This window comes from Ursus arctos, unplaced genomic scaffold (assembly GCF_023065955.2).
Source record: "Ursus arctos isolate Adak ecotype North America unplaced genomic scaffold, UrsArc2.0 scaffold_7, whole genome shotgun sequence".
In the NCBI taxonomy this organism is placed as follows: domain Eukaryota; kingdom Metazoa; phylum Chordata; class Mammalia; order Carnivora; family Ursidae; genus Ursus; species Ursus arctos.
In genome coordinates, this window is record NW_026623089.1 from 8968410 (window position 1) to 9417062 (window position 448653).

The window sequence follows — 448653 nt, forward strand, 5'->3', positions numbered from 1 at the left end:
AGACACGGGAGACTCTTAGGTAGGCCACCTCCTGCCAGAGCACGGGTGAACTTGGGCCCCAGCCAATGTGGTTCACTTCATAATTATTTGTGTTCCAGTTGTTTCGGAAGGATAATATTTGCTGGTCGTTTTGCTACATGAAGAGACTGAAGTTTTAGTTATTTCAGGAGAAGTCTTGTGACCCACAGGGGCTGATGATTAGTCAATGTCTACCCAGAGGGCATCCTGAACCGTTAGACGGTCCCTCATCCTCATCCCCTACCACACCTTTCCCCGTGACTGGGAAAAGACATAGAAGGATGAACAGAGACCAAAGATACCACCAGGATGCACAACATTCTAGAAAGACTAAATGTGCTGGCTGAACCAAACGTGACTAGATGCACCCCAAATCAGACTTGTCCTTGAGTCAAAAAATCAACTGCACCAGTCTTGGATGATGGGATTTTCACCAAGCATCTGTAAAAACAACTACAGGGTTAGAATCGACTGGAAAGGTGGTACGAGTCCAGTGGAATAAGGTGTCACTGAAAGCAAATGCATCCAAGTGTGTCCTCATTGCTGCATGAGGCCTTGAAGGAGGGAGCACTCAGTGTCCTCCGGATGGACCAGAACATACCTTGAATACTCACTTAGGTTCATCCAGACATTTGACGCACTGAACCACTGGTTCTCAAAGTGAGGTTCCTGAACCCCCAGCATCAGCATCCCCGGAGAACTTGTCAGAACTGGCACATCTTGGGCTGCAGAGCAGGCCCCAGCAATCCGTGCTTTAACAAGCCCTCCAGGTAATCCCAAGGCTTGCTCACAGGACAGCGACACTAAACAAACCAAAAGGAGCACCCCTATGTGTTTGGCTCGCATCCCCATCCAGGGGCATACAGTCCAGTAAAGCGCGGCCCTGCACTGCAGGAATGTGGCGGGGCCAGTGGCAGTGCGGACTATTTGGGGAGGATGGGGGTAGATAATAACTGAAGTCAGGGCCATAAGCTGGGGTCCAACTGGATGCCAGTGGAGCAAGGCAAAGGAGATGGGGGAGTCCAGAATGTCCAGCTCTACTTTGAGTCATTGGGCCACCAACTAAAGGAGCCACCACCTGAGACAAGGAACTCAGGAGGAAGAGGGGGGCACTGGGGACAATGGATGCTTTCCTGGGCTCTGCCCCAAGCCCTTGTTCTTTCTCCTCCCCTGGACTCCATCTACCCCCAAGACTTTGCACCTTTGACCCTGATCTCTACCCGGCCCCTGCTCCCCTGTCTCTGGCTACCTGCCGGCCATCTCTACCTGCCTAAAAGCCTAACCTGCACATTCAGTTGATTTAAGCCTGGAGGGGATGGGAAAGGGGCCCTCAGAAAGATGAACTGAAGGTCTAACAGGCAGCCAGGGTGGCTGAGATTGGGCCACAAATCAGAGGGTCCAAGGTCCAGGGTAAGTTAGAGAAAACTGATGGTGGTTCCAGGGGTCTGGAAGGTGAAGGTCATGGGTGTGCTGAAAGGCTGGGGGTGGGGTGGCTGATGAATTAGGCGGGGGGGACAGAGGAGCTGTCACCATCTGTATGCAGGCACTAAGGACAGGACAGGGTAGGGGCTCTGTGCTAGGACTGGGGTCTGGCGGCATCAGGCTGAGGTTCCAGAAGTTGCAAAGACCTGGGGCGTGGCCATGGGGGGTAAAGGAAGGTCACTGGGAAGAGTGTCCAAGAACTGCAAGGCTCTGGGGTGCCACACTCCAGGCAGGCAGTGGGCCTATTGTTTCTAAACATTTGTTGTTACGGAGCCATTGACTTTCAAACAAATTTTATTTTGGGGTTAACACAATGCTGCCATCTTTTATTTGGTAAACGAAAATGTTTTCATTGTTTTTATTTTTTTTTAAGATTAATTTTTTTATTTGGGGGGGGAGAGAGAGTGGGGGAAGGAGCAGAAGGAGAAAGAGAGAGAGAGAATCTCCAGCAGACTCCCCACTGAGCATGGAGCCTGACATGGAGCTTCATCCCACAACCCATGATCATGACCTGAGCCAAAACCAAGAGTCAGACACTCAACCGACTGAGCCACCCAGGTGTCCCGAAAATGTGTTTAAAGCCCGATTTTCATCACCACCATTTCATTACTAATGGCCCTTAAACCACAGAGACAGGAGTGACATTTCAGAATCACGTGGCTGGCGAGGGCTTCTCCCCCTACTGCACAGCCCCAGGGCCAACTGCCCACTTCAAGCCTGGCCTGGTCCTACAGCCCCTTTGCCCCCTTCCAATCTTGACTCCATCCAGCAGCTACAGTGAACTTTAAAAAATACAGGATGGATCCCATTGCTCTGCTAAAGCCTTCAGGGGCAATCTTAGTACATTCACATAAGGACCAAGCTCCATAGCTGAGCCTCTGAGTAGGGACCGCATGTCCAGTTGTCCTGAGACAGTCCTGCTTCTTACTCCTTATTTCCGGGCCTTGACTGCTGGAACCCACTTCCACTCCCACCAGTGTCCTGGTTGGGATGATGTGATGTAGGCATCTCCCCTTGGAATATGGAACACTCTGTCCATCTCCCTCTCACCTTTAACAAGGAGTATGAGCCTTTCAAGCCAGTGAAGCACCACCAGGGGCAGAGGAGGGAAAGGAAACAAGGAAGAAAGCAGAGTTGGCTCACTGGAGGGGGTGACGCTGGTGGTAAACAATCCAGATTCAAACCCAGCCTGACCATCCCCAGTGCTACAGATCTTCACACTTCTCTGTGCCCCGGGGATTGGAGGTCAACATGAGGGGAGTCCAGTGGGGCACCCATCCGGCCTACACTACCCGCTCTCCAGGCTCCGAGATGCTGCCTCTGTCTTGCTCTCATTCTGACTCTGAGGAAGGAAGCAGTGGCTCTAAACTCCCAGCAAAGCAGGCCAAGAAGAGCAGCCCAAAGGACACCCATCACCCAGAACGAAAAGTTTTTCATCTAAAAAGGGGATCATCTGTTGCCCACATTGGCTGTAGTCCTAAGTGAGCTCGGGTGGCAAGCGTGGCCCTGGAGACAAGGAAGCCATCACCATGGCCCTTCCACACTGGAGAACTGGTTCACCTTGGGTGTAAGGCAATGGTTCAAGTCCATTGCTTTATTCGTCAACAACCACTGCGCAGTCTTTGTCATGGCCTTGACAGGTGGTGTTGAAAACCACAACAAATGCTATAACTCCAAGGAAATTCGAACAAAGGGAGAATTTTAAATGCGCATGGGGTAATGACAAGCACGCAACACTCAGCCAAACCAAAGAAACAAACGTGCCACGGGTGTCACCAGAGCTTAAGAGCAGCCCAGCCATAATGGACTTCTTATGTGCATCCAGTGAAGAAGAAAACCACGATTGATGGCCTCCACAAAGCTGTCTCTGACTCTCAAGCTAGTTCCTTGAGTGAGAAATGTTTCATTCATATTTCCTTCTTCCTTATTACAACACAAAGCCCAGAGAGCCAGTGCAAGTGTGTGTGTGCGAGTGTGTGTGCGCACATGTGCACCCACGCAGTAACCCCCCAGGAGATGCCTGACCCACCATTTCGTTGGATGTAATTGGGTGAACACATTTTTTTCCATGACCTTAAAGGGTGGTTCTGATCAGGCTGAGAGATTAGCACCCTGCAGGGAGCTGGCCCTGGGCCAGAGAGCACGAGCCCTTCACCCAATGCTGGGGTGGAGCAGCTGAGGCCTCCATCACCTCTGGGGTCACTCCCAGAGTGGCTTGGGCTCAGTGGACGGGGTCCAGACTGGGAAGCATGCCAGGGTTCAACCCTTTCCTCATGCCAAAAGTGCCAGGGCCTGGGAAGGGCTTTAACGCTTTCTCATTCAACCAGGAGAGACTTAATCAAAGTCTCTTTCCTTCTCTATCGTTGCCTGACCATGTTTCAGAAAACTGGATTAATCTGTCTTGCTTCCTTCCATGAAGACTTCTCTTTGTGATGGCCACCAGGGTTCCCCCTCACCCTGGGTCTCCTCACGCTCACACGCCATGTGGGGCTGGGCCCTTGCTGCAGAACAATTTCATGCAATTTTCAAAACCAAGTACAAAGCGACAGCAAAGAAAGAAATGTTTAAGACCATGTATATGGAAACCTAGTGGCGGGCTAGGAAAACAACCAGGGTAAAATTACAAACCAAACCGGAAATACCATAAGGCCCTCCACTAGAGGCCCATAGTTGCTAGAGATCAACTGGAATTGTGGCTCTCTGCTTCCTAGCGCCCAAGCAAAGAAGGAAACAAGATTAGCTAAGATTTAACCCATCTGTTGTTCTTAGAGGTGTTACTTTTCTTGCTCCCCAGGCCTGAAGAAAGCATCTCCCAAGTGGCCTCATGGACAGATTACCCAGGTGAAGGACAGTGACTTTCAAACCATATTCCCCCCTCCCAGAGGCGACGAAGAGGATGAGGGTTTAGTTGTGCTCCTGCCTCGCCCTCCTCCCCACCAGCATCAGCTCCAGCAGAGCAGTGCCTCTCTCTGGGTGGCCCCTGGAATGCTGAGGGCCACCCAGTGTGTGGCCTCTGCAGCCCAGAGATAGGTACCTGCTGCCTTTCAGTTCTTGCCTGACAGGAATTTTGACTTTGACTTGATTAAAATCTTCCATCCTATCCTATCCCATCCCATCCCACCCCAAACTCCCGGAACACTTCCACTTTTCTATGCAGACAGATGTGCAAGAATCTCAGTGCCATACACGAGGCCCACATGTGGATCCCCTCCCCCTCCCCCCACTGCTAGCAGCCTGCGTGATGTGTTTGAGCCCTACTTGGGCTAACAAGCCTCCAGGAAAGGTGGTTTCTCTTCTAACATCGTTATTCAAGAATTCTATAGAATTCTTGAATATAGAAACCAAGAAGGGGGGAAAAAAGCCACACACTCAACAAAGAGAGAAAGGCTGCATCCCGCACATAAAATACGCAGAATGTCCTCGATCACAGCATGTCATGGGTTATATATGTCTTGCCATTGGATCAAGTAACCATGTTGAGGGAGGAAGAAGGATGAGACACATTAAAAGTGTGCCTCGACGAAATCAGAGAGGGAGACAAACCATAAAAGACTCTTAACTCTAGGAAACAAACTGAGGGCTGCTGGAGGGGAGGTGGGGGGCAGGGATGGGATGACTGGGGGATGGGCATTCAGGAGGGCACATAATGGAATGAGAATTTGGTGTTGCATGCAACTGATGAATCACTAAACGCTACCTCTGAAACTAATAATACACTATATGTTAATTCACTGAATTTAAATTTTTAAATAAGTATCTCTTGAATGGAGATGATTCCCTATCTGAGGAATGTTAAAGACAGAACAAAACACATTATATGTTAGAATCAATAAAACAGACTGGTTAGAAAAGACTGTTTTCTGAGATATCTTCCCAATATAAAAAGAGAATTTAGAGGTCACCTAATCAATGCCCCTTATTTTCCGAGGAGGAAATGGAGCCCCAGAAGGTGGTATGTCTTGCCCAGCCTTCCCGAGTCTGGAACCCAGTCTCCTGACCCCCTAGCCAAGGGTCTTCCCAGTCCATCTGCGGCCTCCTTGCAGATTTCTCGCGGCCTGTCCCCTTGCCACTCTTCAATAATGCCCCGCCAGTCATAGCAAGCTGTAAAGAAAGCTGCCAGGTAAAAAGTAGAGATAAGAGGGCCAGATGTCTCCAAGTGGCTTCCTGGTTGAACCAGAAACCACCTTGCCTCCCATGGCCCTGGGGCCCAAAGGTGAGGAGGGCCCTCCCTGGGGATGGAGAAACCACAAGCTGCTTTCTCTAGGTCCTACTAGAAATTATCCTCATTGACTATAGAAACTAAACAGGGGAGGGGCTGGCTGGATTTCTGCTTTGTTTTCAGTAGCTCCTCGGCAATGGCAGGCAGCTGGAGTTCCTCGGGACTCATTCTAAGCTGGGGTCACAGAGCCGTGCTGGGTCCTGGAGAAGAATCATCCGGAGAACCACTTCAACATACAGATGCAGGGGCCCCACAGCGCGAGATTCTGATACACTGACTTTGGTCTTGGGCCTGGAGATTTTTCTGTTCAAACTTCCCAGATGGTTTTGTGGCATCCCCAGAGAAACGTTCTGTGCATGGCTGGGAGGAAATTCAGAATGGGGCAGCAGCGGGTTCATATGAGAAGAGCAGAAAAGTGGTTTGGGCTGCTGGTCTTAAATAGCTCCTAGAGGAGACTATGGACTCTGGGAAACAAACTGAGGGCTTCGGTGGCGGGGGGGGGGAATGGGATAGGCTGATGATGGGTATTCAGGAGGGCACGTATTGCATGGTGCACTGGGTGTTACACGCAAGTAATGAATCATGGAACACTACATCAAAAACTAGGGATGTACTGTATGGTGATATAATATAATATAATATAATATAATATAATATAATATAATATAATATAATATAATAAATAGCTCCTAAAGGACTCTGTATGTAATTCAGTGGGACATGGGGAACCCTGGCAGGGTTTTGAGGAGGAGAGTGGCGAGAGATGAGTTTTATAAAGACAGACGGCAGAACAAGAAATGACAGCGTGTGTGTATTGGGACGCATGGAGGCACAGACATATTTCAAGAACATGGTCCTACCCAACACACTGTGCCAGGGGTCTGGAAAGCTACTAGGAAGAAGAAAACGATCCCAGACTGAAGGAACTTACAATCCAACTGGAGAGAAAGGTCACTGGCACATCAGAAAATAACCCATGAAAATCCTTTGGCCCCTTAGAGACCTCTGAATCAGGACTGGCACTAGAGACGTGTGCTGGAGACCTCAGGAGGCAAATGGTTAAGAAAACAGACTCAGCGAAATCAAAGACTTTTCTAAGCTTGGCTCTGGGGCACAGATAAGAGTTAGATCCATAAGAGGAAAAGATTTATGAGGTGGTACCTGGCAGTGCCTAGACATTAACAAATTCATATCTTCATCTACATTACCTATCAGCTTTTTGTAAATAAAAAATCACTGGTTGTTTTGAACTATTATCTATACAAATGTTTTTTGTTTCAAAGGTAAAAATGAAATCACAAACAGTACCCAGATTGCCCACGCTGGGGCTGGTGGGTGGTCTGTACCAGGGGGCTCTGTGAAGCCAGTTCCGTGGATTGGAGGGATCGACCCAGGCTTCACCGAGTAGCTGAGGGCTTCAGCTGGGCCCCGTGGATGCCGGCAAGAAGATCCTTGACATTTCTGGGACAGAGAGCCCCCGATCTCCTAAGTGTCTGATCACAAACCACTTCAGAAAATTCTAATGTACTGACAGGATAGCGGCCAGAGGGAGTTAAAATGAGGTTTGACTCCTGGTTATCATTTATGCCCAGATTCGTTAACAGTCTCCTCAAAAACAGACACAAAAACGACAAACCAAAAAAAACAAAAACAGTCCCGTCAACAAATTGCTGCAATAAGTGCCAGAAATTTAACCCCATATCCTTTGTCATTTCAGAACGGAGGAAAAAGTCCAACTTTCTTAAAAAGAGAAAATGTTTTAGTTTATTTTAAAGAGCAAAATATATCCCCGTCTTTCACTTTACATTTGTGTAAAATACACCTCCCAAATAAAGGATTTTAAGAAGGATAATACAGTTTTAGAGGCACCTGGGTGGCTCAGTCGGTTAAGCATCTGACTTTTGACTCTGGCTCAGGGCATGATTTTGGGGTGGTGGGACTGAGCCCCATGTTGGGCTCCGTGCTCAGCACGGAGTCTGCTTGAGATTCTCTCTCCCTCTCCCTCTGCCCCTCCCCCTGCTGGTGCACGCACCTGCGCACATGCCGTCTCTAAAAGAAATCAATAAATATTTTTAAAAAAAGAAAGGCGAACGCATTTGTATCTTCAGCACACCCAGTGGTGTGTTAAATTGCCCCAAAATATTCAGATGGAAGAAATTCCACAGTAATTTTTCCTAATCATCTCCTGCCACAAGCCTCTCGTTCACCAGTGCTGATGAGAAGGCCCACACCCACCATCCTTCAGGGGTCCTCCCGCCTCCTCCGATGATCCTCGGCCCTCCCCGAGCGGTTAACCGAGACCCTGCTAAACCTGGTCTTGCTGGTAGAGGCAGGTCGCTGGACCTGCTTCCTGCCCAGGCCAGCCGGCTCACGAAGTGGTGGGTGACCCTTGTGTCTGAGCCCCTAAGCTTAGTGCCCAGGCCTTTGCTGAGCTAGGCCACCAGCCCAAAAACTGCTTTGTGATTCAAAGGACCATAGCACTCTATTTCTGAAGAAGGTCCAGCCCAAGTTTTCTTACTATAATAGGGTAAGAGAGCCCCCCTGGATACATTTTTAAGGGAGAAAAACAAAAAATAAACTTGTGTTTTGATGACATCATGGATTACCCTTATTTAATGGATCACTTACGTGAGCAAATTTCTAAAGATGAATACAATTTTTAAGTAAATTATAAAATAATGAAATGAATGGCTTCCGTCACACACAGGCTCCTACTTATTCTTAAAGAATTTATGAGTCACAAAGCAGCCCCGAAAAGAATCTTAATTCCGTTTTTCTTTACCCAACAGACCTGCCCTTCGAACTTCATGAGAAACATTGCGTGAAGGGGACCCTATTTGTACGGCGACTGGGGAAGTTGGTTATTTAACGGAATCCCTCAGGACCCCTCTAATAGATTAAAATATCATTTCCTAGTGATTTGGGGGTGGGGGAATCAGACTTTTTTTCCAGGCTGATTGAGACATCAGGCATACGACACCTGTAAGTGAAAGGACTGTAGCATGACGACATGAGTTACGGATCGCGTGGAATGACGCCTACAGTAAGTTTAGTTACTATCCAGCCTCTCACATAGGTGCAAAAACAGAAGGAAGAAGAAGGAATGTGTTTTTTTCCTTGTGATGAGAACTCTTAGGATCTATTCTCTGATCAGCCATGGTGACTGTTGTGGTCGTGCTGGGCCTCCCAGCCCTGCTCCTTGTTTATCTCATAACTGGACCTGGGCTCCTTGCGCATCAGGTCGCTCAGAGGTTTAGTTTACTTCTCTTTACTTTTAGCTTACATTTTTCTTTCATGTTGGCTGAGAAAGGGAAATTAAAGGGGCCGATGGATTGGCCTCGTAACCGAAGAGCGGGAGCATGCAAGTTTCCAGGGCCTTTCACTTCTCCACTTGGAAACTCCCACACCTGCAGCGGGAGTTGCCCCGGAGTCCCGGGATCCGAGACCTAGCAAGGCCCCCGGCGAGCGTCCATGCCCAGTCCTCTCTCTCCTTCCCTCCATTTCACAGACGAGACACCAGAGCCTCAATGGAGGTCAATGGAGGAGACCCGACCCCTCCTCCTCCCACGGGTCCCTCTGCCTCTGAAAAGTCGTCCTGCGCTGCTGCGGGCAGGGGTCGAGAGCTGCTGCTCCTCCGGACAGTTCAGCAGGGGGACGCGTGTGATGGCGAGGCCATCGTGGGGGAAGGGGCCGCTCACCCAGCTTCTGCTCCGCGCAGGTGCCCTTGGCAGTTAGTATGTTCCGGAAGAAAGACTGAGAAAACTGTCTATTAATGAGTACCCACCACAGCCCCCCCCCCCGGGTGCCCCAAATCTCTGGTACAAGGGGCGGATTATCTCAACGCCCTTTGTGTGGCAATGCCTATGGCAGAGGCTCCCGAGGAATCAGGGGGCAGCTTCCTGTTCGTGCTGCCAACACGGATTGCCCAACTGCCCTCTATCACTCCGCTCGGTCACCTTGCGTCTGTTGTTCCAACCTCTTCCTGGTCAGTTTGCCTCTTTCTTTTCGATGTTCTCTTCTGGAACCACAGCAGGAGATGTCCTAGCTTCCCCCTTGGCTTGCTGGCTTTCAGCACCTTCTTCCGCACCCTCTCTCCAGCCCGCTCCGTGTCTGGGCAGCCCCATCTCAGGACTCACACTTGGTCCTGCTAGAGAGCCCGGGGCTTCTTGTTCCTGGCCTGGCTGCCAGGCCTGAGACTGTCGCGCTGCACTGGTATCTGCCCCTCTCCCTCCTAATTCCTTTCCTGTTGGCATGTGCCCGGAACAGGTATCCCTCCCAGGCGTCTCTTTCACAGCCTTACTCTGCCAGTTGCTCTCTGTTTTCCTTTGCCTCGGGATGTGTCCAGAGAGTTGCAGCCATCTGTCATCATGAGCTTGTGAGCTAACACTCCGAGCGTCAGCGTGTGCATTTAGGTGTCCTCCGTCAGGCATCTGGCCGGGGCTTGCTGGCCACACCGTGTTCACAGAACACACAGATGTACTGTCTGGAGATCTCTGGGCAAGAAGGGACTCGCTAAGAAGCCAATGTATCCACCGTCTTCTCTTTGAACCAGCCCCCGATGGTGAAAACTGCACATTGGGCAAAGTGTTCAAAAGCCGAGGCCTCACTACTCTCCATCACTCTTTCTCATGGAAAAAAGCACAAAAGCCATGAGAATAAAAGTTGTTAAATATGGTCCAAAATAAGGAAGAGAAAACACCCAGTTCCTTTATCCCAGTGCTGCTGGCACAATGATATTCCCCCTCTGTCTTCCTGGGAGACCTGCCGAAACAGGGATGGGCTGGACTGGCCCTTGTTCGTGCCTGCCTACCTCCTACCTGGCTGGCACGCTTCCTCCGCCCTCCATAAGCAGGTGCACACGTGTGCGTATATGCAAACTTGCACGGAGAACAAAAAAGATGCAGGTAGAAGTGGGATATTAAACCAAGCCTGTCATTCAGAATTTCTTCAGAATTCATTTTGAATGTTCTACTTTGGACAGCGTCATCTCTCAGGTTCACAGGGTGTATGGATTCACCTTCTAGCAGATAACATAGTTCATCGTCCCTTCCCTTGTATTGAATGGATCATTTCCATGGACTTCAAAGAGTAACTCCGTTTTATCATTTCATCCTCCCTGATTCCATAAACTTCTCTCCAACCCCACTCCAGCTTCCTCTTTCTATTCCAAAGCTCCTTCCTTCGTCTTTCTTCAGGTGGTGGCGTATCCGTGTGACTGAACATCTTAGTTTCTTCCCACTGTTCCCTGAAGGGTGATGATTACAATTCTGAAAGTCCTTTTTTTTTTCTTAGATCTTCACAGAAAAGTCAAAACCATTTGTACTTTTGTCATAAAGGGGCTTTTCCGCCCTAAATGTAGGTGCTCCATTTGACCATCTCGGTCCTTCTGTATGCTGACAGCCTCCTGACAGTTCATGCACTTTTTCTCCTATTTCTTTTCCTGAGGAGTCAAGTACCATTCAGTCGTGTGCCTTTTGGAGGGGTTTTTTGTTTCTTCATTCTCTTCCACTGAGGGGTGAAAGAAGAGTGCTCACAGTACTCACAGTACTCATGCCACACACGAGCCATCCCAGTGTCTATGGCTAGAGAGGACAAGCCCTCTTTTTTTCTGTTCCCATTCAAAAAGATCAGGAAAGGACTCTGATCGGCCTACTTGAGGTCAGATGTTCACCTCTCATCCAATCATCGAAGGACAGTTGCTGAGATCTCAAGAACATGGCAACTCCCACTCAAATGGATGAAGCAGTTTTCAAAAGCAAAAGGAAGACGAAATACTCAACACTCTAAAAACCTGCAATAAAGTATTTGTAAGCCTGCATGTAGGTGTAATGAGTTATGATGACATCACTGCCTGCAGACATGATTGCACACAGTAAATGCATTGAACAGATGTTATCAAAGTGCCAATAGCTATTGCAAGATAGCAAACCACTGGTACGAATAACTTTACATTTTGAAATTTAGTGGCAAGAATTAAAATAAGAAGCGCAAAATTCAGGGCACCTGGGTAGCTCAGTCAGTTGGGTGTCTACCTTCAGCTCAGGTCATGATCTCAGGGTCCTGGGATGGAGCCCTGCATTGGGCTCCTGGCTCAGCAAGAAGCCTGCTTCTCCCTCTTCCTCTGACTGCTTCCCCCTGCTTGTTCTCCAATACAATCTTAAAAAAAAAAAAGAAATGCAAAATTTATGCAGCAAAAGAGGAAAATGAGAATATAACAAAATGTCATCAGTCTAAGTAAAGGAAGGAAGGAAAGGAAAAAAGAGGCAAACAGAAAGGATGGTAAGCACAAAATATAAGAGAAGATCTTTAAAATCAGTTCAAATATAAGAGAAATCACAATAAATGTAAATAGGTTATGCTCACTGCTTAAAAGAAACAGACTATCCATTCGTATTTTTTTTAATCAAGCTACATCCTGTTTATAAAGTTATGCCTAAAACAAGATGACATAGAAAATATTGGGAAAAGCTGTACATCCCATGTAAGTACGAAATCAAAATTGGCACGGTGACATTAATTTATAGCAAAATATGATATAACTTATAGTAAAAATCACTGACAGAAATAAAGAGGAATGCCACATAGTAATAAAAGACACTTTCCACCAAACTTTGGTCACATCTGCCAAAGTAATCTTGAAACACATCAAGCAAAAACTGACACAATTGCAATGAGAAATTCATAGACCACAACCATGGTTCAGGTTTTAGCATGCTCTTCTCAGACTCTTATGGATCAAGCAGGCATAACATCATTAAGCATATAGAAGAGATACATATGGAAGAGACACATTAGTCACCGTCCACGATGAAGAGCCAACCACTAACACAATTTCAGGAAAATCGTAAAAGGTGTAAGTTTCCACACGGTGATTGTGAATGGCCTTTCTCCTAGCCTGAAAATCATCTGCCCATGAATAGCCTGACTGAAAAATAATTGCTACGGGGAAATGGTTACATAACCAGGAATACAAGACCCATTTGTAGAACTTGCCAAAGGGAGACAATTTTATAAAAACAAGAGCAAAGCAGTCCTTGACTTTTTATCATTTCATCAGTTTGAAAAAAATGGCATCAGGCTTAGAGAACAAGAAGGCCACTAACATCTCCCATGGTCTCCATCCTAAGACCTGTGACCTACTGACGGGGGGCCTAGTCACCACTGGGGAACACTTTCTAGGGCAGTGGTTCCCACCCAGAATATTGGCAGAATATTTTGAAGAGTATAAGATGCAAACAACACTAAAGATTACAGCAGAATTCCCATGCTGTCTCTAAAAGCAGCCACTGTGAGCAAAATAATCACTCAATCGCCCTTTACCACCATATTTCTGTTTGAGCAGGAACGTTTATTGCCGACTGTATTCTCTCACATCCTCACGTCCATGTCTGTCTCTGACCCAATTTCATACTAAGCCTCCTCGAAGTAAGATCAGGGAAAGAACTCCTTCACTTCAAAGGCCCCGCTTAGTCCAGTGAGCCTACAATCAGCACCATGATAACCAGATAAAACAACAATGTATTTTAAGTGTTTACCCACCTCCACTGACCCTTCTTGAGAAGAGTTTGTAATACGTTGAGGGGCCACAGCCCAACACTCGAGAACCATAGTCCAAGGTCTCACTTTCCTTACATCCTAGAAGTTTTCCCTTCATAATGTCTTGCTTTAGTTCAAGTTGGTTCCTGGGAGGAGAAAGTGAATAGTTCATCTGCATCATGCACTCAATAAGAGTGTATAGAACGATCGTTCCATGTCAAGTCCTGGGCCAGGTATTGGGATTCAAAATGAGTAAAAGATGGGAAGACCTGTAAAAGCTGGTGAAACAATACAGCATGATATGGTAACAAAGGAGGCTATGCGGCCACCTAGGAAATGCTCCCTGCTGGAGGGAGGGACACAGAGCAAGAGCATTAGTCATAAAGGGGACGCTTGAGCCAAGTCATGAAAGAAGAGGAGGCAGTGGGGAGGCAGAGGGAGGCATGGCAGGTGGGGAGGGCTCTCAGGGCAGGGGGATTAGTATGTACAGGGCCATGAAGAAAAAACGAAGCACAGACACGCTGGGAGAATTGCGAGCGAAGCGTAGCATCCATGTAGGCTTGTGGTGAGAGCTGGGGCTTCAGAAGCACGGAGGAGCCAGATCATGGTGGACCTTGTATGTGCACATGATCCAGGAGAGATGGTGCACCTGTGGCTGTAGAACGAGGCTCAGCTTTGTCTCTACAGAAATTTTGAATGTCTCTAGAGGCCTATAATATCCACCTCTATGCTTTGGGCTTTTTCTTTGGACTTTGAATCAATTCTTTAGCCTTTTGACCTGTTTCCAGCTGCTATCAGACAATATTCTAGAAGCCTTCAGTGCCCGTTGTCTACAAGACAGACTTCCAAGTTTGACACTCAAGGCGCCCCACTATCTCCATTCCGTCTACCGGCGTCTGCGCAAGCTTTTCTCCTGGCCGACCCATGTCCCAGAAACAGACCTATCCTGCTTCAACTCATCTCATTTGCTTACAACAGCTCAGCTCCTTTTGCAGCCTTATTCACCCCCCAAGACCCACTTTGAGCTGTTGCCTTTGACGGAGCATGAGAAAACGTCTGCCCACTGATCTGGCATTTCATATATGCATCTAGCGCTATCAAACTGCTTACACGTCTACTTCTCTTCTCCTGAGCTAAACTGTGAGCTCCTGGAGGTAAGCAATGTGCTCATAAGGACGCACTCTGCTTTTCAACATATGGATTGGGTTAAAGGGATCAGAACCTGAGTTTTGTTCTATCATCGTATAAAGAGAGATCCGTGGTTGTGAAGGGAATGCTAAAGCCTAGTACCAACCTAAGACGTCTTGACTTAACAGACTGCAAAAGACCAGAGAAGGACCCATATTTTCACTATGAGATTTCAGACCATTTCATACTGGTTCCTGCATTGCCAAAGTCATCTCCTGGTCCTCGAGTCGTATCAGTAAATGCCAACTCCATAAAGGTCTGGATCCCTAAACATCTAGATGTGAAAAATATTGCCTCTGAAAGTGGCAATGTAAATCTACGAGGGGACTTCCCCTTCCACTATGTAAACTCTGACATTGTTTTCATCTATTACACAAACATACAATGCATCCATAATAAAACCATCTACCAAAGTTGTAATGCAAAATGACCAAAAAGCTTATCAAAACAATATCACATTTAGATGTTTTGTCCCTTGCCAAAAATTCAACAAATTAGTCACAGATTCAACAAATGTTCCTAAAGCAAAGATGACCATGACAACCAGGAAGGAAACATTTTAATTAGCATAAGCGGTGTCAGCCTCGTTCAAATTTATAACAACTTCGGGAAAGATGTATTGGATGGCTCAGTGCTCTGTGTGAGCCCGTGATTTTTCTCTTAATATATCTTTCTACCACAAATAGAGAAGCCAAAACCATCCCATGGATCCTTAAAACACCCATGGACCACTTATGCTGGGTGATGGTGCTTCTGCCACAGAACAGCAGTTTGAGAATCAGAGATGATCCCTTACTCCACGAATGCTTATTGGGTCTACTATGTGCCAGACCCTCACTGTGCAGTAAGCCAAGAACACAGGGGCCCTGCCAACCTGGGGCTTCTAGACCAGAAGAGGAACAATAAACAAGCAAACATGTAGGTAAAGAGGGACTGAACCAACATTTCTCCCCTTTATCCACTCCTTGTTTATTTTAGTCACCCAAGTAACTTATTCGGTAACTTAATTAATGACCCCAGAAAAGAACCATGTGATTTGTTCAAGATTTGCTTCATCCCTCACCATAAGGAGTTTACTGGGACAGCTTGCTCGAACTGGACCATAAAAATACTTCTAACTCAAGTTAGAGCCATAAAGGCAATTCTCAATTGGTATGGGTACTCTAATCTGAGCATCTAGACCTTTCCCTGGGAAAGACATCTCCTCCATGGAGACCCAGATTCTGACTTTGGCCAAATTTGTGATTCAAGGAAGAAGACTGGGGTCAGCCCACTGAACAGTCAACTTCGAAAAGAGGAAAGGGCTGGTGAAAATTAGTAAATGCCGTTGCCATTTTGCATCCTGCGAACTTCAAGGATAGTTCACTGCAAGTGCTCCATGCTTTTACTGGTAATTTCCTTTGAGCCACGTGTTCCAAAACCCAGTCCCACAGACTTATGGAATTGAGGGCCCCATGGACTCTGGGTGAGCAAGGTGTGTGTGCATTTTCCAGACATGGGTAGAGTTCATGGCTTTCCTCCGATTCTCAGGAGAGTCTGAGCTGTACAGACTGATGCCCAAAGTGCGGGAATCCATGGTCTCAGTCCTGGTCACCCACAGGAGGGCACACAGCCTGCCCCGGAAGACCAGACGACATGACAGCAGTAAGCTCTACCAGGTTTTGCGTGTCATGCTGAGAAGCGTAGCAACATTTATCTCATGTATCCTCACATAGTTTATAAGACAAGTTCTAATATGATCACACCAGTTTACAGAATAATTAAGTGGTTCCAGGACTTCATGCTTGGCCCCTACCTTATATTTGCTCTTCCTATGGTCAGAAACACTTGCCATTTCCCATGGGAGCCAAGGAGCACAGCGATTACAACGAGCCTCTAGCTTATTCCCTTTGCTGTTAAAATTGGATCCAGAGCCAGTTGCCAAAATGCCCCAAAGTTGTCTCTGGCAGAATCTGACATAGAAAAAAAGGAAATCCAGACAGGTTCCCAAGATCTCAGGGTGCTAGGAGCTGTGACGCCCAGTGCACACCTATTTCAAAGAACCATTGTGCATCTTGATTACAGGTAAATAGATGGACATAATAGTCTCTGTTGACTCTTTTCAGGTCTAGCCATTTAATTATGGTCTGCTCACCAGGTGGAAAACCCAAGTTCCCCACCCCCTGTCAAGGCTGCTTTGCCAAAGCTTATAATTCAACTCAACTCAACCATCGTCTATGTAGCCTGTACCACTTAACGAGGCAATAAGCGCCAGGTGACTGTGGGGGGAAGGCGGTCACGAAGATGAATAAACATTTCATATATCCCTCTTGGCAAAAAATAATGATGCAGGATACATTTTCTATAATTAATACGGTTCTAAAAATTAGGCACAAATCATTGCTTTCCGTGCATTAAGGGGTCAGACTGAAGAGTGATAACGGGGATGAAGATCACCACTGTCACCCCCATTTAACAAGGACCGACCTCAGGGCTGCCGTGTTATGTGAAGTGTCTCAAAACCCCACCCAATTCTATAAGGTACATTTTATCGGCCCATTTTAGAGATGAAATAAAGTCAAGAAGAATGCCCAGTGACACCGAGCTAATCACTAAGTGTGGGGCAACAGCTGAACCCCAACTCTATGCCCCTCCAGAGCCCTGCTTGCTTCCCACCAGCTCCTGCTACAAAACCTTTGCTATAATGTGAATATTTCTCTGGTTCACCTGTTTTATATATTTGATTTTCCAAGAAGCATATTCAAAATAGCAATTTAAAAAATACAGTGTAGGGGTGCCTGGAAGGCTCTGTCATCGAAGCATCTGACTCCTGATTTCAGCTCAGGTCATAATCTCAGGGTCATGAGTCCAAGCCCCGCTTTGGGCTCCATGCTGGGCGTGGAGCCTGCTTAAGAGTCTCTCTCTCCCTCTCCTTCCGCTCCTCCCCCCACCCCCCCTTTAAAAAATGCAGTGTAATTCTAGACTTGAGCACCATGCAACACGGATCCATGAGCTAGAAAGAGTTAAAGCCTTTGTGCTGACCTTCCTTTTCAATGCCATTTTTAAGAAATCTATTCACCATTCTCCATTCATTTTATCATGAGTAACTCACATTTCAACCACAAGCCCAGGGCTAGCGTCCAGAAGCCCAGCTGCTGGGGAGCTGCCTGACCTTAGCCGATCAAGCTGGTTTCTTGTGCATGAAAATGAGCCCGAGGATTCGTACCTGCCTCCTAGCATTTGATGCAGGGACATTATCCCGGGCGTCCATCTCTACATGGCCGTTAATCATTTACAGTATTTCTTTACAGCTTAGATAATGCCGGTAATGAACAATCATGAAGTAGTCTTCCAGAAAGATTGATTTTCATTGCTCCATCATGTCATAAAACAACCAGATTGCTGACATTCAGGTTATCAAACGCTTGAAGTGTGGGAATACACTTTTTCCCCGACAGCTGCTTTATCATTATGGATAACTCTGATTCCCAAAAGCTTCCTAGGCAAAGTCCACCTCCCTCTATTTTTCAAGCATCAGGCTTCTAAGAGCCACATATCATACTATTGAGTGGTATACTGATCTGATGTGACGTGCATCAAACGGGTAGAATAATAAATTTTTATTTCGTGCAACTGGCATATGCTGGAAATGGCCATAAAGTGTCTACTGTTGTTACTCCTAATAATGGTTTAATAGAGGGCAATTATGAGATATGGTTTATCCAACTGTCCAGTTCTCTAGAGACTAAAAGGAAAATCAACCACAAAAATCAGTTGGTCCAGTCCAAGTGTACTAAGGCCCCAAACTTCATGCTAATGGAGCTCATGAAGTTGCTGAGATTGCTAATATTTTGAAAAGTTGCACTGTTCTCAAATCTTAGGTAACATCGGAATCAAGAGGTCTGGGGGGTGTCTCGGTGGCTCAATTGGTTAAGCATCCAACTCTTGGTTTAGGCTCAGGACATGAAATGATGGGTCCTGAGATGGAGCCCCAGGTCCGGCTCTGTGCTCAGCAGGGAGTCTACTTAATTAAGGATTCTATCCGTCAGCCCCTTCCCCACTTTCTCTCTCTCTTTAAAATAAATAAATAAAACCTTAAAAAAAAAGAAGAAGAATCAAGGGGTCTGGAAAGGGTTTAGGAACCCTAATATGAATCAGGTAATTCTGATACAGGTGAGTTTTGAGAATTGCACATTGAAGCCGTTAACCTATCTGGGTACAGGGCAGTCCCCCTGGCAGGATGCCCATCAGCGACGTTGGGGTCAAGGCCCGCCTGGTGCAGGGAGCAGAAGCTAACACTTTGCAGTTCTTGCTGCATTATTCTTTTCAGAGGTAAGGGCTAAGGTGTAAGGATAAAAGCCACTTTAACCTTGGGCAAGCGGGCTAATTTGTTTAGTTAGCAATTCAAAGGCAGGGATAAGCTGTTATAAGTCGTTATAAGTCGTTGTAAGTCGGAGAGGCAGACTTAATTAGAGGAGTTTACCAAGCCCCTCCTGCTTCCAGAACCTCCCAGCCCCTTGACCTTCGCAGCCTTCAGCTAATTCCCGCCAGCCTCTCACCAATCCCCCTTCTCCTTCACATCGCCTAGGTTCCAGCCGCCTCCCCTTCTCCTTGTTCTTCATCATTTGGAATTAAATTAAGCTTAAAGACATTTTTATTTTCAGGGCTGTTAACGTAAAAATCAGAGGACCCCTATTTCTAGTTTCATTTATAAAAGCTTACTGAATATATTGGTGCTTTCTTTTGTATTATCAAAAATGTTTTCTTTGTATGATGGGGAACCTCAGTCATTAGCTAATTACTGCTCATCTCTTTTGTGCAAAGTTTTGAGTGGGACCTCTAAAAATGCAAAGTTTGTATTCTTACAAACTCTCTCTCTCGAGGACAGAGACCTGTATCGCTCGCTCACGTCTGCCTTGCTTTCCAGTATGCTCAAAAACGGAGTGATTGCTCAAAATACAGCTACGGAATTAAGCGGTTCCTGCCTTCAGAAACTTACATCCGGACCGGGAGGTGGATATAAGCGCAGGGAAAAGAAATCCCAACACAGACTGTATTCACTTCTGATTGTTCCCATAACGAAGCACCACAAACCGGGGAGTTTAAAACAACACAAAGTTATTGATCTTATCGTTTGGGAGGGCAGAAGAACGAAACAAGTTTCACAGTTTAAGAGCAAGGTGTCCGCTGGGCTGTATTCCTTCCGGAGGCGCTGGGGGGGTCCATTTCCTTGCCTTTCCCAGTCTCTGAAGGTGCTCAGACTCCTTGGCCCGTGGCCCCTCCTCCACCCCCAAAGGGCATCCCTCTAACCTTGGCTTCCGTAGTGACATCTCCTTTCTTTCCTGCTGACCCTCCTGCCTCCCTCTAATGAGGACCCTTGTGATCACACGGGGCCCACCCTGATAGTCCAGAATAATCCTCACATCTCAAGATCCTTAATCACACCTGCAAAATCCCTTTTGCCATCGAGGGTAGCATATTGACAGGATTCGGGGATTGGAATGAGGACATCGGGGTGGTGTGCAGTAGGGGTGCTCAGCTGACATCAGACAGGCACAGATCTCGGAATCCAGGAAACAGGGTTGGGGCAGGGGGAGCCCCCCAGGTGGGAGTGGTAGGGATCGGCTTTCTAGAACAAAAGGCTTTCCAGCCGAGCCAGGAAGGATAGGTCAATTTGGGGGACAAGGGCAGAATTTTGGAGTCAGGCAAACCTGAACCTTCAGTTTCCTTCTATGTAGACTCAAATAATACCTATTTCATTTATGGTAAGATTAAATAAGCCACGTATGTGAGGGCCTGGCTAGCCATGTAACTAATCTGCAGAACATTCACGAACATCAGAGACGACATCCACCTTCGCTCATTACGGACCAGTCCCCCTCGAGGCTGAAAGGACACAACAAAAGAGAAATTGTCAGTGAAAAACGTAGCACCCTCAGAGTCACCACGTAAACTTCATATGGAGCGACTCTCTTTCCCAGAAGTTACGAGTCCCACATCCAGTGGTCAAGGTCTCCTGCCAAATTACTTGGCTATTTTCATCCAAAATAAAAAGAAGCTGAGGGTGTGGTCAAGCCAAAGGAAATGCCCTTGGCTCCAGTCAGGAAACCATTTCCATAACAACCCAGCACCACACAGCAGCTGGGCAGCGCCATCTTGGGCTGGGCCCCTGTGCTGGCTATTGTCTGCAGCCACGGAGGGAAATGCTCCCTCCTCAGCTTTCCTCAGGCAAGGTTTTCTTTAAAAGCATTGGGTTGGGTTTGTGAGCAAACAGATAAGTCTGATGGGGACTACTGCCCTGCTGCTTGTGGACCCCTAAATGTGCAGAGCCAGTGAGTTTGGGGTTTGGCACTCACCATGCAGAGCATGGGAAGCTCACATTCTTCCTCCCTGCACGCCAGGACCCTAGCTCAGGGAGGGAATAAAATCACAGGAACAAGAAAGTCACAGACACCCAGTATCCTCTGGATGTGCTATGGAGGTGACATCAGAACACGGGAGGGGAAGTAGAAAACGGAGGTGACACCTTAGGAAGGGGTTGGGTGCCCATGACTCTTCAAGTCCTTCTGCTTTATAGTTGCCCAGGTCTGTAAGATTTATGTATAAAGGGCTCCCATGCCTCCGCCACCAGTTGAGGGCATCAGCACAATGCCCGTGATTTCTGTAGCTCATACTCAAAGTCACTGAAGGCTCCAGCTTCCTGTGCCCCCTGAGCTCCACAGCTGGTCTCCCGATGCTATTACCACCTCTCTCATGCGTTCCTCCCTGCCAAGCGCTGACCTAAAGTTTCGCGAGCAAATCTGCACTGAAGTTTGGGAGTAATGAAGGGAGTTTACAGAAGAGCAAGAACATCGAGGAGAAATATTTCCTTCGCTTCTTACACCTTCCAGAATTTCCCATTGGCTTCCTACCATGTTTGGCGCCTCTTTCCCCTTCTGCCCTTGGTTTTTCTGAGCCTGTTGACCTCTCTTTCAGGGCGGCCCAGGAAAAATCCAAATGCATCTCGTCTTCTTCGACAAAGCAGTGCAGCCATCTTCTCCTTCTTCTCCTTTTAGATCAGGAGTTTTGCCTTTCGAACCCCAGCAGCCTGCAAAGTCTACCCCCAAACAAAGAGCCACCTGCCGTAGCACAGAGCGGCTCCAAACAGCTCTCGGTTCCAACAGCAGCGTCCTCTGCTCCTGCCGGAGCTGTGAAAACCACACCTGCTCTGAGCCTCAGGTGTCATGGTAAAGAGCAGGCCTGCACCCCGGCCAGCCAGCGCGAGGCCGCCCTCTGGCTGACAGTGCCTCCGGGAAGATGAGAAGTGTGTGTCTCCTAGACCCTCAAGTCAGAAAAAGGCCTGGAGTCGACTCCCAGCTCTTCCTAGCAGAACACGCTGGGCCAAGCCAGTTGGTATATCGGAGCCTCACTGTGCTCATCTCTGAAATGGGGAGAACAACCCCTACACCGCATAAGGATGAAATGCGAGCATCGACACACTTCTATGTTCAGTAGATACGGTGGCCATTCCCGCCAGGATTATCACTGCTCGGCAAAAACTCTTCCACTCATTACTCTTACCATTTCATCCTGTCAAAACTCTACGAAATAGGTGGACCCAGGATTCATTAGACCCATTAAAAAACCCACAGAAGTGAAGGTTCCCCTGGCCAAGGTGGCCCAGCGGAGTGGCTGAGCTCACACCAGAACCCAGCGCCCCCCCCACTCCCAGCAGAGCCGCCCTGCCACTGGAAGCCTCCGAGCTGCCACACGGGGTGGCTGAGCGTGGGCCAGGGAGGGGAGCGGACTTTCTCCTTAGGTAATGCAATTTTTCTAGCAACTTGGTGTGACTGATGTTGAACCAGACCCAGACAGCAGCGTGTTTTCTGCAGCCTCGGGCAGGACGGTTCTGCTTGCATAAACTGAAAGATCGGTTCTGAGCACAGGTGTTTTCCATCTGGGAGCTGTTTTCCTCTTTCTAGGCCAGAAGAAGTGGGGGAACGGGTTCCCTAACAAAGTCCGGATTGACCCTTTTAACAAGGAGTTTCCTCTTGTGTTCCCACGTTTTATTAATTCCAGGGCTGTGTCCTTCCACCATCCAAGGCAATAGGCACGGCTTAGGATAAAAACACATTGCAAAAGTGGATATGGGAGGATAGCAGCCTAGAAGCCATGGGGACGGGGCAGGGAGGGGGCAGGTGTGGCTCTGGAGTGGGTCAGATGGCCAGTTTGGGGAAGAAAGTTGTCTCAGCTTCGTGTTTGCATAAATCATGGCTCACACGGTTGCAAGAACCAGACACTAAACAGGTTCGGAACTGGCTCCTGCCAAAGGAAGATTTATTTTGAGCACCCCGGGTGTCTGGGGGGCCACAGGAGTGGGTGGGAACCAGGAATTGGACTCACCAGGACCCCCTCCTTCACTCTGCCCCGTCCATGCCCTTGTCTCTCTTGTTATTGCTGCCCTTCCCCCCACTCTTGCTGCATTTTCTCTGCCGATCAAGAAAATCTCAGGCTGCCAACAGCTCTCTCGTTTAAGGGTGCTCCTTCCACGAGACCCACAACCTGGAGCCTAGAATCTCTTAGTTCTGAGTGAAAAGGCCAACAAGTGAAAAGGCAGCACTCGACACTGCTTTTAAGTGCAAGTTACCCAAGGTTGAGTATCAGTTGTCTCCATCAACAAATGGGTGCCCATGGGAGTGGGTTCAGAGGCCCTGGAAGGAGGGGTCTGGACTCGCAGAGCTGCCAGCCCCCTGGTGCCAGGAGACAGGCCACTCTGATTAAGAGGCTACCCGGATGCCCATCGCAGTTTCCATGTGAATTGGGTGAAGGGACAGTTCCAAGCAAAGTGGTGAAAGGGAAGAAGACGTGAAGGCAGAAATGCCATTTGTACAAAGGCAAAAAGCAGCCACAGAGGGCACCTCACACCGTTTCTGGTGTATTCTGCAGGCCCAAACATTTCAGCTGGTGCTCAACTCAGCCAGAAATTTACCACCTAAGACTGGGAACAGGAACACATTCAGAGGATGACCAGGAGCCAAGGGGGTGAGAGAACATGTCCTAGGAGACCGCGTTTCCTTTCTGAAGTGTGACGTTAGCCTAGAGAATGAAAGACCAGAGGAGGGGGTGGGCACACCAGCCACTGTTAAATACGTAACATGCTGTGGACCCCAGCAAAAAAAAGTGGAACTCACCAGGACACAGATTTTTGACCCAATGCAAGACTGAGCTGCCTTTAGGGCTGGAGGTTCCCCATTCCTGGAGGGGTGCACACAGGGGTGGACAGCCCATGGTGGTCACTTGTGGAGGAAATTGGGTTAGATGACTCCTGACATTTCTTCCAGTGTCACATGGAGCCCAGTGTTGACCTTATTCACTGGGTCACAAGCCCACCTTTTATGGGGCCAACCTGCTAGGCTGCCATCGCTGGACTTTGGAGAAGACACCGGACCTAGCGTGTCCTGCCCCAGCACTTACCCTGGGGGGTGGAAAGCCACTCCCTCTGGTAGGTCTTGAGAAGGTTCTGTGGCCAATCGCCATGCAAGGTACTGTCACCTGTGCCCCCTCGCATAGGCTCCACAGTGTGTGACCAAGGTGTAACAATTCCTACTTTAGGGATCAAGAGGATGAACCCTGTTGCCATAAAGGTCCATCGCTCAAATTAATTAGGACATATTCATATGATGGAATATTAACATGGAGCGAAATAGAAATGTGTTGTTCGTATATATACTTATTATATATATATATATATATATATATACATTTTACATATATATGTAAATGTGTATATGCACACACACACACACACACACACACACAGGATAGATCTCAAAAGACAAAGTTGAGTAAAAAACCCCGAAGTTGCAGAATGCTACGCACTAGATATCATTAATGAAATTCCTGAAGCCCACATAAACCCATACACACTGCCCACAGACACAGATGTAATATACAAATGTATGGGGAAAATGACACACCAAATTAGTAACAAGGGGGTGAGGAGGCAGAAAGAGTGGGATTAGGCAAAAGCAAAGCTCAGATATGTGAGCAGGGTGTTTCTTTTTTTATTTATCAAAAGGAAATGCAGCCAAGTGTAAACAATCGTTAAACTTGGTTGGATGGAGGGTGTGTTTATTTACCGAGAGTCAGAGACAGGAAGAAACCAGGAAGAAACCGAGGCCCAAGGCCCGCGTGGACTGAAGAACGTTTCCGACGTGGCCTGAGATGCTGGTTAAAATGCATTCCCAGCCGCAGGTGAGTTCTGACCCAGGTCTGCTCAGCTCCGGCCTCTGCCTCACCCCGAGCTGGACCCATCGTGCTTGCTGGCTCCTCCTCCTTACTTGTCCCTCTCCCCCGCACCCCCCACTGCCTGGAACCCCAGCAGCCTTAACCGGTAATACCAGTGAGGGCTCAAGAGGCCCAGGGAGGGGGAACTGCTTGCTCAGGCTCCCAGAAAGAGGCAAATGACTGACATCAGAGCCTGAGAAAGCCTCCAAACATGGCAGGGGCCCAGGGGCCCTGGGGGGTGCGGGGGTGGGGGTGGGGACAGAGGAAGGCAGAAATGACAGTAAATAAACACTCCTGGCCCGACAATTTGCCACCCTGGAGAGGACCCACTTGTCACCTTGGTTCCCAGCGTTTCTCTCCCAGTGTGAGAAGGAGACAGGCCTGGTTCCCCGCCGCCCCCCCCCCCCCCAGGCAGGTGTTCACAGTGGCAGTGCCTGTTAGCATGCACGTGCCGCGGCCCGTCCGCAGCGCGCAGCCGCAGCACCCTTGATTAGTCGATTGGGGAGAAGGACGAGGCACAGACAGGTTAGCTTGCGGAAGAGAGCCCTGGGGGAGGGGACGACCGCCACGAGGGATCGCCCCAAACAGCTGCAACCTCGCGTATTTATTGGTAACAATCAAATGCAATTACAATCACAATCTATCAAGGGAGTGATCCGTCTTACATTCTAGTGAATGGTAGTGCATCACGGGGAGGGTCACAGGATAGTGGTGCATGATCACGGGGAAGGTCATGGGATGGTGACACATCACGGGGAAGCTCAGGGGATCAGGTGATGTAACGTTTAGCAAGTGGGGCCTATCCTTAAACATGTTTCTAGGGACCCTGCGGGCCATCGCCAAGCCAAGGGCAATCAGGTTTCAGCAGTGTTCTGCCCCAAAACAGCTGGGCGTTCCCAACTGGCGGGCAGGCCGGGCGTTCCCTGTTGCTGGGCGAGCCGGGCGTTCCCGCCGCTGCGCGAGCCGAGCGTTCCCGGCTGTTTGCGAACAGGCCTTCGCGACCGCTTGTGGCTCAACAATGAAGCCCGCAAGGTCACCAGAAACATGCCTTCCTATTGTATCCCTAACATAAGTCTTCGGCCAGTGGCTGCCGCATGCGCATTTCCGGGCTCTGCTCTGGGCGGGTGTGTGGGGTCAGGCCGTCGTGGAGGCGGTCCTCAGGCCAGCTGTGTCCCCGTGAGCAAAGGCACAGTGGCTTAAACCAGATCAGAGCCCAGTGCCGTGGGGGAAACTAAATCCCGCTGACCTTCGAAAATGGGAGAAATGCTCAGCAATAAAGGGACGATAAATACAGCAGGAGAGGAAAGAAGCCACTCAAATGGAAGATCAAGGAGGTGCTCCCAGGGCTAAGCAGTGCTCCCCTGCCCCTTAGGTCCTAAACTAGTCCCGGATTTCAAAGTGCTGGATGCCAGAGGCCGCAGGATGCTTCCCATAGACCAGATAGGACGCTGTCGACGTTTCTCTCCGGCTCTCCTCTTCATCCACTCCTCCATCCACTCCTTGCCGACGACACTGTCCTCCTTGTATGGGGCTGTGGAGTCAGCGCGTTAGGTCCCTGCCCTCACAGGGGCTTAGGTTTTAGCAGAGAAGCAAGCAATAAATAAGTAAAGGCGGTCCATGCATAGCACACAAGAGAAGGGGCTGGGGTGCCGGGCCGCAGAAGGGAGCAGAGAGGCAGTGGGCTCAGATCCCCCCACCCCCAGGCCTGAACATGCCGTCCACAGGCAGGGCTGGAGGAAGCCCGCAACTTCGAGCTCTCTTGGCCGCTTCCTCCAGGCACCCTTCCCCTTCGCCTCCTGGTCTCCTGACACCTCCCTGGAGTTTCATGAGGCCAGTTCACCCCCTAGTGGACACACCTTTGCCATCATCTCAGCCAAGGTGTGAATGGAAATTTTGTGGCTCTGCTAGCCTAGTAATAAATAACTTGGGTGTTCTGGGGCTTAGACGCACTATGCCTACTTCCCAGATAAAGAGGGGGTTATAAGAACAACCCGTGGGAGGAGAGGGGCCCTGTCTGAGCAGAGAGCGGGTAATCCCAAATCGAGGAGCGCCGCACAGCTTGGGGTTTGGCAGGGGAGATGCGTGAAGGGAAGAGGGCACGTCGGCCTGGCAGGTGCACAACGCAAGGGGTGGACGGCATGACCCAAGAGCCCAAGAGGGATGTGATGGTGGCTTCGTGGAGTAGAGGCAGCTCTGGTCATCAAAAGCCTCCTCGTCCTTTCTGGGCTAGAAGGAATTTTGTCACGAGGACAGAGCACCGCTACAGGAGAAGGGTCTGCACCCAGGGCGGAGAAACTCATGCAGTGGCGGCCCTTACCTGGAACACATCACAGCGCCCCCCAGCCCAAGGCACAGCAGCCCCCCCAGCCCAAGGCACAGCACCCCCCCAGCCCAAGGCACAGCGGACCCCCAGCCTAAGGCACAGCGCCCCCCCCCCAAGGCACAGCGCCCCCAGGCCTCATGGGTCAAGAACAGATGTTTTTTTCCATCAGAACACATGTTTCCGTCATGGGAAAACGATGGATCGAGAAGCTGGGGCTGGTCATCTTGCGAAGAACAGGGTTTGGAACCATGTGGGAGCCATGGAGGAGCCAGTGGCCACACTCCCAGCATTCACACCTGTGTTTTTCCTTTTTATTTTAGGGTCAACTCTGCAGGCTTGACCCTGCTGGGAGAGACTTGCTTTGAGAAGTTCTCTAAAGGACACTCCCCTCTCACCTTTGCCTGGAACACCTGTCTTGAATCTGCAAGGGAAGCAGAAGAGGGCGGCTGCTGGAGGCCAGTGGGTGTGAGCGGAATCTGAGGCATGTTTCTGAATCAGACAGGTCCTTAGTCTGCTCCAGGGTTTGATCTAGAACCTTACAGTGTGCAGAAGTCTGCTCTTTAGTTTTAGTTAATAGACCTTTTTTTTTTAAAGAGCAGTTTTAGGCTCACAGCAAAATTAAACAAAAGGTACAGCGTTCCTAGGTACCTCTCCCCTACTAACCCCCAGCCCCCCAGTATCAATATCCCTCGCTGGAGTGGTACATTTGTCACAACCTACACTGACACATTGTTACCACCCAGAATCCATAGTTTATGTTCGAGTTCACTCTCTCTGTTGTAGACTCTATGAGTTTGGACAGATGTGTGTGTCTCTTATTCGTTGCCCTAAAAATCACTCATCCCTCTCTCCCCACTTACTCTTGGCAGCCACTGCTTATTTTTCCTGTCTGCACAGTTTTGCCCTTCCAGAATGTCATATAGTTGGAATCCTATAGTATGTAGCCTTTACAAATTGGCTTCTTTCACTCGGAAATACGCATTTAAAGTTCCTCCGTGTCTTTTCACTGTTTGATCGCTCATTTCTTTTAGGCGCGGAATAAAATTGTATTGTCTGGGTGTATCACGGTTTATTTATTCCTTCGACTACCGACAGACCATCTTGGCTGCTTCCAAGTTTTGGCAATTATGAACAAAGCTGCTATGAACATCTGTGTGCAAGATTTTGTGTCGACATGTTTTCTTTCCAGATGCTTTTCAATGTTTTTACTCTTTGTGGGTTTTCAGAGTCACACATTTTAAGTAATTTTTGCTGATGAGAAAACTGTGGCTGACAAATGTTTGCCCCCTTCCCCACCTAAATCCAGTGCAGGGACCAGGCTCAGGGCTCAGACCGCTGAGGCAGCAGGACAAGACTTTCCGGATGTCTCTGTGGCCTCCACAGTGGGAACCAGCTCAGGGGCTCTCCAGGCAGAATCCTGGTTTCCACCCTCTGCTCTGACTTTTGTTACTGTGTGTCATTCAACAGGGAAAGCTCCCTCTCTGAGCTTTGTTCTCCTCCTCTGAAAAGAGGGGCAGCAACAGTCACTCATTCAGAATTCCCCCGGATGAGGGCTGCAAAGCCTTCTTCACACAGCCCCAGGCACAAAACCAGGGCTGGATAAAAGGTCACGGGGACAGGCACCTGGCCAAGATCAAAGTCTGTGTCGATAAGCCCCTAACTCAGTTGTCATAACTCAACAGAACATTCTCTGGAAACTTCCATTCACCTCGATCTACTTTCATTGACGCCAGAGAGCAGCTCGGGGGCTTTCCACGTCGACTCCAACTTTCTTGATTCCAGTCATTAAACGTCAGCGCAATTAATTTATGAAGGAAACAGGATTACAAGCCAGCAAATTGCTTTAAAAGTTGAGACTTCTTGATGGTTGGGATGTCTGAGGAGGTTTGAGTCCTACAGAAATGACGTATTAACCTTTTCTTCCTGGAGGTTTCTAGGATGCGCTCTTTGTGCTCCGTGTCAGTGCAGGGCCTTCGACAGGGAAGCACATTTGTACTGGGAACAGTCTCGGCCCTTGTGTTCCAGCTCTCGGGGCTCGTTGGAGGAGAGCACGGTGCGAAGGGCAGCGAGACAGGCAGGCCAGGGGGGAGTCTCGGGTCTGGGGAATCTGCGGGTGAATGGAGACGGGGCCCCACTGACTCTCTTCCTCGTCACAGCGTTTTATGACCTTTTCCTGAGGGTGATGTCCATGAAAGCGAGCGCGAGCTTTCTCGTTTTGCAAAGTCATGCTCACAAACCAGCCACCGAGCCCGTGTCGGGCCGGCTTTCCTCTCCCGCTTCAGAGATGGTCCAATGGAAAATTCTGTTACAGAGGTTACCGGGCATCGTCAGGGAAAGTGTCTAAAGGCCCAGTGGCTCAAAGACAGGACTCCAGAGCCAGATACCCGAGTTCCGGTTCACCAGCTTCGCCTTCCTCCCTGCCGTGTGACTCCCGGCCGGGTACCTGATGCTCTGTGCCTCAGTGTCCTCATCTGTAAAATGGGGATTCGAACAATCTCGCCTCGTCGGGTGGCTGTGAGGCCAGGCGTATGCAGCACACTCCTGTGGTGGGTGGCGGTGACGGCGGTGGCGGTGACGGTGATGACCGTGGGGATGCACGAGGAGGAGGAGATGGAGGGGGAGGGGGAGGAGGGGCTGACCTGAGAGGGGATCAGACAGTGTGTGCACAAGAGCTTACCCAACTCAGTGACAGAAACCCATTTCCATCAAGAGTCCAAGCTGCTTTTTATTTGTTTTTAACTCAAAATGCTGCTGTTAGTGCTTACTTCATCTGCTCTTAGCGGCTTCTTGGCGGTCCCCGCATAGGCCACCACTTTCAAAAGTGCTAAATAAAACCACGGCCTAACGGCAGGAAGGCCACCACCGTGTGCGTGCTCCGCCCACATGGTGATGGAAGTGCCATGGCCACGGCCAGCCCCCCTTGGGACCTACACAGACAGCCATGAGTCAGCCCAACTGGGCCCCGGACGCAGGACACAGGCAGGGTCGGCGGCCCATGGGGCTCCTGCGGAACCAGGCCTCACACCCTGCAAAGGTCTGGGCCCTCTAGTCGGTGCTTCCCACACGCAGGCATTATCGGGTTCCAAGCACTGGCCTTCTGCTTCGCAGCCAGACTCCCCTCTGGGAGCTGTGGCTGAGCGCATGGGGCGGCGGGGGGAGGGGTGGAGTGGGGGATGGGGGGCTCTGAAATGTAGCCCACAACACGTGTTTTAAAACGGGCGCCTGGCTCTCCAAGCCAGCATCCTGAGAGTTCTCTCAGATCCCTGGTGGCTGTCACATCTCGTGAGTCGGTCCCAGCAAGAATGTTTTAGAGCTGTGTGGGGTCCGGTCCCTGCAGGAGGGCTGGGGAGGGGCGCGCGGCCAACAGTGGCCTTGGGAGCCAGCTGTGGAGGTGAGCGGGTGAGGCCGGGCAGTCTCGGGGCAAGGAGAAACTGCCTGGAGGTGAGGGGCATGAGGCAGAGAGCCGCTGTGACAGCAGGCTCCCCTTCCAGCCATTCATCGGGATGGCTTACGGTGACACCCAGACGACGGTTCGCTTTTAAAACACTGTTGCACTGAGTCTTACCCCCCGCTCAGCCCCGTGCTGCAGGCAGCTCCTACCCACTGACCCACGTAGGCGGAACGCAGTAGAAACTTCTGTGCCATCCCGGTGCTGTCCTACCTCTGACCTCGCCTGGAACAACCTTCAGAGGAGAAGCCAGCTCTCCTGTAGTAACTTTGAACCTGCCCTGGGCCATTCACCCAGAGAGACGCCCCCTTTCGCACAACCTCAGGCTGGCCTCCCTTTAGTGGCGTTTGCTGAAATGGGCAGAATGCTCTTGCTAGCCAGTCAACACACCGCTGTCCAAGTCTCAGGCCTGTCGGAGGTGTTAACCAGGTGATGACAAGCATCGGGCAAGTTCTAATAAAACACCCTGCTCTAGGAGTTCTAGTAATTTGGGGGTGGAGCCTTCGCAGCAATGTCTACAATAGCCAAACTGTGGAAGGAGCCGAGATGCCCTTCAGCAGACGAACGGATGAAGATGTGGTTCATATATACAGTGGGATATTACTCAGCCATCAGAAAGGAGGATTACTCACCACTTGCATCAACATGGATGGAACTGGAGGGGATTATGTGAGTGAAGTAAGGCAAGCAGGGAAAGACAATTATCATATGGTTTCACTCGTATGTGGGACATAAGAAATAGCATGGAGAACCAGGGGGCAAGGGAGGGAAATCTGAAGGGGGAGAAATCAGAGAGGGAGAAGAACGATGAGACTATGGACTCCGGGAAACAAACTGAGGGTTTCAGAGGGGAGGGCGTAACAGGGTGATGGGTACTCAGGAGGGCATGTGTTGCAATGAGCGATGGGTGTTATACGTACTAACGAATCATTGAACACATCCAAAACTAATCACGTGCTACATGTTGGCTAATTGAACATAAAACACGCACGCACGCACACACACACTGCTCTTTATCACACCCACCAGCCGTGAGCATTCTTTAAAGTTTGCAGATGAAGAAATGGAGCCAGGAAAGACTGGGACCCTGGACAGATTCCGGGCACAGCACCCACTCAGCTGGGCCCCAGAAGATATGGCGAGGAGCCCTCTTCGTGCCGTGGCCTCTCTCCTGGCCCACACATCTTGAGAAGCATCTGGTAGGGCTGGATGGAGACCCGTCGAGCCACGCAAATGTGCCGACTGGTGCCACTCAAGGTTTCACGAAAGCTGGAAGCAGGGACTGGAGCCACGGAGCCAGGACCGGGAGAGGTGTGGGTGAGCAGGAGCTCTGCAGGAGACCGAGAAGGGGGAGCTGCCCCCCCACCAGCCAGCGGGGCTGTTAAGGGACCATGGAGGCATCTGGAAAGGGCCCGGAGGAACCACACACCAAGCAGGCTGCAGGCCCCCATAACCACCTTCTCGAAGTGGGGATGGACTGAGACTGGCACAGAGGTGGAGGGGCTGGGAGTCCTCGTCCTGTGAAGGGGAAGATGGGCTGCCAGCGCCACACATAGGCCAGGGGCTCCGGCCCCCGGGGCTGAAGTCCCAACCCCCGCTTATTAGCTCCGGGACTTGAGCAAGATGCTTCATTTCTGCGCATCAATATCTTCACCTGTCAGAGGCGATAAATACAGCATCCAGCTCAGGGCTGACCCGAGCAAGGAACAGCTAATAAATGTAAAACGCTCAGCGAGACATCTGACGTGCGGCAAGAGCCCCACAGATGTTCGCTGTCGAGGTTGTCAGTTGAGGAACAAGGGCAGGCTGATAACAACAGAAACAGTAGCACGTGCCCTCATGGTTAACCTTCACAGCTCCAGGGCCAGCAGGGACCTTTCTCATTCCCTCCTTTACCTAGGGGGAAACTGAGGCTCAGAGACATCAGTGACTATTCATGTTACTAATACATGTTACTAATACATGTTACTAACATTTATCAAGTGCTCACGTTACTAATATTTATCAAGTGTATTAACTCATTTACTCCCACAACAGCCATAGGAAGTAGTATGAATGGAAAACAGGCACAGAGAGGTTAAGTAACTTGTTCAAAGGACACACAGCCAATGAGATGCTGACCATGGTTTGGTGTTTTGTTTGTTTGTGTGTTTGGGGACAGGAGTGGCAGAGGGAGAGAGAGAATCCCAAGCAGGTTCCACACACGCACCTCGGAGCCTGACATGGGGCTCGATCTCACAACCCTGAGACCGTGACCTGAGCCAAAATCAAGAGTCAGACGCTTAACCTACTGAGTCACCCAGGCGCCCACAGACCATAGATTGGAACCCAAGTGTATCTAGCTCCAAAAATCATGCTCCTTCAACTCTAGTCCGCCTCCCAGGCTGTCAGGCTCAATTATGTTGCAAAAATCTCCATCAGAAGCAAGAAGAGGAAACCAGTGTTCTAAGAAGGCCTGTGAGCGCCTACAGCGTGCGCGTGCTGTGCTGGGGGCAGCAGCCCCCACAGGACCCCGGTGCCACAGGTCAGGGCAGCCACGGCACCAAACACAGTGTGTCAGCAGCGTGCCAAGCTGCCATCCTTGTATGCGACCCCATATGCCGGCAAAACTCCAACCCCACCAGAGCCCTGCGGCCCCGCAGGAGAGGCTGCCGAGTGTTTACAGAGGGCTGAGCCTGCGGTCTCCAGGCTGACGGCTTCCAGCAGAACCTTCTGTGATCTCCCCAGTGGATGACAGCTGGAGCCAGATGGGCTCTGGCCAGGGCCGTCTCTGACCTCAACGCCACCCGGTGCACCCTCCCCACCTGGGGCAGCACCTCAGCCCTGGGGACCACCCAGAGCTCCAGGCCCACCGGGAAAACTTCTGAGGATGGAAACGTTCTCTGAGTCATCACCTTCGGTGGAGAGGGAAGCCATGCAAATCCCGCCCCAGGAGTGAAAGGACTGGCTTCTTCCGCCTTTCGAGGTCGTGTAAGCACAGAGCACAGGGACGCACCAGACTTGCCAGGCCCGCCGGGTGCTGTGGGGGCCTCGCTCAACTGGATTTCCCCTACACTGAACTTGGGAGTTTGTCCACGGCCTCTAGTTACAAACTGGACCTTGGAGACCTACTGGTTGAGGAAGGATTAAGCTCTCAGTCCAAAAAAACTGAACCTCCCCCCTGTCCAGAGCCCCCCTTTTTCCTGGAACAAGTGGAAAGCCTTACCCTCTGCTCCTGGTATAGGGCCTCCTCTCTGGTGTGCGCTCCCCACAGGGACGCAGCACCCGGGCTAACTCCAAGCTAAGTTTCTGCAACAGTCTACACGGGTCCAGCCTCCACTCCTGCAAGCTTTCAGAGAGACCAAGGCCCCTCCAGCTGCTTAAAGCTGCACCTGATTGAGGGCAGGTGGAGGGGAGCCCTGCCCTGACCCCGCCCCCAAGACTTAAGGTCCAGTTCTTATGTCAGAACCCAGGACAACTGGAATCCACTTCAGCCTGTGCTTTCTGGGGACTCAGGACAGGAGAGTTCTTGGGTCACAGAGGGCCTGGGTCCGTCCTGCTCTGCACTGACCCCTCTCTACTTAGCACCGTGTCTGGGACAGAGCAGAGGCTCAGGAAATCTTTGTTGACTGACTGCATGATGTCTGGGTCAGCAAATTCTCTTTAGTCTGAAAAGCTTCCGACGCAAGGGCAACTGTCCTCACACCCCGTGTCTGAAGCCAGCGTGGCCGAGCACGGTTCGGAACACCGGTAGAACCCCACATGATGATTTTGACATAACTGGTGAAGTCTTCAGGCTCGGCACTGCATGGACATTGTGATTTAATGAGGAGCTGCTGCTGACCTTGTAATCATCTCCAAGAGACTGCAACCAGCTGTTCACAGGGAAAGGGCAAAGAAGCACGCCAGGAAGCAGAGTATGAATACTTTAATAGCTCAAACTCAAAGTCATTGTGCTCCCAGTTCCGAAGAGCTTCCTAAGAGGCGACTCTGGCCATTTTGGAAGCCAACGTTCACCCACCCGTGGTCTCCGGCATCGACCTCCTCTGGGTGCTGACTGGGAGGAAAGCATAAACGTGCCCAGAACCATCTTGGCTCCCGTGGGACCTTCCTCCATCTATGCGTTACATCAACTGTCTTAGTCGGACTAAGATGACGACTCGGTAAAAGGAAGAGACAAACGTTGACTGTCTAAGCGGGAACAGCCCAAGCTGGCAAGGAAAAGCACACTGCGTACATAGGATACAGAAGGGCGAGCTTCTGCCTGCGGGTCTACGACATTACATTTGTTTTGCCTGCAAACTATCAAGAAGGATTCTGTTGGCCAGGTGTTTCCACTGGACAAGCAACATGGTGGTCCCGTTCCTGGGCGTCCCGTGCCACCAGCCCAGTCATCGTGCATCGTCCACGGGAGAGTCTTTGAGGGAAACATGAAATCCGGCTCATGCCTCTACCTACGGGTCGATTTCTTCGGGAATCACTGTGATCATAATATCTTCATTGCCCCTGCGGACAACCATGTTCAGGGTGTTCTCCTTTTTAATGACGTCGCTGACGTCATTGGCAGAGACCACAGACTGTCCGTTGATGCTGATGATGACATCATTTTCCTTGAGCCCACCACTGTAACACAAAGGGAAACACAGGCTTAATGCTTCCATTACTCCTGGTCTATCTGCCATGGAGGGTGCTCGACCGGACATTGACAGGGGCACAGCTTAGAACCTAGAAGCCCAGAGCAAATCAGGTGAGGCAGGGGTTAACTTATGTGAGAAGGCTTAAAATACCAATGGGGTCCACGATTTCCTTTTGACAGTTTTAGGCCAAGTCATCGATCATGTCCAGTCGGAGATACTTCCCAGAACCGGTATGACTGGGTGACAGACTGACCCCAAAGGAGGCAAGGATGTGTCATATACCACCTACCATGTTCCATGACCGTGGCCAACTTGCTTGTAATGGGTGTCACAACTCAGAAGGCAGTTCCCAGGGGAGCAGGTGGAATGGTTCTATTATGAGGCCTTCCTTTGATTTATTGCTGAAACTTTCACTCTTACGTACGACAGTGTCAAATAAGCTATTATGGCCCTTAATGGTCTAGCACAGCGCCCGCAAACTTTTCCCCTAAAGGGCCAGATAGGAAATATTTTGGGCTTTGCAGGCCATCTGGCGTCCATCACCACTCACTCTACTGTTGGAGCCCTAAAGCCACTGCAGGCTGAGTACGACTACTGAGTATGGCCCAGGTTACTGGCTGTGCTCCAGTCGACTTCACTTACGGACCCCGAAATGTCAATTTCATATAATTTTTATGTATCATAAAAAACTACTCTTACTTGAAGTGTTTTTCAACCTTTTAAAAATGAAAGGCTATTCTTAGCCCACGGTCGTATAAAATTATAGCGGGCAGTGGGCCAGATCCAGCCTCCAGAGAACAGGCTGTGGGCCCCTGGTCTAGCTCTTCTCTCTGCACGTTTTGTCAGGAGAGGTAACAAACAAGGACTGCTGGTTGAGCTCCTTTTTTTCGTGCTACTTGGATGTTACCTGTGTTATTTCCTGGAGGTGTGGACAGGTATGGCCTGACTGGTAACAGACAGAGAAGCCTTCTTTGCGGGGAGAGGTGTCCATCTGGGGGCCTACGATGAGACCACTGCCCAAGATCTCAGGGACACCACCCCTTAAACCCTCTTTCCCCAGCCAGGCCTGCTCCGGAGACTCAGGAAGAGTTCGATACTGCTCTTTCCAACCTGAATGACCCCTCATGAAGCGAGGATTTTTGAAGACAGGAAGCACCCTTTTGCTGATGGATATTGAGCTGAATCAGGGCAGAAGGTCTGGCTGGAGAGACTGACCAAGGATGTCCAACCATGTCTTCAGGGATATCCTCACAACCACCTGAGCCGGTACGCAAAGAACATAACCTCCTCCCCACTGCCCCCCGGGAACCACAAGGTCATCAGGCAAAGGGAAGATAATTCTAACTCACGCTTCTGCTGGGGTATCAGGAATGACTTCGATGATATACGCTCCCGAAAGCACGTCCGGGAAGTCTCGATGGCGGTCCTTCAGCTCTTTGGCTTTGCTGCTCAGGAGGAAAAGCACCGACGTTCACAGTAAGTAACGAGGGGTCTCGCTCGCCTGAGACTCGGCTCTCACCCTGCTTCTCCTCCTGTCCCTGATTTCCAACATAAAATGCCTCCAGGAGCTTTGATTCTGCTTGAAATCGCCTATCTACTAGGCTCAAAGATTTACTGGCTAACAGGAAGGGCAGTGCTTTATCATTACTATGACTAAGTTTACTCATTAGTTAATGTAGCTACCAGAACTTAAGGAGTGAGTATAATACAGCGGTGGACCTGGTTTGGAGCTCCAGCTCTGCCACTTGCTGTGTGTTCCCGGGCAGTGCTTAACCTCTCTGTGCCTTAGTTGGCTCGCCTACAAAATACGAATAATGACGATACTCTACGGCATAGGGCTGTTTTGAGGATTAGGTGAGATCGTCTGGATGCAGGACCCGGCCCAGTGCCTGGTGCACAGCAAGCGCGTGATAAATAGTGGCTAGTGTCACTGTGGCCAATGACCACTGTCACCGCCCACCGATCCGAGCCTTGACACACATTCAGTCACTCGGTCCTCACCGCACACCCAAATGCCTGCACTGTTATCCTTGTCTCAGAGAGGAGGAAACTGAGGCACAGAGGTCAAGTCGTTCCCAAGGTCCTAAGCCAGGAAGTAGCAGAGCTGGGACAAGCACGCAGGAAGCCAGATGCCAGGGCCGAGATTCCGTCCCCATACCCCTGTCTCCCACGGTTCCAAGACAAGTAACTGATTCACATTTTAGTCTTGGCAACTCAGTCCCTACCCGGGGGTGCCAAAAATGGTGCCACCATTCATAATACGCATCTGAACTATAGTAATATAGTCACGATTAATTAATAATAAGGTAATTACGATAATTAATGTAGTAATGCCTATATTAATATGTTCTGCTCTTTGCTGACTTTACCTACAAGCGTTTCAACCATGCCTTTTGTTACCAGGACTCAAGTGATGATACCAGACTTTTTCATCAAGATTAAAACAGCGGTATGTTATGAGGCTGGCAGCCGCATGCCGCACCTTCCACCAGCTTGGGGAAAACAAGCCCATCCGTCATCGGGGCCTGACCCAGCATTCCGGCAGCCACAGCCCACGTGCGGCAGGGCTCAGGAGCGGCGGGGCGCTCTGGGCTGAGGGAGGCACTTGGGGCACTCCTGGAATGTGGGTTTCAACAGAACAAGTGGTGAAAGGAAGGCATGAGGGAGAGTGACCAACATACCGCCCTGTTCAGGGCAGCCTTCAAAGAGGAGGGCAGAATCTTCTAGAAGGAGGGACCTGCTCCAAACACAACACACACACACACAGAAGGATAAAACCAGAGGCCTAGGCTCAGGGCCCTTCCTCTCTCTCCTGATGTTTCTCAAATTTTTTAAATTATTCTTTAAAGACTCTATTTATTTGAGAGAGAGCAAAAGAGCATGAGAGCAGGGGGGAGGTGGAGGGGAAAGAGGCAGAGGGAGAAGCAGACTCCCTCTGAGCAAAGAGCCCAATGTGGGGATCGATCCCAGGACCCCGGGATCATGACCTGAGCCGAAGGCAAATGCTTAACTGACCGAGCCACCCAGGTGCCCCGATGTTTCTCAATTTTAACCAGAAACTGGGATGCTTAGGGCAGCATAAGGTTTCTCTTTCACAGTGCGTGAGAGCCTTCTGAGGTTCAGGTTTATTTAAATCTAAGACACAGACACCGAAGTCCTGCTTACCCACCTGGAGGTGAGTGACATCATTCGGATGCCGATATACTTCTTCTTGGTAATGGCTTTGCCTGGTGTGACAACAAAAGGACAAGAGGTCAGCCCAGGTGGCAGTTGTCCTGGGGACACCAGGAGCTATGAGGGTCAATCCCTCGGTCGGCAGTGTAAAGTCAGGCCCATTGGGGTACACTGAGGCTGTGGTTCGGATCCCGTTCAGAACCCCTACCTGCCCTGGGACCTGGGAAAGTCCCGTCGCTTCAGTTAAGGGCCAAAAACCTAGAATGATACTTACACCTCTTTGCCTTATCCTGACATCTGATGAAGGTTCTATCCCTCCTATAAATCCAGAATATGACCCCTTCGTCCCACCCTGGTGTGGGTGACTGGGAGAGCCTCTTACCCAGGCCCACGGCTTCTACCCAGCCCCTCTAGCAGTCTCCACCCACCATGAGAAAGACTTCTCAAAGACATCCCCCAGATCATGAGATTCCCTGTTTCCTGTTGCACATGTGGACGTGTGCCCTAAGGCCTTCACCTTGGCCACTGTGACCCTGGCTGACCTCTTTCCACATCCATCTGTGCGACTCCGCACGTTCACCGCACTCCAGCCACAAGACCCACTCGCTATGCTCTGCCCCCAGTGGAGGCCTTGAGTCTGCTATTCCTGGGTCTGGAATGCCACCCCCCACAACCCCGCCACTCCCCAGCTCGCCACCCGGCTTCGTTTGCAGGGAAGCATCACTGGTATCTGAAATCTTGCCTGTCTACGGTCATCCTTCCTTCTCCCCCAGGCAGAAGGTAAATATTACACATGCCCCCGCGGAGCCGTGCAACCCCCGGCCTCACCCCAAGCAGAAGGATCAATAACCGTTTGTGGAATGAATGATGTCCCTGAATCTCAGTTTTCTCAGCAGTGAAATGGGACCAATACTTCCCACCGGATAGGGCAAAGGAACTTAATGAAGTAAAACGATGTCTAGAAACCACTTACGATCATGCCTGGTATATACAAGACTAAACCATATGAAACATGCATGGTCAAGGGTCCAACACCTGTGACCTAATCCCAGGGGCCTAACAACGTGCAACCCATCTCCTTTCTGGATCTGAAAGGCTTGGCTTCTGTCCAGGTGTGTGGTCTTCCTACCGGAACCTCCCGAGGCTGTGAGGGCGGCACTTTACCTTTGGCCTGTCGGTCATGGGACTCGGTGAGGAACTTCTTAATCTTATCAGATGGGATTGCAAAGGAGATTCCAGCTGTGACCTTCAGGGTGTTAATCCCGATCACTTCGCCGTCCTGCAAAGCGAGATGGAAACAGCCTGCTGAATCCATGAAGGCTTGCCAGAAGACACGCACCGAAAGCGAACGGATCATTTGTGTGAAGGAAGTCTTTGAGCTGCTGAGTGGGGTGGGGGAGCTGGAGGGAGGACCGCCGTGGGGAGGCATCGCTCGGGCAGCCGGAGCCATGCTTAGCAAGGGGAGCTGGGACACACAGCAGGCTCGGTCCTCAGGGACCACCATGCCATAGGAACAGCCTGAAGCAGGGAGCTTCCAGGTGCTTCTTTGCTCCTTTCCCAGGGGATAGTCTCAGAGCCCTTTAGGTGGCTGTCCACACCCGCCGGCTTCTTCCGTTTCCAGGGATCTTCAGATGCCTCTGCCCAGACCAGGGAGGACCACCTCCGCGCTTGGGGTTCCCCGGAAAATGCAGCGCTGTCTGGGCAGCCCTGGAGGCTGCAGGGGCCGCGGGGTACCGCCCCCTCACGTCCTCCGCGTGTCACAGACCGGCTTTCAACCACAAAGGAAGCCAGTCTGCAGGACGTGCTTCGGTTCGAGACAGGCTCACCGTTCAGTGAGCACTAGTCAGGAAGGGCAGGCTCGCCTCACGTCACTCGGCCGTCGTCCTAACGCTACTGTTCACGGCTTGTGCAGTCCAGGCTGAGAAGGGGAAACTGCCTAGCGAGCCTCCATCCCTCCTGGTACTTCCCGCAGCACTGGGAATTCGGTCCCTGGCACCGAGAACCTTCCAGGAGGCACGCCCGCCCTGGGCCCTGCTAAAGATGGCCTCAGTTTCATAGAGGGACGTGAGAATAGAGCTGGGGGACCCCTGCACTGTGTGGGCCTCACTCTGACAGATTCTCAGGCTTCCCTTTTCGTGCGTTTACATATTTAAATACAGACGGAAGTGACATCTCTGTGAGCGGGGGCAACTCCTCATTCCAGGCAGGTCTTAAGGGAGGGCTCCCGGCCAAGACAAAGACTGTGGACGGGCCAAGCCAGCTCCTGCAGCGGCCTGGAGACCTCATTTGAAGGCCGGGCCTTTCTGTAACAGGCTGGAACTGCTGACACCTTCAAAATAAAGGCCTGCTCCTCTGGCTCCTCCTGGATCGGACCTGAATTCCACTGCATTGACTTGGAACTCTGAAACACAAGCGTGTCTGCTGGTATAACACTTCCAACCCCGACTCCAGCAGGCCTTACTCTTTCCAGAAAAGATAAGAAGGGTAATTTGCAAGGATACAGTACATTCAGAGATTTCACTTTAAAAGAATTAGATACTGTGCTTTGGCAAGTTCATGTCTGAAAAGAAAGCAAAAAAAAAAAAAAAAAAAAGAAAGAAAGAAAGAAAGCATATACATAGATTTAAAAAAAAAAAAAGGCCTTACCAGGTTTACTAATGGGCCTCCCGAGTTTCCATACTGAAATTAAGCAAAAATGAAAAGGTTATGAGTTCATGTCTTTACATGCCCCGAAGTACTTCCCTGCCTGGCACGTCCCCCCCGCCCCCCCGCCCCCCCCCCCCACTACAGATTCTTTTCTCGGATTTGTTCCTGTCGACCTAATATTTTGCTGGAAAAAGGGACCTTAAAATTTTTCAGAAAGTCTTGGATATGCCATAAATGGGATTTTTTTTTTTTTTTTTTTTTTTGGCTCCAAAGCCCAGAGGCCAGCTATGACCTCCTGACAACACCCAACACTACTTCCTTCTCCTGACAACAGCCTGGCTGCCAGCTGGCTCGGGTGTTCCAAATCTGCGCCGCCCTCCCCCCACCCGTGATCCCTGCTTCGCTGCTGGGGCTGGAAATCCACATGGTTTGTTCTTTTTCCATTACTTCATGCAGATCACAAGAAAGTTTGGGAATAAAACCTACTAGAGGCAGCAAGTGCATAGAACACACTTTTTCTTATTTATTAAACAGATGTACGTGGGGGGAGGGGGCAACACTGCTCTTTAGAAACGTCAATCCTGTAAAAAGACAGCTGAAGGGGAAAAAATGTGATTTAAAAAAGATTCCATTGATGAAATGGTGGGGAGCAATGCCTGGCCTCCTTAGACATCGGACGGTATGGGCCTAACGCTCAGACTGTGCCCCAAGGCAGAGTGAACACCTGGGGGCAGGGGGCGGGGAGGGGGGGCAACAGTGTCTGTACCAGGCCAGGGGGAGCATCCCTTCTGCACAAAGCCTCAAAGGCAGGTCCACCGAGGGGCCTGGAAGCAGAGGAGCCATCATGGCCCCTCGGGTGGGATGGGGAGCTCCTCTGGGCTGCAGACCTTGGCGTATCTGAAGTCCCCTTCGCAAGAGTCCCTGGAGCCCTGGACATTGCTAAGGATGAGGACCACCCCTCAGCCTCATCTGCTCTAGGGGTACAAAGGGCAACTCCTTGGCCGGCACCTCGAGGGTCCTGACTCCACCCCTGGCTCCTAAGCCCGGCTTTCCGCACACCCGGGCCGACCCCGCGGGGCTCACGTTGATGATGGCGTCTGTCTGGATGTAGTCCATGTCCGAGTTCCGGAGCCCCAGCTCTTTGCCACCGCGCTGGGTGGTGCTGACGATCCCGGTGGTGACGGTGTTTTGCAGGGAAAACGGGCTTCCGATGGCGACCACAAACTCCCCTGGCCTCAGCTCTGAGGAGCGGCCAAGCAGCAGGACAGGCAGCCTTCCCTGGAAGCACAAGGGTGGCATTGCTGCATTTGGTTAACAGAACGGACAGACGCACAGACGTCGGGGAGTGCCACGCAGTGACAGGCCTTGTGGGAAAGTGAGGTCAGGCCCGTCACCCCTTCCCAGGCGGAGGCCACGCGGCCCCTTCCACCCACTATCATCGGCATGTTGCAAGCTGTCGTGGGGCCAGGGACCACTGAAGCCACTGGCCAAGGAAAACACAGAAGGTCACGGGAGGCCATCTCGGGGTCACACATCTTGAAGCTATCAGCACAGACTTAATGAAACCTTGAGGCCAGGACACAAAGTCTGGATTTAGGGCAAGGCTGCCTAAGGCCGTCTGAGAGAGTGAAGAGGCCTGGAAGGTTCCTGAGCCCACATACCCCAGCGTGGAAGGAAGGTTGGATCGGCCCCCACTTATCAGAGGTACACCCGTCCGGAGCCCTGGGGAGTCGGGAGCCCCGAGGGCTGGAACTGCACGGGACCCACTGGGTGAGTCTCCGTGCTAAGGACAGGGCAATTCTCGTGAGGGGCAGGGAGGCGACTGGGGCGGCAAGGCATCCAGCGCCCCCCACCCCTCCACCAACACCAAGACCCAAGAAGTAGGCTCTCTCCTCACCTGGAAAGACCCTCCATCAACCACCTCTGCTCCCCCGCCCAGGTGAACTGACTAACCCGACAAGCCCTGTCCCCGATGCGCTCGGAGGGCTGGGCACAGTCAGAAGCTGCAAACGAGTCTTCAAACTAAAACAGGACGAAATCAAGCCAGCTGGAGTGGCCAGGGCTGAGGAGAGCCGGGCTTCCATCGGGAAGGCCTGAGGCCCTCCCCCTCCCTTCCTTCCTGAGCCAGGCAAACCTCCTGAGTTCCTCTTGCCTTTGTTCCCCAACAAGACAAGCAGCTGCCCCAAGGGGACCAGGCCCAGGAAGCCAAGACCCCGCCCCCGCCTCAAGTGAATTGCACTTCCAGCACCTTTCTGTTTGTCCACCTCAAAAAAGAAAGGAAGAGGTGGGGGGGGGCAGGAAGGTGGGGTGAGTAGGACCCAGCGGTTACTTTCACATCTGCTTGGACAGGGATAGTGCAGACACCAGCGGATGGGGTGAGGGGGTGATCCCTGGGCTATTTCACAGGCGGAGAAATGAAGGCTCCACGAGACTAGGTGACTTGAGACAGAGCAGAGACTCACCCCCGGGACTGCGACCCCGAACCTAGACTCTCTCATCAGCTCCACAGCACTATGCCATGAAGGCCCCCGCCCACCCCAAATAAGGAAGAGCTGGGCCACAAAGTTCAAGGAGGAAGGAATGTTGAAGACAGGATCTAAGATGGCCTGAGAAGGAATGCCCCTGAGGGCACAGCCAGTGAGAGGCCCAGGAGAGCTGTCAAGAGCACAGACTCCTGGCCAGGCCTGATTAGATCAGGCCCGAGGTCTTTCATCCATTTGGAGTTTATGTTTGTGTATGGTGTGAGAGAGTGGTCAAGTTGCGTTCTTTTGCATGTAGCTGCCCAATTTTCCCAGCACCATTGATTGAAGAGACTGTCTTTTTCCCACCAGATGCTTTTTCCTGCTTTATCAAAGATTAGTTGCCCATAGAGCCGAGGGTCCATTTCTGGGTTCTCTATTCTGTTCCATTGGTCTATGTGTCTGTTTTTGTGCCAGTACCATGCTGTCTTTGTGATCACAGCTTTGCAGTACAGCTCGAAATCTGGCATTGTGATGCCCCCAGCTTTGTTTTTCCTTTTCAACAGTTCCTTGGCGATTCGGGGCCTTTTCTGGTTCCATACAAATTGAAGGACTATTTGTACCAGTTCTTTGAAAAATGTCATCGGTATTTTGATTGGGATAGCATTGAAAGTGTAGATTGCTCTGGGTAGCATGGACATTTTAACTATGTTAATTATTCCGATCCATGAGCATGGAATATTTTTCCATCTTTTTGTGTCCTCCTCAATGTTTTTCAAGAGTGATTTATAGTTTCTAGAATATAGGTCCTTTATGTCTCTGGTTAAGTTAATTCCAAGGTAATGTATGGTTTTTGGTGCTATTGTAAATGGGATGGATTCCCTAATTTCTCTTTCTTCAGTCTCATTATTCGTGTATAGAAATGCAACTGATTTCTGAGCATTGATTTTGTATCCCGCCACATTACTGAATTGCTCTGTAACTTCTGATAGTTTGGGAGTGGATTCTTTTGGGTTTTCCATATAGAGTATCATGTCATCTGCGAAGAGAGACAGTTTGACTTCTTCTTTGCCGATTTGGATACCTTTTACCCCTTTTTGTTGTCTGATTGCTGTTGCAAGGACTTCTAGTACTATGTTGAATAATAGTGGCGAGAGTGGGCATCCTTGTCGTGTTCCTGATCTTAAGGGAAAGGCTTCCAGCTTTTCCCCATTGAGAATAATATCTGCTGTAGACCTCGATGTGAGACAGGAATCCATCAAAATCCTAGAGGAGAACATAGGCAGCAACCTCTACGACATCGGCCACAGCAAACTTTTTCATGACACATCTCCAAAGGCAATAGAAACAAAAGATAAAATGAACACGTGGGACTTCATCAAGATAAAAACCTTCTGCACAGCCAAGAAAACAGTCAAAAAAACGAAGAGGCAGCCCACGGAATGGGAGAATATATTTGCAAATGATGCTACAGATAAAAGACTGGTATCCAAGATCTACAAAGAACTTCTCAAACTCAATACGTGAGAAACAAATAAACAAATCATAAAATGGGCAGAAGATATGAACAGACACTTTTCCAATGATGACATACAAATGGCTAACAGACACATGAAAAAATGTTCAAAATCAATAGCCATCAGGGAAATTCAAATCAAAACCACACTGAGACACCACCTTACGCCAGTTAGAATGGCAAAAATTGACAAGGCAAGAAACAATTGTTGGAGAGGATGTGGAGAAAGGGGATCCCTCCTACATTGTTGGTGGGAATGCAAGTTGGTACAGCCACTCTGGAAAACAGTGTGGAGGTCCCTTAAAAAGTTAAAAATTGAGCTACCCTATGATGCAGCCATTGCACTACTGGGTATTTACCCCAAAGATACAGACGTGGTGAAGAGAAGGTCCATATGCACCCCAATGTTCATAGCAGCATTGTCCACAATAGCCAAAGCGTGGAAGGAACCGAGATGCCCTTCAACAGATGACTGGATTAAGAAGCTGTGGTCCATAGATACAATGGAATATTACTCAGCTATCAGAAAGAACGAGTTCTCAACATTTGCTGCAACATGAACGGCACTGGAGGACATAATGCTTAGTGAAATAAGTCAAGCAGAGAAAGATAATTATATGATTTCTCTCATCTATGGAACATAAGAACTAGGAAGATGGGTAGGGGAAGAAAGGGATAAAGAAAGGGGGGGTAATCAGAAGGGGGAATGAAGCATGAGAGACTATGGACTATGAGAAACAAACTGAGGGCCTCAGAGGGGAGGGGGGTGGGGGAATGGGATAGACCGGTGATGGGTAGTAAGGAGGGCACGTATTGCATGGTGCACTCGGTGTTATACGCAACTAAGGAATCATCGAACTTTACATCAGAAACCAGCGATGTACTGTATGGTGACTAACATAATGTAATTTTAAAAAAACATTAAAAAAAAAAAAAGATCTGGCCCGAGTTTACAACCACTCCGGTCCTCAGTATTCTCACCTGGAAAATGGGAATACCATGGAACACCTCTCTCATGAGCCGGTCGTAAGAATGAGGTGCCAAGACCCGAACAACTCTTAACTATCGCCTGGCTCGTTGAAGCGCCATGTTAGTGGGACAGGTAAGCGTCACTTACGTGCTGGTAATTGTTGCCGGCATGGGGGTCTGTGCAGACCCCACCATCTAAACTCCCACAAGCTAGTCCATGTCACCCAGCCTTCCACCCAGGAAAAGGCTGGTGGCTCGGGGCTACCCTAACAGGGACCCCTGGGGTCACCTGAGGCCAGAGTGTCCGGTGCTGCTCTGGAAGGGGCAGGCCTTCCGCCCTGCACTCCCCGAGCTCCTCAGCGTCCAGCGGCACGCCAGCGAGCTCAGCTCGGCCTGTTTACCCTGGGCCCATGCCAGCCACCCCTGCCAGCAATGATTTCATCCGACAGCCACGGTGGGTGAGCGAGCGGGGCCGGTGATGTGCACCGGGCCACTCTGGAGGAGGCCCACTGGGGACACTGCTGCTCCTTCAGGGCTGGGCAAGGGGAAACATGGCAGCGAAGGCTCCTGGGGCTGGGTATGTCTGGCTGCCCGAGATCACCGTTGCTTTTCACCAACTTCAAGGCAAAGAGATCAAGTTCAAACAGAGAGGTGGGCCCAAGCCACATCAGCTCAGCCACAAACTGGGATCCACATCAGAAAGTTCCGCGGGGCATGACCGTGGAGATCCTAATTAGCCCTTAGGTACCCTCTGTCCCCGCCCTCCACCTCCATCCCCTCGGAAGGGGTCAGACGCAGGCTCCCAGTTCTTGGGGTTCAGAAGCAGAGGGGCCTAAAGACGACACCCCCTGAGCTCTTCTTTTCCGAGTCTGAGCTCAGGCCCAGAGGACGAGACAGGGAGGCAAACACTTCTGGGGCAGTGGAAGCTGTGAGGACAGAGGAGGGACACCCCGCTGAGGGGAGAGCCCCCAGGGCCTGTGTGCTGCCGGCTGTCGTGCCGCGCTCACTGGGGAGGGCCCGGACCTCCAGCACACTGTGAAGCTGTCACACTCAAGGGACCACAGGGGCTTGGACAAGTGGACACCAGGGATACTAGCCCAGAGTCTCCCCAAGAACCAGTCCTCACTTGAACAAAACAGGGGGACATCTGACCCCAAGTGGCCGGTCAAACCTGTACTGTTGGTACCCATAGGCAACATCAGCTCTGCCTTGTATAAGCTTTTATTCCCTCCAGCATCTTCTAGGTCATGAAGGACAATCGTAGACCACAATAAGCAAGCGGACACATCCCAAGGGGGCGGGGCTTTTAATAGGCGGCCTTGATTGACGTTAAAAGAATGCACCTTCTATCTCCCAGCGGACAAAGCCTTTCATGGCCACCAGGGGCGTTGGCGGGCGTCCCCCCATTTTACAGAGGTGGAACTGAGCCTCAGACGTGGGGTGGCTCCTCCCAGCGAACGAGCAGCCCGGCTAAAGAAGAGAACAGGCTTCCTAACTCTCGCGTTAACCTGGAATCTCACTGTGGGCAGAATCTTTGCGAGGGGGTGACAGGGGATGGACACGTGGGTCAGGCCAGACTTACAGCTCTCCAGGAAGCTGACATGCCTTTTTGGGGCCATGTGGTCCCCCGCTCCCCACAGGTGCTGCTGCCCCACGAGCATCAGGCTCTCCGGCTGTTCCAGATCCAAGTGGGGCTCCTCGGAGCTAGTCCTCACTGCGGGTCTGTCTGCTCAACGCAGCTATACCTGTGGCTGGCCAAACTCGCACTCGGTAACTACTGAGCGTTTTTACTCCATAGCTGTCTAGACATACGTTCCACGGAGGGCCTGGGGGAGATGAAATGCAGACCCGGCTGCGAGCGCCAAGCCACCCCTCCGGCTTGACCTGCAGATGGGAAGCACCGGTCCGCTCACTCCTGGCTTCACCCCGCAGTGCCATCTGAAGGCTGGTTCCCAAGCCACCCACATCAAAGGTGCCCCAAGGCTCCCGGAGCAGACACTCGGCCTGAGTCTCCTTCTGAAGTGGCCCCCCGCCACAGGCCCTGTCGGAGAAGCCAGCCCCTCTCCTGACAGCCACTTCCCACAGCTCACCCCTCCGTGGAGCCTGGCTCGCAGCACGCCTCTGAAGCAAAACACAGACATCTCTCCTCCGCTCGGCAGGAAGTAAGGGGGCGAGCGGCTCCCATTCCCGTGTCAGACTCTCTAACCACCGGGGGGATGAAATGGTAAATCGGGAGTGCACACCACAGCAGCGGGGCGGGACAGCTCGTACATGACCAAAGCAAAATCCCCAGGCTCCGTAGCGGAGCCGAGAAGGAAGCCTTGGGGGCCCTAGCCGGAGAGCATGGGGCTCGCATCTGGCCCAAGTCCTTCGAGGTGCGTCCATCGTGCTGCCAGTTCTCAAGGTCACGCTCATGCCCATGAGAGGAGGGGAGGCTTTCTGCAAGGTGACTCACTAATGCTCAAGGACGTCCTCACCCCACCACCACGAAGAGCGACTTTAAGAAAACGTGAATCCCCCTAACACCTGGGTGTTCAGCCCACTACCACCTAGGCCAATGGAGAAGCAGCCCAGGTGAGGGTATCCGAAGTCCTGGGTGTGGACTCCAGACTCACCACGTCTGTGTTAAATTACTGAATACTGGCCATAGGCAGGATACTACTTGTGTGGCAGATTTAATGCTAAAACTTGGAAGAGGTTGGTGCATAGCATCATCAAGGAAGGCTCACCCATTCATTTAATTACAACAAACAAACAACCCGCAGGCCTGGCAGCACTGCTCCCGTGAAACACCACCAACATGAAAGAGAACTTTCTCAACAAGCGTCCACTGGGCGTCTCCGACGGGCTGGGCACAGCGAACACGGAAGATCAATCAATCCATCCGCGCCTCCCAGGCCTACTGGCTGATGGGTTGGAGTCACGTGGCAGTAAAAAAAGACAAAGTCCAAATCTCCCTTGCCGTGGTCAGCTCAGTCCAGAATGTTCCGTAAGGGCTAAGCACTTCAAAGACTCCCGGCTATGCTTCCTTCTGCCTGATCCACTTGAGCCACCTCCATGCCAGCCGCAGGTAAAGACACGACTATGCCCAGGGGAAGTGAAAGGATCTTTTCTTCCCTGTGTGTCTCTTTCAAAGAGCAAAGAATTTGGGGCCTAGCTCCTTCTTCCTCCTGGGTCATCGGCCAGCAATTAGTCATAATGGCAGACCCTCAACCACTCTTCAGCAAGGGGAACACGGCCCCCACGACTGCCTTAGCCTCCCCAGGATTTGCCTGTGTTAGGAGGTAGGTCACGGGAGGAGGGACCAGGGCTGTACCAGCAGGAGGAAGGCTGTCTGCTGTGGACGCTGTGGAGGAAGGCCACAGGGAGGCGGCCGTCAGCATCCACCCAGGCTTAGGGGAAAACGGGTCATTTTAGAGCAGCAATCCTAATACTGAACTCTGTTTGGGAAGGGCTCTAATATGCTCCTTCATGCAGGTTTTTGGGGGTTGGGGATGGGAGCAAGAGGAGAAATCTGCTTTGAAAAACAGTAATGGTCATGAGGGCCCCTGGCTGGCACAGTCGGTTGGCTGTCCCACGCTCAGGTCATGATCTCAGGGTCGTGGGATCAAGCCCCACCGCGGGCTCTGTGCGCAGTGTGGAGTCTGCTTAGGACCCTCGCTCCCTCTCCCTCAATCTCTCTCTAAAATAAATAAATCTTTTAAAAAAGGGGGGGGGGAATGCCTGGGTGGCTCCATCGGTGAAGTGTCTGCCTTCGGCTCAGGTCATGATCGCAGGGTCCTGGAATGGGGTCCCACATCGGGCTCCTTGCTTATCGGGGAGCCTGCTTCTTCCTCTGCCTGCCGCTTCCCTGTTTGTGTTTGCTCTCTCTGTCTAATAAATAAAATCCTTAAATAAATAAATGAATAAATAAATAAATAAATAAAGTAATGGTCACTAAGTATCTGTGTTGGTCAGTGCCCGACACAAGGGATCTAAGCAGAGCCTGGCCAAACCCACCCCTCGTACACATGCCCTACGTGCCTCCTGCTCCGTCGTTCCCTCAGCCTTTACAGACAGCCACTCGGTGGGACAGATCGTCCTGCCTGTTCTGCTGCCCACGTCCCCACAGCTAGGTGGTGGCAGTACCAGGACTGGAGTCCTCCCCGTGCCTCCAATCCAGGTGTTCTCTCCAGCCTACCCAGCCTGCTGCCCAAACATTCAGAGCACAGGACCTTTGCACAGCGGCGGGTGAGGGCAGCAGAAATGACACCCAACAAGGCAGCTGGAGAGTTGAAGGACAAGCAGCACAGAAACCAGCCAGAGGAGGCCTAGTGCACGAGTCCTCCAGTGGAGGGCCTGGGCCGTGCTGTCTCTCCGATGCCGGGAGCCTGAATGGTCCTCAGACAAGCCCGGGCTGGGGCCTGAAGGCAGGCCTGTGTAGTGCCCCCATCCTACCCCCCCCCCCCGGTTCGAAGACTCTCCCTGGGGCCTGGACTCATGCTGAAGGTGAATCACAACCCCCTGGAGCCCCCAGGAAGAAAATCTGGGTGTGTGCTGGGTAAGGTCCCTGGGGGATGGCTTGCTTCGGGCTGCTTCTCCAGCAGCAGCCAAGGGTGCTGCAGAAGCAAAGACTCAGACAAAACTCAGACACACCATATGCACACACACACACGCACACAGGCACACACACAGATGCCACCTCAGCCTCCGCAGATCCCAGGAGCACCCTGTCCCGGGCAGCAGGACAGCTGGGCTTGGACCTGGTCCTGTAGTAACTCACTCTGTGACCTTGGGCCACTTGATGGACTTCTCTGAGTCCCGGTTTTATCACTTCTAAAATAAGGTTGTTGAGGCTGGTAATGTCCAAGGTCATCCCAGCTCTGACGATTAGGGTCCTTTCCAAAAGACCTGGCTGATTTCCAAAAAACCTATTAGCAGATGATGGTTCAATCGGTGAGGTCAAAACAGGCACCACAGTCCTTAATAAATCTCTTTTCATACAACCCCCGGCAACGGGCTCAGATGAGCCCACAAGCTCGGGCCAGAAGCGGAGAAGGGACTACTGGAATTCTCCAGATGCTGGCTCAGCCAGAAGTCAGCTAGAGAGGCTCTGACGGCAACGGCCTATCAGTCTTGCAGCTTTGGGCCACACTGGCTTTGGCCTAATGGGCCTCGAGTGCCCACTCCAGTGCTCTCTCCTTTCCTAAAGCTTGCAGGGAAGGGCAATAAAATAAACCAATAAAGCTAAAAGGGAAAAAAAAACATTTTTTTTTTAGCCTAATGAGGCAAGTGGACTACTTCTTTTTCTTCCTTGGAAAGTATAAAGTACTTCTGTTACAAAAATATTTTCTGTTGCCGAATCCGCAGGAGCCACGGCCTCCGCCAGCCACCCAGCACGCTCGTTTTCAAGGGGCTGGGGCTTCCAGGCTGGTCCTGGGTGTCGGCTGAAGCTTGCTTCAAAGGCTAATGTTGCAGCGGCTGGCTGGGACTCAACGGAGTGATTCAACGTGCTTTCTGGAAACAGTTATGCTAACCTTTCATTTTCTTTTAAAAATATGTGATGGAGAAAATAGCACGTCCCCCATACCCAGCAAGAAGCAGAGCCCTAGAACTTGCCTGCTTCCCGCGGAAAAGCAAAAGAGGCTGCTGACGCATCGGCATCTAAGACTGTTCCACCGCTCAGGTGGGGGAGACAGGAGAAGCGGGGGGTCGGGGGAGAGAGAAAGAGGAACGGAGCACGATCATGCACAAGAAAGAGAAAGAGCAAACACAACCACTTTCGTCCTCCCTGTTTACAAACCCCACCATAATATTTAGTCTCCTTCAAGCTGGATCAAGAAACATGGGCATTTTGAAAATTCCCTTACTCTTGTTGTTTAAACCACAAAATGTCAACGGTTCTATACGGGAGCCCAGCGGCCAGTAACTACAAAATTTGTGGCACCCAGAGGAGGCAAATCACTGTCTCCACCAAGCGTAACTCTGGTCTTTGCATACGCCAGTCCCTTTGGTCCCTCCGCTTCCATCCAGTGACTTCAACTTCACGGACGTTGCTCCAAGAGTTTTTGGCCAATAAATGTTGATTAAAACAAATCGATGCATACGAAAGTGAAAAATGAAAGAATGAACAAACCAGACTTTAAAAGATCCTTCCCAAAGGGACGGGGGGTGGTCTCTCTCCGGTCCATTCAATGCACAACGTACAGCAACCACCCCATGTCTGTTGAACTGAACTGGCTCCTCGCTCCCCGTGACCACTTAGAGCCCCTGCTGTCCTGTATGCAGAGAAGCCCAGGATATACCTTTCCTTTCAGATTTATGCTTAAAATTTTTTACAGATGTATAATGTACCACCTCCTCAACATAAAAATAATCTGAGATGGTCAGTGGCACAGGGCCTATTATAATACATTAATTAACATATATTCATGGCATAAAATGGGGTCATAGAGAATATTCTAACCACAAATGGTTTCAATGAGCTGCCCTGTAGCCAAAGCAAAGAGGGAAATACCATGAGTCACACACTCTCCTTATCAGATTCTGGTGCCTTAAAGAACAAAAGTGACTCATTAATTAGCATGCGTATTAAATAATCAGTCCTCGATTCACCAGAATGTCTTATTTCTTCCTCACCATAGAAGGTGGTCATGATGACTTTAGGAAACCAGTTTTGGGAAATTGCATCTAAACTGTTATGGAAAGAGGTAACCAGTTCATTACAAAGCCTTTGCACCTTCAGACTCTCAGGAGACTGACTACATAAAAAACCAGAGCTTTCCAGAGTATATGACTAAGAATCCCCAAGAACAAGGCCAATAAGAAATGTAGACAAGATGCAGAGACGCCAGCTAACCAGAAACGTCGGCTTGGGTTCTGAAGGGCTCTAATAAACTCACTGAGAAATAAGTTTGCACTTGGTCCAAGGTCCAGGTCCTCCAGGCTTGCGCCCTAATCTTCCCCTCGGTTGGCTCTACCTGTCCTTCCTGTCCTTCCTGTCACCCCAAACGTAAGCTTCCCTGCCTACACTAACTGCAGAGGCCTCCCCAGCCCCCGGTGCTTTCTACCTCCTCTGTTCGTTCCTTTTCTGCACTTGTTACCGTATTTATCCCACTTTTCCTGTTTCCCATCCTAGACTCTCATCGCGGGGTCCCATGGCTCTCGTGCACGGCTCATACACGCTCAGCACCTAACACTGTGTTGGGCCAACAGAGACGCTCAGGAAATACAGAATCCAGGAACGAATAAAGAGCCATCAAAGAGAATGAACAAAGCAGACCTTAAAAGATCTTTCAGATTTGAAAGTGGATAATCATTTTCAAAACATCTTGGAATTCTACTGATAATGCAGAGAAATGAGCAAACATAAGGTTTCTCTGCTTAATCCAGCAAAAGCGAAGCAGCGGCAGCAGCAAAGAAACACAATTTGAGCACATGTGTGCACGCGCACACACATACACACCCGCCCCGAGAAAAAGAGAAAATGAAATCAGCCTCTCTGTGCTCTCCCCTTTGGTCACCAGGCGCTTGGGTCTTACGAGCGTCCTTGGCCTCCAGCGCGCTCAGCTTCTCTAGGACAAGGTGTTAATTGTCTTGCACTGGGGTTGGCCAACATCGTCTGGGAAAGGCCAAAGAGTAAGTACTTTCGGCTTCATGGGCCATGTGGTCTCCATCCTAAGGACTCAGCTCTGCTGATACAGGGCAAAAGCAGCCACAGACTCTAAATCATGGGCATGGCTGTGTTGCAATAAAACTTTATTTACAAAAGCAGACGGAGGGCCGGATTTGGCCTGCAAGCCGCAGCTGGCCAGCCCTGGACTCTCACACATTGTTACATACTCAGTAAACTGTCAAATGCAAGCAGCGTGTGTCTGTAAGTCCCCTCCCCCCTCAGCAAAGGAGACAGGAGACAGTCCGGATGGGGCACCTACCAATTCAGTCCCAACAACCTGGGAACTGCTTTGTCAGAACCATAAATAAGAGTCTTAATCCAATTCCCTGAAGACAGAGCGCCAACGTGAAAAAAGGCATTACCATATTAAGAGAAAAACATAGCCAAAGAATTTCCTTAACAATCAACTAAGTTCTTGAACGGGGGCCAGAGAACACACAAGGGCTCCGGTTTTGATAGTTGGGGGAACTGAAACATTTTCACATTCCAAACGGAGCTGCAATCAGAGTGGAAGGAGCCACGTCCCCATCGGCCTCTGGACAAAGGCGGTGCAGAGGAATGAGGGCCGGCCTCCACTTCGCTGCCTGGGTTTATATTACCTAATGAAATATAGATTCCCACCCCCTCCGAATGGTAAGAATCAATACAGTAACAGAAGCCTTGTAACATCAACAGGGGCCGTGGCGTCCTCAGCAAAGGCAACGGCAGGCAGCCCTCTAAGCTCTGCGACAGAGGCAGCGAGACCACAAAATGATCCGTACAGAGGGACTGGGGAAAAGAATCCAAAATGGAAAAACACAGAAACAAAATAAGAGGGTAACTATGGCAGTGCGATCCACTGCCCGGGCTCCCAGTTGCTTTACGAGGATGAGTGACAGACTCCAGAAGATGCGAGGCCATTCCAGCACAGGCTCTGCGTTATCTGATTCACTCTTGGACAGCTCACGCGGCTGAGTCAGTGCCTTCCGACAATCAGGTTGCCTAAGGAGAACTGGCCGGCGGGCGGCTGTGAGTCACGCCGAGCACCGCACCACCCCCGGCCCTCGCCACCGTCCCAGCCCACCTGGACCCTCCTCTCGGAGGACCCGGGGCAGAGTCACCCCGCACCGGGCCAGAGCTTGAGACACAGGCCTGGAGAAGACAGACGCTATTGAGCAGCGGCTGGGACCCGTGCTTGGAAGGCCCAGGGCTCCCCCACACCAACACCCCCTCCCCCGGCCCAGAGTGACCCCTGTCCTGAGCTTCACGGATCAGAGCTGGCGCCTCTTCCTGCCCCAGTGGCCACTCAGCAGTAAAAGGACCCTCTGTAAACAAAGCAGCCCCCCGCCCGGGAGTCTTCCTCTTCAGCCACTTCAAACGGGTTTGGCCTGTAGGTGGCAAGGGGCCCGAAGGTGGCCGGGGATGGACACAGGCCTGGGGGCGAGGGAATAAAAACACCTCACAGGCCTCAAGCTGGCGGCCTGCACACATTTCCCCGGTGGCTGGCGTCAGGGGGCAGGGCCCACAGGAAACCTCACTGCCTGGGCCGCGTCTGAGTTTCCCGAGACCACAGAGCTCCCGGAGCCCCCGCGAAGCCAGGTGGCCGTCCAAACCGGGTGAGCCCTGGCTGGGGGGTGCGGGGAGGAGGTAGAGTGGTGGCCCGCCCGCAGTGCCATCACGTCCTCAGCAGACAATGGGCCCCGGGCCAGCCCGCTCTGCCGGGCCTCGGAGCAGCGAGCAGAGGGCACGTGGACTCGTCCTGGGACCCTGCTGTCCCGCGCCGACCCCCTGACAAGTGCCTAAGACCGGCGTGTCCTTCACACCCCCGCAGGGCCAACTGAGAGCAACAAATAAGACGACGGTCAACGATGCTAACTAAGGACATGAGCAGAGTGAAATGTGACCGTCTGGGGCTGGGATGTGGGGAGCCGCCTTGGGTAGCGGGCTGGGGAAGGGCTGTCTAGGGCAGAATTTAGTGGGGGGCCCGAAGGATGGGAAGGCCAGCTCTGGAGACACCGTGGGGAGCCATGGCCAAGACCCCCAGGAAAGAAGCCCTGGGTGGGAGGCAAGAGAGGAGGGGTGGCCAAGCAGAGTGGGGGAGGGGCGGAAGGAGGAGGTAAGGCTGGAGTGGGGGAGGCGCCCCATCAGGCCAGGCCCCCGAGGCCCTGGGGAAGGAGCTAAGCTCTCTGTGTGAGAACAGCGGGAACTGTGTGAAGGGTAGACAGCACATGGTCCGAACTCGGCGCTTCCTCACCAACCGCTGGAAAACCGCGGTAACAAGAGTACTTTTCCCCCCTCTTACCTTCTTCAACATCCCCCCCGTATTTCTGCCCTGGAGTCGGGCCTAGAGAGACCAAATTGCTCTCCCTGTACCTCTCCCTCGATAGCCACCCTCTCTCCTTCTCTGCCCCTCTCCCTTGCCCTCTCTTTCCGAACTTCTCAGGGAAAAACTGCACAGACAAAAAGTGCTGCCTCCGGATAAAATTGTTAAATGTTCTGCAAACACGGCCCGTGTCATGTTGAACACATTTGGAAACAGTTTGTATCTGAGGCTGAACTAGTCTGCCCTCAAAGCTGCTTTCTATTAAAATGTTTGCATACACACTGTCCCTCCTGCCTGCAGCTGGCAGTCCCAGATGCGAAGCAAGCCCCAGGAAAGAGGAGGTGCAAATCCTAGGACAGAAGCAGAGAACGGGCTGTGGTTGGAGGGGACAAGCCTGCAGGGGGGGCACCTTCTTCCCCCAGCTTCGGGGGTGGGAGACAGGGGGACAGACCAGGCCGCTCTGCTGGCCAGCCTTCTTCTGAACACTCTCCAGTCTCAAAGCTCAGCAGGGAAAGTGAGTGCACATGTGTCTTCTCAGCAGCGAGAAGCAAAAACAGAGTTCTTTGGTCGCAAGCCCAGACATGTCGCTGGCAATCTCAAGCCAAGGGGGGTTCACTGGAGATGCGAGGGGAGTTCCAAGAATGGAAAGAAAAGTAGACAGAGCTGGTCAGAAAGGGTGGGAACTCAGCGTCCCGGGGGGGCGGGGGGGGGGGGAGCTCAGCAGCAGGGGCTCTACCAGCATTGCCCACCAGTGTTTGTGAGGGTGACCCCCACCCAGCTGCTCCTCCGAGGGGAGGGTCTGCTTGATCTACGGGTCTTGTGTCCATCCCCTGGCCCCGGAGGGTGGGGCACCGTGACTGCCGGTCCCACCAAGACTGTCCCATGGGGGACACGTAGCCCCCAAAGGAAATGCTAGCTGTTGTTCCCAGGAGATGGGGGGGGATTCGCTGGATGACAATGGGACAGTACAACAGGTGTCCATGGTAATTTCTATTCCTTAACAGTGTTGAAAGGTGCCTGGGTGGCTCGGTTGGTTAAGCATCCAACTCCTGTGCAGGTCAGTGCAGGTCACCATCTCAGGAACCTGGGATCGAGCCCCGCCAAGTCAGACTGTGTGCTCAGTGGGGAATCTGCTTCTCTCTCTGTGTCCTTCTCCCATGTCCCTCCCCCCACTTGCATGCACGCTCTCTCTCTCTTTCTAAAGTAAATAAATTTTTTAAAAAAGAATCCTTTTTTAAAAAAGTGTTAAGAACACCACACTCGGGAAGGACAATAGCTGTTGAAGTAACACAGAGCCTCCAAACGAAATCCTGATGATGGGGGAGGAAACGGGCCCAGGCTGGGAGCCACCAAGTTAGCCACTGAGCTCATGGACACAGCGGGCGGTCCCATCAATTTCCTTGGGTTATTAGAAAACAGTCCCGGGAGCCTGGGCCACAGCCTCACGTGGAAAGGCACCGTTTGGAATGATTTTCGATCCTCAGGCCCAATTTGTGTCGGTTCTGTTCTGCCTGCTCTGAGTTCTCCCCCACGGTTTCTCGCCTTTCGCTGTTCCTGAGAGTGACCCAACGCAAGGCCAGCTCACAGCCCGTCCACAGCCTGCAGTTTATTAAACCGTGTGCTCGGCGGATTTGGATTTGCTGGGAGGAGAGGCTCTTCCCAAACCGAGCCTCATTCCAAGCCCGTCTCCGCCCCCTCCTAAATAATCAATCATCAAACTAAGGGAACAAAAGGGAAAGAGCTGGAAGAGATGGTTTTACTCTCCCCACTTTCAACTACTATCAGCAAAAAAAAGCAGTTTAGTCAGTGGAAACCCGTCCCTTGTGTGGGTGTCTGCAATTTAATATCCATTCATTTCCGATTCCTTTTTGAAAAGCCACATTTAGTTCAACTTTTAAACGTTAAGCATCTTTTTCTTGAGCTAGAAACACCCCTCAAATACGGTCCTGCCGGCACTGGGCCGGACTCCTGGGGACAGCAAGGGCCGGGTCAGGAACACGGCGAAGCCGGTCCGTTGAGATTTTTCACATCCTGCCTGGACATGTCGGGGATGACACAAGGATACAGTCTCCACCTTGGCTCAAAATCTGAAAAGAATCTCCCCCTGGCCAGAGGCACATTACGTGCCCACGCATTCCAAACACAGAATTACTCAGTGGCAGCGGCTCACGCAGCATCCGGGCCAGCACCCTGCCTGCAGAGAGCCCCGCTGCTGGCTGCCTTCCAGGGCCTGGGGGGGAGCTGAAAAGTCCTGCATGTGGCCACAGGATGTGCTATTCTGGCTAGCCTCCTTCCGGTGAGACTACCACATCCTGGACACCTTTCTAGCGGCATGTTCCTAAACAGGCAAGCACCAGCCCTCCCGGGGGCTATTTAAAGTCCAGCCATCCCATCCCACCAGAAGGCCAGGTTCCATCCCTCCAGCGACGGCCCTGGCCTGGGGTACTTGGAGTCAGCAGCCTGGCTTGGCTTGGAAGGTTAGTTTCCCCGGAGCGTGGCTGTGTGACTTCGGGCAGGTTACTTAAGCTCTCTGAGCCCCCGTTTCGTCCTCCGTAAAATACGGATGATACAGCTATGTTGCTGATTAGGTGGGAGTTACAAGTGAACACAGAGGCTGGATCAGCATTGGAGCTCATCAAGCAGAAGTCCTTATGATTATGTCGTGACCAATAAACACATTTTCGAAGATAGCTGTTGCCAGAAATTCCACAGTTACCTAACAGAAATGATATCCGATTGAGACCTCACTAAAGGCCAGTTTCCTACACCCACTGCGGAGCCTGTTTCTGTCCTGATGCACAATACACAGACAGAAAACAGCCCGTGGGATACTACACTGGTCTGCCCGCACAGCCCACATCCAGGCAAGAGTGTACGCGGAGAGCTGCGTCAGAAGACCCCGGGTGGCTCTCAGTCTAGGATCTTTCCCTGCGCCAACAAGAAGACTCCAGCCTACCGGGAGTCTTCCTTCCTTGCAGAGGAAGGAATGACAAGGGCATGAAGAAACCAAAAAATGCAATCTCACTGCAGACCAAACCTCCTCCATCCACATATACCAACAAGTGGAAATTGCGGATGGTCGAGTAAGAATTGGATTTCATTTCAGATACGAAGCCTTCACTAAACAAACCCAACAGAGCCAAAATGACTGCAAGGAGAATATTTAAATAGAAAGCAAACCATTTTCAAACACAGCATTTCCCAGATTGAACTCACTATGTCTCAGTTTTGCCAAAAAAAAAAAAAAAAAAAGTTCTAAGCTCAGACGATTATCATTTGGAGTGCACACCCTTTGTGGGAGACCCCTGTGTGCATCTGCATATGAAAAGTTTTGAGAAGTTCTGTAAGAAAGAAATCCATTAGCTTTGCTTTAATTCAAGCTTTCCAAAACATTTTTAAGAATGGAGGATTGTTTTAAAACACATCTAGAGGGGCCCCTGGGTGGCTCAGCTGGTTAAGCGTCCAACTCGTGGTTTCAGCTCGGGTCATGATCGGGTCGTGGGATCGAGCCCTGTGAGTGGCTCTCTGCTCAGTGGGGGGTCTGCTTGGGCTTCTTTCTTTCCCTCTCCCTCTGCCTCCCCCGCCTCTCTCAAATGATAAATAAATCTTAAAAAAAAAACCACACGCATACATCCAGTAACCCTGCAAAAACCCAATTTGGAAGACCTGGTTTGTTTTTGAACCCATGAAATGCACAAATGAACAAAAACGAACACAAATGAACAAGAGTTGCGTCAGAAATGGGAGACTCAATGTTCACTGCTTACCTACTAATTTCTTTATAAACCTATTGCTTTCTTTTATAAAAATGTAAGCTTCTATTTTTAAAACTCTGATCTTATAGTCTGCTTATTAAAGAAGCTTCCATGAGCTCCCCCCACTTTCCCCCACCGCAGGCCACACTCAGTATCTCTTAAATGCTCTGCTGGGGTCCAGGCTCGACTGGTTCTCAGGAAATCGGGGTGCTCTGGGGCCCCTGACTTCTCCGGGTTTTGCCACCTGGGAACTCAGGTCTTCCGGAGGGAGCACGCGTACCTCGTGGTCAATTTTGATAAGGGCGATGTCTGCCTTCTCGTCCACGTCCTTGATTTTGGCTTCGTAGGTGGCACCGTTCTTCAGCTCGACCTTGACCCGATGCTTGTTGGTCACCACGTGGGCGTTCGTCACAATCAGTCCATCTTCGGACACGATAAAGCCAGACCCACTGGCCACCGGCACCTCCCTTTTAGAGAAAGGAAGCCTAGAACCCAGAGAAGAACCCAGTTAAGCCCACAGTACCTTCAGATCAACTCTTCCACACACCGATTCACTGGCTTTGTAACAGAAACATGCATCTAGGCGTTTACTTGACACGGCGGGTCTATTTCACACTAAAACAATGGAAGGCTACCGATCTTAGCAAGCATCGAAAAATTCCACTTACAAAATATTCTTAGGGACTCTCTTCAGAGCTAGAGGTTCTGAAATCATCTAGAAGGGTCAAGAATGTATGTTCCAACAGTCTAAAGGGAAAGCGTCCTAAGGGGGAAGAGTTATCTTCCCGTAGGGACATATTCAGTGGCTCTTGGACACTTCCAAGTGCCCCAGAGACAGCCCCACAGGGGCCGTGGGGAAACAAGGAGGCCGTCCTTACTTGCGAAACAGCTCGATGTGGACCACGGCAGGAGCGATCTTCTCCACCACGTCGGCGATGAAATTGTATTTGTGGCGCAAACTGTTGGGGTCTTCCTGCCCTGAGAACAGAGAGAAGACAGGACACGTCAAGACATTATGCTCTGTGCTCTGGTCTCCTGAGACAGGCACGGGTGAGAAGAAGCCAAAATACACACCCGGACCTCTGGAACCCCGGACAAGTGAGGACAAGACCCCAGACCTGTGCCCCGCAGCAAAGGTCCTCAGGGCTCTCAAGGGAACACCCACTCAGGTAAGAGGTGACACCATGCTCTGTTTCTTTCCTTCCAATGGTTTCGCTGCAAAAATACTGGGCCGGAGGCACCAGCTGATACCTGGACCTCCTAGCGGGTCCTCTGCAAAGGGGGTGGGGCAAGGGGTCACGGTCACAGCCACGGCACCACCCTCCACCACGCCCCTGCCAGTTCCCACAGCGCCACAGAGAAGCAGCCGCTCCCAACATGCCGCCGCCGCCGCCGCCGCCGCCACCACCACCACCACCACAACCAAGGGGAGGGCTGGGGTTGCTTTTGAGGAGATGCCCCCTAGACGGTACAGACGGCAGAGGCATTAAGGCAAAGAAAGGGATCCCATCTTCCCGCTGATCCCACAAGGTGAACAGAGGCCACCGTCTGTCCCCAGAGCAGTTTTCCACTACGACTTGTTTATTCCAATCCCCGGGGACATTCCAGGCCAGAAGGCACAAGAGGTGCCTTGATACCATTGGGGGGGGGGGGGAGAGAAAGAGAAATCAAATGACCATAATTTCTATACAAACATATACACATATAATTAGCGAACCCCCATTTCAAAGCTACTTTCAGACAAAGTCACCCCACATCCCAATGGAGGGCTCTCACCCAGCAAGGCCAAAAATTGGTTTCCACCAAGCAGATGCACACACCGTGGCATCTGGTTCAGAAATGAGCTACTGGAGACTCAGGTCCCAGGACACCCATTCTGTTGGCACAGGTGGTGGCAGGGGCCACTGTGGCCCCAGGAAGTGCAACCCGAGCCTGCCGCCCTGGCCCCAAATCCGTGCCACCTGCTGATATCCCTCAACACATCTGTCTCTGCCCTCACAGGCTAGAGAGGTTCTAGCCTAGTCTGCAGCAAGGAACCCACACACCCCTTCCTTTCGCTCTCCTTGTCTCCCTTGGACCAGTCACCGCCCTTGGGCCAGCCGCCTAGCCTTATGCTACACAAAGCAGGCTCCAGGGACCAGAGGCTCTGCCAGCTACCCCTTGGTCCTCTGCAGACACAGGCAGACAGCTTTCAGAAACCTTTAGAGCAATTTGAGAGAGTAATCTTCTATCCATTGCATCGAAAAAATTTAAATTGGGGCTTATATTTTGTGTCTTTCTTATGACATTTCGGTAGGCATTCATTTTTGGCATATTTTAATTGGTCCATAATGGATAGGAAATACAGGAAAAGAGGTCTGTTCCTTCACCACAGATGGTCTAAGGAGCCCTGATCTGTCCCCCACACCTGTCACTCCCTGTCACAGCTCACTCAGAGGGATTCACAACACGACTTTGCAGTTTAAAAAGAAACCACTGGCCTACGACACTGCCCCTTAATTCACCTAAGGGCCTGTGTTCCCCACCCTGAACACACATGCACAAACACACACTCGCAGGAGCACAAACCCACACCCACACTTACACTCTCAGCCGTGAGCATGCACACTCACACTGACCCACTCACACATACAGCCTCCGTCTCACATACACGTGCATATATATACTCTCACACTCACCGGCTCACATACACACTCATGCACACGCATGTGCACACACACACATATGCAGACTCACATATGCATACTCTTACACACACGTACATGCACTCACACCCAACCACAGCGGCACACACCCACACTCATACACACACCTACACACACGCACACGCACACAGAGACTCACACCCCTATTGAGGGAGGGCTGCAGCCACTGCCCGGGCTCGGGGCCGGCCGTCAAAGCTGGGACCCTTTCAAGTCCTGGGTGGCCCTCAGAGCTGCATATCCACAAGCTTCCCTGGCGGCCCCACAGCACCTGTCCGGACTGTTTCCTCGGTCCCTGCCACGGCTGTGTGTCCCCACCAGAGACATCGGCCATGCGAGCCATACCACTGGGCCCCAGGACATCTAGGGGACGAGCCTGCCTCTCCCAAGCCTTCCCTCTGGGAAGTGAGAGACCATGGACAAGCACAGGGCCCCTCCCGGCCCTGGCTACCAGGCTCTGAACTGCTCTGCTTCAGGGGTGGAACTGCATTGCAGAGCATTGCAGAGCATGCTTTTCCAAGGTCGGAAAAAGATCTGCACCTATTAGGCAAGGAAAACTCATTCAACAAGTTCACGGTAGCATCATTTTGTTGTTTTTGCTTTCAAAGCCCTTTCATACGGCACCTATTTTTATTTCCCCCCTCCCTAAGGATGAGGAAAATCAGATATTGGGCTCGTATTATATTTAGGGAAACTGAGGCTCACAGACCCTCAAGGACTTCTCATAGACCCTAAATTTTCTTAATAGAGGGAAGAGATGACGGGAAAATCTGGGCAGATCTACAACTTTTCCTCTTAATCTTGGCCCCACACTATCTGCCGCCCTCCCAGGTTTCTAGGTGGTTGCTATTGGTCTGTCTCCCCAAGTGCTCCGAAGGGAGCTATAAAGAAGGGGATAGAAACATTCCTTCTGGCCACAGAACCTGGCGAACATCACCCAGAGACAGCTGTAAACACGCATCTGGGCTTCCTCAGACCAGCTTCCCGGGAAAGACCAAAAGGAGGTTTAACACCCAAAGGCCAGCACCCCGCAGGGCAGCATGGAGTTGCAGAGGCCCTCCCAAGTAGGGCAGTCACCAGGGTCTTGCCACTGGGGCCCGTTAACTCACTTCCTCTTTCTGACTTGCCAAAGCAGGCATGGGAGAATTTGCCCACAGCAGGAGTAAAAAGGAACATGGGTTTTTCCAGCTAATGTGAGAACCACTTGCTTTCTCACACAAACTAGCGAGAGAGGCTCCAGGAACTGTGCTCCCGGGAAAAGCAATATGGAGAGCAGGGAGGACACCGGCCTGGGCACCAGAAGGCCCAGGTCCTGTCCTGTCTGCTGGGTGGCCTCCATTTCCCCATCTGTAAAATGGGGCCAGGTGCCTCTAGAATGAGCTGCAAAGTCCAACCTGTCCAGCTCCAGCATTCTATGATCTAATCCCCTCTCTCCCCCTCACCCCAACAAGCTGCAGCAAGATAAAGAGCTTGTGGAATTTGAGACTGGGCACAGGACTCTCCAAACTCTGCAGATGAGTAAACAGAAAGGAGAAGTGGGAGGACAGACCATAATGCAAAGCCCAACTGACAAGCCTTAATTGTGTGGCTTAGATGAAAAAGCAACCAGTGACCTCCATTACCATCACTGAGTGGACCAGCAGCGACGGGAAAATGAAATAGAGCAGAAACAATGAACATAAGGAACACCAACTAATTGTTCAAACATGGGCAAGATGTCAAACCAAAGAAGAAGTGTTTGGCTTCTCAAAATGCTATTTCAGAACGAGCAATAAATGTGTCTCTAAGAGCAGCATGGCTCCGTGTCAGAGTCCCGCTCCATGTGAAAGGTTGTCCATCAAATGAGAGGAGGCTGCCACTGCCCCCTGGTCTTCACAATCCCTGGCTGCCTCCATTTGCTCTGATCTCAACTGCCAGCCAACTGTCTTCCTTCCAGAGGGGTCAACCGAGGTGGAGAATCCCCAGAGGTGGACCCAGGCTGGCTCTGCCACAACCCGGTGTCTAAGTGATGCAGACGGATGGAGGGTTGGAGTGTCCAGGCCACTGAGTATGGGGCAAATGGCTAAGAGCACAGGAGTGGTCTCAGACAGATCAGAGTGTGACATTCCGCACAACACTTATCTGCTGTGTGACTTAAGTATGTCACCTCAGTCCTCCAAGAGTTATCCCCTTGTCCATAAAATGTGATGACAGTAACATCTTCCTCAAAGTGGTTTTGATGCTGATTTTATGAGTTACTCTAGATAACGTGCTTGGCCAAGTCATGGCATACAGTTTAAAATTAAAAATAAAAAGAGAACAGATAAAGGTGCTTCTCAGTAGGCAGCTCTGGACAGGTGTGAGCGTGACACACCCCAGTGGTACAGCAGGGAGGGAACTCCTCTCCCTACTTTGGCAAATTTGTGTAGGTCCTGGAAACTCCTCCTAACAGGACCATCATGGGCACCCCTGCAGAGGCAGAGACCAAGGGGAAGCAGGGTGGCAGGCCAATTTTTCTGGCTTTGATGTTTACCTGTGCTCCCCTGTGTACAAGGCTAACCCACAGCCACTGCAGAAGGGAAAGAGGGAGCTGGGTCAACAGGATAATCTAACCTGAACTGCAGCCCATCTGTACTCTAAAACTCACAAGGAGCCACCGAACTGCCTCAGAAGACAAATATAACTCCCTCTATAAAGTGAGGGCCTCGTAGGCCAAAGCAATGTGGCAGAAGGTAATGAAAATGAAAAGCCTCACACAGGGTCAAGGCTGGCCCTTCTAACAGTTCTAATCGCTCCATTATTGTACAGAAAGCTGGAACTGACTGAAGTTCAGTAATAGCCCACCATTTACAGAAAGCTGGTGATTCCGAATTCAGAAAGGCGGAGGGAAGGTGTTTTTTACATTCCTGATTAATGAAAAAAACAGAAAAGATAAAATGACCAACATCTTGAATCAAAGAGGAAGCATCACTATAGAGCCTACAGACATTAAAAGTATGATACGGAAATATTCTGGACAAATTTCTGCACATAAATTCTACAGCTTAGATGAAATGGACAGACTTCTTTAAAAGACATAATTTACCAAAGCTCATTCAAGAAAACATAGATAACCCGAATAAGAAATTGTCTTTGCAGTTAAAAACCTTTCCACAAAGAAAGTTTCAGGCTCGTGACTTCATGGGTGAATTCTACCAAACACTTAAGAAAGAAAAAGTTCTAATACTTCACAAACTCTTCCCAAAAATAGAATAGGGAAAACACTACCTAACTTATTTTATGAACCCAGCATTACTCTAACATAAAAGCCAGACAAAAGACATTATAAGAAAACTACAGACAAATATCCAACATGAACACACATCAAATGTCCTTAAAATGTTTAGCAAACAGAACTCAGCAATTTAGGGGAAAAATAAAAGAACTCAACAATTTAACAAAAAGAATAATATATCGTGACCAGGTGGGGTTTATTCCAGGAAAGGATAAATAAGGTTTAACATTGGGCGCCTGGGTGGCTCAGTCAGTTGAGTGTCCATGCCTGGTTTTGGCTCAGGTCCTGAACTCATGGGTTGTGGGTCAACCCCTGCATCAGGCTTTGCGCTCAGCAGGAGTCTGCTTGGATATTCTCTCTCTCCCCCTCCCCCGCGCACGCGCGCACACTCTCTCTCTCTCAAATAAATAAATCTTTAAAATAAATAAATAGATAAGGTTTAACATTAGAATACTAAGAAAACCCAAATGATTATCCCATAGAAGCAAAAAGATGTGACAAAAATTGAACACCTATTCACAATAAAAACACTCAGCGAACTAGAAAGAGAACTTCCTCAACCCAATAAAAGGGATCAATAAAAAACCTAAAACTAATATCATACTTCATAGTGAAAGACTGAATACTTTCTCTCTAAAAACGAGAACAAGACCAGGACATTCCACTCTTACCACTTCTATTCAGTGTTTTACCGATGTCCTGGTTGGAATAATTAAGGTAGAAGAAGAAATCAAAGGCATAAAGATTAGAAAGGAGAACATAAAACTGCTAGTATTTGAAGATGACACAACAGCGCATGTGGAAGTTGCTTAGGAATCTGTAAATATACTGGTGGAATAAGTGAGTTTGTCAATGTCACGGGCGAACAGGTCAACATACACAACTGTATTTCTATGTATTAATAATAAACCACTGGAAATTGAAAATTTTAAAATACCAATTATAATAGCGTCAAAAATACTTAATAGGTAGGTAAATATTTAATGAAGTATGTGCAAAACACGACTGAAATAAGTTTTATTTTATTATTATTTTTTTTTTTTAAAGATTTTATTTATTTATTCAACAGAGATAGAGACAGCCAGCGAGAGAGGGAACACAAGCAGGGGGAGTGGGAGAGGAAGAAGCAGGCTCATAGCGGAGGAGCCTGATGTGGGACTCGATCCCATAACGCCGGGATCACGCCCTGAGCCGAAGGCAGACGCTTAACCGCTGTGCCACCCAGGCGCCCCTATTTTATTATTTTTTAATTTAAATTTTAGGTAGTTAACATACAGTCCAACATTGGTTTCTGGAGTAGAATTCAGTGATTCATCACTTACATATAGCATCCGGTGCTCATCACAGCAAGTGCCCGCTGTAATACCCATCACCCATCTAGCCCATCCCCTGCCCACCTCCCTCCATCAGCCCTCAGTTTGTTTTCCATCATTAAGCGTCTCTTATGGTTTGTTTCCTCTCTCCTTTTTGCTGAAATAAATTTTAAAAGACCTAGGTAAATCAAAAGATACACCATACTCATGAGTCAGAAGACTCACTATGTCAAGCCATCAATTCTCCCAAAATTGACCTACAGATTCAGCATACTCCCCATGCAAATCCCGGCAGGTGTTTGTGTAGAAATTGATAAGCTATTTCGGAAGGTTATATGGAAAGCAAAAAAACCTAGGATATTCTAAATAATTCTCAAAAAGAGAAAATCAAATGACTTATGCCACGTGATTTTATTTTAAACTGAAAAATTCTGAATAACTAGGATTAGTAGCTTGATGAGTCACAACATTTTACGGGACAGGCCTTTCCAGTCATCTAATAAATATTTATCATTACCGATTTTTAACACAACAAATGACCCATTAAGAGTAGCCAACATTTCCTATAATTTAATGAGTTTTAAAATTGCCAGGATTTCATCCAAAAATAATAAATGATTCCTGTCTCCTCTTTATAAACTACTAGGAAAGCACACGACTCCATAAATGTTACTTCCTTGGAGCCCATGTCCCCCGGAGTTTTACAGATACAACTTCTTAACTCCTTTCAACAACTTCCTTACAGGAGGAAAGAGAGATACACACAGCGTTGCTGAGTTTCATTAATCAGTATCAGAATTAGCATAACAGACACTTCCATTATTAAGTGTTTGCCAAAAAGAGCCAGGCACTAAGTTAAGTATTTGACATACATTATCACAGTGCCGAAAATGTGTGGCAGTGAAAATGAAAATCACAATGTGGGGACTAGGAACCAACAGACAGACTTTTATTTGTGTTTCTAGGCAAAGATTAAACACAAAATCGGGTATGTGCTTTAAAAACATCAAAGGGTGTGCTTTTTTAAATATTTAAGGTAAAAATGTCAGGCAAAGATTAGATGTGGGGCAGGGAGAAGAAAGAAGTAAGTGTTTACGGTCCTAATGCCGTGGTTCTCAAACTCTGCCCCAAGGCACCCTGGAGCGCCACGGCAAACGCACAGGATAGTTCAAGTTTTCTGCGGAAACACAGTGATACTTGATATCTGCTGGACATCAGTTTCAAGATCAGATTGCACTATAATCCTTCAGATGATTTCCTTTGTCACTTTGGATTCTGGTGGTCACGGTGATTCAAAGCAAGAACTGTACAAAAATCAATGTTGAACTTGGAAATGGGGGTGACAGTGTCCAATCTGATTCCAAGCCTGAAGAGGCTCTATGGCACCCAGCAGTACACCTAGCCCATTAATAAACAGGTGCGGTTATTGAATAACAAAATTACAATACCATTTTTCCTTGATTTTCTTTTCAAGTGACGATTATACTGTAAAGGCACAAACATTTATTCAGGTGTTGGGACCTAATTACTTGATGAATAGAACCATTAGGTATTTCTTCTGGCCTAGGGGGTACCACGAAAAAATTCCTGGGACACTAAGCGTGTCACAAGCCATGAAAATCCTCTGCCTGATGTCCCCTGGGCTCCCTTCACCAGAGGACCCTGAATCCCCACACAGTGGCAGTAATTCAGAGCAAAGGTAGGTTTACAGTGAAGGCTGAAAGGAAACACTGGCCCTGTGAGGGGCCCTAGCAAAGTGTTCAGTTGTCGGACACTTTTTGGAAAATAGTTAATAAATAACACCAAAAATATTTATAAAAATATTTGAACGGCAGGTGGCTGAGGCCACTGTCTCCTTCCCTCTGCCACACATCTCCAGTCCTATCAGAGCAGCTGTAGCATTTGGGGATGTGGCTCAAAGTCAAACTGTAGAATCGTTTTGCTTGGGTTTCATTAGATACACTTATGTGCTTTGAAGTCACTTCTGCATTTCTATCCCGGTACAGAAGTGGTTTCCAGGGACACTCCCACTCTCCCATCCTGCCAGCTCCCTAGTGCAAGCCCGAGGTTGTATGGGATATGGTGATCTGGCCTGGAAGTATATGGTAGTGGAGAAATATGCCCAGAGGAAAGACTAAATAACAACAACAACAACAACAATAATAATAATTCATTCTATTCTCTCCACAGGAAACATTACAAACTCACTGTCATATGAAAACGTGATCAGAGAGTCTATAGCTAAAAAATATAGAGGGGAGGGAAGGTATTTTAAAGGTGAAGGTGTATTTGGCAGTTAATGACAACATCATGATATTTGTCTGGGTTTTGGGGTCTGTAGTGTTTTCTCACTTTAAAAAACCATGCAATTTGTGGCGGTTTGCTTTTTCAATCTAAATAAAGATCATGTCCATGCCTAATGTTGTATTTATAATTTTGAATTCTTTTTCTTAAAGAGGTTCCCCCAAATTGTACAAGTTTCAGATCCCGTAAAACCCAGACCTGCCAGCAGGAAGGCGGGAGTGCCAATCCTACCCAAGTAGCAGGCCCGAGTCCCACGCATTCCCGGCTCCCAGGCCCCTCTGGAGCTTGTGACCGGCTCTCAGTGTAAGGGGTGGGGGTGGGGGCACCTCGGAGCTGCACCTATAGGATTCACGGTCCCAGCTGCCAGGACTCTCAGTCCCCGAGCAGAGAGCATGGCCGGCATGGGAGGCATCTGCTGTAGAAGGACCCAGGGAGCCCTGCAGGGCCTCCAGGGCAGTCCCAGGAAAGCCCCAGGGCCGCACCAGTGGGGGCAGCTGCCTCAGACCTGGCTCCAGAATCCTAACAATGGGTCCTGGATGCCCTGCCCCTGTCCTCGGCTCCACACTTGTGCCTCCTCCAGGCAGACCTGCCCCCCCCCCATCTGACGCTCGGAGTGTCAGGGATGGACGGAGGGCCGCGCTGAGCTCTAACCCCAGTAGGTTCCTAGCAGGGTCAGCAAGGCTGGGAAAGGTCCCAAGGCTCCCACTAGTGCCAGGATGACTCCCGAGCCAGATTGGCCTCAAATCCTGATTCTGCCCCTTTACAGCCGTGTGACTTCGGGCAGCGACCCTGTCTGAGCCTCAGTCTCCCGTTCTGCAGCAGGAAGATAACACCACCTCCTCCAGGCGGTTGTGAGTCCTAAGGGAGAGAACGCGTACAACGCCTGCGCTCACACCATCACCTCCCAGCTCGCAGCAGGTGCGCCACTGCCCGGGTGTATTTCAGCGCCTCCGAGTGCCTCTTCCCACAATTCCAAGCCTTCTCAGAATCCCATTTCTGCATTCTAATTCAGGCACACCTGGTCCACTTTCAGGTGTCTCCCCCGAAATGACAGTTACCCCCTGGGGCACATGAACTTACTGCAGGATCCCCCTGCTGGTCTCCATCTCCTGAGCACAGCTCCCTCCCCCAGAGTCCCCAACTCTCTATCCCAGGACTTCTTGATGTGTACTCTCCCCCGCGACAAACCTCTCACTGCCTCCAAAACCACCACGCGCCAGCCCACCTCCTTGCACTCGCGCTGTTTGTCTTCCTGCCTGGAATTCTTACTCTCCCAGACAGCTAGTCAAGTCCCACCCAATCCGCAATGTCGGCGATCAAGTAATAACACCGCACTCGTACTCATTTATTTAGCATCTACTCTGTGTCAAGCACAACGCCAGGCACTCAGGAAGCACCGCCTCTCATTATTCCTGCAAGCCTGTAAGGTGGATCTTAGGCCCAGTCTATGGAAAGATGGAGAAATGAAGGGTCTGAGAAGTAAGGCAGAGAAGTGGAGCATGTGACTCATGCCCCCAGAGCTGGCAGGTGGCACAGGTGGGAGGCTAGCCCCTCTGCTCTGCAGCTCTAGCCTCCCTTCCAGGTCCTTTACTCAGCCTCCAGCCCCCTGTAGCCCCCACGGTTGTAGGAAAATGCTTCCCACTTCCGTGCCTGAGAGCTCAGGGCCAGAGCTCAGGATTCACAGTCCAACCTTGGCTTCCAACGAGAACAATCGCGCCTTCCAATTTCCCAACAGAATCGAGAAGTAGAGCTAATTTGGAAAACAGAACACAGTGTATTCGAGGGAAAAGAAATGAATCCCCCTTTATTCACAGGGAACAGCATGTTCCCGAAATTCAAATCAGTTGCAAGAGCAGACTGATCAAATCACTGGCATTTTAATGCACTGTCCTACATTCAGGACAGGACAGATGATTTGCGGGGCCCCGTGTAAAACAAAAATGCAGGGGCTCCTTGTTCCAAAAGTATTAAGAAATCCAAGAGGGTGACAGCAGAGCATGAACCCAGGTATGGGGTTCTTCCGAGCATGGACCGCCCAGGCTGCACACCCACGAAGCCGGCCCTGCCTGCATTTCCATTTCATTTGATTTAAAACCCAAAGAGCAGACGAAGTACTGAGAAGCAACTCCTGGGGGCTCACGGAGATGCTGAATCAGGCCGAGCCCAAGAGCCCACAGGCAGTCTTCGGGGGTGGAGGGACAGCCCACGTGCTGGGAGGCAGTCACCCCCCTTCCATTGCCCAAGGTGTGGGCACCGCTCCCACACGGGGGAGGCAAGTGTGTGATCTCAGGCAAGCCCCTTGGGGCTGAAGGTTCCTCAACTTTAAAATAAGGAGGCTCGACTGGGTGGCTTCCAAGGACCCTCCCGGCTCTCGAGGAGAAAGGGAAGGCATCACTTGACATTTCACCTACTTGCTGCAGCCTTAAGCGCCACTAGAGGTATTGGTCCTTTCAAGCCTACAAATCACAGCACAGCCCGGTTCCAACGATTGGCAGGACGCAGGGAGAAGGACAAGAAATGTGAAGAAAGGAACTCAGCCAAAAAGGCCAGAGTCGGCCAGGGCCTGCTGGCCAAGGGACCGCGGGAGGGCGGTCGGGGACAGCTCGCCCTCCTCCGCTGGCCCGGGCCCCCTCGAGCTCCCATTCCAGCCTTTCTCTTCCTTCTGTCACAAGGGCCTGGGCACAAGTGACAAAAGAAATGAAGTCCCTTCAAAGGCAAAGGCACAAAATGTTAGAGAAGAAGGCCAACGGAAAACACGTTCCCATTTTCACCTGAGGGGCAGAAGCCCCCCTTCCGCACCACCATGTGATGACCAGGAGAAGAAATCACCCCTGAGGGGCACCTGAGTGGCTCAGTCGTTAAGCCTCTGCCTTCGGCTCAGGGCGCGATCCCAGAGTCCTGGGACCGAGCCCCACATCAGGCTCCTCCGCTGGGAGGCTGCTTCTTCCTCTCCCACTCCCCCTGCTTGTGTTCCCCCTCTCGCTGGCTGTTTCTCTCTCTCTCAGATAAATAAATAAAATCTTAAAAAAAAAAAAAAAGAAAAAGAAATCACCCCTGAGATGCCAGCTCAGACCCACCACTGCTCTAGACTCAAGGTCCAGCCCCAAAACCTTGGGACATTTCCCCTGGCCACCAGCAGAAGCACAGCCAGCCAGGCTCCCACTGGTTCAGAAATTGTAAATAGAGAAACCACCACAGCAGGTCCCGAGTGGGGTGTCCTGAAATATTTAGTCTTTCGGAAGGGCTCAGTTGCTTAAGGGGTCTGGGACACACTCCTCAGCTGTCATCAGCCACCTTCCCACGGCCCCAAACCCCCGAGCTTGAGCCCCCCATATGAGGTCCTGCCTCTGGAGCTCCATCCTCCAAGTGCCAGCCTCAGCTCAGGCCCACAATCCACGGACACCCCAGAACGTATTGCCACGGGAGTGCGTGCTGGAGGCCGTCCTCCTTTCCATCTTTCGATGGTCCGAGGGGCACGTCTGAACATTTCTTTGTCCCTAGCTTGGCCAAATTAAAAATAACTACCAACAGGCTACTTGCTGGGTAAATAAATCTGGGCCCAAATCCAGAGGGGACCTCCAGGGGGAAATTACACCCCTGGCACATCACCTGCTCTCCCCCGCCCAGTCCTGCTCTGTTCTGCTCAGCCTGGAACCTTCAGAGAGGGGCCAGTGGAGCCTGGCGGGGTGGAGGGTGGGGGGAAAGGCAGTCAGAGCTGGATCCAAAGCTTGGCCCTCCGATGCACCTATTTCCCCAGCACTGCCCTGAGCCCAAGGTCCCTACACTTCTGATGGGGTGGGGGCGGGGGGTGCAACAGCAGAGAGACAAAACAAAGCAGAGACGGGAGGGCTGCAGGCCAAGGCCGACTGATAGGGAGCGCCTGCCATGGCCCGTCGCTGTGATGGCAAGAACACCGTGGCTTTCGCTCAGTGACGGGCCCCGCCACGCTGCTGGCCCCAGCGGGCCTTTTGATGTCATAGTTGGAACTGGGCTCCTTACTCTGCCGGGCACAGGCGCCTGAGGCCGCAGCAGGTCACCTGTCCCACTTGTGTAGGTGTGCGGAGACCGGGGCCGAAGCAGGCGGGTCACTAACCTGACACCGCGCTGCTGGGAGGGGTGCTGGTCCACATTCAGGGAGGGCGAGGGGGATGCTTTTTCACTAAGAAAAGCTCTCTTTGTGAGGTTGAATGATGAATTCGAGAATGACCTCGAGAGGCGGGCAGGCTGCATTACAGGAGCCAGACGGCGGCGGAGAAACGGAAAGCTTCCTCCTCTTACAGTGAACGTTCACGACTTTCTCCCTGAGGGTCCGCAGAGAAATCAGTTTAAGCAGGTTCCTAATGGGTAATAGTCATGAAGTGCAAAGGGGCTGGGGCCTCCCGTTGGCAAGAGTGGTTGCCTGGGGGAGGGGGGCAGGTGTGAGCAGCAAAGACGCCTCGCAAGACTCATTTACTCCAGTTTGAGTGACTGCATTCTGTCTGTCCCACTCGATTCCATTCCAAGGACACTTGTCAGCCACGGCGCCAGCCCAGAGGCTGGCCCAGCGCTGGTCTGGGGTGTGGAGGCAGCAGAAACAGAAGCGAGACTTTGCACATTCCAGGAAACCAGACCCCCATTCTAATCAGTGCTGCGGCTGCAAATTCCAGGGCGCTGGGGGCCCCGCGCAGTGAGGTTTCCCTGAACCTGGCGGAGAAAAGGCACAGGAGGGAGAAGAGGGGCATCACCGGGCTGTGGCGAAGGCAGCAGGCTGAGGTCTAAAATAAACCTGCAAATCTCGTGCCTCGCCAGGAGCGCCCTGCTGCAGATTGAAGGAAGAACGAAACGGAAGACACGGTTTTGGAGTCAGACTTCCCAAGGCCAAAGGCTCTTGGACCTCTTCTTGTTAAAATAAACTGAATTCACAAGTAGCAACTGCTCCTTTTTTTTCTTTTTAAAGATTCGAAATTGAATGAGGGACTCCCATGCCCTCTGTCTTCTGTACAGAAATAAAGAAATAAAATTCGGGAGGGTTCTGTGTGACCTATTTCTCCCCTCATCACGAATAAAGGAGGAAGAGGAGGCGGAGCCCGGGAGCCTGGCCTCGATTTGCAGCCCACACTGGCACTTCCAAGCGCTGGCAGCCCCTCTCTTTCCGGAGCAGTCTCCCAGACGGCTGAGAGTGGGAAAAGCTCTCCTGACGCCAGACCTCAGGCTGCGAATCCATCCCCCAATGCCCACGGTGCCCTGAGCGCGGAGCCGTCTGCAGAGGCTGGGCCAAGGCTGCCGCAGATGTTTCTGGAAAAGAACAGGGCAGGTGAAGTGAAGGAGCGCAAACCCTGACTCTGACCCAAACAAGTCTGAGACGGTCTCTCCCGACCCCCAGCAGGCTTTCGGGGGCACCTGGCCAGTTGGCTGCAAACCCCTACACATGCTGTCAGTCACAAGCGTGGCTCAGCATCAACGTAGCTGGTAAAAGGTGCCTTTTCCAGAACAATGTGTCTATGTTTAATGGTGCCTGTCATTGCTAATCACTTTGCGGTTTCATTGGTCCAATAAAAAAAAAAAAAAAAAAAGGTCCTTCCTTGCACACCATGGTGAATGCTTGGATTTGGTCAGTCTTGTTGCCTTCGACAGTCTTTCCTGACCTATTGTCTGTATTAGGGGAAAAAGTTTCCAATCAATTCCCCCACAGTTTTTCTTTTTCCCGAAGTCTCCGGAATGCCCAGCATGATGTGTCTTTTATTACTATCAGGGAACCGACTGACTGCTTGGTTCACAAAAACACTACTGACGTCCCCCTTGATAAGCATCTGGCTCCGGTCTTGACCTTCCCAGATTTCTCATTTGGGTTCTCTTCCTGCTCGGACTGCTCCTAGTTGTTATGTCTGGAGTGGCGGGGAAGGTTCAGGCTCCGTAAGCAGCAGGCTGGGAGGAGATGGCTGAGTTGCTCAAGGGGCCTGGGAGACACCCTCCTCAACCGTCCTGGGCCCCCTCCCACAGCCCCCTGGTGGAGGGGGTGGGCCTGGGGTTCGGGCTGGGGAACAAGAAGGTACAGGGAGGGACGTGATCAGCGAACCAAGGCCCTCCGTCCAGGAAGGGGACAGTTCCTCGTGAGAAGTGCCCCATACCCATTCGTAATGAGCACGGACCTCCAGATCCAAGGAAGAGAATGAGGGTAATTTGTAAAACTGACAGAAGCCAGAAGGAATCTTTGGCTCGAGTAAGAAGTGAAAAGTGGGCCCTGAGACCCCAGACAAGCCACTTCCTGTCTCTGGGCCTCAGTTACCTCAGCAGTAAGATGATGAGGGGCTAGGCGACACCATTTCCGACATCCTTTCCAGCTCCCAAAAAAAGGTATATGATCTAATAAACCTGAAAAGTACATTTCCTGATCTTTTCCTTTTGGCCTATAATTCCCATCCATATAGAATATTCCTGTTTTCAAGGCTGGTTTCCTGTGTCCCGCGCTCGGGTTTCTTCCGACAGAACCAGCCAGGGCTGCCTCACCAGTTTAGACTTTCAAAGTGACCTTCCCGGCTGGGATTAGGATCCCCGGTCAGGAAGAGCAGATAGAATTAAAAGTCTGGCCTTCCTATATCCACACAACAGAAGACGGTGCGGTCGTAAAATGGAATGTTCCAGAACCTAACAACATGAATGAACCCTGAAAACATGACGCTAAGTGAAACAAACCAGCCATCAAAAACCACACATTGTGTGATTCCATTAATATGAAATGTCCAGAAGAGGCAAACCTACAGGGACAGAAAGCAGATTCGTGGTCGCCCAGGGCTGAGCAGAGGGGAAGTACGGGGTGCGCGCTAACGGGTCCTGGGTTTCTTTGGGGCGTGATGAAAACGTCCTAGAATTAGATCGTGGTGACAGCTGCACCCCTGTGAATATAGGGGAACAGTGAACCATACACTTGAAGAGGGTGAATTTTACGGTATGTGAATTATGTCTCAATAGAACTGTGATAAAAAAGGAAAAAAATGTCATTTTTTCCTTTTTACTCTTTTAATGTGGCTACTAGAATGTTGGATTTTATCTATGTGGTTCATGTTATATTTCTGTTCATGTGTACAAGAAACATTTGAATACACATATTCGTCAGTTTTCAAAACAAACAAAAACATTCTGGTCTCCTCCTGCATCCTGGGCAGCCTTCGCATCCAGGAGGCTCAGTGTGGAGACGCCTGGGCTGGGTGTCCAGGACTCACGGTCTCGGTCATAGTCTGACTTGTGACCTCGGACCTTCACATCCCCCCGCCTGTCCTGGCTCCTCACAGAAGACGCTAGTGAGTCTGCTTCTCTCTCCCTCTCCCTCTGCCCCTCCCCACTGCTCGTTCTTTCTCTCTCTCTCCCTCTCTCTCAAATAAACAAATAAAATCTTAAAAACAAAAGAAAAAAGCATCCACCTGAGAATAAAAAGAATTTAGAGATCAACCAGGTCGTTAACTCACTGAGCAGGATGACTCGTTTGGTACCTTCCAATTCTATTTATCTTGAAGGATTTCTTTCAGGGGACTTTCTTTTTGCCTGCCTCGACCATCAGTGACTTAAGAGGTTGATAATTTTATAGCTGATGGCAACAAACCTGGGTATAATCCTCTTGGGTAACAACTTGGCAACATACACCAAAGGGCATAAAAAATCCGTATCATTCCATCCAGTCGTTGTACCTGTTAACATCTTCCCAAGGGAATAACCCCAGATATAGAAATAATGATGAGCACGAGAATGTTCATTTCAGTATCGCTCACAACAGCAACCACAGCTCAAATGGACACAGAGAGGGGACTGGTCAACCAGACGCTGGTGATGCTTGGGACAGAGACGATGAAGCTGCCAGAATTGTGGCTCTTTTTCTGTTTTTCTTTATCTGTGACGTAATTAAACCATATTTATAACTTTAAAAAACTGGTAACAGTAAAATATGTCATCAAAAGTATGAACGCGTTTCCCAAGATATCTATACAGTATGGTAAAGAAATTAACAAGAGCCTTTATGCCACGAGAAGGGAAGCTTGGTACATTCTTCTCAAAGAAAATCTAACCACAGCTTAAAAGGCACAGAAGCATCTCAGCCCTGATTTATCTGGCATGTCCACCATGATATTTGTACTGTTTTTGTTTTTTTTTTCCCTTCAGCAAGAGCACTATAATTACTATTCAAGGGCATTAATAGTATGTGCTTAGAACTCTTGAGAGGAGAAATCAGTCATTACATGGATAGTTTTGGGGTCATCTTCCAACCAAAGGACACTGCTGGGGGGGGCATGTTTTATTTAGCATCATTTTGGGAGACTAAGCAAAAGTACCCACCATTTCTCAGCCTCATAGGAAAATCATCTGCATGGACCCTGTCCCCTCCCAAACACCCACCTGCTCCCGCAGGAAGATATGGCTGAGGTGGGAAGGGCTCAACGGCTCTTCCTTGGGCCCCAGCACAGAGTCTACAGTGCCCCACCACCACTGATGAGCAGGTAAGCTTGTGAGAAGCATGCTCCCTGCGGGTGACTCAGTTTCCCCATCTGTAAAGCGAAGAGTTGGGCTACAGGACCTGCAAGGACCTTCCACACTCAGGTTTCAGGTTCTGGGATTCGGTCCTCTACAAGTCCTAGTGAGTACGGCCAGCCCCCAGTGTCTCGGCAGGGAAGGAGTTGTCCTTGTCCACAAGACCCCAGAAAACAAGCAAATGGGGAGTTACCCTAGTCCGAGACGGGCTGTGGAAGCGCAGTGATGTTTCTCAGAGGATGAAGGATTATCTGGCTGGGCAGTGAGGGGTCCCAAGGGAACAGGCGGCTTATAAGAATACTACACAACCCCACAGGCAGAAAGGAATCAGCGTACATGGGTCTTTTCTAGATGGCCTCAAATTCTTGCCCTTCCTCCTGTACCTTCTGTTATCAGATTTTTCCTACTGGGGTTCCCCAGTGAGGGCTGAACCATACTGGGCCATATTTTTCAGAGCCAAAAAGGTCAAACTGGTGAAGAAATTTCAAGCTGGGACCCAAGGAACCTCAACTCAGGCCATTCCTTGACCAGCAAATGTTCCACAGAAACTCAGCCTGAGGAACTCAGAATGCAGGCCACGGGTTCCCTTACACGAACAAGAGATGATGCTGTGCTCTACATAATAATTGGGGTGCTGGTGTTTTGAACCCAAGTGCTCTTCCCTTGGAGCTGATGGTAGTGGTCTCTGCCTTTGGCTTTCTGAAACAGAAGATCGGTGCTTGCAAACAATTCAGTGACCTTGGCCAAGAGCTATGGTGTCTCGGTGGGACAAGGGAACATGCCCTGAGGAGACCCATGTCATTTTTTTTTTTTAAGATCTTATTTACTTATTTGAGAGACTGATTGATATGGGGGGTGCGGGTAGAGCGTGCATGAGCCAGGGCAAAGGGAGAGGGAGAAGCAGACTCCCCGCTGAGCAGGGAGCTCAACACAGGGCTCGATCCCAGGACCCTGGGATCATGACCTGAGCCGAAGGCAGACGCTTAACCGACTGAGCCACCCAGGCGCCCCAAGACCTATGACTTTTCCTATCCTTCTGGCGCCCCTGCTTGGTGCTGGTTCTACCAGGAGTCCCGAAGAATCTGGAATTGCCAATTAGAGGTCCTAATTCCTTGCAGCTGTGATGCTCCAGGACTCCCAGGTGACAAAGCACCTTCCCAGCCTGACCCTCCCAGTGTCCTTCCGAGGTCTCCAAGGCAGCAGCCTTCGCCCCATGTCATAGATAAGGAAACTGAGGCTGGAGGGAGTTAGTAACTTACCCAAAAGGTCCGAGGGGGGCTAGAACCCATGTTTCCCAGGACACGAGTAGGTCATAGAGGAGACCGTGGCTCAGGGTTTCGGAACAGACTCAGGAGACTTCAGCGCCCCTCTTTCAGGAACCGACGGCCTGAGCCGGCAGAAGGTCAGTAAGGCCAGAGTTGACCTGAGCAATATTATCAATCTGCCAAACCTAACTGGCATTCATAGAAAACTCCACCCAACAACGGCAGAATATTCTGCTGTTCACATGAACACTCACCAAGACAGACCACATTCCAGACCAGAACACACACCTGAACAAACTTAAAAGAACACAGATCATACAAAGTATGTTCTCAGACCACAATGGAACTGAACTAGAAATCAATAACAGAAAGATAGCTGGAAACCCCCCAAATATTTGGAGATTAAGTAACACGCTTCTAGATAACACTTGAAGCAGAGAAGTCTCAAGCCAGGGTTTGGGAGCACGGCAGACCTGCGTCCCAATCCCAGCTCTGCCTCAGCCCTACTGGCTAGCCTTGGGCGATTACAGTCCACTGCTTGGAAGTGGACTGCCACGCAGCCAGGGAGCGAGGACGGTGCCACTCCCTCCCCGGATGCGTCCAGCAAGCGCCCTGAGTAGGGGCGGTCACCCGGACAGGCCCCTAACTCAGGCAGCACAGCGCCCCCTCCCAGAGAGCACCCAGTGGCCGTAGCTCTTCGGGTCACTGTTTTGCCCACTGTTCCCCACCACCTGGCCGTCCTGGAGAATACTGCCCTCCGGGCCCCCCGGCCAGCTCACTCTGCCAGAGAAAAGCAGATGTGCCCGCAAGACGCTGAGCCTTCTCTTCTCTACATCCATTTGGCGGCCACCTGCCTGGGCACCCCCGCCGGGCAGAACTCTCTGTGTCCATCCATCCCCACCAAGCGGCGACTGCCACTTGGAATACCGGCTCCAAAGACAGGGTTCTCCTAGCCACGGAGCGCGAGATGACTCAAGTGCCAGATGAGCCAGGGAAATCTCACCCGAAACTGTGTGAAAGGGAACTCTACTGCGAATCTCGCCAGGCCCTGAGAAGAATAAAAAAACAGCTCATGACACACACACACACGCAGACCTACCGTCTTCTCAAGATCTGATTGCACAACTCACGAAAAAGATTTCCTGAGGCCTGAAAATCTTGCACAAGGCTCTGACTCATTTAGACAAGGCTTATTCAAGTTTGAAAATTATCAAAAATTCCAGCCACGACAACATGCCCTCCGAAACCATCATGTGCCGAAGGGGATGGGCTCAGCCCCTGGTGAGGGACCAGCTGCGGTCACACGAGGCTGTGCAGGACTGTTTTCGAAATGTGCTTACTTGACAATCTGTCCCGGGAAGCTCAAATCATAGGGTACCCGCAGGCTCCCAAACTCTTTTTCCCCCTTAAGACGTGACAATTCTTTCCATGGGAGGAGTTCCGAAAACATGGAAAGCAACCCAAGGATTATTCAAGAAGGTCTCCGGGCTTCAGGGCTACCCACTGCTACTTCCTGAGCGTCACGGACCCCAGGGAGGGGTAACGAGATGCCACCTGTCAAATCCCAGGTGTTCCAGCTCTTCGTTCTAGAGAAGTCACACACTTGTCAAATGGTATCCAAGCAAGGACCAGGGGGTTCCGAGGGGGACGGGCAAGGCGGTGCCTGAGTCCCTCTGCCCGGAGAAACTTTCTGAACATACTTATTGGCAGATTTCAAGTCGGTCCGCAGGACACACATCCCTTACCTAACCCTCCTTCTCTGCGAAGCCTTCTCTAACCCACCCACCCGCTTATCCCCAGAAGACATGATGGTTATAGCGCCCCCCCCCCCCCCCACTGAGCTGACTCCTTGTCAGATGCCGCAGTCAGGATGGCAGCTAGAGCCTGACAGCTAATACTGACGGGGTTCTAGTAACGTATCACGTACACCCCCAAGCGCTTCATCTAAGTAGGTGTTTCCACCCTCCAGCAACACCAGGACATTTGCATGCCAGTCCTCGTGTTTTTATAATGATTTCACTGATGGGGAAACGGAGGCTTATGGAGATTAAGTCACACCCAAGAAGTTCCACGTTTAGAAAGTGGTGATCTGACTCCTTCAGCCAGGTATTATGTGACCTACTACGAGCTCCTGAAGACCACGGGCTGCCTGGCCTTACTCCCTTTGACTCCCTACATCTGGGCCTTCTGCGTACACAGTAGGTGTTCCATAAACGCTCTGAACAAACTTAGAACTCATGTCACTAATTCCAAGAGCTAAACTCTGGGCCCTGACAGCAGCGAGGGACATGCGTCTTCGCTGCCACTCACCTCTGTCCTGTGTTGTGTTGTACTAGCTGGTGTCCATCGGTGGCTCTGGACACACGTCACCCAGCAGCACCGGATCACCCATCCTCCCTACGACTCCTGGGAGCCTTGCCAAAAGCATCTGGAATAGCTACACTTCTCAGTTTCTCTGCTAATATTAATTTTCTTTTTCTTTCTTTCTTTTCTTCTTCCCTCCCTTTCTTTCTTCCTACCTTCCTTCCCTCCTCTTTTCTTTTCTTCCTTCCTTTCTTTCTCCCTTCCTTCTTTCCTTCCTTCCTCCCCCTCCCTCCCTCTCTCTTTCTCTCTTCCTTTCTCTCTCTTTTTTATGGCAGAGAAGGTGGGAAGGAAAGATGAAATGACTCAGGAGGGATCTCACTCCAGGGACCCATGCGGCCCAGCCTCGGAGCCCCTGCAAAGCAGCAAGAGGCACCAGGTTCGCCGGGGCTCCTGTCTTGGGGGGTGGGCATGTCACCATGGTGGTCACCCAGGGATTTTCCACAGCCAGCGAAAGCTGAAGTACTAGGAAACCAAGCCCAAGAGGGGCCACATGCAAGATGGGCCAACGCCAACCCAGGCTTTATCCATCAATAACTTAAGAAAAGAAATAACTCATCCCAGCCTTGAAAATAGGGATGAAGCGACCACAATTTTTCAGACTAGTTTTCTTACAGGAATCACTGACCAGTCCAGCTAGAAGGGACCTCAGAGATCATCTGGTCCAATCCCCTCATTGCTGAGTCTCTGAGAGGTTGGGGGCAGGTCACCTGGTCAGGTAACAGCCTGGGAAGTGACCAGCCTGCCGGTCCCTCCACACCAGCTGGCCTTCCAAGGAACCCTCAGCCTCCAGCCAAACTTGATTTCTTCTTCAAACTAAGCCTCACCAGAGCTATTTATTCACTTGAAATACAAGCTCACGGAAAGTCTGATTTCTCAACCAAGGCACGAAACTGTGTCCAGTATCGCACAGCTCCAAGTGGACTCAGAATCCAGCCTTGCTGTCCGGAGGCTGTCGGACGTCTGACCACAGTTAGCTCACGGTCCCCACCATAATCGCTTACCGAATGCAGTTATTTTAAGCTCTAATGCAACCTATTTACAGCTCTTCTGGACGGAATGAAGTTACTCAAATGCTTGGCTTTCGATATTGTTAACTTACAAATTTTATGAAACCTCATTACTTTAACTCTTTAGCAAAACCGACAGAGAATAAAAGCAAATAACCAACCAGAGAGAGCAGAGCCTCATAGACTGTGGCAAAGACAGTTCTTCTAAACCGGTGGTTCTTAACCGGGAATGCACAGCCAGGCTCCACTTTCAGAGGCCGTCCCTCCTCAGGCCTGGGGGGGGGGGGGGCAGGGGTACCGGGATGAGGATGGGGAGAGCTCCAGGCTTGTCTGGGCGGCGTTTTGGGTGGGGTGGGGTGGGCTGTCCTGTCGGGGGTACTAGGAGCAGAAATGGAAGTGGCTGCTGCTTTGGGAAGTCTCTTTCAGCCTCTTTCCTGGCTGCTTGTCCATTTTCTGGCAGAGGTCTGCAGCACCAGACACCCTGGCCCGTCTTTTGCAATATCTGGGAATCCAGACAGGCCTTTCTCTCCCCAGGGAGAGAGGCCTGGAGCTCTGCTTTGGAAACATCTTTACTCCAGCCCCTTCTGCTCCTTTGGCTTTTCTGCAGCAAGAGCTGCCCTGATGGCAACTGGGGGCAACCATGTCCTCCAACTCCCGTGCCTGTGGAATGAGAGCTGGGAGGTGTCCTACATTTCATCCCAAGGCCATGGCCATCTGGAGCACTGTTTACTCCAGCTATTAGCTGCGGCTTAGCTGAAGTTGGCGTATAATCTTAGTTTCTCTGTCAACAGCACGGCATGGTGATTATGAATGGGCCCTGGACCAGATGCATGAGTTCAAGTCCTGGACAAGGAACTTGTCTGTGACTCTGTCTCCCAGCTGTGACACAGGGAAGATTACAGCACACCCTTCCTACAATTCTAGGAGGGTCAAATGAGTTAACATACGCCTGGCACAGAATAAGCTCTAAATATATGTTAGCCTTTATTATTATACTGTTATATTAACTGCAATTCCTTTCTTTGTTATAATTTCCTGACAGTACAGAGTTTTTGCTTTAAACTAATCCAAACCGCTAATGGTGGAAGAGGACAGAGGTCTTTGTTCTCTAGCATAATTGGACACTTTCCCATCCAAACCCTGACAGCAGCACTGATTTCTGAAATAGAGGAGTTGACTTCATTTCCAGAGTCATTGTCAGGAGACGTTGTCTGAAGTTTTCATGAAACAGTGTACAGATAAAAGTACTCTCTTTTCTTTAATTTTTTAAAAAGATTTTACTTATTTATGGGAGAGAGAGCGCGCATGAGCAGTGCGAAGGGGCAGAGGGAGAGGGAGAAGCAGACGCCCCACGGAGCACAGAGCCCAACGCACAGCTCGGTCCCAGGACCCTGAGATCACGACCTGAGCCGACGTCAGGTGCTCAACCTTTCCGAGCCACCCAGGCACCCCCAAAGTGCTTTCTTTTAAATGGCGACACGTTCCGCCATCCAAAGATCCACCACGACTGTGAAGAGCCGCTCAGCTGCCCAGGGCCTCGGGTCTGCGGGCATTTCCCGCTCCCGTCCCCTCGCTCTCGGCTCCGGGCACACCCTCCCTAGGATCTTGGAAATCATGGGGCCCACTCATGTCTCCGGAGCTCCTTCCCCACATCCTTGCATGGCTCCCTCCAACCTCAGGCCTCCTGCGTCCACCCCAGTGAAAACAGCATCCCTGCCAACCCTCTCCGCCAGAGCCGGCAGCCAATTCACCTCATTTAACAATGACGTCAAGCGACCTGCTCATGGGCAGGGCTTCGACTGAATGAAGTCTTGGCTCCCAGGCTCCGGGCCTCAGAGGAGCCTCTGGGCAGTCAAGGGTGGAGTGCGAGATGAGGGAGGGGCGGGGGGCAGGGGGCGGGGGGCGGAGGGCGGGGGGCAAAAGCAAAGCCTTCCATGAAGGGCAGCCCGGATGGCCCCGTGTCTCTGGGTTCTCGATGTGTTCACTCATCCTCTACCCACACGCCGGTCAGGTGCCCCCTGGGTGCCAGGCAGACAGAGAAACACACAGTGTCTGACCCCCGCCGCGCTCGGTAAATATTTGCAGAGAGAGGAAAGGGTGAGAACAGCCTTGCCCCCTCTGTCTCTCTCTCCTCCCAAGGCTGCCACGCTCATCATCCTGTGGCTGTCCCGTCGCTGGCTCTCCGGGAGCCTGCTGTGGGCCCGATGGCCAAAGGGCAAGGACCCGTTTCTCTCCCCACGGCGACTAGGAATGCGTCTGCCAAGCGCGGAGCTCGCTAAGGGATGCCACCTCATGGGCCATAAACGAGGTGCTGACCCGGTACAGCGAGACTACACACAGTAACAGCTGGCTTGTTTTTGACACACATATGCAATGTGCTTTCTTAATGTCGTCACCTGACACCCAGACGACGGCGGTGGCCCTAACGCGCACCTGGTGCGTGCCACACTCCGCCGCTAGGTTAGTCCTACACTGGGGTTTCTCTAAGCAGCACCGGTCCAAGAACCTCCCAGTACGTAGCCCAGCTGGCCTCTTCCGGTCAGGGCCTCTGCGCCACCAGCCTGGGTCACTCTCACTGCCCTCCCCCAAGGTCCCCAGCCACACTAACCTGTTCGCCAGCTCCCAAGCCAGTCTCAGGCTTTGCCCAGGCTGTTCCCGGCCCTCTGGAAACTGGAAACTTCCTTCACCCTGCCTGACCTCTCTTCCTCAGCCTTGGGGCTGAGCACGAGACTCGCTGGGAGGAAGGCTATCTGGGTTCGAATTCCAGCTGAGTGGCCTTGGGCCAGTAACTGAACCTCAGTTCCTCCATCTGTAAGGGGGATAATAGCAGATGTCCCCGCCTCATGAGGCTGTGAAGCCGAGTGAAGTCACACGGGTAACATGCCCGGCGCACAGGCTGAGGCACAGAGTGCACACGCACACCTGTGCATTGTCACACCCGTACCTCAGTCCCCGCTGGATCCTTTCTCTCCAAGATAAGTCTCCTGCACCCACAGCTGGCTCCTTCCTGAGGGCAGAGGCCCGGCTCCCTGCTCCTGCGTCACGGGAATCCTCCAATCTCTCCTGGACAGCTCTGGCACCTTGCTCTCCGCGTGAGCCAACCTGTGCCAGGCCCTAGCTGGTCATGTTGGACCCTATTCCGACAAAGAACATCTAGACCAGCCCCTGGCGCTGAGCTTTCCCCCCTCCCTCTCCATGCACTGCCGGCGGCAGGAGGCGGCTGCCAAGTGCACTGCCAAGCGCGGCTGGCCCTGCCCTACACCGCTGGATTGGCCGCAGCTGAACTCCGTACTGTTTTTCCACATGGTCTCTCCGACTGGAGACCAGAAGCATCCCTCTGGAAGGTCCCGCGAGAGAAACCATTTCTCCACCCGTCGCCCCATCCCCGCCGCCTCCCCCACCAAGACGGGTCCTGCTGATACAGAAAAGATGCAAAAGGAAGAAGGGGTTCAAGTGTTCATCCCGAACCCGCCTCCCACCCTCTGCCTCCGATTCCGCCATCCAAAGTCCCGTTCAGCTTATTCCAAAACACCACTTTCATTTTTGTAGGATTGGCTCAGAACACGGGAAGCAGGCAGGAGGGGACGGCGCTGATCTACCGGCGCCTGCCCAGGGGGATCATCATCGCGGGAACCGCGGAGCCGGCGGGCAACACCGTTCCTTTCAAATACAAAGTTACGTAGGAAAGTTTTCGCCTGCAGGATCCATTAATGAACGCATGGTTAACTCTACAGGCGCGGGGAGGGAGCAGGGGGGGAACCCAGGGAAGCAGGGGGACGACAAAGCGACAGAAATGAGTCCTAGCAGTCCCAACGCCTCTGGCACAAGGCACCTCTCCCAGTCCCACTCAACTCTGCGCGCACACTCCTGTCTTGTTTGTCCCTGCTCCCTGGCGCGCTGTGGTGCCCCGCGGGGCACCCAGCAGCCGGCCACCGGGCCGGACGCCCCGTCAGTCCGACCGGGGGCTGCGGGACTGAGCGCGCGGGGCACCCGCCGGGCGCGGAACCGGCCCCGGGCTGGGCGCAAAGCTGGGTTCCCAGGGGGCCCGCGGAATGCTCCTCCCCGGGGGCCGGTGCCCACCTTTCCCAGCAAGCGGGAGCCCTGAACACCCCGCGACGGTTCGCCGCCCCTCCGCTCGCCCCGGCCGCCCGTGGGGAGCGGTCGGAGCCGGGATGGCGGGACCGGGGAGCTCGGGGCGCGCGGGTACCTTGGCCGCAGGCGCCGCGCTGCAGGACGATGACCGGCGGCTGGTGCAGCCTCTCGGAGCGGCGGCTGGCTGCGCGCAGCTGACACAGGTTGGCGTAGGTGTTGGCGTCGCTGCCGCACACCGGCTCGCTGCTGGCGCACACGCAGAGGCCGGCCTGCGCGCGCCGCCGCACGGTGGCCGAGGCCGGCACCCCGAAGGGCACCACGCACTGCAGCCCCTCGCCGCACGGACCCTCCTGCAGGCCGCACGCCGCCCCCTCGGGCGCGCCGCACACCTCGCAGCAGCCGCACGCGTCGCGGACGCGGCCGCCTTCGCAGTGTCCCGGCGGCGGCTGGCAGCGCGCGGGCTCGCAGCGTTCCGGGCACCCGGCGGCCGCAGGCGCCGAGCGTCCGGCCCGGGACGGCTGCGCCTGGGCGGGCGCCGCGAGGAGCAGCAGCAGGAGCGGAAGGCACGAGGAGCGCGGGGGCTGCATGGCGGCTCCGACGGCAGCGGCGGCGGGCTGGGCGAGGAGCGGAGAGCTGCGCCGGGAAGAGCGCGGGAGGGACTAGGGCGAGCGGGTGCGAGTGCGCGCGACCGCGCGGCCCAGCCCATTGGCCTCGCGGCGGTGACGAGCCGCCTTGGGGACGGGCACGGCGGCCGCGGTGGGGAGGGCGGGGGGGCCGGCCGGATGGCGGGCGGGCGGGCGGCTGGAGCGGGGACCGCCCGCGGCGGGGGCAGGGCGGGCGCGCCCGGGCACGGCGCGGCTGGTGGGGCGCGGGCGGGGCGGCGCGCGGGTCCGCCCTCTCGTGGGGCCGGGGCTCCAGGTCTACGCGTCTCTCCTCTCCGCCGTTCGCGGGTTCTCTCACGCCCCTCGCGAGCCAAAAACTAAAAGGCTCTGCGAAGGGGAACCTGCAGTGGCCCCGCGCGTGCGGGCCCGAGAAAGTTCCCCAAATTGCCCTACTGGGGACCCGCCCCGGCAGCGGGAGGGGCCGCTGCCGGGACCCCGGGCGGCGCTGGCGCTGCTGGCTCTGGTCACGCGCTCCAGAGGAGGGGGACGGGCACCTCTCTGGCATTGACCCCCGTGTCCGGCACGCGCGACCGTGACCGTGGTCCCTGTGCATCCGTACGAAGAAGGTGGCGCCCGCGGGGGCTGGCGGAAAGCCAACGCCCAGACCCACGATTACATGAAAAAAGCAAAGAGCAGAAGTAATTAGAATAGAATCATTCGTGTCAGATTCCTTTAAAAAGTTAAGGGTGGGATGCGGGCTTGTACACGCATAGAATAGCTCCGGAGCGAGACGCCAGAGGCTGGTAACGCGCGGGGGCGGGGGCAATGGGAGTCCTGCGTGAGAGAGGGGCTTCGTACCGCCTCAGTTTTTCACCACGTGCATGATTAGCCGAAAATATTATTAAATAAAAGAGTTCATCTTTGATCTTCCATTTGAGTCTTCGCTGCATCCTTTGGGACAGACGCAAGTCAAGGCATCACCTGGAGGGGTGGGGGCGACTCCGGAGGCGGATCTCGGTGCCCCCGTGGCGCCAGGCCCGCAGGCGGCGGCCTCCAGGCCAGTGCTGAGCAGATGGACAAAGCTTATGCCTGAGGACCCAGGGGCAGACGGGTTCACACACGCCCTGCCCCGGGAGAGACGCCCACGGGCGGTGGGCTGGGAACACTGACCTTGGGGTGGAGTAGGTGTGGGAGGGTGCATGGGAGGCTTAGGGTTTTGCACTATTTTTTTGTATGTGGGTGGTTCCCTTGTGCACAAGATTTTTTTCCAATAAAAGTAGTTTTAAAAAGTAAAATCCAAATATTTATAACCACCCTTGCCCAAAGCACCTCCCAAATGTGAGCCATGCTACCGTCCAGGGTCCAGAGGGGTGCCTGGGACCAAGGGTTGGGAAACAGGAGGCTCAGCAGCGGGGAGCTTGCGAAAGACTTTAGGGAAGTGTTTCCTAAAGCCAGAACCTCGTCCTTGTGGAAAGGGAGACCTTGACCCAGAATTCATTCAGCCCTGGATACTGGAGAGGGCATAGCTCTGCTGACTGGGGGCGCTGTGTGCCTGGCTAGCTGTGATCACCCCAAAAGGGGGATGCGTAGGGGTGAGGGAAGTAATTAACAAAGTTGATCAGCCAGTAATGAGTTTCCCCCACCGCAGCCCAGCGGGCAGATCAATTAAGCAGGGCCTGTGGTGGCAAATAAATTGGTGAAAACTTCTTTTTGTCCAGTACTTTTATTTTACAGAGGAGAAAACTGAGGGCCAGAAAGGATAAGTGACTCCCCCAGGGTCACACTACCAGTTAAGAGTGATGCAGCCAGGGGGCGCCTGGGTGGCACAGCGGTTAAGCCTTAAGCGTCTGCCTTCTGCTCAGGGCGTGATCTCAGCGTTATGGGATCGAGCCCCACATCAGGCTCCTCCGCTGTGAGCCTGCTTCTTCCTCTCCCGCTCCCCCTGCTTGTGTTCCCTCTCTCGCTGGCTGTCTCTATCTCTGTCAAATAAATAAATAAAATCTTTAAAAAAAAAAGAGTGATGCAGCCAGGACCCCAGCCTCCAGCCTCCAGCCGAGCTGCTGGAGTGAAATAGCAGGTTAAAAATAAAACTATACGCTGGGTGGGTCTCCTGGCTTTTTCCCTAACAGAGGACAAGTCCCTGCCGGTTTCACTGAGTCCCCCTCCGGCCTCCCCCTCACTCCATTCTCCATTTCATCTCCCCACCACACACACTTTACTCCCCCAGTGCTGAATAACTTGCGTTTTCTGGTACATACCTTCTCCTGTCTAAAGCCTTTATGCTTCTGCTCGTGCTCTTCCCTCCTCCTGAAATGCCCTTCCTCCTCTCCAGGGTGAGTTAGTCTGACGTAGTGAAGCTGCCAGGAGCCATGTCATCTGATGGGCTTGGGAGTGGAAATCCCACTTCTGTCCTTTCATTCTGTGACTTTGGGTAAGTTGTTCAAGAGCCTCGGGCACCTTCACCAGGAACATGGTGGTGACTGCGCATCTAGTGACTAAAAAAAGGTGTTCGTGGCCACAAAACCACCCCTATGATGGTTCACAACCCGGAAGGGATGTTCGCAATGGCAACGACCAGGAAAAGCAAGCCACAGAAGCCACGTGGCTCTTCTCCCAGGGAAGGAAGATGGCACCACCCCGCCACTGGAACCCAGGCTGGTGGTGGCATCAAGGAGTTGGCAGAGGGAGGAGTGGGAGACGGAGCCGTTCCCGACAAGCAGAGTTCACAATGCCCAAGGTTTTAGAAAGACCATGATCACATCACAGCATCTCCCAGGACTGACTGCAGCTCACCCCCTGCTTTTACGTTAACACCAGCTCACCAGAGGGCCCCCCCCTCACCCCTCAAGACCTTCAACTCAGAGATGGAGAAATTAAAGTCCCACCAGGAGGGTTAGGGAGATCCTGAACAGTCACTCAGGAGGGTGGTGTGTGTGTGTGTGTGTGTGTGTGTGTGTGTGTGCGCGCGTGCGCGCGCGTGCCTGCCTGTGTCCATGTGCGTGCCTCCATGGAAAGATACAGAATAATTCAATTGGAACCTGGCATCAAGAGCCCATCATTGATTGCTCGTCCCTTAATCCTAGCGTTCCCATTTCTAGAAGTAATGCTTTGGGTCTGAAAAAGCTACTGTTTCTCTTCTTTCTTCCCCCTCTATTGCCATTTAGAAAGACAGTTTCTTATGAGACACATATTTTTGATACATCATGAAAACTCATTTCTCACCAGGTCTTGGCACAGATTCCCAGAGAACATTTTTCCAGAGAAAAGGGGGTAGTTCTGAAACCACAAGAGTTCCCTGCCATTTTCTCTGCCGCCCAAATTTACAGCATTTAAACTTTAAGTTTGGACAAAGTCAAGCCTATTCATGAATAATAAACAAGAAAACACCACGGCTGACAAACCCTTGTTAGGAAATGAGGTTTCTGGACTGGCACTGAGCAACCGTGTCTGTGCTGCCCCCAAAGAGAAAGATCTCCCACTCGGGGCCTCTAACCTCCCAAAAGCAAGAAGGACCCAGACTGGCTGGGTCACATTGCCTTTCCTAATCCACAGGCTCTAAAACCTAAGGAGCTAGAGTAATAATTTTGACACTTCCTACAATCTTATAAATGCCCTACTCAGTAATGTTGGGGGGCTGACAATCCCGGTAAAAGGAAGTCCAGACTTCTTAACCTGACATCCAGAATGCTCCATGAATGATGTCACCTAAACTGCCCTTCAAGCCAGATTGTCCTGTGTTCCAGGGTGGCAGACATCCATCCCCTAGTTTCCCCTAGCGTCCATTCCCACCCTCTCCATAGTAACAGAACCTTGGCTGGGGACAGGCTGCCCAGGTAAAAGGTGACTACTGAGCCAGTTTTGATTGCCTTCCTTCGGAGAACTAGGCACACTCCCGTTACTCCCGTCAGAAAGTCATGATCTCCTTTGACAAAAGGCACACCCTGCTCCTGCGTCTCTGAAGACAGTCCCATGTCGGTTCAGTTTGGTTTAATTGGAGAGAAACTTCTCGAGCATCTGCCGTATGCTGGACACTCTGCTAGACACTGAGATGTGGCATTAAATAACAGAACCCCTGCCCCCAAGGAGCTCAAAGTCTAGAAATTTTCTGCAACAATGGAAATGGCCTCTACCTGTCCAAGGTGGCAGCCAGTAACTATGGGTAACTAACTACTGAGCATTAGAAATGTGGCAAGTGCAGCTAAGAAACTGAATTTTTATTTGGATTTCATTTTAATTCATTTAAGTGCAACAGAGTGCACCTCGTTAGCCGTATGAGACGAGTGTCTATCACACTGGGGACAGGGATAAGGAAACAAGTGCAGGGTGACCGGAAGGAGCTCCGTGAGAGGGAGGAACTGGGACTCTAAGGGTGCCAACTGAGCCGCATCTTAAGGGATGGGGAGGAAGTCACCAGGGGCACAGGAGCGGGTGGCACGTGGGGGGCGGGGGAGTCGACTCTATGAGTCCCCTCGGTTGGGGAAGTGGCCAGCTGTCCAGTGTGGTTGGCGGCAGGGAAGGGGTCCCTGTGGGCAGGAGAGGAGCTGGAGGGGAGCACCGGCTTGTGAAGGGCTCCCGCTGACCTCCTGAGGAATTTGGGCTTTACCCTGGTGCTGATGAGGGCTTCCACTGCACTTTGAAGGAGATGTGTTTTGGTCGAATCATGTTGCTGCAGCGTGGATTCAGCCACAGGCATTTTTAAATAGAGCTACATGACGGGATTTGGATTACGAAGCACCTTGAATTAAATTGAAGAAGCAGCTGATGTAACCTAATAGGTAAGAAGTGAAGAGATTCCAATAGCTTTGTAACAAATTATTAACTCATTTCCGCATGACCTCTTCCATGCAAGGCCCTCCTCCAAAGACACTGCAAAGGGCGAGGATGCTTAAAATATTTTTGGGGAACTTCAGAGGCACTTTGGAAATATTAGCATTTCCAATATCAAATCACAACATGTTCATGTCCCTTAATTAAAGGAGGACATGTGGGACCCGATCCCGGCCTGGCTGCTGTTCCATGTTTGCTGTCGAGCCTTCAAGATGTATAATTCTGATCCTTGATTAATTTAGACTAACCTGTCCCCTAAATTAATTGCAGAAGACCAACGGTCTGGTCTGTGTTTGTATTAATCGGCTCTTTCTAATATATTTGCTCTAGAAAATTAAAAGGGCATGCCATATGACCAAATTTTTCCACTCTCCTTGACCGGCTTGATCAGACAGACACAAGTTCAAATAGAACCACAGGCAGCCACCAAAGTGTCATGAATGACAGCTTGTCAATTTTCTGTTACTCGGGAGCAGCATAAAAAGCTGAACGAGGTCACGCACAGAACAGGCTTCCTTGCAGGCAGGAATGTTTGAGTGCAGGTCAAAGAAGTGATGAGCCGGAATTTTAAATGTGCTTGTAAAGAGAAATTTTAAAAAATGGGGAAGGGTGTTCAATCTTTGAGTTATTTCCTCATCTAGTTACATAGGCACTAAAATACCCACAAAAGGCCAAGGCTTATAGGTATTAAAAAGCACTTACTGAGTTTATCAGGAGGATCTCGGAGGTGCTGGGATGTCAGCATTTGAAACCAACTTGACCTAGAAGGCCCAGATTCTTTCTCTACAAACTTGCATTGATTATTTTCCATAGACATTGTTACCTATACAGCCAAATGTTTATCTTTGTTTAATCCCTATACTAATAGGACCATGAGAATGTGAAACTGTGAGAATATAAAGATGGCGTCCCTTTCCTGATGGCTACTCTAAAAGCCTTGGCCGAGGTCTCTGCTTCCATCATTGTAACCTCAAACCCAGCCCAGCAGCTGGGGGGGGGGGCGCACCCAAGTGGCCTTCTATGGGCTTTGGGTTTCCTCTACCCGCCCCCACTCTCCCACCCGTGCAGCTTCCTGTTTCCTTTGTCTGGTGCATACTAGGGGCACTGGAAATATTTGTTGATATTCTTGACCTACCAGCTATAGAGAATGCCTACCTTGGTCAACTGCTTGACCCAGAGAAGGGCAGAATTCACCCCGATTCTAGCTGTGAGACCGGTGGTTCTCGAACCTGAGCTTGCCTAGAAGCCCCTAGAGGGCCGGCTAAGGCGCACGTGGCGGACTGATTCAGCAGGTCTGGGGTGGGGCCTGAGGATTTGCATTTCTAGTAACTTTCAGGTGATGTTGATGCTGTTGGCCTGAGACCCCACTTTGGGTACCAAATAATCCCCCCCCCCCGCCCCTGTCCCCGTCTACCTCCCATTCCTGCTCTGCTGGTACATCTCCATATACACACACTGGGTGGTATCATGTGGGAGAAGCATGGCTTCATTTAGGGGAACAGATAGCCAGCCTGAGGGGCTTCTGCAGAGGGACCCCAGAGCCAGTCTTAGGAGTGAGCAAGAGTTAGAAGCCAGTGGGCGGGGAAGGACAACAGAGACAGCCACTGTTCCCATTTATTGAATATGAACTCTGGCTTCACCTAGCGGTTTTAATCAGGAAAGGGATGTGGTCAGATTTGTGGGTTGGAAAGACCACCAGGACCAGGGTGAGAACTGGTCTGAGGGATGGGGGTGTGGAAGGAGGGGGAGTCTGGAGTCAGGTTCTAGCAGGAGAGAAGAGTCCGGATTTTAGCAGCTGGGATCAGGGAGTACGACGAAGAACGAGTTTGCCACTCTGCCTATAATCAGCTCCTCTCCTTCCCACCCAGTACGGACCACAGACTCTCTAGGGCAGACGTGAAGGGCACATGTCCCACTGAGCAGAGCAGACTGATGGTCCCAGGCCCTCCGGAGCCCTGCCTTTCCCCTCCCCCTCCTCAGCTGTACTCAGTCCTGGATAGAGAATGTGCCTCGTGCTCCGAGGCAGGGGCGTGATGCAATGACAAAGGTGCTGCCCCTCGCCAAGCCCATTCCCCATCTGGTTCAGCTCCAGGAGAGGCATCTTTTCCTAAGCCATGCAAAGATGCCTCAGGGGTTGGGCCCCCTGAAAACTCTGCCCTAAATGGCTGGTGACCTTGGGGAGGGCGTTCTCCTTTCTACGGTCCTCCTCTATGGGAGGAGGTGACAGAGACCCCTGGTGTCCATTACAGCCCCCCATGGAGCTTTTTCAAAATGCTGACATTCTGGAATTGGGCAAAATTTGATTAAATTCGGTAAATAATAGTAGTGAGTCAGTGTCAATTTTCTGATTTTGATGACTTTACTGTAGTGACAGAAGAGAAAGTTGAGTTTTATTTTTGTCCTTTAAAGAAAATACACACTGAAGCATTTAGAGGCAAAGGGCCTTCATGTCTGCAACTCAGTCTTAAAACGGTTCAGAGGTGGAGAAAGAGCAAGTGTGGTTGACCTGTGGGGAAGCTGGGGGCGGGGTAAATGAGCGTTTTATGCTATTTTTACGACTTTTCTCTAATCTCAAAATTATTTTAAAATAAAAAACTTCTTAAAAAATAAATACCCCAAATCGATTGAATCTAGAGGCACCAATAAGCACATGAAAAGATGCTCAACATCATTAGTGATCAACAGATCCAAACCACACTGAGACAGCACTTCACACCCCCTAGGATGCTTGTATAAAACGTCAGGTTGGGGGATGGGGTGACTGGGGGATGGGCATTCAGGGGGGCATGTGATGGAATGAGCACTGGGTGTTGTATGCAACTGATGAATCACTAAACTCTCCCTCTGAAACTAATGATACACTATATGTTAATTCATTGATCTGAAATCAAAGACAAAAACTTGAGTCAGATGGTAACGGGAGATGGCAGAAATGTCGAGACATGGGAACCCTCCCACCCTGCTGGTGGGAACGGAACACAGTGTAGCCGCTTTGACAACCAGTCTGTCTGTTCCTCTGATCACCACCGGGTCACCATGTGGTCCAGCACTCGCACTCTCCATGGACACCGAAGCACGTGTCTGCACAGAAACTTGCCCACGAATGTTCACAACGGCATTATTCGTCAGCGCCAAAAAGTGGAAATAACCCAAATGTCCCGTCGATGTGCCGTACCCACGCAGTGGAAGATTGCTCAGCCACAGAAAAGAACGAAATACGCCCGGGACAGAATCGATGAACTTGAAGACAGGACGCTGAATGAAAGACGCCAGTCACAAAAGGCCGCACACTATAGGATTCCGTTCACATGATATGTCCACCACCGGGAAATCCCCGGAGATCGAAAATAGGGCTGCAGAGAGGGCGGTGGGATAGAGAGGTAATGGCTAAAGGGGAGGGGGTGGCTTTTGAGGTGACTGAAATGTTTTTAAAATTGTGGTGTTGGTTGCACATCTGTGAACATACTAAAACCCACTGAATTGTACCCTTTTAAGTGGTGCGTTGTATGGGATTTGAATTGTATCTTGATAGCGCTGTTTTAAAAAACGCGCTGGGGGTTGTGACAGAGCATCCCTGATGACTAGTGTTCCGAGCCCCCTGCCCCCGGGGACTCCAGCGAGCCGTCAGGCTGAGAACCACAGCCCGGCCGTTTCTATGTGTTACACCACGGCAACACGTGTTTCAACCATCCTGTTCTTCCACAGCCAGAGTCCTTCCAAAATTCCGTGGCTCTGGGAATTCCATTTGTCTGCTTCACAGGGTGTATTTGAATCAGCCAGGCTGCGTTCGGATGGGCCACCACCTTGCCCTCCCCCCGCAGGCTGGGAGATGTCTGGAACGGGGCACCTGCCCTGCCCACGGTGCCCGCTGGTGCCAGCCCCCCGGGGGCTCAGGTTGTGGGGTTAGACCGATGCTTGCAGCAGATGCCAGGTACAGCCGTGAAGTCGGACATTTTATCTTGATTTTCATGTACTTTCTTCCCTTAAATTGATTCCTTTTTTTCCCTTTGGTACCTCTGAATCCTCTTCACCCATTTCGCCCAAACTTGGTTCTATTTTTGATGCGTCCTCCAGCCATCGGCTGTCGGCACTCCTGGACGGCGTGGCACCCACGGAGCCTTATCCCCGATGAATCATGGCCGAGGTACTTTTCCACTGGCCCCTCTCCATCCTTTCTTAAAGCCCTGTCACCTCGCATGACAGAGACTCGTATGTCCCTCTTTCCCGATGGACTTTACTTCTTGTAGGCAGTTTCTGGCTGCTCAGGCCTAGCCCAGTGCCTGGCACCTGGTCATTCAATGACTTCATTGCTCCTTAAAAAAGAAGAGTCACCACTTTAGAAATCGGGCCTGAAATTCTCACCGGCCTTCCTGTCCCAAAGACCTGCAGTTTGAGGGAGGGGAAGGAGAAATTACCGGGCCCTCAAGGGCAGGAAGACCAAGTCCAACCACTGTGATGATTCAAAGGGGAGTCAGGAAATCCTCACTAATGGCCCAACTTCCCTAGTCTGAGATCCCAGAAGAAGCCCAGTAACGACCCCCCGGAGCGTGCTATTACACTAAGCAAGAAATGCAGGATATAAAACTGTGCCTGCTGTTTGCTCCTGATTGTTCAGAAACCGATGGCCAGACTCAAACATGAGCAGAACCAAGCCTGAGATTAATTCTGGGTGGAGGGCTGAAGGGCAAGGGATGGTATTTTCTGTACTAACCAGTAACACTGGGAGAGAGAGACAATTAAAAGTGGAGGAAGAGAAGGTAAGAAAGCCAAAGCCCTGTCCATCAGTGGGAGCCAAGCTCCTGGGCATGCTCTCCCTGCAGCAGGGACTCCCCGTCTGAGGACCCCCCAACACTGGACCACGCTTCTACCTGCAGTCACTCCTTGTCCCTCACACCCTTCGAACCCACCCCGTCCCACTGCTGAGCTCAGCATCTGCTCCTGATCCTTTGTAGACTCCACTGGTGACTGCCTTTGACATATCCGGGGCATAGCTGAGTGTGTACCAAGTGCTTAGCCTGAATAAATCCAAAGACTTTATAGATTGTTCCAAATCTGCATTTTCTGACATTTTAAAGCGAGGATGCTTTTCCATGCTTTTTAGTCCACCAAGACTTTCACACACCTTTTTGACGTCTTCCGCAAAGCTCTATCTCTGGACATGGCTTATTCACTCCCTTATTTCCCAGTTTCTGTGTCCCCATCCCTAGTGGCCTGTGCCCCAATCCCTGGCACAAGGAAACAGCTGTGTCAACGCTATAGAGGTGATGACTCCCAGGATACCTTTAAAGATGGTGTTCAGATATCACAACATAATTTTTAAATAATCAGGACAGTTCGGTACTGGCATAAAGATAAACATATAGGTCCCTGGAGTAGGTGGGAGCCCCAATCAGACTCAGATATCAAGCAGTAACCTGATTTCACAAAGGCATAATTGTAATTAAGTAGGGTCTTTTCAGTCAATGGCACTGAATCAGCCATTCTTATGGGGGGGGATGAATGTAGGCCCCATGTCAAATATAAAAATTAATTCAAAGTGGATCATAGACCTAAACTGGAAAATTAAAAACAATGCAGAGCTCAGGAGAAAGGTTCCAGATAGGAAAATATCTTTATGATCCTGGGGTAGGCAGAGATTTCACAAATAGGACACAGAAATCACTATTGAAAAAACTGATAAATATGACTTAATTAAAATAAAGAATTTCTGCTCATCAAAAATGAAAACTCATCAACTGAGAAAAGATACTTACAGCACCTGTCTCTAAACAAGGAATTCACAATATACAACTCAACAATAAAAAGGCAAACAAATAGAAAAAAAAATCTGAGCCAAAGATTTCACGAAAGAAGATCTACAAATGGCCCTTGCTGTCAGGAAAACTGATTGAAAACAATGACGCATGCCCACAAGAATTCTAAAATAAAAGAGTCTAACAACCCCAATGCAGGCAGAATGCTAGGCCCACCTCCAAGCTCCCCCCCCCCCCCCGCCCCGTATACACACCCTGTAAAATCCCGTCCCCTCGAATGCGGGTAGGACTGTGGCTAGGAGGCCACAAGTCATCCACACCAGGCACCAGACAGTGGGGCAGGAACTAGCATGTCAGCTCCCTGGGGACAGGTGCTTCTCTCACTGCTCTATCCTAGCATCTCTCACAGAGCCCGGCACATTGCAAGAGCTAGCAGATTTTAAATTAATTGATTGAGACATGGAAGGGTTGGTTGAATGTGTCTAACTCAAGTGAAATACAGGATTTTTTAATTTTAATTTTTTGTCTATCCTCCTCTGAATTTAAAAGACAATCCTTTCTTCTATAGATATTTTGCAATTTTGCTGGTACCTCTGGGGTAGATTCAAATAGTCGTCGCCCCCTGCTATAGAAGGATAATAGTAGGTTGAACCATATACAATTGCTGATGTTTGGTCATTTTCGACTTAATAAAATGGCAATCATATATGGTTCAACCTCGTACTTCCCTGCCCTTTTGATGGCAGGCTTTGACCATGTCATTTTCTCTGGCCAGTGAAAGGTGAGCTTTAATGGCATGTGTCACTTTACTTTTAGGAGTGGTTACATGACTGGCAAGCATCACTTTCCCCTCTTCCAAGACCACCATTTTCCAGACAGAGGTTGCTCAATTCACTTACGCCCCAGGGTAACAATGAAGAGCACAGAGCTACAGTCAAGCCATGCTGGACAGATAGCATAGCTGATCAATCAGCCTGTAGGGTTATAGACCTCTGAGATTTTTGTTACAGCAGCAAAACCCGGTCTATTCTGTCAGATAGTCTTTAGTCTGCCATGTAATAGAGGGAACTTCTGTGTGTCTCCCCACCTATTTCCTATACTCCAGAGTTCAGCAAAATTTCTTGTCCCTAGGAAGCCCTTGGAAAATAATTGAATTTAATCAAGCAAAGTTTTTCTTCTGCTGGAAAAAAGCTGGCTGAGCACAACCAAAGACATTTTGTAACATTTATTAATGCCTATTCTGCCTTTAAGCCTCAGGACAAGAATCAGTCATGAGCCAAGCTCTGTCAGCAAAAATCCCAGGACAATTAAGGCTCCTTTAAGGCTGAAATGAAACTGTTTCCAGAACCAGAATGAAACCCAGTTGTCAGCATGTGTCTGCTAGCTCTTCTTCCTGGGGACCCGCCCCCCCCCCCCCCCCACCGCCGTGACTCTAGGCAGGAGGATGAGAGGTCTCTTATAACACTGACACCAGACCCAAGGCAGGAGGAAGGTGGGAGCCAGGACTAGACCCTGGCATATGGCTGTTGTTTTAAGAACAATGGAAAAGTATCAAAGGTTTTTTACCCAATGAGTAAACAATCCGATGTTTTACATGTTGTGAGACTAGATTGTAGAGAAACAGTGGGAACAGGGTGGAACAGAAATTTTCTCAGAAATCATAAATTAGGGGCACCTGGCTGGCTCAGTCAGTGGAGCATGTGATCCCGGGGATGTGAGTTCGAGCGCCACGCTGGGTGTAGAGATTACCAAAAATCTTTTTTAAAAATGCAATAAACATTAAAAAATAAAAATAAAGAAGTCATAAATAATAATATCGACAAAATTTTAAAAAACTTAAATAAACCGGTATCTATGGAGAAAAAGAAATATTTGTCAAAACAAACAAATAAAAGTCACCTCTGAAAAAATTCTTGAGGCCAGTAGGTTTCATGGTTGAATTCCTTGAAACTTTAAGTGAACAGTTTCACGTTGTTTAAACTGAGAACATGGGAAAAAAGATGAAAAACTTCCCAATTCACCTTTACAAAGCAGACACATGCCGATATTAAAACATAAAAGAGCATTCCTTCTCCCCACCCTCACAAAAAATATACAAGTCGATATTATAAAAAGGTACAGGTATGGAACGACTAATCATAAGCAAATCAATCTGCATTATATTAAAGAATGGAATAAGAATGATAATGATATGTTATTCAGAATTGAATTAATATAATTTTTCATATCATCCCAAATCCCAAAAAGTATCTAATGAAATTCCATATCCATTCCTGAATTTTTTTTTTTTTTTTTGTGAACCAAAAATATAAGGAACTTCTTTAACATGATAAAAAATATCTCGGGGCACCTAAGTGGCTCAGTTGGTTAAGCATCCAGCTCTTGATTTTGGCTCAGGTCATGATCTCAGGGTCATAGGAGCATCAGGGAGCCTGCTTGAGATTCTCTCTCCTTCTCCCTCTGCCCCTCCCTATTCATGCTCTCTCTCTCTCTTTAAAGAATAGAATAGAATAGAATAGAATAGAATAGAATAGAATAGAATAGAAATCTCAAGTCAACAGCCAGCATCATATATAATAATATAACACCAGAGACAATTCTATTACTATCTGGACTAAAACAAGCATGCCAAGCACTAAAAGTTCAGGCTAATTCAATATTAACCACCAGTTCTCTGGGGGGAGAAAAGTTTATTATAAATTTTACTGATATGAGAGATATGTAGCATATGATTTACCAATACTAATAAAATATACAATACTTTTTATTGTGAATTCCATACTGACAATTGATTTTCAAAGAATGCTTTCTTAATTATAGACCAGGGGTTAGCAAACTTGGCTTGCAGGCCAAATCAGTCCATCTCCTGTTTTTGTACAACCTGTGAACTAAGCATATTTTTAACCTTTTTGAATGGCTGAAAAAAAATCAAAAGAATTGCATTTAGTGACACAACAAAATTATATGAAATTCAACTTGCGGTATCCACAAATAAAGTTCTATTGGAATCAGCCCTACTCGTTTGTGTGTTGTCCACGGCTGCTTTCCCTCTGCAATGGCAGAATTAGTCGTTGCGACAGAGGCCTACGGCCTGCGAAGCCGAAAACATCTACTATCTTGCCCTTTACAGGAAGAGGTGCCAACCCCTCGTCTAGACGATCAACAGGAGAATAAATCAAGCCCTAATTTGTAGCATTTGCCAATTTCCAGGGTAAACACTCCCCTGTGGCCAGCTACCAACGCAGCATTGCTGAATTTCCGAGCTGGGAGGAAAGCCACAGGACACCGCGCTATGTCGTCTTTGGCCTTCCAGGTACAGTGCATGTGAATAGCAGCAAGAGCACAGGTAATGATAACGTGCAGCAAAATAACTAAGACACGAGGAGCTGTATTTGTTACCTTTCTTCCTAATGTAACTTACTTCATTGTGAATTCAGACAGTCTAATCTCACCACTGGCTGTGTGTGGAAACAACAGGTGTTGGCGAGGATGTGGGGAAAGGGAAAGCCTCCTGCACTGTTGGTGGGAATGCAAGCTGGTGCAGCCACTCTGGAAAACAGTATGGAGGTCCCTCAAAAAGTTAAACATAGAGCTACCCTAAGACCCAGCAATTGCACAACTAAGGATTTATCCAAAGGATATAAACATAGTGATCCAAAGGGGCACCTGCACCTCAATGCTTATAGCAGCAATGTCCACAACAGCCAAACCACGGAAAGAGCTGAGACGTCCATCAACAGATGAATGGATAAAGAAGATGTGGTCTATATAGATAAGGGAATATTACTCCAAACGAATTCATCCAAAAGAATGAAATCTTGCCGTTTGCAGCAACGCGGATGGAACTAGAGGCTATTATCCTACGTGAAATAAGTCAGAGAAAGACGATTATCATATGGTTTCACTCAAATGTGGAATTTAAGAAAGAAAACAGATGAACCTAGGGAAAGAGAGGGAAAAATAAAATAAGATGAAAACAGAGAGGGAAGCAAACCTTAAGGACTATTAAGGACTCTTAACTATAGGAAACAAACTGAGGGTTGCTGGAGGGGAGATGGGGTAACTGGATGATGCGCAAGAAGGAGGGCGCTTGAAGTAATGAGCATGGGGTGTTGTATGCAACTGATGAACCACTAAATTCTACCTCGGAAACTAAAAATAAAAAATGGCTGTAACAACAAGCTTGCAGAATCCCCCCAAATTCAGCAATGGACTTACAAGTCAGTCCCAATACTACCATCTGTTTGGAGTGACCAACGGTATGGCAGAGATGGCAGCCCTCTGGCCTGTGCCCACACCCCATTCCACAGAAATGGGAAGAATCACCTGTCCACAGAGCCACGAAATACAGCAAGACTCAGAGTTTCATCCCAGGTTTTACAGGAACAAGAATGCTGACAACATTATCGATTTAGTGTAATTACCGTTTTTAAAAAGTGGGATTTTTTTTTTGGAGCTCAAAAATAAGGATTTGAAGGTTCAAAAATAGAAAAACATGTCTTTGATATTAAAAGGTATTACAAACTACAATTACTAATATGGTATGATACTGGCAGAGAAATAGTTGTAATATAGAAAGCTCAGAAATGGACTCCAATGTAAACAGTCACTGAAGACTGAAGGTTCGTGTCCCCCCTCAAATTAATGTGTTGAACCTAACCTCCAAGGTGCTGGTACCAGGAGGGGGGCCTTTGGGAGGTGAGAGATCATGAGGGCACTACTCTCACCCTTGTAAGAGACTCCCGAGAGCTGCCCTGCCCCCTCCGCCATGTGAGGACCCAGGGGGAAGATGATCGTCTATGAACCAGGAACACGAGCCCTCGTCAGACAGCAGAGCTGCTGCTGCCTGCATCGGAGACTTCCAGCCTCCAGCACTGGGAGGAAGAAATTTCTGTTGTTTGTAAGCCCCCCAATCTATGGGATTCTGTTACAGCAGCCCACATTGGCTAAGACACTGACATACGTGATATTTCACATCAGCAGGAAGAAATCGATTTTTAAAACTAATGGCACAAAGAAACTGCTGAACTTGGGCATCGGGGTCCGGTGGTGGAGTATATTAGATTTTTACTTATTACCACTTGCCAAAATTATTTCCAGTTGTAATTGACTTTTTTTTTTTAAAGATTTTATTTATTTATTCAACAGAGATAGAGACAGCCAGCGAGAGAGGGAACACAAGCAGGGGGAGTGGGAGAGGAAGAAGCAGGCTCCTAGCGGAGGAGCCTGATGTGGGGCTCGATCCCATAACACCGGGATCACGCCCTGAGCCGAAGACAGACGCTTAACCGCTGTGCCACCCAGGCGCCCCTGTAATTGACTTTTAAGAGTAAAAAGTTACAATAAATGTATTGAGAGATATTATAAGTATACATATCAGCATTTGTGTGGGAAATTACTTTCTAAGCATGACAGCAAAGGCAAAATCCATAAAAAAAAAAGATACCCATAAACAGAAGGACCTAAATGAGAGACAACTGATAAACAAGGATAAAATTTAAATATAGAAGACGAACAGAGGACAAAGATTAATAGTTCATACACATACGATTCTTGGAAACAAGAAAAAGTCAAGCAGCAATAAGAAACATAGATAAGGACAAACACGGGCAGTCCACAAAAAGCACAAAGAGAAATGGCCAATTAACATTTGAAAAACCTGGACTTCCCATAGTTTTCAAAGAAGCATAATATTGAAATCCCAACAAGATATCCTTTTTTCCAATCAGACTGCCAGGAATGATGGAATTCAGCCCTGTCCGGGACACGAGGAAACGGGCGGTCTCATGCACCACCAGCGGGAGCAGAAATGACACCGGTCCTTCCTAGAAGACTGGCGGGATCGCCGTGGAGCTGCGTGTCAGGAGGTCCCACCCCTGGAGGCAAAGACTCGGCTTGCAGCCTTGTAAGAATGGCAATAAGCTGGAAACAATCAAACGTTCCAGTAAAGGAGTGGGTAGAGAACTTCCATAGAGATACACAAGACTAACAAGGTTTAAGCCTCTACACATAGTGACGTTGGTCCATATTCATTGACACGCGAAGGTGTCCGTGATATTTTGTGGTGTGGAAAGAAAGCTACAAAAAAGCTTGTGATCACATGGCCCCAAACTCATAAACGTGTCCGTGCACGCACGTAAATAAACACGAAGGCACGTCCAGCAAAGTCAAGTGTGGGAACGTCAGGCGCTTTTTACGTTATTTTGTCTGGGCTGTGTCTCATGGAATGTAAAATGGACCGTGCATGGGTGTGGAAGGGGCCTGCGGCCCTCCAACAGCTGTGAGCAGCTGCCCAATCCTCCGTGTGCGTGACGGCCTTTCCCGGAGTGGCCCTTCCTCGCAGCGGGTCTGAATCCCGAGCCCTGTCTCAGGGGCAGCTCTCTTGGGCCAATCTAATCAACCAAGAACTAGATTTGGGCTGTTTCCACTTTCTAATCTCTTCCGAATCTTGAAGTCATTGGTTTTTCAATGGAACCCTAGGGGAGAGAGAAAAGCTCTTTAGTCAGCCCAGAGTTTGAGTGCAGAAGCTTCAACTGAATTCCAGCTCCGAGTAACTGAGTTGGATGTTGGCATGGGGAGGGAGAGGGAATCAGGTATTTTGGGGTCATCACGGCTTATGTTGTGGGAAAGCTGAGAAAGCAATTCCAACGCCTCAAGGAGAAAGTTGCATCCTCGCGAGAACTGAAGGACGGGTGGAATTACAAAGCAAAGGCGACCAGGACAGTGGCCTTCTGTAATGGGCAGCGAGAATTATGGCAGAGAGGTGGGGAAACCAGCAAACAAAGAATGGTTCAGTTGAACTGGAACGTGGGGTATACAAGCAGCACTGTGTGAGAAGGTGGAAGGGCTGTGAGATTAAGCTGTTGAGAAATTAACAGTTTAAATAATGTTCATACAAGTGTTTTGCAAACGGAGAACTCAGACTTGTTTTCCAGGGAGCACAGGTGCTTTAGAAGAAATTTTACATCTCCCACTTGAATTTTAATTTAATTTTTAAAAAACTCACAAGGGGGCGCTTGGGTGGCTCAGTCGGTTAAGCGTGGGACTCGATTTCAGCTCAGGTCAGGATCTCAGGGGTGTGAGAGGGAGGCCCATGTCCCACTCCGTGCTGGGCATGGGAACTTCGCTTACGATTCTCTTTTCTGCCCCTCCTTCCACACTCATGCACTCTCTCTCTCTCAAATAAATACATCTTAAAAACAAAAAAACAACTCATAAGATTGATACAGATGGCCCGAATACCACTTCATGTTGGTGTCCACATTCGTTTGTAATCACCATGGTGCCAGGTAACACACAGAGCCATTTGCCATACAAACCAAGTCTTCCCATTTCTTCATACATTTTGAGTTGAAGACAAAGTGAGTTCTTGCACTATAGCCTTTGCTCAACTCCAAGCAAATACATCTGAAACTTAGAATGTATAATTGTCTAGGAATGTAATTTCTCAGAACGGATTCTAGATAAGACAGAAAACCTGAGCCACCCATTTTCATAGAGGAAATGGGGAAGTCGTCAGATACACCCTCCCAAAAGAGGTGCAGAGGGGATCCAAGGAAAGCACCAGCTCTGTAGAGTAATAACCCCGACGTTTTGAGACAGGCCGAAGCGGAGGAGAAGAAAGGCCAACATGAATGATAACATGAATCAAGAGGTCTTGTCAAAGTCACAAAGGAACACATGTCACTGGGACCAACGGCCCCTATTTGGAAACAGTAAGAAAGATTCCACAGGGAATAGATTTTCAGATTACGAAGGTACCAGAGCCAGGCAAAAATGGGCTTTGATGTGGCAACTTTCTAAATCATGGAACGTTCCTCACATTTCCCACCCACTCATTCCCTCGGCGCCCCAGGCTCTCACACATGCTGAAGAAAACTAGTGTGGCTGGTACAAGTATCATAGTTTGGGAGGGAGAAAGCGGCAACCATGATTAGGAGAATATTTACGTTTCAGCACCAGTTCGGACCCTTCAAATCCCAGATCAACATTTGCAAAGGTACTGTTATGTCCCACCGTTTTTACTCAAAGTACCTTCTTGTCTTCTGGGACCTTTTGGAGGCCCTTCCGGTACAATGCTTCTGTCACCCACTGCGTCACTCACCGGCCACCTCGGTCTCTGCACGTGTGGATTTCCATGCTGCTGCAGCTTCCCCCACTGGACTTGATTACATCCGCACTTTGTGGACGTCCTCATCTTCTTAGGTCTCCTGGGCACTGCATACCATACACTGGAAACACAGATTAGACCCAAGCCCTTACATTAGGAGGTCAAAAGCTTCCCAGCCTACAGGTGATTAGAACCAATCCCTGCAACTATTTCCAATGCAAGAATTTGGCATCCTAAAATGATTTTATTTTACGGTCCTTATTCTGGTCATCTTATTAAATTTATACAACATCAAATGTCAGGGCTTAAAACCTCTCAGGGAGGTTATGATCAGGATACTTATGGACTATTCTCAAGTGTTAAATTTAAATGTATCTATAAGGAAATTATTATTTTCAAATTTCTATCCTTTGAAATACTATGGTTCGGGGAATGTTAAAAATAGATTGAATGAAAATTAAACTTATTTAATAACCTGGAGGTAGGATAATGTAAATGAAGAATAGTTTCTGAGACTCCTACCGAGGCGATTAATACCATAGTAGCTGAGAGCCTAAACTCTGGTATCAAAAGAATTGCGGACTTTTTAAAGATTTTACTTATTTGACAGAAAGAGAGAGAGAGTGAGAGAGTGCACAAGCAGGGGGAGCAGCGGAGGGAGAAGGAGAGGCAGGCTTCCCACGAGGAACGGGGAGCCCAACTCGAGGCTCATCCCAGGACCCTGGGACCATGACCTGAGCCAAAGCAGATGCTTAACCGACTAAGCCACCCAGGGGCCCCAAAAGAATTGGATTTTGAACCTGATGTTACTAAGTTTATTACCAAACCTGTAAAATGGGATGCGGGTGTGGCTATAAAGGTATCCTTAAGAGGTCCTGGTGATGACGCAATTGTTCTGTATCTTGACTGTATTTGTATCAGTATCCTGATTATAATATTTTACTACTAAAATTCACTAATTTTCAGTATATTATCACTGGGAAAAGCTGAATAAAAGATGTACAAGAACTCTTAAAACTACATGTTAATCTATAATTCTCGCCAAATAGCTTAAAGAAGTCATTTGCAAATGTTGATTTAAATTTTATATTAATTTCAAAACTATCCTATGCAATTACGTATCTTCCTTAATTTCTATGATGAGTGAAATAAACGAAGTGAACTAGACTACAAATTACTTTAAATTTAGCAATGACATAACCAGAAGGTGGCACTGTTACCACATGACTGCACCATAGTAAGGCACTATTCACTTTCCCTCCGGAAAACAGAATACTAATTTTATCAATCAAAATTATAAATGCTAACCCCAATTCAGTAAGATTTTCAGTAAGTCTTAGGTTTTAAAAAATGTAATTTTCATAAATCATTAAAAAATAAAAATAAACAATTAATTTTGGGTCGGCATAACATGAGCAAAGTTGCAAATGTAAAATACAAACCCCTCTAAGTGTATTATCATCATGTCTGATGTAGACTGTCAAACCCGTAGAAAGAAAAGGAAAATTCTTACCAAATCTGGTATTAAGCTGTTATGTCACTGCACTTTTTAATACAAGTATTTCCTGCCTCACCTACTGTTCTGTTTTGATAAAGGTATGAGAAACACTTAAAGAAAATTCCTGAAATGCAGCTAGAAGGAAAAAAAAGGCTGTGAAAGGGATCTCTTTTTTTGTGAAAGCAACAGAGTTTAGAGCTTTCTTATTTTGGGTTTTTAAAAAATAAAAACATTTAAAATACTTTTCAGGGAAATAAAATTAGGTTGCATCAGTTAATAAAGATTGCTAAGTCAGATAGCCTTTACCCAATTCCATCATTATTAGATGCTGGCTATACAGCAGGCATGGACTCTGTGTTACCAACAGCGGGTGTGAAAAAAAAACAACCTCTAACACTGACAAGCACACGTCAGTGGCCCATCTGGGAATCAAAATGCCCTCAGCACCCAGCCTCGCTCATGCCATCCATGTCCAGTCTAACCAATAACCAAGAACGGCGAAAGCAGCCTGGACAATTCAAAGTACGCTCTGAAGCCGACATATGTCGTAGTGCTTTTGAGGACATGGTTTTGTTTTAGTGAAGCAAAATAAGCAAGCCCTTTTTTCCAAAACCAATCATCTTTCCTTGTGTAATTTTATATCAAACTGTAACTTTCAAAGGTTACCAAATAATTAGTCTGCCCTTAAACATGTAACTTCCAGTCAATGACCCATGTTTTGTACCAGTTCTGTTACTCGTTCACACCACAGTGGAACCAAACCAAATGAGAAGTTAGAATTTTGAGTTTATTCTCAAGTCATTACAGTGTTCAACCAGTTTGACATTATAAAGATAACAGAGGTAAAAGTAAACACTGGGAAGCACACATACATCCCCATTCTGAAAGACATGTTATATATACAGAAAAAAAATGCAGCAAATATTAAGGTATTCAAAGTAATTTTTTGACAATTCAGATGTGACCTATTTACAAGAAAAGTATAAGTTTTAAAATAATTAAATAATTTTCATAGAATTATAAAAGTATTGAGATAAATATTAGGAGACCCTGACAATCACAAGAACATTTTCCTATGCTACTAAATACAAGGGTAGTTCTATAAAAAGTCCCAAAATAGAGCTAGTATTTTGCCACTATGAAATATATCAAATTACCAATACCAAAATATGCTAAAATGAACATGCAATGTAGAAGCTGTACCAAAGAAAAAAAGCATAAGGCTCCTGAATATTGCCAACTGTCTACACAAGATTTCTTAGGTGTGTTCACGAAAAAGTCACTTTCTAAAGAGCCATTAGAATGGATATACCAGCAGAAAAAGTGATATCTACTTAAAACCTTTCCATTCTACCATTTTCCAATACAGCTGCAAAAAAGAAAAAAAATCAAAATATAACTTTTCAAAATATTAGCTTATGAATAAAAAAGTTGAGTGGTGCACTTTATGCATTTGGATTTTTAAACGGATTCCATGATAATTCCACTATAACAGATAGTAACCTCAGGACCCCACCACTGCAGCAGGAAATCTCTCCCCCTCTTTCTCAAACAAGACGTCATCTTAGAAAACACAAAGGAGAAACAGTGACACATACGAATTCAAAACAAAACAGCACAGTAAGATGGTAAAATATCATAAAAATAGCAGCATGTGAAATTCAAGACTATTTTCTTAAAGCAAATGTTTAAGACTCAACCATAAAAATGGTACTTCAAGCTGGTCTATTATTCAACACTTGAAACTAAGGGGTTTTTGGAGCGGTGCTGACATTTACGATAACCCTATGATTAAACGTATACTCAAATTTGTGTTTTACAACATACATATTGCACAGGTAGTAGAATAAAAGCATTCTGGCATCTCGACCGTAAGAGGATATCTTATTTAGCACATTAACTATGCTACTGAAAATTAATTTTATCCCAATGTTTACAACCGATCACATAGGACTTTTGAGCACATTATTCCGACAACGTTCTCCAACAAGATGAGAAGACACAGGCGCTTGAATAGAGGTTAATCAGTGACAAAAAGGAGAGGCTGCAATCGCACGGCTAAGGGCAGTATGTCTTTACATATAAACTTGAGGTCTTTCACTGATCCAAATATAGAAAGAAGAACTATTTATAAAACCTCGATGTGAAAATCAGATCTCCCAGAAATTTCATACCAAATCATTTTCACCTTTTCATAGAGCAGAGACCGTCGCAAGTCCGAAGTTTTCTCAAATCCATGTCCATGACACAGTTGTGTGAGTTTTCATTTCCACCCCATGCAACCTACAACCCTCACTAACTGGTCCAATGACACCCTCTATGCAACACGTGCCAGTCACCTCAAGATCCAGAGCATCGGAGATGGTTATCATTTCCAAACTGTCCACATTGTAGTACAAATTTCACAGCACCACAGACATCATGATTTTAGGTATCTTAGTCTGACAATATTTCATTCAATAATATTAACCAGTAAGAATATGTAAATATCAAGCATCTAATAGGAAATCTAAGTAGCATTTTAAAAACAACCAAAATAATTAATAAGCATTTTTAATGTTTTAAGTTGTTAAACATTTAAATTGTCAAATTCACTAGGAAAAAATACCACACACACATTTTCATCACCCAAAAGAGAGCACACGAAGCTTCAGACAATTGATACTGAAACACTTAGGTTTTCTCTTGCGTTCGTTCATTTTTTTGTGTTTTGTTTTTTTTAAAGAAATTACATTTCGTTTGGCCACTCCCTAGATTCTTGGTTTACCAGCTTATAAAGAGTACATCAAAGAGGCAGTATAACAGACGTATTAAAAACCGTTTCATCCTTTATCATCTTTGGCTAGAAGGGCTGAGGAGGCAGGCGAGGCTCCACGCGCTTCCATCTCACACGTCACTGACCGGAAGGCTCGCGTCATCCAAGTCCACTGGGTCACAGTCTTTCTCCTGAGGGCCATTTTTACTTTGAGGTTTTAGCAGAGCTTGTTCAGTCACTTTGGAAGCTGGTTCTCTTGGAGAGACAGTCTGGACCTTGAAGTTCCCTGGCTTGACCTTGGCAAGAGATTCATAAAATCCTCGCTTCTCCACGGTAGAGCTTGAGACCAGAGAGTTGCTGCGAGAGGCTGTGGAATGTGAGGCGGCGGCTGCGCTGGCAGAGCGGAAAGCGGGCTTGGGTTCTGCAGGACAGCTGGAATGCTCCTGCAAAGAGCAGTGCTGGTCAGACACGGTCAAACAGTAACGACCAAGTTAGTAACTCAGTGTGAGACTTTCTTCTCTGAAAAACAAACAAAACACACACACACACACACACACACACACACACACACACACACAGAGCAGAAGCATGAGCCATGCAGCATACATGTGCAAGTTCCTTCCCAAAGCAATGCATTTTTAGGAGTGAGGTTAAAGCCATGACAGTCAACAACCATTTCCACTAAGAAACCAGGTCTGTCACCAAAGCTTTGCCACTTGAAGACTCAGTCAGCCTATCCTGGAGCGCAGTGCTCCAGCTGCGACCGAACTGTGTTTGAAGGGCCTACCCGCTTTGCCGTCCTATTTAAGAGCACCTTCTCAATCAACACTAGGAATCCTCCCACATAGTTTAGGAAGATAAAAAGATAAAAATGCAGAAATATAAAAAGGAAAGGCCATATTTCTTTAATAAGTAGAACTCACTATTTTTCAAACCTGCAATTTTGTCTGGAGGTCTGACAAACTTAGTTTTTTGTCCCTGAATTTAGCTGCAACCAATAAAAGCGCAGTCTTCTGTTTCTTTCACTGCATTTATTTAGTTTTGAATACGTCATACATTCATATGGCTAAAGATTTTAAAGGTAGCAAAGGGTACATATTTAATCATTTATTAAAACTGTGATGAAATAACTACCAGTTGTGAATCTTAATTTCAATTTGCTTCTAACTAAAGATATCCTTAATATGACCATTCCAAATGCATTGCCATAGAGTTCCTAGTATACTGCGTTCATGTATGATACTAGCGGCTTTGAAAACAAAGTGCTACAAATTGACAAAATACTAGAGATTCCCAGGAGCTGGCTATATTTCACCTGAGATTTAAAATGCCATGCAAACTATAGTAATGTGGAGTTTATCCAGTGTATATGCATGCATGAGTCTGCATATATTATTAGAACAAGGGTGCAGTTAAGTGGTGTAGTATAAAAAATTTCAAAATACATAAACTATAGAGGTTGAAACTTGTGGCAATTCAGTAAATTAATTTTTAGAAGACAGCTTAATGTGACTTTTTCAATTAGCAAGGTTCCATTTTTTTCATGATTTATCTTTTTTGTTGTTGTTTAAATATACATATCCAACCGGATGACTGTAGTGAAATAGTTTGCGTTAGTGTTGACAAAGTCAGTTACGGTAACTGCAAAAGGCAGTTTGGTTAACTCAACTTTCTATGATCAGTTGTAAGTAGTGAGTGAGTCCGGGCCCTCTAGTAAGAAGGCACGTTTGCGTGAGAGCCCACATACGTGCTGCATTCACCAGTTCTTGATGTATACCTCTGTATACAAGGGTTCGACAGCCTTCTGGCCTGCCGCATCTGGAACACAGTGCAAAGCTAAGATTAGAGTTAACCTATACTGGGGAGAGGGAGGAAAAGAGAAAGTTCTGCTGACAGTTACAGCTAGAGAGTCCACCTTGCCCCCACCACAAAGCACAAAACACAAATGCCCTTCTCCAATTTTCCTCTTCCCAACATTGTTTTTGCAGAGAGTCTCATACTTGGCTGCTGAAAAGGTCACATAAAACACAGGCAGTTACAAAATTAATACCTATGAAAGTGACTTCTAAGACAGTCCAAAAAGGATATAAGGAGAGTAATTTAAGAAATGAGAAACGTGGATTTGTATTTACTGATCTGTAGTTCTCACTACCAGGAAACTATTAAAAGACAGAATTACTACCAGAAAAACACCAAAAGTGCAGAATATCTGGCATTAACAACAAATCTGTAGAAGGTAATAAAGGCTTTCATAACGACATGTCAGACCACATTCGGCAGACAGAAGTGTTATATTTCAAGACACTTAATATTTTTTTTTCTCGGGACGCCTGGGTGGCTCAGTTGGTTAAGCGTCTGCCTTCAGCTCATGTCATGATCCCAGGGTCCTGGGATGGAGTCCCGCATCAGGTTCCTTGCTCATAGGGGAGCCTGCTTCTCTCTATCCCTGCTACTCCCCCTGCTTGCGCTCCCTCCCTCTCTCTCTGGCAAATAAATACAATCTTAAAAAAAAAAATTTTTTTTTTCTATTCCTCAGTAGAATTTGTATTTTCGGATGAGAGACCAGTGACCAAGGTATTCTAAAGCCAAATCTTATTCCTATGATGTTCTTGAACATGATAAATTAAAAACATTTTTATTACTTCTGAAAATGTTTAACATTTCAATTTTATATATTACCACAAAGACAATTATGATAGTGAAAAGCAGTGGGTTTTTAAATTACCCTACCAGAAAATGAAAATGAGAACATGCAATGGAAAATAGTGGCTGAGAACAGGAAATCGTATTAAATCAGGGTCCAGCTGCTCAAAGGTCTTAGGGCACTAGTAAGTCAAAAAAATCCTTAACCGAAATTAGACGGAGTAAAGAGGAAATTGAAGCTTTCGGCAAACTGTGTAATGCTACAACTTCAGGTGCTTTACAGATTAGGCCACAGCCCATACTAAGAATTTGTCAAGTTGTAACAAATCTAGACCTAGTGACAAGTAAGAACTCCTAAAACAAAGCAAGGAAACGTTCATTCTTTAGTTGCCCTGCTTGTGCATTTAAGACAATACAATGCACAGAAAGTTATGTATACAGAACACTACAAGGAAGCATTAAATTAGAAATGCATTATTTTTTGCAAGTCCAATTGGTATGAAAGTCAACATGCAAATAAATCTCAATACAGAAAGAAACCAGAAGGATTAGGGGGAGAGGAAGGAAAATAACTGGACAGGATGGGGGGGGGGCACCCTAGGGAGTACCACCCCAGAGAGCAGGAAACATACAGAAGATGCTGATCGGCCAGGCCCCCGCTGTGCTACAATGGCACCCGAGACTGCTTTAATCCAACTGTGCATCTCCTCAGGGCTATCAGCCTAAGGGAGAGAAAGGACCCACTCAGTCAGTTTGTCCTCAAAATCAGCTCCACGTCTATAAATCCAATGTATTCATTTTGGTAAATTACAGGGTCAACAACAAAATCATTCCAAGGCAATGGTTTTCAAAAAATTTTAGAAATCACTTTTTAAAGCCAGGTTTTGCATGGTAAGTTATCACAGAGACAAAAGTTGGACACCTAATATTTTAAGATCAGACACATCAAAAAGTGTCAATATGAATACTTCTGGAGCGAAAATGAGAGGAAGAAGTCAAAGACAAACCTCATTTTGCTCTATCTACTGCTATATTATCTGAATCTATTACAGGAGTATTTATGTAATTGTGTAGTTAAACATTTTGACATCATTATATATCTTATTTTTCTAGAAATATTTTCTAGTACTACACTAAATACTGAAAGAAATACTGGTAGTCATATTCCAAAGTATCATATTCCTTGGTAGGACCTTGTGTTCCAATGTGAATTTAAAACTTTACTATGACTTTAAATCCAGTTAAACAGGACCTAAGAGAGGTGCAGAGATACTGCCCTTTACTTGTGTTCAACGATTGTTAAGTTACAGCATGCTCTTTTGAACCAATGATTGTAACAAGGACTTTTAAAAGGAAAAACTCAAAGCAGGCAAAGGCAAAGCATAAATCTAGAAATCCATTTGGCAAAAAAGGAGGTTGAAAAAGGTTTATGCTCTGATAGTTATTCTTGATCTAGAAACTTACCCTAAAGAAGAAATTCAGGCAAACTTGAGCACAAAAATGTTCACCACCACATTGTTTATCATAGTAAATGTACAAAACTATGTAAATAGTGACAGAAGAGCAGAGAAACAGTTTACTGTGGAGCATTCATATATGGAGTACGGTGCAGTTGTAAAAAGTTGTTACAGAACTTTAAATGATGTGGAAAAAAGACTATAATATATTCAACAGAATATATCACTGTGTACTTCATATGATCCCACTTATAAAAATATATGCCTTTAAAAAGGCACTACAATAAGAATGGTTTCCTGAATGTGGGATTTTGTGTGTTTTATACCCTTTTCTTCATATTTTTCTATATTTTCTAAATTTTATGCAATAATCATAAGTAACTTTTATAAAACAAAAACAAAAGTTCTTTAAAAAAACTCTCAATCTAACTATTTCGCTGTGTAAGTAAAAGGTAAATACAGGATACCTATCTACCACCAGTGTGATCTACTGTCTGTTTTTATTGTGGGTATTTTAGACCCCATTTCTAAAATTACCAAAAACGATACAATCAAAACTCCAAAATATGTGCAAAAATAATCCAAATTGAAAGTTAGCATCTCAGTTAAAACAGCATTTGCCTTTCCACAAATACTACTTAATTCTATCCTGCCAATTCAGAACAAAGAGTACACTCCCTATTTGCTGAACATATGACCTACCAATAATTTTATATATAACATTTTTTAAGTTGTGAATTACAGTTGTCATGTTTTCCTTTTCTTATTCACATAAGCAACAAGTTTATTTATATCTATTTCACCTCTAAAATTATCAATCTCTTGGTAGGAGGATCTATAATCTCCAAAGAAGTATCTCACCTGCACATAGAAAGTTCGAGACGATGTTACAATTTCAAAGAGATTGTCCCTCATCATTATGTCACTGTCAACAAAAACAAACATCCAATTGCACGTAAATAGCAGTTGTTGGATAGTGTTTCTTTCACTTGTTTATCTAGTACCAAATATATGTCAATAAGAAAATAAATAGAGGGGCGCCTAGGTGGCACAGCGGTTAAGCGTCTGCCTTCGGCTCAGGGCGTGATCCTGGCGTTATGGGATCGAGCCCCACATCAGGCTCCTATGCTATGGGCCTGCTTCTTCCTCTCCCACTCCCCCTGCTTGTGTTCCCTCTCTCGCTGGCTGTCTCTATTTCTGTCATATAAATAAATAAAATCTTTAAAAAAAAAAAAAAGAAAAGAAATAGAGATAAAATACTGATGTAATTTAGCAAAACCAAATTAGCATCTTTTTCAATTTATTCTTGCATTAAATTTTACATATTTTATATAGTTACATATATTTTTTAAAAGATTCATAAAAGAAGTTTAAAATTCAAAGTTTTCAACTGCTAAGAAACACAGTTAACACATTTTCTTATAAAGCCCTATTCTGTAGCAACTTCCAAATACTAAAATAAATAATACATCAATCTGTCAAATATGATAGAAGTTGTTCATATTAAATTTTTTCCTTCCCATTAATAAGCCTACGGGTTGTTTCTTAACTTTTAGTTTTCAAATGAAACAAAAAATATCTCAGTACTTTAATCTGAGGATTCTGTAAGCTCGAGCATATCCCAACTACAACACTAGAAGTGACGCTAGATGGAATAACATCATCCGGACACGTCAATCCAACTGAGGCATGTGGAGTATCAGTAAGTCGTGCCAGGCACTACGTGAGAGCTGGTGCTTACCTCTGCTTACATTCCTGCACTTTATGAACCTCTTTAAGTGGTATTACACGGAGGGGTTCCTTTTCCTGGCAAAAAAGCAAACAGATACATGAGGTATATTCTTAAAATCCTTTTTCTTAAAAGGATTAGTTGTCTTACTTGGAGATCTATATGAAAACTGTGCTTCTTTCTTGAAGCATAAATCTAACTTCCTGAACCATCCAGCATCAGAACAGCTCAAATACTAGAACCTTATACACACTGTAGTTTGAAACAAGGACCCTGGCATATAACCCTTATTCACATTATTTCTGGTCTTAATGACAGTGTAGCTTACTAAAAGCCAGTAAACCATCAGACATTCCCCGATGGAGTCCTATGTACCCTGGAAGTGAAACGCTTCCTCTCCTGGAATGTTTTTGTGATACAGAAGGCACCAGAGTAGCGAATACCCAGCTTCTTTGAATTACATTACTCATTTAAAGAATATCACTTTTATATGAATACATTATTTTAACCAGCACAATTTACTGAACATTTACTAAATGCCAGGACATCTGCTGGTTTTCAAACACATTACCTCGCTTAAACTTTCCACAACCCCACAATGCATGCAGTACTATTCACCTGAGGAAACGGAGCCTCACACACTGAGTACCCTCATCTAAGGTTACAAAACTAATACAAGACACAACTAGTGCCTAATAGCATCTTTATACTATACATTCCATGAAATATTACATGCCGTATTTCCCTATCACACCATAAGATTAAGACATACCATTATTTGATGCAACGCTAAGAAAAAACTAAACCACGCCAGGACACTTTAAAAAGTCACAAATCTTTTTTAAGTTTTACAAAATAGTTCATTTTAAAATTTCAGACTATAAAAGGCTTACAAAAATAGTACAAAGAATTTCTGTATACGTTGTACCCCATTTTCCACGATGTTAAAATTTTACGTTTGCTAAATCATTGTTTGTGTTCATATACGGGACTATGGTGTGTGTGTGTGTGTGTGTGTGTGTGTGTGTGTGTGTGTGTACCTTTCCTGAAATGTCCGAAGGCAAGTCATAGATAGGATGCACTTTACTACTAAATACTTTTGTGCCTATTTCCTAAACAAAAACGTTCTCTTACATAACCGCGGTACAATTATGAGAACCAGAAACTCCGCACTGCTGCAATACTGTTATCTAATCTACAGACCATCGTCAGAGCTCATTAACTGCCCAGCAGTATCCTCGACAGAAACAGGAAAACTATGGCTTTTCTGCTCCAGGGTTCAATCTGGAATCAGACCTTGTATTTAGCAGTCCTGTCTCTTCGTGTCCTTGACCATGGAAGAGTTCTGCTGTCTTTTTATCTCTTTCACACCCTTTAGAGTTTTCAAGAGTCCAGGCCAGTTATTTTGCAGAATGACCCTTGATTTGGGCTTGTCTAATGTTAACCAGGCTTGGATTCAAGCTGTACAGTTTTGGTGGGAAACCACAGATGAGCTTTGCTCTTCTCATCCCGTCATTCTCAGGGAGTGCATGAGAGTGGTGTGTCCCATTATGAAGACGTTAACCCTCATCTCTTATGGTCACGTTTGCCAGTAACTAGAAAGTTACCTTCTTTTCTTTTGTCATTATTATCTTGTGGGAAGATACTTGGAGCCTATGAAATACCCAGTTTCCCTTCACTGTCTTGCCCACTAGTTTTATCAAACTTAGAGGATTCTTGCCTGAAACCATTACTGTAGGTGATGCCGAATGGGGATTCTTTTTCTAACCCCATTAATTCATCTACATGTACTAGCTGGACTTTTGCTCCAAGGAAATGCTTTTCCTTCCATTTACTTCTTTGACTTGTTTTATTCTCTCGGTTATAATCCATTGCTATTTATTTAGGTGCTCAAATTGTATGAGTTTTTGTGGAGGCCCTGCAAGCTGGGTTTGCATCCTTTTGTCATGCCCCCATCATTCTCTGAGCCACTTCCGTATTTTCTGTCACAACTAGCTCTTCCGCGTCCAGCTTGTCCTATGCCTGCCCCACCTCTGAAATGTGCCATCTCTCCAAGATTCCATGTTCTTTTTGTTAGAGAACAGCATTTATACTTACCTGTTTTGGGGGGAGAGGATTGCCCATCTCTTCACTCAACCATGGCTTTTTCACGATAGATGAGAAGTAATATTTCCGTGAGGGTTCAACTTGTGCTTCTCTAATTATGAGTGATGCTGAATATCTCATATATATTTAAAGGCCATTTAAATTTCTTTGTAAATGAATTGTCTATTCATGTCTTTTACTCCTTTTTCTACCAGATATTTCCCCCCTTGGTTTTCTCTCTGTAAACTTTGAACCAACCCACAAACTTAGACAAAGGCTGAAAAGACAGCACAAAGACCTGACTTTCCTGAACCCTTTCAGAGCGAGTTGCTGACCTGGTCCCCACTGCTCTTCACGTCAGTGTGTATCTCCCACAAAGACACCCTCTTATCACAATACAACCATCGAAATCAGGGAAGTATCCCCTGAATGTCCTTATTAAAACAAAAGAATTCAGTTCAGAATCTCAGGCTACATTTACTCGTCGTGTCTTTCTTTTCCTCAGTCGTTCTGTCCTTGACTCCCATAATCTGGACTCTGCTGGAGGCTCCAGGGCAGTTATTCTGGAGAACATCCCTGATCTGGGTGTGTCTGATCCTTCCCGAAGATTAGATTCAGGTTAGGCATCTTGGGCAGGAACATCACAGAAATGAGGCAACAACCTTGTCAAGCTATCCTGTCAGGTGGTAAATAATTTTGATTCCTCTCACCCCTGATGAAGTCCACTCTAATCATCTGATCACCTGATTAGAGTGGTATCTGCCAGTGGTAATTCTATCACCGTAAGTTACTATTTCCCTTTTTGTACTTAATGTGTATTTTGTAGACAGGGACTTTGCAGCTTTGTTCCTCATCGTACACACGTATGTATGTATACTCATGGATTCACTCATTTATATCTATGTGGGTTCATGGATTCCTACTTTATTCAAAGGGCAATATTCTGTTACCATCATTACTTATTTTTTTAATGATTTTTTATTATATTATGTTGGTCACCATACAGTACATCTCCGGTTTCCGATGTAAAGTTCGATGATTCATTAGTTGCGTATAACACCCAGTGCACCATGCAATACGTGCCCTCCTTACTACCCATCACCAGTCTATCCCATTCCCCCAGCCCCCTCCCCTCTGAGGCCCTCAGTTTGTTTCTCATAGTCCATAGTCTCTCATGTTTCATTCCCCCTTCTGATTACCCCCCCTTTCTTTATCCCTTTCTTCCCCTACCGATTATCCTAGTTCTTATGTTCCATAGATGAGAGAAATCATATGATATTTGTCTTTCTCTGCTTGACTTATTTCACTTAGCATTATCTCCTCCAGTGCCATCCATGTTGCAGCAAATGTTGAGAACTCGTTCTTTCTGATAGCTGAGTAATATTCCATTGTATTTATGGACCACATCTTTTTAATTCAGTCATCTGTTGAAGGGCATCTCGGCTCCTTCCACGCTTTGGCTATTGTGGACAATGCTGCTATGAACATTGGGGTGCATATGGCCCTTCTCTTCACTACGTCTGTATCTTTGGGGTAAACACTCAGTAGTGCAATGGCTGGGTCATAGGGTAGCTCAATTTTTAACTTTTTAAGGGACCTCCACACTGTTTTCCAGAGTGTCTGTACCAACTTGCATTCCCACCAACAATGTAGGAGGGATCCCCTTTCTCCACATCCTCTCCAACAATTGTTTCTTGCCTTGTCTATTTTTGCCATTCTAACTGGCGTAAGGTGGTATCTTAGTGTGGTTTTGATTTGAATTTCCCTGATGGCTAATGATTTTGAACATTTTTTCATGTGTCTGTTAGCCATTTGTATGTCTTCATTGGAAAAGTGTCTGCTCATATCTTCTGCCCATTTTTTGATTTGTTTATTTGTTTCTCGTGTATTGAGTTTGAGAAGTTCTTTGTAGATCTTGGATACCAGTCTTTTATCTGTAGTGTCATCTGCAAATATATTCTCCCATTCCGTGGGCTGCCTCTTAGTTTTTTTGACTGTTTCCTTGGCTGTGCAGAAGCTTTTTATCTTGATGAAGTCCCATAAGTTCATTTTATCTTTTGTTTCTCTTGCCTTTGGAGATGTGTCATGAAAAAGGTTGCTTTGGCCGATGTCGTAGAGGTTGCTGCCTATGTTCTCCTCTAGAATTTTGATGGATTCCTGTCTCACCACAAGATCTTTCATCCATTTGGAGTTTATTTTTGTGTATGGTGTGAGAGAGTGGTCAAGTTTCATTCTTTTGCATGTAGCTGTCCAATTTCCCCAGCACCATTTATTGAAGAGACTGTCTTTTTCCCCCGGATGTTTTTTCCTGCTTTATCAAAGATTAGTTGCCCAAAGAGCCGAGGGTCCATTTCTGGGTTCTCTATTCTGTTCCATTGGTCTATGTGTCTGTTTTTGTGCCAGTACCATGCTGTCTTTGTGATCACAGCTTTGTAGTACAGCTCGAAATCCGGCATTGTGATGCCCCCAGCTTTGTTTTTCCTTTTCAACAGTTCCTTGGTGATTCAGGGCCTTTTCTGGTTCCATACCAATTTAAGGACTATTTGTTCCAGTCTTTACACTTACTTTTATCTCAAAATGCCCCCAATTTGGTAAGGCGGAATGTTTTCAAGTTGGATTCTGGGTCCTTTGGACATGTCCCTAGCATTCTATGAGCACTTGTTTTCTGATACAAGACATCCCAGGATTAGTTTCTGTTCATTTCTCCTGTCTCAGCTTCAGAATCTTGCCGTTTCTCCACAAACCTAGGTTTCTTTCAGTGGAAAATGGTGGGTTTTTTTCAGTTGCACAGAGTTACAAAGCATATTAGATGCACATATAAGTGCATGAATACATTTACATCTATATTTAATTCTACATCTAGCTGTATATGTTAAATGTTCACATCAATTCCAATCTAATATAAAAGTGTTCTCCTTTTCATATTTATTATTCCCTTTTTTGACAGAAACTTGGGTTTTTAATATATTTCCTTATTTTATCAACAGTACATATGTCAACATTCTCCCATCTCTGTTACCACCCTCTTCCCAATGTGGATGTGCTCTTCTCCCTACCCCATGTTGGGCTAACCCCCCAAGAGGATGGCCTCCTCATCCTCCGTGGGGTCTGACTGCTCACACCAAGCTACTCTGGTTCCTTCTGCCCCTGGCCCACCACACAAACACCTACACTGATCTGCCTCAGCTAAAAACTGTAGGTCTGAATTGTTTGGCATTGATGGGAGGAAAAGAGGGCAGAGGGTAAGAAAGGACCCCCTCAATTTTTAAGATTCTTTAGGGATCTTAATGTTTTCTCCCTGATATATACTACAAATATTTTCTCCAGCTTTTCAGTTGTGCACTTAAATCCCTCACACCTACTAAAAAAGCTTGTAACTCATCTTTTAGAAATACATACTAAAATAATTACAGAGAAAATGGTACGTCTAGGATTTACTTCAAAATATGAAGGGGGGGAGTGGGTGGTGGTACCTAAGAAACGAAACTAGCCGTGTGTTAATAATGACAAAATCTGGGTGAAGAATATATACAGGTTCAGAATACTATTCTATCTACTTTTTTTTTTTTTAAGATTTTATTTATTTATTTGACAGAGAGAGAGACAGCCAGCAAGAGAGGGAACACAAGCGGGGGGAGTGGGAGAGGAAGAAGCAGGCTCCCAGCGGAGGAGCCTGATGTGGGGCTCGATCCCATAACGCCGGAATCACGCCCTGAGCCAAAGGCAGACGCTTAAGGACTGAGCCACCCAGGCGCTTCCTATTCTATCTACTTTTTGTTTAAACTTTTAGATGATCAAAGGTTTTGTAAAAGAGCCCTTTTCACGATCAACACCAGTTTTTATCATCCATCATTCTTGAGCCTATGCAGGGACATAAGCACAATTAACTGGCTAAGGTTGCTTAAAACCTCACATTCAGATTCCAGCTCTTCTGAATCACTTTTTGACTCAGCACCATCGGTGTCAACATTTCTCACTCCATACCATTCTCTGTGTCAAACAGAGTGTTGGGATGCAGCATTTCTTAAGACACCCCACTGTATCCCTGAGATTTTCTTAAGAGCTGCCAGCACCCTCTCTGCGGGTTCTGGTGCTGGTGTTTTCCAGTTCTTACCCAAGGGGCTGTGCGCACACGACCGATGCCAACTACCGCACCGCTGCTGCCCAACTGCCCCTCCCCTACAGCAACTCTAAGACACCCCGAGTTTTCAGAAATGTTAAATGGGGGCGCCTGGGTGGCACAGCGGTTAAGCGCCTGCCTTCGGCTCAGGGCATGATCCGGCGTTATGGGATCGAGCCCCACATCAGGCTCTTCCGCTATGAGCCTGCTTCTTCCTCTCCCACTCTCCCTGCTTGTGTTCCCTCTCTCGCTGGCTGTCTCTATCTCTGTCGAATAAATAAATAAAATCTTAAAAAAAAAAAAAGAAATGTTAAATGTGGGGGAAATGCACACCTTAGTTATTGATACAGGTAAAAAATTATAAATATATTTACAGATTCCAGCTTTATCTGTTCTCTAAATGCTTAACACGTTCCTGCGTATGCATGGCATCGTTTCCCTCCCTTCTCTGGTTAGTTCAGTATTCTTTCATCTCAAATTTTATAGCATCATGTCTACATGCAGGTTTTCAAAATTTAGTTAATGCTTCCATAATAGTTCTTGTCTCACTATAATTACTGTGGGTGACAGCAGTACGTGTCAATTTCTCTGGCACAGCTGAACTCCGGAAAGGCCAGAACATCACTGACTGTTCTCTTTATTCCCAGGTCTCAGAACAGGGCACCAGAGCCATGGAGGGCTCAATGAATGAATGTCGCATTAATGACTCTTCCCAAGAGTACTGCCATTAATTAAAAGCCATGAATCAACCTATTAACCAAGCACACGTGTAGCCTTCTGAGACACCAAGTCTGATACTTTTTGAGCCAAGTAACTACTATTTCCAGTTGAGGCTCTTCGATTTGACATCTGAGAAAGGCTAAATACCCATGTTAAAATGGCTATTCTTGCTATGCTATGCCAATTTTCATTTATTCAAAAACACTTATTGTCTACCAAGTACCAGGTGCCGTGTTCATAAAAAGGGTATGAAAGAGATCTTCGCTCTCAAGAAGATCACTTACGTAACTGGTAAAGCCAAGCATGCATACAACTACAAAACACAGCGGGAGGTATCATGATAGAAGTGGGCACTGGGCACCACGGTGTGTAAGGAGAAGGCACTTAATCCAGAGTCTGAAAGCTTCCCAGAAGAACAGACACTGAGATGAACCTCAAAATACTCCTTTCCTATTTAAGTACTCTCCTGTCCAATACAGTACCACCAACTATGTGCAACTGTTTAAATTAAAAAATATTAAAAACAATCAGTTTTAATTTTAGAATTAAATAAAGTCAGGTTCCTCAGTCACCCTAGCCATATTTTCAGCATTCATCAGCCACATGTAACCAGTAAGCCTGGCCAATGCAGATATAGACCATTTCCATCAGTGTAGAAAGTTCTACTGGATAGTGCTGTTCTGCTGCCTTCATTCAAATAAAGTATATGGTCTCCACTCAAAGGTCCCATGAAACAGGAAGAGCCAGGACAGACATGTAAGGTATTAAAAAGCATCCAAATTATCCAACATTCTGTTGCAGAACTCAGGCTACATGAGAGGAACATTTTAAATAAGGATGTTACTCAAACAAGAGAGATTTCAATCTCTGATTCCACCTTCAGATAGGAGAAACAGGTCTTATATGAGGAAACTTAAAAAGTCAAACTGAAACAGGAAAAAAAATATTGAGAGGACAGAGGAAAAAAAGTAGAAATACAGAGTTAAAATGTTGACCTTTAGAGACTTAATTCATCCTACAATCTCCTCCAGCTCCCCTTTAGAGGAAATCTGTAGACTAAAGAGTTCTGGTATTTTTAATTCTTTCAAGGTAAATGCCTTTGAAGATATGAGCTTTTTATTTAAGCTGTATTTACAAAATTACCATTAAAACATCACAACCAAATAAACTGAACTGTATGTACCTTTCAAAACCAGAATTATTTTAAAAATAGAAAACAGGACAAGAAACACACACACACACACACACACTTAAAATCACCACAGTGTTAACACTCTTCTCAGACATTTTAAGGCAATATTGATGACAGAACAACATACCAGTTCAGATTTGAAGTAGCCTATTGTGTTTTCATCCAACTGAAAATATCTTCTCTTCCAGTTTTTCATCTACCAGAGATGAACACAGACATAAGACTTCTGTTTCTAAGAATGCCAAATGTTAACAGCCACTTAAATATTCTGATACGAGCCCACAATCAGAAATGTCAAGCACTGAAAAACCTCTCACTACCCTCCCTTGATGAGGAGATACATGAAACTTCATCTCTTTCGCTACGCAGGACTTGAACTCCTAGGTCAAGTTTGGTGGCTTGCGTTCAGCTTGTATCATGTAACTTCATAATATGGTTTCATATTTTTAATGCTCTAAAAGTTAAAAAAAAGAAAAAAGCACTTCCCCATCCCCCAACCCCACAAAGTAAATGACATCAAGAGTTCAAGTTCAAGGACAGGAAATGTTATTAAACCACATTAAGCTCTGTAAGATCTGTAAAACACAAGAACCTTTCTTCAAGTACTTTATACTTAGTAGTAAAGCATCGAACATTTAACAAAGTGAACCTACTTTGTACAAATATTTTTTTTGTCACTGAAATACAGTTATTGTGAAAGCACTTCAGTAGCTCTAACAGTTGTTATTTTAGACCTGGGAATAAAACAAAAAGAAAGAAATGTCTCCCTAAAAACCCTAATTAACACAAGTGAGTCACTGCCTGATGAGACTTATGACTTTACCTGTAGACCTGCTACAGTGAGAGACTCTCAGCCTTTCCCTTCATTTCCCTTGGCTTAAAGGTCAGTAGATTAGGGATGAAAGAACTTGTCCAAGGCTGACCTAAGCTAATTAGAGTTGCCAGAAAGTGATGTGAAGTCAAACAAAACTGCCAGTAGAATTTAAAGTATTTCTTTACTCACAGAATTTTTTTTTAATTTTCAGGACTTTAAAGTTTATTTTCCCATGAAATTCTAATGATTTGGTTCACATACAGAGTGACAAACTTTGGAAAAGTACTTTGGAATCTTAGAAATACTGGTAAATTTACTTGCTTTTCCTACAATGCCCCACCATGGGTCTGGCTGGATGAGAGGATCTGGCTAACCCTTAAGAGCTCTTACTAAGGACCAGGTGCTGTGCTAATACTATCTTAATTTACATCTTTCAAAAAAAAAAAATCTCCAGATGGTAGGTTTTATAAACTAATTTTCCTTAAAAAGAAACTGAGAGACTGAGAGGTTAAGTAAGAAGTTCAAAGTCACAGAATTCAACTGAGGTCAGCCCAACACCAAATGGAGTGAGTGAACCTTCCCCCACCCCACACGCCTGGGCCCCTCTTTTCCTGACAACTCCCTGCTAGAGCTCTCTTTCTCTTTCTTCCAACGGAGGAAAAATTAATAGGAAAGCCTTCTGGGATAAACTGTTAGGAAAGCTCATTTAAAACTAAAGGTCAATGGTAATAAGCATTAACTTATCCAGCCACTCACAGACCAAGAAAATAACAGCACTGAATTATGAACATAGAGTCACCCTATTCTATCTCCTGACTCCCCAGCACCCTGGTCTCTCACTTCGGGTCTTTCAAAAAACAAAGCAAATGACTTGTATGTTGAGAGTTTGCTACCAGAGACTCACTTTTCATTATTTCCGTACATAACGTGTTAAGGTACTCACCACGGCGCCTTGCTTTACACAATAGCCAGCTTTGATGACTGCACTGTCTGGGGGCGGCTTAGGAGTAAAATAGGGAAGATGGCTTTGCGACCGTTTCAAATTATTTCTGTCAATACTTTCACCACATTCATTTACTTCTTCTTTCTAAAATGAAGCAAATAAAGAAATTCTTTTCTTGCTTGTTTAGCTTCAAAGCACAGTTGTATTTCATGTTATTCTAATAGAAAATCATAAAATCTTAGTTCAGTTAGGAACACAAATTTTGAAGTTTTCTAAATAATTTGAGATAATCTTAACGCATCAATGATAATACCATAGATTTCTATTTCTCTTGTTTTGTCCCCAGTGCTTTTTGGGCGGCAGGTGGAGGGTGAAGGGGGTGAACTTCTGATTTTGAAATAATTATACAGATTCACTAATATACGAAGTTGTTAAAAAAAAGAAAAGAAATGTACAGGAGGTCGTATGTCCCCTTCAACTAGTTCCCCCGACAGGGAAACTGTACAACTACAGTACATTACCAAAACTGACAGTGGAACATCCCACAAACTTTACCCAGATTTCACCAGTTTTACACGCACTCATTGGTCTCTGTGTCTGGATCATTCTAGGCAATTCTGTCACATGCAGCTTTGTGTAAAACCACCACAACAACATACAGAAGTGTTCATCATTAAAAGGCTCCCTTGGGCTACCCCTTTAAAGTCCCTATGCCCAATTCCCTGGCAACCTCTAATTTGTTTTCCATCTTGATTGTGCTGACATTCAGGCAATGTGATATAAATGGGTCCTACAGTACATGACCTTTTCAGCTCAGCATCATTCTCGGGAGGCTCATCCAGGCTGCTCCCTGTATCACTAGTCTGTCCCTTCTTCCTGCTGAGTAGCACTGATGGTCTGGACATACCATGCGCTGTTTAACTCTTTGCCTGTTAAAGGGCATTTGAGTTGTTTCCAGTTTTGGACCATTAAGAATAAAAAGTGCTATGAACATTCGTGTACAGACTGATGCAAACATAAGTCTCCATTTCTCTGGGAGCAACGCCTAGGAGTATATATGCTGGGTTGTATAGTAATCACAAGTTTACTTTAAGAAAAAAGTGCCGCATTGTTTTTCAGAGTGGCCATACTATTATACGTTCCCACCAGCAATGTATGAGTGATGCAGTTTCTCCTCGTCCTTGTCAGCAGTCAGCATTTGTGTTATTAATTATCTGAGTCATTCTGAGAGGTGTGCAGTAATATCTCACTGTGGTCTTAATTTGCATTTCCCTACTGACTAATGACAGTGAGCGCCCTTTCTAGAGCTTCTTTGCCACATATGTATCTTTTATCTTTTGGTGAAATCTCTGTTCATGAATTCTGCCCATTTCCTAATTGGATTATTTTTTCACTGCTGAGTTTTGATAGTTCCTTATATGTTCTAGACACAAGTGCCTTGTTGTATATGTGGTGTGCAAATATTTCCTCTTAGGGTGTAGCTTTGCCTTTCATCCTCTTACTGGGGTCTTTCACAGAGCAAACATTTTCAGTTTTGATGAGGTCCAATTTATCAATTTTTTCTTTTATGGACTATGGTTTTGATGTCAAGTCTATAAAAACTCTTTGCCAGCAGATTTTCTTCTTGCTCCTAGAATCTAAAAGTTCTGCAGGTTTGCCTGTTTTTTACATGCCAAGTCCAGTGCTTTTAAAAAAAGATCTAATACACTCATGTTTTCGTGATCCCCAAAGCACTGGCTTCTGTTTATTTATAACATGCAACATGTTATAATCTACAATCCCACAAATCAACCAAACATGTAAGAACTCCTAAATTTCAAGAGAAAAACTGACACTCAAGTCTCATTTTGAGGAATTTTCAACTTGTTGTACATTTAGACAGGTCAACAGCATGAATTATGTTCTTAAAATTTTGTAATCCCAGCACGTAACTGCTACTAACCCAACAGTCACAGAATAAATTAATCAAGCAAATGATATTTGTCATTTTCTTGATAATATAGCAATTAAATGCTTTTACAATGAGTACATACTTCTTTACAAATTTAAAAAGCTACATTACAAAAAGACAAAGTAAAATTCTTTGGGATCTTTTTAATATGGCAGCTGCTATGGAATCTTAGAACCTACTGAATAATCTACAGCAAAATTAAAACACAACAAAACCTTAATTCTGTATACAATTAAAACAGCCAGAGATACAAACTACCATCTTAATACAACGACAGACAAGATGTCTTACTGCTTATATCAGCATAAGACATAAGACAGGGGAAAGCAGCTTAGTCTAGTTCTATCTTAACCAGAAGTCTTGCAGGTTAAAATCATTACTTTTTTAAAGAGTACACACACTCACACAGACACACACAATACTAGCTTATACTTTTATACAACTCTGGTGAAAAATATAAGCTCCCACTAGAGCATGGATTTTTTTGTTCATTAATATACCCTTTATTTAGAATAAAGAAAGCACTAATTAGTTAATTAATGTGTTAAGATTCTCCACTATCACCCTTCCCTGACAGAAGACCTGAAAAATATGGTGCATAAAGTAATTTAAAAGGTTTATAAAGTGCCAAAATCCTAGCAGTCCAAACAGGCACACAGACAAGCGCCCGATGCTGGCAACAGCATTCTATTACCTCAGGACCCGCAGTTTCTCAACAGCTGGTAATTCAATTTGCATTACAAACTCATTCACTCAACAGCAACACAAGAAATTTAACTCATTCAAAAGTTTTAATTTCATTCAAAATTTTTTTATAAATTTATATTTTTCATAGCACTCAAATAAGATATGACTTAGCAGATTAGCACTTTTATGATAGAACGGAGTCAAAATTCCAGTTCTCTGATGGCTGATCTAGGTCAGGTTGTAGAAAAACAGGTTTAAAAAATTACATGTATTTGCAAACTCTTTGATTCAGCATTTTATTCTAGGACTTTATCCTTTAAAAAACTATTCTCCATGTCTCTAAAGTTTATGCTACAAGAATCTTCATCACAGTATTTATGGATAACTGAAAATAGATACCTACTGGTCTCTGCCCCTGGTTCCAGGCACACAGCTCCTAAAACCTTCGTAAATTCCTAAATAATAAGCACTAAGGGCATCTCTTGTTCTAACGCAGTGACTCTGCGTTGGGCTCCTGGATGGCAGCTGGTCATCAGAAAGACCAAGTCATGACTAGAAGCTTGAGACTTTCAGCCCCACCTGCCATTCTCCAGAGAGAGGGGAGGGGCGGGAAACAAGAGTTGATCATGCCTGTATGATGAAGCCTCTATAAAAATCCCAAAAGTATAGGGTTCAGAGAGCTTCTGGGTTAGTGAACACTTGGGAGGTGCTGGGAGAGTCCCAGAAAGGGCCCAGAAGCTTCACGCCCTTCCCATCTCTTCTATCTGGATGTTCACGTGCATCCTTTATCATATCCTTTGGTAACAAACCAGTAAACAGCAAATAAACTGTTTTCTTCTGTTCTGGGAGCCACTCTAGCAAATTAATCAAGTCTGGTGAGGTCGCGGGAACCTCTAATTTCTAGGTCAGAAGCACAGGTAACCTGGACATCTGAAGGGATGTAGGGGCAGTCTTGGAGGACTGAGCCCTTAACCCATGGGATCCAGGCTGACTGTCAGAATTGACTTAAACTGTAGGACATCCAGCCAGTGTAGCAGAATCCCACACCTCCAGTGTCAGTGTGTGGTAGTGTGGGGGAGGAAGAGTGGGTTGTTCCTACTCATATTGTTTACAAAAGGAAAAGGAACTCTGTCCAACAACAGAGGATTTGTAAACTATGGTAAATTCATGGCAAAATGACTAGTCATTAAAAATGATTCTACATCATTTTTAATGACTTGGAAAATGTTTGAGATATAAGGGAAAAAAGTTATTTACAAAGTATCTCCATTTCTGGGGACAAAAGCATAAAGAAGAAAGGCTCAGAGAAAGCATAAAAAGTGTTACGTTGGTGTATCTGTGATTTCCAAATGTTTCACAATAAACACATACTTTTGAATATGAAGTTTTTAAAATTAATTAACTACCATATTAATTCAGTAAAGATGTTCTAGTTTATAACATAAAAATCACTACCCAGTAGGTAAACCGTCATGCAGAATAACCAATGTATTACCTGAGTTGGGGTAATGATAGGCACGCCCCCAACAATGTCAGTTCTGTAAGACACTTGCTTCTTCCCACATTCATTCTGGCGACTTAGGTTATCAGAATGAGGCTGTGAGTCTGACTGCTTTGGTACCTAAAATAATACGTAAATGAATCATTTTGCAACCAGCATTATTTAAGAGACTCTCTTTTATCACAGAATATCCAACTAATCATCCACTTATAAATAACTGACATATATAAAAATTATGTATAATGTACATGTGTGTACCCCTGTACGTTCTCACACTAATGTTTCTGTTTCAGTAATACTTCACAATACAGCCACCATTTACTGAGTGTTTCCTTGGGCAGGTACTATTTCATACCTTCTCCCACTTAATCCTTTGATCAGGCCTATGCATGCGGCGAGTATGTCCACTCTCGCAGAAACAGAGAAAACAGAGGCTCGGAGGCATGAAGAAACGTAGGTTTTAGATCCTGGCTGTACCATGTCCTATTTAAGCTCATGTAACTCTCTTCTACACTAAACCACTATACTATACCTCTTATTTATTAGAGAACGTGACATTGGATTATAGCTCTATGATGTTCTCTCTCCCTGTCCTCCATTCCTGCCCAGGATTCTGCAGCACCCCTGTGGACAGGGATCATGGCAAATCCATCATTACTGGTGTCAGAACAGCCTACTACCGAAAACATAATAAGTATTCAATAAATGCTGAAAGACTGACTCAGTGGATGAATCCAAAATCAGCAGGAAAAAAAGAATAAGATACTTAAACTAGAAGTCAAAATGTTCAAAATAACTTAAAGCTTATTGGAAATTTTTAAAAGAAATTCCAATACTTGTATCAATGATAAATCACTCACAAGAACCTCGCTAAAGTGGAATCAAAGATTCAAAGGCATCACAAATGTTTAACTACATTTTAGCTTTTCTTATGTGGCCTAATCCAGAAACAAGGGACTTGACAAAGCAATATTTCTATCAACTGACTGTTGCATGCTGTCTATCTCTGAACTATAGACTTTCTGGCTATGAATAAAATGTAATAAACTACGCTTGGCACTGATGTGATGTTGAGCATGATAGTTAATCTCTCGCCACTGATTTGAAGGGCATTTGAGGATCTTACAGTGTTTCAGAAACATTATGCCAACTACTTCCAACAAGCACTGTAGTCGTGATGTAAAAACATTTAAAATTAAATAACCTGTCTGACATACAGTTAATCCCTGTTAACGGGGCACTGGCACAGCTCAAGGGGACACTATTCACATTGCAGTCAAAGACCCAAACCATTTATTAATATGATTCCAAAGCAGTGTGGCTTTGCAAGCTTTAACATTCATGAAGTATCAGCCAGGAACATTATTAAAACCTTCAGATTCCCAGGTTGCATACCCAGAAATAACGACTCGGTCAAGCCACGGTGGTGTGCACAAGGCTGCAAGTTCAGCAGGAACTCCAGAGGTTTCTGAGGTATGTGCTTTATAACCCAGCCTGAGAAACGCTACTGCCAAGCCTGCGCGCTCCCACCAGGTCTGGGGAAAAGCAGGTGTACAGTGGTGTCGGCAGACAAAGATTTATGAAATATTGGGCAAACATGCTCTCTGTGTGTCTAAGCTGATCTCAATCCACATAAATATAATTTATGTATATACACAACTTGTCCTTGGGTGACTTCTGCAACTCCTCTCTCTCCCCAGCTTCTCTCCCCTGGTGATGCTTCCCCACAAGGCTTTCTCCCCAGGCCTCGAGCCATACTTACACTACAAGGCAGGTCACTGGCAGAAACAAAAGTGAGGGAAACAGGAAGAGAAATGAACCCTGCCAGGGAATGCCTCCAGAATTCTTCTAAGAGGCTGCACATGTTGGAGCTTTTTAAAGGCAACAGATAATGGCTAGAATTTTACTTGACAAGATTTACATAATGACATGACAGTGAAGGGCCTACAATGGACACTACACACCCAGAAACAATCTAAGGTAGCCCATAATGTTTTGAATGGAGAGCATCACGTATTTCAGTTATGACAGAGAAAACAGGGCCAAGCTATCCCATTAAGAACAGAAAACAGCATTAGAAGAATTTTAAACCAGAGAGCTCAACTCACATCTCAACTGTTAGCTGAAATGTGCTAAGAAGTGACCCGTATGAAGTTAGTCTTTCTTTTAAGAAGTTGAGAGTTTAGTCATTTATGGGCATTTCCTAAGAAAAACCTATAATACCAGCCTAAAAATACATTGAAATTTATACTGATTTTTCTATTTTTCTTCCAGAAATGATGGTATATTAAAAATCCTTCTCTATGCTGTTAAGCCCACTGCTTCTAATTTGTCCTGATAATAAAATAAAATGCTAAGTATGGCATAATTCCAATGCTAGAGCTCAATAATTAACTTAGAACTGTACTTTACAATAAAAATTATCTAAACTGTGTGGTGAGCATTGAGTAATGTGTGGAAGTTTTGAATCGATATGTTGTACACCTGAAACTAATATAACATTTCATATCAATTAAAAAAATAAACTATAAACATTCTCCCAAAACAAGAAAAATATAAGCAAAATACCTACAAATAATACTCTTAAAAATTCTGAATATTAGTCTAAATTCAGCCATTAAAATAAACATATTTTCAGGACCCCCCCCCAAAAAACACCCAACTTTTGAATGAGAATCAGAAAAATGACCTGTCCAGGCAGATGGCACGAGTCAAAGACACTGGTTGTGCGTGCCCTCGTTGCCCCTGACTTTCCCCCCCTCTTGCTTTCTGTCTGTACTGTAACTGCTTTCTGTGAGAAATCTGCATGTATTTTTAGGAGGCATTTGCTTGTGATCCTAACAGTAGAAAAAGAAAAGGTAGTCAGAGAATGAAGAGATGAACAAATTGGAGGAAAATGACAGGGCTTACACACTAAAACCTCAAATGTTCTAATGTGAACTGAGAGCCTTCTGAGGGCTCTACGCAGGAGCTACCCGCTGAAAAGCACATGCACAGAGTAGAAGGCCTGGCATTTGTGGCAGGTTTACCGTTCCGTTAGGACCAAAGTCCCATATCCAGCGGACTCTACTTGTTCCCAGCTGCCAATTAAAAAAAAAAAAAATTGTGGAATTTTGGCCACAATTTCAAAAACACTGATTTCTAGATTAAAATCTAATATTGATTTTTAAATTAAAATCTGTGGTGGGGAAAAGGCACTATTTTTAAACACAGTGGGTTTCTGCTTAGGAATATACCATATACATCTTGGACATTCCTCAATCAATAAGGGACCGGAGGCCACCATATTTATACTGCTATTACTATAAATGAATAGCTAGTTGAATGTATACTTTAAAATTTGATTTTCCCAACTCTAGTCACTGATACTCCCTTCAGGGTTGGTTCCTCCACTACTGACTCTCTTTTCAAACAAGGGGAAAAACTTTTTTAAATGGCAGCCACCAATAAACATTCACATAGAGTTAGGAAAGTAAGGAAAGCCACAGACCGGGTGTCAAAGGACAGTCCATTAAGATGACAGGTACTATAATTAGGAAGTAGTTTAATAATCACCATGCCCTTACCACTACCCCCAGCCATCTCTATTCTGAAACCACATACTTCTAAACCTAATTATGAATTTGTTAAAGTTTTAAGTTTATGTATCACATTGTACTCAGCAGACCACTGTATTACATAGTTGGACAAAATGTTATTTGGAGTGATTCCACAGAAACATAAACTACACATACACTAAAATATAAACTTTATTTTCCAAAGAAATCTACATGTAAATCACTGGCAATTTCCATAGGAAAGTATGACAAATTAGAGAGTCCACACCCTACTACATTTACATGTGTATTTATACACATGATATTAAAACTGGCAAGACTCTTTAAATAAAGATTATTTATTTGAGAGAGAGAGTGTGTGTGTGTGAGCAGAGGGAGGGGCAGAGGGAGAGAATCTCTGGCCGACTACCCACTGAGCGTGATGGAGGAGGGCTCAATCTCAGGACCCTGAGATCAAGACCTGAGCCAAAATCAAGAGTCAGATGCTTGACAGAATGAGCCACCCAGGCGCCCCCCCGCCCGGCAAGATTCTTTAGAGAAAAAAATTAAATGTACCTTATGTAAGCATGGAAAATTCTCTCATTGCTATCCTGTAAGTTAAATGTTTTATTTAAGATTGATCTTTAGTAAATGCTATCAATTCTATATTCACTTTAACTCACTTTAATAGCACTACATTCACTTCGTTGACTAAGGATTTCTGTATCTTTTATGTATTCCTATTTTCTAAACATGAATTACAAAAGCATAAAATATATAAGCATGAATATCAACTGATTTAGCTTAAACATATAAAAATTTCAACTGTAAAATAAAGCTGTAAAACCACAAAAGCTGATATTCAAAAGTCTTTATACTTTGGAACATTACCCAACCTCAGTTTCTCTTGCATTTGAATAAGCTTAACAGTGTCACCTGTAGAAGATGGTTTCACACTATTAATAAATTAGAGACAATGCAAGAACCTCCAAAATGGCAAAAAGCCTGAGAATATTCACTACTTTTTCTCTTGAAGCACTAAGAAACCAGTGCTGCTTATTATTTTAAATTGTAATAAATGAATTAATTCAGTAAAGTCACTACTGTCTTTTTAAAGAAAATTTCACATTAAAAGTATATATATTGAGTTAAGAACAATTAAAAACAATTTGTTAAGACCTTTTAAGAACATGTACTCGTGAATCAGCTCAAAAATTGCTTTCCTGAAACTGCACAAACCTAAAATAACTTCTGCTTCATGCACAGATCAGACATACTGCGTGGGTGTTCTCTGCCATGTGGTAACAAGCTGTGCTGGGGCAAGACAAAAACTCCGACTTCACTCTGTGAACAGCTTTAGTTACATTAACTCTTTATTGTGTTGTGATATAAATATGGAATCATTCATTTCAGACGGCAACTATCAAGTAACTAACATATGGTGACTTCCAGAGCATATGTCTTTCGAGGGTTGAGTTGTTCAGGGTCAGTAAACCACTGCACTTTAGTAGAAACACACTTCAATTTACACAAACCTCACACAGGAACTCCTTCCAGATCCTCTCCATGCAGGCCTCTATGTGTTTCTCTACAAGTGTGTAATGAGGGAAAAAGCAAGGAGAGGTAGGATCAGGGCACAGAACCTATCCACTTACCTATCATCATCAGTAGTAAATGCTCTCAGAAAAGTCTGGTTTTTGCTTTAGGAACAAAAGAGTAGGAAAGTGCTCTTTTTTTCGGGAAGCAGTAAGGTGCTGCGCTTCAGGGTCGGGCTCCAGAGTCAAACGGCTGGGTTTGGCTCATGGCTCCACCACTTACCAGCTATGAAACCGGTAAAAGTTACTCAATTCTTCTAAGCTTGCTTTTCCAGATAATTTGGGTAAAACCTGCAGGGCAGGGTCTGGCACACTGCAGATAATCAATACACATTCCTGTTCATCAGAAAACCAAAAGGAGAAATGCAGGTGGCAAGCAGGAAGCTGGGGCACAGAAAAGGTGTGCAACAACAGCAAACCCTGAAATCAAGGAGGAGGAGGGGGCCAGGCAGGTTTTAGAGCCCGAGACAGACTCCCGGGACCATGTGGGCAGGACCCTCTGGCCGCCACAGCTCTCCAGATCCACTCCCTATCCCTGTGCCTCAGTCCCACTGCCTCACCTCCGCTTCCTGCTCTTCTCTTCAAATTCTACCCTATCTGACAGCAATCCTGGCCATGGCCTGGAAGACAGGAAGGCCGACGCCCAGTAGCTGGGTCGGTGGCAGGAAGCCCCTTATCCTACTCAGGAAGAAAAAACATCCTCAACATGCATTTTCCCCTAGAAACATTACTGTATGCAATGGTTAAAATCTACACTAATATGTATCTTATTAGGTACATAATGGGTTCAAAAGGCATTTATGTATGGGCTGTTTTTAAGGGCTGATAGTCACCTTGTAGAAGGAAATATATTCACATTATAAACAACTGCCTTTTAAACAAACTTGGAGTATGCAACCTGTTGGTAAACTGGAAACACTCAGTAGGTATATTTTCAAAATGTAAAGATTATTTCCAGACTTTAAAAATAAAAAAAACAAAAACATATACTTACTGTAATTTTTATAGCTTTGTTCAACACATTTACCCATTCTACTAGGTCCTGCTGATCATTAGCTTGTAGGAAATATTTCCTCATCCCTGCATTCATAACTGTTGAGAGAAAAAATAAACTACAACACACGAAATTTTGCACTTGTTACATCTAAATTTATGTTTGCAGCTACTTTCTGAAAAACCATGCTAGTTCAATACTGTGACTCTCTTGGATTTCACAAGATCATATGTAATAATCTGTTTATCACTCAATAACATACTTTTAATGGCCATGCTTTTCATGAAATGGAAATACAATATATTTAGCCTATTCCCAAATGATGGACATTTAGGCTATTTTCAATTTTTGAAATCATATAAATTATCCCAATGAAACATCATGTACATGTATCTTTCTGTACTTAGGTTATCAGTTCTAAAGGATAAATTTAACACAGAAGTGTTGGATCAAAGGGAATTCACCCTTAAAATGTTTACAGATATTGGCAACTTGTCTTTCCAAAAGGTTGAACCCATTTACACTCCTAACAAGAGTGTATGCAAAGGCCTGTTTTGTCCAGTGCTCCACACCAGTCCTGATTATTAGCACCTATGCTAGTTAGGGACCTTGTATTCAGCCCCAAGACTCTGTGATCCTGGAGCTGGGGTCTGCAAACAGTATCTCCTAGGACCCCTTGCCAGCTCGGGCCATGTTCTGCTAATGGGAGATACTGATAGATTAGGTGTGAGGGAGGTGGGGAGAGGACACTCTCTCATAGGTTCCTGATACCACTGCCCTCCCTCCACCAGCAGCAACATATACGAGCTACTGCTCCAGGCACCCCTCACTAGCTCCATCCTGGCCCCCTTCCAAAGTCTTAGGTTCTGGTGATACCACCTCTTCCCCTTTGGTCTCTCCAGCCATGTGGGTGATAGCAGCCTTAACCAAGTCCCTGTAACAAATACCCCAGGGCTTGAAATACCTAGTACAGAGTGTTTTCCTGACCGGACCCTGACAGACACAGCAATCTCTGAATACCTAATCAGTGAATAATCATAGCTTGCTTAAATGTGAATTTCTTTGATTAATGAGACAAATTACTTTTATATGTTTCTTGGTCATAAGAATTCGTTTTGCGAGCTTTTCTTTTTTTTACCCATAGTTCTCCTGAGTATTCATTTATTTTGTATTGACTTGGAAGAGCTTTTATATCAATCATTTCTGTTTTATTTCAAGCTCTTTTCCCAGTCTGTCATTTGCCTTTTCACTTTGCTCAGGGTATCTTTTATCAAACAGAAATATTCTATCTTTTTTTTTTCCTGTGATGATCTGAGCTTTCACATATTTAGAAAATCTCCCCAACTCAAAATTATAATAAAGACCTTGATATGTTCAGCACTATGTCCTTCATGTCTTTACATCTAAAATCTTAATGCATTTGGAACTTCCTGTGCCATTTAACTGATACACAACCTATTTAGTGACTATCTACTTATATAAGGCAAAGCATACCAGCATGCACAGTTGTCTACAAACTACCACAGTCAACTCTTGAATTAAAGCTTATTAATTATACTTCATGTGCATTTACTTTTAAAAACATACATCTCATTCTAGGAGCTAATGCACCTGCAGAGCTACACTCTTGCAATTCTGAACTATAAAAATAACTTCCAAAGTCTCCATCAGAATATTAAACGACATACAAGCACTCAGTTGAATATGACTAAGGAAAGGAGGAAATGAAAACCCTCAAGGAAAAAAAGTTATTTCTCAAATGCACAGGACTTTGACATTGGAACTGAGACCAAGACACTAAACCAGAGTGTCCCTGAACTGATATGAGGATCTGAGCAAGGAAGTCAAATAGTCCCTTGGGAAGTGCTGTACGACAACTAGTCTGGAATCTAAAGAAATTTAAAACACTGTAAATCAGTTCTTTTATATCTTACTAGAGACTGGAAAATTATAAATGCCATAAGCATAAATTAAGATAAATGAGTAGCACTGTAGGATGTATGCTAACACACCGCTTTCATTTTTAATTCCTATCAATTGGCAAAGCACCCTCTCACAATCTTGTTCCAACTCAGGCTGAGGCTGAGCTCCCCACCCCCCGTGGCTTCTTCCCCTCACACTGTTCCGAGCATCTGCCTGGATCATCCGTGGAGTCTGAAAATCTAAGCACTTGGTACAACACTACCTGCTACAAAGCAAGTGCTCCATACATCTGTTTTTGAATGAATAACATTTATATATATAAGGACTTCTTTTAACGGAAGAGAGGCAAATACACCTCTCAAAAAGATTCTTAGCACACCTTGCAGTCCAAACAAAAATTCAGGTGCTTATTATTGTATCTAGTGCCTGGCAGAAAGAGGCATAATGATATGACGGGAGGGGGGAAAAAAGGGCCTGGAGTCCCTCAGACCTGACCAGCTCATGTACTTAACTAGCAATGCCATCCTGCAAAACCCGTGTAATCTCTCTGAGCCCCATTTTCTTCATGAATGAAATGGATGCAACCCATCCGTTCCTTGAGGGGTGGAGGTGAGAGATGTAAAGAAACTAAGGACAGTGCTTGGGCAGAACGGAGATCATCATCTTCATCACCATCATCTGGAGATTTCCAAGTAAGAAAGCATTATGGAAAATGTAAAGCAAATTACTGAGAAGTGGCATATTAACAACGCTGGGAGGGCGGCGGGGACACAGAAAGAAAACACACTGGAATAAAACAAAATTATATAAAACCTGTAAGTTGCCATGCTTTTAAATCAAGGTGGTTTTTTTTTTTTTAAGATTTTATTTATTTATGTGACAGAGAGACAGCCAGCGAGAGAGGGAACACAGCAGTGGGAGTGGGAGAGGAAGAAGCAGGCTCCCAGAGGAGGAGCCCGATGTGGGACTCAATCCCGGAATGCCGGGATCACGCCCTGAGCTGAAGGCAGACGCTTAACGACTGCGCTACCCAGGCGCCCCTAAATCAGGGCTTGTATAGGGTATGAGGACTCCATCCCAGAGGCTTGTGTTCCTACTACCTTTTCACTAGAGTACTTCATTTCAAACCTTCACCATCAGAGTGAACATATCAGATGGGCAAAGGCCGAAGCGCAAACATGAGTCTGACTGCAAACAGGTACTGTCTCACAACCCAGAAGCAACGTAGGTGATGGTTCCAATGTGGTTACGGAACGCATGGTTATGCGACCCTGTCACATGACTTCTTTTGTCCGTTCTCTCTCTTCCCTCCATTCCTTCTCTGTCCTCTCCTCTTAGTCAGATGGCGGACTTTCTTAAGGGAACCTCTATTTTTCTCATTTCTCTCCTCTCATCTTTGTCTCTGTTCTACTTTTAGATTTTGACTTTTTCTTCTGAGTTTTGCATTGTCTTATGTCCCTTTTCCTACTTGACAGTTCTCTCTCCTCAAATGTCATATAATCTTGGGCTGTCTATTCATATTTAAAAACAAAGTACTAAAAAACTGATTGGAAGCTCTCCTGAAGATATACTGGGTTGCTAACTGCTGGACTTCACTACACGGCAAACTCCTCCAGTAGAAACGCCCAGATGTCAGCACCTATGGCTCTCTTCTCTAGGGTATGCAGACTCCCATCCCATTACACCTGGCTGCCTAGTGCTCCAGGACTGGACACAGGAAAAGGGTGCATTCAATGCGCAGATTTCCACTTAGTCCTCCTATTTTCAGTTTCATGCCTCATCCCTCCCCTTCTCCCCAAGCACAGAGCCTCACTGACTCTATTTCTTTTCTTTTTTTTTAAGTTTTTATTTAAGTAATCCCTATATCCATCATGGGACTCAAACTCATGACCCCAAGATCAAGAATCATGTGCTCCTCCAACGGAGCCAGCCAGGCTCCCCGCTGATTCTATTTCTAAAGATACTACACATGCCATTTCTTGCTGGGACGGTGGAAAGGCAGCTGACACAGACTTCCAAACGAAGTCCCTGTCTTCAGTCCCTCCTCTTGCTGCATCCCCAGACAGCACCCGGAACCTAGTTCTCTCTGGAGTTGGGGTGGGGGGCAGGACCCTGACAGGCCAGTTCTTCACGGCCTCTGCTAGGTTCTTTTACATTCCTCTGTGCCCTTCCCATCCGTACACACTGCGGGTTACAGATGTCTGCCAGGTTCATCAAAGACGATTTGAGCGTTTCTTGTTCTCACTTGTTCTTGAGCAATCGGAGATGAAATAAAGGCAGAAGAGTCTTCATGCTGCCATTCTGAATGGAACTTAGCGGTTCCATTTTAGGGGCCTCTACCTCCCTCCCTGAGGGCAAGCATTTTATGAATCTCTTTTCTATCCCCTCTAGTAGTAAAGACTAAAAAACTACTGGCAAACCAAAACTCTTAACCTTTGATGCCAAGTTCAATCACCCATTCTAAATACTCCGATAACTGAATGTCACATCTATCACCACACAATCCTATTCCTTCAAACCACAGGTCTGAGATTTAAAGACTTGTCAAGAGTATATACTTTACACATTCTAAAACAAAGTTCTGTTACTTGACTTACCCCCACTAGCTTGTCATTCACAAGGCTCTGAGGAATTTTCCTATTCAGTAACCAAAATTATAAATTTGTAATAAATACATAAATTTTTCTTAGTTTCTTAGTGGTGGTAAAAGCCTTACAGAGGAGTCTCTGAACAGCTACTTTACGTCCTGCTCATATCCTGTTCTCTTACTGGATGTACGTAACGGCCACCAGATGTTACCCCTAACAAAATGCCTAAGAAACCTGCCCTTTACAAGCAAAAGAGAACACGGAACTTTAACATCAATTCTCCCTCAAGAGGTATCTTACTTTCACTTAAAGCATGCCAGCTGGCCACTCTGAATTTTGTCCTTTCCATCACTAGGGTCCACTAACATACTGAGGGCACATCAATTCTCCCAGCTTTAACTACCACCCACTATCTTCACGGTTCCAAATTTGTCCATTCCTGATCTTCAAGCTCCATCTAGTCCTCGGTTATATCACCACCACATTTCTATTTGGATGTTTCTCTGCCACATCAAACTCCTTACCATTTTACCCAACCCAGCTCTCCTTGACTCATTTCTTTACTGAAAGTGAACCTACCTGAAACCTCTCTCTTCCCACATATCCAGTCACCAAGTCCCTTCATGTTCCCTGCTAGTGTCTTCTCTCCCCCCCACCCCCCGCCACTACCCAGATTCAGGCTCTTAGGTGAGGATAAGTAGTTCGGAAGCCACTGAACTAATCTACCTGCATCAAAACTCTATCCAGGCAAAAAACTCCTTTCACCTTATGTCAGCTTTCTAGATGCTCTCTTATTTCTCACCTCTTGTTTACACACACACACACACACACACACACACACACAATCACTTCTCAACATGTTACACCTGGACTCCTACCTGCCCTTTTACTTTCTGGTCTGTCGCCGTTTGTCCCCAGCAGCTTCACGGAGTGGCCAGGTGCCAGGCACTCCACGCTCTTCTCCCCTGCATGCCTCTGTCTCTGTCATCCCACCCCTTGTCTTCCCAGTGGGGGAGGGATGATCAAGGGCAGCTGGACACCGACTCCAGTATCTCCTCACCCAGTGTGGCTTCCCCCGACTCCCCAGTGAGGATCTGAAGCTCATACTCTGTGGTTCTTCAATGGACTGTACACTCCTTTATCTACTGACTGTAATAAAGGCAATGATACTGCCACTGGGTCTGTCTGTGAGACAAGCAGCCTGTGACACTCTGAAGGGCAACGACTGCTTCTTGTTACTCTCGCAGCTCCAGGGACCAGCAGAGTGTGCACATACTAGACATTCACTAAGTGTTTGCTGAACAAGTGGATCAGACACCCTCAACTACCTCTACCCCCAAACTGTAAACTTCTCACTACCCACAAGCTGAAAACCAAATCCTTTCCATTATTTATATATTTATTACAGAATAATACAAGGTAGAAAGTTAAAAAATTACTGGAACTCTCGCTGGCAGTGATCACTATACATGGCAGATAAGGACTACATCTGAGGCGGCTATGACCGGGATGGACACAGGAAAGAGGCGTCAGGGGTAGCGGAGTTTCGTTTCTTCACCTGGATGGTGGTTTCAAGGGAACTTCCCTTAGAATAATCCATTAACCCATAGGTTTGTGTTGTGTGGTTTTCAGGAACTGTTTTCTTTCACGGTATAATGTAATTGTGTTAGCCAAACTTAAATTAACAAACATAAAATATGGCTACTTACCAAAACAGAACTCAGCCTTTGGCCTTAGCTTAGTTGCATCACTAACCTAACAAAAAGGAGAAACGAGTCACTCACTTCTTCATATGCTACTATAACCAACTTCAAATGCTGCATGAATGTCCACATGTATGATTTCCCAATAATAACATGCATTCACACACAGATCTAATATTAAACTTGAAAAGCTACTGAAAAAGAACTGCAAATGAAACAGAATATGGCTCCCAACTGTAAGATGTTTGAAACAAATAATACTTCCATGTTCTTTTTGCATAAACTTGTATTTATTCAAAGGAAATGTGAAGAAGTTGAAAGTAAACCATTAAGTTTTTATGTAACACACAGAAGAAATTTTAGTTTAACTTAATTTTCAAAATACCCTCAGAATACTCTACAGAAACTATGAATTCTTCTCAAATTGCACATTTCTAAATGAGCTGTGAACCTTAAGAGAAAATGATGGTGGGCCAGGAGGAGATTGTGTATTTAATCAAGTCCAAAAACCCAGAAGGCATTAATCTGCAATGACAAGGCACTGGATCCTCTTGTATATTACAATACCTTGGGGACAATGGGGCCACTTCACTAAATGCGACACACGGCTCCTTTCAGAAGGTGAAACAACTAGCTGCACTGGGCTGCTGTTACCCCTTTAAAGAAAGCAGCGTTCTTGGAAGCCCATTCATGACTATTACCACCCTGCTGCCCAGTGTGAGAACATGTCATTGTAGCATGTGTTTTGTACCTTCAAAAGGAATTCTTAAGTCTGGGGTTCCTGACTGATCCCAACTACAAATTCACAGCTCTGAGTCACACTGGAATTTGTTCCAGGAATAAATTCTGGAAAAAAAGTGGCATGTCTAAAGTAGAGTACAAACTGTACAATTCAAACTTCGGAAAGCTGTGGGACAGAGATGAAAGTCAACAGAAGTGCACAGAGAAAGTTATATTTTAAAAGGGGAGCAAAGGAGTTGGGAATCAGATAGCCAGTCAGGCCTACTTCCTTAGTTAATACTTTATTTTTAAAAAGAGCTCCCATTTTTAAAAAGACCAGGCAACAAACAACTGAAAAGATATGAGCATATGGGCAACCTCTCCCTCAACTGCCTATTCCTCGCCATTGCACTGAGAGTCAAAAATGCCTAGCAGCGTATTTACATTACAGTACACATATACTGCAGGCAATCAAGAAGACGAAGAGTCTACAGTTTATTTTACAGTGGAATTCTATGCTTCCTAATAATAATCGCTATAGAATTTAAGCTGCAACTTACCCTAAAGCATTTATTAAATATCTTAATTTATAGGAACACCTGAGGTATACTTACACCATATTTGTCTTTTGCAAATTAAATAATACGGTTTTAATTAATTAAACAATAATGAAATGTTGCCCTTCAAATATGTAATCTTTGTTGTGGAAGGGCTGATTCTTTTTGTTGCTGTCAATGAGAACGATACAGAGAACAAAGTACTTTGTCTATAAAACTGTCCTTTAAACAAAGGTACATTTGTAAACCAGTCTTCTGTTGAAGACCTTTGCTAACCAATTCTAATATATGCATAATAGTACGCGCATGCATATGACTTAATGCTACTTTTCACATCTCATAACTTAAGTCATCTACAAATATTACTTTGTGTATAAAACCCACAGGTCTAGCTCCTCAACATCTCTATCTCAGTTCCCAAAACACCAGTAAAATAAAGGGGGGAAAAATACCTGAAAATACCAAACCTAAATTTTTGAAAAGAAAAACAGTACTGCAAGAATTCCAGAAATATCAACAAATAAGAAAACAGAAATTAGTAGAAACAAAGTGAAATAAGGGAAAAACCATTGTTTCGTCATAAAAATGGTTCTTATTTTCTTCAAAATAAAACATAAACAAAAAGTCAAAGTAATGGTATTAAAAGTTGGAAACAGTTTAAATAAATTCAGACTTAGAAAAAAAATATTCTCCAGATTTCCCAAAGATAAAACCTGTTAACTGATCTTTGTCCTTCTGATGTCCTTCCTATGTCCTTCTGATGTCCTTCCTATGTCCTTCTGATGTCCCAATCATAAAAGTTAATGCTAACTTTGGCAATTTGCCACATCATACAAGTTAACCCCATATTCTTCCTAACTGTATCAAAGACCTTCCTACACATAGTGACCAGGTACTATTTTCAGCATGATATGACCCTGAACATCATCACTAAACAACACAGAAAGGAAACTGCTCCTTTTATTCACACTCTCATTCCAAGGAATTTTAATTCATGCATGAATGTGAAACAATATAGAAAGACTACCTTTGAAATGTAGGTAAGTTTAATGGCTCCCACACGTGATGATCCAGAAGGTAAGTTCTGGAAACAAATTATTAATATGTAATTAAAATCCAACATTATTTTATATTACAATGTTCTAAATCTACTACAAAAAGTTAAGAAATTAGATGTTTTAATATCACATTTTACAAATCAACTTTTTCAATTCAAGTATTTACAAATCAAGTTGACAATGTAGATAACAAAACCAAACTCTATTCTGTTCCACCATAATGCGTTCTATAACTAAAAGGCTATTTTTATCATTGTGGCTCAACTTTTCTTTAAAAGCCATAAATGTATGGTTGTGGTACAGGATTATATAGGGTTGTAGCAGAAAACGGTGGTTTGGAAACTTGAACTAAGAACCTTACTACACAGGACCTAAATAAAAAAGTAGCAAAGAATTTATACTGTTAAGAATTTGAACCATTAACGAAGGTTTGTGAGCATCCTGTAATCAAAATGATACTTTAATATATCCTGTAATATAATAAACTGGATGGATTATAGAGGGGGAAATGGAGGCAGGAACACCAGATAAAAGAGTCTGGAAAAAAATAATAAAGAATTTAAAGGAAAACTCCGATAGAAGATTTTAACAGCAAACTTAACTTTGAAAGTTTCCTCCACTGTAGATTAACCAAGATAAACTTTTTTTTTTTTTAAAGATTTTATTTATTTATTTGACAGAGATAGAGACAGCCAGCGAGAGAGGGAACACAAGCAGGGGGAGTGGGAGAGGAAGAAGCAGGCTCCTAGCGGAGGAGCCCGATGTGGGGCTCGATCCCATAACACCGGGATCACGCCCTGAGCCGAAGGCAGATGCTTAACCGCTGTGCCACCCAGGTGCCCCTAACAAAGATAAACTTTTTAACTAACTTTATAATAATGTACATTAAAAAGAAAACCTTTGGCTTTGTTTTATATGAATGATTAGGAAGTACCTTCCTCAGACCTCTCTATAAGCTTACTGGAAACAATTAATTACGTGAAAGCCAAAACATTTCAAAGACTTAAGATTCCCAAACATAAACTGTTATGGTTGACAGGGACAGGTCTTTTCAAAATTTTCACTCCTATGTAAACTGCATTATATTTTGCTTTAAACCATATACTATGTTCAAGCTTCTAAATATAAACCATAAATATGTATATAAAATAAAATTATAATTTTTAAGGTATACTGTTAAATGGTTGTGTTCTTATAGAAAATGTTTTACGTTTAGAGTTTGCTTTGTTGTTGTTCTTTTAAATTTTGCATAAGGAAATGAATGTTAAAATGTCTTCAAGACCTCCTAACTACTATCAAAGTGATTTTTTTCAAACACTGCTACCCTTCCATTCAAAATTGTAATTTTTCTCTTAAGGCCTCCAAAAATGTATTATTTTAACTAGCTGAATACAGTTCTAAGCCTTGTATGAGGAAAAGAAATGAGAACTATGTCATGGCCGCATGACATGAAGGGTCACAGATTAAATGGTGGCACAGTACAGGGAAATATAAGTAGATGAGAGATAAAGAATATGCAAAATACCTAGTTTCTGTGGATCAGTATGATTACTGCCAAGTTCAACTACAAAGAAATAGATTTCAAAATCTGTTCCCTGATGGTGAACAAGAAATAATCAAATAGTGGCATTTAAGATAAAAAGGAAAATGAGCCATTTGTTCTTATGAGTTCCTACACTCCTTTTGCCAAAATACTTTTTTCAAGTTTCTTCAAAGTCACTTCCTGATACAGATACTCAATTATTTAATTCTCCACCATTAACCACACCCTCAACAAAATACGGAAAGCTCCAAATGGATCCCTAGTAATACACTAGAATGGATTTTTTAACCAATGGTTAGTGGTAAAGAAAGGAAAATGGAGGAACAATGGCTCCCTATGGAAAGGTGAGCCAAACTGATTTTCTTTTCATTATCAGGATTACGATCAGCATAAGCGTGTTACAGCATCATAACATAAGCAACTAGACTGAAGCAGATGAAACTGTCATTTTTTAGTAGATAAAATGGTGGTAATGTGGTTCAACCTAACATAATAATCTTAGCAGGACATTTTACTAAAGTTTTCATGAGGAGATATAAGTCTTAATACATGTAAAAATGACACAAAGCTGGTATACTGATGACTAATCCACTGGCAGCAGAGTCAAGATTGTAAAAGATTCTTATCAGTTAGAATGAAGAATTAAAATTATTAAGAACTAAATAAAAAGACAGATTTAAAATTCTGTACTACATTCATAAAAACCAAGGTGCACCATGGAAATCTAGCTTTTAAAGAGTTGGTGTTGGGGCACCTGGCTGGTTCAGTCAGAAGAGCACGTGACTCTTGACCTTGGGGTCATGAGCTCGAGCCCCACGCTGGGTGTAGCGTTTACTTAAATAAATAAAACGTTTTTTTAAAAAATTGCAACTCCTAAAAACAAAAAATAAAAAAAACTAGTTCATGTGAGAAAGATCTAGCTGAGTGCAAACTTTAACACAAACCCTCCCTGCTGTAAGCCACAGTGACCTGTGCTCCACAGAGGCCACGGGCTTCCTTGCTTAGACTTCTTTGCCCACACTATTCTTTGAGCACTGGAATACCCACTTCTCCATCTCTTGGCCAAAATTGTATCCACCCTGTGGGTCAATTTTGAATGCTACTACCTCCATGAAGACCGTAACTCTGATTCCAAATTCATGTTTCCCTCAGTGTAATAAACGTAGTCCATTTTGTGCTCACCTTCTCCTAACTCTAAGTGGGAAGTGCTGATAGAAGGAGGAATTCTGAGGGGAGAATCATTATTATGAAGAAAGAAAAACAACCAAGGAGCTTTAAATACAATTAGGGAGAATCCATATGTATCAGTCCACTAGGTTTTGTGAAGAAAGACGAACCAGGAAGAGCACAGGCCAGAACTGTGCAATGGCTTGTGCAGGTCAGGAGAACCAGAAACCGGGATCTAGTAACTAGCAGGGAGAGGCAGTCAAGGGGAATTAAGTTACTTTCTTTTTTTTTTTAAGATTTTATTTATTTATTTGACAGAGACAGCCAGAGAGAGAGGGAACACAAGCAGGGGGAATAGGAGAGGAAGAAGCAGGCTCCCAGCGGAGGAGCCTGATGCGGGGCTCGATCCCATAATGCTGGGATCACGCCCTGAGCCGAAGGCAGACGCGTAACAACTGAGCCACCCAGGCGCCCCAAGGGGAATTAAGTTACTTTCCACTTTGGGAAAGAGTCTGGGAGGGGATTGTGCCACAGATAAAACAATGGGGTCATTAAGGGGATACATCTGATTTCTATAAAAAATATAATAATAGAGAAACATGAACTCTTGATTTCTGTTGACCTGTTCCTTCTTTCACTGACTCTGGCCAAGTAAATAAAGATATTAATCATGTAGTTGCATAGCCAGGTTACTACCACCCAAGAAAGGTGGTTACACCTAGAGATAAGGGAGTAAAGCAGTGTCAATAAGCTCTATAAGGAGAAGAAGAGAGAGTAGACAGTTCCTAGGAAAAAAAGAATCAATGTCAGCACTCAAATAATCTACACTGAATTAAAATACACATTATCCTCCAAAATTTGAAAGGCCGTGTCTGGATAAAGGACTAAACTTACTTTATGGAGAATCAGAGGACAGGGCAGGATAAATGGGGAGCAGATACAAGGAAACGGATTCTGGCTCACAGAGAAAATAATAATTAAAGCGTCTCAAATATTGTAAGTACTTTTTCATAATGTGTAATTCAAACAACAGCTAAAGTGAAGACCAGGGACACACAGGTTTCCTGCATTGAGGAGGAGGTGAAATTTGTACTAAGGTCCCTTACAACTTGAATTCTATATAAACAAATATAAATGCATTAGTACATAATTATTTTGTCTAACCCGAAATAAGTACAGGGTGGTAAAGACTACATGACTGGTTGTCAGGGGATCTAGTTCCTTCTCCATGAGACAGAATGGAACCTCCCACCAGTCTCCACTTCTTCCTTGACTCTAAGCTCCTCACCCACGAGACAGGATCAGCTTAGAGGTTTGCTAGGGACTCATCCTTGTAACATTCATCCCAATTTGAATGAAGAGATTCACAGGGAGAGAAAACTTAGAACTACTCAACAGATGATCACTAATCCAACCTCTTTCACAGATCTTAAAACAGGGATTCTAATTTTTAATTTATGACATATCCCCAATGACCTGAAAGCCGACAATAAAATCAAAGTGCATTTCAATTCGTGAATGGCATTACACGACTGACACTCCAATCTGCTACTACACAAGATGAAAGGACTACACGTGTGTGCAAGAGTGTCAACTAGATCAGGTAGTTTCCTTACCAAAAGACAGCAGTTTCTATCCTAGAGACCGTATCTTAAATTTAAATGATTTCAGAATTTTCTACCAGAGACAGCATTTCTCTCCCATAGGGAGGGGGTGTCGGGGGGGTGTCGGGGTGGGGACACATAGGCACACACAAATTTTTATTAAATAAACTTAGTTTCATCTTCTGAAATTCAAGTAAGACAGCAGGAGTTGAGCATGCAGGACAGGAAGAATGCAGACAGTAGAAATAAATCTAAACACAGATTGCTTGGGAAAACAAATCTTAACAGCCATATAGTATGTTAAATATTTTAATAATTAAAATTCTTGTGTGTTTTTGAAAAAAGGAAACCATCTGGATTTTACAAACCTGTGGATTATCCATGTACCATACAAAACTATCTTCTCTGGTATCCAGTATGAAGTACCTTCGAAGAAATTTCCCACTGTTTTCATTTTCCTCAATGTCTAGAAAACCACAAATGCGATTCTGACGATCCACATAAGGCATTTCTGAGCCTGAACATTACACTGTAAAATAAAAACATTTGACAGTATTTCTCAGTGGACTTCATGCATAAAATGTGCTATATACAATTTATTTAACAAACAGCTTACTTCCCAACATGAGATGGGGGCTGGTTGATGTGAATACGTACAAAGCATGAGCAAAAACCATTTTTGAAATTAAGCTTATTATGAGTGGTTACTAAATACAACTGTACACATTGACTGGAACAAAGGAGAGCCAGTCACCTCAGCTGAATAACTGACCTACTTTTTTCCCCTAAACATACCTGGATGAGCCAAAAAATTAGCTATCCAAACTTTAATTTCCTCACTTATAAACCAAGATAATCTACCTCTCAGATTATTGCAGAATATTTTTAAATTCGCGGAACAACAATAGCTAACACTTACTGGCCACTGACTATCTGCTAGGCTCTGTGCAAGGCTCTTTTCCACACATTTTCTTACTGAACCCTCAAAACGACCCCATGAATAGGAATCATCATTCCCATTTCACAGATAAGAGACTTAACACTCATAAGGGAAAGCAACTCTCTAAGATTAGAGAACTAGTAGATAATAAATCAAAACATGAACCCAGATTCTTGGGCTCTAGAGCTTATATCTTAACATCTATACCACATTCTCTCTCTAAAACTCTTCAAATTGCTAAAGTTAAAATGAATCAAAGTAAAATTAATTAACATCATGAAAAAGAGAGATAAGCAGGTATTATGTGCCTCCTGATGGAAGGCACAAACGTCACCTGTGAAGTGAACATGTAACAAAAAAAGTTTTTATCTGAATCTGATCCAGTCTCTAGACCTCCCTATGTCAAATCACCAATTTACAGGAAATAAAGATCGCAGAGGAACATGGTAAACTGCGCCACAGGGGTTCAATCAGCCAAAGCCAGACTGTGGGAAACAGCAGGACAAACAGCCAAGTTTCTTCAGTATAATAATTATGGGGGGAAAAAGAGGAGAAGAGAGACATTATAGATTAAAAGAGACTTCAGAAGCATATCATATTCTGATTCTTAAAGTACTAAAATTTTTGTTGTACTGATTAAAGTTAAAAACCATGACTTGAGTAAAAAGCAGAGTTCCCAGCCATTTTTTCTCTAGAATCTATAGATATGTAACTCCTTCCTGACAGATGCAAATCTGCAGACTGTTCCTATTCCAATTCTTCTATAGACAGCACCAACATCTTTTGGCAGGCTGAATTCATATATGTAACTAGCTCTTCATTTAAAGACCCAAGATTGTTTCACCCACAGTGAAAATTCAATTAGAACATATCCTGATATGCTGCATCTCTAAATACCATTCTGTATGCATCCAGAGAAATAGTAAGACACACCAAAAATTTTTTAAAATTTTCCACTAAGGTCATGTATGTGTGTTGTTATAAATCTGGCACTTTGAGGAGATAATTTCCTTAATGAACTTACTTAACAGTTTAAAAATTTCTAAAAATAATCAAAACCTGAAAAACTAATACACTATACTAACGTACAGGCATACCTCATTTTATTGTGCTTCACAGATACTGTGTTGTTTACAAACTGAAGGTTTGTGCCAAACCTTACGTGGAGCCAAGTCTACTGGCACCATTTTTCCACCAGCATCTGTTCACTTGGTGTCTCTGTGTCACGTCTGGGTAATTCTCACAATATTTCTAACCTTTTCATTATTATTACATTTGTCAGGGTGATCTGTGATCAGTGATTATGACTCACTGAAAGCTCAAATGATGGTTAGCATTTTCTTAGCAAGAAAAGCTTTTTAATTAAGATATGTACATTGTTTTCTTTAGATGTAATACCATTGCACACTTTACAGACTACAGCATAGTGTGAACGTAACTTTTACATGCACTGGAAGACAAAAAAATTCATTTGACTTGCTTTACAGCGACATTTGCTTTATTGTGGTAGTCTGGAGTCTAACCCCCAGTATCTTCCAGGTGTACCTGTAACCCACAGTAAAAACTATCCACTTGAGTGGTGCCATGAGGATAGATACACACCAAAGGAATAATACTGAGACCCGAGACAAACCCATTCATCTATGGCCAACTGATTTTCAACAAAGGTACCAACATCATACAATGGGGAAGATATGGCCTCTTCAAAATATGGTGCTGGGACAACTGGAGATCCACATGCTAAACAATGAAACTGAATCCTTCTTCACTCTCTGTATGAAAATTAACTCAAAATGGATTAACAATCTGAATATAAGATAGCTAAACCCATAACAGTTTAAGAAAACATGAAGGCTGATATTCATGGTCTTGGATTTGGCAATGAAAACATGAACAACAGAAGAAAAAATAGGCTAAATTGGACTTCATAAAAACTAAATGCTTTTTTTTTTTTTTTAAGCGAGAGAGAGTATATAAGCAGGGTAGGGAAGGGGAGAGAGGAACTTAAGCAGACTCCACAAAGAGCTGGAGCCCAACGCAGGGCTCAATCGCAGGACCCCAAGATCACAACATGAGCCAAAACCAGGAGTCAGACGCTTAACCCGCTGTGCCGCCCAGGTGCCCCAAAACTGAAAGCTTTTTTGCATCAAACAACATCAAGAAGATGAAAAGAGAACTTTCAGAATGGGAGTAAATATTCACAAATTACGTATCTGACAAGGGTCTAGTATCCAGAATATACAAATAGCTCTTAAAATTCAACAACAAACAATCTAAATAAAAAACAGGCAAGGACTTGAAAAGACATTTTTCCCAAAGAAGATATACAAATGGCCAAACAGAACACCAAAAAGGTGCTCGGTATCACTGGTAATTAGGGAAATGTAAATCAAAACCACAGTGAGATACCACTTTATACCCACTAGGATGGTGATAATTAAAAGAAAGGAAAATAACAAGTGTTGGCAAAGATGTGGAAAAATTGGAACCCCCACACTGTAAAATGGTACAACAGCTGTGTAAAACAGTTCAGTAGTTCTTCTAAAGTTGAACACAGAATTACCATACAACTCAGCATTTCCACTCCTAGATATACACCCAAAAGAAGTGAAAACAGGTACTCATAAATATTAATAGCAGCACTATTCACAAGAGCCAAAGAGTGGAAACAACCCAGATGTTCATCAACAGGTGAACAGTTAAACATGTGATCTATCCAACACAATGGAATATTATGCAGACACAGAAAAGAATGAAGTACTGATATAATAATCCAATAAAAAGTCCAGAATATTTTATAAAAATTGAGAATATGACATGTATTTTATGATATATATTGAAATGTAAATGACCTAGAAAAGCCAAATCTATTTTCCAAAGAATAGAGTAGGATGACTTACACTACTTGACTTTAAGACTTACAAAATAGCTACAGCAATAAAAACAGTGTAGGATTAAAAAAAAAAAAAAAGATAGATATAATAAATCAGTGGAACAAAGAAAGCATCTAGAAACAGACTCTTACATATATATTGTCAGTTGATTTTCAACAAAGATGCCAAGGCAATTCCCCAGGGAAAGGATAGTCTTTTCAAGAATGGTGCTAGAGGGGCGCCTGGGTGGCGCAGTCGTTAAGCGGCTGCCTTTGGCTCAGGGCGTGATCCCAGCGTTCTGGGATCGAGCCCCACATCAGGCTCTTCCACTGGGAGCCTGCTTCTTCCTCTCCCATTCCCCCTACTTGTGTTCCCTCTTGTGTTCCCTCTCTCGCTGGCTGTCTCTGTCAAATAAATAAATAAAATCTTAAAAAAAATAATAAAAAAGGATGGTGCTAGAACAATCAGGTATTCTTGTGGGGGAAAATGTAACACAATTAATCACAGACTTAATATAAAAGTTACAACGATAAAGCTTCTAAAAAAAAAATAGGAGAAAGTGGTCATGACCTTGGGAGTACACAAAGATTTCTTAATTAAGACATAAAGAGCATAAGCCATATACTAGTTGTTATATTGGACTTAAAAAAAATTAAAAACTGCTCTTTGAAAGACACTGTTAAGAAATCAAAAGACAAGCCACAGAATGAGAAAAATATTCAGTACATATATGTCTATTGAATAACTAATATCCAAGAACAGGCAAGAAAATACTACAGTTCAGTAGTAAGAGAAGCAACCAAACAGGAAGATGGCCCAAAAATCTGAAGAGACAAGTCAATGAAGATAAAAATAGTAAACAAGCACATGAAAAGATGTTCAAGATAATTATTTAGGTAAGTACTGCAAATAAAAACCATGAGATACCACAACATACCTAATAGAATGGCTAAAACAAAAACAACCCAAAAAGCAACAACAAAACCTGACAATAGCAAATGCTGACAAGAATGTGGGACAAGTGAACTCCCTCTCATACACTGCTGATGGGAATGCAAAGTGGTACAGCAACTTGGAAGAACAGTTTTGCAGTTTCTCATGAAGTTAAACATACCATTACAATATGACCCAGCAATCCTACTGTGAACTGAAAGCTGTACTCGCACAAAAATCTGTACAGATGTCTACAGCAACATACTGGCAAAAAGCAGAAACAACCCAAATGTCCTTTGACCGATAACTGAATAAACTGTGGTACAACCAATACCATGGAATACTCCTTAGCAATATAAAGGAACAAACCATTGATACATACAGCATGGCTAAATCTCAAATCTATTCTGTTAAGTGAAAAGAAGCCAGAGCAAAAAGGCTACTGGGACAAAGAACAAATGAGCAGGTGGAGGGAGGGGTTGGCTTCAAAGGGCAATTTTTGTAGTGATGGAACTGTTCTGCATCTTAATTGTGGTGGGATATACCACTATGCAACGCATTCATCAAAACTCAGGCCCATATACCACGGAGTAAACTTTACTGCATGCAAGTTAAAAAAAGACAAAACAAAACAAACTACAATGATAAAAAACAGATCAGAATTGCTAGGGTTTGAGCAGCGCCTGGGTGGCTCAGTCGGTTAAGTGTATGACTCTGGGTTTAGGCTCCAGTGATGATCTCAGGGTTGGGAGATCGAGCACTGTACAGGGCTAGCCTCCTCACTTAGCAGGGAGTGTGCTGGAGATTCTCTCCCTTTGCCCCTCCCCCTACTCTCTCTCTCTCTAATAAATCAATCAATCTTAAAAAAAAAAAAGGAGAAGAATTGCTAGGGCTTGGGATAAGGAAAAGGACTAAAAGGAACATAAGTCAAATTTTTTTGATGATGTAACTGTTGTGTATCTTAATTGTGGTACAGCTTACACAATTATATGCAGATGTCAAAACTTATAGAACTGTGCCCCAAAATGAGTAAAATTTACTGTACATAAATTATACATCAATAATCCTGAATTTAAAAAGATACCATACATACTCACCAGATGGCTAAAATTAAGCAAAATGACAATCGTGTTGTCACATCCAGAATTTCTGTAATGTTGATGGGAATGTAAAATGACACAACCACTCTGGGAAAAGTTCTGGCAATAAAACCAGAATAATACACTGAACCTCTGACCCAGGCATTCCATTCCTAGGTATTTATGCAAGAGAAATGAAAGCATATATTTATGCAAAGACTAATTTACAAATATTTATAGCAGTTTTATTCCTAATAGTCTCAAACTAGAAACAACCCAAATGTCCATCAACACATGAAGAGATAAATAAAATGTAATTTGTCTATACAATTACAATGAAATACCATTCTACTGTGTGAGGGAATTATAGCCACATGCCACAATATAGTCAAAACTCATCAAACTGTAAACTTTAAACAGATACAGTTATTGTATGTAACTTAAAGCTCTAAAAAGTTAATTTAAAAAATCCAGTAGCAATAAAAAAGTCACTGATAAAATTGACCACACATAACTTTTTTAGAAAAGCTTTTGCATGGTAAAACCCCGAGAAGCAAAGTCAAAGCCAGTAGAAAATATTTACAACTGATATCATCATAAAAAAAAAAAAAAAAAAATCTCCCTAACATTTAAAGAGCTTGCAAAAAAAATGCCAAGGGAAATATATCAAAAGTTCAATAGAAAAATGGGCAAAACACATGAAAAGATATTCTGCAGAAAAAGATATAAAAATGGCCCTTAAACATAAAAAGATGCTCGACTTCACTCATAATAAGAAAAATCTCAAAATAACAGAGATACAGTACGCACTACCACGGACACCATAAAAAATGCAAGCAGACTTCATGTGCCTAAGAACATGACAGCACCATGAAAACACCTCTGGAAAAAGAATGCTTGAATCTGACCAAACCTCTAGATTTAACTACCAACTGATAGGAAACACAGAAAACAGGGGGAGAACATGTTAAACCATACCACAGGGATTCAATAGCAAAAATCCAAACTATAAGAAATTTCTCAGGACAAATAACATGGTTTCTTCAAAAGTAAATTCCAAGGGAGCAGGGGAAAAGAACAGGAGGAAGAACCTATACGTTAAGACTAAGGGGCGCCTGGAATGGCTCAGTCGGTTAAGTGACTGACTCTTGGTTTTGGCTCAGGTCATGATCTCAGATCCTGAGATCCAGCCCCCCCACCCCCCCACCCCGGCTCAGCTGGGGAGTCTGCTTGAGATTCTCTCCTTCTCCCTCTGCCCCTCTCTCTGCTCCCAGGTGCACTCGCTCTCTCTCTCTCAAATAAATAAATAAAATCTTTAAAAAATAAAAAATAAGTAATAAAGACTTAAAAACACACACACACAACATATGAACCTTATATAAATCCTGTTTTTAAAAAAAAACACTGACAGGCACACTTGGGTGGCTCAGTCAGTTGAGCGTCTGTCTGCCTTTGGCTCAGGTCATGATCTCAGGGTCCTGAGTTCAAGCCCCTGTATCGGGCTCCCTGCTCCTCAAGGAGTCTGCTTCTCCCTCTCCCTCCCTCTGCTGCTCCCCCTGCCTGTGCTCTCTCTCTCTCACTCTCTCTCAAATAAATATTTTTTTTAAATTAAAATAAATTTAAAACCGCTGATATATTTAAGAAATTAGATATCATGATACTGCCTAATGGTACTAAGGAAATGGATCTTTATTTTCAGTGTGATAATGTTATTGTGGTTATGTCACCAAGAAAATGAATCCTTATCAGTGAGAGGTATTTACTGATACAGACATAAAATATTACCTGCGTAATCTGGGGGGAGGGAACGAAGGAGGCATGGCCTGAGATGACAGTTGATGGAGCTGCATGGTGGGTACTATAGTTATACAATTCTGTCTACTTTTGTGGATGTTCACAACCCTCCATAATAGAAAAAAATCTGCATTACAGAGAAATACTATTTCTCACTTATCACACTGGCAAAAAGGCAAAAGCTTGCCAATACACTACATTGGTAAGGCTATTAGAAAACAGGGTCTCTTTTACATTGCTCGTGAAAACAAAATGGTGCAATCCTACTGAATGAATACAGCACTATTTAACAAAATCACATATACATTTAGCCCATAATCCAGTAATCCCACTTGGTATTATAATTATGAAACTATTTTATATATATGATAGCATTTTATGTGCATTATAAGATAATGAAAACATATTAATGCTATGATTCCCTTAAATAACATAACACTAATATACAGAATATACAATATAATATATAAAATATGATATCATAAAATATATATAAGGTAATACAATATTTGTTATTAGGAACCAAGATTTTCATGGTAACAGAAAAGACGTATAAATAAAAAAGGCAAAACTCTACATAATACATCTGAATTATAGATAGTATGAACTCAGTCTTCGAATATGATAGTAATAGAAAATCATCACTTTGCAACATAATCACTGATTTAAGTAAGGATGTTCAATGAACACTAAAACCACTATATAATAGGTTGTTAGAGAACAGAATATTCACAGTCTCAAAATATCTATCCCACAGTTTTCTTACTAATTACAAAGAGGAAAATGTATCTGTACAATGAGAGATCATAGAGCCCGCACCTTTACCAAATGACGAATTATCTAATGACTCTAGATGCCAGGTACTAATGAATACTACCTCTTCCTAAACAGACCACATATATGATTCCAATGATATGAACTCCATATGGGCAAAGCCGTAAAGACAGAAGTAGATTAGCACTTGCCTAGGGATAGAAGGGATGAGGGGAATGAGGAGTTGCCTAGGGATGGGAGGGTACGGGGTTTCTTCTTAGGGTAATAAAAATATTCTAAAATTGATTGTGGTAACAGTTGCACAATTCTGTGAATGTACTAAAAACCACTGAATTGTACACCTTAAATCGGTAAATTGTATCTTAATAAAGCTGTTTTTCTGGAAAAAAAAGGAAGGAAGGAAGGAAGGAAGGAAGGAAGGAAAGAAAGGAAGGAAGGAAGGAAGGAAGAAAGAAAAAGAAAGAAAGAAAATGAATGAATGAATTACAACTGTTTTTCACTCCGGGTCACATCAGAAACTCTAAGAAACACTTCATCTCCCAGACCTCTGAATGTTAGAGTGTCCCAGGCGGTGGCCCATGGACCTCTTCTCTGTATATACGCAGTCCCTCGGTGAGCTCACTTATTTACACAGGTCTACATACAGATGGCTTCCAACAGCTATCTCCAGCCCTGGAAATCCAGCTGAACTGCAGACTCATGTATACAACTGTCTACATATCTACTAACTTATCTAACAGACATCTCAAACTTCACAAACAGCATGAGATATTCCCCTTAGAAACCTGTTGTCTCAGTCCTCCTCATTTCAATAACGACCACTCCCTTCTTCCAGCTGTTAAGGCAAAATATCTTAGAGTCAGACTTGAATGAATCTTCTTTCTCTCTCATTACACATCCAATATGCATCAGCAAATCCTGTTGGCTCTGTCTTGTAAATATATCCAGAATCCCACTACTTCTCATCACCTGCATTGCTGCCACTCTGGTCCAAGCCACCATCACCTCTCAACGGGATGACTCTTCCTTGCTTCTGCTCTTGCCCCCTTCACTTTATTCTCAACACAGCAGAGTAATCCCATTAAGACATATATTCAAGTGTTTATTCAATAAACACGTATTACTACTGGCCAAGCACTGTTCTAAATATTTAAATATTAATTTATATAATCCTTATAACAACTTTACAGATGAAAAAACAAAGCACAGGGAATTTTAAAAATAACTTGTCCAAGGTCACAAGTTTAGGAAGTGACACAGCTCAGATTCAAACCAGAGAAATCTAGCTCTGGAGCCCAGGCTCTTCCATACTAGGTAATGTCACTCTGCTCAAAACACTTCAACTTAGGCTACTTATTAGAATTACCTAGAAGTTCTTAAAAATCCTGATGCCAGGGCTGGACACCCCCAGACCAATTAAGTCAGAACCTCTGGAAACTGTGGGTACCTGGCTGGCTCAGCCACAAACACATGTGACTGCTGATCTGGAGGGGTGTAAGTTTGAGCCTCAATTTGAATGTAGAGATTACTTAAATAAATAAAACTTAAAAAGAAAAGAAAAGAAAAGAAAACAAACTCTGAAGATGGGATCCAAACATTAGTACATGTTTAAACCTCCCCAGACAATGCCAGTGTTCAGCAAAGGTTAAGAACCATTGTTTCAATGTGATCTCATCTCATTCAAGTAAAAACCAAAGCCCTTACAAAGACATACAGGCCTCACCTACACGCCCCACATCTTACCCCACTCCCCCCTCAGTCACTCATCTGGCCACTGGACTCCCTACTATGTCAGACAAGCTCCCCACTCAGGGCCTTTGAACTCAACATCACTTTCTCAGAGAAAGAGCGGCACCTTATCTTGGCACTATCTACAACTGCAAATGTGAACTGTACTGCCACTTCCTATCTATCTCCCTTTCCTGCTTTATTCTCCTTAGCATTTGCTGCTAACAAACATCATCATTTACTTATTTACCTGTTTCTTGTCTGTTTCCCCACACTGGAATGCAGGCTCCACAAGAGCAATGATTTTTTTTTTTTTTTTTTTTTTTGGTATTTACTATTGTTTCTTCAATGCTTAAAACACTGCCTCATACATGGAAGGCGCTCAATAACTATTTGTTGAATGAAGTACTAAGGAGCCCATAATAATTGCAACAAATATTTTCTTCCTCCGTAATTGTTTTATCCAAGTATAATTAACATAGAGTGTTATATTAGTTTCAGGTATACAATATGGTGATTCAACAATTCCACACATTACTCAGTGTTCATTGCAGTAGTGTACTCTTGATGCCCTTCACCTATTTTACCCACCCCTCACCCACCTCCCCACTAGCAACCACCAGTTTATTCTCTGTATTTAAGAGCCTGGGGGGTTTTTTTTGTTTGTCACTTTTTATTTCGTTCATTTATTTTGTATCTTAAATTCCACATGAGTGGAATCATACAGTATTTGTCTTCACCAGACTGACTTATTTCACTTAGCATTATACCCTCTAGATCCATCCAAGTTTTTGCAATGAATTTAATACTTTAGATAGAATACTTAGATAGAAAGCTTCTTCCTCATTAGACAAGAAATCATTTAGCAGATTTAACTGACTGGTTTGCTTAGCTGATGGAAGGAAAAAGGTTCAAAGACTGTATTTCTATTTGTATTTATATTTTTAGTAAAGCTAATGAGGCAAGAATAGATAAGATTATTAAAACCTTCCCCCAAATGTATCTTCCAGTCTAAGCTATAGTTAGATCATACAATCAGTCATCAATTAACATATTCACAGTTAATACTTCATCAGTCAGGACCCAGGAAGTAAGCCAAAAAATAAAAACAAAACAAAAATCACCGAGACATAGACAAAAAATAAAAGGAAAAATTAAATTCTGCACAGTGAGACGTCATTAGGCCCACAGGGCTTCACTATTATTTGTTAACCAGTGTTGAGTGGGACTAGCCTTGTTGTCCCAAATTTGCTAACAAACACAAAGCTGAGGATATACAGACATCAAGGATCAAACATATGAGAAGCCCAGCACTGACACTTCTTCCCTCACACACCCCTCAGGGCTCTGGCACCCTAATCAACAGTTTACCATCACTTGATATAAGCATTTAACAGAAGAGAGGGAAAAGATTCGAAGTCTTCCAAGTCCTCAGGGAGAACACATGGAAAGAAAGGAGGCATTCACCCCAAAACAGTGGCAGGGGCCCTCTATGAGAATCATTCACCAAGAAGTGTCTACAAGGAGAGACTGGCATCCCATTCTCCAGTTCAATACCTACTTATGAAGTAGACTGAGCGGCTGCTAATCAGAAGAGGGCTTTAACAGCACCCAGAAAGATAGACTTGTCTTTTTCCATTTTTCTTCTTACAAGTCCCTGACCAAGTAGATCCCAGAAGAGGAAAGAGAAAGAGGAATGCTGGGAGCATACCACAATTCCTCCCCACTCCAAGTATTTCAAGTAATTAAGTGGCCTGACATTGGGGTAGGGGAGGAGAGGAACTTTAAATTGAATAGGAGATTGAAAGTTTAAACTGAAAGAGACAGACTGGAGCTTTTAATAGCTGTAAATGATGGAGAAGCTATCATTTGTCCATGAGGTGATAAGGTGGGGAGAGAGGAGAAAAAGGAAGACCCTACAAATCATAGTTGAGAGCAGTGAATGGTGAAAAATAAAACTGTCCTCTGTTTGTTTTCACCAAGCTCAGAGTACTCAATAACCTGATGATATACGGAACACCATCACTGCCCTTCATAATGAGAGGAAACACCAGACATGAAAATTCCCACGGGGGATTTACTGTACTGGGTAAGATGCTACATTAGAAGTCCTCCAAGACTGCTTCTAGTTCTAAGTGCCTGAGAGCGTCCCTTCTTCAAGAAGAGAGAGGGTAAACTGAACACAGAACCCAGAGTTCAATGGTTAAACTACAAGAGGCTAGACTATGTAAAGGGGTAAAACCACAACTTTTTGGAAAATAAACCTATCAGACTGACAATAATAAGGTCTCCAAGTAGGAAAAAATATTTAAGACTCTAAGGCTTATTTAAATGCTAAAAAATATCCCAAATGACACTGATTTTCTTTTACAGTCAAAAGACATTCTAATTCTAACTCTGATATAAAATCCCCAAAACACTATTTCCCTGAATCAAAGCAATTCGACTAATCAAAAGGCCTATCAAAATAAACAGCAAATATGCTTGCTTAAATATCTTCCAGGAATTAATTATAAGCTCACATAGTCTTTATTACACAGCGGCTACTAAGAAAAAATACTACTCGAGAGTTCAGCGGTTTAATGTTACTCATTAAGCATAACTGAGTCCTACTACTATAACAAGTATCAACAGGAATTTTTATTTTTAAATAAAAACATCCCATAGTTTTATGTTTCTAAAAATAATTAAGCATTACAGACAAGCAGCTAAAACCACCAGAAGTTTCTGCCCTAAGAACTCTTCTGATACTACATTAATATTTTTATAAATGCTGTGTACCTACAATGGTCAAAACAATTAAAACTCGGTTTTATTATTTATTTCCTACTGAAACCATTTTATTATTGCACATCAGAAATATGAGAATCATCTTAAAATTTAAAATTAAAATTTAATATTAACAAAAGTAAAATGCTCAAGCATGTGCAGAAGTAGTATTTGTATATTACTTCAGCTCAAAGCTGAGGCAGTTACTACTCTAGTACTTGAAGTTTTCGATCTCATAAAAGCAGAGTGTTAACTACTGTCACATCTGAATAATTACTATATTACTGTATGCAGAAAACGATCTCTCTCCCATTCTTAAATGACAGAATTACTTAAACAAGAACAACAATTTAACATCCAGCAATATTTCAATATCAAAGTCTAACTTAAATTATGCTAATAAATTATGTCATTGATTTCACTCTGGGTTACAAATTATCATACAGTCAAAATAACAGTAACTTTTGCAGTAGGACTAGAAGAACTCTGAGGCTTGAGTAAAAGTCTTTGTTTTGTTTTTGCGCTGCATTAGACATTTCTAGAGGAAAAGCCTCTACAAAAATATAAAATGTTTCCATCTTTCCTAAGTATCTTCCCAGGAGTCCTCAATACTGTCACATCCTATACGTTAACAACAAACACAGGAGGACTGCCCACAGTGGCTTTTTAAAGAAAATATCCCAAATGCTATTCTTAATGTCCTTAAACATTTCCAAAAAGGTCCTTCCGCCTTATGAACTCATAGCAGTTTCCTAACAATTGTATACTTTTCCTGTTTTACTGTCTCTCCTGGTCTATGACAAACTCAAATCGACACACCACCTTTCTTTCCTATTTTGCTACACTGCTAAAACTGGAGAATAAAAAGATACAAACCTTCTACTTCCCTCCTCCCCAAAGCAACCATAAAACTACTAACTAGCGAGATAAAGTGCCATATGAAGCAGTTTCATTACATATAAATCACATCTTCTCAGATCACAAAAGTTACCTACTTACCACAAAGAGCAAATTCAAAGCTATATATCCCTTGATATTCCTTGATATGGCTCTCCCTTCAAGAGAAACCCATCAATGGATATTCTGTAGGGTTTATAGCACTATAAAATAAATTAACCATTAACTCAAATTCTCCTAAGCTCAGACATTCTTGTTTAAATATATAAATATTCTAAAATGTAATTTTCCTTGGGAAGATTTGGTCAAGATGAGGAATATTTAAACAAACTCTATTTGGGGAAGTATTTTTTGCCACAAGTTTATTAATATGAAAATTAGGAATATGAAAAGTAACAGGCATTTTAGTCAGAATGAATCTTACTATTTTTGAAATAACAGTTCAAGTCCTTCACATTGTGAAGAAAAATGTAGCCTTACAAAATGATTTTCTGCAAGTTTTTCTCCGATTCATATAAAACTTAGCTAAATTTTGCTGTAAAGTGTTTCAATGGCATTAAACTTACGTAGAAAGTATGTAAGCTGAGTCCTTGGGGGGGTAATAAAACAGACTGATCAGTAGTTTTAAGATAAAAGACAATAGTTATAAACCTCATTGCGCTACTTGTTCCAGTCATTAAACACACAGGAAATAAGATTTTCTAGCTAGAAAACTAATTCACAAAGGCAATAATTTCATTAAAGCAAAGTCCTGCTGAAACAGAAAATCTAACGTAAAATAAAAAGCAAGTATTAGAGGACTGGAAGGTGAAAAGGGGGAGGAAAATGGCACAAATTACGTGCGTATTTCTTCCTTAAACCTCCTCTTGGATCTGCCCCCAAAGAGAACAATCGAGTGCCCCGCGGAGGGCAAATGCTCTGCTTTGGGACTCAGCATATCTAGAATTCAACAAAGGCAATAAACGCTATAAATAACAAGACCGTTTTCACTCTGACAACACTTTCCTCTCTGATGATCTATCCAGGAGGGTCAATAGAAAGCATCTAAAATAAACCACAAACCACTCAGGACCTCCCCAAGGCGTTGCGGCTGGCAGCTGGCCTCGAGGCTAAAGGACCAGGGTTCTTTCTGGTCGCCTCCCTGGTCCTACCTGCGTGACCTTGGGCAAGTCACTTTCAACTCTTGCACTGGTCATCTGCACCATTAAGGTGCGAAGGTAAAGCATGATTCTATGGCACAGGGCGGAGTCGACTGCTGACTCGGCGAGTCCTAAAGTGAAAGCGCATTAAGACATTAGAAAACGATGCCCACGGCAGTTGAGCCCCCGGGGGCACAGCCCTGGAGTCGAGCCACTCCGACAGGCGTCGCCCGCCGGGAATCCCCGGACAGCTGGCCGGCGCAGGGAGCCCGGGAGCAGCGCGCGACCGTCCTTTCTAGCAGAGCCCCCAGCCAGCTCAGCGGCGACCGCGACCGCCGCTGGCCTCCCCGCCCTCCCCCGCCGGACGCCGCCGAAGGCTGAGGTCAGGAAAACAATAAAGGAGTCGCGGGAAGAGGACGCCGCCCCCTCCCGCCGCCCGAGAGCCCGCGCGCAGGTGAGCCGGCGCCGCGGCCTCGCCCAGGTGCAGCCGCGCGCGGCGGACACACCGGGAGAGGGCCCGCGGGGCAGCCCGGGACCCTGCGCCGCCCGCCGCCCCGCACTCACCAGCGCCTGCCGGCCCCTCGGCGGACGCGCGGCCGCCTCCCTGCTCGCCTCAGCCGGCGCGGCGCTCCCGGAGCCCGGCCCCGCCCACCCCGCCCCGGTGCGGCCGCGCTCCTCACGCCCAACTTCACGTCGGCCCTCCGCCCGCAGCACCCGCGCAGCCGCGGCCCCGGCTTCCACAGGCACAGAACTGCAGAAGCAGCGCCCACGACGGCCCCTCCACACACTGCGCACGCGTGCCCGCGCCGCCTCAGCCCCCAGACGGCGGCCGAGATTCCGGAGCCGGCACTCCCAGCCCGCAGAGACTACAAGTCCCGGCAGGCCCCGCGCGGGTCCCGGCGGCGTGGCGGGCCGAGCATCGGGCGTCTTCCTGGTTCCAGAGGAGGTGGCCTCCGCGCGACGGGGCGGGCTGCGCGCGGAGCTCTGGGCCCCTGCGCTGCGGTGCCTCCTGGGATTGGTAGTCTTCGAGGACCGAGGGGCTTGGCTCGGAGTGGGCGGGGGGGAAACTCGGGGTTCTCTGATGTCATCGCTTAGAGCTCAGGGATCTTTAAAAATAGGCTTCGTTCGTTTGCGGATAATTTGTTTGCAAGCTGTTCCATAATCGGTCCGGGAAGCATAAATTCACAGGCTGCTGTGTGACCTGAAGGAAAACTCTTTACAGCTCTGCGCGCCAGCTCTTCGCTCAGAACCGTTTCTCCCCAGAACAATTAGCTCAGCCTCCTACTTTATAGGACACGGAGCTTAAAGAAGCTTAAAGAAGGATGAATTCAAATTCTTTCAGGAAAGATGCAGCATAAATATGTATTCTCATGACTTCATAAATATTTAACATGTTTGTTGAGCACCTACTATGTGCCAAATCCCATGATAGGCACTGAGTGTCCATCTGAGAACAAGACAGACACCATCCTGCCTTCGTGGAGCCTGCAATCTGTGAGGGGAGCTAGTCCTTAAACAAGCAAGATAATTTTAGATTTTAATGCAATGGAGAAACGGCTCAAGTTAAAGAAATGGAGGGGTACTCTAGAGAAGATAATCAGGGAAGGCTCTCCAAGGACGTGATAGTTGAGCCGAAACCCGAAAAATGAGAATTATTCAAACATGCAAAGAGCTGGGAAAGAATTATATGCCACACCCTCCACAATCCATGGCACACACTAGGCTCTCAATAAATATTTGTTCCGTCTTGTGTCCTTCTTTTCCTTCCCCATGCACAGCTTTAGATCACACCCTTCCCTCTTCAAAATCTTTTATCAACACCTGTCAGAACATAGTTCCTGTGTGAAGATGTAGAGGAGACAAGTCAATGTCCAGTGTTAGGACAGGCTATACAGCTGCTGAGACAGAAAACGCAAAGTAAATGCTGATGACGTGGTTACATGGCAGAATCCTGACTACTTATCTTTATTTGTGAACTGGGTTAAAGGTCTGGGCACTTAGTCTGGCCTCCCGACTCCATTCTGGTTATGAGGCAGAAAATTGGATTTGGAGTTTGTCTTTACTAGAATCCTAAAGATATTATCTCATCTCAGAGATGAGAAGGAGAAGTGGAAAACAGCCCTACACTTACCTGTGGAGACGTACCTGTGTGACCTTAGGCAGAGGGTGACACTTCGTCTTTCTTGACTCTCAGTGATTTCCACTGCTGAACTTGAAGAAGTCCCATAAGCTGATGGAGGTGAATACACCTTCCATGGGATGCTCCCGTCCTGGCTCTTTCAGGCTGCTCATCTTCAACATTTCCAAGATGATGGTTCTGTTATCTTTTGAGATACCTTAGCTGTGTAGCCTTGCTGACACCTGCCTTCTAGAAGCTTCGTTTCTTCATCCATATAATGCTTGAAAGTGTTTGGCCTGATCATAGTTTCTAAACTGGTCAGAGCACTGTTTCCTTCGGTTCAAACAGTTGGTTTGGGTTTTTTTTTTTTTTAAAACTGTGTGGCTAATATTTAAAAATAGAAAGATTTGGGGGAGACTGGGTGGCTCAGTCAGTTGAGTGTCTGCCTTCAGCTTCCGTCATGATCTCAGGGTTCTGGGATCTAGCTCCGCATAGGGCTCCCCTCTCAGCTGGGGGAGGAGGGCGATAATCTGCTTCTCCTTTTGCCCCCCACCCCCCCGCCATGTGCTTGCATGTGCACCTCTCTCTCTCTCTCCAATAAATAAATAAAATCTTTAAAATAAATAAAAATAGTAAGATTTCACATAAAAATCCAGATATCACCTTTCTGATTCCTGTAGACATTTGAGCTTGCCCTTCCCTGACTAGAGGGTCTGGAGGGAGTCTCGAGCTCCGGAATCCTAGAAGATTCTAAGTGGGATATTTGGGACATACTTAAACCAAAAACAAACAAACAAATAAAAACTCCTGTTTGTCTGAAATGCAAATTCAAATTTAGCATGTATTTGATCTGAAAACCCTAGCCCAGAGATCAGACCTCTGAAGCAGAGAGCCTCTCATTCACTCTGGACAGGACATTACTGACTGAGTGATTTTAAATTATTCCTTTGTGGTTTGGGTCTAACAATCCCCAAGGTTGTTTGATATTGAGAGCCACATGTACAGACAATGAGGAGAGCCAGAAAAGTGATTCAGACTGCCCAAAGCCAGGTAATCCCAGGGCTCCTTTGAGGTTCCAGTATAAACGGAATCTGTTCACACCCTTCTGGATGGAAAGCTCAGGATCAGCCAATAAATGCAGTGACCAAAATAATAATAATAATAATAATAATAATAATAATAATAATAATAATAATAAAAAATAACAATAATAACAACCATAATGATACTCCTCTCTCTCCTTTTCCTCCAGCCTTTTTTTGGATGGAGAGATGATTACATAACAGTGCTCTTGGTGTTTTGTTTTGTTTTTTTTTTAAGAAGAAGTATGTGGAATATTCCCTTTTTGAAATTACAGTCTGAGAACAAACCCAGAACATTCAGGACCCACAGACAGCACTGAGGAATGCTGGAATATTCCATGGCTACTTGTCATCTGAAGAAAAGGGAGAGGAGGAGTCTGAGTTCAAGAATCTGCAATTTACCTTTCAAACAGCACTCTCCTCTTCCTCATCACACCTTGAGCATGTAAAGCACTTCGATGTTGCATTCAAAAATATTTATCGGGTCCCTTCCATATGCTTACATGCAGGACCCTGGATCCTCCACGTAGAATTAACCCTTTTGACAATGTGAAGTAGAGCAGTGTAGACAAGTCACATGACTGATCAAAAGCACACAGAAAGTTACTGAGCACGTGTCACCTCTGAAATGTTTGACCTCCCCTCACGGACACTTCATGTCTTCCTTCCTTGCTTTGTATTTTTCTCCTTAGCGATTATTGCTTTCTCACTCATTATATATCTTCCTTATTTGTTTATTTTCTGCATGTCACTCTAGGGTGAAACCTGTAGGGTTTTTTTTTTTTTTATCTGTTTTGTTCATTGCTCGATCCTCAGTGCCTAGGACAGAAATATTTGTTCAATGAAGGCAGCCACAAGCCTGCTTCATGGACAGTCAGAATCAAAAGTCAACAGAAAAAACAACTCCAGAAGTAAACCCCTGTTTTCGCTAGAAATCAGAACCAAGACAGAATAAAAATTAAACATGAACCAAACACTCTGCAAACCCAGCTTTGTTTCTGTCAAGTCCCTTCCAGAAACTGGGTGGCAGAGAGTGAAAAACAACTCTTCCCTGTTTTTCAGTGTAAAAATGAAACCCACAGCACTGGATAGGGTTGCTGTTCTCGTTGAGTCAGAAAGCTGGCCCTCCCGTCCTTCCCACGCACTGGGCTTCAGCCAAGTGATAGGAACGATGAGTCTCCGTAATTACCCAGGGTGGGGCTGGATTGAGTGACCTGCCCAGAATACAGATCAGGTGACCGGATGCTCCTCCTGGAGCTCATTCTTGTGTCCCAAGGCTGGGACACAATCCTTCTGGGAGGAACTATGAGGAACTGTCCACAAGTCATGTTCATAGAGGTGTGAGGACAGGATTTCGGAACAGATCAGCAACCAACCTGAACTCCAGGCTCAACAAGAAGAAAAAATGGGGATCAAGGGAGTTAATTGCCTCCAAGGTTTTTGGGGAGCAGAACCAGGTATGTCCTGCCTTAGGACCCCTATTCCATAGACCCTAAAATTCCTCAGCACCCCCTGTGATCTCTGGGGTCTGGTGAGGTTCCAGCCCCATCCACACCCCAGTAAGGTCATGCTTTAATTATCCTGACCACATGTGGCAGCTCTGGGATGCTGGTAAGCCCTAAAGTTGTGGAGCACAGAATGCCTATCACTCAAACATGTGGACTCTTACTCCAGTGTGGCATGAAAACAGGAAAAGGAAGATTTTCTGAAGCCAAGGTGCTTGTCCAGGGCCACAGCTGGGTAGTTTAGTAGAGGAACATTCTAGAAGGTAAAGGGCTCTTTCTTCCAGGCAGAGCTGGGAGAGAATCTGGGAATGAGTCCTTGGGCTTCACACATTCCTTGGCGTATGGGAATTCCTCCTCAGACCACTACAACTCACCTGTCGCACTCTAGCCAAGCTCCTCCTTGAGTTAAAGGCCACTGGTTTCTCCCATCCATCTTGCCCTTTATCCGAAGACTATATTTGCCTTCACCAACAAGAACCAATGCCTCAAGCGTTTGGGGGGGCTGCCATGCTCTGACCCCCAGAGGAAGAGAAGCAGAAGTCACAGCTCCCACCACAAACCCTGTGGACATCGTGGGTCCCACCCCGGGAAAGGCTAGAAAGAAGCTAGGGCTCTGAAGTCCACCTGCACTGACCAGCTGTAACTTTGGGCTCCTTACCTTATTTCTGCGAGCCTCAACATTCCCTCATCTGTAAAATGGAGTTGATAATAATTCCTACTTTACAGCTCATCACGAGTCTTAAATGAAATAACACATATTAGCAAATATGCACTCTTAGCAAGGTGTCTGGCACACATTAATGGCTCCACCAATCTCCATGACTGTATTATTCAGTTTAGTCCAATTCCTGAGCTTGCCTGACCGAGATGGATGATACGTTTAGAATCTCTCACCTGGGCAGCAGGTAGGTTCTTGAACTACTTTGATCGCTGTGAACCTCACACATATCTAGGGTGACTGGAATGGAAGTTTCATCATGGTCTAGGATCTTGGGGAGTTTGGTACAGCTGGAGAACAGTATCATGTGGATATGGTACTGGGGAAGGAGGAGGGGCTCCTTCAGAAGGACCAGTCATGCCTGTGTAAGGGGGATGCGATGGTTAATTACATGTGGCAGCTTGACAGATGCTCAGATAACTGGTAAGACATTATTTCGGCATGTATCCATGACAGTGTCTCTGGAAGAGATTAGCATTTGAATGGGTAGACTGAGTAAAGAAGGTCTGCCTCCCCAGTGTGGGTGGGCATCATGCGATCCATGTAGGGCTGGAATAGAAAAAAAGGTGGAGGTAGGCAAATTCATGGCTGCCTGAGCTGAGGAGATATCCATCTTCTCCTGCCCTCAGACATCAGTGCTCCCGGACTCAAACTAAAAGACACCACCAGCAGCTTTTCCAGCTCTCCAGCTTGCAGGGAACAGATCGGGGGACTTCTCGGCCTCCATAGCCACGTGAGACAATTCCTATAATAAGTTTCCTTTCTCATATACCTATATATTTATGTCTAACTATCTATATCCTTCTATATCCAGCTCTATTTGTCCTAATTTGTCTGTTTCTCTGGAAAACCTTGACTAATAATACAGGGGGACTTCAGTTTGCTTTTCCAAGTGTACCCCACACCCCTTCTGGCCACAAAAGTCAATAAGTATAAATATATTGACTTAGACTAAGATCAGGACGGCGATGGCTTCTTCAACATTTTCAATCCTGACCGCCTCCCTCGGAAACATTTCGCTTTCACCTAAAAGCTGGCAGCTTCCCCCCCCCCGCCCCTCCCCCATCAGAAACTAACAGCAGGGGTAGCTCTAAAAATAGCGTGGCTTCACCGCCCCCCTGGCGTGTAAATACATCTTTGTTCCGGCCAGCATTTAATAACTGTACTTTATGGCGAAACAAAAGCTGTAATTAGAGCCCAACAATGGAAGGCGCAGTCAGCGCTGAACAATACTCCGAATTCCCATGGTGGTCCCCCCCCCCGCCCCTCCCGCAGCTGTGAGAACCAGAAGTCTCCAGCACGAATTCCATTCACAATTATTCACCTAGTCCCACCGCGGCTTATTCCAATCACGGCTTTCCTGCCTCCTCAGCGGGGCTACGGAGAGGCTGAAAAGAGATGCTAAGCCTGGGTCCTTGCCAAAAGCAGCCCGTGCAGGTGTGCGCGCAGCGGCTGGCGCGGGAAGCCTGCGCAGTGGCACCGGGACCAGCCAGACTGCCCCGGGGCTGGGGGCCTCGACAGCCACCTCTGCAGCAGCCCTTCATGCACGACTTCCTTCAAATAAAAGAGAGCTTTGCACTGATTTCCTTATCCGGTACTGCAGTCTGAGCATTCCAGGATCAGCTCAGCCGCTGGCTCCCCCTGCCAGGTTCAAGTCCTAGAAAGGTGGAGAGAAGAGGTCTACCGTCTCGAGTGGAGCCCAGGGGGGCATGGTAGGATCATTGGGAGTGCCTTAAGAAAATCTTTGGCAGGGGCGCCTGGGTAGCGCAGTCGTTAAGCGTCTGCCTTCGGCTCTGGGCGTGATCCCGGCGTTGTCGGATCGAGTCCCACATCGGGCTCCTCAGCTAGGAGCCTGCTTCTTCCTCTCCCACTCCCCCTGCTTGTGTTCCCTCTCTCGCTAGCTGTCTCTCTCTGTCAAATTAATAAATAAAATCTTAAAAAAAACACACACACACACACTGGGCCGCCTGGGTAGCGCAGTCGTTGAGCGTCTGCCTTCGGCTCAGGGCGTGATCCCAGAGCAGTCGGATCGAGTCCCCCATCAGGCTCCTCCGCTGGGAGCCTGCTTCTTCCTCTCCCACTCCCCCTGCTTGTGTTCCCTCTCTCAGCTGGCTGTCTCTCTGTCACATAAATAAATAAAAAAAATCTTAAAAAAAAAAAAATCTTTGGCACAAGATCCCACTCCCAGACCAATTGAATTAGAATCTCTGGCAATGAGCAACTGACATTGGTATTATTTTTTTTCTCTGTTTTTGTTTTGTTTTGAGGTATAACTTAAATATGGTGTTATGGACTGAATTGTGTTCCCCGCCCCCACCCCAAGTTAATATGTTGAAGCCCCAGATCCTCAATGTGACTGTATTTGGAGATAGGGCCTTTATGGAGGTAATTAAAATTAAAGGAGGTCATAAGGAGGGGGGAGGGGCTGACCCAGTAGGATTAGTGTCCCGGTAAGAAGAGACCCTGGAGCTCACTGTCCCCACTTCTCCCATCCATGTGAAGACTCAGGGACTGGCAGCCATCTGCAAGCCAGCAAAACCCTCACCAGGGACTGAATCACGTTTCCTTGTCAATAAGATTGGACTTCCTAGCCTCCAAAACTGTGAGAAATGCAGTTAAAAATATTAAAAATATTTAAAATATAAAAAAAGAAATGTAAGCCACCTATTCTGTGGTATTTCGTTATAGCAGCTCACGCTGACCGATACATGTAGCAAAATCTGCAACTCTTAAGTTTAAAGCCCAGTAAACTGTAACCACCACTCAGATCAAGATACGTTTCATTTTCTTAAAAGATTTTATTTAGTAATCTCTACATTGTGGGGCTTGAACCCACAACCCCGAGATCAAGAGTCATATGCCTTACCAACTAAGCCAACCAGCTGCCCCAAGATACATTTCTAACACCCCAAAAGGCCTCTTATGCCGGCCAGAGATCACCACTGTTCTGATTTCTTTTTTTTTTTTAAAGATTTTATTTATTTATGCGACAGAGAGAGAGACAGCCAGCGAGAGAGGGAACACAAGCAGGGAGAGTGGGAAAGGAAGAAGCAGGCTCATAGCAGAGGAGCCTGATGCGGGGCTCGATCCCGGAACGCCGGGATCACGCCCTGAGCGGAAAGGCAGACGCTTAACCGCTGTGCCACCCAGGTGCCCCCACTGTTCTGATTTCTATCACCATAGGTTAGTTTGACCTGTTCTTGAACTTCACGTAATTGTAATTACACACTATGTCATGTACTCTTTGGCGTCTAACTTCTCTTGCTGGGCATTGCGTCTGTGAGATTTATCTATGCTCCTTGAGTGCTGTAATAGGTCTTGTTCTTTTTTTATCACACTGTTATATTTCATTTTATGAATAAAGCACAATTTATCTATTCTCCTGTTGATGGACATTTTGATTATTTCCCCTTCTGTTTGTTTTTTCATGATACTTACTCTGTCCAGAATGGCTTTTCCTTCTAGCCCCATCCCACTCCCTAATCTCCCACAAATAAAACCCACCTGTCCTGAGGCAAGCTTTAATACCCCAGTCAAAACTCATCATCTCTTGGAATCTTTCTGGACTTTCAGAGAGAAGTGACTCTCTCCCCTCTGTGACCCCACTACTGCCATTTTTAAATTATAGGGGTGCCTGTAGCAGGAGACCATGATTTCTTCAGGGCAGGGACCATGTCTTAATTATCTCTGTAGTCCCAGCACCTAGAGAAAGGAGGGTCAAGAAACAGTGACAAGTTTCTGGGAGGCGGGTCCCCTCCCAGGGAGAGCAGTTATGCCTGGGGGCTTTGGGAAAGGAGGGCAGCAGAAAGTAGGCAGGTCCCAGCCCTAGAAAGGGTCTTGAGACTGAAGGACGGCCTGACAGGAAGTCGGTGGGACACACCTGGCGTGCAGCTACCCAGGACTTAATCCCAAGCCCCCAGGCTTACCTCCAGACGCTAAGCCCCACATAGCACCTGTGGACATGGGCTCGGGAGCCTGGGACAATGGAGCCCTTGGGCAGGCCACCGGTGGGCCCAGCTCTGAGAGACTAGGAACTGCCGTGTCCCAGTGTGGCCTGGAGCACCATCCTTAACACAGCCACGTGGCCCTGGTCCCGCATGGCTGCCGCCCCCTTTCCAGTGTGGCACTTGGATCTGCCCAGGAAGCTGGTCAGAGGAGGCCAGCAGTTTTCATCGTATTTCCTGCCATAGGATTCCTTTCCTCTGATTTCTTTCTTGTCTTTCACGTAAGTTAATCAAATGTCAACCAATATAGTTCGGCATCCAATTCGGCAAACCACCGGCACTGCTCAGAAACCAAAGTCTCTGCAGGAACAGCTTTTTATCAATTCGGCCTCTTGGTTGCAGAGAGATGATTAGCCTTCGTTAGAAAAGCTATTCTCCCAAGTGCCTAAATGATCACATCTCTGTGATTTAAGCCTTTTGACCCATGATGCTGTAGCAAGGGGATGCTGTGGGTGCCAGACAGATCTGAGTTCAGATCTCCTGCTTGCTGGCTGGGTGACTTCGAGCCACCCACTCCAGTGTTCTGAGCTTCAGTTTCCTCACTGGCCGAGTGATCCCTGTGCTGCACAGAGATTGTGAGGATGGGGCTCAGTACACAGCAGGCACTCCATAGTAGCTCTCACAATAGCGTCTACTGGACCATTGGAGAAGGTACCTGCCCCCCTCGCCCCAGCCCAATTCCAGGATTCATCATCTTTATTTTCTAACAACAAACAGGCTTTTCTCTGGAAGCTCTCTTGGTTATCCTGAAATGCCCTCCCCACTTCGTTCTGGTGCCTACATGCTGCCCGCCAGACTGTTTGTTTTGGATGCAGGAGGCCAGCCAGGGAGTGGCGGGCCTGCCCATGCGGTTCCTTGAAACAAAAGTTGCTCCCTGAGTCATTGCTGGGACAAGCTAGCGTATCCAAGCAAGCACCCACACAGGCATGTCAGAGGTAGGATGCCCTGTGAGCAGGACTGTTGGTGGGTAGAGTGGGTGCACAGGCAGAGTGACGGGGGGCAGAGGGCTGGTCAGTCAGGCACAAAGTGTAAGATTGATCATGGGAGAAACAGAAAGGGAGCATTGAAGGCTTTCAAATAGGAGAGGGCACAGATTTTGGGGTTAGAAAAGTCTTTCTGGACTTTCTGGAAGGGAAGGCATCTCCCCTCCCCGCATTCCAGCCTCATCTCCCTCCTTTGCCTATCACAAATTTTCTGCTCTAACCAAACTCCTAGACAGACTTTCTGCACCTCTACCCCACTGAAGTGCTCTCCACCTGGTGACATTTTCCTGTCCCTCGAGGCCTGGCTTGATTATTCCTCCTCCAGAACTCTTTCTCTGGCCCCCTCAACACATGTTCTTTGCTCCCTTCCCAGAGCCCAGGGTCTGTCCTAAATACCCAGTGGCCAGAGCCACTCAGAACTTGCTGCCCTATGTGGCTAATTCTCAGAGCACACCTGCTGTAGAAAGAACAGAAGTTTTGCAGTGAGAGAACCCGAGTTCAAGTTCAGATCCTGTCCTTAGCAACTTGTGGTCTTCAGCATCTCACTCAACCTCTCCGAGCCACCCTTCGCTCATTTGCACGATGGAGCAACGTGGCGCATCTCCCAGGCCTGTGGTAAGTAAGAAGGGAATGTAAAAACACTCTGTAAATAGTGACATCAAACCAAAGCTGGGAAAGGTAGGGGCTGCAGAGACTGGAAGACCTGGGGTGGGACCCAAGCTCCGTCTCCTACTTTTTGACAGTCTCTAGACAGATCACCCAGTCCTTCTGTGCTCGCTCTCCTTTTCTGTATATGGGAGCTTAGTACCTGCCTCTGGGATTAATGTGAAGATCAAGTACGTTAAAGAGATCGGCACTGTGCCCAACACATAGTAGCCTGGCACCGGGTGTTAACGCCCTGGCAAAGTACGACAATAGTTTGGACGGGGGAATACATATGTGTCTGTTGATTGCCTGGCTAATTTAATTCCTGACCCACCAAATAAAAGGGGGGATGGGTAGGTAGGTGGACGGGTGGAGGGATAGAGGAATGGAGGGGTGGACAGTTGAATGTTTGAGTAAATGAGTGAATCAATGAGTAAACCACCAATCTGATGAAAGAATAAAATCAAATGAATGCCTGAGTGAATGAAAAATGAATGGAGTAGGGGCGCCTGGGTGGCTCAGTCGTTAAGCGTCTGCCTTCGGCTCAGGGCGTGATCCCGGCGTTCTGGGATCGAGCCCCACATCAGGCTCCTCCGCTGGGAGACTGCTTCTTCCTCTCCCACTCCCCCTGCTTGTGTTCCCTCTCTCGCTGGCTGTCTCTGTCAAATAAATAAATAAAATCTTTAAAAAAAAAAAAAAGAAAAGAAAGAAAAATGAACGGAGTAAGCAAATCACCAGTGAATGGTGAGGGATATGGTAGTAAATGACTGTTCTCCTTGGGCCTAGAGGCTCACCTCTTTCCCCTGGCCTCTGTGGTATGAGTACAGTGCTTGTTACTTTGAAGACCCTCCCTTAGCGGCAGACAGTTGCCCCTGCCAGGTAACCAGGGTAACCAGGTTCCTGGAGAGAAGCAGCATTGGGCTAGGCTCCTGGGAAGGAGCATCTAGGCCTATCTTGGTGACAAGGATGAATGCATCTGGGACTCCATGGATGAGGGATAGTCCCCACTCTGAGCCACTAGTGGGCACGCTCAGGCCAGGCGTTCTCCCAGCCTGGTGTGGGGCTGTATCCCCAGCAGTCCCCGACCTCCTGCCTCGGAAAGGCTGCATTGTTTGCCTCACTTGAGAAGATGCAACTGGCACGGGCAAACTAGGGGAGTGGGTTAGAATCCCAGAAAGAGGGGCTCTGGAGAGACGTGGGGGCACGGCCCCTACCCTGCTGGTCATGAGCCTGTGGGTCAGGAGATGGCTCCGTCAGTCCCAGCATCACCCCCATGGGGCAAGGAACAAAGAAGCATCTGCCAAGGGCCCCTGACTGAGGAACCATTCACAGTCAGGCCTCTTTCTTACAACCAGGCTCAGCTCGGACGCAGCCAGGCGGTGCTTGCCTCTGTCAACCCATTTGCAGATAAAGAGGCCCAGATAAGCAAAGGGAATTGCCCAGGGTATGAGAGTGAAGCAGCAGAGCGTGAAAAAGCCCAAAGTCTCTCAATACTCCCCACCCTCTCCTATAGGGCTCTCAGTATAAAGCAGAGACCCGCTTTCAGTTAAATTAAAAGCCTCATTAACATCTTGCAAAAATCAGTCAGGTCTGCCAGCTGGCCGGTTACCTACTACTGCCTGATTCCCCACTCAAGACCTTTCGGTGTCTAGCCTCTCACCACTTCTTTCAGTCAATGAAAAAGCCGTAGATTTCTAATCCCCTCTTTTGCTAATGGACACACAGGTAAGTGGGCCACAGTGAACAACCACGGGCCAGACCCTGTTTTAGGTCCAGTTGTAGACCCTGTTCTATGCATGCTGTCTCATTTAGAGCGGACCACAGCCCGGTCAGGTATTTCTCCCATTTTACAGATGAGGATACTTGAGTTCACGCAGGAAGTAGAAGAGCCAGTCCCTGCATTTCCAGCCACACGGACTATGTCTGTTTTAATAGACATATGAGAGCGCTAAGCTTCATGGAAACACACACACCAGTTCTTTTTCCTATCATAATCCTGCGTGCACAAATTCCTGAATGGGAAGACCAAAACAGATCCTTGCTCATCAAAACTAGGAAAAAAGGCCATTGGATCTAGCTTCTAGCTATCTGAATTACTTACATAAAAGGGGCCCTCTAGGGTAGGTTAACAGTTGGTGATATCGTTCTTTAGTACCCGGGAACTCAAAAAATTATTATTGTTGTTACCGGGTGGGATATTTAATATGCACCAGTCTACAGAAACACATGATCTCTATGATTTGTCTTCTACTTGGAGTTAAAATGAAATTTAGAAATTTAGAAATTCCGATTTAAGTGGGAATTTGAAATACACGGAGTTAAGAGCACTCTCAAGGGCCTGGCGGAGAGGGGTGCGAGGGTGAGGTAGGGTGATTGCCCAGGCGTCCGATTTGTGATCAGAGAGGCAATTGCTATGTATTGAGCTCCTCCGAGGCGCTGTCACCACAAGGGAGGTGGCAAGTATCCTTCCCGTAGCTACAGCCTTGAACCACACATCCATCCAGTGAGCCTCCATACACGCTACCACCACCACCCATTGCCAAGGCCAAATGGATGTCTTTTCAGAGCCCTTTTATTTCTTTTAGATTTTAAATAAAAAACAACTCACGGTATATAGAGAACATAAAGAAGAAAGTGAAAATCACTCCCAGATGCTACCTTCCAAGTAATAATCACTTAAAAATTTGGTGAACATCCTTCCAGACACCTTCCTACAGATACTTCCTCTATTGATAAAGCCAAACAATTTTTTAAAATGATATGATGCTCTACATACCTTTTTTTCAAAAAAGCTTTGTATTTTGGCATACTCATAGGTTCTTGGGGAGCTGCAAGGGTGGTTCAAGGAGGCTCCCGATACCCTTCGCCTAGTTTACCCCAATGGGTACGTCTCGCACGATTAAGCACAGTATCAAAAACAACTGACACCAATACAACGGATGTGTCCAGTCCCAGCATCCACTGAGTTCTGACTTTGGTTATAGTATTTTTCAGGCCTCAAATTCCCCTCGGACTCTTCTGTAATCTTCAATGCATTTGGTGAGCCTTCTATGTTCTTACTGACCATTTCCATTTTTCCTTTGTTTCAAGCATGCTCATAATTGCCTCTGGAAGCCCTTGTATGATGGCTGCCCTAAAATCTTTGCCAGATCATTCTAGATCTGTGTCATCTCAGCGTTGGGGTCTGCTGGTCATCTTTTTTCTCTCAAAGTGAGATTTCCTGGTTCTCAGTATGAGGAGCGATTCTTAAAACCTGGACATTTGGGTGTGCTGAGATATTCCGGAGCACGTTTCCCTCTGGTGTTTTAGTAGGTCATCTGTGGCACCACCCCGGCAGGTGGCAAGAGGCCACCTTGTGACTTCCGGGTAGGGACGACATTCCAGGCTCTCTACTCAGTCTCACTGACGCCAGGGGGGAGGTGTTCCTGTTACTGCCCGGCAGGGTTGGAAGTTCTAGCTCTCGCCTAGGCCTCAGCGAACACCACCCTGGCTGTGAGGGGCAGGGATGCTCGTTTTCTCCCCACGTTGCTTCCACTGATACTGAGGTAGGGGGGTGGTCTTGTCAGTACTGAGCAGCAGTAAGAGTCTTAGCTTCCCACTCTGCCTCCTCGGACACCACCCCTGCGAAGATAGGGCTAGAGGTACCTGTAATCTCCGGATGGCAGACAAGTCCAGGCTCCCTGGGTGTTCTGCACCAACACCGGGAGGACAGACTTGTTACTACAGGTCCCATCTTTCCACCTGGCCTGTTCCGACAAACCCCCCCCCCCTGCCCCCGGGAGTGAGGGGTTCCAGCATCTCATTACAGTCAGGTGGTGGAGAAAGTCGAGCTCTCCACTTAGCCTTTGCGGGCTCAAGCGGAGGTGGGGCTCAGTTTTTTCCGTGATGTTTGGTTAGAGTGGAGCGGTCATTGTTCAAGAGGTTTCTGTGTTGCTAGGCTGGCTCCCTCGCCTGGCTCTTTGGCTAGACAGCACAGGCCTCTCTCAGGCCTTTTTCAGTCTGTGCCCGTTGGGGTTTCTAGTTGCCAGCATCTCCGATACACAGTCTAGACTATGTGAGGCAGAAAACAAAAACAAAAACAAAAAACGGAAGCCCCTGGCTGCCTCAGTCGGTAGAGCATGCAACTCTCAAGCTTGGGGTTACAAGTTCGAGCCCCCCAGTGGGTGTAGAGATTAAGTAAAAATAAAATCTTTTAAAAAATAAATAAGGAGTACCTGGGTGGCTCAGTCGGTTAAGGGTCTGCCTTCAGCTCTGGTCGGTCTTGATCCGGGATCCGGATCCAGTCCCATATCCGGCTCCTTGCTCAGCGGGGAGCCTGCTTCTTCCTCCCTCTGTCTGCTGCTCCCCTGCTTGTGCTCTTGCTCTCTCACTCTCTGTCAAATAAATAAATAAAATCTTTAAAAAAATAATAAATTCTCTTTTGGCTGTGACTTCCACTGTTTGTCCCCATTCTCTGCTGATCCACAGCAGAAGGAAGCATAGTCCTGCCTCTGAGAGCCCTCTTTCTGGCCTTTAAACTCCAAGAAGCCTGTGGGTCCTGAGTAGAAATGGAAGACAGCTGATTCTCAAAGCGAACACCTCTCACGTGCTAAAACAGTCTGGTATTGACAAGCACTCGCCCAGGTTTGCCCCTTCCCCAGATTGAAAATCCCTTCCCCGTTTAACTTTGACTCACAGATTTGAGTGGCCCAGTCCGCTTTACAGGGCTCCTCAGAACCCTTGAGCGGTGGAACTCCAGAGCAGAGCACAAAGCTCTGTTCTGCAATCCTCGAGGGACTTGGGGAGATGGTGCCGGCATTTTGTCTGACAGGTGCACGTTGGAGCATCAAGGTCCCTCATTGATCAAATGAGATGCTGGTCATCCTCTTGGACATTTTTTTAAAAGATTGTATTTATTTGAGAGAGAGAGAGAGAAAGAAAGAAAGAGAGCTCACAAGCAGGGGAGTGGCAGGCAGAGGGAGAAGCAGGCTCCCCACTGAGCAAGGATCCTGATGTGGGACTCAATCCCAGGACCCGGACGTTTTTATAGATTTTGGTAATATACGTAGTCAAGCAAGGAGCGTGCAGAGATAGGAAGAAGATGCAGCTCCCCTGCCTTGTCCTGCAGGGGAGCTCCCTCCATCCCTCACTCCCTGCAGGCCGAACCAGCCACCAGTGGCAACCCCTGGCCGTCTCTGGGCACCGGCAGAGGTCCTGCCACGTCTGGTGTCAACGGTTCTGGCAGCCTCTGGGCACCTCGTGATGGAGGAGGCAGGTGGGTCCGTCCACAGCCATGGGATCTGGCTGTCACTCTGGCAAACAAACTCGTAGAAGGATTCCTGGAAGGTGTCCCATCTGCCCTTGACCTTGGGCTCTAAGACATGTTCCATCAAATCTGCAGGTGCCAGATTTCTGAGGGATTCTTCGCATATGCAAATCCTCCGGACCTCTGTCCTGGGCACAGGGCCTGGGTTTGGGTCCAGGTCGCCGCCCCTGACTAGCAGAGGCTCCCTCCTTTTTTTTTTTTTTTTTTTTAAGATTTTATTTATTTATTCGACAGAGATAGAGACAGCCAGCGAGAGAGGGAACACAAGCAGGGGAGTAGGAGAGGAAGAAGCAGGCTCATAGCAGAGAAGCCTGATGTGGGGCTCGATCCCATAACGCCGGGATCACGCCCTGAGCCGAAGGCAGACGCTTAACCACTGTGCCACCCAGGCGCCCCGAGGCTCCCTCCTCTTGCCTGTGTTCTCTTCTTGAAACTTCTCCGCAGTCTCTTTGACTCATTCTCATCCTCCCTCCCTCTCCCAGCTCTGCCTCCAGAGCTAGCTTGGGTCACTTTCCACTCCACTGGATTCTGGGGAGCGGGGCATGAGGGGGAGGGGCCCTCACAAAGACCAACACTAGGGGCGGTAAACCAAAGGGTCAGGCCTTTCCAGCACTGGAGGTGAAGCTGTGCAAACAGATCTCCTAGGCATTATTATGCAAAAGAAGGTCTTGGCTCGGGCTTGTCTTCAGGCCCTTATACAAAAAGCCCCTACTTGATGATCTTGACCTCTAGCGACATCTGTTGCATACTTTCATTCCGCAAATATTTATTGTGTGCCAGTCACTCTTCTAGATCCTGGGGATATATCAGTGAAAAAACAAAGATACTGTTCTAGTTATTTCAAAGTTTATGTCCCACCTAGGTGGGGTAGGTGGGGGTGGGGTGGGAGGGACAGATAATGAACAATGGACATCATAAATGAGTAAATGATATGGTACGTGGAAAATGACAAAGTCACCCCAAGCAAAAGGATTAGTGATGCCGAGGAGGGGAGGGTGTGGTCAGGGTTGGCCTCCTAGAGCAGGTGACGTGTGCACACACCTAGGGAAGGTGAATGAATGAGCCGGGCAGATATTCGCAGGAGAGGCCCCCTTGCTGGTGGGAAATGCCTCCCAAGAACTTGTGAGATGGCATATTTGAAACTTTAGGTGCTAAAAAGACAGCTTTGGAAAACAATTAAAACCAGGAAAAAAATCTATTAGCTCTAAAATAAGAAATCGACAATATTGTTATTAATAAATGTTTAATCAAATGTCCACATACAATGTAACATGTTGTCAGCTTACTTGGTTGTGAAATTGAGAGGTTGAATTTCATGACATAGAAAAACAACAGACTAGTTTTCTTTCACTTCACGAAAAGTTTCCAGATAAACATGATTGCTAAGAAATTATAGACAAATATTATACATTAAATAATTTGTATAACCAAATAATTTTAAAGGCAAAATTATAAGAGTCCTTTTGAAATTTATAGGAAAATTGATTCTCTTTAACGTGGAATGGGCTGAGTTTTCATGTTTGATGGGACGGGGAGTGGAACCTCTGAAAGCGAGACTGAGCCCAAAATGATCTTAAAATAGTCCTGCCCATCTGCCCCGCATGTTAGCACCAGCCCAAAAAAGCAGGTCATGTTTCAGGCTCGCCCGAGTTAGTTGTGGGACAAAACGCAGTGCCCACCCACTCTGGGCAGAACTGACTGGTTCCAGTGCACTGACAGCCTCTTTGAGCTGAAGGGGTGTTGAACTGATTTCCCGATTTTCTGGCATAAAGCTCTCATTCCCATTTGGAATCTCATTTTCTGATCGCCTTCCCTTGTTGCTTCTGGGCTTGGTCAAAGCATTTCCAATCCTGAAGATACTTAAGCAAGATGATGGGGGAGGAAGAAAAGTATCACCGGCTCTTCCTCCCACCTGGGCAACATACAAGAATTTGGGGGATTTGTCAGCTGGGGAGAATCTTCCTGGGCATTTAGCAAACTGGGCGAGGCACCATAGTCTAGGGAGATAGGAGACCACCTGCTCTTGAGCCCTGATGCTCCCAAGTTCACTGCCAGGACTGGGCTTGATTAGAATATCTGGTGCTTTAGAATAAAATGCAAGTCCTCAAGAAGAAAGGGGTGGTGGGAAGCCCCTGGAGTGGACAGCAGAGATATCACTGGCCTCCCACCGCCCCAGTCCAGCTCACCCAGGGAGAAAATCCCCGATTCAGAGAACATTTCAGAGCTCAGTCTTACCTGTCTCTCCAACCGGGAGCCTCAGCATCACCTGCCGCTTGTTAGAAATGCAAATTCTCTGTTCTCAGCTCACTCTCATGGAGTCCCACTGATGGGGTGGGAGCCCAGCAATCTGTGTTACAAGTGGCCCTCTGGCTGAGTCTGGCGCGGGCACACCGGAGTTTGAGAACGACTGCTCAAAATGAGGTCATCTGTGTAACTCCGTTCTTGCTCCATCATCACAGTGTCACGCACAGACGTTACCTTGGACACTGGGGAGCCCTGCGCCAGGGGATCTTTCCCACAAAAGTCGTAATTAACCCCTTTAATGGATCTGGGAGGTGACATGATGCAGCAGGTAAAGGGGCTCTGAAACCAGATGGTCTGGGTTCAAATCCCAGCTCTGCCATTCACCAGCTGCACGTCCTGGGCAGGACAGTCTGGCTCCTTCAAGCCAGATCCTTGGTCTGTAAAGTGACCATCATAACAATGGAAGGAGCCTTGTAGGATGACGGGGATAAGCCCTTGATCGCTCTCAGCACTGCACCTGCGCAGTTAACACTTGCGTCATCCTAACGACCAGTAACTATTTTGTGAATTAAGGTTTACCCCCACTGGGTCTTATAAGAGTGGTCACGACTTCGAAGCATCATCCCAACGGCATCTTAGAGCAAACATGGCTTGAAGACTCTTTATTTGAGCCAGCTTCCCCGCAGGGCAGGGGAGTAGACAGGGCCCTGCCTCACAGTCTCGGAAACAAACCCTCAAAGTGTAAGTGGCTGCTTCCCCCCTTTCTTAGCAGTCCTGGACAAGCAAACCAGACGAAGCCACCCCTGTCTCCTGCCAGAGAGATGGTGACTTGGGGATCCTCTGGTTGTTGGAGGAAGTCCCCTTTCCCCTTTAACCAGGCCTGAGTGAATAATTAACCATCGGGGCTGCTTTCCTATTGCCTTTGTCTACCAAGAAAGTCTCTGGCTGTAGATTCATATACTAAAGAATAAAGAAGGGACGCCTGCATGGCTCAGTCCATGAAGTGTCTGCCTCCAGCTCAGGTCATGATTTCTGGGTCCTGGGATCGAGCCCCACATTGGTCTCCTTGCTCAGCGGGGAGCCTGCTTCTCCCTCTGCCTGCTGCTCCCCCTGCTTGTGCTCTCTCCCTCTCTCCCTCTCCCTCCGACAAATAAATAAACAAATCTAAAAAAAAAAAAAAAAAGAATAAAGAACACTTTAAGGATTTTTACCTTAACCAAGCTGATCATTAATCTGTACCACGCACTCTAAGCGTGCTCGGTGGCCTGGTACAGCGCACACACATTTATTTTCCACCTTCGATGGGATATGTGCAGAAAGCGGGAGTCAGCATTTAGAAGTGTGTATAGCATCGTGATGTCGCAACATACAAATGTGTAGTTGTGGAGGTTGTATTTTTTAAGTCTTTGGTTTTCTACTCATTCATTTTTTATCTTATTTGCTGGAAGTGTCAGTCTGAGGTGGACTGGGGGGACAAAAATACAAAGGTTCCCACCCCGGGCCGGCATTGCCTCTGAAGGCCTGGGAGAGACGCAGGGATCAAGAACATTCGGGATTTTGAGGTCTGGCTGTTGACTTCCAGAAGGAGATGACCCCGCTTAAACAAAGAGTGTCTCTGGCTCCCCACTCCCCTCACGCACGGTACTACAAATTTTGAAATTCTCGAATGACTCAGGACATCCTGCTCTGAGAAAGGTGTCCAGGGGGTAGGCTTACCATAAGGCTAAGATACTTCTGGGAGATTTTCCTAAACACCAGGGGACCGGGAGGAACTTTCCAAAGTCTCCTTGACAGTTGGCCAGAGGAGCCAGGCTTAAGAAGGGAGCACAGGCGGCGCAGAGGTGAGGGCAGAAGGATGCAAGGTGTTAATGACGCTACAAAACAGGGCCAGGAGGGCGAAGGGAGGAGGAGGAAGACCAGAGGAGCAGTAGCTCTTAATTCTTCCTCGCTCTTCCACCCCTGTCTCTCCAGCACCCTCAGAGGAGAGGAAACAGAAATGTGTCAGGAGAATCAGGTCCACTTCCAGAACTTTCCACTGACCCTCACTCAGGCCATCCTGATGGAAAATCACTTCATGGGCTTCCTGTGCCGTTTCACTTGGCTAGCTCCTGAGATTTTCCAGACCAGTGAGCAGTAAACTTCGGTATACAGCAGGAAGAAAACAGGCAGCAGAGAGCACCTGGATGAGTTCAGGGGAGCCCCCTGCCCCCCGCAGGGGCTGACTGTTTGCTGAGACCCGAGTGAGGATCTGAGGAACACTGTTCCAGGCAGAGGAAGAGAACGTGCAATGGCTCAGAGTAGGGAAAGTCTTCACTGGGTTTAAGCAATGGTCAGAAGCCTAATGTAATGGGGCATGTGGAGAAAGTGAGGGCATAATATGAGGTCCCCAAGGTAGGCAAAAGTGGGGCCCCCACATCCTGTCCATCAAGGTGAAGAGTCAAGATTGCATTCATTGTATTCAATTAGGGCTGCCACAGAAAATACAGCATGCCTAGTTCAATGTGAATTTCAGATTCGTCTGGGGACATGCTTATACAAAAAAAAATATGCATGGTTTATCGGGATTTCAGATTTAACAGGACACCTTGCATATTTGTTGCTCAATCTTTTTCTAAGTCCTATTTGGGATGCAGGTGAGGCCTTTAAAGCAATGATGGGATGATCTGGTCTGATTTGTACTCTGTTGGGGTCGTTGGGCCTGCCGTGCAGGCTGTGGGCCGTGTGAGGTGGGAGGAGAGGTAGGATTGCAGCTCAGGGGAGAAAAGAGGTGCGTGCCCAGGCTGGTCCTCTGAGGAGCACAGCCAAGCCGGTGAGCGGCTCTCTAGATGAGGCAGAAGGAATCCCACTGGTCGGTCCAGCCCCCAGGTCACAGTGCCCTGGACTAACAAAGCTCTCTGAGATACCCAGAGCATGAGAAAGCCCGTGACACCCAGCCTCCTGCCTGGTCGTCACACCGATCCTCTCCAGGTAGACTCAGAAGAATCCATGCGACAGGGGCGCCTGGGTGGCACAGCGGTTAAGCGTCTGCCTTCGGCTCAGGGCGTGATCCCAGCGTTCTGGGTTCGAGCCCCACATCAGGCTCCTCTGCTATGAGCCTGCTTCTTCCTCTCCCACTCCCCCTGCTTGTGTTTCCTCTCTCGCTGGCTGTCTCTATCTCTGTTAAATAAATAAATAAAATCTTTAAAAAAAAAAAAAAAAAAAAAAAAAAAGAAGAAGAATCCATGCGACAGAGAGGAGGAGGAATTCCCAGACAGTCATACTTGAGTTCCAGTGAACTCACCACATTGCCAATCGTGAGGTGTGGTCACCCCTGGGCCAGGAGTGGAGGGGCGCTCTGAAATAGGTCAGCGTGCTATCCAGGGAACAGCTGTCCTGGAGAGAAACTTCGATGGGTGCCCACAGGCAGGCCTGGCAGGGGCCCGAGGGTCCAAGTCCTCATCAGTGGGTGGGCACCACACCCAGGAGTCCCAGAGCCAGTGGTCCCAACGCCCAATCCCCCACAACAGCTCACTGCGTTATTTCTTTGGGGGAAGTTTCAGGGGAAACTTGAGGTCTTTGGCTTGAATCTCTTAGGGACACCAGCTGCCTGCAAAGTCCGAAGAGTGGCATTTCTCCACCGTCCAGGTCAAGTCTGGGGTGGGCCAGTGGTGCTGAGATGCAGCCTTTGGGGCCAGAACATGCCAGGCGGCATCTTGGACTACAGCCAAGCCATGCTGCGTGTAGAAATGGGCTAAAAGCAGCCTATTCCCCCGCCGTGTCCTGCCTTGGCACTGGACCCCGAAGCAGCTCAGTTTCCACTCCTGACACTGTCAGCGTCTCTGGGGAAACAGGTCCTTCAGCTCTGTCCAGAGTCTCTCCCCACTGGACCGGGGCTTAATCTGGGTGACCAGGCAGGGTTAGGCCACAGACATCACTCCCGCCACATAGTCACTCACCGCCCTCGCAGAGGCACTGTCCCTCCCTGCAGATAGACGCCTGCAGGCTGACACCTCGCTGGCTCACCCGGCACACCCTCCGTGTGTGGCCTCACCTGGTTCTGGCTACACGACAGCCAATCTGGCCACGTGTGCAGGATTTTAGATTTACAGGTCATCCCGTATAAGTTTCCCGTGGCTGCTGCAACACGTGACCACGAACTGAGTGGCCTAAAACACACGTTTATTCTCTTACAGTTCTGGAAGCCGGGAGTCTGAAATCGGTCTCGCTGGGCTCGCGTCAAGGTGTTGGCGTGCTGATTCCTTCTGGGGGCCTTGGAGGACAATCTGTCCCTTGCCTCCTGTAGCTTCCAGAGACCACTGGCATTCCACGGCTTGTGGTCACATGACTCCAGTCTCTGCTTATATAGTCTCATCCCCTCTGCCTTTCCGACCTGCTGCCTCCCTCTTATAAGGCCCTCTGTGATTATCCTGGGCCCACTCAGAGAATCCAGGATAATCCCCCCAACTCAAAATATTTAACTTAATCATACCCACAACCACACGCTTTTGCCACATAAGGGAACATTCACAGCTTCTGCGGCGTGGGACATGGGTGTGTCTGGGGAATCATTATTCTGCCTCCCACCCGTCCCCATTCCTGACCTCATTTCATGGTCACAATGGCTCTGTGAGGATGAGAAATAGAGGCTCAGAGAGGTTCAGTGATTTGCTGAAAGTCACACAGCTAGAAAGCTGTAGGGAAGGGGAGGGGGAATCCAGGTCTCTGTGATTCTAATTGAATGTAACAGATTGTATAATAAATTCAGAGGAGTACAAGGCATCTGCAATGTGAAAAAGGTTCTGCTTTTCTCTCCCTGATTCCTGTGCCCCAACATGCCCAAGCAGGCCTTTGTTCCTACTGCTTTCTTTCCAGGGCTAAGAGTTGAGTGTCTGAGCACAAAGGGACACCTGCAGACTGTCCTAGTTCAAGGAGTGACCCACATTAGAAGAAAGAGCTAAGCAGGCCACAGCTGGGTCCCAGGCTTGATGGCAGTTCAAGGGTTGTTAGCACAGCATCCCACATATGGTTTGGTAAATGATTTTCTCAATTAACCCATGAGTCAATAAACTTCCTATTACTTAAGGAGATGCCCCACATCCCAGGGACCTTCAGCCTTGATTCAACAGCCAGGAAAAAAAGAAAAGAATTGGAGCAGAAAAAAGACTCTAGAGAATATTATTTTGTTTTAAATAAGGCATTGTAGATTCAACATTGAGTTGGTGTCGGGGGGGAACAGCAGGCATTATTCCCTCCCTGGGTACTCAAGGGCACACAAAGGAACAGCCACACCTGCCTGAAATGAATGTGCGCAGGGCACAGTGGGACAGCTCCAGTAAGACATTGGTGACTCACGCAGAACTTGTCAGGGAAGCCAAGCATTTGGCCGTGAAGCTCGGTGATGCAGAGTTTAAAGAGAAGTTAATCACCGTGTTCGAGACTCACTGAGCCTTTTCTGGTGTGCTGGGTCGACACCTGACAAGTCCCCTGCTGCCAGCCACAGTCCCTTCCCGCTGGTAGGACGACTGGCTTCCTGCTGGCTTTTCATGACGCCCTGAATGTTCCTTCTCTGTAAGGCAGTCCAGGAGTAAATCAGGCCCCTTTGTTTGGGTGAGAAATGGCTCGGGGGAAAGTGTCTCTGGGTGGCCAAAAACCAGGAAATCCTGCTCAGTGAAATACAGGTTAAAGCTACCTTTGCTTCAAGTCACACGGGCTCTGAGGTGGACTGACCCGCCTTTCAAAGGTGTCAGCAGGTGGCTGGGGACGTGACTGGGACAGAGAGGAGCAGAAAGGCTCATCACTGCTGGTGGGAAGATGTGTTGTGACATCCGCCGTAGAGAGCATTTAACATCAGAGTGAAGTTGCACATGCCTTTGGACCCATCAATTTCATCTCAAAATATAAGTAAAATATGCATATTTTGATGGGATCATAGATACTTTTAGAAACTGTTTTGTTTTTCTAATTAATAGTAATTCTGGAAATCTTGCCAGTAGCATGCCTCAATAATAACTTTTTAAAAGATTTATTTATTTGAGAGAAAGAGAGAGAGAGAGCGCGCGTGAGCAGTGGGGAGGGGCAGAGGGAGAGGGAGAGAGAGAATCCTTAAGCAGACTCCCTGCTGAGCGCAGAGCCTGATGTGGGGCTCAATCCCACCCCTGAGATCATGACCAGAGCTAAAATCAAGAGTTGGACAGTTAATCAACTGAGCCATCCAGGTGCCCCTCGATAATATCTTTTTGATGACTGTATAGTATACATGTGTTCCATATTCTATCGAATTCCAGCTGTTGGATGTTCTAAGGTCATGCCAATGTTTTAGATCATAAACAATGTTCAAGGAACACCTTTGTAACTAAACCATTGGTTATTTTTTTATTTTTGTTTTTACTGGTATAAATACCCACAGTGGATTTGTTTCGTTGAAAGGGGATGTATTTCAGTATCTTTTGTGGGGTGATAAAGTGCCCCCAAAACTTAGTGGCTTAAGACAACGATTAATTATTTCTTGTGATTCTGTGGATTGGCTGGAGAAATCCTTGGCAGTGTGATCCCCATCTGGGGTCACTCATTGGAGGGTCCACTGGGCTGGAAGCTTCTAGACGGCCTCATTCACATGTCTGGCAATTGGGGCAGTGGGCCGAGGCCCTCGGTTCTCTTCCATTTGGTCTCTGAGCCTCCAGCAGGCTGCTACACGGCCTGGTCTCAGGGTTCCCACAGGGCAAGAGTGGGAGCTGCAAGGCCCCTTGCGTCTCGACTTCCGAACACACACAGTGTTCCTTCTGCCACATTCTATTGGCCAAAGCCAGCCCCGGGCCCAGCCCAGATCGAAGAGGGTGAAGAAATAGACACCGTCTCTCGATGGATGGAGCGGCAAGGCCAAGAGGCACGAACACGGAGAGGTGGGATTTCCTGGGGCCACTATGGCAATGACCTCCCACAGCGGTTTACATCCTAGGCCTTTTCTTTTCTTTTCTTTTTTTTTTAAAGATTTTTATTTATTTATTCGACAGAGATAGAGACAGCCAGCGAGAGAGGGAACACAAGCAGGGGAGTGGGAGAGGAAGAAGCAGGCTTATAGCGGAGAAGCCTGATGTGGGGCTCGATCCCAGAACGCCGGGATCACGCACTGAGCCGAAGGCAGACGCTTAACCGCTGTGCCACCCAGGCGCCCCCATCCTAGGCCTTTTCTAATACGTTGTCAAATTGTCCTCAGGAAGGCAGTGCCAATTTATACTGCCGCCCTCCGGTGTCCTTTGGGGATAGTTATTTTCAGACAAACTAGTGCACCTGTGCACCCACTTGTAAAAGCGTGCACACAATACGTGATAGCAGAAGCACTTTCTGTCCCCCGAGTGGCCTGGGTGGTGCCAGGGGCCTGACACACAGCGCCATTCACGTGGGCAGTGAAGGGATGGTCACTCCCTTTGGAGAGAGCAGCGGTGAGCTCCACCTCTCCCTGGCTGTCACCCACGCCCCCTCCCCTCTCCTCAGGGGTCACCACCAAAGCCTCTTACGTGTGCTCGGTCCTGCTCTGCGCCCACCCCCACTCCTTCTGCCATATATCATCCGGAATGATTTTTTTCACAATGCCAATGTCATCAGGTCAGGCCCAGGCTGAACAACTCTTCAGTGCTCCCGGCTGCTATGCGGAAAAAGACCAAAATCCCTGCCGCAGCTTCCAGGTCCCTCTGAGGTCCGACTCACCCTCCGCTCCAGCCGTTTCTTCTGCTTACTCCACTGGCTCTGGACACTTGGCCTCCTTCTCTGTCTTCTAGACATGGTTGCACATGCTGTCATTGGGGCTTGAGGCTTTTCCCCACCTCCTCCTTTTTTCATTTTTAACGGCTTTATTGAGATAGATCGTGTTTCGCACGATTCACCCAGTTACATGCGGTGTTCCATGGTTTTTAGCACGTTCGGAGCTGTGCAGCCAACACCCTCAGTCCACAGTAGAACATGCTCATTGCCCGAACAGAAATCCTGTGCCCCTTAGCTGTCGCCCCCCTTCTTCCCAGCCTCCTCCTCCCCCAGCCCTAAGCACCCTCTTATCTCCTCTGTCTCTGCTCAGATTGATTTCTCTGCCCAATCTGCTTTCACTCTGCTCCTACTTCCTCACTCGGCCTAAGCGTCACCTCCCTGGGGAGGGTCCTTCCTGGGCCTCACCACCCCCCCACCCGCCTGGGGTCTCGGTCAGCTTTCTCCGTTTTATTCTTTGAAAGAACTGGGCTCCCCCCCCCCCCAGGGCTCTCAGGCACCCATCAACACCTGCGTCTCCTACTCTGTGGGCTCCGTGAGGGGAGGGCCTGTGCTGTTCACCTTTGAAAACTTAACCCAAAGCAGTGGCCACTAGAAGTCTGTGGAATGAAAGAATGAGTCAGCGAATGAAAGCACATAGGCCACATGACTCATTCAAAGTCACGAAGTAGAGCCAGGGAAGTCTTTTGTCCTCTATCCCTCGGGCCCATACGGTAGCTCCCAGCCATGTGTGGCCACTGAGCACTTGAAATTCGTTGGAGAAATTCCATTGTTAATTTTATTTCATTTTAACTTATTAAAATTTAAATAACGACACGTGCTGGTAGAAGAAGCAGGGTACCAATGGCACCCCACCATACAGAGCTGAGTTTGCTGTCCTGGCATTAGAACCTTTCTTTCTCCCAGCACGCCTTCTCTCTGCCCTCGGAGGTGGCCTTCAGCCAGCAGTCCGCCAGTGTTCGGGGGCCCTGGGGGTGACTGAGAGCCTCCGTACCTGGAGGGGTTCCAGAATCAGGAAGGACCCGGTCCTCGCCCCGTGCTGGGTCCTGCTGTCATTCCGCTCCTACTTGCACTTACAGCCATTTAAATGTAAATACATTAAAAGGAAATAAAATTAAAAATCATTTTCTCAGTCCACTGGCCACATGTCAAGTACTCAGCAGCCGCACATGACGAGTGGTTACCATATTGGACCGGGTGGATATAGGACGTTACCATGATTGTGGAAAGTTCGGTGGACGGCCCCGCCCCCGAGGATTCTCTCACAGAGGTTTCTCCCTCTCTGCCTCCTTCAGGGCGGGCTGCCCTCCCTGCCCCAGCTCTCCAGGCCTCAGGGTCTGTGGACCAGCCTCTAGCAGAACTTACACCAGCACCCTGGATGGCAGGTGGAGCTCCAGAGCCCCCCGCCCCGGGTCCCTGGGGAGCCCCCCCACGCCGCAGCCGCTCGGCAGCCCCCAGCACTCCCCTTCCCAGCCTAGGCTTGTAAGAGCAAAAACTTCCTCTCTCCTCTCTGGCCCCACAGACACACCAGCCTCCAGGATGCAAAACCCTCTAAAGAGGAGAGAGGAAAGAAGTACCTCTTACTCTTTCTAATCCCTTCTCATTCCAATGAGCCTATGGAAAAGTAAGACAGTTCATTTCTTCCCCAGGCCCTCCTTCTCCTGCTCCACAGGCTCGGCCATTCATTTCCGTTCTCCTCCACTCACGGAATCAGAAGACTCAAAGATTGCAGCTGGAAAGGTCCACCAAGAGCACCTGGTTTAACCTTTTCATTTTTTGTCAGGGAAAGCGGGCCCAGAGAAGGAAAGAAACTAGCCCAAGATCATGGTGTCCATCTTAACCTTCACCAAGCACTAAATGACTCTAAGCCATGAGGGGAGAACAGGGATAAATTGTATTAAGCTCCTACTATGCGTTCGGTGCTTTATAAATCACACATCAACTTATTTAATACTTAACTACAGGGTTTCCCGGGGCGCCTGGGTGGCTCAGTCGGTGAATTGTCTGCCTTTGGCTCAAGTCATGATCCCAGGGTCCTGGGATCGAGTCCCGCACTGGGTTCCTTATTCAGCAGGGAGCCTGCTTCTCCCTCTGCCTGCTGCTCCCCCTGCTTGTGCGCTCTCTCTCTGTTTCTGACAAATACATAAATAAAATCTTAAAAAAAAGAAAAAAGAAACCCCACAGGATTTCTTGACAACTTCAGATTAGGCTCTGAGGCTCCGAGAGGTTAGGCGACTTGCCTGAGGCTACGCAGCAAGGGCAGAGCTGGGACTCAAATTCTTGTCTGTTTGACTTCAAGACCTCAAGGAGTTGCTGCGCACAGAGGGACTCCTGTCCGGCCCTCCGGAGGGGAGGGGAGGGGAGGGGAGGGTCGGGTCGGGTCTGGGGAGGAGAGCCAGATGGTGGGTGATGAGAGGAGCAGAGAGAGAGGTGGTCATGGGCGCGGCACACAACAGGTTATGCTGACCAGCACTCACGGTCACTGCTTCGGGCATTGTGACTGTGGGGTTTAAAATTCTAGTCGAAGAAGTTCTCACAAAGGGAAGAGCTTGTAAGATCATCTTAAGAATTTTGTCTCAAGACTCACGCTTCCCGAGTTCAGAGACGTTATGATGTGAGCACCTCGGTTGTTCAAAGGACCAGCGCCTCACCCAGGACATACAAGGTTCACTTTCAACTACAAAGCAAGGAAGACCCTGTGATATAAAGGTTTTGGTTGCCCATTTCTGCCACGGAAAGTCTGGTTCCCGTTTTTTGAGGCAGACCTCGCCCCCTAGTGGAAAGGGGTGGGCTCTGGATGACCAGAGTGGGTCAGCCCAGCCAGGGTGCCTCCCTAAGGTTGTTCTTTCCTATTGCAGGAAATTGGCTGTAAAAACAAAATCAGCCGGTGTGGTGAAATAGATTCACAGGTTTGTCGGTGGGGTCGGATTTCTCTCGCCGGGTAGGGGAGGCCGTCGGACGTGTGTTACAGAGTGGGGATCCCGCGGTGGGATCGACATCTGCAGATTGGAGTCTCCGGGTGCAGAGGCAGACAGAAGACATCAGGGTCTTCCAAGAAGCCTGTCAAAGCGCAGGTCCCTGGGGGGCCCCTAGACCACAACATCAGGCTCTCCCAGCCGGGGCCCTGGCACCCGCTCTTGCACCGGCTCCCAGGGGATCCGGGGGAGGATTCAGTCCAAGAGCCTTGGACCTGGAGACCTGCCTGCTCCTAGCTGCTTGAGCTCCACCCAGGTGCTGCTTCCTACCTGTCCTCCCCCTGCAAGGACGCTGCCCACCCTCCAAGGCCCACTGCTGGGCTACCTGCTCAATGAGACCGCCCTCACCCCGTCCCAACGCCTCTGTCAGAATCACAGAATCACACGGCATTTCCGATGCAACAGCACCCTACGTGGTATGGCCCAGCGTTCTGTTGAAAGGACGGTAGATGTTCAAAAATTCTTGAATTAAGCACCCTAAAACATGTCACCTCTTTCCAGTGGGTCATGGAGGGAGATGGAAATACATCGGCCCTGTGGCCTGGCCCGAGGGCATCGCAGCCCTGCCACTCTGAGGAGCCTGGGACCCAGAAATGCATCACTCTCTGCGGGCTCAGCTTCTACTCTCACCGGATGTGGAAAATACACCTGATTCATGAAGGGCTGCAAGAAGTCATCGCGAAGGTGGGTGTCAAGGGCCTCATGGGTCAGAGGGGCTTAGTAAGCGTCTTCCAACCAGAACGATCACTCCAGCTCGCTGGGCCTCAGTTTCCCCCATTGACAAAGAGCGGGTAGAAATGATGTCAAAGGGCCCCTCTCACTGACACCTCAGGGGTTTCTTCCTCTGGCCCTTCTGTTGCTGGTTCTGGAGGCAGGAGATGGAGCCCTACCCGTCGGACCCTGACCCTATCATTTTGCGGGTTACCTTTGTCCTACCGCCCTGGCTTTTGCACCCCTCGCAGCTTTGCTACTCACCTCAGGGAGGCATTTTTGGCATTGCTGTATTGCAAGTTTCTCCCACTCCTGCCAACCCCAGGATCATGAGTTTGCATATTCCAGAAGGCTAAGCTAGAACTGCTGCTTCGCTTGGAAGGTGGGCCATCATTCCTGTCTCCGCGCCTCCAAACAGCTTCTTCTCTCCTGGACAATGACAGACTTGCTTTTCCGAGGTTTCTAATTTTTATCTTCTCCATCATCCCATAGGACGATGGAAAAATGCCCCGAGGCTGCTCTTTCTCTAGAGCCAGCCATGTGTCGGCCGGCGGCCTGTACAGGGGCTGTCCCCGCACAGCAGCGGCGCTGGCTCACGGTCCCAAGAGGGACACTTTTTATAGACAAGCAATGTTCACTGAGGGTTAAGTGACAAGTGTCTTTTCTGACTTAACACAATTAGTTTGGAGGCGAGGCAAATAACGTCATGGTCTTCTTTCCAAAATACTGTGCTCCTCTGTTAAAGAAACCAATCTGCTTCATTCTCGAGAAAGAAAAAAAAAGGTTCTAGGGAAGATGAGCTGAATCATCCCACTTTGCCTGGCAGAAGACCTGAGTGCCCCTGAAAAGAATTCCAAGAGGCTGCCTACCAGACGTCTGAGTGATGGGAGTTGCCAGGCTTTTATTTTCCTCGTGTTTTCTTATTTTCGTCTTTGACAAGCCAATATTATTAGAAATAACATTGTGTGTTTTAAAAAATGAAAAAGGAAACTTCCATGCTTATTTGGAAAGAAACCATAGCTCCCTATGGAAACATAAACGAATCTCTTAAAAAGACATTGAACGTAAGAACGCAGGCATGGAAGAGTACGTGCTGTAAGATACTGTCTATTCAATATTCAAACTAAATGGCCAATTTCATTCATGGTGAGAATCAGGATAGGGTTTACTTTCGAGGGGTAGTGGCTGGGAGCATAGTGACGGGGAGCGGGGCGTCTAGGGTGTGGACCACGCTCTTTCCGTTTTTGATCTGGGAGCTGGTTATACATGTGTGTTCACCTTCTGGTAACCCATCAACCCGCATCATAGATTTTTAGTGTTTTTTTAAAATTTATTTAAATATTATTTATCTGAATTCCTGAGTATTTTGATGCAAGGTGCATGCCTCACTTGCCCCACCCTTGCCCCAGCCCTGCAGGGACAGGAAGAATAATCAAGGCTGTGCTAACAATCTACCCCACTGGGCCACACTGACCAGCTTATCAAAACCCTTTATATCAGGGATTTGTCTGGAAGGCACACAGGACTCCAGGGATTTCAGACAGTATAAATAGGATACCGAGAACTGATTATGGGGATGAAGGAAGAACTAAGAAGGCAAACAGGAGAATGGGAAAACCCAGAGACCAGCAGCAGAAGGAATCCCGCACTGCCTCTTGGGCCGAAGTGACACAGACCCAGAAGCAGGGCCATTTGGTGGCACTGGGACCGTGGCAGGAGGCTGCCAGGCAGAAGCCATAGAGAAAACACAGCCATTGCTGAAAATGTCTGACTTCCCCCAGTCTCTTGTCCTTTAAGCGCCTGCCACCACTTCCTATGGGATGGACCTGGCCAGAAGCAAGCTAGTGAGGGAGACGGGACAGGACTTGCAAAAGAGACGTGGGGATGCCCCAGGAACGAATGCACCAGTTCCTCTCCTCCAAATCCTCCACTGGGCTGCCTTCCCATCTTCCCACCAGCCTCTCTCTCTCCCAGGCCACCCTGCACAGAGCATCAATCCTCTGCTGGGAAGGATTTCCTTCAGCCCATGTCTGATTCTAAGGCGATCAATAGACTAAATTTACCCACCTTGTTGTCTGCATGGCATCAAGGATGCTCCAGCACTTTTCCAAAGACACTGGATAACCCACTGCAGTGGACCTCGAGATGACCCCTTGTATAATTTCTTCCCTTGAGTGTGGATGGAACATGTGACTCACTTCTAGTCTAGAGAATATGGCTAGTGAGATGGGATGTCACTCCCAAGGTTACCCTACATCATACAAGACAGTCTCAGCAGACTAGCACGAGAGAGACTCTCCTGCTGGCCTTGAAGGACAAACAGCCATGCTTTGAAAGGTCTATAGAGAGAGATGCCCGGCAGGGGACTATGGGGGCTGCTGGGGCCTGGACGGCCTTCTCCCAACAGCCAGTAAGCAGCCAGGCCCTCAGTTATGCAGCTGCAAGAAAATGAATCTGCCAACCTCATGAGCTTGGACATGGGTTCTCCCCAGTCATGCCTTCAGATGAGAACACAGCCCTGCTGCCCCTAGACTGTAGACTTGTGAGACCCTGAACAGGGGACCCAGCAAAGCTACCTGGACTCCTGACCCGCAACAACTGTGAAATAATAAATGTGTTTTGTTTTAAGCCACTGAATTTATGGTACTTTGTTACACTGCAGTAGAACACTGATCCACAAAGTGGGAAGAAAGGCTCTCTACCTCAATTTCTCCAAACGACTGAGCTCCATTAAAAAAGGCAGATGGTCAATAAGTCACCCAGTACCTTGTAATTGCTCCCTTCCCTCCCGCCTCTTGTTCTGGCTGCACCAAAACTGTAGGGACGGAAGTCAGGTGTGTCCTGTGCTGATGCTCCTGTCACAGTGCTCCTGCACAGGCAACAAGTTAGGGCTGGCCTCCGAGTGCTCTGAGGTCAAGGATGGTGAGTGGACTCAGGTCTGGTATTTTCCATCCGCAAATGATACAAATATGGTGCTCTGGTTTGAATGTCTCCCCAGAACACCTGTGTTCAATCTTAACCCCCAAAAGTATTAGGAGGTGGGGCTCTGGGAACTGATTAGTCTGATTCTAAGGCGATCATTAGACTAAATTTACCCACCTTGTTGTCTGCATGGCATCAAGGATGTTCCAGCACTTCTCCAAAGACACTGGATAACATGGTCACATGGGCACCACGCTAACCCTTCCAGTGGCCCCAGAGAGCCCCCTTGTCCCTTCCACCATGGAAGGACCCAGCGAGAAGACGGCCGTCTATGAACCAGGAAGCAAGTCCTCTCCAGGCCTATCCTGAATGGGCCAGCATCTTGATCTTGGATGCCTGGCCTCCAGAATTATGAGCAATAAATGTCTGTTGCTTGTAAGCCCCCCAGCATGTGGTACTCTGTGACAGCAGCCCGACTGAGACAACGGGCAAAAGTTCTACTAAGACCATGGCCAACTAGGAAAGTCAGCTGAACGCTTGAGCGGTCCTTTCGATGTCATTTTATTTTCTTTAATGTAGACCGGTAGAATAAAGAAAAATCCCATAGATTCTTCTGGAAATTGTCAAGATATTGGGAAGATGAATGAAAAACTTGCATAGATTGGGATGCCCACGGTTTGGACTTTCAGGGCCTAAAAGATGAAACAAAACAAAACAAATGGGGCTTTTAGGATAAACACAATTGCCCTCTTGAGGAGGGGAGAGGGAGGTCCTCACAGTTGTGTAAGGCAGTCATTCCCAACTCTGGCTGCACATTAGAACCACCTGGGGAAGGTCTTTAAAACAAACTCTAAACAATTTAAGTATAACATAAATACAATAAAGCACACTTCTTAAGGGTCCGGCCTGGTGGATTTTCACAAGTGAGTCCTCCTGGGGGACCACAATAAAGAACATTTCAGGCACCTCAGAAATCCTCTTCATATTCTCTCCTGGCCAATATCCTGGCCTCCCTGCTCCCAGCTCCACAAGGGAAACTGCTATTCTGATATCTGACATCACAGAGAATAGCTTGGGAAACTTTCAACACCACCGATGCCTGGGCCCCACCGCGGGTCTCAGGTGCTGGGTGGCGCTCAGGCCTGCAGACCACGCAAAGGGCCAAGTGTTCGGATGTGCAGTCAGGACTGGGAACGACTCCCTGGCTTCAAGCTGAGTCCCATTCCCCACAGGGCAGCAAGGGAGGCCCCCAGACATCCTGGAATTCACAGGTTCCTTCTAGGACGACAGACGGGCTCTCGGGCAGTCTTTGGATTTCTCCTGTCAGGAGCCAGGCCAGGTAGGGAATCCACCGGATGCTGGTGTGGCCACTGAGGCAGGCGGGCCAGGCCACGGAGCTTGGTGCATGTGACAGGTGATCTGCAGGCCACAGCAGACCGGTGGTGGCAGGTACACTCCACCAAATCTCCCCTCCTCCGATACGGTACCTTTTGACATTTATAAATCAGATCTGGCATTATAGTGAGAGTTTTCAATGTCTTCAGGTTTCTTTCAAGGTCTGTCTTTAGCGTGGTGTGGAGCTGTGATTATCTTTTAGAAAGTGAACAAGCATCCCCTGGAGATCACTGGAGGTGTGAAGCCAGGGACCCCCAACAAGGGGTGGAGGAGAGAAAGAGCACAAAGGACATTAAGGAGAAAAGTCAAAGACCCACACTCACATGGCTTTTGCAGGATGGTTTGACGAACCCAAACTTCTGGGTGATCTGGTTGGTCCTGAACTCCTGCCACTTGCCGTCCACCAGGGTCTGGGCTCTGATCTCGTACTTCACCAAGCGCTCCGCTCTCAGGCTGACGGGGCCGTGCTCACAGAGCGAGGACGGGAACCCCAGGTCAGTGTGCCTTACTCTCTGCAAAGAGGGTGATCCATCTTAGGTGGAACTGAAACCGGGGTGACCCAGAGTTAGCGAAGCGTGGTTCATTGACTCTCCTGTATAATGTGTGTGCAGAGCAAGGGGGTATTTACCCAGGGCCTGAGAGCCCCTGCTGCTGAGTCAGCGGGTGGCAGAGCCCTCACCGAACAAAACCACTGGCTCACAGACAGGGGTTTGGTGAACCCAGAAAAATGCCTTTAAGTCAACAAAAATGTGTTGAATTGGAAGGTCTTCACTATTGCTTGGCCCGAATTTAAAAACCAACATCGTATTCACATGAGCATTTCAACGGGTGCTGTTACAGAATTCACCTCTTCCATCCAGTAAAATCCATTATGGAGGGAAGTGCCTGAGTCACTGAAGACCAAGAACTGACGCAAGGAAGAGATGTGACTCACTCAAGGGCACGTAATGAGGTAATGGCAAAGCTGGGGCTGAAACTCCGTTCTCTTCACTCATGCATTTACCCACTTATCCACTCACGACACAAACCTCCGTCCCCTGCGTGCCGGGTACTATGATTAGTGGTGATAAGAAAAAGTTGAATGAGATAGGGTTTCTCAAGGAGCTTGATGTCTTAGAGACTTATAAAGCAAATCCCAAGTGGAACGCAGTGGTTCCTGGTCATACTTGTCATGGTCAATGTCATCATCATCACAGAGCGCTTTTTATGTCAGGCCCCGTGCCACGGCCTTTGCACAAATTAACAGAGTAATACTGCCCACAATGAAGTGTGGTAGGTCCTATTACCTTCTCCATCTTAAAGCTCAGGACGCTGGACATAGGGAGGTTCATGGGCTTGCCAAGGTCACCCAGCTCACCAGGCAGCTTGACTTCGACTCTCTGCTCTTAAACATGGCGCTCTTCCAGAAGTCTAGCAAGAGCACTGAGGCGAAGCCCTCTGCCCTCCTGACTTCCCCAGTGTCCCGTCCGCTGCCCTGCTCAACAAGACTGCTCCCTCTTCCCTTGTGGGCACTACGTGTTACCTCCATTGAAGAGGGGCCATCTGTAAAGGATCCCCCACCATGTATGAACTGAAGAGGAACTGAGCCCCAAATGTGGAGTCCAAGTCTAGAATTTAACCCCAGCTTTGTCAGTAGAGGCCATAGGAACATGAAGACGTTCAGTGTGGAGAGCTCCATCTGTTAGCAGCACCCCAAGGTTGTATAAATCAAATGACATCATGTTGGAGGACCATGATTAGTACCGGGCTTACAACATGCTCCATGGTCATTATTAACAAATGATTCATCGGTTATGATTGATTTAGTATGCATTGACTCTGTATCTAAAAGACTACTTCAGAGACACACCTTTCCCAGGCTCTGTCCTTCTTACCTGCATGTAAAAACTATAAGAGGTAGTATCATGTTTGATTCCTTTTATCTCAAAGAAGAATCCGTATATGGCAATAATTTCTGAATGAGTTGTATACTCCTAAATTGGGAAGGATAAACAACAAAGTGACAGGAAAAAATCTTCAGTGTTCAATGGCAAGAGGACACAGTAAAACAAATTCTAGCTAAAACAAAAGTGCTTAATTTGACAGCTAATTTAAAACACAACAGCAATTTTAGCCCAGGAAGCCCCAAACTGTAGTGACTTCACAAATCACTGAGGTTGGCTCTCAGTGACATATTAACAGCTCTGTGCATCGTCTAGTGAGGAGAAGAATGAGTTAGGCATGTTCTTAGATGTTCAGGGTCCTGCAGACCTTGGGAACAAAGCACTTGCTCTAATTTGATGGGCCTAAAAGACACCCCCATAATCATGGTATTGCAAGGTATCCTAATCCCTGTGGTCAGTAGTCTGTCCGCTTAGGCAGGTCTCTGCAAGCAAGGGGGGAGACCCAGCCCATCCAGGCCTGACCCAGAGGGGAGTCTCTGATGATAGATCCAGAGCCCCGAGTCCCTGAAACACAAATTCTTTTGAGATCACTACTGGGGTGGCTTTAACAACTCGGAGAGCAGCAATTTCTTAGGGAACTGTGCCTATCACAATAACCCAAGATAGAGTGCTGGCACTGGCCCTGCATACTCCCCTGGTGACCGAGTGCCCAGAAGCCTTGCGGCCAGGCTCCCTGACTGCTTGGATTTGGGGGACCCATCAAAATACCCACCCAGAAGAGGTTCTCCCTTGTAACCGTAAAGACAGGCTTGGAGTGGAATCTCTCACTGAGCAGTTGGAAAGTCTTGATGTTTGTGGCGAAGAGAATGACCAATTTATCCCAGTTTTCCTAAGCCTTTCCTGGTTTTAGAACAGAAAGCCCTACATCCCAGGGAAACTCCTCCATCCCTGGAAAACTAGGATAGTGGGTCCCCCCTAAGGGGAAATTTTGGATGTGTACACCATGTCATTGAATGGCCTGTCCCTGGCCCCTGCCTTGTGAATTTTCTCTCCTAGGGTGTGGCGAGCATGCAGAAGGAGACACGACAATTTCCTTTTCTGCCCTGGCCTCCCTAAGAGAGGTAAGAAGCGATTATACAAAAGTCCTTAACCAAGTGTGGAAGGGGACGGTCCTCCCCCTCGCTTGGGCCCAGTGGTCTGTACCTGGTTAAAGAGCAGCCCGAATCTCATAGCCTGGGTGGTGAGATCTTTCACGTGAGCCATGTCGCCCCCACTCTCCAGCTGAAAGAGAAGCACACAGGTTCACCTGGACACCGGCATCTCTCACCATCTGCACGTCGGTTCGCTGATCCCACAACCCTGCCCATGCCTGAAAAAGAGTTCTGTCTCTGGAGCTCACAGTCGGCCACTAGTCTAGGCTGCAGTGTTCGTTGAAGCCTACTATGTGCCAGGTATTGTGCTCAGTGCTTTGAGAGGGATTCTCATCCATGCAAGATGAGAGCAAGAAACCCGCCTGAGAACGGGGAGATAAAATGTGTACGTGAATAGTCTGATCACGACGCAGAGAATGATGATGGCCATGGAGTCACAAGCATGATCCCACGTGGCCAGCTTCATGACACCGGCAGCAAGGGGCGAAAGGAAGGAGGTAGGCTGGGTCAGAAGAACAGAAGGGGTCGGGGAGGGGACTTCCTGAGGTTTCCAGCCCCAAGGATGGTCTCCCACCTCAACTCTGCTGTTAGAGCACAGATCTGAGTTACGTCCCGGAGAGACTCGGTTCCATGGAGTCATTATCTGCTGTGCAGGGGCACTGGGCACTGTGGTTTGCCCATTACAATAGGTATTTGTTGGGCTGAACTGAATTTTAACCAGTGACTCATAAATCTTCAGAACTCAAACACTGCCCTATTTCATCCCTAAAAATGCACGATTAGAAACACAAGAAGTACAACAGTTCGCAGAGACAATTCACAAAGGGGGAAATGCCACATGGAAAAAATACTCATATGTACTCGTAATAAAAGAAATGCATATTGAAAAGCGAGATTCCATTGTTCACTTCTCAATGAACAAAAGTGATCTGAAATAAAAACGCCCCACGTGGCTGAGCGTGTATAAAGTGAGGTGAGCTCACTCATTACCGGGGGAAGAGTAATTTGGTCCTAAATTTTTAATGGGTACAAGAACAAAAATGAATGTTCCTTTTTGGGCCAGTATTTTGTATCCTTGAGAATCGCCTATAAGAAAATAATTCTAAGTAGAGTAAAATAAACTGTCACGTGCAAATATGTTTATCATACAGGCAATTATAATAGCTAACAGTTAGGAACTTCGCAAAGTTTCTGCACTAAAGGAAAGGCCAAGTGGCATTGTTCATAGCTGACGCTCTTGGCGGAAGAGTTTACAGCCAATAAAACACAACGAGATCTTAGCAGTGGTTGTCTCTGGGTGATGGGTCTGAGGGTATGTCTTTTCTTTCTTTCAATTTCTCTGCATTTTAACAATTCCCAATAAAAGGCACATGTTACATGGGTGTCTTGGGGGCTTCTTGGTCAGGAGGGCGGTGGGGCCAGTGCTCTGGGACCCCATCTCAGGCTCCGGGTCAATAGTACACACGCGCACGACATCTGGGCTCCCATCCTGGGCCTCCTCCCTCTGCCCCTCCGGGCTTGGCTTCCCTACTGCCCTGGAGGAGGAGCCAGACACATCCCGACCTCAAGGGCCCAGAGGTCTCAACTGTAAAACACGTCTCCAGAAAAAGCCAAGTCAGAAAAGCAATAAATTTCGATAATTGCTTCCTTGCTGAGCTGGTAACTCACTGCGTGGTAATGGTTGGCCGTAACCCGCAGCAGCCAGGACTCCGGGAAGAAATTAACGTGCCTTAACTCCTCCAGAGTTTTGCCTTGGAAGAAACACAAAGAGAACATTTTTACAGATGTATTCATCACAGACCGGCAGAAGTCTAATTTACAGAGAGAGAAAGGAAGTTGAGGGTTGAGGATGGGAAGGTCTAACCAGGGCCCCCAGGGATCATAAGGTGTGTGGAGCCCAAATGGGACGGCACCGAGCACTTTCCCCCCAAGTGTTCCCAGCCCCCTGGCCGAAATCCTGTCCTAGAAGGGTGGGGTGGGTTCTGATCATTGGTGTCTTTGGGGTGTCTAGAAGCAACTTGGACAAAACTACCTGGGGTCCATCAACGATCCCTGGGTTTTAGAGTTACGCATTATACCTGGATAACTGGAAATGGCTTTGAAAAATTTTCCAAATGTCCTTTCATTGACAAAGGTCTCTCTGGGGGGCCACGTGGGCAGCCCCAAACACATTCCCCAGTAGCTTCCTCCTCTTTCCAAGTCACAGAGGCCTCTGCCAGGCCCAGCACATGAGGCTGAGAAAGCCAGGTCTGGAGCACAGACCCACAGGCTTCTCCCCAACTGCTGAGTGCTTAACCCGGAGGGGATGCTGCTCGAAGAGGCAGGGCACGTGGCTCCATGACACTCACGCTTTCAGCTGCACACGCTTTCACAATCCACAGGGCCCTTCATCCACTATCATACTTCACAGAAGCTCTGACTATCCCCCACTTTACAGACAGGGACACGGACCAGACAGGCACGTGACTGTCCCAAAGTCACATGACTTGGAAGTGACAGTGCCATTGTTCAGTGTATTCCTTTAAAAACGCCCGCTGGGTCTTTCCCGGGAGTTCCTGGGAGGGGGTGGGGGGCAGGTCCCCCAAAGCCTTCCTAGGAGGCCCTCGCTCAGGGCAGGGCTTACCTTTGATGATGCCGTGCAGACGCAGGCAAAGGAAGAGAGGCACCAAGCTCTGTCCCGTGTCCTGATCCAGAAAGGAATACTTCTTGGGGAAGCTTAGCAGAAGGGCAAAGAGGAACAAGAGACTCATAAAACTGCTTTCTGGAATTGGCGAGGGGTAGTGAAAGGCATGTCAAAGAGACTCGTGGTTTCACCAGCCAGGGGTAGTGGGGCTTGGCTCTCTCTCGACGGGTGAGGGGTATGGAAGCAGCGGGCAGCTGGGCCAGCCTGGGTGAGGGCTGATCCCAGAGGTTATAGTGAGACACTGGTTCTCGTCCCCTTGCCATTGGCCACTGAGCCGCGCACACGGCAGGTGCACAGCGCATACTTAGGAAGTGACTGACGGTAATGATTTACTTTATAGAGGATTTTGAGATACATGTTCTCACTTGGGTCTCACAAACTTCTTGTGGGCCAGACAGGGCAGGTGTCATCGGCTCCATTTCACAGATGAAAAACAAAGGCTCAGGAGGCCTTGAACCCGGGACTTCGGACTCCTCCTCTACACAAGCTACCCTTTCAATAGTGGCCAATGTGGGCCCTTCAAAAGTGCTTTCTGGTAGGATTAAAAAAAAGGAATGTGGGTAACAAGTTCTAATAGCTGTTTCCCAATCAGTCCTGCAGCAGTTACTGCCCATATTAAACTCCAGTTAATTTCCACACGTGGCTGAGGTCAGGGCTGGGTTGAGATCAGATTCCCTTTGAGAACACGTGTACTTGTAGACACACACCCACCACTCTTGTTTTGAAACAACTTGTTTCCTTAAAGGGTCACTTTTCACCATTGGGGACCACGGGGGTAATTTTTCCAAGTCCCTTTGGAAACGCAAAGTCATTCCCTGAAGGCAAATCCGTATGAGACCAGCCAAGGGCTCTTGTAGATTATTTTTCCATGAATCAAGAGTGATGTCCAAATCACACCCTGTCTCAGCCAGACTGAATGCACCATTGGCCCCGTGTCCTGCCTCTGCTGGGGGTGCCCGCCAGCCTGCCGAGGACCATTTGCTTTCAAACGGGATTCTTGGGACTCTCCGTGTGAGTGGTCCCAGGAGATAGTTTAGGGATGCTGAGGCGTTGTGGGAGGGGAGAGGGGCACAACAACAAACGAATTGATTCAATCCAATGATTATTAATTAGAATCCACTGGGTGCCAGTCTCTGGAAGTGGACAGATCAGGCATAAATAAGGGAAGGCTGATACTTTTCCTGAAAATGCAGTGCTATTGATCTCGGAACCGGCCCTCCATTACCCAGGGTAGGTGGAGCTGGGCTAATGTGGGCCAGGCCAGGGCCCCAAGAACACGATATCCCAGCTGGACACTAACACTCGCTTGCCTCCTTCCCTGCCTCTCTCTCACCAACGGAGGAACAAGCTAGGTACCATCACGTGGGGTGCAGGTGTCAAGGAAGGAAGAAGGGCCGAGCTGGCACAGTTCGCCCTCACCCCCGCCAAGCTGAGCGCTCTGGGGAATGAGACTGCACCCTTGGCAAAGGCCCCCACAGCCCGGCACTGCCCCGAGAAGTGAGTGCCGGCCGAGCTGTAGGTTAAAAACAGTTTCAGCCCAGAAGGGAAAGGACGGTAAGAGGACAGCACTTCTCCTGCAACTCGGAAGCCCCCAGGCACCAACTCTGAAGCTTTGTGGGAAGGCTGCCAGGTGGGGAGCCCAAGGTCCCTGAGTCTCCCTGGGAGAGGTGCTCAGACCCGATAGCCCATCAGCCAGGAGCTCTCTGGACAGACCTCCTCTCTCCAAGGATTCGGGAAAGAGCTCCGTTGAGACATGTGATTGGACTTTAAGATCCCTTTGGGTCACAGGGACGTGGCCCTGGTGGCGGCTGACTTGCGAGGTCATGTATCTGCTCATCCGTTGTCCAGCCACGTTTCGGAGAGCTTAGCCCTGGAGCCGAGACAGACCAGGTTCCAGTCTCAGGCCAGCTGGCCATCAGTCACGTGACTGAGCCTCCCTGAGCTCTAATCTCCTTCTCCATCACATGGGGACAACAGCCACGTGTGCCTCTGTGGGTAGCTGGGAAGGGTAAAGGTGACGGTGCTGGGCACAGTACACCAGCAAGGACTCCCCACCTCGTGATGACCACCACCGTCCTCTCGTCCCTGGGAAAGGGACCTGGACTCAAGCTGGCTAAGTGCATGGCGTTTGTGATCACTGCCACCCTCTAAATGGCCCAAGCCGGGGGCCACCTTAGAGGAAGAAAGTGGTGGCCTCTGCAGCTGATTTTCTACAATCGGAAAGCATCAGAGGGCTGTGGTCTGACACCTTGAACCAGCCGGTATAGCCCCGCCCCTGGAGCCCGCTGACGTCAACTGTCGCAGAGCCAGGACTCTCCCCAGGCCTCCTGAGGACGGCCCGGTGCGTTTTCCCCCTCACCTGGCTCAACTGTCTGGAGGGACTCTCGGGCTCAAGGAGGAGGGCATTCACCCCACTTCACACAAAGGGAGAGGAAGCGGACCCTGAGTAGGGTCGTCCTCGCATGGCTCTGCCGGCGGGATGGAAAGCCGGCACGGCTTCCCCTGGCACTCGGTGCTGTCTGCGCCAAGATCGCTCTGGGTTTAGCACCGACTGTTCTGCGGCAAACTTCAGGCCATGGTGTCTGCCTCCTCAAGTTCTTCAAGAAACCCTCGGGTCGTGACCCCTTCGGGAAGGACAGTTCATAGACCTTGAGACTGAAAGACACACCCAGGTTGGCTCCAGGTCCTGCTTTCAAGGGCCCGGGGACACATCCCCCACAGACTTCCTGAAAGGCAGTGCCCGGGACAAGTGTCCCTCTGACTGGCATTGGTTGTAATTTTAGAGCTGCTTTCCACCACAGCCTTCTCACTTCCCCGATCCTGTCATGGGCCGGCCATTTACCCTTCCTGTGAGCGGCTGACTCAGGGCCCCTGACCCCAGCCCTTCAGATTAAGCCTTAAAATACACACTTCAGAATTCTGACACAGGATACTCCATGCACGAGCCTTGAGGACTTTATGCGAAGAGAAATAAGCCCAACACAAAGAGCAGATACTATGCGATCCCACGTACACGAGGTCCCTAGAGTAGTGGGATCCGAGAGACAGAAGCAGAGCGGCGGCGGCCCGGGCCGGGGGGTGGCTAGCTGGTAGCTGTTGAGTGGCTACAGAGTTCCCGTTTGCAAAGATGAAAACATTCTGGAGATGGAAGGAGGTGACGGCTGCACAACAGTGTGAATGTATTTATTTACTGTCACTGAACGGAACACATAAAAGTGGTTACAATGGTCAATGTTATGTTCTGTATATTTCACCATAATAAAAAAGAATGAGGATGAAAACATCATTTCTATGAACAATACATGAAATAATAGTTTACATGTTAAGGTGAAGTTTGAAAAAAAAGTTGCACATTTTGGGGCAATAACTCACCATAAGAAAGGAACATGCCTTTTTTAAAAACGTTAACTCAGTAGAGACCTGGACGCCTTCCACCAGCCGGGAGCCAGGACCCGGGCCTCTAGGTTCCTAACCCCCAGCACAGCACGTGAAAATGCTTGTCTGCTGCCACAACCGCCACCACCTACTAGACGTTCCTGTCCTTCAGAAGCTCCCACCAGGGGTCTGTTCTTCGAGTCCCTGTGAACTTGCATCTGTCCTGATATGCTAACGTCCATGCAGGAAGGGTAGGTCCTCATCCAGAGTCTTCCAGCCAGTCCGAGGCAGGGGCGGGAGCCAGACCCAGGGCCGCTGTATGCTAGCCTACGTCTTATTTACTGACCGTATTGTCTGTCTCTGCTTCTCAGGCGGTAATGCACGGAGACAGGGCTTGCCATCTGTTTGCTCTGCTCTCCTACTCTCGGCGCCTCTTGCTCAGCGGGCGTGCGGTTTGTTGACTGAATGAAATGGATGAGGAGCTGGTCCCACCCTCCCTCTACTCGCGCACAGCGTCTCTTCGAGGCACGCCAGCTGTCCCCGTCCCCAGCGCACACGTGCACACACACACACGCACTTGTGCACATGGATCAGGCTACTGTATGCTGATTTTCCTGTACTTGTAGGATCCTGCTGTGGTTGCCTGCTTATTCACCAGGCTAAGTCCTGTGAGACATTCACTGAGACCCCATCTAATGGCATCTGGACAATGAAGTTGGTCCTGACTTTTGCCCAAAGGCAGAACTGGGTCTCGAAATCCTGTGTAATGTCATCTTCTCTGCCCTTTGTAAGGACCTCCTGCATCAGACACTTTACACCCCTTAGGCTCCTGCCACGTCTCTACGCTTACTGAAGACGACACGCTGGGGCTTCCCAGTTTGGGTGGAAAGCCAAGAAGCCACAGAAGAGAAGTGAAAACTTAGCGAGGCGTAGGAATCAATACTATTTAGGGACTTTGAAAACAAGGGAGATTCAGCTTCCAGAAAGCCAGACTCTAGGGGAACAGGGGCAGCGCGGTCAGAGCAAGAGAAGAAATAAAAAAGGCAAGCGACACCAAAGTCCAGTGATGAGAAACCCTGTTGCCCCCGAATATACCCACCTCCCTGCACAGGGCTTGGCTATCTGAGACAGAGCCATTGAATGGCTCACGTCTGTGACTCATGGGACGTTTCAAAATGAATGTTCTGGTTAAGAGATCAGAGTTGTCACACCGGGGGTGCCCAGTTTCATGATGACTCTGTGGCCACATCTGCAAATGCCACTCATTAATCACAGCAGACACATGGCTGCTGGCTGCCCTGTCCCACAGCATCACAAATCATGTTCTTGCAGACATCGGCGGGCTCAGGTGTCAGGGATGTGAGGTGAGGTGGGGTGGCTCTCCTCCAAGGCTCCCCTCACAGGGCATGTGGGGAGCATAGTGTTGGGTTTGTCAGGCCAGTGCCCACTCACACGGGTCAGCATGTCTCTTGTTCTCTCTTCAAAGAGAGAAGCTCAGAGGAGGAATCTGTCCAGTGGGCAGGTGAGATCTGGAAAGGCTTCCTGGAGGAGTCCTTGGCCAATGCTGTAAAGATTGGGTCAGACTGGGATAGGGCCGAGGAAGGAGGGGAGACTCAGCTGCAGGGCTCATGGAAATCTAGGAGTTGGGATTATGGAGAAATTGGCTTTACTGGCGGCATTCAATGACCTCCTTCTGGAGAGCTCGTTAAGTCCACTGCTGGGACCCATCCTTGCGTTGGAGAGGGGGCCCATTTACTGATTAATCAATCAGTTAAGGATTAGAATTACAGGTCTATTCATGACTTTCCCTCCACCCAAAGAATCTCAAAATAAAAGATCAGGGAGACCTAAGTCACTCCACCACCGCGTTGCTGTCGGATCCTGAGCACGCCCCCTGCCCTCGCCGGCCACCTGTCCCTGCATGGAGTTTACAGATAGTCCGCTGCGTGAAAGGGAAGGCGGACGTTAAAAAGTGTATACTGTAAGTTTCTATTTATACAAAGTTCAAAAGCAGCCAAGACATCTTGAAAGGAAAGGAAGCCAGGATGTTGTTTGCCTTTCTCTGGGAAAGGTGGGGACTGAGATAAGACACTTTAGGTGGCTGGCCAAGTCTGTCTCCAGGGCTGGGGGCTGCTTACACAGGTGTGTGCACTTGGTCGAAATCCACTTCGGATTTGCGCACTTTCCAGTATGTATTTTATACTTTGATTAAAAATGTGCTTTTAAAAATGTGAAACGTTTGCCTGCCTCTGGCTCTGCTCCCCGCGAGGAGATTTTACAGCCCTCCCGGACTTCTCAGACGGCTAACTGGAAAGAAATGATGACTTTTCCTCTGCGGACAGAGGCAACAGCTTTGCTTACATTTTTTGTTTTTCCTACAAGGAAATGTTAAATTTAATTCTGGCCAGCCTATTTGTTTTTCTAAATTAACCATTGCCAGAAAACAGACTGCGGGTGCTGAGGGGTATGTGTGTGTGTGTGTGGGTGTGTGCGCACGCGCGCCCGCGCACACGAGTGTTCCCTTCTTATACTACCATACTTCGTAATGAAAATAAGTTGGGGGGCGCCTGGGTGGCACAGTGGTTAAGCGTCTGCCTGCAGCTCAGGGCGTGATCCCAGCGTTATGGGATCGAGCCCCACATCAGGCTCCTCTGCTATGAGCCTGCTTCTTCCTCTCCCACTTCCCCTGCTTATGTTCCCTCTCTTGCTGGCTGTCTCTATCTCTGTCGAATAAATAAATAAAATCTTTAAAAAAAAAAAAAGAAAAAGAAAATAAGTTGGAAGATGTACAGACACATCTAGCTAGGCAGACAAACTTCCCCTTCACCTTTCCGTCGGTGTCCCTGCCACAGAGTGCAAGTTCAATAGCTATGTGTTGAATGAATAAAAAATTGAAAAAAAAATCGATGAATAAAAGAAAATGGGAGAATAAGAAAGGCTTGGACCTGTGTCTTTACTTGCATGCACTGTTGGCCCTGGAAGAGTCAACATTTAAAATACTTCCCTCCTGGCTTGTTTTCTGGACATTGCTAAGACAGATCAGAAAAGGGGCATCTGGTCTATTTTTACACAACTACTGCTCCAAGCCTTCTGACTTGGACCCTGGGCTAGCCACGACCACACCCAGGGCTGCAGTGTGGCCTTGCTCCCCAGGGCTCATAGGACCTTGCTAGCTCAGATTCGGGCAGCTTGGCCCACTGCCACACGTTATCAAGTACAGTCCCTTTGGGGAAGTCCCCAGCTTGTGATGGCCTCAAAATGTCCACTCTGGGCATTGGGAGATCCCTTATAATCACTCTGTCACTTACATCATATCACGGATAGTTGCAACTTTAAAAATTGGGCCAAAGGGTCAACTTCCTTGATTCTCATTCCTTTTTTTTTTTTTTAAGATTTTATTTATTTATTTGAGAGAGAGAGATACACAGCGAGAGAGGGAACACAAGCAGGGGGAGTGGGAGAGGAAGAAGCAGGCTCCCAGCAGAGGAGCCTGATGCGGGGCTTGATCCCAGGACCCCGGGATCACGCCCCGAGCCGAAGGCAGACGCTTAACCACTGAGCCACCCAGGCGCCCCTTGATTCTCATTCCTAAGCCTACACACTGTCTCCCAGATGCGGCTGCCCCTCTGTCCTACCTTTTAATTCCCCTGGCATGTCCCTGTTGGTGGCCACAGAAACCTGACTAGCTGTCCCCCTTGGCCTCATTGAACTGTGCAGCTCCACTCCCCTGGTGACCCGGCTCTGGCCCAAGATGGCTGTGACCACTAAGAGCAGAGAGGCCTTCTCGTAGCCCGAGCCTTCAGGCCACCAGCCCCACTGGGCCAGCAGCCCCGAGGCTCTGCCCTGCTGCGGGTCAGCCCCGAGGATCCTCAGGATGGGGTGGCCGATATGGGAGCACAGGCACCACCACCGCCCACTGCCGTGTCTGGGGTAGAACCACCAAGACGTGATTTCTCCCTGAGCCTAGAGAAAGCCTTGGAACCCTTCCTTGTCTAGAACACCAAATGGGTACCCGCCACCAGTCATCTGCCCGTGAGCCCTGTTACTTCTAGTTACCGCAGACAAGACATTCTCTGAATTCAGCATGTGAAGACCCGCTTCTGTGAGGGTTCGGAACTAAGCTACACAAAAGTGACTGATGGGAACTCATCATTCAGGAAGCCCTTCCGTGCACAGCACAATGCCAGGTAAGCTAAGGGTGAGATAAGGGCCCCCGAACCCTTCTTCAAGCTGCTCATGATGTTCCTGGAAAGGCAGGCTGTAGGTACACGCCACGTGGTCACAGAGGCTCTCCGGGGAGGCCCCGCCATGCATAGACTGGCAGAGGGGGCGGAGCAGGCTGGGGTCAGGTAAGCAGGAGCGGTTAAGTGCTGATAACCTAGGTGAAGGAGTCTGGGGACTCTGGGGACATGCATTTGGGAGGTGGAGGCCGTTGACAAGGGAGCACCTTCAAGGTGCTGCTGTTCTGGGGCAGAAGACCTGGGACGGGAGGAGAACCGCCCATGGGCTCCACATGGACACTCACAAGTGGCTTCCAAACAGGAACAAGGTGGCGTCGGGGGCTTGGGAAACGCTGCAGAGAAGAGGTTCAAAATGGAACCAGTGTAGATTCGAGAGAATCGGAAAAGCTAATGATGGCGGGGAGGGGCCTCAGACCCCAGCTCAGGAAAACCGAGGACACCCCACTCTCAGCAGAAGGAGCTACACACCTGAGAGCCTCATTCCCGCTGTTTCTCCCACATTAAAAACCCAGTTTCCACATCCCAGCCCATTTCCTACCTCCCGGTTCTAAGACGTTTCCAGTACGAATGCTAACTTGGAGCCAAATAGCCAGTTTTCCTGGCGCGTGTGACTCATAGGAAAAAGTGTCTGTTGGGCTATTAAAAGAGTGGAAGGGGTGGTTTAAGCATCTGAGTTCAAAGCAAATTATATAGAAACTAAGCAAAGTGCATGTCATTCTGGCACTGAATACTGCTTTCCCCAAATAATGAGGCAGGAAAAATGAGCTCTGCAGTTAACATGGTGTGCAGATGTTCCAGAGAAGGACTAAATGCTTCAGAACAATGCAAATGACACTTGGCTGAAACAGGTCGAGCCGCTGGTGACTATGGAGAAGGTGTGTTTATCTGCGAAACTCACATGTGCACAAGACATGGAGCCTCTTGGCTTCCTTGGACACACCTTATCGTGTCTGGAAGCCCCATTCCACCTGACAGCGAAGGTAACGGCATCCGTGAATTCCTCCAGGCAGACCCTCTGAGGACCTCCTGGGACTGTCTCTGGCGACAGGGCCACCAACTCCACAGCCAGCCTGCGTGATGTGAGCATATTCCGTCTTAATGGAGGCTAGAGAGACACGAAAGGGAGCCCGTAAACTGCCAATCTCACCCTCCCCCGACCCTGCTCCCTGCCCCAAAGATGCCACAGCTCTCTCTACTAACGGGGCGCTCTTGAATGAACAGATAGAAAACTCTCACAGCGGAGGGCGGACCAGAGAAGGGAGGAGGCGCAGCAAGTCCTCGGCTAACAGTAACACTGAACCTAGAGGCAGCCTCGGAATCTTTCTAACACGGTGCCCAGGATGCTGTTACTGAACCAGCTGGAGCAGATGCGCGAGAGGAGTCCTATCGGCCGTTCCAGGAACGGGCAGCAAAGTGTCTCGGGATTCAGCAGGTCTGAGTTCAAGTCAGACCCCGTCACTTGCATCATCTCTGACAAGAGAGTTCCCCTCCACCTTGAGTCTCTTCATCTGTAAAATGGGAATGAAACCAGCCCTGCAGTCTTAGGAGATTCCAAGTAGAAAGTACTTATCAGAATTATTGCACTTAACAAGCATAATTTAATGGTGTCCGTTAAACTGAAATTATTATCTGTCACTGAACTTTTGAGATCCAGAACTTCTAGAATTTGTAAGTTTAGAGAGCATAAGAAACAGAGCCAATTCTATGAAACCTTGGTGCATTCAAATGCTTTTCTAGGAAACCTTTTTCTAGCAATCTTTCTTTGTCTAGAAAATTCAGAATGTCATGGGCTATTGCGAAACGTCCGTGAGGATGACCTGGTCTCATTTAGATACATTTTAAACATGAGGTTTTTAAGATCGGTGTGGTTTGGTGATACGTTTTCCTGAATGAAAGGAGTACCTTGGGCTTCATGTCTTTCACCGGACAGAACAAGTATTCAGAAGCACATGGTTATCTCAAGTTGTAACACCTACCCGTTCTTCACGTGTTTAAGTAATCAGTGGCTCCAAGATGTCCCATACTCTTAAATCCCATAAAGAAAATTGCATTCCGTGCGCTCTGGACGGTGCTATGAAAAATCATTCCACTGCAGCTCTTCCTCCAGGTATTCTGAGTAAAACACCATGTGCGTGCATTTCATCAATTCACGCTAAGTCACGTTACCTGTTAAAAAATGCCAGCACCGTTTCATGCACCGGCACCGTCTGAATTCTGTGGTTCAGTTGCAAGAAGACCCACAAAAGTAGCGTTTTCAGAAGATGATACTCATTAAAAGTAAACAACCTGGACAAAATAAAAGAGAAGAAATTTTAGGAGTAGAAACCGCTCACACCATTTGTAAGAAAACAAAAAGTTGACCGTGAGTTTAGGAAGGAGGCAACACCAGCCCTGAGTCTGTAGGTCACTTCGGACAAAGTGATGTTGAATGACGTTCTCAAGGTCAGGGGACCCGGTGAACGGCGGAGCTGGGAGGGGACCCTCCGCAGCCTGACCCCCACCCTCTGTGCTGCCAAAGCAACGGCCAGTGTGGAGACAGGTGCGTCTAAGATGTTTCCATCTGTTCTTTCATTTAATTCCGTACAACGATCCTGCAAAGTTGGCATATATTCCTTATTTTTCGTTCATCGTGGTTTTTTGCATCAATGTTCATTTTAAAATATTGCACTGCAATATATGTATCTTGACAACTGAGGTCTTTTGGTGTCCCCTTAAATTTTGCCCCTGAGGTATATGGCTCAATCATCGCCTCCTAGTCGCAGCCGGGCCTGAGGGCAAAATAACTTTGTCAAGTTTGCAGGATTCTGGGGTCAGACCTGGGCGTGGGTCAGTCCAGCCCCAAGCTGGCTGTGGAGCCCCCTGCAGGCTGCTTGGTGGCCCCGCGGCCCCAGCTCCCTCATCGGTAGATAGTGGTGATAGAAGCTGCTAGAGGCTACGTGGGCGGCACACTGCTTCCTGTCACTGCTATAACAAACTGCCATGAATCAAGTGGCTTAAAACAACACACATTTATTATCTTATAGTTCTGGAGGTCTGAAGAACAAAACAGATCTCACTGGGCTAGGATCCAGGTGTGGACCACATTCTTTCTGGAAGCTCTACGGAGAATCATTTCCTTGCTTTTCCAGCTTCTAGAGGGTACTCACATCCCATGGCTTGCGGCCCCTTCCTCCATCCTCAGGCCAGCAGCACAGCACCTTCCAATCTCCTTCCGGCTCTGACTTTCCTGCCTCTGTCTTCCACGTGCAAGGATCTTTGTGATTATTATTGGGCCCAGCTGGGTGATCCAGGACACCCTCCCCAGCTCAAGGTCACCCATCTGCAACCTTCTTTCCCCTTTGCCATGCAACTGAACACATTCCCAGGCTCTGGTTGGGGTGTCAACATTATGGCGCTGACAACACACACACACATCAGTAGCGTGGTGCCTGGCACGTAGGACCGTGCTAGCAAACGGCGGCTCTGACTCCTAAGTGGCAGGGCTGGGCCCTGGCTGCAGGGCATGAGACTTCTTTTTTTTTTTTTTTTAAAGATTTTATTTATTTATTTGACAGAGATAGAGACAGCCCGCGAGAGAGGGAACACAAGCGGGGGGAGTGGGAGAGGAAGAAGCAGGCTCAGAGCGGAGGAGCCTGATGTGGGGCTCGATCCCATAACGCCAGGATCACGCCCTGAGCCGAAGGCAGACGCTTAACCGCTGCGCCACCCAGGCGCCCCAGGGCATGAGACTTCTTAACTAGAAACAAGTGGTGAGAAGGAGCGTCACTCCCCACAATATCAACTCTGTAAAGTACGGGGGTCTCCCAAAGAGCGTCTCTAAAGCCTCCAACAACTTGATTATCTAAGAAGTCATTGCAACGTGTCTTAAACCCCTTGATATTTCCCATCTTGACCACAGGGCTGGCATGCTGGCTTCAAAACCTATCCTAGCCTCTGCACCCACACTTTGAGTGGTCTTGGTGGGTGGAACCCAAGCTAAGTGGAGACTCTAAAGGGAAGTGGAAATGTCACCCACCCACCTTTCACACTATTTCTGGCCCCTGGAGAACGTCTTTTTGCTTTTATTTGCTTTCAGGCCACCTACAGATACATGGGCTTTGACGCTGGCTAGACAGGACCAAATTGGTCACTGTCTGGGCAACGATGGTGAGAAGGGACGGGGGATGTCACAAAGCCACTTAGTATATGATGTGCCCACACAGAACTCCACCAGCCCACCAACCACCTCTGGCTGGGGAGCGACACGACTCCTGGTGCAGAATTGAAGCCCGAGGTCCCCAAGCCCAGAGGTTCTTTGGGACCTCGACAAAGAGGAGCAGACAGCAACGTGGGAGGAGTCATTGGGGCTCCATGAATCAGGGTCTTGGTTTCACTTTCATTATGAAGGGTAACTCTTCAAATAAAGCCCTCTGTCTTTATTTATTTATTTGAGAAAAAGAGAGAGAGAGAGAGAGAGAGCGCGTGTGCACCTGGGGGGAGGGAAGGGGCAGAGGGAGAGGAAGAGAGAATCTCAAGCCGACTCCCCACTGAGCGTGGAGCCTGACGCGGGGCTCGATCTCAGGACCTTGAGATCACGACCTGAGCTGAAACCAAGAGTTGGACGCCTAACTGACTGCACCACCCAGGCAGCCCCAGCCCTCCGTCTTTAGGCTAAGTACCAGTACTCTAAAGTACTGGTTCCTGCTGAGGACAGTCAAACATAGTTTCATTTACTTAGGAGCTCTGATGGCCTCCCAGAACCCCCAAACTTCCCTCCGACACAGGTGAGCGTCTGGGCTGTCCTACCTGTTTCCTGGTGCTCACCAGTAGCCACAGGGAGGTAACTGGTATTTGTTCCTTAAGAGGAAAATGTTATTAACAAGACACTGTTTGTCTTTTTTTTTTTTAGAAAATTATACATAAATAATAAAGGCTCCCCTTTGAGTACAGACTATAGAGAAGGCCGCATCGGTGCAAACAAGAAAGCGTGAACAAGGGTGCCTAGGGCAGCATCGATAGCAGCAAATGAAGTAAAATGAAACAAAAGGCCATTAGGTAGGGAATGAAAAGTTGCTATCTATTCATTCGCTGGAACCCTGTACAACATCAAATTTAAAATGCTAATTAGATACGTAAGTATCGACATGGAGAGAACACATCACATTATGTTAGTAAATAATGTCAGCGACAGGACATTACAGTCACTACGAGAGCACTGCTTTGAAGTTTAAGCTTTTATGAAACAATATTACGAATTATTTATAGACACGCATGTATGTAGTAAGAATATAATCACATAGATTGGGTTCATGCAGGCCCACGGCAACGATCTGATTGTCTTCAGGGAGGGAGGGAGGCCAAGAGGACGCTGGGGAGGGAGCATGGTTGACTTCTGCTTTATTGGTAATGTTTTCTTTCTTATGACAAAATGTCACTGTTCGTTTCGGGAGGCGGGTCCAATTGTGTTTTCTATTATTCTCCTACCTTTAAAATTTTTTTACAATAAACACTAATCGTCAATATCCTTATTGATCTTGGTTATCAATAGGGAAAAATGAGTCCCCGTGCAGAGCAGAGCAGTGGGCTGGGCTGGTGAAGACCTAGGGCTTTGAGGCCACTCAGATCTGTGTTCAAATCCCAACTCTCCTGCTGCACACAGGGAACCCGGACCAGTCCTTCCATTTCCCATAACCTCCCTTCCATAGGTGAAGACGCAGGTAACAGTACCGAGCTCACTGGTGGCTGGACAAGTTAGGCTGATAACCCAAAGTGTCCTGTATACCACAAGTGCTCAATAGTTGGTAGATATCATTGCCATTAGCCAGAGAAGAGCCATGCCCCATGGTGGTCCAGATGTTGTGGGACAGGCTCGCCGTGGAGGACAGGGGTGGCTTCTGGGAATTCCTGAGCCCTCAAGACGGATGGTATCATGGGCAGGAAGCCAGGGAGAAGTGGGCAGAGCCCGGGTTTAGGGCAGCTTTCCGCGCAGATAGGAACTGGATAGCTGGCGGAGGTTTCCACTTCTCCTGTCTACCAGGAGCTTGGCTTCCAGAAAAGCATAACTTGGAATGAAGCTTTCATAGTATTAGAGTTCACGGAACAGGGTAACCCAGCGGTGACCTCTAAAGAGAAACTTAACCAGCAACCCAAGGCCCAGGCAAAGAAATGAAAAACCGGACGCCCCGGAGGTCAGGAAAACTGTGTGTATTTTATGCAAGGCTGTTTACGAAACCCAAAGGAAGATGGGGTCAAAGGGAATGCAGAAAGGGAAGGCGAACGGCCCAGACGCTGAAGCATCTGCTGAGAGGGACGCTGTTCCCACGAGGCTTAGAGACCCAAACACCATGACCGCAAGCCAGGGGACAGGCCGCCGTCTACATTAAGTGGGCCCGGGGCATGTGCCATCGCTGACCCCTCGTGGGCTGGCATTTCCACACAGCGGCTCCAGGGCCATGTGACTGGCCAGGACAAGCCAGTCCTGAGTTCCGGCTGCTGGGCAGCGTGGCCTCGGGAACAAATAAAGAGGCCGTGCAGCATGGAGGGTGGGAGCCTGGACCTTGGAGCCCGAGCCCTGGGCTTGGCCCAGGCCTGCCTTTTATTGTCCCTCTTATCTTAGGGACATTAACTGTACCTATCAGACACGGCTGCAGGGGGTCGGAAGGGACAGTGTACAGAGCAGGGCACATACTCCAAAGTGCTCGGTAAACGTGAACTCATCCAAAGGTTTCTTCTTCATCAGCTGTGGTCCAAGGTGCCAGACCCACCAGCCAACTGGCGTGCCCAGGTGAGGAGCCCGAGCCTGGCTAAATGTCTCACAGCCCCGCCAGGCACCGGGTGTGGCTGGGCCCCGTCTCCCAGCACCTTCTGTTCCCCACCTCCATCCAGGTTCAAAGCAGGCAGCCGCTGGACCTCAGCAGGGCAGCCAGGAGAATCTGCCTTGGGCAAAGCGAACACGAGGTCTGGGGCTGCCAGCCAGGTGCCTCCAAGGCCCAAGGACTGATGACGTGCTCGAGGCCATGCAGGGCTCTTCCCTCCTGCTGCTGGGATGACTCTGGACTGTGTGCAGACAGCTCCTGGAGAGGGGCCAGAGGAGCAGGACCCCGTTCCCACATCAGTCATGTCTCCCCAAGCTTGTGCGTCTAGACACTCGACGCGGAATGTGCTTGACCTCTTTTCCTGACTCGTGTACGTTTGTAAGGCCCACGCCATCACCAGGGTTCTGGCTGTGGTCAGACAATTTTTTCCCTTTTCTTGGTTAAATGCTACCAGGGTGCGACAGCTCAGTGTTTCCAAGGGAGGGAGAGTGTTAGGCAAAGTCTAACGGATGCCTTGTTTACCTTTCCTTCACCGGTTGTGTAACCTCTGCTCTACTGGAGAGTGGGGGAGGGCACATGTGCGGAAAAGCAGCAGGGAGTGGGGAGAATGACACCAGGAGCCCACTCAGGGCCCCCGGCGGTGCTCCCGGGCTGGGGTTCCCGAGGTCCTCCTGATAATACGGTCTCCCTCAACACCAGAACTCTGTTCTAGCAACCTCCTTTCTCTTTAAGTGTGAGGGCATCGCAAGCCACTCAGTAAATTCAAACCAACAGTGAAGTGAAACTGTCCAGATCTAACTTCTGAAATGAGAATGCTTTCCATCCCATAAGCATGAGTAAGCATTTCATTTCTAATACATGGCTAAAGCGTTTAGTAGAATTTACTCCTCGCTTTTGAAATTTGCCCTAAGGGGATACAATCTTGGTATCTTGCCATGGGTATGAAGAGCCTTTTAAAGAGGCCCAAAGAGTCCTGACAAGTAAATGATCTGTCACCCTACACCAGGCCCTGCATTGGAAGAAAGAATGTTCTAGAAGAGAGTACCAGGCCACTGATGTTAGGTCTTGACATCAATGCTACATTGCCTGCAGTTCATAACTGCATTGTGATTACATTAAAAAGTTCTTTTTATCAGCAAATAAACACTGAAGCATTTAGGAGAGACAGCACCTGATGTGTGCACCTTACCCCCAGAGAAACAAGATGTGGGTACGTAACAACACGCAGATGCTGACGACCGAGCAAATAGCAGAGATTGACCAAAACCGGGTAAAGGGTATATAAGTATTCTTTGTACCGTTCTTACCATTTAAACTCAAGGTTGAAATTATTTTTGCATAGACTATTTTTAAAAATACTTTTCACTTGTGACAAAAACAGAAAGTCCTTTCGACTTCATAATGGTACTTCTAGAAATTTAATGTGGGAAAATAATCTGAGATAAAGACATGTACGTTGCAGGAGGTCACCAAGGCGCTATATTTATATTGGTAAAATACTAGAAATCACCTCAAAGGTCAAGCACTGGGGACGTTTCTATGAATGACTCAAAGGACCAGCAGGACTCAGCCAGGAGCCAGGCATTTTAGGCGGGAGGGAGGGCAGACCCGTGGGTGGCAGGTGCTCGGCAGGACTGGAGTCTCAGGTAGCCCCGTGGGTGCCTCGTGGCCGGTGAGACAGAGGGGCAGACGGGCACACCAGCAGCACTTTGGCTAGAGACGCTCTTGGTGGGGGTCAAGAGCAGACACAAGACCCTAGTGAGAGGTCCCTGTAGGGGTCCAGACAACAGTTGATGGAGGTCTGGGCTCCGGCTGGTGCCCGAGAGGAGAAGCCCATCGAGATGGGCTGAGTCTGGAAGTGTGACTGACCCACCCGGGGGTGAGGGCCACGGGGTGTGCAGAAGGACTCCCAAGGTTCTAGTTTGAGCAGCTGGCGAAGGGACACAGGGCGGGGCCCCAAGGGTTGGGTGTTAGCTTGAGGTCAGGTCAAACAGCTGTCTGGGTCAGAAATGTTCGGGAGAAGAGCAGGGCTAAAGATAGGAACTGATTTAGGATGAGAGGTTTTGTTTTCTGATTTTCTGATTTTCTCTGTTTCCCATTTTCCACAGTGAATGTATATTAATGTTGACAGGATGTCTTTTTAATTACGTAGGCAATTACTGAATTAATTCCCGTATGGGTAACGAGACAGCGGGCACCCAGAGGGTCCCTACCCCAGTGAAGCAGTGTGAAGGGAGTCATCCCCACCCCCGCCCCCAGTGCTCCACGTTTTGGCGCCCACCTGGGGCTGGCTGTGCAGGATGGTGGGGAGTATGGGATGGAGCAGTGCACGCTGGGCCTGGCCCCCTGGAGCACCTCCCTCCGGGACCAGCCCTGCTGCCCCAGGCCCACTCCAGGGACAACTCCTGGTCCCACACACAGCACCCCTGGGGACCAGCTCTGACCTGGGGGACCGCAGCACCTTGTGAAGCAGCTCCTGCGGGATTTTCCGGAGGTGGATCTGTGTCCCCACTAGAGGGACCAAGTTCATTTCCAGCCACTTCTCACAGGCAGTGGTGAGCTGCTCTTCCTTGTACTGAGAAGGGAATGAAAAGCCAATGGATAAAGAGATCCCTGAACTCCCAGCGCCCTCTGCTGGCCTATGATGATGCCACAGGCGGGCTCCCAGGCGTGTCCTGCCGCAGACACGCTCAAATCTTTACTTCAAAACACAGACACTGCAGCAGGTAACGTTTTTGGAGGGTTTGCTATGCTCCCGGCCCTGCACTAGGTGGATTTCAGTTAATCCTCACCACAATCCTATGTGCCCGTTTCCTTCTTATTCAACTAGCAAGTGGCGGAGCTGGGGGCAGACCCTGGTGATCTGATCACAGGGTTGCACACCGAATTCACTGGGTGTGCAAAGTCAGTCAGTGATCAGGGAAGGGCCTGCAGGGTGCACCCCACGTGGAGGCTGGTAGGGGCACGTACCGTAACATCAAAGTCCAAGAGAAAGTTCTCCCAGGGCCAGGAACCTCAATAGGGTCTTAGTACACCTTGCATGTCCTTGGGGTGACAGTCCTTCCCAGGCCAAAGAGTGGCCAAGAAATGCTGGCCGCAGTGCAAAAATGCTGCCCACAGAGTGACTTTCTAGTCCCTCATGGAGTGAAGGTGAGGGCACTGCACCGTCTTTGACAAAAGAGGCAGTGAGTACCTTCTTAGAGGCCATCACAAGACACTGTGACGTGCTGATTGTACCGTGAACACGTGATGGTCAGATGTGACTGTTTGCAGGTCAATGGTGGCCTCACAGAGGAAGGCTGGGATCAGATGGCCTGGGGTTCGAGCCCAGCACCGCCACTCAGAAGCTGTTACTCTGATCAGAGTAACCCCCTCCTTGGGTCTCAGTGTTCTCCTCTGATAATGTGACCCTTAAGATTACATCATTTATTCCCAATACTGACACAGTGACTGGCCCCGGGCAGGGGGACACACACAATTTCACCTGACTCCAACAAGAATGTCCTGGAAGACTGTTATTTTAGTGAGAAAGGCTATGCTTATATTTGACCCCCTAATTTTAAGTCTGTTCTATTTTTCATTTTTTTTTCAATTTTTGGTTTTAAAATGTCCTTTTAAATTAAAAAGATTTTTTAAATTGGCAAATTTTCCTTGGCAAAATAAAATATTGGTACCCATAAGTGGGTGCTTTCAGAGAGATTTTTCTTTTAGAGCTGGGCCCGGTGGGTAAAGTCCTAGAGCATGAGGTGCTCCTGAAGGTCCCCAGGTGCGATGCCCTCTGTCCAGGTTATCCTCACCTTGCAGCCGGCCAGGTAGAAGTCCTTGATAGTGCTTGGCGTGAGTCCGTTCACCATCATGGCCACGCACCTGCAGAGAGAGAACTGCGGTTTCGGGAGGGCCCCAGGCTGCTTTCACAGAAGTTGGCAACCCCAGAGGTTTGCATCAACTCCAGGATGGTGGTGGGGGTGGGAACCGAGGTGCAAAAAGGGGGTGTGCGGAAGGTGCTGGTCCTGCTGCCCACCAGGCACTGTGTTCTTCCGGTGCTGGTTTTTGCCAGTGAGACACGCAAGCAGAATTAGCCGGGTCTGGAGCTGGATTACAGAAATTTGTGCTCCACGAGGCTGACACGCTCACGTGTGCCCCCTCTTTCTCACTGTCAGACTCATTGGCCAGGCTGCACTGGAATGGTCAGGCTTCCCCAGATCAGGGGACACAAAGCAAGCCTGAAGCACGCACATACATGCACGCAGCACGCATGACCCCAGCTGTGCCAATGCACACACGCGATGCACGAAACCAAGGAACAGGACCAGCTGGAACCCGCGTGCACACACCGCATCCCCCGAAGACAGGCGGCCTCAGCGGTGTGGGATCCAGACCTAAGCAGCCCTCGGGGTGATTTTGCACTTGGCTGGGAGCTCCGCCAAGATGACTTTTGAGGTCTTGTCCAGCACCTGGATTTGTGATGCTATCAGAGTGATCCAGGGCATTTCTGTTCCACTACACACACACACACACTCCTACACACACCCTTGTACCCCCCAACCACACACACGCGTGCGCGCGCGCACACACACACACACACACTGAGGCTTGTGCCGCCACACCCCTGCCAACTGTACCGTCAGCCTCTCAAAGGCAGGTGAAGCCAGCCCAGCTGTGTGCCAGGCCCCCCTGGATCTGACCTCTAATACCCCCAACAACACCTGGAGAATCTTGAGCAAGCCCCATTGGCCCCCGGCAGGCTGAGGTTTGCTCCCCTGTGCAATGACAGCTCACTATCTCCACAGCCCTTGCTACTCTGACCTTTAAAACAGGTCATGGGGTGGAGGAAGGAAAACAAAGGACCTGTCATGCTTGGCTCAGCCCCAAACAGCCAGGGCTAGGGCTCCAAGAGTAAGCTGGGGCTTCGAATCTGGGCCTGCCGTAGGGCAGCCAGGGCTTAGATGGACGCTGCAGACCCTGCTCCTGGAGGGAGCTGACCTTCCAGCTTTCGGGTCAGAGATATCAGAGCACCAGGAAACAGCTGCTCTGGAACGTCCTGAGCAAGGAAGCTGTGGGGTAGTCGTTACTACTACGGCTGCACGGAGCTGCAGATGGGTGGTGCGTGCAGTGCAACGGCGCGTGGGAAATCTCAGCAAAAGCCAGACCCTCAGCCCCAGTGTAGGGAGCCCCAGACCATCCACCACCACCTGGCTCTGCCTACACCCGCTGCTCTCCCACCTCCCACAGCCACCCACCCTGCAGGTCAGGCTGAGCTGACGGGCTCGAACACCTTGTCAAGACTCTGGTCCCCTCGGCTGTCACGCCCAGGCCTCGAGAGCCTGCATCCCCGATAAGGCTTCCTGATACTCCCGATCGGGTGTCTGGCCTGAGTCACTTCAGGAGCCCCAAGAATGAGATACGGGCTCACAACTGTCCTCAGGGTTGAATCTGGCTGTGTGGGCTCTACAGAAAGTAGAGTCTCAGGAGGGGTCCTGCCCTGCCCTCTCCAGAGCAGCCCTTGTCCTCCCTTAACTTGGACGGGAAGTTCGTTCGTTCGTTCCTTCCTTCCTTCCTTCCTTCCTTCATTTCCTCAAACAAAGTCTTGAGGCGGAGAGTGGAGCAAGCTGCCAGCGGACCATCGCTGCCCCGAGTCCCCTCTCTGTGTGGAATCATGTCAGGTACAAGAAATCAGAGAGCTAGAAGATACCACCTTGGAGCTCGGGATTTGAGTGCAGGAGGCACACATCCCTGGAAAAGCCCAAGGGAAGGGACAAAATATTCTAGAAAAAATGAATCCCATCAACGATTTTCCATTTGGTTCACTTAACCTTTCATAAATGTTACTGGAATGGGGCAATATTACAGGATACAGGAAAAGGGGAGTTCTAAGAACTGTTCTGGTTAATCACAGGGACCTGTTTACTTGAAATTAATCATAACACAAAATGTCCCGTTTGGGATCCCCATCCTTCAGTCCACTTTACTCATTTCCTGTGCCCTGGAGACTGTAGGGCAGGAAGTGCTAGAGAGCAGGGATTCTGTCCCTCTCGTCCTCACTGTTCCCGGTGTCCTGGAGACACCCGAGACATTGTTCTTAAAGGAGCAGATGAGTGACTGAAGGTGGGATGGAATAAACTGGCAGGTGACTGGCCCCAAGCAAACCCAGCTTCACCAAATGCCCCTGAAGGGAGGGGAGCAGGAAGGCTTCGGTCCATGAGCGAGCGGGTGACACCACCACCTCACCCTAGCAAAGCAGAAACGGACAGTGTTAGGGGCCCAGGTTCTGGGGCCCTCGACTTCCTGCAAGTTCTGGCTGCTCTACTGTGGCCTTGAGCAGGTTACTCACCTCATGAGGCCTCAGTTGTCTTGCCTGTGGAGTGGACATAGTCATGCACCACCTGCTAGGGCTGCAGGGAGGAGGAATGAGGTCACCCTCGCCAAGAGCTGAGGGCAGGGTCTGACTACGGCAATGCTCCATCTCAGAGCACATCTCCTCACCCCCAACAAAGTCCTGCGAAGTAGGTCAAATGTAAGGAGCCCCATTTCACAGCTGAGACCACTGAGGCACATTAGAACAAGGAACAGCTAACCACAGGGCTGAGCACAGCCCCTGCTGCTCGCACCCTAGGTTGCTTTTGGCTCTGCAGAAAAAGCCTAATGAAAACGGGGAGCCTTGGGGTGCCTGGCTGGCTTGGTCAGTTGAGCGTCCGGATCTTGATTTCAGCTCTGGTCATGGTCGTGGTGTTGAGCCCTGTATCAGGCTCTGCACTCAGCATAACATCTGCTTGGGATTCTCTCACTCCCTCTCCCTCTGCCCTCTCTCAATCAAACAAAAACAAAAACAAAAACCAAAACCAAAACAAAAAACCTGGCAGCCTCTGAATCTCAGCGCCCGGAGCTGCATTTCCCCCTCACTCCTTCAGCGCGCACACGTTCTCTCAGTGCCCATGGACCCACTTGGCAGGTTGAACTAGCTTTCACATTTGATGCCAATCCACTGTAAACGCCTCCTGATTCCCCCTGTTGTCCCCCCTGATGGGCAGCCCCGGTGGGCCAGCAGGGTCTGAACACCCAGGAGAAAGGTTGTGCCCCCAAATGGACAGCCGGATTGGCGGGCAATTTGCACTTTGATCGTTGCGTTTTTAACTCTTCTAAAAGATCTACAATTATCATGGGCAATATTTGTAATAATAAAAATATAAAGAAAAACAAGCAGGAAAAGTAAATCCAGACAGTGAAGAGTCAGCCTGTCTTCGAACGGCCAGCTGGGCTGTGTATGCGATAAACGAGAGGCTTTTTGGCTACAAGTGAATGTGGGTGAAACTGACAAGCAAGCATGGTTCGCGCCCCGCCCCCCGGAAGTCACGCTGCACACCTGTAGAATAGCTCCCAGGCAGAGAGCCCCACCTGCACGGCATGCAGTGAGTCAGGACCGATTGGCTGGAAGGAGCACGTTGCTGGGGCGGTGGCCCTGCTGTGAGCTCATTACGTGTGAATGAGTGCCTCAGGGCCTCAGCAGACTCAGCTGTGCTCTGTGCCGAGAAACCCAGGTGTCCAAGCCCACAGAAGAGGAACGTTCTCTTCACGGGCCAGGAGGGCCCCCTTCTACCTTGCCCTGGGCGGGCCCGGGCCCGCGCCTTGCCACACTTACCTTTGAAACAGGCTGCTGAGCTGGAGAATGTGTGCGGAAGCCAGCACGCCCAGCACATCATCCATGTCCATTTCCACCTCGCCCAAGTAGAGGTTCTTCAGGGCCGTGGCGAAGGCTGGGGAGCAGCAGCCGAGAGAGAAAGCCGTCAGCTTGGGCTCTGTACCCTGCGTCCCTTACTTGCGGGTGCCCTCCCTGCGGGATGCTCGAGTGTCCCCGGCTGGGTGGGCAAAGATGCCCTTAGAGGAAATGCACCTGCTCGGACCTGGGCACAGCTCCAGCCTGGGCTCCCACCCTCCCCAAAGGAGTCGAGGACGAAGCCTAAGAAAAACCAGCTCCTGCTGAAAGAACGCTACTTGCTCTAAGCCCAGCCTGGGGTCTGTGCCTCAGGGGTCCTGGGAACCTGGGCTCCGTGTGCTGTGCTGGGAGGTGACTGCCCAGATATGTCCAGAATGCTGTGTGCGCCTGGAGAGGACGTTTAGCTTACAGCAGACTTTCCTCGGAGTCTGGGGTCTTCAAAAAGGTTAAGGACTCCTGGCAAGGGCCAGGATGATGTCATGTCGAAGAACTGAGCTCCTGTGACCCGGGAGCAGAGGGACTGGGCTTATTCTAAGTCAGTCTACCTGATCCCCAACAGCACTGCAGCCCGGCCCGGTGCTCTCTGGGGACAACCGGCCTGCCCAGGGCTTCCGCGGATGGTGTCCCGACCTGCAGATCCACAGACCATGACAGCATGTGGCTGCACACGTGCGGCATTAAGACAGAAGTCGGTCTCTGTTTCCAGGGGGCCAGGCTGGGGTGGGAGAGGGTGAGCGGAGCGAGGGAGGGGCATGTCCAGTGCGGCCCTGGGGGGGCGGGCCAGAGGGCTTCCTTATCATCGGTCTGCCCCAATGCCTGCTACGTCCTTCCTCCTCGGCATCCTCCACACCTCTTTTCAGGGGATGAGCACCTCTCTCTAGCACCTTCTCTGCTCCGCTCAGCTATTTCTAATAAGGAAGGACTGAACACCATGTGCAATTTGTTTGTGTTTGCAGATCTGGGAGGGCCGCTGGTGCAAGGGCATTCTTGGCATAAGAAGACTGGTGTACATTACCAACTTTAGTGACCAGGGGGTCATTGATCTTCAAGGAAATGATCATCTTCTTTATGGGGGGTCTTTCCTTGACCTTCCCAGGCAACTGAGCTAGTAAAGGAAACAGAAGGGGGACGTCAGGACCTGATAGTTGCAGTGAGTTGTATAAGATACAGTGTGAGGTCCGACGGCCCTTTGTACAACCTTGACCTTGGCATTCACCACACCATGTTTTGCTTCTGTTGCTTGTTTAGGGGATGCATTTTTGAAATGATTCTTTATTTAGAAATAGCTGAAGATGCCTAAGAAGTTGCAGAAACAGTTCAGAGCTCTCGTGCCCTCCTCGGCCGCCTTCCCCACTCATCTTACTCAGCCACTACGGCTGCCGAAACTGGGAAACGGCTGCTCTCAGTGCATGCGATATTTTTTACTGGCCCCTGCTCCTCTCTCTCCCCGCCTCCTCCCTCTCTCTCTTTAGGCTGTGAGCAGTTTGAGGGCAAGGGGTGGGCCTCTGTTATCTCTGTACCGCCAGCCCCCCGCCTGACCTGGCATGAGATGGGACAACAGTGACCACCTGCTGAGGGATGAGTGTGGGATGAAGGCAGCTGCCCAGTGGCTGTTGGGACTTTGCCCCACAGACGTCCAAACAGGGGACCCCCGCCACTAAGGGCTCCCAGGAGGCAGGAAAGGGGTAGCCCGATTCACTGCCAGCCTCCCCCAACCACTGAGACTTATTCTAAAATGTGAGTTATAACACCCACGGCCCTCAGGTTTCCAGTGGCATCTCAAGCCCTTGGCACAAAGCCAAAGGCCCTCCAGGGGACCCAAGACCACTAGTCTCTGGCTCACTGGACCCCAAAACTGCCTCCTTGTGGCTTGTTCCATAGAAGAGTCACGGGGCTCCATCCCTCCCCCATCAGAGATGCACCTGACTCCATATGGAAGGTAGCACCCCACCCCCACCTTCCCCCAAACTGGCTTTATTTTTCCTCCCAGACTCACTATTACCACCACCTGCTACCACGTCATGTCTCTGCTGGGTGGGCACACTGGCTGGCTTCCTTGCCACTCCCTCCCCAGGACCCGACACGGTCTTGCACACATTGGTCCGAGTTAACGGAATGAGGGGATTCTATCAGCAGAATCCAAAGCCTAGTGAGCTCAAGGTTCTAGGTAATGAAAAATGACATAAGTCAGGATCCAAAAAAGGATGTCACACTGCGAACCGCAAAGACCACGGAGAAAAGGGGGCAGAACAAAGATCCACTCTCGGGCACACGGGGCTACCGAGCCCTCTCCAACCACGCTCACGGCACCTGGCTCTGTTCAGGCTCTCGTTTGGCAAATATTTATTGAGCACCTGCGGGTGTCAGGCCCTGTTCTCTGCTCTGGCTCCTTTTCCTCCGGGATTTCAGGACCGCCTCCTTCCCGTACGCGGCACTGTCGCTCACCTGCGCTGGGGACGCAGAGGAGGCACTCCGGAGCTGGTAGCTCATGTCATGACCGGTCATGCTCTTCCTTGTGCTTTGGCGTCGTTTCAGGTTGGCTTGTCTGTCCCCTAACCCCCGGACACCGAGTTCCTAGCCCAGTGCCTAGGATAAGTTAAGCGCTCGACATTTGTCGAGGGAAGAAAGGAAGATAACCGGGGTGCCTGGGTGGCACAGCGGTTAAGCGTCTGCCTTCAGCTCGGGGCGTGATCCTGGCGTTGTGGGATCGAGCCCCACATCAGGCTCCTCTGCTATGAGCCTGCTTCTTCCTCTCCCACTCCCCCTGCTTGTGTTCCCCCTCTCGCTGGCTGTCTCTATCTCTGTCAAATAGATAAAATCTTTAAAAAAAAAAAAAAAGATAGGAAGATAACCTGCTAGGTCAGAGTCAGGGGAAGACAGAACTTCAATATTGCTGTTGTTTTACCGAAAACCTCAATATCGAACAGGAAAGTAATAATTTAATCATGTGCTTCTGAGGTACTCTGAAACCAAGTGGCTCCTTTTCAGTAAAAGTGTACCGTTTCCTTTTGGGGGTTCCTCCTAGAGAATAAACGGGTCCTGCGGAAGTACGGCTCGTCCTGGACTCTTGGTGGAAGGAAATGAGCAGCTGGGACAGCCGTGCGTGGTCACTGCACGGCGCCCGCCACTCCAGGACAGTAGCACACAAAGCAGTAGCCGCGAGACTATCCAAACTGTCCTTGTGACGCACGTCCTGCTTTCGCAGGAGCACGAAGGCTGGCCATGTCCACGGAACATCGTGGGCACACGATCCCTAGGACCAGGCGCGGACCCTGAAAGTTGTTGACAGTCTGGGCAGGGGGTGTCTCATCTCTGCGCCGACCTGGATGCCCCCCCCCCCCGCCAGGCCCAGGCTCCCAGGGGGCTTGGAGCAGAGTGGCTGTCTTAGCAGGGCTCAGTCTTTTCAGTGACACCGTCCTAGAGTGTCAAAGACCACAGCATTAACAGTAACTCCGTCTTCTCTTTCCAAATTCTCTTGCTTTTCAATGCACTCATGTTTGGATCTCCACGGCCTTTCCTTGGGTGCCTGGGGAGTGTTCCGACCTGGGTGCAGGGGACGTGGAAGCTGGAGCTCAGTCCCACTCTCAAAGACACTGGGACAAACGCTTGGAAGGAGCAAAGGAGACTGTTGAGTGAGGGTCGTCCCAGTGCCGGGAATGCCGCAGCCTGCTCTCAGCCCCCAGCACAGCGGGGAAGGACTGAGTCAGAGGCCTTGTGGCCTGGGCTGATTCCGGCTGGCAGCCAGGCCCTTTCTCCAGGCTCAGGGTGGGGCAGCAGCGGGGGGGCTGGCCAGCCTGTCTGGCTCTGGAATAACAGAGCTTTGCCGCCCCGTCCTGGAAATGCAGTCCCTCTGACTGGCCGCTGTGTGGCTTTGGAGACCTTGCATTTTCCACGGTACCTGCTTAGAAGTCGTCCTCAAATGATGCCCATCTGTCTTACCCAAAGAAGGCAGTGCGTCTGGAGAGGAACTTAGGGAACAGAGAGGGGAGCCTGGGGGTTACTAGAGTTGGAAAGGGAGAGAAGGAAAGAAAGAAGTGACCTGAATACTTTATGGAATGATGTGAAGTTAAGAAAAGAGAAAGCAAAGGAAACGTAACATTGACGTACACATGAAACCTCTAAACAGCACACTGGGCCAGGTGTCCGAACCATGCCTTCCTTCCAGAAAGCCCATCAGAAGACACAACACAACCGTTTGCTCTTTTCAAAGAAGTAGGTAGAGTCTCCATTTCAGCTGGCTGGGCAGGATTGGGTTCTTATGAGAAAAATACATGACATTTACTGAGCGCCCCGTACGTGCCAGACATCGTTCTAGAACCTCACGGCGACTTACCTTCTCTAGGCTTCAAAGCAACCTAGGGAGAACTATTATTCCTACGTTATAGCTGCAGACCGAGGTTAAATCCCGTGATGAGGTCACACCATGGGCCTTGCTCTTATCTGCCAGGGTGACCTTGATCTCCAAACGGATGACCAAACGCCAAGCTGGGGACCCTCAAACCAGAGAGCATTTGGGGCTCTATGCTGAGTGCCAGTAAGAAAATACCTCGCAGAAGCCTCTCCAGTTCCTTTGTGGGGCTGGTGGTGCCCTGGGCCAGTGCCATCAGGTAGAGCTTGGCCAAGGTCTCAGACTGGAAAAGCTGGGGCTGGTGGAGTTCCCATTTGGAGCCCAGACAAGTGAGAATCACGTCTAAGGAGAGAATGCCGTGATGAGTAGGTGGTTTGATGGCGCCCCTTCCAAGAGACATGTCAACTCCTCCCACCTTCCATTCCATTCCAGCCGCAGAGCAGATGGGCGGGTGGCTTCACTGGGCTGCTCCAGGAACAAAGCAATAAGGTCCGCATGGGCCCCAGGGCACTAACTGGCCCCCGGGGGATACAGTGAGCAGCCTTACAAGGTAACATAGAGATAAGTATCCAAGAGCAGCTGACCCATAGCTGTAGGACTTCAGAGGCACATGAGCTGCCCTCCACTTGGGGAACTGGAAAGGCTTCATGGGGAAGGGACACTGGCCGACACACTCTTGGGGGCCTCACCATGCCCTCCCGTGACAGCGTCTCTCACCCTTGGCACTGTTCGTATCTGGGGCCAGGGAATTCTCTGTCATGGGGCTGCCCTGTGCCTTGTAGGTGACTTACCAACATCCCTGGCCTCTACCCATGGATGCCAGTAGCACCCTCCCCACTAGGTTGTGACGACCCCAAATATCTCCAGGCATCGCCAAATCTCCCCTGGGAAAGGATCTCGCTACCCAGTCCCCTGTTGAAGCTACTGGGCATTGGTGTTTAGTTATTGGCCACCGGAAAGGTGACAGTGCAGCTCAAAGACCCATCACGAGCAGGCAGAGTCCTTGTGAGCCTCACTGTCCTCGGGGGAATGCGGTCCCCAGAAACCCCAGCTCATAGGTGTGAAACAGGATTCCAAAGCAAAGAAGGCTTTTTGCAAGGAGCTTTAGCTCATCCTTGCACAGCTGATTAAAAAGAGAGAGCCTTTGACAGGAGGGCAGATGGAGGAGCCAAAGATGCCGACCAGGTGAGGCGTGAGAGGCTGTGGGCAGGGGGCCCCTGCAGGCTCATCTCCTGTCAGCGCAGAGCTGGGGGAACAGGGTGCTGCTGGGCCATCCCCCAAACCCTCAGCCTCATCATGGGATAGGACCTTAAGCACCACGAGCCCCATCGACTTGCTAACGGCCTTGCCATAATTTTGGCTGAGTGAGCGTGGGCACCTGTTTCCTCTCCTGACATTAACACTCTGATTCACCAACCGTATGATACTGTTTCATGCTGTGGTTCAGAATGCGGGCTCACGTCTCAAATCTCGGGTCACCTCTGGCTGTGCTGAGCTGGCAAGAACCCCACCTGTGAGGGCGATTTTGGGCAGGGGCACTCTTGTGGAGTAAGCGTGTCCTCTCTTTGGACACCCATGTCTGCTTTCATAGTGGCACATGCATGGGAGACATCATACCCAATCCCCGAAGTCTTCTCCCTGAGCCCGGAGATGGTCTCAGACTACTTTCAGGGTCTCCAGTCAACCAGAACCCACAGACAAGAAGACATCAGTTAGCCTCCCCGGGGAAGGAGGCTGGCTCTGACCTCAGGCAGCTTATCTAAAAAAAATCTCCTTCAAGGGGGCGCCTGGGTGGCTCAGTCGGTTGAGCGGCTGACTCTTGATTTCAGCTCAGGTCATGATTTCAGGGTCATGAAATGAGCCCCATGTCGGGCTCTGCGCTCAGCGGGGAGTCACTTGAGGATTCTCTCTCCCCCTCTGCCCCACCCCCTCCCTCTCTAAAATAAATTAATAAATCTTTTTTTTTTTTTTAGTTTTTAAGGAGCTGAACTGTCCAGGCCCGGTGAGGTTCAATGAGCCTTTTCCCAGCAGGACAGACCTAGCCTGGCTCTTCATTCTAAATCAGAAAAGTCCTCTTGCACAAGTGCAGATGTGATGTCCAACTCATGACTGGTTAGAGCTAAAAGGGACAGAGAAGATCTGTGCATGCTTGACAGGGCTTCTGTTTCGTTTTCCAATCTAAACCCTATTTATTTGCACCAGCACGTCTGTCTTCCCTGTGACCGATTAGCGTATGAAGATGTGTTTGCCAAGCCCGGTTTCATTCACCATCCCGTGGTGTATCTGACAAATATTTACGGGGCCTATTTGATGTCACACAGTGTGCAGTGGGTAGAAACTGGGACTTACAGACCAGTGCCCTGGCCTCGCGTCTGGTCTCCTTCTGCAGAAACCACCGCTGGCCTGGGGTGCTGTGGCATTTGACTGAATCCACTGGCGACAAGCACTTACCTGCCTCCCCACTTCGGATGGTCTTTTTCTCCAAGTTCCCCGAGAGAATCTTCTGGATTTGTGAAATACATAACCTTCAGGGAAAATACAAACAGAAAATTCAGGAGTTAACACAGACCTTATTCTCCAACTGCAACACGTGTCATTCCAGCGTAAGTGGCCCTAAGGCATCCGCTCGTCCGGCTTCGCACATCTCGCCCCTTGGGAGCCTCCTTAGGTCACCCTTGGTCGCCAGTCTGATTAACGCTAAGCTTTGTCTGGTGGCTGGCTCGAGACATCAACCCCTGTTTTCGGTTTGTGGGTAGGCTTTAGCAAGCAGGTAGCTGAGGTTATATCAGCTCGCCTGAGTGATTCCTCTCTCGGTGAGTGTCTACAACAACGTCTAGCATATAGTAGATAGTCCAGAAACATCTGCTAGAGAAAGGAAGAGAGGGTTCTGGGCGTTTCTGAGAAGGGGCTCACCCTTGCTTCCGTTTAGGGAATATGCATGTCGCACTCTCAATGTGCCCAAAAACAAAGCTCAGATTTTTGTCCCAAACCAACCCTGCTCTTTCTCCAGCAAATGGCACCACCAGCCTCCAGTTGCTCAGGCCAGCATACTGACTGTTGTCACATCTGATCGCTTGCCTAGATCTGGTAAATATCAGATGTCCTCTCCCCTTACTGCCATGAGCTGCTCCAAGCCATTGTTATCTCCCTGAAATCAGTCTCCGGGCTCCAGAAAGCTCCCCTCGGATCCACATCGGACGCTGCAGCCTGAGAACCACGTGAAACGCACGTCTGCTCTTGCCTCTCTCCTGCTGCGAATCCCTCAGTGTCCCCCCAGCGCTCTTGGCAGAAGCTCCCACTCATCAGCATGGCTCGACCCTCTACACCCCCTGCTCCAGCCCTTCTCGACAGTCTGAACCCACCACCTCTCACTTCCATTCTCTTAGACATGCAGCAGCCTCTGCCCTGAGAACCTTCCTCCTGACCTCTTCACTTGAGGAGCTCCTACACTCAGTCGTTGCTTTCTCTGGGGAGATGGAGCAAGTGGCCCTTCCACTGACCGCCCTGGAATTACCCCCACCGGAACTCCTTCTATTGTGTCTTGTGGCCGCCTGTTTCCTCATGTGTCCTCTCCTCGAGGCTCTGCGTTCCATGAAGACGAATTTGGCATTTATTCATTGCCGGAACCCTAGCATGGGCACCACACAGGTGTTCAACACATATCCATTCAGTGACCGAATGATGACAAAGGGAAGATATCTTCTCATGAACACTACATTCATCCCGTTGAGCAAGGACATGAAACCAAGTTGGAGTCACACAGTCACAGCTTGAAGACAGTCATCCCAAGAAAGCCAACTGGCCAAAGGACACTTGATGACCACATCTGGTCAGTGTCACTTTTGCCATGCTGTTTTCCAAAGGTTCCAAGAACCCTCGTGGCCAGGGTACATAGAGGGGGGCTTGGGTGGGGGAAACCATGTTCAGAATAACATTGACCACATGCTGCCCTTTCCAAGTGGAGAGGGTGGCTAAACAGTGACTCAGCCCCAGGAAGCCAGTGAGAGCTTGAGGTATTTATCCAACAGGAGTAGTGGCCTTGACCCAAGCCCGCCTCAATCCTTCTGGTGGCTTGGGTCACACGTCTAGTAAGAGCTGGCCAAGGTCAGGGGTTCAGACTGTGATCTCAAAATGGAGCAATGAACTTTGGAAACTATGGGCAATGCCCATGAGCTCAACTACCCTCACAAACACCACTGTCATCGGCCGAGCCAGACAACAGAAGGAACCACATTGCCTTCTCCCGGTGTCATGGGTCCTTGCCAAGATATACCATCTATCATGTGGGCTCTGCAGATTCCCAGGGCTAGGTTTATTTTAGGACCATTGGCAAAGTTAATGGAATAAATGGCATCTGTGAGCTGTCCTCTTCACTCTTTGGGACTAGACGGCCTGAGATAAAGTGGCACGTGGGAAAACTGGGGGCATGCTATTAGGCTGGGGACTCAGTCTCCCCGGTGGTGACCCACGACCGAGAAACAAGAGGGGAAAGGCAGAAATTCTCTGTGTCTCATGGATGGAAGGACTTCCTGCAGCAAACCATCCAAAGGGCTTTTGGCTTAATTCTGGCAAAACCCCAATTTGATTTCCTGCCCCCTGACTCTGAGTTTGGCCATGTGGTTTGCCTTGATGTTAGCGGACGTGATGTGACTGAAGGTTTGGAAAGCACCCGTGCCCCTGGGCTTGCCTCTTGTCCTCTGCCATCACCAGCACAAGACCATGCCCAGGTAAGCCCACCATCTCAGGAGGGGGATGCGAAGAGCCCAACTGCCCAGCTGAGCTGAGCATGGATCAGCTGACCACCAACTGCATGAGTGATCGGCCTTCCCAGAGCGTGTCCTTGCCCCGGGCGGCCTCTGGACCCACAGCTTCCCAGCATCACCGAGGAGAGAGGCCCACTGTGTCACCTGTGTGTTGTAGGCCAGGTGTCTTGCTTTGGGGGAAGGTGGTAAGAGGCAGAATGAAAAATGGGGCTGTTGGCTGTCAGAGCACAGGGCTGGCACACCCCAAAATGAAATCACCAGGACCAATAACGAAAACTGTTGCTCAGGCGAATAAAAGCTCCATTTACAGATCATCTACTGTTTGCTAGAAACAGTGCTAAACGTTTTCAAGGTACCAACTGATTTAATCCTCAGGATAACTTCTCCAGAAAGATGCTATTATCACCATTTCACAAGTGAGGAAACTGAGGCTCAGCGACGGTTAGCCACTGGCTAAAGGTCACAGGGCTAGTAAATTGAGGAGAAGGAATTCTAACCCTGTCTGACAGGCTGCTTTCCACAGCCCTGACACCCAGCACAACTGCCATCATCCTCTGGCTTCTCAGGCCTGCCTCCCAGGCCCCCCCCCCCCCGCCCCGCCAGCTTAGCTCAGCGACTGTACAGACCGAGTCCTGGAGACGTCTGCTCCCACTGCCCAGCCACCGTCACCAGCCTTCCGGATCAGTTTGCTTCTATCCCCAGGCCCCGCTCCAGTGCCTGCCTCCCCAGCCTGGTCCTGCCACTAAGGAACAACATGCATTTTAATCCTAAGACTTCTTCAAGGCCCTAACCAAACAAAATACAAAATACATATACAATAGAAAATAATTCAAGATAGTTTAAGGCTAATGCCCCAAACGGCAACTCACAGCACTCAGTTTTCCTAAGCTGGGCTCATCCGAGCATTGAGGCACCTACCACAGATGGATTTCATTTATCCAAGTGGGTGTACTTGAGTCATGGGGGGGGGATTGCAGCAGGGCCGGCCAGGGGGTCTAGAAAGGAAAGATGGGGCTACTAGCTAAGCAAACAGGGAGCGAACAGCCCTTCTGTGCCAGGGGCTGTCCAGGGGCACAGGCCACGTAGAGGTGGATTTGACCGCGTGCTCACAAGGCAGGTACCGCCAGCCCAGGGGGGGGCAGTGGCATCAAAAAAGGTCCAAAGCACCAGGGAAGTGAATTCTTCCTTCTGCAGTGGGGTCCAGCTCCATGTCCCCGGAGAGGCCAGAAAGAACTGGTCACATGGAGAAGTGACACTCTAAGCCAGCCGCTAGAATTCCTTGGGAATGAGGGAGGAGCTGGTCTCACACACGGGAGCTGAATGACCGGGTGGAAGTATGAATTTGTGAGATAGGGTCGGACTCAAGCCAGGACTAGCTAAGTTTTCTTTGTCAACAAATCAGTTGATAAACATAACGGAATCCTGCTAGGGTCCAAAGTTCCCAATATGAAGGAAAAATCTAGGGAAAAAAAAGGTCAGTCTCTCTCTGCACTTTTATCACACAGACACACATCCTCAGTGGAAGTGGTCACACTGAGGCTGTCCATCCCTGAAGCTTGGTCCCAACGGCAGCCCCGATGAGCCCATCCGCCCAGGTAGAGCGGCCCAACCATGGGTCCTTCCCCAGAAATGCGGTTCCCCCATGGGGCATTCCCGGCCGTGGGCCTTTGATCTCCCTACCTGTCTGGGTTCTTCAGAGCTTCTTCAAAGTCCACGTTCAAAGCCTTGCACATCTGGGAAAGTCCCAGGAGGTCCCCGGAGAAAGGCTCTCTGGGAAAACGCCACCGGTTGGTCGAGCCAACCATCCGGCGTTCCAGCCGAGCTCTGTGCTGCTTGGGAAGCAGAGGAAGGGCGATATCCTTTTTTAACCTCACCCAAATGCCAGGTTTTCCAAAGTGTACAACAGAAAGAAAAGCAAGATACATTATAAACGCTGGTTGACTTTCAGACATGGCCAGTATTTCTCAGTAGACAGAGGAGTTGTTCAAGGAACAAAGTAATTTGGAATAGGATCTGGGACAGAAGGTGCCAGAGGCAAAAGGTCAGGGAGAAAGATTGTTTCTTTGCAGGTGGTTCTGGAGAACCCACGAGCAGGGACAGGATGATATTTCAAGAGACTCCGTATTACGTGCTTATCCTCACTTGGGATTCAGAGAGACACCACACTGAGGAGATCCTAGGTAGGGACTGCTTTTCTCTCTTATTGTGGTAAAATACACAAAATGTAACATTCGCCATTTTATCCGTTTCATCGCGTACAATTTAGGGGGCATTTGGTACATTTACAAAGCGGCACAGCGATCACCACTGTCCAGTCCAGTTTTCATTCCCCCAAAAGGAAACCTTAGCCCCATCAGGCCATCATGCCTCCTCCCCTCCCCCAGCTCCTGGCACCCAGCAACCTGCTTCTCTATGAATTTGCTATTCTGGATATTTATGTAAACAGAATCAGACAACATGTGGGCTTTCAGGCTCGGCTTCTCCCCCTCGGCATAATGTTTTCCATGCCCATCCCTGTGCTAGCGGGTATCGGAACTACATTCCCTGTTGTGGCTGAATGACATTCCACTGTGCGCGGAGACCACGTTCTGGTTACCCATTCGTCAGCTGACAGACACTCGTGTCTTTTCCACCTCTTGGCGATCGTGAAAAATGCTGCTGTGAACGCTTGTGTGCCAGTTTCTGTTTGAACACCTGTTTTCAATTCTTTTGGGTCTATACCCAGGAATGGACAGCTGGGTCACTGGCAGGGGCTTTTACTTAGATGTTTTCTTGAGGTCCTAGGACTCAGCCGTTTGCTTTAGGGAGCAGAATATTCAGCGTGGAGGTAAGCCTCAGGTATGGTGGCTCAAGGAAAGCTAGCCAGGGAAAGTGTGCCAGCAGGGCGGTGGGGAGACCAGGGGCCAGGGAATGGGGAATTTAAGGTCCAATCTTGTTTTCACCACAAACGGGTTGTACGGCCTTGAGCAAGTCATTTAACCTTTTGAGCCTTTTGGTCCTCATGTGATGATGGCGATGGTGATGATGTTAAAATGATAAGAGGAAGTTTGGGACCTATGTTTTGGTGCTTGGAATACGGCGGGCGATCGAACACCGTGGAATGTGAGTCTAGATGCAGTCCTGTGAGTGGTGGGCTCCGATAGCAGGGTGAGCCACTAAACTGGGGGTCCTGAGTGGTGCACGACCCGCCCCCTGTGCAAACGTGGCGACAGAGCTGTAAGCAGGTGCTTCTGCCGCTCCCTCTGCCCGCCCTCTCGCGAAACCCCTCCACTTACCGGATGCAGCATTTTCATGAACCCTAGCGGTGACTACACCCGGGGGAGGGGGGCAGGGAGAAGAAACACCTGGAAGACAAAAGAGGTAAGGTTAACATTTTCAAAAACTCTCCAGAAGAGCTCTTCAAACCAGGAGATTGGCCTGAAGAGTCTGTATTTTGCCACAAAGAGGAATAATGAGTAAACTTCCAGGATGGGCTCTTCATCAAATCAAGAGACTCTCTTCCCTGCTCTTGTGCTGGAAATGGGGCTCAGCAAAAGCCAAACGGGAGATAACCCACCATTCTTCGCCCCTTTACCAAGGGATGGGAACGGAAGGAGGTCTGGAAGTAGGCTGGTCAGATCATTCGCTACTTGTGATGGTCCCTCGGCTTCCAGGCCCACCTGCCTCCCAGCCTGGAGCCCCCGCAGGCCCTCCCTACCCAGTCCAGGCAGCGCAGGTCCCTCTGGATACCCTCCGTCTCTAACGTACTTACGTCTCTGAAGCCCCCTCGCAGCCACGGGTGCGTTTACAGAAGCTTGTGGAACAGAGGCACTCTCGTTGCATTCGTCTCCGAATTACAGGGTCGCTGCGGCCTGCTCACCTTCTGACTCTGAATCCTGAAAGTGCTCATGACATCTGGGGCTCAGCCTTTTCTTCTTAGGGGCCAAGGTGCTTTGGCAGGGGAGCTTGCCGTTGGTCTCCCCGATTGTGCGCACCACGGCAACATCAGGAAAGGTTCTGAGCACTTCCTGTTCCAGGCCTGTCTCAGGCTGGCTGGGAGCTGAGGGCAGGGCGTCATCACACAGGCCTCCCTCCGTAGGGGCGCCGAGCCAGCCCTGTTGCCCTGTGACGCCATGTTTCCTCACAGCACCTGGGGTAACCTGGAAGGTCCGCTCAAAGGGCCTCGGGAGTGCCCAGCCTCAAGTCCTCAGGCCTCCTCTGTCAAATGAGAAGACTGCACTGGAAGGTTCTCAGATCCCTGCCAGGTCTGGCATTCTGGGGTGCTCTATTTCTGGCTCAGGTGTTCAGAAATGTTTTGGCAAAAATATTTAAGTAAGAACTGGAGAGTTTTACCTTATTAAAACTATGTCTGATGATTTATGTTATGGATAGGTGATTTTTAATCAGCTCTCTCCGGGAACGAAGAACTGCCTACAAGTCAAGAGCTTTTCATGCCGGGGGCCACGGTGGAATCTTCCAGGGGCTCGGTGGCCTGGTCTGCAAAGCCCAGGCCCCAACCTAGGAGATGGAGAGTTGCAGCCACAACCATCATGCCCGGAATCTTGGTCCATCAAAGTCTCGGACCTCCACCCCTGCGCTCGCGGGAATCCCAGCCACAGTAAGAACAGCCGGGAGTTGGTGCAGCTCGTAAACCCGGGTCAGTCTCCCCCAGCCTCTTCATGTGCAGCTTTTCCTGAGTCATATAAACTATAAAGTGAAACAGGAGGGTAAGTCTGCCTACTTGTAACTGAGTCCTAGAAACTGTAACGCACTCCACAGATAGGAGGCATCTCTAGATGTCCCTCCCCCCTCACCCTCAGACCTGAGATTCTACCTTTCCTGACACCCTCACTCTGCTGGGAGGAGTCTCAGTGGGGGGCTCTATGGTGGCCTGCCCGCCCTGGCATCTCCATGGGACCGAACCACCACACGCAGCCCTGAGGAAGTGCTCGAAGGACGGCTCTTGTCTTGGGTCATTGGATGTACCAGTCCCTACCCACCTCTCTGCCTTTGCACATAGATAAGCACTGTGTGTGTGTGGGGTGCGCATACACACGTGTTCATGGATGCCTGTATCTGTTTCTTGTGGGTCACAATTGCATCTCAACAGATGGAGAGATTCCTGCTTTGCCGCTCCCTTCCCTTCACCCCAAACTTTTCTCAGCTACCTGTCCCTGGAATGTAGGTCCCCATGGAAGGTTTCAAAGAAAGAGTTTGAAATACCTTGTCCTGGACCATCGGGTCCATCATGGGCAAGCCCAGGAACACCCTCCGGGCACCACGGCCCAGGCACAGCTGAGAGCTGGGCCTTGGGCGCCCTCTAGTGGCCACTCGAGGGAAGCACCCCAGGCTGCGTACCCCCAGGATCCCTAGGTAGGACCTTGGCCTTGGCTGTGTATCACTCACTCCCTATAGGGTCTGACCTCAGGGATCCCGGGTCTTCAGCTCACCCCCAAAGCCCTCTGCACATACATCCCCCATAGAGCTCTGGGGAGCTGAGCTATTAGGCAAAGGTAAAGACAACTAATACAAATAAATGGAAATAGCTCCCAGCATGTTTTCCTAACTGCCTTTTCCTGGTGGTGCCCAGTGTGCCGGGATATATGCCCCATGGGCCCAGACAAGCCAGACGCCATCCCAAGAGCAAAGGCCTTCTTCAGTGGCTCAGACACCAAACTCCATGGAGCCCAGCTCTCAGCCACAACTACCTTGTACCAAAATCTCCCATGCCAGTTACAGGGGGATTCTGGTGGGATGTCCATCTTCTTAAACATTCCAGGGAATGTTGCTTCCCAGCTTCCCAGAGAGCCCACTTCAGCCCACTTCATCTGGTCACCCATATGGGGAGAAAGTGGGGTACATAGGAAAGAACCCCCAATTCCGACCCTGGTTCTGGCACTGACTAGTGGTGTGTGACCCTGGACAGGACCTTCACCTCCCTGAGTGGAAAGTAAACCCAGAGGCCTGGGCTCCTGGCAGGTTGGAGGGTCCTTGCCTCACAACCTGAGTGCTGCTCTAAGACCCTCCTTTTAGGGGCGCCTGGGTGGCACAGCGGTTAAGCGTCTGCCTTCGGCTCAGGGCGTGATCCCGGCATTATGGGTTCAAGCCCCACATCAGGCTCTTCCGCTATGAGCCTGCTTCTTCCTCTCCCACTCCCCTTGCTTGTGTTCCCTCTCTCGCTGGCTGTCTCTATCTCTGTCGAATAAATAAATAAAACCTTTAAAAAAAAAAAAAAGACCCTCCTTTTAAAGGACTCAGGGCCCAGGACACTGTGTGTATGCAGCCGAGGGTCCCGTGAGTGCCCGAATCAGGACTGCCTGACTCCCTCGGGGTGGGGGGCGGTCTGTGCACCAGGGTCTAGGCTGCTGCTGGGGGTGGGGTGCAACCTATAGACGAGGCCTCTAGCTGAGGTCGTGCATGAGCCCGGAGACCACGAGGGGCGTCCCCCAAGAAGCACAGGGTGGGCCCTGCCCTTGAACTGCGTCCTATGTGGCCAGGAATGGGGTAGTCTCAGTGCTAAGTGAGGAGCCCTGGGTTGGGCTGGACCCTGGGCACTAACTTGCTGTGTGAGCTCGGGGCAGCCCTCTCTGGCTCTGGGCTTAGCTTCTCATCTGTACAAGAGCTCACCCGAAACAAGCTCCTCTGTCCCTGCTCATGCCATCAGCCCCAGACTCCCAGGTTGGTACAGTCAGGACTGGGGGAGGGGTGGGGCAATGACAAACCACACGGGCCTAGAGCTTGTCCCATCCACACATTTAAACAAAGTTTGAGCGTCAAGTTTGTGCTGGCGGTTGGGGATAAAATGGGAGCTCAGGGGGGCATGAGTACCACCTGTGGGCTGTATAGCCTCATCGCACCTGGAATGTTATTTACTTAGCAACTGCTTTAAATTTATTTTGTTGGGGGGCGCCTGGGTGGCTCAATCGTTAAGCGTCTGCCTTTGGCTCAGGGCGTCATCCCGGTATTCTGGGATCGAGCCCCACATCAGGCTCCTCCGCTGGGAGCCTGCTTCTTCCTCTCCCACTCCCCCTGCCTGTGTTCCCTCTCTCTCTGGCTATCTCTCTCTCTCAAATAAATAAATAAAATCTTTAAAAAAATTTATTTTGTCGATGAAATAACATTTTGGTATGCTGGTTTATTTCTAATACACATTAAATTAACTATATAACTATTTTTAAAAGTCCTTAGTGAGCTGCCCCTAAAAAATCATCTTTTGTGCATACGCACTTTGCTTTTGGAAGTTTCTCTCCGCCCTTAGGAGGCTCGTAGGGTCCAGGGGGATGGACAAGTCAGGAGTCAAGCTCAGTCGGCTGCAGGAATTCACAGGAGGGGCGACCAACTACAGTAAGTATGCCTTTTTATTCTGCGGCTTTGCCGTCTTGAGGGCTTGCGGACCTGGGAGGGCCGTCTGTCCCACCCCGCGTTAGCCAGTTCCGAGAGCTAGTAAAGCACCTGCCTATTAGTGAGCTTTCATTTGCAAACCAGCCAACCCGAAGCCCATATCCCCATTACTTCTTTTATTGGCTTTCACACTCAGGGCCGCTGTCCCCCAACCTTGATCACCCCAGGGCCAGATAGCAAACAACTACAGGGAGCCCCTACAGCCCAGAGGCTATCGAAATCATGCACCCAAGCTGACCCTAAGTCTATTTACCCCCCTCACCTGTTCCTTCCCTCCAGAACCACAATGAAGGCTCTTAGCCACATCTTCCCCTTGCTCCTCTGTCTCCCGACCAACCCTGTGCTTCCCTATGGGATCCTGCGTGGCACGCGTACCCTCTCCTCTGGGGAACTGTAACAAACTGTCTCCAATCCCGCTTGTCTCCTGATCTGTGGACTTTATCGTACCTGAATAATAATAAAACCCACATTTAAAAACACTGACCGAGGCCTGGGGATGCAAGGAGGGCTCCTTGGAGGGAGTGACATCAACAAAGAGCCTTGAGGGAGTGGGCCTTAGCTGGGAGACCAGATGATGGGGCGGGAGTAGGTGTCCCTGGTAGAGGGGTGGGGACCTACGGAAGAAGTGACCATGCATCTCATTGCACAGTAGGGGGGATGGGGGCAGGGGCTTTGTCTAGCCCCACCTCTTTGATCTGCAAGTTGGGTTTCCCAGTTCCTAATAAACCCCCAAAACGTGAATTCTCTGTATTCTGCCATTGCTGTTCTAGCCTAGGGGACTCAGGAGCCCGGCGAGGTGCCACCAGCCTGGGGAGGTGTCACAGGTCCACTGAGGGAAACACGGAAGACCAGACAGAGCGGAGCCCCTCCCTCGCGCCCACCTGACACTGCACCCCGCGGGGAGCCCCACAACCATTGCCAGCTATCAGTCAAATAGCGGGGTTTTCATCATCCGTAAACACAGTAGCAGAGCCTGCCTCGAGGCAGGGCTGCCCATCGGTCTAAGGACAGCATGGGTGCGAGGACCACTGCAGCCCGGGGGCGCATTCCCTTCCCTGCACCTGCTCTCCCCACCACTTTCTGATGGGCTTCCCTATAAAGGAAGCTGTCAGCCTGAAGAATGCAAAGGAACTCACCGTCACTGAAGAGCTGAGGTCCCATCCCAGCTGCCCCATCTGCCGGCTGAGCGGCTCCGTCAAATCCCCAGGTTTTTAATCTCCCAGAGCCTCTGCTTCCTTCTTGTAAAATAGAAATAAAAATAGCTCCTATTCACCAGATTGTTTCAAGGCTAGCGAGTGCAAACCCCAAGGAAGCCCTGTGGGCCTCAAATGTAAACAGCCTTTTCCTCCTGCCACCCCTTCCCTGCCTGTGCGCACACCTCCACCCTGCCCTCGTCGGAACACCCACCCCGCCTTGTTCCATTTTTTAAGTGGAATGTCCTGGAAAGCAGAGAGGCTTTGCTAGAAAACCTGAGCATCCTACCAGGGCCGACAATTAAGTGAAAAAAGCACTGTCAGGGAGCCTGAGCCCCAACTCGGGCCTGTCACCTCCATCACCTGTCCCACGCACAGCGCTGATCACTCCTCTCTGTGCCTGGAATGGGCGGGGGGCAGAGTGCTCCTGGCACGGCCTGGGGCCCCTCAGATCTCACACCTAAGGGACTGGGCCCCAAACTTGAAATAAAAGAGCCTTCCTCCACCAAGCCCCCCATCCCAGGCACAGTGACCACCCCCTCTCTTTTCTATCTCCCTCCCCACCTACTCTGTCTTTGTGGGTAAACTTAGTATCTCAGTCACATCATCTTTAACTCGAGAGCCCTAAGGAAATGCTGAGCCAGGAAAAAAAAAAAAAAGGAAGAAGAAGAAGAAGATGTTCGAACTTCAGGATTTCAACTGAGTTGGCAAACGAACTTCTAAGAGCTGCCGAGAATTTTAGAGGTGGTCATGCCGGCCGCCAGGGAGTTCTGGATGGGGGATCAGGCGCTCCCTTCTCATGCTCTCCCCACCCACCCAGCAAGGCAAAAGAATTGGAACAGTCCGTAGCAGCCATCACGTGGGTGAACACCTGCAAATGTGTGTGACAGTCTACGAAGTGAACACAGGACCCAAAGCCGCCGATCTCAACCCAAAGGGGTTCCCAAGGCCAGGCACTCTGTGGGTAGGTCTGGTGAGGGAGCCTAGCGCGCAGGTGGGCCCGAGGCCAAGGTGGGGCCAGGGCGTCCCAAGCTAGGCCAGGCTGACAGGCAGACAGGGTAGCCCAGAGACAGATTTATGCCTCAAAGTTATATACGGAGTGTGTGTGTGTGTTGAGCGTGTGGCGGGGGAGGCGGTACATTTTAGTACAACCTTAGCAAAGGCCTATTTGGCAATGGGTTTCCCAAACTTTAAAAATGTGTATAACTTCGAGAAGGAGGAAACCCGCTTGTGATATCCAGGAGCTAGCCTGGCACACCTGTGAGGCCTTGATGGACTCCTGTTAAACACCCACAGTTTCACAGAAAATCGGTGTCAGAATAGCCGCGCTGTGATGGATCAAGAGAAGACAAGACCACCCCAGAATCAGTCTGAACACACAAAGACGTGAACATTATCCAAACCACAGAAAGGACCAAATAGCCTTCCAGCCCGGCTAATATGTACGAGCAACTATTGTTTCTTTACCAATTACAGCTTTGCCTTAGTGTAGAGAAGATGTGCTGAGATAGCCAACCTGAGAACTGTCTCTGCCCTGAGAGCATCCAACATGGAACAAAGCCCTGCTTCCTATGTCTTCCCCAGAAGCAGCTGACTCAAGCCCAAATCCTATACCACCTGCCTCCAAACACGCCCTCACTGTGCTGCCCCACAGCTCCCCCTGGCGGCTATCCCCCCTCACTGCAACGAGCCGCAAAGCCAGCTTGCTCCACGCGGGTGTTCCTGGTGGCCTTTGGCTGGAGTAGTGACAGCATTCACCCAGGTTACCAACTTTAAAAATTCAGCCCAAGGAAAACTCATGTTCGTACATGTATATGCATAAGGAAAGTCAGTGCAAAGTGTGTGCATAATGACAGCAAACCATCGGACACCATGTCTATGTCCATCACGGGGCAGCTGCTTAAGTACGTTTTGCGACCATGAAACACATGCAGTCATTCGAAATGATGACAAAGAGCTGTATTTATTGATAGAAAAGTTTGCATCACATGACAGTTACATTATAGTATCACATGAAAAAAGGTTTACAAAACAGTATGCAGGGGCACTGCAGAACTCCAGATAATCCTGCTTTTATAAATAGATAAATTAAAAAATATTTCATACACTGAGAAAAAAGTATAGAAAAATAAATATAAAAACATTTACAGTTATTATTTCTTGGTTTGGGGATTATGCGTTTTTTTTCTTACCTGCATCTCTAGACTTTTTAGCAGTGGAAAAAAACATTTTTTTAAAAGATTTATTTATTTGAGAGAGTGTACATATGAGTGGGGTTGGGGGGAGAGGGACAGAGGGAGAGGCAGAGAGAGAGAGAATCTCAAGCAGACTCAGTGCTGAGTGTGAAGCCCAATGTTGGGCTCGATCCCACGACCCTGAGATCATGACCTGGGCCAAAATCAAGAGTCAGCTGCTCAACCGACTGCCCCTGGAAATGTTTTACTTAGGTAATAAGAAAAAGAGGAACTTTCAAGAGCTAGGGGCTGGGCTGTTCAGAGACCACAGCTGAGACAGAATCTGGGGTGAGGGTAGAGGAGGGGTTTGGTCTGGACAACTGAGCACTGGGGTGAGGGGACACGGCTGTGCCCCAAGGAGGGGAGACAGGACCCAGCAGGGGTGGCTGGGCAGTGGGAAGAGGCTGACCTCTGGCCTGTCTCAGGGTCCCTGTCAGGTGGAGTTGACCGTGAGACTAGAGGCTGGAACTCTCTTCCAGAGAGGCGGGCTGTGTCTTTCTCTCCTTGTGCTGCCTGGAATCCCTGCTCTGTCAGGCTTCGGGGGGTCCTACATGAGGGGCACAGCCTGCAGCCACAGTGCCTGGGCCCGAGGAGGAGCTGAGGGCCACCAGGGGCTCGGGGCTGCTTTCCAAGCTCACGCTGCACACCATACCCCACAGGCACACTCGGGCCCCCACAAAAATGCCTCTGTAGCTCAACACTGCTAGGTGTGAGCGTGCCCTTACTCAGAAACAGAGTCTTTGTAGATGGAATTGGGAATATGGAGAGGAGATCGTCCTGGATTTGGGGTGGGCCTGAAATCCTAAAAGTGGTGTCCTTACAAGAGCGGGGAGAGGGAGCTGAGCCACAGAGGAGACTGGAGTGACATAGCCACTAGCCATGGGACGCCAGCGACTGCCGGCCACGATCCAGAAGCCGCGAGAGAGGCAAGGAACACTCTGCCTCAGAGCCTTGGCGGGGGGAGCAAACCCCACAGACACTCTGATTTGGGAGTTCTGGCCTCCGGAACTGTGAGAGAAAACATTTCTGTTGTTTTAAGCTGCTGAATATGTGATGTTGTGGCAGTCCTAGGAAACCAAGACACTTTGCCACCTCCGCACTGCCCCCCATATGCCCACCTGTCAGCCTGGGGGCCCCGAGGTCAGGAGCAGTTAAGGATCTAACGGTGGGAATGTCCCGATTTTCTCTCCAAAGTGGCCTCACTACCTGTCCCCCACGGGTAACCGCTCACCCGTGCCTGGTCCTTTAGAGGGAACTGGGCAATGTTTCGGGATTGATGGTCACTAAGGAACACACAGGAAGAGGGACAGCCTGCTACTTCCTCGAGCGAGTAAAGGGAAACAGACTTTCCCGCTGAAACTCAGCGACGCTTTGTAAAAACAAAATCTACGCTAATTCAAAACACCCCCTTAATCATTTAAATAGCAAGTCGCTCCTTCGCATCAGCTTCCATCTGACAAACAGCCACGAGGATGAAGGAAAGGTTCTTTCAATCTGTGGACAAAGAGGGGAGCCAGAGAAGAGCGGAGGGCCAGATCTGATATGATTTTAACAAAGGCCAGAAAAAGGCTCAACCCTTCCCAGAAAATAAATCATAGCCACACGTATTGCCAAGATCCAAAGAAAAAAATTTATTTACAATAGAGAATTTTATTTGAAACATGCATTTTTTTAAAACAAATCAGCAAATGCAGATCAAGTTCACACCCCTTAAGGCAAGAGTCCCTGTGCGAGCTGTACACGTTCATATTAAATCCAAAAGCCGCTCACCCTGGGAACTCAGGTACAAAGGGCAAGGCCAAGGTCAGCGATTTGTCCTTATTAGAGAATCAGACAATCTCCCTGATACAGGAACTCTGAGGTCAACTTGCTATGAATTTATACTAAGAAAATGCAAACCAATAGCAAGAAATTCTGATAGTCTCCTTAGTACTGCATACAATCAAATCACCGTTCTTTAGAAAGGAAATACAGTAGTGCATACGAAAAAGTGAAAACAAAACCTGTCCACGTAACCGGAAGGACAGCAGTGAGCCGACGTCATATTGCACGCAACGGTCAAGTCCAAACATTTGGTTCAAAGTTAGCTTTTCCCCATTTTGGCAATCAGTTCATCACAAATCTTGGTGAGTTCTTCTATCTCTTTATTCTGAAAGTGAAGACAAAAGAAAAAGTTGCTAAAATCTCCTGGCTGTTGGAAATCAAGCCAATCAGAATGCTCTTTAGGCTTTTCAGGGGCGCGGGGCCCCCCAGGTTTCTGGGTCCCCCTGAAATTATCTAAAGCAGGGAGGGAAACGACGTGGAGACCAGTCATCTAAGCACACATCCAGCTCTAGCTGTGACCTTGAGCAAGTTACACACCTTTCTGAGCCCTGGCGTCCTGGTCTCCACAGTGTGGATGACAGCATCTATCTGCCTGAGAATGGAATGAGGTCAGAACGTAAAGCTCCCCAGCACAGTGACCAGCGCGGAGTAGAGACCTGACTAGTATGGGTTCGTTTCCTTTTATTTGCCTCGGAAGGATGTGGACACAAACGGATGGTCCGGGGTGAGCTCTTGGGTGGTTTATTTGAGAAATGCCACCAGGAGGGAGGGGTAAGCAATTCTACTTGAATAGGGTCGCTAGCATTATTTAGAGGTGCTGTGGATAAAGGAGTCGAGTTGAGAGGCAGGTGTAGACGCCGGATGGTTTCAGGTGCTCCTCCCGCCACGCCCTGCCCATGCCCGGAAGCAAGGGAAGCCAGCCACCTGCTCATCTTGAACCAACGATCAGACAGCACTGCCCGTGCTCTAAGTATGCGGATCCAAAAGGATGAGTCCCTTCGAAGGTGGGTGAGGCTTTGCTCTGACGCTTCTGGTCTCCTTCAACAGCCAATGCGGAGAAACCCTCTCCAAGGGGGTTAGATCTTTCTGGTATCCCAAGAACATACTGCAGCCAGTCTTTCGAGGTCTCCGTGGAAGGTGCGTCTTAACCACAAGCCTCTCCCCTGAGACGGTACTGGGGCCCCTCCTTGGAAGCCGTGGAAACCTCCTGAGACACGGTCCTTCCCAGAGCCAAGTGTCCTGTGTTTCCAGGCTGAGCTCCAGCTGCCACGCGTGACTGTGTCCGTATCGGGGAGAGTCAGGAAGAATCGGGAAGTCCTCCATGGAAGAGAAACGCAGTCCTCACTGCAGTCCAGCCCCCAGCCCCCGCCGGGAGAGGACCCCACCTGGAACAGCACCTCGCCTTACCCCGGTCTAGAGTTTCCAGCTCCGAGAGGCTCGATTCTGGGAGGCGCTGAAACGTCTGTTGGAAGATGATGTTCTGCGGGAACGCAGCTCTAACCGCGAATCCTAGAAGGATTCTTGTCACAACAGCTGAGGCTGGGGCCGTGATGGTGACTTTTCATCTTCCCGTGGGCTGGTCACCACACTAACCACGCCCCGGCACTGGCCCCGCTAGGTTCTCACAACAGTCCCTTCGTGGAAGCCACTGATGTTTCCACTTTTCAGCGAAAAACCAAGGCTCAGAGAGGTTAAGTTTTGCGCTTAATTTAAGGTCACACAGCCGGTCAGACGCAGCTAGCCCGGAGCACGAATTCAGGCTGGCCTGGCCCCTAGATGGCTTTGCTGTTTTATTCAACATACTGTCCAGCGACTGATGGCTGGGAGGTACTAGCAGACCCACTAGCTGTGGGTTCCTGGAGGTTCTCCAAGTTCCATCTTGGCACTGCCAGCCCAGCGCCTAGCACACGGCCATGGTGCGGCTCAGCTCGCTGGGCTTCCAACGCCCCAACTGGGCAAAATGCCTCCACTTAAGAACTGCCTTGGTCGGGCCGGGGGGAGTCATGCTTCTGAATCTCTTTAAAACAGAGACCGACCCCTCTGTATCACTGAGCCCTTTAGGGGAGAACGCTGTGTGATGAACCCATTCCTCCTGGCTTTTAGTTTAAGACAGAATTACATTTGCGGATCTGTTTGCATCTTTCCTGTTCTCCAAAACCATGCAAGCACCTTGCCTTCTGTCTTTCAGTTTGCCAGAATACTTAGCACCACCTTCATCTGGCAACTGCGGAGAGTCTGAACAGACCAGGCTGCCTAGAAAACAGCTATCCTGACTCTGGTTTTACCTCTATTATCTTAGCTAACGCCGTGATGCAGTTCCAACACCATCAAATCCCGATGGAAACAGGAGGCAACTGACATGTCGCTCCATTTCTCACCTGGAAACTTCTGAGGCACAGCTGCCTTACTGCCCAAAATGATGGGGGAAAGTGGTCCCGACTCTGAATGAATACTCCACTTCTCAGGAGTCCCCAAATATGCCACACGTGGATTATCAACATTCCAAGAATAAAGATAAACACCCACTCCAGATAGACAATGCCGTGCCACCCTGTAACTACTGGCGGAATGAGCAAACGCTTGTGTCTGGCGGCCCCGGCTCCGGGCTCCCTGCTAGGAACAAGGAGCCTGGAAGATGGAGGCGGTTGAAGAGATCTGGCGTATTGGGCCCAGTCCCGCCTCTTCCCTTCCTTCCCTTTCAAGTGACTCTTCCAAATCGTCAGGTTTCAACCTCCAACATTATACAACCTGAGGGCAAGTGTGAGGCTTGCTCGGGGTCATAATGGATGGTGGGGGGTGGGGGGGGAGGACCTGAGGCTCCTGAGTCCCAGGGCTCTGTCCCTGACACCATCTAGGTGAAGCGAGCGGTAGTATGTACCCACTGCTTAACCCAGGCCCACCTCGGGACCACAGCCAGCCCCACTGGACCTGGCTGGGTACCGGCCCAGGAAAGAGGCCCATCAGAGGCCATTGGGTGTTTCTGGGTTAGCAGAGGCCATTTGGGAGACACGCTGGACTTCAGATGTCATTTGCCCACAAAGGACGCCCCCCTACTGTGACTGCCCTTTAAGGCCCAAATGCATGAGAAGTGATGCTACCCCAGGCCACTGGGCTCTCTGATAACCATCCAAGGGACTCCTAAGGCTCAGCAAATCAACCAGAATGGGGATGCTTGTCTGGTAACTCCCTTTCTAGAAACACACTTAGGGAAAGGGGCTGCCTGGCCTGCACTTACACAGATTCAGACTCATGAAGCACTCCTGGGTGGAAGGGCTTTCTCGTCTGGACACCCAGGAAGAGGGTGTGTATGGTGGACTGGGTGCTAGACCGGAAATCGGGACAGGCTAAGGGACGTCAGGAGGGCTCCCCCATCCATGGACACAGGAGGACGTCTGGGGGCCCTTTTGACCCCAACATGGCCTGGTAACCCCATTCCCTCACCAGTAAGCACACTGGATCCGGGGGGTAAAGTACTCTGCCCGCACACTGTAGATACTTAGTAAATGTGTGACAGGTGACTGTTGACGAGGAATGAAAACCAGCAATAAGCATCGAGCAGACAGTAATTCAAGGACAGGCAGGAAAGAGGACAGGCTCGGGGCTGGCATTACATTGGCTCTTCCCGAGGGAGAGAAGCATGTGCTCACGAGGCCTAAACCCGTCCCTGGAGCTGCAGAGGGCACAGGGAAGCCCGGCCTCGGCTTATCTGAGGGTCCGGCCAGCCCCACCCGCCTGGAGGCCCCAGCCTCGGCTGTTACCTTCTGCTCCAGCGTCCTCTCCAAAGCGTCCACGCGAAGCTGCTCCTTCCGCAGACTGGCCTGGTAGGCAGCCTGCTCCTGCTGGGCCTTGCCTCGGACCTGCGCGATCTCGGCGTTGGCCCTGCGGAAACAGGGTCGGGGGGATGCGCGGAAATGATCACCCTTCCCCGTGGACCCCTCCCACCTTCCTCCTCCCAGCTCTGGGCAGCAGGAACCGGCTGGCTCCTGCTCCTACCACCAGGGGCCTAGTTCAGGACCCCATGAGCAGCCCCTGCCCCCAACCCCCATTCCCGTGATGCCGAGGTGCTTTGAGTGGGTGCCCTGGAAATTTTACAACATGCGTCCTTCACTTATCAAAACTCTGAGAGTACCCCATTATCACAAGTCACACTGAAAAAACACAAATGGCTTATCTGCCCTTCCCAAGCCAAGGTAAGTGGTGCCGTGGGAGAGGCCCGTGAGCAGGCCCGAGGCCCGTTACCTGTCCAGCTTCTCCTCCGCGTGCACCTTCAGGGCCTGGTACCTCTGCTCCTCTTTCTTGACCCGCGACAGGTACTCCTGTGCACACTTCTTCAACACCTCTTCATTCTGGCGCGACAGAGGACAGAGGTCGTGCCCACAGAAGACATGCCCCGGGGTGCTAGGAACCCCAAGAACTCCCTGATGCCGGTGGAACCCTGGACCGCCAAGTCCAGGTCCCTGTAATCTCTCCCAGCCTGCTCCAGCTTCTCCCCCTGTCCCCGCCCAGCGTCCCGCTCTGCCCCGACACGAACACACCTTCCGGAAACCCTCAAGGACCTCCTTCATCTTCTCATATCTCCTGAAGAGATCGGCCAGAGATTTCTCCACGGAGTTCAGGTCAGCCAGGGCTTGCTCCTTCTCTAGGACCAGCTGCTGCACGGTCTGGTGGGAGACGGACTTCTCCCTCTGCTCGTCCTCTGGCAAGAGACACAAGGGTCCAGACGATGGGGCCGAGGGACCCCACGCCGGTCTCGGGGGCAGCCGGGGCCTCAGATGCAACTCAGCCCGAGCAGCAGGGCATCCCAGACTCAATCAGACACACCCCCTGAGCCCACCCAGACTCTGTTTCTAAAGGAACACCACCCACGGCCCCGGCATCCCAGCCTGGGGCTCTGCAGTGTGAAATGGGACGGAAACTAGCCCCTGTTCTTGAACCTGATTGATGCAGACCCTTAAAAATCGACATTCGAGGCCCCAGTGATTCTGTTTGGTTGATGATGGCAAACAGATCCACAAGGTGGAGGAAAAAATCACGACTGAATTTCGTGTTGAGCAAGATTTTAAGGTACAATAGGTCTGGGCTTGGAGGAACACGCCTCCTACGTGTGATCGAAATAGAGACGGTTATTGGGAAAGAAAAAAGATTTCTTCGTCCTTAACACGGCCCATGAACCAAAGCCTACATCGCCGTCAGCCCTGAAACTCTGCTTTGCACAGAAACGGACATTTCCTTTGATATAGCAAATGCCTTAACTGAGAAAAATGAAGCTCTTTCTGGCAAAGTGAGTGTCTCAGTTCTGTACAAAAGAATTCATTCTGGCCCAGTTCAGAGTGGCTGATCCTAGTAAAAGGGACTGCTCTGTCCTCGACCCCACCTCTCAGGGCTACCACCTGCTAACACTCTCCCCCGAACAGCTTGCAAACCAGCTTGTATTTATGGGAAAGGCTTTCTCTGACCACGCTGCATAAAAGCCCCTCACCCACATGGCACTATCTTTTGTGTGCTGACCCATCCGTCGCCGGTCTGGGTGGGCGAGGAACCTTTTGTTCCCATCTGTTTGGACCTCTGGTGACCGCAGAGAGGGGGGAGGAGAAGCCCCCACTCCGAGTTCTTGGGGGAAGAAGCTCTGCAGAGCTGTCACCTGGGCGGGGGTCCTGCTGCCCAGGACTGGTCGCCATAGGGTGGATCGCTCTGGAAATGATGACAGAAGAACAACAGGAACCAGCGGGCTGCCAGGTCTTCCACAGGTCAGGCACCCTGCTCACTGTTCTATTCATTTAATGCTCCTAAGCCAGCACCCAGCCACCAAACTAAACTTCTTTTAAGTCCAAACTGGGTTACCCTGCTCCAGCTCAAGAGCCCCCGGGGTCCTCCCTGTGCACTGGGAATGAAATCCAAACTCCAGGGGCACCTGGATGGCTCAGGCTTAAGGTTAAGCGTCTGTCTTTGGCTCAGGTCATGATCTCAGGGTCCTGGGATCGAGCCCCACACTGGGCTCCCTGCTCAGCACGGACTCTGCTTCTCCCTCTCACTCTCCCTCCGTGCTCTCTCTCTCTCTTTCTCAAATAAATAAAATCTTAAAAAAAAATAAGATCCAAACTCCATCCCCACCTGCTCCAGCTACACCGGCCGGCACACCACAGGCGGTCCTATCCCAGGGCTCAGTGGCCCCAGAGCATCCACGGCTCCCCATTCACTCACTCAGGTCCCTGACACCAGGCCACCTCCCCCAGCACACCTTCCTGGGCACCTGCAGAGAACGCCTCCTCCCTACTTTCCAGTCCATTCTCTCCCCAGCAATGGCCAGACAGGCATGTGCACGTGTGTCTGCCGGCTGTCTGTTTGTCCAGAATGCACGCTGCAGAATGCCGTTTTGTCCACTTTTCTATCCCAGGGCCTAGGACGGTGCCTGAGACACAGGGTGCCTCAACACATCCATGCTGTGAATGAACGAGTAGAGGCTGGCCACAGAGCCCGACCCCAACCCAAAGCCGTGCTCGTGACCATGTGTCTCCACCGGCTTCTTAGTAGCAGACCTGGGAGCTCCCTTAAAAGCAGGGGGCGGCTGGGAATCAAGGAGGCACTTGTGATGAGCACCGGGCGTTGTATGCAAGTGTTGAATCACTATCTTGCACACCTGAAACTAACATCACACTGTGTGTTAAGTGACTGGAATTTAAATAAAAACTTAAAAAAAAAAGAAAGCAGAGGGATGCTGGTTTGGGGTCTTTCCCTTTGGTTCCTGGTAGACAGGCATCTTCCCGTGTCCTGAAGTTAGGTCTGTTCTTGCTGTGTGCTGTGCAGGGAAGCACCCAGAATGGGGGCGGGGGGCACATCCTGGGGTTTAGCTCCAGCTGTGAGATAAACTTACTCAAAAGACTCTCAGGGGCCCGGGGCCTCATCTCCAAAATGAAGGGGTTGTCACACGTGAGTGTGCACCCAAATGAGGGGGGCTTGTCTGAGCACAAGCTGCGGTGACCCCACCCAGTGGGTTCTATCTGGCAGATCTGCAGTGGGGCCAAGAAGCTGCATCTGTGACAAGTTCCCTGATGATACTGAGGTGGCAGGTCCAGGGGCCACGCGTGGAGAGCCACGGGCCCGGAAGACACCTGATGTCCCTCCAACCCTGCCTCTCCAGTTCCATCCTGGCTCTGCCACGTCCCAGCCCGGCCACCCTGGGCGGGCTTTTTAACCTCCGTGAGTCTCAGCCTCCGGAGCTGAAAGAGGGGCTCCTGGTATTTATCTCATGGCGTCTGGGGAAAGATTACATGAAAATGTATATAAAGCCTTGGGCACACAGTAAGGGCCCAGGATCAGTGACCCATTATGGACAGCGTCACCGGCTCCCCCATGCATCTCAGTAACTTATAAAGGGGGAGCTTTGTAACATACAGCGGCACACCTAGACTCCCAAAAGAAAAGACGCTTCAAAGGTTCACCAGTAACCGAACGCTGATTTTTACTCTTTGAGTTTTAGCTACTTCCTTAGTCCTCAGCACACAGCACAATGCATATTCCGGGCTGATCGGAGGCCACGTATACACTTCGCTTGGCTTGTAAAGAGCCATTTATCAAACGGAGTCCGTCTGATTTCCTGGATCTGAGACTTAGCCTGCCTCAGGCTTCCTGTCCTCCCCATAAACGCTTGTAAAAATAGAATTTCCCGGTCCCCAGGAGACCGAGGAGGTGAGAACGCATCGCCAATCTTTTTGTAAATTACAAATGCAGTCAAGTTCTTCAAATCAGGAAATCAGCCCCAAACTCAAAACGCTCTAGCCTCAACCACAGAACAATGCCCCTGGAGAGGTTTCTGGCTTTTTAAGGCAAAACATTATTAAACCATGTTGGTGGGAGGGAGGTGTGGGGGGAGGAGAAATGCAGCAAATACACAATAGCAAAAGTAACAAAAACAGAAACAAACCAACCAACACCGGGTGCGATGGGCAGGTGTTAAATTAGGTGAAAAGCATTTACTTACCAGGCTTGCCTGTTTGTTTTGCAAGCAAAGGGCAAGAAGCAACAGAAAATGGAAGCAAAACAGATAATCAGAGCAGTTGTTAGAAAAGCAGAAAAAAAAAAAATCAATTGCAACAACCTGGAATGCAAAAGGCACAGAGGTCTCTTTTCGTTTGGAATCCTAAATTGTCAATATTTGAACTCGGTTTTAGTAACATGGCACGAGAACGGACGATGATGGCAGGACAGATGTCAGGCTGGCATGGAACATTTGTGAGGGTTACATGGAAGCCAGAGAGCCGGGTGGGAGCCAGGAGGAGGTCATGTCGGTGGGGTGGAACCTGGTTTTCACTTCAAAACACTACTGATGTTCATTCTGTCCCGAACTGCCAAGCTTTTGGGGCCTGAGTTTTCCCTCCCACCGGGATGCTGGTGAGATGGGTGAAAACCAGAAGACAAGGTAGGGGACCCAGATGAGTCATGTGGGTATGCTTCCACATACGGGGACTTACGCCCTGCCCAGAAAGGAGGCAGGTGGCGCCCACAGCGACAGTGAGTCCCAGCTGTGCCCCAGCCCCAAGCCGTCTTTTTACAAGGTGACAAGGACCTCGAAACCCGCAGCAGCCCTCACCCATCCCCCGCAGTAGTGACTGACGGGATGACAGCCACAGATGTGCCACCTGCTGGACAAGGTCTGAGAAGTGGTTGATGCAGAGGACACTGAAGATGCATGAGGATGGGGAACTGGGGGCGGATATGCGCTCTCACCGCCCCCGCCCCCACGGAGTGACAGTGCCACTGGACGCTCGGGACACTGGAGGGGGCTCGTGGAGCCGTCAGGAGTGTTCAAACACCCCCGAACAGGAAAAGGCTTGGAGGGGTGAGATCACAGCTCTTGAAGAGATGGATCCTTGGGCCAAACATACCAGGTCTCCCCGGGAGAGGGGGCTGGGGTGCTGGGGGTGGGTGTGCGTAGACATAACCCCTGGAGTCAGGGTTCCACACACTCAGCTTGCCTAGAATTGAAATGTTCTTTTAACTACTCTCACCTGCAAATATGCTGTAAGGAAATCAGTGGAATCGCCTTTTCTGTCCGAAAAGGACAGACCACTTGAGGCAGGCAGATAGAGCCTCTTCTTCAGTTTTCAGGGGGAATGGCTGGGTATATTCAGGCTGTCAGCTGAGGGGTACCAGATGGCTCCGGGCAGCCTTCCCTCAGGGGCAAAGCTCGTGCCCTCTTACCCCCATCTCAATATTGGCTCAAATGTCATCACCGAGAGCAAAAATAACAGCGTAGAACTCTGAGACGCAGAAGGAAATTTCCAGATGAGCCACCGTACGTCTGAGGGGTATTTTCACAACCCAAGACTCCAGGAGGCCAAAAGGCTGTGCTCAGCATGCCAAACGCTGTATATTGGAAGACATAAATCCTTCTTCCTGACTACTTTTACAGGCAGTTTCAGTGCCAAGAGTTTTGTTTTTTATCTCCTCCATATGTATTCATAAATTCTTATACCAATTTAATAAAGAGGTTTCATTTGATAGAAAGCATATACCATGAGCTGATCCTTAGAAACACCCCCAAATGGGCTTTCCCCGAGATCTGAGAGAAATGGCCCTTATTATAATACATCAAAATGAAAGCGCCTTTGAAGAGAAAGCACTCAGTTGTCGGCCTCTTCACCATTCCCAAGCCTGCTCTCATATTTATCTTGGGACCAGCCAGAGGTGTGGTGTGACTCGTATCCAAATGTTTGAGAGAGAGGAGTCATCTGTTAACCCAGCGTCCAGCTTTGACACAGAAACTGGTTTGCGGTGAGCCGGGATTTTTTACTCCATATGTCCTTAGGAGTAAAGGTTTTCTTAAAACTGGTATCACGGACTTAAGCAGCAAATTAAATAAATAGATAAAGAAAGATCTCCTCCCTCCCATCCCCCCGCCCCCTGCCAAGTCATGACATCATTTTTGAACAGTGATCATCAGTGTAAAAACAGCCTTAGAACTTCTGCAAGATCTTTTCTCATCATTCTTTTTAAAAAAGAGTCAGGTAGGTGTAACTTTTGACTTGAGGCCGTCTTTTACTGCAGGCCAAGGCAGCATCGGTACTGGCTGCCAGGGACTCTGGGCTACGATGGATTCTGAGTCAGTGCCCATCTCCATGAGATCAGGTAAATCGAGGGAGGGAGGAGAGAGGAGGGGCGGGCAGCAGGGCTGCCACGTGTTCCACTATCCTTGCCCAAGAACCCCGCGTGAGGCGGAGGATTTTGTCACCTGAGTCCAAATTAGAGTTTAGGGATTTGATTCTTAATCTCTCCCACGAGCAAAAACTCCCCCAAACATCCTAGGAACCGACCCAAACCTCTTTCCCCATGAGGTGGGCAGTCCTGGCTCAAGGGTGGCCTTGGAGGTGAGCACAGATAATGCTAAGGGACATGCTCGCGTGTGTTTCCAGGAGGCCCCCAGGCTCACATTCGGGGATGCTCTGGTCTCTCCCTGGAGGACTTTGTGGTCTAAGAGGGCCCTAAGACGAACACATGCTGAGAGTCCACCTTCAAAGCCCTCCCCGTGGGTTAGAAGCCTCAGGCAGGCCTGAGCCCAACCCTCATGACACCCACCTATCATCTGAGCGATGGTCTTCTCATACTCCGCCACTATTTTCCTGTAAGAGAAGCAAAAACATGTTGGGACCGTGACAAGAGGACGGTTTCTAATTGATACTAGGGCCCACGGGCTGGACATCAGCAGCCTGACCAAGACACTAGAGGCAAGTCTTGTTTATTTGGCATAGTTGGCTCACCCCTCTAGGTTCACCTCCAACCTCAACCCTCTTCTTGCACACCCAAGTAGGTTCATTTTCCTAGTGCACAACTCTGAACACACGGGTTTCTCACCTCCATGACCTTCCCTGCTCTATTTCTACCTCTCATGTCTTAGCTGCTTCTCAATGTCCAATTCAAATGCTATCTCCTTCAGGAAGCCTTCCCTGATTTCTCCTCTGAACTTCATCACATTTTACCTGAATTTTCTAAAACATCTCACACATCTGGCAGAAGCTCCTCAAGGCCCAGGGGCTACTACTTAGTCGTTGTGTAGGGGGCAGGGAGATGGGGAACAGTAGCCTTCTCGGATAGCTTCAATAAACCGTAGCTACACAAAAGCACTCAGATCCCTTGCTTGTAAGACTGCTTCACTGCTGCCCCGGGTGGAAAGACCCAGGACCTTCCAAAGTCAACCTTCTGGAGGGAAACTCTCAAAAAAGACATAAAAGAACCAAGAACTGCTACCACCAACAGAGTCAGGACCCTGATTACAGCTGGTCCCAGACACTGGGGACTCTACTTACTCCCTGGTATGTTGAGGATGACCCGAGACCCTGACTTTCAGGGCCGTGGGGGAGTTAAATGAGGTTAAATGGGCCAGTGGAAGCAGAAGGCACTCTGCAAAGTCTAAAGGCCTCATAGCTGCTGGGTGTCTGTCACTGGCTTCTTGACCTTGGCCCCAAGGACAGTGCCTCACCCAAGGGCCGACCCACAACAAAAAAAAGATACACCATGAGCCCACTTGGGTTCTTTCTGAATCCTACACCATTAATCAATACCTCCTTGTATCCCTGAATCACAAAACAGTGATGGACTTTTGAGGGGGCATCGTCTAAACCCATCACCGCCAAGGACAGAGGCGGGACCCCGGCAGGTAAGGGCCGTGTCCTTCCAGCGGCGTGGGGAGACCTGTGCTCCAAAGCCGCTTCAGTTGTACCATACTGGCATCACGTCCTCACAGTGACCCGAAGGAGTGGTGCTCTGACGGTCCCCAGAATTGCTGATGGCAATACTGAGGCCCAGGGTCATCCAGGAACCTTTCTCGGATCTGCAAAGTGGCAGAGCTAGGATTCTAATCCAGACGTGGCCTCTGGAGCCTTTTCTTACCCCATATGCCTTACTGCCCCGAGGCGCTAAGATCCACCCTTTTTCGCAGATGAGGCCAGTCAGATAGAGCTAAGGGACAGACCCCAAAGCATCTAGGAAGCCGAGCCCTATTTTCACGTGGCCTGGTCTGGCTCCAGCGGTGACATGTGGGTCTTCAAACACAAGCGCAGCTGGGCCAGTTGGCGACACCTGAATCCTACCATAGTGGTTAGTAAACAGCACCCCTGGAAGCCCCCCCAGGGGAGCCCCCAGAGATGGAACTTCTAGCCTTCCCAGCATGCCCTGCTTTCATGGTCAGGGCAGGGAAAACATTACAGCCACGCTGCTCCCTCCTCCACTCCCCTACCAAAAAAAAAAAAAAAGAGAGAAAGAGATAAAAGAAATTTTCCAAATGTGCCACCGCAGGGCCTCAGTGTGAATGTGAACAGCACACAGGGATTCACCTTCAGACGTGGTCACAAAAAACATCAGGAGGAAGAAGGAACTACCAGGAGAATTTTCAGGAAGATACTATTTGACCTAGGAAACAGGGGCTATGATTACCTAAATCATTTGTTCGCTACTTAAAACGGTAGCCAGGAAGGCAGCCGATTCTGATAATTAACCAGCAGCTGCCACTGCAATTAAATGCCTAGAAATGTACTAATTCTTCAACCAATTTTTAAAAATTCATCTATTCCCTACTTTCAAATTTTGAGACTTAAAAATGAAGCAAGCCTATTTTCAGCATCACGCCAGGTCTTCTGTCTTGTTAAAAGGATCATGCTCTAACTCCTATCTTCCCCTTGCAAGTGGAAAACCCATGTGTCAGTTCAGCCTGGGCTGAAGAAGGGCAGGTGTGTGGGAAAAAATGACCTGTGCCCCCAGGAGCCATTCTCAGACTTGGTGGCGGCAGCAGCTAGAACCCGGGATGGCCAGAGCAAAGGTTTGGGCCAAAGTTTCTGTAAAAATGCCACTAGTGATACCGTTTTTAAGATCACATCCCAAGGGTAAGTTCTAGCCGCAGAGATGTTTCTGAGCTTCTCAGATGACGATGAATCACGAAGGAAAACAAAGGGCCGAAAGCTGCATCCGGTGGGACAACGAGGGAGGGAGGCCCCCAGGCATCGTGGAAAGAGCTTGCGTTTTGGGATCAGAAAAGTAGATTCAAATTCACATTCTTCTAACTAGAAGCTCCGGGACCTCGGGCAAGTCACCTAACCTCTCTGAGCCTTCCACTGTCAGATGGGGCTGATGATCCCTTCTTGAGGGCCGTGGGGAGCAACAGAGACGGTGTCTCAGCCAAAAGCACAGCACATGGCACGTGGGAGGCACCTACTGGGTAGTGGCTCCTATACTCTTGTTATAAGTGCAGCAAATAGAAATAAACCGTTCGAATAAAATTCCGGGGATAACCTGTTTATCCGTGGAGACTGGTGAAGTTCATCACGTTAGAACTGTATAAGGACTATTAAAACTGTTACACAATGAGGTCACATTATATAAAAATCTGTCCAGGATTTGCTAAGTTAGGGGCCCCTGGGTGGTGCAGTCGGTTGAGCGTCCGACTCTTGATTTCAGCTCAGGTTGTGATCTCAGAGTCATGAGATCGAGCCCCCCATGGGGCTCCGAGCTCAGCAAGGAGGCGGCTGGAGATTCTCTCTCCCTCTCCCTCTGCCCCTCCCAATTATGCCCGCTCTCTCTCTAAAATAAATAAATCTTAAAAAAAAAAAAGATTTGCTAAGTTAAAAAAAGACTATAGAATAATGTACATTTCTACTGTGGAATTAAAAAGGCGTCTGCATAGGGACACATTCACACATTTGCAATCAGAAACAGAAAATTCTTGGAAGGATACACCGGAAACGGTGGAGAGCCGCTACCTGAGAGGGGTGGAATTGGGAAGCTGAGTGGGAAGGAGATTTGCTTTTCATTGCAAATGTATTTATTTGTTTGCAATATTTAGCTCTGGTGCATGATATTTTACAATAGTAATATTACTGAAAATACTTCTGTGAAAATATAAACCTTGTCTCACGAAAAACAGGTAAGTCTTGGGAAGACACTGTTCATTGGCCGCACCAGCTGTTACGAGACCACAGGTAGGCACCCACCGCCCCCCCCAGGTACCAGGAAGCATCACAACTGACCTCATTTCCATCACTTCCCGCCTGCTTTCTTCGTATTTGTCCTTCCACTCTGAGACCTCTCTCTCCTTGGTTATGATCTGGCATCAGGGAGAAGAGGAAGGTGAGCCCCAGAGGGGTAAATTCAGATCTGCGCAATTCACAGACCCGAGATAAGGAGACACTGAATAAACGTAGCATTAAAACTTCCTACGCCCAACAGTAATTGTATGGAGAGAATTACCCGGAGCAGGAGACAGAAATAAACCAGATATCAGACTCTCACAATGCCCCACCGGGGAGCAACTAAAGGCAGATGCTTTCTGCTATAAATCAAACAAGGCCACAGAGGCTCGTTAAACAATGGTGTCTAGGAAGATCAAAGACGGTTTGCTACCCGTCTCTGCCCACAGAGGTTGCGGGAGAAAGACTGTGTCCAAAGATGCTGGCTTCGTGGACCGTGGGCATATATATATTTATTTATTTCCATGTGGCAGAACCCGGAGCTTTGCCGGGGCAACCAGAGCCGGCTCCCCGAGCCGCACCCATGTCCCACTACCTCCGCTCTGGCGATCCGGAGGGCGGAGTCCAGGTCGGGCTGCTGGAACAGAAGGCCCGCGGGCTTCTCCACCTCGGCCGTCCCGATGCGGGAGTACAACGCTGTTTTGGAGATGGAGACATCTGCTGGGTGAGTAGTTTCTCTCTGTGGAGTGGTTTTTAATTAAAAAAAAAAAAAAAGTTAATAACACTCCTATGACAAAGAGGATGTGCGTTCATCCTCTAGCGAATGGGTCAGTTGTATGGTTTCGAAACAAAGAACATCAAAAGTATGAGAAAATGCTTGGACTGATGAGTGGGGAAAGGCCGGATACGATCTATGGAAATCAATCATTTGGCACCTGCACCAGCAGACAAAGAAGCAAACGGCAGCAGCCTCCCCAGCTCCCCTCTTTGGGAGTCAAGCCTGTCTGGGGCCTGCTTATCACGGCCATTTATCAGACGCAGAGGCATTTAGGCACAGTGCTTAAGAACCAAGGCCATTTTCCAGCAGGCTCCGCTCCCCAAATAAAAGCCTGATGGTGAACGCTGTTGAATTCTAATCTACATATGCCTAGTTTTAAATAACTGCAGATCTGATCGTTTCTGTAAGACTGTCTGCATTTCAGTTTGGTGGGGCGTGGGGGGGCCTGTGTTTAGCTCCGTTTGCAAGACTGTGCTCACACAAAGCTTAAGGCCTGCCGTGGCTATCAACCAACGTCACCTTCCAAAGCGAGCTTCTGGATGCCTCAAGGGAAGAGTTACTTTTGCAGCTATGTTGCCTTAAGTCTGCTGCGTGAACAGTAGCATGGAAGTCTGGATCAATGACAGCATCCACATTTGCTGATCAGACCCTCAATGAGTGGTGGGATTCCTGGCCCCCACCCACAAGCGACACTGGTTTGACTGTTCAGGACAGCCACTAGCCTCCTGGGAGGGAGGGAGGAGAGGACCGTGGTTACTCCTCCTCCGTTTGCACAAAAAGCTCAGCCATTTCCATCACACTTGAAAGGCCATGTTAGGACATCATCAACCAGCACAGCGGGGGCCGGCGGTCTAATTCTACTGCAAGAGACTCTAAACCGAGCACACTCTCAGTCCTATGCATTAACCTCCTGGTGCTGGTGGGGCTGCCAAGGCAAGCCGCCACCCTGATTCCTAGAGTCCAAATCAGTGTGAACTAATGGTGGGCTGCCAATCTGAGTGTGACTGCAGCTTCCTGGGGAAATGGATGGCAGGTAAGCTGTGAACACAACACCCAGGTCGGGGAGGAGGAGAGATCTGGAGAAAGAACAGTGAGGACTGCTCTTGGAAGTGGAAGCAGACAAGATTAAAGACCCAACGATGAGGGGGAAGGGGCGCCCATGAAGGCACTCTCTCTTCCATCTCAAGCACAGGTGACCTCACCCCACTACAGCATCAGAGAGAATGAACTTGAAGTATCTTAGAAAACTCGGGCAGAAATTTAATGGATAGGACTGGAGATGGCAGAGTTAGGCCCAGTTAGTTGTACACATGCACAGTCAATGTCATGGTTTTGGTTGTCCTAAAAATGGGCTGGGGTTTCACTCACTCTATCTGGCCTTGAGTATGTGGGCTCCCTGTGCAGGGGGACCGGAATGATTACTCCGGTCAGAGAGGGGAGGGAGCACCCAGTCCCCTGTTCTCCCAGACCCTGGAGACACACTGTCCTGTCAAATGGGATGCCAATCTTTCCATCCTCAGGTCCTAAAGAAGCCTCCATTACAGGACATTTGAACATGGCACAGAAGCTGGCACGCTGACCTCTCGGAAGAAAGCATGCCACCGGGCCATGGGTGCAGAGCCTCAACCGTGCATGGGTTAATCTCTGCTGTCTGAAATGTTTTCAAGGCTCTACTTGTCATGTGGGAAACGTCTCAGGAAGTAAATAGAAAATTATACCCAGAGGTCTTGTTTTCGGCTCTGGTCATGATCTCAGGATCATGAGTTCGAGCCCCGCCTCCTTGGTCTCTGGGCTCAGCAGGGGGGAGGATGCTCTCTCCCTCTCTCTCTGCCCCTCCCCCTGCTTGCTCTCTGTCTCTCTCTCTCAAATAAATAAATAAATAAATCTTTTATAAAAATTAAAAGAAAAGAAAAGAAAATTATACCCAGACAATATGACTCTGTTTGTATTTATGGAGGAAATTCATAGACACAAGATTCTGAAGAGGACCGAAAAAACAAAACAAAACAAAACTGTTCCTGTCACTTTTTAAGTAAAATAATGTGTCCTTTAGAAAAAAATTAGAATAAAATTTCAAAATGGAAAGAACACTAGACACCATCTAACGCATCATGGGCCTTTGAAAGATGAAAAAATGGAGGATTTCAGGGATTTGGCCAAAAGGTTTCCCAGAATGAGATTCAGTTCTGACTCGACACAAGCCAGCCCTCTGAAGTGCGAGCGGAAATGAACTAAAACTAACTTTATCATGCTGGGCAGAAGTGAAACCTGACCGATGTAGGAATTGATGACCTTAAAGCTGCCTAAGTCCTTTGTAGGACAAGGAAGGGAATGAAAAATAAATACATTAATGAGCTTTCTACGTAAACACAATGGTTAACCACCACATAGTGACTCCAGATCACCTTTCACCCCTGCCACCTGGTGTTTTCAATAAAGGAACAGATGACTTCAGAATCTATTTGAATTACAGCCTGGAGTAGCTGGTGTTAACGAAATTCAAGGTACACACCCTGGTTTTCTCTTACAACCAAGAATCATTTCTACGGGAGATAGGTTTGTTTCTCGCTGATATTTTAACATCAGGCTTTGATTAAGCTTTGTTTTCTCTTGCATAAGGCCCCACTGGCTGCTCTGGAGAAGCCTAAAGCCAAGAGAATCACAAATTAAAATGTGAAATGGCCACAACTCAGAAGGAGAAGGAACTTTGGAACCAACTTCCAACCCCTCCATCCACTCACTCAGATCTGGGTCCCTGAGGGCCAGGGCACCGTCACCCTCAGCCCTGCAGACTGCATGCCTGGGGCCCTTCTGGCCTTGCAGTCCTGCCACTCACCCAGGCTCACAGAGCTCCCTGTGGCGGGTTCCCTGTCACTAGGCCTCAGGGGAAGCTGACACCTGGGACCAAGGTGGGGTCCCTGTCCGTGAGAGCCAGCCAGTGGGCCATGACCACGGCGGGAGAGGTGTGCACGTGGTGTGGACCAGGAGTCTAGATCCGGCTGGGAGACCACAGCAAGCGGGGCCAAGGTCATGGAGAGGGGCTAGGTGGGGCAGGAGAGGGGCCTCTCCTTGGGAAGCTGCCGCATCCAAATTCGACAGCAGCTCAGGATGACAACCACGAGGAAGACATTCAGCATGTACCCTATTCACGCCCACAGGAGGCGCCACCAGCCAACGGACTGGCCACTCCTTCCCACGAGTCAAGATGCGGCCTCCATCCTTCTCACCACAGGCTGCAGGCGATGACCGCCAATTCCCCAAACTGGCAAACAGAAGCTGAAACCCATGTGCCAGGCCTCTGTCCCTGCTCGAGATGTTCCTGCGGCTTTCAGGCATCGCCATGTGAAACGCCGGGAGTGGTGGGTGGTTTCCGGACACAGCACTAGAGGAGCCCCTGCTGTCAGGCCGCTCACCAATTCAGGCTGTCCCAGACCTAACTCCTTCTCGGCCCCCCTAAAATCCAGGTCTGCCTTTATCAACCAGGACTCCTGGAGAAGGAGAGGAGAGAGATGAGCACCCTTTCCCTCCCAAAGGGGCCTGCTTTCTGGGACTTTCCTCTGGTCCTGAAGCTTGCTGTTTGTAGGATCCTTGTTCCTACATGACCCAGACACATCCTTCGTTCTTTATATTTGGGTCCCCTCATCCAGAAAGGCCAGCGGCTTTGGGGATCGCCACCAGTATCTGTTACATACACAAATTAAATCCATCCCCCATGGGCCTTGTACCCTCGCAAAGCCACACAGATAGGACATTTCCGTTCCATCCATCCTGGTTACATTCGGGGCTGCTGTACCACACAGCCGGCCACCCTGGTCCGATGAGCCCCGGGAGGATACCACCGAACTCACTTGAGCCAGAAGTGTGTGGAAGCAAAATAGTAAGGAGCTCCAGCCCAATACCCCAGCCCCGTGGAATCTTCCTCCTCTCTTAACACTTTCAGACTAATGAGACAGGAAACCCCACTGCGGTCCTTGGAAGGTCAGCTCAGCTGGCTTTCCATCTACAGGGGAGATGTCAAGGGAAACTGCCCATAGGAGCGACCAGGAATCACCGCCGCCGTATTTCAGTCTGCCTTCCGCCCTCCAAGTGATTTCTTTTCATTCCAAGTGATTTCATTTTTGTGTTAGCAACCGTGGAAGACCATGCTGCCAAAAAGACTGGGCTATGTCACCTGCCGCTGAAATTTATGGGCAGAAAAAAGAGCAAATGAGATACACAGCTGCTCTTCCTGTTTCTCTACATCAGCGATTTCCAGTGCAGCGAGGGGCAATCAAATGGCGACGTGAGCAAGAAACCCACAGGAACCCAAAAAGTGGTACAAGTTACCATGGCAGGGAAGAATGTTCCTCACACTCCCAGCTAGTTCTACCCCCACCAGTGTTTCTTTTAGCAGATCCGTCTGAAATACAGAGGGAGGTAGCTGGGGCCGTCCCTCTGACCCACACATGGCGGAGTCACGTGACAATATTTTCTATATCAAAAGCGGGACACGGGGTGTGAGAAAAGGCTCTCATTGACAGGAAGTCAGTGGGCAGCCAATATCTGCCAACTGTCATCTCTGATGCGTCCCCGGAGGAAGGAGGCAGGGGGGCACCAGCAGGCACTCCAGAACATTCCACACTCAATCCGAACTCTTACTAGAATGTGCTCAATCCTGCCTCAAACTTCCGGACAGGAATATACTGTAGTTATGGTGGCCAGACTCAAAGCAATTCATTCTGTCCTTAAACCATTCCCCAAAGAGATCAAGAAATAATTCTAATGGGGAAACAAATCCTCACTGCTTGATGCTTTTCTTTCTCATGGAAACTAAACCCAAGCTCACCGGTTGACAATGAGAACAAGGACGTCAGCAACGTGTATTAACGTTCTCATCCCTGCCCTGGGTCTCCAGTCTGGACACCCACAGTGCGACTACCTTCTTTCACTGAGAGATGTCTCTGGGAGGGGGCCCCCCACCTTGCGGACAGTTTCCAGGGGAACCACATGTGGGAGGCCCTGAAGGCAGGAGCAGCCCATGAACGCCTGATCATGTACCAAGTGAGCTGTTCCTTGAGATGCGACAGGCAAGGGGCTCCATCTGGAGACTGGAGTCCTCATTCCTGCGGGGTCAGTGAAGCACTGTCAGGCCTCGGACCCGTTTCATGACTCTACTTCCCCATCTATAAAATGGGACCTGGACCCCCCATGGTAGAGATGTTGTGGGTGTCCGATCAGGTAACAAAGGCAAAAGTGAAGGTTAGCTACCAAGAGCAGCTGTCATTTACTGCACGCCGACTGTATGCCAGGCACAGCGCCGTCCTCCACGCACCAGCTGTAGCCCTTACAGCAACCTGCACACGCGCTGTTAGTAGCCGCATCTCACAGCTGGAAAAACGGAGGCCCAGAAAGGTTCACCGACACGTTCAAGGCCACAGAGTGCGCTGGGCTGCCCAACGCAGCAGGTGAGGCATGGGGGTGGGGCGGGGGAATGAAGCAACTCCTCAGAGACCACAGCTCCCCATCAGCCCGGAGGGAAGGCCTGACCTCAGAGGGCCACAGTTTTGCACGCCGTCAGCGACTCATTCAAATTGTTAAGAATAACTACTCCAAACTTGGAAGGCAGGCAAAAAGATTTCTGCATGCTCTGTCAGTATCTTACTCGACTCTAGAGGAGGGCTTGGCCAATGATGGTGTGTGCGCCAAATGGCCCAATGTCCTCTTGGGTAAAAAGGGTTTTGCTGGAACATCGCCACACCCGTTCATCTATACATTGTCTGTGGCTGCTTTTGGGTTACAACAGCAGAGCAGAGAAGCTGTGACAGAGACCAGATGGCCCCCAGAGCCTAAAATATGTACCATCTGCCCTTCTGTAATTCTATGGACTCTGGCCTAAGGGGCCATCCGAGGTCTCAGGAAGGTCTCGGTTTCACTATTTACTATTGATTAGGGTCCGATCTCAGTACAGTTAGATATTAACTTGTAGAAAATAGAAAAGTTGCAAATGATTTCTGTTCAGTGGAGAAGGAAATGATTTTCGCAAAACACAAACAAAAAAACCTCCAAGGTTATATTCGATTGTCTTGTTTACAGCCAGAATTAACCAGTTTTATATCAAACTTTGCAGTAAGATTGCAGTAAGGGTCTGGCCTTCTCTGTTCCACTGACTCTATATTGGGTTCTGCCATTTTCCTCCGTTGAACCCGCTTTACCAGCCTGCTGGTTCCTTCATTACCGAGTTAAGCATATCTTAGACATGTGCTCAGCGTCTGTTTACGTGAGAGCTAAGCTTTCAGCTTTTTAGAAAATTTTAGACTACTTTGTAGAACCCCCACATTGCCTGCTTGGTCAATGGTTAGCAAAGAAAGTTCTGGACCACACCACATTCTCAGGAGGCAGTGCACGGCAGCAGCAAACCCGTACCTTGGTGTCCTGGCGGCTACGGGAAGCCAGGGCAATCTGCCTGGCTAGCTTCAGGGCTTCTATCCGCATGACGGCAAACTCTAACTCCTCCTGTCCGAGGGGCGGGGGGATGAGCAAATCGCAGGGGAAATGCATCAAGACAGGATGTCAATGCGTCCCACATTCAAGAAATGAATGCGCCACGTGAATGTGTCATGACAGGTACTCAGGAAAAACACACGCTCTGGCTTTCTTGCACAATTAACACCTCAGCAGATCATGAAATAAGTGTTTAATTTCTTTTTTTTTTTTTAATTGCCCTTCAGAATGTCTGTCATGAAGGATCGTGTGGTCAAATATGAGAGGATTTTAAAAATAGGATCAACATTTTTACTGCATTGTTTCCTTCGATTTCTTTCCTTTTTGTTTGATTAATGTCAAGATGGTCAACAGCTTCCATGAATGGTTTCGCATTCTCAAACCACTGTTAACAGTCTCTCCAGGTTTGCTCTGAAGGTCTTAGTCTAGAGGGTATCAAATTAAGTTGCCAAGTTTAAGGCAAAGAGTAGATAATTGTTTTGGTTTCATATGTAAGACCGAGTCCAGATGTTAACTCAATGGGAGTCTGAGGTAGCCGCCCCTCTGGTATAGAGAAATACGTGGCTCGATGGTGATCTAATACCCTTGGTTCTGTGAGTAAATCACAGAAACTGCTTTGGGGGCTATCAAATCTTCTGAAAAATGACTGTTTGGGTCCAATTTCCCAATTGAAATACAAATGGTTTGTCCCATATGCAATCACACAATTTATATCATTTTGGCGTCTTGGATCAAGAACACCCATACCTCAGTCTTTGAGGGGGAAGAGATTTCATTTGGAGCATTTCCAGCAATACCTCGTTAGATCCTGCCTCATTGCATTTGGGGTTTGGCGTTCATTCTCTACTGAGGTTTTCACAAACTCCCAAAAGGTCACACGTGGGCTACAAACCTGAAGTTTCTGGGCAAATACTGGGGGGTTCTTTTCTGCTAAGTCGGGTTCCAGATAGTCAAGCGTGCCACAGAGAGAGGCTGGATGAGCCAGCCTGCTGAGGAGGGCGTCAGCAGAGGCAAAGGAGCCCTCGGGAGCTGTCTGAAGGCCAGCAGAGGAGGACACAGAGGAAAAATAGAGGAGACACAGAGTGACATCGATTCCAAGCAAGGACCACCAACCTATTTGCTGGACATTTCTGACTCAAGGCTAAAGAGAGTATTAGGTGCCAATACTTTCCTTTTCATCTGGACTAATTCCCACCTGCTGACGATGGGCATCTTGAGATTGACAGGTCCCACCCCTCCCCCGGAAGCACAGCCTTAGGTGCCGGCCCACCCCCACACCACCCTCACTCCCTAACCAATCGGTGGGAGGAAAGTTACTATTTACTTATTTATTTGAAAATCTTGGTGGGTGAGACCAGGCAGTTGAAGGGTTTTCTAAACATAATAGAACTCATCAAGAAAATACCTCCAAGTATAAGTGTCAAAGGTTTTGGTCAAGGTCATTTTCTAAATAATAGAAAGACGATTTCAAATGAAAAAGTGTCTCTGGGTAGATTAGGAAGACTCCAAAATCAGAAGCCAACTTTGTAGAAGTTGAGTCATGCACGAGTCCTTCCGTAGTGTCTCTCTGAGAGACCGTTTGAGTCACATCTACTTTCTTCTTGCTTACTAATATCTTCCCAGCATCTAACTTCCACACAGTAGGTGCTCAATAAATATTTGATGCATGAGATAAATGAATGGTCTACTAACACAGAACAACAAAAGTAACACTAAAAGTAACTAAGTCAACGGCCTCAAACCCTCTTGGGGACTGTTAAGGAGGTAAAAGAGATAAAAATAAAAATTCACCTAGAAGGATGGCCCATTTTAGATGTTCAGGGGGTCTATTTGCTCTGCAAGCCTCCAGAGCAGCTTGGGGGCGGGGAGGGATATAAACAGGTCTACAAACAGGAGGGATTTCCCATCACCAAGGCCCAGGAAAACCAAGTGTTCCCCAAAAGGAGCGTCCCCTGCCCTACCATTCTCTGCCCTCTGCCCTAGGGTATGGAGAAGCAGGGTACAGACTGAAAACAGCTCCAAAGCAGCAGTCCAGCCCCAGGGGACTAAAGTGGAAAATCAAGAACCCCAAAGGCAAATAAAGCAGTGAGGTACGTGCAAAACCCCGTTGGTGAGAAGGAAGAGCTTTTCTCTCATGGCTATGGCGTGGGGTCTCCTAGGCTGGCTTCTGTGGTCTGGGGGTTGGGCGGCGCCCCAAGCCAGGTGCCTGGTGAGTGTTGCTCTGAAGGGTTGGACCCCTTGGTGATGGGACACAGCCGGCCCAGGCCTCACCCCCAGTGATCTCGGGCCCCTCCGACCCCACTTACAATTTCAATCGCGTCTGAAGCAGTACCCAAGGTCATGGCCTCCAGCTCCTTCTGGGAGGATTTCTCTGGCACCTGCAAGTGTGGCTCCTGGTTGGGAGCCAGTCCTCGTGTGACAGGATGCTGGATCTTTGCCCCAGTGTTTACAAGGGCTTCGGCTTCCTCAAAACTTGACCTGAGGAAGCAGAGAGCATCTTTACTTGTCTCACTGGGAATCTCAGTGAAATTGACCAGGATGCCCCGACTCAGGCACCACCCCAAGGGATCCCGCACTTCAGAGCTGCGCTCCCAGAGGGAAACTGGGGCGGGTGCTGGGGGGGCCAAGGAGCTCGGAGGCTGGAGAGGGTGGTCCAGCCCCACCTCAGGGCCTGAGGGGGAGGGTCAGGAGCACATATGCCACTGGTGGAGTGAAGCAAACGGCCCGTCCCTCGGCGGTGCGCCCTGAGGGAAGTGACTGTTTCTTTTTCTGTAGGACAGGAGACGAGACAGCGCTCAATGAAGGTCAAGGGAGATACTGGCCGCATGTGAAGCACCTGACACGGTGCCCGTCACCATGACTATTGCAGTGACGACATCACCACCATCGTTCTCAATACCCTGGGTGGATTCAAAAGTCAGTTTGGGAAGTCAAAGCAAGAGCTTTCGCTCCGGCTCAGAGGAAGGGGCAGGTAAGGGGCTGGGAGGGTGCCAGCCCCAGAGTGGTGCCCCACCCTTACCCTGTCCAGTGCCCCACGGCTCAGAACAGGACTCTAACCAGTGCTAACTCACAGCCATGTTGGCAGGGGTCATCTACCCGGCACGCTCCCTTACAGCGTCTCCGTTTCATCCTGCCACTGGCTTTGGAGGACAGGCACCCCCCGCCCCACTGCACAGCTGGGGGGGGGGTGCCTGGAAGACTGAGAGCCTCAATTAATCCTCATGAAATTCCCACAGCGTCAGTGTTATGACTACCCTCATTTTACGCATGAGGAGAAGGCAGCACAGGAGGGTCACGTAACCTGCATCAGGTCACACAGCCAGTAGGGGTGGGAGTGGGACTCCGGGTCTGAATGTGGCGGCATGCTGCCTCCCCATGGGACAAATCACAAGACAAAGTTGTATGTGCACTGGGGGGCGGTCGGAGGGGTCACGCATTCAGCCTCTGAGAGGACAAAGGGCAGTGGGTAACGCCCCCCCACCCTGCATGTATGTCCGTGGAGACACTCAGAGACCCGGATGTGGGCTGCCTGAACACATCACCGCAAATGAAACCATGATCACGCCAGGACAGCAGTGCCACAGGGCTGAGGCCTGGGGACGGCTGGCCTGACCTGAAACTCTCTCCTCACGGAAGTCATACCCTGAACACGGCGTCGGGGACTCGGACGTCCGGACCGGGGGAGACTTGACCGGGCTCTCCTGAGACGTGTCAAACATAAGGTACAGGGCCTGCTTCTTCGGGGGGTCATCGTCCTGCTGCAGGGATCAAAGGCACAAGTCAGCTCGGCTGCAGGTGCTATCGAGACGAAAACCAGAGCTCTCTTCAACAGAACAAATAACTCATCGGGGAAAAGGCTTCTTTCTTCTTGAGCCACCCAGAAGGGAGGAGCAAGCCAGTGCTGGCCAGGGGAGAGGAGAGGAAGGTGGAGGAGGTGTGAGTGTGGGCTGCTGGGTAGTGTCAGGGGGAGAGGGACCGTAATGGTGTCGGGGTGCTGCATGCTGTTCAGTCCTGGCCACCCCCTCTGGATGGGCAACCATGCGGCCACTGGGGATAAATACAGGGGTAGGCAAGACCCCAGCCTGGGCGGTGCCCACATCAGATGGGGGGGGGGGGACGAGCATGATGGCCCAGTGTGGCGAACACCTTCCTCATGGTCTGCTGACTGCAGGTCAGAAGCCGCAAGCCCAGCAGCGATGAACGATGCGAAAAGATAAAGATACGAGCAGTATGTCTGGGCCATTAGTGTCACAGCAAGCCCTTCAGGTGCCTCTGGACCTCTGGTGGCCTCACTGGACGACAGCAGGCACGAGAGGTCACGCTCAGAGCCAGGGGCTCTGCAGGCAACAGACAGGAAGCCTGGGGGCACAGCTAACCCACCACAGCCACTCAAATGGAAACGGCTGGTGGGTGAGGGGGAGAGAGACTTCTTGCCAGGCGAACCAATCTTCAGTTACATAAAGCAATTCATTTGAAGAAAACAGGTAATAGTACACTTTAAAAACCGCCAAACCCCTGCTCCACCTTTCTAAGGAAATCTCTGACTAGTTCTTCCTCGGTCTAGGGAAGTGATGCAGGAAGCCTAACTGCATTCTCATTTGCTCCCTGAAAATGCCCTGTGAAGTGGATCGAATACAAACCTCCATCCCCCAGTCCCAGTTCACCCTTACTGTGCACCCAGGACGCTGCGGGCACGGAGGACCCTGGATTTGGGACCTGAGCTCAGGCGGAGGCCAGGCCCTCCATTTTCACAAGACAGGGAGGGAAAGCAAGTCCCCCGCTGGCCTGAGGCAGAACTTACAGGTAAGGAGGAGCCGATTTTCTCCATATATTCAATTTCATAGGAGTTTCTGTATTCCAACTCTATAAAAGAAACAAAAGGAGAATTAGTGTCAGGGGAAAAAAAAAGAAAAGAAAAAGGAAAAGTTTGGGCCAGGCAGGGTGGGGCCTGAAACCAGACTTTAAACTCCGAGCCTGTCCACTGACTCGAGGTTTCGATCTCCGGCTGGAAGGGGAGGCGCAGCTCAGCCGTTTGCAGACCACTCGTGAACCTCTTGCGGCAAAGGGGCTCCTGCCATCTGGGCGCCTGAGAGGGTCCAGGGGAACTCAGCGTGAGCAGCACAGGTCTGAGCAGGAACAGATCTGAGCACTAGGCACCAGTTGTCACAACCGTCTATTCTGAGGGTTGCTTTTCTGTGTTTCACAGCATGGAGAACGTCCCCACATCCTGACGACATTCTGGAAGTGGCCCCACCGCGGTCCCTGTCTGAGAATGTAGCCCCGGCCACACTCCGAGACAAGGGAAGAGCATGCATTGTTCCTATACTGCTGCTTGTGAAGAGAAGCTTTGCAAGTCACCTGGAACATTCCCCAAAATCCCACCGGTGCCCGCAGGCCTGGTCCAAATCAGATTTTCAGATGCAAAGACTATCAAAGTCCAATTAAGTGGAGAAATGACCGATTTCAAATTGACTGGAGACCTATGCCTGCAAGGGAAACCTGAGAGGCTTTCACTGGAGTAGAAGCCCTGGGTCCCCCAGGTTCCCGGGGGAGGGGGGTTCCATGAGGACACCCAGCTCGGCCCCTCAGCGAAGCTCCCTGTCCAGTGAACGGACTCCGAGCACGCACGCCAGGCCTCAGACTGTGCTGGGCGCGGTGGATGTGGTGGTGAACACCACCAGAAAGGACTCTATCCTCACAGAAGCCACATCCACAGCTACCAGATGGTTCTTTCTTACTTGAGAAGAAAACCAAGAGGTCACATGTGACCCGCTCAGACAGCAGCTCTGCGAGAGCATACGTAGCGGTCCCTAAGGCCTGCATTCTTCTTTTTAACACAACAGAGAAACAGCAGTTCTGCTTTCAAGTTCCTTCTATTTCTACATATGGTTGAAGTCCTCACTCCAACAATGATGATTCCTTGAGGTGAGCTTTAAAATGACACATTTCCTGGGGCGCCTGGGTGGCACAGCGGTTGGGCGTCTGCCTTCGGCTCAGGGCGTGATCCCAGCGTTATGGGATCGAGTCCCACATCAGGCTCCTCCGCTAGGAGCCTGCTTCTTCCTCTCCCACTCCCCCTGCTTGTGTTCCCTCTCTCGCTGGCTGTCTCTATCTCTGTCGAATAAATAAATAAAAAAAATCTTTAAAAAAAATAAAATAAAATAAAATAAAATGACACATTTCCTGAAGACCGTCCCCAAACCTGCAAGGGTTTGGGGCTGTTGGCCGTATGAACTCAAGCACCGAAAACGTGGACAACTCTTCGGGAGTCTCTGAATCTCCCTGGTGAAGCCAACGTCTCCTTCCAGTGGGCTTGGCCTGCCCGGGGAACGATCAGCGGCCAGAAAGCCCTCATGCGTCCCGCAGGCCTCCACCCGGGTCTGTCCGTCAGTCGGGAAGAGCAGAGACTGGCCAACCCCACACGGCCAGGCTGCAGTTCAACGTCTGGGACGGGAACGGGCCTCTGTTCTTCGGATGCACAAGTATTTGCTTATGAAGACTTACTGTCTTCCTCATCTTGTGAAGGAGAGGTCAGCTCCAGTGACGGTGAAGGACAAGGTGATTTCTAGAGCCTTCTCCAGATCTCTCACTTTCCACATGTAGGACCTCAGGACTATTATTTTATTATCCGATTAAAGGCTGTTTTAAGTTGAGAAGATAACAGTGCAGCTGCTGCCTCCTTCGCCGAGGTATCATTATTAGTGCCATGGCATTATTTAACTCTAAATTACTGAACAGGAACCCTTCAGCACACCCCACAATGGCACAGAGCACCCAGGATGCACCACTCAGGCTAAGAGCCACCACAGAGATTTTTCCAGGGACTGTGGCCCCGGGTCCGTGCCCAGCTCTGGTGACCAGCTCGGCTCAGTCAAGCGTCCCGCCTGGAACTTTAGCTCGTCCCTTGGCAGCTGATCAGGGTGAGTTTCAGGTCACCGAGCTCGCTTACCTGCCTGCTTCCCCACCTGCCAACGGAGTCTCCCTTCCCACTGCCCAGTGCCCCCCATCCCATCCTTCAGAGGCAGTAGATGACAGTATAACAGTGGGGGACTGTCTGACCCCCACACCCCGAGAAATGTCTGCATCGTACATGGGAGCTTCAATCCCTGGTGATCCCTGGAGGTGTTCCTTCAGCACATGGCCTGAAATTCCCAATCATAGCCATCTGGGGATCTCATTTATAATTTACAAAATGGCGCCTGGGTGGCTCAGTCAGTTAAGTGTCTGCCTTCGGCTCAGGTCATGATTTCAGGGTCCTGAGATCGAGCTCCATGTTGGGCTCTCTGCTCAGTGAGGAGTCTGCTTCTCCCTCTGCCTCTGCTCCTTCCCCCCAACTTGTGTGCACTCCTCACCATTCTGAATGTCTGTAGCATGACAGCGATGGCACCCACCACAGAAGAACAGTTAGGCTCCTGAGAGGGGGCACCTTCCCCTCTGTTGGATGCGGGAAGGTAGGGGCAGATGTCACTGTGTGTTAGGGAGACGGTTGCTGGGTGACCCTCAAAGGCCCGTCCAGACTCATGAATCTAAAACACTGCTCTCCTTGGGTCTCTTGGACCAGACCTGGGAGAGGCTTTGCAGGCTCCTAATCTTTGCATCCCTACGGACCACAGGGACTAGGATTTTTCCCACCATGTTTCCAAAGATTGCACCAGAAGGGGCCATTTACTAAGCAAGCATTCGAAGAAAAACATTTGTAATTGCCAATCTGAGTTTTTAACCAGTGGGAGACGCTCAGTGTTGCCACAGTGAGCCGATGTAATTACCGCCCAGACGCGTCATTTTAATTACCTGCGCATCTTTCTAAACTAGTTCCATCCAGGTTTCTGGAACTATTCGGACAGCGTGAAGCTCTTGTGGACCCAGGTAGGGAAGCACCGCTGAGTTTAACACCCTCTTTCTAGAAACGACGAGAGGAAGCCTGCAGGGTGCTCCCATACAGGAGCGTGGTGGGCAAGAGCAGGACGCTCAGGAGGCAGGCAGCCCTGATCTGCGGGGACGAGCCCCACATCACTCAGTAAGCCGTAACAGCTCAAAGCTCGCTCCTGGGGGGAGGAGCAGACATCCACTCTCTAGAACCGAGAGAACGAAATGAAAGCACGTGTCCAAGCGCCTCAGTGGGGCTCAGAGCGCTGCACCAGTGACAGCTCCTGCCTAAATACTGTCACTTAGAGAATCGGCCTTGTAGCTAATACCTGTCCAGGCGGTCATTATTTCTAACCCAAAATTTCGTTTTCCTGGGATTTGTGATTTCCGTGGAACAGAGCCTCAATCACGGCCACAGCTCTGGCCACCTTCTTTCTGGTGATGCCATCGGCACCCCAGGGGCGTGTCTGGACTTGACCTCAGTACGTTAACAGGAAGGACGATCCGGTAGGGGGGCTGGGCATCCAGTTTCTGCATCCAGCCACTGGAGGGAAGCAGGCTGTATTAGAAAGGTGAATGCAGGGTCAACACCTCCTGAAACTCTAACCCTCCCTTATACGTACAGATGATGGATTTCCGACGGCCCACCAGTTGTAATTACAGTTGGCACTTCCTGAATCTTCCCAATCATTTTCTAAGGAGGCAGGTTTAATAGAGCTTTGTTTCAAATGTACAGATTTACCTATTTGTTGAATTTTTGCAGAAAACAAGCAATGACCAAATATGTCACTGAGCCACTGAGTTGTCTGTTTTGGTTCATTGTCAAAGATGAACAAACATGTTAGCATGGATTGGGACACCTATTATCTTAACAGGTACTATTAGGATCTTTATATTTTCTATTAAAAATGCACATATTGGGGCGCCTAGGCCACTCAGTCGCTTAAGCATCTTCCTTCAGCTCAGGTCATGGTCCCAGGGTCCTGGGATGGAGCCCCACATTGGGCTCCCCGCTCAGTGGGGAGCCTGCTTCTCCCTCTCCCTCTGCCTGCCACTCCCCCCGCTGTGCTCTGTCAAATAAAGTAAAATCTTAAAAAATTGCACCTACTTGCATCATCGTTACAGTAATAAGTGACCTCAGAGTGGCCTGGACCAAGCGTGGGAGACAGGGTACAGGGAGGCAGCCGGGGGGGGGGGCATCCGGCAAAGTGGTTCCATCCACTGGGGCTCATGGCCCAGGTGTGTGTGCAGAGGAAAGGCCTGAAGAGGGGTAGAGCCCAGAGCCCCCGGGGTCAGGCTGCAGTGAGGTCACTGCCAAGCGTCCCAAACCCCAACCTGAGGGCCACCCAAACAGCCACCAAAAGGCTCTGCTCTGCAGAACACAGGACGCCAAAACACCCAAGTACACATAACTTAGATGGTCTTTCCATCTTCAAACCACAGAGAGGCAGTGTGGTGAGAAGGTAAGCATCCAAAATCCCTGCACCCCAAAAATGGAACGGACCTCACTCATCTCGTTCAGAGACTTGGGCACAAAGCAAGCCACCGAGCGTGGCAGCCGGGTCACGGAAGAGCGTGCAGACGGAGCAATCCAAGCCACCCAAACTACCCGCTCTCGGTGAGTGACAGCACTGCCTGCCCGCAGGGAGCGGAAGGCCGTTGAATGGAGCTGCTGTTTCCTTAGCAGCCGCTAAGAAGTGCAGGTAAGGTATTCATGTGCGACGGTCCTCATATTGATTTCTACTCATTTTTTTTTGAATGGTTGGATATCAAGATCTTGGAGAAGAAGACTGAGAACCAGCCCAACAGTCCGAGTGCTGGAGGGAAGCTCACAGCGGGGCAGGTGCAGGAAAAAGCACCGTCAGACCGGGAGATAGTTTCTGGCCTCAGCAGCTTTCCTGATGAGAAAGGCAAGTGTGGGAGCCAATAGAGAGATGCAGAAAAATCAGTGTGAGTAGAATACGCAGTTTACAAAAAAGAAAATCTTGATTCACCCAATCATGCTGTGCTGATCAGACAGATGAGTATTTCAAGCCAAAGGATCAGGCAGAAAGCTGAAAGCAAAAATTCATGTAGGAGGAAGAAAGATATTGATGAGAAAAGCAACACGCCTGGGGGCCTGTTCAGGAAAACAGTCCTCTGGCTGGCAAGCCTGGAGCGAACCCTCTGGTTTGGGGGCTTGAGTGGAAAGTGTGGCCCCACCCTGGGACTGATGGGCTGATGCTCAGTGGTGGCACTGGGAGACCCTAGGCCTGGGCAGGGGCTGACCCGCACGGAGCATTCGGCTTGAATGGTGCTGCTCGTAGCTGGGTGTGTGTTTCAGAATCACCCAGGCTCGAAAGCCACAGAGAGTGAGCAAAGCTCGAATGAGCACAGGATGGGAATCGGGAGGGCCCGGAGCTGACTGGCTCTCAGCTGGCATCTCGGGGTTGGGCTACAGCGGGATTCAAGCCTTAGGCTGTCTTAAAATGCAGCCTTAGCCTGGAGTGCCCGGATGGCCAGGCGACCTGGCTTCGGAAGTTTCTTTCCTGGCCTTTTGCTCCCCAGGGGCAGTGTTCTCCAAGGCGGGGGTCCAACTGGCCACCAAGTTGCTTACCCTCCGTGGGTGAGTTGAATTTGGTGTCATTGACGAAGGTGGACAGGTCCGAGGGCTGCGGGTAGTCCTGTTTGTCAGCCTCCAGATCCACCGTCACACACGTCCACTTCTGGTTGGTGACCGCCAGCTTTTCCTCATCGGTGGCGTGGACCACTGCGGAGATGACCGGTGTTTCTGGTGTCGCCGCTGGCGTGGAGTCCTGGGAGCAAAAGAGAAGCAGTCTCTCCTCTCACATGGTCTCTGAGTCCCCGACGGCGCCCCCCCCACCCGAGTCTGGGGCCCCTCTAACCAGGACAGAGCCCCACCAAGCTCCTCAGCATGTCCTCAGACTCTGCTCAAAATGGTCCCAAGGAGGCAAATCCTTTCCTCTGTAATTTGTGAATTTCCTTTCCTAGTGGCTTGTTATGGGGGTGGGGGTGGGGAGCATGGGTTTAAAAAAAAAATCAGAATTTTGTGTCTGGGTTATTCGAGACATTCCTGCTCATTCACTTTGAGGAAAAAATAAGGAAATTTACTTATTGGCACTTTTATTACTGCAACTCCCGTGTTATGTCCACACAGTGCCTGTGAACCGATCTCAGCAACATGGCTTGATGATCTCATGCCTGTGCAGAGGGGGAGCGGCTGAGCAGGGCAGGGGCAGGGGTGGGGGGGGTGCCTTTCTGTGCAGCCCCGCCCGACCACGGTCCGCTGGCTGGGGCAGTGCTGGCTCAGATGGAGGCCTGGCATACACGCCCGAGGCCAGCCTTCCTCACCCCATCATGGTGTAGATCTCATAGAGGAACTAGTTAGAGGGGGAAGGGCCCAAACCCCACTTCTTTACGGCGTGATTTCCTTTATCTCCCCACTTGGCATTTGGTTACATAATCCAGTGCTCCTGACACTCAGGCTTTCTCCCTATATATTCATTTATCTCCACGACTTTCTCAGCCTGGTATCCACAGAAGTTCTCAGCAGATGAACTGGCCAGAATGGACCGGCGTGTTTCCTGCAGAAGCCCCCAAACACTTCTGCGGAACATCTGTCTACTCTCGGGACACGCTCTGATCTGTCCCAAATGGAGGGGATCAGAACGGTGTCTTCCAACAGCAAGGGAGCCCCCATGTAGGAGGTAAGAGGGTGCTGGAAACGTGCCCGCGATGAGCAGAAAAGCAGCTCTGCTGACTAGCAGGGAATCAGAACGCGTGGGCTTTAGCTGCCTGGGTGAGCGATAAAATCATACAACATATTCAAGGGAACACTGTACCTGAGAAGGTGGATCAGAGAGAGGAGACCGTTTTGGCGATCTTTTCACCCTAAATGTGTCACTGGAAATAAAACGGAAAATGTGAACACAACAAACAGTGGTACAGAACAGTCCAGAGCTACACAGAGCCGACCGAAGCCACGGCCTCCGCTGTCTGGCCCAGACCGCCCTCCGGCCTCCGCCGTTTCACACCGGCTAAGAGACGTCTACACCGACGATTCATCCCGACTTAACAACAGATATTATCGCTGCCCCCGAGGGAAAGAGTCCTCAAGCTGGAGATCTTTTAAAGAGATGCCATTTTGGAGAGCTGGCCCAGAAAATGCAGCTAAATTTAGCCAGATGTTCTTACTTTCAAAAGCAGATTTTGGTGAGATTAATGTATCCAGATTCCTCCAAGAAAGTCTGAACCAAGTGAGGTGTGGGGCAGGGACCTAGGTTCCCGACACTGATTAACAGGACCCAATTTACGGACTGGCAGGCCGACACGGCATATCATGAGGCACGGACAGAGCTGTGCAGAAACACAAAGGAACGTTCTGGGTCTTCGGGGAGAATCCCTTCCCACTCACTGCAACTCTGAGCGTAAAGGATTCCTGCCCCTCGGCACGTCTGGGTGAGATTCCAACCAGAGGCAGGGCCGGGGTGGGAGGATTCTTCTTTAAATTGTAGTGCAATGCCCATAACATACGATTTACCACCTGCAACCTCTAACGTCGGTAGTGCCAAGTACTTTCACATTGTACAAGCGATCTCCAGCACTCCTTCCGGGGTGAGAGATTTCTCTAGTGTCAATTCCTAAACACCGTTAATGACTCTTTTCTCCCTTCCTCTCTCCTTCATGTAAATAATTAGGGGCAGGGGCAGGTCACTCAAGGCAAAGGAAACACCAGATCAGACTTGCAAAGGGGTCAGAAGGAGAGCACTGTTAGCACACACGGTTCCACAGAGTCACTGAGTGGTCAGGGGGTCGTTTCCCAGGCAGAACGGAGGCCTCCCCACCTCTAGCCTGACGCCTGGTCTCAGGCCCCTCTGCGGTACGGTCCTGCCCCCAGCAAAGCAATGGCATTTTGGGGTGCGGGCTGCCCCCTGACCTTAGACCCCAATACCTCTCCCTGCTCTGAACATTAACTGGGTGGACAGAGCAATTTGGCACTCAAGTTCCTTCCTTGTGTTCTCTTCAATAAAACGCTCCAACAATGGCATTCAGTCATGAAAAACGACTAGAAATGGTTATTTACAACATTTATAGCATTTGCCATACGAGCAGTGCAGCCCAGCCTGAAGCATATATTTATCCATGCATATAAATATATAACTGTATATTTGAGAGTTGCTAAATGGCTCTAAAAAACTAAAGAAATCCCTCAGGCAGAAGCAAGCCTGAGAGACTCAAGCCTACCCCAGGAGCCGCTGGATGCCTGGGACCGGGCCAGCTTCCCTTGTAAGGACAGGGAGGCAGGTGGGTACCTGTCCTGGGGCCTCTGGGAGCTGCCCACAACGTCCCTCCCATGGTGGCAAAGCAGCACAGGCACAGAGATGGTTTGCTCGGGTTCCGCCAACGCCCAGCAGGGTGAGCCGTGGATGGGGCTCCGATCGATACCCGGCCTGGTCCTGGGAGACCGAGGACGCAGGCCCAGAGCAGGCTGGCGAGGGCTCTCACAGCCATGTGCTCCACTCTGAGCCGACCTGGCATTTTAGGGGGTCTCAGAACCGGCCCCACAATCCCCGCGTGCACAAGTGACCTCGGGCCACTGCCTCTGGTCGGCCGGATGGTTATTTCGTTGTGAAGTCACAGTGCTTTGAAAGCAATCACTCAATGGTCCAATTAGAAATCAAAGAACGGAATGAGAGCTTTTAAAAAAAATGTATGAGTTTCAGATGAAGACATTCAATATGCAAGGGGGAAAAAAAAGTTCCATTCCTGACAAGCAGGCAGATGTTGGATAATCACATTTTCACAGCCAAGCAGTTTCACTTATGCTAATCACTCTGAAACAGGAACGTAACCTCTGCTACTGGGGAGCCCCGTGCCCCCCACCATCCCCAGGCCCGACATAGAACTACATAGGCAGCAGCCATGGAGAGGAATGAAAAGAGCTTGAAAGCAAAAACAAAAAGAAAAAAGCACAGGTAGGGTGAAAGGCAGATTCCATTAAATTTACTTACAACAGAGAACACACAGACATCACATCTTCAACCATCCTAAGACAAGAAGACAAGAAAAAAGAGAGACAGACAGAAGGAACTGACAAAAAAGAAATCTGCAGACGACTGGTTACCAGTGGGCTGGGCTACAGGAGTCATCCACAGTGGGTTCTGCTGGCGAGTGTGGCCAACGTCCCAGCTTTCTGGAGAAGGGCTCTCAAAGAGCACCTTCCTCTCTTGGTTCCGATGACCCCATAAGGTGCTGGTGCCCAAAGAGCTTTGTCACACGGTGTAGGATTCCAAGCCATCTGCACTAGAGGTGACACCCAGAGATGGGCTGGCTTCCCTGACCCGTTACTTAGCTCTGATGACAGGACAGAACATAACCAAGCTACCTGTGGGGAAGAAGGAGGTGCGTGGTGGCCACAGGTTGGCTCTCATTCCAAAAATGACAGACTGTGGCTTTGTCGTCTGGGCATTTCAGACTTCTGTTCGAGGCTTAAAAAAAAAGCCTCCAACACAGCTTTGACAGAGCGTCTAGGGAGGGCCTGGTTGGGGACCTGATCTCAGAAAAGTCTTGGGATCCAAGACTAATAACTGCTTAGAGAACTTCCTCTCAGGAAGCCCCAGATTCTTCTCAAATGTTAACTCCTCGGGGAGCCCTGAATGGGAGGTAAAAAGGTCACCCTGTCTCAATTCATACCAGGCAGAGTCAGAGAGGCCAGCGGCTGTGGTCTCTTCTGCCAAGTTGGTGCCAGAAGCCTGGTCTCTGAGGCCTTGTTCAACTATTGACCATACTTCCCATGAGGGCAGGAGAAAGGATCCAAGCACCGTCCCCACTACGCTGGGACCCACATCCTAAGCAGGGACCCGTAGCCATCCAGGCGACAGCTGGGTCTGGGGATGAACTCCAGAGGCACTGACACGGAATACTGAAGGGTACTCTACTTGGCAAGTGTCTGTGGACAGCGGAAGCGATTATGAATGGCCTCCTGAGGACTGTCTTCTTACTGTTCTCTTCTGGACCTACAGGGCCTCGGAGTCTCGTCTGCAAAAGATGGCTAGAAAAAGGAGTGAAGACAAACGAGGTGCTTCTCATGGGCTGGCTGAGGTGCGGGGAGGGGCCCAGGCCAGACCTCTCATTCCTGGGCCATTGATGGGCAGACACAAATCCTATAAATTCTAACAATATTTTAAGGGTAGATCTCCTAGCTTGTAGACCACCCCAAAAAGCAATTCCTGTGCTAACCAGGGAAAAGGCTAAGTCACCAAAAGGAGGTTGACCAGGTCTCTACTGGACGGTTCCCTCCCTATGGGCTCTCCCACACTCCCTTGGAGTCAAATGAGAGGTCTCCAGCTAAAAGTAATGCTTTAACCCACTCTCATAATAAGGCAAGGGATCAAGGTCTGTAGACCCACAGGGATATGTGGCTGGGAAATGCCACCACTGTGGGCACAGAGAGGAAGGGAAACAGGTACCGTGATGCAAACCTGGTGGCATTATGGCTGATGGGGGGAAGGGTTAGGGCAGCCACGTTCATCCAGACACACGACCCGGGATCACAGCCAACGCACAGGCCCGCGTCTGATCTTACCACCTTGCGCCCCTGAACTTACGTCTTTAGTGGCGTCTTCTTCTTCTTGGCGGGCTTGTTCAGCCCATCCCCGTCCACTCCATTGGCTTCGATGGCACTGGCTGGGATCTCAAAGGAGGCTGGTGATTTAGAAGGCGAGCTGGGGGTTTTCGAGGATGTCTTGAAAGGGTCAACGGATTCATCACAGGCGTCTGGGTCAAAGTTGTAGGACTGTTGGGGCAGTCTGGGGGAGTCTTGCATTTTGGAGGTGGAAGAAAAAGGGTTAAAATTGGGGTCATCCCACTTGTCAATATCAAAGGTGTAGGTACCTTTAGCAATAGGGATGTCATTGGGCTCATCGGGGGACCTGGTTGGCGAGGCAGGAGTGTTGTCGAGTTTCTCGGGGTTTTTTTTCATCTTTGGCCTCCTCAGGGGCATTTTGGCAACTGGCTTTTTGCCTAGCTTTTTGGTAGGAGGGGGGTTTTCCTGCTGGGTGTCCCAACTACCCTTGTCCTCAGAATAGTCAAACTCCAGCCTCACCGAGAGCCCTTTGACTGGGGAGTCCTCCTGCCCCCCACTATCTGACGGGGTCACCTCCACCACCTCTGGAGCCGTGGCAAGAGGCCACGTTTTCCTTCCAACCGGGGGGGAGTTCTGCACTCTGCCACTTCCAGAAGCTGGAGGGACGGCCCCTTCGGCGGCCTCAGGGTCCAGAGGGCAGGCGGCCTTGGGCAGAGCAGTGGCTTCCAGGGGCGCCTCCTCCAAGAGGGCTGGTACAGAACCTTCCGTCTTGGCCAATTCCGGTTTTGTCTCGAATGCGCGACTCTCCTCGGTGGAGACAGGATTCTCTTCCAGCGGCTTCTGCTGTGTCTCTTTCACGGGGGGGGTTTCGGTGGGTTTCTTAGTGGTCTGCTTCTTTTTTAAGGAAGGTGGCCTTGGTTTTTTAGTTCGCTTAAGGGTACTGGAAGCACTGCTTGAACCCGTGCTGTACGTATCTGCGGCCGGAGCCACGGCCTCGGGGTTGCCTGAGCGGGAAGCACCATCAAAGTCACTGGCTTGCAGGCTGAGAGAGCGGGACAGCGTGGACTTGGAGACGGGCACAGAATCCGTGGATTTCCTCCGCGTGTTCACTTTGCATTCCTGACTCTTAGAGTCCGAGCAGCGGGGCTCCAAGGTCTGGAAATCATCCACCAGCTCGATGCTGTCAAAGTCTAAGTTGTAAGTCCCGCTGCTGGCTATAGGCTTGTCTTCATCGAAGACGGCAGAGAAGGAGTGTGATGGGGGGCGGAAGGGGCTGCCTTCCACCGAGCTGCTGCGTGGGCCATCGGGGACAGAGGCCGGCTCAGCACCGCAGCCTGAGGAAGAGGAGACGAAGCCGTGAGTGAAGGACACGGGACACTGGAGCATGTCTCGTCTTGTGCCAGACTACAGCCCTTGAAGCCGAGGCCCCAGCCCCCTCCCCCAGGCCCTCACTGGGTGGGCGCCATGCTTGGGTACAAAGCCTGCTCTCACCCATCACTGGCTCCAGACCCTGGGTAGGCTTACCCGCCGGTTCCTCATCTGTAAAATGGGAGTGAGGAGGGCTGTTTAGGGAAGAGCTCAAATCATTCAGTCGTTCAAAAAAAACCTTTACCTAATTCCTAAGGCACCATTCTGGGCGTTGGGGATTCAACAATGAACAAAACAGACCAAATCCTTGCCCTCCTGGAAGTTACAGTCTTCAGGGAGAAGACAGTTCAGAAACAAATAAGCAAAATGTACAGACTACCAGATGGTGATAAGCACTAGGGAGAAAAACAGAGCCAGGGTAGGGGCATTGCAATTTGAAAATAAAGTAGTTGGCAAAGCCCTCCAAGGAGGAAACACTTAAGCAAAGATCAGAAACAAGGTAAAGGTGTGAACCAGGAGGATATTGGGGGTGGGGGGCATCACAGGCAATAGGAACAGCAAGTGCAAAGGCCCTGGGGTAGAAGCATGCCTAGCATGTTAAAGAAATAACAGAGTCCAGTATGACTAAAGCAAGGGAGAGGAAGACAGCCATTACCATCATCGAGCCTCCGCTCTGACTACGCGGAGCTTATGGTGAGGAACCACGGGGAGACTTTCCGTGGAGGCGCCCAGGCCACTGCAGTAGGACTGAGTGTGCCCCGCCTGCCACCTATCCCTACGCCAGGCATCCCCCATAATCTCTCTCTACAACTCTGCCTGCCACGCTCCTCTTTTTGGCCTTTCCTCTGGCCCAATCCCTCTCCTCCCTTTGCTGCTCTTCTTCCCAGCCTCCCCACCCCACAGCCACTGCCGGCCACAGAGGCTGCTCCTTATTTTAAAACACGCCGTGTACGCTCCACACGTTGGCCACGAGACGCTCCATCATCTCATGACCCCAACGCTCCACGGGGATCTGGCCAGCCCGGCCTTGGCTTGGCTACCCTGGGCTCTGCCCGCATCAGCTGGTGCCTTTCACGCATTTCTGGGTTCCCAGCTGTCCTGGGCAGTCAGCACGCCAGAAAACGAACACTATGTCACTGGACAAAGGAGGGCGCAAAGAGGTCTGCAGAAGGGACTGGAGAGTTGGCATAGGCATGGCCCGGGACAGCGTTCCCTAAGTTGTGTTTCACCGATGGGAGTTACGCCCCCGACACCCACCCTGTGCCCATCTGGGCCAGAGGCCAGATAAAACACAGGGTGTTCAGTTAACTTTGCATTTCAGATCACTGAAAAAGGGTTTTCATATACATACGTCTTGGGAATGCCTCGCTTATCTGGGATTCAGATTTAACCGGACGCCCTGTATTTGCTGAGTCTGGTAGCTCTACCCTCCACCCCAACAAATGGACGTGGTTTGGGAAATGATCGGCCAACCCTGAACCGGCCTCTCGCTGGACATCTTCTCAGAGCAATGCACGTTCACCCCTGCAAATGCGCAGGGGTGAGTATTGGTGTGCTGCTTCCTGACTTCGCTCATGAGCAGATATTTCTCTTGGAGCACCTGGCAGAGAACCCCCGGCCCAGGAGATGACAACGCGAGGGAAGTCCAAGCCTCCTGAGTTCAGGAATGGGCCTGACTCATCTTTGCTCGCCCTGGACGGGTCACACCTTCTCTTGCAGGCTCAGTAAGCACCGGAAGAATGAAGACCCCTTCTGGAAGCCGGTCTCTTCATGGCTCTAAACTTTCCCGTCTCTCCTGCACCCAGTGCCCCCCAGGCCCTACTTGCAGCATATGTCCTGGAAGACGGGGGGGGGGCACTTCCTTAAAGCCTCAGAGCTCTTCCCACCAAATGATTCCTCCCTCACCTCAAAAACACTCCTGCTTCCCTCCCATCTCAAAAGAAGAAGTCTCCTCCCTGCTTCTTTCTAAAACCAAGTCCCTCTCAATTTCCTCCAGGACCTGGCACCCTCAAGCACCCCATCCTCCTGCCTGGACATATAGCACAGAGGACTCAGAAGGACCAGAGGACGCAGGGGAACAGGTGCTTTCAAGGGGGCCTTGCGGGAGGGAGAAGGAGCCTCAGCCCATCCCACTGTGTCCAAAGCAAGGCCCACAACCGCCAGCCTCCTCTCTCTCAAGCTGCACGGGCCTTCCAAGGCCCTTCAGATTGTTAGCAGTTCCCCAGAATCACGCAACATGCAACCATCTGCTCTCTGTCTGACCCAGAAGAAAAGCTCCCTACCTGCTTAACACCCTTTCCTCTTTAGAACTGACATTCCCTAATTAAATCATCATGGACCAGGAAACCCAGTCTTGCTGCAGGGCGTCTTGGCCTTGGCACTGAGGCCGTATCGGGATGGCTACTCCTTTGTAGGGGGGCTGTGCTGTTCGCTCAAGGATGTTAGGCAGTATCTTTGGCCTCTTAACCACTAGATACCACTGGCATCCTAAGCCCAGTTAGGACAACTAAAAATGTTTTAGAGGCGCCTGGGTGGCTCAGGCAGTTTAGCATCTGCCTTCAGCTCAGGTCATGGTCTCGGGGTCCCAGGATCACGCCCCACGTCGGGCTCCCTGCCCAGCAGGGCGTCTGTTTCTCCTTTGCCTCTGCCCATCCCCCCCTTCTTGTGCGCTCTCTCTCTCACACATAAATAAATAAAATCTCTAAAAAAAAGTTTCTAAAAATTGTCAAATGTCCCCTTGAGGGGCACCATCGTCCCTGGCTGAGAACAGCTGTCTCATTGTGTGGTCGTTAAGCAGGTCAGTCCACAGGGCCCATTACAGGGCCGGGAGGGCCTGAGTCAATCTGAAGACAATGGCCACGAACTACCATATGGAATCCAACCAGGGTCTCAGCAAAGGCCACACTTCCCATGGGGCAGGGAGGAAAGGTCTAGAGCAGGCAGGGCACGGTGTCTCCAGTCACCTCCAAGGCCCCCACATGGGCCTTCCCAAGCAGTCTCTCAGCGAGGGTAAGAAAACAGGCTTCAGGGGCACCTGGGTGGCTCAGTCATTAAGCGTCTGCCTTCAGCTCAGGTCATGATCCCAGAGTCCTGGGATCAAGCCCCGCATCGGGCTCCCTGCTCAGTGGGAAGCCTGCTTCTCCCTCTCCCACTCCCCCTGCTTGTGTTCCCTCTCTCGCTGCCTCTCTCTCTCTCTCTGTCAAATAAATAAATAAATAATCTTAAAAAAAAGAAAAGAAAAGAAAAGAAAAGAAAACAGGCTTCACCCCATGGGGAAGCAATTGCCAAGGAGGGAGGGCCACCATCGAAGGGGCACACCTGGTTTCCTGACCACCTGCTTGCACCTGACAACTGCTGTGTCCATCCTCTGCCTCAGGGTACTTAAATGCACCAACTTACTCCACCTGCAGAGTGCAGCCTGGTTTCCCAACAGAAGGGAGTCAAGAGGTCTGGGTTCCAATCCCAGAGCCCCTCACGTGCTGCGAGATAGAGGGCGAGGTCTGGAAGCTGCACATCTCACTGGGGAAGCAGGAGATGCCATCTGACACGCAGGGATGCTGTAAGCACGGGGGATGATTCTTGGCTGAGTCAGCGATGAAACTCACAAAGAGCCCAGCGCAGGCCTGGCACATGGTGGACACTTACATGGGAGCTACTGTTTAATGATGCAACATTTCCTTCTGTCCCCCATCGGCCAGTTCTGAGCTCTAGGAACACGGCCACCATACAGCAGCCACCCACACTGCGATCTCAGAACCGGGGAAGGTCAGAAAGGGAAGGAGGATCTCGGAGGACCGGCAGGCTGCCCTCTTCATGTTATGGGTAAGAAAACCGGGCTCAGACAAGCTGCATCCGGGCCCAGCCCGGCCCAGACGAAGGGTAGATACAGGCAAACCCCCAGCATCCTCCCCATCCTCCTGTCCCATGGGGCATGACCATGCTGGCAGGACCCAAGGCGAGGCAACCGACTGGTTGTTTTTGACAATGTGGGTTTCCAGGGGAGCAAATCATGTCTTTATTCACAGCCAAGGGTCTAATCTATCTATTATTTCATGTGGCTCTTTCGGCACTTTTACTAATATCCCGGGTGCTTTGCAGATGAAAACCAAACAATAGATACCCCCCCCACACACACACACATGCCCTTTCTTTCCTGCGGTTCTCAGAAGGAACCCTTCTTCCCCTCTAGCCACCTCTGAAAGCAGGCACATCCACTGGTCACGCCTCTGCTGTGCCCCATGCTGTCTGCAGAACGGACAGGCAGCCTTTTCAAACAAGGGCTGCGAATCAAATGGATCTTTGTACAGCCCAAGCCCGGGGGGCTTTAAGCAGTCACGATCCCAACCGTAAGAGCCCTTATTGTGTAAGCCACATATATTTAGCTTCACTGGAGTTTTCCAAGAAGGAGAAACACAAAGTCCCTGTTCAAAGACTCCAACCGATGTAATCAAAAGTTCTGCGGGGCTGTGACTCGTGGCGATTACCAGCTCCAACCTCTTCCGGGTGGGGGTTACCTCCTAATCCCCTGCAACGCTCATTCGTTCTGAAGTTGCCCTCTAAGAAAGAGGCGGGAGCTGTGCATGTGTTTGTTTTTAAGAACGGAGACCGTCCTTTGCTTTGTTGAAAAGCAAGTCAGGCAGAAGAAACAAGGACAGGCCACAGAAAAGAACAGAAGCAGCAAACCATCCGCAGACGCTGTCAGGATGCGTGGCTGGGAATCCTAGAGAGCGCACATCAGCTCACAGCAATGGCCCTTCCCTGTTTACTCCTTGGTGCGGGCGGATGAATCGCACACCGTAATACACCATCCTTTTCTTCTCAATTCTTTCCTAAAGTATCCCACACGTTTGTGGGCATGAACTTGTATCCACAAAAAAAGATGGTTTATCTCCACTCACGTGTTTGATCTAGGGATGACAATCTATTTGTCATTCACTTTCCATTAAACCTAAGGGTGATTTTTTTTCACAGTACTATAGGAAATGAATTTTTATATACTTCATAATATGAAAGAAAAAATGGGAACGCTAAAAAATTCTCAGCAGTCCTTCCGGCTCCTTCCCCACCTTAAAATCAAATAAACTGCAATAATTTCTCTCTCAGGGCCCAGCCCCTGGACGAGCCATGCAGAATCAGACACTACTAGCTGATGAGCTGTCAGAGATGGGAGAATATGAAAACTGCCTTTGTCAGATACCAGCAAAGACATCTGCCCTCCCCCCAAAATGGTCCTAACCCTTCCTTCCAGGACCGGGGAGCATATCTGCTCAGGAATCAGCCCCAGAGTCTACCCTTTCTAAAATAATAGTCTGTTTGAACCCAGGGCAGGTAGAAAGAATTCTACCCATTTCTTTGTAAAACCAACATCAAGGTCAAAATGTCATTTGACTTTACAGTTCACCTGGCTTCTGGCCAGGGCAAGAGTACAAATGGAGGCCCAGCCATCAACTTGCTCCTTCTCCTCCCACCTAAGCTCCATCCCTTACCTGGGGTGGCCTTAAGCACAGGTATGTGGACACTCCACCTGTAGGTCCCAGCCCCCACTCTGGTTCCTCCCTGGCTGAGAGGTATAAACATGGGTACATTCAGCCCTGGGAAGATGGGCCATGAGAAGGGGACTGGGTGGGCCCAGGAAGTGGCTGCCCCCAGGTATCTAGAGTGTGGTCTAAGAGACTGGCCCTGCAGCCTCACCACAGAGAGAGGACTGTGGCTGGATGAAAGCCAGCGTGGGGCCCTCAAAAATACACGGCCCAAAGCAGGAAGGTAGTCCAGATCTAAGGACAGTCCCACCTGGCCCTCTGACCGGCCTGCAGGGCCATTTCTGGCAGTCCCCACCTCCTTCCTGGTCTCATGTTAAACTTCCACACTGGAGATGGTCCCACCCCGGCTGGTTTAACTGGAGGACGGACGCACAAAACACCAGCCGGGTGGGCAGGCTGGGGCTGAGGAATGAGATCTGTCCCATTCCCTGTACTTCCAGCAATCCCATCTGAAAGGTATGGAGAGATCTGTGTTTTAAGTCACAATGGGGGAGAAAGGAGGCAGGAAAGTGATATGAAGTCAGGTAACTTGAGGTTAATGAGGAATAAATGAACCATCCATGCGTGGGTTTGGCTATCTATGGCTTTCTCTTCTTTCCCATTTACTACGCATCTCCATTCCCAAGCCTATGGGGACTGTGGTCTTTAATAAAAATGCAGATTCATGTGGGCTGTCAAGCACCAGTGTTCTTATGGGAGCCAAGGGCCACATATTAGCATCCAAGATAGAAGCCCTAATAGAAACCTCCCAGACCCACTGACCCCTCAAACCCAATTCCGGATGCCAAGTGAAAGGTACCCAGAGCTAAATGCGTGGTTTCCCCACAGGCCTCCCCTAAACATCATCAAAGCAGACAGAATTATCCACTATATCTGCTCACTCTTAGTTTTCACTCACGAAACAGCTCGGAGCAGAGAGGCCCCAGTGCCTGGGTAGTGTCTAAGGAGCTCCAGCAACGGCCCCCGGGGAGTGGGTGCCCCACTCCAGCTACCCCAGCCCAGGGCTGCTCCCAAGCTTCCCCGGGTGGGCGGGGGGAGCGCCTGACCTTGGTTACCTGGTTCTTCCAGGGGAGGCTGTGTGCTGATCTCAGGTTCTGGAGTGACTTCGGGGGGTGGCGGGGGTGGGGCTGGTGGAGCTTTGACAGGAGTCGTCGACTCGGGGGTCTCAAATGCTTCTTCAGAGTCAGAACTCCTGATGGAGAGAGGAGGAGAGAAACACGGGGTTAGGCAGGGGCCAGGGGCCAGTGCTGCTGAGGCTGTGTGGCCTCTGACCCCCCCCCCCGGGACTGCTAGAACCAGGCTTGTTGCCTAATTAAGCTGTTCGAGGACAGATGTGAGGAAAGTCATTTCCCAGCATGATTCCCAAGAGTGAATCTCATTATCACCAGCTTTATTCCCAAATGACATATGCCTTGAACTTAGCCCGAGAAATACATACTTCTGGCCTCAGTGACAAATACAAACACCGGGGAATCTTTTGATCAACTCTGGCACCAATTCGGTCACACTGATATTCCCAGGAACACATTTCGATGCCATGGTTCCAACACATCACAGGGTCCCCATTCCGTGAAACCAAATTGCATATGGCCTCTCCCCATCCATCATTCTCTCCCACTGCCCTTCCTTCCCAGGGCTTCTCGTAACTTATTATAGACGTATTCACCTCCTAATTGTATTAATTATCTTTCTCATCTACTGGGCTTCAAGGCCATGAGGGCAGCTGGCCTTATTTATTACAGCATTGCGGAGCCTAAGCCAGGAGGCGGTGAATAAACATCTGTTGAATGAATGAGTGAATGAAGGAAGGAAGGAAAGCAAGCTGGCAAGGCAGCTCTCCGGAGGATGTGCCAGACCAAGACATAAAACACAGCCTGCTGACCGCAACGATACGATAATGACCACTGCCGCTCTGCGGGAGGCTCTGCTCTCCGGAAGATTCTTCATCCAGAGAACTGCGCCCAAATTCCACCCAGAGGACACCCCCCCCAGAAATAAGGGGGAGGCTGCTCAGCAAACTAAAGCCTTATCCTGGGCTCCAGAAAACCCAGAGCAGACAGCCCTTCTCCATTACCCTGCTTCTACTGGGCGTTCAATTTTAAGCCAGAAAGAATGAGACCTCCCCAAATCGTGGAGCCAGGCCTGTGTCCTCGGGCCACGGGGCAGCTCCCGCCTTGCACACAATGCCCAGTGGTGCGCGGTCCTAGACTACCCTCACTCTGAGATGCCAGAGCCCCAGCCCCTGGGCTGATTCCCGACTCAGGATAGTATACAGTGACTAAAATGCCGCTTACTCATTCGCAACAAGGAAGGTCTTTATCAAGACAGTGGATACTTAGAGGACTGCGGCTGGCACGAGTGACCCAGCAGGCAAATCTGGGTGAAGATGTTTGTAATCAGAGGGTGACGAGCCAGGTGAGTATGGAGCAGGAAATGCTCCCACTGCTGAGCTGCTGCAAGGGTCCAAGGACTCATGACCTCCACAGAGGACAGCCTCTACTTCTAAGACTATCTGTCAGCCGGCAGAGAGAACCAGGAACCAAGCCAATCCCTCCACCGTCAGCCAGCACAGGAAAAAGGAGCCATTTGGGGAGTTCTCCTTCAGAAATATCTACACATTGATGTTTTTACAACTTGTTAGAGACTCATTTTATCAGTGCCAAAGACCCCACCCCCAAGAATCCTGGCTCCTGCAACCAGCCCCAAAGCCCTCCAGGGATCCAAAGAGATGAACAGAAACACCAGAGCTGCTTTTGATGGCATCCAATGAGCCGAAGCTTGCATACTATCAAATTTCGTGAGGAAAGCCTGAAACCCTCCCCACAGGACAGGGGCCATGCTGACCTTTTACAAACACACATGAATATTAAACGCCTTCGCTTTGGTCCAGGGAAGTGAAGATCCACACTTGGCCAACAAGAGATCAAGGTACCTGAGTGTTGCAGAGTCCGTTTACCGGCATGAAAAACACAAGGAAGTTACACGAGGCAGTATCGAAGAGAAACAAGAGTTCGGATCACCCGGGGGGGCCCCGGACGTCACCCTGCCCCCAGCACTGCACGCGTCTGGGGCAACACTGACAAGACGCACGGAGCCAACTTGCCTCTTTCCAGAGTTTCCTTGAAGGGCCATCAGACTGGAGTCCCCACTGCTGGTCACTGCTGTCCACATCCACTGGGCCCATTCCACCAGGGGCCATATCCTCCAGGAGGCAAAAGCCATCTCTGCTGAAGGACAGCCTTGGTCCCCTGAAGTCCCACCCCCGATTCCCCTGCCGTATCTCTGGGATCTAAATCTGTCCACGATGTCAGGAAGGAGTTAGCCACACTGCCGGCCACAGGCGCTGCAAGCTTCTCCAGCGTGCAGGAGAGACGTGGAGTGAGAGGCTGCGTGCTCCTCCCGTGGCTTCTGCAACCCCAGGGCCCTGGCGATGTGCGGCTTTAGAGCACAAAGGACCCCTGCTCTTTCCCAACAGCACAAGCAAGCGACAGGGAGGGCCGGATGCTCTTGGGTCCGAGCTGCTGAATTCCAATGAGGTCTCTCGGACTGCAGCTGCCCAGCCAGGCGCACCTGCTCAGAAGGGGCCACCATTCCCCACTGCCCTGTGCGGGACGGAGAGGGCACATCCAGCCACTTTGTGGTTCCTTGCCTGTTTACCATGAACTGTTTCTGCATCAAAACACCACGGGCGACCGTGGACCCTAAGAATGGCATTCACTTCCGGTGATGCCTGCGTTGTGTTCACATTTCCGCTCCCTCTCCCAGGAGCAGAGAGCAAGTTAATTAGAGGAGGCGGATGGCAGCTTTTTTAATTAGCTCTTTTTCCCCTATTCAGTTTCCCAGAGGGCTCAGAAACATTTCCAAGAGCAAGGATTTCTGTAGTCCACCCACAAAGAGCCTGTACATAAAAATAAAGCAGCACTTTGGAGGCCCAATGCAAAAAAGCAGCTCCCCTTGGCTGTTTGATTTTTTTTTTCTACTAGAAAAAACCGAAGTACAATAAGTGATTCTGTTAAGGCTCCGCACACTTTCAAAATGAAAGAAAAGGAAATTAATTTGCTGCAAAGATGCACCAGAAAGAATGTGCCACTCCGGTCTGCTAAAACATTTCTAAATTAGAGAAAAATGCATTTACTGGGATATGCATACGCTATGTTCACTGGATAAGTAAATATGCAAATGCATGCAAATGAAATGTCTTTCCCTAGTGTAAAAAGATAGCTCCTAATGACCATGCATGAAATATGGGGACTTTAATTCCCAGCATGAAAAGCTTTATAATAGTTATCATATGCTGAACTTTTGTTATCTGTCAGGCACTGGGCGAGGCCCATTTGTACATTTCTCTATCATCTTCAAAAACAGCCTGCCTTCTGGAGAGCAGGTCCACTTTACAGATGGTGTAACTACTATGGCTTAGGGAAGCAAATTATTTTGCCCTTGGCCATCTAGTTAGCAAGCAATGAAAGATGGGCTCAGATCTAGAACTGTCTGCCTATCATTCTCCACAGCAGAACTCTTCTTCCAAATGAATCCTAGGCGTGGAGAAAAGCAGTATTTCATTTATTTTATAAGCTCAATTTAGAAGATACTCTTATGATAAAGTCTGTCATTGGGAACAACAAAGGGATCTTGACAAACTTGAACATTTGACACCAGGGGTTGGGGATGCCAATCGCAGCATCAGACCTGCTAATTGCTCCCCGGTTGCACACGACCAGGCAGAGCCCTGACGCAGACTGATGAGTGATTGCAAACAGCACCTGTTTTTTAACAGCTTGTCCCGCGATCACGGGATATTCTTTAATAAGGCAGACAGGGCCGAAGAGCTACCTAGCAAAACCAAATTCACCCAGCAGCACAGGGCAATACGCTGATGGTACCCAATGCCACACGGTGTGCTGTGCGTGGAAGGGAAGACAGAAACATGTAACCCCAAGTCCCGACAGACGGTGCTAGCCGCCACTGAAACCACACCTGCCAAGCTCCCCAGGTGTGTGTTGGCCAAGTTTTAGAGTATCTTTTCAAATATGTTCTCAGATTTCAGAGAACCTCTATAATATAGTTCTGAGGTCCCACGGAGCACAGGCTGAAAACCTCTGCTCCACGCACTGCAGGTATTCCCTCCGCAGACGACACACAGTGTTAAAACGGAGCACTTTATGGAAACTGTCCCCAAAGCAAGGTGGCTGGCAAAATGTAGAACCCTAGAGCCTGTTGCCCTATCTTTTTGCTTTACTTTCAATATTTTCATGTTTTACTCCTATGAACTATAACAACAAAATAGTATAAGGTCAGTACCCACAAATACATTAATGTAATAAGTTAGCATAACATATGATAAAGTTAGTATAACATAATCACACATACACACAAAAGTATGTGTGAGTGTGCACGTGTATAAATAAAACATGGGTATCTTTTTCTTTAGTTTACTTACAATCCCTATTCCCAACATGGGGTTCAATGTGGGGTTTGAACTCACGACCCCCCGAGATCAAGAGTCACACGCCCTACTAACTGAGCCAGAGAGGTGCCCCAAAACCTGGGTATCTCTTACCAAAGAGGTGCTATAAATGTTGTTTTTCAGCTTATCATGGAACAGTGACATTTTGCTCAAGTTTTATGGGAGGTAATTCAAGGGCTTGGGAAAAGAAATCTCGAACACCGTAGAATGACTCTTCCAACCCCGAGGATGGAAGAAAATGTCCTATTCCAACACGCTTATCACGTCCTTTTCAACAGGCAAGGAAACTGAGGCCAGGAGAGCTGCAGTGACTTCCCAAGGTAACCAGCCCGTTCTGGCACAGCCTCGGCGGGACCTTCCATAGAACCAACCTGCTTTCATTAAACGCTGACTCTAAGTAAGAGCCCCCCTCCCCATCCTAACTGCAGTGCCCCGCCACCTGGAAATCTAAAGTTACCTATACTTGAGTGCTATCTGATTATCAAGAAATAGCTCATTCTTTTTTTTTTTTTTTTAAGATTTTAATCTATTTATTTTCGAGCAAGGGAGGGGGAGAGAGAGAAAGAGGGAGAGGGAGAGAGAGGACTCTGTGCTGAGCATGGAGCCCCATGTGGGGCCTGATCCCACGACCCCCAATCATGACCCGAGTCAAAACCAAGAGTCGGCCACTCAACCGACTGAGCCACCCAGACGCCAAGAAATAGATCATTCTTAAGCATTGCTAAAGGGACGTTATCTATCTAGAAAGTTCTCTGTTTTGTTTTTTTTTTTTAAGATTTTACTTATTTATTTGACAGAGAGAGAGAGACAGCGAGAGAGGGAACACAAGCAGGGGGAGTGGGAGAGGAAGAAGCAGGCTCCCAGCGGAGGAGCCTGATGTGGGACTCGATCCCAGGACTCTGGGATCAAGCCCTGAGCCGAAGGCAGACGCTTAACAAGTGAGCCACCCAGGTGCCCCTAGAAAGTTCTCTATTTCTACAGCAATTTCTCAGAATTCTAGCGTAAGTCGGCCTGGGGATAGAGGTTTTGCAACCCCCCACCCACCAGGAGTGAAAGGCCACAGTGCAGGCACTCAGGAGGCTGGGGCTCCCGGTGACAGAAGCCCCACCCTCTCAGGTCCTCCTGGAGGGCCCAGCTGGGCAAGAGGGGCAGGTGTCCCTCCGGCCCCCCTCCCTCTGAGACCAAACCCAGGGAGAGGTCATAGTGCTGGCCCAGAGCCCTGGTCGGGACGAGGCTCACATCCTTCAGGCCTAAAGACCACCTGCCATCCCTGAAGAGAGGGAGACCTTCCAGAAACAAAACGGAGCTCTCGGCAGATCAGACCGGCTTCTTCATCTCCGCAGCTAAGGGTTTGATGGATTTGTACGTGAGAGGGTATTTTTGAAACTGCCTTGCACTAAATTCTATTCATCGAAATATTCTGCTTTAGGCAGCCTTGTCAAGAAACGCTGTCTCTGTCGCCACATGTGTGCACACTCGCGCGCACACCCACACACGCTTCCCTCCTGCCGAAAACAACTTGACCAGACTGGCAATTTTTTGGAGCTGACTGAAAAGAGTCCTTCACTGTCATGTCCCCATCCTGCAGATAGAGAAGCAATCCGCTCTACAAGATCCCTCCTCGACACGTCGGTCAAGGAGGGACATTATTTCAACATGACCCAGCGCACAGACCCTTCTCGGATTGGGAGGTGACCGAGGAGGCCACGGTCAGGTGCTGTCTTCCACAAACACACAGCTAGTTCTGGCGAGCCAGGCTGCTGGAGTTTTCCAGGCTGACGCTCCAGGGGAAAAAAAATCAAAGCACATGACAGCACCCTTAAACCAAGATTCCCAGCACCCAGCATCTGTCGGGTTTCTGAGGCGGGTCCCATTTTCAGATTCCAGCCGCTAGCACTTGGTGGGTACTGTGAGATACCATCAGGGCTCCGGGGGCACGGGCAATCACACACTGGCCGCTTCTAGGTTAGGGGCACCCCCAATGAGGAAAGTGGTGTGGGGAAGACATAAGAGCACACATAAATCCAATGGAATAGGAGAGACAGAATCCCCCCCCCAAGCAATGAATGTCTCCCATAGAAGTCCTTCCAGCTACGACACTCGCTATATCTGAGTGAATGCAGGCAAGTCACCTGACCATGCGGGCCCTTGGACTGTTTGTCCAATAAGTGGGAAAAACAACTAAAAGGATCATTCCTTCCCCTTATACTGCAGCTGATTCTGCCCTTGGCCTCCAGCCCTTAGAAATCTGGGGGAATGTGATTTGCTAGCAAGCTAAGTCTTCCTTTTTATTTACTCACAGCTACTGATTTGGACCTGAAGGAGAATCTGGAGCCTACACACTGTGTGGGATGGCTGTCCTGCCGGGCCGCCTGTGAACAGAAGTGTGTCCTGGAGGACACAGGGACTCTCAGGGTCACGCTGACCTTGACTTCATCCTTCACTCGAGGAGCACATAACCCATACACCCCAGGGTCAGGGGAGGGTTTCCAGAATGGAGGAGGCTCAGTGTGGGTTGTGTGGGGGCATACAAATGTGCCCAACGAAACAGCCCCCCACACACTACATTTTGAAACGGACTTATTTGCAACAACACTAGGCACTCAGCAGAGCAGACTCTCCGTGGCTGAGTGCCTTACTGCAAGCAGTGTCGGTTGAAGGCCGAGCCGGCAGCCCCAGGCTCCCGATTCCACCTGTTTGTAACTGGATCCTGGAGAAATGCCAGAATGCCAATCAAGTCCCAGGAGAAATAAAGAGAAAGGACTCGACTGCCCTTTAATGGTCTTGCCTTCCGCAATGATATCGCCGAAATCTCATCTTTGTAGCTGAACTCCTTGCTTGGGTAACTTAAGCTGGAATCTTTAAACTCAGATTCTTAAAAATCTAACTGGAAATAAGATATTCCTAGATGCTAGCAAGACAAGAATGGAACACACAGAACCGAGAAAGACCTAAGAAGGAGCTTCCAACGGACTGTCATTAAGAGTTCTTCTCTTTTCTCCAGAGAGAACTCCAGAGCACGCTACCTGGTCAGACTGCTAACAAGCAAAGTTTCCCACCCAGCCAAGACACCACCAGCCATCAAGAAGACACAAGAATGTCTCTGTTCAACCACGGGTGCTGAAGATCCTACACATTCCTCAGTGAAAAGTTCTGGTCTTGTCCGAAAACATTCTTATCCGCCTTTCATACACCGTTCTAATAGGCTTGTGCTATGGACCGAATGTGTGTGTGTGTCCCCAAAATTCATGTTGAAATCTCATTCCCAACATGACGTAGGTGATTCAAACCTGATCAGGCCCCCGTGAAGGGTAAGCGTGGCCTCTTACGAAAGACACCCCAGGGAATGGCCTTGCCCCTTCTGCCAGATGAGGACACAGTAAGAACACGACCGCCTATGAACAAGGAATCAGGCTCGCACCAGACATCAAATCTGCTGGTGCCGTGACCGTGGATCCCCCAGCCTCCCGGCCCGTGAGGAATAAATGTTGGTTGTCTAAGCTGCCCCCTCTATGGCACTTTCATCATCCCAGCCCCAACAGACCAAGACAGTCTGGTACCTCGCCTCTGAAACCAAAACAAATCAGAAGGGGCAGGGAAGACAGACGCGTAGATAGCATCTATGAAGCCTGAGTGATCCGCGAGACAGAAGGACTGTAAAAGAAGATGCAAGAACTCGGAAAGAACAGTGACGTCTGGTTAACCCCTAGGGCTTCCCCAGTGCCCGGCAAGTGCCAGACCCTCCCCCAGCACCCACACTGTTGACGCGGCCGTGGTGGGTTCAAGTGTAGAGTCAGGAGAGCTCCGAGTTGAGTAATAAGTAGGAAAAAACAGCAAATTAAGGGATACGATAATTAGATATGAACATAAATAAACATACATCAACACCCATGCGTACTTACGTAACACACATATACCTGTGTAGAGACAGAAATAGACGCACACATAGGCAACATATGCGTTGGGTCTGTAAGCCGAGAAAGGTATGTCAGCATGCGTACATGCTTGTTTGGTACAGGACGTTGGCCTGAAGGGGGCAGGGCCCAGCCACGCTGCTGGGGATGCCAGGGGCCTTCCCAGATCCGCTCAGCATGCTCTCCCAAAGCCCATGGGTCCAGGACACAAGGAATGGAACTCGGCTGGGTTTGATTAGCTGGATTATGTCCAGGGCGACGTGGTGCAAGGGAAGGAGCTGGCCAGGCATTTGGGGAAAAGGTGGCGGCTGGAAGCTAGCCTTCCTCCGGGCACAGCCCAGGGCAGACAGACCTGCCCCTTCAGGCGCTCCTGCAGCCAGCAGGAAGCATCACCCTGCCTCCCGGGCTCACTTGCACCTGCCACAAGCATCCCTCTGATTTCAGGGCGCCTCCCCAGCAGTGCCTGGATACCAGGATGGGGGTGCCTCAACCCGGGGCTGCTTGCCTCAGCCCACCTCACAGTTTGCTCCTCAGTGTCCTTAGCTCTCCTTCATCTGACCCTCAAACAGGAGAGGCATGTGGACATCATTCCACGACAATTTCAGTAGGACTGGTCCCATGTTCCGAGCCAGGCACCTGGGCGGCCAAGTCAGACACACCAGCTCCCTGCTCTCAAGGAGCTTGCGTCCTTCTGGGGCCCGAGGAGGACAATCCAGAGCCAAGAGGCTCCGTGACTTGCCGAGGGGCTCAGAGCCCTACAGGGGCAGAGCCGACACGAGAGCACACGTCCTGCGCCCCTTGTCCCACACCAAGTGGCTTCCTCTGTGTCCCAGGGGCTCCTGAGCATTGGCAGGCTGGAGTCTGCAAATTAGTCACCAGTCTATTAGGACGCCATCGGTTACCAGGGCATCCTCAGCTCTGGGGCGATAGATCAGACAATGGGGTTCCCACATCTGGATCCACAACTGCCCCATGGGGGCCGCCGGCCAGACCAGCCTGGGTCCCTTGCCCTCTGTCCTCCTCACTCCTGCTCCCCTCTCCCTCAGCCACACCTTAACCTGACCCCTCATTCAACTACCGAGTGGGCATCCAGGCCCGCCCTCCTGACTATAACTGCTTGAGGTTCCTGGGACCTCGGGTGACAGGGTTGCTTGTGGGCCACCCAGACCCTCACTGTTACCCTCACTGATTCACATCTTGGACAAAGGGCAATAAAATCATGGGGTCAAGGGAGACTCAAGTGCTAAGTTCAGAGTGGATTCTTTCTGCTCAGCAGAGCAAGGGGGGTCCGGCCTTAGCATTCTGGGCTCCCAAGTTCTTTATGTCCAAAGCACCCTCACCTAAGGGTCTGTCTGTCTCCATGTCTATCTCTGCGTGACTCTGTCTGTGACTCTGAATAGGGCTGGGTTACCATCTGTCCTAGAATCTCTGTCTCAGTACTTGTCTCCTTCTCCTCTGCCTTCCCTTCTCCCAGTGTGAGTGTGAATGCGAGTGTGTGCGTGCACACACACACACACACACACACACTGGCACCTCCACTTTCCCCACCAACTCTGGTCAAAAGGAGGAAAAGCACATTTGGAGGCTGCCCCGCTAATCTGAATCCTGCCCTTTCTATTGATAATTAAAGCTCTTGTGTTTTGACTTCATAATTCATCACTTACAATTTTGCCTTTAGAGTGGTCCTTCAAAGCCTTGCAAATTATTATTAATAAAAATTATTATTGGGGCGCCTGGGTGGCACAGCGGTTAAGCGTCTGCCTTCGGCTCAGGGCGTGATCCCGGCGTTCCGGGATCGAGCCCCGCATCAGGCTCCTCCGCTAGGAGCCTGCTTCTTCCTCTCCCACTCCCCCTGCTTGTGTTCCCTCTCTCGCTGGCTGTCTCTACCTCTGTCGAATAAATAAATAAAATCTAAAAAAAAAATTATTATTAATAATAGCAACAGAGAAAGGATTTGAGGGCTTTTACTGCATCGGACATTAACCCCCCCTACACTCGTCTTTTCCTAATGTTTCAGTGTACATTCATTACTGAGTCATGCTGAGGTCATTGCTTTTTAACATATACAGTTGACCCATGGACCACACAGGAGTTGGGGCACCAACCCCCCACGAGCTGTCAAAATCCAAGTATAACTTTTGACTCTCTAAAAACTTGACTGCTAAGAGCCTACTGTTGACCGGGAGCCTTACTGGTAACATAAAGAGTTGATCATCTTGTATTTTGTATGTTACACGTATTACATACCGTATTTGTACAAGAAAGTAAGCTAGAGACAAGAAAATACTAAGAAAATCGTAAGGAAGAGAAGGTATATTTATAGTACTGAATGGCACTGGAAAAAACCCATAGAAAAGTGGAGCCACACAGCGCCAACCCGTGTGGTTCAAGGGCCAACCGCACACACTTTACAGGTAGATTTCACCTAGTTTGCTAAAACCTGAGCCGCCCAGAAAGCAGTGTGAGCTCCCTGTGAGAGCCAAGCACTGGGACTACAAATCAGAGCATCCCACCCTCCTGCTGAGACTGCTGACCTTGAGGGAGCCTTCCGAGCTGGGAAGCTTTGCTGACGGAGAGAACTGAGCCCAGAGTGGGTTTAGGTATTGTCGTATTTCATTTATCTGCAAACCAGTAATTCTCCCCGCACTGCCCAGAGGTGACGCTCAGCCAACACGTCCCCCAGTCCCCCAGTCCTCCAGCCGCTCTCCGCGAGTCACAAAGACAAACTCTTCGGAAAAATTCCTTCCCAGCTCTGCTAAGTAAATGACAATGTGCGGTGGGTCCACGGGGTGTCTCCACCATGACGTTGCCCCCAGAAACAAAATGGAAAAAACCTGGACTTGGGATGGGATGGCTAGAGTACTTTAGTGAAAAGTGTGACGTGTAGAAAGTTTTAAAAGCTCATTTTCTACCGATGTCTGCAAACAGTGCTTTTGTACGATAAAGAAGGAGCACTTAAATCTTCTGTCCCTTTCCTTCCAATCTCCTTACAGGACCAAAAGGAAAAGAATGGCTTGTAAACAGACTGTCAGTTGCAGAGAATAAGTATTGTTCAACGCCTTGAAAAATGCGCATTTCCTTAGGGCACTGCCTGCTTCAAGATATTTTCACACCATTCTCTCATACATAATGCAGCAACATCGCTCAGTCTTTGACCCACTTATTAAAAAAATTCTGAACAGAGGGGCGCCTGGGTGGCGCAGCTGGGTTTGATCGTCAGCCTCTTGATTTCAGCTCAGGGCATGATCTCGGGGTCGTGGGATCGAGTCCCACGTCGGGGCTCTGTGCTCAGCATGGAGCCTGCCTGAGATTTTCTCTCTCCTCCCTCTGCCCCTCCCACCCCCTCAAAATAAATAAATAAAATCTTTTTAAGAAAATTCTGAACAGATAAAGTCGGAATTAAATCATGTTGTTCACGTATAATATCTGAATTATCTGATTCTGATAATTTTGTAGAAGAAAACCAGCGCAACGTTCATAAAATATAAAAATGAGCCTTTACCGATCTGGCTCCAAAATTCGTGCTCCTCCACTTGGGTGAACTGGGAGCTCCTCCAACTGGGAGCCATTTCGGACAGGTTCCTTAACGCACCTCACCTGGGCCCGCCTCCCCGTCTGTGCGGTGGCAGGGACCACCGACGACAGCGTGCGGTTGCCGTGAGAAGTGAGTCTGTACTCCATTTAGAAGTTTACTCTCTTCAGTCCTTAACATGTTAAAATTCTACAACCAAGAATACAGTATCCTTCACCTGAACACCATCAGAGAAACATAAAGCATAGTCCTAAAGCCCCTGTAGTCCGGGGGCAGCTATACCCATGATTCGTGAGTTTACAGAGCAAAGAGAAAAGAATGGGATTTTCTTGCTCTTCCCACACACCCTCCCCCTTCCCCTCCCCAGCTCTCGTGCTCGCGCGCGCGCGCTCTCTCTCTCTCTCTCTCTCTCTCTCTCTCACACACACACACACACACACACACACACTGCTAAAATGGCTGTGGGCGAGGAATTGCAAAATCAAGCAATAAATTTCACTCGAATATTTACTGAATTAATTCACAGCCACTGACAGAAACTGTAATCAGCAAAGTAGAAGGAGTGCTGACTCTGTTTTGGGCTCTGGGGTGCGCTTGGGAGTTTTTCTCTCTCTTGCGTTCCCTAAAAGGAAGACAGACATGAAGACAGACATGAAGAAGGAAGGAGGAGCCAGTCATCACAGAGCAGGGGAAAGAAGATTCCAGGCAGAGAGAACCACAAGATGAAGAGCCCTGAGGTCGGAAGGCGCTTGCCAGGTGCAAAGGGCAGGCTGAGCTATGGTCCCCTGGAGAGAGATTAGGGCCAGGAGGAGAAAGTCTGCCGTGAGGAGCTGGAAAGCCTGGGGAGGGCTTCACATGGGGAAGGACTCCCCCGATGTATGGTCGTCAAGGCTACCGTGACTGCTCTGACAAGGGCAGCAAGGCAGCAGTGGGGGAGTGGGGCAGAGCCCATCACATCAGCCAGGAGACAGGAATCCAGAGACAGAAGGTGGGGCCGTGCACTAGACAAGCAAGGGGAGGGACAGAGGGAGAAGCAGCTGCAAAGATGAGGAGTAGTCAGACTACCGTGGAAGGTTAAGGAGAAAGCTGAGATCCCAAGTGTGCTTTCAAAAAGTTTCGGCTAAAATAAGCATTTACTTTTACTGTCACCATAACTGATACAAGAAAGAGGATAGTTTTTCTCGGGGCGCCTGGGTGGCTCCATTGGTTAAGTGTCTGCCTTTGGCTGAGGTCATGATCTCAGGGTCCTGGGATCCAACCCCGCATTGGGCTCCCTGCTCAGGGGGGAGCCTGCTTCTCCCCCTGCCTGCTGCTTCCCCTGCTTGTGCTCTCACTCAAGCGCTCACACACTCTCTCTCTCTGTCTCAAATAAATAAATAAAATCTTTAAAAAAAAAAAAAAAAAGAAGGTAGTTCATCTCTTACACCGGTCAATTTAATAACAAAAGTATCAAAGCCATAATCAGTGGTTTGAATACAAGGCTGGTAAGTAACCTCAGATGTCAATTACATATAACAAAGCTCCAGTGAACGATACAATTTCCCACAGCAAACGGGCAAACTGTCTCAAGGTTAAGGGTTTTGTGACAATAACCCAATTGAGTTAAAATAGACTCTCAGAGCTGACCTTCCTGCCACTATACTACTCAATTGGATGATAAAAGGAACAGAGTAAGGTATAAATCTGACAATGGCCACCTGACTATTTCCAGTCCTCGTGCCTGCAAGCCCTCAGACTTATAAACAAGCTTCGGCCTTCTCTCTTATTTTTAAGACAAGGGCAGCTTTGTGCTTTGTCTTCTCAAATCTCTTGCATCAAAGGCTCAAAGTTTTCCATTATCTCGAGGTTCCTCCTATTTTAAAAGTCATGCTTCTGGTTTCAGCTGGAATCTTAATGAAAGTTGAATCAAATAATTAGGGGCTTATTTCTTCTCTATTTGTCACAGGACATGCTGACAGATCAAGCATTAGAAGTAAGAAAAGGAAAGAATCAAGGATTTCGGCTCCCACAACTGGAAGGAGGTGATACTGGGGGAGCACACGTGCTCTGGTATGAATGGAGAATCTGACAAATTTTGCCCAAAATTAAGATGGAAAAGCTCTGACTCTTGACATTTCCATATCGCACTTCCTTCAAAAGCCAACACCAGAGGGGGTTCGCTTGCTTGGCCCAGGTGGTCAAGATGAACAAAGGACTGAACAGATTGGCCCCGCTCAAGATCAGACTTGGTGATGGCAATCCATCAACCAAATCATCATTCCAGGGGCGCCTGGGTGGCTCAGTCGGTTAAGCATCTGCCTTCAGCTCAGATCACGGTCTCAGGGTCTTGGATCAAGCCTGGCATCGGGCTCCCTGTTCAGGGGGGAGTCTGTTTCTCCCTCTGCCCATCCCCCTGTTTGTGCGTTCACTCTCTCTCTCTCAAATTAAAAAAAAAATCTTTTAAAAAAATCATTCCAGGGGCACCTGGGTGGCTAAGTCGTTAAGCATCTGCCTTCGGCTCAGGGCGTGATCCCAGGGTCCTAGGATCGAGTCCCGCATCGGGCTCCCTGCTCCACTGGGAGCCTGCTTCTTCCTCTCCCACTCCCCCTGCTTGTGTTCCCTCTCTTGCTGGCTGTCTCTCTCTCTTTCTCTGTCAAATAAATAAATAAAATCTTAAAAAATAAATTCATTCCATAACCGCTAAACAAGTAAATAGAAATCCTACAACAAAGACATTTGTTGAAATGAAAACGAGCATTTCCACCAAAGAATATGCAGGAATACTCGGATACAGAAAAATAACCAGACACTCCCCTAGGTGCTATTTCAAGACGGAGGCCCCACAAATCCTCAATTCCCCCCTTAGACACCATTTTCACCCCAGCATGTGGAAGCAATGCCTCAGAAAGAGAGGGAAGGAGAAAGAGGAGGAGAGAGCCAGCATCACTCAGAGCAAGGGCCTCGATGGGCACACTTGAGGAGCAGGTTATGGGGGGGTGGTCTGCAGGGCATCCAGAGGTGGGCCAGCCCCTCCCATCCCCATGCATCAAATGCTTTCCAGCTTAGCTCTTTCCAGGTCCCAGACAAGAGAAAACCGCACACTGCTCACTGACTCATGCGCCCAGGTGAACTAAGGTTTGGGCGCCTCTCAAAGACTGAGATGCTGTTCCTTCGTTTCCTCGGAGAATTCCAAGTGCCCAGCCAGAGTCTGGAGCTCCAGCAGGAACCTGGTGCCTGCACAGCCCCACCTCCACTCTGTCCCCCAAATCCCTTCCTGCTACAGAATAATGCTGTTGGCTCCCTCACTGCCCTCCAGGCCTGAGCCTCATCCCCTCCCCCTTTCATTGTCCTCCCTGCTTCAAAAGCCTCACCTGGGAGCCTCCCCTCCCTTTTTGCTTCCAAAAGGCCTCGTGCACAGGCCCCTCATCCCTGCTAGAGCAGCTTCTCCCCCCTGCAGCTGCCTTTCTCTCCCTTCCAGCCTCCAGCGGCTACCGCTCCGTCCAAAATCCTCAAGTTTCAACTGCCTCCCTTGTTTGCTGACCTGCCCCAGCCGACTGCACGTATACCGACTGCACGTATATTCTGGTTTCCTAGGGTCAGACCAGCCCTTTCAACAGCTCTAATCTGCAAAGCTAGCTAAGAGGCCCTACGTTTTTTTAGGAAAAAGCCAAAAAAAACCACAAACAAACAAACAAAAACTATTTCTGTCTACACATATAATGAGATGCAAGTAAAATGATGCTGTATATTCCACTTAGTTGGGATGAGGTGTGGGCACTGGACAGATGTCCTCTTGTCCCCTGAAGAACAGCCCTGCCTATTCCAAACAGCCCCCGTGGTGGGCAGCCTCTAAGGCTCTAAACCATTATCTATATGGGGGCGTAAGACTAGGAGGATCTTCATTAACTAGGGAGGACCTCGGGAGAACTTCAGGAAAGCCAATTTCCAAACAACCCTGAAGAGGAAGGTAGGCTCTTAATTCTATGAATACGGACCCCTGCATTAAACAAGAGAGGCTGCCCCCATCGTAAGTGGCAAATCTGGAAACTCAGAATTACAGTCAGCTTGTGCGACACAGAGTAACATAAAAAAGGTGGGCTGTTTTCTCCCTGGTCCCTTGAACACAAACCCAAATCTGGTCACATGACTCCTCTCTTAACTAGATCAAAGGCTGCCCACTGCTGCCCAAACTCCTTAGCGAGACTCATGAGGCCTTCCAAGATTTGGCCTCTGCAATTTCCCTCTGGTCCCACCCTGGTCCCTGCTCTCACACCACATACTCAAGCCAAACCCCACACCCTGCCCTCCACCGGCCCGCCAGGCCCCTTCCAGCCCCTCTGCACTGGCTCTTGCTGTTCCTTCCACCTGGCTGCCCTCCTGCCCAGCAGATACCTGCTCAGAAAGGTTCAGCAGAGATGTCCCCTCCTCCATGCAGCCCTCCATTACTTCATCTCCACTGAACACTAAAGTGTCCGTCCCAGTGCCTACCACACCCATGTGCATGTTTGGGGTGTAAACATGGGCCTCTCCCAGTAGACCGTGAGCTCCCTGCAGGCCAGGTCCCTGTGTCAGTGCCTCACAGTGGCCTCCGAGGTACAAAGGGCCCAGACATCGTTCTGCCTCTTCAGCCTCTTCTATCCTACAACCTGACTGGTCCGATTCCATTTAATATTTTTTTTACCAATAAAATATTACATCTGGGTATGAGGGCAATACTTCCCAGGGCCCCTGAGACTTGGGCAATTTATACTGCCTCCAGGAAAGCCTGTACCCATCACCCCCAAACGTCTGGTTCCCTTCCACACACCATGCCAGGATTGTAAGCCCTGAGTTTTAGAACAGGTGGTCACATTTGGAGGTGGGAGAATAACAGTATTCAGGAAATTATAAACACAACACAACATATTATACTGTAGTGTAGTATAACATAATATAACATAATATAATACAATTAATACAATATAATATAATATATAACATACTTTGAGCAAAATTGGGAAACGCACCGTGAAAAGCCAGGAAAGCAAACACAAGGGACGGAAGTGCATTATTGGAGAAAGCCCATCTAAGCAGGCTGGTTTCTAACGTTTAGCACCTTCTTTTCCGCTTCACAGGCACCGAGGGGTTTTCTCAGGGAGTGACACGAACGCATCCTTCGGCACCCTGTGCCAGTACTTCCGGGTTTTCTTCGCCAGCCTTCACTAGGAATCCTGCTACATTAAAACAACAAACCCACGAGCAGACTACTTCACAAACATTTATCGTGTCTTCTTCTCCAGCGTCCCCAACTTGAGTATGTAGCCCTTTCCTCTCTGCAGAATCTCTCAGCCATGGGGAGGGGGGGCGGGTAACCCCATTGCTCGGATGTCATGACTGAGGCACAGAGTTAAGCTGGCAATGCCGCATGCCCAGGAACCTAGGACAGCTTCGCACTGAGCCAGCACCACAGTCCACTAGCTTTTCAAGGTGGTGTCTGTCGAACTCTGTGCTGTTCCTAACGGTGGAGTTGGGCTGCTTAGTGGTGACCTGAGCGCGCTCCTCCCACTTATTCTTGGGAGGAGTGGGTCAGTTAGTTCAGCAGGCACCCCTCAATCCCAATGCTGCCCGGCTCTCTGGTCCACCTAAAATAAATACACTGGTCACAGACATGGACCCATAGTCACACGGTCATCCAGTAAGGAGACAGAACCCTGCTCTAGTCCGCCGAGGCCCCGTGAAGAGACAGGGCTCAGGGCCTCCATGAGGCAGAGAGAGGCCAAAAGAGCTCTGCTGGCTACAGCCTCCACTCAGCCCCCTGCCCACTGCCCTGTGTATGGGAGCAGGCGGCTGGTGGCCACAGGGCCCTAGCTAAACCTCGAGGTGGCTCGGAGTCTGGAGGCAGCCTCAGGACCGTAGAGTCAGGCTGGGTGCTAAGAACTACCTCTCAGGGAGGGGCTGGCTCCAACATGCTCTTGCCCATCTGTTACTAGACCAATCGGCCGTGACAGGTGTCAGGGCACAAACACCTCTCCATTTCTGAAGTCCCGCTCTCCCTCCTCCACAGAGACAGCACCTCCAGGCACCACCTTCCACCACAGCTCACCTTGTCCTTTCTTACCTGGAGTCCTTTCCCACTGACCCCACCTCTATCTAGCAACAGACACCAACAGCAGCAAAAGTCCCAGGAAAACACTGCTGGAAGCTTCCAGCCACACATACCTGCCTCCTCCTCTTGCCCCTTCCCCTTCCCTGGGCTTCAGGTCACTTCTCTCAAGCCTTGCTCTGTAAGTGAAGATATTCACTACAAGTGTCAAAACACCTGAGAGCTGTCCCCGGAACAGGCTTGCCTCACGCGACATCCCAGTTAGGGCAGGAGACGTAAGCTGAGCTGCTCAAGATCCAGTCGCAGACCAGCACGAACTCCAGTGCTCCCCAGCTTCCCCACCACCCCACTGTGGCTCCAGGTCTGTGCAGGCAGGGCCAGAAGCTGCAGCACCCAGCTCCCCCTGCAGCCGAGCCGGCAGGTCAGAGGGGTCCCCCCAGGCAGCCCCAGGGGTAGGTCCCCTGTTGTACATCAGAGAATGATTCTAAAGGCCACCAACTCTATCACTTTAGGTGGTTCTGAGGTTTTTTCCAGGTTTTTTGGGGAACAGGGTCCTTTTTTCCAAAGCTGTCCTGGTAATTATCCCTGGAAGAATCCTACCTATTAGTCACAGGAGACACATACCCTCTTGTCTTTAAGTTACTCTGAATGATTTGTTTCTGCACCTTCGACCAAAGGTGCCTGGCTAAGTCCATAGGCAAAGCCCTTCTGAGGAAGGAACATTCTAGGTGCACTTGTGCCCAGGGACACCTGTCAGACCCTAGGCTCCCGGTCACAAAACTTCCCGTTCAGCACTTAACAAACTTTGCCAGTCACTGGTTTAGGAGGAGTCAAAACTCGATGCCCACTAAACTTGGGCTATCCTGCCACGGGGGCTGGGCTGGCCTTGCACTCCCGCCCCGCTGCCTCACATACACTCTAAGCTCCAGCCCCTCTACCTTCTTCCCCAAGAGCAGAGTCCCCTGGAGACTGATGCTGTGAGGACCTTCTCTTCCCAGCAGCCCTGCCCTCCAGAGTGCGCCTCTGGGCCATTCTCTCTCCCCGAGTCACAGGATCCTCTTCCGAGGCTGGGCCAGGAAATTCCGCGCATGACCTACATGTGTACAGATGTTTTCCCTAAAGTAAAGCCAGCCTCTCCAGCCTTCTTCTGGGAAAACACCCCCAGACCCCTCTCCGCACGCCCCACTAAGTAGAACAATTAGCAATCAGCAACTTCCACCAGGGCCCTTATGCATGGTAATGAGGAACAACTCTCAGAGGCTGGAGCCCCTTTGATCCAGACTGTTCCAGAAAGTTCCAGAGACCCAGATCTGATCCCCATTAGAGATGGTGCTTACTGGGGAGAGCCACAGGAAACACGGCTCCTCCCGCAGGGAGTCAGCCACTCATGGGCTGGCAACTCTCACTGTGACATTCTGCCCCCCTGGGCTTTCTCCCCCAGCCCAGACAAAGAGCAGCCCGAGCTTTAACAGAGGCCAAGCTTCAAGCTCGACAAATGGCGTGTCTTTAACCAATTCCCACTAAGGATGAACACGGTCAACAGCCACCTTCTTTGGAAACGGATCGTTCAAACATCCCTGAGGAGATGGAAGGAATCAGAAAAAAAAAATGACACTTTAGAGCAAAGACACAAGCGAAGACTCAAGGGCAGGCCATGGTCACAGGCCCACGGTCCATCATTTTTATCCCCGAATAAACTATCCACTGCCTTCCTCTGGGGAGAGAGAATATGCCATCTAAGCCAGTTCGCTGCCCTGGGAGGATGACCCAATCCGTGCTTACCAAATGAAACAGTCCATCTAAAAATATATTTTTTGGCAAATCTAAAGTTAATGGGAAGAGCCTAAAATGACTACTGGACTCTCTCCGAATGAAGACCCGCAGAAAAGGCCTGAGTGGTGTTTCGCAAATGATGTGCTTGTAGGATGTGAAATAAGGCTCCCCGTGACTTCTAAGATCCTGATGTTTCAGCTCTAAAATTCTCTGACTCTGGGTCTCCACAAACAGCATGGAGCAAGTGAAGCCGGGATGCTGACACAAACTGGGCCCAGCAGTTGGCCTGAGTTGTCAGCCACACAAGGACACAGAGTAAACTGAGGGTGGGGGCCGCTGCCACCCCTGCCTCCACTCCCCCCACCCCTGCCCAGAGCCACAGGCTGCTGCTGCCTCCATTTAAGGACAAAGCAGAGGAAACCATGGAAGGAGCCAACCCAGAAACAACCCTTCGCCATCAGGAGGGCTGGCAGGTGCAAAAACGTGCTCTGGGAACCCCCCAGCCCAGCAGGTACTTTCCTGCACAGCTGCGGGAGGCCCCATGCAAAAGACCCACCTTCCTGGCCCCCCGGAGCTGCTCTCCTTTGCAAGGGCTAAGAACACAGAAATAAAAGTAATCCACTGCTCTTCCCCTCCCCCCACCCCACCCCAGCCTCCTCATAAGCCTCTGGAGCTCAGGCTGCAGCCTTTCCGTCCACACTTAAGAGGAACAGCTTTCTCGGGTGGAAGGAGATGAAGGCAGGCGAGAGACACCAGCCGAGAGATGGCCAGAGAGAGCGCGGAGCAGAGCGGAGGAGAGCTGAGCGCACAGTCCTCTAAGAAAAGCAAACCACGCAGGAGGGGAGAGGAAGGAGGGGTGAAGGGGACACAGTAGGGCAGTGGTATGTGGGACGGAGAGAGGCTCCAGCTGACCTGTCAGCAGCTGTAGCCTGCAATGCACTTTCTTGGGATGCTCGGGGCAAGAGCATTTAGTCAGGGTCACACTTCCTTCAACCAGTGGCACCGGAAGGCCCTTGTGACACCACATGGTGGCGACGGGCAGGCAGAGCACTCAACTCGCTATCCCTGTGGCCGCAGTGGGTCCAGTCCTCACATGGGGCCTGCAGAACCTTAACTCCCCAGGTCCAGCCAAGCCTCTCGCTGCCCCTCCCAGTCCCCGGCTGCGGGGCCCCTCCGCACAGCTCAGCGCAGAGCAGATGTGCCTGGGATTGTTGGTGTCGGTAAGACTCATTCGTCTCTTCGCGCAGGTATCCGCTCAACACGACACTTACTGAGTAAGTGCTATGTGCTCAGCGCTGTGCGAGATACGGGGGACAAGTGTAACGAACAGAATGCTCTCAGGACCGTGAAAAGGGACAAAGCAAGTAACTACCAATGTGCAGAGCATTACGAAGAACTCACACTAGAGAAGGCTACAGAGCAGTGGCGTCCAACACAACTGCCTCTTGCCAATTGCGAGGGCTCAACAGCCACGTGTGGCTAGGTGGCTAGCACATTGGGCAGTGCAGATTGTAGAACTTTTCCATCATCCCAGAAGGTTCTATTGGACAGCACTGGAGAGTAACGGCAGGAAAAGCTATCAAGAATTGAAGCTGGAGAAAGAGCCAGCCCGGCCAACGTGGCGCAGAATGTTTTCTGGACAACCTATAGTGTGTGCAAAGGCCCTGAGGTAGTTGAGCGTTGCACGTTCAAAGATCTGACAGGTGATCAGTGTGGGCAGAGAACGGCTGGCAAGGGAAGGTGGCAGGCCAGCCCTGCAGGCCCCCCCACAGGGAAACTGGGACTTCAGATGGAAAGCAATGGGAACCAGACACAGGGAAGGGCCATGATCCAGTCTGTTTAAGGAAGAAGGAAGAAGAGGAAAGAGAAGACCAGACTTCACTACCAGGTTACTGGGTGGAGCAGCTGGCTGGCTGGGGTGCCACGCACTGAGACGGGGAGGTGGGCTGGGACTCGGTTGGTGTGTATATAGGTTATTCGTGTTGGAGAGAAGGAAGGTCATCAGTTCAGTTTTGGACACACAGAGCCTGAGCTCTCCGTCAGAAACCTGAGAGGAGATACAAAGTGAGCAGCTGGGTAAGTGTGGTGCTCAGAGGAGAGGGAAGGGTATCAACCAGGGTTTTCTTGGCACATGATGGTACTTAAGTCCATGAGACATCGTGGGGAGAGCAGAGAGACAAAGAAGGGTGGCCCAGGCCAAGACCTGAGGACCCCTGTGCTTATAAACGGTCGTAAGGGTAGGGGACACGGATCCCAGCACTACACTAACCAGCTGTGTGACCTGGGAGGAGGGGGTCAGCGAACTACAACCCACACCTGTTTCTGTAAACAAAGGTTGACTAGAACACTGGTTTACTAATTGTCTATGACTTGCTTTCACACTTGAACAGCAGAGCTGAGTTCTTGCAACAAAGACCATATGGCCTGCAAAGTCTAAAATACTTACTCTTCAGCTCTTTATACAGAATGTTTGCTGAGCCCCTGATTTAGCTATGCAGAGGCCTCGGCTTCCTCACCTATAAAATGGGGGTGGAAGCACCCGTCTCATAGGGTTAATGGATATAATATTTCTATAATGGGAAAGACCCAGTGCACGCAAGTTTCTGCTCAACCTGGTCTGCTCAGCAGAGGGCTGCAGAACTTCTCGCTCTTGGCTTTAACACTGCAGCATCCAGCTCTGTTTCCGTGTTTGGCGATGCAATCAGCACACACCTGCTCTCCAGAAACAACTGCTAAAGTGAATCTGTAAATATAAACAGAACCGGTGTCATCTGAGCGACTGCTTCCAGCGCTGGGTGGGTGTGTGTGAGCGATTCTAAGTCGGCTCTTTGTGGCCAAGTGGCCACCCCCAGCAAGACTTCTGTCCAATCTGAAACACAAGCACTAGTCCATGAACAATCGGTTTTCACGGAGCCACTGTTTACAATGCCTAAGTCCTCATCATTAATCTTAAGGGGAAAGGATGGAATTATTCAACATCCTTTGCTTACCCAGGAACTCGGCCCCAGCTCAGGCAATCCATCTGGCAAGAACAGCCAATCATATTTCAGACTAACGTGGTTCCTAGGCAACCAAAGATATAGCCACAGAAAGAGGCCATAGAGAGTAGAAAGAAACACGGGGATGGGGGCTGAGGGTCAATGGAGGGGGAGAGTGGCCCAGACTCCACCGACCCAGAGGTAACGCTCACCCGTCCTGGCTGCTTGCCCTACCATCTGCGGGCACCCCATCCCAGTGCCCCAGCAGAAAAGGGCGGCATGACCCCCCGGACAACTGGCAGCTACTTGGAGGGCCTTGGAATGTTCTTGGCCTTCAGCTCACCTTAGAGAAAGCCTACAGGTAAGCCCCACAGAGAAAGTAGTAAAGGGCCACAGGGTCCATGCTGGAGAGATCTAGGAATGACAGCCGAGGAAAAGCACCTGCTATGGACTCCATGTTTGTGCCCCCCCCCAAATAATCCATATATTGAAACTCTATTCCCCAATGTGATGGTACCTGGACATGGGGCCTGTGGGAAGTAATTAGGTCGCGAGGGTGGAGTCCTTGTGAATGGTATCAGCACCCTTAAAAGATGGCACAGATCCTCTCTCCCCCCCGCCGCCCCCCTGCACTCCCTCTCCCTCCCGCTCCATCTCCCTCTCTCTCCCCTCCCCACCACAGAAGGACCCAATCTCTGCTTCCTTTTCTGTGGCCAGGGAGGCACGGAGAGCTTAACCATCTGTAAACCCGGAAGAGGGTCCTCACCAGACACCAAATCCCTCAGCACCCTGACCTCTGACTTGCAGCCTCCTGAACCCTGAGAAATCAGAGTTCGCTGCTGAAGCGCCCCCATCTGTGGTATTTTTGTCACAGCAACCTGAACTAAGCACCCAGCAGGGTCCTTCAGGACTCAGGCGACTCCCATGGTACGGATAACTCTGCAGCTTATTCACTGTCAGGGGAACAAAACTCGACTAATTTTGTCCAGCGCTAATATCCAAAGTAAAATGTGCTTCCTGGAGCTGAACCGCCGTCTGCGGCCCACATTAGGGATGCCGTCGTTCAAGCGAAGTGACTCAGCCAAGGGTCACCTCAAGAAACAAGGCTTTGAAAGAGACCCAGTGAGGCCTAAAGAGAGATCTTATCAGGAGCTCCAGCAGCCCTCTCTGGCCTCTTCTGAGCTACTGAAATACCAGCAATTTCCAGGCACACAGTGTCCCCACTCTTGTCACAGTCCGGTGGTCCTGTCTTCTGAGTCTTCACAGACGAGGCCCTTCACCTCTGAGAAACCCTGAGGCAGGTGGGGCTGAACCAGGGTCACCGGGCCCTCTCAACAGCCTCCCACACGGAAAGAGAGGATGGGGAGCCACAGGAAAAGGAAGGGACCAAGGCTCTGCTCTCTCATCTGTGACCCAGATGGGTGCAGGGGTCTGCCCCCCTGGTGAGGGGGTGCCCACGAGCTCTCTGGCCTTGGCCACTCTCTCAACGACTGTTCTCATCCCACTTGCTTGTCAAACCCCAGCCCAAACTCATCAACTTTCCCCCAGAGTGCTCCCAATCCAGTTCTCCCGTCCTGGCAAAGGCCACATCCTTCCCTTAGTCGGAACACAGAACCTTCACTTCGTACCTGCCACCGTGTTTAACCCCCACCCCTCCCCCCTTAAAGGCCAGCTGCTCCCGGCTTCCTCACATTTCTCCACCCAGCCTGGCCCTTCCACTCTGATCTATGGGAGGAGGGGGGTCATGGTTTCCCTTGGCTGATCAGAAGCCTGGGAAAAGGGGGGATGTCCAACTAAACAAAGGGTAAAGTACTTCCTGCTGCTCCACTTAGCAGAAGCCGGGCCACAGGGGGCTGCCACGGAAGGGAAGCACAGGCAGGAACAGCAGGTCTGATCAATAGCGGAGACCACGCTCACTTGAGCACTTCCTGTCCTTTCCCTGCACTTCCCAGCCGTCCACGCCGGGGACGGAGTGTTTTCTGCAGAGGGTTCCTGCTCTCCCAGCTACCCCTATTCTGTTTGGAAACAGGGGCCACTGTTGCTACCAGAACTTCTTTCCCAGACAGGAAAGAGGCAGCCTGAGAAGTGGCCAGAGTTCCTCAGGGACCAGGACGGAGAGACTTAGCTAGCTCAGGCTTCTCAATTTTTCTTCTCTACAGCTCATTGGCATCTTTACAAATCTCTGGTTAAAATGGAGATTCGGATGCAGCCAGTCTCTGTGGGGCGGGAGTCTGAGGTTGAGCATTTGTAACAAGCCCCGAGGGGAAGCTGAAGCTGATGCTGATGTGACAATTTGGGGATCACCCTGGGAGGAGCAAGGGCAGGGTCAACGCTTGAGCCTCCATTCCCCCTGCCCCACCTCCCAGCACCACAGGCCTTCCTGCTCCTCCAAGCTTCTACCGGGGAGCAGGAGACCCAGGGCTCTAGGTCTCACCTACCCCACCCCCACCCACTTACCCGACTGCACTCTAGACAGAGTGAAGCTACTACCCAGGGCTACAAAAGCTGCCCAAAGCCACCCAACCCTGAAATCAGAAGGAAAGAAATCCTGGAACTGAAAAAATTTCCTGCGGGCATTTCCAAATCGTCTCGCCTCCCCGTCTTTGGGTTTCACTCTTCTGCATGGGCCCAACTCAGGCCCACATTTCAGCAGAGAAAAAGGAGAAATGGTCACCCCAGATTCCAGGTATCATGGGTGGTGTATCAGCAGGCGTGCACCCCAAGTTCATCTGCATCCCCGCAACCCTGATCACAGCAGAAGCTTCTCTTTCCTCCACGGACCATGTGCTGCCCTGTCTTGCGTATTACTCTCACGCATGCGTCTTTAGGTGCGTGATATATACATCCTATCATGAAAGGCTTGTGCCTGTACAGAAAAGGGGTGCTCTCTTAACACATTTGTAAAACCTCCGGACTGGAAATGAGCAACTCTGTACTAGAAAAACAAGCCCTTGTTATCGAGATGGCAGAGATGGGATTTTAGAGAAGAATAGTTGTTAGGAAGGGCACTAGCCCTAAACATACCCTCTCACTCCATTTCCAAAACCAAAAAGGCTAGGGGGATGGAGAGTGGGATCGGTGAATGAGTAAATGGACTCTCTCAAAGATGGCTATTTAGAGACGTTGCCCAAGTAGCAGTTCCAGGGAGAGACGCCCCAGGCTGGAGCACAGGGACACACTCAACCATGCAATATTGATAAGCTGCTTCCAGCACAAAGTGGCCAATCAGCCTGGCGTTTCATTGCAACACCACTCTCCCCTCAGGGCAGAACCTTAGGGGCCTTATCCAAAAGGCAGCTTCTGCCTAAAACAGAATCTGAATCTCCCCCAAACTCAGCCCTCAGCCAACAGAATACTGGTCATTTGTTAACTGGAAAGGAAAGAAGGCGGGGACGTTGGGGGCTCGTGAGCTGAATTTCCAATGGCTGAGGAGCATATCTTCCCAAACATGTGGTCACACTGTCTCTCCCAAGTCCTGTTCGCTCTTTGACAGGCCTGAATCCTGATACCAGCTAGCTGGGGACCACCACTGAGCCACTGATTTCCAGCTTAGAGACTTTTAAAAAATAGGTTTAGATGGTTTTCTTCTGCCCAGGCGGGAGCCTTTCATGGTGGTACGGATTTCCACGCGTCTAACAATACTACACATGGACGAAAAAGAGGGTAGGCGTTGTCCAAGGCTCAGGGCATTAAAAAAAAAAAAAAAGTCTCCAGCTTGATGTGCCTCCCACGGTAAGACGACGCTTTCCCAAGCTACAAGGATGAAGACAAATGATCGGTGCACACCTGCTCCTAACTACGGTTCGCTGCTAAAGAGAAAACCATGAGGCTCAGCCTAGCATTACATCACCGCACCGAGACAGCTCCTCATGGAAGCCCAGGCGTAGGCACCAGTAAGGAAGCCCCACATGGCACCCAGTCCCTACTACAACACACAGACCAAACCTGCTCATCTTTTAATCTACACATCAATGGCTCTCACAAACCGACTTTACCTACTGCCCCACTCCCAAATCCCCCCAAAATACTCTTTTCTGAAACATGCTCTTCTCTTTGGGAAAGCAGAGTAGGTAAGGCTGGGATGGGGGGGCCCACTCTGGACACGAGCCTGAGCTGCTGAAAGGCGCCCCCAGTAGCCAGATCTGCTCAGTAAGCCCCATCCTCCAGACATGCCTGGGAAGGAAACGGAGAAAACCATACAGAAATGGCAATTCTAACTAACACTCATCCAGGATAAAGGCCACTTCTGGGCACATCAGGTCTGTGGTTTAGAGAAAAGATCGGATTTCTGAATCAATGCACAGTCAAACCCTGCTTTGACCAGTGGACCAATGACAAGACTTCGGCTGGCTTCACTAATAATAGCAAGCGGCCTTGTCCTCGACAGCGTCCACGGGATGAGTATGGATGCTTAGGCTAAGAGGACTGAATGTCTACCAGACATGATCCACACCATCTGCCCGGCCAGGCGACTAGCTGCCCTTAAACTGAGCTGTCTCCATGGGCTCCAAGCTGCCACACTCAAGGGTTCTTCCCAAGAGGCCCTTGTTGATGCCCGGCTGTTCCGTTGCAGGAAATACCACTGTGCTGGGGGTGCAGAGTTAAGATGCTCATGGCAGGAGCCCCGGAACCTGCACTGGGCTGATGAACAACTGAAATCGAATGCCAGAGGGTCATTTCTGCACCCCCCCGAAGGGGGGGCAGTATCCTAGGGCTGCCAGATGCTCATTCCAGAGGGAGCACCAAATGCTAGAAGGAGCAGCCACCAGGCAAAGCTGCGCAAGGCTGCCGAGAACCCTGGGCCGGCCGCGGCTCCAGGCTGCACCGGTGTCAGGAGAGGCGACACTAACAAAGCCCAGGCAGCCTCTCCTCCTCCCGGGGAGGAGGGGGAAGAGGGTTCCGGGCTGGCCCCGCAGAGCACTTACATTGCCTCGGAAGCCTCCAGGTTCGGGTCGCTGGCTGGGACTGGCTGCAGGGACTGCGACCCTCCCATCCTCGCTGCGCCCTGGCGAGCAGACTAGCCGCGAGCGGGGCCAGCGTCCTGGCGCGATTCCTCCAGCCAGGAGCCGGGGCGGACCGGCCGGTGGCCGGGGCTGCTGCACTGCAGATGGGAGCAGCTGCTGGCATCCGTGGCGGTGGCGGCGGGGAGCTGCGGCGGAGGGCCCGAGCCGGAGCCCGGGGAGCGAGCGCCGCGGAAGTGTGCGCGCGAGTGTGGCCGGCGCGCGCCTAAGAGTGTGCGCGAGTGTGGCCGGCGCGCGCGGCTCTGCCCGGGGCGCGCGAGTGTGAGCGTGAGCACCGGTGTGGTCCTAGCGGAGCAGCTCCTAAACCCCCCGGCAGCCCGGCTTCTGTGTGTGACACGGTGATGTCATCACCGCCGAGCAGCCCTGATGCCTGCATCTTCACAAAGCTCCGTCGCAGGCTCCGGAAACGGGGCCGGGGGAGGGAGGGGGAAGACCCTCCCCCGGCACTCACGCCGCCTCCCCCAGCCTCCCCCAGCCTCGCCCCGACCGCCCGCATTGTGTGGCTTTGAAATGCAAATACACTGTGGGCTGGGGAGCCCATGGCCCCCCAGGAGGGAGGGGTGTGGTGGTCTGGGCCAGGCTGACCGCAGAGAGAGGTGGGGGTAATCTCACCCCGGCTGGCTCATCCCTCCAGGAGGAAGGGAATGGACTTTCCCGCACCGAGGTGGAGTGTGTGTGTGTGTGTGTGTGTGTGTGTGTGTGTGTGTGTGGAGGGGGAGAGGGCAGGTAAACAGACTGCAGTGGGAAATGCAGGAGATGTGTGCAGTTTCCCACTGCCCGCTTCTCCCTCCTTGAGTGGGGGGGGGAGCGGTGGTTTTCAGGCCTGGAACCTGATGAGGCTTCTGCACCAGGGGAATTCCAGGGCCTGGCTCCCTGCTCACAGCGAGCCCAGGCTCGGCCTCCAATCTGCTCACACAATGGGGGTGGTGGGCAAGGCCGAGAGAAAGAAGCACAGGGCCTGCTAAGGGGTCGGCAACGCCACCTTTGGCCACCAGGTGAATTCTCCATGGAGAAGCCCTGAGCAAGTGCTCATCCTAACCAGAGGCCAGGCAAGCTGAGCCCAGGCCAGGCCCCTAAACCACCAGGTGTCCAGGGAAAAGGCAGCTTGCTGTGACCTGCAGCCCAATGGCCCACCCCTGTGATTCTAAACACACCCCATCACAGTGCCCCCAGCACCCACCCCCACAGCCTGGCTAGGACAATGCCCACCTAGCCAGGCCCCCCACCTGGCTCCAGCTACCTCAGGAAAGATCAAGGCTGGGGCTCCTGCGCCTTCTCACCAAAAGCTACTAGAGCAGGGTTTCACGTCTCACAGGTTCAGAGGTTCGGGGCACACCTGGGAGCCTGACCATTTGCCTCTGCTCTACTCTCGGTGCAACTGTGTTCTGAGCTCCAAACGGACCGGCAACTGAAGTGAGCCCCTAAGCGTAAGTTGAAAACCCTTCTACACTTCACCCCCACCCCCACCCCGCACAGTGAGCTTAAAATGCATCTAAACTGGGGCCAAAAGAAAAATAAAATGAAAACAGAACTGCACAAAGCATTTAAAAATTTCCTCCAATGCCCTGAGCATTTTCTGAAACTGTGGCAAGGATGTTTGGACAGGACCTTTTGAGGTCGCGGCTCATAATGTCAGGATGGTTCTAGACTCCATGGTGGGCTGCCTTTCCTCTGTGCCTGTTTAAGATTAGTGTCAAACCAAAAGCCAGAAAATTGAAACTGTTTCCCAGGACACAACAACACGAAATTTCCAGGAAACCCTGAGAAGGTTTACTTTTGCATTTCCATGAAGATGGCTAATGACTATGTCAGTCTTGCAGGGAGGGTCACTGTCAGGGTGGCCTGAGGAGGCCTGCTCTGGGAAGCACCTCCTGGACAGCTGTCACTCACTGTCAGGACAGGGTGTCATCTGGGGGCACCAATCCTGCTGATCTGTCCACATGTCCTGTGTTCCTCCTCCAGTGCCCTGAGGCTTGGTTTCCCCTTAGGTAGCAGATCTCCTGGGGCAGTTGGGAGTCCCACCAACCTTATCACGCGGAGCTGAAAATTCCATAAGCCCTAACCTAGAATTAGTTTTTTGAGGAAAGTGACCCCTTCCCTGGGTACGGAGAGTATGGCCTTGAGCCCAACTTGACACTACGACGGTGAACAGCCACAATCAGAACCCATCTGCCTTTTCATTTGAGACACACGAAAGCACAAAACCATCCAACTGTGCTTGCCCCCCGCGGGTAGGGGTTTGCTGCAAAAACAGGGGAGGGTTTTGAAATGAGACCGGAATTCAAATCCTGACTTCTCCCTCATTTGTGGGGTGGCCTAGAGCCAACCGTGTAACCATCCAGAGCCTCTGCTTCCCCAGCTGGCAAAAGAGAGAAAGCATCTACTTTGCAGGGTATTGGGAAATTAAATCAAATAATACAAACGTATACATAGGGTCCCAGGAGCGGGACTCTAACGGGTGCTGAACAGTGCTAATTTTCTTTCCTTCTTCCTGAGAAGCATTTTCGCCTGAGTGCCATTTCGAGTCCCAATGACTCTAATGTCATGACGCACTGACACTTCACAGGCTGCCACCAACTCTGTGATGCCAAAAACACCCCCAGGAACCAGGGGAGAGACAAATGCAATGTGGGGACCCGTGATGCCACACAAAGCCACGCATGACGAGTCTGCGCAGCGGGCTCACAGAAGAGCTTCTCACGCCCTCGCGATGACCTCCTGATGCTCAGTTTACACGTAAGTGAAACGAATCTGGTCATCTAGTCATTCAGCCAACAGAAAATGTAAAACGGAAAAACGGGGTGTGGAGAGGGAGCGCTATTCTGGAAGGCCTAGGGCTCGCTGTGGGCTCCAGGTAGGCCGGGAAGACGGCTCTGGCGGAGAACCCGGCCACGCGGGGTCACCCTTGCAGCCTCCAGAACTGGGAGCAGAACTTGCGCCTCCCAGACCAGGCTGTTTTTGCCACAGCAGCCCAAGCCGACCAAGACAAGCTGCTGAAGATACGTGGATGGGACCCAAGAAGAACAGCTAAGAAAAAGCAAAAAGCCAGACCCAGGAAACTCGAACAACAGTCCGGGGCCATCGGACCCCACGTCGATGCTCTGTGGACCCAGCCCTGGGATATGGTCATCCACAGAACTGCTCATGACATAAATACCACCCCCTCCGCCCCACTCCTGCCTGTCCACTGCCTCCCCCTCCTCCCTGCCTCACCCCGTCCCACCCCAGATCATTCCACAAAGGTTAAATCTTGGGTGTGTACAGTGTATCCAGGTTCTATCTGGAAATTCTAAAATACAAGCAGTTAGCGCTCCAAGCACCGGCTCCCGCAGGTACTCGCACACCCACACTGAGCACCCAGCCTGGCCGTTACCTGGGGCTGAGGCTACGGACGCCATGCCCTTGGCTCCCCTCTGCTGAGTCTGGACCTTTCTTCCGGGAGGGACTGCCTTCACGTGGCCCGGCTGGTTCTGCCCTTCCTTACCATCTCTTCACTCCCAGCGCATTCTCCAGACTTTACCCTGGCCGCCCCAAGCAGAGCCTTTCCCCTCCAGAGCAAACCAGCGATCCCTGGAGCTTCTAACCGTGGCTGCAATGAGATCCTGAACTCAGACAGCCCCTCTTGGGGCCTCTGGACCATTGCACCCATATTCTGGGACCCTGATGGCAGGCTAAGTCCACTTAGACAACAGGACCAACCCTCCTAGTGATGGCTCCCAGACACCGTAGAAATCTGCATAAATAAAGGGGTGCACCCGTCATTTCTAAAACAACTAGCGATTCAACACATATCAGTGCGCTTGCCTTGTACCTGGCCTATACAGGTTGCATAAGATGAGCCTCTCCTCAAGTTACTGACACATACCAGAAAGATCAGCAAACCTGCCAAACGTCTGTAATTGAGAGATAAATTATGTGATAGAGACCCTTAAATCCCAGTAAGGTCCAAGGGACCGAGCCACAGTCCAGAAGGGCGAGCCATTTGAAGCACCTCTGATACCCCGAGAAAAACAACTTGCGCGGCTCTATCTTTGCCTGCGGCCTCGGAGAGTCTCCAGTTGCCATAGCAGCCACGCTCTCCAAACAGGACCGATGGACCCCTGCACTGCTAATTAGCCCAAGCACACACACTAAAGAAAAGTAGGTCAGATCACAGAAAAAATCCATCTGGAGAGCACGAAGAATGTAAACACAGATGGAGAACGGCCCAGGTCCTGTTTCTTCAAGTCGCTGGCCTTCCCCACCGTCCACTACCCCGTGGTGGGGGCTGCGGGGACGCCGCACAAAAGCACGCGGGCCTTCTCTTCAGGGAGCCCAGCTTTAGCCAGGCTCCCGCTCTGGTAGGACCACCACGGCCTGCTGGCAACTTGCTCCTCCATGTGAGGCCCCCGAAGGTCCCCCCATGTCGCACGACTCTGTGCTCACTGCCCTCCCCCGGAGGTTCCAGCTGGTGGAAGCTCTTCCACCTCAGACCTCCCGTGTGGCCCAAGTTCCGCATCCACATGTGAACGTGACCTGAGACCAGCAGGACCGGCCAGTGAACAGGACCAGGGGTGGGCAGAAACAGCACACTGCTGGCACTTTCCCCACCAGGTTTTACAGATCTGGGATCCTCTTCCCTGGGCTTTGGAGACACAGCTTTTATGTCATACAACCTTGCTCCAAAAGCTGACCACGGCCTTCGGGAAGAAGTCCCAATTCCGTATTCTGGCCTTGATACTGTGACTCGCTCCACCCTGTCCTTGAGCGGGGCCAGGGTCCTCCCTGTGACCTCACTGCTGAAGAGGCGCCCCTCCCTACCCTCCCCAGCTCTCTCAATGCCTCCTGGGTATCAGCCCCAGCTCCGGGCCAGCACCTGGGAGGGTCAGTCCCGGCTGGCCCTCAGACTTCTCTCCACCACTGGCAGGTCAGAGCCTTGGGACTTCCTCATCCCATTCATCCCACTTTATCCATGTGTCTGCACCTGCACTCCGCTCCCCAGCCCTGCAGCATGCCCTGCACACAGCCAGGGCTCCATAAATACATGCGGGTCACACTTAGAGGGCGTGGGAAGAGGTCCTGGCAAAGGTCTTCAATTGTCTGATGAACAGAGAAAGGGGAGATTGATGGGTTCTTTCATTTCTGGGGCCACAAGTTATCTATTGATCTTCTAGACTCCAACATTCAACCTCAAATGCTCGCCCTGAGGAGCCTGAGTGGTATTCTTGGGCTGAAGCACAAGGTCAGGTAAAATCCCATCTCTTCCAGAAAGTTCTTCCCCTTTCTTCTTGGAAAGGGCTGATCTACTATATGTTTTCCTTGCCACCTTCACCATATCTACACATGAGACCTTCCAGAGTTCCTTCCAAGCAAAGGCAGCTCTAAAGACTACCCTTCATGGGGTAAATTCTTTCAATTCTGTCATGATCGAAAATGAAGGTTGAGGGTTTTACTGTCACACCCAGAGAGGCATCCCAAAATGCGCTAGAAAAGAAATTGGTAAAGAGAGATGAGACTGGCTTTTATTTCAAAATTACAGATACAGGTTACAATGTTAATCTTTGAAGCCCACAAGTGCAGAAAACACCAGGTCTACACAACTTGAGTGCCACAAAGTCTCATCATGGAAGAGGAGTCAGTGACACAAAATTCTTCCGTCTTTACCAAATTCATTCCGCTTGTTTGAGACAGAGATAGTGGGAGAACTCCTGAGATCACTTTTTAGAAAATCTATCCAAATTTAGAAAAGATTTAAGCTTGCAATTCAGCTAGAAAGGAAAGAAATTCAGCTAGAAAAGGTGTGTAAAAGCCAGAGGGGGTAAGGTTATTCCAGAAGTACTTATCAAAGTCCTTGTTGGAATAAGCTGCAACTCTGGTCCTAAGCTTCCCAACAGCCAAAGCAAAAAGGGAAACAATCACGATCAGTTACATAATTCATAAAACCCAGCAGGTTTGGGGGGACAAAAAAGGCCACTCCACGGATGAGCAGGTGTCTTGTGACTGACGTTCTCGACATACTCTGTCCCGTGGGTCCTCTGCCAAGAGACGGTGACTATGGTGGACAACAACCCTTCCACACTCAACGCCACGGGGCTGCTCAGTGAGCGGAGCAGCAGCTACCCGGCTCCCTCCGGCAACAAGGAACACCAGAAAGCGAACAACTTCCCAGAGGATATATTTCGAGCTGCCCCATCCCTCCGAGAGCGTCTCCAAGCATCCATGGTGCCACAGCATCAAAGTTATAGAAGAGGAAGCAAAGGTCAGCCTGAGGGGGGTGTCCGGCAACGAAGAAGCCACTTAGAGACTCGGTCCTCCCCTCAAATAGGGAAGGAAGCCCTTCTTGGCTTCCAAAGTCGCCGCCAGTTGTCTCTCGACGACTGTCAGGGCAAATACACAATGCCTCCGACTGCAAAGGGAGCTAAAACCTGGCAGAACACGCAGGACACCGTGAAGTCAGGGAATGGGACTCTCCAGAAATCGTGACAGATGGCCATCTGTGAGCCACTGAAGAGGAGAAGCTCGGGAGGAGTTAGAAGAAGGCAGTTTCGAGGACGGAACGTCAAGATCAAGGAGCTGAGAGGAGCCCTGCAGAAAACTGTTGAGGTCCCTGTGGATTTATGGTGAAGGGACTCAGATGGGAGGTGAGGGATACACAACCCTGACAATCGGGCAGAAAAATTGAGCCAGACTTCTTTGTTCGTTCTTTTTTTTTTTTTTTAAAGATTTTATTTATTTATTGGACAGAGATAGAGACAGCCAGCGAGAGAGGGAACACAAGCAGGGGGAGTGGGAGAGGAAGAAGCAGGCTCATAGCGGAGGAGCCTGATGTGGGGCTCGATCCCATAACACCGGGATCACGCCCTGAGCCGAAGGCAGACGCTTAACCACTGTGCCACCCAGGTGCCCCTCTTTGTTCGTTCTAAATATTAGCATATGGGGGCGCCTGGGTGGCTCAGTCGTTAAGCGTCTGCCTTCGGCTCAGGGCGTGATCCCGGCGTTCTGGGATCGAGCCCCACATGGGGCTCCTCTGCTGGGAGCCTGCTTCTTCCTCTCCCACTCCCCCTGCTGTGTTCCCTCTCTCGCTGGCTGTCTCTCTCTCTATTAAATAAATAAAATCTTTAAAAATAAATAAATAAATAAATAAATAAATAATTAGCATATGGTTATCCTGAAAGCCTACATGTTGTTAAATATAAAACTCACCGTTTTCAAAACTCTTCATTTCTTTTTTCAAGGTAAAGTCGCGCAGTTAAACCCTTTCCGTGCTATTACCATAAAACTTTGACTTATTAAGCGGATTCATTTTTGAGTGGTCTATCTCAGGTAATAATTGTCTTTTTCCAGACCTGTTCCTCCAACGACTTTCATAAGCTAGGTTTAAGGTCATAGGCAAAAACTGGGTGGCCCAAGGTGGACATTGGCTAAATAAAACTCTGACCTCCAACATTCAAGCTCGAAACTTAAAGTCAAGCTTCCCTCAAACCGGGGAAGAGAGAAACAAGTAACGCGCCCGCACCAGACGCCGGTCTTTCAGACCAAGAACATAACCAGTGTCATCCCCCTTTCTTCTTGGAGAAATATTTCCAAGAACAGAAAATTCCATAAGCACTGTTCAGTGCGTGTTAAGAGAGCTGACATACTGTACTTAGAGTGAATGCTGATGTGTTAATCCACCGAGTTCCTCTAGAGCTTAAGCTGACTGGTTCCAGAGGCTACTTGGTACCAGGAAAAAGAGATCTTTTACGAAAACATCCAGGTGTAGACAGAGATGGGATCTCCCCGCTGCCAGAATCAGGAGCAGGGCTGGTTTCCGAAGCCAGATGGGAGAAACAGGTAGAGAACTTCAGGTCCCACCGCAAACAGGGGAGAGGGTTCCTCCCCGTGGCTCCAAAGACGCCGTTCAGAGTGACAGTGCTTCCAGTGAAGAAAATGCGAACGAGCACATTCAGAAGCTCTGGCTGTCGTGCTCCTTGCCTCACTGTAAACGGACAGCGGGTCCTCACGAAGTCCCTACCCGGGCAGCAGCCCCCTCACGAGGCAGATGGCCAGCTGGTCTGGGGGCATCACTTTCCATGCCTGAACAGCAGGGACACAGAGCCTGACGTGGGGCTGCCCTAATTGTGGGCGGCACACTGAAAGCCAGAAGCTGAGGACCAGAGCTGTTGACTCAAGGCTCCAGGATAGAACAGAAATCCAGAACGGCTGGGCCAGAAATAGCATCCATGAGCACCTACTGATGGCATTAGCATAACGTCTGTGGAGAGAGTGAACGAGCGTGCGTGTGTGTGTGTGTGCGTGTGGGTGTGCGTGTGGGTACACCCATGCGTGTGTGCACAGATGTGCATACGTGCACAGATGTGCGTGTGTTCGTGTGTGCATTACCAAGCCCTAAAAATATTTCCCTTTTTATAAGCATCCCAGGGGGCTGTCTAGTCATTGCTGGAAGCAATTAGCCTGTAACTGTGTCTGAAGATAAGGGATTACTCTTCCTAAATACTCAGATTTTTAGGAATTGATTTGTCCACATGGAGACAATCTTGCCGTGACAACAGACTGACCCAATTCCCGCCTCATCCCGCTGACTTGAAGGAAACGTGGGAGAGGCACCGCCAGCTTTCCTAGCAGCTTTCAGAGGCTGATCACTGATTCCATTTTGACGCAGAGTAAGTGCATGGCACATTTACATGGTTTTGCATCTCGTTAAGTTATGAATCCAGAAAAAGAAGGGCTCCTGCTTTGTGATGGCCCAGCCTGGGAACGTGCCTCAGATCCCCAACATGGCGGGGGGGGGGGGGGCTCCTTTGTTTCTGGGAGGTCAAGATCTCTCTCCAGAAGGGCCCGCTCTGACCCCTTCATCCTAGGGTAGCAGCCCCCCAGCAACCAGTATCCCCTTAAGGAACAAGTCTGGGCAAGGTGGGCTCCTGGGGGGCTCAGACTGCACCCCCCATCTGCCCCATGGAATGCCCAATGCTTAGCCCAGAGCCTGGCACATGGGAGGCTCTTGACCGCTATGTGGACAAAGGGCTGGATGGACATCCCTCGGGTGTGGGGGGGGCGGACAGACCTGTAATTAGGGACACACAGGAGAGAGGCCAAAACTAAAATTCTTTCCAACTGAGGCCAGAGCTTAAGGAGAATCCCTGAAGCAATCCAAGGTCTTCCCCCGCTGTCACATGCGAGGCCCAGAGCCATGCCCTCCAGCTTCCCTGACAAGTCTTGCTTTCTGTCTGTGGGATTTGGGGGCGGGGGGAGGGGATGGCTGGGTGCCCAGGAATGAGGTTTGAATTAAACTCTCTTCCTCATTCACCTAATTCAGAAAGATTAATGGATAATAAGGGAAATCGCGCATTTACCTCAATCCTTAAACTGACCCAAAGAAGTTACCAAGCCCCTCTGGCCCTCAGCGTTCTCATTTGTGCAATAAAAATAAATAGGACCTTCCCACCAACATGGATATTGCGAGGTTTAAACGAAGTAACAGGTGAGCAGCGCTCCGTACAGCCGTGCCCGGCGTCCAGCAAGCGCTCAGTACACGTTAGCTGTGATGCAGCTGTGGCCATTTCGTGGAGAAGCAAGAAGTCACTCTGTCCTGGGGAGAACTCAGTGTCCCTGCCCCGCTGACTCTCACAGCAGCCCCGGGACACCAAGTCCGGAGCTCCTCATTCCCCAGGCCGACTTCCTGGAGGAGGAGTCTGCTGAGACCCTCAACCCAAATGGTTCCCACCACAGCTTTGCTCTAGGAGCTTGCGACCTCAGGCAAGGTCCTCACCTCACTGGGCCTCGGTTTGCCTGCCTTTAAAATGGGGCCAATAAAAATGGGGAGGGAGGGGAGCCCCATTGTCTAAACTTGAGAAAGGCCGCACGACCATATGGTTTGCAAAGGCACTAGGCAATGATGCTCAATGAGATGGATTTTTAAAGTCAGGAGCAGGGGTACTTATTGGGGGCACAAAGTGGGCAAGTCATCCTCGAAGAGCCGTCCTTTGCCTTTTAGCCAGGAGATAAAGGGCTGGGACTGCATGCTGGGTGGAACCCCATGGGGGATTACACCCCTCCCCTCCTGAGCCCCAGCTTTAGGCAGCACGGCACGGGGAGGAAAGGCTGCTGCCAAGCCCAGGGTCCTGGGGGACTTGTCCTGGGAGCCCTCCCACCCCAGAATCACAGCACAGCCCAGGAATCCCCGCCCTTGCAGAGTCCCCTCATAAGAGTGTGGCCCCCCTCTGTGGGGGTCACTACTGTACCCCAGCACCATCCTCAGAGGCCGGCACAGAGCAGAAGCTCAACAGACATTCACGAGTGAAGGAAGGAAGGGAGGAATGCAAGCCATGAAGACAGAGTCAGATCCTCCCCATCCCCACATCCACCACCCACATTTGGGCCACCATCACCTCCCACCTGGACCACGGTGACAAACTCCAGTGGCCCGGTGACTGCCGGCCTCTCCTCACCACCCATCCTCCCCTTGGCCACCGGAGATTTTCCGCACAACTCAACTGAGTCCTGATTCTCCCCTGCTTTAAAGGGGAGACGATCCTCCTTGCACATTGTGGGGCCCAGTGAACTCCGGGGACCCTGGCCGCAGGCCCCTCCAAATCGGACTGCCACCTGCCCCACTTGCCACTCTCTGCCGCTAACCTCACCGCTCTGCCCCCGACCACCCACGTTCCCCCCGCCCCAATGGGTCCGGGCCTGTCCTGACCTGCTGCCGAAATCTGCTGGGCCTCTCCACCTCCCACCAAGCCGTGGCTCCTGTGCCTCCCCCTCCGAAGGACCTCTGCCTTCTTCACCCCCGGAGCCTCCCCGACTGCTCCAGGCAGAGTAGGCTCTCTTCTGGCTCTTCTGTTCTCAACTCTGTGGGAGACTTTCCACGCTGTATTATTGCTGTGTCTGTCTCCGGCTCCTTTCCCCCAGCGCTCGCAGCACCGCTGGATGTCAGTGGAGAGCCGACATTGATGAAATGCCTCCTGTCTGCCAAGCGCTGGGCTACATTCTTCACGTACCTCTTCTACTCCTCACAGTTACCTCCCGGACATGGGGACTACTAGCCTCATTCTAAAGATTTTGGTAAACTAAAGCTCAGAGAGGTCAAGTAACTTGTCTAAGGTCACACAGCTCCTAAGTGGGCCAGAAGCAAGTCTCTCCAGTTTGACGTTCCTCCCCCTGCACCACCTCACACATGGGATTTGGCACAGAATCAACCCAGGACGTGTGTGCTGAGCGGGCGGATGGACAAATGGGCAGACGTATAGATGGAAACAGAGCAGAAGACCACACTACATGATCCACTTAGGCTCAGAGCACCTGTCACCTTCCTGCAGCTGTCACATCAGGCCTGTGACTTCATCTTCATCATGAGCCTGAGTATAAGAGAAGCTAATTTGCGGAAAAGGCAGCAGAACTTGCCAAAAAGGCAGGGAGGGGCCCTGAGGCAGGCATGTTCTGGTGAGAAGCCCTTCTCCCACCCTCCCTCCCTGGGGCCTTGTCTTGGTCTGTGGGTCTATTTTTCCACTTCCCCTTGGGCGATCCACGACCAGGCCTGCTGCTGGCAATCCCTCTCTTCCTACCTCCAGCCGGGTCTGGGGGCTCCAAGGCATACACTGGGCCTGGAAGCAAATCAGCCACTTAAAGTGCAAAAATCTGAGTTATAACATGGCAGCCAACATAATATGGGGCCAAGGGCATTACCAGGATTGGAGGGGGAGCTCCCAGACCTCCTGCTGCCCTGAAACCTTCCACCCTCCGGAAGCTAAGCTGGGCACCCCCAGCCACACCCTCCCTGGCTCTCACAGCTCCCCTGTGCCATCAGCTCCCCATGTCAGGTCGGACTCCCTTCCAGGCTGCTCGAGGGGTGCTGGGACTCCAGTCCAGCTGGGGTCACCAAGCTGAAGATCTGCAGTTTCTCCCAGTGTGCTCCAGAGAAGCCCCACCCGGCTGCCCGCTCTCCTTCCCAGAAGAAGGGAAAGGAAGGTCATGGCTAGGGGCCTTGGTCCCGCCTCTCCACACCTGCTCTGCCCAGACCGAGGTGGCCACCCTCTACTGACTGCACTGGTGAAGTACCAGCCAGCGACGTGGAGCCTCCGGACGCACCCGCCCAGCTGCCCAAACACCGGCTCCCATTCACGAGACCAACCAGCAGCCAGAAGCCCCAGGTCACGTGGCCTATGCCTGTCCCGCCAGGTGGGTGACACTCTACAGCACATCTGGGCCCAGGCTGCCCTCTAAGAAGTGGTCTTTCAGGCACGGGAATGCATGTAATGACATGTGGCTCATATGACTAAGGAACAAGCCAGATTAGACTCGAGTCTGCTCAGCACAGTACCTTGCTGGCAGACAGCATCGGCATCTTGAAAACAGAGGAGGGTCCTGACCCCACCTACAAAATTAACCAGGGAGCTGCGAGCTGGCAGACGCAGCAGCTCTGAGTGCAAGAACGTGCAGCATTTTTCAAGGGGGTCACGTCTCTAACCTGGGGGGAAGAGGGTACCAGCCAGGGTGGGGCCGGGGAGACGTGCACTGCCTCTTCTGCCAGGAAAATCTCTCCAGTCCGGGACAAGTGTGGAGAGAGAGATGGGAGCAATTTAGAGCTGCCCAATGCGGTCAGGGTCTGGGGGATATCTCACCAGAAGCCCTGGTGAGCAAAGGCCACCTGCCTGCCCCCACCCCGGGCTACGGTTCGGGGGTGTTGCGCCCTGGGCCTCCTCCAGCGTGGAACCACTTCCTTCTGGCAAGAAGCTCCTTCTCCCATCTCATTTCCTCCAGGTCTATCCAGGAAGCCCTTGGCCAGGCCTCCAAGTTACCCATCCCTTCAAGACAGTGGTCCCCAGCAGGCCGACTGGCAGGTCAGCTCTGGACAGGGACATTGTTTGCTCAGGTTCACACCCACCTGGCCCATGTGCCAACACACCAGGCTCTTTGCCACAAGCCTCCAGAGGGTCCAAAAACACATGGTCATCTGTGGCAGCCTTGGCAGGAGTGAGGGCTTTCGACCCGCATCACTAGAGAATTCTTTATCATGACTCCCTGCCTGGCTTCAGCCTCCTTGAGCTCAATGCATCGCTGCCTGATGTTTTCCAGACCACCTTCATAGGCCAGGGTGTCTGCTGGGCATGGAGGCTGTGGAAGGGCAGGGCTGGAGGCGAAGAGAAGGCCAGAAGCCTGGCCACCGCAACGGACAGTGTCCCTCCCAGGACAAGCTCTTTGCTTTAGGCAGGGTTGGACATGAAGCTCTCTCTCCTCCCCATGGCCTCTCTCAAAGTCACATCTGTTCTCCCAAAGGCTTATATCCTAATGATTACCAGCGGGGATGGGGGAAGGGGAGGGGTGTGAAAACTCCCGGAGAAAAGCCATTTGCACTGGAAATGTGGGGTTGTGTCATCGTTTCCACAGCAGCCATTAGAGGCAGAAGGAGGCAGCAGGAAGTCACCCAGCATGCCTGCAAGAACAGAACATCTGTCGGTTCCGTAATAAGATGTGCCCCAGGTCTTGCTGCCCTGCCACTCCCTTCCAAGCCCAAACAGGGGAAGGCAAAACCGCAGAGGTGGGGGGGCCGGGCCACGCCTGTGTGTGGTGAAAACACACAGAAGGCGCTCCCGGCTCCGACAAGAGAAGCCCAGCCGGAAATGGGAACGGATGCAGGATGCACCTCCAGCCCGTGAGACCAGTAAGGACCTCAGACTCTGGCCCAGGCTCGAGCAACAACAACTTCCATTTCAGCAGAATGAAATTTCCACTGGTGCGTTTTTGAAATTAATTTGAAAACCTCCAGGGACCCACCAGAGGGGAAGAGACAAGTTTTCTCTGGCTCGGTGGACCTAGGCCACAGCCCCGCAGCTAAAGCAGCCGGAGAGCGAGCGAACCTGGCGGCAGCCTGCAGGTGCAACAGAGGGCGGGGTCAGGCCGCAGACCCACAGCCACACCCAGTCCTGTCCTGGCCCACTGGGTGGGACCTGGAGCCTCAGGACGGCGGGGGCGGAGGGGGGGCTGGTCAGTCCTGAAATCAGTCCTGCCCTGCCACGCAGCTCGAGAGAGAGCCTTTAAAAATGAGAATCTGATTGTATCTCTATCGGGCCTCGGGCCTTCTGGACCCTCTCAAAGTAAAGCCCTAGGAGCCAGTAGTCCAATGGCCAAAGCTAAGACGAGGTGGGCAAAAAATTAAAAAGTAAAAAAAATAAAGTAGTATTATCTTATGACCCAAAGTATAAAATAGATAACCACGAGTCCATCTTAATAGAAATAAATGAAGGAACAAGTGGGGACCATGGTCCCCCAAGGAAGAGGGATTCTGCCAGCAGGCAGCCTTCAGACAGCAGCGGCGGCTTCAGACCTTGCCTGGGTCTCCAGCCTGCCGGCCGCCCCTGCACACATTAGACCTGCCGTCTCCGTAGTCACGTGAGCCAAGTCCTTAACATAAATTTCTCGGTCTATATGTATATATACATCCTACTGGTTCTGTGTCTCCGGAGATCCCTGATAATCCGTTTGCTCACTCAGGGTATCCCACTGCTATGTGGACACTTGCCCGCAAGGGTAAACGTCAAACCAGCCACAAATGACCACTCGGGGCATCACTGATCCAAACTGTCAACACCTTGCTGGTGTCGTCCCCAGCGCAGCTCACGTCTGTGCCCCCCAGGCCCCTCCTCTCCAGGGGCAGCAACCATGGAGGAAAGCTTTACACAATACCTGCTTAAGTCCTTGGGCAGACCCTGGTGGGAGAGAACAGAAGCTTCTACTCCATCACCAGCTGGGGCAGGAAGCAAAGACACATGTTCAGAGGCTCGGGGAACGAGAGCGGCACGGGTGGCAGCTGGGAAGGTGCTGGGGACACAAAGGGAGAATTATTCCCAGGGGAACTCGGCTCATTAATGGCACATTCATCAGGCCCCCTCACCCCACCCAATCCACCCAGACACGTGGAATGGGCTATTTAGAGACCCAGCATGCTGCTTCCCGCCATCCCCGCCCTGTTCCCTGGGGCCTTTGCTTTGACACAGAGAAGGCACCCTCCAATGCAGCCCCCCCCCGCCCCCCCCCCCCCAGCCAGGCATGAATGCCTCCTGTGTTAGGCTCCAGCAGAACTTGGCCTCTCTTTGATGGAGGCAGAGTGGTTGCTCAGGACACTCTGTAAATTGTCTTCTTTGATTTTGGGGAGCAGACTTTTGTATGACCATTTCTAATACTTTTTTATAAGCAATGAACTCTGAATTGAAAACCATAGCACAGCTTTGCAAACTCCCCAGGATACACCCCCCAAATCCGAGGCTGGGAAAAGCCACAGCCACAAGGCTGACGGTAACCAAGGAGGCTGCATCAGGGACAGGGGGGGACCCCTTAGGTGGGGAGGCAGGGGTTGCACAGAGATCTACGGGAGAGCGAGGTCCCACATTCAGTGGGTGAGTGCCCCCTGCTGGACATCCAGGGAAATGGCTGGCTTGCTGGGAGGCCCCGTGGGAAGGGGGACTTGGGTAGGAAGGACAGCCAACCACAGACACGCTCTCAAGCAAAGAGCTCAAAACAGGTTTGATTTTCTCCTTTGGCAAAAAGCAAGGCTATCAATGCCGTCCACAGGCGGAAGCCTGGGAACAGTCTTCAGGGTGGGTTGGCCCTCCCAGCCTCTCTCCAGCTGTCCACACTGCAGCCCACAGGGGAGCTGGCAGGGCCGAAGGCGGCCCATATGGTATTACGTGACTCAGCACCAAGAGCTGAAACCAGGCCTGAGGTCGAAGCCAGGGTCGCAGGTTTCCCAGCCTCTGCAGAGGACTCATTTCTTCCCTCTGGGAGGAAGCACCTGCCGGGAGCCCCCAGGCTGCGGAAACGCAGGACACTTGGGTGTCAGTGTCAATAATGTTCTGCTAATGTCCACCTCCTCCAACACCACCTACGTGGTCGGCTTCCCGGCCCGCAGGGCAGCTGCCATGGGCACCCCACACTCAACACACTGGAAGAAGTCACACTCTTGCCCCAAATCCCTGTCGCTGCTTAGAAGGGACTGCAGGGCCCAGCCTCGCCTCACCCCCAGTTCCGCCGCCCTGGCCCTCACCTGCTCCGCTCCCGCCACGCGGGCCTCCCCCAGTGCCCACACCGCGAGCTGCCCGCCCTGCCTCCTGGGCTCGCAGCCCCCCAGCCTCGCCAGGCCGGCAACTCCTCAGCCTCCACACCAAGCCTCAGCATGGGCATCATGAATCAACAGCCACAGAAACAGCAGCAGCTCAGCCACCGGGGAGCTCAGTGCCACGTGCACTGTCCTGGGCGCCTCGGGGTGGGTGCCCGGTCCCGCATGCCCAGCGCCAAGCACGTTATATATATGACCTCAAAGAAGCCTCACGACAACAGTTAGAGGCAAATGTCACCATCCCCGCATTACAGAGAAGGACACTGAAGCTCAGAGAGCTGAGGTCACTGAGGCAAGGTCATGGAGCCAGCATCCCGACATCCAGCCAGCACCCCCCGCCCCGCAGTGAGCCCTCAATAAACAGACAGAGGGAGAACTGGGGTGTCCCAGCTGGTTGTGACCAAGCCGGGGGTCAGGAGCAGAGGCAGAGCTGGAACTCACGTTGCCTTTTTCCCTGAACCCCGCAGAAATGAGGAGAAAAACAGAGACCGGAGAGTAAAGGCCATGGGTAAGCCCGGAGCAAGGCCGACCCACAGGTGAACAAAAACGACAGGGAGCGCATGGCCAGAACCCGGCAAAAGCACCAAGGGCGTTTCCAGGAGGGACACCTCGCCTGTTCAAGCTGATTTCTAACAACCGGACGGTGGCTGAAAGAGTATATCTTATAAAGAAATGACTCAAAAAGAAGAATGCAAACTATTGGGGGCTTTTTAAGTTCCTTAGCCTTTTTCACACTTCGGAAGCTTACTTTCTTTCATGTTCCTAAGCCGTGAACAGGCCGCTGACCAACTCAAACTACACGTCTAAAATTGAGTTTCCCAAAGAAATCCTGCTGCCCGTGCTCCCTCGGTGCCTGCCTCAAGATTTTATTCGACGTCATGCAAGCTGAAGAAAGATATTTGGTGTGGCTCTGCTACTTTCGGGGGTACTCACCAAAGTGCAAGGAGAGATTTCTGTCTTTGAAAACCCTGGCAGAGGGGAGGGGAGACACAGCCTGGAATCTGTGGCCTCAGAGCAAAGCCAAACCCACAGGGCGATGCCCAGCGACAGTCACACTCCACTGATGAGGATGCCCACAGGTGACAGATTTGCCTCCCCCTCCCAGAACACAGTGTGTATGGGGGGTGTCCTCTCAGCTCTGCAGCCCCTGCCAGCCTGGAGGCCGTGGCGTCTGCTCCCTCCACCCTCCCTTCTGCTGGCCCCACCGCAGGGCCACACCCATCCTGCCCTGGGCTCTCAGGACTCAAGGTACCAAACAAGTGACTCAACTGCTCTGTTAGGAATGAAGCCCCCACTCCCTCCCGGCCTCCAGCCTGCGGCTAGCCCATCCCCAGGGGCCAAGGAGGTCAGGCCCCCGACAGGGAAGGGCCCGGTGACTCAGACCAGCACCAGAAGCTGGGACTGTCCTCGCCTCTCCATGGCCCCTTCCTGCTGAGTCACCTCCTTCTCCTTCCGGAACCTCTCTGTCCCACCTCTCTCTGCTGGTGAGGGCCACCACCTCTGTGAGGAGGGCACCCGCATATCCTGCCCTACCCGCCTCTCCTGTCCCCTCACATCAACCCTCACGGTCACCAGGATAACCCCACTCGAGTTCTGATAAGGTCCTTGCCATGCCTGAAACTTTCCGCAGCCTTAGGAATCCAGGCGAGAAAACTCCCTGGCCTCCCACACCGGCTCCTGTGACCCCGTCTCTGTCCTTGTCGCCTCCCAGGCTTGTCCTCTTCCTCTCCCTGCTCTAACCCCACCAAGCCAGTCCCTTGATGCTCCTGGCAGCTTCTTGCTTCTGCGCCTGGGCTCACGCAGATGCTGCCCCCGCGTGCCTACCTCTCCCAGGCCACCCCATCGTCATCCGGAGGCCTCACCCAAACAAGGGGGTCCACCCCAGGTGGGGGTAACCATGCCACCTGCATGGCCAGGTTGGGCTGGGCCCCAAGCTCTGAGCACCCTGTTTTCTGCTAGGGTGTCCTTCTCCCCTACTAAAGTCTCAGCCACTGCAGCTTCTCTGGCCCCCGGCAGAGAGCCCGGCCCATGGATAGTGTTCAACACAAGGCAGCTCCTTCCCTGCCGCCCCTGACCTCCCCCACGTGTAGGCCACCAACAGCAGGACAACGGGGCCATCTGCTTGGAACGGGAGTCTGAGGCAGGACCAGCAACCTAATTCGAAAGCAAAGTAGAACGTAAACGAGTGCAAGGTAAAAGTGCAGAGCCCCACGTTCCAGAAGGATCAAGAATTTCAGGACAGTGACAGCAGAGCACTGAAATAAGCACACAGCCCTTCTGAGCACCAGGCCCTGGGTGACTGTCTGGGTGGCAAGCCCATGAAGCCAGCCCTGCTTCTAGACCCCAAGAAGGAGCTTACCAGGGGTCCCTGTACCCGCCCCCCCCCACAAGCTGCCGGAGGGCAGCGCTGCTAGAGCAGAAATGAGAAGCAGGTGGGGACAGTTCAGTCCCTCTGTGCCAGCGTCTGTCTCCACCCAAGCCTCCCTGACCCACCAGGGCTCATCCTGAGACATCATTCTAAGGGGGTCAGGCCCTCGGCCGTGCCCAGTGCCCCCGCCAGCCCTCAGCCAGACTTCCGGACAGACCCCGAACCGGCACAGAGAAGCCAGGGCCCAGAGATGAGGGCCTCTCAAGCGCATTCTCCTGTCACTTCTGCCACATACTTCTGTTCCCTTGCCTGGATCTCTTCTCCTGTGAAATGGGCTGGGGGTAGAGTGTGTGAAGGCCTTTCTAGTAAAACCTTCAGACCCCCGTTTCTGCGTTAAGGACTTAATCAATGATGTTTTCCAAGTCTTAGTGGAATAACAAAGAAGCCGAATTCAAATTCACAGCATGTTGATATTTTTGGACGATGACAGAAATGCTGATTTAATTTAAGCCTTTTGTGTTAAAGAGAAGCATTAGCACCCAGAGGGCACATAAGCCACCATACTTCGAGCCCGCAGAGATAACTTACTGATCAGGGCATTCTCTCCTGCCAGGTCTAGCTGGATGGGACCTTAGAATCCTTCGGGACACACATCCCTAGGGAGCCATTACTAATGGTCAGAGTTTGCCGAGGGCTCCCTTCGAATGCAGTTTCCACCCACACGGAACCTGAGAACCACAGACAATGTCAATGCCGGCCTTGCGTTCAGCCTGACTGCCCTGCGAGTCCTGCCCTGGTGAGATGCTGTCACTCACTGTTGCCTGCTGATTTCCTGTTCAGGGCTTTGGAGTCCTTCCTGGCAGATCCCCCACGGACCCGATAGTGAATTGCATTTCAGAGATCGGCCAGGGTTGCCAAATTAAGCCCCTGTCCAAGGACAGACAACAGAGTGACCTGGCTGTCACGGGGGTGATAACACCCCTAAGATCCAGGCTGAACACACCACGTCCTGTCGGGCCAGATGGCGACAGCATCTTATCTCCCATTTCATATCACCATCTGGAAGGTATTAGCACAACCGTCCTTCCTCACAAGCTCTTGATTTTTCCTTCTCGAATCCCCAAGCACACGATCACGTCATCGGGCGAGAGCTAAGGCCAAGGACTCAGCTCAGATGGAAAGTCAGATGCAAGCTAGAGGGAAGAAAACACTTGGACGCCGTTGCTCCGGAGAGCTAAGCTCAGCGGGTTGGGGCACTGGCCCGCAGAGGGACGTGCTTTGATAAGGCGAGTCTGGGCGCTCCTCTGACGGTCGCTGCAGAGCAGCAAAGCCCAAATCCAGGGTGCCCAGACAGGCGTGCGAATTGGCTGGAAACTCCAAGGCAGGCCTGTCGAGCTATTTCTAGTCTCGCTCGAGATAAACCAGCATGTGAAACCCAGCCCATGCGAGAGTGCCAACGGCCCCTAACCATCGCTGACCTTTACCCGTCCAGTGGGGGCTGGCCATGCACAGTTAACCCTGAACGGGCGTCTCAGTTCCTTCCAGTACATTCTTACCCTCTCTCCCTCCACAGAGCAAACCTACGCTCCCAGAAGGGAAATTACCTTTAAGCTTGACTCAAGCAAAACAGTCTACTTAAGACGGGAAAGGGCAGAAGCATCATCCCAGAGCTACGCGAGGGCCTCTGATCTGGGTCAGGAATTGCCACCCCATTCACCGGCGGCTCCGTGGGTCCTCCTTCCCGGGGCAGGATTCCTTCCACGCCCTCCCAGGCCCTGGTGACAGAGACTGCAGGGGAACGGGGCACAGAGGACACAAGGAAACTCATCTCAGATATCCAAGATTCAGGGATTTCTTCCAAGAGTCAGTTAAGGCTGCTCAAGGCCCGTGAAAAACCAACACAAGAACAACATCACATGTTCATTTGAAATACGAACTTGTCAATATTTGAACGTGGCCAATGGGGGCACTTTGTGTGTCTCCATCTGACAGCAGCCGGCTGGACCGGAATCTCAAAGGCCCTGAGCAGGCGCAGAGATGCACCCCAATTTACTCAGCCCGCTGGGGACTGGTCACGGCGATTGGATTTGTCAGCACATACCTCCCACAGATCCAACTGGCGCAAAGGAATTCCGTTATTTATTTTTAAGTTTTTTGGAAGTCTGTTATTTACAGAAGCTCTTTGGGTAATCCCTTTTCTCTCTCTTTTTTTTTTTTGAATTAATTTATTTATTTGAGAGAGAGACAGGTGGGGGAGGGACAGAGAGAGAGAATGTCATCAGACTCCACGATGGGCATGGAGCTGGACGTGGGGATCGATCTTACGACCCTGAAATCACGCCCGGAGCCGAAATCAAGAGTCGGATGCTAAACCTAATGACTTGGGAGCAAGACGACAAACAGAGGCTATAAGTCAGTACGAATTCCCCGTGCTTTCAACTTGAGAACGTTCTGGGAAACTCTCGAGGAGGCCCTGACACTGGGCAGGGCTACCTCTGCTCCTGGCTCTTCCGTCCCACGGTGGGAATCAGACACTTCAGCCACCAGCTGGGGCAGAGATCTCCAACCCTGTGGAGCTCTTGATAGCCAGACGGGGGAGGAGAACAGCCTCTGGACAGGACTGCCTACCCCCCAGGTGTGGACCCCAGACCAGCAGCACCATCCCCTGGGAACTTGTGGAAATGCAGAGTCTCGGGCTGCTCCCCAGAGCTCCCCAGCCAGAAACCCTAAGGACAAGGCAGCGGTGTGTGCTGTACCCGGGTTATTTTGATGCACACTCAAGTCTGGCCTCCACGGACGTGAGTCAGGTGAGTAGCTTCCCAGCGGTGTCCGAGGGAGCCCTCCAGGGTCTAAGGACACCCTCCGCTTGGATTCCTGATGGAAGGAAAAGCAGAGGACATTCTGGGATGTAACCAGACTGCCCTGTTTTACTCTGTTTAATAAGTGTGATACAGCTGCAAGGTTTCATTTAAATGATTCTACGGCTTTAAAAACGTTTTTGAAAGTACTTAACAGAGGGGAGTGTAAGTGGCCACAGACAACGTAGTCATTTGCAGAATGTTCTCAAGGGTCTGGGCCCAGGGAAGCCCACAGCACAAAGGGAAGCTCAGCCAGTGAAAGCAGGTTCCCAGGCTCTTCCCTGAGGAAGGAGCAGGTTTGGACGTCCTCCAGTGGCTGTGCTAGAGGAGAAGGGGTGCATCCACATCTCTTCCATTTTATCGGAGAATGCCTCCGAGATGGGGTGCCATCTCTCTGTTTTCCTATTCAGAAAGAAGACGTCGTTTAAGAGAAGGATATGGCACCAAAAATTGACAGGCTATTGAGAGGGAGGGACAAAAGTGGCTTAAAGCAAACCCTCCAGCCCCACTTTAAAAAGATATTTTTTTTATTTTAATTTTTAAATTTAAAGTACCAACCCTGCTCCTAGGGGAAGCAAACCTCTAGAGGGGACTGCTGCTGCCTCCCCTCTGCCCTGTTTCCTCCAGCTCCCCAGGCCTCACCCTCCCCTCTCCTGCTCCTACTCTCAGCAGGACACAGAGGGGTGCTATGGTCTGAATATGCGTGTCCCCCTCAATTCACAAGTTGGAATCCTAATCCCCAATGTGCTGGAATTAAGAAGTGGGGCCTTTGGGAGGTGACTAGGTCCTGAGAACCCCCGCCAACCGGATTAGTGCCCTTCTAAAAGAGACCCCACTGAGCTCTTCAGCCATTTCCCCTACATGAGGACACAGCGAGAAGTCTGCCATGTGGAAGAGGGTCCTCACCCGACCACCGACCACTGGGACGGCCGGCCAGCCTCCAGAACGGGGAGCAATACATTTCTGCTGTTTACAAGGCCCCTGGTCTGGGGTGCTTTTTACAGCAGCTCCAATAGGCTAAGATGGGTGGACTGGGCCAGTAGGGCCACTGCCGAGAAAGCTCAGGATGCCAAGAATGCCCTTCGTAGCTATACCCATGGATCGCCAAGTTCAGGTGCGGCGGATTCTTTTGGTTTTTTTTTTTTAAAGACTTTATTTATTTGACAGAACAAGCAGGGGGAGCAGCAGAGGGACAGGGGGAAGCAGGCTCCCCGCTCAGCAGGGAGCCTAACTCGGGGCTCGATCCCAGGACCTTGGGATCATGACCTGAGCTGAAGGCAGACGCTTAACCGACTGAGCCACCCAGGCACCTCAGGTGCAGCTGATTCTTGTTATTCAGGGTGGTTACATTCTAGAAAGGTGTCACGGACGCCGAATTAGCCAGTTCTGAACCGCTGGTCCCAGGGGTTATGCTGGCTTGGGGTCCTGCGAGCTTCTGGTCACAACACTTTTGTCAATGGGTCACTACGTAACGTGCATTTCTATGTGAAAACGCCGTATTTACTACACGTCATGGAATTCACAGCCAACAGCATCATCCTCACGCCCAGATGAAGCTTGCCCAGCAGCAGCATTTCCTACAGAAGGCTCACCACAGCCTTCTCGCACTGAAATGCACTCCGCACTGTATTTGGCGGCCGCTTTAAGCAGCAAAATCATGAATAAAAAGCACAACATTACAAAAACCGTGGCAGTAAATACACCGTGAAAGGGCACTTGTGTCCGGCAGGAGAGCTGGAATAAGACGGGGCATCTCGCTCTACCTCCCCCGCTGGGAACATGCCCCCGGGCGGCTCAATCTCCGTGCTGCTCTGCACACGTTCACAAACGACGTGAAAGAGCCATGAGCATCGATCGCGGGGTTACAAGTAAACCTCCGTGACACGCAAGTTCACCAATACGGAAGCAACGAATAAGGAGTATTTTGTGGAAGCAGCCGGTGACCAAAGCCAGACCAATCCCTGCTCCGATCAGAACTGCCTCTTTTCCATTAATTTCCAGTAAAAACAAGACAATGCAACTCCGGACAAAAGTTGAATGACGCCGGCCAGGCACCAGTGTTGCTCACTGAACTCTACCTGAACGTCTCTACTGGGAAATGAAGCCAGAAAGCCGGCCGAGTTCTCAGCGCGGATACAATCTGTACTTCACCCCCGGTTCCTTCCTGCATCCTGTGATCACTCTCGGTCATGGTCAGAGGTGACACAGCTTCTCTCCAATGCGTCACCTTCCTTGGACTTGAAAGAGGCCAGTGATGTGGGTGGAACCCACGCGCCGTGGAAGGAGGAAACGGGCTCTACCCGCAGCCAGGGAAGCTGAGAACGCAGGCTTGGCAGGCAAGTGGGACCTGCCTCTAGTCGCAGCTGTGCTCACCAGCTCCGTGCCCTTGAACCCATCCGTGTGACTGAGCCTCAGTCGGCTCACACGTCGAAGGGCAAAGGGGTCCAGGACAGAACCCCTCACCTCCTAGGGGTGTTTATTGGAGGATTTACAGGGACACTCGATGTGACATGCTCAGTATGGTACTTGGAGCAAAGGAAGTGCCTTCTCTGCAAGCTTTAAGAGCCGTTATCACTGGCCCACTGGACAGTCGGGGACACGTCATTTAAAATACAGCCTCAGGGCTGGGGGGGGACTTCAGCAACACGGACCAAGACCCAGGGGCACTTTAGTTCTTCCTGGAGCCACAGAGCTGCCCAGCCAAGTCCTCCTGCACCCAGTCCTCAGAGAGCTTCCCCTTACCCCTCTGGGTCTCTCCATAAAATGGGGGGATGAAGATGATCTCAGCCCCCTTCCAGGACTTGCTAAGGGAGAGGTGTGTCCCACCAGCTTCCCAGGTTGGGGTCAAGTGGGAGCACCTGTTCACCATGGTTTCCCTAGTGGCATGCAACACTGCAAATGTTTTAGTGATACAAACATAAATCAAAATGTCTGTGTGGAACACCTCAAACTGACACGATGTCATATGTGTATGGAACTAGAACAGACCCCGAATAGCCAAAGGAACGTTGAAAAAGGAAACCAAAGCTGGAAGCATCATAATCCTGGACTTCAAGCTTTATTCCAAAGCTGTCATCATCAAGACAGTATGGTACTGGCACAAAACCAGACACGTGGTAGATCAACGGAACAGAATAGAGACCCCAGAAATGGACCCTCAACTCTCTAGTCAACTAATCTTCAACAAAGCAAGAAAGAATAACCAATGGAAAAAAGACAGTCTCTTCAACAAATGGTTTTGGGAAAATTGGACAGTCACATGCAGAAGAATGAAACTGGACTTGGACCATTTCCTCACACCATACACAAAAATAGACTCAAAATGGATGAAAGACCTAAATGTGAGATAGGAACCTGTCAAAATCCTAGAGGAGAACACAGGCAGCAACCTCTGCGACCTCGACCACAGCAACTCCTTACTAGACGTGTCTCCAAAGGCAAGGGAAACAGAGGCAAAAATGAACTACTGGGACTTCATCAGATAAAAAGCTTTTGGACAGCAAAGGAAACAGCTGACAAAACCAAAAGACAACCAACAGAATGGCTGGATATCTGCAAATGTCTTATCAGATAAAGGGCTAGTATCCAAAATCCATAAAGAACTTATCAAACTCAACACCCAAAGAACAAATAATCCAATCTAGAAATGGGCAGAAGACACGAACAGACATTTCTCCAAAGAAGACATCCAGGTGGCCACAGACGCTTGAAAAAGTGTTCAACATCAGTCGGCATCAGGGAAATACAAATCAAAACCACAATGAGATACCACCTCACAACAGTCAGATTGGCTAAAATTAACAAGTCAGGAAACAGTGGATGTTGGCGAGGATATGGAGAAAGGGGAACCCTCTTACACTGTTGGTAGAAATACAAGCTGGTGCAGCCACTCTGGAAAACAGTATGGAGGTTCCTCAAAAAGTTGAAAATAGAGCTACCCTATGATCCAGCAATTGCACTACTGGGTATTGACCCCAAAGATACAAAGGTAGTGATCTGAAGGGGCACGTGCACCTCAATGTTTATAGCAGCAATGTCCACGATAGCCAGACTGTGGGAAGAGCCCAGATGTCCTTGGACAGATGAATGGATAAAGAAGATGTGGTATATGTACACAATGGAATACTAGTCAGCCATCAAAAAAAGAAATCTTGCCATTTGCAATGACGTGGATGGAACCAGAGGGTATTATGCTAAGCGAAATAAGTGAATCAGAGAAACAATTATCATATGGTCTCATTCATATGGGGAATTTAAGAAACAAAACAGAGGATCATAGGGGAAGAGAGGAAAAATAAAACAAGACAAAATCAAAGAGGGAGAAAAACTATAAGAGACTCTTAATCATAGGAAACAAACTGAGGGCTGCTGGAGGGGAGGGGGGTGGGGGGCTGGGGTAACTGGGTGATGGGCATTAAGGAGGGCACATGATATAATGAGCACTGGGTGTTATAAAAGACTGATGGGTCACTGACCTCTACCTCTGAAACTAATGATACACTGTACGTCAATTAGTTGAATTTAAATAAAAAATAAATAAATAAAATGTGTATAACACCTTAAACTTATCCAATGTCATACGTGAATTAAATCTCAATAAAACTGGAAACAATGTATGTGTATATATACATGAAATAAACCTCTATGTATATATATACGGGGAGTGGGGTGGGGAGAAGCAGGTGTGTATAGAGATGGGGGTGTGTATGCGCGTGTGGTGGCATCTGAGCCAAGTCCTGAGGCTGACTCTGAGCAAGCCTGGTTCAAACAGAGTACGTGCTAGTGGGGTTAAGCACAGTACACTTGCACATCTGTGACTGCTGTGGGGTTGCTGGGGCATGAAGTGCAGCTGAGGGAAGACCCCCCCTGCCCCCCGACCAAACCCATTTGCCAAGCAAAGGCACAAGGACCTGCTCCCCTTCCCCCTTGTGCTGCCGGCTCCTCTCTCCTCCCACCACCACCAGACGACAAAACAAGCAGCTAACTGAGCTCCTGTCCTGGGAGGTCAGAGGCAGCTAAGTCATTCCTTGGCAAGGTATAAATAGCACGCTCTCTCTCCCAGAGGACTTCTATTTTAAATAGGGGCCCTTGACGATCACAAGGGAACAAATCTCTAAAATGCCCATTGGGTCAGGGTCTTCCTGGTGTCCCCCGAGCTCCTTAAGGAAGGGGTCCTAGCCCTGTGTAGGAGGGGCATCTAGACTTAGGTAGAGGTGGGCGTGCAGGGGAGGGGAGAGGAGGGAGGCAGCCGCAGGTCCTGGGCCCCGGGGTTCCACCGCCAGACGCAGACCCAGCCCCCACTGTACCTCTGGACTGTCAGATCCCTGGAGACCTGGCTGATGGCGTCACCATGGTGTGAAGAGGCAGCTAACAGTGGGTCTTCCGGGTCCTCAAGGGCAGCTGGCTGGATGACATCATCTGCTACACGTGACCTGGGGAGAGGAGAGAGAAAAACCAAGGCTCAGAAATGTTCCTGAAAGTTTTCAATGTGTTTGAAGAGCACATTTTATCTGGACGGTGAGCAGGGCCTCAGGGCCTCCCTTTCCTCCAGTGCAGGGTCTGCTGCTATTCCAAGTGTGGCCCACAGGTGGCGCTGGCCCAGGTGGGCTTTGTTACAAAGCACAGAAACCCAGAGCAAGTGGAGAAGCCCGCAGAGCAATTTGATAGAATCTGTTTGCCTGCTGAATCTAATAATAAAAGTCAGGGTGCTATGAAGCACCCTACAACGCACAGGGCAGCCCCACCACAAAGAATTATCTGGCCCAGAATGTCAGTAGTGCTCAGGGAGAGAAACCCTGGTCATGAGTCTTGTTTCATTTTCTAGTAATTGTATTTTTTAAAGTTTTGATCTATATGCATTAGAAACTTAAAAAAAAATTTTAAGACTTTTATTTTTAAGCAATCTCTACACCCAATGTGGGACTCAAACTCACCCTTAGATCAAGAGTCACACTCTGAGCCGGCCAGGCGCCCTGAAACTTAAAACTTAAAAACAACACTAGCCCTTCATCCATTGAGAAGGTGGACACCAGACAGCCTCCAAGAGCAGCTGGCTTTGCAAGTTCAGAGGGACACGGGTCACTGTCACACCCTGGTCATGCATCAGCTCACTCTGATGGGAAACCCCTTCCATAATCGGGTGCGTCTTACTAGTTCATCAGGGAGGACCATGAGTCTGTCTTTCTGATGAACTTGGCTCTGGGCACCAAGTAGCAGGACGGTCTCTTTCATTCCCTGAGTGGCTATCGATTGCATACCAACTCTTAGGCTGTGAACGACAAGAAAGAGCTGGGCCGTGCTAGTGGAGTTGAGAATTTTAGGCAAGAGTCAGACATTTTTTCTTTTAAATGCTTATTTATTTAGGAATGATTGCAGTAACCACTAAGAAGGAAAGATACAGATGGCTAAGAGAGTAAACCAGGAGGTCTGGGCCGATAATGGGAATAGGGGAACATTTCCTTGCGGAGTGGTAAGCTGAGGCCAGCCAGCCAGCTCAGTGATAACCCCAGGAACTGTTAGTCTAAGTGCTCATAGATACCACCACATACAATCCTCACAGCAGCCCCGTGAGGTGGGCACGCTCTTTATCCTCATTTGACGGATATGGAAACCAAGGCACAGAGAGGCTGAGTAGCTGGGCGTCGGTTGCACAGCTGGTAAGGGGCAGAACCAGGTTACAAACCCAAGCCTGACGCTAGTAGCCATGTTTTTAATCACTGCTCCAGGCTGTGTCCCAAAGGTTGAAGAGTAAGGGAAAGGAAGAGTGCCTACAGTAAAGGAAATCACACATCTGAAATCCCAGAACCATGAAGGAGTTCAGCATTTGGGAGCAATGAATGCGAAAGGTCCCTGTTGCAGGAGTGTGGACGATGGAGACTAGGAAGGGGAGAGGTGGACAGGAGCCAAACCCCCGGGCCAGATCGAGGGACTGGATCCCAAGCCAAGGAATTAGCTCAAAATGTCTACCCAATGCCCCGCCACAAAGTTACTGCTCTTGGCCTTGAGATGAATGAGAGGCGGGGAGGCCCAGGGTGAGTTTCCTGAAACTATATTTTAAATATGATTAGAGCAGCCCATGCCTGTGCCCACACCGTACTAGTTATTCCCGTGGACCTTGTGATGCTCCCTTCCTCGTCCACTGCCCCCCTCCCAGCACCATTCCAAATCCCCAGAATAGGATCCCAGAGCCCTGAGATCACGCCTAAGGAATCCGAGAGAAATGGGTACGGGGTGGGGGGGAGGAAGGACCTGACCTGGAGGAGATTCCTCAACTAGAGGCACTCGCAACTTTCCAAAGTCATAAAAAAACCTGAGTGGAAAAACATCACCCAGGAGCTCTGGCAACACACACTGAAAGCCATACAAGACTTTGTTTCCTTCCACACAGTCATCGTACTTCGAAGAATTTATTTTAAGGAGATGATTAAGGGTGTGAGCAAAGATCTGATCAGAACTGTGACCGTAACGGCAAAAAACAAAACAACACAAAACAAAAAAACTAGAAACAGCCAAAATGTCCCACAGTAGGGGACCGCAGTTCTATCGAGGCACAGCTATAGAATGGACTCGCTGGCAGCTGTTAAAAAAACTGAGGTAGATCTCCATACACCTAGAGGTAAATGTGCCCATCGCTAACTAAAAAGAGGTTTTAAAACGGTCAGTAGCATGACCCACATTTCATGTGCATGTGTGTATCGATGTTTGTCCGTGCACATCTACATATATATGTCCACGTGTACAAACACGCGCACAGGAAGGGTGCAGCAGAGTGAATGAGCAGCAAACAACGAGGGACGATGTGCGCCAAGACGTGGACAGTAATTCTCTTTCACTCGTGAACTTCTGAATTTTTTTTTAAAGATTTTATTTTTATGTAATCTCTACGCCCAACGTGGGGCTCGAACTCAGAACCCCAAGATCAAGGGTCGCACGCTTCACCGACAGAGCCAGCCAGGTGCCCCACGAGGGTTTTCTCCTGTTGGATTTATCTCTAATTTCTAGTTCGGTGCTGACCGTGCAGTGCTTTTACCAGCAAAATAAGAAAGCACAGAAGGACGGGTTCAGGTGACAGGGAACCGCTTCAGTTTGTAGTTACTCAGGGACAGTTTTCAGAGCTGGGACAATCAGAGTGAAGCCCACTTGTGTATTCCCGTTCTCCATGGGGAGGACCCAGACTTGTCAGGCTCCTCCCGAGGCAGAAGTGCAGCCACACCTCACTCATCAGGCACCACCTCACTCCCAGGGGAGGATGTGGGGGGTTACAGATCTCTGCCTGCACATTCCATGGGATGGCGTTTTTATTTTAACTCTTCGGGAAGAATTATGTTTGAGAGCACACTGGACACGTCTCTGAATTTTCTGAACAGAGAATCTTGAACATAATGAACTGTTTTCTCAATGACACACGATCGGCATCTCGCGTGACAATGACGTCAGTGCGGAAGTATGCTGTGGGACTACAAGCACAGTTATACGTGAAGTCGAAAGGGCTGGGTCCTAGACCGGCCCCACCTTGGCATCTCAGCCAGGTGACTTTGCCATCTGTAAAAGTGAAGGCACTGGACTGCCCGGTCCCCAAGGACTCTCCCAACTCAGTCTTGTCCCCGGCGGCCAGCCCCTCTGCTAACTCACCTGACTCTTCCCTACTTTCTGCCTTCAGTTCTCTGCTTCTCATGCACAGACTAAGACACGTGGCTGAGGGTGTTAGAATAGTGTGTAAATCAAGAGTTAATAAGCACTGATAAACATTTATAAACCATACATCATTGTAATCATTTAAAAGTACAAGTGTATGTGTATACACACACATATTAGCTGAAACCATATGAAATTGCTAAAAAAAAATAATAATTGTCAAATTCGCACTGTACCATCAGCTCTAAGGCCTTTTTGTCTTACTTCCTAGTGCCCCAGCGCCATTCCCAATGGCTAAGAATGGGGCAGAGCTGACTTCTGGGTAAGTGGAGGAATTCTTATAAAGCCGTTCTTCTTGGACCAAATGCAAGAGGCTATAAATGCCTTCTAAATGCTACCAGTGGTGGTGCTCACACTAGAGAGACTGAAATATTTTTCAGAAGAAAAAAAAAACTGTCCGAGATTTTAACCACCAGCTGCTGCCAGCAGCTGCCAGGACCAGCCCACTATAAATTTAGTCAGGCCAGCAAAGGGTTGATTTTCCACTGGAATGTCAGGGAGGGACCTTGCTTCAACAAGTGCTTCTCCAAAGGGCCATGAGTCACCCTCCCATCAGAGATGGAGGCAGAGAGGATCTGGCGTCAGAGAGGAAGGCAGTCACCTTCTGGACTGAAAAGCCAGCACCTCAGCTCTACGCACAGGGTCTGTGCCCCGGGAAGACCCCAGGCTGAGTCTCCTGGGTATCGCTGAATAATGATGACCATGAATACCAGTAATGGGAGGTGATGGACATGCTTACGCTTTGATGGTGACGAGGGTGTCACAGGTGTGTACTCAGCTCCGAACTCACCGAGCTGCTGACAGTCAATAGCGAGAGCTATTTATGTGTCAATCATGCCTCAAGAAAGTGGTTTAAAAAACAAATGGGGGGGGGGCGCCTGGGTGGCACAGCGGTTAAGCAACTGCCTTCGGCTCAGGGCGTGATCCTGGCGTTCTGGGATCGAGCCCCACATCAGGCTCCTCCGCTAGGAGCCTGCTTCTTCCTCTCCCACTCCCCCTGCTTGTGTTCCCTCTCTCGCTGGCTGTCTCTATCTCTGTCAAATAAATAAATAAAATCTTAAAAAAAAAAAAAAAAAAAACAAACAAATGGGATCGCACACTCCAGAGGTGACACACTAATCACGAGCATGGCAAGTTCAAAGTCTAAAGCAAGGAGAAGCGTGAAGGGTGCCAATAGAACAAACCGCCGTAGCAAAACAGAGTTCTCTTCGGCGGGGCCATCTGGAAAGGGAGGAGTGGGGCAAGCAAAGCGCTTAACAGACAGATGAGTGCAAAGAGCTTTCCAGATTAAAAAAAAGAAAAAGAAAAAGCTTCTCCCTCCTCTCTCTCTGATGGTTCAGATGGAAAGCCATTAGGCTTCTCTTCCCCTCCCGCGGACAGGGCAAAGAAGGTCACAGGAGAAGGGACAGAGGCTGTCCCTGTGCTACCTACAGGGAGGGTAACAGAAAAAGAACCCTATCAAGGGTAACGGGAGCCAGGTCTTCACAGCCAGAGGATCCTCACGAACAGAAGACGACAAGGCTCCAAACTCCTCAAAACCCTAGAGCTGCGCGGCAATCACAGGCATGAGAAAAACACAGGGGGTGAGTGTGCGCGCACAGACGTCTACTTCCCAGCTCCCTCTGCAGGGAGAGGTCAGTCGAAAGGACAGTAAGAATTACCTCGAAGGGGCTGCTGCTGGCCAAATCTGGGACCACTGGAGCATAAAAAAGTACAGATACTAATGGGTTATAACCCAACAAGCAAAGTAAGAATCCATGAGTTCACACAGATACAAATGCACCAAAGGGGGAGAAGGAAAAGTTCCTCTTTCCAGTATAAGGCCAACTTGGAAACGCAGGAGGAATGATGAAAGCCGAATCACCATTCAGTGGTGGTCATTTCAGGCAGCCATTGAAGGACGCTAAGGCAGGAGGTGGTTTAAAGAAGTAGAGGACATTGTGTGGAGAAACCAGGTGGGCACCAACCTGGCCAGGTGTTGACCAGGACTGCCATCCCTGGTGCTGGGACGGTCATCACGCTGTGCTCGTAGATGTGACCCCCTGAACAAAATGGCCAGCCAGAGGCTGGTCATGAGAAAACTTGGGATAGACACAGTTTGAGGGATTTTTCCAGAATGAAAGAGCTGTACTCTTAAAGCTCACGAAAGACGAAGGGAGACTGAGGAATTCTCCCAGATTGAAGAGAGTCCACAAGCATACAGTCGAATATGACACATGGTTTTGGACTGGATCCTGGATCAGATGGAAAGGGGACAAGCTGGTAGGTCTGGATGGGTTCTGAAGACTAGGGGTACAGGGGCACGGTGTATCCATTTCCCAGTCGCGTGGCTGTATTGGTGTCATTCTGGAGTATCCTCGTTTTGGGGAAATGAACACTGGGGTGTTTATTTTGGTTTCTATTTTGGAGGGTGATAGCTTCATGTTTGCAACTGGCTCTCAAATGATCCAGAAAAAGAGAGAGGATAATACAGGGGAACGACCAAGCACATGGTGATGAAGTGTCAACAATTGAGGCAACTGGGCAAAGGGAATATTGGAGAACTCTACTCTTCTTGTGGCTTTTCTGTAAGCTGGAAATGATTTCAGAAACAACAGCTTCCTAGACAAAGGCATGCGGGCAAACAGCCACACCCCAGGGCCCCAGAACTCGGTTTGGATTCTGGAGGACACAGCAGGGCGTGCGATGGGGCTGTCAGGAAGGGGAGCTGCGGACCCACACCTGGGCAGCTGGGGCCCAGGCCAGCTTAGAGAAGGTCTCAAAAGTCAGGCCAAGAATCTGTTGCTTGGGTGGCAATGGGGAGCATCTAAGATTTATGGGCAGGGGAACAGCAGAATTTTCTGGAGGTAGGGCTATATTCCAGAGCGGAGAATAACCGGGAGAAGAAATGTGAGGCAAGCCACGGGGTGGTTCAGGTGCGAGGTAATGCTGGATGGGCGGCTGGCACCTGCAGGAGAGCTGGGATCTGTTGTGCGAGAGGCTTCATGATGTCCACCCGACAGCAGGTGTTGGGGGTCAGAGGAGGAGACGGGAAGACAGCAAAGCTGATTTGGGTTTTGAGTATCTAATTGGCTGGAAAACCACGTTATTAACTAACTGTATGCCTCCCTCGTACATTATACCTTAGACCTCCTGTTCTGTTGTTTACTTAATATTTATCTTTCAATGAAGTCAGTTGTTCGGTTTAAAAGAATATTCATCATTCTAAGTAATAACATCAGCTAGGCTGTGGTTGTGACGTGCTACTTTTCCTTTTCTCTAATACACAGGTCTTAAAAGGACCAGGAGCACGCAAGCTCAGGGCAAGCCCCCTTGCAAGCTACGCACCACACTCTGGAAAACACTGGGGCGGCGCTCAATGACACAGCTGAAATAGAGCTCACATCTGCTCACTCCGCTTTCAAAAAGAGAAGCTGAGCCTGTCCTAAATCAGCAAAATGGAATCTTCTGAAATCGCACATCTTTATGAAGTGTTGGTCCCTTGTGAGCTTGGCATGACCCAGCTGGCAAAGGTGAGGAGCCACAGGAAAGGCACATGACACACGGAGCACATGTGCACGTCCTCTTCCGATCTCGCCCTTGGCGTTCGGAGACGAGAACTTCGTCCTCTGGCACGAGGAGCGGGCATACCTGAGCTCTGCTTCTGCCACTCCTTGAGAAGCTGGGCTTACCAGGCTTCCACCTGCTCAGGACAAGCGATGCTTTGCTTTTTCAGTCCCAATGGAGAATAATGAAGTGTTCCTTTTCTGATCTGGCAAACAATGAAGTGGAATGAATATGACTCGGCAATCCTGAAGGCCAGGTACAAGAGTTGAGCTCGACAGATAACAGGATTCCTAAAACCAGAAAGTTCCACCATTCCTGGGAGCAGAGGAGCGTGAGACCCTGACAGATAAGGGGCCTGACAAAGGTCTCAAGCACAGTCATTTTACTGTTGATGACAATATTTTAGCGTGTACTAAACGTTGTAACAAAAGTAAATAAGTACAATAAAAGGATTGACAATAACAATAAATAATCATAAGAGCAGCTAACATTGTTAAGTGCTGAGAATGGGATGCAGAGCTGTGCACACCCTGTGTTCATCCAGCCCTTCGAAGGGGTGAAAAGCGGTCAGAATTTGAACCCAGGTCCCAAAGCACAAGATCAAGTCTACAAGATCAGGCTAAGAACGGGAAGAATCTCCCACGCGACTCCAGGAAAAGCAACGTGTCGGAGAGATCCTCGAGCCCATCTCAGGGAGCACAGAGATTTTCCACTCCCATGTAGGAAAGTCCAGCAATCGAAAGATTTGCCTTCAGTTAAAAAAATAATAATAAAATACTAAAAAAATTTTAAAATAACTGAAAAAAATACACAGCTACTTATATTTGTATAGTATGTTAGATCTTCGCCAAATGGTGTGTTTTGTGATTTTTCACCACCCCTATGTAGTTGGCAGACAACTTATTTTCTAGAATAGGAGACTGAGGCTCACGGAATTAAGTCACTTGGCAAAGAGACACAGTGGCAAGAACCCGGGCCTTCTGCCACTGAGCCTGTCCTCGTTATGGGAACCCACACGGTGGCCCTGGCCCGTTCCTCGAGCGGGGACACCACAGTTCCATCTGAGTTCAGCTGCACAAGGAGGCAGAGGCGTTGGAGGCCCCTGGGGGGAGAGGGCCCTCGGGGGCAGGGGAGGAGCACTGTGGGGCAGGAAGAGGGGACAGGCCAGCAGGGGGATCATGGCTCCAGCAACAGGAAAGGACCCTCCACCTTGTTCCCTGCGATCTTCCCAGCCCAGAGTCAGCAAGGAAAACAGTGATGGGGATGAATGAGTCACAAGAGACAGAGGCAATGGGAGGCAAGCCAGTGGCATTAAAGAGGTAACAGAGTTCCAACAATGAGGGTGACACCATGTGACATTTTATAGACACTTAACATGGAACATTTGTCCATTTTAGTTGTGAGCTGGGCTTTTCATATTTCAGGGCCAAATTTTTAAGGTGTCAAACATTATTTTGCACACTCCTGGTAAGCCCTGGGCCTTGGTACTGGGCCTTTGCTGATGAAATAAGGCCCCACCCCCGTTTCCCTGAGAGGCAGGATGGGGCAGGGGGCGGGACACTGGGCCCCCATTCCAGCAATAAAGAGCAGGCTCCTTTGAGCCTCAGTTTCCCCATCTGTCAAAGAAGGCAATGGCAGTCCCTGCCTGGACAGACAGTGGCGGGGGTTGAGGCCAGTCCCGGAACTTTCCTCCAGCGAAGGACCCAGCCCGTGGGACGTGCTCCGCAAAGGAGCAAAGGATGGCAACGTTACTACAAACACAACAGAACAGCCTAGAGGTGCTTTTCCACAGTCCACGCGCCTGCCTCCTCTCCCCTCAGGCCCCGACGTGGGCTTGCTGCTCTGTCACCACCCCCCACCGCCCCGGCTAAGTGTGAACATCAGCACAAACTGTAGGATTGGAATGAACACAGGTGACAACAAAGGGAACCGGTGTTTATGAGCACCTACTATGTGTCAGGCACTGGACAGGCCCTTTGTCACCTTGAGAAATGTCACTCTACCCAGGGCCACACTGAGCTGAGCGCCGTCCTGGCTGCTCGGACTCCAGACCTCCTGGGCAGGCAGGAGGCACGGCCTCAAGCAGCATCTGTCTCAAGGGTGTGCAACGAATAGTGGCAGGCAAAGCAGCCTGTGGGGTCTGCTTCCCAAGGAAAGCAGGTGAACAGCCGGCACAGGGGCGCTGGGCAAGACCCTTCCCTCCCCGGGCTGCGGGCGCCTCCTCCATGAAAGGGGTCTGGACTGTTCATCAGCCCAGTGATTCTTCTGATCTGCAAACCTCAGGCTCCCCAGGTGCAGCCCCTGGGCTGGCTGGAAGCGATGGCCTGGAGGAAGCCCTGGGTAGTGCCCCCTGGGTCAGGGGCCAGGTTCCGGGTTAGGACTTTAAGGATGGGAGGAGGCAGGGGGTGACCTGCTGACCCAAGGTTCCAACTCCCAGGAGACCTGGTGGTGGCGAGGAGGTGCAGAGGGAGAAGCTTTTTCTCATACACAACTTAATCACACCTTAAAAATGGCTATCAATCCCACCCCCCTTGGGGTTAGTGAGCCCAAGGACAGAGGTTGATGACAAGCTCAAAGGGGAGGAAGTCATTCCAGGAGGAACAAGGCAGGGAGGCAGTACCCACTATTCTTTTCAAAAGGTAAAGAAATGACCCCACCCAGGTGCTGGGACAAGCCACACAGTCAGGTGAGCGATGATGCAGTTGACCCCTGCTCAAAGGGACAAAGCGAAGAGAAGACACCTGCCAAATGGGCCAGCACTTCTGGGCTCAGGATCCCGGCCAAGGGGGACCGACTTCTCCCAAAATCCAGGGCAGGGAACCCACAGGTGCCTCGACTCCCCCAGAACACTGGTACAGAAATCAAACTGAGTCATCGTGGACTGGGGAGCAGCGAGTGTGGTGCAGACAGCGCGGGCTCGAGAGAGGACAGAGCCGAACCTGAACCCAGCTCTGCCGTTTACTAGCCATTTGGAGCCCTGGGCAAGTTCATTAACCTCTCTAGGCCTGTTTCTGACCCTGTGAAATGCAGACAACTTGTATAACTTGGAAGCATTGTTAAAAGAAAGCAGAGCGCAAAGCATCTGTATGGCATGCTGTCAATCTCGTAACAGGTCCTCATCAGACAGTCGGTGTTCAATAAATCCATGCGGACCGTACGGATGCTGGGGAGCAGCAACGACGCAAAGACGTTAACAGCTGTTGCCACCAGAGCTGCCTGGCTGCCACTGAATTCAGGCCAGAGACGGCTCCCTCTCTCATTTTTTCGAGCCGAGAGCAGGCATCTCAGCTCGCAAACAAACCGAATGCCTGGAGTGCTTTTACACAGACGAGGCAGAAGTGTAGTTGTTGGTTTTTTAAAACCTTGCTGAGTCCTCGGTTTCCTTCGATGGTCACAGATCTTTCCCTCATTCCAAAACCACACGAGGCTCACAATTATGCTGGACGGCTCTTCCTACCCCCAGAATGCAGTGAGGTCCAGACCTTGTACAAGGAGCAAAGGCGTACACCCCACAGTTCCGGGGTGGGGGCGGGGGGCAAGGCAGACAGCCACTGCCCCTAGAAGCCAGGAGCTGGGCTCTGCTGAGTGCGGTGTTAGGCCCAGGGAGGGTAGGAGAGATGGGGTAGGGTCTTGTCGGCCCTGGAGCAAAGAGACCCTGGCACATGGCTGACCCCCAGGCCACCTCGAGCTCGACGCAGGGAGCCGTCAGATGCAGCTTCCTGGGCCTGGTAACTCACAGGCGAGCGAGCTTCAGTGGAGGCGTGCAAGGCGACATCGGGCCTTTGCCTGTTCAGCGGGAAGGAGGCAGGTGGACGGCAGGCAGCCATGGGAAGCCGAGGATCAGAGGAATAAAAGTAGGAGGGAAGAGATGCTCCCGCCCCGGGCCTGAGCCAACCTCTTACTGCCTCCTCTTAGTTTGGAAGGGGGCCCCGTTGGGAGAACTGGCATGCTGTGAGCCCACCCCATGCCCTCAGGAGCATAACCACGTGCTCTGAACGACACACACCGTGGGGGCCTCCCGGGCCTCCAAGGCCCCACGTGGGCGCAAGCACACCAGGAGAGGGGGGCTGAGCGGGACCAGAAACGGCCAAATCTGCACGAGAGCAGATGCACCAACCGCTTCTTCTTTCCACTTTTCCCCCCAGACTTGCTCTCTGTGAGCAGAACTGAAGGGAGTTTCCTATTCTTTTATTTTGACTGGTTTTCTGGGGAAAATATAAATGAGCAATTAAACGGGAGGATGGGCAAAACGGAGCTGGAGAGCCGGCTTCGGAATAAAAGAGAACCCCGCTCACTAGCACACCTCCTCATTTCCACTTGAAAATAATACCACTAAAAATAAGCTCTCGGAGGTCTTAGGAACTCCCTTTCATCATAACCAGGTGAAAAATAGAGCCGGGACCTTCCGTGTGCACAGCACTTCACAGTGTGGCAGGTATTTGCAGGCACATGATGGCACTTGCCCCACGGTCCTTCGAGCCAGGCGGGCAGGGATATGTGGATATGTGTCCCCACTGTTAGGAGATGGAAGTCGACTCAGAGACCGTTAGTGACCTGCCCAAGGACACACAGCTGGTAAGGCCGCGGCAGGGACTCAAATACAGGAGCTCAGTCTCAAAACCGGGAGCTTTGTCTGTATGGCTTCTCCCATCCCAGGGAAAACCCAACTTGGGAACTTTGCTTTCTCTAGATTGGCCGCACTGAATACCCTTGCCAAGCGCCAGACTGAAGGCATAGACCAGAGGGGACCAGAGAGGAAGGGAAAGGGGACAGAGCTGACACCCAACGTATCTCTAATGAAGCTTTCACTGCAGATCATTGCTCTCGAGGCCCCGGCACGTTTCGCTTGCCCTCTCTATTTTTAGAGCCACTTCCCCACAAACTTTTATTTCGCCAGGTCGTCTTCTTCATGCCTTTCCTTTCTCCTGAATGGTTCCATAATCCTTGGGCTGTTTTGTCATCCCAGTGAGTTGCTGTGGAAATGATTCCTGAAGTTATAAACAAGGGACTGTGACCTCGGTGGGGAGGGAGACAAAACCCAGCCACCGAGCCAGATGTCACATACCACAGTCACAGGTCACAGTGCGAGAGACCAGGGCACCCAGCTCTGTGGCCTTCCCCTTCTTAGACTCGCTCCTCTGGCCAGGAAGAGTCAGACACTCTAACACCAGGCTCCTGGACCTTCCCTTCACTGTGCAAAAGGTACCGAGACCTGTAAACCCAAACCACGGTTAACACACACACACACACACACACACACACACACTCTTAACCCAGCCCTGGGTCTCTCCCAGCCTCATCCACACCCGCAACCTGGGGCCTAGCAAGCCCACAGACCCCATCGCTCCTTCTCGTGGGAGAGTTGGTCTCTCTCAATTCCCCACACCCTTGCAGGGTCCTCTCCAGGGGGCACTACCGGCGTTTGGGGTGAGGCATTTCTTGGTCGTACAGGAATGTCACATGCATAGCACCCCAGACCCTCACCAGTGGTGGCCGCTGCAGGCAGAGTGACAACCAAAGCCCCCTCGCACATTTTTGGCCACCACCTACTGGGTGCTAGCCGTGTCGTAAAGCCTGCCCAGTGTGTGTATGCCCAGCTGGGTGTCTCTCTCTCTCTCTCTCTCACACACACACACACATACACACACGTACCGCTCCTTGAAAGCAGGGACTGTGTCTTACTCACTTCAACCACGGACCCCCCCCCCCAGGCTCCTGTCACTCTTGTGGCGTGTACTGCAAACCAGGCAGGCCCTCCCTGGAGCAGTGTCTGTCTCCATAGAAATGACAAACATAAATAACCACAATACACAGCGGGATGGGACCACAGAGCCCTCAGGACTTAGCTGAGAGAACACCGTGCCAGGTGTCTGGGATCCCGGGTTACAGTCCCACCTTCACATGTGACTCTGGACTTCTCTGAGTCTCCCTTTGGGCATCTGTAACATGCAACTTTGATCACTGCGTCTCCTTTCAGTTAAAATATTTTAAGTGCTCAAACTTAGAGACAAAAAGGATGGAAGTGAAGAGAGGGGCCAGAGGCCAGTTCCTTGCAGGTTTCCCAGGGGGGCGCATTTGCTCCCTGGATCTCCATAAGCAATGATGCCTGTGTGGGGGTCGTGCCCCGTGGTGCCTGGGCTACCTTTAGGTGAGGGACTAGCGACACTGCAGGAGTGGAAGAAGGGGCTCAGGGTAGCCGCGGGCCGGGTGTGGCATCTGCACTAGGGGGGTAGTTCCTGACCTATTTCCTGCTCTGGCTCTCCTCTGAGAATGTCCGAGCCCAGGCCAGAGCCTGTGAGCAGGAGCTCCAGGGGCACAACGGGCCGGATTCTCTGCAAGAGCTCCCAGCCTGAGCTCCAGATGAGAAAGCCCAGGGGGGGGCTGTCCTGGGCGGTCGCCCACTCCCCAACCCCCAGCAAACCCTGCCTCCAGCTCCACCCACTTCAAAACGGGCCCCTGAGAACAATGGTGAAGACTCAACTTCGAAACATGTAAGTGATTCAGAGTGGATGAAACCACAGATGAAACCAGCCTCAGGACATGGCCCCAGACGTTTCCAAAGTCACTTCCAAATACTACAATGAAAATAGCTTTTGAAATGTGGCTTCACGGAGAATCCCAGAGAAATAAGAACAGAGAGTTCTCTGCCTTCTAACAAAGCTCCGCCCTCTTCTGGCATAAAACAGATAGAAAGCGGCACCAGGACCCTGGATTTTCCAGTACCGCGCGGGCAGGCGCTTGGGACAGCCGCCTGCACCCCTGCACACATTGTCTGCGGGCCAGCGGTGCCCCTGGCTGCCCTTCCCGAAGCTGCCCTTCCACTCCCACCTCACCAGCCTCGAAGACACATTTTCTCACAATGTCTATCTCCGTTGTGTTTAACTACCCCCCCCCCCAAAGTCCTGTCCCAGCATCTGACGGAGTCAGAAGATAACAATTACGATAGCACGGTGACCATGATGGTAATGATGCCACTTTAAGAAAAGACAAGCGCCGAGTACAGCAAACCCGGCCCAGCCGCAGCCTGTGCAGGCAATCAGTACTTTTGAAGTCGCTTTTCCAGGACGTCCAGAGGCCAAGGAAGAGTCACGCCGCGGGGCCGGGGAGTCAAGGACGCCCAGGGGAAGCTCGGCGGGTCACGTGCTCGCCGGAGCCCTGAAGTGCGCCCGGCCTCGCTGACGTAACTATTCGAGAATTTAAAAGTCCCCAACTCGGAGGAAATGCAGTGCAGTTTTATGGCTCATCCACGCGCCGCCGTGGATCGCCGGGGGTGACCCCGCGCAACCGGGTGGCACCACTCGAACTCAGAAGGAGCCCCCGCGGGGGTGGCGCAGAACTGGGCCACGGTCGGGGAGCGCCCCCCACCCGCCCCCCGCGGCCGCTGACCCCGGTCCCGAACCACAACTGCAAGCGGGGACTCCATCTATGGGCGGGGACCGGGGCACGGACCCCAACAGCGGGCGGGGACCCCAGCTAGGATGAGGACCCGGCCACGCGCACAGACCCCAGCCACGGGCGGAGACCTTGACCCTGGGCGGGGACCCCAGCCGCAGGCCCGTACCCGGACCGGTCTCACGGACGGAGCCAGCCTCCCAGGGCACACGCCCGGGGCCGCCGGCTGCCCCGCAGACACACTCCTCTGCCAGCAGGGGACCCAAATGCGTGCCTCGCCTCTTTCCTGCCCTTAGCCAGTGCCTCTTGGGGAAAGATCAAGTGAGCTTCGGCTACCACTTCCAGCACGCCTTTGTCTGGCGGCCAAGGTCCCGGGGACGCCTGTCTCCTCGCTGACCCGGGGCGTCCGCCCACCCGCCCTCGGCCGCAGCGCACTTACCCGCCCCGGGCGTTCGCGGATGGCTCGCGCGGAGTCGCCTTCCTTCGGCGACGCGACTGCTAAAGAGCCCCGAGCGGCTGAGTTTCCCGAGACGAGCGGCTGCGCGCGGAGTCCCCCCGGCCCGGCCGGCGACGCAAACTTTCCCGGGGCAACGGCGCGGGGCGGGCGCGACCCCCCGAGGGCCGGGCAAAGTTGCAGCACAAAAGGCCAATGACTGGGAGCGCGGCGGCGGCCGGGCCAGGCTCCTCCCCCAGCTCTCGGCGCTCCGAGCGGCCCGCGCGCAGCCAGCTGCTCGCGCAGGGCGCCCGCCGCGCTCTCCTCCGGGGCCAGGAATGCGCGGGGCCGGCGGCGGCGCGCCCAGGAGCCCCGGGGCCCCGGCGGCCGCGCAGCCAGCCGGGCACGGGCGCAGCCTGACCGACGCAGCGCCACTGGGCCGCTGCTCCCCAGCGCACCCTGCGCGGCTTCCAGGAGTCTTTGAGGCATGACCACTTGTTACGGGTCTGAGTTTTTCCACGGCGCTTCCCACTACGCGGGGCAACCGCGGGGAAGGCACCGTGCGAAATGCCCTGAGGCCAAGCGCGGGCCATGTGTCCCAACACGGCGATCCACACACGCTTGGGAGTGGGGAGCAGGCCTCCCGCAAGAAGGTGGGGACGAAATGGTGCCTCCCTAGTTCCTGGAGCCACAGTCTGGCTCTTCTTTCTTCCTCTGCGTCGACCTGACACCGCTTGACCACAGATCCTTAGAGCGCGCTGTGCTCTACAGTTTGCAAAACTTGACGTGCCTTCCCCTGGGCTGGTGCACCGTCTGAAGTGGCCAGCGACTATGAACCCAAACCGCTTCCCACTGCCATGTTTCCAGGGAGCCTGTTTCTATCTGGAAGTTGTTGGTTTTATTTTTTTATTTTTTTCCCCTCTAGGGCCCACATCAACGCCTTTGCTGGCATCGACCTCATACCCAGAAGTGGCGCTTACCTGTCCCTGGTACCACTGCAAGGTATCACCTTTCCTCTGGCTATTTCTGCAGCTAGGCAGAAAGAAGAAAGAAAAGAACTAAGAAGAGCCTGTGGCTATATGTAGATGCCAGGCTTCCTATTTTAAGTTTGGTTTCAAGAAAGCATTGCTATATTTTATATGCAGGGACCAAAGGGCAAGAGACTCACAAATGACTCAACGCTTCCTTTCTTCCTCTTAAAGAAACAGATGCCCAAGGCTTGATAGCCCTAAATGAGAATTCCATATAGAATAAGGAAATTGAATTTTATTACCTTCCACTAAAAAAAAATTTTTTTTAAATACCGTACTTCTAAGAGCCACATTTCTGATAGAAATTTCAATAGATTCCTTATTTGCAATGGTTATTAATGTACCCATTTCACAAATGTGATTAACTGAGACCAAAACAGACTGATTTGTTTAAATGTATACCATCCACTGTTGGTAAAGTAAGAATTGGAATGCCCAGTTTTGTTTTGTTTTGTTTTGTTTTCCTGTGTCCTTGTGCCCTAATTCCAGGTCATACCCATTCATGGCAAAACAAAAACAAAAAAACCCCACTTTCTAACTTATTAAGCTCAAGCATTCCAATTAGGCCAAGAACAAAGATGCATTTGAGATGCCATCCCTTTCACTTGCAACAGCTCCTCCCACACTTGCTGGATGCATATCTTTCATGACAAAGGAAGGTACCACTATGCTTTGAAACCCACTGGTGTGGTCAGCCAGATGATGTCCCCCTCACTGAGGATGTCCACATCTTAATCCCCATGGTCTATGAATATATTAATTGACAAGGCAAAGGGGAATTAAGATTGTTGATGGCATTAAGGTTGCTAATCATCCGACCTTAAAATAGGAAGATTATCCTAGATTATCCAGGTGGACCCCATGTAATCACAAGAGTCCTTGGAAGTGAAAGAGGGAGGAAGAGGGGAGGTCGGGGAGAGGGGTGACAGCAGAAGCAGAGACAGAGAGAGATGTGAAGCTGCTGTGCTGGCTTGGAAGTTGGAGGAAGGGCACTGTGAGCCAACAAATGTGGCAGCAGAAAAGCAAGGAAATGGATTTTTCCCTCCATCTTCCAGAAAGGCATATACCCCTACTGACATGTTGATTTTAGTCCAGGAAGACCCATGTCAGACATTTTACCTGCAGAACTGTAAGAAGATAAATTTGAATTGTCTTAAGCCACTCATTTGGTGGTCATTTATCACAACAGCGATAGGAAACTGATACAGTAGGTATGTGGTTATTACTATGATTTACTCTTCTTTGAAGGATTTTATGAAAGTATCTTGGATTCTAGGAATAGAGACATAGAGTCTAAGATCACTCATTGCAGGAGAGCGTTCTGGCTGAGAAAGGCTTGTCCCCAGCCCTTCTCCAAGGCATCTCCATACTCTAGCAGGGCAGTGGGGTTGGGCAGCCCATAGGCAGACAGAACCATGGTCCAGTGTAGGACATACTCATTAGAAAATGAAGTCAAGAGCTCCCAACATCACAGGGGATTGAGAGTCAAGCCCCGCCACCTGACAGAGACACATCCACACCGGAAACTCTCTGCCAACCCACCCGGCTCTGGTCCCAGCCACAGCCAGGCAGGCTGCCCAGACAGTAAACCTGGAGCTGTAGTAAATGTGCGTGGCTGGCCTCTTCCTGCCACACTGCTGACACAGAGGAGGAAAGATGCATGTTTGTGCCCTCTGGCTTGGGATCCCTGGAATCCAGAGAAAAAGACTGAATCACAGGCAGGAAGCATGTGCTTTAGTAGTATCCACGACTGAATCTTCACGCCGTAAGAATTTCTCGGGTCTGAGTACAAGGCCAAGGCCTCTGCAGAAATGTAGTCTGTATGAGTGTTTTCAGCAATGCTACAGTGCGGTCACTGTTAAACTGTCTTCTGGAGTCCTGGGGTTTCTGGAGTTACCGTAAAGGCTACCCAGGAGGCACCCATAGCAACTGTAACCACAACTATTCCACTTTTATGGGTCACACCTTTGGGTTCCACGTAAGATTTTGTTTGGAGCAAAGGTTCATTTGGAGAGAAGGCCGGGGGGGGGGGGAATGAAAATGTGCAAACATTGCTTTCTAGGAAAGAATGTGTGCTGTTGGGCTCCTAGAATCCAACCTGAGTCTCAAGGGGAGTGACACACCCAATGTCAAGGGCTGCGTAGTGACAGAGCAGGTGTCTGAAAGGAGATTTTTTTTTTTAATGTAAGTAGAGAGAACAGTATAATGAGCCCTATGTATATTACCTAGTTTCAATATTATCAAATCATGGCCAATTCTGTTTCATTCACATTGCTCACTTCCCCGCTGCTACCCAGATTATTTCTAAACAAATCCTAGATGTCATCATTGTATCAGTTAATATTTCTGTTTGAATCTCCAAAAGGCAAGGACTGGAAGAGAATTTTTGCAGGCTATTTTTTTTTTTCTCTCTCAGCCTCCCTGAAACCAACTACAATCTGTAAATATAATGAGAGACAACCACAAATACCAGACCTATGGTCTGAAACTCAGTGCTCCTAGGACTCACTGGGTTATTGTTAAAATGCTCCCAGAGACTGGTCCAGGAAGTCAGGAAAGGGGGGGCTCAAGAATGTACAGTTTAGCAAGCAGATTCTGGATGGAGATGCTTTCCAAACCACACGTGGAGAAACTCTGAAACTAAAGTTTCGGGGCAGGCGTCACTGGTTGTCTCCAAAACTGCTGTTCCCTCTCCTTATTGACTTACTTGCTTATATGCAAAATTAATGTAGGTGTGGTCACGTGACATACCTTCCCCAGTGAGACAGGAAGGGAAGTCAGCTGGGCTTATGGTGACATTTCTCTCACCCTTCAGGGAAAACACAAGATGGCATATCTCCTGTCCAGATGTCCTCCTGCCTCGTGGCATTGTCTTGAGGGCACAATGCGTGGGGCTGCTGCAGCCAGCTTGAAACAATGAAGGGGACGTCTGCCAACATACTCCATGTGGGTAGAGGGGAAGATGCAATATGCTAATGAATCATTCAACCTTAAAAGTGCCCTGTCCCCAGACTCCCTGCCAGGTGAGATGATGGACCGGTTATCGTTGAAGGTTTCTTGCATTGGGCTGTTACTTGCAGCCAAAAGCATCCTGAAGGAACTGTCAACTGTGATACTGAGAAGAGCTCCTTTGGTAGATACTAGACCTAAGGCTTCAGAAAGGGAGAAATACCACAGAGCAGATGGAAGATCATTTGCCAGGGGAGTCTTCTGGAATCCAAAAGGCAAGTTGGTGCCTGGGAAATGCCCCCAGCCCTGTGCACTAAAGAAGGCTTTGCTACGTGTTTGCAGTTTCCTTTAATACTCTGTTGCGGCAAAAATGTTTTGCTTTGGCAAAGAAGTGACAAGCCACATGAAAATGGGAAGCTGGGCTAGAAACCCTTGCCCAAATTTGCCTGACACATAATAAACACCTGCACACTAATAAAATATTCATGAGCGTCCACAATCACCGTTCCAGGTGCTTATGGGGGTATCAAAATGTATAGACAGGAAAGATGGGCTCATGCTGGAGAAGCAGGAAGCAGGCATGCAGAACCAAGAACACGAGCAGACAGCATGTGCGTTGGCGGTTGGAGCACGAAGAACGAGAGGGTGCAGTGTGTGTATTAGAAGTTATTTCAGTGGACTGAAAGGAACCTCTATTCTATCCAAGGACTTGTTTCTGCTCCACCGGACCAAGAGCGTCCTCCCTGGATCACCAATGCCACGTCTGATACATGGAGAAATCTGGGACATAAGGCCAGACATTAGAACGATTGCAGGGCTGGCTGGTTCACTGATAGGGAGTATGTGTTTTGTCTCCCTGGACACAGAACACACCAGCTCTTTGCTGGGGGTGTGAGTCGAAATAGAAGTTCATATATCTGACTTGTTGATGGGCCCCCGAGTGCAAGCTCAGAAACACCAGGCCCCTGAATGATAGCATGGTGTCCTCACAGAATAACAGGGTGCCCACGTGTAGCCAGGCAATGTACACTTTTATAGACTCAAGGAGTTTCATTCAGTCGATCAAAATCGCTTATTGAACACCTGCTGTGTGGGGCTCTGTGCAAAGTCAGATGCCTCGTGGTCCCTGTGCTCACTCTGTCAGAGAAGGGAGTGGCTACTACATGACAGAGGCAGAACAGGAATATTGAATCAGCCCTGCAAGAGGTATGGGGAGATTTTTCCAGAAGAGGGAATACTTGAGCAGAGTTTTGGAGGACAAGGAGGTGTTATCATATTCAGATTTCTCATATGAGGATATTTTAATAGTTATGCATTTAAAGCATATTAGGAAAGAAACATAATTAGCACACCAAGCCCATAACTTCACAGACATTACCCAGGACAAAACAAAGTAATACACTGAAATACAAATGAAGCAGTATAAAGAAAAATAGTAAGAGGGTAAGGATACAGGTGGTCCACAGATAAGGTCAAAGTCTTCAAGGTGGCACACACCTAAAGAACATCGCTGAAACACTGAGCTAAGAAAAGAAAGGAAGTGGACAGAAGAGAAATAGAATGTTCTAGGTTGTGAGAATTAAATCTGTTCTTGACTATACCTAGGAACACTTTATGATAACAAAGCCTATGATCAACTCATTCAACAAGTATTTCTCAAGCCCCTGCAGTGTTAGGTCCTCGTAGGTCCTGGGAGACAGGCCAGGACAGTAGCGACGAACTCCCTGCCTCCCTCCCGGAGAATACCTTCCAGATTAGCTCTGGTGGCCACCTACAGCAATTACCAGATGAAAGGCAAAGACATTAGGGCCCTGAGCTGTTTTAATCTTTTAATGCCTGCGTGCTGTCTCTTGAACCAGAGTGTGGTCGGCTTGAGGGCAGAAAACTGAGCCTCCCCCACTTCCCGCCCTGGCAGTGGGCTTCTTACTGGCTGTGCTGACTCCCAGCCCAGGGTTCATCACTGCCATCTTGGCCCTGTCCTGGCAGAAGAGTCCCCTCCTCGGGGACCAGCCTCCCTCAGCCCGTCCACTCAGGACCTCATTGCACCTTAAGGTCCTTCTTTTTGCAGCAAGGCAGACCTCAGGCTTCACCCAGCCACCAGAAACCCAAACCCCAAAAGCATGCTGACCTAGAGGATTCTCTCATCAACCACCAGCTTGGAAGGGTGGCAACGTACCGTCCCCAGGACGGCTTGCTCTCTGCCTTCCCCACTGAACAAGCACACAAAGGAAACCGAAAAGGTGACTGAAAAGCTTTTTGAAACGACTACTGTAATAATCACTACCATCTGCGAGCGTTTGCCACCCAGCTGGCACTCTGCTGAATGGCTTTCTTCTCTTCTCTCTTTAATCCTCTGATGGGCCTTTGTGGCTATTGTCCTCAGCTGACCAAGGAGGACACAGCCATGGAGGTCTCTTACCCCAGCTCGCACCCAGCAGAACCACGGTCACACACAGGCTGTGCGTCTGCGAACCCAAACTCCTAACGAGCCCGCAATGACGAAGAGCTAAGCTTCACGGAATTTTTATACTCTGAACCTATGGGAAGAAAATACGCCATGAGGAACCCAGGACCAGCGCCCGGCTCTGCCATGTGAGTTCAGCCCTCTTACTAATAAAATAAGACCTACTTCACGAGTGAACTCTGAGAGCGTTTTTTTGTTGTTGTTGTTTGTTAGTTTTTTCTAGGAGGAATCACTGCTTTGGGCTTCTCAGAAAAGTCCTCACATTCCATGAAGGGCTGTCCAAGCAGTGAGGTACATTCCTGAGCTGCAAGCCATTGAAACTTCGTTGTATGGAAAGAGAGAAATATTTGTAGGCGGGATTCAGGCCTTCGAAAAATTCGGCCATTACCTCCGCCCATGCTAAAATGAAATGTCAGCTTGAACCCAAAATACATGCAGGAAATATATGGGGGCAGCTTCCCACGTGACTTCTTAGCCTCATCCAGAATTTCTAGACGGGGCCTTGGAATTTTCCTGGAGTGCACACAAAACCTTCTTCACACGCAGGCCGGCATTGCCTGACCGTGTGCTCGGCTCAGCCTACGTTTGAACTTGGTCTTGTCCTAATTTCATGTAAGACATTGACTAAATGGGAAGCAAAGTTCTACCTGCTGGACTGTCTTCCTGGGCAAAAAAATAATCTCCAGGAGTCAGAGTCTGATATCAGTGTGACACCAGGGTAATGGTGAAAAAATAAAACATCCAATGATTAGCCATGATAAACTGGGAGGGCCTGGAGGGCTGGGAGTGAGGGGTGGTCGCAGGGCTTGGTTCAGTCCACACGCTAAGAATGAAGCCCAAGTCTTTGACTTGCTTCTACGTCCCTTAGACTAGCGGTTCTCAAACTTTGCTGCCCAGTAGAATCCCCTGGGGAACTGTGAAAGTTCCCTGTGCCCGGGGCGCACCCCTCTATCAATTACATCAGAAACTCTGGCCGTGGCACCCAGGCATCAATATTTTTTTTAAATCTCGCTAGGAGATTTCAGGGTGCGGCCAAGGTTGAACACGGTGCTCTGGGTCCCTGCTACTCACAGGGTGGCCCATGAACTCAGCAGCGTCTTCAACTCTGAGGTGTGAACGAGCCACTGAAGACCTTGTATAACAGTGATTCCGACTCAGCAGGTCTGGGGTAGGAGCCGAGGTTCTGCTTATCTAAGAAAGGCTCGCAGGTGCCGCTGAGGCTGCTAGTATAGGGAACCACATCGTGAGTGGCACAGCCCCAGAGCAGTGGCTCTCCAGGGACAGCCTGGCCCACCAGGGGACATTTGGAAGTGTCCGGGGACATTTTTGATCGAACATTGGAGGATGTTCCTGGCATTGAGGGCTGCTAAGCATCCTACCACGTACAGGACAGCCCTCCCCCAGCGATCACCCAGGCCCAGTGTCAGTGGTGCTGAACATGAGAAACCCCATCTCGAGCACCCAGCGCGCAACATTTATGTAGGCGGCCCTCAGTTGGAATGAATGAATAAACGGACGAGAGAATGGCTTAACACCACAGTGATTTTGTTGTGTTGTTGAACTAACCTGGCCCACAGATAGCTTTTGAGGGATGCATCAAATACACACACCCTCTCTCTGCCGGACACAATACAATCAATCTACAAACATCTGTTGTGGGCCTACTATGCGCAGCCCATAGTGCTAAGGAACAGGACCAGGCCCACACTCTGTCCTCAGAGGTCTCACTCTCCGAAGGTGTTAGACGTGCATCGAGCACCCGCCTGTGCCAGCCTGGAGCCAGCACTTGCCACACACTATCACGCTGAAACCTCCAGAGGTACATACTAATTTTATACCCATTTTACAGATGAGGAAACTAAGGTTTGAAGTGACTAAGCGACTTGACTGAGGTCCTAGCATGAGTAAGTGACAGATTTGAACCCAGATCTGTCCAGCTCAAGCACCCAAGCTCTTCTATAAAGGATGAAACCCTATACGACAAACTGTAACGCATTTGTCTGTGTCTTCAAACTGTGGTCAGGTTACAGAAAAGACTCTTGATACTGGGGCAGGGGAAGGGGTGAGGCCTCCTGCAGAGCTGGGGGGTGGAGAGGGTTTCACAGGCACTACATTTGCCTCTCCGGTCTCTTGAACAAGAAGGCGGTCGCTACAGGGCTGACGAGGAGCGGGAGGGGCAAGGCAGGCAGAGGGACACCGTGGGAGCAGGGCCTGTGAGTCTGCTGGGCATCTCTCGGTCACGCTGAAGTTCCCGCCTCTGACGCCTGTGCAGTCGAGGCTGCCTCTGTGTTTACACCTTTCTCCACATCTTTATGTCAAAGGGAAAGGGATTAAGAGAAGGCACGGAATGCCCTTCCTTGGACCTGTAGAGCCGACAGGCTTTTCAGGACCGAGGGAAGGAGCAGGAAAGTGTAATAACCTCCTGTATCGCATTGGGTCAGTTAGAGTTCCCCAACATAGAATGCGAGGGGAGTTCCTGAAAAGCAAAAACTCCCCCCGTAGGGGCCCTCTCTACAGAATAATTACCCTCCACTGAAGATAAAACATGAACCAGATAGGAGGTATAAGCCTCAATTCAACACAGAGCCTGGTGGATTCTAACGGACAAGCTTCCCATCCCCGTGCAAAAGCAGAGCTAAACCCTGCCATCATGGGTGAGAGGGTTTTATCTCTGGGCGCCTGGCTGGCTCGGTCGGAGGAACATGCGTCTCCCGATCTCCAGGTTGTGAGTTCGGGCCCCACCTCCGGTGAGAAGATCACTTAGAAATAAAATCTTTAAACCCGTCATCTGTTGAAGGGCATCTCGGCTCCTTCCACGCTTTAGCTATTGTGGACAATGCTGCTAGAACATTGGGGTGCATAAGGCCCTTCTCTTCACTACGTCTGTATCTTTGGGGTAAATACCCAGTAGTGCAATATATTCAATGGAATATTACTCAGCCATCAAAAAGAACAATTTCACAACATTTGCAGCAACATGGATGGGACTGGAGGAGATAATGCTAAGCGAAATAAGTCAAGCAGAGAAAGACAATTATCATATGGTTTCTCTCATCTATGGAACATAAGAAGTAGGAAGATCGGTAGGAGAAGAAAGGGAAGAAGAAAGGGGGGGGTAAACAGAAGGGGGAATGAACCATGAGAGACTATGGACTATGAGAAACAAACTGAGGGCTTCAGAGGGGAGGGGGGTGGGGGAATGGGATAGACCGGTGATGGGTAGTAAGGAGGGCACGTATCGCATGGTGCACTGGGTGTTATACGCAAGTAATGAATCACAGAACTTTACATCAAAAACTGGGGATGGGGCGCCTGGGTGGCGCAGTCGTTAAGCGTCTGCCTTCGGCTCAGGGCGTGATCCGGGAATCCCAGGATGGAGCCCCACGTCAGGCTCCTCTCCTGGGAGCCTGCTTCTTCCTCTCCCACTCCCCCTGCTTGTGTTCCCTCTCTCGCTGGCTGTCTCTGTCAAATAAATAAAATCTTTAAAAAAAACAAAAAACTGGGGATGTACTGTATGGTGACAGAATAAAAAAATATTATTATAAAAAAAATTAAAAAAAATAAAGACTCAAGATGAAGTAACAAAAAAATTTAAAAATTTAAAAAATTAAAAAAAAAAAAAAGAATCTTTAAAGGGGCGCCTGGGTGGCTCGGTTGGTTGAGCGTCTGCCTTCAGCTCAGGTCATGATCCTGAGGTCCTGGGATCAAGCTCTACTTTGGGCTCCCTGCTCAGCAGGGGGTCTGCTTTCCCCTCTCCTTCTGCCCCTCCCCCACTTGTGCTCTCTTTCTCGCTCTCTCAAATAAAGAAATAAAATCTTAAAAAATGAAAAATAAAAAAATACAATTTTTTAAAGAGTATTTTACCTCCCAACCCTCATGGCTCAACTGTTTGGAAAGAAACTTACCGAGAAACCACCTAGTAAACCGCTCACACAGACCCACTCAGCTAGAAGGAGCCGACACTCACGTTTTGACAGAACCTTCTCTTGAACTCTTGTGCGAGTTTGCCCTCCCCATCCGCATCTGCACACTCCCCAAAACGTGGCAAAGTCGAGAATCTGTGAGCACTTGTCCGACTCACTTTTCACAGCCTTCCTGCAAATGCTGCTGGCCACAAGCCAAGGCCAGCCAGAGTCAGCACCACGCAGACGCTGTAGCTTAGTGTGCAAAAAAGCCGGAGTGAGCCTGCGTATGCTGCTTTCTCAGACACGACGCCAGCACAGGATTACTTCCGGCCACTACCACCCCTCAAAGAAAACAATCTGTAACACCAGTTCAAATCAGGCTCCCCTGGGTGGCTTGCTGGGCTTAGAAAAGGTGAGGCTTACTCACCACAGTGCCCTTGGGGTTGTTGCATTGAAAAGAACCCTGGTCTTGAGGCCCAGAAGAACTGCACTCAAGAGGAGCTGGACTAGGGGTCCCGTGACAAGCTGTGTGTCCTTAAGGAAGTCCCACACCTTCTCTGGGTATCAGTTTCTCATCTGTAAAAGGAGGAGGCTGAAGGGCCTGAAGTCCTTCTGGTTGTGATGTTTCGTAACTAGGAGTGTCTGAGCCAGGCACGAGGTGGTACCTGTCTCAAACGGTGAGCATCCCTGCGACCAGGACCCAGGAGCCAGAGGAGCTCCCACGCCAGACATCCTTCATAGGTGGCCCAGAAAGGCAGTCTGGCCTACAGTTGAGACCTCATGCTGAGGCTTGTACTCCCCGCTCCCCCAAATTCTCACTTTCTGCCAACACTGGCCATGCATGTTTAAATTCCAGCGGCTTCGTCACCTGCCAGGAAGGGTCTCCCCCTACAGTCATCGTGCTCTGGTGTCTGGCCAGTTAGGCAAGGATGGACAACCTTCAGCCCTGCCCCTTCCTCTAGGAGGTCTGGGATGGACCGGCAGCTCAAAACATCGTGCCAGAAGAGTCGGGGCAATCTGTCCCATAAGATGCACTTGGAGCTTGCGTTCCGCTGGTGTAGCCCCAGCTGGGCTCACCCACACAGGCGCTCCCTCCCTCCCACAAATGTTAGGTTTCAGCTTCTTTGCAGCCACTCTTGGCAAGAGGTTAACCCCAAAGCCTGAGTTCCCCAAGGAAAAGAATGCATTCCCCATGTGTGCTGGATGGCTCGACCTTGCATCAAATATAATGTTGCAACACTGAAGCCACCCGGGTAGGGAGGCTGGTGGCTCAGGGATAAGAGGTGTCTTTAGAGGGTAGTGACCAGTTCCAAAGAATCCCAGGCAGATGCAAATGAACTTCAGTAAATTTCAGCTAGTCCCTGTGTCAAAGCACAAGTGTTTACCAGTAATCTGCCTTAATAGTAGTATCAGCGTCATTCCAATTATGAGGGTCATAATGATACTAACAATAAAAACAATTACCCCTGATACTTAAGTGCTTACTGCATGCCAGGCAGGCACTCTGCTGAGCTCTTTACACAGTCTATGACTAATGGCAGAGCTGGAAGGGAGACCCGGAGTCTGCCTCAGTCCTGTCTGACCCGATTTTCCAGGACAGGAAGCCTCCAATTCACCTGATAGTCAGTTGGGTTGAATTATTCAGCGCGCACTTATGGAGTGCCCACTGCATGCCACGCGGAGTATCAGGTGCTGGGTAACCAAGAGCCTTGTCTGCAAATCTAACATTCCGAAAGAAACAAGATCGTAGCTTATTCTCTTGGCCACCAGCCCAGACCCACCCCCCTCAGAGATGACCAAACTTGTATCCAGGCAAGCACCCCTAAATAGAGAATTCAGAATTGTGACTTCAACTCTCATCCCACGTTGCGGAATACTGAGTTCCAAGGAGAGGAAGGAAGTCCAGTCCCCTGGAGAAGCCACAGTGAGTAGACAGGTGCTGGGGAACAACCTGATCCCTCCACAGTGTGTGAGCACTGAGCTAGGAGTCATCAAACCATATGCATTACCTGCAGTGGGTCAACGCACCTATCAATTTACCCCGCCCCCCTTCCCAGGACGGGAGCCCGTGTGCCGACTCAGCTCTTCTCTAAGGAAAGAGACCTTGGCTCCCCTTCTAAGCAGCCAGCATGGGTGGGTTTGCTGGGTAACTGCTGAGCCAGTTGTGGGGATGGAACTGCCTGCAGGGTTCCACGCCGCTCAGGGACCTTGTCCATGGGCTTTCTAAGAGCTGACGGGCCCCAGCTCTGTAATAGTCACAGCTACCAGCTACCAAAAGCTGGCTCGGGGCACCTGGGCGGCTCAGTCAGCTAAGCCATGGACTCTTGATTTCAGCTCAGGTCATGATCTCAGGGTCATGAGATCAAGCCCCGAGTCAGGCTCCATACTCAGTGTGGAGTCCGCTTGGGACTCTCTGCCCCTTTCCCTCTGCCTCTGCCCCTCCCTCCTGCACGCTCTCGCTTTCTCAAAATAAATAAATAAATCTTAAAAAAAGAAAAAAGAAAGCTGGCTTTGTGAAGTGGTCTGTGTCTTGCCTTGTATAATCTCCATGCAAACGCCCCTTTAACTCCCCAGAGACATCGGCGGCCCCTTGTACCCATGAAGAAGCTGAGGCTCGGAGCAGTCGCCTGACCAACCAACATGGCCCCGAGAGTCAAGATCTGTATTTGAACTCAGGTGGCCTAACGTGCCCCCTCCCTCCAGTCTGATTTCCTCCTCAGCCTCACTTCTGGTCCCTCCTTCTCTGGCCCTCCTGGCTGACATGGGGCAGCATCGGGGGCCCAGCTTCCCTGCTTCCCCAGGGCGGGGGCTCCTGGCCTGAGACCTCGCCGCTGACGCCAAGTCCACGGCGCTCTGTGGTCCTCTCTTGGCTCACCCTCCCCACTCCCAGGGCATAGACGCACCCCTCCCCTGAGGTTTCTATTCCCAAACACACTCTGTCCGTTTTGCAAAAGGAAAGGGCATCAAAAGTATCAGTGCTCAGACCTGTGCCAGTGCCTTCCCTGGAAACAGACATACTCACAGTCAATGCCTGAATCAGCATGCTGCTAAAATATTTAATGCTGGACGACGCAACAAGCCCTGGGAAGAAAGGGGAGGCTGAGCCGCAGTTAGCTGGGGCCAGCCGACCCCGCACGCCCCTGGGTGGCCTCTCCCACCCTGCCAGCTTCTCAGGACAAGAATGGTGCAGAGAGGGCAAGTGGAGGGCCAATCTCCGCCCTGAACCCATTTCTGCTCCCACACAGGTATGGCCAGTGGGGAGGCGTGAGCAGGGAGGGTTCTAGATTAAGCGCCACTGTTTAGAGCCAGTTGACTGGATTACCTGAGGCCTCTGCACCAGGCCTGGGCATGAGGTCACGCTGGCTAAGCCAGGGCCTCTGGCTGGCCCAGGGGGTAAAGCTCCTTGGCTCAGGGGCAGAGACGTCTCCTGCTGATCAGTGTTGCTGGGCAGTCGTGCTGTGACTATGCCCCAGTCTCTACTCCGGACACACAGCTATCTGGCTTTGCCATTTGCAGAGCCAAGGGGGAAATGAACACTCACTCACCACCCCCGGGCGCCCTAGCCCCGGCAGGGCTGCACTCGTAGAGCCTCCTGGAATCCACACTGGCTCTGATGTGATGATTCATCTCGCTTGGATACACGAAGAAACTATGTCATCAAGTTGGGCTGTCCCCTGCAGAAGTCCCTAGCCCCATGTGGCTAGTCCAACTTCAATTTTAAATAATCAAAGTTCAATACAATTTACAGTTCAGCTCCTCAATGGCCCTGAAACCACCTTGCCATGAAACTGACCCTTGATTGTCAAGGGCCCCCATTTCAGGTACTCAGTAGCCACGTGTAGCAAGTGTCAGCCATACTGGACAGAAGAGATAGAGAACATTTCTATGACTGTAGAAAGTTCTAGTGGACAGTGGTGTTGTAGAGAGTAACCCCTCCAAGATTCCACCTGGCTGATAAGTTAATGATCAGGGGTCTAAGCTGAGGTGTGAAACACCTTCCAGAAGAGAGGTTCGAGCCCCAGCTCCAGCTCTTATTGCTCTCTGCACTTGACCAGGCCGTGCCACAGGCCTGAGCCTCCACTTCCTGCCCTGCTAAAGGGGTCCCCAAACAGCACTTACTGAGGGGCTGGATTTCTCTGACAGAGCAAGAAGGTGCTGGGTGAGGAGGTACTTTGGCCCAGAGGGAGGAATAAGTGAAAAGGAGACTCATATCGAGTTCTCGTTTTGTGTCAGGCATTCCAAACGAAGTGGCTCATTGAATCCTAACAACACTGGGAGTGTGATGTGACCCTGTTTTACAGGTGAGTAAACAGGTTCAGAGGGTGACGCCCCCAAGGTCACAGAGCCTGACCTTGAGCTGGAACTTGAGGTCGTGCTTGTTCCACCCTAGAACTAAGAATTCTTCTCTCAAAAGCCTAGAAGCAGATTTGGGGCGGCAGGCTTTGCTAGAAAGAACAGCCTTCTGTGTGGAAGGGTCCTTGGCTCCATTCAGGCATCAAGGGGGAAATATGCCATCAGAGGCCATCAGGGCCCAGAATCTGGTATGAGCTCTCTGCCAGTTAGCTTCCTGTCCCTTCCCTATTCTGAGCCTCGATGAGAATGCCCCCAAGTTTCCTTCCAATAATAATCAGCCAGAGTCTAAAATACCCGTTTCTCAAACACCGCTGTGTCCAGGTCCATGCGGTAGGGTTTCCGCCAGCAGCCGTAATGAGAGGTTCCAGGAAGAGCAGCCAGGTCTGTGTGGACACATTCATTTGGAAAATCACCACCCAGCTCTGAAACTGGCCCTGGTTTCTCAAGGGGCGGCCAGCGGCTCCTCCCCACTTTGGGCCCACGTGCTGCCTGATGGAGGCCACAGGGCAGAGGGGCGCAGAAACCCAGAAGAGGCAGAAGCCATGGCAGGAAATGCAGCCCCCCCCCACCCTTCGTGCAGGCCCCCATAAGCCAGCTTTCCAAAGTAACCTGATGCGTTTCCAAAGGACAGCTTCACTTCCAAGAAAATGCATTTTAATGATGGAACACAAAAGCTTCGGAACAGCAAGGCTACATTTTAAAAGGTCCTTTGACTTTTATATATGACGGCTCACAATGATTGAAGCTGTTGATAACACTAGAAATCCACGTCACTGGTAGAGCCTTTAGTTCCTACGGACCTTTGAACCATGTAACAAGCTCCTTGCACTCTCCCTGTTCCTGCGGGGGTTCTTCCTATTTCATTTAGGGACCGTGGCCATATCTTCCCTTCACTTAACTGCCAGGATGCTTCTGAATAAATACATGTAAAATTAGAATAGTAGATACCATTTGTATTACACACCGACCCTATACCAGGCATTATAGCAGGTGCTTTACAACCATTCCAAGCACACCCTACCTCCAACCCTAACAGAGAAGTGTTTTTTGTTTTTTGGGTTCTCCCATTTTACAGGCGTGAGAAGACTGAAGAGCAAAGCAGCTCCTCCGAGGCCGCTCAGCCGGTAAGAGGCCGCTGGGACGTGAACGGGTCTGTCTGACTCTACTGTCTCCCTTTTGGGAAGAACACTGCTCCAAGTCACAGGGGTGCCTGAGCTCTGTTAGGCTCTGCCACAGCCCAACTTCTGAAGAAGAAGTTTAAAATAATAGAACCAAAGTAATACAAACACAAACCCAGAAGGATCTCGGTGGAGAGGGGTTTCTCTCGTCCTGCTTTTATCTACTAAGAGAACTATGCTTGAATCTTTTTCTTTTCCCTTTTCCTTAATTTACACAGCTGTAGCCATCCTCAAGACCTTATTCTTACACTCGAAAACACGGCGTCACAGCCGGTAATTTTAGAAGGAGGAGGAGGAGGGAAGGAAGAAGTGGAAAGCGAGTGGGGAGCAAGCGTGGGAGGAAGGGTAAGAAGCGGCTCCAACATGGCTCTCAGGCCCAGCCAGGACTTCCTCGGCATGATGCCCATCGTCTCCCTCTGTTCTCCCCCCCTCCTGACCTCCTTCAACTTTTCAACCCAACTGCCCTTCATGCTTTAGCCCAGGTCTGCACTAGGACCCTGAGCATCTGGGAATAATCTAATTCTCTCGAAATGCACTAATAATTGGAAAGGATCGCTTTCTGACCATTTCCCCAAATGGAAAAGAAAAAGACCACTGTAAATAAATATTCAGCAAAGGCAAGCTTGGGGATAGCAAGACAGGTCCAGCACTAGAGACCTAACCACCCGTGGTGTGTCATCAGAATGCCCAATTCTAGATTTTCCATCCACAAGGAAGAGAGTCATAATGTGTACAACACTGAAATCGAATCAAGTACTTTCTGGAGAACAACCTAAAAATAAAGTGAGACTGTCTGCAGGGCCAGCTCTTCCCGGGACAGAGAGCACACAATGGTAGAAATCAACCCCTGATGCTTAGAACTGGGTGCCCATACACCCCTCAGGTGCAGGGTGACGGCGAAGCCACAGGATACCCAAAGCCCATCCACCAGAAGGGCCAATGGGGCTTCGGAAATAAAGCAGTTAGCATACCCGTGCTGACAACTACGTGTATATGAGATTGCGTTCTCAAACTATCCTGTCACACGGTAGAAAGAGACATTTCTAAGATATTGAACCCGATCCATGGTATCAGCTCTATTCAGCTCAATAGAATCTTCAAAATTCGATAAATTCCACAGAAGCACGTCACCTAATAACCAAGAAGAGACTAGAAAAGTTGGTTTTGATTTGCTTTGCTCTTCCCGGGGCGACTCGAAACGTTATTTTTTGTGGTTGGAATACGGTACACGATGGTACACAACGAAAGATATTCATAAGGTTTCACAATAAAACACGATCTCACAAACTTGCAAGTTGAAGCAGATCGCTGTGGGCTACCCAGGAGCGGGGAGGAAAGAATTCACTCTCCTCTGTCATTAAGATATTTTCACAGATGAAGAATTCAGTGCTAGAAAAGGAAGACAGCCAGGTTGGAGCCTCGACCGGAGGACAAGCGTCTCCACCTGAGGAGACACGGTGGTCACTGCATGAGAAAAGGCCACACCACAGAAAGGCACTCGGGAATAGCCAGCAAGCACCGGAATGTGCCAGAACTGTGCTGGAATGGATGATTTCAGCCCTCACAGCAACTCCACAAGGCAGGCACAGATGTCCTCCCCATTCTACAGATGGGAAAACTGAGGTTATGTGTATAACTAAGGGGAAGAGCTAGGGTGTGAATTTGGGGCCCCTGCTTCGAACTTCATCCCCACCCAGCTCCTGGCAGCGTCTCCCCATTGTGTCCCAACCTGCCCCAGGCCTCTGCTGAATTTCACCTTCCCGGAAAACAACTGCTCTTCCCGGGATGTGCGCCCCCTGGCCTGGGCTGGACTCTCTCTGAGGCCCGCCCAGGTCCACAGCATGGCTCTCTTGTGGCCAGAGGATTCACCAAAGGTACTGAGCCTCCCCCTCAAGTGTTTCCAACATTTGCGTTAACCCTATAGGAACGGGGGTGCTGCACAGAGAGATGTGGGCGTTTGGGGTCCCCGTGGGCAGGTTTGGACTTCTGGATCATTGTTGACAGGTGTCAGAGCTCTGTGAGGGCCCGTGGTGTCCAGTAGGGCAGCCACTTGCCACATGGGGCTGTTGATACTTGGAATGTGGCTGGTCCAAATCGAGCACCAAGGCTATAAGATACACACCAGCTTTCAGAGACTTCGTATGAAAACGAGAATGTAGAATGCCAAATTTATCACCTTTCTATCGATTACATGTTAAAATGATAATATTTGTGATATATTGGGTTAAATAAAATATATTATTGAAATTAATGTTATCTGTGTCTCTTTAGTGTTGAATGTGGCTCATAGAAAATTGAAGATTACACTTGTGGCTCGTGTCCTGCTTGCATTGGACAGAGCAGGTCTCTGTCTTCCGGGAGACCTCCGAGGGTCTACCGAGCCTAAGTCGGAATCTGTGGCCGCCTATTTGCCCGGATGTTGCTGTCCCCGTAATTCCCCTTGAGGGAGGGGAGCCGGAGGTCACCTCACTTGGCAGGCTGGAGCTGAGGGTCCATTCGGAATTCTTTCTGGAAATCCTCAGCCAGGGAGACGGGGGCAGGCGTTTTTCCCAAGAACCCAAAGGACAGGAAAAGCCAGCCCTCCTCCGTCCAGGACCAGGACCATGCAGACTGTGGAGCCTAATGACCTAACCAGAAGTAGACTGAGTCACACGTGCAAGTCAAGAATGCGAAAGTCACATATGTAATTGTAAACGTTTTGGTAGCCACATTAGAAGTAGGGAAAAGAAATACGTGGAATGAAATTTAATAACGTATTCTCACCCAATACATCCAAAATATTATTTTAACATACACCAACGTAAAAATTATGAATGATGTGTTTTATGTATTTTTTTCATATTAAATCTTCAACACCAGGTATGTATTTTATACTCACAGCGCACCTCTGCTCACACGTGACGAGCGGCTGCCAACCGGGATGGGACACCTCGAGAGGGTCTAAGAGTCTACCTTCCCCCAGCAGACCCTCCACAGGGCAAAGGGAACAGAAACACGGCCCATCAATTCAATGTCCGCTGCTCAATCAACCGCTCTAAGTCAGACACCCTCAGCCACTAAGCCATGCTTGCAGAGTTTCGATGGCAGAGGGGAAAAGCACTCTGCAAATATTTAAATAGAGAAAACAGTGGATGAAAATACGCAACATATTAAATGCCAGCAATCATCAGGCGGTGAGGTGGTGGTCTTTTCTCTTCTTCCTTATACTTTCCTATTCCTTACAGATGTTCTAATATTAATTTAGAAATTATGATTTAAAATTTTTAAGTGATTAGAGCAATGAGCCAGGAACTATATACGTCTGGCCCCAACTTCTCCAAGGAGGGGAGAAAACCCCCAGGGACGTTGGGAAAGGTGCTCATATCTCACTGGTGGGGAGGGAGAAGATTTTCCTAGTTAGATACTTTTCCTGCTTGAACTGGGAGTGTCAGACATACCAGCAAGGGCCGTGGGAGGACTTAGGTGCTAGCTACATCGGCAGCAGAGACAAGTGTCCCCCGCATCTGCCTGGGCAGCACACGCCTGCATCTCCCCGGCCCAGAGTTATGAGAGGCGCCCTTGTAAGGGCAGGAAGGCAGCTGGGTGTCGGGGGAAGTGCTCAGACTCGAAAAACAGGTGATCGTACATTCTTTCCGCATGTGCAAAATATGAATCAAATCATTTCTAAAATGCCTGCAGCTGTTTGGTAGGATCCACGGGGCTGCCACAGGTACTAATTTAAAGTCCAACCCTGCCCCACTCACACACACACACAGCACCAGAACAGCCGAAGGTCTAACTAAGGATGTTCACAATATCTCCACTTCCCCAGAAGGATGAAACTTCTGAGCAGCTGCCTTTCTACAATCCTAGGTGGCATTTCACTTAGCAAAGAACCGGCAGGCACACTTCACACAAGTGTGAGGGTCCGGGATTCACAGTTACATCTGTCACTTGTCCCCTAATCTCGAGATCTCTATGGAGTGTGACGGGTTGGTGAGTAGATATTCCTGCTTCAGAGATTAAATCAGCGTTGAACCCATTTGCCTCAAATTAGTGCTTGTCTAGGGCTGGGGGTTGGGATGTGATGTCCAAGGGGTACAGGGTTTTTTGGGGGGGAGGTGACAACGCTCTGACATTGGTTGTGGTGATGCTTGCACAACTCTGTGAAGCCACTGAATTGTACAGTTTAAATGAACGAACTATGTGGTATGCGAATTACATCTCAGTAACGCTGCTCGGGTTTTTTTAAGGTAATAAGCTCAGATGTGAAATTCACTCCATCCCGTGTATGACAACGGAGTTCTCTGTCATCTTGGGCACTGCTTTACCTGTATAAAGAATGGGAAAGGCTATCTGCTTCTTGCTTAAACAAGGTCTCATGTGTAAACAGAACTCTCCTCTGAGAAACATCCAGTGGGTCTCTGCCGAAGAAGCCCCCCCCCCCACCTGCCCCGGTTCTCCAAAAGGCTGACACCTTTTCACTGACCTTTTTGCTCCTCCCACACTTCTGGCCTCGTGGGGGACGTCCTCGCCTGGGGCACGTGGACCATCCTTCTCAGGAACTGAAGGTAAGGTGGATGGGCCCGGCCCAGGGCTTCTTCTGGGACAATACAAAGAAAGCAATAGATGGTTAAAAAGGGTATTTCTCTCCACATGGGATTGAAAAAGTCCATTTCCTTTTTGATAGCTGAGTAATATTCCATTGTATACATGGACCACATCTTCTTAATCCAGTATGGTGACTAACATAATATAATAAAAAAATATTATTATTAAAAAAAGTCCATTCCCCAATTCAAGCTTTAAGTGGTACTACCCCAAAATCCTTAGGGAAAAAAAAAAAGTCACCTTCCAGCAATCAATGGCTTTGAGATGCTCTTGCATCATTTAGGCCTCTCTGTATAAATAATTCCAGTTTCAAAAGCAAAGGTATTTGGGCTCCAGAAAAACATATGATTACCTCTAACCTATGACCCAAGAGCGTGGCCAGCCAGTAACTATTTCATGCTTTTCGGACAGTTTGAGTGAAATGAATTGAAGGACACAGAGAGCGAACAGGACGTGTCCAACAAACAGCTCCCCTCTTCCTCCCATTTCTCTCACCTTTTTCAGAATCTTAGCACATCCAGTGGTTGCAAGCAGGTAAATTTAAACCTTTATGCATAGAAAACCCAGCTTTTTAAAAAACCACCCATCTACTTGACTCTTAAAAACCGGGGTGGGATTCACTTTTGAAGCTGGCCCTAGGTGTCCCCCTAGGATCTGTTCTTTTCTGTACCTTTCGGCGTGGAGCACTCCTGGAGCCAGGGTTTGGGGCTTCGGGTCCCGAGGCTCATCAGGTTCCGTAGGTGAAGAGACTGGCAGCTTCCCGCCCCCAGCAGGAGCGGGGGGCTGAGGCCCAGGCTGCTCCTCAGGCGGCTGGTGCACGGCCAGGCTGGCCCCTCGCGCAGTGGCTGCGTCCTCCGGGCCGGGGGTCCCAGCAGAGCAGCCCGAGTCCCCACGGGTCCCTGGCAGCCCCTGAGCAGCGCCAGAGAACATCCTCGTAGTACCTGTCTCGGGCGGGTCACCAGACACACGTGCCCCAGTCTCAGCTGTGCTCGAAGTGACGTCACCCGCCACTTCCCCAGCAGCCCCTGCCCCCGAGCCAGGCTCTGGGGGGGTGGCTGCTACTTCCACAGGCCAGAGCTCGGGAGCACAGGGCTTGCCCAGGGCATTTTGTGTTTCGGAGATCCCAGCACCATCTCCACGCCTCTGCTCACCCCCAAGGGTGTCAGGGGTCCAGGGCTCACAGATGGCCTCGGCCACAGTCAAAACACCCCCATGGGGAGAAGCTGCTCCCGGGGCCGAGGTGGATACTGGCAAGTCAATCGGCCCCCCTGTGTGAGCAAAGCCCTGGGCAGCATCCTCTCCGGGTTGACCGTCACCGGTGGATGTTTCCTGGGGGTATATTCCAGGAGGAATTCTGTCTTCTGGAATCACGGCCCCTTCTCGGTGGCCCTGGGGCTCCACCTGGAAGTCAGCGGCTTTTTCCACGGGAGTCTCAGGACCGGCTGCGGGCAGGGAAGGCCCTGAGGCTAGTTCCTGCTGGCCCCCACCCTGCGGTGAGGGGGCCTGGCCTCCAAGCCCCGGCCTGGCCTCCCCAGCCCGCTCTGGCTTCTCACTGTCCTGCACGGTCTCTGGGACCCCGGTCACTGCCTTCCCCACACCGGCTCCTGGCAGGTTCGGGTCTGCGGCTGGCACCGCTGGAGCCGGCAGCCTTCCTGGAGCGGGCTCCTGGGCAACCAGACAGGGGGGCTCGGCCTCTGTAGGCAACTCTTGCTTATTCTCCGTTGCAGCCACCCCGAGTCCAGCAGGAAGGGCAGGGAGAAGGGTGATGGCCAGTCCTTGAGCCCCATCTGGAGGCTTCTCTGGGCTTGGCCCCACGAGGTCCTCGCCCCTCACACTCCCAACGGCTCCTGCCTTTTCTCCCGCTGCACTCTGGGGCCGATCAGCGGTCAGGGCTCTGAGCACGGACTTCTCAAAGATCTTGGTGATGTGCTCCCTGAAGTCGGGGAAGCCGGTGATCATGCCCATCTGCTTGGAGCTTGCGTCCACGCCACCTGATGTGCCCCACCTCGGATCCTTGAGAGGGTCTACCATTCTCTCCCCACTGCCCTCCGGCTCCCTTGCTGCCTCGCCTGCCATGCTCTCCTCACTGGCAGGGCGTGCTGGCATCCCACCGGGCTCGCTGTCTGCACCAGGCGCTCTTGCCTCCTCCTCCTCCTCCCCTGTCATCTGCTTATGCTTGGTCGGAAGCGGTGCCCCGTCCAGGTAGGGGATGGAGTCTGAGGGTCCCTCAACGTTTCCAGCTCTGGGGCTCCCACTGCTCACTTGCACCCCAGAGATCTCCTCACTGGCCACTCCCAGTTGTGAGAGAGGGGCAAGCAAGCCGGCAGAAAGCTTCATGGAGGTGGCATATCCCAAGGCCGCGGGAGGCTCTTCTATGGGACAAGGGGCTGCCCCTTTTCCGACAGCACCATCGATATGCAGGTAAGGAGTGTCTGGAGCAGCCTCTTCTGGTGGCCCAGGTGGCAGGGGTCTCTTTGGGTCGGGGACAGCCTGAGCTGCAGAAATATCCACCTTGCTTGTGGGAATCCCCCCCCGCTCTCCAGCTGGTAGCAGGGCATCCTGGCAGCTGGCCGACAGCTGCTCTGCTGGACAGGGCTCACCCGGGGCAAAGGTAGAAGCTTCCTTCCCAGAGGAGGCATGCTGCTCGGTCTGAAGGGAGCCGTCGCTCAGAGCAGCTTCTGCAGGCCCCTCCAGAGCCCGCTGCACCCCCAGGTCCCCTTCCTTGGCACTCCCACTGGTCTCAGCAGCCCCATCGTCCGCACCTTGATCCTTGGCCGCTGGGAAACTTCCAAGGAGCCTTGGGGCCTCCGCATCCAAGGCAGGGGGGTGCTCCATTTCCTTCTGTGGGGCCGGCACGGGTTGCTGCCTGCCTCCCTGCGTTTCCCCATACGCCTCTCGGTCTGGGGCATCCTGGCTGGGTGTGACTCTACGGCTGGCGAGCGCCAGGGCTGGCGGGCCGTGGGCTGCATCCAGGAGAGCGACTGAGTCAGGCGCACAAGGTGGGGTCCCCACTGTGTTCCCACTTGCCTTCTCTGTCTTGCCCAACCCCTGGAGCGGGGGCTGAGCGTCAGCTGCTTCGGAAACTTCTGTGTCCCTGAGACATGCTTCTTCATGCCGGCCGCTGGCTTGCAACACACCTGCCAGTTCCTGCTGGGACTTGTTGGGCCCCTGCTGCGCACAGCGATGCTCCTCTCTGCTCAAGTGACCTGCAAGAGGAGAGTCTTCGGAGGCGTCTGCTGCAGGCGGCGAGACTCTGGAAGGCAGGCTGCCACCGCAGGCTCCCTCTTGCTCATTCTGCCCTCGTGCAGACAACTCCGGTCCTACTGCTGCTGATAGCTCTGGCTGCTCTGTCGCAGGGCTCTCTGGAACCATGGCCCCAGGAGCTGACCCGGGAGCATTAGACAGACTGCCTTTGGGGAGCTCCCCTCGCAGTTCTGATCTGGAAGCTGGGTCCTCCGGCCCATGAGTGGGCAAGCACACATCCGCCAGGGGTTCCACAGCTGGGTGGGTTGGAGAAGCATCTGCATCTAGGTTCTCAGAGCCTAGACCACCTGGATAAGTCTCTTTCTCATTTTCACACTGCTGGGGCTTCTCCCTGAGCATGTCAGACATGGATGCTTCTGGTTCTGACTGCAACGGCTGGAGATGGTTCTCAGAAGATACTGGGGGCCCCTCAGAAGCAGTTCCTTGTGTCCAGCTGTCCCCTCGGCAGGACAGGCTTCCCTGCTGTTCTTGCTCCAGGCTGACCATCGTCAGTCCACTGTCCACGGCTAAGTCCTCCCCCTCGGGGAGATGTGGCCCAGCAGCCTGGACTTCCTGACCAGCTGCCTCACGCCCCAGCCCACAAGGTTGGCCCAGGGATGTCAGCAGGCCCTCCCCAGCACAGCTGCTGGGCCTCTGCACAGATGGGCGGTTCCTCATCTTTGTCTCAGATGGGCTCTCCGCCGCCTTGGCTCTGGGGATGACCTCCGCCGCAGGAGTTGACAGGAAATCTGATTTCTCAGATTCTAAAGCAGGAAGATAGTCCATTCTTTCCAATCCCCCCACGTCCCACAGGGTGTCGGGACACTGGGTCTGCAATCCTGGCCCCTCCCAGACAGCTTCTTTGGGAAGAATGTGTTCACCAGTTCCATCCGGCCCAGGGGGCAGGACAAGATCCTTCTCGGGGAGCTCGTGCAGTGAGCCAGAGGCATGGACCACATGGGCTTCACCCATCATCTCACAGGTCACCGAGCTCCACGCCGTATCTTCTGATGGAGAGCCAGGCCTATCGGCGTGCCCAGGACTTTCCTTTCTCAGTGGCTGTGCTGAGTCCATGCTAGAATACACTTTGCTCTCCACATCATGGCTTAGCTTTGAAACCTCATCTTTTTCCATCTCCAGGCTGGACTTGCAGCCTAAGGCCCCAGGTTGTTCTCCCCATGGATTCTCAGGATCTCTACGGTCAAGCGGCTCCGGGCCTTCTTCCTGCCCCCTAGAGCTGGCCTCGGACAGTCTGCTCTCCTCCTCAGCCACCGCTGGGCTTTCAGGGGCCTTGGCTTCATTCTTTGACTCTGGTGAGCTTCTGGCCCTGTCGTCTGATACACTGGTTGGGGAGGGGAGCAGTACCCCTTGTTGGACTTTCTGGTCCCTCATTGAGACCTCTCCCCTGTCCTCCTGGGGCAAAGGGGCAGGACCCTCTCCACGGTTCCCTCCTAGATCCTCTCCCTCCCTTCTGAGATCAGGAGCGAGTTTGTCCCATCCTGCCAAGCCTGCATCTGCTAACTCTTTGGCCAGGTCCGTAAGCACGGGCATCTCAGCCCTGGAAACCATCTCCCCGGCCAACCAGCTGGATTCTTCTGCAGCAGCAGAGGCCTGAGCAGCTGGCGGTGAAGTGGAGCCCGAAGCTGGACATGTGTCCTCCATCCGCACACGTGGGGAAGGCTCTGTGCTCTCGAGCAAAGCCCCTCCGGGCTGGGTGCCCGCTGCAGCACGGACAGCTGCACTGGGCTCGCTTCCCGGTCCCCCTGCTTGCAAGCTACTCTGAGTATCTTGGGCATCCACGGTCTCCTTCCCAGAGCCCCCAGCCCCGGGCACCGGGGCAGGGCTCGGTGACTCCCCAGGCGGCTCGATGTGCGCCAGATGTGCTCCCATGGGCTGCTGGCAGCTTTCCCGGGAACTTGTGTCGGCTTCTTGGGCAGCCCCTGCAGGGCTCCTAGGGGGATGGCAAGCCCCGAGGAATCCCGCGCCGTCGGCAAAAGCCTGAGGTGGCACCTCCACTTGGCATTTGTCTCTGTCTGAGGCTCCGGGGGCTGGCTCTGGTGGAGTCGGGGTCTCGGGTTTTGTGGGGGACTCCTCTAGACCAGATGAGCTCGCCTTGCCTGGCACAGAAGCCGCCCCCTGCCTGGATTCTGCCAGGGGAAGGCCACCTGCAGCCTCGTCCCCTTGGGACTCGAAACCACCGGGCTGGCCATCTTTCCCACACAGCTGTCCCTGCATCAGCGCTTGAGGAGATGCTGGTGAAACCCCTGGCGACTGGTCAGTGCAGCCGGAGGAAGACAGTGGATGCCCTTCTTCCTCCAGGTCATTCCCTCGGCCGGCACTGGGGACGACCGCACCCATGCTGCACTGAGTAGAACTGCCCCCTTCAGGGACAGACACCATTGGGGCCTCCCCACGGGCATCCGGAGAGGGTTCCCTCCTGGGGTGTTGTATGAGGGGCCAATCTTCAGGTGCTGCTGCTGGGCTTGCCAAGCAAGCTTCCGGGGGGCCCTCGGCAAAGGGCATGGAGGCAGAGGGGCACTCCTGCTCCCAGGGCACTGGTGGGCAGGGCAGTGGAGAACCTTCTGGGCCCCTGGCTTCCTGTGGGCATTTGCTCGGCTCAGTCACCTCCGGGGACACGATGCACGGATCCAGGCTGGCAGCACCTTCAGACGCAGAGCGGGAGCCTCGGTGCTTGGCGCTGCCAACAATGAAAACATTTGATGTTTCATTTATTCTCATGCGTGTGCGCCCAGAGCCACGTCACAGGCAGAATCGCCCCCACCCTTTCCCCACCAAAGACCACAAAGCACAGCATCCCCATGCAGCTCATTCCTCTCCATGAAGAGACCACTCCCCCTCCCCCATAACCATTCACATGCCCTTACTTTCTCCCAAAATCAATGCAGGGAATTTCAAACATTCAGCTTGGAGCTCTCCGTGCTGGTCAGTTGTGAACAGGGAAATATAAAAACACATTCACAGTCGCCCACAATGCAGGAAAATAAGGTTTTCAATAGGTACAAATCATAATAGAGGGTTTGAACAAGTTCTGTGTAACTTACAAGGAGATTCTAAGTACTTAATGAGACTATTTAGATATTTGGGTAAAAGGCACAAGTGGGCAAAGCCATGCTTTGAAATAAAGAGCTATTGTTGGTAATAGTTGACTTGATTCTCTGATTCAACATGTGGTACTGGGAGGGGCGTCATCCAAAAATCAATTCTGTTTAGCTATGGAATTCCTGCATGGGAGCTATATATAAAATTCTTGGAAGCTGAATTACCTTTATACCCATATGTGTCTTAACTTGAACTTACTCAGTTGGACAGCATGTGAAGCAGAACTATGGGAATTTAGGGGAACATGGCTCAGAATTATGGATTTGCTGTAGATAACCAGCTATCCGGGTGCTACAAAACAGTTCATCATAGGCCATATTTGGACATATTTCAATTCTGCATGGTTTTCATTAAGCTCATTTTTTAAATTTAAAAATAATATATGTCCAATACAACATTTTGAAAATGTAGAGAAAAGTATCTCCCATGCCTGCCACTTGAAGAGTTCTGGTGAATTTCCTTTTTTTCTACACAACTTTTTAAAGGATGCCATTTTATTATTTTTACATAGCTGTGATTCTATGTCCTTGTTATGATTATGTATCTTTTTAGCACCAAGAGAAATTGCGCAGGACAAAGTTAAGAGAAGTATGGTTTTTCTAGGGCTCTTACCATATTCTTTAAAATTATTTTAGGGAAACAAATAATAAAATTGTTATAGGGAGGAAAATCTATGGAATGCTCTTGCAACCGTTACATAAATACACGTTCGCCTGTGCACAGACCCACAGTGTTTTGAATGCGAGCAGGGAAAAATCCTGCTCTACACATTGACTACCAGAATTCCAGCTTGCCAATGCAAGGCAATGCATATACATTCATTTATCAGGGATGCACACGGTGGCAAGTAGAATACGTTCCTGCTAAAATTTAGAAGTTGAGTTGTGTCCCCCTAAGATTCACATGTTGAAGTTCTACCCCCCAACGTGACTGTATTTGCAGACAGGGTCTTGGGAGGTAAAGGTTTAAATAAAGTCACAGGAGTTGAGTCCGAACGCAATCTAAGTGGTGTCCTAATAGGAAGAGGAAGAGACACCAGGAATGTGTTGCACAGAGACCGAGCCATGAGGGACACAGCGAGAAGCCACCATCTATAAGCCAAGAAGAAAGGTCTCATCAGACACCGAGTCTGCTGGCACAATAGGTATTTGGGTGTTTACTGTACTTTCCTGCAACATTTTGAGGTTTCAAATTTCCCAAAATAAAAGGTTGGGAAATTAATCCGTACTGCCTCCAAGAATACAAACTTGCAAGGAGGGAAACTGAACGTTTGTGTCCTGTCCCCCCCCCCCCCCCCAGTCATAGTCATATGTTGAAACCTAATCCCCAAGGGGATGGTATTAGGAGGTGGAGCCTTTGGAAGGTGACTTGGTCCTGAAGATGGAGCCCTCATGCATGGGATTCGTGGCCTTATCAGCAAGTCCCGGAGAGCTCCCTTGTCCCTTCTGCCTTGCCAGGACACAGCAAAAAAATCACCCATCTATGAACCAGGAAGCAGGCTCCCACCAGATAGAATCTGCTGGCACCTCGATGTTGGACCCCAGCCTCTAGAACTGCGATAAACCAGTACCTGCGGTTTATGCCCCGAGGCTCTTTCCCTGACTCCACTGCAGCGTCTCTCCAAGCCCCTCACCTATGAGATGGACTGATGTCTCTGAGGGGGTGTGTACACATCATCGCGACAGCAAACAGCCTCACAAACTGTACATGGGACGCGCGAATGATGTGCCCCAGGCCCTGCAGACATTTAAGAGGGACCCAGGAAAGAGTCGGCTACTGTCTCAACCAGATTCGTATTTTCAGACCCACAAGCAGAGCTGACAAGGGCAAAGAAGAGAAAACTCCAAGGGTAAGTTGTACAAATCCCTTTAATCCTCAGCTGGCCGCAAGGACAGCTGCACCCAGAAAGCAGTGGCCCGGCACTGACCGCCACATGGGGAACCACCCCTGGAAGCACCAGGCTCGGGAGGGCTCACAAGCCGCAGGGCTGTTGGATTGTTCTGGAACCAACCACCCTGCACTCTGCATCTGGCCGGTTTCCTTTTTACAAGCACTTCACATTTTGTGTCCCACCCATTAACTCAGGGTCACACCACTTAGCAGTTAATGAAATTAATGGGGTGTAATTCAGAAATGAAGTGCTCCTGCATACGCCTGCTTGCTCCAGAAGCGCCGAGCACAGCCCCCTCCACGCGGGTAATAAGACAACTAAAACCACTTCCCCGTCCCTGCCTCTGACAGGAGCCGCCGCCTCAGAGGGGCTCTGTGGCTTCCCTTCAGGTGGAGTGAAGTCTTTATCATTTGGGCACAAGGTGATCGATGGACTCTATTTGGGTAGCTTGAAAACCTGCGAGTCTTACCAGAAAAGAACCAGAAGCAATTTCCCACCGAGTGTGAGGCACATGACTCCGCCCCCCCCCCCCAAAAAAAACCTGCTTGGTTTATTTAGCAAAAGCTGAGCACCGGCAATTTTTTTGATTGCCCATCCAAAGCAATTTTTAAAACCAGATTAAAGCCACTTGTCAGAAGCAAATTTGCCTAAGGGCAGGAAAAATCCTCAGAACTGATCGTGAGGGCTCTGCATTAATTGAAGCGTACAGAATGTCCTTTTGTGCTTCAAGATTGTATCAAAATGTGTGGGATGGCTCTTGCGGGCTTGGGCAGCCTCCAGCGCTCAACGGAAGGTTTTCAGCCTGTAGGGGGCGCTGCCTTGGAGTTGAGGGTGTAGGATGAGGCTGGATGCTTCTCCTTGGTGCAGACCAGACACCCCCAGCACAAGAGAGGGAGAAGCATAGGGTAAAGCAATCCGAGAGGAGAGGTGATTTGCTGCAGCAAAGTTCTGGGCAGGCAGCGGAGATGCCCTCCCCACTACCCTGGAGACCATCACGTCCAGATGGGCTCCGAAATGCACAGTTCCGAAGACGTACACTCGAGCCAACCAGGAATGTTCGCACAAGGAGGCCGGTTGAGAAAAACCAAGCTTGGCCCCTGAACTGCCAGGCTGCAAGGGAACCAGCAAAATCATAAAGCAGAGCCCTCACGATGGCGAGTGGGCACATTCTGAGCATTTAAGCGCAGGCCCACGCTAAGTGCTTTTCAGTTTTGATGGTGTTTAATCCACTCAGTAGCTCTGCTGAGTAGATGGCCCTTATTGCGCACATGCAGAAACATCCCCAGAGAGGTTTGAGACTGGACCCAGGGTCTCAGAGCTCCTGATGCAGAGCAAGCTCAAGCCCCACGCTGCCTGGCTCCGGGGCCCTGCCACCTCCTGCTTCCCTGTACTCGCTGACCCCACCTCTTCTGGACGGGCACTACACCTCTTCTCCCATTGACTCTGGCTGCCTCATTCCATTTTCCAGTCTGCAGCCCGAGCAAAATGGCTTAGAAATAAAAGCCTAATCCCATCACCCTCGTGGGAAGACTTTCCGGTGGCTTCACTTTGCAATCAGCTGTGGCCCTGGCCTACCTTTCCTGTCTCATCCCACTTGGACCTCCCCATCTGTGCCTCTGCCTGGAGCCCGGAGCCCTCCTACCCTTCCCCAGCAGGTCTCAGCCCTACTCATCACTTGTCAACAAAGCCTTCCTGGCCTGGCCTCTGGGACCAGATCTGCTTTCACAGGGCCCCCTAGTGATGGCTGTAGTCACAGCTGCCATCAACATGGATTGACGATCATTCCCTCCATTGGAGTATAATGAAGACTGAATCTCTTTTCAGTATTGTATACCCAGTGTCTAGCATAAACATTGAATATATGAATGTATGAGTAGATGGATGGATGGATGGATGAATGGTTGGTGGATAGATGATTGGGTGGTGGGTGGATGGGTGGTGGGTGGATGGGTGGTGGGTGGATGGACGAATGGTTGGTGGATAGATGATTGGGTGGTGGGTGGATGGGTGGTGGGTGGATGGACGAATGGTTGGTGGATAGATGATTGGGTGGTGGGTGGATGGGTGGTGGGTGGATGGGTGGTGGGTGGATGGACGAATGGTTGGTGGATAGATGATTGGGTGGTGGGTGGATGGGTGGTGGGTGGATGGGTGGATGGATGGATGGACGAATGGTTGGTGGTGGGTGGATGGGTGGTGGGTGGATGGGTGGTGGGTGGATGGGTGGTGGGTGGATGGATGGATGGACGAATGGTTGGTGGTGGGTGGATGGGTGGATGGGTGGATGGGTGGTGGGTGGATGGGTGGTGGGTGGATGGGTGGTTGGGTGGATGGGTGGTGGGTGGATGGGTGGTGGGTGGATGGGTGGTGGGTGGATGGGTGGTGGGTGGATGACTGGGTAGATGAATGGGTGGATGGCCAGATACAATGAACACAAATCAAAGATTCTAAATATGCAGAAATCCTCCCAAATCATGGTTGTTTGATGTGACAGTTAGGAAGGTTCTTTTTTTCCAGACAATCTCAGCATTCTAGTAACCTATTTAGTCCAAATTCTTCATTTTACTGATGAAGATATAGGAAAATGAGGCTCAGAAAAGGCAAAGTACTTTTGTTTAAATGCTTCTTCAAAAGGAGTGAGTTCAAGGCAGCACTGTTCAACCACAAGTCCCTGTGCACACTGGTGGGGGGTCTGATGAGTTAGGGGGTGCGCTGCAAGAATTTGTTACTAATTATAAAGTACGGAAGTCTGTGAGTGATTGGTTATTTTCATAAATTAGTGTAACTGAAAAGATTAGAAGATTTCCCCACATAACATCACCACTGATGTTACTCATTGCATTCCGATGTTCTTTCTGGAAAAGGAAAGCAAGGGATAGACAGAGATCCTGTGAGTTCCACTGCAGCCCCTGGAAACCACCAGTCCTAATACGCCGTTACCAGTTGCGGCAGCTGGGGTGCTGTTGAGGGGGCTCGGGGCCCGGGGTGGTCTTCAGCTGCACGGATTCCTGCCTTGGGCCACACATTTGGGGGTTTTATGGCACAGCTGAGCTCTCAGAGAAGTATGACACTCTGCCCTATTCCCCCTTAGGGCTGTCCCCCAGGAAGAAGTGAGACTCCTCTGGTTGGGAAGATGGGGAAAGCAGCCCCCATGGGTACAGTTTCCACACAGGTGGGGGTTAAGGCGCTCAAGGTCACTAAGATAAGAAGTGCAGTCCCTTCTCCTCCCCCAGGTGCCTGCCAGGTGACGAGCTCGATGGGGCTGGCCCTCCCCAGCCTTTGTGGCAGCCTGCACATGTCCTCAGCCTGGCACTGGGTGGGGAGGGTTAGTTCAGGGGGCGGTGTCAGGAGCCCCATTGTGATTTGTCTTCCAGTCCAAGCTTGCCACTGATAAAGCTGTCTTTCTTCTCTTTGTGGACTCCGGTGCCAATTTCATGATTGACTCAGAATCTGGTGGGAAGGGATGTGATGAATTAGCTCCCCAAACCCCAAGAGCAGTTTAGGATGACTGTGGTGTTTTATTTCTCCCATACGTTTTCGGGACTTGCCAAAAATCTGAATTAACCCATGGGCCATGTTGTACATGTGACTTTTCTTCAGTAGAAGGAAGGCTGAGACCCCAACCAAAGAAAGACAACTAAACTCCAAAACGTTTTCAGGTCTTCCAAACATGGAATCAGAACAAACCTGGTTAATTTGGGGACCGTGTAGATCTTCACAATGACACAGTTAAACTGCTCATCACGTTATCGATTCACTGTCTTTATTCTTGCCCTCTGCTTTGTAGTTTTCTCTCTGTGAATCCTAAGTCCGGTAACCACGTGCTCTGGGGTTATCAATAACGATGATTCTTGGAGGTTCTCTACTCTCTATGAGATGCCACTTCCCAGTTTTTCTTTCTTTCCCTTTTCCATCCCAAACTAGGAAGACTGCCTAAGAAGATAGTCTCCTCAAGAACTTGATATGTGAGGGGTGCCCGGGTGGCTCACTCGGTTAAGCATCTGATTCTTGATCTTGGCTCAGATCATGATCCCAGGGTCATAAGATCGAGCCGCACGTCGGATTCTGCACTCAGCACAGAGTCTGCTTGGGATTCTCTCTCCCTTTTCTTCTGCCTCCGCACCCCCGGCTCATGCATGCGTGCTTGCTCACTCGCTCTCTTTCTCTCAATAAATAAATAAATAAAATATAAAATAAAAGAACTTGATATAGGATTGGGACAACTATGATAGATCATCTAACAAGAGTTGTGTAGGATATGTCCTCCATTTTTACATTTCTATCAGGAGCTTTTAAATACTGAACTCTGTATTTCTCATAATAGCATTGTTCGATGTGCAAGAAAGAAGTTTCCCTGGTCTTCAGATGATACAGGAAGCACTAGATGTAACACGGTTGAACAAGTTGCTTTACTGCAGGACTTCTCAGAGCCTTTGAGATAGCACCATACGTTGTGAATCAACAAGAAGATATATGCACAGTGTTTCCCAAACTTGGTGCTTCTCAGAAATCTTCTTCTGCCCCTTTATCTGATAGAGCATTTAGTGAGACTAATGTGACACGCACAGAACATGGGAGGGAATACACAGCCATATGTAAGGAAGCTTTGGTAAGGACATTTCAGTTGTCCTTCAGAGAACTGGAAGGAGAGTTCTCAAAACACACTATCAAAGCACTCCCTGAACTCACCTCTCACCTGCTCTGGAACAGAATATGCCTGTAAATCAGGAACATGTGAAGAGCTCTTTTGTGCCTCGGAGCAAGGCCAGCTAAGGGCTCTGCACAGAGGGAGTTCTCTCCCTCTGCATGGAAATATCCGCTAGCTCTCCTCTGCAACGAAAACTCCCTACTCCCCTCCATCGTGGGATTCCCCTCCTTTCCCTCCTCCATGGTAAGACCCCTGTACTCCCCTGAACGGTGCCGACCCCGTGACCTGCCTCTGTGCTAGGACCCCCACATCCCTCCCTCCACGGACGGACTCCCTTCCTGAGCTGCATATGCTCTCTTTTCTATTCTCCTAAAGCCCGTGTGCGGACTCTCTCTCAGTACCTGCGTGGTGTTCTTGCTCACTCACTTATTTTCCCGTGGGCTATGACCTCCTGGAGGTTAGAGGGAATTCATCGCCTTTAGTTTAATATCTTGGTCGAGCACTGGTGCGTACTTGCCGAATGAATGACAGAATGGCAGAATGAATATAGAAATGAGGAGTGATTTTTTTAGCTGACACAAAAAAACCCCTACTTTGGTTAACTCCCATACTGTGAGATGTACTGCCTATTTCAGGGACTTTGGAAAAGGATTTATGTTCTAAGTGATTTGTGCAGAGGATAGAATTCTCAAGTTAATAGAGGGAGATTGCCAAGTCTCAACCACAACCAGTTATTTCATGGAGAAAGGCACCTCCTCAGAAACTTCTTGGCCATCCCAGCAGATTAGGTCCAATCTACACACACGGTCCTAATTTGTCCAAATGATGCTTCCTGCACAGAGGCCGGGGAGCTCACTGACCTTGGCAGCCCTGTCAGACTCAGCTTTGTATTTTTAATCCAGTTTTAACTCTTTCCTGTGCTCATTCTGTGCCAGAAAACACAAAGACCACAATGTTTGTGTAACCCATGCAATAGACAAGAGGAAAATGCTGGTAGGTTCTAAAGAGTTATGGGGGAGAAGGGTATATATGTGAGGGAATGGTAAAACCCCAAAGTATCCTTATTATTCAGTGCTCAGTCTGCCACATGAACTTATATGACTTCGAGGTCAAGGTGTCAGTCCATTTGTGAGAATCCATTATACAACATAGTGTGGGGAGGACAGGCAACTGGAAAATTCAAAAACTGTCTTCTAACCAACTTTTTTCAGCATCTTCCTTGTGGGGTCCAAAAGGCAGTGGAATGACCCAATTTTGTGGTTCCCAGACTGGGCTGGATTGCTGGAAAGGGCTTCCAGCCTGTTACACCCAAGAGCTCCCCATAGCTGGCACGAATCCACATCTCTTTCTGGGTGTTACTCGCTTCTGTCATTGTCCTTCCAATTCATGTAAGTACTGTCATGACCAGACATCAACTCATTTAAATGCATCTCTTTTTTTTCTCCTCCTCCTCCTCCTCCTCCTCCTCCTCCTCCTCCTCCTCTTCTTCCTCTTCTTCTTCTTCTTCTTCTTCTTCTTCTTCTTCTTCTTCTTCTTCTTTTAACAGAGGGAGAGAGAAAGTAGCGGGGGGGGGGCAGAGGGGGAGAGAGAGAGAGTCCTTAAGACTCCCCACTGAGCATGGAGCCTGACACGGGGCTCAATCCCACGACCCTGAGATCACAACCTGAGCCAAAACCAAGAGTGGGTCACTCAATTGACTATTCTATCCACGTGCCCCTTTCTTAAATTATTATTATTGTTTTTTGGTCACACATCTGCCTTTATCATAAGCAGCAGGTGGGACACTTCCAGCAATAGTAAAAAAAAAATTTTTTTTACAGAAGCAGGAATTCAGTGAAACCACCTGGTTGGAACCCTTGGGAGCTCACACGTAGATGCCCACACACAGCAGTGGGAAGAGGGCTCCAAAGCCCATGAAGAGCGAGGCCACCGAGGAGATGAGGAGCTCTTTGTAGACATCCTGAGTGCACCTGGTGGGGGTAACCTCATAAACAAAGAACCAGGCAGTAAAGAACATGCCAGCGGCCTACAGCACCACGGTGAGGTGGGGGAAGAGAGCCGTGTTCACTGGGCTGGTGCACCTGCTCATGGCCTTGAGCTCTATTTTGTCCGGCACAAGGTCATCCACCACTCTGCCACTGAAATATCACATCAGCAATGTTTTCTAAATTTTAAGTTAAATCCTACTACCCAGCCACAGAAAAATGCCACCCGTTGTTTTTTGTGTGCCTGGGTTATGGTGGTATTTGTATTTTGTTTTGACATCAAGAAAGAACAAATAGCGGTAAACATATTTTTGTTAATATTCCTTCTTGATAAGACTTCTAATGTGTATAAAATCATTTTTCTGCCTTCGTCAGCACAGTAAAAGCAGGAAACTTATCGGAATCTTCTCTTGATGACTGGAAAATCTTTCAGAGAATTTGGGGTATTCCCTGAATAAAAAGATGTCACCAACGTCACCTAATGTGAGGCTGAGTTCATGTGTACTGAGCTCAAAAATGTGCTAGTCACGGGCCTGTTTTGTTGAGATTTGCCTCTCTATAATCCCACTGGCCTAAATGTGTATGGGTGGGGGCGACTGATGAATAAACATCGCTGGGGACCCAAGCTGGTTCCATGTTAAAGACATAAAAACCATCCCAGGCTCCTTCCCAACATGAACACAGCTGCAGTGATGATTTGGAAAGATTAAGTCCTGTCAAAGCTGGCATCTGAGGCCACAAAAAGAAAAGAGACTACAAGTGTCTGGAATACAAGCTGTTCTTGAAAAGGAAAGAAAAACAGTTCTTGTCCATGGCATTCTCTCTCTCGTTATTTTTTTTCTAGAAGCGTCTCCCCACCTCTCCCGAAATAAATGCCAGGTGTTTTGCTGGACTTCCATTTAAAACCAGAGGAAGAGGGGCGCCTGGGTGGCACAGCGGTTAAGCGTCTGCCTTCGGCTCAGGGCGTGATCCCGGCATTATGGGATCGACCCCCACATCAGGCTCCTCCGCTATGAGCCTGCTTCTTCCTCTCCCACTCCCCCTGCTTGTGTTCCCTCTCTCGCTGGCTGTCTCTATCCTGTCGAATAAATAAATTAAAAAAAAATCTTTTAAAAAAATTAAATAAATAAACAAACAAACAAACAAACAAATAAATAAATAAAACCAGAGAAAGAAAGTTGATACGCATGGCTTTTTGGACTTTTCAGAGAGCTTGGGTTGGGAAGTGTCATATAAAGAATTATTAACACAATGGGGGGTTGGACTAATGGGGAACTGGCTGCTAACAGAGGCCTGTGATCCCTGGAGATGAAAAGCAACAGAGTAAGTGCTGCTCTTATCCCAGCTAAGGCCTGGAGGAAGTGGCACAGGGAGAGCCCGAGAGTCTCCCGGACTTGAGGGGGTGGAGCTGGGCATCTGCATGCCAGAGAAGAGAGAGCTGGACAAAGACAGAACTCTGGGGATATCCAAGAACTGATCGGCGTGCATATGTACAAACACCCCCTGAGACTAGGTTCGGACCACCTGGGAGGTTGATAGGGAAGAACCCTTAAAGCTACCACAGGGCTGGGAAAAGCTCCTGTTCCCACCAGACACAGTGGAAAACGTCATAATTCATGGGACATCTGTTAGAATACTAAGAGCCCTGCCTCAGTAGTTGAAAACGTGAACCCTGGGCTAAACACTGCTCTGGTCCCACCTAATGAAGTCCCGAAAGGATTAAGCTGTTCCAAATAACTGAACCGCATCCCAAAGCAAAGTTTGAGAATATTTATAAGAATACAAAAACATCCAGAATCCAAAAGCATAAAGCCCACAGTGTCTGGAATGCAAAGAAGAAAATATGACCCACAATGAAAAGAAAACTCAATTAATCAATACCAGCGCAGAAATTAGGCAGATGATAGATTTAGTACACAGGACTTTTTAAAATGTGTTATAACTGTGTCCCATGTGTTCAGGAGGCTAGAGGGAAGATTGGGCGTGTTAAGTACAGACATGGAAGATACAAAAAAAGATCCCAATCAGGGGCGCCTGGCTGGCTCAGTCAGGGGAGCATGCAAATCTTGATCTTGGGGTCATGAGTTTGAGCCCCACATTGGGTGTAGGGATTACTTAAAAATAAAATCTTAAAAAAAAAAAAAGATTCCAATCAAACATGTCCAGATGAAAACTCTAATGTCTAAAATGAAAGACACACTGGGTGGGATTAGTAACAGATTTGTCATTACAGAGAAAAAGATTAGTGAACTTGAAGACATAGCCATAGAAATAGTTCAAAATGAAACACAGAGAGAAAAAGAAAAAAAAAAATTAAAAAACCCCAGAGCATCAGTGAGTTGTGAGATAACTTCAAGCAACCAAATACTTGTAATTAGAGTCCCTAGAGGAGGGAGGGAGATTTTTAAAAACTATTTGGAGAAATAATGGCTGAACAATTCTCCAGAAATGATGTAAACTATATACCGGTGGATATAAGAATCTAACTCTAAGTACAAGAAACAAGGAGAAACTTACACCAAGGCACAGCATCATCAAATTGCTTAAAACCAGTAAAAACATGAAAAATATTAAAAGCACCTGGAGAAGAAAGGACAGAAGAACAAAAGAAAGGGGGGCAGAAATTTTTGTTGGAAACCATACAAGCTAGAGTGCAGTGGGGCAATATCTTTCAAGTAGTAAAAGAAAAAAGAACCGTCTACCTAGAATTCTTTGCCCAGAAAAAACATCTTTCTAAAATACAGGTGAGACAAAGATTTTTTTTTCAGACATTTAAAAGCTAAGAAAATTAATCACCAGCAGACCTATCTTTCAAGGAATGTTGAAGGAAGTCCCTCAAACCACAAGGAAATAATACCAGATGGCCATCAGTATCTACACAAAAGAATAAAGAACAGCAGGGGGTGCCTGGGTAGCGCAGTGGTTAAGCATCTGCCTTCGGCTCAGGGCGTGATCCCAGCGTTCTGGGTTCAACCCCCACATCAGGCTCCTCCACTAAGAGCCTGCTTCTTCCTCTCCCATTCCCCCTGCTTGTGTTCCCCTCTCTCACTGGCTGTCTCTCTCTGTCAAATAAATAAATAAAATCTTAAAAAAAAAAAAAAAGAATAAAGAACAGCAGAAATGGTGACTATGCTGGTAAATATAAATTCTTTTTTCCTCATTATGTAAATCTCCTTTAAAAGATAATTGGCTATGTCAAGCAAAAATAACATATATCGTGGGATTTAAAACATATGTAGAAATGAAATGTATGACAACAAAGCGCAAACACCAAAAGGGGAGAAAAAGAAGTATACGGTTGTATAGAGCAAGACTCTTGTATAGGGCAAGTATACTGTTGTATAGGGCAAGACTCTTCTAAATGTATGTGAAATGGTGCAATATCACTTGAAAGCAGGTTGTATCACATTTAAGATGTATAGCATAGATCCTAAAGCAACCACCTAACACAAATAGTTGTGGCTAATAAGTTAAAAGGGAAATAAAATAGAATCATAAAAATAATGACTTTTTCCAAGAGAAGGCAAAAAAGGAGAGTAAAAGGAACAGAAAAGCAATGGAGAAAACAAATAATAAGACTGTAGATTTAAGCCAACCATATTAATAATCACATTAAATGTAAATGTTATAAACACTTCAGTTAAAAGGCAGCGATATTCAGAATGGATGAAAAAAGGAAGCCCCAACTGTAAGCTGTCTATAAGAAAATCATTTCAAATTTTGCTTAAAAACACAGATAGTTTAGGGGCGCCTGGGTGGCTCAGTTGTTAAGCGTCTGCCTTCGGCTCAGGGTGTGATCCCGGCATTCTGGGATCAAGCCCCACATCAGGCTCTTCCGCTGGGAGCCTGCTTCTTCCTCTCCCACTCCCCCTGCTTGTGTTCCCTCTCTCACTGGCTGTCTCTATCTCTGTCAAATAAATAAATAAAATCTTTTTTAAAAAAACACACACACAGATAGTTTAAAAGTAGGAGAATGGGGGGGAAGCTATACTGTGACAATACTCATGAAAAGAAAGCTACTATGTCTGTATTATATTGAACAAAACAGATTTTGCAGCAAGGAATATTACCAGTCAATAAAGAAGATCATCATAATGATAAAAGGTTCAATTCATCAATAGGACATAAACATTCTAAAAGTTTATTTAATAACAGAGCTTCAAAATACATAAAGCAAAAACTGATGGAAAAAAAAAGAAATGGCCAAATCCACAATTATAAACTGATAGTTCCAGACCCCTTTCTTAATAATTGACTGAACAAGCAGATAGAAAACCAGTACAGATACGAAAGACCAGAAGAACACTATCAAGCAACTTAACCCAATTGCTATTTATTAAACACTATCCATTAGTGGCAGAATTACATTCTTTTCAAGAGCAAATGACACATTTATAAGGTAGACCATACTCTACCCATTTTTAAGAAGTCACAATAAATTTTAAAACATTCAAATTATTCAAAGTATATCATCTGGCTGCAATGGAATTAAATTAAAAATTAGTAACAAAAGATAACTGGGGACACCTGGGTGGCTTGTTTGGTTAAGCATCTGACTTTTGTTTCGGCTCAGGTCATGATCTCATGGGTCATGGGATGGAGCCACATGTGGCGATCGGTGCGTGGTGGGAAGTCACGCTCAGTGGGAAGTCTGCTGAGATGCTCTCCCTCTGCCCCCCTGACTCGTGTGCATGTACACGCACTCTCTCTCTCTCTCATTAAAATAAATAAGTAAATCTTTACAAAAAAAAAAAAAGAAAAAAGAAACATATCTGGAAAATCCCCCAAGTATTTGGGTATTAAATAATACACTTCTAATAGCCCATGAGTCAAAGAAGAAATTAAAAGGGAAATTAGAAAGTATTTGAGCCAAATGAAAATGAAAACACAAATATCGAAATGTCACATGTAGTTAAAGCAAGACTTAGACTTTCAAATGCACTAAAACACCTGTATTAAGGGGGAAAAAAAGGTCTCAAATCAATGACCTCAGCTTCTACCTTAAGAAACTATAGAAACAGGGGCGCCTGGGTGGCTCAGTCAGTTTGATGTTTGACTCTTGATTTCGGCTCAGGTCATGATCTCAGGGTCGTGAGATGGAGCGCCACATGCAGCCTGCTGGATTCGGTCTCTCCCCCTGCCTACCCCCCTCTCTCTCCCTCTCAAAAAAAAAAGAAAAAAAGAAAAAGAAACCATAGAAACATTTGCACAACATTGAACTGTACTCAGAATGGTTAAGATAGTAAATTTTTTTTTTACCACGATAAAAAATCATTTAACAAGCCATGATATTTTTTTTACCACGATAAAAAATCATTTTTTTTACCACGATAAAAAATCATTTAAAAAGCCAACAAGCAGCTGTGTATAAAAGAAGCCAGACACCAAAGTATATATGCTATTTAATCCCCCTTCATGTGACATTCAAGACGTGGCCAAACTAATTCACGGCGGTAGAAGTCAGAACAGTTGTTTTTCTTGAGCAAGGTATTGACCGGGAAGTGACAGGAGAGAATGTTCTGGGGCGACAGGAATGAACTAGCTCTAGAGGGGGCCTTGATTACACACGAGTGTATAGGAGTGTAAACACTCGTCAAGCTCTCAGCTTCATACTCTTACAGAATGTATCTTATACCAATAAAAAGAGGTAATTGAAAAAAAACTATAGAGACAGTAAAAAGATCGGTCGTTACCAGGGGCTGGTAGGGGAGGGAGAGAGGAGGAATGAATAGGCGGAAACAGGAGATTTTTTAAGTCACTGAAACTATTCCGTAAGATGTTGCAATGGTGGGTACCTGGCGTTATGCATTTGCCAACCCCACAGACTGTATGTACAACACAAGAGTAATACTTAATGTAAACTGCAGATTTTAGTTAATAATAATGTATCAAGACTGGTTCATTGACTATAACAAATATACCAAACTAATGCAAAATGTTAATAATAGGGCAAACCGGGGTTGCCCTATTAAGCCTCTGACTCATGGTCTCAGCTTAGGTCTTGATCTCAAGCTTGTGAGTTCAAGTCCTCCACTGGGTTCCATGCTGGGCAGGGAGGCTACTTAAAAAAAATAATAGGGCGGGGCGCCTGGGTGTTACGCGTCTGCCCTTGGCTCAGGGCGTGATCCCAGTGTTCTGGGATCGAGCCCCACGTCAGGCTCCTAGGCTGGGAGCCTTCTTCTTCTTCCTCTCCCACTCCCCCTGCTTGTGTTCCCTCTCTCACTGGCTGTCTCTCTCTGTCAAATAAATAAATAAAACCTTTAAAAAATAAAAAAAAAAAATAATAGGGCAAACTGTATAGGAGGAAGGGGGATATATAAGAATTTTCTGTACTGCTCAATTTTTCTGTAAACCTAAAACTGCTCTAAAACATAGTATATGAGTTATTTAAATGTACCACATATATTTATATTAATACATTGTTTAAATATTCAAATATATATAAACGTATGTTAATAAATATGTTGCTTGAATATATTTAAATGTTTAAATATATAAAATATATATGTATATACACACACAGCTATCACCATCAATTAAGAACTCAAAAAATGAGAAAAGCAGGAGGGAAACACTAAGATTTCAAGGGCAGCTGTCTATCGTTGTTGAGCGCATTGGTGATTTTTTTTTTCCCCTCACTTTTCACTTCTCTGTATTTTCCAAATTGTTTAGTAAGTGGGATATTATCTCAGGATGGAAAAATCCGCCTCCTCTCCTCTCCTCTTTTTAAATGCTCTGTTGAAACCAGATGAGCAGAAAGCAGACACACACCTAATTCAGCGCGTGACCTTCTTTTTCAGCCCGTGTCACAAGTTGGGGAGCTCACTACCCCCCCTCCTCTCTGTGTTTACTTCCTGCCCGAGATAAATGATGAGTCAGAAGCAGGACTGGCCGGGCGGAGGCTGCCCCCGGCTCTGCCTGACACACCCTGCCTTGGCAGGAGCTCCTGAGTAGATCTGGAACTTCGCAAAAGTTTGTTTGGAAGGCACAGACCGATGACCACCGCGCAGGAGACCAGGGGCTCGTTCATGAAGAGCTGGCCCCAGCCGCTGCTCGTAAAACAGACCTTTTTGATTTTTCTTTTTTCTGGGTCTGCGAATGGACCTTGTTTATAGGGAAATTAAGTTTTAAGGTCAGACGGGGGTTGGCTTTCTAATTATGGAGCCCATACAACACAAACGTTTTCAGACACCCGTGAGAGCTCAGCAGAATGGCTCTGTGCCCAGGCTTCCGGGCAGCACCGAACCCAGCTGGATTCCAGTCCCCACCAGGCCACACTTCGTCTGTGTGGGGGGTGCGTTTCTTCATCTCCCCGATCCCCCGCTTTCTCGTGGCCTTCCGGGCATCTGCAGGCGTCCACACTGAGCGTGGGGTGAGGTGTGAGTTTCAGCCCTGGGTCCCGTGCCCCGCATGCAGGCGACTCCGTGACAGGCAAGGCTCAAGGAACATCCTCGCCCAGCATCTCAAGTCCACTATTCCATGTTTCAAACCATCTTTCTACCGTTCCCTACGCTGCTCTACCCAAATGCCAAGGCTTTCCAGGTTAAGTAAGAGTTTGCATATTTGAAAAAGCCAAGAGGTTGAACTTAATGAAAATGCTCCATCCCCTCTTTCCCAGACTTAAAGAAGTTCTAGAATTCTCTACTTAAGAGCCTGGTAAGGGGCACCTGGGTGGCTCAGTGGGTTGAGCGCCTGCCTTCAGTTCCGGTCATGATCCCAGGGTCCTGGGATCGAGCCCCACATCAGGCTCCCTGCTCAGTCAGGAGTCTGCTTCTCCTTCTCCCTCTTCCTCAGCCCCTTGCTCCTGTTCTCACTCTCTCTCAAATAAATAAATAAAATCTTAAAAAAAAAAAAAAAAAAGAGCCTGGTAAATCTAGTCCTTCCTAGATTCTGTTTCCTCTAGCTCCGTAATGATGACAGCTGTGCCCTCTGCCTGGAACTGTCTCTTTTCCCCACAAATCCCTATTTCTATTTGGTTTTGAAGACCCAATGTCAAGGCTAGTCTCTCTGGAGCACACTCTCCCTTCCCTCAGCAGAGCGAGGCCCTCTCTCCTGCCCCCGTGCTCCCATAGAGCCTGCGTGTAGCACCGAGTTTTCTAGAATGATTTGTTGACGTGCCTCTCTCTACCACGGGACTGACAGGACCGGTTTGTCTTTTTTATCTCTGGCCTCAAGCTCAGAGCTTGGCCTGTGGTGAGCAGCGGACCCACGTTTGCTAAATAGAATAAGGAATCTGCCCCACTTCCCTCAAAAGGATGACATATGTTCAGGTGTTTAAAGTGCTGGGTGTGGGGGCGCCTGGGTAGCGCAGTCATTAAGCGTCTGCCTTCGTCTCAGGGCGTGATCCCGGCATTCCAGGATCGAGTCCCACATGGGGCTCCTCCGCTGGGAGCCTGCTTCTTCCTCTCCCACTCCCCTGCTTGTGTTCCCTCTCTCGCTGGCTGTCTCTCTGTCACATAAATAAATAAAATCTTTAAAAAAATAAATAAAAATAAATAAATAAAGTGCTGGGTGTGGAGCAGGAAGTGAGCTGTCCCTGAAACACGAGAGGGTCCTGCTTTCTTCCCAAAGATGGAGGACTGTCCTGTGTGCCCCCGGTGAACCCAGGGCTGTGACAGTTGGCACACTGTCTTGCCAGCTTCACCTGGTGACAACAGGATTCCCTCCTGGACACTGGGTCTGTGACCATGAGACTCAGCCAATATGCCTGATTCTGCCACTTTTTCACCTCTCACCAAATGGTCCTCACCACCCAATGGCTCAAGCCAGAGCTTCAGGAATCTTCCTTAACTGTTCTCTCCCTCCTCCCGAATCCGATCCATCCGCAAGTCCTGGCATCTCTCAGCTCCAAAATATCCAAAATATCAAAGCTGTGTTGGTTTCTCCACCTTCAGTGTAATCACCTCAGTGCCGTGTGCTCAGTGGGCCAGTACCAGCCCCAGAGGGGCCAAAGTCGACACTTGGGAGGGGGAGAAATCTCTTAGATATTACAGTGTAATGACAAAGTACTATCTGGTCCAACATGTCATCCACAGTACATACACAATACACCTATGGTATGGAAATTTCCTGGGAACGGGAGGGCAATTAGGAATAAAATGTCTAGGAAGATTGCTGTAGCGGGAGGGAGGGCGATAATGAATAGAAGGTTGAGATCCTTGCCTCGCTCCAGGCACACTAGACCCTGCCACGACCTGCACGGTTTCCCCTCTGACCTTCTGGCCTCCAGTCTTGCCCCCTGACATTCTCTATACAGCAACCAGAGAGGTCCTATCAAAACACAAATCAGGGGCGCCTGGGTGGTGGGGTTGAGCATCCGACTCTTGATTTCAGCTCAGGTCATGATCTCAGGATTGTGGGATGGAGCCCCGCATCAGGCTCCACACTCAGCACTGAGTCTGCTTGAGCTTCTCTCTCCCTCTCCCTCTGCCCCTCACGCTCATGCTCTCTCTTTCACACAAATAAATAAAATCTTAAAAAAGAAAAAACAGATTTTTCAGCCTCACCCCAAACCTACTATGTCAGACTCTTTAGGGGCGAGGTCGGGAAATGCGGCATTTCTAACGGGTACGAGCTAGAGCTGGCAATTGATCAATATTTCCGAAATCCCTCCACCCTAAGAATCACCCAGGACGCTTATTAAAAACACAGATTCCTAACCTAGTGACTTTGATTCAGAAGGACTAGGGAGGCCCTAGGAATTTAAAGATTTTACAAACACCCCAGTAAACCGTATGATCTGGGGACCCTGGGAACCAGCACCCCACATGATTTCATTTACTCTCCTTCACCCCAACCCTGACCTGTTCCCATGCTCTTCAAGACAATTTTAAAGTCAGGAAAACAAGAGCACTGGGGAGAGCAGACCCACCTGCGAATAACTTGTGAATAACCCGAAACACCATGAGGCTATCGGAGTATTGGGGGCCACGAGGCTCCGTTATTACTCCATTAAACTGTCGCCCCTCCCCAGGCCAGAGACCTGCTTAAATAAAGGCCAGGCCACCAGGGTTCCCAGGAGACTCGTCTGGTCTTCCTTCCAGTGTGTCTAAAATTGGTCACAGTTTCCCTATAGGTCCTCTCACTTTAGAGGTCCTTGTTTCTGATGCTGGATCCTTCTGCGGGTTCTTGCTCAGGAAACTTAGCATCTTCTTTGACCCACGTCCTCTGCCCACACCCGGGCCAGCACCAGGTTCTGTGGGTTCTGCCTTGGGATGGTTTCCTCTACCACAGGGGCACCCCTTACCTCCCTTCCGGCCTCCCCCTCCCGTGCACCAGTCCAAGCCCTAAATTCATCTTCTGAACTCTTTCCCCACCTGCATAAATCTTTATTTAAATGTAAACAGACAAAGCACAAAGCACTTCTCCAGCTTCCTGCTACCTGCAGGATAAAGTCTCCTCCCTCTGACCTCACTTCTTGGGCCTTGTTTTTCGCGAACACTGGCCAGCAGTCTGGGCTCGCTTCCTGCTCAGCCACAGAGGTCCCATCAGGAATTTACTCCCACCCGAATGGCCTCTCGAGCTGTCCCCTTTAGTTCAAGATCCCCCACCCCTGCCCTCGGAGAACCCCAGCAGCACCCAGCCTGTGGCAGGACACAGCTCCGGGCATAAAGCAGCGGGTCTGGACCAGCAGCAGCAGCAGCGCCTGGGAACGGGTTAGGAACGCTCATTCTTGGGCCTTGCCCCACACTTACTGCCTCAGAATGTCCGGGAAAGAGACCCAGCGACCTGTGTTTTAACCAGCCTGGCGGGTGACCCTGATACCGGCTCACGTTTAAGAACCAGTGGATCATGGTTAAGACTCCAAGCTTAAGGAGTCTTCCAGGCCTTCGTCAGTGACAGAGGCGCCAGAAATTCACTAAAGACTCGTGTAGGGTTGCTCCCTGAGGAAAGTCAGTCATCTTTGAACTATCACCCGCGGCCTTCGACGGAAGAAGGAGCAGGTAGGGCGTTAAAGCGCAGGAAATGGCCACAATGTGACAACAGTCATTTCCTCTGGTGCAACTGAACAGCTCTACGATCTGGGGAAAGGTTGTCAGATGAGATTGTGTTCTGAGGATTTAAAAAGAAAGGGCTGCCATCCCTGGCTGTTGGTACCCAAGGTGGGAGAAGAAGGCTCATGAGATGGTGGGCGGGGGACGTGGAACTGGACGTGGGTACCCAGGGCAGCCGTGCTTGGGAATGGACATTGCTGAGCAGTAAGAGGGACAACCCAGCTTTGTCCTAGGAGTGCGGGGTCATCCTCCCTCAGGAGCCAGGGATCTGGGCAGGGATGGGCATCAGGAAGGTGCCTCCCAGCCTCTGCCAGGGTTTGACCAATGCAGGGCTAAGTTCCAACAGCGACACCATGTGGCAGTGGGAAAGCAAGGCAGTTGAATTGATGGGACTCATTTGGATAAAAAACTGAACCCCCTTGGGGATGTAGGAACCCCATCCTTGAGTGATTCAGAAGGAAGAAGACCCTCAAGGCAGAAACAATGGACTTTCTACCACTAAAGCATAGATGACATAGGGCTCCGAGCCTCAGTGCCCCCATCTGTACAATGGAGAGAACGCTGTGCAGAGGGTCATTAGGCAAGATTTACGTAGGCCTTCCCACATTCTGCCCTTGTCTCCAGGTCCAGCAGGAGCCCCTGCAAGCCTTTCTGTGCTTTCTCTCTGGAGTTTTTCCAAGGAGAAAATGTAGCACAAGGTCAATGGCTTCTTCAATCTTTTGCAAAAATCTATAACACATCATGTGAAGAGAAAATGCTAATTGTCTGATGTGGCAAAGGGAGAGGCAAATGCATTTTGTGGATCACTAGAGGCCATGTCTTAGAAAATGACAAACGTCTGAGAGTCCCTCCCTGCTTCCTGACCGCAGGCTCACTGGGGATGGGCACAGAGCACCGAAGGGAATGGTCACGGGGCTCCCAGCCTCATCAAAGATTCCCCGGTGCCAAGACTGTCCTGAAAGCAGCGGGGTCTTAGGGCCTGAGGGACAGTGTGGTCTGGACCAGTGGGCACCGCGGTGATGAGGGGACACACGATGGCATCAATACACCAGGTAGAGAGAGGGGACTTCCAAGGACGGCCAACACGGGCCTTCCCACCAGCCTGGCAGAGTAAGGACTTGGAATTGGAAATGAATTGACTGAAAGAAAATGAAAGTGCATTTTGTGTGCCTAGAGCCTTCAGCATGGTGTCTGGTCCCCATGTGCAAACTGAACCTTACATTTATCATGATCGTTATGGTGGCTGCCGAGGGCGGTGTGGGTCACGGGAACAGCCCCCGGAGCCAGCACTTGCCCTCTCGTCCTCCACACGGCCTGACTCCAGGAGCCCGCTCACCCTTTGACAGTTTGTGAGTCAGTTAGTCCAGAGCCCTGCACCGACATCCATGCCTTTAGAGAGCAGAATTCAAGTTTCTAACTGTGAACAGGAAGCCGCTCCTTTGGGCGTGCTCTTAGAAGGCACCTCCTTCACGCTCAATTCACTTGGCAATGAGAAGCAATTCTTCCTCAAGGGAAAAATAATAATTGACTAAAGCTGAGGAACAAGAAGCAAAAGCCCTTTGAGCTGCTGTTATTCTTCAGTCTAGCTGTGACCCAGGCCCCAGATACTTCCCAAGCCTCCCCAGAGATCCCAGAACCTCGATGGGGGAGGGGAGTGCTGTACCTTGGGTCTCGGCCAGCAGGGATTCCTTTGCAGAATTCCAGAAAAGAGCAATCTATCCATTAGTTCCATGATCACCCAGAGTCAATATAGACAGGTCATCTGGTCTCATCAGAGCCAAATATTAAAACCTCTGTCCATTTATCCTGACAAAAATTTCATGAAAGAAGAACAGCCACAGTTGGGGGGGTGGTGTCTAAGAGGCAAGGGAGGCCTCCTTTTTGCAGACAACAGGGATCAAAGGTGTCGTTCAAGGCATATTCTATGATTCCCTCAGCAAAAAAAGAACATTCTGCCCCACCACTTCCCTGAGGAAATCTAATGTTCAGGCTAAGAGGTTCGAAGTATTTCTTTTGGAAACCTCGGACGGAACCACCCAGAAAATAATACCAGCCAGGCATGAAAATTCCTGCCACCAGGGGTCGCTCTTACTTACCCATGACCCTCCAGAGTTTAAAGCCCAAACACAGAAATGTTGCTTAAACTCTTAGGTAAAAGTGATACTACAAAGCATTCATGACCTAAAAATTCATTGTCTATTGTCTATGATGGGGGGGGAGTCTACCTTTCAATTTTTCATTTTTGTTCCTTTGAGTTCCTGTTGATTTATTCCCTTAAGACCTGTAGTTGTAGCCTCCTGGAACCCCAGGAGGGTTCTTCCAACCGGATCATGCACCGAACCCTCGGACAATTACGAACTGCCTCCAGTGTTCTTATCCCGAGTCTGTTCTGGGGACTGAACGTTCACATCTGCTGGCTCTCTGCTTGGGAACGCCCCCAAACCTGTGGGTGCCAAACACTGCATGGGAAGAATGTATTGGACTTCTTCCCAAAAGCCACAGCAGGGAAATCAGGATGTCCTGGGGGTCACTATGAGGAGCCACTGACCGATGGGCCACACCCGCACTGGCCTCGTGCCACTACACCAGTGTGGCCTTCTTAATTTCCAGAATCCATCCACCAGCCTCCCTGGGACTCAGGGTACCTGTCACTGTAGTAATAGTTTTTGAATCCTGTGTCATCATCCAGTGCCCTCATTGGCTACCAGGCCGGAATACAGACCCCGACTCGCCACACATGAGACACCCCTGATATGTCCTTTGGTAGCCTTGATCTTTTTAGTTTAAGTTCTGATAATGAAGATAAACCACCTGGAGTATTGCTGGAATGCGAGGAAGGCCGTGATTGCTAGTTTCATTGGGCAGAATGACATTAGTTCTCTAATCATGCAGGTCGAGGCAATCACAAAGCAGTCTATGAGCCGCTGCTTTGACCGTATCACCACTGAGGACCATGTCATGGACTTTACGGTAAATTTTCCAAAGCAAATGGAGCAAAGCAAATGCTAAGCAGGCAGTGAGCCGGCCACGCGTCGGGCCGGGCCAGTCCTCCGACCCTGGCTCTTACCTGTGCAAGTCTCCATGCCCAGTACTTCCAGACTTCTCCTCCAGGTCCCTTCTTATGTTCTGGCTGTTCCCAGGTGGTTGTACAGACCCTGGACTCTGCGCTGCCGAAGTTCTCTGAGCCAGAAGAAAGAGAAGTTGGAGAAGAAATCCAATAGGAGTGTCTGGAGACACGGAAGCATTTCTCAATGGGCCACTGGCCGCATCGTCAAGCGCCAGGTTGTTCATTTGCTTTACCGTCTGACTGAGCGGAGGCTGTGGGCCTGCAAGAGCCGCTCTCGGAGGGACACGGGGAGCCGAGCAAGCATGGCCCCTGCTCCGCTCTGGTGGAGGAGACACGCGGTGACACACAAGATGCCAGCTGAGTAGGACGATGGCTTTAGTCAAAAGCCAAGACTGGGGACACCTACCATACTCGGGGGGGGGGGGGGCGGTCATCTGCTCCTCGGGAAAGGGAGGATATCTGCTCTAAGATCTTCAAGTGTCTGACTTGCTTGTGGGGCCACCTAGAGGAAAGACATTTTGCTCCTCACTCCCCCATGGGCCTGCGAACCAGAATTCAGCCAGAAACCCAGGCTGGGGGGGGTGGGGGGCGGGCGGGCAGGGGAATCGCTGCACAAAGAAAATGATGAGCTCTTGGAAACTTGGGGCCACCCGTCCGAGGCCCTAACCACTCTGAGAGGTAGTCACTTTTCCTTCAATCCCACAGTAAGTTCATCTGCTGGGTAAGCAGTATTTAAAACCAGCATCCAAAAATATAAAGGACAGTCAAAACTTCAAATTGCGGGACAGAAAGAGATGAGAGGTTTTAAAAACTCAATTGAAATAATGCTCATTTAATGGGGCGCCTGGGTGGCTCAGTCAGTTAAGCGTCTGCCTTTGGTTCAGGTCATGATCCCAGGGTCCTGGGATCACGGCCCACATCGAGCTCCCTGCTCAGCTTCTCCCTCCGCCTGCTGCTCCCCTGCTTGAGCTCTCTCGCACGCGCAATCTCTCTGTGTCAAATAAATAAATAAAATCTTAAGTAAATAAATAAATCTCATTTAAGTGTAGTCTAAATGTCAGAAAGGTCAAAAGGGCTTTTATAACCCCAAGGAGTGTTTCCCAAAGCAGTGGTTGCCTTTCAGCCCATCTTCCCAGCAGTGCTCCTTCACAGGGTCCCACAGCCCTGCCCACTGGGGTATACACAAGACTCTCCAAAGTCTGAGAGGGGCAGGAATCTGGTGTGGGTTCTGTAGAGCAAGAATGCAAGCATTACCAGCAGCCCATTTGCAGCCTGCAAAAGAGAGACTGGTGCCAGCAGGCAGAGAGAAGCCCGGATGAGGGACAGAGGGCCCAGGGGGAGGGTCCCGGTGGTGCGGAAGCCTTTGGTTCCACCTGGTCCTGGGGTCCAGCCTCTTCTGCCCTCTCCAGCCTATTACGTGAGATCTTGAGTCCCTGTTTGCCTTTGCTGGTACAAGTTGGATTTCCGTCACTTGCAACCCAAAAAAGTACATTCCAGAACTGATCAGAGCAGCTTTGAAGGAGACAAAGTGTTCTGTGTCAGCTAAGTTTACGAAGCGCTGGTTATCTAGCCCTCTTTTAGAAAGTCGCAGTGCACATTAGTCTATAAAAAGGTCTGAGAAGTTTCGTGGTCAAATGACATTGAACTCTAACTCCTTTTCCCAACGTTTCTTGACCACAGGATCCTTTTGTTCACCTGCCACCTGTTACCATCTCCTCGAGCTAGTGTTCCATGGAACACACCTTTGAGGACAGTTAGCACAAGGCCTCATTCCTTTTCACCTTGCTTAAACCTGGCCAATGATCCAGTTCCACAGGGTGAGGCAGCCCCCAGCCTGGGGGGCGCCTTCGAGAAACCTGGAGGGTGACGCTGTTCCGGGCAGTTGTGTGGCCTCTAAGCAGACAGCACCTGCATGTGAATTAGAAACAGCTTCCCCTTCCTCTAGTGGTTACAGGTCAGACCTAGGCATGTGGCTTGTTGGGGGCTTGGGAGAAACTGAGCTCCGTGAGCCCCAGGTCCTGTCCTTGAGGGAGGTGGCGGAGGTGAAGCACCAGGAGACAGGCAAGAAGAGCTCCTCCAGACTTTCCAGGGCTCCTGTGGCTGCCTGCTCCTTGTTGCTAGAAATCTCCCGCCTCTCAGGGGATGCTGCTCCCCTACCAACTCCAGAGACAGACCCCGCCGGCCCTGCCCCACAAAGCCAGCAACTGGAAATACAAAAGGCCTCTCCTGAGCCCAGGAATTTACCAATTGTGACTACAGATCCTGATGCAGCCAAATCATTTGATAAATACCTCATTTCACCCAGACCTTCCAGAAAGTATTTACTGATTTGTTGATTCATTCAATTATCTAAAATACATTCATCTAGGGGTGCCTGGGTGGCTCAGCTGTTTAAGCATCTGCCTTCAGCTCAGGTCATGATCCCAGGGTCCTGGGATGGAGCCCCTGCTCAGCGGGGACACTGCTTCTCCCTCTCCCTCTGCCTTTCTCCCCTCCCCCTGCTCATGCTCTCTACGTTCATCTAAATCATACCAGGCATCAGAACCAATGCTGGAAGTGGGGGCTGCGAAAATTAATGAGATTCCATTCCTTCCCTAGAGTTGCTCACAGTCTGGGGAGACAGCCCCCCATGCCGTGACCACAGAGGTGTAAACACAGGGCCCCCCAAGAGGAGACCCAGTCCTCCCAGGAAGGGAGGGTGCCACCTCCCAGCTCTGTCAACTTCTAGGCTGAGGTTGCTGGAAATCAATTTTGGAGCTTCCGTGGGACATGGGGGCGCAAATCATCTGCGCCATGTGAACCTGGGGGTCTTCTAGAGACCTCGAATCTTCTGTTGGATGGGTGGTGCCCGTGACCTTCACACAGCCTGAAGAGCAAGTTAGCTTTCGCTGTGTTTCCCCCAACTAGGATAGGTGTCTGAGCGGCTGGCTGCTCTGTTCACCCAATTGTGTCCAAAGGTAAAATATCAAAGATGCCTCAACTCTCAGGGCCACACACCCTAGCGCTAACATGATACTACAGTTAGAAAATCTCCATTCACTTTTGCTGAGACAGAATATGGGGGGAAATGACAATAAGAATAGCTCCTGTTTATTAAGTACTTAGTACCAGGCACTGGGCTACTGGTCTCCATGAACCATGTGATTGAATCTGCACAACAACCTTAAAAGGAAAGTGCTATTCATGTCCTTGTCTGAGAGCTGAGGCTTGCAGAGGGTAAGTCTTTGGCCAAGATCACACAGTAGTGGAGTCCAGAGGGACCCATTTCTGTTTGACCCCAGAGCTGGGAAAAAGCGTTTTTGTTCCATCCTTTAATGGGGAAGTGTTGAAGGAGGCAGAGAGAGCTGGAGCTGATCCCTCAACTAAAAGAAGGACTGCTGACCCCTTCCTCTGCTGGCATGATTTCCATGTGGCTGAACCATTCCCTGAAATGAGAGCTCCACCCTGTCCTACAGACCTTAGTCCCCTGGTCTATGAACCAGGATGACAACCATCCCTGTTGGATAGTATCAAGACAGTTCAAACTTTAAATCACTGTAAATTCAACCTCTGAAGTGTTCCTGACTCTTCTAGAATGTTCTTTATCTGTGTAACACTACTACCTTTGGACTCATGAGTTAAAAATTTTTACTACGGTAGCTCAAGAATAACAATACAGAGTGAGTGACATTTTCACACCAGGGTCCTGATTTTTAAAAATAGTAACCCGATTCCTACTTGTCTGAATGTCATGCAGGCCTCGGCTCTAAACTCCTTCTGCAGCCAGGCTTCCCTTGCAATCACATTATCAGCAGCGACTGATTCTGCAAATAATTTAGCAGATAAATCTCCTGCTCTTTATTCCATGATCAAGGTTTCTTTAAAGTAATTTTGGAAAGACACTGACATGTCTAACAGCCCAGACAGATGCAAACGACAGATGGTATAAGGAGGCAGATCTCTGCTCTAACTAAAGGGGATAAGGGACCACGTGGTAACTTTCCTCGGCCAAAGGAAGTATAACAGGGGCTCAGATTTGTCTTTAAAGCAGAAAAAAGGATCTGCCTTTCTGCCTTTTCAGCCCCACCCCCTCCTCCTAATAGAAAGCTCATCTGTAGGAAGAATACCATCTCTCTCCAACGGAACAGATCTGGATGGGGTTGCCATAAGAGCACCAGTACTGGGGCGCCGGGGTGGCTCAGTTTGACTCTCGATTTCGGCTCACGCCATGATCTCAGGGATGTGAGATCGAACCCTGCGTCAGGCTCCACACCCAGCAGGGAGTCTCCTTCTCTCTCTCTCTCTCTCTCTCTCTCTCTCTCTCTCTCTCTCCCCCTCCCTGCCCCACCCCCTGCTCAGGCTCTCTCTCTAAAAATAAATAAATACATCTTTTTTAAAAATTAAAAAAAAATAGGGACACATGAGTAGCTCAGTCAGTTAATCATCTGCTTTCAGCTCAGGTCATGATCCTGGGGTCCCGGGATCGAGCCCCACGTTGGGCTCCCTGCTCTGCAGGAAGCCTGCTTCTCCCCCTCTGTCTGCCTGCCGCTCCCCCTGCTTGTGCTCTCTCCCTCTCTCTCTCTCTGTCAAATAAATAAATACATCTTTTTAAAATAATTTTTTTAAATAAAATAAAAGCACCAGTACCATCAAGGGAAAAGGCACATCGCACTTTTCAAAGTGCTTTGACATCTATCAGATCCTGATAAAATCCTTATGAGCTAAACAGGGAGGTAATATAATGTTTCCCATCTTTCAGATGAGAAACAGAGCGTTCAATGGCTTGGCCAAGTCTTCTTCCTTGAAGTCCGATGCTTTTTCCACAATAAGAGTACCATCCAACACCAATCCAGCACTTTCCTGCCATAATAATAACAGCGAACTTAGTGCTATAAATACTTTCCATGTGCCAAGTTCTGTTCTTCTAAGAGCTTTACCTATTTAAACTCATTCAGTCCTTACAACAACCCTATCTTACAAATAAGAACACCCCGAACGGAGAGGTTAAGCCCCATGCACCAGGTCACACAGCTTGAAAATGACAGGAGCCGGGGCTTAGACCCAGCCCGTGCTCTTGAACCCTACCTTATGTGGCCTCACCAGACGTGGAAACAGTTGCCTATGACCCCTGCCATCCTCCTGCCACGCTCCAAGTAACTAACACCACGGGACATTATGAATAACGTGGTACAGGAGCCTAGATTCATTGCCCAAAATAGCACCTGGCACGGAGAGGCACGTCACAAGTATTTGTTGAATGTTTTAAAAAATCAAGTATTTCCATTTACGGCGCCTGGGTGGTTCAGTCGGTTAAGTGTCTGCCTTGGGCTCAGGTCATGAGCTCAGGGTCCTGGGATCGAGCCCTGCATGGAGCTCCCTGCTTCTCCTCTGCCTCTGCCCCTACACCCACCCCCCACTCATGCTCTTTCTCTTTCACACTCTCTCTCTCAAACAAATAAAATCCTTTTTAAAAAAATAAAAATAAAATACATAAAAAATCGAGTATTTCCATTTGGTCTAGTAGTCGCTTCTGCAAACCGGGGGAAGCACACGCAGGCCTGAGATCTCACTCTTCTACCACATTTCCCCTCAGTGTCTCTGAGCCCCCCTTCCAGTTTCTCCATCCTAGCAACAGTGACTCACAGGACTCTAAGGGCTCTGCTGTGTCAACAGGATCACTGCAGAACAGCATGCGTGTCTAAAATGTCCCTCACACTTCCAAACAGCAGGCTGGACAAGAAAATTGGCAAGCCTCCACATGACAAACTGCCTTGTCAAGTTGCTTCTTCAAATCTTTCCTCTACTGCCACTGCTTGAATAAACAAACAGCCTTTCTTTGGCTCTAGAAGACTCCAGAGCCCAGGGTCTATTTAAAAGCAATCTTCAAACAGGCGTTTTCCAGCTCTAAAAAATACACTTTATCAAGAGCTAAAGTGTCTGACCATTTAAAAAAAAAAAAATTCCCCTGACCTTACCTCCTCAATGTGCTCCCCTCGGCTTACTGGTCATGCCCATAAAGAGGCTTAATTAACACGGTTAGATCATGACCAGAGTGTCTTGCCAACTCGCCCACTCCTTGAGCAAGCTTCTGGGGAGCAGTGTGACTGCAGGTGAACGCTGGGAAGTAGACCAAAGGTCATCCCCATGGCACTAGGAATCGGATTTCAGAAACAACCCACCGCCAGGCTTCCAAATATGGAGGAACACATGTTCTGCGAGGGGAAGGCAAATGCTTAGACCAGTTTTGCTGCATCAGCCCAAACGTCTCTTCCCGTCCAGGAAGAAAAAGAAGGATTGAAAAGCACCCGCATTGGCAGCAGAGGACGCCCGGCCTTGAGCCTCCCCTAGCAGGCACTTTGTCAGGCCAAGAAGGGGGAGACCCCAAGGCTGGAATTTTCAGCTCCCCCAGAAGGAATGTTTTCTGTCATGGATGTGGCAGAGAAATGAACACGCTTCGGAGTCAGAGCTGGGCGTGAAGCCCCACTCTTCCCTCAAAATACGGAGAAAACAGGGGTGGTGTTTGCAGTGGGACTGTGATACTTCTGCCTCCTGTCCAGAGGGTTGAATTTGGTTCTAGAAGATTTTAAAAGATATGGTATAAGATGTTAGTTTTAGAGGACGCTGAGGGTGTAAGAGTGAGCGGGAGTTCTGTACTATCTTTGCAATGTTTCTGTAAACCTGAAAAATTCCCAAATAAAAAGTTCAATCAGAAAACAAACAAACAACGTGGTCTCTATCCTCCCAGCAAATGAATGAAAGATCCACATTCAGTGAACGATATCTATCTTCCCTCCCCCAACAGCATCTGGGTGGAAATGGTAAGAGTTACCCTAAGAGAACCCAGGAGCCTCCATGATGCCCGAGTTGACATGTGCCGACATCTTTTGTCTGTGGAGAAAGCAAAACCTTTGAGACTTCAAAAACACTGCCCAGTATTAATGTCTTGTGTGGGTTTACTATTTTAGAAGCAATATAATTTAAAGAAGCCTGGACCATTCAGGAAACCCAAATCGCCGCACCTCGTGGAGCCTGTTTATAGACAGAGTTCTAGAAGAGGGCGAGCGCAATCCCTGGCCCGTCTGCCTCAGTGGCTGACGGGAGCACCTGGTCAATATGGCAAAGGTCTACACACTCGGAGGGGAGTCTCTTTATTCAAAGAGTTGGGTTTGTCAGGATAGCTTACTACGTCCTATAACATTTATTCGACTCAACTTGAAACACAGGCATAAACCTTATGTTTTCCCCTTTTGAATTGCTACATCCGCTCATTTTCATACCAGAGCAGCCTGAGGCTGGACTCGAGAATAAGGGCGCAGGTGCAGTGGTTAAAAGCCACGCTTTTCGCTTATTCGGTGGTAAGCCTTCGGGGTCTATGTCCCCATTACCACATCTGGAAAAGGGGGATCATAATTACAGGGTTTTCAAGGTTAAATAACATAATACATGAGAAGCGCTTAACGCAAGACTAGACCATAGAAGACACACATAGATGCTAGTTATTATTATTACAAAGAAGAAACGCATTAACTAAAACTCATTCACTAAGAGCCCCCGGGGCTATGTCCGCTTAGAGCTAAAGCAGTTAATCTGTTCCTCGGAAGACGCGTTGGGCCCAAACCTGGAGCCGTGCAGTCTGCAAACTTGAATAACTGCTCCCGTGAGAGTTAGCAACAAGCCTCCAGGAGAGGGGGTCCCTAGGAGAGACTGTGGTCGCAGAGATTCACCGTAGAGGGGGCTTTCCATTGTCACGAACAGGGGTTCACACTGGTTCATTGTCTCTTTCTTCCATTTTTTTCTCATTAAATGCAATTAAATCATCCCAGATGCCCACCCACTGCCAGTAGAATATTAGAGGACGTTTCTTCCAGGACTAGTTTAATGCTGTCAGAATGTTGGGTTCCTTGGGTCCCTGAGGAAAGAGAGACACTGCCCCCCCAGGTTGAACTTGTAGTTTGAAACAATACACGCCCATATTAAGGGCTGTCTATCTATTAATGAAACACAATAATCATCACCCAGCGCCTTGGCCGCAGCCAACCTCAGCCTGCAGAGACATGCTCAGTCGCGTTTCTGGGTGGTCCAGACCCCAGGGTCAGCACAGGATCTCCTGTCCTCCTGGTCCTCTGTTTCTGGGATGCCAGGGAATTCCACCACCCGGGGCCACAGGGCTGAGGTCACCTTCAGGAACAAACCTCCAGCCCCGGCTGCCTCTTGGACTTGAAGCCAGGAAATAGGGGGACCTGCCCCAATGCGGCCTGGACTGCGGGCAGCGCACAGGGACCGGCTCTCCACCCTCTGGATCCCGTTTCTTTCCTGCTCATCCCTCAGCTCTGAGCCCAGTCAGCGGCTCCCTGGGGAGAGCTGCCCTTGACACCCAGGGGCAGGTCAGGTGGCTCTGCACGCGTCATCTTGCTTCAGAACATTGATCTCAGTTTCCATAGTTGAAAATCATTTTTCCCCCTGGGACTCAAACTACAGAAACATCCAGAGGATGAAATTGCTTTAAAAGAGTTTGTTTGTTTGTTTTTTAATGATCATAGTTTTTTTTTTTTAAGTCAGGCCATTACAATAATAGGATGGGATGTGTTTTCTCCCTCCTCACGCTGTCAGAGGTGCTAACAGGTATCATGACAACCCCAAGGGGAATCCAGGAGGTGGGAATGCCAGTGGGTGGAAGGCTGCCCTTCCCTTCTGGAATCCACGTGCTCGGAGCTCAGAGGCTTTCTGTGGGGCTCCCCCAAATTGAGCACTCAGTAAAGAACAGAAAAACTGTCATTGTCATGCTCACTGTCGCAGCCTGGGACTATAGGCTGGAGTGGCTCTTATTTCACCATAAATCCTTCCACACGGGTCATGACGCAGGAAACCCCAGGAAGTGCCACTGGATGAAGGGCACTCTTGTCACGGCGCCACCTCTACCTCTGTCCCAAAGAGGGACACACACACTAGGACCCTGACCCTCCCAGTGACAGCACAGTCTCCCCTAGGCTCAGCGTGAGACGCTCTGCTGCCCCCTGGCTGGCCTGTGCCCGCCACCCCCACACGAGTCACCCTCCACGGCTACGGTTCTGAATGTGGCTTTCTCGTCATTTCCGACCAACCTGTCTGCAGGACAGAGAGCTGCCAGGAGGGAGCGGCCTGGGGTCTGGGTGTGAGTCACAGCTGTGCATGTTAGTAACGGGGCTGCCCTGTGCTCCCCGAGAGCAACCCGCCTGCCCTGAGGCCTCTGGGAGTCAGTTCCTGGAGGGACGGAGCAGGAGTGATCGCCAGGACCCAGGATCCAGCGTGCACAGCAGGCATCCCCCGGGGGCTGGGCTGGAGCTGAGAGCCCTGACTCAGGAGGAGGAAGCTTCAGTAAATGGGTGGACTCAGTCCAGCCTGCGTGTGTGAACTTTCCCCGCCAAAGCCTTCTGTTCTCTTGGGAGCACAGGAAACAAAAACCAAAAAACTCCGGCCATATTTCTAAATTTCAGAGTCAAAATAGGGTTTGTGTGGATCAAAGAAGAAATAACTGACTCGTCAGCAGGATCCAGATACCAGACCATTGTGATGTTATTAAACTTGACTTCTTAAGGTTAAAAGGTCAATAACCAATTTACCAATCAGTTGTTGCCAAAAAATTTCAAAAGCAAAATTCATTAAGATAATTCGCCGGCCCACTGCCAAGAGACGATGAAGAGGTCCTATCGGGCCTCACATCCCTGCTTCTCTCGGGGACTGCATGGAGGTCCACTCTCCTCAGGCACCTGCCATCCCCCGACTCCCATGCAGCTCAGTACGCCCCCTGCCTCATCTGACCCCCCCCCGCTCTCCGCCAAACACGCACCCCAATCAGCCATCGGAAGAGGGCTGCCTCCCCTCCCCTCCCCCATCCTCACAATTCCCAGGGGTATCTGCTGCCATCTTCTCTCCACCATCCACAACGGTGGGGTGGGGGTGATCGCTCCTGTAAGCCCAGGTCTGCTCCAATCCCATTCCCTCTCAGCAGTCAAGGTCACCGGTCCTCCATCGACCTCTGCCTCTCTCCCTCATTCCCACCAGCAGGCAGGCATCTAGGATCTGCAATCCTTAAACCCTCAGGCAAGTCCCTCCACTAGCTATTGTCCCAATATTCCGCTCCCTTTCCTAGAAAAATTTACCACATTATCTACACCTCTCTCTCTACTTCCTTATCTCCAATCCCCCCTTCAGCCCTCTCCCATCCAAACTGCATCTGTGTCATTCCACTGGACTGTGCTTATCAAGGGTCCCAGGGCCAAGAAGAGGTTTCCCTCACACTGACCGCCTTCCTGCTGCCACGTCCGTGGCAGGTGTCTGCTCCTTGATTTCTCAGGAACACCTGATGTTCCGTCTTCTCCTGACACTCTCCTCCATGGATCTCCCAGGTCCCCCACTTTCCTAAGTCTTCTGCTACATCTCCTTCACAGACTCCCCCCTCCCCCCTGGGCTCACACCTAAGTATTAAAGGACATCTCAGGGATTAGTCCTGAGTCCCCTTTCCCATCCCCACTCACTCCCCAGGTGGTCTCCTCCAGCTTGAAACACCTACGCTCATGACTCCACTGTGTGTCTCAAGCACCCCACTCTTGTGCGTCCAAATGCCTATGTCACTGGAGTGCCCTAAAGGCATTCAGATTTTGTGGCCAAACCAGAGCTTTTGATTCTCTCCCTTCCCCCTAAACCGGCCCCTCCTCCAATCCTCCTGATCTTGGGAAATGATGTTCCCATCTGCTTAGTAGCCCAGGCCAAACCCCTAGGGATCATCCTTGATTCTGCTCTTTTCCCCACCCCCAAATTCTATCACCATCGAGCCCACCCTCTCTGCCTTCAAAATACACCCCCAATCCAGGGACCCCCTTCCCTGCCACCTCATTCCAAGCCATCGCCATCAACGTCTCTGATTCCTACATGGCCCCTAACCAGTGCCCCTCCTCCGTTTCTGCCCTCTGCCCCTTACAGGCCGTTCTCTTCACAGCAACCGCAAAGCTCTTTTTAAAATCCCAACCCGGGGCACCTGGGTGGCCCAGTCAGTTGAGCATCTGACTCTTGGTTTCGGCTCAGGTCGTAATCTTGGGTTTGTGAGATCAAGCCCCTTGTCGGCCTCCAGAGCCTGCTTGGGATTCTCTCTCGCCCTCCCTCTCTCTCTGGCACCTCCTTCCTCCCAGGTGTGCACATGCTCCTTTCTAAAAATAAAATAATAATAATAATAAAATAAAAACAAAAAAATAAATTCTAAAATCAGCTCATGTCAGTCCTCTGCTGAAAACCCACTAGTGGCTTTGCAACCCACTTAGAAAGCTGATAATGACCTACAAGAGTCACCCCCACCCACCTCCCTGATCTCACGTCTCAGCATAATCTCTCACCACTCTCCTCCAGCCACACTGGCCTTCTTTGCTGATCTCAAAATACAACAAGCTCATCCCTCCCAGACGTGTCACACACGCTATTCCCTTTTCCAGAATGTTCCTTTTCCAAAACTTTATATATATGGCTGCCTCCTTCTGGGCACATCAGATCTCATAGAAGACTCTGCTGACCACTGATCAAAAATAGCCTCTAACCACAAGGAGGCACCACTTCACACCCATGAGGACGCTACTATAAAAGCAAAAAAACAACAAAAAATAACAAGAGTTGCAAAGGATGTGGAGAATTTAGAACACTTGGGCGTTGTTGATGGGAAAGTAAAATGGTGCAGCCGTTGTGGAAAAGTCTGGGGGTTTTCAGAAAATTTCACATAGAATTCACATATGATCCAGCAAATTCAACGTTTGGGTATCTACCTCAAAGAACGGAAAGCATGGAGTCACTCATACTTGCACAGCCATGTTCAGAGCAGCGTTAGTCACACTGTCCGGAAGGTGGCAGCAGCCCACGCGTCCATCAGTGATTCATGGATAAAGAAAATGTGGAATGTCTATAATGGAGTACTATTCAGCCCTAAAGAGGAAGGAAATTCTCACACAGGCTGCAACGTGGATGAACCTTGAAGGCATCGTGCTAAGTGAAACAGGTCATTCACAAAACGGACCCCACTTAGGTGAGGTACCAAGTGGAGTCAGGCTTATAGAGACGGAAAGCAGCATGGTGGCCGCCGAGGGCTGGGAGTGGTGAGGGGAATGTGGAGATATCGGCTAATATCAGAATCTCAGTTTGAAAACATGACAACTTTCTGAAGGGGAGAGCTGCACAGCAACGTGAACGTGCTTCACACCACTGAACCGCACGCTGAGAAACGGTCACGAGTTTATATGATGTATATTTTACCATGATAAAAAAATTTCTGCGGAATCCTTTGTTTCAGGAACTCAGTACCAATACTGACATCTGGCAAACTCAGTGTGCTCAGTAACGAGACCTGGGTGGCAGCGACGTGGGAAACAAAGGCAGAAGAAAAATTATTAAATTTCCTTACTACCTACAGCCCACTGACAAGTCCTGCAAACAGGCAGAGTGACATTCCTCCAGGGACTCAACTGCCTGGATATTGCCACTCTGCTGAGGGCAAAAGGCAATCCTCACCTGACCCCCTCCCCCAGGATCCCGTAAGTCTACCTTAACATATAAAAATTCTTTTGGAAATTTCCTTTACCTCTAAACCCCCCAAGATACGTGTTGGCAATCATCCCCCAAGCATATGACCCACCGATACACATCTGAAGGGTCTCATGACTAAGGTGTTATTAGATGGTAATAAATGGCCCTTTCCCAACAAGAGCTAGCCCCCTCAAGGTCCTGGAAACCTTGCTTCCAAAATTCCTTAGAGACTTACACTATCCCTCACCCCCTCCCAACTTGAAAGTATATAATGGGTCTCTCCTCATGACCCCAGTGCAGCTCTTTCTGCCCATGGGTCCTGTCCCCATGCTTTAATAAAATCAGCTTTTTGCATGAAAAACATCTCAAGAATTCTTTCTTGGCCATCGGCTTCGAACCCTAATATATTTCCTCCATCAGTGGGAGCCAGTGCCAGTCAGGAGACCACCTGGAGGACATGCCCATGTGGCCGGCAGCACACGCCACCTTCCTACGGAAACCGCCCGGAATCTGTATTTTCCTATAAAACCCCTTGGCCTGTTACTCCGGCCTGGTCTGCAGTGTTGAAGGCATTAGCTTGCAACAGCTTCCTTTGCCTGGCAAAGTAATAAAGATGACTGTTCCTCTTTACCCCCAATCTCTGTCTATGTGTTCTACTTCGGCTCCCGAGCACAGAGGCCAGCTTGCGACATCACAGCTGGATACACAGAGAAACAAGCACACCAATCCGACCTACCTGGCAGCCACCCTTGGGGGTGGAGCAGATCCTTTCTTTTCTTTCTTTTTTTTTTTTTAAGATTTTATTTATTTAAGAGAGAGAGCGCGTTTGAGTGAGCAGTGGAGGGGGTTAGGGAGAGAGAGAAGCTCGTGCAGACTCCGCGGGGCTCGATCTCACGACCCTGAGGTCATGATCCGAGACAAAACGAAGAGTCGGATGCTTCCCCGACTGAGCCACCCAGGCTTTTTGCTTAAAGCCAGGAACACACCACCCTGGCCCGCACACCCCTCCCTAGTGTGATGGGATTTAAGAGCAGCTGGCCTTTCCTGCCTCACCCTGACCATACCCACAGGCACACACCAACCTTGCCTGACATTCTCTCCAGAAAAAATCTCCTTGAAATGGATGCAAAGCTCCTCATTTGCCCTTCTCCCCAGTGGATGGCAATCACTTGAGCCGGAGCTAACCCTCTGGGACTCAGCCAGCTGCCTGAAGACACTGACAGCTGATTCAGAACGCCATCTTTTTTTTACGACACATCAGTTTTGCCCACCGGCAGCGAGGACGGGGCCACCGTTCCACACAAAGCCTCACTCCAGGACAAGGGCAAGCAGAGCGAGGAGAGCGGAAGGTTAGTGTGGGCTCCCGGCGTCCACATCACGTCGAGAACATGAGCTTTGTTGAGCATCTCAGAGCACAGCAGCCGCGCCAGCTCTTGGGCAGGTGCACCCAAACGTTATCGTAAGAAGTCTAACCATAGATTGCAGATTCTGCTGTTTTACGACTCGTTTGAGGTAGATGAAAGGAGGCAATGGGAGAAGGCGGAGAAAACCTAAAAATCTAAAGGAACATGCCAGGCGCAAAGTGCGCAAACACCTAGATGTTAGGAAGGGGGCTGAGAAGCAGACCACACACAGCATATCTCCGGTACCTGCGCAGGCTCGGGGTTTGGAGGCCACAGGATGATGTTACGCAAGCCGGAGTTCTCTTGCTGAAAGCAAAGGAGTCTCGCCGTTAGGATGGGCCACAGTGAACAGGAAACCCCCTCTCCCCCCGCAGTACCAGAGGGACAGTCTTGGCTGGTTTCTATTCCCGCTGGGCGTACTCCCACCCTGCCCATGGCTACCAGGGGACATCAGTCAACAGAGGGAAAGACACCTGCAGCCCGATGGTGCAGGAAGAAGGCAAGGGCTGGCCCTGGGCAGGCCTACCCTCATCCTGTGCCCTGGTGATGTGCCTGGTCCTCAATGCCTGGTCTTTCATCTGTGAATAGGAGGATCCTTCAGACCCCTGTCTTTCCTTCTAAGAGCTCCTTGTAAGCAGAATGCTGGGACCTCCAAGTGCATCTTCACAGAGGAAGAGCCCCTGGGAGAGGCTTGGGGGCATGGATGCAGTGGGAGGAAGGGAGCGTGGAAGCAGAGAAACTAGTTTGGGGCAGCCTGCACTGATTCCGGTGGAAGGTAATAGGGTGTGAGGTAGGGGTAGAGAGGGAAAAAAAAAAAACTGTTAGAAAAAAACAACGTCTTGGACATATGCTATGTGTTCATCTTTTGAGAAAGTGCTCTAAGTGATATTGATGGGGCCATCATCCCCCTGGGCCCACCTTTCCTCTGCATGACTCAGGCTGGCCAATCACAGTGTCCATATCTGGTGGCACAGTGACTGATGCCAGCTAGGGCACTCGATCATCTGGGCCAGACCTCAGAGGGTGCTGATCGTGAGGCTGGACAGTTAGCGAGAGGAAGTCTGGACACCTGGTGTTTTTGGTTTGGTTTGATTTGGTTTCTGGCAGGCTGAGGGCACCTTCCTAAGCACTCAGGCATCACGGAGGAAAGCAGAGTGAGATCCAGAGAAGACAGATCTCCCGTGTCCTCTTTTCAACCTCTGGACTCAGTGATGCTGAGGCTAGACCCACTCTCTGACTTCCTGATTCTATAAGCCAAATAAGCCTTCTCTGCTTATAGTCATTGGAGATAGGTTTCTGCCTCTTGCAACCAAAAAAAAAAGTCCTAATTACACAGAAATATGAAAGATTAAATGGCCAGGCCATTTATTTATTAATTATAAATCATAGAATGACTTATGAAATGGGGAGAATGGGAGTGAATGGAGTCAGAGGTGACCCCCAGATTTCTGTCGTGAATGGTAGGGCAGATCATGGTACTCGGGGGGGGGGGGGGACACAGGAGGAGAAAAGGATGGGGGAGGGAGAGCTTAGTTCAGGTTTGAGGAACATGGGTTGACAGCGGATCATTCGGGAGACAGTGGGAAGATGAGTCTGGAACACCAGCCCCATGGAGGAGCCCTGATCCTGCAGCCAAATGTACCCGTGCTTCATTCCCACTTGTTTCTCTGTGGAAGGCAAACCTTGTACTGAGCCTGGAATCCTAAAGGCAACACCATCATGCCCCACTGGGTCACGTCTGATTGAGGCTGGAGCTGTGAAAATTTGCAAAGGCAGGAAGACATCTCCTGTCTGCTCCAGGAGGGAACTGGGGAGGGAGGACAGGGTTGGGGGCTGGCAGGAGGTTTGAAGTAAAGATCTGAAACACTGAACTATATTCATTGCTTACAAGGATATAGTGACATTTGGACCCCCTCATATCCTGATGAGAAAAGTATAAATTGGCATCACCTTTCTGGAAGTACTTTGTATGTAGATATAGATAGATATAGCTCAGTTCTATAGGATGAGTTTTGAAAACACCCTTTATTGGACCTAGCAATTCCAGCTCTATAAGTCTATCCTAAGTAAACCAGCCTTCAATTCTGGACAGCGTCGTTTAGTAAACGTAATGAAGAAAACATGTAAGCCACTTTAATTGGCCTGTATTCAGGTAGAAACTCAGCTCAGATTCAGAAGTCCAGCCACTGTGCCAAGGAGTTCTCTCCAAGCAGGTAAGACAAGCGTTCCTCTAGTCTGGGTTTTCTCAACCTTGGCACCTTTGACATTTCGAGAAGAATAATTCTCTGTTGTGGGGCTGTCCCTGTGCCTTGAGAACATTTAGCAGCATCCCTGACCCCTACTAGATACCAGCAGCACCTCCACTCTGGAGATGTGATACTAAACCTGCCTGCAGACATTGACCAGTGTCCTGGGTGTGGGGCAAGTACACCCCCAGTGAGAACCAGTGCTCTGTCGTGTTTGTAGCCAGCAGTGAAGCTTGCAGATGGTTTGGGGCCCAAACAGATCTGCGAGTCTTTAGAGAAGGTACTGAATCTGAGCCACTTGGGCTGTTAATCAGCAGGATTAAAGGCCAGAATATGAGTCTAGTGCCTGTACGGTGTCTGCACATGGAAGGCATTGAACCAATGGCCATGGCCTTCTTCACTCTAAAACACAAGATAGAACATTCCTTTAAGGTAGAGGTTACAAAGAGGTAGGGCATGAGTCACCCCCAGACAGCAGGAGCATCTTTTTGGCTCACCGAGTGTTTAAAAATAATTTATATTAGTTGCCAACATTTTGAAAATTGTAAAAATTTCTTTACAAAACCTCTTCTAGAAAATGGAAGAGGGGAAAGCACACCCCAATTCGTTTTATGAGATTAGTTTTAGCATGATACCAAAATCAGAGAAAGAAAGGAAAACTACCAAGCAATGTTTATTGTGATTTAGACACAAAAATCCTCAGCAAAATATTAGCAAATCAAGCCTAACAGTCTTTACAAATAATTATACACCATGATCAAGTAGGATTAATTCCAGGTATGCAAGACTGGTTAAACATTTGGAAATCAATCAGTGTAATCTAACCTATCAATAGCCCAAAGAAGAAAGAAAGATCATATGGCTACATCAATTGACAGAGAATAATAAAAAAAGCATTTGAAAAAATGCAGTACCCATTCATGATAAAAATCCTTAGCACACTAGGAATAGAGGGGGATCTTCCTTAACTTGATAAAGAGAATTTATAGGGGTGTCTAGCTGGCTTAGTCAGTACAGCATGCGACTCCTGACCTCAGGGTCGTGAATTTAAGCCCCGCATTGGGCCTAGAATGAGCGAGCAAGTGAGCCAGCTAGCTAGCTAAATAAATAAATAAATAAAGTTTCAAAAAAGAGAATTTATAAAAACCTGCAGCTAATATCTTACTTAACAGTGAAAGGTGGAATGCTTTTCCCCCACGACTGGGAACTAGGTGAGGATGTCCACTCTGACCATTTCTAATGATCACAGTATTGGAATTACTAGCCACAGTAATAAGGCAGGAAAAAGAATTGAAAAGAAGAAATGCAACTCTCCATATTTGCAAATACCATGATTGTCTACATAGAAAATCCCAAAAAATATACAAAAAGCCTTTTGGAACTAGTAAGTGAGTTCAGCAAGGTCATAGGATATAAGATCAACACACACAAAAAAATCAATACGCTAACAATGAACATGTGGAACCCAAAATTAAGAACACAATACTATTTATAATTACTTCAAATAAAATGAACTACTTAGGCATATACTTAAATGCAATAGCTATACGCTGAAATTTACGAAATGATGATGAAAGAAAATCAAAGAGAAGCACTGTGTGTTCACGGACAGGGAGACTCATCACAGGAGAGATGTCCATTTCCCCAGTGCATCTATAGGTTTAATGCAATCCTTATCACAATCTCAGCAAGGTATTTTTTAGACATAGACAAGTTTATTCTAAAATTTATATGGAAAGCTTTAAGTCCTAGCGTAGCTAAAACAATTTTGAAAAGTAGTCAAGAGGGAGAGGACTTATATAGCAGCAGTAATCAAGACTGTGAGGTAACAGCAGAAGAGGAGACACATAGATCAATGGAATAGAATAGAGAACCCAAAAACAGACCCACACAAAAACAACCAACTGATTTTTTTACAAAGGTGCAAAAGCAGTTTAATAGAGAAAGAATAGTGGTTTCAACACATGGTAGTGGAGAGATGGCCATTCATGGGCAAAAGAAGACGGAACAAAAACAGAAAATGAACTTCAACCGAAATCTCACACCTTACACAAACATGAATGCAAAGTGGATCATGGACTTAAATACAAAACGTAAAACTATAACATTTTTGGAAAAGATAACATAGGAGAAAATCTTCAGGATGTAGGGATAGAAAAAGAATTCTTAGACTTGACACCAAAAGCACTAGATTTGGCAGAATAGGGAAAGGAAAAACTGATCGATTGCACCTCATAAAAACTTTTGTTCTGCAAAAGACCCTGTTCAGGTGATGAGAAGACAAGCTAGGAGTGGGAGAAAATATTTGCAAACCACCACCTGACAAAGGATTAGTATCTATACTGTATAAAGACTCTTAACACTCAACGGTTTACAAAAAACCAATTAGAAAATGCATAAAAGGGGCGCCTGGGTGGCTCAGTGGTTAAGCGTCTGCCTTCGCCTCAGGGCGTGATCCCAGCGTTCTGGGATCGAGCCCCACATCAGGCTCCTCCGCTAGAAGCCTGCTTCTTCCTCTCCCACTCCCCCTGCTTGTGTTCCCTCTCTCGCTGGCTGTCTCTGTCAAATAAATAAATAAAATCTTTTAAAACAATAAATAAATAAAAAATAGGAAAAAAAAAAGAAAATGCATTAAAGACATGAACACATATTTCACCAAAGAGAACACACAGACAGCAACAAGCTCAGGAAAGGTGATCAACAACACCGGTTATCAGGGAAACGCAAATTAAAACCATAGCGACATATCACAACACACATAGCAGCATGGCGTCACCAAACAGAAACGACACCAAATGATGTGGCAAAACTGGGTCACTCATCCATTGCTCGTCGCTGGTGGGAATGTAAAATGGTACAGAGATCCTATCTCACCACCTGGCGGTTCCTTATAAAACTAAACATGCAACTAGCACATGACCCAGCAATTGTGCCCTTGGGCATTTGCGTCAGAGAAACGAAAACTTAATTTCGCATGCACACAAACACTTGGATACAAATGTTCACAATAGCTTTATTTGTAATCACCGCAAACTGGAAACAATGCAGATGTTTCTAGACCATGGAGCACGACTCAGCGAGTAAAAGGAGTGAACTACTGATACATGTAACCCCCTGGAAGAATCTCGAGGAAATTAAGCCGAGTGAAAAAAGCCAATTCCAAAAGGTCCCATACCGAGTGATTCCATTTATAGAACATTCTCAGAAAGCCAAAATTACAGACATAGAGGACAAACGAGGAGACGCCAGGGGTTACGAGTGGGGAACAGGAGGTGCAGGGTATGGCTCTAAGGAAAGTGAAAGGAATCCTTCAGGCGATGGAAATGTTTGCTATCTTGACTGTATCGATGTGGGTATGAGTGTCCACCGTAGTTCTGAAAGATGTTACCCTGACGGGAAACTAGGTAAAGGGTTCAGGGACCTCTCTGTATTAGGTCTTGCAACAGCATGCCAATCTACCATTGTCTCAACATAAAAAGTTTAATTATAAATACTTTACGATTTCATAGAAAAATACGGGCTTTTGACTTCTCTAGAAGAGATAGGAAGGTCTTGTAACCTTGGGCCTGCCCTCCCACGTGGCAGCCATCAGCCGGAGTTGACGGTGGTGCCTCCTTCAGACAATAAGACAGGATCCCTTCTGTTTGCCACAGTCCCTCCTCCTCCCTATTGTCTCATACCCTGCCATTGACCACAATTAGTGTTTCTGGCCTGTTCCTAAAGACTGGAGTTTGCTACCTTTTGTCTTGATGATTCTTATGTTCCTCCTTCAGAAAAGAAGATCATAGGGAAGAAGAAGACAGAGGGAAAGCAAATGGCTTTTTGTTGGCTTTCAGAGCCAATGATCGCGTTCAGAAAACTCAATACCGTTAATCCAAACTTTCCATTTGTGTGAGATAAATAGGAAAGCGTCCCCCTGATTTTGTTCACCAGGGCATTGAATTAAGTCTCTCAAACTGAAAATGGAGAGCTATAAGATTTGAATATATTTTTAACAATCCCAGCCGTATGCACAATTAAGCACTTAAGGCTCATTCCTCAGTTGTGAAACCCTTCCTTAACGTGGAAATGATAGTTCACATTTAATCTGCTCAACATCAATAGATTTGAAGATCACACTTTAAGGGCCATAACTTTATTTGGGGGGAGGAGCGTGGATAAGGTTTTATTTCAGCCTCCTCTGATACCTCCACTTAAGTAAATGGATGGGTGGGCCCAATCCAGGAAAAACGTGCTAAACTCTTATTATCTCAATTTTAAAAGCACAGAATAAACAGTTAAACTAGTTTTTTTTTTAAATACGGTTTATAAAATCAGCGTTTGCCTTAATAAAAGAATTCTGAAAATGCAAATGGTAAATGCTTCTGGAAATACATATGTGCCCATATGTATCTATGCATAACCTGTGGTTTTGCTTGCTCCTTCCTAGAAGGAGAGGAGATGCTGGAAAAAAAAATCAGTCAAGGTCAGTCAAGGGACCCATGTAGGTTGGCGGCGGCGGGGGGGAGCTCTCTGACACCCACCTGGCTTTCCGAGGTGCTGTTCTCATTGCCCATGATGGATCAGGGTGCCAGCGTCCCTCAGGATTCTACCAGAAGCAACTAGAAGAAATAAAAAGGTATATACATCCGTAAAATTGAAGCAGATGTGAGGCTTTTTCTGTCTGCATGTCTCCCCAAACTCAAAAGCTAGATGATGGGAAATGTGGCTCTCTGCAGTCACATCATGGAAAATCGCTTCTGAAGGGTTTTCTTTTGTGACATGCCACCCAGACTTCTTTCCCAGGACGGGCTGCTTTGTTTATTCCCCAGCCCAGGGTTGGCAGCCGCTTCTGAAAAACGAGTTTGTTCCTGAGTCTGTGTGAACGCCAAGGTACACACATAGGTGTACCCGCAGATGGAGTGACAGAAGGGGGGCAGGTGCCAAAGAGAGCTTCGGGGTGGCGCTCTCGGGTGTTTTCTGTTCCTAACTGTGCTCACTCTGGAAATGCAGAGTGTGGCATCCAGTGACCACAGAGCCCAGTGTCGAACATTAGGAGTGAAATCCACTCCCTTCAATAACATATGGTTTTTATATTTTTTACTCTAAGTACTTGTTTCATCAAATCGGTTTCACTTCTGCACATATTTGAAGAAGGCAGAATGGTTTTCTTGGGGAGGAAAATGAGTAGCCGGGGCCAGACAAGGAATAAATCATCTTGTGAGGTGGCGGGCTGCCTGGGCCACCAGACCCGTTCCATCGGGCTCACTTAGCGACACTGATGATTCATCACCGAGGTCGCGAGGATGTTTCCCCACACGGCTCAGAGTTCAGCAAGACCCCGTAACATCAGCAGGACGGTGACTCTTACCCGCGCTTTTTCTACATGGAGAAACTAAGTTACAGAAAACTTGTAAAATTATCAACTTTTAGAGCTGGAGCCTTAGAGATTACCAGTCTGAGCCGGGGGGACACTGAACCCGGAGAAGGGAAGGGGCTTGCCAAAGACCCAGAGTGGGGAAGTCAAAGCTGGAAAAAAGACTCAGTCTCCTGCCCTCTAACGCGAGATTTCTTCCACAGCAGTATTTGTTTCCATCATAGTATTTGCTCAGAAAACTTCAGGGACGACTCACTTCAAATAAAATGTGTCCGTTGATCACTTATCCACTCAACCGACACTGAGTAGCTACCGTGTGCTGTACGTACTGAACAGTCACCGGAAAAGAAAACGTGAGTATTTTCAGCAGCACAGATAAAATGCCCCCAAACTGAGAAAATTGGAAGTGACAACACTGTAGTGATCGATTGATTCTCTCACTCCGGACCCTTGAGTTAAAAGGACAAAACTCCTGGGGCGCCTGGGTGGCACAGCAGTTAAGCGTCTGCCTTCGGCTCAGGGCGTGATCCCGGCGATCTGGGATCGAGCCCCACGTCAGGCTCTTCTGCTATGAGCCTGCTTCTCCCTCTCCCACTCCCCCTGCTTGTGTTCCTCTCTCGTCTCTATCTCTGTTGAATAAATAAATAAAATCTAAAAAAAAAAAAAAAAAAGGACAAAACTCCTTAACCCCTTCTTGTCATTTATTGTTTATAAGACAGGCCAAAAAAAAAAAAAATCATACGCTCACTTACAGAATGTAAAAAATCTTCACGTATTTAAAATTGATCACTTCAGGGTTTTTTGAGGTTCATTTGGAAAATGATGCCTCATTAGCAAACAGTGAAGAGTGTTAATCATTATGCCCGTATCAATGATTGCCACTTCCCCGTCCCACCGCTTTAACCCACATGCAGTCGGGATTTCATACAGTTTGCTGTAATATTAATTTCTGACACTCATTCACCAGATTAAATTCCATAATTGCATTACAAATCAGAGCGTTTGAACTAGCGTTTTACACAGGTGCATAGACTAAAGACAATGACAAACTCTGGGCTCAGGGCGCCTGGGTGACTCAGCTGAGCCTCGGACTCTTGATTTCGGCTCAGGTCATGGTCTCGGGGTGGTGAGATCAGCCCGGTGTTGGGCTCCGTGCTCAGCGGGGAGTCTGCTTGAGATTCTCTCTTTCCCTCCCTCTGCCTTTCCCGCTGGTGCTCACTCTCTCTCTCTCTCAAATAAATAAATCGTAAAAAAAATAAATAAACGTACTTCTGGCTCAGTGTCAATTCCAAAACCACAGAGAGAAGGCTTGGCTGTTCGGGAACTCTCTGCTCCTGAGCTCCAGTGCTGCCAGCCCCTCGGGCTCCCCCAACACCAAAACCGAAGGCGGGTGCAGCTCTGCCGTCTACTTACATTCGGGGAAGGTCTGGGACTTGGGAGGCTGCGGGCCCGCGGGAAGTCTGCTTTCCAGCAATTGGACTCTCTCCTCCTCCATTCGGAAGCAGGTGAGGCCTAAGCTGAGACGCTGACCCACGTCATCCAGTTGGGTAAACAAGCCGTCTCCACCCTTGACACTGACACGAACCAGCTGCGCCTCATACCTGAGCCGCGGGCCGCGCGGAGCCGCTGGGATCACAGAAACGTGGCATCAGCATTTCTGAGCCCGTCGCGGCCCGGGCTTTTCATGCAGAGGATTTTCCTCGTTATTACATGCGCGGGGCGCCTTTCAGCGAGGGCTTATCCAGACCAGAACGGGCCCTGGGACCGGATTGGCTGCGCCTAAGCGATCGGAATCCTCCTGCCCCGCAGCAGGGCACTCCCTCCCCGGATCCTGCACTCGCCCTCCACGCAGCCGAGCGGGCGCAAACCTTCCATGGGGAAAAGGAGTCAAAGGTGCCAAGGGCTTCCTGTTTGCACCTGGGAAGATCCCACCCTAAAGAAGGTGGCGAGACAAAGAAAACGTGTGGAAATACGAGGACGCCCGCAGTCTGGCACCTGTTTGCACTGTGTTGTGTGCAGAATGTACTTACCGAGGCGTGGCTTGAGTTTCAACGAGTGAAGTCATAAAAAGCCGCAGGCTCCACCGGGGCGCGGGGAGGCGGACCTGCCCATCAGGGTGGAGGAGGCCTGCGGGCCCTTGGGCGGACCGATGGGCAGCCTCCCACCTCCCAGGATTCCTCCAGTTACCACCAGTCACCCACTCTTTTGCATGAATGCGGCCGGTTTCGGTTTTGGTTTTTGCAGGGCAGAGTCTTTCTCTCTGCAGAAGCCCCTGACCCCTGCCACAGGTGCGACCCCCTCCAGGGAAACAAGCTGGCTTTGCGTCAGCAGCTTCCTGGAGACCAGGTGCCTTACCAAGCTCGGAGGAGAGTCAGGAGCTTGCTTCTTGGAGGGGCATGCTGGGGGTTGGGGGGATCTCGGTGCCCCCACTTAGGGTCGGGACAGAGCAGAAGTGTGTATGTTTCCAGGAATGAATGGATAGTCAAATTGTGGTACATCCATACATGGAAATAGTAATCAGCCATAAAAAGGAGGGAAGTTCTGATACATGTAACCACTCAGATGAGCCTCGAAAACTTACTGAGGGAAAAAACTAGGACACAAAAGGTCACGGATTGTGTGATTTCACAGATAGGAAATGTCCAGAAGAGGCGAATCCAGAGGCACAGAAACCAGGCTGATGGTTCGCAAGGGCGGGGGGCAGGGTGAGTGACTTCTTGATGGGTTCAGGGTTTATTTCGGTGTGATGAAAATATTCTGGAACTAGATAGAAGTGGGGGTTGCCCAGCATTGTGAATGTGGTAAATACGGCCACATTGTTCGCTTTAAAATGGTTCATTTTCTGTTACATGAATTTCGTTTTAAAGGTGTGTGTGTTTCACATCTTGGGTTTCTGCCTCTACTATTGCTTGAAAAAAGAATTCCACTGAGGGGGGAGGAACGGCTGAAAACTGGTACTTTTATGTTTATTAACACCAGGTTTCTGTACAATTAAGGATTGGTGGGATAAGAAACAAGAATGTTTGCCTTCCCTCCCCCAGCCCCCAAATCACAGGAGAATTCCTCTAGGGAAGAGAATCTTTTTAAGTGAAATATGTGGGATGAGCCAGTTGGAAATGAAGAGAGGTCGTTCAGGGGGCAACAGGGGGCACACATAGAGAAAAAGAACGGGAGGATTGGAGGCACACTCCGGAGGGGAGAGGAGAAAGAGGGAGAGAGGAAGGCCAACCAGGATGGCGGAGTCGCCTAAGGCCGTGGAAGGTGGGGAAGGTTCAGTATTCACTTCAGCTGCGTTCCTTCGCCAGTGCGAATTCCTCCCATGAACCATCCCCTCAGTCAGCTCATGGGGGGCTACTGATATCACTGTTGCTGCCACCATTGGTCCCTGGACCGCCCCTGACGTCACTGCTGAATACTGGACATCGTCACTGACGCCCATCCCACCACTGCAGCCCTGCAGTGGGGAAGAGAACAAATAAATAGACCAGCTTCGCAGTTTCTATCCCAGAAGCTGGTCTCCGTCTCTTAGAATAGATTGCCTGGGCACTGGGGACACATTGAGATGTCAGGCACCATGGAATCCAGAGTGCCCACATTCCTTAGCCGTGACTGCCTCTCCCCAGGGCAGTACTCTGATGGCACCCCAATATCAGTCTCCTTGACATACCACTGTCTACACATGTCCGTCGCTGATCAGCTTCCCTCTTTGTCTTCTTCCAAGCTGGATATTGAGCCAGCAACCAGATTCCCGCTTCCCACCACACATGGCTAAACACACGTGTGTGTGGGTTCCCTTGTCCATCTCGGGGACAACCTCCCTTTGGAGGCAGGGGTTGGGATTCTGAACAGGATGGCTGCCGCGTGAATACTAGCTTCACCGCTCACCTGGTGTGTAAACTCCGGCAAATTAACTTCTGTGTCCTCAGTTTTGTCATCTCTAGAATGGGAATCATAGCAATAGCTACCTCGCTTGGCTGTGGTGAGTGAACTTCAGGAAAGCTCTCGGAACAGAGTAAGCCCTGGTTAATTCGATTACTGCCGGCAGTGGGTCTGTTTGGAGGCCCAGTAGGCAAATCCCGCAGTGAAACTAGGCTTCTACTGCCTTCTTTTTATCCCTTCCGTAAAATCATGAATGTGGGCGCGACTACTTAGAAATCGGTCCATCTGCGATGAAAGCTCAGCTAGACTAGCGCGTGCACCGGTAGAAACAAATGATGACTAAGACGTTTGATAACACAGGCCCAATGAGAAGAACGTGAACGGTTTCAAGAACTCTGAGCAAGCCATTCACACTGAAATGTTTACTGGGCTGGTGACACACCGTTCCAGTCCTGTCCCTCTCCTTGGCCATTGCTGGGCACCAGGTATTAACTTAGCTGGAGTACCTCGATGTCCTCAGGCGAATGAAACTGCACATCTTTAAGGAAGAGCCACAGTTTAGGCTCCTAATTCATTCCTGTGGCTTGCCACAAATGAGACTGAATCCACAAAGATTTTTTCTACCACCTTGCTTCCGTACGGAGCCTAACCAGCCAGCTGACCTCAACCTACTCTCCAGTAGATTAAAATACAAAATTCATGCTAACGGATCATTGTTGGGAGGATTTTTGGTTCTCAACTGGCTTATTGGTGTCACATCCTCCAAGCCCCAAAAGACCCCGAATGGAAGACAGGACCGTCTTTGATTCATTAATTCACTTCTTCACACATTCTATAAATATTGAGCTTTTTTACGTACCAAGCACGGAGGTGCTCATGCGCTCTGAAGCTTACGGTGAAGCGATGGGGTAGGTATTTTCTCTTTTTATGATGAACCACCGAAGCCCAGTAGGGTCAAGTCACAGGGTCAAAGACCAGCAGAGAACAAGAGGAAGGATGGAGTCTGGTTGGCCCCAGACCCTGCTCTCACGGAGGATGTGATGGAAGATTTTTCTATACAGTTCAAAGGTAATTGATGGTCTTTCTCTCTCATTTCTTTTTCTGCTCATTTACTTCTGGAGTAGAGCATGGAGTTTTTAGCTGTTGGCAACCCAAGCTGCTTGGGAGGGTCCCAGCTCATGCGACCCCCTCACTAATCGGCAAACAGCGCCAGGTTTGGGCCGGTCTTGTGCTGCGGTGGTTGAGACAGCCCAGCAGGGCTGGGTAGCCAGAGCACTGCTGAGCCGAGCCGGGAGCATAACCGGGGGAAATGGGGCCTGGGGCCAAGTGTGGAGGAGGAGGGGCAGTGGAAACGTGAGAACCGGCACGGCAGCTGAGCGGGCACGGAGAGGCCTGTGGGCGGAGGACGCCGCTCCGACCCGGATCGCGATGTCCAGGTCGGGCCGATGCCCCATTCTATGTGCCGCGTGTGGGGTGGGGAGGCGCAGGAGGCTGGGAAATCAGAGACAAGGTCACACCGGCCCCATGGCATTGGTGATCACGCAGAGGCTCAGAGAGTTTTGCAACTCACCTCCACTGTCTCGTGAGAGCCGCCTGTTGGGATTTGTTGCTGCATCCGACAATCGTACCAAGTTTTCTGTTTAGGGATTTTTATTCTCTATCTTAAAAAACCTCTTTTTTTGTATGTGATGGGAATGTATCTGTTTTAAAGGCTTAAGAAGTTTTGATTTTTCTTCTGCTTTGAGCACGTTAGGTTGTTAGTGCTGGAAGAAACTCGGAGATCATCTTCACCGACACGTCAGATGGGGAAGCCGAGGCCAGGAGGGTGGGAATGATCTCCGCTGGTCTCCCAGCGAGCAGGGGCTGCTGCCCGATCTAGACTCCGCCAGGCGTGCTTCCCGCCGACAGCCTCCCCCTGAGCGGGCCTCAGCAGTCAGAGCAGTCAGAGCTGCTGCCTTCCCTGCTGTGCCATTGCCCTCGGGCCACAGTGGCGTCCGGCCAGTCCGTCCTGTGTCAGCGGAGCGTGTGGGAGGCATCAGTCCAGGTCATGTCTGCTCGTTGCAGGTGAGCTCAGGTTCACCTGACCGGCGGTGACTTTGGCTGCCTGACACGCCCAGCGACCTCCGCCAGCTGCTTGTTCCCACAGATGGCCCCAGCAGGCGGGGGACCTCATCTTCTCCCTCCAGTGGCTGACTTCAGTTGTTCTCACTCCCTACCTTGCACAGCTGAGCGCGGAGCTACTTATAGCTCTGTTATCATGTTCCTGTTTTAACACAAACAAACAGCCGTAGCCTGGGAAGGGGATTTATCCAGAGACCTCGCCTGCTTTCCGCTCGGGCCGGGACCTGGCTGCTCTGTGGGGTTTGAGTGACATGACAGCTCTTCCCCGCCACTCTTCCCCAGCCTCCTGTCTTCCTTCCTCCCCCATCTCTGAGGCCACCAGGAAATTGTGATGGGAGAAGCCCAGCCTTATAGAACATGGGGACTGGGAGGAACTCAGAAATCGTCTCTCCTGCCCCAGAGGCCAGAGACCGCTGCACCCAGCCCCGCTGCTGGGGAGAGGCTGGGCCAGATACTCACTTTCTGCTTCCCAGCCTCAAACCTACTGTATTCCAGTGGGGGGGGGGGATCTGCCAACCCACTTCTGCTTGGCCAGCTGCTCCTGCGAGGCCCTGCAGGAGGAGGCAGAGGCCAGAGGTGGAAGGAGGAAGGGGAGCACGCTCCTTGCTGTCTGTTTCTCTAGTTCTGGGAGCAGTGCCCAGCCTCAGGGCTTCACCTTGGGGGGCAGTCCCCTCCTGAGCAGCGCTGGGGTCCCGTATGCAGTTGTCCGGATGCCTACAGAGCTCGCTTCTCAGCTGGGGCTCCCTCCACAGGGTTCTGAGGTTCCCTTCTGTGGCGTCCTCCTCCAAGCTTCTACATTTTAGTAATTCCTGCTTCTCTCTGCTCCCTAAGCCCTGAGTGTGATAAACGCCTCCCACGTGCCCCCTTCTATCATAACTCTGAGTTGGCTTTTCTGCCTTGCTGTTTACCTAGATAACAATTCTTTTCTTTTTTTTTTTTAAGATTTTATTTATCTCTTTGACAGAGAGAGAGACAGCCAGCAAGAGAGGAAACACAAGCAGGGGGAGTGGGAGAGGAAGAAGCAGGCTCCCAGCAGAGCAGGGAGCCTGATGCTGGGCTCAATCCCAGGATTCTGGGATCACGCCCTGAGCCGAAGGCAGACGCTTAACGACTGAGCCACCCAGGCGCCCCTAGAAAACAGTTCTTTACATTGAATTCTCTTTGTTAAAATAACCAGGACAGTTCTGTCTTCTGACTCGACTGGCTGATAAAACTGGCAGAGCTGGGATTCCAACCCAGATCTTTCTCCTGGTTCCGTAGTCCCTGCTTTGGAACCCAATAAACGTGTGTTCCATTCAATGAATGACCACGTGCGTTCCCTCCATTCATCAGTTCTGACTGTAATAAGATGTGGTTAGGATCCCCCACCACCCCCAGCAACCCACTGTCACCGATCACAATATAGACTTCCTGTCACGCCAATGTCAGTCTCTAGCACCAGCCATTAGAATCAGGGTACACGAGAGCTCTAGCTCATTGGGGGGCTTCCCAACCTTCCACGTCTTGGCACACGTACTCTGCTATGAAGACATGTGCCCAGTCCTTGACTTGGGGACATGGACAAGGCTATCTGAGGCCTCATCCCCTGTCTGGGTCCCACCTGGCCACACCAAGAGTTGAAGGGATTGGAATCCTGGCACACCCATGGCCTGTCTGCACACCAGTGAGCCCTACTTTACATGGAGAAGCACTGACTCGATCTAACCCCCCTCCTCCATTTTACAGATAACCAACCAAGGCCAGAGACTTCGGTAGCTTGTCCGAATTTAAATCTCAGCTCTCCTTCACCGTCCAGCTGACTCATAGCCTGGCACCAGAATTCCTCTTGGGAAGGAACACTCTTTGGGCAAAGAACCGAATTTAGTCTGTGTGGGTGGCGAGGGTTGGCAGGAGCTGCAGCTCCCATGTTTAAGGGGCTCCCCGTGTGAAAGGAGAGTAAGGTTTGGTGCCTGAGGTGATGGTCAGAGAAGAGGACGGAGGGACGGAGGAAGGACCTGGGCATTGGTGTGAGATAGAGAACGATGGAGGAGGGTCCAGGGAACCTCCCCTGAGAGTAGGTGGAGGACGCTTGAGTAACAATCACACCCAACGTCGCTTTCCTTCCACTGTGGGGCACAGCCCTCCTCTCGGGCCCCAGATCTTCACACCACCACAGTCACGAATGCTTCGTGGGCACTTGGTTCGGCTGTGTTGTACTTTTGGCAGGGGTTGGGGGGCTGGAACTTGAAGAAGGAGCTGCATTTTATTCATATTTGGGTCCATACAGTAGTCATGTGGGCACCTGAGAGCAGAGGAGACCGGAGTGTACAAGCCCTGGGGGGGGGTCACAGAAATCGTGGGGTACACCTTGGGGATCCCCTAGGCATGGGCTTGAGCTGTAGTCCAAAGGCCAGAGAAACACCAACCAACAGCTGGGTGAGCATTCATTTATAAACTAAAATACAATCCACAGAATCAAAATCGGGGATCATGCATACTGTTAGTACTCTTTCTGGAGTTATGTTTTGTTTTGTTTTTTAGAGATTTTTATTTTTTTAAGTGATCTCTACACCCAACATGGAGCTCGAACCTACAGCCCCGAGATCAAGAGTCATAAGCTCTACCAACTGAGCCAGCCAGGTGCCCCTGTTTGTACTCTTCTTGAAACTGCTTTTTATTTTCCATTTCACAGTGGCATATCCAAAACAATGCCTCGTGCCTGTAACATCCAATTTAGTAGCTGCAGTGGACACCAAGTTGCTTCCAAGTGTTTGCTGTTTACAAACAATCTCGTTTTGTACAGCTTGTCTCTGGATGGTCAAGGTGGGTGGCGAGCCTAGACCTGCCATAGGTTAGACCAGGCAGGAAGGTAGTGAAACCAGAGAGCTGTGAATGGGAGATGGACTTAGGGGCAAGGTCAGGTTGGCAGGATCAGCCATACGGGTAGGGACTGTCAGGGTGGAGAGCAGGCGGAGGGCTGGGTTGGCAAGGATACGGTGTGGCTGGAGGTGGTGGGAGGGCTGCCACCAAAGTGGGGATGGAGGACATCTGCAAAAGCATGGAAGCTTCTTGGCTCGGCAGAGCGCTGTAGCCCTGTGCTGCCTTTGAATGCAGAGGCCTGGGGTCTCCACTGGCAATCACATCCTGGGATGTTTAATACAGGTCTTGAAGGGTCCAGTTCATCATGGGACTCTGGTTTTTGGGGGACAGAAGCCAGGTACTTTTGGTGATGATGCTTTCAAGTTTTGTGCATCTAAACCAGAAGCTGGGAATAATCATGGCCTCTCTGGGTCGGCTTGAATAAATAATGGGAATGCCAATGGTGGGAAATTCTCTGTCCTGAGGCATCTCCTCTGGAGAGAGTTATACTGGGTTACTGGGAAGCTCTTTCTTTTGCTCCATACTTGAGGTCCCACCCATGATTCCGTGAGACAGTATCCGAATTGGACAATAATGCCATCAGTAGGCATGGGCTGCCTAAGGTGATGGTTCATAAGGTCAGGGACAATCTGGCTGACCTTATGAATCATCACCTTAGGCTGGCCCTTTTACTCAAAGGCCAACCTAAATTTGCCTTCGTCTGGGACTACACTGAGTAAGCACGCTCTCAGCGTCACGGCTGATGAGTACTGGCTGAGAGCTAGCCGGCCCACAGCTGTCCACAGACACCTGAAGGATCCCAGCCGAGACCAAGAGAACAACCCAGAAGAGCCACTGAGCCTGGCCCAAATGCCAATCCACAGGATCAGAGACTAAAGAAACGGTTATTGTTTTAAACCCCCAAGTCTTGGGGTGGTTTGTTACACGGAAAAAGCTAACGGAGAAGCTTTCCCCCCGAGAGCCCATTTCACTTTCCTTTACACCAGCCTACGCCCAACTCTGGCTGGCCATCCTGAAGGGCTGTGCATCTGAGCACAGAGCATGTCACGTGATAGAGGATCGATGGATGGATCCTATTCCTCTCCCGTGGCAAAACAACAATTTACAAACATGGCGCCTTGACTGGTGGCCATGAGCGCCATCTTGGTCCATGCCAGACGGAGTATCACTGCCTTATATCTCTCTGAGGATGATGTTCATCCCACATTATAAACAGTGCACAGTCCCTTAGCCCAAACTGGAAACGTGAAACCACATATTGGTTTGCAGTAATGGGTCTCTTTTCCTCCTGCTAAAACAGATATTTGATGACACATTCAAATACAAGATTCTCCTTGCTCACAATTTTCATATTGTCCTTTGCATACTGGATATTAGCAAAACCATATTTCTTATGAAAACAAGCTGTTGAAACCCACAAACATTCAGACATCATCTGAATCCAGACGCTAAACTGTGCTGTCATTTTTGGAAATCAAATACAGTATGAACGTAATTGGGGACTGCAGGCCAAGGGAGGATGAGAGGGGATGGGACGAGGGGTGGGAAGGCAGACGCGGCAGAAATCTTGAGTGTGGATGGGATATCAGTGCCAATTATATTGGAGCCAAGATATTATTCTGATGAGCCATATGTTAGAGCTTCACTAAGAAATTATAGGTATTTGCCTTCCATATGACGTAATACAACAAATGCAATTATTAGGCCTTAGAGAGTTTCAGCTAACATCAGGCAATTTTATTATGTAAATTAGAAAATAGCTTTTTAGGACTTTTGTTCTTCAGACAATTTTATTATAAACTTATCTTTAAAAATCTCAAGTTAATAATAATTACCCTATAATTTAAAAGTCCTTATAAACAAGACATTAAATCGCATTGGCTCAGACTATAGTGCTTTCCAACAAGAACAAAAAGAACATCTTAATCATATTTTCCTGTTTTTTTTTTTTTTAATTTAACTTTTGGAGTAGTGACCGGCATCCCAATACTTCCACAAGAGGGAAGTCAGACAATCCCAGAGTGTAATTTCTCATGTGCCCACCTCGGCCCTCCATGAATCTTTGTGGAAAGCCCAGGCAGCCCTAGTTCTATAGAAAAAGAGCAGAGAAGACAGAAGGAAGCTGAAACTAATGATTAAGTTTCCTGGCTGGACTTCAGCTGTGGCACCTGGGGCCTCCAGGGGAGCTCAGCCCAAGCGCTGCTTCCCAAGCCCCAGCCCAGTCCCTCTCTCTCCCCCCGCGTTGGTTTGGTTCCTAGGACCATGTGTCTGACCACTACCTGGCTTCTGGAACGTGGGCCTGAGGACTAATGTTGCCATGTAGAAACACAACTTCCGAAGGATAACTCCCTGAATTCCCTACCGGTAGGATCTGCCCATCTGATAAGAAGGTTTGATACTAACGACTGACTGCCCATGGGCGTTGCTTCTCCTTTACCTAATTGCTTCTCCAAGGTGGGCATCTGTGGTTGGGTCATTTCCCCCCACACCTGTTCACCAAGACAAGTCAGCGTGAATCTCCTTGCTTATGCTCAATGAGGGAGAGACATCTGCAAAAGCATGAGCAGTCCCGGGGCAGTAGAGCAGGCTGGTGCTGGGGGCAAGGGAAGCATACTGAAGGCAAGCCAAACAGCGAAACTTCCACCAGGCGATGCAAACAATAACATCACCAAATGTTCTTCAAAGAACTGGAACACATGAGAGGATGATCTTGTGACTGACCAGGACTCAAGGGTTGGTTGTCTCATCTGTTCGCTATGAAACATGAGACGCAGAATAACTTTGTCAGATCCTAACTCGAGCCTCATTATCCGTTTCAGCAGAGACACAGTCACAGGAGTGGGCTTTTGAATGACCAGAAGTGGCCATGCTTTTTAAGGTCCCAGACTGACCAACAAAATCACGTCCCCTCAAAAAGAAAAACTTGGCCCCACTTACAAACGATCACTCCGGCTGCACGCACACCATACCCTTTACGTTCCCTTCACACATAACGAGCCCACTCAGAAAGAATCATTCCTGGTCCAAGCCTTGCAACTCAGACTTTGATAAGCACGAAAGGCAACTGCTCTGAGCAGAGGCAGTCCTTTGGTGGAGGCTGGGAATTTCTCTGGAGCCCCAGAACACTGAGACACAACCAATTTTAGTCATTCCTGAACCGCTGTGAGCAGCTCGACTGCACAAAGTGAGCTCTCTCTGCTAGACCAGCATCAGCCTGTGTCGCTGGGTTTAATCTCTTTATAATTCTTTGGCACCACTTTTGGCACGGGGCTCTGCTGAGGCTGTTCCCTGACTTGAGTGCGGAGCAGAATTTCCCCTTTTTAGGTCACAAACTCAGAGCGCTCACTCGTCCCAGCGACTCTCTCCGCTGTGTCAATTCTAAACACCCTCATTAACAACATTTATGAAACGTTGGCGAGGTGGCAACTCTCCTGAGTTGCTCCTGCTGTGCACAGCCGTTTCACAAGCCTGAAACACGCACGCAGACTTGCCACAGCCAGCTAGGATTATAAAAACACACTGATACCTACCTCTGCTAATAACCACAGCTGAATTAAGGACCCTAGGACAAAGGTCATGGACTGTCCGGTGACTCTCAAAGGGTTCAGACGAGCCCACAAAGAGTGGCCTTCCTGTGTTCGTTTCCCAGACAGGCGGGCTGCTTGCTTGTCTCACCACCTGGATCTCGGTCCCCTGCCCTACCTTCTGTGTTGGGATGGGACCTTCTGGGCTGGGTTGGACCATCTCACCCGGGCTTCTAATCTCCTTGCGAATCGATTTGGAGTACGGTCAGCATCATAGTGAGTTTGGTTTTCTACTGGTCCGTACCCCACAGTCTGGTGAATTGCATTTGTCCTGCGCCCCTCCCCCCGTCAGTGTTGCCCCCGATGCCCCGCACGCCCCTGGCCCATTCTGTAACATCCTAGCACGCAGTTAGCATCACCCATCATTGCAACAGCTTTACTTCTCCACTCCCAGAAGTCATATGCTTGAGCAGGCAACTGCAACTTGAGGGCCTGCTGTTGTCCTTTGCTCTGAAAATGGCTCATTTTTGCTTCTCCCTCATTCCTCGCCTCCCCCTGACGCAGCATCCTGCCTACCGCACCAATCCACCTCCTCCGCTCTGCTCATGGGCTTCCGCTGAGCCAATCAGATCTTCTCTCTCGATATGTACTAGGGGCCCTGGAAGTCAATCAAAGGGGAACATAAATCACCAGGCAATGAGGAATGGAGCCCGGGATCCGTGCCAGGAAGACCCGGGGACTATGCATGATGACCTGCGGGAGAAGCAAGGTTAGGAGCCCAGAAAGGCAACTGCTTTTCTCGGGCCGGAAGGAAGCAGGTGCTGGCTGAGAAGCCGGGATGCAAGGAGTTGCTACAGCCAGAGCTATGTCTTCTCAACTCAGCGTGGGTTTCTGTTTCTTTCAACCGATGGTCCCTGATGGACACCCCACTCAGAAGTTGCCCAGGACCTGCAGCCTCTGGCCTTTGCTCAGTCCTCACCCTCCTGCAGCATCTCCACTGCTTCTGACACTATCACCCCCACTCTCCCTGAACTTCTGTCAGCTTGGGCGGGGGCTACAAAATCTGGCTCTCCTTCGCCTTCTCCTGTTGCTCCTCCCACCCTCTCAGGGGAGCCACTTAAGATCCAGGCTTTGGTCTTCCAGCCTGGTCTCCTCAGAAGATTCCACTGGTTCCCATACCTTCCTTGGCAGCATTCACGCAGAAGTTTCCGAATCTAGACGGCAGTTCCTGGCTTCCCCCTGCACCCACCGTGTTTTTAACTCTGGCGGGGATTTCTCCTTAGAAGATTCTTGAAATGTAAATTTGTCTCTTTCTTCTTCAAGCCAAACCCTCTCCTGGCTTTCCCATTTCCACTGACAGGACAGTGTTCTTGCAGTCGCATCCCCCGGGGCCCCTCATGGTAATTCCGCACCTCACAGCGATTGCTGCTTGGTATCTGCCTCCCCTCCAGCCCAGGCGCTCCACAGGATCTGGGTTATGTGAGAGTGGTTTATGACTAAACACTCATTCCCAGGACCTGGTACATGGGGTCATGTGAGCGTTTGCAGAAAGAACTGTTTGCAGAAAGAACTGAAGGGATGAATGACTGTGTTTTAATTTCCCCTCTGTTGCATTCCTCTCATCTCTCCAATGCACATGCACAGAGACACTCTGGATTCTTCCTTCCCGGTGTGTCTCTCACTGTCCCCTTTCTCCCCATTCCCTTTGCTTCTGGGCCAGATGCTTATCACTACCCATTAAAGCTACGGCAGAAGCAAGCCAGTGTCCCGACTGCAATGACAAACGTTGACGAGGGGCAGTCTGGGAACATGGTACGAGCAGAGTTTTTAGATCTTCCCAAATCTCCCCATATAAACAAAGCAACAAGATAGGAAAACTGAAGCCTATGGACTTTTAAAACAAAACTAGACAATAAGCCTTCGCCTGAACATCAACCACCAACAGCCACAAGACCCACCTGGTGTTGGTGTCTGTGCAGGAGGACATGGAGGGCAGCCACAGGGTCCCCCTGCCACCTGGACCTGAGCGCAGGACAATCGCAAAGTCGCCAACAGGTAGTCGCTAGGAAGGACAGGGTGCCAATTTGGAGCAGCAGCTAAAACCAGAGGAGTTTTGCCCCCTATACACACGCATGTGTGGACATTACACACTAGGGTGTCTGTGGTCTGAGTCTGCGCATTTCTGTTTCGTGGGACGTCCTATGACATAGGACCCACACGTGCACACACACACACACACACACACACTCCACTGTGGGTCACTGAACTGTAAGATTTTCGAATGAGGCTCAGCACTCCGCCCCCCTTCGGTGTGGCCTGACGATTCAGTTCTGACACCAAGTCAGACTCAGAAACACACAGTGTTTGTTGAAATCACATGGCAGCTCGAGTTGGCAGCCGCAACATCGAAACTGGTCTGAAAAGGTACTTGTGTGCGTCTAGAGAAACCCTGCAAACATGGCAAAGTCAACACCATCAGGAGTTTTAAAATAACTTTTCCCCATAAGATCTCAGTGTATTAGGGCCTCAGGGGGTCTATTAAATCATCATTCCACAGAACCATAAATACTCGAAAATCCAATTTGCAATGGGCAGAATCATAACAGAGGCTGGAAGAATGAAATTTCATCCCACCAAAAAACCCTTATTTTACCAATGAGGGGACCAAGGTCTAGATCAACGGGGACTTATCTGCCCAAAAGGCGACAGTAACTTATTGGAAAGAAAAAAATACATTTCATGCGGCTTAGGAGACAATGGGGTGGGAGGGGCGTGGAAATAAGAAGCACAAATGTGCCTTCAATTTCCCTTTATAAGGAAAGAAAAGAGAGAAATGCACGTATCCCTTCTAATCTCAGTAGCCAAACCAGTTTAAAGCCCCACGTTGTTCAAAGGAAGAAAGCCGTCACTCTGAGACGTACTTACCCAGGATCCTCTGAGCATGCGGAGCGGAGAGCAGAGAAAAGGCCCTCTCTTCCTGATGTTAGGACTTTTCAGCACTGCCCTCCGCCCGTGGTCTGTCTTCCCCCAGGATCACATGGAAGCGTTCTATAAATGTGCATTGGCTTAAGGTTGGGAACGCTGGCCTGGGAAGCAGCAGCGTGTAAGCAATCTGACCCAGGCTAGGCGGCAGCTTTCCAGAAGGCTCTGCAGCCCGGAGGGAAAATAACAGAGGCCAGGGAGCTTACAGGTACCCAGATCCTGCAGCTCTCTCTTGGTCTCACTCTAAGTTTTGTTTGGGACCTGGATCTAGTCTCAACCGCCTGGGGCAGCAGTTTCATTTACTTGGGGGCAGTTCTGTAATTTGGCTAGGACCGGCCACTTTTCAAAACAAAGCAGCCTGTAGAACAGAACAAAATGAAAAACTATAAAATTAGAGGCGCTTCTGGTAAACAGGATAGGTCATTTTCAGCTTCTAGCGACCTCATAAAATCAAGTTGTCCTTTTTGAAAATGTCTGTGTGCTCCCTTGAGAAAGGGAGGATGAGTAGTCTTAGACCATTTCTAAATGGCAAAGCTACCTAAAATTCCATCAGTACTGAATGAATTAAACGTGTGACCGTACGATGGCAAACAAAGCAACAAACAAGGGAGCCCTTTATGTACCAACAGTGAAAACCCTCCAAGATACATAGGTGGGTGGGGGGAAAAATTAAGGTACATAGCAGTATGTAAGTTATCATTTATGTAAAAAAGGGTATAAATTAATGTGTGCATACATTATGTGTAGTATATTAATTCTGAAAAAATTATTATATTAATTCTCTGAAAAAAATCATACTGCTCTCTCTATATATATTTTTAAATTTATTTATTTTTTTTACAGGGAAGGAGCATAGGGAGAGGGAGAGAGAGAATCTTAAGCAGGCTCCACACCTAGCACAGAGCCAGAGATGGGGCTTGGTCTCACAACCCTGAGATCATGACCTGAGCCAAAATCAAGAGTCGGTCTCTTAACTGACTGAGCCACCCAGCTGCCCTACACTATTTTATAATATGTATAAAAGTAGATAAAATAATGACTTTCTGGAAATTCACACAAGCAGCTGGTGACAGTGAGTGCC

General features: G+C 49.4%; 4 protein-coding genes, 2 long non-coding RNA genes and 1 pseudogene across 41 annotated transcripts; 1 reads left to right on the plus strand and 6 right to left on the minus strand.

The window, feature by feature from the left end:
* Positions 1 to 34351: 34351 nt before the first annotated feature.
* Positions 34352 to 87017, minus strand: HTRA1 (HtrA serine peptidase 1). The gene is made up of 9 exons (XM_026494322.4): positions 86462 to 87017; positions 60429 to 60528; positions 59831 to 60035; positions 41979 to 42173; positions 40896 to 40928; positions 39414 to 39528; positions 38245 to 38302; positions 36425 to 36520; positions 34352 to 35061 (listed from the first exon to the last, which is right to left on the minus strand). Exons 1-9 carry the CDS (start codon positions 86931 to 86933, stop codon positions 34893 to 34895), a joined length of 1443 nt encoding a protein of 480 aa, XP_026350107.1. The 5' UTR covers positions 86934 to 87017; the 3' UTR covers positions 34352 to 34892.
* LOC130543015 (uncharacterized) lies at positions 72181 to 79751 on the minus strand. The gene is made up of 3 exons (XR_008958015.1): positions 79663 to 79751; positions 78878 to 79005; positions 72181 to 74396 (listed from the first exon to the last, which is right to left on the minus strand). It is a non-coding gene; the product is annotated as an uncharacterized LOC130543015 (long non-coding RNA).
* Positions 87018 to 107902: 20885 nt separating the features above from the next.
* Positions 107903 to 164456, minus strand: PLEKHA1 (pleckstrin homology domain containing A1). Of its 7 annotated transcripts, none has more exons than XM_026494318.4 (13): positions 164212 to 164450; positions 149090 to 149250; positions 144377 to 144433; positions 142079 to 142124; positions 135859 to 135956; positions 129728 to 129853; positions 125595 to 125738; positions 123965 to 124033; positions 115733 to 115797; positions 114853 to 114916; positions 113167 to 113256; positions 111639 to 111709; positions 107903 to 110334 (listed from the first exon to the last, which is right to left on the minus strand). In XM_026494318.4, the coding sequence occupies exons 2-13, from the start codon at positions 149228 to 149230 to the stop codon at positions 110127 to 110129; spliced, it is 1179 nt and encodes a 392-aa protein (XP_026350103.2). In that variant the 5' UTR covers positions 149231 to 149250; positions 164212 to 164450; the 3' UTR covers positions 107903 to 110126. The 7 variants fall into 7 exon arrangements, with proteins under 7 accessions (XP_026350103.2, XP_026350104.2, XP_026350099.1 ...); XM_026494319.4 differs by having other exon boundaries at positions 111669 to 111709; positions 164212 to 164448; XM_026494314.4 differs by lacking the exon at positions 111639 to 111709 and having other exon boundaries at positions 164212 to 164448.
* A 32761-nt stretch (positions 164457 to 197217) lies between these two features.
* BTBD16 (BTB domain containing 16) lies at positions 197218 to 243553 on the minus strand. Of its 3 annotated transcripts, XM_057308268.1 has the most exons (17): positions 243455 to 243553; positions 238690 to 239624; positions 238214 to 238282; positions 236619 to 236767; positions 232627 to 232700; positions 230374 to 230517; positions 226843 to 226932; positions 225753 to 225867; positions 221914 to 221983; positions 220561 to 220691; positions 213489 to 213608; positions 203647 to 203738; positions 202692 to 202774; positions 201076 to 201153; positions 199864 to 199962; positions 198313 to 198501; positions 197218 to 197286 (listed from the first exon to the last, which is right to left on the minus strand). In XM_057308268.1, the coding sequence occupies exons 3-17, from the start codon at positions 238229 to 238231 to the stop codon at positions 197218 to 197220; spliced, it is 1521 nt and encodes a 506-aa protein (XP_057164251.1). In that variant the 5' UTR covers positions 238232 to 238282; positions 238690 to 239624; positions 243455 to 243553. The 3 variants fall into 3 exon arrangements, with proteins under 3 accessions (XP_057164251.1, XP_026349406.2, XP_057164250.1); XM_026493621.4 differs by lacking the exon at positions 243455 to 243553 and having other exon boundaries at positions 238214 to 240379; XM_057308267.1 differs by lacking the exons at positions 238214 to 238282; positions 238690 to 239624; positions 243455 to 243553 and having other exon boundaries at positions 236619 to 237188.
* A 3799-nt stretch (positions 243554 to 247352) lies between these two features.
* Positions 247353 to 447639, minus strand: TACC2 (transforming acidic coiled-coil containing protein 2). 28 transcript variants are annotated; one of them, XM_048218769.2, is made up of 24 exons: positions 446549 to 446652; positions 431375 to 431452; positions 424852 to 424911; positions 410684 to 410796; positions 382406 to 387676; positions 381614 to 381724; positions 346507 to 346632; positions 334546 to 334680; positions 292194 to 292330; positions 284253 to 285564; positions 280488 to 280548; positions 279242 to 279440; positions 273581 to 273642; positions 272422 to 272537; positions 271086 to 271257; positions 269672 to 269812; positions 268702 to 268791; positions 262117 to 262260; positions 261582 to 261658; positions 258142 to 258185; positions 252105 to 252265; positions 251809 to 251915; positions 251328 to 251448; positions 247353 to 247894 (listed from the first exon to the last, which is right to left on the minus strand). In XM_048218769.2, the coding sequence occupies exons 2-24, from the start codon at positions 431405 to 431407 to the stop codon at positions 247829 to 247831; spliced, it is 8859 nt and encodes a 2952-aa protein (XP_048074726.2). In that variant the 5' UTR covers positions 431408 to 431452; positions 446549 to 446652; the 3' UTR covers positions 247353 to 247828. The 28 variants fall into 28 exon arrangements, with proteins under 28 accessions (XP_048074726.2, XP_048074724.2, XP_048074725.2 ...); XM_048218767.2 differs by having other exon boundaries at positions 292185 to 292330; XM_048218768.2 differs by having other exon boundaries at positions 381614 to 381727.
* Positions 361687 to 367875, plus strand: LOC123000759 (uncharacterized). Its single transcript, XR_006408967.3, has 3 exons — positions 361687 to 361918; positions 362191 to 362267; positions 365112 to 367875. It is a non-coding gene; the product is annotated as an uncharacterized LOC123000759 (long non-coding RNA).
* On the minus strand, positions 396474 to 396781 carry LOC113252017 (transmembrane protein 258-like; annotated as a pseudogene).
* Positions 447640 to 448653: the final 1014 nt, after the last annotated feature.

What these genes read in the sequence shown, in the direction of transcription:
- HTRA1 (XM_026494322.4), bottom strand. Translation starts at nt 86,933, where the DNA reads ATGCAGCCCCCGCGCTCCTCGTGCCTTCCGCTCCTGCTGCTGCTCCTC. An exon ending in CACATCGAGCTGTTTCGCAA is followed by an intron (nt 60,036 to 60,428) that starts GTAAGGACGGCC and finishes TCTGGGTTCTAG; the next exon opens with GCTTCCTTTCTCTAAAAGGG. An exon ending in CCTGATACCCCAGCAGAAGC is followed by an intron (nt 35,062 to 36,424) that starts GTGAGTTAGAAT and finishes TTTGTGTTACAG; the next exon opens with TGGTGGGCTCAAGGAAAATG.
- PLEKHA1 (XM_026494314.4), bottom strand. Translation starts at nt 149,230, where the DNA reads ATGCCTTATGTGGATCGTCAGAATCGCATTTGTGGTTTTCTAGACATT. An exon ending in AACTTACCTACATTTCAAAG is followed by an intron (nt 142,125 to 144,376) that starts GTAGTCTTTCTA and finishes CCTTTTTGTTAG; the next exon opens with GTTAGTGATGCAACTAAGCT. An exon ending in ACAAAGCTATAAAAATTACA is followed by an intron (nt 129,854 to 135,858) that starts GTAAGTATATGT and finishes GTATTATTTTAG; the next exon opens with GTACCAAAGCAGTCAGACTC.
- BTBD16 (XM_057308267.1), bottom strand. Translation starts at nt 236,890, where the DNA reads ATGTCTGAAAGTCAACCAGCGTTTATAATGTATCTTGCTTTTCTTTCT. An exon ending in CCCCCTGGTCACTAAAGTTG is followed by an intron (nt 225,868 to 226,842) that starts GTAATGTACACC and finishes GCTGCTCCCCAG; the next exon opens with CCTTCGCCACGGCCCTGAAG. An exon ending in CTTATAGTTTTTACATGCAG is followed by an intron (nt 198,502 to 199,863) that starts GTAAGAAGGACA and finishes CCCTCTTTGCAG; the next exon opens with AGAGTAAGGCACACTGACCT.
- TACC2 (XM_057308271.1), bottom strand. Translation starts at nt 431,407, where the DNA reads ATGGGCAATGAGAACAGCACCTCGGAAAGCCAG. An exon ending in TCCGGATCGCCAGAGCGGAG is followed by an intron (nt 261,659 to 262,116) that starts GTAGTGGGACAT and finishes CCCTGATGCCAG; the next exon opens with ATCATAACCAAGGAGAGAGA. An exon ending in GACCATCGCTCAGATGATAG is followed by an intron (nt 252,266 to 258,141) that starts GTGGGTGTCATG and finishes GTCTCTTGCCAG; the next exon opens with AGGACGAGCAGAGGGAGAAG.